Source organism: Callithrix jacchus, chromosome 16 (assembly GCF_049354715.1).
Source record: "Callithrix jacchus isolate 240 chromosome 16, calJac240_pri, whole genome shotgun sequence".
Classification (NCBI taxonomy): Eukaryota; Metazoa; Chordata; class Mammalia; order Primates; family Cebidae; genus Callithrix; species Callithrix jacchus.
In genome coordinates this window covers 73188190-73737435 of record NC_133517.1, presented here as the reverse complement: position 1 = coordinate 73737435, position 549246 = coordinate 73188190, and the positions used below count along the sequence as shown (strand labels likewise).

Here is a 549246-nt window from a genome sequence, read left to right as displayed (position 1 = left end):
TGGTTGCTGTTGGGGAAGCTGGGCTGGCCTGGCCTGTGAGACATCACAGAGCAGGGCGAAAGGAAGAGTGTCTCTCATTCACAAAAGAGTCCAGAAGGTCAAGGCCAGGGAAATGAATCCAAAACATGTTACTGGGGCCAAGGGCCTGGAGGCCAGAATTAGGAGTGGGAGGCCTAAGCCAAGGGGGTCAGAGACCCATGGAGGTGCTCGCAAGGAGCAGGTGAGAGGAGCTGTTCCTACAGATGTCCAAGTTGGTGAGCTGTGCGGGTGACATAACAAGTGAGTAGCCAAATTCCTTCCAGAGCCCAGGGATCCTCCAGTTTGAACTCTGTGCCTTTCTTTGTGCTCTTCTCCTCGCTCGCTCTATCATTTTCACTGTTCCTCTTCATCCCCGGATCTTGGTTTGTGCATCACTGCTTGGCAAGTCTTTTTACCCCCCCCCAAGACAATTAATTTCACATTCCTCTGTACTATTTCCATTCCACTATGTACCTCTAATGGTGTGCCTCAGACCTCACTCCGATTATGTTGACTTGCCTGTGTCTCTCTTATTAGAGGGGAAGTCTCTGGGCAGCAGGAATCTTGACTTCATTGTCTCTCTATTCCTAGCATCCAGCATAGGGCCTGGCATTATATACAGTTCCTGCATTGAGCTGGAACGGAATGGAGAATGGGGACAGAAAGGGAGCTTTGCTGGGTGGACCTCACACCACTGTCTGCTGTGGCGATTTGGCAGAGCTGCTGTGTAGACTACCCTGCAAATGTGCTCTGGAGCGGCCCTGGGTGTCCCTCATTTTAATCATGTGGTGAAGTGAAAATAAAACACTTGTTTTATAATGCAGAGCAAGACTTAAGTTCCGGCTGGGAACTGAACTGAGGTCCTCCCAACTCCAAAGCTAGCATTCCTATCCTTGACTTCGGAGTGAACATGAGGAACAAATAACTTCCTTCTTGCTCTGAAACGCCTGCATTATTTCTCATCCAGGCAGTGAGCAAGCCAAGGGTTTGTTCTGAGGGTAATAGGTAGGGACTCCTAGGAGTGAATTAACACAGCCCTGTTCCCTGGGAAGATTCTTGGATTTTCCTCTACATCTGCTTACTAATTAGACATTCTGGATCCAGCCCTTCGAGTGTTCAGATGGATCTCAGAGTGCAGCATCAATATCTGACCAATTTTACTAAATCTTTTGGTTTCTAATGTTTAGAAGAAATAGACCCTGTTTTGTTGGCCTGGCCTTCTAGGAGGATCCTGGTTCTATGTCAAATGTCAAATGGCATGACACAGAGACTTGGTGTTCAACACGGCAAACACACACAAAAAGCCCAAGCCCGACCCCAAAAGCATCTCTACCACCCACATGTAACCCCACCAGCCCATTCATGAATTGATTTATCTCAGAGAGGATTACACTTTTTGCCTTAACTTTCAGAAGATGTCTTAGTCTAGGGCCTGAACATATAGCCACCTAAAAGAAATGAGATCAATGAGGACATTCAGCTCATTGTCCCTCCTTTTTTTTTTCTTCTTCTGAGACAGGTCTCACTCTGTGGCCCAAACTGGAGTGCAGTGGCACGATCATGACTTACTGTAGCCTCCAACTCCGAGGCTTGAGTGATCCTCCCACCTCAGCCTCCTGAGAAGCTGGGACTACAGGCATGAGCCATCACATCTATTTATTTTTTGTATTTTTTTGTAGAGACAGGGTTTTTCTGTGTTGCCCTGGCTGGTCTCAAACTGCTGGGCTCAAAAGATTCACCCACCTTGGCCTCCCAAAGTGCCGGGATTACAGGCATGAACCACGGTCCTCCTTTTGAAGAAAGTCAGTGTCATAACAAGTCAGGCCTGAACTTTGGGGGCAGAAGGGCTGGGGATAATCTTGGCATTTCCCCTTAGTATTCATGTTGTCTTGGATAAGTTACTCATATTCTTCCAACCTTAGTTTCTCCATCTGTTAAATGGGGATAACCATCCTTGTCACAGCAAAATAATGTATGTGCAGTATGCAGTAGAGTGCCTGGCACAGTGTATATTCACAATAAAGTACGGTCAGTATTACATTATTACTCTAAAATTAATCTCATTAGATTCCAGTGGGTCTTGGTGCCTGGTTTCCCATGTCTCAGTTGGTCCCTGTGCATTCTAGCATTTTCCTTTTCCTTGAGCAATTGCTGTGATCCTCTTGATCTACTTAGCCTCCAGGAGTCCTGGGTTTCAGTCTGGGCTCTGCTATGGGCTGGCTCTGCATCTATGGATGAGTCACTTAATCTCTCTGCACTTATTTCTTCACCTGGCCCTTCCAGCTCACCTTCCTGGGGTTTGTACCCTGAGGTGTTCTCTGCAATCTGTGGTCTAGAACAGGGACTGGGAGAAGCTGAGACTGAGGGATGAGGGCTCTTCAGAGCTTCCTCCCAGCTCTGGCCTGGAGCCAGGTGCAGAGAAGAAACCCGAGTTGAGCTGCCAGCAGGTGCTCTTGATGAGTTTGCCCTTGTGTTTCAATCGGGAAAGCTTTCATTTTCCGCCTGGAGTTTTGGATTGCCACGGCAGGCACTTTGACTAAAGAGCCCTTGGTTTCTTTCCTGTCTGAGTGTATGGGGTCTGGGTCCCCAAGGAAAGGGCAGGCTGGCTCCTGTCAGCAGCAGGTTTGACAACAACAGCTGGGAAGCCACAAAGCACTCTCTGCCACACCCCTACACTCAGTCCTCTCAACCCACTGGGCCGTGCTCCCCACCTGCCCCTTCCAGGAGAAGTCCCCTCACTCTGATTAGGAACCATACATGTGGTAAGTGCCATGTTTCAAGGATGCATAAACATGCACATAAAGGCTCTCGCAGTGCTGTGGTCTCCCTGGAAGGCTGTCTCCTACCAGCATCAGAGAATCCACTTTTCCCACAGATGGAGGAGAAACATGAGGAGCTGACAGGTAAGGTTGCAGTTAACTGAATCATTAAAAACTGTAGGAAGGAGCTTGCGTCTTGACATAAGATTTTAAATGTTTTTAAATATACGTGAGAGCCTGCCTATCTGTGTCTCTATCTATCTGGCTGGGTGTGTTCTCTCAGCAGCCTGTGAGAACCTGAACAAGGACTTTGTACTCCAGGCAAAGGCTGAAAGGGGTACTGCTCCTTGAGTCCAGGGGTTGCTATGACGACCGCTCTCCAGAAGCAAAAATTTGAAGGCTACTCTGACTAGGCCAGTAGTGCAAATGACTGCATTCCCGACTCTTCCTCCACCCTGCTCCATCACCAGAAAATATCTTCATATTTTTTTTCCCTAGGGAGAATAAGGGGGGAAAAAAGGACAACAGAGATGACGTCAGGATGGCTAGCAGATTGTTGGTATAACCCGGCTGTCTGCCCCCGCCCTCTTTCTTCCTGCAAACTAAAGTCTGACCTCATCCATCATTTATGCCACAGATCAGCTTTCTGGGCTCTCAATCAAACTGGGAAGAGAGAAAGAACAGGACCAAAGAGGTTTCTTACTCTCCTGTTTTAGCACTGTGAGTCACAAAGAATAATACACTGTTGCAGCCTCTCTGCTTCCCAGGACCAGGCGTTCCCGCTTGGTGAGATAGGCATTTAGACAAAAACATCACCTCCCCTGACCACTCAGGAATGATTTGGCAATTTGCTGCCAAATTGCGGGATAGAAGGTAGGAGGCTTACAGGGAGGGGGAGGACTGACTGGGAGGGTAAACTTTACTACCTTAAAGTGGGATTAGTTAGGATCTCTATGGGAAATGACAATCTAGCAAGGGAGGGTCATTTATCCATATATCCATTCATCTGTCATCCATCCATCCTCCATCAATTCATCCTCCATTCTCCATCCATCCATCATCTATTCATCCATCCATCTATCCATCTTCTATCCATCCATCATCCATTCATCCTTAATCAATTCATCATCCATCTTCCACCAGTCCATCCATTCATCCATCCATCTATCCTCGATCATCCATCCTCCATCAATTCATCCTCTATCCACCCTCCATTCAGCCATCCATCCATCATTAATTAATTCAGCCATCCATCCTCTATTCATTCAGCCATCTATCTATCATCCATCCATTTCTCCATCCTCTATCCATCCAGTATCCATTCATCCCTCCATTCATCCATCTATCTATCCATCATCTATCCATCTACTCATCCATCTATCCATCTATCACCTATTCATCCATCTATCTATCCATCATTTATCCATTCATCTACCATCTATCCATTCATCTATCCTTTATCCATCCATCCTCTATTCATCCAGCATCTATTCATTCATCCATCCATCATTTATCCATCTGTTCATTCATCTATCCATCTGTCATCTATCCATTAATCCGTCCATCCACCCATCCATCCATTGGATGAATCATCTGTCCATTCACCCATCCATCCTCCAGCCATTCATCATCTATCCATCCATTCATCCTTCATTCATCATCATCTATTTATCCATTCATCTTCCATCCATCCATCCATTTATCCAGCCATTTATCATCATTTATCTTCTATCCATCCATCATTCATTCATTGATCATCCATCCATCTGTACATACGGACTCTAGGGAATCAGACAAGCTTTTGGTCCACATAGAACTTACACTCTTGTAGGGAAGATAGACAAATAAATAATTGAAGTGTCCAAAGTGTTCTGAAGGAGAGCCTTCCCCAGCCTCCCTCCTTGCAACTTCATCTTCCTGCTGCCATGAACTCTTGGTACCCGTAGAAAACTTTATACATATATCTTTGACCAGCTCTCACATCACCTGAATATTTGTCATGTGTTTCCATCTCTCTCTCTATTTTAGGTTTTGGCTCTTTGAGGGAAGAAATAAACTTAGCCCTCTACCCTTTATTAGTAAAGGCAGAGAAAAAATATAATAGAATTTGATGACAGGGTCTGCCCCTGGAGACTATTTGCTTATTTCTTTGTATTTTTATAAATATCTGTCTTTTAAGTTTTTCCAAAAACATTTTTAACTTATGTTTTCCTAATGATCAAAAACAAGAGTAAAGAAATATTTCTTTTACTCCTAGTTAAAAAACAAATCTAGAACATTTTTTTTCTTCCTATTTCTGGGCTTTTGTAAAAATAATCTGGGGTTTAAGGCTTGGATTACTGGCATAAAATTTTATGTAGTGTATCTTTAAAGAATGACTTTGCTATTTATTTATGACAATTATTTACACTTAGCTCTGTGTTTGGCTGATTTACACCCAAGCTGCCAGTTTTTTTATGCTACAAGTTTCTCATTCTTAAATGCTTAATTCTGATTCATCTTTGAATAGGAGTTTGTTAAATTGCAATTTTTTTTTGAGACAGTGTTTCACTCCCATCGTCCAGGCTGGACTGCAGTGGCACATTCTTGGTTCACTGCAACTCTGCCTCCCAGGTGCAAGCAATCCTGCCTCAGCCTCCTGAGTAACTGGGACTATAGGTGTCTGCCGCCATCCCTGACTAATTTTTGTATTTTTAGTAGAGATGGGGTTTCACCATGTTGCCCAGGCTGGTCTCAAACTCCTGGCCTCAAGTGATCTGCCCACCTTGGCCTAAATTGCAATTTTTTTTAAAGGAACAATATGGGAGAGGTGTATTTTCTGAATCTTCAGGAGTTTCCCTTTCCTACCACCTATGAACAATAGTTCATTGTATATTAGTTTGGGGTATAATAGTTTGGGGTCAATTTTTTTTCTTCAAATATTTCTAGAAACTACTCGTCTTATTCTGGAAAAGCTGAAGTGCTGCAGAATAGAAGTCTGTGAATTGAGTGATTTGTAGCCTTTTTTTGTTTGTTTTTATGGTGACATCACTGTCTTCCACATCTTGCCCTGTTCTGTGCTTGAGAGTTGCAGTCTCTGAAAAATATGGTAGGGGTGTGTGTGTGTGCACATGTGTGTGTACGTGTATGTATACGTATGTGTTTATGTGTGTGTATGTATGTGTGTGCATCTGTGTGTGTGTGTGTGTGTGTAACACTGTACTCTGGCTGTCTCAAAAGATGTTACCTGTGTAGTAGAGAATAGCTGGTCGGTTTTAAGATTGTTTTTAAGATTGGCCTATACTCTTGGTCTCTGAGTCAAGGAGCAGGAGTGTGGAAGAAATGGACTCTCTCATTACTGACTTTCCAAGAGTGGTGCTCCTCTCCTTCATGAGGCAACGTGTGAATAGGTCTTCCACTGTGGCTCCTGGACCAACTGCATCTCCTTTCCCATGACTCCAATGATTCCCATAAGGTTGTTTTTGTTTTGTTTTTAATCTGTCTTACTTTTCCAGAGGGTGGTGAGTGTTCATTATTTCTTGTAAACAATGTTTGGTGGCAAATACGTGCAACCAGAGAGACACCGTTTTGTATTAGAACACCCGCTTTATGCCTTGCTCTTGAGGTTAGATCCTCAGAACTTACCAGGATTCAAAAGCCCCCTGGATGTATAAAGGCTTCCCTTGTTATCTCTTCACTTTTGCTGACACCTGAATAATCAAAAGGTAGAAAAAAGAGTGGGCAAAGGTAAACATTGTTGATTTGGTAACCTCCATTCCTAGGAAAGCTTGCCAGAGTCCCTAGGGCTTTGGGTAAGGAAGTAGGGAGTATCTTCTTGTATTTTCCATTCCAATGGGCAGGCCAGTGCAGGCCATGGAGTTTCAGACATGAGCTGGAGGTTGGGGAGTCTGCTATTTAAACTTTTCATTCCACCCAGTGCTTTGCCAGTTGCCCAAAGGCATTGTGCAATATTGGTAGTAATAATAGAACCGGAATCTACCATTCCACCTGGGGACGTGCAAATTATTCCAGTTGTCATCTTCAGAATTTTCTTCAACACAAGTGCCTGAAGGGGAACTTTCTTTATTTGTGGCTCCCAAAGTAGAGCGTTATACAATGGGGTGTGGGGTAGGGGTAAGCTGATGACATGACTGAGTGTCCCAGATGTCAGTGGATGTTCCTTCAGAAATGATTGTATAAGAACACTGTCCAATCCAAGCATAGGATTACCTTGTCTGAAATTGGGAGAGCAACCAGGTCATATCAATGTGTTATTTCATTCCAACACAAAATGATTGAACACCTCCTACACACCCACCATATTCCCTGCCCACAAAGTGTCTTTGGAGAGACACACAAAGATCCCATTTTTACCATGCTATACACTAGCCCTCTCTCCTACCTGAAAATCCCCCTCTCCCAGTTAGAGCAGATAACAAGTTAGACAACAATGGGCAGGGAAGCGCAGGTTAAGGAGGGGAAAAGATGGTTCCAGGTGGTGTTATTAGAACATGAATTATCTCTAGAAAGAATGTTCTCATGCTGTGATTATCTTCTCAGGTGAGCTGGCTAGGGTCTGCTAAGGGGCATCTTGGAGAGGTAAATGGGGCAGTACCGAACCTGAGCCAGGCCTGGGAAATGAAGGCGATGTTTCTCTTAGCACAATGCTTCTGAGTACTGGGGAGGTGCTGGGCAGGGAGGGTGGTCTGACTTGGTGTTACCTCTAAATGGGAAGGAGAAAAGGGCATCAGAGACAAACTCATTTACTTCACAGCTATCCCAAGCTTGTCCAGGGACCTTTGAAAAGCACTATTCTCCTCCCAGTGCATCACATAAGGTGCCTAGCTTTTCTGATTCAGGCAGAACAGAGCTTTCCCACTTGACATTTCCCCACATTCTTCTTGTGTTCTCTTCTTAGACTCTTTTCCCTTCCTAACCTCCACCTCCCACCACCTCCCCATCTCATTTTCCCTCTTACTCAAGTTATTGTTCTTTGCAAAACCACTGTCCTGTTATCCCTTCTATCATCCTTCCTCATGAGGAATCAACTTTTCTAGACTCAATGGCCTGGCCTCCCACTTTCTGTGAGCACATCTAACTGCTTGCAGAAGGGGGTGGCTTTATGGAAAGGCCATTTCTCTACTTATGGTTCCTGCATAGAAGCTGCCTCTGGCCAAGGTAAGACATCCCACAAAAGATGGTCTATGGACAGAGCCAGTTCTCCAGGGGCAAGGCGAGAGCAGAGAGCCCAACACGCTGAGGGAGCCAGGTGTTTTTCAGGTGAATTTACTTATTAAACTCTGAATCAATATTCCACGATAGCCAATTTTTCTAGTCTGTGTGGGGGTTCAGAATTATCCATTTCCAACCATTGTATAAAGTAAGAAAAGTGATCTTTCTTTGAACAAACCTAGGTTGAAGAGTGTTGCCACTTACTCATCAGGTACCTACGAATACTTTACACTCTCTGTGTTGTTCAGTCTTAATGATTATTCTTATGGTTTTTATGAGTAACAATAATTATTATTCCTCATTATTATTATGGGGTAGGTTATGTTAAGGTAAGGTTTTTAGTATAAGTATGTCTCAAATATTGCACAGGACACTTACGTTAAAGGTGTCTCATCATCTCAAATTCAAGTTTAAGTGCATCTGTTTACAGTAGCAAAGACCTGGAACCAACCCAAATGCCCATTGATGACAGACTGGATTGGGAAATTGTGGCACATATACACCATGGAATATTATGCAGCAATCAGAAATGAAGAGTTCGTGTCGTTTGTAGGGACATGGATGAATCTGGAGAACATCATTCTCAGCAAACTGACACAAGAACAGAAAATGAAACACCGCATATTCTCACTCATAGGCGGGTGATGAAAAATGAGAACACATGGACACAGGGAGGGGAGTACTAAACACTGGGGTCTATTGGGGGGAAAAGTGGAGGGCCAGTGGGGAGCGAGGGAGCTGGGGAGGAATAGCCTGGGGAGAAATGCCAAATGTGGGTGAAGGGGTGAAAGGAAGCAAAACACACTGCCATGTGTGTACCTATGCAACTGTCTTGCATGTTCTGCACATGTACTCCAAAACCTAAAATGCAATAAAAAATTAAAAAAAAAAGTTTAAGTGCATATCCTGTGTCTTTATTTGCAAAATCTGGCAGCCTTCTATGAAGCCCACACTGCAAATGAGGTTAAGTGACTTGCTCAGGGTGCTGGATAAATGTTAGCTTCCTGCTCCTGTTCTTGCGTGTCTCCACCATCCAAATGGTCAAAAGAGAGAAAGAGGGAGAGAAAGACAACATTATTTAAAGGGATCGCACAAGTTCTGCCCTTCTGCCCATTTGCCACTTTATTAGACATTTTCGTCTATTGCCAGGAGTGCTCTGGTGACACTTGAAGTCAGTAGAGGGCACAGTGGTGATCAGATCCTTTGGTTGAATCCCGACCAGAATTCTGACCTTTATGAAAGGACATGGCAAAGTGGAGAGGCAGAGGCCTTGGATCTCACAGCCATACATGCTGGCCCTGGCTCTGGTATCAACTCGATCCATGAACCAGGTCACCTCTATTCATTCTTTTATGAGTTTTGTCTTCTTTGTTGAAAACCAAGGTTGGGAATACTGACCTCCATTCTTTGTGGGGCCATGCTATGCAGCATGGTGCAGCATCTGATACCAGACAGACCTGAGTTTCAATCCCAGCTCTATCACTTACCATCTGTGTGACCTGGGGCACGATACCTAATCTCTCTGTGCCTTGGTGTCCTCATCTATAAAATACAGAGTGCAAAATAGAATGAAGGCCGTGTGTTGTTGAGGCAAGGCTTGCTAATTAATTCTTTCACTCAAACAAGCACTTACTGAAAACCTAGTCAACCCCTCCTATAAATGTTTAGGGGCTGTGAATGAATGCCTAGCTCTGTTCTAGGAGAAACTGGTGATACCAAGGGAGCAGGAAACCTGATCTATGCCCTGAAGGACCAATGATCCCACAGGAGGAGACTAATTGTACCCAGGTGAAACAACAAGACAATAAAATCAAGAGCTCGATGATTCAGTGTAAACTCAGGCATGAGGCTAAAGAGGCAAGAATAGTGGCAATCGTGCCTCATACTTTTATATTGATTGCAGCTTACCATGGTCATGCACAGACGTTAGAGATGAAGTAAGGAGTGGTCAAAATGAGGAGGGGCTGCTCATAGGAAGCTTCTTGGAGGAGGGGTTTCTTGAAGAAATAAATTTGGGTTGGAAGGTGGCACCTCTGATGGTACAAATCCAAAGTGCCAAAGTGGAGAGCTGGTGATGCCCAGCATAGCAGTGGAGGGGCTGAAGTGGGGCTACCAGGTCACTGGTACTGAGACCTTTTTACAGGCTCTTCCCTCTGCTGGGTGCTTTTCCCTCAGGGATCCACGTGGCTGGCTCCTTAATGTTCAGGACTCAGCTCAGCTATTATTTCATCAAATAGACCTTTCCCTGAGCACGAAAGTAGCATGTTGCCTCTCTCCACCCCTGCCATTTACCTCTCTCTCTTTTGTATCACCCTGTTTTGTTTCATTGTGTTTTTCAGATTTGGAAATGATTCTATTTGTAACATTTCATTGTTTGTTCTGTCTCCCTTAATAGAATGAAAGCTCCATGAGACCAAGAGCATTGGGCTGTAGTAGGGGCTGAATTAATATTTGCTGGATGAGTATAGGAACAGGTAGATGGAGGCCTCAGAAGGCTAGTCTAAGGAGTTAAGCTTTTATAGAAAATTCTAAGGGCTCCAATAAAACCCGTATAGAAGAATACTGTATGTTTCAGAAGGACTTCCAAGGAGTTGGTGAGTGGTTCTTTTCTCTTTGTTTTAAAATGAGTCTGGAGGGTCATGAGAGTGACTAGGGGTATCCATGGATGAAGATGGATGCTGGGTTTCAGGGCCTCCCCAACCTGAGGCTGTGTTAGGGCAGTGGTCTCATTCTGTCTTCACATGAAGGTCCCTGGAGAGATTTGCAAATTCTCAATTTCCAGGCCATGCCACAATCCAAGTCCAATAAAAGGCAAGCCCCTGGGGGTGATGCCCAAACTTCAGCATTCTGTGAGCTTCCCAAGGGATTTCACTGTACAGCCAAGGGTGGGAACTGCTGTGCTAGGCACCGTGCCCATCTCCTAGCGACTGGAGGCATGATTCACCAGCCTCTCTTACTCATGTAAGAGAGAAAGTAAAATGGAGTAACTTTTCTTCTTGTCTTCTTCATAGAGACTTTGCCCAAAGTTGAAGTGTGGTCAGCTCAGTTGTTGGTGCGTTTCCGGATTTGAGAACCGGTTTGGAATCAGCCATACATTTCTGTCCACTGGGAAATGGGGTTGACCTGTCTTAGCCAGGCCTTACATGCCATCCTGATGAAACATTATTTTAGGGGCTGGCAGTCCTGAACTGGCTTCTGTTCTGCTGGCCCCATAGACTGGCTCAGTCCCAGTCTCACCTTTCGCTACCCTGTGGCTGCCACATTGCCCCGCTTTGACTTATCAGGTCTTCAGCAGGGCTATGGGCCTAGAGTGATTTAATGTTGTTGATATTATTACATGTCACACAGAAGATGCCAGCATTACCAGCAGACCTCGTTGTCTCCACTCTCCAGCTGGCCTGGTTTGAGGGCCCTAAAGAAGGCAAGTACTCTAAGGCCCCCTCTTGGAAAGCAGCTACTGAAACACCTTTACTCTTCTTAGAATTTGCATTTGAAACCTGTTTTGCTTTGTGTCATCCCCTGCAGCCAATATTGATGTTCATCTTGGGCTTCATATGCAATATGACCTCTGATGAAATTGAACATCTGGATAATTATCTGTGGACCTGTTTATAATGAAATAATTTGAACAGTATTAGTAAAACTGCAGAGAGACCTCTTGCTCCTAGCTGGACTCTTAATGCCAAACTAAAGGAGCAACCTGTCTGTAATTCAGGTGGTGGATTCCTTGGAGCCATTCAAGATGCATTTTGCTCATTCACCAAATCTCTTCCTGGCTAGCTTCTTCCTCCCCTAACATTTGTTTCAGATGTGAGTTTCATGAAGCATGGCCCTGTGTCTTGTTTGTCTTTGGCAAACATGAGTAGCTATTGTAAACATGGCATTGGATCTCTCTGCTCTTTGGGGACTCTGAGATTTATAGTGCTCGTGGTTGCTAATTAATTCATGATTCCTTCATTTAACAAACATATTGAATGAGCCGTTTGTAAACACATCTTGACTAAGTACCTGCTATGCCTCAGTCACTGTTCTAGACTCTGGGGATACAGTGGGAGAAGCAGACAACAGATAAGCAGAACAAATCAGTCAATCAATGGAGATGATGTGATTTGAGATGATGACAAGAGATGAAAAGGCAGCCTGTGATGGAGAAAGGGTGGAAGGAAATGACTAGTTTATATCTAGTGGGAAAGGAGGTCAGAGACATAGAGAATTTGTTACTAAAACACTAGAAGTGTGGTCTAAGTCCTGTTGCTTGATGCACAGAAAGCCAATCACTGAGAAGACGACTACTGCCAGGGAAAGAAGGCTTTAATCATGTGCTGCAGCAGAGGAGGTGGGAGATACAATCCCAAATCCATCTACTCAAGCAACTAAAATTAGGAGTTTTTATAGCAGGGCAGAAATGTAACTTTGTATGGGAAAACAGAAATTATGAAGGAGTAAGGAAGAGGAGTTGGTTAACAGGAAGCAGGTGGCTGGATAGGCAATCAAGATGAGTGAGGGGTCTGGTGTCTCATTGCCCAGATATGGTGATCTTGTAAGTTTCAGCTCCTTGATACTATCTTGGGAGAGGGGGTGATGGTTGGGTTCCTGAGAAAAGAACTCAGGTAAGACAACTGTAACTTTCTCAAGCTTTAAGACTTGGGCGGGGGGTTCAATTTTTATGTTTATTTAAAAGAAACCATAAACATCAGTTCTTGGGGACAGTTGGGCTGGTTTCAAATTGCTGTGCGTGTCATGGCTGGAAGGCTGCATAAGACATGGTTCTTGGGCTCATAGAGATCCTGGTCTCATTAAGGATATGGATTCAGAGAACGACAAAGAACAATTTAGTAAATGCTGTGATGGGATTTTGTAAATGGAGCACACAGAGGTGGTGACTAACTGCACAGGAGAGGCGGCAGGCAAATCTTGCCTTCTAAGAGATGGTGAGGCTTGAGCTACCTCTGAAAGGAAATGTGGAAGTCAAGGGATAAATTTCACTGGAGAAAGGGAGGAAGGGCGTTATGTTAGGTAGCCATTTTTTCAATCATCTTTTATTGAGCATCTATTTTGTGCCAGGCATTGTTCTAGGTGCTGCAGTATCAGTGGTGAACTTTCTAATGGGGCAGGGTAGACAATGAGTCAGTAAACAAATATTATTGGCTGGTGACAACTGCTGTGAAATCAATGCAGGATAATGTTGGGGAGAGTTTGGATGTGTTCTGAGGGCAGTGATGGGGATGGGACAGATGGCCAGGGTGAGCCTCTGGAGAGGTGACATGTGTGCTGATATTAGCTCATGGGGCTGTTTGGGAGAAAGGGAATTCTGGGTAAAAGGAACTACAAGCACAGATATCCCGAGGCAGGAAGAAGCATGACAAGTTTGAGGAATAATAACAGAAAAGCCCAGGGTGGCTGGTGCCTGGGGAGTGAGGAGGAGAGTGGGTGTTCCAGAAAGAGTCAGAGACAAAGCAGCTGGGGTGCTGGGAGCTCAGTGATGAAGACATTGCAAAGGTCCTGGCTAGGAAGGTCAGAGGCTTGGCGTGGGGTGATACCTTTGGAGGTGGTAAAACACAGAAACTCTAAGACATTTGGAGAAATAATAGTGATATGACTTCTGATACCTGATCCCTGAGGATTGAGGGATGGGAGGAATCCAAGATGACTCCTAAGCATTTGGCTGGAGCAGCTGGGTAGATGGAGGTGGTTACTCAGATAGGGAAGACAGGGAATGGAACTGGTTTTGTGGGGGTATTGAGATTTTTGCTTTGGATGTGTTTGGTATGAGATGCTAATTGAACATCCTGGTAGAGAGGAAGCAGCTTTCATAGAGGATTGAGATATGAGTGCCAGATTCTTCTGTGGAGGCAGTGTGCCTGAGGACAGCCCAGGAGAGAACTGCAATTAGGAAAGCCAGGGCTGGGTGTGGGGTGGGAACAGGCTGGAGGAAAGAGGTGACTAGAGGTTGGGGGACCACCCTGGTCTGCTGCATTAGCCCAGATGGGAAAGGATGACAACCTGAATCCATTTGGCATCTGTACCTCAGAGCAGCCTTCATGCTCAATAGACTGCTTCCTGATTCCATTTCAGGACTGGCCACCCAGCACAGGGCATGGAGTGACTTGCTTAGACAACAATACAGCCCACATAGAGGGAGCTCTTGGCAAGGCTCCATCCCTGTGCTAAGGGCTTCTTACCCTTTATCTCATTTCATCCACACAAAGATCCTACAAGGCAGGCACCGCTCCTCCACTTAGGCACAGATGCAATTGTTCTCACTGTTGTTTTTGGTAAGCTCAAAATGACAGTAAGTGGCCACTAAAGACATTGCTCATTAGCAGGCAGAGTTGCCCTGTTGGTCCTGAAAGTAGTTTTGTTCTTATCTCTCTATAAATACTCTTTTGTTTTTGATCCTTAAGTAGGGGAGCTTTGAAATCATTACCCCCTATTTTGCAGATGAGGAAGTTGAGTTTCAGAAGGGCAAGGTGGCTTCCCAAAGTGACAGCCTGTGAGTGGAGTCCCTGGTCTTGCTCCCTGCACGAAGGGTTAGGTGTAGGGAAACAGGGACGGCGGCAGCACCATGCAGGTCTTTGCCCAGAAGAATAGCCAGTGTCATGAATAGTAATAGACTAACATTTCAGAAGGAAGGAAAGTTGTATATACAGTAAAAACCGTCTGATCTAACACACTTGAGAGAGACAATTGACAATTTATACTTAAGCCTAAAGCTGAGAATCCTTAAAATAAAACATATATTATTTTATTTTTTGTAGGAAACATTCAATGTGCATTGGTTTACTGAGAACTTTTAAGAGTGAGTGAGTCATGGAGGGGCATTTAGGGTCATTTCTCCTCCTCCTCCTCTTATTCTTCCTTCTTCTTCCCCCCTTCCTCCTCCTCCTCCTCCTTCTTCTTTTCCTTCTCCTCCTTCCTCTTCCTCCTTTTCTTCTATTTCTTCTTCCTCTTCCTCTTCTTCTTTTTCAACACAGCTTTAGCTAGTCTTTCCAAAGCATCCAATTCAGCTTTCACAGAAACAAGAAGTCTTTCTTTGTGTACTTACAGTTGATTGGTGTATTTAATATTTAATTACATCGGGTAATTGCAATAGTAAGTACAACAGACAGAATAAGTCAAACCTACTATTGCAAAGTGTGGGATCCACCAGAAGAGAGAAGGGTCTTACCCAGTCCCCACCAGCCACCTTCAGAGCCCCAGGGTGTGCACCAATAGGCTTTCCAGAGTGAATGAAGAGTGCTGGTTAATCTGGTTTATAAGTTAAGTGAGACTTATATAAAAGAGCCCCTACTGACCAGGTGCGGTAGCTCAAACCTGTAATCCCAGCACTTGGGGAGGCCAAGGCGAGTGGCTCACCTGAGGTCGGGAGTTCAAGACCAGCCTGGCCAACATGACAAAACCCTGTCATACTAAAAACACAAAAATTAGCCAGGCATGGTGGCATGTGCCTGTAGTCCCAGCTACATGGGAGGCTGAGGCAGGAGAATCGCTTGAACCCAGGAGGTGAAGGTTGCAGTAAGCCAAGATCATGTCACTGTACTCCAGTCTGGGCAAGCAACAGAGTGAGACTCTATCTCAAAAATAAATAAATATATAGATAATAAAAAGAGCCTTTACTGATAGAAATACATATACAGTATATATTTGTATATGCCAGACTGAATGAAATACTTGTGTAGACATGATTTTACTTTTCTGGTTCTTTTTCTTCTGACTCAGTCTTTTCTAAAGACTGGTACTAATTTGAACTGGTTCAGTAGGATTTAAAAAACAGCTGATTTTGTTTTCAGTGCGGTAAAAAAAATTGGCTTGGGTTGGGTTCAGAGTTCAGACAATTAGTGCAGTCCATTTTGGTTTGTGAGTCATATTCTCCTGGTCCACATTACTCACAGCAAGGAATGATTCAAAACCAGTGCCTTTTCCTTCTGGCTCAGAGTCTAAAAATGCCTTAGGTCTCTTTTGTTCTGAGCATTCCTATTCTAAGCAGTCCTAAAATGACACTTATTGGGAACAAAAATCATGAACAGAAGGAGACTGACATAAAACCCCACTTGATTCTGATGCTGAAGATGGTCATCTCACTATGGAATAGGCAGCCCCCATGGAAACCACTAACTCCTCTCACTCAAATGCTCACTGAGCAGAATGGCCCTCCCAGCTGCCGGCCTGTTTTCCAGGAAGAGGCCCAATCCCGTCGCGAAAGCCCTGCAGACTCCCCAGGGACTGGTCAAATGCTGGCTTCCTTAGTTTCTCCATTTTGCACTCATTTCTCGGGTTTTCCTTCTTTTCCCTTCCCTTGCATGGTATTAATATTGGCTGTACATATTTTGAGCTCATTTAACATCATTTACCTTAGGAACAGAAGACATCAGTATTTCTAGTTTAGTCACAGAGAAGTCATGGGGCATTCCCTTCAGAGCCTCTGGACTATTCCTCAGGTACCAGGCAGTGCAGATCCAAGGACCACTCAGTGACAGCCGGTCTTGGGCACAAATTCTGCCATCCACAATGGAAGTACAAGCAGTGCACATGCAGGGCACTATGTGGTTTTCTTTGATTCTTCTCATGGCCTCCCCACTTCCCCACGTTTCTTAGAGACAGTCTTGCTGTGTTGCCCAGGCTGAAGGGCACTGGCATGATCATGGCTCACTGCAGCCTCGAACACCTGGGCTCAAGTGATTCTCCCACCTCAGTCTCCCAAGTAGCTGGGACTATAGAGTCATATCACCATGCCCAGTTAATTGTCTTTTTTTTTTTCTTTTTGAGACAGAGTTTCATTCTTGTTACCCAAGCTGGAGTACAATGGCACGATCTCCGCTCACCACAACCTCTGCCTTCTGGGTTCAAGCAATTCTCCTGCCTCAGCCTCCAGAGTAGCTGGGACTATAGGCACGTGCTACCATGCCCAGCTAATTTTTTGTATTTTTAGTAGAGATGGGATTTCACCATGTTGACCAGGATGGTCTCAATCTCTTGACCTTGTGATCCACCTGCCTCAGCCTCCCAAAGTGCTGGTATTATAGACGTGAGCCACTGCGCCCAGCCTTTTTTTTTTTTTTTTTTTTTTTTTTTTTTTAAGACAGTGTCTTGCTATTTGTCCAAGCTGGCCTCAAACTCCTGGACCGAAGTGATCCTCCTGCCTTGGCTTCCCAAAGTGTTTGGATTACAGGCATGAGCCCCTATGCCCGTAGCTCATGGCCCCTTTTTATAGGAGCTTCCTTCCCACTATCTTGTCTAGCTGTGCTATTTTCAAGATGTCAAAACTCCCCTTGTAGCATGAACCATATGGTATTGGATGAACGTTGAAGACATTGTATGAACTCATGTTTAGCTTAGTATAGATCCAGATGGATTCATATCTATGTCTATATCTCTATTTATATCTATGTCTATGTAATCTACCTACATAGATGTATAAATAATTATAGATAAGTTGGAGGCCATTATTCTAAGTGAAGTAGCTCAGGAATGGAAATCCAAATACCGTATGTTCTCACTTATAAGTAGGAGCTAAGCTATGGGTAGGCAAAAACATACAGGGTGATATAATGAACTTTGGAGACTAAAAATGGGGAGGGGCAGGGGGGTGAGGGACAAAAAAACCTACATATTTTATACAGTGTACACTACTCAGGTGACAGGTGCACTAAAATCTCAGACTTTACCACTATACAATTCATCCGTGTAACCAAAAAAACTACTTGTACCCCAAAAGCTATTGAAACTAAAAAAAGATACATGTGTATACATGATATATTAGTTCATTTTCACACTGTTGATAAAGACATACCCGAGACTGGGTAATTTGTACAGGAAAAAGTATTTAATGCACTTACAGTTCCACATGGCTGGGGAGGCCTCACAATTATGATTGGAAGGCAAGGAGGAGCAAGTCATGTCTTACATGGATGGCAGCAGGCAAAAAAAGAAAGCTTGTGTAGGGAAACTCCCCCTTATAAAACCGTCAGACCTTGTAAGACTTACTCACTATCTAGAGAACAGCATGGAAAAGACCTGCCCCCATGATTCAGTTACCTCCCACTGGGTCCTTCCCACAACACTTGGGAATTCAAGATGAGATTTGGGTGGGGACACAGCCAAACCATATCACATGGGTTAGCATAGATAGTTATATTTTCTACTTCTGACCACTGAGTTGGCTCAGAAGCAATGACACCCCAGTATCAAGGAGCAGAACCAGGTTCTACATCTTGGTATCCAACACCATTTTCCAATAAAAATCACCAGGGTTTCTTGAAGAAATGACTGATTCTAGGGCTGGGAAAGGGAATATGCAAGATGAGCCTGGAGCATCTTGTAGGGCTCTGTATAAAGTAACTCAGGAATGGAAAACCAAAGTGGACCACCCTGTATGCCTTTGCCTACCCATAGCTTAGCTCCAACTTATAAGTGAGAACTTATGGTATTTGGTTTTCCATTCCAGAAACTAAACAAATACTGAAAAAGCAAAATGAAAGGTACATCAAAGCCAATTGCAAGAGTTCCCAACAGACAAAGCTGGAACCATTTGAGCCACAAAATTAATAATGTACCATTGGATTATAGCCCAAAGTAAACAATAAATTATCATAAGTCTATACTGATTTAAAATAATTGGTGACTACATCAATAAATGGAGAAGAACAGACAAATCTCCTGTTTAGAAGGATATCAAATAATTAATGTAGATACTCCCCCTCAAGGAGGTGGGACCTAACCCTAGTTCCCTTGAGTATGGGCTGCATGTGGGGACTTCCTTTTAATGATTACAGTACAGAAAGGGGGAACTAGAAGGATAACTTTTTAGTGGAGAGACCTGACCAATACTATCTGAGCCAGGTGTTCAAAGTCAACCTCAACAGTGGTATGTTGTATTCATAGCATGTTAATAGCACATAGCCTTGATCGGATGTGATAAGAAAAGTACTTTACTTCTGTGATATTCCTCAAACCCATAACCCCAGTCTAACCATGAGAAAAACATCAGATAAACCCGAACTGAAGGGCATTCTACAGAATTCCCTGACTGGTACTCTTCAAAACCATCAAGGTTATGAAAAACCAGGAGTATCTAAGGAACTGTCATAGCCAGGTGGCACCGAAAGAGACACGATGAACAAATATAACGTGCTGTTTTGGGTGGAACCTGGAACAGAAAACAACATCAGGTAGAAACTAAGGAAAAGGGAAGGAAGCCTGGGCTTTACTCAGCTATAATGTATCAATCATCATTTACAAGTTATGACAAATATACAATGTCAGTGATATGGGAAATTGGCAGTGGGTATATGGGAACTCTTGCTGGTGTTGTTACAACTTCTCTGTAAATCTAAAATTTATGGAAATAAAATAAAATGAAGAGTTTATTTTGAATAATCTTCTCACACCCCTCCCTGTCCATTTCTTTTTCTCCTGATCCTACATCTCCCAACAAACTGGTCTGCACTCTATGCCCTGATCATGAGAGAAATTGCCTCAATACAGACAGGCTGACCTGACATCTCTCTGTATTAGACGTGGGGGCTTTTACTCATTGGTATGGGGAGCTGAATACCATTTTTGGTTTTCTGGCACCCTTATTTCTCAGCTTATCTAGTTTCTGGGGGCTTATCTGAGGCGACTCTAACGTGGTTTGTGATATTGTTTGTCATCTGGGGGAGTTCTGTGCATTCGTCTCTTGCTGCTGAAGGAGTTGGGGGGCGCGCCTTGGGTCAGGAACACATGGCTTGTGGTTGAGGATGGTGGGGTCTTCTGGGGGCTGTCCCGTCTGACTCTGAGTGGGCTGTCATGTCCCTCGTCACAGTCTGCTTCCTTCGTTTCTTCTCTACCTCACTCCTTTACGTGCTAACACTGTCTCATCTAGACCACTATTCTCATCTCCTTTTTCCTCTTCAACACTCTCCTAAGGAGAGATTTACGAGGATTGGTGATATGGTTATGTGGGATGCTTCGAGCATCAGAACTTAAAATTTTTAGAATAAGAAACTGGTAACAAGGTGTTTTGTCCAGGGAGGAGTCTCTCGAATGGCCCAGCCCCTCTTAGGTAAAATAGACTGCTTGCAACGCCAGAACCAGCCCAGATGGTCCCTCTGTGCACATTAGGAGAAAGCACACTCTCTAGGCAGCTGCAGACCTGCAGCAAAGTCTTGGTGTGGGGAGAGCTAGGGCTGAATTCCCTCAGCCAGGCAGCTTTGCACAGTAGACAACCTATACAACAATTCACTTGACCCTGAAATGTATGGAGGTAGCAGCCCATTTTTCCATGAAAAGAGTGTTTAGGATAATTATCTCTTCACCTGAAAAGAGGATGCAGATTGTCTTTGAAGTCCCCTGGAGACCTAGACCAAAGGGAATGCTGGCATTAGTTCCTATTAGTTCATAAGAGCCAATTGCTGGTTTTTCAGGACTTGTAGAAGCTTGTTGCTAAATATTAAAAAAAATTAAGTTATATAAACTTACAATGAAAATATACTGATAACAAATGTAATAAATACTCAAAATTCATTCCTTTCTAATTACTGAGTTCATTTTCCTATCGACTATGCTTTTCACGTTATTACATCTCTTGCATGTGTTTGGTGGGAGCACTGTATACCCATGTGCTACTGCCCTTCTTTTCTAAGCTAGTGCTCTGTGTTGTCATGGCAGTCTCTTGAAATTGGCACAGTGGGAGTATTTACACCAAGGAAATGGACAAACACTATGCATCAGTCTTTCCCAACACCCACCGCCGATTGTTAAACATCAGCCAAAACACCACAACCCTGACTGTGACCCAGTGGAACCCAGTGTTTCCAAAAACTCTCTGACACGTGGTCCTGACTGAGGTCATCTTGTGGGAAATGACATCAAAATCTTCAAAGAAGAACTCACCATGAGGAGAGGGAGGGAAGACTGGAATGGGGACCCAGGCTCGGCACAAGGTTTGGGGCTTCAGGGGAGGCTGGGCAATACCACATGGTCCTGGGGCCCAGTCACACTGGGAACCATAGGGAATGTGGAACTTGAACAAAAAAGGAGTGGAACCTTGGAGACTGAATGTGGGATCCCCCCATGGGAAGGGTGGGGTAGTACTTCTAAAGTACGTTTAGAGTAAAACCCAAACACCTTACTGTGGCCTGCGAGGTCCTGTTTCATTTGGGCCCTGAACACCCCACTGACCGCCTTGCTCTGTCCTCCCTCATGAGACAGCATCAACCACCAGCTGTCCAGGGGTCCCTCGGCCACCCCGTTCTTCCGTATGTCATCCCCACATGCTCTGTGCCCCGAACTCTTACTGCCTAATGTATGGGTGGTTCTTCCCATCCTTGTCTTTCCTGAGAGAGGCTTCCCCTGCTGCCCATGAAAAGAAATTCCCTGCTCCCTCCCTTCCAGCCCAGCCATCACCACCCACCACAGGCTCCAGTTTCTTTCATGTATGGCTTTATAATCCGTACTCATTTTCTGGTTGGGTTTGTTTACTTGACAATTATTTGTCTCCCCACAAACTAGAAGTACCGTAAGGGCAGGATGAGGCGTGAGGGGCTTGCCCGGGGACCCTGAGCACCCAGCACGTGCTTGGTCCATGGCAGACTCTCGGTCCAGGCTCATTACATGATTGGAAATAGGAACTGGCCAGTTGTCCTTTAGCCCTTTGGACTTGAGAGCCTGAGTCCTGGTGAGGGGTAGGGCTGAAAAGAAATGACAAAAGGCTGTTGCCTCCAGTCTCCATCAGGCCCCAGAAGTACAGGTTAGGGAGTGCCACCTGTGCAGCAGGAGGAAGTGGAATGTGTATGTCTTTGTGCATGTGCACATGTGCAGGAGAGCATTTTGCCTATTTGATGTGATTGAGGCCCATGTAGGGTCCCAGCAACCTGAACAGAAGAACTAGGAGAGTTAGAAGCCAGAAAAGACTAAGAACATGAGTGGCCAATGCCACTCCAAAAGGCTTATGGAAGCAGTGTCCCCCCCCCCGGCCCCTGGGGTCCTGCCCTGGCCCATTCTGGAGATTACCCCCTTGCGTTCCCTCGCTGGGCCCCTCCCCCTGGGCTGGGAAGTCCCTGGGGTCCAGGAGACGCAGCCACTTGTGTTTGGACACCCTTTTCTTGACCTAGCTCAAGGAACCTGTGACTTCAAAATGTCCTGCCCTGAGCACTGAGTTGGCTTCCAAGGTTGCTGTGGGTCTCTTCACAGGGTCCATAGCAGGTTGTGGAAAGAAGTTGGCTGAGTGGCCAAGTTGTCCTCATAGGTCCCTCCCAGTTCAGGACAGAGGCAGAAGCTGAAGAGATGCACTGAACCCACACATTTTAGGGGTGGGCCTGCATGGGGGAGCCACTTGGAAGCCTCAGGGCTACTGAGAGGAATCTGTGGAGGGCTGAAGCTCCCACAGTAAGTCATGGGACATGCTTGTCTCCTGGGGTGGGGTTGGGGGACTTTCAGCTTCTTCTATGGTTCACCCAGGCCAGCTCCCCAGAGTCTATTCACCTACAAAACCCAGGTGGCTCATTGTGAGTGAGCAATAGTGTGGAGCCCAGTCAGGGCCTGGCACAGAATTTCATGGGGAATGGCATGCCCTGACAGGATACAGTCTCCTCTGTGCAGCCCTGGAGATGCGGTTCAGAGTCCCCCCACCTATCTAAGCATCTGGGTGGCAGGAGCTGATGTTCCTCCAGTGGCCCCAGAGGAAGGGGTTAGTAAGAGGAATAGGCCTGTTTAGTGGAGAGATGGCAAGATAGTGTTGCTCTCCTCTTTCCCTTCTTTCTATTTTATCCTCCCCTTTCCCTCTCTCTACAGGCAGGTGCTTCCCTTGAGGCTGGGGGCACAGGGAGAGGTCAGAGGGACCTGGGCAGGGTAGGGTGTATGGAAGGGAAGAAAGAAGACATTTCTGAGCTTCCTCCACAGAAGAGGAAGGGCGGGGCATGTCTAGCACAGACCAGATCCCAGGCGAGTACCTAGAAACTGGCTCCAGCTTGCAAGTGGTGAGCAATATTGAGCAGCCACAGAAAGGAACCTTGATGTTTCTCTCAGCAAAATTTCAGACAAAAGCACTCATGGACCATGAGCTTGTCTGGCAAAGAGCACAGGCATTAGAGGCAGAAGGACTTGGGTTGAATTCTAGCCCTAGTACTTTCTGTGGGTGAGCTTGAGTAAATGACCTGGCCTCTCTATCTTATCAGCTGCAGTTTCTCCACCTGTGAAATACCTTCTTGCTTGTCTCTGTGTTAATTGTGGCCATCAACAACCTCAAATGATTTGTTTTTAATAGATCTCTTTTCAATCCATTGATTTGTTTTTCTGTCCTTACCATGGGTTCAGATCTCAAGAACTGGTTGTTTTGTTTCTGGTTATAAAAGCAAATAGCATCTTTGGCAACAAATAGGTAAATACAAGTATGTTTTGTTACTGAGCTTTGTTCTAGAAAATAATTTTGTATGTATTAAAGCTTATAATGATGGCAATGACTATTAAGTAGATAAACCAGGATGTTGAAGACACTGATGCTTACATAACTTAATATGTCCATCACTGTTTTGTAGCCACTAAAAAGACGATTATGACGTCTATCCTTAGACTGGGCTGTTATCTGTTATATGTTGATCACACCACCAAATGGAGTGAGTGAGATTGTGCTACTTAGTAGTGTCGGGCACAAGTAATCAGCCGATGAATGATAACTATGATTATTGGACCAAGGTGTCCAGGTTCTCTTGACAGAGCCCTCTATGTTTAGCAGCTACTAAGGTGATTTCCCAAAGCCCAAATGTGATCCTGTTTCTTGTTTAAACATCTCCAATGACTGCTGTTGCCCAAAGGACCAAACTCATGCTTGGCAGGCAGAACCATGGCTGATGTGGTTCAAACCTATTTTCAGCAGCTGCTTTGCCTGCCTGCTGGGGCCACTCCTTTCTTTCCACATATTTGTGCTCCAGGAGAATGGATTTCACCTCTTCCTGAACACATCCTGCCCACTCATGCTTCTCCAGCCTCTGCTTGTGCCCTTCTTCTTCTATTTTTCTGGAGAGCTTCTATGCATCCTTTAAAACCCGGCACAGATGCATCTCTGGGAAGCGTTCCCCAGTTTCAAATGCAGAGCTGTATGTTCTCTCTTCCTGCTTATGGGTAGAGCCCTTTACCTGTTTGATAGAGTTTAGCTCTCTCTTCCCATCCAAATCTCATCTTGAATTGTAATTCCCATGGGTTGAGGAAGGGACCTGCTGGGAGGTGATTGAATGGGGGGCGGGAGAGTTCCCCTATGCTGTTCTTGTGATAGTGAGTGAGTTCTCACAAGATCTGATGGTTTAAAAGTGTGGCACTTCTCCCCACCCCCATCTCTCCTGCCACCATGTAAGATGGGCTTTGCTTCCCCTTTGCCTTCTGCCATGATTGTAAGTTTCCTGAGACCTCCCCAGCCAGGTGGAACTGTGAGTCAATTAAACCTGTTTCCTTTACAAATTCTCCAGTCTCGGATCATTCTTCATAACAGTGTGAAATTGGACAAATACATTGCTCTTATAAATGCACTTATAGCATTTTATTGATTAAAAGAGACATTATTGACCTGGGAATGAACTGCCCCAAGGGGATTCAGTGTTCTACTTATCTTTGTATCCTCAGAGCACAGCACAGTGATTGGCAGATAGTAGAGAATTAAACAGATGAATGAATACAGACCCATTCCCATGTACTTCAAGTGATTTTTCCAAGAAAGGCAGTTAGTAGCGTGATTTCTGGTGTCAGCCAGCCCTGGATTCAAATGCTAATTGATATGGTTTGGCTCATTGTCCCCACCCAAATCTCATCATGAATTGTAATCAGCATGTGTCAATTGTAATCCCCAGGAAAGACCTGGTGAGAGGTGACTGGATCATGGGGTCAGTGTCCCCCATTCTGTTCTCATCATGGTGAGTGAGTTCTTATGAGATCTGATGGTTTTATAAGGGCATCTTCCCTGCTTTGCTTACCACTCTCTCTCTCCTGCTGCCATGTAAGACGTGCCTCTTCCCTTTCCACCATGATTGTAAGTTTCCCCAGGCCTCCCCAGCCCTGTGGAACTGTGAGTCACATAAATCTCTTTTCTTTATAACTCGGGTATGTCTTTATAGCAATGTGAAAATGGCACTTATAAATGAATTTAGATAGGTTACTTAATGTATCAGTTTCCTCAACTGATAATTGTGAGTAATATTAACCCCAGAGAGCTGTGGGGAGGATTAAGAATGAAATTGTGCTACTCAGTAGTGTCAGGCACAAATAATCAGCAAATAAATGATAGCTATGATTATTGAGCCAAGGTGTCCAGGTTCTCCGGACAGACATAGGTCTGGCAACACGTGGCTATGAGACTAAAGTCTTGGAACACAGAATCTATTGGTGTGAAGCCAATTCACTTCAGAGGTAGACCATTGTCCTTGATCCTGTTGGCGCTTTGCTCAGCCTAATTGTATTTGAAGGTCAGACAGAAGACTCAAGTGGGTCAAATGTGCAGAGAAGAAAACCCAATTAAACCAGGTAGCAGATTAGGGAATTTTACCCCTAGTTACATTTTTCAAAAGCAAGTTAATTGCTTCCTTATGACTAGCCTTGATTAGTGACCACTAACAAATGTATGTTTGAATTTCACAAGTCATATGTTTCCAAGACAAGAGCCCAAACTAATCAAGACAGTCTTTGGAAAAGCAGCTGATAGGGGCATATGCCACAACTTTAATTAACAATGAGGCCTTGAAATTGAACACAACACACAGTGGGAAAATTAATAAATTGTTTAATTTTGTCTTTCCTGTACCTCAGTCATTCAATCTTAACCCAGAGCATACACACCCTTGTGTGATGCATATTCTTCTAAATGTGCCATGACAAATGCATCACTTTTTCATTGACTTCTGATTTCATTTGTGTTTAGAAAGCATCGGTTACCATGCTAAAGGAAAGTGAAGAGGCAGCCCAGATGCTTGCTAAGCCAGCGTTCAAGGTACCCTGCCCACGCATCTTGACATTTCTGCCCTTAACTTAGACAGCTTGGCCTGGCTGCGCTCCTTAGGCTGCCAAGAAAGTAATCCAGGACTCTTGAGGGTTTTTTGTGCAGGAGTGTCATTGGTAAGTTTGATTTGGAATGTGCTCTTGACAAAGGCAGTTCCATCCTGTGTTCCTGTTACCCTGGCTTGGCTCAGTGCAAGAGCGCTACCAGCAGTTTCTGGAAGTCCCCAGAGGTGTCCGAGTGAACCATGTCAGAGAGAGACTTCTGATACTTCTCTTGGAACTTTGCTTTGATCCTCTGAAGGTCCACCTGTAGAAAAGTAACAGCAATGGGGACAAGAACATTTATGGTGTGTTCACAAACAGTGGGCATTGTTCTACACACGTTATACTCATTTGCTCACTCATGCCTTCAAACAGCCCCTTGAGATAGTGTGATAATTATTTCCATTTTGTGACCAGGGAAGGGAAGACAGAGGTCAATTTCCCAAAGGTTGCAGAGGTGTCCATGTGTGTGTGTGTTCCACTAAAACTCTTAAATTTCACACGGGTTTTATATGTTACAAAATATTATTTTTCTTTTGAGTTTCAACAGTTATTTGAAAATGAATCGCCCCAGCTAGCAAGGCTGTACACAACCTGGCAGGGGCCTGACTTGACCCCTGGAATAAAGTAACAAAATAGTCAACACAGAGATGTGAAATTAAGCAGTTAAGCGGGTTTCTCCTCATACCCTCATTGGCAAGGATATGAGTGCCAGTCGACACGATTCAAATCATATCAACTTGCAGGATTTATTTTGAATCTAGTTCATTCAAAGCTTGAAAAACTTAGGTGCTGGAAGTGATGATAGGACTTGGGAGAGAACTATATTCCAAGATTGCTCCACCAAAAGACTCTTGCAGCCTAGCAAAGGAGATGAGGCTTGTACCAGGAAAGACGCAATTCCAGGTGGAACATAATGGGACTCATAAAAGCAGCAGAGAACTCTTTTTAAACAGGAGCCTTCCTGCCTTTTCTTTTTTCTTTTTCTTTTCTGGCTTAGACCCTACCTTCTACTCCAGACCCAAAAAACGTGGCTCAAGGATCTGATTCTTCTTCTGCTTCAGTTACAGGGCTGAGCTGACAGAGTGAGAGAAATGATCAGGACAGGAGAATGTAGGGGAGTGAGGGAGGGTTTGCAGTGGATGCTGAGTGGGTGGCAGAGACTGCAGGAAGCAGGTGGTGTCTGTCTCTCCCCCAGCCCGTGTGTCCCCCTTCCCCACTGCTTGGCCCCTTGTCTCGTGCTGGGGGAGGGGCAGGAAGGTGGAGGGTGGGTGGGGATGAGGTACACCAGGTCTCTGTTCTAGTGCCATGTGGCTTTAGGAGATTAGGAAATTTGGCCAAACTACCCTATCTGGCTGGACCTGAAGCCTTCTGAGGGAACTGCTCACATGTTAAGATGGCCTAGGATGTGTGGTTAATTCTGAGCTGGGACAGAGGTTCTTGGAATAAAACACTCCGTGGTTGGAGTGATCATGGAACCCTCACAAACCCTTCGGATGGATGCAATCTCTTTGGGAGTCTTTTGGAATCCTGGGTCTTCATTGTGTTCAACCTGCCCCTTTTGAGACCTTCAAAATCTCTCATCTCTCAGTGACTTTGGCTGGAGGTTGAGTTGCTAAGAGACAGAGGGATAGACAAGGCAGAAGACCTGGAGAGAAAGGGAGGGAGAGGGGTTTGCAGCAATGGAAGAGAGAGGCAGAGGCATGGCAGGAGCAGAGCAGAGAGACCAGCAAAGGGAAAGAGGGTGGAGAGAGAGACGTGGCCTTCAATAAAAAAAGACAAGTAGTGGAGGAGGAGAAGGGAGGAAGGAGAAATTCCAGTAATAGAAGTAAAAATGCAGGAACCGTCTTGTTGCAAAGTTATATTTAAAAACAGTGTCAGATGTTAAGTATTATTTGTTAAGAAGCCATGGATGAGAATTTGCGTTGGTCTCCTTCCCCCTTCACCTCCTCCTTCATTTAACAACAATTTTTTTTGAGGGAAGATGTCTGTGGTTTTCAAGTGCTTACTTCCACTTCATTCCTTAAGGCTTCTCCTGCTGCCGATGAAATGCCGCTTCCCTCCTGCTGCCAATGAAATGCCGCTTCCCTATTTTGTACCTCCTCTGTCTGTGGTCCCGTATCCCAAAGTGACTTTTTTTGAGACCAAGTCTTGCTCTGTTACCCAGACTGGAGTGCAGTGGTGCTGTCTCAGCTCACTGCAACCTCTGCCTTCTGGGTTCAAGAAATTCTCCTGCCTCAGCCTCCTGAGTAGCTGGGGCTCTAGAAGAGTGCCATCATGCCAAGCTAATTTTTGTAATTTTAGTAGCAACAGGGTTTCACCATGTTGGCCAGGCTGGTCTTGAACTCCTGACCTCAGGTAATCCACCCACTTTGGCCTCTCAAAGCGCTGGGATTACAGGCATGAGCCACCGCACCCAGCAAGCTGTGATCCTGACGGCTGCTCCCAAGCTGCTGGCTCCTCCTCTCCTTTCTCTTTTTTATACACACACATTCTCTGAGAGCGAACACAAATTGGTTCTTAGGGGATGAAAAAAACCTTAATATTTTTATGTATAAAGCACTGATATCCACATGGTATATGAACAGATTTATAGTCTTATCTCTGGCGTTAAAATTTCGTGGGTGGAAGGGATCATAATGAGGAAACACGTGTCTAAAAAGGCTCCTGAGAGGAGCAATAGTTTTTAAAAAGAGAACCATTGCCTTATGCTAATATGTTTGCTTCTGCAGTGTGGCCGTTAAGGAAAGGCCTAGCTCAGGAACTTGAAAATCTCTCTTATTGTCCCTGCTGCTGGCTGACCACTTTCAAGTGTCTTTGTTTTGTCTTCCTTAAGATGGAGCCGTGTGTGGCTGCAGCCCCACAGAAATGCTCTACAGGGTTGCCTCTGCTTCCCTCCATGAGCTCTCTGGAGCCACAGAGGAAAAATAAGAAGCAACGATCATCACTGTAGTTTTATAAAAAGAAACAGATTGAAGTGGAGCACAACATCTTCTACAAATTCTGGGAAAGCAAGGGCTGTCTCTGTTTTACTTTTTCTGTAAATAGGTCCTTAATAGAAACTATTTGTTGATGACATCAGCAGTGGAAACAACAGAAGTTGCAGCAGTCTCTTTGGAGTGGGAGTGTCTTACCTCGGCCCTGGTGACAATTATACGAATCAATGTCTCCTCATCCGTCCCCACACCCTTCATCGACTTGTATAGACATTCAGCAAAATAGCCCTCGCAGTCCCGGGCACATCTCACTAAACAGAGTAAAGGAAAAGAAAATGTGAGGCTTTCAAGTTTTGTGGAATGACATGGGGACCCACCCTGCCGAATGTCACCTGGCTCCCCTTCAAGATGACTGAATGGTGAGGCAGATTTGAAAGGCGCTGACTTGACACTATTGTGAAATGAGATTCGGAAGATTCCCTGGTCAGAGCACCTGGAATCTTCAAGCAGAGCTCCTCCCATGTCCCCCGAAGACCCTCCAGAGGAGAGCTGCAGCATCCTTGGGCCTTCCCAGCCACATCTGTGATTTTCATTATTTCCCAGCAGAAGTAACTTTCCCTATCTAAGTGGAATCTCGGGTGCTGTTGTAGGGTTCTGAAGGGAAACAGATTGGCCAGCAACTGTCTGGAATAAAACATCATCTTGACCGTGTGTCAAGCTGGACAGCCGCCTGCTCTCCTGCTCAGCAGCCTCCCACCCTTTGTTTTTCCTCGCTGGACTTTTTTTTGTGAGTCTCATCTCTGAACCTTTTCCGGGTTCCCCATGATCTTTTGGTTTGCAGTCCGGGATGTGGACTTGATGAAATGTTTGATCCTCTTTAAAGATCACTGTCCTACGATGCTGCTATTTGCTCGTTCCTGGCCTCCCCTTGCCTTCCAGCTTTGATCTATCCACAGCTTAATGAAGCATGGTCTGTATTCATCAAGCAGGTGATCCCAGCCTCTCTTCTGGGAATAAATCATTCCTTCCCCTCCTCCCAGGCTTATATGGATCCATCTTGACTAACAGGTTAGAGAAAAAAAGATTTGTTCTTTAGGCTGTTAACATTTCTCTAGAATACTTGATGATGTTAGTGATTAACAGTAAGTGATTATTTCAGCATACATGTAGAATGTGCAACTGTCCCATAAGGGGATGCTGTCGTCTGGGGGACCACCTGTGTGATTGACGCTTATAAGCAGGGGAGAAGACAGGTGAGGGAAGCAGAGTCTAGGTTGGGGGCCAGTCTCCTGCTCCAGGCCATGTGGCAGCTGCCACAGTTACAATGGAAAAGAAAATCACACTGGAAAAGAAAAAGTGTCTGGCCTCTTTCTCCTGAGGACAACCCAAGAGCTGCTGGATTGGTGGTTCAGGGGGAACTTGTATGCTACTTGGGGAGTAGCATATTGAGACTCACTGTGGTCTGCAGACAATCTGAGCTAGTGAGCACCACAAAGTTTTCCCGAAAATCCTCTTCCATGTAGCATGACTTAATGTGGGGATCACTGTCTGCCTAAAGTCACTGTGTTCTGCTCCTGCATAGGGCTCTTCTTTAACATTTTTAAAAACTCTCAACATTTCTCCTGTCTGGAATCTATGCATGGGAACAACCTCTGTTGTTAGCAGCAGCAGGAATCCCTCAAAAGGCTGGGCAGGGATAGCCAGAGAAGATGTGGAATAAAACACCTTCTGGGCATGGTGGCTCATACCTGTAATCCCAGCACTTCAGGAGGCCAAGGCAGATGGATCACTTGAGGTCAGGAGTTCAAGACCAGCCTGGCCAACATGGTGAAACTGTGTCTCTAATAATACAAAAATTAGCCAGGTATGGTAATCCCAGCTACTCGGGAGGCTGAGGCACGAGAATCACTTGAACCCGGGAGGCAGAGGTTGCAGTGGGCCAGGTTGCACCACTGCACTCTAGCCTGGGTGACAGAGTGAAACTGTGACTTGAAAAACAGAAACAAAAGCAAAAAAAACCCTCTTCACAGTGAGCGGCAGGAAGGGCAGCCAGCCCTGTGCTCCATATCTTGCTCCCCTTTGCCTTCAGAGCAAGTTCCTGATCTTGCTGTGTGTATAACACAGTCATTTGGACAGCTTGTAGAAGTGTGGCTTTGGTTGGGCATGGTGGCTCACACCTGTAACCCCAGCACTTTGGGAGGTGGAGGTGGGTGGATCACGAGGTCGGGAGATTGGGACCATCCTGGCAAACACGGTGAAACCCCGTCTGTACTAAAAATACAAAAAATTAGCTGGGTGTGGTGGTGCATGCCTATAGTCCCAGCTACTCAGGAGGCTGAGGCAGGAGAATGGCTTGAACCTAGGAGGCAGAGGTTATGGTGAGCCGAGATGGCACCACTGCACTCCAGCCTGGTATCAGAGCGAGACTCTCTCTTAAAAAAAAAAAAAAGTGACTTCCTGGGCTCCCTTCCTGGAGGTTCTCAAAGGGAGCCTGGAGTGGGGCCCAGGAACCTGCATTGTAACAGGATTCTGAGGCAGGGTGTCCCTGGACCTCACTTTGAGAAATGCTGCTCTAGATGCTGCATGTGGTGGGAGTCATTTGGCCTCAGCCCCCTGCTCCTAGATGTTAGTCTTAAACTGGCATAGCTGTAAGTTAGCTGGGAGAGGGGTGGGAAGTGTTTAGAAAGTAGTCATAAAGCCATATTCTGTTGTGTGGCTTATTCTCAAGGTCTTTTCTAATCACTTCGGCTTTCACTAGCACTGGAGTACAGCCCACTCTGAGAGTGTCTGGTCCCCAAACCCAGGGACTTGGCTTTCCTTCATCCGTATCCACTTTGCCCTTCGTTTTTAATCTTTAACTTTAGCCTGATCTGTTGACTTTTTGTACCCACCAGATTACAATTCACCATAAGCTTTAAGCTCCTTGAAGGGCAAGAACTGGTCTTATTCACCTCTTATCCCCACACCCAGGGCAAACTCTGGACCCAGGTAGGTGTTGGGTAAATGTTAAATCATTGAGTAGTTGTAATACCATCTCCTGACTGTACTCAGGTGTTTTCCCGATTCTCTGCATTGCAAGTACAGCATAGCAAGGACGTAGAGCCTCAGAACCAGGCCATGAGTAGATCCTATTATCTACCTGAGACTCTTCTTAATTATGCCTAGTGTTTCATTCTTGGAATGATAAGCATGTCAGGGTTATTTATATCCTACTGCTCAAGGTCATAGCCAGGATCTAATTTTTCACACATCTGCGTTCAAAAAATTGGCATAAATGGGTTAAGGCCCTAAGCACAGTTACTTGAACCAGGGCTCCCATATATACCCAGCCTGGGTCATGAGCAACACCTGGGATTTTTAGGCCTCGGGATATCACAGCAGAGGTCTTGCTTATTGAATGCAAAATAAGGATGGATTAAAAAAAATCAATTGCTGACATTGTTCAAAAAAAAAAAAAGAAAAAAAACCCCAAAGAAACCAAACAAAAGAGTTTGGCAACTGGAGCACATTTTTAAACTTCCAGGGCTGCTTATTCGGTCCTTCCTCTTCTGAGGACTGTTATCTCCATTGCTTCTGCCATTTGGGACGGTGCCCTGGATTCCTCACCACAGGAGCATGGACAATGGACAATGCCTTCATTCCAGGGCCTGCAGAAAGAAAAAAAGGAGCCTGCCAGACATAGCTCCATGCCCATCTCTCTGCTATTTCCTGCCTGTGGGCAACACCTGGAGAGGAGGTCCTGGGGTTTCGTTGGCACAATCAAGATCTGATCTCCATCCCATCTCTTTCCAAACAAAATTCATTCTTTGAAAACACTGAAAGGAACCCAATGGAAAAGGAAACCTATGAGCCATCGGGGTGCCAGAAACTGGATAATGGTCCCAGGTTGTTGACAGGTGCCCTCAGGGACCCATGGTCTTAGTGGGTGATATGGTGTGGCTGCGTCCCCACCCAAATCTCATCTTAAATTGTAGCTCCCACAATTCTCACATGTTGTGGGAGGGACCCAGTGGGAGATAATTCAATCATGGGGTGGTTTCCCCTCATACTATTCTTGTGGTGGTAGTGAATAAGTCTCATGAGATCTGATTATTTTATAAGGGGTTTCCCCTTTCGCTTGGGTCTTATTCTGCTTTGTCTGCCATCATGTAAGACGTGCCTTCTGTCTTTTGCCACGATTATGAAGTCTCCCCAGTCACATGGAACTGTGAGTCCGTTAAACCTCTTTTTCTTTATAAATTACCCCGTCATGGGTATGCCTTTATCAGCAGCATGAAAAGGGACTAATACAGTGGGACTGCAATGGATGCTGTGGTGTGCCACTCAGATGCCCTATTCAGGATTGAGGCAGTCATTCACAGCTGAGTTCCTCCCCAGGAATCTCCCTTCAAGGGAGAAGCTGGCTTGCCCAAAGTGGCACATGTTCCCCTGGTACAGCCAGTGTCCTATGACTGGTTGATATGGGATGCAAAAGCCTGGGCCCCTTGCTCCACTTTGGACATCCCAGCTTCAGAGCTTCCTGTGGGACCAGCAAAGCCCCTGTTGCAACTATGTCACAGTCACTCTCCCTCTTGCTCAGTGCTGCTTAGATGTGTTGACACCCAAAAGCTATTCCCTCAAATCTTCCTACACACAAACCTCTGTCTGCATCTGGTTCCAGGCAGCCCAACCTCAGACAAAAACCCTCCTAACTTTACCAAGAGTCAAATAGGCCTTCCGCAAATCTCCTGATGTTTCTTCCTCAATGGCTTCTTCTATGTCTCTGCCAATGAGCTGCAGAGAAAACCAAAATCAGCTGTTATTCCAGGTTTGCCTTTGACCTTTGCACTCTTGGGGTTGTTCCTCTATAAAAAGCACTAAATGTTTCCAGATTTAGTCCTGTGGCTTCAGGGAACTCCTATCCTGACTCTTGCTTTGTAGGATTGGGGTGTGTGCCACCCATTCGAGAGGGGGCTCTCATTGCTGAGGAATCAATCTAGATATGATTCCTAATGGACTTGACTCTAGTCAGTGCCACTCCCTCAACCTCAGTTTCCTCATCTGTAAAATCTGAGTGGAGAAACAATTAATATACTATAATCATAGACATTTTTTACACTGATGTGTAGTTTAGTTCCAATGTCTTCTTCACCCTTTCCAGTTTCAGTTTCCCTGGAGGCTGTGGTTATGATTGTCTGACCTGCACCTCCATCCTCTCCCTCGCCTCGGAACCAGGGACTTAGTCCCAGTTTGGGTGAAATAAGTAGGGATGATGAAGTTCATGGTAAAAACTTGATCTAAAGTTCCTGATAGGGTAGGTCTGCAAGGGCTGGAAGCTGGGGGGGGTTGCTGACTGCATTAAAATGCAACTTGTCTTCACTCTGGGGTAATTCCAAATGATGCTATATTCACCACTGGCTCACATATCGTTCTACACAGCATTACACATTAGGTTTCTTTCTAAATATTTACAGAAGCTGAAGCTCAGAGTAAATTGTGACTATCCTTAATACAAATACTGCCCAGGCCAAGCTCAGGGCAGGCACATAAAGAGAAAGGAGAATGCTTTGCTGGGTTTGGGGAAATGCAATTAAGCACCAGAAATGCTGAAACTTCTTTCTTAGAAAATATCTTTTGAGCATATGACACAATTGATTCTATAAATAATTGGGGTCTTTGAGTATGCACCAGTGGAGTTTATGTGGTTTATTTTGAAAACACAGGTAAACAAAATGTTCTTTGTGATGTAAGGGCAATGCATTTGGGGGGAGGACCTGCGTCCAGATTTAACAAAGCCCTGTTGCTCGATCTCCTAGTCGTTGTTTGCATATCTGGAGGCATTGGTGTGTGGCAATAGAAACCAGATTAGAAGAGTGGGAGAACTGTCCCTTCCTTAGCTACCCCCAGTCTTTCTTGGGTTTGATATGGGAGTCATTATTTTGGAAGGGATGGGTATCCCTTTCCCAGAAACAAGGTTCTTGTTCTGTAGACTGAGATCATACTTCAAGAGAACATTTTGTTCACACAGGTCTTGTTTACTTTAAAAAATCCTCACATTAAACCATTTTCCATTTCTATTGTTAATACCAGGCTAGAACAGGGATTTTAAATTTTCTGTAGAATCTCAGCCTACAAAACAAATGAAAACAGAAAGCAGAGCTGTGGTGGCTGGTGGGAGGTAGGCTCCTTTCCCTAGCCTTTGGCATCAATACCCTCACAGGTTTTTTCCTTGCGCAACTCCAGGAGGCGCTATTCATATACTACAACAAAGAAGGTACTTGTCTGTCTGCTTCCTGCACCACCCCACTCCTGGTAGCTGCTGAGGCACCTCTGTGGGACACAATCTGACACAATGGTCTGGCCTAAGCTCTTGGGACTGTACTTTGCATACTTCTCACTTTAGTTTCTGGAACATGATTCTTAGGGGCTCTTTGTATAGGAGCAGGTTTTCTGATCTTAGTAGAAAAACACGTTATGAGGTTAGATTCCAAACAAGTCTCTAAGACTCTATTTAGATAGGTAGCAATGCCTGTCGGGAGGTTATTAGAAGAGCAGGAGAGACATTTCTTTCTCTTAAAATTGGTTGCCCCAATGGACAGCACACTGACAACAGAATTCTATGCACTCTGGCTTTGACTATAGCAGTTAGAGGCTGAAGCCTCTGGCAAGGGCTGAGGAACACATACAGGGGAGGAGCAAGTGGCGAGGCATGTGGTGGGGAGGCGGCAAAATGGGCTTTGAGTATGCGTACCAACCGTTTATACTGAGCCCGGTTCAGAGACTTGACTTTGGCTTTATAACTGTATGAGTCTTTCATATTTGGTAACACCAGGGACTGTAATAATCTTGCATGATGCAGCAGTTTGGGAAACTCCGTTGCTTGGCCTGGGATTGCTGGGAGTGTCAGAAGTTAAGTCTCAGGCTTAGAGCAAAATAAATGGCAAAACCCTGAGTTTTTGTGCCAAAAATTAAAATTCGACCCTAAGCCAGGACCACTCAGGCCACATAAGAAACTCCAGATGCTGATCTCAGACTAGCATCTCTGTGCTTTTGGTCAGAAGCCATCAGAAAACTCATAGACCAGGGTCTAAGAGCAGACTGAACTCTAAAAGCATCAGCAATAAATACCAAGATGAATGACGCTTGAGCAAAGCTTTTGAAATGGATGCATAGAGAGCATTTTAGAGCTGGTTTCATGTAATGAATCATGAAATCCACGATTACCTTATTGTGCATTAAAGCTTTCGCTCTGATTTATGGCATTGTTTGTTCACCCAGGGAGACTCCTGACAATTGCTAATGTTTATTGAATGCCTGTTGCCTGCCAGGTACTAAGTGCTTATTTCTGTTAATTCATTTAATCCTTATTAACCCTATGAAGTAGGTACTATTATCCCTATTTTACAGTTTGGGTAACTGAGGCACAGAACTCTTAATAACTTGGGTGAGAACCATACAGCTATAGCCTAAAGTGGACTTCTTAAATTGTAATATACATTAGAATCACCTGGAACACCTGCTCTAACACAGATAGGTAGTAAGACCCCAGCCCCATGGAATCTGATTCAACAGGTCTGATGAGGACTGAGAATTCTCATTTTAAACAAATTTCAAGTGATGCTGATGCTATTTCAGGATCAACTTGGATATATTAGCCTGGAGAGTGTACTTTCAGGTGGTCAGTTCATACACACACACTTGCATGTACCCAGAATCTTCATCTGTGGTCTCCGTAGTGTGGAAAGAGGATCTCAGTCATAGAGAAGTCCTCCAGCTCAGAGGCTATGCAGCTCCAGGAACAAGAGACCAGGGAGTGCAGGTCAGCTGTCTTTGATCATGACTCTGGGCACGATCTGAAAGCAGTGGGCCCTAAAGGCTTATATACAGTCATGATAAAATTTCAGAGCTTTATTGTCTTTTTATCTGCTGGCAACACGTAGGAAATGCAACTTGGCGCGAGGAGCAGCCAGCTTCAGCTGAGGTAGGAACTCAGGCCGGGGATTCTTGGAGTTCTCATCCACTCTCTGCTACCGACTTGCTGTGTGGTCCTGATAAGTTACAGATGGTTCCTCACTCAACAGACTTTCCTTGTCCAGCAGTTGTGGGTCACAATAACTGTTCAGCCTACGTTGTAGTTATGGTGTTATTGTGAAATTGAATGAGACACATGACATAGAAGTGCTTTGAATAGGTAAAAGCACTACACATATAAAATAGGATGCCAAAAAAAAAAAAAAATCTGATATTCCACTCCAGGCTTTCTGCAATTAAAGACTGCTTTTCAGGGAAGGACTTACTGCTAAGTGCCTTGAAATAACTAACTCACCTTGTGGGCTGAAATTTATCCTGAGATTAAAAAATAATTTATGTGCATCTTTTCAGGAGCCTGTCTTATCTGTCTTGACAAAGGTAGGCACCGTTAGCCAACTGTAAACTGGAGCAATAATGGCAAATATTTGTATGCTTGCCACATGCCCACTACTGTTCTGAGTCTTTTTTTTTTTTTTTTAAAGATGGAGTCTTGCTTTGTTGCCCAGGCTGGAGTGCAGTGGTGCCATCTCAGCTCACTGCAGTCTCCGCCTCCCAGCTTCAAACAATTATCTGCCTCAGCCTCCCGAGTAGCTGGGATTACAGGTGCCCACCACCACAGCTGGTTAATTTTTGTATTTTTAGTAGAAACAGTGTTTCCCCAGCTTGGCCCAGCTGGTCTTGAACTCCTAACTTCATGATCCCCCCACCCCTTGGCCTCCCAAAGTGCTGGGATTACAGGCATGAGCCACCACTCCTGGCTTGTTCTGAATCTTCATCTTATTTAACCTTAAAATCACTCTGAGGGTGTGAAATGATGTTCATGGTCCCTGTTTTACGAAAGAGGATTGAGAAATTTGGTCACTTGCCAGTGGTAGACCCAGGATTTGCACCTGGGCTCTTGGACTCTAGAGCTTTGTCCCTGGATGGGACACTTGCTTCCCTGGCCTCTGTTGTGAAGCCAGTTTCCAGCCTGCATAGTACATCTGAGTCTAGACAATTCTTTGGGGATTCTTTGTCCTGTGCACTGTAGGCTGTTCAGCAGCATCCCAGGCCTCTGTTCACTAGATGCCAGGGCCACCATCCCCAGCTGTGACAACTTCAAATCATTCTAGACATTATCAAATATTCCCGGGGTAGGAAAATCACCCCCAATTGAGATCCACTGTTATAAATGATCCCCAATTCTTTTTTTTGAGATGGAGTTTCGCTCTTGTCACCCAAGCTAGAGGGCTGGAGTGCAATGGTGCGATCTTGGCTCACTGCAACCTCCGCCTCCTGGGTTCAGGCAATTCTCCTGCCTCAGCTTCCTGAGTAGCTGGGATTATAGGCACACGCCACCATGTCCAGTTATTTTTTTTTGTATTTTTAGTAGAGACGGGGGTTCACCATGTTGACCAGGATGGTCTCGATCTCTTGACCTCGTGATCCACCCGCCTCGGCCTCCCAAAGTGCTAGGATTATAGGCATGAGCCACCGCGCCCAGCCGGATCCCCAATTCTTTGTTGCAGATCTTGGCCTCTTTGGGAAATAAGACACTTTCAGAGTGAACTCTTCTGCCCCAATACTTTATTACTTACAATCTGATAGGCTTGAAAGGTGGCTCGTAACTGCCTGTAGCTCCTCTTGGCCAGGACTTCATTGAAGGCAAGCTCATCCGTGCCCCAGCGGCCTTCCCCTGCCTCAAGGGTCAAATTACAAACATTTTGAAAATGGCTTTTGTGAAGACTGATTATACAGTGCTGTGACCAGGCCTCACTTACAGAAAATTATAAACCATGCACTAAATAGAAGTCAAATGGACTAAGCACTTTCAGCTTCTAACCCACAAATATATTTTGCGTACTTATTTTATTGTTTATACCATTCTTTGCTCCAAAACGGATCTGATGTGGTCGACCCCAGAGTATAAGAATAGGAACCATTCATTTAGATTCATGGAGACTCTATAAGTGTTCTATAAAGATCTAAGCATATTTGTTTCTTAAAGGTCATACTTATTTCCCAAGTAACTCCTCTTTGAATGAAATAAACATTTGTTGAAAATAATGCTAATAAATTTTAAAAAAGAATTTTCAGAGACTGGCATGTCTGCACACATACATCATACAGATCTTTGGCGTCCTGGCCAGCTAGATCTTTGTCCACGTCATCTCCTTCATCACGATTAGCCTAGAAAAATCGACACATTGTTATTAACTTGCATTCCTGCTTGACCACAGAAAACAGAAAGACAGTCCCGGAGAAAGAGGTGAGTTTTTTCTCAGCTCAGCTCAGCTCAGTTCAGCTTGGCAAGGAGGCAACACCTGCTCTTTGCTGCCATCTTTTGGGCTCAACGGATAAACAGAATAGCTTCTGTGGCAACACTTGGTTTTTTGCCTTTTATTTTGGAGAAACCAGTCACCCACAAACCCCAGTGACCTCTGAGCAGGCTGAGTGTGATCTCTGAGTTCCCTAGAGTGAGTCCATCAGAAAGCAAGTTGTCTTCGTTTCAAAACATCAGATTTCTCCACTCAAGGTCCCAGTGCTAAAGAACCCTGAGAGTTGGTCATGGAAGTCTAACTTGAGCCCTCTGTGGTGGGCAGAATTCTAAGATGACCCAATGGCCCACATTCTTGCATAATCCCCTTCCCTTGAGCGTGGGTGAGAGCTATGATGGTGAGGGATGTCACTGCTGTGATTGTGTTATGTTCAATGGCAATGAGGAATTTTGCAGATATAATTCAGGTCTCATATCAGTGGAGTTTATCAAAAGGGAGTTTATCCTTGGTCCGCCTGACCCAATTGAGTGAGCTCTTCTTAAAAGGTCAGAGATGGAAGAAGTCAGAAATGAGCTGCTGCTGGAGTGGAAGAAACCAAACAGCCACGTGGTGCTCTACCTTGGGGAACCATGTGGCAGGAAGCTGCCAGCGGTCTCTAGGACATGATAGTAGCTTCTGGTCAACAGCAAGAAAATGGGGACATCAGGAACACAACCGTAAGAAAATGAATTCTGCCCACGACTAATGAGCCTGGAGGAAGACTTCGAGCCTCAGATGAGACAGCAGCCCTGGCCAATGCCTTGACTTCAGCCTATTGAGAGCCTGACCAAAGGACTCAGCGAAACCAAGATATTACCCAGCTGGATCTCCAAGATATTACTTTGACTCCTGACCCATGGAAACTGTGAGATGATAGATCTATGTCGTTTTGAGGTGCTAAGTTTGTCGCAGTTGGTTATACAGCAAGAGAAAACTTAAACACCTTTCCTGCTACAGTGGAAGTCTCTGTTCTGTTCTCTGCTGTCCATCTATCCCACTAGGAGAAATAAAACAGAAAACGCACAGAGCTCATAAAGATGTGTGTGTCCATGAGAATACAGATGTGTCTGTTTGGAGGTCCTGGTGAGGGGGTGTGTGTCCCAGCAGGGCCAATTCTGAAAGCCCTGATTTCCTGCCTGAGTTTTTTGCGGTAGTTCTTACAGACCTAGGCTCCAGTGAATCCTGGGAGTAACTGCAGAGTTGTGTTGTGGGAGCGGCCCCGCTTGGGGTCCGATGGTCTGGTTCTTGCTTTGGATTGTGTCTTACTGGCTGCATGAACCAGGGCAGGTTACCCACCCTCTCATGGCCAACATTTCCTCCTAGGCAAAATGAGAAAGTGATGCTTAATGAGCTGATTTGTTTACAAAAAGGAATTGTAAACTGCAAATGATTAGGCAGATTGTTTTTATGGAAGAAATCCCAGCTGGATATAATTTCACCAGAGCTGGGCCGAGGAAGCATGGGTTGACGATCCTTAGATAACATTTTTAATAAAAGAAAGAAATGTTTATCTACGTTACCCTTTTCATCATGGTGCCACGTTGCCGAGGATTCTTTGCTAAGATGATAACATAGGTGATATCTCTTTACTCTTACCTGTAGCAGGGACACCAGGATTTTTTTTAGGTTTCCACTTGTATCACCTTTGACATCTGATTCCAGGCTCCTGTCAAATACTTTGAAGGAAGTAAAAAACGAGGGAAGAAAGCAGATGATTTAGTTTCCCAGAGGTATTTTGAAAGAAACATACTTTGTCCAAAGCCAGGATGAAAGGTCACTTACTCCTTTGGTAGGCCTCTTTTATGGCGATGATTTCCTGGGGAAGGTAATTAAAAAAAATCAGTACTCCAAGGAGGGATTAATCAACAAGAGACACCAAGGCTTACAGAGAGAAGAGGCGGGAGACTGTCTGGACATAGGGTGCCTTCATGACTTCCTCTTAGGACAATCATTTCTATGGGTCCAGGGCGCAGGCCTGGAGTGAGTCCCTGGGGATGTGAAGGCACCCCCACCCCCCGCATATAACTCAAACACACAAGTAACACATGCATACATTCTCCTTTGTTAAAAGTGAAACGTTTACAGCTAGGCTAACTAACACCTTCTTTCACCACCTCCTCGCCTGGTCTCCCTCTCTCATCCCCATCCAGGTAACCCACGTTGGAAGTTCGGAGTGTATCAGAAAGATACACAGATTTTTTTTGCATTTGTATACATATATATGTGCTATTGAAAACAGAATTGTATAGGTGTCGAGTGTTGAGCGGGTGGAATACTGTACCTATCATTCTTTGACTTATTTTGTCTCTCAATAATAACATCCTGGAGATCTAGCTGTGCTTGGACATGGATAGTCACCTAGAGTTTTTTAAAGGGACACAAAATGTTTCATACTACAATGAGCTACGGTTTGCTTAGCCAACCTTCTATGGATGGACGAACGCTTAGGTCGTTTCCAAGTTTTCTCTCCTTCAAACAAGGCTTCATTCAGTCACCAACTGGCTGTGTGCAGGAGTGCTAGTTTCTCTTGAGGGTGTGTTCTGGGAAGAAATGCTTTATATTTCAATGTATGGTGCCAAGGGGCGCACCTCAGGAGCTGCCTCAGTTTACACTTGAATCAGCAGCATGTAAGAACAGGTTTCCTGATGGAGCCTCGCTGCTGTGCTTCTGGGTGGAGGAGGGGGCAGGCCAGGTCCCCAGAGGCTATCACTTGTGCCTGTGCAGCTCCCTCCCCTTTCTCCTTCCAACCCATGACCAGGATCTGCCTGAACCTGGCACCTGCTGTCTGTGGGTTTTTCTTCTCATCCCATCAGATCTATTTGATTGAAAGAGAGGTCTCACTGATTGGCTGAAGTCAGGACCTTAAAGAACTTGGATGAGGGACAAAAAGCTATGGTCAAATAAGAAAAATATACATGGATATATTTTTTGAGATGAAGTCTCTCTCTATTGCCCAGGCTGGAGTGTAGTGGTGCGACCTTGGCTCACTGCAACCTCTGCCTCCCAGGTTCAAGTGATTCTCCTGCTTCAGCCTCCCAGGTAGCTGGGATTTCAGGTGCACGCCACTGCACCTGGCTAATTTTTGTATTTTTAGTAGAGACGAGGTTTCATCATGTTGGCCTGGCTGATCTCAAACTCTGCCTGACCTCAAGTGATCCGCCTGCCTCAGCCTCCCAAAGTGTTGAGGTTACAGGTGTGAGTCACTGCACCTGGCCTAAAAAATATTGAAATTAACCTTTATACAAAGGCAGGTGCTGACCATCCTGGCGTTGGCTGCTTCCCTGCTGGGACCTTGGTGCTTCTGGGGAGGGTGGATGCTGAGTGGGGGAAGTTGGTGCCACTTGACCTCAACTCACACCCTGGGGGGCCTGTGTTAACCCTCCTCCAAAGCACCATCCCAACCTGAGACTCTTTGAAATGGAGGACATTTTATTATCTTGTGGGGAGGAAGGAAGTCCAGGGATGCTCTGGAAAAGGTTTTCCCAGCGGCCCTTTGGGAAAAGCAGCTGAGCAGCGTGAGCAGGGCCCAGTGCCAAGGCCTTCTCCAGCCATTTTTGCATCAGGGTGCTGTTTCCATTTAGCCTTCTGTCTGCTCCAATCTCTATTTCTACTTCCTGCTGAGAGGCCTCAAGAATGTTGGGCTCTTCTGGCATTTTCCTTGCTGGGCTGCCCCATTCCGCTGTCATGTGTGGGAGCTGAAGAAGGAGGGGTCTCTCCTATGAATTATCTCATGGACCTTCTTGACTCTTGAATCCCTTGGTTCTCCTGGCTTTTGGAGCCAGAGACAAATAGACCTCCACTGGGGCCTCAACAGAAGCCCTCTTCAGCTTCTGTCGACAGAAGGACACAACCCTTCAGGGTAGTACTGGTAGCCACTGGGGTGTTCACTGGCATCCCCCAGCGCTACTCACCTCTCTTCCTCATCATAGTCTCTTTTGTACCCTACGCTAGGTGCCAGGTGATAGCCGTGGCCCAGGCAGCGACACAGACATGCTTGTGCTGCTTGTTGATTTTTCATGCTGGAAGAGCCACAAAGTCAGGCTGGGTAGGGGAAAGTAGAATTGTGCCTCCTGCATATAAAAGCATCAGTTTAGAAAAGCAGAAGCTCACTGGACACAGCTCTTCTGGAAAGATCTATTCTGTCAAGGGCAGCAACCCCAAGACTGACCTCTGGAGGACTGGAAGAGATGTCCTCCCACATGGACCAAGCACACACATTTCTGCCCAGACACCTGCTCCCTCCATGGATAGAACGCTGGGAAGTAGGGTCCCTCCTGGGGACTACATCCATCTCTACTGGGTGTGTGATGCTCCCTTGCGGGCTCAGCTGGGACTGACCTTATTAGCCCTCGTGCACAGGACCTCAATGAGCACAGACTCATCTGTGCCCAGACCTTTCATAGCCTTCTGCAGCTGCCGGGCAGCATACTCGCTGGGGCGGTCCAGAAGGGCCAAGGCTGTCTTCTTGAAGTTTCCACTCAGCTCACTCTTGAGTACCTCCTCCAGGTCCTGCAGGAAGACAGTGAGACACCTGCTGGGAATGGCCCAGGAGGAGAGGGGCAGGTGTCTGCTTGCACTATTGCAAGTGCTTATGGTTGACAAGAAAGCTGCTGTGGACATGTGGGGAGTGATCCAGCACATGCCACCTGCTCTCAGCTGCCCGCCCACCTTCCCCCTGGGCCTGGCAGAGAGGTGGAGAGGAGCTCCCGGCTCAGGAGACCTCACAGATGAATCACAATAACAACAGTATCTGTGGAACATTTGAGAGCTCAGAGAGCTTTTTCAGCCAATCCTTAAGAGGGCTGAAAAGCCCTCAAGATCTGTTGAACCTCAGAAGATAAAGAATTTTCCCCAAATATTCAGCTAGGAAGGACTGAAATACAGGGCTGTTATCTCTAGGAGGACCAGAGAATTTGTGATCCGAATTGGGAAGCTTTTTAGTGTGAAAGGGGCACTATTAGCAATTGCAGAGGACAACAGGAATAAAGAGGATTGTCGTGGAAAAACCGACAGCCTGTACCATCCCTCCAGTTATCTCGCTAAATCCTGGAAGAGACGCAGGTGAGGAAGAACGCAGGTATGTAGAAGGGGAAGTGCATGGAATTCTTACTGGCATCTGCTTATTCTTTTTTTGAGACAGGGTCTCACTGTGTCACCCAGGCTGGAGTGCATAGTGCAATCATGGCTCACTGCAGCCTCTACCTCCTGGACTCAGATAATCCTCCCATCTCAGCCTCTCAAGTAGCTGAGACTACAGGTGCACACCACCATGCTCAGCTAATTTTTAAATTTTTTGTGTGTATAGATGGGGTTTTGCCATATTGCCCAGGCTAATCTCAAACTCTTAGGCTCAAGTGATTCTCTCACCTCAGCCTCTCAAAGTGCTGGGATTATAGGCATGAGCCACCATGACCCCCAGCCTGGCATCTGTTCTGACAAGTGAGCTAACTCCCTTCCCCCTATCTCCTTCTGACAACATGATTTAACAGGGGAAATGGGCTGGGTGTGGTGGCTCATGCCTGTAATCCCAGCACTTTGAGAGGCTGAGGCGGGGGGATCATGAGGTCAAGAGATAGAGACCATCCTGGCCAATATGGTGAAACCCTGTCTCTACTAAAAATACAAAAATTAGCTGGGTGTGGTAGTGCACGCCTGTAGTCCCAGCTACTTGGGAGGCTGAGGCAGGAGAATCATTTGAACCTGGGAGGTGGAGGTTGCAGTGAGCTGAGATCACACCACTGCACTCCAGTCTGGCAACAGAGCAAGACTCCGTCTTGGAAAAAACAAAAACAAAAACAAAAACAAAATCAGGGAAAATGGTCAAGAATGGGCATCAGCCTACCTAGAGTAGTTAACGCCCCAACTATGCAAAAGCCTTCACATAGAGCAATAGCCCAGGGTGGCTCAGATTGGAGGCCCACAGACCACCTGGCATTTCAAGGACACAAGCTATAGCATAGGGTGGGCAGCTGCCAGCAGTGTGGCACGGTGGCCGAGAACACAGCCACAGTAGCTTTGTGACCTTGGAAATGTACTGAATTCCACCAACTGCCAGTTTTCAGCTCTGGAAAATGGAGACAGTACAAGACTGACCTCGCAGGGTTGTTGGGAGAAGTAAATGTGACAATCCTTGTAAATACGGAGCATAGTGCCTGACACATTCTAAATGGCCAACAAATGCTTATTATTAATCTCCCATGCTGAAAAAAAGGTTTTCTAAGAGGAGGCAAATCAACTGTTTCTCAAATGAAGCTCTGAGCTCTTGGCCTGGGAGAAAAACCTGGAATATCTTTGTCCAAAGTCCTGGGATCTGCAGTCCTAAAAGTGGGGTGTAATACGACGCCTCTGCCCCAGAGTGGCCACTCCAGCCAACATCCCAATTTGTGAAGGCAGGTCTGAGGTCAGTTCTCTATGATCTGGAGCCATCTAAAAACTGGAAATAATTTTCAAGCCAGGTGGGCATTCTATATGGCTGCAGAGAAGAGAAATCCCAGCTTCCCACTCTTACAAGCCACAGGCATAAAAACACATGCTGTGTGCTTACATTCTGTCTGGACGGAGAAGCAGGCTCAGGAGAGCTCAGCTCTCGTCCTGGTTTTCCTGCTAACTCTGTGTTACCATGGGATGGTTATTCTCTTTGGAGGTCAACTGACACGGGGTTTAGATTGGATCATACCATCTTCCAGCTTTGCAATGTTGGGATTCTAAATCATCTCTTTGGCAGTCTCAGCTCTCTGAAATGCAGCTGAGAACTAGAAAGTAAGCAAACGACTGGCAAATGAAGTATCACAAATTTTGTGCTAGAACATGCCCATTTAAATTTTATTATTTTATTTTTTTTGAGATGGGGTTTTGCTTTTGTTGCACAGGCTGGAGTGTAGTGGTATGATCTTGGTTCACCACAACCTTCACCTCCTGGGTTCAGGCAGTGCTCCTGCCTCAGCCTCCCGAGTAGCTGGGATTACAGATGCCCACCACCACGCCTGGCTAATTTTGTATTTTTAGTAGAGATGGGGTTTCTCCATGTTGGTCAGGCTGGTCTCGAACTTCTGACCTCAAGTGATCTGCACACCTTGGCCTCCCAAAGTGCTGGGATTACAGGCGTGAGCCACCAGGCCGGCCCCATTTAAATTTTAACAGGACCCCTAGGCTTTCACTTTGAACCCATTTACTCTTCTTTATACTAAAGATTGAGAAGCATTGTATCTGACTTTCTTTCTTTCTTTCTTTCTTTCTTTCTTTCTTTCTTTCTTTCTTCTTTCTTTCTCTTCTTTCCTTTCTTTCCTTCCTCCCTCCCTCTTTCTTTCTCTCTTTCTTCTTTCTTTTTTCTTCTTCCTTCCCTCCCTCCCCTCCTTCCTTCTTTCCATCTGTCTTTCTTTTATTTCCTTTCCTTCCTTCCCTTCGTTTCCTTCCTCCCCTCCTCCCGTTCTCTCTTTTTCTTTTCTTTTCTTTCTTTCATTTCCACAGGGTCTCACTCTATCACCAGACTGGGTGCAGTGGTGCCTTCACAGCTCATTGCGATCTCAACTTCTTGGGCTTAATCCTCTGGCCTCAGCCTCCTGAGTAGCAGGGACTACACACCACCACACCCAGCTAATTTTTAATTTTTGGTAGAGATGAGGGTCTCAACTGGTCTCAAATTCCCAGGCTCAAGCAATCCACCTGCCTCAGCCTCCCCAAGTGTTGGGATTACAGATGTGAGCCACCCTGCCTGGCCTGACTTTTCATATTGGTAAGGTGAATGTGTCTTGGGAGGCTACTGGAGTTACGGATGTTGACAGGGATAAAAGATCAGCTTCAGGCCAGGTGCAGTGGCTCACACCTGTAATCCCAGCACTTTGGAAGGTCAAGGTGGGCAGATCATGAGGTCAGGAGTTCAAGACCAGCCTCACGACCATGGTGAACCCCATCTCTACTAAAAATACAAAAATTAGCCAGGCATGGTGGCATGTGCCTGTAATCCCAGCTACTCAGGAGGCTGAGGCAGGAGAATCACCTGAACCCAGGAGGCAGAGGTTGCAGTGAGCCAAAATCACGCCATTGCACTCCAGCCTGGGCGAAAGAGTGAGGCTACGACTGAAAAAAAAAAAATCAGCTGCATCCATTTAAGTAAATGTAATTGAACTGAAGATGCACTTACTTTCACAAAAATTATGTTGACGAGCCTAACAGTAAGGAGAGAAGGAGAAAAAGCACAGTAGCACAGCCATTGGGACCATTTAGTGTGTGTGTAAATAGCTCTACTTATGGGTATTTGGGTCCTTCAGGAATGGATCCTGTTCTTGAAGTCAGAAGACTTGGGTGTGAGATTTGGATGTGAGCCCTGGCTCTTCTTTTTTTTTTTTTCTTTGTTAGGTGTGTGATTTTCCATAAGTCATTTATACATATACGCTTTACTTTTCCTGTGTGTAAAATGGAAACAATCATAGCTATCATCGCTTTTCAGTATTGGTACATGCTGGCATTATCTTGACTGATTCTCCCAGCAACCTGAGAAGGGAGCTAAGTTATTATCTTCATTCTATCCATGAAAAGACCAAGGCCTGAAGCACTTGTTACCTGCTCAATATCAAATAAATAGGAAAACCCATCTCCATCTTTCTAGATATCTATTTATATATATAGTGATTGAAATGGTAAAGGTTTGATAAATATAAATGAGAATACAGCATAATAATGGATATTCATTTTGCATAATAATACTAATGACACTGAGAAAAGGTTGTGTCCATTATATATTAATAAAGAAATAAGAAAGCTTAATGCATAACTGAAGACTTCTCTATATAACATTATTTTCAACAATAACAAGAATGAAAGAAAAGAGAGAAAATGTAAAGAAAAAAGGAGTTGATAGTTTAATGAAACGGAGGGTATTTTTTTTTGTTTTCTGTAACAATCACGTATGAAAAATTCCTGTATAAAGACCCACCTGCGGAAACTGATTTTCAAATTACTGATCTATCTACATATATAAAATTAGTCCAAATTAAGTAAAAAAACCACTAGGGTCTTAATAGAAAAATGAAGTCAATTTAAGAAATAATGAGTTTAAAAGGGTTGATTTTACAGACTATTAAGTTAACCGAGCAATTTCAGTTTTTCTGAATTTCATGAACGCTTTTAAGTGGTTATTTCAGTTTTCCTCCTGGGCTGACTTGATAAAGCTATAAAGATACTCTGTGTGGCTGTGGGGACGTGGGGAAGCTGAGACGGCCGAGGCCATGGCTGGGTGTGCGCTTGCTCACCACCCCTGGAATCACCTTGCCATATGTTGCCTTGTACTTTTGCTTGATTTGTTGCCTCTCCTCTGATGTCCTGCCCGATAAGATTTCAATGATAGCTGCTTCATTGGTTCCTAAAATGCAGGAGAAACAAACAAAGCCACAGTGAACAAGAAATAAGATGGAAGTTTTTTTAGTCCTGGGTGAGGAAGCCAGGACTCACAGCTTAAAGGTGGTTGGAGGCGTCTATGGAACAAAATGGACCCTCAGCTTTGATGCCTTGTGCTGCAAACTGTATTCTTTTCACTCAGACAAATAGCCATTGAGGCCTCACAGCGCATGGCACACAGTGCTAGGCGTCGCTGTGGAAAGAGAAACGAGTATGCCCGTTTCCCTAATTTTATTCCTAAGGAAATGAAAACCTATGTCCATACAACACTTGTACGTGAATGTTCATAGCAGCATTACTCATAATAGCTGCAAAGTGGAAACAACCCCAATGTTCATCACCTGAAGAATGAATAAACAAAATGTGGAGTCTCCATGCAATGGAATGTTATTTGGCCAGAAAAAGGAATGCATTACTGACAGATGTTAGAATACGCATGAACCTGGAACACATGATGCTAAGTGAAAGAAGTCAATCATCACAGATCACGTGTTATATAATTCCATTCATAGGAAAGTCCAGAATAGGAGAATATACGGAGGCTGGAAGTATACTAGTGGCTGGGGGTGGGTGGACTGCCTAGGGGGATGGTAGCTGGAGTCCAAGGCTTCTTTTTGAAGTGATGAAAATGTTCTAAAATCGACTGTGGTGGTGGTTGCATGTGTCTGTGAGTATTAAAAAACTGTTGAATTAAACACTTTAAAGGGTGAATTATATGGTGCATGAATTATAGCTCAATAAAAACATTTTTAAAAAGCAACAAGGAAAAGTATGGGCTGTTCCTCGGCCTCTGGATGCTTACAATTGCATGAACAAGACTAAGATACAGGCTCAAATTGTTACAGTATTAATCCCACCCATGTACTTGTTAATTTCAGGAGAGAAGTCCTGATTGAAACCATGAGGAAGGGTTGCCCCTTTTGACTCCTATTACCTCCGAATTATGCTATTTTTAAAAAAGATTTTTCCCTGATGCTCAAAGTAATGCAGGCTCATGGCAGCAATTTCATCAGTACTGAAAACTATAGTGAATAAGAAAGAAGGGGAGAAAATCCTTGTTTGAACCAGGAACCAGGATTGGAAAGATGACCCAGGTACTGCCAGTGTGGGAATGAGAAGGACTGTTTTAATATCAAACCCCATGTTAGATTTCTTCAGACTGGATTCAAATCATGGGTCCACCCTGTACAGACTACATGACACTGGATTTGCCTTGCCAAGTCTCAGTTTCCCACCTGTAAGATGGGGGTAATAGTATACAAGGCTATTGAGAGAATGAAATGTGAGGATCCAAGTATGGGTCCAGTCCGTGGTAGTCCTAAGAGTGCACCTGGGAAAGCCAGGACACCAGGAGATGTAAATGACCAGGTGCTTGGCACTGCCTCACATCCATGCAGGGCTTGCACAGGGACCAGCCTCCATGAATTGCTCACCCCAGTGACTAAGCTCGCTGGGATCAAGGCACAGCACTCAGCAGTCACAGGAGCTGGAGGAAGCGTCAGAGGCATTCTTGTCCAAACTCTTATTTACAGATGAGGAAGCTAAGGTACAACACAGCGCCTCTTCTCCATTCCTGCGAATACCTGACCATTCTACAGCATTTGAATTCTGCAGCAGAGAATTCTTTTTTCTGAGACAGGGTCTGGCTATGTCACCCAGGCTAGAGTGTAGTGGCATGATCACTGCAACCTCCACCTCCTGGATTCAAACAATTCTCCTGTCTCAGCCTCCCGGGTAACTGAGATTACAGGCACACACCACCATGCCCAGCTAATTTTTCTGTTTTTAGTAGAGATGGAGTTTCACCATGTTGGTCAGGCTGGTCTCAAACTCCTGGCCTCAGGTGGTCTGCCCACCTCAGCCTCCCAAAGTGCTGGGATTACCGGTGTGAACCACCACGTCCTGCCTGCAGTTGACAATTCTTTGTGTGAAACACCCTCCTAGATTGCTTTGAACAACCTTTCCTGGTTCTTCCTTTCTCCTCTCCATCACCTCCCTCTCAGCATCCTTGATTGGCCTTTCTTCTTCCACTTGCCTTTTAAACTCGGTTTTCAGTTCTCCTCTTTAGCTGGAGTCACTCCTTTCCCAGGCTACTGTCACCCTTTCACTGATGAATCCAAGATCAGTGCCTCTAGTCCTAATTTCTCCTCTGAGTTCAGGCCTTATTTTCAGTTGCCTGTAGCCAACTTCTCATGGATTTCCCAAGGCATTTCAACTTTCATCATAGCTTAAACTGAACTCATTTTGTCTATCCTTAAATCTACTCCCCACCCTGTTCCTTTGTCTCAGCACCTGGCATGACCTGTATTAGAGAAAATCCGAAGTCACCTTTGAGGGCCCACTTGTCTCTTTTACTCTCAAATACTACCAAGTCCCGTCTGTCTCACCTACGAGACACTCTTTGACCTGTTCCTCTCCTTCACTGCTACGGTCCCTGCCTAACGGGCCCTAAGTGTTTTTAGCCCCCACCCCAATATCAGGCTTTGTTCTCTGCCATCCACCTTGGGACGCTCGCATATGTTCATTTCATGCCATACTTCAAATAGTTTTAGTGATTCCTCTTGACTCGTGGAATTAAATCAGAAGCCCTTACAGTGACATTGAGGCTGCCCAAAGTTTGGTGTCATACTACTCTTCTGGCCCCATCTCTGTGCACAGCAGCCCAAGGCTTATTCATCTAATCTCGGCCATATTTAAGTTTCTGCTTCCTCTGTTCTTCCACAGCACACTATTTACACGTATATTTGTAGGATCACTGCAGTGAGTATCTAAGACTGCAGTGCGGACAGTCCGAGCCCGGCACCTGGGCGGGAGGGGCCACTGAATGGCAGATTGTCCTGTTACGGTGCCACTTACTGCTGTCTGGCTCTGGTTGGTGGATGGACCTGGATAAATGGCTGCTACCCAGCTGAGCCATCGGGATCCTGAAGAAACAAGATCGTGCTGATGAATTTTGATGAAAGGGTTGACAGCGGGAAAAGTCTAGGCCATGGGAATGGGAAATGAATGGAGGAAACCTGGCTGGAGATGGGGAAGTGAAAAAAAGGGAGCCCTGGGGAAAAAAAATGTGAGCTGTTTGCCCTCCCTCCGCTCTGGCACCAGCCCTCAAAGTCAATTTCAGAATGACAGAGACGGGACTTAGAAAGAGAGTCCTGAGCAGGAATCTGATTTGAGAACTGGGTTCCAAATCTTTGGGTCCTTGAACCGTTCACAACCTCAAGGAGTATTTTCACCTCTACAGCTCTGGGAACGTTTAGCTGTTTGGTTCCAACTGGAGAAACAGAAAATTCTAGGATGAACTCACTTGCGAAAATAACAGGAGTGAGTTGCCTGCCTGGTGCTGGCTTGGTTCCAACACCAGGATTTACCTTGTTCCCCTTCATTTCCTTCCGGAGCTTCGCCTCCATCATGGGTATCCAGTTACTCGTTCTATGACGCTATTGTGATTTTTTTTTTTTTAAAAAACTTCTGAGTGCCAGAAATCTCACTTTAAAAGGGATTTCTTTTTCTTGTAAATATGTCTTGAACCTACCCCTTTCTTTCCATTCAGGCTGCTCCTGTCCCAGATAAGAGCCTTGGCCTCTCAGTCCTGGATCCTGGCAGGTGCCAAGCTGGGAAAGAGCCTTTCTGCCCGCAGGAGGCCCATTCACTGCACTGGGCCAGCCAGGAAGCTGGGGCCCAAACCTGGCTCTCCCTTTTCCCTTGCCCCACATTCACTCAGACTAAGGCCTCTCCATTCTACCTCCTTAGTGCCTCTCAGATGCACACATTTCTCTCCATCCTCACCTCCACCCCATCACTCAGCAGAACGACAGATGCCACCCACATGCAGGTTCCTCTCTTGCTCTCACTTTTTCCAATCAGCGTTCACCACCCCCAGAACAACCATTCTGAAGTGCAGATTGGTCTGCTCACCCCTCTACTCCAAACTTTTCAGTATAGGCCCTTTCAAATGCAGAATGAGGCTTCAACTCTCCAGTGGGGCCTATGGGGTCATTTGGCCTCTCAAAATCTCATCCTTCTACCTGTTCTCTCCCAAGCTACTTTCCACCCACCTTGTAGATGATTTGCAGCTCCTAGAACAAACAACACTTTCTCTCTCACCTCTAGGCCTTTGCATGGGCTGTTACCCCCATCTGGAACATGCTGATCCTCACCTCCACTCCCACTTCTCCTTCAGGTCTCAACTCCCTGCACACTTCCGGATGGATGAGGCTTCTCTCCCTCTGTGTCCTGCATGCTGCCTGCTCTTCCTGTCTTTAACAGGACACACTCCAAGTTCCAAGGGAGCAGAGTGTTTTATTTACCACCGTATTCCAACAGAAGGCTGTCAGTATTTATCAGCTGATTTGCTGAATGAATGGATGCTTAAATGTGCATATATGAATGAATGAGGAAGTTTGCATGTCATTATGATGGAACCTTGTCTCTGTAGTGGTGTAGGCTGCATGTGATACTCAGATGGGTCTGCATAGCAAGGACCAATAGAAATCCTCCCTATTCTGGTGCCACATGTAGCCCACATCTGGATAATCAGGAAAATGAAATTAATATTAAAAATAATAGTGTTTTTTAGACGTTCTTTCTGGGAATACTTTACGAAAAGAGAGAGACCAACCCAAATGCTCTTCAATGATAGATTGGATAAAGAATATGTGGCACATATACACCATGGAATATTATGCAGCCATAAAAAAAGAATGAGTTCATGTCCTTTGCAGGGACATGGATGAAGCTGGAAACCATCATTCTCAGCAAACTGACATAGTAAAAGAAAACCAAACACTGCATATTCTCACTCATAAGTGGGAGTTGAACAATTAGAACACATGGACACAGGGAGGGGAACATCACACACCAGGCCCTGTAGAGGAGTGGGCGAATAGGAGAGGGAGAGCATTAGGAGAAGTAGCTAATGTAGATGATGGGTTGATGGGTGCAGCAAACCACCATGGCACAAGTATACTGATCTAACAAACCTGCACATTCAGCACATGCATCCCAGAACTTAAAGAAGAAGAATAATAACCTAATAAAAGTCTATGAAATTTTAAAGCTAAAAAAAAGCAAAGCAAAAAAAAAACCAGATTGCAAAACAGTCCTGAGGTGGGCCAGCAACAACCTGGAGGTGGGGGAGGCCATGAAAACGACACTGGATTTCCCCGAAGTCGTCTTTGAGTCCAGGTCTCAGGCTGTTCTGGGGATGTTTCTACCACCCGGTCACTGAACAGTGACCTAACTCTACATTTCACAATATGTGTGTCATATAAGCAGTGCTGCTGAATGATTTCCTGTAAATACTTACAATGGTTTGAGGCACAAGGGCTAGTCCCCAGTGGTTCTGGGAAAGGCCTTTTTTAAAATGAGAAAAGAAGGAGCCACACACTGGACACTGTAATTTCACAGCAGAGGTCACAGCCGGGGCGATAATCAGCCTCAGGAAGTGCCTCCTGGCCTCCTTGGTTTTGCTTTTCCCAGAAATTTTCTGGGATGACACCGAGTCACATTTCAGCAGGAATGGGGGCCACAGACAGGGTGGGAAACCCCCCAGGCCCAGGAGCCAGAGCAGTGATTGGGGCTGTGGTGGAGGCTTAGCTTTCTCTTGGGCTCCAACACCAGCCCAGTCTGCCTTGCCGAGCCCAGGAGGCTGCAGACCCCACTCTGGTGCTCAAGGGCCACTCTCTTCTGCTATCACCGCTGGGCCACGAAGTCCTTCATTTCTCCTTGGGAAGTGGGAGTGCAGGGGAGAAAGATGAAGTAAAGAATGGCACAGTCCTGCCTGCCTGAGCAGGTCACTGCTTCCCACTCATCCTCTGTCTCAGTTTCCTGAGGCTGCTGATTCAATGACCACAAATTTGGTGGCTTAAAACAACAGCAGCCTATTCCCGCACAGTTCTGGATGGTGGAAGTCTGAAATCCTGGTGTCGGCAGGCCCACAGTCCCACCAGCTGCCCAATGGCAGAGTCTGTTCCTTGCTTCTCCTGGCTTCTGCTGGGAACACTTAGCATTCTTGGGTTTGTGGCCTTATCTCTCTAATCTCTGTCTCTATCTTCTCATGGCCCTCTCTCTGTATGTCTTCTCCTCTGTCTCTTCTAAGGACACTAGTCATTAGATTTATGGTCTACCCAGGTAATTCAGGATAATCTCATCTCTGGATCCTTAACTTAATTATATCTGCAAGGACTCTTTTTCCAAATAATCATGTTCACAGGTTCTGGGGGGATATATTTTTGGGGAGCCCCCATTCAACCCAGTTTGCCCTCAGTAATGGAGAACAAGAGTGTACCTACTTGATGCTCATACTGATCTCATTGGCTTTGTGCCGATTTTGGATCCCAGCACAAAGATTTTGGATCCCAGAACAATATTGTTCCAAAGGAGGCAACCCACATATTAGGGCCACTGAAGTGCTGGGCTCCTTGTTCAACTCCCGCATATGAGTGAGAAGATGTGGTGTTTGGCTTTCTGTTCCAGCATTAGTTTGCTGAGAATGATGGTTTCCAGCTTCATCTGTGTCCCTGCAAAGGGCATAAACTCATTCTTTTTTATGGCTGTGTTGTATTCCGCGGTGTATATGTGCCACGTTTTCTTTATCCAGTCTATCAATAATGGGCATTTTGGATTGGTCTCTCTCTCTTTTTTAAAAGAATTCCCAGGAAGAAAGTCTAAAAAATACTATTATTATTATTTTGAGACAGAGTTTTGCTTTTGTTGCCTAGGCTGGAGTGCAATGGTGCAATCTCAGCTCACTGCAACCTCTGCCTCCCAGGTTCAAGCAATTCTTCTACCTCAGCTTCCCGTAGCTGGGATTACTGGCATGTGCCACTTTGCCTGGCTAATTTTGTATTTTTAGTAGAGATGAAAATATTAATTTCATTTTCCTGATTATCCAGATGAGGGCTGCATGTGGCATCAGAGGGAGGATTTCTATTGGTCCTTGCTACACAGACCCATCTGAGTATCACATGCAACCTACACCACTTCAAAGACAAGGTTCTGTCATGATGACATACAAACTTCCTGATTCATTCATTCATTCATTCTTTCATACATACACATTCTTTCATATAGGCTCTGCTGGGCTCTGTGTATATGCACAATGAGATGCTGGCCTCTGCATAGTGATTGCCTGGAGCTGAAGGGAGGGAGGGGCTGCTAATAGGTGTGGGGTTTATTTCTGGGGTGATGAAATGTTCTGGAATTAGTGGTGATGGTTTCAAAATCTTGTGAATATACTAAAACTCTGAATTGCATGCTGCAAAAGGGTGAATTTTATGGTTTGCAAATTATATCTCAATAAGCAGAAAAATTAATAAAACATTCTGTGGACTGAGATGGCTCCTACCTGTTGTTAATGATACTGAGCAATGTCTTCTTAGTCTGTCCCCCTCCCCTCCAGGACTGCAGCCATGTGGCTGAGGAGCCCTAGCTAGGATGTCTCTAAATCAGTGGCATTTGGAGTGAGTGTTGAGAGTAGGTTCACTCCCGGTGTTCCCCACTTACTGGCTTGGTGACTGACTGTCTTACTTAACATGGAAGATCCTTAGTTTCCTCAGCTGGAAAATTGATTTTTGTAAGAACTTGTTGAGATTTGTATATGGAGTGCTTAGCCCAATGCCTGAGAGCTTAACAGTTTCTCAATAATGTAAAAAAGAAAATCTGGGAAACGAATCCACTTTGCCCTTTGACCCCTCTGTCCTCTTCAGTGATTTCACTTGCTTGTTGTTCTGGAACTCCTGATCAGCAAACCCGGGTCAATCAATTTCTCATTTTACCTTCAAGGCTACAGGGGAAAATCACACAACCACATGGTCTGGAGCCATGAGAAACCATGATCTCTTTACTCAGTGTGCCCCTCAGTGTGCATCAGTTGTTTCTGCTGATTGTCTACCCCTTCTCTGCTACTCAAGGGCTATTTCAAGCCACCACACAAGCCCCATTGTCAAACCCTTCTCTTCAGCAGATAACCTCACCTCCCACTCAGTAAGCAATGTCAGGTTACCAGACATGGGTGCCTTCAGTTTCTCCGCCAACAACACCATGAAGTTATCTACTCCAGCTGTCAGTCTCAGCGCCTTCTCTCTCTGTCCTGTTCAAGGGAAATCCTTGCATCTGTGCTTTGGATCTTACCCTCTCCCAGGCTTCTGGGACTAGACCTTGTGTCATGAGCAGCTTCCTTGAATCATAGGACCTCTCTTCATGGCCCTAGACCGAGAAGCTCTCTCCCTCATCCCACCCTGGTCCCTGGTCTGCCTTAGTTTTGACTTCTTGCTGAGTTCCCCCGTCTTGGCCATGCACTGACCCTTAGGATATAAACAGCTTCTCCATTTTCAACTCTTGATTGTTGCTCTTGGCCAATTTTGCACTCATTTGATCTACTTCTACATGCTGCTTCGAGGTCCCTAATCCAGCTCTCATCAGACTCAATTTCCCCATCATCTCCCAGGGAGGGGATCAGAGAGGTTTAGATCATACCAGGTGAGATGGTTTGGCTGTGTTCTCACCCAAATCTCATCTTGAATTATAGCTCCTATAATTCCCACATGTTGTGAGAGGGACCCGGTGGGAGATAATTAAATCATGGGGCTGGTTTTCTTCCTACTGTTCTCGTGGTAGTGAATAAGTCTCACGAGATTAGGTGGTTTCATAAGGGTAAACCTCTTTCACTTGGTTCTCAATTCTCTCTTGCCTGCCGCCATGTAAGAAGTCCCTCTGCTCTTGTTTCATCTTCTGTCATGCTTGTGAGGCCTCCTCAGCCATGTGGAATTGTGAGTCCATTAAATCTCTCTCTCTCTCTTTTTTTTTTTTCTTTTTTGAGACAGTTTTGCTCTTGTTGCCCAGGCTGTAGTGCAATGGTGCTATCTTGGCTCACCACAACCTCTGCCTCCTGGATTCAAGCGATTCTCCTGCCTCAGCCTCCCAAGTAGCTGGGATTACAGGCATGCACCACTATGCCTGGCTAATTTTGTATTTTTAGTAGAGACAGGGTTTCTCCATGTTGATCAGGCTGTTCCTGAACACCTGACGTCAGGTGATCTGCCCGCCTTGGCCTCCCAAAGTGCTGGGATTACAGGTGTGAGCCACCACACCCAGCCTATAAACCTCTTTCTGTTTGTAAATTACCCTGTCTCAGATATGTCTTTATTAGCAGTGTGAGAACAGACTAATACACCAGGATTGTATGAACTGTACTTCTCATGAGGGTTCTCTCACCTCAAGGTCGAATTAAATGTCACACTATCCAACTCTTAACTCTTATATAGAATCCTGAAAAGTAACAGGATCTGACTATAATTTCAAGAACTTTAATAAAGAGGTCAATGGAAGTGATTGACTTGAGTTAGCTTGGAATACACAGATGGTGAGATGTCCCCTTCCTAACATCATGGGAAAGTTGGACAGGAGACCAAGTTTAATCAACTTCAGAAGTAAATTAGCAACAAAATGTCTCTCATACCCATTCCTTTGCAGGCTTTGTTCAGCTTTTTGGCATCTTGATCCACATCAAAACCCTGAGGACTGCTTGCTTTAGCCTGGAAAAATAATTGAAAAGGTGAGATGACAATATAGACATGGCTAAATGATCTCTGGGTAAAATCGGTAGCAAACTAGAGGACCAAGCAGTCATCCTAACCAGGGACCAATCACTCCACACACTGGCACATGTGGAAATCAGCTGGGGAGACTCTGCCCCAGAGAGGTGGCTGGTACTCCTTGGGGCCAGCTGGCTTTGGATGACCAGGAGAATGGGTCCCTCTGTTCTCAAAGACAATCATCCTGGCCAGCTCTGCAATGAGGGATTTTCATATCAACCTCACCTTTGTGTGTCTGCCTCTGATACAAAGAATAATACTGTGGGCCAGTGTCCTGGATTGATGGTTCTCCCCACTTGCCACGAGACACAGCTATGTCTAAGGAATAGGTCAGAAGCTGAGGGTTCTAGGATCTTACTACAGGTTCATTTGGTGACTTGGATCTTTGCCATCCATACAAGGAGAGACATATATTTTGGTTTGTTGGAGACACTATAGGAACCAGTAAAAGCACAGTTTTGGTTTTAGTGCTCCTTAGGAAGATAAAGTCATGTTTATATACTGTGCTGAGCTGTTTCCCATACTTCAGTCATTGGCATAATACATGCACTATTGCACCCACAGTTACCTGTGTCTCAATAATAAGCAAATTATTGTTTACTTTTTATTTTCCTTTCAATTGACATTCATTTTTACTTAAAGTTTCTTAAAAAGGAAATTTTTGGGAGCACAAAAATGGAAACCTGTGAGGTTAATTGCAGTTACGCAGCTGGTAGCTAGGAACACACCCCGAGTTTCCTGCCTTTGCCTTTTCTCACAGAGCTTCTCCTAAGTGATACGTGTCCATATATTTTCTTTTCTTTCTTACTTTTTTTTCAATTTTAGACAGAGTCTCACTCTGTCATCCAGGCTGGAGTGAAATGATGTGATCTCAGCTTGCTACAACTTCTGCCTCCTGAGTTCAAGTGATTCTCATGCCTCAGCCTCCCCAGTAGTTGGGATTGTAGGTGCATGCCACCACACCTGGCTAATTTCTTGTATTTTTAGTAGAGATGGGGTTTTGCCATGTTTCCCAGGCTGGTCTTGAACTCCTGAGCTCGGGCAATCTGCCCGCCTCAGCCTCCCAAAGTGCTGGGATTACAGGCATGAGCCACCGTGCCCAGCATGTCCATATATTTTCTATCCTTCTGTAAGGCTGGTTTAAGCGCTGCTGGCGGTACCAGTGCGGTTCAACTCTCCCCGGCCTCATTTCCTTCGGCACCTAGTGGAAGTGAACAGTAAACTGCATGCGGCTCAGTGGGGATGTTGCCTTTCTCTGCACAGTATCCTTATTTTCCTTATTTCCCCTTCCCCCATTGTATGGTCTCTTGGGGGCTGCCAGTCATGAGGCTCGAACCCCTTTGTCCTGCCCTTGGTCACCCATGTGGGCACGTGCCCTGTGACTCTGGCAGTCAGGATTGGTTCAGCTGTGTAGATGTAATCCAAGCAGAATTTGAGTCAATTAGAGTCTTTCCCTTGGCTGATATATAGATACTGAGAGAGATACATGTCTCTCTCCTACTGGGTCTGCTAGGGTGAAAGTGAGTGAGTCTAGGGCTCTTAGCGGCATTTTGTCCACTACATAAAGTGGGCGGTGGAGGGGAGAGAGAGGGGGAGAGAGAGAGAGAGCGAGGGGGGGGGAGAGAGAGAGAGAGAGAGAGAGAGAGAGAGAGAGAGAGAGACAGAGACAGAGACAGAGACAGAGACAGAGACAGAGACAGAGAGAGAATATAACACAGTGCAAATCCTCAGACACGGCAGTGTCTGTGTCCTTGGGCTTCCCAGTTTCATTAACTAGCAAACTTCCTTGGTTTAAGTTAATATGAGTTTGGTGCATCCTTGTGATTCAAAGTGTCCTAGCTAATATCTGTGGACTGAAGGTGAGCTGGCTTGAGGCTTTGGTTAATGAAGAATTATAGACTCCTAGAGCAGAAAGGATCTTCAGGGCCACCTATCACCTCCCTGACTTGTGGAATGTGAGGGCATGGCCCATCTTGAAGCATCTGTCCCTGAAACAAGCCAGGAAGGGGAATGTCATTGTTGTACACCTGCTGTATGCCAGGCAGTTTATAGATCTTTCTTCATTATGCATAGGGAAGAGTAGGTATTACTAGTCTATCTGCCAAATAAGGAAACCTGGGTTCAGGCAGGTTAGATCATTTGTTTGAGGTCTTGCAGGATGCAGGACTGCACCCAGCTCAATTTGCCTCCTAAAGCCTGTGCTCTGAGCAGTAGTCAATACTGCCTTGCATTCTATGACTGGAGCTTCCATGATCCGACAGAGGGGTCGGATGACTCTAAAGTCACAGAATGACACCTGCTGTTTTCCTTATCCAAATCTGTTGTGAGATATAAGAAAGCTATTTGGTGCTTTTGAAGTCTTGTTGATAGGACTAGCTACATCATTTGCTGGGCTTAGTACAAAATGAAAGTGCAGGGTTCCTTGCTCAAAAAGGACTAAGAATTTCAACAGGGTAATATGAGAGTATTAAACCAAGCACAGAGCCCTTCCGAGCATGGGGTCCTGTGCAGTTGCACAGGCTGCACACTTATAAAGCCCACCCTGCTTTCGATCAAATTCTGAAGGAGCTGGTCCTCTGAGTGTGGAAGTAGTAACTTCAAAATCATAACGGTGTCTTTGCTTTTCATCCAAAGTATTATGGAGTGCCCAGGAAGTGAGGGTGAATTGAACCAGGGCAACAGAAATCTCCTATCAATAGGCTACTTCAGAAGCTGTTCTCTATGTCCTGTTAGTCTCATCAGTGCAGAGAATTTGGTGGGACACATGATCTGTCCCACTTCACAACTGACATGCTGAAACAGAGAAATGGAGCTCTGCCAATGGTTGTGCGGGTTATGCCCTGGCTGAGGGTCTGGGGCAGAACTGAGCTGGGGGCACACTTTGCCACGCCTGATGCTGGCAGGACTGCTTCCCCTGGAGGGTCACCTTTTCCTCATTTGCACAAAGGAGCTGGGAGGGCTTGTGGAGGCCATGTGGAGAGTTGTCTAAGGCCACCTGGCCAGGCAGGTTGAGTGGGAGCCGGGGCTAGAACCAGAGTTTCTGATTCTGGCAGATCTAACACGACATGCCTGTCCCTCATCCCCTTCCTGTTTTAGGGAGGCTGTTCCATGATACAAATATCATAGAGTTGTAGGAGCTCAGGGGTGAGACAAAAGAATGCTCTAAACATGCCCAAGACAAAAAAACCTAGTAAATAAGTGTCATTTGATCCAAAATAACTCTGATATCTGGGAGGTGCAGCAGGAGAGTGTTGAGTCATGTGTTATGAATGGAGATAAAATTGGGACTTAATTTTTTCTTTTTTTCTTTCTTTAAAAATTTTTTTTGAGACAGGGTCTCAGTCTATCACCCAGGCTGGAGTGCAGTGGTACAATTTCAGCTCACTGCAGCCTCTGCTTCCCAGGTTCAAGCTATTCTCCTGCCTCAGCCACCCAAGTAGCTGGGATTACCAGCACATGCCACTGTGCCTGGCTAATTTTGTATTTTTAGTAGAGATGGGGTTTCACCATGTTGCTCAGGCTGGTCTCAAACTCCTGAGCTCAAGTGATCCATCCACCTTGGCCTCCCAAGTGCTGGGATTACAGGTACTAGCCACCACACCCGGCCTTCTCTTTATTTTTTTCTTTACAAATAATGTGGGTAGGACTCTGTATCAGAGGCACCACCATCAGCAGGGCAGACTGAAGTCCCAGTCCCCTGACTCCCTGCGGGAACCACTGTTAACCACGTTAGTCATCTTTCCTAATCAGCTTGAGAAGATAATTCAGGCTTGTTCCTTGTAACAGCAGGATATCTGATGTCGAAGTGAAGGAATCATGTGATGTCATTTTAAAAGAGAGAAAGAAAAAGAAAACAGTCCGTTTGGCGCTGTCCCCTCTATGTGGTGGGGCTGCCTCCACAATGGCCGCATTCAGAAGCGATGCTCAGTGCTGATGCAACTGGTGTCCAGTGGCTTGTCCCCAGGAGCTGGTACTGAACTTCTTCTCAGGGATGTACATGGAGCGGACATTCCCTGCCCATTGTTCATTGTTAATGGGATAGACAGCTGATGATGGGGCCTCAGGCCTGTTTGCTTATCAGGAGATATAGTTTTTGAAACCTGAAGCAACTGAGCAGAACTTCTGCAATCAGTGAGAATGCAAGTCAGGTATAGAATGGGCTGCAGGGGCTCCAGGATGGGCTCAGACATGCTTGTAAGGATTTAGGAGACCACACGGATGTTCCACTTGTTTTCAACTATGAGACACTGAAGAGGCAGGGCAACGTTCCTTGTTCTGTTTTCTTTCCATTTGTTTATTTTTTAACAGTACTTGAAATGACACTCGGGAGACAGATAAAAACAGCACAAGATATTAAATGTCGGTAAAAATAATTTTAGAAGTCTGGGCTTTGAGCCCACAGGAATCCTGGTTTGAATGTGGATCTGCCTCTTAGCAGCTGTGCGAACTTGGGCCATGAACCTCTAAGCCACCATTTCCTCATCTGTAAAATGGGGACTGTCTCTGCATTGCAAGTCTTGAGGCTTGCGTGAAATAACTTCAATGCCAGATACACGGGGAGCTACGTAAATGTTAGTCCTTTCCCTGCCTCTTTGCATTTCTTGGCTTTTTGCCTTGTGATATTTATAAGATTTCATAAAAGTGATACTTTTAAGATTTCATAAAGGTGATATTTATGGAGATTTCAATTCTGCATATTTAGGTTTAACAGGTTTGGAAGATATGTATACAAAGATATTTATATGCACACACGTACCATATGTAGATATATAGGTTTCTAATTCATACATTTTGATCTCAGATGGATAGATATCTCCCAAACTTGTCAAATATTTATCTTACAATGCCCCAAGCAGCATCATTATTTATAATAGGTGGCCATTGAAGATATAATAGTAAAGTTGAAGAATGTGGCTTTATTGTCAGAGTGAATTTGAGTCCCAGCATAACTGCTTATTAGCTGTGTGACTCCGGGCAAATTACAGAACCTCTCTGTGATGTGCATTCTTCATGGGCATAAGGGAGATGGCTGCACTTGAGTTGGGAGTAGGTGAGGTGGCTTTCCGACGCAGCATGTCTTAAAGGGTTTGGAGTGCAGATGCACAACTCCACGCTTTACGTAACCACGCCATGTGAGGCGCATTAAGTAACCACTCATATGCACCACTCACATGTGCTAGTGCTTGGCTGGCAGCCACTATTGTCTGTAAAAGGCATAATTACCCTGCTAACGCTGTACCTATGGCTTGGGGCTCCAGGCTTGCTAGAGCCCAGAGAGAGAAAAGCCACGATGAAATTCCCTGCGATTCCTGGAGTGTTTTTCCAGCTACCTGCCACCCCATGACATTTTTCCGGCCTTCAGTTAGAAACTAAGAGTGGTAAATGGGTATAATCATAGTGCCTACCTTGTAAGTCTCCTGGAAGAATTTAAATAAAGTTATTCATGCAAAGCATCTAAATCGAAGCCTGGCTGACAGCATGGGTTTAGTAAATGCGAACAATTGATTATTCGTTGAAGGCAAATCAGCAATAAACTTTCCAGAATATTTCAAACTCCTTTCCTGCTTGAGGAGTTTCCACCTTGTAAATGGCACTCTAAAGATCGGCTTCTCACTGGTCACCTGCAGTTTGGATCTAAAGTTCCAGACATATATGTCACATGGGGGAGTCCTGCGGTGGAGTCCAGGTGGCCTGGCATGATGTCTCAACATCACACCTTGTTAGCTGTCTCATTTGACAAGTGTGATTATTCACACCTCATGGGGTGTGAGGCTCTCCCTGGGATACCACTCTGGTGACGTGCTGGTTCCTCGGGTCTAGAATGGAAGCAAGTGCTGTCAGCTCTATGAAAGGCATTGCCTGGTACATGAATAAGGCACCCCTGGGCTAGGGGGACTTCCTACCTTGGTTTTGCTTCCTTCTAATAGATCTACATGTCCTTCTCTGTGTATCTATGTTCCTGTGTTCCCTTATCTAAAACAAGGGCGTGAATGATCTCCAGTTTTATCAAAGGAGGAAGCATAGAAAATAAACTGAGATGCTCTGATCCTAGGAAGCAGTGTCACCTTGGCAGAAAGAATGCAGAAAACACCCACGCTGAGAAATAACTCAGGGCTGTGCCTGCTGCCATGGAGCAGATTGCCCAGGAGGGAGGTCAGCTCTCTTGAATCAAGATTCTGATGCCCCCAGCAAGAAGAACCAGAATGGAAAAACAGACCCCTGATCACATGCCTTCTGTCCCTGTCCAATTCAAGGAAGTCTTAACTCTTATAATAGAAATGGAACATTCTAGGAACATCGTCCAGGTTGCAGCAAATTCTGGGGATGGAGTGTGTGAAGGAGTTTGCTGAGGGTTATGATTTGCAAATTGGTTGTTCTATGTATTATATAGTAACCAGCATCTTCCAGAACGCCGCCAAAAATACACTCATTTAATCACATTTATACTTGTCAGTCCTTGTGTCCTGATTTTCTATTTGAATAGCTTCAAGTCTGGACAATAAGAATAGACTGTCTCATGAGAGGCATGTGAATTAATTAAGAAGAAATATGTTGCAGGAAAATTAGACTCTCCTCTAAATTATTCTTCCTTCTCTTTCTCCTTTGTCTCCTCCTCTTTTTCTTCTTCCTTTCTTTCCTCCCTTATCGTCCTTCATCAAACAGGTATTGAAAATCTATTGTATGCTAAGCACTACCCAGATCCCTGTTCCCAGGGAAATAAGCATGTCAATTTACACATGACAATTGCATTATGATACAGTAAGCACTTTTGGGTGTAAATAGCTGAGAGGAGAAAGGAATTTTTATGGAGTTGACATTTGTGCTGGTTCTTGAAGGGTGGTAGGAATTAGGCAAGCAATTAAATAAAAGGGAGAGGTGGAGGTAGAAGGAAGACATGCCAGGGAGAGATGGCAGCCTGATGCTTTCAGAGTCTGTGTACGTGGGTGTTTACTATGACCTATGAATGTGTTAACATGATTGCATCTAATCATGACATAATAGTCCACATAGTGTGGACTTGGGAGTCAGACCTACCCTGTTCAATTGCTGCTTTGCCCTTTGCTGGTTGTACCACCTTGGGCAAGCTGATCCACGTCTCTGAGCCTTAGTTGTCTCATCTTTAAAGTGGAGATGCACCTGCTCTTGCGGTAGTGTGAGGTGTAGATGCATTCGTGTTTGGGATGTAGTAGCACAGTGCTGGATTACAGTAAGCACTCAGGTGGTGGCACGTAGGAGGTGGGATGCTGAGTGACATAGGATGTAAGGGTCATTTGTAAACTCTGAAAGTATTATCAAAATGCAGTGGGAGTGGCATTTGGACTGTTTAGTATTTCCAGTGCAGCTCCTCAGAAGCCTTGGCTGGCTGCACTCTGCTCAGTAAATATTTGACAGTGGTTGCTTGGTATCTGGGCTGTGAGCCAGGAGGGCCCCCGGGAAGAGCCAGGGAGCAGAGGGCAGAGGGTTTGCTGTACACTGATCTACAGAGAGGTGCTATTTGAGCTGGCATGAAATTAGATCAAAATACAAGGGCCAAGATTGGAACCAGGTGGTGGCCTGGGCTTGCTAAGCAGGAGCAAAATGGAGTCAGGGGAGGGTGTGCCGGAGAGAGCCTTGAACACACCTGACTCTCAGTTTCAGTTGTTAACATTGCTGCTGCTGGTTAACGTCACCTTGCGCCAATATTGGCCATTCTGGTTAAGCTTGCCTTGTATAGATTTTTTTTCAAAATTCCTGAAAAAAATTTTAAACATCTTTACTGAGGTATAATTTCCATATACTACGTTGTATATTTAATTATACAATTTGACGAATTTCAACATAGGCGGACACTCCTAACACCATCACCACCATGAAGGTAATAAATATTTCATCAGCTATGAAAGTTTCCGTGTGTGTGTGTGTGTGTGTGTGTGTGTGTGTTAAGAACACTTAACTTGATTAAACAATATTTTGTATTTTAAAATTTTTGTACAGAGAGGGTCTCATTATGTTGCCCAGGCTGGTCTTGAACTCCTGGCCTCAAGTAATCCTCTCGCCTCATGCGATCCTTTAGCCTTGGCCTCTCAAAGTGTTAGGATTACAGGCATGAGCTACTGCAGTTGACCTTAACAACTTTTTAAGTGCATAATAAAGTATAGGGTACAGTGTGCCTTACCCCAGATCTGTAGAACAAATTCATCTTGCATAACCAAAACTTTGTACCAGTTGAATAGTGCCTCATTTCCCCTCCCTCTGGTCCCTGGTAAGCACAGTTCTATTCTTTACTTCCGTGAGTTTGACTATTTTAGGTACCTCATGTAAGTAGACTCATGCAGTATTTATTTTTCTGGCTTATTTCACTTAGCATAATGTTCTCCCAGTTTGTTCAAGTTGTCACAAATGGCAGAATTTTCTTCTTTTTTGAGGCTGAATAATATTCCATTGTACACTTGCCTAGTATAGATTTTAAGAACACTACAGAGTTAGGGAAACTGAGTCCAGTTTGGGGAAGGGACTTCTTCGAGGTCACATAAGTTCTGCTTCCTCTCTCACAGACATCTACCTTTGAACCAGGCATGATGCTATTTTATCCTCCTCATCTTTTCCAAGACTGTTTTCCCATCTGAAAGATGGTAATAATAGTACCCACCTCGTATGGGTCATTAGAAGAATATGTATCAAGAGCGCTTGGCAGGATATTCAACACGTGGCAAGTGCTGAGTGTTATTTTTATTCCTTTCTTCCATCTTGACCTGATTCCTGTTGAGTGTTGAGTGAGTCCTTTGCATGGTGCTTTGTGTAGTGCTTTAAAATTGGAAGTTTACTATAGGAAGCTCAAAATGACTGTTTACATAGCTTGTCCTAAAGTAGAAATAGCTTTGTACTCATAGATAAGCAGTAGCGGGGGCCAAAGGTCTAAAAGAGATGTATGGGAGGAAAACTTAAAATTGAGAATGACAGGCCGGGCGTGGTGGCTCACGCCTATAATCCCAGCATTTTGGGAGGCTGAGGTGGGTGAATCATGAGGTCAAGAGATCGAGACCATCCTGGTCAACAAGGTGAAAGCCCGTCTCTACTAAAAACAAAAAATACAAAAATTAGCTGGGCATGGTGTTGTGTGCCTGTAGTCCCAGCTACTCGGGAGGCTGAGGCAGGGGAATTGCTTGAACCCAGGAGGTGGAAGTTGAGGTGAGCCGAGATCGCGCCATTGCACTCCAGCCTGGGTAACAAGAGCGAAACTCCGTCTCAAAAAAAAAAATTGAGAATGACAGCAAAATATAGAGCACTTCATATGCACCAGACATGGGTCCAGACAGTTTACAGATGACTAACTCATTTAATTCTCCCGAAAACCCTAGGAGGTAGGTATTATTACCTCCTATTTTGCCGATGAGAAAAACCAAGACACACAAGTATGATGAGATAGGGATTCAAACCCACGCAGTCTGGATTTGGAAACTCTACTGTTGACTTCTCATTAATGGATTTTTTGGGTTCTTGTCTAAATAATTATTTTTTTAGATTTAATAATGAAAAGCTGGGCCAGGTATGGTGGCTCATGCCTATAATTCCAGCACTTTGGGAGGCCACTATGTGAGGATTGCTTGAGCCCAGGAGTTCAAGATCAGCCTGGGCAACATAGTGAGACCCTGTCTCTACAAAAAATTTTTAAAAATTTATCTTGGCATGGTGGTGTGTGCCTGTAGTCCCAGCTACTTGGGAGGCTGAGGCTGAAGCAGGAGAATCATTTGAAGCCAGGAAGTTGAGGTGGTAGTCAGCTGTGGTTGTGCTACTGCACTCCAGCCTGGGCGACAGAGTGAGAGGAGGAGGAGGAGGAGGAAGAGGAGGAGGGGGAGGAGGAGGAGGAGGGGGAGGAGGAGGGGGAGGAGGAGGAGGAGGAGGAGGAGGAGGAGGAGGAGGAGGAGGAGAGCAGCTCCGTTCAACTCTTAGAATGATAATCTTTTACAGAAACACTAGTTGAGACCTGAGACTTGTCAATTACTAGGGAAGCCAAGAACCCTTTGCATAGCTGTAGGATCAATAAATGTTCTTGATGATGAGAAACTAGAAAGTAAAATGAAAAAAAAAGTCACCACTATTTGCAAGGCAAAACAGACAGCCATCTCCCGTGGAGCAAAGTGTGTATGCAGGATAGGCACTATTGTCAAATTCTGCTCACAAGATTCCTTCCAATGCTAATGGAATCATGCTTTCTGCCTCTCATTTGTAAACTGGTACTAATACCTGCCCACCCTGAAGCATCTCAGGAAGATTAAATAAGACAATGTCAGAGCGCTGGACAGGGAGGTTTCCTTATGATAAGGGCTGGCAGGGGAGAAAGCGGCCCTTCTGCCCTTCAAAGGCCTGTAGGAAGCTTCTTTCTTCTCCTCCCATCCTCATGTCACACCAAGCCTTCCAGTTCTCCCTTTCTTAAAGTGTCTTACCTTTCAGGTAGAGAAGGGATCATAGGTAAAGGATGACAGTGTGCCAGGGGACTTAATTTTAGCAGGCACATTTTGAAGCCTGAAAAGAGAAGGAGCCAGTGGGATGGCCAAGGTTTCCAATATGCTTACCTCTTTGTTTTTGTTTTTGTTTTTTTCTGAGATGGAGTGTCACTCTTTTTGCCCAGGCTGGAGTGTGATGGTGTGATCTTGGCTCACTGCAACCTCCACCTCCTGGGTTCAAGAGATTCTCCTGACTTAGCCTCACGAGTAGCTGGGATTACAGGCATGCACCATCATGCCAGGCTAATTTTTTGTATTTTTAGTAGAGATGGGGGTTCCTCTATGTTGGTCAGGCTGGTCTCGAACTCCCAACCTCAGGTGATCCACCTGCCCCGGCTTCCCAAAGTGCTGGGATTACAGGTATGAGCCACTGCGCCCGGCTTCAATATGCTTACTTCTTATGGGTGCCTGCTTTTCAGCCTGATAAATTGCCGAATATATTTGTAAGTAAAACATCACTTCTCCCTGCCTGACAGAATCTATGCAAATGGATTGCTGAGTTGTTTTATTCCCAAGGTGCCTATCAGTGTGAGACAGGGGAGGAAAAAAGGGGATGCTCCCAGTGGATTCCTCCCTGCCACTTCCTGAGTCCTCAGAGAATCAAAGAAATTTGAGATTGACAGCACAGAGCCTTGTGACCCTCCATTTTTTTTAAACATTTGGTTTCCATTGATTCCATTGGCAACTGTGGAAAATGTTTCTACTTAAGCAAATAAGCTGAAGCCTCCCCTTTCTGAAACCATTCCTATCCTCTTGGGAAGAACTGAATTCTTCCAGTGGTGTGCTGATGCTAAACTGTTTGATTTCCCAGGACAGAGGGGTTCCCTGGAATGTGTATCTTTAAGTGCTAAAACTGAGACAGTTCCAGGTAAACCAGGATGGTTGGCCCCACTAGCTGGAGCTGACTTTGCAAGCTGGCAAGAGCCGATTGTGTGATCTCTTCCCAACTCCGCTTGGGGAGGTCATGCTGATAACTTGAAATCAGCCAAGGTGAAAGTATTTACACCATGGGAATTGGCAAGTACCACAAATTAGGCTTTTGTTTTCTCCTAGAGAGCTAGTGGTGAGACATTTTCTAGCACACTACTGACTTTCTTTTTTGTGCTACACTACATTCTAGAGTGTTCTATCAGATCCTTATACAGATACATTAGCATATATTTTTACTAGTCTATTTCCTTCCCTAGACTGTAAGCTTTTTGGAGGTTAGGTATATGTCATGTTCACTCTTTTATCCCCAGCACCTAGCACAGTGCCTGACACATTGTAGATACTTGGGAAATGGGCTCTTCCCTTCCAGGGGACGAGAAATCTTCTTTCTTTGTATGTTACAGAATACACTGAATGCCTTTCCCTTTGCATCCTGGTCTTGTGCCCAGTTTGTATTAATGTCAAGGTCAGTGGCAGTGGTAGGGACAGAAGAATGGAACAGGAAACGTATTTGGCTAGAAATCTTGAGCTGAGAATAGTGTCAAGCCTTCTGGGTGATGAAGCAAAGAGAATGAAAAGAGGAACAGTAAATTTAACCAAGGTGTCTGGGAGGGCTCAATCAGACCTCAGCTGGAGAAATAACAGGAATCACAAATGAAAGTGAAGTCCAAAGACCTTCAGGTGTGAAACAGTTTGAGCTAAATATAGTTTGGGGCGCTTAGAATTTAATACCAAATGGAGGAAATGATGGACTCTGGGGAAGGCAACCTGGCCAAGATATAGGTTAGTAGCCTTTCAACCCTGGTTGCACTCAAAATTATTTGGAGTCCCAGTCTGATTCTACAAAATCAGAATCTCTGAGGTATAGGGATATATCAGGTATAAATATTTCTAAAACTCCCCAGACCATTCTAACAAACTGGCAGGGTTGGGAACCTTTAGTCTGAGAAACATTAGACACTTTCTCCATTGACATCCCAGTGGAGGAGGAAGACAACTTAAAAACGTGCTGAGGGTTTACACAAGTGAGAAATCCTTGACCTTATCCAAGATGCTAAAGATAAAGAGAAGAGGTTTAACATGAAATCTTAATGTGAAAATTCAACCCAGGTTTTTCCAAATGGGTGACATGGAACACTGAAAGCTTTAGAGCCATTGAACCTTCAACTGGGAAAGGAACTCCTTTTACAATTCTCTCTCAACTCTCAACTGATTAAGTCTTTGCTTAGTGATAGTGTGTCTTTCACACTTATGTAATCCAGGGCTTGGCAAACAACAGACTGAGGGCCACATCTGGCCCATTACTTATTTTTGTAAATAAAGTTTTATTGGAACACAGCCAACTCATTCATTTACATTTGGCCTATGGCTGCTTTTACGCTACAATGGCAGAGTTACCTACTTGCACCAGCGGCTCTGTGGCCCACAAAGCCTCATTATTTACTTTGTGGACTCTCACTGTATCCCATGTAGATGATGTAGACAGGTCCCTTTTTAGTCAGAGAATAGGACCTTAGTCTTCAACTGGCAACACCAAATTTAGTTAGAATTTAATACATTCTTTTGCTTTCATTTAGTTGTCTACATTTATGTCAACTGATATTAATTTTTCATTTATAGTACAGCATTTCCTTTTAAGATAAATTTATATTAAAAAGTGGATATTTAAAAATAATTAATAGAATAATGGGTAGAAGAGGTGGCACATATATTTGGCAACACTCATGAAGATTGTACTTAAATCTGAAGTTTGGAAGACATTGAATGTATCCAATCTCCTCATTTACAGAGAAAGAAACTGAAGCTTGGTTGTTAAGTCACCTGCCCAGGGTCACTTTATGGAAAAACCCATCTCCTGTCTCTATCAGAACAATGTTTTTACCTCTGACTGATTACTCATTTGCACTTTGAAGCCAGTTAGTATGAATGGAAATTATTGTACTTTTAACGTTCACGAATTCCGAGCCAGAAAATATCTTGGTGCCATTTCCACAGACATGGTTACTAGAGACTGATGAGCAATTTGAAACAAAATAGAGGGGCCATTCACATCTTAAATGTGAATCTTGGATGATTAGTGACATATAACAATAAATTTGATTTTTAAAAAGGCTTGCTTTTTTTTTTTTTAAATCAAAATCCACTTAAATGTTTGCCAGAGCAAAAAGCAAAACTGCTCAACAGAAAAGGACATATATTTTGCAGTATGCTCTGTTGGATGTATTTAAGCACAGTTTGAATCTTATAAGAATATTTGGTATTTCATCATGTAGTTATTGCTGTTTTCTTTAAGATTCTCCATGATCTCACACCAACTAAAAGTAAAGCTAATTCCTTCCTGCTTGGAACCTCTTCCCAGATTAGAAGTTTATTAATAAATCTGTGGGGTCAACCAGAGAGCTCCTGGGAAAGTGTGTTAGGAAACTTGAGCTCTGCCCACCTTAGTAGGGTGCTGGAATGTTACAGAGTTGTTCGTTTCTGTTAACACCACCTTTCCAAGATGCAGTTTTGCAGTGACATACATGATGATTAAGTGTTTGGCTATCACTCTAAATGGGCAGAAATATTTGTATCATTTGACAAAACTAAAGCTAGAAAAACATCCATTTGGATCACAGCTCAACATGATTTGCTTACATATGTTGACTATATGTTCTGAAAAATGAGTGTAATTCTTTAGATTAAAACATGACCTTTCACTTACATTTAGAATTGCTTCCATGTTGGCATTTTAGTGCATTTTAATAAAGATTGGTATAGTTAGGTCATTTTCCAGAAAGACAAGCTTCCTTAGGATATGCTGTCTGGGTTACACGTGTCGATGTGATATTTACCTGTCAAAAGTGACTGCAGGGCTGGGTAGGAGCTGGGAGACCTGACTTGAAGGCCCTTCAATATGTTGTGCCTTAAAGTGGTGGGCACCATTGTCCCTGAAGGTACTGATGGCATCTTCAGGAGTATAAACAATGTGGTCGTCTTGCCATGCTCTGGGCTCTGGTATAGGGAGTCCAAGTGGGGTAGCCTTTTTGGGGCTATGCCCAATCAGAGGAGAGGCAAGCCAATCAGCTCCTGATGGTTCCAGCCTGTGTCTTTCCAGGGGAGTACTGCTCATCTAGGCAGGAAATTCAGTAGCCCAGCACCCCAGCAGCCTTGTTGCTGAGGGTTTCTGCAGTGAAACCCTTATCACTCTGGTATCAGAACTACCATTTGATCCAGCAATCTCACTACTGAGTATTTACCCAGAGGAAAAGAAGTCATTGTAAGAAAAAGATACTTGCACACGCATATTTATAGCAGCACAATTCACAACTACAAAAATGTGGAACCAACCCAAATGCCCATCAATCAATGAGTGGATGAAGAAATTGTGGTATATAATATATATACAATAGAATACTACTCAGTCATAACAAGGAATGAATTAATGGTGTGTGCCACAACCTGGATGGGATCAGAGATGACTATTCTAAGTGAAGTAACTCCGGAATGGAAAACCAAACATCATATGTCTTCACTCGTAAGTGGGAGCTAAGCTATGAGGATGCAAAGGCATAAGAATGACACGATGGATTTTGGGGACTCGGGGGAAAGAGTGGGAGAGCGTGAGGGATACAAGACTACAAATAGGGTTCAGTATCTACTATTCGGGTGATGAGTGCAACAAAATCTCATAAATCACCACTGAAGAACTTACTCATGTAACCAAATACCACTGGTTCCCCAAAAACCTATGGAAATAAAAAAAATTTTTTAAAAAGAAGTTACTTGTGGGCTACCAGTTTTGAGAAAACTTCTGCCTCTTGGCTGCTGCTGTCATCAACAGGAGGACAAGGGTCAATCCTCAAGAGAAACTGACTTTCCCCTGTTCTGCCTGGGCCAGAAGGGCAGGAATGGTGATTGCTGGTGGTGATTCAGAGACATAAAGACACTGCGAGGACATCTGCCCTCCAGCCTTGTCTTCCCATTTAAGCATTGGTTCTTAATCAACCAGGAGCAATTTTTATCTCCCAGGAGACAGTTGGCAATGTCTGGAGACATTTTCAGTTGGCACAAGTAGGGAGTGTTACTGGAATATCTAGCGATGAGGCCAGGATTCTGCTAAACATCCTGCAACAATGCACAGAACAGACAGCACCCCTCCCCGCAACAACAAAGAAGTACCTGGCCCAAATGTCAGCAGTGCCAAGGACAATGTGCCAGCGGTCTACATTCCTGACTGAATGGTTGTAACAACTCTGTTGATGGGGCTCTTTAAAAACTACAGAGAAGGCAAAGCCTCTGGTGGTAAACAGCAGGTAGGTACTGACTAAAGCAAGGCCTCCAGTCACCAAGGGCAAACTGCCGTGGTGACTTAAAAGGGAGGATTTGAGTGCTGGGATAAGGTAACTAGGAGGAAGAGTGTGAGCTGAGGTCAATTCAAAGTGAGAAACCTGTTGTCACTTCCTGCTTCTTTGTCTGCATCAAGATTGTTGTGAACATCCCAGCCTACCCTGGCAGGGAGACGTGGCAAAGTGACATCTCTCTGTTGACTCATTCTTAAGGGCCCTTGAGCGCTATGTTGGGCTGGAGAACTTGGAGTTTCTAGTAGAGGCGGAATAACATTCATTATCTGGAAACAAGATTTTGTGTCCTGGGGAAAATGACTGTCTGCTTTGAGGTTGTCCACAGATTGTTTGGGGAGTTAGAGACCTCCAAAGAGTGCTGAACTTCCAGATATCCAATTACTGCTGTATTGCATCAACAAAAGAGAACTTGGAGGATAAAGTGGTTGTGGGGAGATGATGGCTATTTCTTAACCGTGAAAGGAACCATGCCTTCAGGAGTTTTGAAAAATGAAGCACATTTCTCATTAGAAAAGAATTACCCATTTTCTTCTTATATTGCCAAAGGTCGTCTTTTGCCAATTCAACGAGAGTATGAACTTGGGATTCATTACTTGCAGGAAAAAAAGTGGCAAGTGTGCTCTGGAATCCTCAAGAGTCAGTATTAGGTGGGAAGATGGCATTGAAAAGCGAAAATACTGGGGGCTGAGCGGGGCCTTCATGGCATCAAAAGTGCAATCAACAGAATGTGGACAAGTTCTGATTTGCTGAAAAGGAAACAAGGTGAAATAGCTTAATTTGCTTTGAGCAAATTTCTGTCTCAATCGGTATCAAAACAATGAACGCTATTCTTTCCCCTGGTAGAAGAGTTTAAATATGCATTGGACCCAAACCTATTAATTATTTCTTTAAAATTCTCTTTAACATTTTTATCTTCCTTTTCATTCCTACTGTAACCATCTAAGCCCCCATTATTTGGAAAGAGAATGATTTTTCTGCCTTTCTATCTGATCTTGAAGTTTGCATTCTCGATTTCAGTCCATCTAGTAGTATTAGTATTAGTAGTGGTAGTAGTAATGGCAGTAGTAACATTAGTAAATATAATAGTTGTAAGAAAGTAGTGATGATAAAGCAATATATCCCATCGCCAAGGATAGATAAGGCCAACCTTAATTACGATGATTATTCATGGGGTAGGTACATGACCCAAGCCGACCAGAATTCTTCCCTGAAATCTTATAGATACTTAGAAAAAGAAGAGATTTTCCTTGAGGCTGCTAATCTGGAGCTATGTGAGGCGATGGAGCTCTCTTGGTGTCCGAACTATCTCTGGCCATGCCTCCCTCTTACCAACCCCTTTTGCTTCTCACACCATGAAAAGAAAAAGCTTATTTTTAGTAGGAGAGAGAGGCCAATATATAGAAAGAAAGAGACAGACAGATGGATAAATAGATAGAGAACTAAGAAGATTGTTTGCTCAGCCTCAGGGATGAATTATGATTCAAGGCTCTCCTCTTTCTCTTTGCCAGTCTTAGGTTGGGCTTTTGATCAGTTCTGGTTGGTGAGATAGAAAGGGATGTCTGCTGCTTGGAGCCTTGCAGAAAGATTTTCCTCCCTTATAGGAGAGTGTTACATAAGTAAGGAGGTATTTTTCCCTCTGCCTCCTTCCTTCTTGCTTGTGACTACCTTGGGAGATCATTAACTTGAACACATGACCGTTATCTTGCACCTATGAGGGAAGACATTGCTAATACATCCAGGATAGCAGGACAGAAAGTAGACATAGCTTGGGTCCCTAATGATGTGACTGAACTGCTGACCCAACACTGGAATCGGCTCCCTTCAGAGCTCCTGTTAGAATTGACAAATGTCTTTGTTATTTAAACCAAAGTGAGTCCTGTGGCGGCTACTTGTGATCAAACACATACTAATTGTTCAACAAACAAACGAAAACAACTGTGAACTCATACTTCCCAAAGATATCTCAAACTCTATAGCTCCCCAAACCGAAGTCAACCTGTCACTGCCTTATGTCCCTGGGATGTGCCACCATCCACCTGGGCACATGAGCTAGACAAGGCACCTGGAGTCACTGTCATCTTCCTTTCCCTTACCTTGCACACCCACTTAGCAAGTTATGTTCATTTGACTCTCTTCTATCTCCTTCTCCCTAATGCCACTGTTGTTATTTCAGCTGATGAGGGCGGAGGCGGCAGACGGTCCTCATTTCTCCCCAGGGCCACTGCTTCCCAAATGCTTGATTTGCCTGTGATCATGTTTCTCTCCAAGCCCTTCTCCACCAGCTTCCAGCATGGTCTAGCTAAAAGCAGCTCTGAAGTTGCTATTCCTTTGTCTGATCCTGATTAGGGTTTTCCTATGCCTAAGTAAGCAGTTCTCAAAGTGTGCTTCCTAGCCTAGCAGTGTCAACCTCACCAGGGAACTCAGAAATGCAAATTCTCAGGCTCCACCTTAGAGTGTTTACTGAATCAACACTTCGGGGGTTGGATCCAGCTCTCTATTTAAGTAAGCCTTCCAAGGAAATCTAATGTGCTAAAGTTTAAAATCACTAATAGACTTAGGTAATAAAACCTTATTTCCTTATCGTAGTTTGAACAGTACCACCCCCACCCACTCATCCCAACTCATGTCTACTCACAGCCTCAGAAGTCACCTTATTTGGAAAGAGAGACTTAGCAGATAGTAATTAGTTAAGGATTTCAAAATGAAATCATCCTGGATTTAGAGTGTGTCCTAAATCCAATGATTGGTGTCTTTATTAGCTTGTTATGCTGCTAATAAAGACATACCCCAGACTGGGTAATTTATAAAGAAAAAGAGGTTTAATGGACTCACAGTTCCACATGTCTGAGGAGGCTTCACAATCATGGCAGAAGGTGAAGGAGGAGCAAAGGCATGTCTTACATGGCAGCAGGCAAGAGAGTATGTGCAGGGGAAATTCCCTTTATAAAACCATCAGATCTCCAGAGACATAGCCACTATGATGAGAGCAGCACAGGAAAAACTCACCCCTATTATTCAATTACCTCCCACTGAGTCCCTCCCATGACATTGGAAATTCTGAGAGCTACAATTCAAGATGAGATTTGGGTGGGGACACAGCCAAACCATATCAATATCCTTATAAGAAAAGAACCTAGAGACACACACAGGAGGAGAAGGCCATGTGAAGATGGAGGTGGAGGTTGGTTATGCTGCCACATGCCAAGAAACACCTGGAGCCACCAGAAGCTGGAAGAGGCAAGCAAGGATACTACCCGAAAACCTGCAGAGGGAGCCTGGCCCTGCCAACACCTTGGTTTGGAACTCCTACACTTCAAAACTTTGAGAATATATGTTTCTGTGGTTTAAGCTATCCAGTTTGTGGTATTTTGTATGGTAGCCCTAGGAAACTAATACACTTGGCATAGCCTACAAGGGTTTTTGGGTCTCACCCCTGTGCACCTGTCTACTAGTCTATCTCCTTGTTCATAGATCTTTCTATCAAAAATATTTATGGCATCCCTGTTATGTATCAAGTCCAAAGGATGCAGCAATGACTAAGGAACAGTGTCTGCCCTGTAGACACTTTCAGCCAAGCAGGAGAGGATAACAGCTGCATAGGCAATTTCCCTATGATGTACTAAGTGTTTAAAGCTACACATGCCAGCAGCACTTGTCTTTTGTAGCTCTATGAATGTACTTGCTTCTCTATACTTCCTTTGCAAGTGTTCCTGCTCTGCAAACAGTCCACTTTAAGAATCTGCTTCTACTCATTTCTCCTCTGTAGAATCACTCTCTCCACTGTCCTATTTCTGAACTGTGTGATGATGGCCATGTTTCTATGAGAGCATCCATTACACATCATTGTAATTATGTATGGGTCTGCATCTCTTGTAAGACTGAGATATTTTGAGAGCATGAACCATGGTCTTTTGTCTAATTCTTCTTCTTATTTGCAGATCCTCAAAGAGCATCTGGCTCGGGGCAGTTTCTTTAAAAGAATACTGAACTGAACTTCTGCAGTGGTGTTCTGAAGGACCAGCTTTCTGGGATAAAAGATTTCCCAAGCTCAGGTGCAGTGGCTCACACCCATAATCCCAGAACTTTGGGAGGCTAAGGTGGGAGGATCACTTGAGCCCAGGAATTTGAGACCAGCCTGGGCAACATAGGAAGACCTGTTGTTGCAAAAAATTAGCTGGGCATGGTGGCACATGCCTGTAGTCCCACCTCCTTGGAAGTAAGTATGAGGTGGAAGGATTACTTGAGCCAGGGAGGTTGAGGCTGCAGTGAGCCATGATTGTGCCACTGCACTCCAGCTGGGCAACAGAGAAAGACTCTGTCTCAAAAAAAAAGTAATATTTCCTGATCCTATTTATTTATTTAAGAGGAGGTATGACTGCATGATCTAGACTGCTTTTTGCTAAGGCTTGACCATGGGTCTTCTGGATTTGGGATCACAGTTTAGTGCACATCCTTGGTTAAGACCATACTTATTTTAATTTCAAATTCCCAGCCATATTTTACCTGCCTCAGAGCCTCTCTTCTTTTCTCAGGAACCCCACCTGTCATGCAGGCTGTTCTTGGTCCACCTTCATCTGAGCTCACCTGGTATTCACCTGCCACAAGTCCCAAACTATTTTCCACTGGAGATAATATATATGTTGGCTAAATATTGGCACAAGCAAGTCATAAACGTGGCATGTTCACAAACTACGGGGCAGACCGCTGAACAGATGTTCTAACATTTACAAATTGGTTTTCAGTTATGAGCATGTGCAATGACCATCTGCCTTTGTCCCAGGTGTGCCGAGCTCTTGTAATGTTAGTTGTATTCTCCACTTCAGTGTTTTTCAAACTCTGCACCACATTAAAGCCAGCTGGGAAGCATTTACAAACCCTGATGCCCAGGACAGCCACCAGACCAATTAATTCAGACTCTAGGGGTGGGACCCAGGCATTGGTGGCTTTGAGAACTCCTCAGGTGATCTCAATGCAGGCAAGTTTGAGAATGCATTCCCTAGTCCAATGCTTCTAAGATTTTAATGTGCCTGAAAATCCCTTGAAGAGTCTGTTAAAATCCAGACTATGATTCCATAGATCTGAGTGGGCTAAACATCTGCATTTCTAACAAGTGCTCAGGCAATGTGGGTCCTGCTATGAATCCAGGGACCATACTTTGAGTAGCAAGTCTGTAGTCCTTTCTAGTGCCTATTCATTAGCTTTGCAAGTAATTTCCCAGAAATCATGAGTCCATTTGAGTTTGTGATTATTTCCACATTTATCAATGGCTCCACTAGGTCTTGCTCTCTCTTCATTCTGCCCTTATCCTATAGCCACACTCCCGTGGTAAAGTAATCTTAATATTGATCTCACTTTTCTATTTTTCTCTAGATAGTGATTCTTATGAGAACAACTCAGACAGTAAAAGAGTCATCTAGCTAAACCTAAGCAGATTTTTCCACTGATCTGATCTTTCTCTCTGGGTCTACTCTATCTGCAAAGCTCATTGAACAAAAGGACATGTCCTCCAGGATAAGGAAATTCTTTGAACATTGTGTGATTTGGCGAATGATAATGACACAGTATCTTGGTTACTTCTGCTCCAAATAGGTTACTCACAAACACTATGTCTTCAGTTCAAAAAAATCATTAATAGTGACCAAAGGATAGAGGATAGCACAAAAGTAATTTTTGTTTCAGGATTGATTACGATTTTAGATGACAGTACCTTGAAAAATGCAATTTCCTGGCCAATATTCTACTGGCTCTATGATAATATTTGTCAGTTATCATAGGCCCTGGTCTGTGGACATTTTCTTGGGGAATCAAAACTTTTCTAGGAGTCTTTTGAAATAGTGTATTTCATGCTGATAACAACTTAAAATTAATATAAAGCATGCTAGATTATCAAGATGAGTAAGCCTTGGCTCATGATTTCAATGTCTGCATTTCTGTTTGTGTTTATGATTGTTTATATGCCAAATAGCCATACTTCAATTCTTGCAGGCTAATGATGAAAGAAGAGGGAACAGAGGGAGGTTTAATAGAATCATCATTGTGAGCCAAAAGAAGATCCCATGGCATTACAGGGAGCCTTACAAACAAAAGTTTCTCAGTAGGTTCAATAAGAGAAATATGATAGAAGAACTCAGAGGTCACATACCACATCATATTTTAGATTTGCTGAGACTCAGAAAACAAAACAAAACAAAAACCCAATAAAACTCCCAAAATCCCAGCATTATAGTGACTGGGACCATTTCATGTTGAGCACAGCCATTTAATCTCAACAAAATAATATTGTATATTATGCTATGTTGATAACTTACATTTAAACAGCATTGACTTGTATTTTATCATTTAATTTGTATGTTTGTTTGGGTTGTATAGTTGTTTCAAAACCACCAGCATTCTAGTTTCATGTCTGTACATATTCTTTAATAAGTTGCATTAGTAACTTCTAATGCAGATAAGGGAAGCCATTACTGGGATGATTTTTGGTTCTTTGAAAATATTTTGTATTTACTTTTTAGCATGCATTCATTCTTCGTGCACACATTAAGTTCCTTTCCTATTTTCTGAAATGTCATAGTGGTCCTGGTCTAGCCTCATGTGTTTGATTTCAAGAGGTTGTTAATGAGACACTGTTGGGAACAGAAACAAAGCCCACAGGTAAGATTTCATTTTTACATTACCTGCAAATATAGTAACAAACATTTTGCAGGAAAAAATTTCCCTGCTTGGAAGTCATGCCTGATGATGGCTGGTGGCTGGTGGAGGCTCCAACATGACAGGTCACTGGGGACTTATATTGCACCCACGAGAGAGCAGGGGTCATACCTATGATCTGGAGGGAAAATAAAGGGCTTACAGACTGCGGGGACTCTGGCTCTCCATTTCCTGTTGGGTGGCTGAGAGGCTGCACGGCTGTCGAGGGTTGGGTGTCCCCTTTGGGCAACTGCTGACTGCCTTCTGAGAGGGTATACGACTGGCTCTGAGGATTGAAAAAAAAACAAAAAACATACAAATGCTGGTCTTCTTCTCAAGGCCAGCTGCCCCCTGGGGTTGACTTCAAAAAACAAAATTGTCCTCCTAAGCTGTGAATGTAGGGGCCAATTATCCTGGGGTTTTCTGCATCTATCAGAAGTATTTGAAAAGTAGGCTTCAGTTTCTCTGAAGGATACACTGAATGGATAGTTCATAATCTCTGCTAGTATGAAAATGCTATTTGTAGATGATTTAAAAAACAATGCCTTTTCTAAGACTATATTTGTAAGTTTGTAAACATCTGTCTAGCGAAGGAAAAACCATACAGACAAAGTAACAGTTTTCAGAAAATTTTAGAGTTTTATTCTCTGCCCATAGTGTGCACAAAATGTATCATTCTTGCTGTGGGAAGTTACAGCAGGTGTGTAAAACCGTATTAAGATTTGTATTGGAATAGCTTTAGATATACTTCAATGCAAAAAAAAAAAAAAATCAGGATTCAACTCTCATCTGTCTTGTGTGTAGTTGGTTCCAAAAGGTGGTGTTTTAGTCAGTTTTTAGTCATTGACAACTTATAGACACACCATTCAGGAGCCTAAACATATTAAGTCCATTCCATGGATATTTGCAAATATCTGGAGGTTTAGAAATAATACTGAAATATTTTCACCTTTCAATCCAAGTTGTATGGATTCATAGGAGTATTTACCTTGGACTATTAATATTTGCAACATGAACCTAACTTTCCCACATAACTCTGCTTTTGCTCAGTTTATGAAGTTTTGTACAAATTTGCTATAAACTAACAGCTTTAGTTATACATTCTACAGGTATATATTAACCATTTGCTCTCTGCAAGGCTCTATTTACTGCCTTATTATATATAGTTCTTTCTCTTTAGCCCCTCTTAAGAGATTTTTGGCCGATGAGGGAAAAATATATTCCCAATGCACTTTTTTTTTTTTTTTTGGAGACAGAGTTTCACTCTTGTAGCCCACACTGAAGTGCAGTGGTGCAATCTCAGCTCATTGCAACATTTGCCTCCTAGGTTCAAATGATTCTCCTGCCTCAGCCTCCTGACTAGCTGGGACTACAGTCATGCGCCACCAAGCCTGGCTAATTTTCGTATTTTTTTTTTTTTTTTAGCCGGCCTCCCAAAGTGCTGGGATTACAGGTGTGAGCCACTGCACCTCGCCTCAATACATTTTAAAAGCATGGTATGCTGTTTCTAAAACCAATATTAAAGGGTAATCATAATGATAAAGTATACAAGTATCAGTCATGATTTTATAATTTAAATTCTTCCACAGGCTAACCAAAATTAAAACCAATTCCCAAAGGCAATGAATACTTACATGACGATTGCCCATTTTCCTTTTTCTGAGATGGTTTTTCTGTATTTTATTAAGAGATCAGTTCTCCTACAAGCAGTTTACAGTGGTTTTCCCAGGGCATATCTCTTGTGTTTAATAAGTAACTTTTAGCATTGAATTTGAATACATTGTTGGGGATGGATCGGGAGTGGCTCTGGCTACAGATGAACTTAGACTGCCCAAGTTTCCTTGGTAGCCATGTTTTTAAAATAATATACTTCTAAATAAATAAAGCTTAGGCTTTTAAAGTTGAATAGCTTCTTACCACCTAAAAGACTAAATCTGCCTCACTTCTGAATTGTTGAGAGAGTTATTCTTTCATATTTTGGGTGTTTGTTTAAAATATTATGCCTTTTAATAATGACAGCATTAACCAGATAGAAAAATCTTACTCTTTTTTTTAACTAACATTGTTATTATTATTACAGAGAATTTTTGAAGGCTACATTGCATTATGCTAGATCATTTTTAAAATTTTACTGAGTTTTTAATTTAAAAAGTAATATGTGCAGATGGTTAATTTGTTTCTAATAATATAAAAAGGTCCCATGAAAAGTCAGTCTGCAGACTCTTTATCCCTTCCTCAGATGAGTCATTTCTGTGAGTCCTTCCAGAAGTGGTCCATGCACATTCATCTATGTCTGCCTGTCTAGTTACCTATCTTTCTGTTTATCTTCATCTGACTTGTCTTTTCTCCCTCACCAAATGGATTTGTACAATGTATTATCTTCCATGCCTTTTCTTTTCTTTCCTTTTTTTCTGAGTAGGTTATCATAACATGTTCCTTTTTTTATTTGTACAAATTTATGGGGAATATAAGACATTTTGTTACATGTATATAATGAGTATTGATCAAGTCAGGGTATTGAGGAGTTCACCTGAGTACAATAGATTTCTGTTAAGTACAACCACCCTACTCTACTATCCAACATTGAATTTATTCCTTCCATCTTAGGGTGTGTTTATACCCTTTCACTCACTTGTCTTCTTCCCCCACACCCCCACAATTCACCCTGCCCAGTGTCTGTTCTCCATCTACCCAATCTCTACCTTCACGTGATCAAATTTTTTAGCTCCCACATATAAGGGAGAACATGTGATATTTGTCTTTTTGCGTGTAGCTTGTTTCACTAAATGTAGTGGTCTCATGGCTTGTACATTTCATATACTAAAGAAATATATGACATTGGCACATTTCTTTTTCAGTGGCTATGTAGTAATCTGTTACAGAGATGAACCAAAGCTTATTTCATCAATCCACCATTAAAGGTCATTTAGATTGCTTTTGGTCTTTTGCATGAATATTTCATATACATTTCACTTATGCTTTCTCATCTGTAGAGTAAAAATTTAAAATAGAGTTACTGGCTAAAGACTATGCATACTGAAAATTCCAATAGATGTTGGCAAGTTGTCCTCCACACTGACATAAAATGCTGGACCACTCTCAAAGGCCAGCTGATCCATGAGGCTGACTTTCAAAAGATGAATTTTTCACTCTCACTATATTAATATACCAGTGTACTTTTCCCCACATATTGGCTAACACTAAATATTTTCAAACTTTTTCATGTCTGCCAATTTCAAAGATAAAACTATGGTATTATTAAATTTACATTTCTTTCATTTGATATCCCTGAAATTATATATCCCATTTCTTTAAAGTCATTTGTGTGATTTTTTTTTCCTGTGGTTTGCTTGTGTCCTTTATTTTTTTTGTTGAATTATTAGTATTTTCATTATTTTTTTATAAAACACTTTATTTTTAATCAAATCTAGGCTTTTGTGAAGTGTGACAATTATTTTTCCACAGTTTGTTATCTTTCGTCTTTGTTTATGTTTTGAGGGTATATATGTGAAGAAAATGTCAGCTCTGATGTATTCAAATATATCAATCTTTTATTCTTTGACTTGCCTAGAAAAACCATGTCAGCATTAAGATGCTTAAATTTCTTATACAAGTGTTCCTTTCAGTTTTTTTAATGGCTTAATTTTTTTAAGGCTTGTATCTTTGATTCATCTGGAATTGATTTTGATATAGATTAAGGAAGGAAGGGTGTGTTAGGCTGTTCTTCTATGGCTATAAAGAAATACCTGAGGCTGGGTAGTTTATAAGGAAAAGGGGTTTTATTTTGGCATATGGTTCTGCACTATATAGGAAGTTTGGTGCCAGCGTCTCCTTCTGGAGGGTCTCAGGGAGCTTACAATCATTGCAGAAGGCAATGGAGAACCAGTGTGTCACATGGCGAGAGCAGGAGCAAGAGAGGAAGCACAGAGGTGCTGCACATTTCTCAACAACCAGAGCTTGCTCTCAGAGCAAGAGCTCTCTTGCACCAAGGGATGGCACCAAGCCATTGATGAGGGATCTGCCACGCTTCAGCACCTCCTGCCAAGCCCAACATCCAGTACTGAGAATTACCTTTCAGCAGGAGATAGGGAGGGGACACGCATCCAGACTATATCAAAAGGAGGCAGCTTAGTTTTTGTTATTTAGTGAACCCTAGATGGGTATTGGATAGTACACTTTTCCTCTATTGGTCTAAGATGCCACTTTTATTTAAAGCTAAATTCCCATATAACATAAAGCTAATTTCCTGTGTAAAATTCTATATAGGTTTGTTAAATTCTGATTTTTTATATTAATTATTTTTTTCTTTTAATTATTGAGTGTCTTGGATGTGCTAAATGCTGGAAAGATGGACAGGATGGATATGAATTTTCCTAGAACTTGCAGTCAAATTTCTATATAGGAAACAAACAAATAAGTAATTATAAATTGTCATATGGGCTATGGAGAGGATAAGCAGGACACTAGAATAAAGACTAACCCTTGTGTGTGTGTGTGTGTGTGTGTGTGTGTGTGTGTGTGTGTGTGTACTTTGCTTTAAATGGAGTTACGGCTCTTCAAGGAGCTCACATTGAAGCTGTGAATTAAAAGGTAAGGAGTTCATCATTTAAAAAGAGAAAGTGCTCCAAATCGGATGTTCTTAGCTTGTGCTAAGGCTCAAAATAGGAAAGAGCTTTGTGAACTGGAGAACATAATAGATGCCAATGAGACTGGAGACCATTGGGTGCCACACAGGGTGCCAGGTGTGGAAATACAGTGGGGAACAAGACAAACTCCTTCCTCCAGGAATTGACAGCAAAGTGGGGGGAGAAGAGAAGATGTAGGTTAATAACCACTGCTTCAAACTCTCATTATTATTTTTTCTTTAGCGTTGAGTTTTTGTTTTATTGTCCACTGTCTCCTTTTGCCAGCCCAGACTTCTCAGGGCCATGTCCTCTCTGCCACACCTCTGTGTCACTAACCACACCTGCCTGGAACCCCCTGATCAGTGACGTCTCAAAGGTCAAGAGGGGCAGGGCAATTTGATGTACAGTGCTGACTGCAGAGATAAGTGCTGTTCAAGGGTGCTGAGTTACTGAGCACAAGAAATGCCTAGTTAAAGAAGAGATACAGTTTATGGCTCCAGGGAGGTGCAAGCTAGACAGCTGAGAAGCGGAAGTGTCTTTTTACTTTTTGATATAACCACCAGCATAGACACCTCTTGATTATTTAGACTTGGCCATAGTTGGGTTTTGATTTGACAAAGATGGAGCTATCCCTAGTGCCCCTCCTTTTCTCCTTCCCCAAGAGAATGAGTACTTGGGAAAGTGGCTGGGATAATCACCATCAACAGCAGCAGTGGGGAAGGAAGGGACATTTCCATGACCTCAGGCCATTTCTGGAAGGATGTAATGCTTGGAGGCCCAGAGGGGAGAAGGAGGGAAACTATCTGGGAGGGAAGAATGAGAAGACCCAATCTGGGTGAAGAGAGGGCACAAGATGGGTCGGAGGGTTTTTTGTACTGTAAATATTTAGTGATTATAAATTATAACAGGTGCTGTGTAAGAGGTTCCTCTAGTCGACTGGGCTATGTCTACTTTTTACATCTCTTGGTTTTTGGTTCTCAAAGTCATGATGTTGCCCACTGAGAGGGCAGTTGGCAATGTGTGTGGGAGTGTCTGGGTGGCCAGAATGCGTGATTGAGTGGGGATTGGAGCCCAACCCAGGGATAATAAACATCCTGCACTGCATGGGACAGTCCCACACAACAAAGAATTGTCCAGTCCTCAAGCCAATGGTGCCCCACTCCTCTTGAAAGGTGGAAGACCTTCTGCCTTTCCCACCTTTCTTTTACGAAGGGCTCTATTGGCAGATCAGGAGTTTATGAACTTCTGCGGTTCTCCCGGGTCTTAAAAGTCTGTAAAATCTGGCTGGGCAAGGTGGATCATACCTGTAATCCCAGCCCTTTGGGAGGCTGAGGTGGGCAGATCACGAGGTCAGGAGTTCAAGACCAGCCTGGCCAATATGGTGAAACCCCATCTCTACTAAAAATATAAAAATTAGCTGGGCATGGTGGCATGCACCTGTAATCCCAGTTACTTGGGAGGCTGAGGCAGGAGAATCACTTGAACCCGGAAGGCGGAGGTTGCAGTGAGCCAAGATTGCGCCACTGCATTCCAGCCTGGGCTGCAGAGTAAGACTCTGTCTCAAAAACAAAAAAAAAGTCTGTAAACTTTGAAGTTGCAATGCTATGAGCTTAATTGTGACAACTGGAAAGGTATGAAAGATGGACAACATGTAAATGGACAAGTGGGACCAGAAGAGACAAATCACTTGGACCAACTCCTTCATTCTATAGATTAGGAAACTCTGGTCCTGGAAAGCTACCACATCTCACCCAACACCAGCCTGCTAGTTAGTAGAAAGGATGGTGGGATGAGATTATATACTACAGGATGTTCCTCAACTTACAATATGATGCAGTTACATCTGATAAACTCATCATAAATGGAAAATACCGTTAAGTTGGAAATGCACTGGACATGCCTAATTTACTGAACATCATAACCTAGCCTAGCCTACCTTAAACATGCTCAGAACACTAATATTAGTGTATAGATGGGCAAAATCATCTAACAAAGCCTATTTTATAATGAAGTGTTGAATATCTCATGTAATTTACTGAATACTGTCCTGAAAATGAAAAACAGAATGGTTGCATGGATGTCCTTAGAAGAAGGGGGAAATGCGATATGAAGACACAGGCACAGAGGGAGAAGGCCATGTGGCAATGGAGGCAGAGATGAGCATGGTGCAGCTGCAAGCCAGGGGATGCCAAGGACTGCCAGCAACCACAAGAAGCCAGGAAGAGGCGAGAAAGAATTTCCCCCTGCAGGTTTCAGAGGGAGCATGGCCCTGCCAACACCTTGATTTTGGACTTTTTTTTAAAAGACATAGTCTCAATGTCACCCAGGCTGGAGTGAAGTGGCACAATTGTAGCTCACTGCAGCCTTGAACTCCTGGGCTCAATCGATCCTCCAGCCTCAGCCCCCCCACCTCACAAGTAGCTGGGACTACAAGCAGGCATCACACCTGGCTAATTTTCCAAACAATATTTTTGCAGAGACTGAGGTCTTGACCGGGCATGGTGGCAAATGCCTATAATCCCAGCACTTTGGGAGGCCGAAGCAGCCTGGGTAAAAAGAAAAAAAGGTGCAAAAACATTTGATTAGAGTCAGAGTCGGCCTGATTGGAATGAGGGAGAGCAGATAGCTGTCACAGGGGGACCTCTAGGTCCCCCTGTCCACCTCACTACATGACTCTGCTTCTCTGTAATTAGCTGGATGATGACTCTGAGCAAGTCCCTTCCTTTTTACGGGCTTCCATTTTTATAACTCTAAAGTGGGGGAGGAGACCAAGCTGCCGGTAAATTCCCTTCCATCTTAAGGTTAATCTGATTCTATGATCCTAGCTAGACGCATTGTCCAGTCTTTTCTTATTAAAATTTACTAACATCAATTTAAAAAAACCAACAACTCGGTTTTGGTTCCAAAAATTTGCTTAAGGTTCATGTTGCCTGCCTTAATGTGAAAAAAAAAATCATTTCTGACTTTTTATGATTCCAGGCAAAGCAGTGGCAGTAGCAAGATGCAAGATCCCTATTTTAGACTGCTATTGTTTTCATGGCATCTTAAAGCCTGTTCCATGTTAGAAATTAAGTTTTACTTTATGAGGGTAATTTACGACCAAGACACCTAAGATAAGACTTCCTTGTCTTTTGAACTTCCACCTATTTTGGCTCTACGGTACTGGCCAACTTTCAGATCTGAACTTTCTATCAAGAAGTTACACTTTGAAAGTGATTTGTCACCAGGCCATGTGGGCCACACTCAGGAGTCTGACAAAACTTTGATGATCTACACATGGCAAAGGTAAAGACCAAGAAATGCAGTTCCAGAAAATCTGTTTTTCAGTTTGCTTCAGCCCTCATGAATACTTCCAAACTATCTTTAAATCGATAGTGAAAATTGTAGAAAATTGTATTAATAGCTTAAGTCATGTGTACTCACAGCAGATAAATTATTAATAGTACAGAAAGCTAATGAATAATCAGCTGACTAATACACCCTGGGGAAATGTAGCTGCTGAAGGGCGAAATGATAGAGGTCACCATCACTTTTTATTTTGAGATGGAGTCTCGCTCTGTCACCAGGCTGGAGTGTAGTGGCACCATCTTGGCTAATGGCAATCTCTGCCTCCCGGTTCAGGCAGTTCTCCTACCTCAGCCTCCTGAGTAGCTAGGATTACAGGTGCATGCCACCACACCCAGCTAAATTTTGTATTTTTAGTAGAGACGGGGTTTCACTGTGTTGGTCAGGCTGCTCTTGAACTCCTGACCTTGTGATCCGCCTGCCTCGGTCTCCCAAAGTGCTGGGATTACGGTGAGCCACTGCGCCCAGCTGCCATGACTTTTTAACAGATAACTAAGACTTCCTAAACTTTCCTGGTAGTCAAAACTACTTTTAGGAATGGAATTCTTGTGACAAATGGAATCAAGAATTACTAGAAAGTGAAATTATTAGTTTGGTGCAAAAGTAATTGTGATTTTTGCCGGTGAAAATAATGGTGAAAATTTCAATTACTTTCACACAAACCAAATGATTTAGATCCAGTGACTTATTTTATTTCCCTGAATTAATTTTTTTAAAATTCTCCTTTTTATCCCAGTCATAGGCTTGTCAGCCACCTGAGAAGAGCAAGTTAAAGATTTTCCATCTTACATTCGAGTTGTGTGTTAAGTAGTTAGAAAACATGAAGCCTCTTAAACCATCAGGGAGTGAAGATACTTAGCTGGGTGCTGTGTCCCAGTAGGTGTTGAGTAGATGGCTAAGAAAATAAACGCACACAAAAAGAGTAATCCCGTGCTCAGTGGCTGCACAAAATGAATAGGGATAAGAAATTGAAAAGGCATGGTATCAACACCTAGGTAAAAAACAAAAAATTGAAATGGTACCTTTTCCTCCTAGCAAATATAAAAATCCCCATGTAAATGAGGACTCCTTTTCTTTTTCTTTTTTGGGGGGGCCGGGGGGATGGAGTCTTACTCTGTTGCCTAGGTGGAGTACAGTGGCATGATCTTGGCCCACTGCAACCTCTGCCTCCTGGGTTCAAGCAATTCTCCTGCCTCAGCATCCTGAGTAGCTGGGATTACAAGCATGCACCCCTATACCCGGCTAATGTTTGTATTTTTGTAGAGACAGAGTTTCACCATGTTAGCCAGGCTGGTCTCGAATTCCTGATCTCAGGTGATCCACCTGCCTCTGCCTACCAAAGTGCTGGGATTACAGGCAGGAGCCACCATGCCTGGCCTCCTTTTCTTTTCTTTTTATTCTATATACATAAAGTACACAACATTATGTTTTGAATTACATACACCAGAGAAATGATTACTACAGTGAAGCAAATTAACATATGATCATCTCATCTAACAGTTACCTGTGTGTGTGTGTGTGTGTGTGTTAAAAGCACCTAAAACTACTTTCTTAGCAATTTTCCAGGATACAATATAATATTATTAATTGTGGCCCTCCTGTTGTACATTAGATGTCTAGACTTCTTCATCCTATGTAACTGCAAGTTTGTACCTATGTCTCCCCATTCCCTTCACCCCTCCACCTCTGGTAACCATGCTCTACTCTCTGTTTCTGTGTATTTGACTTTTTAAAATATTCCACACATAAGTGAGATCATGCAGTATTTTTCTCTCTCTGTCTGGCTCATTTCACTTTGTGATATCTGCATTCGCATGTTCATTGCAGCATTACTCACAAAAGCCAGGATATGGAAACAATGAAGTATCCATTGATGGATGAGTGGATAAGGAGATTGTGGCATACATGTATGTATATAAAAAATAGGGCATTAGCCTTAAAAAAGAAGGAGATCCTGCTATTTGTGACAACGTAAATAAACCTCAGGGACTCCTTTTCTGCTAAATACATTCATGATATTCATTTATTCTTGGTTCAGTGTCATTAGGAGCATTCTGGGGCTAGAAGGACCCCTACTAAGGCAAGGTTTGTTTAAAACTAATTAGTATGATAAGGACCATTGAGTTAAAATGAAATTTTTATTTGGTTGAGAAGATATGCAGAAATCTTCTTGAATAAAATTCAGCTGCATTGTGTAGACATGTGAACGTTGCTTAAAACCAAAAATATTAAAGCCTCAGTGGCCTAGTTATAGATATCATATACACTGTTGGGTATATATATATTTTTTGAGATGGAGTTTTGTTCTTGTTGGCCATGCTGGAGTGCAATGGCACGATCTTGGCTCACTGCAAACTTCACCTCCTGGGTTCAAGCAATTTTCCTGCCTCACCCTCCCGGCCAGCTGGGATGACAGGCACGCGTCACCGCACCTGGCTAATTTTGTATTTTCAGTAGAGATGCGGTTTGTCTATATTGGTCAGGCTGGTCTCGAACGCCTGACCTCAGGTGATCCACCTGTCTCAGCTTCCCAAAGTGCTGGGATTACAGGCTTGAGCCATGGCACCCAACCCACTGCTGGATTTTTCATTTGGTGAAATTGTGTCTAGGACAACCACCCAAGGTGAGGGTGTCCTGTGGTCCAGAATCAAGGTGCCTGAGGGGGTTTGGAATAGAGGTGAAGGCCAGAAGTCAGTGCATCTTGAGTTGGCAAGGTTCTCTATAGCTGTACTATTGAGTTGAAAGATGGGTTTGGTATTTCAAAGTTATTTTAAATCTCTTCTGCATTTCATTCCACTTGATAACCTCCAGGTGTCCTATAAATATCTGCTGAACTAAACCAAAATTACCTGCATACCTGTCTACTATGTTCTGGGCACTATGCAGATTCTAACAATGTAAATGATAAAGTCATTATTGGTATCACTTATTGCATCATTGGTGAAAAAGACATACAAGCATCATTTCCTACAACATGGAAGGTGCTATGGTGTAGGCAAACGTGCTGTTAGGCCTGTGTGCATCAGGGTACTTATTCCAGTATGGGGGCATTACCATACCGTAGTTCAAATTTTGGCCAATGGGAGGTTGAAAACAAAAAGGAGCCAAGAAATCAATGCCCCGCTCATCCTTCTCCCAAGTAGTTGTTTTGAGGTACAGGTATTTCATATTACCTCTTGCGATGTATCACACAGGACTGAGCAGCTGAGTTTTCTCCAGAGGCTATGACCTACTCGGTAACATAATATTTGCTTGAGCTGTATTTGCTGTTTGTCCTTTCCTGCCTCATTTTTTTTTCCTCTCAATTTTGCTGCCCTGGGATTTTACCCCTGTAAATATGTTTGCATAGACTTTATTTATCTTTTTTTTCCCTAGAGAATTGGGGCTGAGACACTGTTTTTTAAATGTTGGGAATATTATCCCTGCGTGCTATGGGGCACATAACCTAAGGTGAATGAGTTGAGGAGGACTGGGAAAGGAGATGCAATCAGGAAAGGCTTCCAGAAGGAGGTGACCCTGGAATAGGGTTTATAAGGAAGAGTAAGATACAGTCAGGCAGAGTGGAGTTGATAAGAGAAGATGAAACAACATGAGCAAAAATACAGGGACATGGAGCTATGGAAATAAGATTTTTATTTGGAAAGCTAGTAGAAGAGGTGGTGTCTTGAAGCCTTACTTACATTACTGCTGGGGCAGAGAAAAGGCTGCTTTAACCTCTCTTTTGATTAAGGCTTCCACTAAGGAGGAGATGAGAGGTGAGAAGATTCAGGAATACCCTGGAGTTTGTACCCAGGAGGACTGAGTATAGAATCTGACTCACAGGCATAAACCCCTTAATGTTGGTCCATACAATGGGAACTTTTTGTTTGCTTTATTTGATTGCCTATCACTTTTATGTAAAGATGAGAAACCTTGTTTGTTTTGAAAAATTAGACCTGGCTTTTATTTCTACACAAAAACTAATGATAGGGACTGAGCAGCAGATGCCCACTTGGATGAAGCACGAGAGTTCAGTTTCATGCAGTCCCCACCACTCCCTGATCTACATACTGTTACTCATTCACATTACCTGACCTGTCTTGCCTCTCAAGCATTGGGTTTGCAATTTTGGGAATTCACTCAATATTGGGTACTTTTGAAGAGCTATAGGAAATGTGTCTGCATATCCCAAAGATATATAATACAAAGATGAGAGTGATAGTAACCACCATATTCAGTTTACTTGGCCAATAAGACAATTTGTTCTCTACAATGAAAACTATAAAACATTGATGAAAGAAATTGAAGAGGATACTAATAAATGGAAAGATATCCTGTGTTCAGGATATCTTTTCATATGTTAAAATATTAATAGGATAATAATATTAATAGGATAACATTTTAATATGTTAAAATGTCTATACTACCCAAAGTGACCTACAGATTCAGTGCAAATCCTATCAAATTACCAAATGACATTTTTCACAGAAATAGAAAAAACAATCCTGAAATTCATATGGAACCATAAAAGATCCTGAATAGCCAAAGCAATCCTGAACAAAAAGAACCAAGTATGGGAGGCCTCATACTATCTGACTTTAAAATATACTACAAAGTAATAGTAATCAAAACAGCATGACATTGGTGTCACAGGATCTGTAGGATGTCACTTTTTCACCTGGAAACCTCTGTGGCTGATGCACCTTTGTCTGAGTTTTGCTTGGGCCTGCTGGGCTCCTTTCACTCACTCAGCCCAGCAGGCTGCACTCAGGACTGCTGCTGGCCTGGATCCCAAGCCTTTCAAGGGTGGGCCAGGTATGGAAAAGCAAGGGGTGTGTGAGTGAGTGCAGGGTCCAGCCACTGTGAGTGAGTGCAAGTGTGCTACTGCAGTGGGGCAGGAAGCTCCATGTGCTGGCACAAGCATTGGCTCTGTGCTAGGCTGAGGCTGGAGCAGGTGTACAGCAAAAGGGTTCCACTGTGGGGACCAGGAAATATGGTGGTTCCCAGAAGCTTGGAGATGCCAGAAACTGTAGAGGCCCAAAGAGGGTGTTACAACCCTGGCTTGGAAGCCCCTGGGTCTGGGCTCCCCAAAGGGTTGCAGCTCTTCTGTTCTTCTTGGTGACTGCAACGTGGCAAGCCAGGGACCTGTTTCAGCCCCGTTTGTGTTACAGCTCTTTCTAGTCCCGTAATTTGGCAGGTCCTCATTGTCCCATATCCAGGAAGAATGAGTACGCAAACAACTGGAGGGTGAGCAAAGCAGAGAAGAGCTTTGTTGAGTGACAGAACAGCTCTCAGGAGACCCAAAGTCAGTAGGTCCTTTCTGCAGGCAGGTTGTCTAATGTCTGTGAGAGTCTGACTGGGTTTGGGGTTTTTATGGGCTCAGAAGGGAGGAAGTGCATGCTTATTGATCCATGGATAGCCATGGGCAGGCCTGGAAAAGCACCATAAGTTCTCACTCCAGGCCATGGACTCCAACTGGAACTGACCCAGGCTTCAGGTGGGCCCTGGCTTGAAGGTGGAGCTTCACCAGGGACCCAACCCTTTCCACCTAGGAGCCTGTCTGCCTCCTGCTGCCATCTGCAGGTTGTCTTTGGTGCCCAGGCTGTTCATGCAGAAGGGCTCCTGTAGCCCCATGCCAATCTGCCTTCAGCCCCCCTCAGTCTCTGTCCTATGCTCATCAGTGCCCAAAGTCCAGAGGGGGCTGAGGCAGCAAGAGGTCAATGTGTTAGCACCACCCTGAGTTCATGCACACCTGGCCAGGTTATGACAGTGCTTAGGCTGGGCCATAACTTTGCTCTGAAATCAGAGTGGGTGCTGGGAGCTGGGGGAGGCCAGGGAAAGGGAACAGGCACTTCCAAGCCTGCAGGGGCATGGGGTCTTCCCAGGTCCCTGAGAATGCAGGGAGGCCCAGGTCCAAAGCTGTGGTTGGATGGCTGCAGCTGTGACCAGGAGCATGGGACTTCCATCCCATTAGCTCAGTAAGGGGTGGGGCTCCCCCCGTTCCACCCCTGCTGGCTCCACAAAGCTCTGTGCACAGCCCCTGCCATGCCACCCCTATGACAGCTGGCACCCCCTCAGCGGCTGCTACAGACAGGCCACTGCCACTGGCATAAAAACAGTCACATGGATCAATAGAACAGAATAGATAACCTAGAAGTAAATTCATGCAAGAGAGGTTGGCTAATGGGTACAAAAATACAGTTAGATAATGGGAATACATTCTAGTGTTTGATAGCATGGCAGGGTGACAGTAATTAACAATAATTCATTGTATAATACTTCAACCTAGCCAGAAGAGAAGGTGTGAAATGTTTCCAACACAAAGAAGTGATGAATGTTTGAGGCAATGGCTGTCCCTTATTACCCTGATTTAATCATGACACAATAAATGCATGTATCAAAATATCATATGTGCCTTATAAAGAGGTTCAATTGTTATCAATAAAAATTCAAAATTAAAAAAGAAATCCACATTTTTATAACCAACACACACATTACCAAGAGCACACATGGGGAAAGGACAGTCTCTTTAATAAACAGTGCCAGGAAAACTGAATAGCCATATGCAGGAGAATGAAACTAGATTGCTATCTCTCACTGCTGAAAAAATTAACTTCAAATGGGTTAAAGACCTAAATGTAAGACCAGAAACTAATAAAGTACTAGAAGAAAACATAGGGGAAATGTTTTATGACATTGGTCTGGGCAAGAATTTTTTGGATATGACCTCAAAAGCACAGGGAACAAAAGCAAAAATAGACGCATGAGATCACATCAAGCTAAGAAGCTTCACACAGCAAAGGAAATAATCAACATAGTGAAGAGGCAATCTTCAGAATGGTTAATATCTAGAATACATAACGAATTCAACTCAATAGCAAAACAAAAACAAAAGCAATCAGATTAAAAAATGGGCAAAAGATTTGAGTAGACATATCTCAAAGGAAGATATGCAAATGGCCAACAGGTATATGAAAAATTGCTTGACGTAATTCATCATCAGGGAAATGCAAGTCTAAACCACAATGAGATGTTAACCGCACCCAAGTCAGAAAAGCTATTACCAAAAAGACAAAAATTAAATGCTGGCAAGGATGTGGAGAAAGGAAAAGTCTTACATACTGTTGATGGGAATGTCAATTAGTACAGCCACTATGGAAAACAGTATGGAGGTTCATCAAAAAGTTAAAAATAAAACTACCATATAATTCAACAATCCCACTAGTGGATACATATCCAAAGGAAATGAAACCAGTATGCCAAAAAGATATCTGCACTCCCATGTTTATTACAGCACTATTCACAATAGCCAAAATATAAAATCAACCTAAGTGTCCCTCAATGGATGTATTAGTCTGTTCTCACATATACCCAGGACTGGGTAATTTATGAAGAAAAAGAGATTTAATGGACTCACAGTTCCACTTGGCTGGGGAGGCCTCACAATTGCGGCAGGTGAAAGGCACCTTGTACATGGTGGCAGGCAAGAGAGAGCTTGTTTAGGGGAACTCTCCTTATAAAACCATCTGATCTCGTGATACTTGTTCACTATCATGAGAACAGCATGGGAAAGACGACCTCATGATTCAATGGCCTCCTACCCGGTCTCTCCCATGACACGAGGGAATTATGGGAGCTACAATTAAAGATTTGGGTGGAGACACTGCCAAACCATAACAATGGATAAATACATTTAAAAAATACACACAATGGAATCCTATTCAGCCATAAAAAAGAATGAGATTCTGTCATTTTCAATATCATAACTGAACCTAGAGGACATTATGTTAAGTGAATTAAGCCATGAACAGAAGGACAAATACTGGATGACCTCAGTTACATGTGGAATCTAAAGAAGTTCATCCTGTAGAAGCAAAGAGTAGAACGGTGGTTATCTGAGGCTGGAGAAGGGAGGGGGGAGAGATTGGCTGACTGGTATGAAGTACAGCTAGATAGGAGGAATACGTTCTGGTGTTCTATTGCACAGTAGGGTGATTATAGCAAATGATGCATATTTCAAAATAGCTAGAAAAGGATTTTGAATATTTTCATCACAAAGAAATGACAAATGTTTCAGATGATGGATATTACCTAATTCGATCATTACACAATGTATACATGTATTGAAACCAATGTATACATTACACAATGTATACATGTATTGAAACCAATGTATACATTACACAATGTATACATGTACATCACATTGTACCCTAAAAGTATGTACAATTATTATGTGTTAATTGAAAGTATTTTTTCCAAGAGCCAAAATTTTTTTCAGATTCAATTTTGTCAAGGTCTGAATCAGCATAAACAAGCTAGAAATACAGTATGCTAAAGTCAAAAAGGCACTGACCTGGGTTCTAATCCTGACCTAGCCATGGCATGTTGTGCAGAACACAACTTTTGTGGATCTCGGTTTCCTCATTTATAAAGTAAGAGTGTATCTGCTGAGGTTTCATTTGCAAACTATAGGAACCGATGCTGGCTGAATTAAGGATTTTTGAAAAAGATTTATTATGCAATATAGGATTTCTCACCAAACTTTTGGAAAGGCTATAGAACCAGGCCTGAAACTTCAGAGTCGAGAACAACACCAAAAACCGTACACCAAATTGGACAAGTGAGAAAAATCACTGCCACCTCAGCTACCCAGGAATGAATGTCCCTGCAGCCCCAGGAGCTCATCTTGTTGGGACTGGGAAGACTCACACAGTTCCTGCTTCTTTTCAGCACCAGCTTTGGATTCAGGCTCAAGCAAGAGCATGTGTGACTGATGCAGCTGAGGTCACATGCTCAGATGTTAGTTGCAAAGGTAGCTGAGAGTGAGAATATTTGGCATTTATAGGGAGGTGGGCTCAGCCAAATGAATGGCAAAAATCTAATAGAAAGGGTTTGGACATCTAAGTTCCTTTCCAAATCTGAGGCTCTGCATGCCACTGATTTTTGATAATTGCTGCATGTCTGCCAATGAAGCACATGTGAGATGATTTTAGTTGCAACAAACAAAAAACTTCACTTTGATAGCACTGCATTATTTCATGTGTTTTAGGAAAATACAATTAAGATATCAAACCTGTGAATGATACAAAAGATTTATACAAAGCCTGATGATTTAAAGAAGAGTCTTAAGTAAAGGATAGTTTAGATGGTACTTAAAAATCATATTATTCTTCAAATGATTGCGGTTTTGGAAACTGGTCTAGGTAAATGCTAATCTCTAAATTCCTCTTTGTGCCAAGCAATAGTAATAATGATGATGCCAACAGTGATAACAAAAGTCTCCACTTTTTAGTGTTGTGGGCCAGACTCTCTAGCAAGCCCTTTACATGAGTTTGGTCTTTTTTCAAACAGCACATCAATCTTACGAGATAGTTACTATTATTATCCCCATTTTACAGATACGGAAGCTGAGACACAAAGCAACCAGAAATCGCTTAGAACACAGTCAAATGGGGAGGTGAATTCAGGCCACTACCTTCTACCTGACAATGACATGAGTAGATTGGACATGGATTCCTGTACAATTATTGCACCTAGTATCTTCAGCACTAGTTGGGATTAGGGGTCAGAAGCATAAGGTGAAGGTTTTTACAATACACTTTCACGACGAGTGGTTTGTCGTCTAGAGTAGGGTTCTCATCCTTAGCTCTATTGACACTTTGGGCCAATACTCTTGATTGTGGGAGACTGTCCTATGTACTGTAGCACAGCATCCCTGGCCTCTATCCACTAGATGCCAGTAGCCCCTTCTCCAGTTGTAACAACCAAAAATGTCTCTGGACATACCCAAATGTCCCCTGGGGACAAAACTGCCCCCAGTTGAGAACTACTGTTTAGGGAATTCTGAAGTGTCTTGGTGAAGAGCCCATTAACAATCACCAGCATGACACAATGGTGTGACTAAGTTGCTCTGGTATGCTTCCTTGTGTATTCTCTCACAGTTTCATATCATTAGTTGTTCATAACAGGTGTTCTTAGCTTCTCAAATCAGAAATAAACATACGGTACCAGCTTGTACCAGCTATTGGTTTTCCATGCAATGTGTGGTGAATCTTTAACTTTATGGATTACTTATAAATGGAACAATAAGCTTATTTCCCTTAAATCCAGGTGGTCAAACACAGAGCAAGAAATTCTAAATATCCTCAATATCTTTAAATATTTAAGCCAGTGCACATTTCTTTCCTTGACTTCGTGTTTGGTCATATTGGGAAGTTTTTTTTTTTTCTGGTTCTATGTAAACATAGGACAGATTATAAACTTGTTACACTCTCCATATTTAAATATGTTCATCAGGATTTTAAAGACATAAGTTCATCAGGATTTTAGAGACAAAAATGAAAACAATGATCATGATATAATAATATATCATAAACCACCGAAGAGCTACAAAGGAAAAAAAAGGACAGGTCAGGGTGCGGTGGCTCACTTTGGGAGGCCGATGCGGGCAAATCACCTGAGGCTGAGAGTTCAAGACCAGCCTGACCAACATGGAGAAACCCCATCTCTACTAAAAATACAAAATATTAGCTGGGCATGGTAGTATATGCCTGTAATCGCAGCTACTTGGGAGGCTGAGGCAGGAGAATCTCTTGAACCTGAGAGGTGGAGGTTGTGGTAAGCCGAGATCATGCCATTGCACTCCAGCCTGGGCAACAAGAGCAAAACTCCATCTCAAAAAAAGGGACAAATTATCACTTAGATGGGACTTTCTGGTCATTGATATCAGAGTCTAGCAAGAATGTCATTTTATTCTTTTTATTTAAATCTACCCTTTTCTTCCCTTGCATCTTCCATATAGTCTCTGGCAGCCAAAACACCTTTTCTAATCCCTTCAGATCTATTCCAATGTTAAAACCCAGCATAAAAGCCACCTCTTTCATGATTGCTTCCAGAATCCTTAATGAGAAGCTCCATTTCCTTCTACTAGGATCTTTTATGTGTCACTACTTTCTACTTTGTATTCTATTGGGTTATGTACCTGGATTCTCAACCCTATTCACTGTAAATTATTTAAGGGTAAAGATCATGCCTTATTCATTTCTGTGTCCCCAAATGCTTCATGTAGCTCCTGGCACATAGAAACCATTTATTTCGAAAATAAGGTATCCTTTTGTTAAATTAATCCTTCTCAGATTAATTTCAGATTTCTAGAATCAGAAATCGATATTTGGTAGCAAGGCACAATCAGTTGCAAACACTATTTGTGTTGGACTCTGAGAATCAGGGTTGTTGGGGGAGTTTGGTGTCAACCTTTCCACCTCTTTCCTTATTTATAGAGTAAGAGATTTTCCTCTGGGATTTTTCTTAAGCCCTAAATATTTAACTGCTTTCTGTCTCTTTCACACTTGAGAATTAATAGCAATCTTTGATATTCATTTCAGTGGCGGAGTCCATGAAGCAATCTTGATATCTATGCTCTTTGTAGCCTGGGTCAGCATTATCTGCCTAAAAGAATCCCACCAAAACTTTGATCCTTTAAAAGATTCACAGTTCCCATCAGAGACAGGCTCTTCAGTAAGTCATAGTTTTGGTCTTGGTTATTTCTGTTTCTGAGTGATCTGTGAAAACCTGCTTTCCTTCACCTCATGACAGGCTCTGCTGTGTGATAGCCAGGGATGCTAATGTGTGGATACTGATGCTATCTTAGCAGGCAGATAGCGAGGGATTATCACCCCAGTTCAGTCTTGCTCCTTATCTCCCACGTGCAGAAAATAGGTCTTGGTTCGGACTAAAGCTGGTAGTTGTTTTGGGTGGAAAATATTCATAAGGGACTAATCACAGACACGAAGAAAATGCAACTGGTTTCTTTCCTAAGGTAGACCTAATCATTCTTACACTCTTGCTCCACTGGCTAATGGTGGGAGTCGAGGGGAAGCTTAACCCTATCAGTTGAAAGGCTCTTATTTGGCCTCTTTCTGTTTAAATATAGTCATCTCACTGGGACTATGATTTCTACTGGGAGATGCTCTCTCTCGAAGATTTCAACTTCCTCCCCTGTTTCTCCCCAAGATATGTCAATGGGAGCTAAAAGAATTCAGAAAATCCTTTCTCAAGAAAGCCTGGCTTTTAAGACTACTACTGTCTTGCTCAGACTCCAAAATCCTAGTTTGTATTTCAAAAGCTGAACTTTGACTTTCTTTTGGCCTTTCTTTGTAATAATCCTTATTATCTCAAAAGTAAATAGGTGTATCTAGCTTCTTGATTAATCTTTTTCTGACTTTTGCTTCCCTGGGCCTACTTTTACGAGGTGCACAAATTCAGCTATCTTTCTATATACTTAAAAAGAAAAGAAAAAAAATACTATGCAATCAGGCTATATCATTTCTAAAATCCTGTGGTCATTCATAACTTTACTAAATCTAACAGAAAGAGAATTCAACATTTCTGTTCTTCAGAGAGAACAAATCCTTACATAGACCTGGCCAAAAAATAGCCAATTTATATTTTTCCAGGATCAGTTGTAGTTGTAGCCAAGAAAGTGTCCTATCTCTCACTCACATCTCATTTATAGAGGTCACAAAACAATCCCACAATACTCGAACTTAATCCCTAATCACAGTTTACACTAGCAGACAAACTTGTATTTCTTGTTAGACAGTTAAGAGATTACGTGTTGCTAAAGGTGTAAAGTTTGAATGATGTAATGGAGAAGGAAACAAAAACAATTTCACAATATACCCAAATAAGCTAAGAAGATCTAAGGTGGCCCAGTGCCATATGTGTAACACATATACAGATTTCCACATTGACCCAATAGTGTGCCATTCTTTATCTCCTGGTTTTCCTGATTGTTATCAAGGGGTGGGGAAATTATTTCCTTGGTCTACATGAATGTTGAATAGATGGCTGCTTATTTCTTACACTAAAAGCTTAGATTGGGTAATTTTTTGCACATACAAAAATTATATGCGATCATGGAATTATTGAGTTGTAGAGTTAGAATTGGACATTAGAAGTTATCCAGCAGGGTGTGGTGGCTCATGCTTGTAATCCCAGTACTTTGGGAGGTGGAGGTGGGCGGATCACTTGAGGTCAGGAGTTCGAGACCTGCCTGGCCAAGATGGTGAAACCCCGTCTCTACCAAAAGTACACAAATTACCCAGATGCAGTGGTGGGCACCTGTAATCCCAGCTACTCAGGAGGCTGAGGAAGGAGAATCATCTGAACCCAGGAAGTGGGGGTTGCTGTGAGCTGAGATCGTGCCACTGCATTCCAGCCTGGGCAACAGAGTAAGACTCCATCTCAGAAAAAAAAGAAAAAAAAGAAGTTATCCTTGTTTAGTCTCCTCATTTCAGCAAATGCTTATTGAGTACCTGAGCCCCAAAGAGGCCTGAAAAATGGTGGTCAACTTCCGTTGTACATTGGAATTACCTGGGGATTTTCTTTTTAAATGCAGCACCCAGCTTATCCCTTGGAAAGGTTTTGCTCTGTCACCCAAACTGGAGTGCAGTGGCCCTTTGAGGCTCACTACAGCCTCAAACTCCTGAGCCCAAGTGCTTGTCAGCCTCCCAGTGGTCTTTGTAGACAGCCTGAAGGAATCTCATGGCAGAGAAGATTAATTAAACAACATCTTTCAATTTTAACAAATTTCTGCAATCAAAAAAAAAAAATATGCAGCACCTAGACTCTAACCCCAGAAACTCTGACGTAGTTGATCTGGTGTGAGACCTAGATGTTGGTAGTTTCAACAACTTTTCAGGCAATTCTTATGCTCCTAGTACTACCCCCACCCTTAAAAATAACTGGCATTCAAGTTATTTATTCTGTATCTTATCCCTTTAAGATTACCAATATACTTAAATTAACTAATTTGAGAAAAAAAAAAAAAGGAAGAACTCTCCAGATGGCATTCACTTCCGCTGGCTTTCATCCTCTTATGCCTCCCGCCTCTGTTTCTTCAGCTAGTACAACGTTTTCTAAAAAATAAAATTGAGAAAATTGAGTACCGATGTGGGATACCTCCCCATTCACTCAAAATGTGATTTTACTTCTTGCCATGGATACCATGACAATATTTTCTATTAAGGATAAATCACGCTCTGTAGCTGACCAACTTAGCCTCTCTACCTCAGCTACCAAGAGGCTCAAATAGTGTCTTCGAGATTGTACAAACCTCAACTGGATCACTTCCTGGTGGGTGCGCATAAGTACAAGTGCTATTAGAAACTGCAGACAAATTAGAAAATGAATTTCACGGACCCTAGACCTGAGGAAATGGCTTGGGTTACAGTCAATAGTTAGATATGGGAAAGTGGAGAATTTGCAGGTTTTAAATATAGATTCATTGTGTGAGATCAGCCCCTGGTGGTCACCTTAACTATTACAACTGTGTGGCGTTTGTGTTGAGGGAGCTTGATGTTGGAATGTTCGTTTCCACCTCAGATCACAAATGTCCTAAACACAAACTGACTTCAAATGGCAGAAAAAATAGTTCTGTATAGTACACATGAATATGGAATGTTAATCTTTCAAAGGCTCTGTGACAAGGGATTCTCTAAAACAAGCTTGCAGTTTTTCAGTTGTTTTCCATCAATTGCAAAAGAAAGTTCCAGAAACTCTTTGAAGAAAAATATTCCTGCATTTTCTTGCCCCTTCCCACCTCTGCATCCTCACATCCTGATTCTTTGGAATTCCATTCAGTGTCCAGATGAAAAGTTTTCCAGGTAAAGAAGGAGGGATAAGCTTTCCAGAAACTGGTATTCTGTATGCAGAGATATAAAGGGATTAAACAGTAGGACATGTTTAGGGGGATTGCAGATGTCTTAGTCTTTCTGAAGTGCGTGAAGCAAGAGATGATGGACAACTGAACTTTCCAGTCTAGCTGAAAAGTTTTCTTCCCTTTCCACAGAGACAAGGCTACAGAATTATTTTTTCACTCCAAAATAAAGAAAGCATAACAGACAGCTTCCATAAAAGGGAGTCAGTAGGGGAGTAATGGGGAATACAGCCCCCGGGAAAGCTTGTGTCCTAAGTGAAGCAGCCTTTTCTCAGCTTCACTGTCTGGTATGAAGAGGGGGCAATGCTGCAGGACTTTCCAATTTTTCAGGAGAATCCCCGAATCTGGGCTTTTATGAAAATTCTGTTCCTATGCGACATTGATCATTCATTCAATATTACTGAGTGTGTGGGGATCGCTCCTGCGAAGGGCCCTTGACAGGACCCTAGCCATATTGAGCTTGAGCCCATACATGTTTCTCCTCTCCTGGAGGCTGTTGAGCTAAGGGAAAGGAGGAAGTCTGGTTGCACTGATTTTATAAACATCAATCTTTGCCTCTGACATTTGCAACAGAATGGCTGAGCTCAAGCCTTGTGGTCTAATGAGACATTGCATGGTTAGACATTGTGTGCCTCCTAGTTCCTTTTCTGCACAATAACTGTATGACTTTGTTTACCTCTGCTAACTCAATCATATTGTTTGCATATGATTCTATATGAATAGGCAAGGTTAGAATGACATTTAGAAAGGTCCAGCTATACCTTGTTAACAATCTTACTTGCTTGCTTAACTGATTTTAGAAAAATACATGTTTAGATTTATGATCCCCTTTTTATGAACTTTATTGTCCCTTTGCTGTACACCCTTTGATTAAGAGTCATAGTTTCTGTACCCCTTTTCTTGTGATTTTTTGTTCTTGATTTTATTTCAAGATACAATGGAAAGTATGTCACTCCTCAAACACTGAAAGGTATATAACCTGTAGTTTGTACAAATAAACTTGCTGTCTTGGGACTTCTTGCTCCGGCATTGCCTGGCAGTCCTCCACACCCCACTCTCTATCTTTTCTTCCGCGCACTCCCTCTTCCAGGTTAAGAACACTTGAGTGGGGCCAAGGCTCTCCACTGGTCAGAAACCCCCCCGGCAGATGTGCCAGACCCCCACATCTGGTGCCCAACGTGGGGCCCTGGACACGAGGAATCACAGTGATGCTCAAGTTATTAAGGTGAGGCTGCAGCAGTAAGTTTGGCTTTTCTCATAAGTAAGCTCTCTACTTTTGATTTTGTATAATATTAATCAAATTTTTTCTCTCTTTGTTGTACATACAAGTCAAAGTAAACAGAATTTCTCAGTTTCATCTGGAGTAAAACATGGGGTATATAGAATCTAAGGAGTGTAACTTGTTTATACAATTATTGCAAAAATTGATTAAGTCACATGGACATGATATTAAGCCAAAAACTGTGGAGGAATTTGTGCACATTATTCATGAAATTTGCCCATGGGTTCCAGAAGGAGGAATATTGGGGGAAACTGCATGGGATGAAATTGGTGAGAAAATTGAACAATATGCCTCTCATAATATAGTTTTACCTCAAACCGAGGTTTTACTTTCTGTTTGGTCTAAACTTAAAGACAGTGTCTGCTCCTCTCAAGCGGAACCTGCTCACCCTTGCTCTCACAGTGCTATTTCTTCCCCTGCTGCTGCTTTCTCCCCTCCTGCTTCTGAATCTGATCCTCTTGATCAAATAGAGCATGGTATTAACCATTCTTCTTCTAGACATTCACTCATGGATAGCTGCCAACTTGTGACAGAAGCTGTTTTAAAAGGGCCCGACAGGTATGTCTCCCCACCTAACACCCCTCGCCATGATTATAACCCAGTAACTCTTACCCTTCCCTTGGACCTCTCTGATCAAATCAGAGACTTACTTTCTCTTTGCTCTAAAGCACTCAACTTGCAACAACAACACTGCTTTCCTGTTGCTCAAGCACCGTCTTCTGTACCTTCTAATTCTTTGGTTATTAGATCCACCCCCACTGCTCCCATTTCCCCCTTAACACAAGCCATGATGTCCATGCATAAAGGTTTTGTCGACGCTGATAGCGTGTCATTATATCCTCTTATAGAAGTTACTAATAATGCAGGCAATGTTACCCGTCATTATGAAGCTGTCCCTCCTAAGTTCCTGAAAGATCTTAAGGAAGCCATCATGCATTATGGCCCAATAGCACCTTACACTTTGTCTATTTTAGAAAATTTTTCAACAGCTGCCTTGCCACAGTCTGAATGAATAAGACTAACTAGAGCTTGTCTTTCTGGTGGAGATTTTCTGTTATGGAAAGCCTATTATAATGAAGCTGCTTTCAGTCAGTCTGAGCAAATGTGCCGGCAAACGTGCCAGACCCCCACAGAGTGCCTACTATGTGCTGACCTAAGCCTGAGGACACAGCAGAGAACAAAACAGACAAAAGCCCCCATCTTTTGAAAGCTTCCTCTCTGATGGGGGAGACAACTTTAAAGATTAAGTCATTTACTGAATATATGACATAGTAAATAAATGCCATCTCCCCTTTATGGAGAAAAAATAATGCAGGGAAGGAGGATGCAGAGGGTTGGAGATGTGTTAAGCATTTGAAGACGGTGTTCAGGGAAGGCTTAACTGAGAAGTAGCACTTGAGAGCTCAGATATCACATAACCAGTTCATTCATTCAACACACTCAGTGGTATTTACTGAGCACTTATTATATATAGTACATGATTCTAGGTCCTAGAGATAAACTGATGAACAAGAAGGACAAAGTCCTTCCTTCCGTGCAGACAGACAACAAACAAGGAACCAAATAGGATAATGTTGGACAGTAATTCCTTGCAATCAAGGACATGAAAAAGGTAATGAGAGAGGTAATGAGGTTAGGGGGGTGAAGGGAGAAGTGACTAGGTTGGCCAAGGCAGCTCGAGAAGGCCACTCTAAGTGACACTGGGTGGACTGAAAGGAATCTGCTGTGCAAAGGTTTGGGGGAAAGCATTCAAGGTGGAGGGGCTTGGAAGGGCAAAAACTGGGAAGTGGGAACAAGTAGGGCTAAGGTGCCTGGCATGGGGGAGATGAACTGGTTCATGGAACAGAGCAAAGCACTTATGGTATGGAAACTCGAGGCTAAGGTCAGACTCAGAGGTAATGAGTATGGTCTGTCTGCTATGAAGGGGGGCAATGCCGCAGGACTTTACACATTTTTCAGGAGAATCCCCGAATCTGGGCTTTCATGAAAATTCTGCTCCTATATAACATTGATCGTTCATTCATTATTACTGAGTGCCTACTATGTGCTGACCTAAGCCTGAGGACACAGCAGAGAACAAAACAGACAAAAGCCCCTATCTTTTAGAAGCTTCCTCTCTGATAGGCAAAACTGTGAAACAGAAAAATGTTTACAGTGACTCCCTTTCCTCTCTTTTTTCTGGACACCATTTCCTCCCCTACAGGTGTTTCCCCAGCCTCATTTTATCCCTGAGCTCTTTCTCTTTCAAATGTGCTCTCAGAAAAGGATGTGCCAGCTCATATATACTTAAAACATAATAAGGCTTAAAAGGAATTATTCCTCCTAAGGACATTTACATTTGAATCACAGTGACTTTAACTATAAAACTTGATGCACCAGCTATTTAGGTGTTGAAATATTTTATCGTTGGGGGAGTATATTAATTTCCTGTTGCTGATGTAACAAATTGCTACAAATTTAGTGCCTTAAAATGACACACATTTATTATCTTACATTTCAGAAGATCAGAAGCTCAAAGTGGTTCAGCAAAATTCTCCTTTTGGAGAATCCATTTATTCTTCCAGTCCCTAGAAGCTGCCCACATTCCTTAGCCTGTGGCCCTGTATCACTCTGACCTCTGCTTCTGTTGTCACATCACCTTCTCTAACTCTGACCCCCCCACCTCCCTCCAAGGACCTGGTGATTACTTTGAACCCACTTGGATAATTTAGGATTAGTTCCCCATGTCACGATCCTTAACTGCATCTGCAAAGTCCCTTTTACCATATAAGGGGCAAACTCACAAGTTCTAGGAATTAGGATGTGAACATCTTCGGGGGCTATTACTACTCCGACCACAGGGTGTGACATTCTTGGGTCTTTGAGTGGGGTCCCTAGATGGCTCCCTACTTTCAGGTAGTTTCTGCTTGTTATTTCTGTTGGAATTCTGGGAATGAAATCGTTCTGTAGTCTTTATGAAGGGCAAATTGCCTAAGCCAGCTGGGCAGTTTTCCTCAATCTGATCTGGTAAAGCCAGATAAGACCGAATTTCACTGCACTTGTTTATGTTTTTGAAGACTTTTTTTTCCTTTTTTTTTTTTTTTTTTTGTTACCCACGGAGTTAATTTGAATGACAGCTTCAAGGATGGAGCTTCTAATGCTCTGCAGTTTCTGGCCTCTCTGGAATTTGAAAAGCCAAAGGTCTAGTACAGTAAAAATTAGCAGTAGCCTCAGTCAGGGACCTTAAGGAAGGACATTATTGATAAGTGAAAAGGTGAGGTACTGTAAAGAGTGCTACATGTGGTGTCCAATGAGCTGCTGTTTTTCAGCTTTCTGGAGGTTGGGGAAGAAGTCCTCTTCCTGAACTTCCCAGCAGAGGGGGTCATGGAGCCCTGTGGGTTAACTTACATCTTTAAACTGCTACCCTCTTAAAGAATGGTCACCTTTGAGGAAATGAGGCAGATCAGTACTCTAATAAGATTGTGTATCAAGCGAAACCTGGTTCCTTATTCTTTAGAGCTTGTTATTGGAATCCTTCCCATCCACATAGCTTTGACTCATTCCGATTTCCTCCTTCATGTGTCTGCTTTTGTCAGCTACTTGCTGAGTGAGACTCTAGCCATAGGGTCACATTTTCAAAGGTCTGTTTGCCTTATTGATTTAATGGGTGTAGGTTTACCTCCACTTATTCCATGTCCACTTTTATAGTTTTTGATGCATCCACTAAACTCAATATGGTTTGTTGATCAGGTAGTCACCTGCTGAACTGCTATCATTAGCTAATAATAGTTTACAGGGATTTTTGAACTAAGTTGACTTTAATTTTCATTGTTACCTATATTGCATTAGACTCAAGTTACACTTTGGAAGAATATGGGGTCTTCTACACTTAGAACTGTAAAACATTATTTTAGAGGACAACTGTGTTGTTGACTTTGAATGAACATTGTCTAAATTGGAAGAGGAGATAGAAGAGTTCAGTGACAAAGCCTGAGTTGGGGAACCAAAAGGATGGCTCTAGAGTGAGGATAGCCTGGGGCTCCAATTTGGCTCTGGCACTGCTACCCATCTGATCTTGCAAGCAAGTCATGCAGCACTGCCAAGCCTCAGTCTCCTCCTCTGTCAAACTGGGATAGTAACAGTGGTTACTGTTGTAGGAATATCAGGGTTGTGAGGAACAACAATCTATTGCAAGTCAAGGGCTTAATACATGGCGGGCAGGTAAGCAATATTTGTTGAACAAATGTCTCACGGTTAGAGTTCAGTTAACTTTAGCTATGCTGATGAGAATCTGTATACATAAGATTCAGAGCACTTAGCTTTGGGCTATTATAGTTGGATAACAGGAGGCCAAAACATCTATGAAGGGAAGTGTGTATTTGTCACCTCTGTTTCACCAGACATAATGGGGTTTCTGCTAAGCATCAGACTTGCCAGCTGTCGAGGTGTGAGCTAGGCATCTTACAAAAAGTTCTAAGTCTACATCTCCCAGTGTATAATAAAACATTTAAAACCATTGTTAAAAACTGAAAAGCAGTTGCGTAAGGTCTTTTAGGCTGACCGACAGTGCCACGGACTATGCCATGGCAACCTCTGTGAGCTGTATGGATATTCCAGATGAGTTCCTGGAAATAGAAAGTCTGAAGTAACTGGAAAGCCACAAAAGGGAAGAATGACTTGAGACATTCTTCTATTGTTCCTTATTCCCCCCTCAACTGATAAGGCAATTGGACTTTGTAACTGACCTCGGTCAACCACATGACTCCAGACCCTATGACCCCCTCCCAGCTTTCAAAAACCACCCCAAACTGTAACTTCTGTAACTTTCCACTGCCTACCCCAAACTTATAAAACCAACTTCTATCCCACTGCCCTGGGCTGGCTCTCTTTTCCAACTCAGCCCGACCTCACCAGGGTGAATAAACAGACATGTTGCTCACACAAAGCCTGTTTGGGGGGGTCACACAGTGCATGTGATTCAACAAGCCGCAAAAACACTGAAGTTGTCTCTGGTTGCTGCCAGGAATAATGGTCATGGGTTTGCTAAGGCAGTGTAAAAATTCTGGAAGAAATTATTCCCAAAGACCTTATCACTTGATCTGCAATTAAGACATGCTGGATTTTTGCTTTTAAAAAGTGACTCTGGAGGCATTTGTGTGGTGCAGAAGAAAGCAGAAATTGAGAGGCTACATGCCAAAGGTTGGCAAGGGTCTCTCTGTCTCCTAGGTGCCTGTGGGCTGCTTCGATCTGTCAGCACCACTGTTTAAAATTTCAGCTCCCCGAATCCCTTGCATTGTAAGAATTTGGATCTTCTTGGGAAGTGAAGCCCAATGGCGAGCAGCACACCTTGGATGGGAGAGGGCTTACCAGACCTCTGCTCTCCCGCTGCCCTCGCTTATCGCTCAACCCGGTGCAAGATCTGACTGAGAGCCTCTTTCTTTCCCCAGGGGCCTGGACCCGTTCCCCCGTCGCCCTGGCCCGGGTTCGGGGCTGGCCTGTGGAGAACCCTGGCGAGCGCACCGCACTCCTTGTAAAGCCAGCCACTGCCGGCCCGCTTCCCGGGTCGCTTTTCTCCGACAACCGACTCCAGTGCCTGTAACAGGGACCACCCGGCTTCACATTTTAAGGAAACTGGGTCGTCAGCAACGGCAACACAACCCCAAGTGACAATCTCTGTTCATCCAGAGACGGAAACAGTGAGACGAAGTGCGCGGGCGAGGGGCGCTCAACCCGGTACTTCAGGGCACCTCATCGTGGCCCCGCCCCGCAGCTAGTAGAGGGCGTGGCCAGAGGCCAGTCCGCGCCCCGCCCCTCCGACCGCTCGCCAGCGGGCGGAAGTGACGTAAGCAAAGAGCCATTTCCGGCGGGCCGAAACTAGGAAGAAACTTGGAGCTGTTAAGGCGACCCAGCCTCCCATCGCTGCTACCTGTGTTCGGTTGGTCCTGGCCGCGCTGAGCTGTCGGGAGCCCAGGCCATGGGGCAGCTCGGGCCTTCGGCAGTGTGAGACGCGGAGCCTCCCGCGGGGCTTCCCTGACAGGCCGCGGGCGGGCAAGCGGGAGGCGTAGTGTGGGTCGCGGTCGCGGCCCCTGCCGCCGGCCCTAGACACGGCATCATGAACATAGACGTGGAGTTCCACATCCGGCAGAACTACCCCTGGAGCAAGTTGCCGGCCAACGTGAGACAGGTATGGCCGGAACCTGGGGGCCGGAACCTATGGGACCGGGCCCCTGACGGGTTCGGCCCGCCCCGCGGTCACCTGCTTGCTTCGCCCGCGGGGCCCGAACGGGCTGCTCCCGGCTGACTCCCTTCTTTTATCCCTCCGTGGTTTTAGGGACAGACCCTCAACTCAGGGCGGGGGGGGGGACGGCAGTGGGACCACAGGGTCAGGACGGGGCCGTTGCTAAATGGCCGCGCTTTTGCCCGCAGCCTCCCTTCAGCCAGGCACCTGCGATAGAGATTTTAAGCACGGTCCTTGACCTCCAGAACCTCAGGATGGTGGGAAAGGGATGAGAAACAGACGAATACGATACAGAATGATAGCAGCTCATACACACCTCCACTGTAGTATATGCGAGCGCACAGGGATGGATGGAAGGATGTGTAGAGGAGGCACTTAAATTGGGCCTTGGAGGACGAATAAGAGTTAAGAGGGAATAAAGATCTTTCCAAGGGGAAGGAAAGTCATTTTACAAAGCTTAGATCAGTGAAAGGACGTATCTCATGAGTAGCGAGTGACTGAATATCACCAGTTTGGACTGATATGTTTGGAGTTGAAATTTTTTGAGTGTGTGGGGCTGGTAGCAGATGAGGCAGGAAAAGTGGTCAAGGCCAGATGTTGAAGGAGCTTATGTGCTTTGTTTTGTTGGACTTTATCCTCTAGAGAAGATGAGTTTATCAGATGTTTCAACAAGCGTGACATGAGGTTTTTGAAAGTTAATGCTCGATTTTTTGAGTGTGTTTTACTCAGTTGTTTAAGAGATGTTTATTGAGCACTCACTAGGTGCTGTGCGTTGTTTTAGATGCAGGTAATTTCGCAGCAGTCAGCAAGACAAAGATTGCCCCCCGCATTTTACTGAAGAAAGTTAGACAGTAAACAAATAAAGTGATAAATACATAACAGCAGATGATTTTAAGTCCTATGAAAGTAGTGATAAAGGCTACAGATAAGGCACTGCTGCTCTGGTCATAGATTGACGTTCACTTCCTCCCGTTATACGTGGTCGAGGGTGAAATTTGGTTTTCTGTTGGCACTTGGCGGTGGTCTTTTTGGGAATTTGGAATGGTGGTTTACTTTGCTCCCTTCCTCCCTTGGGGTCTTAGCGCCAGGAAGTGAATATTAAGGTTCTGGTCATGCATCATGTGGCCAAGAAAATGCTTTCACTTTAATATAGCAAACCCAAGGAAGTGAAAAGAATTTAAAGGATTTGAATTCTTGGATGTCAGTGGCTGCCCGTGTGACATTTATCTTAAACTGAGAGAACAAAGCTTTAAACCTAAGGGAATAAATTTCTTTTGTTAATCTTGAAAAAAGGCTTTGAAGGACACTTTTGTACTTTAGGATTTTGTGGCAAATCCAAAGACACAGGAAGAAACAATTCTTCTTTTCTCTGTTTCTATTTTTTCTCTACTCTATTCATCGGAATAAATGTAGCATACTGGAAGAAAGATGAGTGATGAGATTATATACAACATAAATAATTGTCTTTAATTAGTATTGGCAAAAGAGTTTCTAAAACATAGCCATGACTGTTTGAAAATCATCACAGAACAGTTAAAATTAGGTCTAAATGTGAAATTAAGTATGTTTTTGTTTTTAAGATCACTTGAAACTGGCTATTTTAGCTTAGGACAAGGTTGGCCATTTGTATATGTTGCAAAACCCATCCGTACATGTTTACTTCAGGGACCTTCTCTAGCCTAATCACTGTTTCCCTAGGCCGAGCTCCATCTGAGATTACTACCTCAGCGTTCTGTCTGGTCTCTTGCTCTCAGAATAGGACTTTCTCCTGCATTCTTCATACTACTCTAGGGGTGAGGCTTCTGAAATGCAAACCCAGCCTTATTACTGCCTGTCTCCTTTACATTGCTTGTATTTAATAGCTTCTTTTTGAATCGCACTCTGATACTCACTGCTCGTGGGAGGTTTCCCTGACCTCCTAAATCTGTGGTGGTTGCCCCTAGTCTGTCTTACCATTGCGTTGTATTCCTCGCCTGTCATAGAGCTTACCCCACTATGGTGCATTTTCTGGTTACAGTACTGGCTTTGCTTTTGTACCTTGAGTACCTCTCACATACTTAGCTTTTAGTAAATATTTATGGCTGAGCACCTAAAGCTCAGTCAGTTTAAATGTGGGGAATATTCCTTGTATGGAAATAATTTGTCTTTTGGCACTATAGATTTTTAGATACTTTGGTGTTGTTTCCAGTAAGTTACGATGGGTTTCCTCGGAAATGACTCACATTTTCCAGTTCTGAAAGCTGGGGGTAGGTGATTTAGATTTTTTTAAAATGTATTTTAAGCTAAGTCATTTTTATGTGGATAAGAGGACATTTTAAAAAATGTGATATGGGTTATGATAGACTTTTAAAAAATACATTAAAAATTGGGAATGGGGTCATTATTCAGGATTTTTCTGTAGTTTACCAATATCTTATAGTTTTTATTCAAAATAATTAATAGTCCTTTTATCTTAAGGGGCATCTTATGATGAGGTTCTGTATCATCTAAGAAGGATCAATTTTAAAATGTGTTTTTTGGCAGGGCACAGGGGTGTACTTGGGGATGTATATGCCAGGATTGGAGTCTGTAGGACCAAAAGTTTCAGAAAATCTTTGTGCTTTTAGCATAATCTGTGATGGGTGCTTTATACCTAGTGTCTTATTCTTATGTCATTGTTTCATCTGATGTAGTTCCTTTTATATTTAACCCAACTTCATTTGTCAGACCTGGTCAGTATTTCTGCAGGGCTAGAGTTGTCTCCAGATAAAATGACTTTTCTTTTTCTTCTTTTTAAAAAGTTAACCTTCTCTAGTGGCAACTGTGTTTTAAAATGTGAATGATGGGAGAAGGTGGTATAAGAGTGGGAGGGGAGCCCAAGAATCTCAGAATAAAGCAATTTATATTACATACTTGGCTAGTGAAGAGCAAAGCCAACTTTTAATGTGGGCTATAGAAGTTTGTGTGCACTCATGTGTATTGATTACTATATTCAGGACCAGTCATTACTTGATGCTTGAGCTTACAAATTTGGTAGGTGAAGAGACTTACTTTGAAACAGAAGAGCAAAACCTCAAGTTTGGAAATTGCTAAGATATTCACAGAATTGTGTCCTTATGTGAATATGGGTGTATTTGTATTTCCTGAGGAAAAGACTTTTATTTAGTAGTAAAGACAGAGAAAATCTTTAAAAGCGTGCTAGTTTGAATTCTCTAATATTGTCTCTTCAGTGCAGTGACCCTGGTGCTGATGCTACAAAGAGGATGGTAGAGTAGTTTCTTTACAATGAGGTCTACTCTTAACCCCTTGTCATGTGAATACAGATGAAAATAATATAAGCACATACATTCTGGTAGTAGCATGAGTTCTGGCTTGGCCTGTGATAAACTAAGCTAGATGCAGGAAGAAAGCTGACCCTTGAACAACATGGGGTTAGGGGTGCCTGCACCCCTGTGCAGTTGAAAATCTATGTATAACTTTTGACTTCCCCAGAACTTAACTACTTGTATAGCCTACTGTTGACTGGAAGCCTCGTCCAAAACACAGTTGATGAATGCATATTTTGTATGTCATATATATTATTAATAGATACTATATTATAATAAAATAAGCTAGAGAAAAGAAAATGCTATTTCATCATATTTTTATAGTCCTGAAGTGGAGATGGCTCATCTTAGGGGTGCTCATCCTTGTCTTCACATCAAGTAGGCTGAGGAGGGGGAAATACGGGAAGTTTTTGGTCTTGCTGTTCAGGGTGGTAGAGGAGGAAGAAAATCCCAGTGTAAGTGGACCTATGCAGTTTGAACCCATGTTGTCAAGGGCCAACCGCACATAATTGTCCAGTTAAAATGGGGCACATCATGTTCCATGTTTCTGAAAATATGGAAAAATATTTTCAGAAGGGGTCTACCAATGGGTCTAGTTATGCTTCAGTTTACGTAGATGTGAGTTTCATCTGTCTTATTGTGAAGATTGCCTTAAGTGAAAGATGTATGGACATTTCTTTAGTTTTGGCTTACATGTGAGTAAGAAATATGACAAACTAAATCATCTGATCTTTCTGTCATTACTTTCCTAAGATGTCTAATTTCACTTTATAGTGTATTGGAAACACCATCCCTAGAAATTAGAAGGGGGGGTAGCAGTCGTATATTAAATTAAGTTTATGTTCTTATAGTGAATATAATGTTAACCATAATCAGGCAAACTTGTTCTTTACTTTCATGGACACTGCAACAAAACACTAAGTGCACAACTAGAAAGATTTTAGCTTATTGAAAATAGATCAGAATTCTAAAATTGTCTAAATGCTTTCCAGTGAAGCCAGAAGGAGATTGCATTTTTAAGAAACAATCTTGTGTACATTTCCAGAAATCTTAATCTTTAATAATTATAACCTCAGCTACAAATAATTATCAAAGAGGGATGTATATGTCTTTAGTTGCCATTCTTAAATTTAAATAAATGTAGGTACAGGAAACCATCTATCCATTCACTTAAGAGTCTGGAAGGAAATCTGTATAAGCATAAGCAGAACTTAGTTCTTTGTTAACTAAAATGAAATTATACTCTTCTACTTCTCTTTTATTTGATACTAAATACTTTGGATAATTTTAGAAAACTCTTTTGGAAAGGTAGACAGAAAATACATTGTATTTTTGCTCAGAATGCTGTAGCAGGAAAGTTATTATAATAACATTTAAGAAAATATTTTTTATTTAATTCTGGAAATTAGAGATGCCAGGGTAAAATCGGGAGTTGTGGTTTTAAAATGTTTTGGGAAAAAATAGTACTATTGTTCAGTTTGGAAGTTGTTTAAATTCTATTTGAAATTTCTTCTAGAGTCTTGGAAATTCACAGAGAGAATATGAAAAGCAGGTTGTCCTGTACAGTATCCGCAATCAGTTACGATATAGAAATAACTTGGGTAAGTAGGGGCATTTTATATTGGGGTGAAACTGACCATTGCTTTATGATATTCACAAATCTGTCTTTGCAGTACATATTTCATAGTACTGATATTATTCCATGGACAGCCTTTAAGAAACTCTCCACTGATCATTTCACCTGACAGCAATTTGTATTATTAAGTAGATTTTTCATTCTAATTCTGATAAAAATTATTTTTAGAGTACTGTTTGTAGACTCATTTTACCTAAAAATAATCTTAATTCAAATGTTCTCTTTTTGCCTGAGGTTAGAAAATATGCCATAAAGGAAAAAATATATTAGTTCTTAGTAATTTGACTTTGAGTTGTCTCCATAAAATTTTCAAATAATATGAAAAACTCTTTCTATAATAATGTGACACATTTTAAACATAGATCATTCCATGAATTCTTTTTCTTCTTTCTAAAAAAAAAAATTTGCTTGTTATTAGATTAATTTGGTTAGTCTGTTCTGCTGTTGCCCTGGTGGTGTTTCCCTCCTGTTTGTTACTCTTATTTTAAGCATAATATTTCTGATAATTGTTTTTCTGTATGAACATTTTCCATGAAAGTCAGAGGGCTTTTTACATTTAAAAACTAAAAAAACAGCAAATAATTAAAAAAAAAAAAAAAGATTTGACTTCATTGAAAATTAGCATTCAGTTTGGCTCTCTTGTAAAGTAATGTAATAAGCCTCTGTTTTGTACCTGTTTTGGGGTCATGCTGGTAGTTCTGTGCTTATTTTCTCATTTGGCAGGAATTATTCTCTACTAATCTGTCCTGTTATACATTTTACTTATATACTCTGAAGTCTGTTTCATGTCATACAATTGTTTCTTTGTTCCAACTTAGAATATTTTATTTGTTCTCTTGCAACTTACATACTTTTCTTTTAAATTACTGTTGGTTTGTGAAGTATTTCTTACTGCATTTATAGTTAATATATAACTATAAGAAACCTGAAAAAAACTAGACAATTTCCCTCTTTTGTGCAGTTAAACATGTCAAGAAAGATGAACGCAAATACTATGAGGAACTGCTGAAGTACAGCCGAGATCATCTCATGCTGTACCCTTACCATTTATCGGATATTATGGTGAAGGGCTTGAGGATAACACCATTTTCATATTATACTGGGATTATGGAGGTGAGTTTACAGTGTGGGTGAGCCATTGGGACTGGGATGGGACTCCAGTCCCATCCCAAAGTGCGTGTCAGGGACACTTTGCACATGTTGACCAGCTCTTCTGCTCTCATCTATGGTGAACACTCTTCTGAACTTACAGTGTAAAAAGGACTGTTGGTGGCGAGTTAACTGTTTGAGCCACACCGTACAAGTACTTATCCTTATTGATGTTTTTACATAGGGAAGGCATCTATTTCTATTCTGGTTGTTGAAGGTGCTCTTGACCCTTTGTGCTGTTGTAGCACTGATCTGTCATTTATGTTAGCAGAGTCTGTGTAAAATTCATTGCCTTTTAAAACAGGTTGAAAATGTGGGTGACAGAATTGAACATAAGGCTCTGAGAAAATTAATGTATTTATTCACTAACTGTCTAAAGAATAAATGATGACATAGACCCAACATTATATAATACAGGTGCCAGAAAAGAGAAATGTGTTAGTAGTCTTGGCCGTTGCCGTTAGCCTTTTTCCAAAGACAGCTTTTAGGCTTGTACTGGATAACTTTAATACTAGTTATATACTATTTTCAAGTGAGCTTTATGAAAGATTGGCAGTATTTATTTAGTGTTCATTTGCTCCTTAATTGTGTTTGAGTGCTCCTGTTTGGGGCTCATTAGTCACTTGAAGAGCAGAGAGGAACCTAGAACTGAAGGAGTTGGGAACCTGTGGTAACATGAGGTTAGCCCTGTTACGACGTGTCCCTTAATGCCCACTTCCTTTGCTTATCTCCAGGAGCCCCTCCTTCATGGGCACTTCTGCAGTCCCATGCTTCCCGTGTTCCTCTTTTGGAAGAAATACTAGAAAAAAGCAAGAGGCCTGATAGCCCAGGTAGCATAATGAAGATGGCAGCTCATCAGGAAGTAGAATAGTTAGTGCTGTCTCTCTCTTTTTCTAGTGTAGTCCACAAGTTTGGGAGCTAAAATACGTGGAGTTTTTGTTTCATTTACCAGCTTTTATTTCAGTTACATCTACATAGTTGCTGTATTCTGGTTTCTGTTCTTATATCATTGGGTATAGCTCCTGGGTTGAAAACGGGCCTTATCCCCACAGCAAGCAGTGAGTTTGTTATTGGAGAAACAGCTTGGGGTAGAAAAAGCTGGATATGAAGTTTAACTCTTCTACAGGTTGGGACTTGTAGGATCCAAGACCACTAAAGTGGTTACAATGTTTATTGGTAGTGCATGTGCTTTGGATGCATGTTGATGGAGCTGTGGCAATTCTAGATAAGATACTAGAATTTGGCTTTCTCTCATGGTGGGGATCTAGGATCAGGTATGAAATGTGGAGAGGCTGGAACCCTGAGCTCTAATAGAGCCATTACTTACATTGGTTCCACGGGGCAGAGGTTACAGGGCAGCTGTCTGGGAGTTGTAGAGAGCCTTGTAAGCAACCCATACCTGAAAATCTGCCCTTTAATTACTAGGTTGGGAACACGTGGGAAGTGCCACAGGGTGGCATGCATGCTCTAGGTTGCCAAGCTATGATCCCACTGCTTCCTGTAATAATCATTGTTATTCTTATTGGCTATAGAATTCTTATATTTATGCACATTTTTATTTAAGGACATTTTAGATTTCAAATTAAAATTTTTTTTCTTTTTAAAAGGACATTATGAACAGTGAGAAAAGTTATGATTCATTGCCCAATTTTACTGCTGCTGACTGTAAGTAATTATGCTGAAGAAGGTAGTATTTAGGTTGTATCTTTGTGCATGCATCCTGTCATCTGTTATATTGTAATGGATGTTTTTAAACTGAAATATGAAAAATGACAACAGTAAGTAACATTATTAGTGGGAATTTTATCAGATGATAGAAGACACATATGTAAAATTAAATATCTAAGAGAGAAATATTTGAGAGTGGTAAAATCAAAAAAATAGGACTAATCTATATATTTCCAGGGAATGAAGTTCTTTCTGATACTTGGGGTGTGTGGGTATTAAATGTGGGAGGAAAACTGTGCACAGTATTTTTGCAGAGTGGCATAAAGTTTTTACTGACTTAATTTACTGCTGTTTTATGATGCTTATTTTGACAAAGTGTGTATTTTGAATACACTTTGAATGTGTCATAATTCTGTTGTTTAAGAAGCTTTCACTGAGAATTACATTTTGACTTCCTAAAATTGGCAGGACTTCCGCTTTTCAAAAATGTTTTTATTTGTTAGAAGTGTCAGCTTGAATTCAACTCTTCCAAAGTTTAGCTTTCTTTTATATTTTGTTAGAAGACTTCCTTTTAATTTGATATTGATATTTGATTAGTAATTGAAAGATGAACATAAGCTAGGGTTTTTCCTCAAATCACTTGTGAGCATATTGACATTTCAAGATATATTAAATGTTTTTAAAGGAAAGACTCTTTTTCAGGTCTAAGGCTTCTTGGCATAGGAAGAAACCAGTATATTGATCTCATGAATCAGTGTAGATCATCAAAAGTAAGTTAGTAATTTCCCTTTCTGTTTCATTGTTTTGGCTTCATCACACAGTTTGATTAGTATTTTCAAGCGGTAGAAATAATGAATTGTATTTCTTTGACCAAATAAAATGTATTTGAAACAGAAACAATACCAAAATAACTCCTCCGTGTTCTCTAGGTTATAGCTTAAATATTATTTGAAGTTTTTAATGCATAAAACATTCATTTTTAAAAATTATTTTTGTTCTCTTGGTCTTTTTATTTGCTCATTCTACTTGTAGAGTTAGTAGGTGAAATAAGTGTTCACATTTTTAAATGCATTTCTCACTGTTTGAGTTTCACTTGAGTTTCTGGAATTAAATCTGGATTTAACAATTAGTGTTTTGAAATAATTTATTTTGAGACAATTTATGAATGACTGTCTTAAATTCAGTATATTATCTAGAATTGTTAAGATTTTAAAACATGAAGGTTTAAGAAGATATTTATTTAGTCTGTTAGAAACTATCTTATGATTGATGAAAGAAGAAAGTGATGATTTTAGATTGCGAATTCTCAAGTGTTTGTATCATTGCAGAAATTCTTCAGAAGGAAAACAGCCCGTGATCTTCTACCAATAAAGCCAGTGGAAATTGCCATAGAGGCATGGTGGGTGGTACAGGCTGGATATATCACAGAAGATGACATCAAGGTAGAAATCTTTAAAAGTTAAACATAGAATTTTTATTTCTTAAATTTATTTTATAATTTTTAATTATAGATTATAATTTTAAAAAAGTAACATTTTGTTTTCCTGAAGAAAATTAAATTTAAAATTTTAAATGATCTTAGTAGACTAGAATATTGGTGAGTTTCTGAGATACTCTGTAGTGGTGAGGGAGACTTGACTTGGTTCAAATCCGATTATCTGGGGGTGTTAATTAGGTAGAAGCTTCATGTAAAGTAGCATATGATGCCATAGCTGTCAACAACAATAATATTGGCTAATACATTTAAACACCGTCTGTGTGCTAGGTATGCCATGCTCTTTTGCAAGTGCTTTTTACATTGTCTTACTTCTCATAACAACCCTAGAGGTATGTATTATTTGCACCCCCATTTCACAGATGAGGAAAGTTAGTACAGAACAGTTGAGTAACAGCTCAAGTCTTAGCAGTAGTAAAGGTCCAGGATTTTTTGGCAGTTTGCCATGGAACCTTGTACTCTTAATCACTGCAAAGAACTGTTGTACTGAAGTGATAGGTGCTTTTATGGGCGATAGTGTCAAGATCAAGAGAGTTAATATTCCTAGTGGTCAGACCACATCTTGGAAGGGATGTTGATTTAGAGGAAAGGAGTGGAGTAATGAAGGGACCTGGAGACCAGGTTGTATTTATGTGCAGCTGAAGCAGTGTAAGTGAGTGTGTGGCCTTCTTTTTAGTTTGTGTTTAATTTTCTCCAGAGGACATATTAAATATGATGAGTGGAAGGCTTAGAAATTTTACTTCAGTCTAAAGTACCTCCTAGTGGAGCTCTCAAACTATATTATAATAAGCTAATGAACTTTCCTGTTACTGACAATATTCACGTGGAGTTTGACTAAACTTCTGATTAGAGAGACTCTGAATTAGTAAATGGATCTAATTCCAATTCAATGATAAGCAACAAATATACTAACCAGCAAATATTGGTACTTCCAGTAAGTTTGTTCTCTATGTTCTGTTGGTATGTTGCATATTTTGGCACCTTAATTGATGGCTATGTGTATAGTGTTTTGTTTGAATTCCAGAGTGATAAATATGTAGTTCATTGAGCTAATGACATGTAATCACTGGTTTCAACATAAATAAATTTTAGGAGACTTATGAATTAGTTAATTTGGACAGAACTTAATTAAAAATATTTTGCTTTTCTTAGATATGCACTTTGCCTGAGAAATGCGCTATTGATAAGATCATCGATTCAGGCCCTCAGCTCTCTGGATCACTAGATTACAATGTAGTACATAGTAAGTGGTTAGTAGAAATGGTCTTTTGTCAACATAAAAACTTGTTTTAAACCATCAATAATTACTAGCAATTGCTACAAATAGTGCTATTTTCTAAGGCATGTTATTTTTGAAATGTGACATTAGTCTTTTGTTTTCCAGTGTGGCTATAATTAGTCACATACACTAGAAATTTATGTAACTGAATAGTAAGAAAAATTTTGTACTTCTGAGCATATGCAGGAAACTGAGATTTAAAAACTTAATTATAATTCTTTTTCTCTCTATTTTACTTTTTCCTTCGTCACATAGCATTCATTTGTAAGAATCTTTAGAGAAAGCCAGGAATCAGTTTTTTTTAAAATTACTGTTGTATAGTGTTCCATCTAAAACAATTGTACTTTCGCTTCTTTAGGTTTGTATAACAAAGGATTTATATATCTGGATGTACCAATATCTGATGACAGTTGTATAGCAGGTAAGACTGTGCTAACATTTTTCACTATTTTTTGAATGGATATCAGGTACTAAGCACTGTGTATCATCCATTCTAGGATCTTAGATGTTAGGGTATTTCAAGAAAAACATTTTTTCTTCATTACATTTTAACACAGTACAGTGGTTTTACTTAAATTCCTTATTCTCAGTTTTGTATTTGGTGTACACACTATATTAAAATGATGGAAACCCAAGGTAAAATTCTAACAATCCCAAATCAAATCAATATTTTTATAAATTTGTGTTGCCTTTTAATCCTTGTTCAATGTGTCGTATTCAGTAATACCATACAGTTGTATGTTCTCATTTTCACTTAACATACTGGTGCATTATTTTTCATGTAACTGTGGTCTTTTTGTCTATTTCTTTTTCCCTTCCTCTTTTACCCACTTCTCCGAGTAAACCAATATTGAGAGCCTTGTTTTGTGCTACACTTTATGGATGTATCAATTTATTAAACCATTTTGTATTGCTGGTTATTTAGATTGTTTCCAGTTTTTTGCCACTATGATGCTGGTATGTTCAGTATCCCTGAACACAGAGTGGTGCTTTTCTTTCAACAGGTTAGATTTCTTACGAATTTATAGAAGCACTTATTATATTCAGGTTATATGTTACAAGTATGTCTTGTGGCATATCTTTTAGCTATTGTTCTTGTGTTTTATCATACTTAGATATTTAATATTTGTGTAATCAAATACACAGTGTCAAAAAATTTCAGAGAATGACCTTAATGTTAACAAATTAGTGGTAACAGGACTTATTGCAGAAATGCTTCCTTATATCAGTGTTGAATCTTGACAAGCTGTCATGCTCTAGTGTGTCCAGACCTTTAGGTTGGCATATGTTTGTGATTCTTTAATAGCACATTTTAAACCTTGTACATAATGTTAATTCTTTTTTTTTTTTTTGAGACAGAGTCTAGCTCTGTTGCCCAGACTGGAGTGCAGTGGCATGATTTGGCTCACTGCAACCTCTGCCTCCTGGATTTAGTCGATTCTCCTGCCTCAGCCTCCCGAGTAGCTGATATTATAGCTGCCTGCCACCGCACCTAGCTAATTTATTCTACTGACGAAACCCATAGAGATGAGGTTTCACCATTTTGGCCAGACCGGTCTTGAACTCCTGACGTCAAGTGATCTGCTGCCTTGGCCTCCCAAAGTGCTGGGATTACAGGTGTGGGCCACCATGCCTGGCTGCATCCTATTTTAAGCTTGGAAAGGCACCTTAAAAAGTATAGGAAATAGTAATTTGGGTTTGTATAGTTGATGCTATAACAAATACTAGTTTTGAAATGAGAAAGATTTTGAAAAGGAAATTATTTCTGAAGACAGAGGTGGTAGTGATTTCCTGTCACAGTTGGAAAATATGAAAGCATTACTCTAGTTGCTACTCTCATCAGATAAACTGAGTTGACTCATTTGAGATCCACCTATTAATAGGAAAATTAGTTGGCCAGGTATGGTGGATCACGCCTGTAATCCCAGCACTTTGGGAGGTGGAGGTGGTCAGATCATGAGGTCAGGAGTTCGAGACCAGCCTGGCCAACATGGTAAAACCCTGTCTCTACTAAAAATACAAAAATTAGCTGGGCATGGTAGCAGGCACCTGTAATCCCAGCTACTCCTGAGTCTGAGGCAGGAGGATCAATTGAACCCCAGAGGCGGAGGTTGCAGCATGCCGTGACCACACCATTGCACCCCAGCCTGGGCGACAGATTGAAATTCCGTCTCAAAAAAAAAAAAGATTAGTCTCTGACTAGTTAATTTCAGTCTAGTTTGACTGACAGTTTGAACACTGACTCACATTAGAGTAACTTTTTAATATGGCTAAACTAAATTCATTTGAAAAATCAGACAGAGAAGGGCCAGATGGATGGCTGCTCCATTACATTGATGTGTTCTATCATACTTCACTTAGGAACTGCTGGTTTTTGGTGGTACAAACAAACAGACCCATGGAATGATAATTGCTGAACTTACCCGTGTCACCATGTTACCTCTTTGGTTTTTCCCCAAATCAGAATAAACACATAAAAACAGTTTGACAATTTGGAAGCCATCAAATTCAGTACAAATGATACCTGAAGGTGATTTCGAAAGAGGCATTTCAGATATGTTTTGACAACAAAAGAAACAAGCACTATGGTTGGTGATACAAATACAAATGGGGGATAGAAATACTTTTTAAGGGAGTAATCATGAAAGGCTCTGTTATTAAATAAAACATTTCATTATTCATCACATTTTCTAACTACTTTGTGTATGTATCTTTTATAGCTTCCTAAATTCTGTTATGCTTGAATACCTGTAGAATATAGAAGTAGTCTAAAAATTCTTGAGAACTTTTGTTATATATATTTAAATATGTAGTTTCTTAGGAACTTATTTTCATATTTGACGTGGAATAAGCGTTCAGCTTATTTTTTTTCTCTTTGAATAACCAATAGCATTTAGACAACGCTAGCACTATTTTTTCAAAAACTCATTGCTGCTGAATGGAGGCATACTTCTGTTGTACACTGAATTCTACTCTATATTGGATCTAATTTTTTAGAAAAAGGATATGCCTTTTTCTTCTGCTAATAGTGTTTTTGTGTGTGTGTGTGTGTGTGTGTGTGTGTGTGTGTGTTTGTGTTTTTAATTCCTCTGAGACGCTGTCCTGCTTTGTCTACCAAGCTGGAGTGCAGTGGTGCAATCTCGGCTCACTGCAACCTCCACCTCCCAGGTTTAAGAGATTCTCTGGTCTCAGCCTCCCATGTAGCTGGGACTGCAGGTGCATGCCACTGCGCCCAGCTAATTTTTGTGTTTTTAGTAGAGATGGTGTTTCACCATGTTGGCCAGGCTAGTTTTGAACTCTTTGACCTTAAGTGATCCACCCACCTCGGCCTCCCAAAGCGCTGGGATTACAGGCATGAGACCTTATGCCCAGTCTACAATATTGTTTTGATTATAGTAACTTAGAGAAACTTTTAATATTAGTTGTGGCTAAACTTTCTTAAGTCTTTTTTTAGTAACTTTCTTGGCTATTCCAAGACATTTATATATATGTGTATGTGTGTGTATACATACATATAACGTTACATATTATATGTAATATGTAACACATTACATTATATATGTAATATATAGCATGTTACATATTATATATTATATGTAATAGTTATGTGCATTTATGGGGTACAATGTGATGTTTTGATCTATGTATACAATGTTACATGATTAAATCAAGCTAATTGACATATTCACTACCTCACTTACCTGTCATTTTTTTTAATGGTGAGACAACTGAAGTTTACTCTCTTAGTTATTTTGAAATACTTAATACATTAATATTGACTATACTCACTGTAGTGTGCAGTATGTCTCAAAACTGATTTTGTCTGTCTGAACCTTTATATCCTTTACTTAACAGCTGCCCATTCCTCTGTCTGAAACTGTACCCTTTTATCAGCAACTCCCCATTCCCTCCTTCTCTATCCCTGCAGCCTCTGGTAGTCATCTTCCTACTCTCTGCTTCTGTGAGTTCAACTTTATTAGGTTCCACGTATAAGTGAGATCATGCAGTATTTGCCTTTCTGTGCCTGGCTTATTTCACCTAGCATAATTTCCACCAGTATTATTCATGTTGTTGCAAATGACAGGATTTCTCCATTTTTTGTGGCCGAATAGTATTCCATTGTGTATATATACCACATTTTAATCCATTCATCTGTTGATGGACACTTAGGTTGTTTCTGTGTCTTGGCTATTGTGACTTATGCTGCAGTGACCTTGGAAATGCAGATATCCCTTTGACACAGTGATTTCAGTTCCTTTGGATGTATACCCAGAAGTGGGATTACTGGGTCATACGATAGTTCTATCTTTAGTTTTTTTTTGGGAATCTTACCATTTTTCCTAATTAAAAAATTTTTAACATTTTTCAGTAGGCAATAATTATGATACAAAATTCTAAATTTGCAAAGGGGTATAAAAAACTCTGCCTTCCACTTCTGTGCCTAGCCACCCAATTTCTCTTTCAGAAGCCACAGTTAAGTTTCTTCTGTTTCTTTCTAGAAGCACCATATATGTATGTATTCTTTGTGTGTGGTTGTATTTACACAGATGGTGTGCTCTAGACTTTTAAGACAAATTTAATATGCATTAGAGACTATAATAAATTTCTTCATATAGAGTCACCTTATTCTTTTTACTTAGATATAAATTAAGGCCTAGGAGAATTTCTAATCTCATCGTTCCTTGGTTTCTTTATCTCTCAAAATAGAGGGTAACTGACCAAGCACAGTGGCTCACACCTCTAATCCCAGTACTTTGGGAAGCCAGGGCAGTAGGATTGCTTGAGTCCAGGAGTTCGAGAACAGCCTGGGCATTATAAAAGGACCCCTTCTCTACAAAAATAAAAATAAAAATAGTCATGCATGTTGGCATGTGCCTGAGGTCAAAGCTGCGGTAAGCCACAATCACCCCACTGCACTCCAGCTTGGGTGACAGGGTGAGACCCTGTCTCCTAAATAATACATAATTCAATTTAAAAACAGGGCTAATTATACTACCATATAGCTCATGGGGTTAGGAGGATTTAATGAAAACATATATATATATATATATATATATATATATATGTATATATAAAGTATTTGGTAATAGTCTAGCACTTAGTAAGCATTAAATAAATGATTGCTATTATTTACATAGTTAATAGTATAGGGAAATAATTAATGTTGTCAAAGATGGGATTTCTAAAATATTTCTTTTTTTTTTTTTTTTTTTGAGACGGAGTTTCACTCTTGTTACCCAGACTGGAGTGCAATGGCACAATCTCGGCTCACCGCAACCTCCGCCTCCTGGGTTCAGGCAATTCTTCTGCCTCAGCCCCCTGAGAAGTTGGGATTACAGGCACGTGCCACCATGCCCAGCTAATTTTTTGTATTTTTAGTAGAGACGGGGTTTCACCATGTTGACCAAGATGGTCTCGATCTCTTGACCTCATGATCCACCTGCCTTGGCCTCCCAAAGTGCTGGGATTACAGGCGTGAGCCACCGCGCCCGGCCTCTAAAATATTTCTAAAAAGAAAACATTGATCATTAAAAGTACCTAGATGACTAGATATGTAGGTAGTACTAAATTAGAAAATGACATGAGCCAGACCTATAAAGTGAATAACCTGTCTTCAAATGTATGTACATTGTAGTTTTTCAGTATCTTAATTTTGACCATTTGAATTTTGTCTTATTTTCCACTCTTAGGAATAATTTAAGTTTTTAGGTACAATTAGATGATATCAGGGCCAGGGGACATAAGGATACCCAAATGCTATATGGCCTAGGCATTACTTCTCCTCAGGATATTTTCAAGGTAAATTACGCACAGGAGTTATTGTCAAAGGAAAGCATAGAGCTTCTTTATTATTGGCAGGGCACAACACTTAAGATTAGAGCATTTGGACCAAAGAGATAGAAATGAGTATGAATGGACATTCAGGTAGAAAGAGATAGTTGGGCTGCCCTCTGTGCTAAAGAAGGTCTTGACCCTGTTGCCTCTGTGGCCCACTAGGGAGGATACCAGCATAGAAAGCCCCAAATAACAAGTTAGCCCAGTGACTCCCAGTAATTGTGGCGGTCATACAAATGAATTTCCCTTTTTAGGCTGGAGTAGGGATGATGGGGAGGTAGCCAATACTTTGCATCCACCTGGTTTTCGTATAGCATAGCAACTCTTTCTTGTGTTTTTTTGCTTTTCAGCTTTGGCCCACTCACCCCTGCTGCCTATGAGGCATCAAAAACATGCATATCAGAAACCCTTTGCAGGCTCCCCCATTCTGAAGCAGCCCCTGTTCCCTCACCCTTCTACCAAGTCCATGTCATCCAGCATTTCTGAGTTACCTGTCTCAGTAACTCTGAGAGTTCTGTGGTGAATTAAATGAACTCTTTATGGACTTTGTATCTACCTTCAGAGTCTTCTCTGTGTAGATACTGTTATATGAGGCCTTAACTTTGAGAGTTTCAGAAAACTTGCTATGGAGTGGATAAAATAAATCAAAAGCTCTATTCAGTCCATAAGTTGGAGGTTTCTTTTTTAAATTAGATATGTAAATTATACTTTCTTGTTTTATAAAATTGTATCACTGAGAAAAGTCTCTTCTGTTTTAGTTCCTCCTCTTGAAGGTTTTGTAATGAATCGAGTGCAAGGTGATTATTTTGAAACTCTGCTCTATAAGATATTTGTTTCAATAGATGAGCACACAAATGTTGCAGAGGTAAGTTTGACATCATCTCATGAAAATGTAATCTCAAGATTATAAGTTTGAGTAAAATAAGCAAAATTATTTAATGTGGTAATATGCTTTTAAAATCTTCATGTGGGGAGATCATACCATTATACTTAAATGTCACTATTCTTAAGTCAGTTTTTATAAATGTATATTAAAATTTAAGTTAATAATTTATAATTTAGTTAACTTTTTATATGACTTTTTATACTAAAGTATTGTAGACTATATCGATCTATCCAGGAATTTTAAATGAGACAAAATTAAAGAATAAGGAATCTTAAATTGTTATGGTCACTACCTGGATTTGTACTATAAGGATCTTAGAGATAGGGAAAGAAGAAAGATCTGGAATTTAAAATTTATTCAGTGTTCTAATTATTCATAATTTACAGTTTTGCTAATTATGATCACATTGGTCTATTGCAACTGTGCAATGTGCTGTTAATTCTAAGAATGTAAAAATACTTTAATTTTATCTTCTAGCTTGCAAATGTCCTCGAGATTGACTTATCCCTGGTTAAGGTATGTTATTTTTATACTATTTTACTTGTGATGTGATTACTGAATGGATTTTACTAGTAGGTTTTTATCTTGATGAACTACTGAGAAACGAAGGCATTGAGATTCTTGTTAGCTGTCTGAAGGAGCATGCACAGTAAAGGGGCACTTGCACAGCCAGGAAAGAGCAGGGTAAGGGGCCCTGAAACGGGATTCGAACGCGTGGACTGAAAAAAGAGCACTCATGCTTCTGTGTGCTGCAAGAAGCAGCCTAGACAGTTTCTTGTAGTGAGGTCCATTAAAGCAGCAACTCCTGCTTCATTGGGGGTAGATGTAGGGAGGGCAAGGCCAGAGAGTTAGAAACTTTCCCTCCTATACATTTATGAAGACCTTAAAGGAGGAGCAGGTCTGCTGAAAATAGTTTCTAGTTATGGGATGAAAATGTTTGAGAATTAATCTGTTAATCTGTTACACTGTTTTTTTCTCTACAAATATTCTGATGTCGAGTTCATTTTAAATGCTAATTCGTTTCCTGTATATTCCTTTCAGAATGCTGTTTCAATGTATTGCCGATTGGGCTTTGCCCATAAAAAGGGACAAGTAATAAATTTGGATCAACTTCATTCATCATGGAAGAATGTTCCATCTGTAAACAGATTAAAGTAACTTATTTATTCAGTATGATATATTAGAGTTAACTTTTGAAAAGACATTTAATTTTATATACAGGAATTTATTGATTGATTGAGACAAAGTCTCACTCACTTTATCACCCATGCTGGAGTGCAGCAGTCTGATCTTGGCTTATTGCAACTTCCACCTCAGTTTCAAGCGATTTTCATGCCTCAGCCTGCTGAGTAGCTGGTACTTACTATAGGAGTGTGCCAATATGCCCAGCTGATTTTTTTGCATTTCTGGCAGAGACGAGGTTTCACTATGTTGGCCAGGCTGGTCTCAAACTCCTGACCTCAACTGATCTGCCTGCCTTGGCCTCCCAGAGTGTTGGGATTACAGCTGTGAGCTGCTGCACCTGGCCCAGAAATTTTATTCATTCAACCTGTCAGTTAAGGTGAGACCTATGTATTAGTGATTTTTAATCTTGTGTGTTTTACGGATCTTTTTTGGAATCTGAAGAAAACTAAGAAGTCTTTTCCCAGAAAAAAAGCAAATAAAATATTTTACACAAAATCTTGAAGGGATCTTGAGTTTCTCAAAGCCTATCTATGGGTCTTAGTTAAGAACCCTTGTTGTATGTAGGCAGAGCATTTTGGGGCTATGTCTTTTTGGTCTTGAATATAAGACTGGATTTAGATGGATTGTTCATAATTTAAGTCTTGACTTAAGTAGATATTTTAATGTAAGGTCATTTATATGATTTTTAAAAAGCAAATGCATTCTTCATTAATAGGAGTACCTTGGATCCGCAGAAGATGCTCTTGTCATGGGATGGAGGGGAAAGTAGGAGTCCTGTACAAGAAGCTTCATCGGCAACTGACACTGATACAAATAGTCAAGAAGATCCAGGTTAGCAGTAACTCAGTTTAATGTAGAGTCTGTCAGTAGGTATGGCACATGTCCAAACATACGCTCTTACAGTTATCTTCTAGTTTTGTTTGATTTTACTTATTCAATATGCAGTCTTTGAGTGTTTCACTGTGTTTTGGGTATTGTGCTAAGTCCTAGGTGTATACAATTGATAAGATTATGGTGTCTCCCTTCTAAGAATTAAGTCTAAGGAGAGAGAAGGAAGTGTGACCAAAAAGTTTACAGCAACGTGGGTGCCAATTAAGATGCTTGTAGGGTGCCAAGAGGAAGAGACCCTTAATTGCCTAGAGAGGTTTGGGAAGCTTTCACAGAGAAGATGTTACTGAGCTACGAATGAAGAACAGCCTGCCAGCTGGTCAGGGAAGGAAAGCCATTTCAGTTCGAGAGAATAGTGAGACTAAGCCCAAAGGGAAACACAGCATAGTGGACAAAGGCCTAGGGTTTCATGCTTTTTAATATTTCTTTGTGCTTCAAAATAGGTATGGCTGGAACCTCTTCTGACTATAATGGTTCCTTTTTAAAATTATGTACTTTCTGGTTATTGAATAAAGCTGAAATGAAATACTTCCTCATTCCAAATGGTAAGCAAAGAATAATTTCCCTTTACTTGATTTTAAATTACGGTGTTTTTCAGCTGACACAGCCAGCGTGAGCAGCCTGAGTCTGTCTACAGGACACATAAAGCGCATTGCGTTCCTGTTTGACTCCACTCTTACTGCCTTCTTAATGATGGGAAATCTTTCACCAGTAAGTCCATTTCTTGTTTAAATATGAAGGCATTTAACATAAATATTAGATATAAAACGATGTTTTTATGTCTTTTTTAAAGTACTACATTTATTCCTGAAGCACACCTGACTTAGAGGAGTATAATAACTTTCAGGGAGGGTCCTTTTGTAATTGGAAGAATTAGCCCCTCACCGCCCACATCCTTAAGTTTAAATATATTTGAAAGTATAATATAAATATTAGATACTATGCTTAGCCTAAAAAGTGAGAAGTAGAACTTTAATATTTTGTTTCTTTTTTTCAGAACTTGAAAAGTCATGCAGTCACAATGTTTGAAGTAGGCAAACTCTCAGATGAGTCTCTGGACAGCTTTCTAATAGAACTAGAAAAGGTAAATCTAGATTGCATGTTGGGGGTATTAGGGCATTTGGAACCTTTTCGTGCCTGACAAAATGTCAGTTATGCAGTATTGATTTGATGGGCTTTTGGTGTATTCTTGCTCGTTCCTACCTCATTCCCCAACTTAATACTCTGACAGTTATTTAGACTTAAACATATTGAATGGGTGAATTGATTTTGTGATTTTTAAAGTGATATGTCTACCTCATCTAACTCTTAACATAATTTGATATAATGAAGAAATGGTTTATAGAAATTTTAGTCTGTAATTTTTTAAGTTGAATTTTTTCTAAAATAGCCTTTCAATTTTTTTTCTGGTATGACTCTCTAAGATCACCTCTTAAGCAGTTTGATTTGACGTTTTTGTTCCATTTACCTTGAATCTGGAACAATGTCCCTGGGTATCATATTTATGTCCGCTCTCACTATCCCTTTTAGCATCTTGAAGACTTCAGCCATATTTGCTCTTAACCACCTTTTTCCCCGTGAGTATAGCCTTAGTTTTCCTTAGCTCTAAATAAATCTGATTGCCCTTTATTGGTATTTTTCATTCTTTGGATATTTTATTCTATCCTTTTTGTATTCAAATAGTGTGTGTGCCTAATCTGTTCCTTGACTAATAATTTTGGTGCCTTTTGTGCTTTAGTGATGAACTCTGTATATTAAATGTTCTGTATAGAGAAATTGTGATGATTCTATAACTCCTTTATATCTTAAAAAAAAGACTGTAACATTTTTCACTGCTCCTCCTCTGTAGAATTTTTACTCTTAGTGCAGAAACATGTATGAGATAATCCTTTGCTATTAATTTGTCTCTTTTACCTTTATACTTCCATTTATTTCTTCATGCTTTTTTACACGTTAACCCCATTTCTTATTGTATATTGTCTTTTACTAATAAATTTTTTACTATGTTACTGCACATCTCAACTTCTGGTTTCCTGATTTTTATCTTTTTTTCACCTCAGCTAGTCTTTTTATCAAATGTAGCAAATTGCAAGATCACGTCTTCATTTTTACTCACTCATAAATCTATGTTCTTTTTCATCACAAAGTCATTCTTTGGAAAGCCTTTCAGCCTGAGGCTTAGTTTTTAAAATGAATTCTTAACTTTTTTTTCCTTTTTTTATTACACTTCACCGGCGCAAAACCTATTTTTTTAAGTAGTTTGATCTTGATTAAGATTGATTTTTTAAAAATTTATGCAAATCTAATTTAGTTATTTTCCCCTGGTGGACCTATCATTCCATTTTCTGTGTTGTTTCTGGGATATATATATCTCTACATATTAAACAGGTGACTTACTCAGAAGAGCATGCATTAAACTATAAGGCCAGTGAAGGCAGGGGTTTTGTTCATTACTCTATCCTTATCTCCTAGGGAGGTCATAATCCATAGGAGGCTCTTAGTAAGTCTTTGTTGAGTGAATTTAAGCTGTGTGTTCAGCAATGGTGAACAGCTCTGTTGAGTCACAGACTCTAGTGCCCCTTGTAACTGGTAATACAGAATTGTGAGCAAAATGATGGGAATTATAGGAAAACTGGTGACCTTGGGTTGGAGTACTTTTGTAGGTGGAGCAGAATATGGGTTTTACAGTTGTTTAAGCACTTGATTTGAATCGTGTATGGGACACGTAACATATAATGCTATACCTGAGCATTAGTCAGTTACTAAAATTGTTAGTCGTAGTTAAAGTAACTTCTGTCATCTTCATAGATGTAGTAAAATTGGGAACTCAACCAAGACTGAGGTTAATAACTTGTTTCAGTATTGCCTGGGCAAATTTTTGATTTACTACTTTGGAATAATGCCTTAATATCTCTATTATATGATTATTAGGGTGAATGGCATGAAAGTGGTATTTTTGTTGCAAAATCTATTTTCTCTTGGTTTAGGTTCAGAGCACTGGTGAAGGAGAAGCACAGAGATACTTTGATCATGCACTTACTCTGAGAAACACAATACTGTTTCTGCGTCATAACAAAGATCTAGTTGCTCAAACTGCACAGCCAGACCAACCAAATTATGGTATGATGAATATATTTAATTTTGAAGACATGATCATATGAAACTTCTTTCTAAGAAATTAAACAGATCATGCTCACTTATATAATCATCACTTATATATTTTGTATAGATAGCATATTGAATTTATAACTAGAGGCCTGTTTTGTGAGTTTCTTGCTTGTTAACTGTATGTTAACCTTATTTTACTTTTTCTCTTCTCATGTGCCATTAACATTTGTAGTATTTAAGTCTATTCACTACCTACAAAAGTATTAGAGTGTTTATTTAAGTAGCTGGATGGAATTCAGAACAGGCATCAGCTCTGAGGGGTGAACGAGGGCAAAAATTTTTGTAGGAAGTGTAAAATTTCAAGAATGAAAGGTTCCATTATAATGAAAAGAATAAAGAGGAGCCTTCTGTTCAAATGCTGCTATAATATTTACCAAAAGATTTTACTTTGAGAAAGGGAATAGATAATTCTTTTTAAAGAGTAAAAGAAATAGTGGCAATTTTAAGGTATTGGTGAACTTTGTGGAGCTGTTGCCTTGCTAAGCACCCTCAGTTTTGTGATAGTTGGTTCCCAAACTTCAGTTGAATTGATGGTGTCAGAATTTCTGCCCAGATGGGCATTTGGATTCAGTAGGTTTTAAGGTATGACATGACACCCAGGAATGTGTGTTTTTTAAAAGATTAATCCAGTGCTCAGCTAGGCTTGGGCACCACTGCACGAGCACTTGGCTCAAGTTCTTGGACATTAACAAGAACTGTGTCTTGGGAGCTTCATGGGTCCTCAATACCACTATAACATTTAATTTTGATTAGTTTCATTTACCTAAAAACCATTTATTTTTGCCAAGAACATCAGTTTCTTAATCATCTCTACTTTCATTTATTCTCTCACTGGCATCTGGCTTTCTTCAGCTCAATTTTAAAAACTGAGGGAGGAATCAGCCGTTACTTCACAAGCTGTCACATAGATGAGAACAAAGATGCTGAGTAGTTTACTTGAGGGAGGCTAGACTTGATATCAAGTGATTCACTTGTGCAGCCTTAGTATGCATTATATGCAGAATTACAAATTGTTACATTCTGGGGCTGTTTTGAGATCATTCACAAGTAGTTAAAACTGAGACTATTAGATCACCAAATGCCAAGAGTCCGAAGCAGTTATTGGTAAGCATTTGTTGATGGATAACCATTTTTGGTTAATAAATACTAAACATGTGATGAAGCAGTGCTGAGTGCACAGTCTTGAAGATGTCTTTGGATATAAAACTCCTGGAATTTTTGGGACTTCGTAGTGATTTATGGAGATTAGATGATTTGAAATATTCTGTTAAAGCTCTTGAAATACATTGTCCTTTCCTACCTATCACAGAATTTGAGAATGTTAGAGAGTACTAGTGACCAGCAAAGTGTAACTCCTCTTGTAGATAAAGAAATTGGAGTTTAAGGCCGGGCGCGGTGGCTCATGCCTGTAATCCCAGCACTTTGGGAGGCCGAGGCAGGTGGATAACGAGGTCAAGAGATCGAGACCATCCTGGTCAAAATAGTGAAACCCTCTCTCTACTAAATAGAAAAAAAAATTAGCCGGGCATGGTGGCATATGCCTGTAATCCCAGCTACTTGGGAGGATGAAACAGAAGAATTGTTTGAACCCAGGAGGCAGAGGTTGCGGTGAGCCGTGAATGCACCACTGCACTCCAGCCTGGGCAACAAGAGCAAAACTCCATCTCAAAAAAAGAAAAAGAAAAAAAGAAATTGGAGTTTATATTGAGTAAATCTTCTTCAGAGCCCATGTCATTAGTAAATGGAAGAACCAGGAATGGAAGACTTGAATCTGTGTCTGTTGAATTTTTTTCCATTACCCTGTCCCTTATATTATCTTCTTTTGACCACTAAGCTTTGTATTGATTTACTCATAAACATTTGCTGCTTAGTAGTATGGGCTAAACTAAACCTATTCTCTATGAAAATAGTTCTGTGCAGTTCTAACCTTTAAGGTGAGTTTAATGTTAGACTGTTCCTGACACCAGTTGGAGATTTAACTGCTTAGACTAATTGTGGGTCTCCAAAGTTAAATTTGATAAACTCCTCCCCTTAAGACCAAACCTGCAATTATTTATGAAATTTCATTTTTGCTACCAGCATTTCTTAGCTGAGCTCTTCATCTGAACCACAGAACATAGAAAATGATTGCCATGACTATTTTTTAGTTTTTCTAACGATGGCACATCATTAGTGCATTCTCAATGCATGAAAAAGGTCATTCATTCCATGTAGAGGATACTTTAGGGCATTAAGGCTTCATGCCTGCCTGGTTGAGAATGTTGCTTTCTGCGGGTACTGGGCTTGGTGACTGAACCTTATTCTTTTTTACAAAAGAAATTCTCTGCCGGAGGTTGTGTCTCATGCCTATAATCCCAGCATTTTGGGAGGTCGAGGCGGGCAGATCACTTGAGAACAGAAGATCGAGACCAGCCTGGCCAACATGGTTAAAACCCATCTTTACTAAAGATACAAAAATTAAGGCAGGTGTGATGGCAGGCACCTATAATCCCAGCTACTTGGGAGGCTGAGGCAGGAGAATTGCTTGAACCTGGGAGGCTGAGGTTGCAATGAGCTGAGATGGCACCACTGCACTCCAGTCTGGATGACAGAGTGAGATTCCATCTGAGAAAAAAAGAAATCCTCTAGTATTGGTGTTTTAAGCATCTTATTTGAATAAAAATAATTTTCTTTTTATGTCACTAATAATGTATACTTTCAGTATATCACGTAGTATTTATTATCTTCTGTAAAGCAAAAGTGTTGCAATGTTATACAAGCAAACTCTGTTATACATGGAACTAGTTTCTAGTCCCAAGAGTCCTTAATCCCTTGGTTTTAAATAGCACGGGGCACAGCTTATAAATAAAACATGTGTGGTCTATTTTTTTCTTGTTTTATAAACATGAGTTTTTCCTCTCAGGTATCTTTGTCTTTAAAAATACATTGTTTAACTGTGATTAGTCAGACATAAAAATCACTGTTTATAATTTGGCAGCCTACTACTGTGGAAATGTTTAGAAATTAAACCACATTTGTAGGAAAGCAGTCACAGTTGTAAAGCTATTAGAAAATGTGTTCTAACCACCATGAACTCTTTAGACTTCCTACTTTCCCTGTTTTAGTATACATTAGATATTCTCTATACTTGACATTATAATGTTGAATTTTGCCTGAAGGTTAAGACATCCCTTCACCCTTTTGTGTTTTGGGAAGGGGCTTACTGCAGGGACCCACTTTTTCCCCATATTACTTAGATAAGATTCACAGGTGAATTTCCCGCTCTTTTCTGTTTACCTATGACAAAGTCAGAAACAGATCCTCCAAATTCCCTTTCTCTGCCTCATAAGAAGTGGGCTGAACTGCCTGTTCTGAATTGTCAGTTGAACAAAATGCTTGTTAGCTAAAGCTTGTTTAAGCTTCTCTCTCCTTTTTTCAGCCACGTGAACTTTGACTCACCCTCAACTTGAGCCAGGATGTAGGCCTTCCTTTACGACCCCTCCCAGAAAATATGCAGACCTTATGGTCAAACATTCTGTGATCTGCTGTCCTGTACCCCACCCTGTCATGAGATGACACCTCACACCCCATACTTTCCATCTACCCTTCGTTAGTGATGTTAATTTTGATCACCCAGTTAATGCATTGTCTGATTTTTCCACTGTATAGTCAACTATTTTTTCCCCCTCACAACCGATAAGCGCGGTCTGTGGGGAGATACTTTGAGACCATGCAGATATCCCACTCCTCATCAGTGTTTCCTCCCAGATTTAGAATCCATTGGTAGTTCTTGCCTGACCCATTCTGTACTTTGATGGTTGGAAATTGGTAATTTTTTTCACCCACTTTAGCACTTCCACCATATTTAGCAGTTGAGACCAGGCATTTTCTCATGTTCTCTGTATGAATGTATGAATTCTTATTTTTTCAGTGGTCTGTGAGTAGTCATTATTATCTCTCTGTTATTTTTGTGCCCCGGTTGTCTCAGATTTTGCCATGGGGATTTCCTTTAAGCTTGCTCCTATCTCCTTTCTCCTTATGACATGCCTCCAGTTTTTTCCCCTAGGCAATTATTTACTTTCTGGCCAAGCAATAAGGTCTTACTGTGTATTTATTCTGCCTCAGTCCTTGAATCAGCCATTTGTTCTAGGAGCCTAGTATTTTTTTTTTCTTTTTCACAGGATTGCTATTATAGACCAAGATACTGGGGTTGTGCTTATTGCATCTAGGCATTTTCAGGAGGTCATAATATGGATATCTGTATTTTTAGATTCATTCTTGCTTGAAGGAGAGATAGCTACCCTGATCTTCTGAAGTTTCTTTTAACTTTAAATATCTCTTTTTAGAGAGCAATAGGATTTGCTGTTTTTCCAAAGGATTAAGAATAAGAGCGCTTAAAATCTGTTGTATGTTGAGTGAGTTCTTGCTTGATGGATCAGAAGGATACACATTTCCAAATGAGGAGCTCTTGCCCCATACTAAAATGAGGACTTGGCTATGATTCTCTTTGTAGAGATTGGAAACTGGAGGAGAGAAGAATATAACTTCTCCTGGCACGTAGGCTTTCGTAATACAGTTGACAAGTGAACAACATAGCTATGAATTGTGCAGGTCCACTTATGGGCTGATTTTCTTTTTGAGATGGAGTTTCCGTCGTGTTGCCCAGGCTAGAGTGTAATGGTGCAATCTCGGCTCACTGCAGTCTCCACCTCCCAGGTTCAAGCCATTCTCCTGCCTCTCTTCCCAAGTAGCTGGGATTACAGGCATGTGCCACCACACCTGGCCAATTTTGTATATTTAGTAAAGATGGGGTTTCTTTAAGTTGGTCAGGCTGGTCTCAAACTCCTGACCTCAGGTGATAACGCCCACCTTGACCTCCCAAAGTGCTAGGGTTACAGGTGTGAGCCACTGCGCCTGGCTGGGCTGATTTTTTTTGTTTGTTTTGTTTTTGAAACGGAGTCTTGCTCTGTCGCCAGGCTGGAGTGCAGTGGCACTTTCTTGGCTCACTGCAACCTCTGCCTCCCAGGTTTAAGTGATTCTCCTGCCTCACCCCTACCAATTAGCTGGGACTACAGGCATGTGGCACCATGCCCAGCTAAGTTTTGTATTTTTAGTCAAGTCAGGGTTTCACCATGTTGGCCAGGATGGTCTTGATCTCTTGACTTTGTGATCCCCCCACCTAGGCCTTCCAATGTGCTGGGATTATAGGTGTGAGCCACCATGCTTGGCTTGGGCTGATTTTTATGAGTAAAGATATTGGAACATTTTTTTGAAGATTTGCGACAATTTGAAAAAACTCTCAGACAAACCTTGTAGCCTAGAAATGTTGAAGAAGTTGAGAAAAAGTTAGATATATCATGTATGTATAAAATATATGTGAATACTAGTCTGTTTCATCATTTATTACCATAAAGTATATTCAGATCCATTATAAAACATTCAAACATATCAAAACTTAATGCACACATTTACAGATCGCACATCAACATTGCAATTGAGAGAAATGTAAATAAATGAAAAGATTTAGCATTAAGCCATACCTGTGTAAAATTATCTGTAGTATGTAGTACTACTGTCATGATTTTGTAGGTATCTCTTGTTGCTATTGTGGTGAGCTCAAGTGTTGTATCTACTTGATTATCTGCTTAAAATGCCCTGTGACACTAATCATCTCTGAGTGAGCAATGTGTCTTTATTTTAAATGGCCTATTACAGTTAAAAGTGATCTCTTGTGGTTCTTTCATATTTTTCATTGATTTAGTGCAGTCCCATAAACCTGGAATAACACTGGGGGAGCCATACAAAGAACCACTAGTGATGCTAGAAATTTTCCCAAAAAGCAGAGAAAAGTCGTAACATTACAAGGAAATGTTGAATTGCTTGGTATGTGCTGAAGATTGAGGTCTGCAGCTGTAGTTGCCCATCATTTCAAGATAAATTAATCTGGTATAAAAGACAATTATTAAATAAGGGAAGGACATTTATGAAGCTGTTTTTGCCTGTATGCCAAGAGGCATGAAAACATTGTACTTTTTGCAAAATACTTTTTTTAATCTCGTATTGAAAATGTACCTTTTATGTGGGTGCAGGATTGCTATAAGAAAGGCAGACCTATAGACTCGAATATAATTTGAGAAAAAGCAAAGTCATATGACAAAGCAAATGAAAGAGAATATTCTCCTAAGCTGGAGAATTTAATGCCAGCAAAGAATGTTTTAATAATTTTAAGAAGAGGTTTTGGCTTAAAAAATGTTAAGATAGCAGGAGAAGCAGTTTCTGTTTCTGTTTCTGACCAAGAGGCAGCTGATGAGTTCCCAGGTGCTAATATGTTTTGATTCGTGTCCCCACCCAAATCTCATGTCTAATTGTAATCCCCAGTGTTGGAGGTGGGGCCTTGTTGGATTGTGGGGGCAATTTCTCATAGTTTAACACCATCCCCCTTAGAGCTGTTGTCATGATAGTGAGTTCTCATGAGATCTGGTTGTTTAAAAGTGTGTGGCACCTTCCCCATCTCTCTGTCTTCCTCCTGCTCCAGCCATTTAAGATATGCCTGCTTCCCTTTCACCTTCTGCCATGATTGTCAGCTTCCTCAGAAGCAGAGGCCACTCTGCTTCCTGTACAGCCTGTGGAACTATGAGCCAATTAAACCTCTTTAATTCATGAATTACCTGGTCTGAGGTATTTCTTTATAGCAGTCTGAGAATGAAGTAATACAGATACGATTAAGAAAATCATTGAGGAGAAAGGATATCTGCCTGAAGAGGTCTTTAATACATGCAAAAGTGTCCTATTCTGGAAAGCAAATGCCATAAAGGACATTTATTAGTAAGGAAGAGAAGTGAGCACCAGGATTTAAGACAGGAAGGGACAGGCTCACTATTGTTTTGTGCAAATGTAGTTAGGTTTCTGGTGAGGACTGCCGTTACCTATAAAGCTGCTAACCCCTGAGCCTTGGAGGGAAAAGGTAAACACCAGCTGCCAGTCTTTTGGCTATATAGCAAAAGGGCCTGGACAACAGGAACCCTTTTTCTGGCCTGGTTCCTTTGATGTTTCATTCCTGAAGTCAGGAAGTACCTTGCCAGTAAGGGACTGCCTTTTAAAGTTCTTTTGGTACTGGAGAGTGCCCATGGTTAACCCACGCAGAACTTGCATGAGTTCAACACTGAAGGCATTGAAGTCATCTACTTGCCCCAAACACAGCGTCTCTGATTCAGCCTCTAGATAGGGGGTCATGATGACCTTTAAGGCTCTTTACATGCAGTACTCTATAGAAAGGATTGGAAGAGAATGCTATGGAAGAGAATGCTAATAGAACATCATGAAAGTCTGGAAGAATTACACCACTGAAGATGCCGTCATTGCTTTTGAAAAAGCTGTGAAAGCCATCAAGCCTAAAACAATAAATTTCTGCTGGAGAAAACTGTCTGCATGTTGTATCTGACTTCACAGGATTTACAACGGAACTAATCTAGGAAATTATGAAAGAGATTTTGGATATGGCAAAAAAAGGTGGGGAGTGAAGGGTTTTAAGATATGGGTCTTGAGGGAATTCAAGAGCTAATAGATAGACACCTTGATGGAGTGGGTGCTTCCAAATGAATGCCAGACAATGAGGAAGATATAGAAAAAGCAGTGACAGAAAACAAATTGACATTAGACTGTCTGGCAGCATTCTGATTATTCAAGACTGCTTTTGACTTCTGTGCACCCTTCTATGATACAGACACTGAAACTAAAGCAGATGGCAGAAGAAGGATTTGTACTATATAGAGAGATTTTGAGATATGTTAAGAAACGAGTAAATTAGATGGAACTTACAGTATGTTTCCCTAAAGTTAGAACGAATACGCCTGCCTCCTGCCTTGCTTTCCACCTCTTCTGCCTCTGTCACCTCTGAGACAGCAAGACCAGCACTTCCTTTTACTCCTCTCTTCAGCCTATTTAATGTGAAGATGAGGATAAAGACCTTTATGATGATCCAGTTCTACTTGATGAATAGTAATATAGTTTTTCTTTTTTCTGATTTTCTTTTTTTCTAGCTTTATTGTAAGAATATAGCATATAGTATATATAACATATAAAATATATGTTAATCAATTGTTTATCTTATTAGTAAGACTTCCAGTCACCAGTAGGCTATTAGTAGTTAAGGCATCGGGGAGTCTGAAGTTATATACAGATTTTTGACCTTGCAAGGGGTCAGCATCTGTAACTCCTGTTGTTCAGGGGTCACCTGTAAGCCACTGTTGTAGAGTGGCTCCATATGGGGAGAGGAAGGAAGGTAAAACAAGTCCATCCTGTTGCAGTAAAAATTAACCTGAAGTGGATGATATCTGCCTAGGCCAAAGAATAAAACATTTCAGCTTTACATCTTAAAAGTGTCTTGCTGGTCTCCTAGGAAATTTGGTACTTCTTAATAGAGTTATTCTACCTTAAAAAGAAAATTTAAAATCTCAAGTCAGTTATCAGCATTGCATCTTTAACATTTTTGTTTCACATTGTCAGTCTTTTATTCTCTGTATGTGCTTAATCATGACTCAGGTTTTCCTCTGGATCTCTTACGCTGTGAAAGCCTTCTTGGTTTGGACCCTGCAACTTGCAGCAGAGTTCTAAATAAAAATTACACGCTGCTTGTTTCCATGGCTCCCCTCACCAATGAAATCCGGCCCGTCAGCAGCTGCACCCCTCAGGTAGAGACCTATTTGGAAGATCCACTTGGTAGCATCATGACTCCCATCAGTTTTGTTTACTTCTCAATCTGCAGATACCAACTCTTAAAAATCACTGAGCCATAGAAAGCAGTTTTATATTTTATGCCTTTGTAAGATGATACGCTCAATTTGTGGAGGGTAATTGCTATATATATGTATCACCTAGTGACTTATGGTACATTAGATTAAAATTTATTCATGTACAGAATATTTTAAAGAGAATGTTTTAGGATGCTCCAAAAAGGAAGCTGGCATCATTTTGAAGGATAAGATAAATTTAACTAGGAAAAATTAAATGTCTTGGAAGGGGGGGCCATGATTCTGAATAAGCTGAAAAGAGAAGATGTTGCTTGAAAGCTAGAACTCTGGTTAACTGTATAATTTACAAGTGAAAATTCCTCCTGGCCTTTTACTTAAAAAAATACATACCAGTTTCATTCATTTGTATGCTTAGCAAGGAAGTTGTGGGCTGTGCCATTTTCAGAGTGGGGATTATGTTGCTGTTCTTCAGTGCTACATCCTACCTGGTTTCCTAGATAATGCAGGTTTAATGGTATAGCAGAAATGAAGGGATTCTTGTACACAGTTAATTTGTCTGTGTTCTAGCTGCCTCAGTGAGGATCCTGTCTTCACACCAATTTTGTCCTTAGTATTCAACAAGAGATTTGCATTTAACCTTTTAAAAATAATTTTTTATGCACACTCCCCGGCTTCCTCCTATACTTTAACACAACCTCCGGTCGTGGTAGGAATCCATGAACTGCCTAATGAATGGTAAAATGGATGGAAGGGTAGATAATTCCTTTTGTGAAAATTGTATGTGATTAGTGATAATAATAGCTAACACTTTAATATAGAGCTTATGTTCCAGATACTGTTTTAAGCTTTTTGAGCAACCTTACAACATCCTCTTGAGGTAGATTCTTTATTGCTGTTTTATAGGTGGAGCAAAGTAAGGCACAGAGAGCTTAAGTAACCTTAAGGTGATATGGCTGGATGGATAAAACCAAGATTCCAAATGTAATTTTTTAATTCCAGTATAAAATAGAAACTGTTTTCATGAGGATTATGCAGTTAACATTTAGCATTTAACAGTTAACACTTATGTGAAGCGATTTGCTGTTTATAAGACTATACTTGGTCACTTATATAACACTTTATTACAACTTTGTTTTAACTGTTTTATGATTGTAGCATATTGGACCAGCTATCCCAGAAGTCAGCTCTGTCTGGTTTAAACTGTACATTTATCATATCACTGGGCAAGGACCACCATCCCTTTTATTGTCCAAAGGTACAAGACTTCGAAAACTGCCAGATATATTTCAGGTATGTGCGTGAGGTTTGGATTTGTGTGTGTGTGAGCAGTATGCTAGATAACTTCTTAATATTTTCCTTATTTCTGAATGCTATTTTATCTGTTAATTTCTTTTCTATAGAATTATGATCGATTACTAATAACATCTTGGGGTCATGATCCTGGAGTAGTTCCTACATCAAATGTGCTCACGATGTTGAATGATGCTTTAACACATTCTGCAGTTTTAATTCAGGTACATTTATCTTATTTGAAAGAATCAATTTTGCCTTTTTATTATAAAGATGATAATTTTTTTAGCTTTCTATATTGAGTTGCAATAAAATGTCAGTCATTTGAAATTTATAAAGTTGAAACGTAAAAAATCAGAGATGTGGATTTTAGTGCTGGCCCTTTGGCAGTGTGGGAGTGGTAGAAGCGGTCATTGAAGTTAGAATCAGGTTTACGTTGCAGCATCACCTTCTGTTAGCTGTGTGACCATTGTTTTTTTTATTTTTTAAATAATAGCTTTACAGTGCTTTTCTCATCTGTCGGGGATAAGTTCCAAGACCACCAGGGGATGCCTGAAACCACCAATAGTACCCAACCCTATATACAGTATGTGTTTTCCTACACATACGTACCTATAATAAAGTTTCATTTATAAATTAGACACAGTAAGAGATTACCAACAATTACTAATAAGAAAATAGTATACTGTAATATAAGTAATAGGAATGTGATATACTATACTCACTTGTTTTATATACTGTACTCACCTATTTTAAGACCACAGATAATAACTAGAACCATGGAAAGTGAAATCTCATATAAAGGGGGACTACTGTATATAATCACATACTGTACAATTATGTGAGTTTATAATTCACATACTATGCAATTCATCAATTTAAATTGTACAGTTAAGTGGGTTTTAGTGTATTCACAGATATGTGCAGTCATCACCACACTCAATTTTAAAACATTTTCATTACCTTAAAAAGAAACCCTGTATCCTTTAGTGATCACTATTCTACTTTCTCCATACTACTCCCCTTCTTCCCTTTAGACTTAAGCAACACTAATCTATTTGCTGTCCCTGTAGATTTGTCTATTCTGGAAATACTATATGCATGGAATCATGTATACTATGTGGTCTTTTGTTATTGGCTTCCTTCATTTAACATAATATTTTCAAGGTTCATCATGTTGTCATATATATCAATACTTCATTCCTTTTTATGGCCAAATAATGCTCCATTGTATGGATTATGCCACATTTTGTTTATTTCTCCATCAGTTGATAGACATGTGGGTTGTTTTCACCTTTTAGCCATATGAAGAATGCTGTCATAAACATTGTATACAAGTTTTTCTGTGGTCATAAGTTTTTATTTCTCTTGGATAAATATATAGGGATGAATTACTGGGTCATATAGTAATTCTGTGTTTAAGCATTTAAGGAACTGCCAGACTGTCGTGCAAAGTGGCTGCATCAGTTTACATTTCCACGGGCACTTGGTAATATGTGGCTTTTTGATGATAACCACCCTAAGGGGTGTGGAATGGTATCTCATTATAGTTTTGATGTACATTTTCCCGATGGCTAATAATGTTGAGTTTCTTTGTGTCTGCTTATTGGGCTGTGTGACATTTTCATGATAAACCTTGTACTTTATTTCTCACCTATAACATGGAGATGGCAATATCTGTTGTATAATAACAAATACTTGTAATAGTAGCAGCTATGGCCGGGCGCGGTGGCTCACGCCTGTAATCAGAACTTCGGGAGGCCGAGGCGGGTGGATCATGAGGTCAAGAGATTGAGACCATGGTGAAACCTCATCTTTACTAAAAAAAAAAAAAAAAAAAAAAAATTAGCTGGGTGTGGTGGTGCATGCCTGTGGTCCCAGCTACTCGGGAGGCTGAGGTGGGAGAATTGCTTGAGCCCAGGAGGCGGAAGCTGCAGTGAGCCGAGATCGCGCCACTGCACTCCAGCCTGGCGCCTGGTGACAGAGCAAGACTCTGTCTCAGAAAAAAAAAAAGTAGCAGCTAATGGTAAGGTAGGCAGTTTATGCTCTTAGAATTGAGAGAATGAAATGAAAATGTACATGTGAAATGTGTAGCACACTTTCTGGTACATAATAGGTTCTCAGTAAGGTTTTCTCACTTCATCTAATAATTGAATATGCATATTTTGTGCTAATTATTATGGATATGCAAATAAGACAGGACCCTCCCATCTTCAAGGAATTTAAGGATGGTGGGAAAGTTGCTTAAGTACTCAGTTTCACTTTATTGACTTAAAAAGAAGTATCCAGTCCAGCCTTGGGGCACGGAGAAGGGCTTAGGTAGGGGAGGTTCCTTAGAGAAAGTGAGACCCAGGCTGAATACAAAAGGATGATTTAAAAGAAGCCAGGTAGTTGGGTTAGCATGATTAAATCTCTGGGTGGAGGATTTTTTTTTCTTTTTTTTTTTAATTGCTATTTTTCTAGTGCCCAGCAGTGCTCAGGTCATATAGTTGTCCAGTTAGTGTTTGTGGAATAAATAAGAATATGAAATGACATAACATTCCAGGGCCAATAAGCTGTTTGGCATTTTTTGAGGGGTGAGTTGGAGCGTGAGGGGGTCATGGTCAGAGATGAGTCTGAAGAAGTAGGCAGTGTGCCTTGAGTATCCTGCTGTGGAGCTGAGACATTGACTTGTAGATTGATGATAGCAATTACAGAGGGCTAACAGGGATTAACATGGTCAGATGTGTTTTAGGAATCAACCTGGGATGATACTGAGAATGGAAGTGGGGAGATACTGGAAGGAAAAAAGACCAGTTGGGACTGTGTGTAGTAGTTTAGGTAAGAGATAAAGATAGCCTGGATCAAGGACATGGTAATAAGAATTAAAAGGAAAAACGAATTTAAGAACTACTACAAATACACAATTAATAGAATTGATCAGATATCTGAAAAAGAGATGGGAAGAGGGCAGGAAGATTCTGATTTGGCTTATGAAGGTAGAAGGGTGGTGATAACCACTACTGTAGAGAACACAAGAGGAAGTGATGTCACAGGAGGTGGAGATACCACTACTCCAGAGAACACAGGAGGAAGAGCCCATTTAAAGGGCAGATGATGCCCTGTGTTTATATGGCGCCTGTGGTAAATGGAAATATTCTGAAATTCAAATGAGAGATTAGATGAGTGATTAAGTGTCAGCATCAGCTGGTAGATGGGAGTTGAAACCATGAGAGGATGAAATTAGCCAGGGAGAATATGTAGTATGGGAGATAGCATCATAGAATGGGCTAGATAGAGACTTAAGTCAGGCTGCCTAAGCGCAAATCTTGGTTCCACCACTTACTAGTAATTTTGGGCAAGTTGAATACCTTTTTGAACTTTAGTGTCTTTACCCATAAGCTGGAGATAATTAAAGTTCCTATCTTTTTAAGGTTGTTGAAAAGAATGACTGAGCACTCTGTTTAGCACATAGGAAGATCTCAGAAAATGTTACTGTGTTGGTAGTTGCGGTAGAAGTAGAGTGAAGGAACCAGTGGGTAATTCCGTAAGCTTCAGTTTTCCTTACCTTTAAAATGAAGGATGGCTAGATGTAGTGGCACACGCCTGTAATTCTAACACTTTAGAAGGCTGAGGTGGATTGCTTGAGCACGGAAGTTGGAGACCAACTTGGATAACATAGTGAAACCCTGTCTTAATTTAGAGTAACAAATCTTTTTTGAATAAAGTAAAATGAGAGGGGTGGTTGCCAAGGTCTTTTCTGTAGGTGGTACTCAGTAGGTCAAGCTAAGTTAGGTTTTTTCGGTGTTGGGGGGTGGGTACTGCAAAATATGGTTAGAAAAACAACCAAATCAGCAGAAAGTACCTGTTTTTAGTTTTTATTTTATTTTTTTCACACAGGGTCTCACTCTGTTACCCAAGCTGAAGTGCAGTGGCATGATCACAGCTCGCTGCAGCCTTAACTTCCCCAGGCTCAAGAGATCCTCTCACCTTAGCCTCTGGAGTAGCTCGGACTACAGCTCACACCACCATGCTTGGCAAATTTTTTGTAGAGACAGGGTTTCGTCACGTTGCCTAGGCTGGACTGGAACTCCTGGGCTTAAGTGATCCACCTGCGTTGGCCTCCAAAAGTGCTGGGATGACAGGTGTGAGCCACCACACCAGGCTAACATTACTGTTTTTAAAGTGTTATTAAAGAGTTTTGCTTTTGCAAAAGAAGAATGCCTTTTTAATTAAATTTGATGGGAAAAAATTTACCTTAGTAGAATTTTAAACATGTTACAAATGAAGATTTTGGTTAAAACCGTAATTTATTGTAGCCATCTGGTTTAGGGGGGAAAAAAAGAGAACTCTCAGAAATATATGTAAATTGTTACATGAAGCAATGAAAAGAGTATGCTTTCTCATGGATATATCAGGGTTTCTTGAATTTGAATAATGTACAGGTCTCTCTTAAAGGGAAAAACAGATCCTCAGTATTAAATTTCTATTATAACGGTTCTAAATGCATGTAGACAAAGTTAAATTCTTCATGCTTGTTATTACACAACTACAAATTCAAATCAAATTTTGCAATTAAGTATGAGCAAAACTTTAAAACAAAACTCAAATAAACAATATTAATTGAATGTGATAGATGAAACTGAATTATCTTTTATAACATGAGAGTGAGGTGGGTAGACTCAGATTTTTTAAATTTAATCTTTGAATTAATAGTACATTCACATGATTCAAAAATGAAATGTTATTAAAAGGTGGGCACGGTGGCTCATGCCTGTAGTCTCAGCACTCTGGGAGGCTGAGGCAGGTGGATCACCTGAGGTCAGGAGTTTGAGACCAGCCTGGCCAACATGGTGAAACCCTGTCTCTTCTAAAAAATACAAAAAAAAAAATTAGCCAGGTGTGGTGGCGGGTGCCTGTAATCTCAGCTACTTGGGAGGCTGAGTCAGGAGAATTGCTTGAACCCAGGAGGTGGAGGTTGCAGTGAGCCAAGATCACACCATTGTACTCCAGCCTGAGTGAGACTCTGCCTAAAAAAAAGTATATGGAGAAAAGTATCAGTCCCTTGCTAACCCTGTCTATCATGTTTCCACTCCCCATCTTTCTTCTAAATCAGATTTCATCTGTTCGTTTCTGCTGTACCCTTCCAGAGTGTCTTCATGCATATGCAAGTACTTGCACACAGATGTGCCTCCTACCTTTTCCATTTAGCAATTGGAGATCTTTCTATTGCAGGTCATAGTTTTCTTTCATTTATGCCCCTCCATTGAAGATATGTCTCCTAATTTACTTAACCAGTCACCTATTGGTGGACATTTTGGTTGTTTCCAATTATATATAATTATAATATTGTAGCAAGTAATCTTGAATATATTTCATTTCAGGGCAGGATTTTGAGTTTTGCATTCTTAGTCCATGGTGTGCTATGTGAATATGGGGATTCTTCCTCCACGGTTTCCGCTCAGAATTGTAGTTAACCTTTGTGCGAATAAACTTGGCCTCATTCTTCACTGGGCTAACACCTGCTAAATTAAATTAGCCTCTTTTTTTTTGCATTGGCCTATACATTCAATTTGAGAAACATTGCCTTATAGGTTATTATGCACATAAGATTGTCACTGCTTGCTGTAGAAAAATAGAAAATTGTTGAAAGCACTTTGATGAGTTATTAATATGGAATATACCATTATGTGACAATATCAGTGATTGGGAATAAGGTTTCTTGTATACCTTTTCACTTTTGTTTGTTTATTTTTAGGGGCATGGTCTTCATGGTGTAGGAGAAACTGTCCATGTACCATTTCCATTTGATGAAACAGAACTACAAGGAGGTACTTTTTGAATTGTTCCTATTGACTTTTTTTTTTTTAATTATTACTCATGTCAACAGTTTGGTGGAAAACATGGCAGGAAATGAATTCTTAAAATTTTTAAGTTCTAGGTTCATATTATGCTATTAAAGAGTATTGGCAAAAGGTAGTTTTTTGTCATGTGCTTTGCCATCTACAAAGATCTGATAGAATGAGACCCATTTAGGATTTTTGAAAGACTACTAGTCTGTCTTGGGAATGAAGAGAGTAAGTAGATATCTGCCTAGGTGGAAGACTTTTCTCTACTTCTCCTTTTTTATGATTCACACAACTGTCTAATACGTTATGAAGTCTAAGGAAAATAACTGTTTATCTGGAGATGCAGGTAGTGACAACAGGATCTTAAAATTTATAATATCTCAAGAACTGCTTAGTAGATTCTTTGCCTTGGGGGATTATTGTGTAAATTATAAAAGTAGATATCTTTATATTTAAATATAGAGCATTTTTCTCTTTTATGAGTTCACATATTTATGAGAACTTGAGTTAAGAAATAAATAAATTAGGCGTGATTTCAACTGCATTGTTAGCTTTAGTTTCAACATGAATAGCAACTTTACATATTTCTTTATTGGAATCAATCATGATTTATTAAAGTATAAAAGTAGTTCTAAAGTATAAAAGTTGTTAAAGTATGTTTAAGTTGTTGGTGTTGTGTTGTTTTGAAATTGTTCACTAATGTGATGTCAATTCTGTTCTTAGAGTTCACTCGTGTCAATATGGGTGTTCATAAAGCATTGCAGATTTTAAGGAACAAAGTGGACTTACAGCATTTCTGTGGATATGTCACTGTGTTGAATGCTTCCAGCCAGCTTGCGAATAGAAAACTCAGTGATGCCTCTGATGAGAGAGGTTAGCCAATAGTTGGATTCTTTGAATTAGGATAATTGGTTTTGAGTTTAACACAGTGTTAATACATGAAAAGCAGTAGACCTTTGTGGGGATGCTGAATTGTTGAATTCTCAATATTCTTTCACTGAAGCATGAGGAAATATTTTGGAACATCATTTAGACAAATATCAGTTGTTCAAATGAAGAAAATAGGATTGGGGTACAGAATGCTTTTGGTGCTTTACTATCATATCTGAGTTTATAAGGCTTTTTTTATTTAGTTAGCTTTATAGGTTAATAGTTTCAAAACTCAAGTCTCTGTACAAATGGTACCAAAATTGACTTAATAGTTTTTCCCTTTTAACTTCTTCTGTCAAAAGGCACCATCTTAATTATCTATGTCTAAAATCTTATCTTTGTCTCATTCTTTCTCTTTTCCACTATGTTCAGTTAGTTTCCAAGTTCTGTGAATTAGACTTTAGATATGTCTCTCATATCCATTTCTTTCACTTTCTCTTCATTTTAAATTCTGTGACTGCTCTTCTGGTCTAGGTCTTGATCTTTAAACCTTAAATATGTGCTGTTGCAACCATTCCCTGATGCCTTTCTGGTCTCTTCTTTCTTTCTCCAATCTGTCTTACATATTGGCAACAGCTAATTTTCTTTAGATACCACCTTTTTTTAAAATTTGAAAATTCATTTTCAAATCACCTTCTCATGCTTATTTATTATTTCTGCTCTGGCATAATATTGGCATATATGTGGTTTGGGTTACCATGGTGCAGTTCTTGTCCATTGATTCGGGAGACCTTTCATTGTCTGCCATTGAGTGACAGTATTCCATTAGCCTCTTAGTTTGAAATTCTGAGAAAATGTGATTAATTGCATCTGATCGGCTCCCGTTGAGATAGGTACTTAGTCCTATCTCATGTGTCTTTGGCCAAATAGTTGACGGCCAAATATTGCAGAGACATTTTCTGGAGAAGCGGGCTGTGACTTAGGCAGTCATTTCAAAGCATGTCTACTATAGCTGTTCTTTTTTATGTCATTCATTCCACAGACATTTATGGAATACCTACTTAAGTGCTGGAGCTATTTAAATTAATAAGACCAGGCCAAGCATGGTGGCTCATGCTTGTAATCCCAGTCCTCTGGGAGGCCAAGGCAGGAGGATTGCTTGAGGCTAGGAGACAACATAGCAAGAACCTGTCTCTACAAAAAAAAAAAAAAAAAAAAGAAATAAGAAAGACAATGATGTTCCAAGGATTAAAGCCCTAGAGAGGATACAAGTGAATCAGTATAAAGTGTGGTGTTATTGCGTATGATGGGGTCTGCATAAAGTGATAACATAGCACAGAGAAGGCCTCTTAGAGAAGATGAAGTTTGAATTTTGAAAATTGAAGAATTAGGTAGACAAAAGATAATGTGTTTTTGGAGGGTGGCAGCCTTTCAGGCAGAGGGAATTAGGAAACAGTAGCTCATTATGGCCAAAAGAAAGGATTTGTTGGACAGTAGTAGAAGATGAGAGTAGAGAAGTAGATAAGATCTGAGGGAACTTGGAAGATCTTCTGTGCTGAAAGATAATGAATCAGAAAAGAACTTTCAAGAGTAATAATATAACAAACTGTATACTTCCACAGGGGTGCAAATGGCTTCGGTAATGACCTGCGTGAAAGTCTAAACTTGTGTCCTCCTTTTTGAATTTTGGTTTCTTTAAGCTAAGGTTCCTCAACCTCAGCACTGTGCGCAGTTTAGTTGGATAATTTTTTGTGTGTGGAGGATTTCCCTGTGCATGGTTGGTCGTTTACCGTTCATAGATATGAATAGCATCTCTGTCTTCATTCATGTCTGTTGGGGATCAAAATTGCTCCTCTGTTTAGAACCACTTCTTAAGCCAAGTATTACGCATTTTCTTTCCATCGTCATTCCTATCGTCTGAAGTCCTTTCCATGTTAGGACTGATTTATTGGCAGCTTCTGCTAACTGCTAGAATCCTAATATTGTGTATGCCCTCTAATTATAAGGAGAACCTGATTTGGCTTCTGGCTCAGATGTAAATGGGAGTACAGAGTCATTTGAAATGGTCATTGAGGAAGCAACTATAGATTCAGCAACAAAGCAAACCTCTGGTATGGTGTTAAAACTTTTTGCAATTTTATTAGACTAATTTTTGAGGTTTAAGTTTTATGTTAAGTCATTTGCATGCCATTTGTCTGTTCTTATTATTTATAATAGACTTTTAAATAAGACTTTTCTAGGAAGCATTTTTACATACTTAGAATAATAATTCAAATATTACCAAAATATAACTGCAAATAACAACTTATTAATAACCTTCTTCCTGTAGTAAATGTTTTGATTCATTCTCTCATCTTACAGATGTCTTGCATTACTGTTTTTTTGGGCAGATGACTACTTTGAACGTTGGATAAAAGCTGTGTACCTTCTCAGATACATGTTTATACCCCAAAAATGTCTGTCTTGTTTAGAGCTTAACTGGCCCCTTCAATTTCTTCCTCCTCTGCCAAGCCTATTGGTGGATATCACTGGGGCAGGAAGAATTTATGAACCTCAGGTTAAGAAGCCCTTGTCAGTTATATAATATAAATAAGTAGCTATATATGATAAAAAAATAAGTTTATATATTCTTTCTTAGGTGCCACAACAGAAGCAGATTGGGTTCCTCTTGAGCTGTGCTTTGGAATTCCACTGTTCAGTTCTGAATTAAACCAGAAAGTTTGCAAGAAAATTGCTACACATGGCCTTTGCAGAAAAGAGAGGTGAGGGTTTATATTCATTGTCGTATTTTCATCTACTCGATTTTTAAGCTGCCAGTGAATAGTTACTATATCTTTCTTTTATTCCACACATGAACACAGTAATTGCTCTGTATATGTTTTTTGATTGAATAGAGATTGCTAGTTTAAGGGTTTTGCTGTATTTTTCAAAATTAAGTTTCATTAGATCAGATATTAGTCATAGGCAGACATTTTGGGCACATGTTTTCATTATATTTATTTAGTAATCTAGATGAGGTGACGGTGTGGTAAATGGGCATGCTAATATGGAATATGAACCAGTTTTTAAAAAATGTATGTCTACAGAAAATTTCTCTGCATCTATCTCACTCCTAACATACATACACACACTCATGTTACATTCTGTTAATGGTGATTGTTTTTTGTGGTGCAACTATGGTTGCTTTCCAAAATATTCTTCACTGTCTACATTTTCTAAAATGAATGTATATTTCTCCTTAGAGATGACATGTTGGTTTTGTCTTATATGCCAGCTCTGATCCATTGGGAGTAGCTGCTAAGAGGCAATGGTTGTAAAGGTCCTGAAACAAACTGGGTTATCAGGAAAGAACATAATTGAATCTAATTGTCACAATAGGTGGCTTGAAGGAGGTGAAATCCACAAGTCAAGATCTTCTTGACTTCCTTATTTCAGAAAATTAAGTTGGACAATAATTCATTTAAATGGCTTAGTATAGCTTTTATCAAGAAACAAAGATTACTTAGTTGACAATTTCTGAAAACAAAATAATATGCATGAATAAAAAATGGAAATACTATAGTAGAGCTTTAAAGATTGCCACTGTAATTTCTACTGATTTACATATTTGAAAAATACTTAGGTGGGTTGGTGTGTGTTAAATCTGTCATCAGGTTGTCTTTTGCAATTACGTTGGCTATTTGAAGGTGGTGTCATAGTTGTCATTCCTCATAGTGCCTAAATCTTCTTTGAAAAGTTTTCTTTCATTTAACATTTATGTTTGCTAATAGTTGAATCTTTTTAAAACAATAACTTTGATTTTAGTTATGCGATATATTTATTTCAAAATGGACTTTTAATGCATGACTACTCCCTGTTACTAAAACAAGCAAAAATTTCATTAGTGAAAAACATTGAAATTGTTTTTAAAATGTTTTGTGATTGACCAGGATGTATAGATGCACTTAAATTGCTAAGATTAAACTCTTATGAGTAACTCATTCTTGCCATTATGTTTGTTTTAAACTTTTTCTTGCCCTTTTCTTCCCCTTTTCTTCCAGCCTTCAAAACCTCTTACATTCCAGTAGAAAACTGTCTCTGCAAGTCCTTAACTTTGTTCACTCATTCCAGGTAACAAAAACCAAAAAGTCCAAATGGTACTTGTACAGAGCTTTAAGTATGCACAACACTTCTGTGTTTGTTTTTGAGTCATCACAGTAGCAAGATATGAAATAAGCATTAATTTCATTGTATATGTTCATTTATAAATGAAGACATTGAGATTCAAGAAGTTAATTGATTTGCACATTTCACTGGCCAGGTCTTTGGAGACCAAAGCTTGATTTCTGCTCTGTGCCAGCGCTTTATTCAACAGAAACGAGTTCAGTGTCTGTTATGGGCCATGTCCCATGCCAGGTGCCAGTTTTTGGTTATAGTGCACTTCCCAATAACTAAAGCGATTCTCCGCTGCCAGGATGGGCTGTCTGTTATGGCAGTGAAGGCCAGTACTCTGGACTTTTTGTCCCCAACTGTCCCCCATCCCCAAGGAAAGAAAGAATATTCTAGACTTGATTTATAGATAAACTTTTAGAATGGAATATTTCTGCTCAGAAAATCTAATCCAACATTATGAAATCAATATTTTGGAGTTTTACTTCATTCATTCAATTGGTAATACTTGACCCTGACCTATGCCAGAATCTTTGCTGAGTGCTGTGGAAACAGTGCTGCTTAAGACACTAATGGAACTTACAGTGTGGTGGGAGACAGTAATCAAATAAATATTAAGATACATAAGTTCTAACTGATTTTAATAAGTACTTTGAAGGAGCCAAATTATGATGAAACCCGCAGGTAGACCTAATTTCAATAGGTCCAAGATAATATATAAGCTGAAGCCAAAAAGTTGGAAAAGAATATTTCGGCAAAACTTAGGTCTGTACGTCCTGTGTCTGGGAAATGTCCAGTGAACGAAGGAACAAATGAAGGCCAGTATGACAGAAACCTGATGAAAGGGGTAGAAGCAAGAGGTGAGGTTAAAGAGGGCAGGAGCACAGTGCACAGGGCCTTCTGGTGTATGTTAAGAACTAGTATTGTGTGCTCAGTGCAAAGAGAAATGATAGAAGACTTTTAGATGGGAGATATATTATTTCTGATGGACTATTTTATAAAAATAGGCAAAAATGGAAATGTTATAAGGATGCAATAAATGGAGAAATTTCAAAATTTTGTCAGTCCTGTTGTGGCAGTGAAGGTCTTGGCCATAGTGCATTAATAAACTAATTTGGGATATATTTTGGAGATAGGTTGATAAAACTTGATGATGAATTAAAAGTGAGGAAAAGATTAGGGCTGGGAGGAGAGGGATCATGAATGATTTTTATATTTCTTGATTAGCTGGATGTGTGGAATAGAGAAGACTGGGAGGAAGACGTGAGGGAAAACTTGGGAGTTCAATGATGGGCATGCTGAGTATAGATGCATGGGGAAGCATCTGAAACGAAGTGTCAGATAGGTGGATGTTTGAGCTTGGAGTCCTGGGGAGAGGTCTATGCAGAATATATGCATCTGAGAAGCCTGGAGTAGATGGGTTATTCTGGTACTTTCTGGTGCTCAGTGTTTTATAAGGATTTTTCTTTTTTTCTGAGATGGAGTCTGGCTGTGCCACCCAGGCTGGAGTGTGTAGTGGCACGATCTTGGCTCACTGCAACTTTTACCTTCTGAGTTCAAGCCATTCCCTGCCTCATCCTCCTGAGTAACTGATATCACTGGCATGTGCCATCACGCCCAGCTAATTTTTTGTATTTTTAGTAGGAAGGGGTTTCACCATGTTGGCCAGGCTGGTCTTCAAGTGATTGAAGTCACTCCTGTCTTCAAGTGATTCACCTGCCTCAGCCTCCTAAAGTGGTTGGATTAAACAGGCTTAAGTCACTGCACCTGACCTTTGTAAGGATTTTTTTTTTTTTTTTGGATATTTTTCTCCTGTTAGGTAATACTTTGAGGTAGGTCAGGTCTTCTGAAAATGAACTTTTGCTTTTCCCACAGTCTCATAGCCTCTTATTTCTATTTATTTAAAAGGACTTGTTACCATTTGATTTTATTAGTTATTTTTAAATATATTAATACCTGTCATGATTGTTTGGCGCTCACAGTGTAGATCTTTGCATCTCCTGTAGGGCCTTGCAGTCCATAAACACTTCTCAGGTGATCAAGGTCTCTGTTTCTCATTAGTTATATTAAGTGGTTTTGGTAAAGTATCAAATATCTTTTTTCTTGTTTCTTGATCTTTTAGGAAGGTGCTTCAACATTGGATATTCACACGGAGCCCAGTTTTTCAAGTTTGCTTTCACAGTCATCATATGCTGACATGGGTGTCCCACTTCCTGCAAAAAACTTAATATTTAAAGATGGCGTCTTATCAGAATGGAGTGGACGGTCACCTTCCTCACTTCTTATTGCTAATCTCCATTTGCAATAATTTGGTTACACCATTTGTTGCTCACACGTTCTGCCTTTTTTCTTTCTTAACTTTAGCTTTATAGTGTCAGCCACTAAAAAGCATCCTGCTGCTGCAGTGCAATTCTTGCTTAACTAATATTAAAAGTTTGGGGAACATACTCATGTTTTCTGAAGTTTTGCTCATTATTGCACATCTTATTGCAACAAAGTTCTTTTTAGCAGCCAGCACTGTATTTTTTACCTTGAGACAATCTGCATTTCTTTTATAAAACTAAGTATATACTTCATAGGCTTTATGATGACTGTTATATTTATAAACAGTCACTATGAAAATTGCAATGGTAATTTTATATGTTAGTTTATCAAACATAAATCTTGTTTAATTTTATATTTTGTTACCTATACTTTGGGGGATCAAGGGAAGAGATGGAACTCTTCCTCTGAAAAGGCTTCTTGGTACTTAGAGTAGTAAAACTACAAAACAATAAACATCCAGTATTGAGAGGTGATATGATAGGGCATTATGAATTCCTATGGGTGTCTGTAAATTATGTATATCAGTTGGACATTGTAGAAGGTATGTAAATCAGCATAGTTATGTATAACTTAACCTTGATTTATAAGGTCTTAACTCAGATTATGACTATTCATTAACGTCTCATGAAAAGCTTTAGAAAACTTTCTATTTTTAAACACCATTTATATGTGGACTTCTGTTGTCACTGACTTTGGGCTTTATATTTTCATAGAGTCTTTATGGAAAAAATAGAATTTATTTTCCACTCTTGTAGCTATAGCTGCTGCACATTTTCACCATGATTATTTTTTTGTTGTTTCTTAGCTTTGATGTTTTCAAACCAAGGATTGTGATTTTAGGTTAGAATTACATTTTAGAAGCATTAAGGCTATGTCTTTGGATCAAAATCCTGTAGTGATAAACCTACTTTGAAGACATACTCTTAAGTAATCTGGATCTTAAATTTATGTGAATACTTTTTTAGAAAATGTTGAAGAAGAATTGAATTATTTCAAAGTGTTCCCTGAGTCATTGATTCTTTTAGTATCGCAAATGTTAATTAGAAAAATTGAAATCACTTTTTAGACTTTTCAAGTTACCTTCCTTGGGAAGTTTGTGCAGTGTTATAGTTTAGCTCCTCTTACAGGGTAATGATTTGCTAGTTTAAAACGGTAGCCAAACTAACTGGTCAGACAGCATATATCTAAAACACTTACGTTAGAAAGTTCGGGAATGTTATAACCTAAACCTTTTTGCTGATAACTTTTTGTTATTTATAGATATTTGTGTATTTAACATACTTCTGGAAATATATGCCTTTCCTAAAACTTAACCTTGCGTTCAATACCTTGGCCTAAATATTTTGGACCATGTTATCTGTGGCACAGTCAGTGCTGTGTTTGGGGTAAATGCAGTAATGGTTAGTTTTCTACTTTGTCTTATAGAAGGTAGAAACCATGTGTATGTTATGTTTGTCTATAAAAGAAAAAAGTACATACTAATATTAAATAATTTCTTATGACTGTGAATCACTTATTTTTCCAATAATTGATACTGTACATTCCTAGTGCTATTAGGTATGTATGTATGTAACTTTTACAGTTTTTCAGCTGAAAGTTGTAAGTTTTTTTTTTTTTTGATCAGGGCTCTTTAGTCATTTTAATTTGCTTTGTTTGAATGAACTGTAGTTATTTTATTTATTCCTGTATTAGCCATCTAAACCAACTGTAATGACGTGTACACTAATAAAGAGTTGACTGTTTGTAGTTGTTGGCAGTGAACCCAGTTGTTGGCGAATTTAAAGCTTAAAATATGGGAGTGACTTGCTGCTATCTTTCCTTTGGGAGATAAGGGAGGAAGAAACAGCCTCATAGTGATCATGAGTTTTGGGGAAAGTATTGAAGAACCATGGGGTCATTTCTGGTTTCTTGTGTTGAGTGAGGCAAGAGTAATCATCTGATTCTGAGTGAAGACCTCTCGTACTCTTAAGGAGGGAGAGTCTGTATTTCTAGAGCTTTTAGAAAAATGTGAAAAGCTGATGTTTCTGCTTTGCTTTGTAAATTTGGCTTTGTTTTATTTATACATTAACTCATATAATCTCTTAAATCTTACAATTATTGATCGATTTCAACAAAAAGGTAAATTTAAAATGCAGACTTTATTTGCCAAAGAAGATTCATGAAAAATTTATATCCAGTTATTTTGCAAATAGTTAATTTCATTGGCTTTTTGCCACATTCCTTCCTTTCTTTCCCCACTTCCTTAATGTAATTTGAACCCTGGCAAACATTCTTTAGAAACCAAGAGGAAAAAAAGAACAAATATCAAAAAAGATATAGAATTCAGTGTGGTAAAATTTCACCTCTAAAATAGGTTGGAAGACACGCAGCTTTATATCATCAAAAAATATGATCATCTGATTTTCTTTATTTCTTCTTTAAATTCTGTAATCAGATGATTTTATATATTTTTTGGGGTGGTGGAATATTGGTTTCTTTTACTTGATGTTTTCAATTCTCTCTGCCGTTCATGTTTCTTATTTGTATTCAGTGTTTCAAATACAATTTGTATTTAAGGATTTTAAAATACCAAACTGTAACTGAGTACAGTGGATCGTTTTCTGTTAGGATGTTAATATTATACAATGAAATGTATAAAGAGTTGTCAATTTGATTATTGACACATATAACATGTTTACAAATAAACTGTGGTGTTGATCGAGTTACGATGAAAATGTGTTTAATCTTCTGGAAATTCCTTTCTTAATTTTAAAAACAATCATGATTTTGGTGCTGTGGCTTTCCTGTACTTAAAAACAAAAAAACAAAAAAAACCTTGATTATTTTATAGTAATTTCAGATTTACACAAAGTGGCAAAGGTGGTCAGATGTTCTCTGTACCCTTCACTGAGCTTCCCCTAATCTTGACACCTTCTGTAAACTATGGCAGGGTCAAACCTCAGCAATTAACATTGGTACCATACTGTTTTCTAAACTGCATACTTTATTTGGCTTTTACCAGTTTTCCGACCAGTGTCTTTTTGTTGTCAAGATCCAGTCCAGGATACCATATTGCATGTATTTACTAATCAGTGCCTCATTAGTCTCTTCCAGTATGTAACAGTTTTTCGGTCTTTTGAAACCTTGACACTAAAAGAGTACCAGTCAGTTATTTTGTAAGAATTCCTTCAATGTAGGTTTGTCTGATGTTTCCTCATGATTAGATTGAGGTTGTGTTTTATCAGAAAGGGTACTACAAAGGTGATGTGACCTTCCCACCAGTACAGCATATCATAGGGTACATGATATCAGTATGTATCATTGGTGATGTTCCTTTATTGGGTAAGATGATGTTTTCTAGGTTTTTCCACTGTAAGATACTATTTCCCCCCCTTTTTATACTCGATGTTTTTCTTTTGTCAAGGAGTCACTAAGTCAAGCCCATACTTGGGAGAGAAATGTACCTCTTTTTTTTGTGAAGGAGGGAGTATCTATACATATTATTTAGAGCTCTTCTTAAAAATTTCTCATTTATTTATTTGATCATTTATTTATATGGGCTTGTGGCTATTTTGTCTTTTGGCTTAAAATCCAATCTTGTTATTTTTTTTGTTGTGCACATTATTTCAGCTTTGACCATCGGGAGCTCTTCGGGGTTGGCTTCTAAATCCTTTTGATATGTCCTGATCTTTTTTAAAAGACCATATTCTTACTTTGTGGCACTACAAGTATTGTCTGATCCCGGCTTTAGAGTCAGTCATTTCTCTAAGGAGCCTTGGTTCCTTTTATTGGACAATGGTATTTAGAAACCAAGATCTGGTTGTTGGGTGTGCTTGTGGCTATTGGAGTGTCACTGCTTCTGGGTCTTCTCAGCTGAACTAGGGAATATAAGTATATATACTAGCCAGTATATAGTTACAATCCATTTTTAGATCTATCTGTATGTATATTAAATATGAGATTATATTGACAATACAATAAATTCTGAACACTACCAATATGTTCTTGCCATTTGTGACTTCAAGTGAAATGACATATAACAAAAATCAACATTATGATGAAACAACATTGAAGGAAATGATGTTATTTGAGGACCTGATGTGCATTGTTTTGATTAAACAGTGTTACACGCTTCCAATACTGTAACCCAGCACCCAAAGATTCATTCTAGCCTTATCTCCTTGCTTACTTGAAATCCACTAGGATGTCATAAATCCCTGACAACCTCCACTTCCTGGGTTCATAAATTACTGACATTCTAGTTGATTTTATTTACTCGTACAGTAAAATTCACTCTGTGTGGGCTTTGACAAATGTGTTTACCACCCCAGTATGATACAGAACAATTTTATCATCCTAAAATTTCCTCTTTGTATTCAACCACTGATCCTCCACCCCAATCCTGGAACCACTTACCTGTTTTCCATTTCTATAATTTTTATTTTTCCAGGATGTCACATAAATGGTGAAGTATTCCATTTGTAGCCTTTGGGCTGGCCTGTCTTTCCTAGTAAAATGTATTTTAAATTCATCAATGTTATGTGAATCAATAACTTTTCCTTTTTCTTGCTGAGTACTCTATTGTATGGATATAGCAAAATGCCCTTCAACATTCATTACTGGTTTTAATATAATTTGCTTTGCTTGGTAAATACGTAGGAGTGGGATTGTTTAGTCACTTAGTAAATGTGTATTTAACTTCATGAGAAACTGCCAAGCTGTCTTTCAAAGTGACTGTCATTTTGCATTCCCACTAGCAATGAATGAGAGTTTTCTGTTGCAGTGGTGTCTCATTTTGTAGTTGAAATGTTCATTTTCATAGTGGAAAATGATGTTGAGCATCTTATTTGCCATCCATATATCTTCTTTGGTGAATTGTGTATTCATATTATTTGCTTGTATCTCAGAAATTAGGTTGGTTGTGTTGTAGTTGACATGTAAGAATTTAGTATATATTCTGAATACAGGTTATTTATTAAATACATGTTTTGCAAATATTTTCTGCCAGTCAGGCTTTTTATTCTTTTAATAGTGTTTTAAGAACAAATATTCTTAATTTTGGTAGAGTCCAGTTTTTCTTTTCTTTCTTTTTTTTTTTGTTTGAGACAGCGTCTCTCACTGTTGCTCAGGCTGGAGTGCCATGGTGCGATCTCGGCTCACTGCAACCCCTGCTTCCTGGGTTCAAGCAGTTCTCATGCCTCAGCCTCCATAGTAGGTGGGATGACTACAGCCGTGCACCACCATGCCTAGCTAATTTTTGTATTTTTAATATAGATGGGGTTTCACCATGTTGTCCAGGCTGGTCTTGAGTTCCTGGCCTCAAGTGATCTGCCCTCCTCAGCCTCCGAAAGTTCTGAGATTACAGGTCTGAGATGAGCCACTGCTCCTGGCCCAATTTCTTCTTTCTTTTTACTAAATGGATTTTTGTTGTTGTTGTTGTTGTTGATTTTTAACAGAGACTCACTCTATCACCCAGGCTGCAGTGCAGTGGCATGATCTCAGCTCATTGAAACCTCCACCTCCCAGGCTCAAGTGATCCTCCCACTTCAGCCTTTCAAGTACCTGGGACCACAGGTGCATGCTGCTATGCCTGGCTAATTTTTTTTTGTATTTTTAGTAGAGACAGGATTTCACAATGTTGCCCAGGCTGGTCTCAAACTCCTGAGCTTAAGTGATCTGCCTGGCTTGGCCTCCAAAAGTGCTGGGATTACAGGCGTGAACCAGCGCTTCCAGCCTGGGTTGTGTTTTGATGCTCTTAACCTAAAAATCATTCACCAAACCCAAGGTTATACAGCCTCGCCCCCTCCCCTCACCTCCTTTCCCCTTTTCTTTCTTTCTTTCCAGCTTTTATGTTTTACATTTAGGTCTTTAAGTTTTACATTTTGAACTAATCGTTTTATATGGTGTGAGGTATATGTGAAAACTTATTTTTCATAGGGATATCCAGTTGATAGAGCACCATTTCTTGAAAAGACTATCCTGTTTTTTTGAATTGCCTTTACATCTTTGTCAAAGATGACCTGGCATATCTATAGAAACAGTAGATTAGTGGTTGTCTAGGTGTGGAAATGAGGACTAACTGCAAATGGCATATAAAGCATCTTTTTTGGAGTGAAGGAAATGTTCTGCAGCTGGATGGTGGTGATGGTTGTACGATTCTAAATTTACAAACAGTCATTGCATAGTACACTGAAGTGAATTTTATTGTATGTAAATTATACTTAAAGCTGTTTAAAAAAAATGGACATTTTTGTATGTCTGGGCTCTCTGTTACATTAATAAATAGGTTTAGCTTTTCCTTTTTTTAAAATTTAAGTTCTGGGATTCATGTGCAGAATATGTGGTTTGTTACATAGGTATTCATGTGTCATGGCAGTTTGCTGCACCTATCAACTTGTCATCTAGGTTTTAAGGGCCCAGATGCATTAGTTATTTGTCCTAATGGTCTCCCTCCACTTGGACAGGCCCTGGTATATGATGTTCCCCTTCCTGTGTCCATGTGTTCTCATTGTTCAACTCCCACTTAAGAGTGAGAATGTGTGGTGTTTTTTTATTTTCTGTTCCTGTGTTAGTTTGCTGAGAATGATGGCTTCCAGCTTCATCCATGCCCCTGCAAAGGATATGATCTCATTCTTTTTTATGGCTGCATAGTATTCCATGGTCTATATGAGCCACATTTTCTTTATCTAGTCTATCATTGATGGACATTTGGGTTGGTTCCAAGTCTTGCTATTGTAAATTGTGCTGCGATAAGCATACATGTGCATGTGCCTTTATAGTAGAATGATTTATAATCCTTCAGTTATATACCCAGTAATGGGATTGCTGGATCAAATGATATTTCTGGATCTAGATTCTTGAGGAATCGCCACACTGTCTTCCACAATGGTTGAACTAATTTATACTGTTAACAAGCAGTGTAAAAGTGTTCCTGTTTCACCACAGCCTCACCAGCATCTGTTGTTTCCTGACTTTTTAATAATCGCTATTCTGACTGGTTTGAGATGACATCTCATTTGGTTTGATTTGCATTTCTCTAATGACTAGTGATGATAGGCTTTTTTTCATATGTTTGTTGGCTACATAAATGTCTTCTTTTGAGAAGTGTCTGCTCATATCCTTTGCCCACTTTTTGATGGGGTTGGTTTTTTTTTGTAAATTTGTTTAAATTCAAATTCCTTTTAGATTCTGGATATTAGACCTTTATCAGATGGGTAGATTGGAAACATTTTCTCCCATTCTGTAGGTTGCCTGTTCACTCTGAAGCTAGTTTCTTTTGCTGTGAAGAAACTCTTTAGTTTAATTAGATTTTATTTGTCAGTTTTAGCTTTTGTTGCAATTGCTTTTGGTCTTTTAGTCATGAAGTGTTTGCTAATGCCTATGTCCTGAATGGTATTGCATAGGTTTTCTTCTAGAGTTTTAATGGTTTTAGGTTTTACATTTTAAGGCTTTAATCTATCTTGAGTTAATTTTTGAATAAGGTTTAAGAAAGGTGGCCAGTTTCTGTTTTCTGTATTTGGCTAGCCAGTTTTTCCTTCCTTAATATGATACTGAAATTAGTAGTGTGAGTTCTTCAGCTTTTTTCTTTTTCCGAATTGATTTTTGGCTCTTTTAGTTGTTTTGCCTTTCATATAAAATTTGTCTTATTAATTTTTATTTATTTATTTATTTAATTAACTTAGACATGGGGTCCTACTATGTTGCCCAGGCTGTTATGAAGCTCTTGAACTTATCATGTTGCCCAGGCTGCTCTTGCACTCCTCAAGCAGTCCTCCTGCCTTGGCCTCCCACAGTGTTATGATTAGAGGTGTGAGCCACCATGCTTGGCTTTCTTATAAATTTAGGATCAGTTTGTCAATATCTACACAAAAGCTTGCACAGATTTTAATCAAAATTGTTTGGAATCTATAGATCAAATGGGGGATAATTGACATTTTAATAAAGATTTCCATTTATTTATAATTTTTCTGATTTCTTTTGGCCCTGTTTTGCAGGCTTTATATGAACATGTCCTCACATATTTTATTAGATTTATACTTAAGTACCTCATTTTCTTATGCTGTTGAAAATTATTTTAAAATTTCAAATTGAAATAGTTTATTGCTGGTTATATGAATATGATTAACTTTAATATATTTCAACCTCGCTAAGCCTTTTTTAAATAGATTCTTGGGGATTTTCTACATAATCATGTCATCTGTGAATAAAGATATTTTTCCTTTCTGATCTGTCTTTCTTTTTCTTTTCATATTTCACTGGCTGGGAATACCAGTGTCTTACTGAATAGGAGTTATAAGAGCAGACATCCACCATTTAGTGTGTTGTTAGCTGTAGGTATTTTAATAGACAACCTCTAGCTTAAGGAGGTCCTCTTGTTACTAGTTTGCTGAGTTTTTATCATGAATGGATGCTGGATTTTGTCAGATGCTTTCACTGTACCCAATAAAATAATCACGTTTTGTCTTATTTAAACTGTTAATGTGGTGAATTAAGCTGATTAATTTTCAGATATTGAATCATCCTTACATTCCTGGTGTGAGCCCCACTTGATCACAATCGATTCTCTTTTACATAGTAGTAGATTTGATTTATTAATATACAGGATTTTTATGTGAGTGTTTCTGAGAGATATTGGTCTGTGGTTCTCTTGTAAGGTCTTTGTCTGGTTTTGGTATTAGGGCAATTTTGGCCTAATAAAATGAGTTAGAAAGTGTTCTTCTCTCCTTTGGAAGAGATGATAAAATACAAGTATTTTTTTTTCTTAAATGTTGTTAGAATATTTAGAGAAATTAAGAAATGACTAATGAAACCATCTGCTCCCAAATTTTCCTTTGTTGGAAGGTTTTGAACTACAAATTCGGTTTCTTTAACAGATACATTCAGGTTAGCTATTTCTTGAGTATCTGTTCCCTTTTTGTTCCTCTAATCTGTGGGATCAAAATTAAAAAAAAAAGATGAAGTGAGGAAAATTTTAAAAGAAAATTTCTGAGAATTATCCAGAACAGATGAAAGACAGTACTTCAGAGAGAGAGAGAGGATCCCCAAGGCATATCATAATGGATTCGGGAAATAATTATGTTACATCATCAAAGTACTTAGAGAAAATGATGATTGGCTTAGAATTGTGAATTCAGCAAAACTGCCTTTCAGCAACAGTGGTGAAGATGGTTAGCCTTAGAAGTGGCAAGAAATAATCTGGATTATGCATAATAGTCATAAGGATATGTCTTAAAAAAAGAAGAGTTTATAATTTACAGATCGGTAGAAGGGAAAAACGGAATGGGGAAACAAGGGGTAGAGGGTGAAGGAAGGAAAAACAGAGCAAATAGTGAAAAGTGACATGGCGAAGCAATCTAAATAGATATGAAGCCATAGTATGCACAAATTGACTAAGCTTGCTAGCTAGGAAAAAACAAAGAAAAATGACTAGCTTGAATTCTACTTCCACTCCTTCACCTAAAAGTGTCAACTTGATGTTTTCAGGAGACATGCCTGAAGCCTGAAGATGCGAAAAGGTCAACGGTGAAATAATGGAAAAGATTGACGAAGGAGCTAGATACCAAAGGAAATGTTATGTTCACATAAGACAGAGTAGACCTTCAAACAAAAGAGCATTGGGGATATACAGCTTTCATCATTCAGGGTCACAAGTAGAGGGAGATGGCACATTCAAATTAGTACAATTCAAGGAAAGTTTATTTGCAAAACGATTAACTGCAGATATTAGTGAGTTAGAGAACAACGATAGAAAAGGGAAGCTTAACACCAAAAGACAGATGAGATTAATCCATAAAAGAGAAGGAACCAGGTAGCATTAGGAATTAAAAAGATATAACTATAGATTCAGAAGTTTATTAGATAAGAAAATATGCCAATAATTTTGAAAACAAAATTGGCAAACTTCTAAAAAGTATATATAACTTACTAACTTTCTGATTCAAGAAGAAACAGAAAGCCTGAATAGATCTGTAACTTAAGTTAAATAAGTAATTTAAAATTTTACAAAGAAAATACTAGGTCTAAAGAATTTCAATTTTGGCAGATTTCCTCACTGCAAGTAGGTGAAATGTTCTTGATGCTTCAATGGGTCTATTTTAATCTCAAAGAGCAAGACAGTACAAGAAAGGCCAATCACAGGCCATCTCACCCATGAATATTGTTGCAAAAGCCCTAAGCAAAATACTTGCAAACTGCACTCTGAGACATATACAGAAGATAACAAGTTGAGTTTGTCCCGGGAATGCAAGGCTAATTTAACAAAGGTATTAATGCAATTAATCTCAAACATTAAAGAGGAAAAAATAAGATCATCTCAATAGATGCAGAAAATGCATTTGATAAACTGCGATATCCAACTAAAAAAGAGCCAGAATATTTTTGGCAAAGTAGTAGAAAGGGCCTTTTTTAACCTGATAAGGTGTTATCTACCCCAAACCTACAGCAAATGTCCTTTTTAAAAATGTTTAATTTTAATTAATTTTTAGAGTTGATGTCTTGCTCTTTCGTCCAGGCTGGAGTGCAGTGGAGTGATTATAGCTTACCAGCAGCCTCAAACTTCTGGGTCAAACGATCCTCTTTCCTCAGCCTCCCAAGTAGCTGGGACTACAAGTTTGAGCCACTGCACCTGGCCCATAGAGCAAATATTCTTAATGGTGAGATGTTAAAAACATTCCCTTTAAATTCAACAAGATAACAATATTCACAATTTCAACTTTTATTAAATCTTATGTGGAAGGTTCTAGCCAGTGAAGTAAGAAGAAAAGGTTTGGAGAGAATGAAATTGTCATTATCTACACATAATATAATTTTTAATATACAAAACATGGTCTATTGATTGTTAGAAATAAAAAATGGATGTAAGTTCAGGAGATAAGAATCAGTTACATCTCTATTCACTGAGAACAAACAGAAAACATTGACTATTTTAAGAGATACCATATCGCCAAACCATAAATTTATAAGAATTTATGCAGCACTTCCATGATGTGCTTCAGTTACCTATCAGTCAGGGTCTATCTAGAACAAAAGAAGCCACAGTAGTTATTTTAACCGACATAGTTAAAGAGAGGGATTTCGTTAAATAGCTGTTGGACAGCTAAGAAAAGGAAAACAGATAATACATAGGGGATAACTTCAAAAAAACAGGAAAGGAAAAGAGATTAGGGTTATGAGAACTTGGAAGTGTAAAGAGGAGCCCTCCAGAGACAGGAAGCTGACCTCTAAGGAGATGGCACCACCCAACTGAACTCGCGAGTTCCTGGAGCTTCCCTGTGGAGTTGGCACTCAGATTCCCTGGAGAGAGCACTGCCTGGCCGAGGGATGGAAGCTGGAAACTGGGACTAACTGCTTCTCCTGGTGCAGCAGCAATCCAGTTTTCCCCAGGAAACCAGTTACTCGGCCAGGTCAGTGACCTTCTTCACTTGTTATTTCAATGAAATGAGCACAAGATGGCCTTGGTGGCAGCCTCCACTATTCAGTGGAACTATATTGTGTTCCCTGGGGGAAGCATTTCTGCTCTAAGAACCTAAAATCTCAAAATCAGAAGCAAAATGCTGCATGTAGTGTATTAGGTGTAATGGTAAAGGGAGCCACTCCCATTTCTATTGCTGGGCCTGTGTATGCCGGCTATGGAGAATAACTGGAGAGGCAGCACCATATGCTGGTCACTGATTCAGAGCATATACCATAGGATAGCTCTAAGATAGAACCCCGAATATACACATGTGTAAGACCCTCAGAGCTGAGAGAGCTATAAATTGTTACTGCCAGTGAGTTTAAAGTTGGTTCAAGCTCAACTAGAAAACAATTTGGCACAATCTTGTAAAGTTGAGCATTTGCATATCCTGAGATCCAGCAATTTTAATCCTAAGAAAGTCTTAAGAGGCAAGTAGCAGCATTGAGTGTAATTGTAGCAAAACATTGGAAACAACCCAAAAGTCAATAGAAAGGAGAATGAGACCAGGTATGGCGGCATGCACCTGTAGTCCAGTTATTCGGGAGGCTGAAGATAGAATGCCCTTGTGCCCAGGAGTTTGAGGGCAGCCTGGGCAACATAGCAAGACATCAGCTCTAAAGAATCAATTAAAAATGTAAAACATAAAATAGAAGAATGAACAAATGAATATGTTACATTTATATATAGATACTAAATATACTTCAGAAGTATATCTAAGAAGATATACTTCTTAGAAGAAAGAAAACATTTAAGCTGTAACTGTGTTCTTTTAAAATTATAACATCCACTTAATGGATGGTTGCAATATTTTCTAGTGCTTCCAACTCTTAGGTTCTGTATGTGTTCTATGGGTCCAGGCAGTGTTACATGTCAGTAATAACGGTACGGGGGGCGGGGATATTTGCGCTGTTCCTAGGTTAAGGAGGACCCCAGGGAGGGAGCCTGCAGTTTCCTTTTCCAGTCATTCTAAGTACAGCTACGAAATTCTGGGATCTTGGAAGGGAAGCGAAGTCTCTGCAGTCTATACCCAAGTCTGCACATCACTATTATCTTCCAGTCCTATGGCTCACTCCATTTCAGCCTCTCTGGTCCACTTTTCCCTTAGTATCCTAGCTGGATGGGGAAGAGGTGGGATTTAGGGGATTAAGTGCTTTTTATAATGAACTCTATTTTCTGCTAAATTCCTCTTCCTCTGCTCTGCAAAGCCATCTTCCCGTTCCAGGTATCTGCTTTCCATCTTCCTGTCCTGTGGGTTGGGTTACAGACCTCTCATAGTTTTGTCAGTGATTGTTTCTGTTTCTCATTCTCCTCAGTTGCCAAGAGAAGAACAGCAGAAAGTTCTTAAATATTTTCAAAGCAGAAATCCTCCCAGCCTCATTATGTTTTTATTCCTTTTTATTAGGGAACATATACAAAAGAAGAGAGACTGGCAGAGTGAAGCTTCATGCATCCATCATCCAGTTTCCACAATGATTTATGTTTAGCTCCTCACTTCACATATACAAAACACAAACTACTTATGTATGTATATATGTGTGTGTATAAATAGCCACACACAAAGAGACTATTTCCCCCACCACTAGATTATTTTAAGGCAAAACTTGGATACCACATAGTTTATCCTATGAGCAATTTAGAATCATTCTTAACTCTGAATTTCTGGAAGCAGTGATCTCCCAGGACATAAACAGCACAGGTATCCCCACCAAACCATTATTAGGCATGTAACATTGGGATTAGTAGCTGATAAAATTAGGCAAAAGAAATTAAAATAAGAGGTAGTCACACTTAAAAGGATGGGGAAAATTATAATGTTTCAGATAATATACTTGTATACTAGGAAAATGCAAAAGTTATCTGAAACATTGTTAGAAACAGAGATTTCAGTAAGTAGCTTTCTTACCTGTAATCAACAACCAGTTGTATTGTGGAAACAATGAAAGAAAAGAGCTACATTAATAGCAAAAATTATTGATGAAAGAAAAGATCTTTCTTATAGTAAGAACAAAAACCTCAGTAAATAAATACGTATCCATGCATAGATATAAGGTGAAATACTGGATGTCTTAATTCGCTCAGTTTAGTTCAGGTAGACAAAATACCACAGTCTAGATGGCTATAAGCAGCAAACATTTCTTTCTCACAGTTCTAGAGGCTAGGAAGTCCATGGTCAAGGCTCTGGCAGAGTCAGTGTCTGATGAGAGTTCTGTTTCCCAGTTCATAGATGGCCATCTCCTCAATGTGTCCTCACAGGTGGAAGGGTCAAATGAGCTCCCTCCAGCCTCTTTCATAAGAGCACCAATTTCACTCATTAGAGCTCTGCCCTCATGACTCAGTCACCTTCTGAAGGCCCCACCTCCTAATGCCATCAAGTCGAGGGTTACAATTTCAACATACAAATTTTGGCGGGACACATTCAGGTCACAGCACCTGACAAGAAGCTTAGTGAGAAATTTGCAAGATATCTTTGAGCACTTTCAAGCACTCCTTCTGTAGGACAGAAAAGCAAACCTGAATGGACAGAAAGTCATACCCTGTTCTTGAATAGGCAGCCTCGATATTGTCAAGTTACCAGTTCCCCCTAAATATATTATGAATTAAGTACCAGTTTCTTCAGAATACCAGTGGGTTTCTTTTTTCTCTCTCTTTAAATTTTGGAACTTGACAAAATGATTCTAAAGCTCCACCTGAAAGAAGAAAAAGTGAAGACTGAAAGATAAAAAAATTAGAAAAATCTATCCTAGCAGGTGTAGTCAAATGCATTATAAGCTTACAGTGATTAAACAGTATAGCACTAACTCAGATGCAGACAGATTATTCAGATACAGACAGGAAACTAGAAAATAGAACTAAATACACAAGAATCTGAATGTGGTATTTCAGATTAGTATTCATGAATGAATGCCCATGAATCATTCAGTAACTGATTTGGGGATAACTGGCAGATATTTGGAAAAAATATAAGGGGAATTCTGCCTCAATTCTTACACCAAAAATTTCAGATGGATCTAGGTTTAGATATTTAAAAATGTTAACATTAACGTGGGAACAGGTGATTTTTTTTTCCATATATTTGGCATAAAGATTTTTAAAGTATGACACCAATCCCAGGAGATTTAAAGAAAACTGGTAATTATTACTAAATAAAAATGAAACCTCCTGCCTGTCAGAACTCTATAAACCAAGTCAGAAGAAAATCTTTAACCTGAGATAAAGTATTTTCTAGATTTGTCAAGGACTAATTTTGTTCCTGTCAGGGTCAAATTCTCCAGGAAGCAGATGTTGAGGCAGAGTTAAGAGTGCATGAGGTTTGCCTGGGAGCAGCACCGGGGAAGGAGGAGGGAAGGAGCAGAGTCTGCAGGGAGAGCCGTGGGACCAGGGTGGACCTGCCACACCAATAGGCTTCCTACAAGGACAGCCTGTGAGGGGAGTCCTGCCCTGGGCAGAATGGCTGGGCTCTGGACACTCAGGGATCCCTAAGGAAAAGCACAGGCTCGCCATCTTCCTTCCCTCCTGTTTCCTCAGGGGGCAGCAGCTCCATTCTCAGAGGAAGCCACTGACACTAGGGTGGTGGATGAGCTGGATGGAGCATCATGCCTCAGGGTTGGCATGCCTGTGGGCTGTTTCTACCTTCCACTTGGCCATCTCTGCCTTCGACTTGGCCAGAGTGGCCATCTCATTCCTACTCTCTTTGGATCCTCTTTCCTCTGGCTCAGTCACTGGCTGGGAATGACCCTGAAAAGACTGTGTGGCCCAGGCTGGAAAGTGAGCCCAACCTGAAGGAATGAGCAGCGGGAGGTTGCCAGATAAACACCCTTGTTGCAGCTGGATGGCATGTCCGGTCTTGAATAGAGATCTGAGGAGCACATCTCTGTGCCCGCCACCCTCACTATACAAACACTGCTTGTAAGTAGAAAAGACAAACCAGACTCTAGAAAAATAGGAGAAATACATGAACAGGTAGTTCATAGAAAAGAATTAATGGCCAACATAAAATGAAACTAATTCACAATTAAAGAAATTAAAACTACTGCAAAGTAGCATTTACCACCTGACAGACTGACAAAAATGAAAAAGATTGTTAATACCTAGGGCTGGTGACAACCTAGGGAAGGGAAAGCATGGATTTCATATGCACCCTTAATTGGAGGAAAAATTATTACAGCTTTTTTTTTTTTTGGAAGGAAATTTGACAATGTCTATTAGAATTTAAAGTTTACTATATATTCTCTGATACAATGATATAACCCCTGAGAATATGACCTTTGGATGTATGTGTACATGTGTGTAGGATGATGTTCATTGCAGTTTTGTTTATAATAAAAAAAAAAAACCAAAGAAAAGAAAAAAGCCATTCCTTTTTTTTTTTTTTTGAGACAGAATCTCACTCTATTGCCCAGGCTGGAGTGCAGTGATAGGATCTCAACTCCCTGCAACCTCTGCCTCCCAGGCTGAAGTGATTTTCCTGCCTCAGCCTCCCTATTAGCTGGGATTACAGTTGTGCACCACCACACCTGGCTTATTTTTTGTATTTTTTTAGAGATGTGGTTTCACCATGTTGGCCAGGTTGGTTTTGAACCCCTGACCTCGAGTGATCCACCTGTCTTGGCCTCCCAAAGCACTGGGATTACAGGTGTGAGCCACCACACTTGGCCTCATTTTTAATTTGATGGAGTACTGGCTAAATAAAGTTATACAATATCCATTTTTAAAGAATTAAGTACTGGTGAGAAGAGATATCTACAACATATTGTCAAGAAAGAAGTTCTGAAGTTCTATATCTGAAGAAAGAAGCTGTCACTCAAAGTTATTTGAGTAAAACAAAAGGGGCCATGCACCTCTCTGGGTATAGAGTAAGTACTAAAAGATTCCATGGACACTAGCATTGTTATCTCTGGGAAGGGAGTTCAATTCAGTTGGGAGGGCAAAGGATGTGGCTTTCATTTGATCATATCTCATCTTCTGTTTGGGTACCTTTTCCAACAATTAATTGTTACACACACACACACACACACACAAACACACATTTAAAACAAAGCTGCAATGGCCATTAGGACTAGTTGACAACTATTTTCAGTTGTTTCCCTTCCTGAGCCATGGTAGGAGGTCCAGTCTTGTGTAGTCGGATGAAGCCAAGTGACTCATCTGGTCATTGGTGAGTAGAAGTAACGGCGTCAGTTCTGGACAAAAGATTTAATTGCCAACATGAGATCCTCTACAACTCGCCTTTCCCTCTAGGGAGGTGATTGGCAGCATTTAAGATGATGGGTGCTCCATCAGCCTGGGTGCCCTGTGACTGCAGTGAGTAGACTCCCCTCCACCCCACCTTTGGCCTGGGACAGACATGTATGTGTAGTGAACCTACAGTGGTGTAGGAAAAAAAGGAATATCTGGCCAGGTGTGGTGGCTCACGCCTGTAATCTCAGCACTTTGGGAGGCCGAGGAGGGTGGATCACCTGAGGTCAGGAGTTGGAGACCAGCCTGGCCAACATGGTGAAATCTTGTCTCTACTAAAAATACGAAATTGGCTGGGCATGATGGTGCATGCCTGTAATCCCAGCTACTCGGGAGGCTGAGACAGGAGAATCCCTTGAACCCAGGAGGCGGAGGTTGTAGTAAGCCAGGATTGCACCATTGCACTCCAGCCTGGGCGATAAGAGTGAAACTCTGTCTTGGGGAAAAAACAAAAAGAAAAAAAAAGAAAGTAATATCCAGAGTTATCTGAAAGGGTTACTAAATTACTCCTCCCTTTTCCAAATGCATGTTTGTTATAACATATTCTTCATATATGTTCATCAAAATTACATATCCCAACAGATGAAATGAGGCATGGATGAGAATCCAGCTGTCTTCCAGTGAACCAAACATTACCGTGATTTGCAAAGATGTAGAACAATGTTGTACTTTTGCTTTGGAAAATACGGTTATTTGTCATAAAATATGTTGTTTAGGTAACATGTTATATAATGGATTTATGTAATTTTTAACTAAATGTTTTAACTTTTTCTCAGTTTTAATTTCTAGTGCAGTAAATATCATTCTATAACCCACTCAAACAAAAGCTCTTTGGGATAGTCAATAATTCGTAAGCTGATAAAGGAATCCTGAGACCAAAATGTTTGAGAACTGCTGACCTAGACAATTCTGGCTGTCTCAGCAATTAGGAATGTACAAATATTTAAAAATTGCCATCAGCCATGGCCTATACAGTGATTTAAGGTTTTTTATTTTTTGAAAGCTTTTTAAGTTACTGAGTTTTTTTGACTATGAAATAATTCACGTTCAGTATACAAATTGGAAAATGAAAGAAAAAAAGAAAATAACCATAATTTTGCTCCTCAGAGATAAGCATTTTGGTGCATTTCTGTGCAGCACTTCACCCTACTGTTTCCCACCCACATAAAAAACAGAAACACACAGGCACAGATCAATGCCTGAAACAATTTAGAATCATACTCTATGTGAAGCTTGATCTCTGGCTTTTTCCACTTTACAGAAATAAAGTTAGAATTTAGTCAGGAAAATTAAGTTAGATTTTGCAAAACGTGTCAAATATTCTCTGAAAACGTACTTTTAATGTTGGTGAATTTTTAAAAAATATATCTTGTATTCTGTGCACAAGTAAGTAGTCTTAAAATATCTTGGAGATTAGTGGTATCCTAATCCTAACAGAATAAAAGAAAAGTTGTTTTATTTTAAAATAAAGTCCTTGGGCGTGTCATTCATTTTCTTAATCCAAAAACCTCCAGATGGAAGTATAATGAACTTCGGTCTGAATAAATCTTACAGGGCTCATTCTTAGGGCTAAATCATCAAGTGTGTGATTTCTCTTAGTGTCTGAGAAAAGGGACAGAGCTTTGTAAATTCCAAGTCTCTGTAATGTGTTTGTTTTTGTCTGTTCTGCCTAAGAGAAAAAACAATGCATAGTTTTCATTTTCCAAGCAGGCATCCACTTAATTCTAGGCAGAAGTTTGAGATAGAAATGTAACTTTACATTATTCCTGCCCTCTGTTCTTCCAGCAACACCATTGTAAATCTGAAGTACCAAGAGGGCACAATTACCCAATTAAACTTTACTTTTAATTTGCTCTCTTACTGCTAGTTTAAAAAATGTCACTGTCCAGCTCCCTGGCCTGTTGGGGTAAGGACTCTGGCAAGGCACCAGTGTTTCTGTTTGAAAGCTTGGGATCTGGGGATCATAGCAGTTTGCTTGGAAAGCCCTCATAGCCTTCCTTCTGTTTGCAGCATTTTCCTTCCGGTGGGTGGCAGTATTTCACTTTTTTTTTTTTTTTTTTGAGATGGAATCGCGCTCTGTTGCCAAGCTGGAGTGCAGTGGCACCAACTCACTGCAACTTCCACCCCCGGGGTCAAGCAATTCTCCTGCTTCAGCCTCCAGAGTAGCTGGGATTACAGGTGGGTGCCACCATGTCTGGCTAATTTTTTGTATTTGTAGTAGAGATGTTTCACCGTGTTAACCAGGATGGTCCCGATCTCCTGACCTCATGATCCACCACCTCTGTCTCCCAAAATGCTGGGATTACAGGCATGAGCCACTGTGCCGGGCCAGTATTTTACTTTTGAACCCTCAATTCTGTCAGGGACTTCTCAATTTGCATAAGGTTAGCATAGATTTTTCTTTTCAAAAGAGTAGGCAAAATTCATTTATATTCCCACTCTCTTCACGCCCTCCCTCCCCACCACTCCTTCCCCAGTCTTATTATCCTATTGGTGAGTTCACCTGGAAACTCAGAGAACACCAGGACTTAATATGACAGGTTGATGGTGAACACACTTCCAGGGGAAAGTGTCCTATCCTGGTAGTTTCTGTTGTTTAGGATACATTCTTGGAAAGTGACTTGAATGGATTTGGGTGGCATTGCCTACCCAGCATCCTCTGCCTCTTCTTTCTACCTGGGAAATTACTTCTTTCTCCTAGCCATGTGCTGCAAGAGCATCTGACCCAGCCCCAGTGTCACAAAATAAGCACAGAAGGGTGGGTTTGGGGTAGAGACAATAGCTTGATAGTAGTGTGGTGGTGGCGGAGGTATATTACTGAGCCTTGAAGGGTAACACTTATTTGACCATTCTTGTATTCACTTAATAAAAACGTTTCAGAGGTATTAGATTTCTATTGCTGTGTAATGAATTACTGCAAACTTCATGGCTTAAAACAATATTCATTTATTTATTCACAATTCTGCATCTGAACTCTGAGCATGGCATGGCTGGGTGTCTGCTCAGGGTCCCACATCAAAGTAGCATGAACCAAAAGTATCTGAGACAAATCTCAATCCATTTCAAAAGTGTATTTTGCCAAGTAATGTTGTGCCTGTGACACAGCTTCAGGAGATCCTGATAACATGTGCCCAAGGTTGTCGGGGCACAGCTTGGTTTTATACATTTCAGGGAAACATGGGACATCCATCAATATGTGTAAGATGTGTACTGGTACTGTCCCGAAAGGAGAGACAACTCGAAGTGAAGTGGCAGGGCTGGTGGGGGCTGGTCTGGTTGGGGGTTGGAGGGTGTGGGGGGTTTAGTCAGAACTTTGAGTTCTGGCTGTCCTTTGTCCCACACCTGTGAAGGCAGGTATCAATTTATGTTGCCAGGGTGAAATTCAACAGAACTGTTTTGGGGTAAAGATCTTTGAGGCCCACAAGAAATTTCCTTGTGGACAGGTTGTGAGGGAGATATGCAGCTTTAAAAAATCTTTGTAGTTATCTTATTTAGGAATAAAGTGGGATGCAGCTTTGCTCGACACAGTTCACAGCCTGACTTTTCTCTTTGTCTTAGTGATTTGGGGGTCCTGAGACTTATTTTCCTTTCACAGTGGCAAGATAGCTGCATTGTTCTCTAGAACATGGGGGCCACTTCCTAGCCCATGCTGTGTGGCAGAACTCAGTTCCTTGTGGTTGTAGGACTGAGGTCCCTGTATCCTTGTCTATCTGCCAAGGGTTGCTCTCAACTTATTAGAGGCCACCCACATTCCTTGACACAGGCACCCTCATTCTTTCCAAAGCAACGGATAATCTCCACTGCATTGACTACTATTCACACTTGGACATGACTTCTCTGTGTCCAACCTCTAGGCCCACCCATGGAATCTCCTTATCTTAAGGTCAGCTGATTTGGGACCTCATGTCCATCTCTAGAGTCCTTTCATGGCAGCACCTATGTAAGTATTTGATTGAATAACTGAGAGAATATATGTGTTCACCAGAGCTCCAGAATCTTTTGAGGGCTTCATGTGTTCCAATGTAGTGAGGTAGGGCCTTTGGGAGGTGATTTAGGTCATGAGGCTGGAGCCCCTTTGAATGAGATTAGTGCCTTCATAAAAAGGACTCCAGAGAGCTCCCTTGACTCCTTCTTCCATGTGACATTATAGTAAGCAGATGGTCGCTGTAAACTGGGATGCAGGACCCTCACCAGAGTGCTTTGATCTAGGACTTCCCAGCCTCCTGATCTGTGAGAAAGAAATCTCCGTTGTTTATAAGTCACCCAGTTGATGGCATTGTGTTATAGCAGCCCAAGTGGCCCAAGATAGAAGCTGTCTTAGAATTCTGCCACCACAAGATGGCTGAGCTCCCTGCTCTAAGGGAGTTTACATCTTCTTATATTATTGTATTACATTATCCTTGTGTTATTATTATTCCTTCTTAATGGAGGAAGTCAGGTTGGGGAACATACAATAATGCGATACAAACAACAATAATAAGAAATGAATAAATAAGACACTTCAAAGAGTGGCAAGAGCTCATGTAGAAAGTAAGCAGGGACTGTGGAGTGGCTGGTGGCAGGGCCACTTTCCGTGGGCTCTCTAGAAAAGGCCTCTCGGAGGGGACATTGAGCTGAGCACTGGAGGATGAGGCAAACCAATAGTGCAAAGAACTGGAGGAAAAGCTTTCCGGGTGGACTAGAAAGGAGCGTATCTATCACCCTTTCCCTGCAGGCAGGCAGTGCCAGCCTCCAGAGGCCAACCCAGCTGAGCCTCTCTCTTCCACCGGTTTATTAGCACCTCTTTTGAATATGCTTGAAGATGGGGTCAGTTTGGTTTCAAAGAGGAAGAAGCAGAGGGTTCCCTGAGGGCCCTCCGATGTCAATAAGATCCTCCAGCTCAACTTGACTAGGGAACCTTGTGCCCAATGAGGTGTGGGGGGCAAGGGCCATGCGAGTGTGCTTACCTAGAAACCAATAGATGGGTAAAACCTCACTTGTTTCAAAGTATCTTTTTATCCCCCTTCCCCAAGAGAACCTTAGAAGAATTGTAAAGGACTTCAGTAAGTCATAAGTAATGTATGAAAATGATAGAGAAAAGAAACCTTAACATTCATTCTTCACCAGGGCTCAGCAAGCCCACAGGCTGCCCCAGCAGCGTGCACAGTGGCCAGGGCTCAGCTGCAAGTGCTTAGAGCTCACCACTCCTATGGTTAACTGTCTGGTGCCCAGCCAGGGGGCTGAGCACACCTCCTGGGTCCGAGGAAGATGGAAGGCAGAGTCACAGGCACTAGGGGCAGGGAAGCATCAGCATGTACAGGAACTGAAGCTGCAGGGGCGTGTGTGGAGGCCAAGGGAACACGGTTGGGTCTCAGGATATGGCAAGTGTGTCGCTGGGAATCGATGTGCTGTGGTTTTCATTGGCTGGTGACCCATGTACCATGTCACCCTGGTTGGAAGCTTCATGAGGGTGGGGTAGGGGAATTATCCTGGGCTGTGGCTGCAAGTCGACTTTCTTCTTGGTCCCTAAAGAGAAGTCCCCACAGCCACACCTTAGAACCGGGGAACTGGCAACCTTCATCTGCAAGAGATGGGTACTCGGCTCCTTCTCCTTCCTTTGCTTCATTCTCTATGCTTGTGTAGGTCTTTCCTCCTAAAGGCAAAATCCATTTTTTTTTCTGTGAGCTCAAGCAGAAAAGTCACAAGGAGGAAGGTGCTTGTCTCAGTTTGGGTCACTGCACCCATCACCGTGGCTGGTGGAATGGGGCAACCTGACTGGCTATCCTGGGTCATGTGGTCCTCTAAAGGACAGCCTCACCAGGATCAATGGAATCCCTGAAGGGTGGGCAAATAAAAGAAAAAGTCCTTCTACTACCTTTCAGTTTGCATAGCTCTTTAAGGCATACAAAACACTGTTGGCTGCGGTGGCTCACACCTGTAATCCCAGCACTTTGGGAGGCCAAGGCGGGCGGATCACCTGAGTTCAGGAGTTCCAGACCATCCTGGCCAAGATGGTGAAAGCCCATCTCTACTAAAAATATAAAAAACCAACTGGGCATGGTGGCAGGCGCCTGTAATCCCAGCTGCTTGGGAGGCCAAGGCAGGAAAATTGCTTGAATCCGGGAGGTGGAGGTTGCGGTGAGCCGAGGTTGGGCCACTGCACTCCAGCCTGGGTGACAGAGTGAGACTCAGTTTCAGAAACAACAACAAAAAAGACTTGCAAAGCACCTTGACAGGGGCCCTATGAGATCATGCCATCTCTGGTGAAGAAACTGAGGCTCAGGGTGACTGGGCGGAAGCCATACAACCTTCACTGCTTGGGAAGGCTTACAAAAGTGACACCAGCCATGTCAGGAGATTTTGGGGATTTGTGGAGCAAAATGGGTGGTGCTTTTCTGCAGCCATGAGATTCTGGCTCACCCCTTTGATTATTCTGTAGAAATAGCTCCTGTGACCCAGCCAGAGATGGCAGGAGTACCCAAGCCATCCTGAATGCTTGTCAAGGCAGCGAGAAGCTGAAGAACTATTTCTCTGAAGGGCTGACTCTAGGGCCAGCTCTAAGTCTTCTTCTGCTCCAGGGAGCTGCTGACGCCCTGGTAGTAGCCAGCCATTTATGGACGTAGAGAAGGAGGTGACATCCAGACAGTGCTAAGCTGGCCCTGCACTGTGTGTCCATAGGCCTTTCTGTGGCATGGACAGAGGTGGGGCTGCCTGTTTTACCTTCCACTCCCTTCCACCATTTTGGTTTTTCCCAATTCAAGGTTGCTCTTGAGGACAGATTTAACCCAATTTCTCCTGGATAACTAGAGAGCAATAAAAGACATTTGCCACCATTCACTGAACTCTTACAACAGACCAGGCGCAGTTTTGATCACCTTACAGACCTCGCTTTATTAGTGGAGGTGGTGTGTATTTATGGGCAACGGAAGGGACCCACATTGTGGTCTATCCTTGGGAAGGGTGCTTCCGGCAGAAGTTATTCTACAAAAGGCTGGAGAAAAAGTCACTGTTAGGTTCAAAGAAAGATTCATTCTCCATCCAGACAGTTCAGTACAGTCTTCTGTGTCCCCTTAAGATCCTTTTCAAGTGATTGCTGAGGAGGTGACTGGAAAGAGATTTCACAGTACTTGTTCAGCATTAAGGAGAAGACAGAGGGCTGGCTATGCAGACAGAGTATTCTGGGTTGAGCCCATAAGTGCAGGAACCCGTGAAGACCGGGATCAACAGCTGTCCAAGTGTCACCCCTGCCGAAGGCAAGCCCTTCAGGTGGCCGGTCACTGCCAACTCTTGACTCAGTCAGGCAGATTGTCATAGGATGGGAGTTATTTATTTGTCCTTGGGCAGCTAACTCACCCGCTTTGAGCCTCAGTTTCCACATCTACAAAATGGAAAATACTACTTACATGTGGAAGTGAAAACCTGTTAAGGGTTTTTAGTAGCGTTAAAAAAAAATGAAGCCAATTCCGGGCCAGGTGCGGTGGCTCATAGCCATAGCACTTTGGGAGGCCTCCTCATAGCACTTTGGGAGGCCGAGGCAAGGTGGATCACAAGGCCAGCCATGCGAGACCAGCCTGGCCGACGTGGTGAAACCCTGTCTCTACTAAAAATACAAAAAATTAGCCAGGCGTAGTGGCGGGCACCTGTAATCCCAGCTACATGGGAGACTGAGGCAGGAGAATTGCTTGAACCTGGGAGGTGGAGGTTGCGTTGAACCAAGAGCACACCACTGCACTCCAGTCCAGGCAATAGTACAAAAAAAAAAAAAAAGAAGCCAGTTCCACACTTTCCCACCATTGAGATGCTGACCCTGAAGCATCAAGTCTTCTCAAGGGGAGACCAACACTGGCTCCAGCTCCCCTCTTTCTGGGTCACCAAAGGTGTGTTTTCTATGTCTCTATGTGATTTGGCTTTTCTCTCGATATGTTGGTGCCTCTAAATATACTGGTCTTTATGTTTTGTGGGATTTCAGAAATACAGCTTAGAGTTAGCATCGTCCCATGGGTCTCTGGGGGTGCCTGGGCTGCTTTCCTGGAAATCTGGGCTGCTGATGTGCTTTCAGGCTTGCAGGTGGTTCTTCTGTTTCTTGGACCTTCTGGCAGAGGCAAGGGTGACTTGCACATGCTTGAGATGCTGGTGGACCCTCTGGTTACATAGGAGGTCAGTTCCTGCCCTTGAGGAGCTCACTGTCTAGTGAGGAAATTCTCATTGGATGGAGATCAAAATTAATAATAATAATAATAGGTATGCTTCATCAAGCACCAGCTGTGGGCCGAGTTCTTTGCATGTGTCACCTTAGTCAAGGTGTGGGGCATGGTTCAAAATGGCATTACCTCCAGGCCTCAGGTTGCCCCAGTTCTACCTGGGCTCCATTGCCTCTCCCCTGTGGGGTTTCTGTGGTTGCTGTCTTCAATAGGAGCAATTGAAAAATGGGAAACAAGATACTATGCTATTATGGAAAACAAGGTATCATGCTCTTAAGGGCTGCAAAGGTCAGTCAGTGCCTCCCTCTCCACCCCAGTGCAGAGTCTTATGGCAGGACTGGAGGATGTGGCTTAGGTAGGAGGGAGATCTAAATGGTTTTCCTCCTCTGAACCTTTCTGTAAATCCCAAGAGGATGAGGTGAAGAGAGCGAAGAAAGAGCAATAGAGCCAGGTCAACCCTGGGTAAGCAGGTTATGACCAAATTTGCCAACCCAGAGAATGGCAGCTGGAGAGGGAGGAGCTCCAGAGAGAGAAGTGAGTGTGGGACCCTGGCACACCCACAGCCTTGACTGCCAGTAGGTGGGATGTTTCCTCATCTGGGAGCAGGAACATTAGATGTGCAAACCCTCCCTGCTGGAGGGTGGAAGATGAGATAGGTGGCAATGGTGGGAAAGGTGTAACATCTTCCTTCTCCCTTGAATCTCCACAGCTCTGTACACTGTAATCCAGAGGAGTCTCTGTTTTATTCACTTCCTTTGCAAAGGGATTGCCAGGCACCCACACACTCAGAGTCTTGGCGTTCCCTCTTTTCTCTGCCTGGAACACCCTCTCCCAGCTGATACTATGTGTGTTTCCTCACTTTGGGTCTTTCACAACAAAATGTTGCAATATTGGGGTAGAGTGGTGTAACCTTACCCCACCCCCATCCTGCCTCCACCCCCAATTCGCATCCATCTGGAATCTCAGAATGTGACTTTATCTGGAAACAGTGTTTTTGCAGATGGGATTAGTTAAGATTGGAGTAGAGTGAGCCCTAAATCCAATGACTGTGTTCTTGTAGGGAAAGGAGAGGGAAGAAGGCTGTGTACCACAGAGGCAGAGAGTGGAGTTGTGCTACCAAAAGCCGAGGAACACCAGGGATTTATGGCAACCTCGGAAGTTGAAAGAGAGGCGGGTACAGTTAGGCACTGTGTCCCCTCCCAAGTCTCATCTTGAATTATAATCCCCATAATCCCCATATGTGTCAAAGGAGAGACCAGGTGGAGGTAACTGAATCATGGGAGCAGTTTCCCCCATGCTGTTCTCGTGATAATGAGTGAGTTCTCATGAGATCCAATGGTCTCATAAGGGGCTCTCCCACCTTTGTTTGGCACTTCTCCTTCCTGTTGCCTTGTGAAGAAAGTGTCTTGCTTCCCATGCTATGACTGTAAGTTTCCTGAGGTCTCTTCAGCCTTGCTGAACTGTGAGTCAGTTAAATCCCTTTCCTTTATAAATTACCCAGTCTCGGGGAGTTCTTTTTAACAGTATGAGAATTGAAAATGGACTAACACAGAGGCATAGAGCATACCGACTCTCCCCAGAGCCTCCAGAAGGAACCTGCTGACACCTTGATTTTGGCTTTTGGCCTCCTGATCAATTTCTGTTGCTTGAGCCACTCAGTTTGTGGCTCTTTGTTCCAGTAGCCCTAGGAAACTAGATAGATACCCCTGACTGAAACCCCCGCTTGCAACTGCCCTGTCACTCCTGCTTAGCACTTGTCCCCGCCTGGTGTGGCATGTGTTTACTTGTGTGTCTTCCTGATTGTCAGCCTCCCTCCCCGGAATGTCAGCTCCACCAGGTCAAGGGTTTCTATCTCTTTTCTCTCTGCTGCATCTCTGCCATCTAGAACAGTGTGTGGAAAACAGAAGACACTCAGTAAGTATTTGTGAGTGGATGAATGAGTGACTTCAGTTGCTGATTTATTCCCTTTCCTTGAGAATACATGGAGTCCCTTTTTCTTTTTATGGGATTAGTGGAATCCAAAGAAACCATCTTAGCACTCTGTCCTCAAACAGTAGTGATTTAAACTAAGAAAGGCACTTGGTAGACCAGGGATATAATGTGTACCCTTTGAGAGATCTCCCTTTGCTTCCAGTGGCCTTGGCTGACTGCCAAGCTTTTATCCCTTCTTGCCATCACTGCACAGTGTTCGATGGTCTCAGTCTCCAAAATGCAGCCAGGAAAGAAAACTTGGAGACTGCTTCTTTGGTGGTCAGCCCATAGGTCCTGACCCCTTGGGTCCTACCAGCTTCTTTATTTAAGTTGCTCTTTCTTGTGACTTCTGTAGAACTGGATGGAGTCGCTAAAAATGACCCTTGTCACTTATTCTCTGGAGAAGCTTGAGCCACTCAGTTTGTGGCTCTTTGTTCCAGTAGCCCTAGGAAACTAGATAGATACCCCTGACTGAAACCCCCCCTTGCACCTGCCCTGTCACTCCTGCTTAGCACTTGTCCCCGCCTGGAGGAGCATACTGGAGAAGCACACAGTATGCAATTGCTTTGCCAAATGCTAACAATCGAGAAAAAGGCAGTCATTTCAGCTATTGTCTGGGCTTCAGGGAGCCATAAGGGCTCAGCATTGAAACAATAACTGGCATCTCAAACAAGCCCAGGAGGGATGGCTGGTATCAGAGGAGGGAGGTCTGTGCCAGCCACTAGTGAGAAAAGCCAGGTTGCCTCCAGCGGTAATGAGGACAGTCTCATCAACAAATGGCAGTGACCTACTCCAAAGGCCAGCTACGTCCAGTGGGGCAGCCATCAAGGCTGCGTGTGACAGGTAGAAAGGGGACTGGGAGAGAACTCAGACTGACAAGGAGGGCATATTGAGTATCCTAGAATCGCTGATTGGGGGCCATCCCTCAAAACTTACTGGTGAGGGGCTGGAGGCCCAGAGAGTGAATGTGAAGCCAGGCAGAGCAGGGACAGGAAAGGGAGAGAAGAGAGGAGAGGAGAAGGGAGAAGGAAGAGGAAGAGAGAATGCATTCTGACCATCCTGGCCATGATTTTTGTTACTGGTTTGTGTCCCTGAGGTCGCTGGACTTGCCCTCCTGGTTTCTGCAGCTCCTCTTCAATTCTCTGAGCTACTCCAGCATCCTTCTGATGAAGTCCCATTTTGACTAGAGCTTTTGAATTGGGTGGAAATCTTCTGGAACTGAGAGGGTCCTCATGAATACCCTAGCAGTGTGAAGAGAAAAGGAAAAGAGAGAATAGAGACTCTCCTAGGCCACCAGCATCCTATCCCTAGCACCACCACAGTTCAGCATACATTCCTTTGAACCCAGAGGTGTTTTGAATCCTTCTTAATACAGTGCTCCAGATGTTGGAATTGGCAATAACTGAGACACGTTTGTCATCCCCGATGTAGAGTCCAGACTTAGGTTACCAAATTTATTCCTTCAAACAATGCTATGAAGGTAATACCCTCATTCCACTAAAGAGAAAACTGTTGCCAAAGTGCGTCAGTGGCATTGCTAGTACCTGTTAAAGCTAGTCTGTGTGAATGCTAAACCCAAGCTGTTCCTACAATTCCCCATGAAATCAAGTGGAGCATCCCACTGGACCCAGGGCTTCAGTGGGACCTCAGAGCCACAACTGGAGTGGAACCCTCCTTCTGTCTCAGTGAAAGTGGTTATTCTGAAGGAAGTAGTTCTACAATCACACTGTTACCAAATCCCAGTCAGATGATGGCTGAGAAAGACAATTTGAGATTGGTCCACAAAAAGTTGGACAGGGGGTATATTTATCATAGAAACCTTGGCCGCAAGTATGATCTGTCTGTCTGCAAATATCTTTGTCTGTAGAAGAAGGTTACTAAAGAATTCCAATTCCCAAGAGGTACACGGTGAGATACCTGTGAGATGTGTATATCCCTGGTGTTATTTATCTCATACATCTTTAACTACATTAGGTTACTTTTGTTGTTAAAATTAAGTTGTTCTCTTTCATTTCCCCTTGAAACAGAACTACCCTGGAAGGATTTAAACAGAGAATTGAATTTTGCTTGGAGCATGTAATCATGCCAAATAAATGTATTCTGAGCAGCCACTATTGCTTTTAAAAATTCTAGTGAAAATTCGATCAAATGAATAGCTAAAAAGTATAAATGACCTAAAATGACTTTGTATGCTTTTGTGGACTTGTGCGGGGGTGGGGGGTGTCAATATTTATAAAGACATATGCAACATATCCCTAATGGGCTGATTTTAAATAGGATGCATTAAAATCAGAATTTGACATTTGGGGCAATATAGTAACGATTCTCACGTCAGTCTAAGAAGAAATTTGCAAGTTATTTAGTTAGGCCAATTTACATGTGGTGTGGGTTGAAGAACCTAAATAATAGAATCTTCTTTGTTTCTATTTCGTCTCCAGAGCATTAATTGACAATGAAAAGGAGAGAGTTGGGGAGAGAAAGAGAGAAAGGGAGAGTGCAGTCATGGACAGTGGAGTAAAATTGTGGCTGGGTTCAAATTGTGGCTCTTCTCGGTGGTAGTCATTAGGGCTTCCCACTAAGAGTTCTCTCCTGGCACAGAGTGGACTCTCCTTTCTACCTCCTGGCAGTTAGACTTGGCCATGTGACTTGTTCTGGCCAATAAGATGTTAGTGAAAGTGCTGATGTCATTTCCAGGCAGAAGTCTCTAAGAGCCAGTGCACAATTTGCTGATTCCCTTTTTCTTTCGCTCCCACAGATGAGGTTCCAATGGCAGATGATCTATCAGCCTGGGTCTCTGGTGAGGATGCTGTTGAGCAGGGCCACCTGACAATTTGTGATGAATGGAGGTAGCATGTGTGAGAAAACTTTGTTTTAATCACTGAGTGATGTGACTTGGCTGTATCTCTACCTAAATCTCATCTTGAATTCCCACACGTGGCAGGTAATTGAATCACAGGGCAAGTCTTTCCTTTGCTGTTCTCATGGTAGTGAATAACTCTCACAAGATCTGATGGCTTTATAAGGTGGAATTTCCCTGCCAAATTCTCTTTCTTCTTTGCCTCCCACCATCCATGTAAGTCATGACTTGCTCCTCCTTGCCTTCTGCCATGATTGTGAGGCCTCTCCAGCCATGTGGAACTGTAAGTCCATTAAACCTCTTTTTCTTCCAAGTCTTAGATATGTCTTTGTCAGCAGTGTGAAACAGACCAGTACACTGAGATTTTAGAAGTGTTTGTTACCAATGCATACTCTAGGCTACCCTGACCAATCCTCCATGTGACTTGGGCAAAGTGCTCAGTCTTTCACTTCTCAGTTTCTTCTTTTGGCAAATGGAGATCCTGACTCATCTAAATTATTTTCAAAGTTAAATGGAAAAATACATGGAAATGGTGTGCCTGGCCTACAGCAAATGCTCAATAAACATTAGCTGTTACTATTTTACATGTGGATAGGTAGAAAGAATACTGCTCTACGTATTAAAAGCCTCCTTTCATACAATTGTATAGGTGTGTGTGTTTATGCATTAATATCTGTCTTTAGCCTGAGTCACGATGGAAGCTGAAAAGGATGTTGTGGGTGGGGGAAGACCTCTTCGTCTCTCTCTTGCTTTCTTAAGGTAGCTATTTGTTGAGGGTGAATATGCCAACAGTGTGGCACAGAATAGAGGATGGCACAGTCAGTGCCCAGGTTATGAGCCCCTGGCCTCACACCACTCATGCTTTTAAGTGGCCAGATTGTTCTACCCTCACCTTCCACTTACTGGGGCTGTCTCCCTCTGTTGCCATGGAAATGTGTTGAAGTTGATGCTATATATCCATTTGGATTTGTAATCTCCAAAAAACAGAAATAAGTCTGGCTGAATTAAACAGTAAGAAGGCTTAGAGAAAACAAAAGAAAAGAAAAACCCAAACATTGCAAAACGCACTGAGATCCCAGAAAGGGCAGAGCCAGGCTTGAAGGCTACATGGTCAAGGACTTCATGCTAAATCATGTTTTAGACCTGGCCTGGGGAGCTCATCAGTTCTAGGCATGGACACTTCAGATTGCTGCTGAGAACCTCTGCCACAGTTGCTGCTAGAAATTCGTGCAGCTCCTGCCTCTGTCATTACTCTCGCCAAATGGAGTTCATGTGGTCTTTGCTTTCTGCTGTCACCAGTTTCTATAGGGGAAGGGACTCTGCCTCAGATTGTAGTGAATTACCTCCTTTCCTTTCAAACTCCTTAATCAAATGTACAAGGTCCATACCTTGCGGGGGGCCAGATCTAGCCCTTGGTATTCTACCACCTGCAAATTCCTTTAAATATGTCCTGCAGGCATTCTGAATGCACTGTGGTTTCCTGAGTGCATCGTGATCCCTTGTTTCTGTCTCTTTGCACATACCATTTGAACCCTTACCCTCCCTTTAGTTTCTGCATCTGTTGTCACACAGATACAGTGTGTTTGTCATCTGGCTTACTCCTCCAGGCAGTCCTCCAGATTGTGCAGGACCCAGACAGGAGCTCTACCTTTATACTCTCAGAATACTTATCATCCTGTAATGCATTTGCCTGTTCCCTTATCTATTCTTACCAAACCATGAGTTCCTTCAAGGCGGGCTACATGTTTTGTTCACCCTTGTGTCCAAAGTCCCATGACAGTGCCTGGTGCATGTTAAGACTCAAGAAATAGTTGAAAAATAAATGAATAATATTGAAGAAATCAAAGGAGTGCAGTCTTCCTCTTTATTTCATGCTTCTGGGAAAAGCCATCCTGCCCGCTTGACTCTGCTTCTGGCAGGAGCATAAGGGGATGGTTTGGGGAGAAAAGGCTCATTTGTCCCCCTGGTGTCCCTCTCACAGGTCTGGGCCACCTTCACACCCCAGAATTTTTCTTTCATCACTGGAGTTGGTGTGTGATGATTCCTGTCATAATCAAAAGTCTTTCTAGGAATTATTATTTTAGCTCACATTGCCTCTTGGTGTAACATGGTCTTCATATTAGTTTTGTGGGGCTCCTGTACCAAATTAGCACAAACTGGTGGCTTAAAACAACAGAAATTGATTCTCTCACAGCTCAGTGGGCTAAAAGTCCACCATCAAGGTGGTGGGAAATTCGGTCTCGGATGAGGGCTCCAAGATGGCTACCTTCTTGCTATGTCTTCACTTGACATTTCCTTCCTGCAGTGGGTTGGGGGGGTGAGGAAGATGTCTCTGGGGTCCCCTCCTTTACTTATAAGGACACCAATCCTGCCAAATTACGGCCTTACCCTTATCACATCATTTATCATTAATTACTTGTGATGGTTAATATTGAGTGTCAACTTGATTTGATTGAAAGATGCAAAGTATTGTTCTGGGTGAGTCTGTGAGGGTGTTGCCAAATGAGATTACTAATTGAGTTAGTGGACTGGGAAAGGCAAATCCACCCTCAATCTGGATGGGCACAATCTAAACAGCTGCCAGTGCCACCAGAATGAAAGCAGGCAGAAGAATGTGAAGAGACCAGACTGGCTTAGCCCTTCAGCCTACATCTTTCTCCTGTGCTGGGATATTTTCTGCTCTCAAACATCAGACTCCAAGTTCTTCAGCTTTGGGACTCAGACAGGCTTCCTTGCTCCTCGACTGACAGATGGCCTATTGTGGGACCTCATCTTTCAATCACATGAGTCAATATTCCTTAATAAACCCCCTTTATGTATATGTCTGGCCTATTAGTTCTGTCCCTCTAGAGAACCCTAATACTCTCCCTAAGAACCCTCTTTCCAAATACAGTTGCATTGGGGTTTAGGGCTTCAACATGCAAATTTCAGGGTACCCAGAATCTGTACCTTGCTTTAACAAATATTTCTGCAAAATGGGAAAAAAGCCAGATCCATTATGTGAAAGTCAACACTAAATAAAGATGTTTTCATTACTGGGTACATTTGCCATCACCCAATTTATTTTTTTCAGGAAAACGATACCCAAGCAATAATCAACACTTGGTTCATTTCTTTTTCATTCCAAGAGTTGGTGAATAGCTGTCTTTATAATTCACATTTTGTTAAATATAAGATAAAATAAACCTGGTTTTATTATTGAGGTGATAGTCACATAACATAGAACTGACCATTTTCAGTGGCATTTTGTACATTCACAATGTTGTGCACCCACCACTTTTATCTAGTTCCAAAACATTTTTATCACCTCCCTCCAAAAGACCCCATACGCATTAAGGAGTCACACCTTATTTTCCCCTCCTCTAACCTGTGGCCACCACTGCCTTCTATCTGTATGGATTTTCTGATTTTGGACATTTTGTGTAAATACAATATGTGGCATTTTGCGTCTTACTTCTTTCAGTTAATAGATTATTTTCAAGGCCTATCCATGGTGCAGCATGTTTGAATACTGCTTTTTTGGTGAAACTCTATTCTATATGTGGATATAGCACATTTTGATTATCCATTCATCTGTTGATAGACACATGGGTTGTTTCTGTCATTTGGTTATTGTAAATATTGCCCTAATTTTTTTTTTAAATTTTTTATTGGATTATAGGTTTTGGGGTACATGAGCAGAGCATGCAAGACAGTTGCATAGGTACACACATGGCAGTGTGCTTTGCTTTTCTTCTCCCCTTCGCCCACATTTGGCATTTCTCCCCAGGCTATCCCTCCCCACCTCCCCCTCCCACTGGCCCTCCCCTTTTCCCCCCAATAGACCCCAGTGTTTAGTACTCCCCTTTCTGTGTCCATGTGTTCTCATTTTTCATCACCCACCTATGAGTGAGAATATGCGGTGTTTCATTTTCTGTTCTTGTGTCAGTTTGCTGAGGATGATGTTCTCCAGATTCATCCATGTCCCTACAAACGACACGAACTCATCATTTCTGATTGCTGCATAATATTCCATGGTGTATATGTGCCACATTTTTCCAATCCAGTCTATTATCAATGGGCATTTGGGTTGATTCCAGGTCTCTTCAAGGCAAATTCCAGTTTAAACCTTACTGCCACTGTGTAGTGGACATTTTGTTTCCCACTTGAGTGAATTTACTGTAGGAGATCCTTGGGCAGCATAGTTTATTCCTGACTAAGCCTCCTCATCTTTTCCTCACCGTAGAACTGGCACCACAACTCCAGTCAGGGGCTTGTTTTGTTAGGTGAGGCCGACCCCCTTCCCTGCTCACATCCCCCAGAGAAAATCCAATTTGCTGAAAGCCAGCATTCCTTTACCATTCTGAATTGCCCAGGCTTTACCATGAAGAATATAGAAAACAGCAATAAACAATCTTGTTCTTAGTAAATGCTTGTTGTTTATTGCTTAGGGTAGAAAGCCAACAATATATTATGAGGAAAGCAGATTTATTTCTCTTTTTGGAAAGAGTTGCTCTATGTTTTCTGTTTTCAGATGCCAAGGAATATTAGCTTCTAGCTTTCATTAACTGGGTGCTTGTACCTCCATCTCTGGTAATTAGAATCCTCAGTAAAATGTACTAGTCCTGTGTTGTGTCCTAGTAAATGGAGCAAATTGAGCATAGATACAAATGTAACAAACCTAAATATCTTTTAGGATTGTGAAATAATTGCAGGTAACTTGGAATATACAAAGAAGAAAAATCACACAGAAGCCCACAACACAGGAATGGGCTGTACGTACTAACGAGGATGTGAATCTGCTGTCGGCAGCAGATCCTGGGGTGGCCTCTGAGCCCCCATCCATGCTACAGATTCCAGACATGGACAGTCTGCTGAGGCCAGCACTTACCCCTTTTGAAGAAAGCATCTCGGCTACTCTGTTAATCAGCTGGGTGTATAGAACTTTACGAGAGCGACTAACAGCAACAAGGTGGATATATGTTTTGAAGTCTAACCCAAAGGCAGTTCCTACTTTGCAGCCTTTTAAAAATGCCTTTGTCTTTACTTCTAAAACTGCTGTGAATGCCAGAGCAATGGGAAGGGGCCAGGTTCAAGCCTCACAGTGCTGGAGTGCATCAAATAACCCTGGGCAACAGTGTTCTTGCTCACTTTCTTGGGAGTTCTTATTTAAATGGTAGTTTTCCACTTGATTATATAGCATCTGTCTCCTGCTTATAGAAATAAGGGTTTAAAAAAACAAGAAAAAGGAGATTTTTGATATGCAAATTAGAATGTTCTGAAACCTGCAATTACAGCTATTCTCCAGCTTGAATTAACAACTTGAATCAATCAACCAATCATGTTGCCAATCAGTCCTTTAGGTTCTCTTGTGCAGAAGGCATGTGTGTGTGTGTGTGTGTGTGTGTGTGTGTGTGTGTGTAAAAGAAGGGTTAGTGATGATGGGTAAGGAATAATTAGGCCTCTACTTTTTGGCGGTCTCCCCCTGTTTCTTCACCTTGCTTCCAATTCCCATCATTAATCCCAGGGTCAAGATATCTGGCTGAGCTTCAAGAAGGCACATTTATCCCAGGTCCAACCAAGTAGCAGGGCTGTTTGTTTTCCATTACACATTTAGTGTGTAAATGTGTACCTGCTTGAAAAGATGTTCAACAGTTTTAGCCATCAGTAAAACACAGTTAAGTCCACGATCAGAGAGCACTCCACATCTATTAGAATGACACGAATAAAAAATAGTGACAACACCAAATGTTGCAAGGAAGTAAGAAAATAATCATGCATACATTGCTGGTGGGAATTTTTTGAGACAGAGTCTTGCTCTGTTGCCCAGGCTGCAGTGCAGTGGCATGATCTTGGCTCACAGCAACGTCCGCTTCTCAGGTTTAAGTGATTCTTTTCTCTCAGCTTCATTTACTCAGTAAAAGGTTAGGGTGTGATGAAGACTTGCACTAGAGTGGTCATGGGAACGAAGAGGAGGATGTGACTGGAGAGGAGTTGGTGGGTAAGATTGCTTGGGTGCTCAGGATGAGAGAAAGGTCCATTTGGCCACATGCCCTGACCCTAATATAGCATCTCACCCTATCACCCCTGTCCTGCCTTGCAAGGGGCCTCCTTCTCTCTCCTAGTCAACCCCATCTGTCCTTGCTGTTTTCCTTGAGTAATGAGGAGACGTCTCACCCACAAGCCTACCATTGGCTCTCCTTTCACTCACCCTGTCCTGGACTCCTCGGAGCCTCCCATCTCCTCTACTCTGCATTACTAAGGATGCTCTGCCTGTGGTCTTGGGAGGGAATGGTGACTGCGTAACTTCAGAAACCTCTAACACCTTAACTTTGAGTCTCAAAGCTAAATTAGTAATAAAAATAGTCTGTGGTAGCTGATATAGTTTGAATCTATGTCTCCACTCAAATATCACCTTTAATTGTAATCCACATAACCCCCACGTGTCAAGGGCAGGACCAGGTGGAGGCAATTGTATCATGGGGGCAGTTGCCCCACGGTGATCTCGTGATAATGAGTGAGTCTCACGAGATCTGGTGGTGGTATAAGTGTCTGGCATTTCCCCTGCTCGCACTCGCTTCATCTTGCTGCCTCATGGAGAAGGTGCTTGCTTCTTCTCTGTCTTCTGCTGTGATTGTGAGTTTCCTGATGGCTCCCCAGCAATGTGGAACTGTGAGTCAATTAAGCCTCTTTCCTTTATAAATTACCCAGTCTCAGGTGTTTCTTCATAGCAGCGTCTAGTACAAGTTGTGTGTGCTGTTTCTTCTGCTGGAATTCTCTTCCACCCTTCTCCACCTGTCCGTCTCAGTGCACAAAAATAATACACATGCTTATCACTAAAATTTCAAACAAAGCAGGAAACTATAAAGTAGGAGGTGAAAATCCCCTTAAACATCCAGACCCACTCCCCAGACTTACATTGTAAACGATATTGTGTCTCTTAAAATTTCAGTGAACACATAAAATTGCTTTTTCCTTTGTTTAATTTATAAGTACTACTATAAAGTAATACTAGTACTTAAGTACTATTATAAAGTAATAGTAGTACTTAACTCACCCTAAGTCTGAGTTAGTAGCCCTTCTCTGTAAACTCAGAGCATTCTGTATGTATACTGTGAGAGCACTTATCACAATGAATTGCAAATTCTCATTTGTTTGTTGTTCTAGCTAAACGGTAAGCTCTGTGAAGACAGGCACTGCTGTGTTTATCAATGCTTACCCAGTGCTCAGTATGTTGTAGGCACTCAATAAATGTTTTTTTTTTTGTAAATGAATGAGCCCCACTAACTGGGACTCTTCTCATTTATAGTTTTCTCTAGAGAACCTGGAGGTATTTCTACACAAAGTGCCATCACTCTTGCCCATGAGTTCACTTTTTAAGTGGTTACATAAAAAGCTCCTCAAACCCTCTTTGGTAGAAGCTTGCTAAATGCTCCCTCAAACCTACTTCTTGCCAGGAAAATCCCTAGATTTCCCAGCCCTTGTGCATCTGGATGAGGCCATGTTACCTATGAAATGTAAGCAGAAGAGATGGGTGAGCAGGACTTGCAGCCAAGGCAGTTATCAAGAAAGTCTTCTCCATGTTCTCTCTCCTTCTCCTGACCACCAGCCCGGTCCAACAAGGACTCCAAGACTCTAAGGCATAGTCGAGCGGCTAGGTGAAGGAGCCTGAAGCACCAATGACTGTATGGAGCAGAGTCTTTGATTATGTGCACTGGGCTGTGACTGTGCCACTCAGATTTTGGGACTGCTTGTCACAGCAATTACTCACCTCTAACCAAATATACCCTCCCACGTGATGGCCCTATGTCCCTCCCCAAGAATGACCTGCTTTGAGCCACTCTCACCCTTGTTTATTGATGTATTATACTGCTGGAGCAATATGCATATCTGTGTTTACTTGACTTTGGGGACACAAGAGAACTGTAGATATATTTGGACCTCTATGTTTCTTATGGTAAAATATTGGCTTTTTGCTGCTTCTATTCGGTAGAGCCATGGTTGCTTTAGGTCTAATCCTCATCCAGGTACTTATGCTGGGCTGGTTTTTAACCCAAACCGTCTGGGTTCTCAGGGCAAGGAATAGTAGTAGCTCAAAGTATTATTGCTAAAGCTGCACTGATGGACAGTGGGCCAGAGCTCAGCTCTCAAAGGTGGTCTGGGGTCCGCCAGCGCGGTGGCTCACGCATGTAATCCCAGCACTTTGGGAGGCCGAGGCATGTGGATCACGAGGTCAAGAGATCGAGACCATCCTGGTAAACATGGTGAAACCCCGTCTCTACTAAAAAGTACAAAAAATTAGCGGGGCATGGTGGGGCGTGCCTGTAATCTCAGCTACTCAGGAGGCTGAGGCAGGAGAATTGCCTGAACCCAGGAGGCGGAGGTTGCGGTGAGCCGAGATCACGCCATTGCACTCCAGCCTGGGTAACACGAGCGAAACTGTCTCAAAAAAAAAAAAAAAAAAAAAAAAAAGGTGGTCTGGGGTCAATGTGCATTTTAATTTCTTCACTCTTGAGTTTTGTGACTTTGCTCAATACCTGTGATATTTCTTGCCCTTATAGTCAAAAATCAAGTTTTCCTTTCTTCTTTTATTTCATCCTTCCCCCCTTCCTTCTCTTGTTATTTTTTTCCTTCCGCAAATAGTTCCTGCTGAACTCTAAATTCTGTAACAACACAAATCAAGGCTTTTATTCATCACTGTGTCCCATTACCCAGCTTGGTACTTAGCACATAGTAGAGGCTTCATATATGGAGGTTGAATAGTGTTGGATATGAGCCCTGAACCATAATAGATGCTGAGGAGGCACGAATGAAAAAAATACAGTTTATACCCTTATGCAACTCACAATCAAACTCAAGATTCTTCAGTAAGTAGCGATGATAATAACAACCACAGCTATTGTTTATAGGATGCTCCCCATGCACCTGGCACCGCTTTAGCCTGACTAATTTTTGAGAGCTGGGGGTGGGGGCAGAGCACCAGGGGCCTTTGTTGTAGCTGATATGGCTTCTGCAGAGGTTCCGAGACCTTATACAGCTGCTGTGACTGGCAGGCAGCTCAGGAGTGTGGGGGAAATGTTGGATTCAAAGCACTTAGGAGAATCCCAAACTACTTCATGCCCCACCAGAGCTGAAGTAAATGACATGAGTCCCAGCCCTGCCGAGCTTTTCTGGATCACATGACCAATCCCATGAAAGCCATACAGTTCCTGACTTGAGTCTGAGACTCCAGAACTATTCTGTCTGCCTCCAAGTGTTCATGGAACTCTGATGCATCAAAGGAAAGGCCTGAGAAAATATGACGTTTTAGAACTGTTTTGAGCAAGAGATATTTTGATGTGGCCTGAAGAATAAAAAAAACCTGTTTATAAAAATGACTCAGCAATACATGATGGAATCTCTCTCTATTTCTGACATAAAAAGGACAATGTGTTTGTGTTGGGACATGTTCTAAATTTCTAGAGAAAAAGTGGCGCCCTAGAGTTAGAGATGCTTTAGAGTTATGTATACTGGGACAGATGTCCTTTGAAAACCCCTCAGTTGCAGTGATCTATCCCTGAACTCGACCCCATGTCTCACCTCATGTGGCAGCGACTATTTGTCCATCAGCAGCCACTCTTCCCGGCTTCTGTATTTAGTTTTTAGCTGGGTACATGGCGTCCTAGAATAAAGACTACATTTTCTCCAGCCTCCTCTGTAGCCAGGTGTGGCTAGATGACTAAATTCTGGCCAATGGAAGCAAGCAGAATTTATGCATCTTGTGGGTTATGTCCTCAAAAGCAGGCCTATGCTACCTTCATCCCATTTCCTATCCCATTACCTGGAATGAGAATGTCAGAGTGAGCTTTCCTGGAGCATGTAGCTGGGGGGTAATGAGGCAAGAAGGGGTAGGAACCAGGGTCTTTGATATCTGCCCAGTAGTTCAGGATTCATCTCATCTGGACAGTTCTATAAATCAAAAAGAAAGGGAATGGCTTCATCTGGTTTAAGCCACTATGACTTTGGGTTTCTGTTATAACAGCTGACACCAAGTTCTAACTGATATACTTGCCCAGGCACGGTGTTTGGGAGGGAGGGGCTTGGAGATGGTATTAAAAGTAGGATGGGTAAGGTTTGAACATGCCTGTTGCAAACTTGGAGACAGACAGCTGTTTTCCCATTTTCTGTAGCAGTGTTATAGTTGTTTCTCTTTGAAACAATCAGTTCTGCTGCCGGATCTGATGGCAGCCAAGTTCATGAAGGTGACAGGAGAGAAAAGCTGTCTTACAGAAACGTTCTCCACATGAGTGATGTCAGCCTCTTGCTGGCCTCAATGGGAAATCCAAGGGATCAGGGACAGTCAAGTCAAGCACCCCTTTGACGTTCTTCTCTCTCTTTTCCGAATGAATTTTCTTTTACCGCTTGACGCAAGGAAATAATACAATAACATAAATAATATAAATATATTAAATATATACTATACCATATTGCATATTTTATATATATTATCTATGATGTTATACAAATACATTGACTGTGTAAAATAAATGTATTTATAGAACTTAAATATATTAAATAGCCTAAATATATTTAAATAAATATAAAAACGCAGAAATGTCAATAACTAGAACATTAACAACAGTAATAAAATAGCTACAATTTGTTGAGGTATATAATGTGCAAAGTTCTGTATTTCACTGAATCTTTTTAACAGTTCTTTCTCTATTGAAGAGTACATTGAGAGAGGTTAAGAGACTTGGCTAGAGTCACACCGTTACAAAGTTGGCAGAGCTGGAATTTGAACCCTGCATGAAACTTCAAAGTTTAAACTCTTTCCACAATATTATGCTGCTTTGCTGATTTTTGCATTGTTATAAATTATTAATATAAAAGTTGTTATAACGTTTAATAATTAACTGAATGTTAGAGGCAGTAGGGATCTTGGAGACCAAGTGACTCAAAGGGCTGACACCAAGGAGCAAATACAACCAAAGAAATGAGGTGCCTTGCTCAAGATCACCCAGTGGCAAAGTCAGGACTTCAACCCAGGACTCCTGGCTTTTCAGCCTGTGTTGTTTTTTCCTAAATTACCCTCAGAATAAACTGTTTGGATATAAAATAAACTTCTGCTAGTAAGGAATGCTGCCGTCTACTTAGAGGGTTTTTTTAGTAAAGGTACATTCAGTAGAACCACCTGGAATGAAATAAAAATACCTGTGCTCAGACCCCACCCCAGAAGTATTGAATTAGAAGCTCTGATTTTAAAGCCCAGGCATCTGGGCCTTGAAAAGCACCCCAGGTGATTCTAATGAGCAGCCAGGATCGAAAACAACTGAGTTAAGTTTTTGGCTAAGTCTAGTCAAATATTATTTCCTTGGGTTTCATTTGTCCAAGGCAAAGGGAAAAAGGGGAAATTCGTGTAGTGATACCTTCTAGTATTTTGTGGTACTTTCTCACCCTTTGTGGCACACAAACTGATTTCACAATTACACATATGTAAATAACTATGTTATGAATACTTAAATCATTACACTGATCTCCATGTTAGCATGGAGAATGGAGAGACCTGATTCACAATCAGTGAAAAGCCAAATTAATTGTGATGATCATTGTGTCATCCATTTTTTAAAAACATCACTTTTGAAGTCCTTGAGATGGTTTAATTTACCAAATACAAATTCTGATGAGATGATTGTGAGTTACAGCCTTTGGGCAGATCATTTTGAGGGTAATGTGCAGAATAATAATCATTTTATGCTCCTCATTAACTCCCTATATTCCAACATTTGTGTTTCTCAGTCTTCTTCTTTGTAATCACCAATCCACTGAAGCATAGATGAAGCAATGTATGACTAAGAATAAAAACAATCTAAAACTGTATTACGATCAAAGCCATATGGTAGCTAGCAGTGTTCAGTAGAATAATACATTGAGTCATGGGCACATTCAACTAATATCTGCTTACTGTGTTGCTTGCTCATTTGATTCACAAGTATTCCAATATATTCTGTATTACAGGGAAAGGTTTTTGATAATTATTGATTACAATTAGAAACAACAAACATGGTATTACCTTTAACCTCTTGGAGAAACTTTACACATTTTCGAGAATCTACAAACAGTTGGGAAACCCTGGTATAGTGGGCAGAAAAAGCTTAGACATTGGAGCCTAACAGAACTACAATCAAATTCTGGCTCTGTTATTTTCTGGATATGTGAACTAAGTTAGCTAACTTCTCCAAGCTTCAGTTTTCTCATCTCAAAAATGGTTTGACAACTGTTGTAAGGGTGAGAGTTAAGTCATTACCTTAGGGCCAGGTACTGAATTTTATGTAATACTTTGCAAGAGATAGGACCAGGGGCAGACATAAAAGTCATAAAAACGTTATAAGCTTGGTTTGACTCCTCAACAACAGGTAGAAGGATTAAGGAAAAAGATTTACTTAGGAAAAGTTTGCTTTAACGGACATAAGTGTGTTTGCTAAGTTCCATGTTAGAATGAGGCACCTAATAGTTCCACAGAAATAGAGCTCACTGGTCTGTCTTTGCTGAGACCAACCATTGCTGCATCATCTAAATTCGGTTTATTTCTGAACAGGTGGGCACCAGAATGATCTGTAAGACATTTTTCAATAACAGAATACCTTTTTTTGTATCTTAATTTCTTCCCTGGTCCACTTACGTGAGCTCAGGAGTTTAAAAAAAAATAAAAAGCTCTCTTATTTTACATTCATTTTTTTTTTTTGTAAATATATGTCACGTACCTACTCTGCTATAGAAATTGTGTCAGGTACTGGGGGATGTAGTAGTGAAAAAGGTGTGTCGCTTCCCTCAATGGTCATATAGTTTAATGGGGAAAGCATACATCATCCAGTGATTACACAAGGGTAAAATTGGAGCTATGTGAAGAGCTGTGAACAAGAGATATATTCTGTGATGTGAGCTCATGTGTGTCAACTGACCTAAAGATAGGCAATCAGGGCCCAGAAAGTATAATCTATTAGCAAAAGTCATACAGTAATTTGGTATTACTCACTCAAGTATTAACTGAATTTATATTTACTACAAGATCATCCAAACACGATAAAGCAAACAAACAAAAAATGAACTCAGACTCCGTTAGAAAAAAATAGTTTAGTTGACCTGGGAATAAATATAATAAAATACATAGTTTGAAAACTACAAAGTATTTATTATGTGATACAATTAAAGAAGACTTAATAAATGAAAAGATGAGAAGATTTAATATTGTAAGTGTTCTAAAATTGTTCTGTAGTAAAAATTCTGATCAGAGTCTCAATATCGTTTGTTTTTAGTGGGTGGTAGTGGTAACTTCCAAGTTAATTCTAAAAAATTTATATGGAAAAGTGAAGGACCATGAAAAAAAGAGGTGATCTTGCAGAAAAACAAAGTTGAAGGCCTTACCACAGAATAAGACCTGCAGAACTGAAGTTGTTATGATAGTTTGTATTGCAAGGTTAGACAAAAAATGAAACAGAATAGGAGTTCCAAAAAATAAATCCACACATACAAAGCAATATGACTTATGACAAAAATTACACTATGGTTCAATGGGAAGTATCATTTTTTTCAGTAAATGGTACTGGGTCAATTAGATATCCATGCTGAAAAAATAAATCTTGATCCCTTTCTCATGCTATACATAAAAATTAATTCCAGGTAGGTTGTAGATACAGATACGAAAGGTAAAGCAGTAAAGCTTTTAGAATAAAACAGACTTCTCATGGTCTTGAAGTAGAGAAATATTTTAAAACAGGTACAAAAACACTAAAGGGAAAATTTCATATAAATATTAGTATAATTTTCTTAAACATTTCTGCTAACAAAAAGACATCATTAAGAGTAAAAGGACAGACTACATTTTGGGAAAATATATTTGTTATATACATGTATGTATGTATCCTCATATTAATCAAGTTTGACTGTTTCTTTGAATACAATTTCTGCCTCCTTTTTTCTTCTTTTGGAACTCCCACAATACCTATATTGGTTTGCTTGATAATGTTTATAAGTCCCTTAGGCCTTCTTCACTCTTTTTTATTCTTTTTTTTCCTGCTCTCTTGACTAGATAATTTTAAATGAAATGATCTGTCTTTGTGTTTACAGATTATTTCTTCTGCTTGATAAGGTTGGCTGTTGAAGTCCTCTAGTGAATTTTTTAGTTCAGTCATTCTTCAGATCCAAAATTTCTTTTTAAAAATAGTTTCTCTTTGTTAATATTCTCATTTTTAATATATAATTTTCCTGATGTTATTTAGTTGTCTATCCATGTTTATTTATAACTCACTGAGCTTGCTTCAGACAATTATTTTGAAATCTCTGTCAGGCAATTTATGGATCTCCGTTTTTTTTAGGATTAATTACCAGCGATTTACTTTGGTCATTTGATTGTGTCATATTTCTCTGATTCTTTGTGTATCCATACATTTGAATAAATAGCCACTTCTCCCAGTCTTTTTGACTGACTTAAACAGGAAAAGACTTTTGTCAATCAGGCTGGCTGGAGTTTCTCATACCTTTTTTATGGTTGTGTGTTCTTCAGTCTGTGTGTGTAGATTCTTAATTAGAGGAACTTACTGGTTTGTTTTGTTGGCGGGGGGGTGGGGGGGGATCCCATAATCTTTTGCCCCCTCTGATATCTGATTGCTGTACTGTGGGCCAGTATATTGAAGGCATGCTCTACTACCCTTCCTGTTTCCCTGTGTAGAAGCCTTTAGTTATGTACCTTCTCGTAATCTTGCAAAACTGTGCTGGGTATAGAAAGCTTCCCTCCTCCTTTCCTTTCTTCTTAATTGCCTCCATAAAACTTCACCAGTTCTGTCAGTGCTCCAGGTGAAACAACATAGGAAACAGCTCCTCAAACTAACTGAAAGTACAGGGCATTGGATGTATGGCCTATTTTTTTACACCTAGCCCCACTGCCCCCAGCACAGGGAGAAGTTGTGGACCAGGGGAACAGCTCTTAGTGCTGAGCTGCATCTTCTTGGGGCAGGGGCTGATGTGGATAAAGTAAAATTGTTCTTATTTATTTTAATGCAGCTGTTCTTGATTTTATTCTTTCCTGGGGTGCTGCAACTTCTTCACTGGATTCTGAACTTCTCATAAAGTTATTTTGTTCTGTAGATCATTGTGAAATCAGCGTTTCTTTGGGGGAATAAGTGCTGGGACTTCTTATTCCACTATTGTGCTGATGTTCTTGCCAATCTCCTTTCTCAAAAAGGGAAAATATTAAATCAGAAATATGAATCTCTTGGGGGAAAGAATTCACCTTTAATTACAGGGAAATGAAGCAAATAACTTGGTTCTAAAAGTATTTTGTTTCCTGAGGTTCTATGTTACATATTTGTTCTCTGTCCTATTAACATAGCTGAAAGGACATACAAAGTTAAAGAATCTACTTGATAATTAATTAGATTGAAGCAAAGGTCTTGTGATTAGACTCAAGCACAGTCTGTTTTTCTTCAGTTTTTTTGTTTCCTGACACTTTATATAAAGAGATGAGAATTTTCTTGACATCAGATTATCTTCCTTCAGAGATTATCTCCTTCCCTTGAAATGTAAACTTCTATGTTTGATGGGTGTCGAGGTTTACAGAAAATGATTTGGATGTTAAATGTCATAAAACATGACTAGTATAAGAGATAATTATATCTAATACATTCTACATGATCATTTCAGTTGTATTTAAACAATAAACTGATTTTAAACTTGTTTTTCTGTTTAGAGTTAAGTCTTGTTTTCTATGCTTAATATAACTTGTGGAGATATTTAAAATTGCTGTTTCTTTAAAATTTCAGTCAGTTGAAATTATATAAAAGTGTTTCAGACAATCTGAATGTTTAAACATATTGCCAAATGTTATTTATCTATAGTACTCAAATAATTCTTGCTGGTTTTTATGGTGTAGTGTATATCACATCTGTGAGAAAGAACATAACCTGATGTTTGTAGATCAACCACAGAAGGAACTGACAAAAATGACTTAAAGAAGCCCATGAAAAGGAAAGTCAGGCATTCGGTGTTTTTCTAACAGTCAGTTTTTCTCATAGAGAAAACAAAGAAGCAATACCAGTACTGACTCTGGTTGTCATGGTGAATAATCTTGACATTTTTTTCAAATCTAAAACATACAGCGACATAAGAAATGCTTCACCAGACACATAATCCAAGCACTCCATGTTCTTTGAAGCAATAAAATTTGGTGTCAGAAAAGTCTAGTTTCTGGCCCCAGCTCCATCACTGATTGATAATGTCTGTGATGCCTTGAGTCTGTAACTTTACCTTAATGAGCCTCAGTGTGTGTGTGTGTGTGTGTGTGTGTGTGTGTGTGTGATGGAGATAACAACATGTACTTCATTTAGTTATTTCAAAGATTAAATTAGACAATATATTCTAAGTCTTTCACTTTGTACGAGGCATATAGAAAATGCTGAAAAAAATATCCAGTATTAGTATTTGGTTTTTGAACATGACATTAAACTTGGAAACAACTGAGAATACATGATCTCCACACCAGAACATTTCAGGGTAGAAGTTGTCTCTTTGAGCCTAAACTTATATTCAAACACATCAGGATATGTTTGCTGAGATGGAAAAGCAAGTATAGGTGAGTTGATGGGCATGCAGGGGGATGAGTTCTTTAGTAGAGGAGGAAGTGGGTTTTTGAGTTTTCACTGGCAGGTAGAGATGTGGAGACTATGAGCTTGGGTGCTTGGTAGAAAATGCCTATGGCTTGCATATTCTCAGGATGGGTGCAAGGGAAATGGTGATGTGAGATTCTTGGTTTGAGTTCATTGCTGAAGGGTGCTGGAGAGAAGGAGAATGTGGTGGACATTGAGAGGCGAATATAATTGATTGACTGCTTCAAGAACATATGCAAGATGCCCCTCAGACATAACTTTTATTTCAGAAAATTATTGTTCCTTTGGCTACCTTTTAAAAATTATAACACACATAATATTTTTATTTCTTCTGTCTTTAGGCTTAATCTATTCTTTTTGTGGTTTGCTAAGGTGAAAACTTGAATTATCAATTTGGATCTTTTTTCTTTTCTAAATAGCATTCAATGCTATACATTCTTATTTTTCCATAGTCAAATTTTGATAAGTTGTGTATTTATTTTAATTTAGTCCAAAAGTAGTTTGAAAAATTATCTTGAGACTTACTGTTTCACCCATGGGTTATATAGAAGTGTGTTAATTTTCAAATTTCTGAGATTTTCTAGTTATCTTTCCATCATTGATTTCTAGCTTAAGTCCATTGTGATCTGAGAACATATTTTGTATAATTTCTATTTTATTAAATTTCTTTTTGAGATGGAGTCTCACTCTGTCGTCCAGGCTGGAGTGCAGTGGCTTGATCTCTGCTTACTGCAATCTCTGCCTCCCAGGTTTAAGAGATTCTCCTGCCTCAGCTTCCTGAGTAGCTGGGATTACAGGCATCTGCCACCACATCTGGCTAACTTTTTTGTGTGTGTATTTTTAGTAGAGATGGGATTTCATCATGTTGGCCAGGCTGGTCTCAAACTCCTGATCTCAAGTGATCTGCCCGCCTTGGCCTCCCAAAGTGCTAGGATTACAGGTGTGAGCCACTGTTCCTGGCCTATTTCTTAAACGTGTAAGTGTGTTCTGTGACCCAGAATGTGGTCTATCTTAGTGAATGTTCTATGTCAACATGAGAAGAATGTGTACTTGTTGTTATTGGTGGAGGATTCTATAAATGTCAATTAGATTAAGCTGATTGATAGTGCTGTTCAGGTCATTTATCCTTACTGATTTTCTGCCTGTTTGGTCTGTCGATTATTGACAGAGGAGTATTGAAACCTCCACTACTATTATATGGTGGATTTGTAGATTTGTTTTTTTAGTTCTATCAGTTTTGATTCATGAATGTTGATTTTCTTTTTTTGTTATGTGCATACATGTTGAGGATTGTTATATCTTCTTGGAGAATTGATCTTTTTATCATTATGTAACATCAATTTTTTTCTGATAATTTTAATTATTCTGAAGTTTACTTTGAAATGAATATATTTACTCCAGCTTTTTAAAATTAGTGTTGTAATTTTCTTCATCTCTTTACTTGTAACCTATTTGAGTCTTTGCATTTAGTGAGTTGCTTGTAGACAATATACAGTTAGGTCTTGCTTTTTTTATCCATGCTGATAATCTATTTTAATTGATGTATTAAGGCCTTTCACATTTAGAGTAATTGTTATAGTTGAATTAATATCTACTTGTTTTCTGTTCATTGCATTTTTTTAGTCTTTCCCCCCATTTTATTTGGCGTTTTCTGGAGTATTTTATATAATTTTATTTATGCCTCTTCTATTAGCATATCAACTATGACGCCTTAAAAAAGTTTTTTAGCTGGGTGCAGTGGTTCATGCCTGTAATCTCAGTACTTTGGGAGACTGAGGTGGGTGGATCACTTGAGGCCGGGAGTTCGAGACCATCCTGACCATCATGGTGAAACCCGTCTTCTCTAAAAATACAGAAATTAGCTGGGTGTGATGGCAGGCACTTGTAATTCCAGTTATTCTGGAGCCTGAGGTACAAGAGTCATGTGAACCTGGGAGATGGAGGTTGCAGTGAGCCAAGATTGTGCCACTGCACTCCAGCCTGGGTGACACAGTGAGACTCTATCTCAAAAAAGTTTTTTAGTGACTGCTAGAGTTCACTGTTTACATTTTTAATTAATCTAAATGTATTTTCAAATAATCATACCATTTCAAGTATAATTCCAGTGGCTCATAATAATGTATTCCAAATTCCTCCCTCTCATTTTTATGACTTTATTGTTATTTATTTTACTTCTGTTCCCTTGTATGAAAAAAAAATTCATGAAGAAGGGTTTCAACTTTTCAGTCACACATCATTTCTAAAGACTAAGCTGTAATCAAGTTTCTAGACCTGTTGTGTCCTAAAGGGGACATGAATTGGTCACAGCTCAGTCCGACTCTCCATACTTGCTGCCACCTCTCCAGCCTCTCCGAATATGAACAAGAAGACCGGTGGGACTCTTAAGAGGCCCATGTGTGGGGTTTGAGTAACTTGAAATCTCAGCAGTTAATTACATTCCATCTGATATGACCCTCTAAATTAACTTGTGCCTATTGAGATCTCTCAATCCATTTCAAACACTAAGGAAAATGATGAAATAAAATGAAATTTATTCTGAGATAAAATGTGTTCTTAAAAAGAAGTTACAAAGAGGATAGTCTAAAAGGATCCTGGCTAGTGAGTCTATGTTTTCCCTCCCCCTAAAATCATGGCTCCAGCTGGGCCATGTTTATGAAATAGCCCCTCAACTCTTCCCTTTCTCGGATGTCTTCATGAAATTGGAAGAATCACATACAATGTGTGTGTGTCCGTGTATGCGTATGTGTGCTTACACATAGCTGAAATGCACATTTCCAGTACCCTTCCTAACTAATGTCCCTCTCCAGAGGTGACCATTATTTTGACTTTCATCACCTTACTTTCTGTGTGTCTTTGAGCTTCATATATGTGGAATGATACAGTTTGCGGCCTTGTGTCTGGCTTCCTTCCCTCATCGGTCTGTGAGACTGATTCCTGTTGATGCTCGTGGTCATAGTTTGTTTTTGTTTCTATATAATATTCCATTGTGTAAATATACTAAATTGCTATGGTTGGTGGATAGGTTGTTTTCAACTTCCATATATTATGAATATAGCTGCTATGAACATTCTTGTGTTATCAAGTGGCCCTGGAATTCATTTCTGTTTGCTAAAGTGCCCCAGGAAGTGTGTGCTAGAAGAAAAGATGTGGGGAACTTATGTTTTGACATAATGATTCTTAATAAGAAAGTATAAAAAAATGTCTGGTTATTTCTTCCAGGCAGCAGGAGGGGAGAGGGAATGGTGAGCTGCTATAGGTCTCCTGGGCAGTGGAACCTCAGCCAAATCTCCAGGGAATTTCTAGAGGCATGAAATGTTCTGTGTGAGGTGGTATGCATATATGTACACAAATATGCTCCTAACAAAATAAACTCATGACAATTAGTCCTTATTTCTGTAACTGGGCACATGGTTATACCTGAAATCTAGAGCCGCTTTCTGCTACTCATTCCGAATGACCTTTGTGCTCAGCAAGCTTGTCTGTTGGTTGAGATTCTTTACCTGGTGGGATGACCCAAACCTTCATTCCTGAAGGGTCTGGGCCATTAGTAATCCTACCTGAATTGGATTGTTTTAGTTTTCCATGAATTGTAATCACAGAGTATGGTAATATTAAGAGGTACCCTAAGGGATCTCCTGTATACCTGACACATTCTTTCTTGCCTCCACTGTGGAATAATAGTACATTTTCCCCTTGGTAGTCAGGATCAGTCACCCCAGCCAACACTGAAACTCTCTTCTTTGCCTGTCGATTCAGAGGTATGAGGAGCCCAAAGTGACTGGCAGTGGTCTTAACTTCCCGTTCAATGGAGTCACTGTTGTAGCTGCTACTGGAAGCATTCTTTTTGGAAATTAAGATCTCTAGGCTAACAGAGGATAATAAAGGAACAAGAGGCAAAAATGTTGCTAGTGAGTCATTAGGGGTAGTAGTGAGTGGTGCTATCCCATTTTCACCCCTTGATTCCTAGACCCTTGAGTCCTGGCTATGGGAGAAACAGCACCATATACTGGATGCTGATTCAAAGAATATACAGCTTTCTATAGAATCTTGTCCCACTGTGTAAAGTACTGTCACCTAGTTGGTGAGGTCACCTGTAACTGACTTCAAAAGGCTACTTCACCATTCCATCATGCCAGCTGCTTTAGAATGGTTGGGAACACAGTAGGACCAATGAATTTCATGAGCACAAACCCACTGCTGCACTTCCTTTGCTGTGAAGCGAGTCCCTTGATCAGAGCAATGCTGTGTGAGCCACCATGAAGGTGAACAGGGCATTTTGTAAGTCCACAGATAATAGGGTTTACAGAAGCATTGTGTGCAGGGAAGGCAAGCTCATATCCAGAGCAAATGTGTATTCCAGTAAGGCAAAATGCTGCCCCTTCTACAATGGAAGCTGTCCAATGTAATCAACCTGCCTCCAGGTAGCTGGCTGGTCACCCCAGGGAATGGTGCCATATACTGGGGACTCAGCATTAGTATCTGCTGCTGGCAGATTGGGCACTCAGTGGTTGCCATAGCCAGGTTGGCCTTGCTGCTTGAACTCTATATTGTGACTGTGAGTGAGAGAGAGGAGAGAGAGGAAGGGAGGGAGGGAGGGAGAAGAGGAAGAAGCTAGTAACATTTTAGGGGATTATAGGGGCAAAAGGCATGAGAAAGTTACCTCAGGAACTCACAGAAAATGTGGGGCATCTCACAAGATTGTTAGATTTTTAAAATGTAAATTTTTATTTTACAGAAAAGTTGCAAAGATAAATTGAGTTCTCTTGAATCTCTCACCCAGTTTTCCCTAATGGTAACATCTTACATTACCATGGTACATTGATCAAAATGAAGAAACTGCAAAGGGATCATTACTATTAATGAAACCCCACGCTTTATTTGGATTTCACATGTTTTTCCACTAATGTCTTTTTCAGTTCTAGGAGCCAGTCCAAAATCCCACGTTGTATTTTGCGGAGCTGGATTTTGAGGCAAATTTACTCATCCCTAAGGTTACATATCATATATATGTATTACATATAGATGTATATAATATGTCTAGTTAGCTACTGATCAGATAGATTTTATTTTTATTTTTGTAGAGATGTGGCCTCACTATGTTGCTCAGGTTGGTCTCAAACTCCTGGGCTCAAGTGATCCTCCTGCCTCAGCCTCCCAAAGTGCTGGGTTTGCATATGTGAGCCACTGTGCCCACCCTCAGATAGACTTTAAAATATAGGAAATCTGAAATCTTTTTTTTTTTTTTTGAGATAGGGTCTCACTCTATCACCCAGGCTTGAGTACAGTGGCACAATCTCACAATCTCAGCTCACTTCAACCTCTGCCTCCTGGGTTCAAGCAATTCTCCTGCCTCAGTCTTCCTAGTAGCTGGGACATGGTGAGTTCTGACTCTAACTTTACGAGTAGGTAGAGGCTGGTGCCATGGAGGGCAGGCGTTCAGCAGAGGGTTGGCTAGAGCCCACTGAGTTCTCAGCCAGGGCATTAGCATGGAATGGGAAAAAGAGAATGAGCAATACTTTGACGTGTGTGTTTATGTCCTGACTCTGCCATGGACCAAAAACATGCTCTTGGGCCAGCTATCGTCCCACAAAGCTGTAAACAGAGTGGAGCAAGAGAACAGATACGAAGGAGGCTTTTAAAGTAAAAACCTATGAGGGCTCAGGACTCATACTAACATGTAAAACAGTCTTTAAATCTGCAGAGCTTTCAGCAAGCATATCCCTCTGCCAGAGAAGGGAGAACTTGGGTCCAATTTCAGGCTCTTCCATATCTTCGTAGTCGTGCCCTTGTGTAAGTTATTTAATCACACTGAGCTTCAATTTCCTTATCTGCAAAATGAAGTTAATGACATTATTTACTTGACAGAGCTATTGTGAAGACTAAATGTATTAATAGATGTAAAATGCTTAGCGAAGTACTTTGTGTGTCATAATGTTAGCTGTTGTTTTATTGTCACTATTATGAGAATTCCTATCTAATGCTTTTGAGAAGAGATTTCAGGAACACTTTCTCATTATGTCCCTGACTGCCCAACACCTCTGTACATGAGGGCACATTGGCATCCATCTGCTTGGATGAAGAACAGCAAGTTAGCACAACACATTAACTATGTGCAGTGCAAATACATAGATTATTTTCACAGAATTTAATATCAAGTTAGACCCCATTCTTGTTGATTTGCTTTTACTGCAGGGGAGTAGAACCATTGTTAGAAACAAATGTCCCACCGTTGCAATGTGATGCTTCTCTGGGGGAGCTGGGTGGGTCAGATCAAGATGGGGCAGACCAGCCCCACTGTGCTGATGTTGGTAACTGCTCATATGAGATGTCTTGACAAGCACTGTGTTGATGAGGATACCCAGGAGATGAATGGGATCCCAGTGCCTGATTTATGGGAAGTCTGAACTCCACATAGGGTATAAGTAGAGAATGTAAAGAATTTACTCTAATAGATTTTTTTCCCCAGCTCTGTGAAAAATCAGAAAAATCCCATTGCTCTCTGTGGTTTTAGTTATATGTTTCATTTTGGTGATCGTGATTTGTATTTAATTATTCAAAACTGTAGCACCACTGCACAACAGCCTGGGCAACAGTGTGAGACGCCATCTCAAAAAAAAAAAAAAAGTGTAGTTCAGGCCTGGGCACAGAGGCTCGTGCCTGTAATCTCAACACTTTGGGATGCCAAGGCAGGAGGATCACTTGAGGTCAGGAGTTCAAGACCAGTCTGGGTGACAGAGATTCCATGTCTACAAAAAATTTTTGAAAATTTGCCAGGCATGGCGGCATGCATCTGTAGTCCCAGCTACTCAGAAGGCTAAGGTGGAAGGATCACCAGAGCCCAGGAGTTCAAGGTTACAATGAGATATGATAATGCCACGGCATTCCAGCCTAGTAACAGGGTGAGACACCATCTCAAAAAAAAGTGCAGTCCAATGTAAAGCAAAATTTTAACATCACATACAGTTAAAGCTTTTCCATTCCTTCCCAGTTCAGTACTAACCTATTAGGAATGCTCCACTCTTTCTCTCTTCCTATCACCCCTCCTGTTCCTGGTTGTTTCAGGGCGTCAGATGGATGGGCTTGTCCCTGCAGCTGGCTTCTGAAGTGGGTATCAGCAGCAGGGGCACAGTGACTGTCCTCCATGAGGCCCCTCAGCCAGTGGGTTCTTGGAGGCCACTGCTCTTCCACTGCCCTCTCTCCTCTTCCTGCGGTTCTACCCTGCTCCTATTGCCAGAATTTTCTGGACAAAAAGCAGAAACTAATTTCCATGTTTATGTCTGTTCTCAAGCTCCTGAGGACTGATAAACTCTCTGAAAGCTGACCACATTTCACTCCAGAGTGGCCCTGGGCGCTTAACATTTCACCTGTGAGGGGGTATCCGCCTCCCCTTCCTGCAAGCATACCCACATTTCTTCGAAGAGTCTTTGGAGCCCTCCTCATTTGTCCAGGGCCTGGGGGTCATCCCTTCGTCTCCTATGGGAAACAGGAGAGGAAATGCTCCCCATTCTTCTCCGGGGACTCCCTTCTCTGATGGGTTCTCCTACTTTAAAATCTTCCTTTAAATGACACTTAAAAAAATCTTTACATAGGCTGTTAAGGATGATGAGGTGAGGGTCTCAAGGCCAGTTTGGCACCAACCAGACAGTTTTGGAGGTGGCGTCTGGCAGGTTCTCGGTGCTCTTTTTATAATATGGAAGTTCATATCTATTGTCTTAAGCTTTGGGGCCTTAGCTAAAATTTTGAGACACAGCAAAAGTCAGTATGCTAAGAGGGTGTGAGTGTTTGGAGGATGTACTGGTTAGGGCGGTGCTATCTGCTGTAACAGATACATTTGAAATCTCAGTGGCTTAAAGCACCAGATGCTTATTTCTTGCTGACTGGCCGTCCAGTCACCAGTAGAGCAAGGTTGGGTCCCGGATTGATGGGGATGGTGCCATCTTCAACACCTGCTGGCAGGTGAGTAAAGAGAGATAGGAAGCCGAAGATCAGATGTGAGGGTTTAACAGTGCAGGCATGGGCGTGGCATCTGTCACTTCTCTTCATATACTTTGGCCACATCTCAGTGATACAATCACAGCTAACTGCAGGGGAGACTGATAAACATGACTCACTAGACATTCAGGAAGAAGGTAGATGGCTTGAGAAGCAGTGGATCAGCCTCTGACACCAAAGCTTTCAATGCTAAAGCTTCAGAGTTAGGATAGTGGAAAGCCAGCTCCAGAAGGGATGGTAGAGGTCATTTAACCTAGAGATTTTTCACCATGGCAGTATTGCACCTGTAGGGACCACTTGTTTAAAAGTATGTGGCACCGTTTTAAAAAATGTTTTTTAAAAATTTTAATTGACAAATAATAATTGAGCATATATGTAGGGGACAATGTGATATTATTCATTTCTTTTCTTTTTTTTTTTTTGAGATGGGGTCTTAGTCTGTTGCCCAGGCTGGAGTGCAGTGGCACATCTGGGCTCACTGCAACTTCTGCCTCCTGGGCTCAAGCAATCCTCCCACCTCAGCCTCTTGATTGGCTGGGACCACAGGTGTGCACCATCATGTCCAGCTAATTTTTGTATTTTTGGTAGAGATGGGGTTTCACCACATTGCCCAGGCTGATCTCAAACTCCTGAGTTTAAGCAATCCACCCACCTTGCCTTTCCAAAGTGCTGGGATTATAGGCGTGAATCACACCATGCCCGGCCCATTTATTTTCATTGTGATGTTTTGATCTATATATGCATTATGCATCAAGCTAATTAACATATCCACCACCTCACCAATTTATTGCTTTTTTTGTGGTGAGAATGTTAGAAATCTATTTTAGCAACTTTGAAATATATAATACATTGTTATTAACTGTGGTCACTGTGCAGCACCATAGATCACTAAAACTTATTCTTCCAGCCTAACTGAAACTTTCTACACTTTGATCCACATCTTCCCTTTCCCCATCCCTCCTCCTCCCCCAGATCCCAGCCACTGGTAACCACCTTTCTACTCTGTTTCTATGAGGTTGACTTTTTTAGATTCCACATATAGGTGAGATCATACCTAGATTTGTCTTTCTGTGCCTGGCTTATTTCACTTAGCACAATGTCCTCCCTTTCCATCCATGTTGTCACAAATGGCAGAATTCCCTTATTTTTTAAGATTGTATGGTATTCTATTATGTGAATACATAGTGCGTGTGTGTGTGTGTGTGTGTGTGTGTGTATTACATTTTCTTTATCCATTAATCCTTTGGTGGGCATTTAGGTTGCTTTCATAACTTGGCTATTGTGAATACTGATGAAATGAACATGGTAGAGCAGATATATCCTTGGCATTTAATTTCTTTGGATATATACCTAGAAATGGGATTGCTGAATCATACAGTAATTCTATTTTTAGTGCTTTGAGGAAACATCATGCTACTTTCTGAAATGTCTATGCTAATTTACATTCTCACCAACAGCACAGCAAGGTTTCCTTTTCTCCACATCCTTGCCAGCACTGGTTGTTATTAGGCTGCAGTGCAGTGGTGCCATCTAGCTCACTGTAGCCTTGAACTTTTGAGCTCAAGAAATCCTCCTGCCTCAGCCTCTCGAGTGGCTAGGCCCACAGGTGCACACCACCATAACTGGCTAATTTTTAAATTTGTGTAGATATGGGGTCTCTCTATGTTGCCCAAGCTGGTCTCCAACTCCTGGCCTCAGGCAATCCTCTTGCTTCAGTATCCAAAGTGCTGGGATTACAGGCATGAGCCACCATGCCTGACCAGATTATTTGTTTTTATGCTATTGAATTGAGTTCCTCATATGTTTTGAATATTAGCCCCTTATCAGATGTATGGTTTGCAAATGTTTTCTTCCCGTTTGTGAGTTATCTCTTTATTGTGTCTTTTGCAGTGCAGAGGCTGTTTATTTTGATACAATCCCATTTGTCTATTTTTGCTTTTGTTGCCTATGCTCTTGGGGTCTGATCTGAGAACCCATTGTCTAGACCAATGTTGTGGAGATTTTCTCCTGTGCTTTCTTACAGTAACTTTGCAGTGTCAGGTTTTACATTTAAATCTTTTATTCATTTTGAATTGATCTTTGTATACGGCCTGACATTTTTATTTAGAATAATCCCTGGGATATCACTGGCATTTCCTGGTTAGGGGCAATGCAGTCCCATGCAAAAATAACTAGTTCAACCTGTTGATTTTATAAAGATGTCAAAGACCAAGGTGAGAGAAATGCTTTTCTTTGGCCACACAGTGTAACCTGGAACAATGATTCCAGTACCTGACTCTGACTCCAGTGTACTCAGTTTTCTGATCCAAGATGTAGTGAATAAGAATGCTGGCTCTGGGTTGAAATTCTGACTGTAGTACATTCTATCTGTGTGATGCTGGGCAAACTACTTATCTAAGATTCAGTTTCTGTATTTACAAAATGAGAATAACCTCTGAGTACCTACCTCCTATGGCTGGTTTGAGAATAAAAACCAGTTGATTGACCTGAAAATGCTCAGAATAGTGGCTGGCATCTGGGGAACTCTCCTTAAATGCTGGGTGCTATTGTTGTCCTTAACATTTGCATGTAGCTGTTTTCATGAAGATGGATGGTATTTTTTCTTATTTAGGTGGTTTTATTGAGGAATAATGAACTTACAGAAAAGTTCATGTGTCATAAATGTGCAACTTAATAAATGTCCACCAGTAGCATCCACCCTCATTACCAGCTTTCAGATCAAGACACAGAACATCACCAGCACCCATGTAGCCCTGTTGTGCTCCAGTCCCTGTTTCCCTCAAAGAGTAAACCATTATTCTAAATTCCAGCAGCATAGATTCTTTTTTGCCCATTTTTATACTTTGCATCTATGAAATCATAGAACATGTACTTTTTTGTGCCTCTGGCTTCTTTCCCTTGACATTGTTATTTGTGAGATTTCTCCTTATTCCTCCCTTCCTTCCCCCCTCCCTCTCCCTTTGCTTATTGGAAGGAAGTAAAGAGCCAGTACAGAAGGAACGTATCTGGGTGGGTGACTTCATCAGAGTTTTCAAACAGGCAAATAGGATTCATGAAAAGAATTTGGTAAATTCTTTTCTTATTAAGGAATTAAATAAATCATGACACATAAGAGTACAAAGGTGGTAAGAAGTTTGGAATTAGTGATTTGGACTTTGAGGAAGGAATCAAAGAAAGAGAGTGATAAGTAAAAGCCTAAAAACATGGCATCATTTCTAAGGCAATGACTCAAAGCAGGCCTCTTGCTAGATGGAGTCAGTTAACAAAGCTTTCTCATTTCCTGCTAGCATTTTCCCTGATCATTTTATTGATGGTAACTAAGGCTCATTTCTTTATATAATGAAAATACATTCTAAAGTATGAGTCGTTTTTCATGAAAATGATTCCCAGAAAAATGATTTTCTGCTGCCTGCCTACACTTTGTAAGGAGCCCTCAAGTGACCCCACACCTTCCTTCCCCAAGCACCTCTCCCTGCAGACCTGTTGGTACGTTTGTGCAGAAAGTAAATAAAAATCTGTTGACTTGAGCTGATATTTATCTTTATTTTTATATTCCATTGGGAGCCATTGTCTGCTTAACTTCAGCACATCAAATAATTCATTATTTCTCTCACTACGGTGGCAAAACAAATTCTGACCTAATGGTTTAAGCAGGCAGGAAATCACCAAAGAGTTGCCAGACATTTTAAGAGTGGTATCACAAAGAGAAATAAAGAGCGCATCCCTGCAGAGAGATTCACAAATGATTTAATCAGTAGTTCAGACAGGTAGGGAGAGTTGTGAGCTGTCATCTATCAGGTTAGTCTGAGTTACGCATCTGGATCTAATTTGGGGCTGAATTTAGAATTGCTACTAGATGAGACTGTGTGCTTAAGGTGACTAAGATAAAAAATAGGCAGGGAGGGATATTTTTCCTAAAGACATAATGAAAGAAATTGCTGCTGGGTCAGGCCTAAAAGTAGAAAAAGCAAAGGACTAGACTAGTTTTTTTCACCTTTGCAAGAGTGAGTTTTTACTGTTGGTCTCATTGTAGAGTTAGACACTATTACTGTTCTTCTTATTTCCTCAATATGATCTTCCTTGTTTTCATGTACACATCCATGGCTTCAACCATTACCTTGTATAGGTGACTTCCAAATCTGTATCTCCAGCACTTCTCTTCCACTGTGCTCTGCATCTGAATATCCAAATGCTGGCTGGGCGTCTCCATATGGAAATCCTCCCATTGTCTCATACATAGGAAATATGTCCAAAGCTGAGCTCATAATTTCTACTTTTTTCCTATCAAATCCATTTCATCCTGTATTATCTGACTTGATAAATGGTGCTATCCACTCATAAAGCTCAAGATAAAGATATAAAATAATCTAAAATTTAACTAAAGGAAGAGATATTTTATGAACTGGACAACTCGACATTGTTAAGAGGTCAGTTTTTCCCATTGATTTGTATATTTAATACAATCTCAGTTTAAATTTAAGCTAGTTACTTTGTAGATATTGACAAATGATTCTAAAGTTTATGTAAAATGGCAAAAGAATTAGGCTAATGAAAACAATACTGAAGAGAAACAAAGTTGGAAGTCTCATGCTACCTGATTTAAAGACTTAATATAAAGCGATAGTAATGAAGATAGCGTGGTACTGGTGAAAGAACAGACGTGTAGATCCACAGAATAGCATGAAGAACCTGGAAATACACCAACACAAATATACAGAAAGAGTCCATTGCTCTTTTACAAAGGCATAAAGGCAATTGGATAAAGAATACTTTTCAACAAACAATACTGAAACTATGCTGGGCAAAACATCTACACAGACATTATACAGAAGAAAAGGATGGCAGTCAGCATATGAAAAGATGCTCAGTCATTTGTCATTAGTGAATTTCAAAGTATAACAAAAATGGGATTCTAGTACACATCTATTAGAATACTTAAATCTAAAAAAGCTAACAAAGTCAATTGCTGGTAGAGATGTAAAGCTGCAGAAACTCTCAAACGTTGCTGGTGAAAATGTAACAGGCACAGCTACTTTTGAAGATCATTTGACAATTTCTCACAAAGCTCAGTATAGTTCTAACATATATTTCTTCTAACATATATTTCAGCAATCATGCTTCTAGGTATTTTTCCACCTGATTTGAAAACTGATGTCCACAGAAAACCCAGCACGTGAATGTTTATAGCAGCTTTCCTCATTATTACCCCAAACAGTAGACAACCGATACGTCTTTCAATAGGTGAGTGGATGAACAGGCTGAAGTATCTTCATGCAATGGAATGTTATTCAGCAGTTAAAAAGAATGAGCTATTGAACTGTTAAGCTACACAAAGAAATGTATACATCTTCAGTGCATATTGCTGAGTGAAAAAGACAGACTGAAAGGACTATGTACAGTATGATTCCATTTGTGTAACATTCTGAAAAAGGCATAATTATAGAGATGATAAATAGGTCATTGTTGCCAAGGGTTTTGGAGGGCATGGTTAGTGTTTTAGGGTGGTGAAACTATTCTGTTTGGTTCTGTAATGTAAATACATGACACCAGATGTTTGTCAAAACCCACAGAACCTTACAGCAGTAAGAGTGGACCTTGATATACATAAATTTAAATAATCATGTAAGAGGTTAAAGGATCCCAAGATGGGACATAGAACATGACAAAACAATCTACCTGTACTAAAAATGTGTGAAACCATCTCACTGAAAGGGTTGGGAAGAAAATGTGTGACTAAAGGCAAAAGTACATAAACAGTATACTTCGGTTGATAAAGTTTTTTCCCACAGGGCTATGGGAAAATTAATTATAAAACCACTCTATATGTATACAGGAATTGAATACTTAAGTAAATGAATGGCAGATGATAGGGGCCGTTTTCTCACTTTGGGAATGGTTGGTTATAGACAAGCAAAAGAAGTCTATAATAATCCATTTGGTAACAGATTAGAGTTGGTGACATCAGTGTGAACTCATGCTTACTTTACCATACAGAAATATGTATGTATGTATTCATAGGTTAGTATGCATGAATGTATTTCCTGTGCTGCCAGCTGAAAGGGCCCTGAAACAATAACATCCCAGTTGTAACAAACATAGCTTCCCACTCAGATCTTGGTTTCTAACATCATTCTTCAATAAAGGAAACCAGAGCTTTCCAGGAAAAAAATGGTTGATTCTAGGACTGGTACAGAAAATATGTAAGAGCAGCCTGGAGTACTTTGTAGGGCCAAAAAGTTAGGAAATGCTGAACACCAATCCCCTGCCCACCCCCTTACCCCACACATATGTTGGAGAGTTCATAAACAGGATAAAAGAGCCAACTGAAAGAGGTTCCCATGACCAAGGTTGGAATAAAGTAGTATTTTATTATGACCCAAAGTATAAAATAAATATCCAAGAGTCCGTCATGATACCTAAACAAATAAATAGAATAGATAAATCTCCCATGCAAAAAATTCCAAATTATTTGTATAGATACCTCAAGGAGGTAAAGCATAGCTTTCTACTCCTTAAGGGTGAGGTGTGTATAGTGGCTTTCATTTAATGATTACCATATAGTAAGGGGAGCAAAAATAGTCCCTTTACAGTGGAGAATCCTTATAAATACTACGTTCAGGCAATCGCTATTAATGTCAGCAGAGATAAGTCATGTTGATAGTATATATCTTTGCTACAATGTAATCAGAATGGGACTTTACCTCTGTGATCTACCCTCTAAAACCCATACATATTAGGCTGTTCTTACATTACTATAAAGAAATACCTGAGACTGGGTAATTTATAAAGAAAAGAGGTTTAATTGGCTGTACAGGAAGCATAAAACAGGTATTTGTTTCTGGGGAGGCTTTGGGAAGCTTCCAATCATGGCAGAAGGTGAAGGGGGAGCAAGCATCTCACTTGGTGGGAGCAGGAGTGAGAAAGAGAGAGTGAGGCGTCACATACTTTTAAACAACCGTATCTGGTGAGAATTCACTCACTATCACGAGGACAGGTGCTAAATAATTCTTGAGCAATCTGCCCCATGATTCAATCACCTCCACCAGGCCCCACCTCCAAGACTGGGAATTACATTTCAACATGAGATTTGGGTGAGGACAAGTATCCAAACTATATCACTGTCATTCTAGTCTCATTGTGAGAAAAATATCAGACAAATCACAGTTGAGGGACCTCTACAGAATACCTGATCAATACTTCTTTAATGACCAAGGTCATTAAAAACAAAGTCTGAGAAACAGTTCAGAGGAGACAAAGGAGATGTGGCAGTTAAATGTAATGAGTGTCCTGGATGGGATGGTGGAACAGAAGTAATGCACTATGAAAAATGAAGACAATCTGAATACATTTTTAATACTGCAATTTTATAATACGGCACCAATATTGGTTCGTTAATGGTGAGAATTGTAACATGCTAATGTAAGATAATGAGATTCTGGGCATGGGGAATATAGAAACTAGTATCTTTGCAATTTTTTTAATAAGTTTAAGAGCATTCTAAAATAAAAAATATATATTTTAAAGTAGTGTATCTGACAGAGAATACTTATTTAGTATTGTCACTTGTTTCCCCAACTCCTCGAAATGTGTACGAGTTTCTCTGTAATCTGACCACAAAAACTTCCTAAATCTTGTCATCCAGTGCTTTTCGTATAACTCCTGTCCTCCAACTATGTCAACATACACAAGATCCACCATCAGTGTTGATCTTATTCATGCTGTTATATGTTGGGCATGATGGTCCCCTCCATGCAGAATTCATTTCCTCCATTGTCTCCCGGAAAACCACCAAGTCCTGCTAAGAGTTCTTCTTGCTTGGCTTCCAGGCTATAGTCAGACAGGACTTCAGAGCTTTGTGTGATCCTGGGAAGCCTGACGTCCATTTCTTCCCTCCCTCTAACACTGACAATCTCAGAACCATGATCCATTGGGGATTATCAAGATCCATCATGTACCTGACCCCTGTTGATGTCAGTCACCTCAGGCAAACTAGGACACCCAGATCATTCCTCTCACCTGGACTCTCATCTCCTCGTGGCTCCACACTTCCTCTAAGAATTTGACATCACATCTCACTCCTCCCCGACTCCTGAAATCCATCACCGTGCTCTTTGGAACTCATCCCAGTGCCCTGAATTTTCATCCTCTTTTCTGAATGTTGTCTTTCCTTCCTCGCTGTAATGAAAAGCTGTTTCACCATGGAGGAGCCCGTTTCTCCTGTAGCCTCAGCAGTGATAGCATTTTATTCCCCTTAACATCTCTAGTATCATTAAACTTCGAAGTGGAAAAGTTTTACTTTTACTTTTTTTCTGAGATGGAGATTTGCTCTTGTTGCCCAGGCTGGAGTGCAATGGTGCAATCTCAGCTCACTAACCTCTGCCTCCTGGGTGCAAGTGATTTTCCTGCCTCAACCTCCCGAGTAGCTGGGATTATGGGCATGTGACACCACGCCCAGCTAATTTGTGTTTTTAGTAGAGATGTGTTTTCTCCATGTTGGTGAGGCTGGTCTCGAACTCCCAATCTCAGGTGATCCACCTGCCTTGGCCTCCCAAAGTGCTGGGATTACAGGAGTGAGCCACTGTGCCTGGCCCCAATAGTCTTACTTTCTTCTCACTGATGGCTTAAAACCATTCTCTCTCTCACTGCTTCCAGCTTTGACGTGCATGTCTTCAGGTTAAAGCATCTGCTAGCCCTCTTTGTTGCAACCCTTTACAGGTGACATCCCCCAACCCCAGGACACGCTTCTTCACTCTTTGAAGATGTGGGTCCTGGGTCACCATTATTCTCTCCAGCAATGCCTAGTGGTTTCCCCAGCTACATGGATGATCATGTTATCTTCTGCTCTTCTACAGCATTCCATTCCTACGACATCCTGATCTTGTCATCATCAATAGTTGCGTCCCTTCTGTATCACATTCCTTTTGGATCAGTCTGACCTTTCTGCATCTGTCTTCTAATGCTCTGAATCCAACAATTATTGACCACACTGGAACCTATAATACCTTGGTCTGATCATCTTCTCACTACCCCTTCATGCTACTCACTTTCCTTCTTATCAGTTTAGATTCTGTAGAACATCTTATAATTGCCACCTTGCCTCTTTTGCTCTTATCTCCCTTTAGTGTATTCACCTGGCCAAATTCCAACCACAGTTAATTACAACTTTCTATCCACCCTTTGCCTATTCCCAGACAGCTAAATGAGGCTAGAGAAAAACATGCCGTCATGTTGACTGGCTTGGCTTTATTTCCATGACTACTAATCTCAAGTGAGCTCTTACTGATATATTTCCCTAATTGATTCTCTCTTCTACTTTCCCAGATGACGATTTTATACTTTCTTTTCTCAAGTCTTAGAATATAGGGTCGGACTACCTAAGGTGACATCCAGACTTTGCCACATACTCGCTGCATCACGTTACATATCCCTCAGTCTTCATGCCTCAGACTCCTCATCTGCAAAGTGGAAATAATGATAATAAAATTAATTACTTCATAAAATTATGGTTAAATGAATCATGAATGTGCACTACTAAAGATCAGTCTCTACTCGTAGTAAGTGCTAAAGAAATAGTAGCTGGCTTTCTATCATACATGGAAAATAGTAATAGTCGTAAAAGAACCTTCACATGCTTCAGCTCCACTACCAATACATCTACCAAAACAACTACCGATACAATGCATGTGTAACGTATCATACACTCTTCTTTGTATACTGTGTCTGTAAATGAATTAAATGAATGGTACATCTTGTTTTCTAAGTCAACTCCCTCCTCTGTGTTCCAGTTTTGCTCCAACTCAAGGCCATTCCTCTGGCAGGTTTATTTTCTGTCTCCTGAATCATCAAGTATTTCTTCTTCAGTGGATTGAAAATATAAACATGCCATAATATTTTCCACCTTGGAAGATGTTTTTCTTGACACTATGTGTTCCTCCAGCTACCATCCCATTTCTCTGCCTTCCCTAAAAGCAAACCTCAAATATCTTCTGTACTCACTAACATCACTTTCTATTTTCCAATTTTCTCTTGAATCAGCTCTGCTGGAAGAGGTCACCAGTGACTTCCATGCTGCTAAATCCTAACAATTCTCATTTCACTCTTCAGTTTCTGGGATGTCATGGAATCTAGTGTCCTTTTACCTCAGCACCACTTTTTCTCAGTCTCCTTTTCAACTTTAAAAAGTTGGGACATTCAGGACGTAAGCTTTGCTCCTCCTCCTCCTGTCTTCTTCTTCTAAATTAGTATTTATCCTTTAAGGGGGCTTATCTGATTTCATGATTTTAAATACCATTTCCAATTTTATATCCGCAGCCTGGGTCTCTCTCCTGAATTCCACATGTGTATATACAATTGCCCACACCAGATCTCCTCATACATCTCAAATAGGCATCTCAAACATCAAGATCTACATAGGAGGTTCTGGCTTCCCACCTGTGCCACCCACATATGCTCTTCTAAATGTCTTCCCCATATTAATAAATGACAACTCCAATTCTCAAGGTTCTCAGGCAAAAAGCTTTGGAGTCATCCTTGACTCTACTCTTTCATGAATACTATTTCCAATTTATGAGCAAATCCTGCAGGCTCTCCCTTCAGAATCTGTCCAGAAGCTAACCACGTCCCCGATCTGTCACTACCATTCTGACCCAAGCCACTGTTGGCTCTGGTCCGTTAACTCACTCCTGTTTCATACCTTCTCCTTTATAGGATTCTCCCCTCAGAATTCAGAGTGATCTTTGAAAAACTTCAGTGAAACCATGGCACTTTGCTTTTCAAAGTCCCCCAGTTGCTCCTTATTTTACTCAGAGTAAAACTCAAGGCTGGGCAGAGTAGTTCACGCCTGTAATTCTAGCACTTTGGGCCGAGATGGGCGGATCACAAGGTCAGGAGTTTGAGGTCAGTCTGGCCAATATGGTGAAATCCTGTCTCTACTAAAAATACAAAAAAAAAAAAAAAAAAAAAAAAAAAGCTGGGCATGGTGGCATGTGCCTGTAATTCCAGCTACTCAAGAGACTAAGGCAGAAGAATTGCTTGAACCCAGGGGGTGGAGGTTGCAGTGAGCCAAGATTGCACCACTGCACTCCAGCCTAGGTGAAAGAGCAAGACTCAATCTCAAAAACAAAAAATGCAAACCTCAAGATCTGTTCAACACTCTCTACAAGGCCCTCTGCAGTCTGGCCCTGGTCTGTTCTCTGATCCCACGTCATGCTACCCTTCCCCCTCTCTCTCCATCCCAGGCCCACTTCTCTGCCTGCTCTTTCTTGAACACACCCAGCAAGCTCCTTCCTCCAGGCCTTGCACTGGCTCATTCCTCTTTCCAGGATATTTTCATCCTTTCCTGGATATTCTGTGTGGCTTGTTTCTTCCCTCACTCTGATCTATTTAAGTGTCACTTTGATTTTGAGATGAGTCTTGCTCTGTGGCCCAGACTGGAATGCAGTGGCATGATCATGGCTCACTGCAGCCTTGACTGCCTGGGCTCAAGGGAGCTTCCCACCATAGCCTCCCAAGTAGCTGAGACTACAGTCATGTGCCACCACACTTGGCTACATTTTTTGTTTGTTTGTTTTTTGTTTTGTAGAGATGGAGTCTCACTACATTGTTCAGGTTGGTCTCAAATTTCTGGCTTCAAGCAATCCTCTAACTTTGGCTTCCCAAAGTGCTGGGATTATAGGCATAAGCCACTGTGCCCAGCTTACTTTTTCAAATAGTTTTTCCTTAACCATCTTATAGAAAAAAGCAGTCCCTTCTACACCTTTACCCCATTATGCTCTTTTCCATTTACTCTTTTTTGTTTCCCATAGTGCTTATGGGACTGATGTAAGTCTAGGTTTATGATTTCTCTCTCAACTAGAATATATGCTGCATGAGGGCAGGAACTTGTTCATTGATACAGCCTGAGAACTGAGAATGATCCCTGTCAACATTTGTGCAGGTGAAAGCTGTGCATATTCTTTACAACTCAGAGTACATGTTACTTCCTAAGGGAACCTTACCTAACCCCATATCCCCTAGGCCCCTAGGCTGTATTGGCCATTCCCTCTTCCCTGATCCCCACATCCTGCACTCAGAGCTTTATAACTGCCATTTACTATCCAGTTTCCTCTTCACCCACACTAGTCTGCAATTTCCCTAGGCATGGACTGGGCCTTCCTCCTCCTCCTGCTGTCTCTGGTGCCTACCACAACACCATAGGAATATTGACTCATGGGACAGAATGATGAAATTAACATGAAAGCTCTTGGTGAGCACCACTCAAGAGTCATCCTTTCTCTGTTTTTAAATAATTGCCGATTCACTGGATTTGTCTAGAACGGTGAGGCTTCTTTTTGTTCACCACCATGGTTTTATCCAACCCTCCTCTGTTAATCATATTTTTCCATGTCCTATTTCCTCTGTGCTTCCAAAATAGCAAAATAATTTTTTTTGGTTGATGCTATTTTTCTGTATAAAATGGTGAAGATCCTGGACTCTCACGTGTGGGTTCTCTGGGCCCAGGTGGGACTCAGAAAGAATTGTGGGGGCTTTGGGAACCTGCAGCTGGCAGCATTGGCATAGAATGAGATGAGGGAGGGGACACAGCCAAACACCTTCCAGCAATGGGCATGAGGAGAATGTCATCCCCTCTGCTGCTGTGAGAGGCAGTTTGGGAAATTGTTCTTTGAGAAATCTCACTGGTAGCCTCATCTTCCTTGAATCCATGTCTCTGAGGACTCGGATTACCATTTTTATAAGATTCCTCCATAACATATTGTGCAAAAAATTCACTGGAATATGCATATGAAATAAGCTTCCTTTAACTTTGGTTTCTCCACCAGTCCCTGCGCAAAAAAAAGAAGAAAAGAAATTATCTCCAGTGAGATTGATTTTTTTCTCTTTCCCTAGAAAAGCTTTTATCACTGTGAAAAAGAATCACCAGCCATAGTAGAAATTGATAAATTATTGTCGTTCTTTACTTAGGTCGATTTGTCATTCTGAAGACAATAAAGGAGGTTGGGGGGAGAGATCTAAAGAAATCTTTTTTGCATTGTGAACAATTGCATGGTCTAATTGCTTTACTGTTTCATTATTTCTGATAAAATGGAGGATCTCCTTTAAGAAGTCAGGCTTCAAATTCTTAAGTCACTGAGTGTCACTCTCCCAGAGAGAGCAAGTGTTAGAAAGAATTAAAAACAGCTGCAAGAAGGGAGGGGACAATACAGTAACATGATATGTCCCAGTTCCAAAGCCTCCCAGAATGGACACAGGCCAGAGGAGAGGCAGGAAGACAGGTGCTGTGCTGGCTGACTGCTGAGAATTAGGGCAGGGAAAATTGGGGGGACTCATTTGATTTATTTTTGCTCCCAAAACTCTTTCATGACCAAGTGTAAACTGGAGTTCACAGAGTCAAAGTCATAAGGAAAGGCTGGAGCCGTCTCTGGGTAGGAGTAAGTTAAATATTGGGCAATTGATTAAGATCCAGATTTCATCGTGGCCAAAGACTCCAACCACCACCTCTCAGGGAGTCACCACTGTCCTCCACTTCAATACTTTCTAACGTCTGTCACTTCTACTCTGAGAGGCTGGGAGTAGAAGTCATATCTCAGGAGCAGGACGATCCTTAGTGTCACCCTTAGTCCAGGCCTGGCACAGCACTAGCTGTGTGACCTTGAGTAAGTTTCCTTACCCGTGAGCCTTATCCTGCACATAAATGAGTTAACATCTGTGATGTATGTGGAACAGTGCTTGACACATAACAAGAAGTGGGTGTATGTTAATAAAATACTTTTTTTTTTTTGCCTTGTCCAAATACTATTTTTCCTACTTTGTTTTATAAACATTTACACTTAACTACATTTATTTAAAAATAACTTTATGTCACTGCTAAAAATAGAAAACCAATATTATTTGTTATAAAAGGAATGTTTTCACTAAAAGTGAAAACATTGAGAATAAAGCAATGTTAATAAATTCCAGCTATATTCTGTGGCCTGTGCTAGACTCTTAGCCTGAGGCCACTTTCTCTCTGTTAAAAAGTGAGATTAGCAAATGCTTAAGCGTTAAAGATATGGTAGCACCAAAATGCAACTTTCCCTTTGATGTAACCACAAGGATCAAGGTAGAAAGAGAGTGCATAATAATTTTCTTATAAGATTCAACAGGCCAGGTGGGGCAACATAGCAAGATCCCATCTCTACACAAATTTAAAAATAAAAAATTGGCTGGGTGTGATGGTGTGCTCCCATGGTCCTAGCTATCCAGAGGCTAAAGTGGGAAGATCAGATGAGCCCAGTGGTTTGAGGCTGCAGTGAGCTATAATTGTGTCACTGCACTCCAGCCTGGGCAACAAAGTAAGACCCTTTCTCAAAAAAAGTTCCAACATCATTTAACGTCACTTAAAGATAAACTCAGTGCCACTAATATCGTATGTGTATCTGTCCTTTACTATGGGAAATACTCACATGTGTGCACGCACACGTGCACACACACACTCACTGAAGTGTACCTTGGGAAAATGGAGGTTTAACCTCACATCTCAGGGCCATATTCTCTCTCTACACTCTCATCTCTGCCAGGAAGCATGTGTTGCTGGGTATCTCTTGGATCCTGAAAGCTGTCTTTCAATTGGATACTACCTTCTCACCATGGGTTAAGGTTTTCATGGGCAGGATGTACTTCTGCTTACGGCGCCATTCACCATGACATTGCCTCCAAGATTCAGACTGTACTGAAGGGTTGGAGGTAACTTAGAGAATTACAGCACAGCTTTAGATCATATCCCTTTAAAGCTATTTGAAAATTATGATTATCCCTAAGGTTCTGGGAGAAAGCATCCCTCAAATTAATTTTCTCTGTAGGAAATTCCTTGTGGGCATCCCCTCTTCTCCAACGAACTCCCAGTTCCCAACTTCCCTCCACTCTTCCCAGATGCTCTCCTTCATCAAACCAACCAAATGATAAAGTGATTGACCAGCTGATCAACTGACTGACAGACCAACCGAGCTTTCTTCTAACTTCCACTATATTTAACTCCCCCTCTTTTCATGACATTTAACTGGGATCCACAGGAGTTGGCTTTATCTCAGGGCCTTGTCTATGTCCTCCATCCACAGCAGCCATTTTTTCAAGTCCAGTTTATTCGGCTGAAGTTAATGTCTTGAGGGGCTTTAGCAGGACAAGCAGTGATGGAAATTGATCCTCCAGTTTTGCAAAGAAGAGAACTTACTTGCTCCAATTCCCGCTGAGTGGTCTCACCACCCAATATCCACTGAACTTTGGGCAGGAAAAGGTAAATCAGGGAAGCGGACCCAGGGTATTTAATGGCCAAACAGGCTGAAAGTGGTTTCTATCACTTCAGCCCCTGTCCCCAACTTTGCAGCACTCAGCCACAAGGGCCCATCTCAACAACAAAGGAGGCTGGAAAGCCACCTTCTTGGGTGCCCAAGGAAAGGAAATGGAATGGTGAACGCACTGCATTGTCTCTGATTCCTTGCACTGGTTTGTTTAAAAGTAAGATAATGGCTTTGCTCCCACCATTTATAGAGACCCTGGATTTCCTGCCTGACATCTGATGATCAGCTAATTATGATGCAATTCTGGGAGCTTTGCCTAACACACATAACAGGAACCAGCTGAGGGCTAGTACCTCCCCTGGCCTGTTACTTGATACTGTGCAAGCTGAGCTTCAGTGCATGTCACCTGCAGCTTAACCCCAAGCCCTCCCCCTTGGGAAAGATCTCTTAGAAGTAATCATGTCTGTTGCAATGACAAGTCATGTGCAATGTTGACTGTTCACCTCGGAAATAATCTTGAGAGTTATCTTTTGCTTATTTATTAGATAGTTTTATTAGAGCTCAGTGCTAAGAGATGTAAATAACATCTTTTTCCCTGCTTGGGGATATTAATGTTTTTTCATAAAATACATGAACATTTCAAAAAAGTGAATGAAAGAAAGAAGGAACTTAAAAAAACAATACTCACCCTCTGTAGAGAAAAGTTGCTTTTTCTCTGTGTAGTTGTCTTCCCGATGAATCTTCATGCGGGCAGGGTGGAATGGTGGGGTGCTAGGGAGTTGGGATGAAAGGCAAGAATGCAGAATGTACCCAATTCACCTATGGCAAATAATGGACACATATTCTCTTTATTTTCATGGTCTAAGTTTTGTTCTAAGTTTGACTTTCCTTTAAGACTTTTGAGTATTAATTTGAATGATATTTAGTCTGAGTGAAGAGTGAGTTTCTATTTCTAAAAGTGGAACTGAGGGAATATTCTTTTTCCTCTAAATAAGTGGGTGTTTTGTCCAGAGAATGCAGACTTTCCAGGGATGAGTTTTTAAAAAGCAAACTTCAGTGCCACCTCCCAGCCATCCTTAGACCAAAGGAAAGTGAAAGGGTACAGCTTCAACACCCCAGACCCTGTGTGGCCCATCTTAATAAGGGCTTTGACCTGGCAGCCTCAAGGTCCCTGAGGAGCTGAGTCGGCCTCATCTTATTGGGGAGAAGAGACAATTTCTTCCACGGGTCCCAACAGACTGGCAATGACTTTGATTATGGGTCCTGTTTTTACAAATTGTGTCAGAGCAAGCGGAGTCACAGGTCCCCTTCGTGGTAGAGTCAATTGAGCATATTCATGGAGTTCGTCTAAAGCTGCTAAGAATTTAGGGGCTGAGCTGCTCATAAGCCACTATTTATTTCACATCCCGTTGCTAAAAGCTAATGACTGTTTCACAATCTTTCTACCACTTTTGTATCTACATTTGAACTACCACATTATAATCAAATGGCATTATTTTTCTTTAAATTAAGGCTTACAGATTTCAACTAATTTAGGGGATTCTTTGGGGGAAACCAAAGAAAGAAAATCTGATGTGAATGTGATATTTGCCTAAGAAACATTGGAACCTTGAGGGAACCCTAAGGGATTGTCCTGGAACTCTGACCCATGAAACTGTATACTACATTTTAAAAAAATAAAGTCCCTGATGCCCAAGAATATTTTGAAATAGATTCACTGTCTAGTAGATTTGTTTATTTTAATTTAGAGCAAAGGAGTGAGCCAAAAGAGCAAACCTACATGAAGCCCCTCAGCTGCCTGGCTCCTGATGTTGATCTGCCTTAGCGGCCCCTGAATGGATGAAATCGTAGTGAATAGTGAAGAGTAGAGTTAGGGTTAGGACCAGATGGAGATGTGCTTACTTGGTTTGGTGCACAGGTTTTCATTTCTCTTTGGGAACAGGGCCCACATCTATCTGGTTTATTCATTCATTTATTCATTCGTATATGTTTACTAAGCACTGACCATATGCTAGGCATTGAGAGCACAGCTGTTGAACAAGACAGACAAGATGTCTTCACAGAGCTGATAAAGTGGGAGCATCAAATAATAAGCAAAATACAAAAATAAGAAACATTGAGATAGCGCCAAGTATTCTAAAGGAAAATAGATACAATACAAATGACAGGGAAATGAGAAGAGGGCTCTTTTAGAAAGGGTGATCAAAGGCCTTTCTAATAGAATGTTTGTGAATAGTCAGAGCACAGAGGACTTTTGGGGCAGTGAATTGACTCTGCATGATACTATTGTGGTGGACAGATGTCATTATACATCAATCCAAATTCATGGAATGTACAATACCAAGAGTGAACCGTAATAAAAACTGCGGACTCTGGGTGATAATGACATGTCGGTGTAGGTTCATTGATTGTTAACAAGTGAGCCATTCTGATGCAGGGATATTGATGACAGGGAAGGCTGTACATGTGTGGGGGTTGGGGGTATGTAGGAACTCTCTGTACCTTTTTTCAAATTTGCTGTGAACCTAAAACTGTTCTAAAAAATAAAGTCAACTAAAGAATTCACCACCACCACCACAGCAACAACAACAACAAAAAATCCTTGAAGAGCCAGAAGTAAATTTGAGCTTAGATATGAATAACGAGAAGGTGTGAGCAATGGTAAGAAGCCAGGGAAGAGCCTTCCAGTTGGAAGGATGGGCAAGTGCAGGAACACAAAGGTGGGGCTGTATTGTGATGTTTGGATTCCCTGTGTCTTGCCCAGGGCTGGTTCCAAGAGATGCTCCATGGATGTTGAAATGAATTCAGCTTTACAGCCTGCCTCAAAAGAAGGAAGTGGGGGCAAACAAGCATGGTCACGCAGGCACATCACAGCCTGGAGGAATCCAGGCATTAGTTAGTGGCTGGGAATCAGCTGAGAGCAAGTCTTGGTTTTTAAGTAGTCTCTGAAACTTGACACAAGGCCTTGTGTGCACAGTAAACACTCAGTGGGAGTGTGTTAAATAAGAGTGGTGAGACAGATAGGGACATTTGAAGACAAAATAATAGTAGATTCAGATTCAGATTGCTGTCTGTTTAGGTCCTTTTTTTGCTGTTCCTGCTTATGTAACAAAATGCTTTAGACTGGGCAATTTACAAACAATAAAAGTTTATTCCTCACAGTTCTGGGGCTGGGAAGTCCAAGAACAAGGCTCCGGCAGATTGTGTCTGGTGAGTCTCTGCTTCCAGGATGGTTTCTTCTTGCTGCGTCCTCCAGAGGGGACAAACATGGTGTCTTCCCATGGTGGAAGGGATGGAAGGATATAAAGGACAAACAGCGCTCTTGCAACTCTTTTATAAAGTCATAATCCCATTCATGAGGGCTCTGCTCTCATGATTTTATCACCTTTTAAAGACCTCATCTCTTAATACTTTTTAATGCAATCACATTGGTAATTAAGTTTCAACTTGTGAATTTTGGGGGAACACATTCAGACTATGGCATACATGAAGTGGTTTTTTCATATATTTTTAAAGTGAGCTCCTGTGACATACATACACTGAGAGCAGCACACGCCCTTTGGAGCTCTTGGACAAGGGGAAAAGGAGGGCTGTGTGTGCTACAAGTCACACCACTGTGCTTTAGTGCTGTGTTGCCACCTCTGCTGGGCACCCTGGGTGCCATTCACAAAGAATGTGTGCTGCTCCAGAGTTGAGTAATGGTGTTCTCCTGGGGTGGGGGTATGTCAGGGAAGGTGGGACATCCCTCTAAATGGTCCTCCAGTCTTAGGATGGAGTTATGATTATCCCCATTGGGCCAATTAGGAAACTGAGGCAGTAAGTGGCTTTCTCCCAACCGCAAAGCTGCTAAGGGGCAGCTATGGGATCCACACAGGTCCTCTGCCCCAAACCCATAGCCCTTCCCCAGTGCCACACAGCTTGACTGGGGAGATGACTGGGGAAGGACAGAGGGAAGAAAAAGGCAGAGGCAAAATTGTTCTCATCCACAGTGCAGGCTGTTCTGGCCTTGCAGAGGATTCCAGAATTCTTTCATGGCAGTTTGCTTCAGCTTTTCTGGGTCAGAGGATCCTAGATGCTGCTATAATAATGTGTATATTCACCAGGATTCCAGCAGGAGAAAGATGGCAGGCTCAAATGGGAAGAGAAGTTCAGAAAAGTGACTATTTACAAGGACACAAGCAGAGTGTAGGGAAGCCCCCAGGGTTGGTGCTGAGAATGGCTGACCCTGCAGCCAGGCAGCTTGGAAATCCCTGCCCTCACTGGCCTTGCCATCCCCTCCTCCATGTTTCCTCTCTGCTGCTCGGTCTGCTGCATAGGCTTTTACCTGAGCCCAGAGGTCAGGCAGTGCAATTGGTGTAATTGTGTCCATCCGGAGCCTCAGAATGGAACCCTATTTGAAAACAGACTCTTTGCAGATCAATTAGTTAAGATGACACCAGACTGGATTAAGGTTGGCCCTAAATTCAACTAAAGTGTCCTTAAAAAAAGAGAAAAGAACAAACAGATTTGGAGAGGGCCATGTGCAGATGAGGCAGAGGCTGGAGTGACGCAGCTGCAAACCAGAGGACACCAAGGACTGATGGGGCCATCAAAAGCGAGAAAGAGGGGAGGGGGGATTCCATCCCTTGAGCCTTCAGAGGGAACACAGTCCTTCTGACATCTTAGTTTGAACTTCCGGCCTCCAGAACTGTGAGGGAATCAATTTCTGTTGGTTTAGGCCAGGCAGCTTGTGATAAGTTGCTATGGCAGTGTGAGTTTTCTCCTTTTTTCCTCTTTCTATGCCAAGGGATGGTCTACCTGTCTTCTTGCCTCAGCCTCCTGGGACGTTTCTAACCACCTGCCCTTGTCAAAGCTTCCACTGCTGTCTTGTGTCTCATTCTCTCTCTGTGAACTGTTGCTTCAGAAACACATGTGACCACTGTGCCCTTATAAAGGGGTTAATGAAAGGTGATACTGCTTCTGTTTTTCCTCTACTAATACTAATAGCCAACATTTATATACGTTGCATCTAGTGACAGACACAGATATAATTATTTTGCATGTATATTAACTCATTTTATTATCATAACCTTAGAGGCACTATTATTATTTTATAATGAGGAAACTGAGGCACAAAATGGTTAAGGAACCTGGTCAAAGTCACACAATGAGTAAGAGGCAGAGGGGGCTTCGGAGCCAGACAACTGTGGATATAATCATCATGTGGCTCTGACTTTTCTGATGCACAGCCATGGAGAAAGGCTTGGCCAGGGGCAGGAGACCTGGGTTCTGGCAGTGGCCCATGTTCATTTCTGAGCCTAGGGAGCTTGGGTGAGTCATTTCCCAGGATGAAGCCTTAGTATGGCTCTATGACCACCCATCTTTTACCACCTTCCCCTCCCACTTCCATTCTGGGCCTCATACACACTTGCTCCTAAACATTGTGATGTTCTCTCACTTCCGGGACTCTGTACATTCTGTTCCTCTGCCTTGGATGCGCTTACATACTTCACATGAGTAAAATGTGTCTTCCTTATACTTCACATCTCGGCCGAAAGGTCACTTCCTCCAGGAAGCCTTCCTTTGCCATTTCTTTGAGACTGGGTTCAGAGTACTTCCTTTGTGCACCTAACACTCTGTACTTTCCTATCAGGACAATATCAGCTTAGATTATAATTGCCTGATTCCTTGTCCATCTCCTCCAGTAATCCTGAAGTCTTTAAGGCCAAGAATGATGTCTTACTCTTAGGGTGCTATGGTTTGGATATGGTTTGTCCCCACATACACTCACGTTGAAACTGGATCCCCAATGTCATGATGTTGGGAGGCATTACCCACCACCCTAGTGGAGGGTGTTTGCGTTATGAGAGTGGAACCCTGAAGAGCCTTGGGTGCCATTCTCCCCAGGGGTAAGTGAATTCTTGCTCTCATGAGACTGGCTTATTCTCTGAGAGAGTGAGTTGTTATAAAGGGGGGAAGTCCTTCATGTTAGCCCCTCACATGTTTTGGGTTCCCCTTTGACCTACTGACATGTATTGACCCAGAAGGCAAGTAGATGCCAGTGTGAGTAGATGTTCATCTTGCTGTGATTTATCTTTGGTGGAAGTAGGGGACTGAACAGAGAAATATTGCGTTTGAGAAGAAAACTGGAGTATTAGATTAACCTTTGATTCTTAGGTGGCCACGTGGTGACCCTGGGTATGATGCTGCCTGCAGCACCCCTCCTCAGCAGGAAGCAGCCAGAAAGATCATCAACCAGATTTCCAGTGATTGAGGAATTGATAGATAGAAAGGGGAACTGAAACCAACCCAATAGTTCCATAGACAGTTTTTTCTGATAAACATAGAAACTGACTCTCTGGTTTTAAAGCTTGAAACATACCAGATTCAGACAATGAGATACCAAGCCTCTCAAAAGGTATCAAAGAACTCAAACTCACCAGATCATCATATCCAGAAAATGAAAAGCCAAGCCCCTCATTCATCATGATTGCTTCCTTACCTCTCCCAAGTTCCTGTTTTTCCATACATAGTTATATTTCTTCCCTGCTATAAAACTCCTAATTTTAGTAGGTCAGGGAGATGGATTTGTGACTGATCTCCCACTTCTTGCTTGCAGCATCTGATTAAAGCCTTCTTTCCTGACAATAATTGTTGTCTCAGTGATTGGCTTTCTGTGTGGTGAGCAGCAGGACCTATGAACCCATGGTGTTTTGGTAACAATAAAAAACTATAGTGAAATAAGCCATGAGAAATTGCTTTGGAAGATGCCAGGTTCTAAACAACTGTAAAAACAATTGTAAAAATTAAAACATGGGTACATGTTCTCTAGCATTGTTCATGGAGAGGGCCTAGGAATAGTGACATTCCAATAGCCATGTGTGCACCTGACACCCAGCTCTTGGTTTCTAAATGCAAGTTTCCATTACATACAGCTAGGACTTCTTGGAGGAATGGCTAATCCTAGGGCTGTGGTGGGGAAAATACAAGATGTCCCCTAAAAGAAAGAGGTAGTCTGGAAGTGATGGAGATGTGTTGAAAGGATTCAGAAGCCAACTGGAAGAGGCTCCCAGTGACTAAGTTGGGCACAATTTGGTCATCAAATAGCCATGGTAACGATAGTAACGGAGTATAATCCACTTAATAAAATAGAAAACTTTGAGTCTATATTGATATAAACAAGTGCTAAACTGTGTATTTACACAGCCTAAAAGTAGCTGCCTGCAAAATATTGATTACAAATGAAAAAAGAATATCCTTCTACTACAGGAACCTGATGGACTCCATCTTTACCACAGTAAACATAGTAATAAGGCAAACTGAGAGTGTATGCCAACTGATAGGATGAAATGAGAAGATTGCATCATCACTTTGTGATGTTTCTGCCAAAGACGCATGACCTGCATCAAGTAATGAGGAAACACCAGACAAATAAAAATTAAGAAATGTTCTACAACACTAGTGACCTATAATCTTCAAAAAATGTATTGACAGCATGAAAATCAAGGACAGGCTGAGGAGCTGTTGCTAACTGAAGGAGACTTGAGAGACGTGACAACAAAATGCAATATGTGATTCTGGACCAGGTCCTTTGGCTGTTAAGGACATCATGGGTACAGTAGGAGGAACTTGCATGGGTTCTAAAGGATATGTCATTGTAATTCCCTTTCTATCTCCTTTCTATATGACTTACACATATTAATTCATTTAGTCTTCCCAGCAATCTGTGAGGAAGGAACTGTTGGTTTACCAATGAGAAAGCTGATACACAGAGAGATGAAGTAACTTGCCCAATGTCACACAGCTGGTAGGTAGCAGAGCTGGGTTGTCTGGGTTCTGGAGTCTGGGGGTCTGGGATCTTACCACTGGATACCACTGGAGTCTGGGATCTTACCACATACTTCCTCTCAACAAACAAACAAAGCTGAATATATTGTGAGCCAGAGAGAAACTTGTGCTAATGGAGAAAACTAAAATATGGAGTCCGGTGGGTTGGGATTGATTTAAATGAGTGCTGAAAGGGGCTGAAGACAGAACCCTGAGAAGTCATTTATCTCACCCATGAAATCAACCTTAGGAAGATCACAGGCAGCATTAGCTATGGTCTCACCCATTGTTTGGTTCAGTGTAACAAGATACGCAGAGCCAAATTTACAAAGAATGTTATTGATGTTCTTTGCTGGGAAAATAGAGATGAGAAGAGGTGGACAAATAGGAGGGACAATAAGGATGGATTCTTGGCCTTATTGGTACCAGGTTCAAAGGGAGGACAGGATGATACCACACACAACCCAGGCTGTCTGTGAGTGTGGTTCAGAGTCGGGGTCCTTGGGCTCAAATAGAGGGCTTGTTCTGGAGGCAGCAGCTATAGGAAGAGCAAGCGCTGTACTAGGAGGGAGAAAACCAGGCAGGGCATTCATTTATTTGTCACTCCCAGGAGGTGACAAATAAATGAAGACAACCAGGAATAGACAGGAGGGTGGTGAGGGCTGTGGGTTACAGAGGGAAATGAACTCAGTCCCAAAGCTTCCAGATTCCAGTTTTAACAACACCCTTGGCTTTAGTGTTATTCATTCTAAGTAGAAATTTCAGTTCCTGTTGGAGGAATACAAGTTCTCCTACTTCATCTGAGAAACATGGCTTCTTCCTTGCTTCTGCTCTGCAACACAGCAAAATCAGGCAGAACACATATGGAATTTTTTTCCTTATGGTATTTCCATGTGTAACTCATGAGAAATTTGACACTGTTCTCATAGACTCTGTTCTCATAGCAAGGAACCAGCCCTTCTGCTTTGAATCTGGAAAGATTTTTCGGAAGGATATGCCTTAGTAATGATTTGCAACTTTTCGCCTGAAAGGTCACAAGTCTCTCATTTTAAAACTTCTGTTACTTTTTTTAAATTTCCCCTTGATGTCTTTTCTACCCCATTTTGCTTTAGAGTTTTGCCCTGATTTGTTTTTCCTTCTTAAAGACACATAAACCATGTCTGTGGTTGTCACTATGTAAAATAGTATCTGTCTCTTGGTAGAAAATAATGGCTTTAAACACCATCTATATACTAACTCCCAAATTAATGTCTCTAATCTCAGCCTCTCCCTGAACTTCAGGCTCACACATCACATGGCTACCCTGCAGCTCTTCTAGGGAAGGTGACAGGCTTCTGAAACTTACCTTGCCCAAGCCCATCTTGGCTCCTCCCCAATCCAGGCCCTGACCCTGATTCTGTCAAAGTGCTCTCCATCCTGGAGGTAGGCATCTCCTTCCAGTCAATTATTCAGGCCAAAATTCTTTATTTGGTCACCTTTGATTCTTTTCTTTTTCACACATCTCACATATGAAAAGAGTGATTTCCAAAGGTTCTTCCATCATGATACATCTGCAATCTTTTCCCACCCCTCCACAGCTGCCACTCAATCCTCACCTGGAATAATGCAGTAAACTCCTACCCAGTCCCTTGATTTTGCCCTTATCCCCTCTGGATACCAATCAGAATATTCTTTGCAAAGTATGGGTCAAATTACGTCACCTCTTGTTCTAGATTTCTCCAACATCTCCTCTCTGTTCCAGACTGTTTCCCCATCTGTAAAATAGGGCCAAATTTTCTCCTCACATAGGTCTGTTTACAAAGTGAGATGAGGTAGGGAAAGTGCTAGTCCTGCTGGTAATATCCTGCAGGTTCTGGGATCTGTTTTACAAATGGGGAACCAAATCCCACATGTGTAAAGATTTAAAGTCTTAAGCCACAAAGTGTTGGGTAAAATATGTTCTATCTTTATACCTTCACACATAATTACAACATAATCAAATACAGAAATATAAGGAGTAAGGCAATTATTTTTATAGAACTGAAAGATGGCACAACTTCAAGGACAGCTAAGTATAAAGATGGTTTTGCATGTCCAGGTGTGCTGTTGACAGGTCAGCCATGTCTGAGTGAATGATCAATGTATGAATATATTATTCACTGCAGGCTATTTATTTACTCTATAATATTGTGTTTTCTTCATTTTAACACTAACTTTACTGATCTAATTAGAATTTTCATGTAATTTGTGTTCTATTGACAGTGAAGCAAGTGCGTTCCTGTAAAAGCATCAGAGAATCAATACGTTAGGCTTTATGGGACATTTGTCTCTGTCATGACTACTCAACTCAGCTGTTGAGGCACAATAGCTGCTATAGATAAAATGTAAAGGAATGGGCTGATTCTGTTTCAGTCTAACTTTAGTTACAGAAACAAGCAGCAGGCTGGATACTTATGGTAAGACATAGTTTGTCTCTCTCTGATTTAAAGGATTAAAAATATAAAATGCGATTATATTCAAAATATGCAAATCTAGACGTACTGTAGTTTAATAAAATGTAATTTAAGTGTCAAAATAAATCAGTTCTTATATATGTTTTAATAGATTTTTCTTATAAAATATTCAAAACTATTAAACTTAGAATAAGTATAATTAATGACTATCCACATTTTGAATAAAAGTTATTTAAATGAAGTTGAAATTTTTAATTTTTCTCATAAGTTATTGGGGTATAGGTGGTATTTGGTTACATGGGTAAGTTCTTTAGTGGTGATCTGTGAGATTTTGGTGCATCTATATCACCCAAGCAGTGTACACTGCACCATATTTGTAGTCTTTTATCCCTTGCCTCTCTCCCACTCTTCCAAGTCCCCAAAGTCCATTGTATCATTCTTATGCCTTTGCATCTTGATAGCTTAGCTCCCACATATCAGTGAGAACATATGATATTTGGTTTTCCATTCCTGAGTTACTTCATTTAGAATAATAGTCTCCAATCTCATCCAGGTCACTGCAAATGCTGTTAATTCATTTCTTTTTATGGTTGAGTAGTATTTCGTGTGTGTGTGTGTGTGTGTGTGAGAGAGAGAGAGAGACACACACACACACACACACACACACACACTACAGTTTATCCACTCATTAATGAGCATTTGGGTTGCTTCCATGCAGACTCTTTTTTCATTCCTTATGAATTTTGGAATTGTTTTTTCTAATTCTGTGAAGAATGATGGTGGATTGCATTGAATTTGTAGATTGCTTTTGGCAGTGTGGTCCTTTTCACAATATTGATTCCACCCATCCACGAGCATGGGATATGTTTCCATTTGTGTGGTCTCTGATTTCTTTTAGCATTGTTTTGTAGTTTACCTTGTAGAGGTCTTTTCAACTCTGTTGTTAGCTATATTGCTAAATATTTTATTTTCTTGCAGCTATTATAAAAGGGGTTGAGTTCTTGATTTGATTCTCTGCTTCGTCGCTGTTGGTGTATAGAAGAGCTACTGATTTGTGTACCTTAATCTTGTTTCTGGAAACTTTGCTGAATTCTTTTATCAGTTCTGGGAGCTTTCTGGAGGAGTCTCTAGGATTTTTAAGGTGGACAATCATATAATCAGCAAACAGTGACAGTTTGACTTTCTCTTTACTGATTTGGATGCCCTTTATTTCTTTCTCTTGTCTGATTGCTCTGGCTAGCACTTCCAGTACTATGTTGAAAAGGAGTGGTGAGAATGGGCATCCTTGTTTGTTCAGTTTTCAGAGCAGAGGCTTTCAACTTTTCTCCATTCAGTATTATGTTGGATGTGGGTTTGTCATAAATGGCTTTAATTACATTAAGGTATGTCCCTTGTATGCCAATTTTGCTGAGAGTTTTAATCATTAGTGATGCTGGATTTTGTTGAATGCTTTTTCTGGATATATTGAGATAATCACGTAATTTTTATTTTTAATTCTGTTTATGTGGTGTATCACATTTATTGACTTGTGTATGTTAAACTATTCCTGCATCCCTGTTATGAAACCCACTTGATCATGGTGGATTATCTTTTTGATATGTTGTTGGATTTGGTTAGTTAGTATTTTGTTAAGGATTTTAGCATCTATGTTCATCAAGGATATTAGTCTGCAATTTTCTCTTTTGGTTATGTCCTTCCCTGGTTTTGGTATTAGGGTAATGCTGGCTTCACAGAATGAATTAGGGAGGGTTTCTTCTTTCTCTGTCTTGTGGAATAGTGTCAAAAGAATTGTAACCAATTCTTCTTTGAATGTCTGGTAGAATTCTGCTGTGAATCCATCTGATCCTGGACTTTTTTTTTGTTGGTCATTTAAAAATTATCATTTGAATCTCACTGCTTGCTATTGGTCTGTTCAGGGTAACTAACTCTTCCTGATTTAAGCTAGGATGGTTGTATTTTTCCAGGAATTTATCCATCTCTTCTACATTTTGTAGTTTATGTGCATAAATGTGTTCACAGTAGCCTTGAATGATCTTTTGTATTTCAGTGGTGTCAGTTATAATATTTCCTGTTTCGTTTCTTAGTGAGGCTATTTGGATTTTCTTTCTTCTTTTCTTGGTTAATCTTGCTAATGGTTTTTCAATTTTATTTATCTTGTCAAAGAGCCAGTTTTTGTTTTATTTATCTTTTTGTTTGTTTCAATTTCATTTAGTTCTGCTCTGATCTTGGTTATTTCCTTTCTTCTGCTGGGTTTGGGTTTGGTTTGCTCTTGTTTCTCTAGTTCCTTGAGGTGTGACCTTAGAATGTCAGTTAGTACTCTTTCAGTCTTTCTGATACAGGCATGTTGGGCTATGAACTTTCTTCTAAGCATCACCTTTGCTGTATCCCAGAGGTTTTGGTAGGTTATGTTATTATTGTCATTCAGTTCAAAGAATTTTTTTTTTGAGATGCCAAGAAAAGTTTTTATTGCAAGCACGTGAGCAGAAAGAGATGTCTTCTCACACAGAGTGGCCACAAAGTCTGCCATTAACTAAATCTCTTTGACAAGCCTTCACTGGTTTAAAGCATATGAATTAGCTTCTTGCTATCAGGTGTACATAATTTCTGCCATGTGAGACATTTTCTTGGGAATATACCAGTGAAACTCCACGTAGCCAGATAGGTCCTCAGTGGTTACATCATCCACAAAGACTTGAGCTTGCTCAGAACAGGGTCAGGGAGAGCCAGACAGAGTTCTGGTGTGCAGCAACTGAGAGTAGTCCTCCAGTGTGGATCTTTTTAAAATTTCCATCTTGATTTAGTTTTTGACCCAGTGCTCATTCAGGAGCAGGTTATTTAATTTCCATGTATTTGCATGAATTTGAAGGATCCTTTTGGAGTTGATTTCCAGTTTTATTCCACAGTGGTCTGAGAGAGTGCTTGATATAATTTCAATTTTCTTAAATTTATTGAGGCTCATTTTACAGCCTATCATATGGTCTATCTTGGAGAAAGCTCCATGCACTGTTGAATGGAATGTATATTCTGCAGTTGTTGGATGAAATGTTCTGTATGTATCTGTTAAGTCCATTTATTCCAAGGTGTAGTTTAATCCATTGCTTCTTTGTTGACTTTTTGTCGTGATGACCTGTCTAGTGCTGTGAGTGGAGTATTAAAGTCTCCTAGTGTTATTGTATTGCTGTCTATCTCATTTCTGAGGTCTATTAGTAATTGTTTTACTGATTTGGGAGCTCCAGTGTTAGATGTGTATATATTTAGGATTGTGATGTTTTCCTGTTGCACGAGGCCTTTTACCATTATATGCTGCCCCTATTAGTCTCTTTTAACTGTTGTTGCTTTTTTTTTTTTTTTTTTTTTTTTGAGACAGAGTTTCTGTCACCAGGCGCTAGGCTGGAGTGCAGTGGCACAATCTCGGCTCACTGCAACCTCCGCCTCCCAGGTTCAAGCAATTCTCCTGCCTTAGCCTCCCAAGTAGCTGGGACTACAGGTGCATGCCACCACACCCAGCTAATTTTTGTATTTTTAGTAGAGATAGGGTTTCACCATGTCGCCCAGGATGGTCTCGATCTCTTGACCTCGTGATCTGCCTGCCTTGGCCTCCCCAAGTGCTGGGATCTGTTGTTGCTTTAAAGTTTGTTTTGTCTGATATAAGAATAGTTAACCCTGCTCACTTTTGGTGTCCATTTGCATGAAATATCTTTTTTCACCCCTTTAAGTTTGTGTGAGTCCTTATGTGTTGGGTAAGCCTCCTGAGGGCAGCAGATAGTTGGTTGGTGAGTTTTATCCATTCTGTGATTCTGTATCTTTTAAGTGGAGCATTTAGGCCATTTACATTCAATGTTAGTATTGATATATGAGGTAGTGTTGCATTCATCATGTTCTTTGTCACCGTGTACTTAGCTTTTTTATTTTTTTGAGATGGAGTTTCACTCTTGTTACCCAGGCTGGAGTGCAATGGCGTGATCTCGGCTCACTGCAACCTCCGCCTCCTGGGTTCAGGCAATTCTCCTGCCTCAGCCTCCTGAGTAGCTGGGATTACAGGCACGCGCCACCATGCCCAGCTAATTTTTAGTAGAGATGGGTTTTCACCATGTTGACCAGGATGGTCTCGATCTCTTGACCTCGTGTTCCACCCGCCTTGGCCTCCCAAAGTGCTAGGATTACAGGCATGAGCCACCGTGCCCAGCCTGTTTTTGCTTTTTAACTTGTATTTTTGTTTTATAGGTCCTGTGTGGTTTATGCTTTAAAGAAGTTGTATTTTGATGTGTTACCAGGATTTGTTTCAAGATTTAGAGCTCTTTTTAGCTGTTCTTGTAGTGGTGGTTTGGTGATAGAGAATTCTCTCAGCATTTGTTTGTCTGAAAAAGACTATCTTTCCTTCATATATGATGCTTTGTAATTTTGTTTTCTTTTTAAAGATGTAATCGTATCTTAGTAAAAAGAAAACTGTTGACAATTTTAACATTTAACCCATTTTTCGTTTGCTCCAAGAATATTTGCTGGTGGTGCTTGCGGCTGCAGCGTTTACCCTGAGATAACTTTGCCAGGAAATACCTTGCTTCTGTTACTATGTTTGCATCATTCTAGTATATCGACTTTGGACCTTATTCTGTTCACAACATTCTGTTTTTAGTAGTGGTATTTCCATTTACAAAATATAGTAATGCTCGACCACGGAAAATGTGAAATCATAGAAACCGTAGCATTTCTGCACATGATCATAAGATCATTCTCAAACAGTTACTTGATGGATCCGATTTTTCTAAAATAGTTGATTCTAATGATTCAGACAATTCTGATGTTTGTTCTGTTTAGAAATAACTCCAAGAACAGTTTTTATATTTTATTTCCACACTGAAAATCAGTCAGATTTCCTTCAGCCTCAAAAAGTGTGTTTATGTACAATTAAATAAGGGCTGGCAGAGAGCTACACCTTTTTTTTTTCCCTAAACAGGATATGATCATCTAATTGCCAGTGTAAAGAATCATCACAATGTCAGGCATATGAAGTCTGCACTTACATATGTACACATTTAAGGGCAATATGGACCATTTCATACTGCAGAATGTTCCCTAGGAGCCATGTGCCACTGCTGGGAACACTGCCCAAACCCCCAAGTACCCTGGAGAAGGCAAATTTTAGCACAAAAAGAAGCAAGACAAGAGATGCTGGGCACTGTTGAGAAATGATAGTTATGCAAGAATCTCATGTTCTCTGAGAAAAGGGATTTGACAATTTAATTAACTTATCTTTTCTCCTACCTAAGCACTTCTGCCAATCAAATCCTCCCCATACTTCAAAGCAGAGGCCTCCTCTGAAGCTGGCAGTGATAACATGGAAGACTGAGTCATAGCACATGCATGTCTTTGATTTCAAGAACCTAGGGCAGTAGATGTGTAGAATTGTTGTCCTGTGATTGGCTTAAGGGGGCATATGTAGATGTATAAGTCTTGTGACGGCAATGGGTGCTGGATCCTGAGTGACAGAAGCATTTGCGTATTTAAAAATAAACTCTCTCTCTCTCTCTCTGTCTCTGTCTCTGTCTCTCTGTGTGTGTGTGTGTGCGCGCGCACGCGTGTGTGTGATGTGTGGGGCTAAGTTTCACTCCCAGGCAGGTCCCCTCCTTGCTTGGGGTTATAGGGAAGGTTGTAAAGCACCTAGCACCAGCTCTGTATATAATAATCTCACAGCAAATAATGACACCGCACACCCTTGAGTCCCCACTCTGAAATCCTCTTTTGATGTGAAGGGGAAAAGTGGAGCCCTGGCCAAGCAACTGCTTGGGAGAGGCTTATTCAGCAGAGAGATGTGGGCAGAGAACTCTCAGGTCAGGAAGGAACTCAGAGTCTGCCTCTAAAACATAGAGTAAAAGCAACTACTTCCTAAAACTAGCTTAATTATTTGGGACAATAATGACCATTTCAGCCTACGCAAGCTGCTTAGAAGGTGGTCAGCTCCCAGCCACTGGAAGTGTTGAGCAGAGGGGTAGATGCCAAGTTAGGGTTGACCTGGAGGGAGAGTCTTCCACTCTTAGACAGTGAGTCTAAGTGGCCTCTGAGATCTCTCCCCACTCTGAGATTCCAAGAGCATAAGATAAAGTGAAGTGGCAAACAAAAACAGAGAAACGAAAAACAAACAGGGCGTAGGTACAGTGGTATGTTGGTGCCAGTTCACACTAGCTTTCAAGAGTCAGTTGTTAAACATTCAGGATATTTGTGAACAAGCGGTTAAACCTTTGGTAGTTTGAAACCAGCCATGGTGGGAATATTTTCACTATGGAAATTGACAAATACTACAACTCAGGACTTTCTTGATCTCTAGAGAACTGGTTTACCAGCACACCCCTGAAGACGTAGTTGGTCCAGCTGTTGAGTTTCATTTTAGCTAGGATCTAGAAAAGTAATCCAACCCCACTTAAAACTTTTTAGTTCCAGGAAACATGTGCAGGATGTGCAGGCTTGTTACATAGGTAAATGTGTGCCATGGTGGTTTGCTGCATCTATGTCACCTAGGTGTTAAGTGCTGTATGTGTTATCTATTTATCCTGATATTCTCTCTCCTCCCACCTCTCCCCCAGCAGGCCCAGAGTGTGTTGTTCCCCTCCCTGTGTAGATGTGTGCTCATTGTTCAGCTCCCACTTATAAGTGAGAATGTGTGGTGGCTGGTTTTCTGCTCCTGTGTTACTTTGCTAAGGATAATGCCTTCCAGCTTCATCCATGTCCCTGCAAATGACGTGATCTCATTCATTTTTAAGGCTGCATAGTATTCCGTGGTATTATACGTACATCTTCTTTATCCAGTCTATCATTTATGGGCGTTTGGGTTGATTCCATGTTTTTGCTATTGTGAATAGTCTCAGCCCCACTTTTTGTAGCAGAAGAATATAGGACCTAAAGGAATACTGCTAGTATGATTAAACTCCCTGGTTTTATGCACAGACGAACCTGCTGCTAACCAAGTGTGTAGCCTTGAACCAAGTACTTCATCTCTCTAAGCCCTGGTTTCCTTATCTATAAATATTACATGTGATAATACATATACAATGATTATTATGGCTCCTGATTATTATTATGATCTCTTAACAAACGTAGCTGTTATTCTTTCTGAGTTGTACATTGCTGTACAATTTTAAGTTATTGCTATAAAACTTAAAATTATTTTTTCTAAGTTGTACATTGGCTATCTGCTGTCAAAGCAACAGAGTCTTAGGTTTAAACAACAAAAAATATTCCTACTTACATAAAGCAATATGAGGTTTTTTTAGGGGATATTGCATTGAAGAATAGGATCAGAAATCAGAGAGGAACCAAGAGAAGCCAAGGGGCAGAATTCAGGCAGAGTCATGGAGACAGGCAGGTAAGGTTATCCATTGCTGTCATCAGTTATACATTTCCTACCCGTCCTGGGTACCTGGCCTTGCCACTAGCCCTGGGGCTCCCAATACTTGGTATTTCTGCTGTCCCTTTCCTCAACCATGGGAATGAATTCTCTGCCCATTTCTTTGCATAACAAACTTCAGATTCAAAGCCTTGGGCAGATGCCTTCAGTTGGCCAGTCACCAGTCAGATGCCAGCACCATAACCTCTAGGGGTGTGGTGTAAAAAGAAGTCTCTAGGGTTTTCAGGCTCTGTTCTAGAAGATGGGCTCTACCACCCACCAAACCCACACTGTGGATAATTTTCAAATATAGGGAAAATCTGGGTGAGTGACACATATCCAACATGGCTTCTTCCTTTAGATACCCTACATCCTATCCCATGCTTAGTGTTTGACAACAACACAGACATAAAAACATGTTCCCATTTAGTATAATAAAATGATTATGGCTGGGTGCGGTGGCTCGCACCTGTAATCCCAGCACTTTGGGAAGCTGAGGCAGGTGAATTACTTCAGATCAGGAGTTCGAAAACAGCCTGGCCAACATGGTGAAACACTGTCTCTACTAAAAATACAAAAATTAGCTGAATGTGATGGTGTGCACCTGTAGTCCCAGCTACTCAGGAGGCTGAGGCAGGAGAATTGCTTCAACCTGGGAGGTGGAGGTTGCAGTGAATGAACTGAGATCACTCCATTGCACTCCAGCCTGCTGGGTAATAGAGCAAGATTTCATCTCAAGGAAAAAGAAAAGATTGCTCACACATCTGAAGACCCTTTAACCCCCTCTTTAAAGAAAGACCAACTGAAGTGATGTTCAATTTCAAGTTTTGGATACTCGTTCTTCCCTTAGTATTTAGGGATCCCAATTGATATTCCGTAACCTGTAGACAAGGTCAGGGCCTGGCAAACTTTCCTATAAGGGACCATGTGATAAAAATTTAAAGTTTGTGGTCCACACAGTGGTTGTCTAGACTACTTATGTCTGCAATTGTTGCATGACAGCAGCCATAGACAATGTGTAAATAAATGGATGAAGCTGTGTTCCAATAAAATTTTATTTACAAAAGTCCTTAGGAGGCTGTACTAGGACTGAAGTCTATAGTTTGCCAACTTCTTGACTAGATTATACACTTTGCTACCATCAGCACACCCTATCGTAATAATCAGGCAACATAAAGAGGAAGGAAGAATGTTGTTGTGTACACATACTCACACACAAATCATCCAGAATACAGAAAGGAAGGAGGCATAGGTACAGGGAGGGGCTATGACTTCATTCCATCAACAGATCACACAGTCATAGCTCTGCTATCACCACCCTCCCTTATGGCCCATGCCATGCTTCCTTATTGACAGTAACTCACCTAGTGGTGATCCAGTATCTGATGGGGTGACCCCAACTTTCACTGTGTCTGAGCTTTTGGTAATTTTGCCTGTAGAGGGCTGAAAAGGTCCAATAACAATCTTTATTGGATAAACTTTATTTGGCATTGGTGACATATTTCTCTGCCCATTATCTAAACCTCCTTCCTATGCTCAGTATTCAGGAGAAATTGGTATTGCTACTCACCAGAATGAGAAGAATATAATTAAAACCCAGGAGACTTCCCTGGGAGCCTCTCACTGGGAATGATTGTATAGGAGGTCTTCAGGGAAGTTCCGTGGGTTTTCATCATATTCTTCTCATTCTGGGGAGCCGGAATCCCAATTTCTCCTCAATACTGAGCATAGGAAAGAGGTTAAGATAATGGTAGAGAAATAAGTCACCAATGTCTACTCCCTAAACTATATGTCAGAGGGGCAGCAAACTTACAAATATTGAACCATCACAGCACATGTGGGCCATACACAACAAATATGGTCGTGAAAATTTGCTCTGTTCATATACAGCATTTGATAAGCAGTATCTAAGTGAGGTATTTGTTTCTACCCTAGGCTGTGAACCTTCCGGAGTTGAGAACAAATGTATTTCTTTTTGCCATCCCAGAACCAAGCACCAAGCATGATAAAATGTTAGATGCTTGAAAAATGGATGTTAGGAAACATTAAAAGGTTATAAGAGAAGTCAAAATCCAAAATATGGGGAAGTAACACACAAAAAATGTAACTTGTCTGAAAGAACAATAGGTTCTCTTGGGCAAATAATGTGTGTAAGAAACACATATTATCTGAGGAAACTGAAATTCGTGGATAAATCATGAAGCGGTGATTTAATCCTCACCTAGGGGTGAAGACTGGGTATTACTCTCTCTCTTCTCTTGTGAGGTTCTTACAAGATAGTCTGCAATCGGGAGTGGTATTGCTTCAGGGTCAAAGTAAATTTATTGCTCTTGCTTCTCCTTGGAAAATAACTTATTTGCATTTTTAAGTCAATAGAGCTTTAGAAAACAGTTTGTTTCCTCAGTAGATAAGACTTTTAGTGAGAAGGAGATGCTGTCAGTACTAACAGAAGCTCAAGTCTAGATGTGAAATGGGAAAATATCACAGTGAGTTGGCTTCTATTGGAAAGTTTAACTGTTGATTGAATTAAATAGGTTTAATTCAACAGGTTTTTTTGGGATGGTTACTAAGTGTCAGGATAACCATATCTTAGGCAGTGTGGGAACACAAAGATCAATAAGATTGCTCATAATCTAGTAGAGGAGATAGACTTGTGAAGTCTTTTAGAAGATATAGGTAGAGGTACCAATGAACAAGTTAGGACAGAGTGGGGAAAAGATTAATTTCAGCTCAGGGAATCAATATAGACTTTGTGGAGGAGTGATTGTTTGAGAGGTGACTATGATTTTAATAGACGTTTATAAGGAAACATTTTGGATGGTAAGAACATAAGGAAAAGGTTGCAAATTCAAATGTCTAAGGGGTCCAGCATATCACTATTATGAGTGAATCTAGCTGAATGTAAGACAATAGGGAATAGTGGGGATTGTTGTCAACTGGAGGGGCATGGCCCATGTGAAGGGATTCACCACTCCTTAGGCTCAGTTTGATTGTTAACATGATCCACTGATTTTTCAAGAGAAGCTGGAGATTTTCATAAACATTGCCAATGGATTTGATAAAACAACCACCCTATAACAACGTGATCCAAATCCCTTACAGGCTAAACCTAGTTTGCAGACAGTGAGTTACAGAATGAAAAGGAAGAAAGGTTGAATTGATGGAGTGCATGGGGACATGAGTGGCTGCAGGGGTGGTGGGTGATAAGACAAAGAAGTGAATAGATTGAAATCTTCCAAGACACTGAATACTCCCGAGGAGCTTAAACTTTATTCTGCGAGCAGTGAGGGCCTGGGATCACGGAGATGACTTGTTGAAAACAGTTTCTAAAAGACCTCTCTGGTTGCCTATGGAGGAAGGGATAAAAAAGGTTGTCGAGTCAGGGCAGAGATGAGTTAGGAGGATGCTGCACAAGCCAGGGTGAGTACTGAGGATCTGAACCTAGACTGAAGGAGACTGGTAAGTTATATTAAGACTCAAAAAATATTCATGATTGGTTACACATATAGCTTGATGGGGAAAAAGGCTGCTTTCTCTGTCTTCAGAAATTAAGGAAACAGGTCTAAAACCCAAATGCGTCACTAACTAGTTTTGTAGGCTAGGGCCAATTATTTCTCTTAAATGTTAGCTTTTTCTTCTGCCAAATGGTGACAGGAATAACTGTCCTTGTCAACTAGAGGATGATGTAGCAATCAAACGCAACAGAGGACACGAAGGGAAAGTCATCACCATAAAGGATTGTATCTGTGGAAGTGATTTTGATTGTTTTTATAGTTAACTCTGAAATTCCACATCAGTCAGGACTTTGCAATCATATGGAGGCATAAAAATTATAATAAAATTGATACTTAAACCATTTTTAGGTTGGTATGAAATACGTGTTGGCATCTGGAGAGAAAAAACTTAGGCTGTTGTTGTTAGCAGTGATAATCAGGGCACCTGCTGTGGCTTACAGCTCTTTCTAAGTAAAGCAGGCCCACCCACTGTCCTAGCTGAGATTTCCATACTAGGCAGCCACGTTTGATGCCTCAAGCCACATCTGACCTGAAAAGCAGCAGATTCATCTGCTGATCATGACAGGACGTGCTGTCATGTTGAAAGTCTATTCAAACAATAATTATGCTAATTAGCTGAGCTGGGGATATGCTTCTGTAGAGAATTGGAATGGGGAAAGAGTAAGACATCTAGTCAATGGCATGAAGACAATGGGGTAGATGAGCAGCATGGCAGGCCACTAGAGAAGATGGCAGGTAGATGGTGAGTTGCTGAGTTGGTAGATCACTAGGGAGAGGACCTAGGACCTTCCGTGTTCAGTATTGCTGGAGTTGCTTTAGGTGGAGAACCATCTTTCAGTCCCATCCTCTATGTGGCCACATCCTATGATAACTTACATTCTTTTTGTTCAACATAATTTCATTCAGTGGAAATCCTTAAAATAATCTTCATCCCTCACTTGCATTAGCTCTTTTTTTACAAACAAAAAAGCTAACTGACACATTGCCCCTATTTACCTGAAACAAGATAAACCTTTCTGATACGTTTGAAGTGAAAAACAGAAGTCCAAAACTTGCTTAAGTATCTTCTAGTGGGGGTCAAAAGTGGTTAAGTTAGATGGCAAGCAACTGGATAGATCAAGGAGTTAAGGTTAAACTTTAAGAAATGCTGTTTTTCAAATCAAATCCTATATATATATATATGATACATATATGCACACACATATATGTATGTATATGTGTATATATATACACATATATATATGTGTGTATATATATATTTACACATATGTGTGTGTATATATATGTGTGTGTGTGTATATATATATATATATATATATATATATGCAGTTACTTTAAAAGAAGAAATATATTTTAAGACTAGTAAAGGCAGGCTGGGTGGTGGCTCACACCTGTAATCTCAGCACTTTGAGAGGCTGAGGTGAGCAGATCATGAGGTTGGGAGATCGAGACCATCCTGGTTAACATGGTGAAACCCTGTCTCTACTGAAAATACAAAAAAATTTAGCTGGGTGTGGTGGCACATGCCTGTAGTCCCATCTACTCGGGAGGTTGAAATGGGAGAATTACATGAACCTGAGAGGTGGAGGTTGCAGTGAGCCCTAGATTATGCCACTGTACTCCAGCCTGGGTGACAGAGCAAGACTCCATCTCAAAAAAAAAAAAAAGAGTAGTCAAGGCAATGACAGTAAGGAAAAATTTGAATTAATGTGTGAAACTGATGGTCAGGTGGAATAATCATGGGCTTCAGAGTCAGAAGTTTAACCTGACTTCCTGCTTGGATGGGCAGTGAGGTCTAGGGCAAGTCACTCATTCTGCTGAACCCCAGGTACTGAAAAATGGAGCTGTAAAGGTGATGGTTATGATGACAATGACAGCGATGATGATCGATGGCAGGAGTCCATGGAATTCCTCATATACTTAACTATATTGTTTGCTATTAAGGAAGTAAAGTTCTAGTGTTAGAAATGAAAAGATTCAAGACCAAAAAAAAAGAAAGAAAAGAAAATTGAAAAGCAATAGCAATTATATACAGAAGAAAGTTAAATGTCAAAACAAATTACTTGTGAATAGTTGATATTCCTATTTGATGCCACATGATAGTTATGCAATGAAATGTTCTTGGGCCTTAGCATTTTAAAAGAAAGGTAATAGTATTAATAACAATAATAGTGATGATGGTAATAATGCTAATAATAACTGCAGCTACCACTTTCTGAGCATCCACGATGGCCCAGGCAGTGTCATGCTTCACATTCACTGCCTCAAAGTCTCCAACAGTCATGTTTATTACGCGCACTTTACTCATGAGAAACCTAAGAAACCCTCTGTTAATCTTCAGAGAGATTAAGAAGCTTGATCAAAGGTAAACAGGTAGAGATTTCAACCTAGGTCTTTCTGGCTCTGCATTCTGTGTCCGTCTTCCTGTTGGCGTAGTGAGTTCATCCTAGGATGCTGAAACACAGGAGCTGCGATGATCCTTGGAGATTGCCTGATCTAGGCCCTTCTTTTTAGGGGAAAGGAAACAGAGACCCAGAGTTGTGAAATGGGTTGTCTGAGAGCATGCAGTTAGTTACTAGTGAGGTCAAGTCCTCGAACTGAAGGCCCCCCACTCAGAGTCATAACCTGTCATCTAAACTAGGCTGCATCTTTGGTTTTGAATTCCCATGCTCTTGTGCAAACAGACTGTTGGTTTTGTTCCAGAGAATTGCAGGGCAAATTTACCCTTCCTGAGAGAACAGCTGGCATGTGCAGTGTGAAGTCTGCTATCGTAGCACACCCTGGGTTTATGGTGGACTAGCCTCTGGCTTCTATTAGTGACGGAATGTTTGGCTGTGAGCAAATAAGGGAGTGCACTGAAAATCAACCCCTAGATTCTTGTTTATTAGCAACTTCCAGCATGAGCATTACATGGTACTCACCAACGTGGGAGCTGGGATAGCACATTAGTATGCTCACAGAAGCTCATCACATCCTAGGGTCCTTTAATTCTCACAATTAAATGGCAAGTTAGCTAATGTATTAGCCCATTGAAAAGATGAAGAAACTGAGACCCAGGGGCATTAAGAAACTTGTCAATATTTAAAAAAAGAAAAAGCCTACTAAGTTCTGTAGGAAGATCATAGCCTTCGTTTCTTGATATGTTTGATGATGCCAGAGCTGATATTTGTAACCACCACATACACCTGCACAGCACCTATAGAGTTTTGCACATATAGAGGGTTGGGGTGGTTAGAAAATAAAAGCAGTCTTTGCCCTCAGGAATTTTACAGCCTAACATGGGACATATACACATTCACAGGCATAATTCATTATAATACTGTCTCCAATAGATCATTGATTTTTTTTTCAGGTATCGTTCTTTGAGATTGAGAATCAGCTTTAATTTTTCAACATGGCTATGCAGTAAATTTTTATCCTCATTTTACAAATGAGAAAACTGAGACTGAGAGAGGTAAAGCAAATCACCAAACTTTCTGTAGTTAGTAGGTATTAGAGTCTTGATTCAAGCCATGGTGATTTAACTCCAGAGTCCAGGGTCATAATCACTGTGGTCAAGGATATGAACAGGTAATTTTCAAAAGAAGACATTTATGCAGCCAACAAATATATGAAAAAATGCTCATCATTACTGGTCATTAGAGAAATGCAAATAAAACCACATTGAGATACCATCTCACGCCAGTTAGAAAAATCATTTAAAAAGATCATTAAAAAAATCTGGAGACAACAGATGCTGGAGAGGATGTGGAGAAATAGGAACACTTTTATACTGTTGGTGGGAGTGCTAATTAGTGAAACCATTGTGGAAGACCATGTGGCAATTTCTTCAGAATCTAGAAATAGAAATACTATTTGACCCAGCAATCCTATTAGTGGGTAAATACACAAAGGATTATAAATTGTTCTATTATAGAGACACATGTACATGTATGTTCACTGTGGCCCTGTTTACAATAGCAAAGACTTGGAACCAACCCAACTGCCCATCAATGATAGACTGGATAAAGAAAATGTGGCACATATACACCATGGGATACTATGCAGCCATAAAAAAGGGTGAGTTCATGTCTTTTGCAGGGACATGAATGAAGCTGGAAACCATCACTCTCAGCAAACTGACAAAGAACAGAAAACCAAACACTGCATGTTCTCACTCATAAGTGGTTGTTGAACAATGAGAACACATGGACACAGGGAGGGGAACATCACACACTGGGGCCTGTTGTGGGGTGGGAGAGCTAGGGGAGGGCTAGCAGGGGTTGGGGGGTTAGGGAGGGATAACATTAGGAGAAATACCTAATGTAGATGGTGGGGGATGGATGCAGTAAATCACCATGGCACATGTATACATATGTAACAATCCCACATGATCTGCACATGTATCCCAGAACTTAAAGTATAATAAAAATAAAAATAAAATAAAGTAGGGAATCCAAAGGCAGAGACATTTAAAATGGAGAACCTGTTGCCCTAAATCCTCAACACTGATTCCAGTAAACTTTCCTGCCAAAGAAGAGCAATACAGTGTACAGTATTGGAGGCAGTGTGCTGAGCAGTCCAGGAAGGGAAGAGCAGTCAGACCACCAGGGGTTAGACCCAGCCTTCTCCATGTGAATATGGTAACTGCTGTACCTGAGGAGGACATCTTGGCTCTTTCTTCTGCGTCTTGACTACTATTACTGAAGGAGCACCTAAACCTGATTTATTTTTAAGAGAAAAGTTTTATTTTATTTGTTTCTGGGAGGATACTCACAGATGCTAACAAAACCCACAGAGACTGGGGAAGTTATAAAAGCATCAGAAAAAAAAAATCTCGTTATTACATTTTGCTTAATACCCGCTAACAAAAAAATTTGTATTAAATAAATATGGCTGGGTGCGGTGGTTCACACCGGTAATCGTAGCATTTTGGGAGGCTGAGGTGGGCCGATCACCTGAGGTTGGGAGTTTGAGACCAGCCTGACCAACATGGAGAAAAAAATAAAAGAGTTACAAAATTAGCTGGGTGTGTTGGTGGCACATGCCTGTAATCCCAGCTACTCAGGAGGCTGAGGCAGGAGAATCACTTGAATCCAGGAGGCGGAGTTGCAGTGAGCCAAGATCACGCCATTGCACTCCAGCTTGGGCAGCAAGAGTGAAACACCATCTCAAAAATAAATAAATAAATATACAAATGGGATTAGTTCCATTTTTTTCCATAGTCCCTTCATAGACAAACTTATGTAACTATTTGTTCATATATTACATTATGTATCCACACACACATATATATTTGACATTTACAAAAATCTATTCATTTTCCACAATTCCTAAGAGAAAGAAAATAGAGGCATTTTCAACGTAGCCAGCTGTCTCTCCCTTATAGGTTTCCAGCTGCGTTTCTTTTCTTTGGACTGTGGCAGAATGAAAGGAGGCTTGGTCTGGCTGTCAGGTTACTTCTACTGTTTATTAGCTGTGTGATTTGAGCAGGGGTCCTCCCTAGCTAGGCTCTAGGTTTTTGTTTTTGTTTTTTCTCTCTCTAAAAGCAGGGCTTGGATTTAGCCACTGGTTTCCATGTTGCACTATTGCACTCTGGGAATGGCGGGTAGCAGCTGTGGAGTTATTGGAGAGGATCTGGGAATCCATGTGTTGGACAAGTTGAGGGCTGAGCAAAATAATACCTCACACATGTCTGTCATATATGCGTATGAGGATTCTGTTGTGACTAGCAAAATGCAGTTAAAAGTGTTATGAAATTTTTCCTAATTATAATCTTCATAATTTTCTTAATTAAAAAATTAAAATACGACTGACTTTTTTCCTAATTTTGGTCATTATGACATTCTTAAGGAACACACACTGAACATTCTGTTAACATGAGGAAGGTATGGATACATCTTCTGTATTGGAAATAGGTCTCACAATTGCAAAGGGCTGAATGATTTATTGGGTCCTTTCCAGGGTTAACATTTTGGAATTCTAAATTGCAATGCTCCAAAATGGTAGCCACTAGCTACATGTGGCTATTAAATCTAAATTAAGTTTAAAAAATGTAATCAGTTGTACTAGCCACATTTCAAATGTTTAGTAGTTTCAGAGATTGGTGGCTACCATACTGGACAGTGCAGATACTAGAATGTTTTCATCATTGTAGAAAGTTCTTTCAGAAAGCCCTGTTCTAGGAGAACTGAATGACCTTATTAGTGTGTTTTCCTTGACATGAGATGGTCTTATGGTCTCTTCTAAGGGTATTTTTAGAAGAATATGAGTTTGAACCTGAAGGCTTTTAGCTTTTGGCTCTGTCACTGAAAGGGAAGAAGATATACATCAGTGGGTGGGGAAGACTAAGAATATTGATCCACTTTGTGGGACAGTTTGCTTTGCACTTTTGATTGCACTTAGTAACTTGATGCTTGCAAACAGCCATGTACACCAATGAATGTTGATTCAGCCACACCCCCAGACCCAGCAAATAGCCTCACCCACTCAATTACTCAGAAACTCAGAAGCCTGTGCCCAGGATCTGGATAAAGACAGATATCAGGATTTTGCTGGTTCCTAGCCCAGAGGAGCCACTAAAAAGAGGAAGAATGGAGAAGCCATCCAAAGCCAAGTAACGTATTTCCTTCTCTTAACAGGAAAGCTTATGGGTGTGGCCAGTCAAGGGACTGGGGGATAGAAACTAGGGGGTCTTCCTTCAAAAACTCCGTGGGTTACCTAAGACTTAAGGCTTAGTAGAAAAAAAATGGGTCAAGAGGGACAATTGGGCCTGATCATGCATCTAAAAAGACACGATTCCTCTTCTGATGAGTAAATAAATAATCTTCACTCTAGAACATTTGGAAGATGTAGGCACTAAGAGGATTTTGATAATCACTGGAGGTAATTATTGCTAGTGTTTTGAATGTTAAAAAAATTTATTTTCATTCCTTGAACTGAACTATAAAAAGTATGACATTGCTTTTTTTTCTTTTTTTAAATCAGGGTCTTTCCTTATTAAATTGCACTAAACTGGAAAGCCAACTCAAGCTTGTGGTTTCTTTTCTTGCACTGGTCATTTCTTTCTGCTTCAAAGTCTCTCTTCTCAGGTTGTAACTGAGAGCTGAGGTCTGGCGTTTCTGTTGCAGGGATGATGTCCATTGGCCTCACTCACAGACCCGTTTGGGGCTCTGCTGGGGCTAAAACTTTGCCTCCATGGCCATGACAGCCAGGGGGTGAGGGGCAGTTTGTCATGTGCTTCAAGGGTGGCCTTGCTTTTCATTTGGTTTGGGGAAGGATGAAAAGGATCTGGACACTTTTTTTTTTTTTTTTTTTTTTTTTTTGGGAGACGGAGTTTCGCTCTTGTTACCCAGGCTGGAGTGCAATGGTTCAATCTCGGCTCACCGCAACCTCCGCCTCCTGGGTTCAGGCAATTCTCCTGCCTCAGCCTCCTGAGTAGCTGGGATTACAGGAACGCACCACCATGCCCAGCTAATTTCTTGTATTTTTAGTAGAGACGGGGTTTCACCATGTTGACCAGGATGGTCTCGATCTCTTGACCTCGTGATCCACCCACCTCGGCCTCCCAAAGTGCTGGGATTACAGACGTGAGCCACCTTGCCCGGCCAGGGTCTGGACAGTTTTTAAAGTGAAAAGAAACTACTTGTCTCTCTTCATCTGCAAAGTGATTTGGTAGAATTACATGGGTCCATCACGAGTTCAAACAGGACACAATTGGGATTTAGATAGAATTGGGCTGCTGATTTGCTATTAAAATTCAATTAGTCATTAATTAAATTGTTATTGACCAAGTTATGAATATGGTGTTTAGTAGGCACTAGGTCCACAAAAATGGACCAGACCAGATCCCCCTCTCAGAACATTTACAGATTAGTGGTCTTGATCCATAAAGCAATGGACAGTCACAATCTGAGTATTACAACAGAGGAAAGCTCAGGATACTGTTGGAGCCTAGGCAGGGAGAGGCACTTAATTCATTTTAGAGGGATCAAGGACGTCTTCTTAGAGGATATGCATCTAAACTGAAAAGTGAAGAATGAACAAAAATAACATTTTTGAATGTGGAGGTGAGAGTGGGGGTGAGGGAGAATGTTCCAGATGGCAGGTACAGTGTGAGTAAAGACAGGCAGGTGAGAGGCAGACTCTATCTGGGAATGACAAGTCCAGTGAAGTATAACCTAGGTCCATTTTGCATATTTTGCTGGTAAATGCTTGGACAATAATGTTTGCTTGAAGGTGAGTCTGTGTTGATCTCTGAGGGTGCATTTCCTTCATCCCTAAGTGTAAACGTCACCTGTTCTGAAAGAAGACTCAGGGTCAAAGCTGCCTTCTTCAGGCAGCCCTCCTAGATTTTCCTCTGGTAGAAGTAAACTCTCCCTCTTCTGAATTCTCAGAGTGCTCCTGTCTTCTTGGAACTTTCCACTTTTATACAACAGTTGCTAACAAATATCTCTCCCTCTGCTCTCCTGGATTATAAACAAATTGAGATCAGGGACAGTCTTATGGTCTTCCAGAATCTTGCATGGTGCCTGGAACAAGGATGCCCTTCAACACAAGCATGTACTCAGGGAATGCTAGCTCATGATAAGGACTGATGGGTGCTGCTGTCTCAGGTACGTTTTGAGCTTTTATGATGTTGTCTCCTTCATTGAAGGTTATCCTTTTCTCTCCATATGTTTGCCCTGCTCTCTTGCCACAGTTAGGCCCAGGATAATTTTTAGAAGAGGATAATGGCAATTAGTTCCATTTAGTCAAGCTGGTTGAATTCATTGGAATGCAAGTTTTAAGTGGCATTATAAAATAGTTCTTGGAGTAAGGGCTCTGCTTTGGGTGAAGAGAGAACAAGATTTCTCATGTAGGTAGCAACTCTTAGTGTTGTGGAGGTTTTTAGCATTTGGATGCATCATGGTTGGATATATTAGTTGATAAAATAGTGAAATACTTCCATGCCAGTAAGTGAATAGCTCCTGCCTGGGGCCCACTGAGCGCCCTTCTGACGCCCAATACCCACTTGCATCCAGCAATTAATGTGGCAATGCCTGGTTTAGCAGGAGGTCTAGGGTCCTGCAGTAGCGCCATGGTTGAGTCACTTCGACAGGTCAATACCCATGCCACTGGCACGTTGACTACCACCTCTGCTTATCACGTATGTGTCTGTCAGTGATACTGAGGCATTCCTCCTAAAGCAAACAGGATTTGGGGGCAAACAGGATTTTGGGTAAAAGAGCTGATTAGGAGACGCACAGTAGAGCGATTCCAACCCGTTGATTTTGATCATTTACTAACTGCATCACCTTAGGTATGATGTTTCACTTCTACCTCTCGGTTTCCTTGTCTGTAAAAGAGGGATATCAATTCATTCCTTTATCCATCCATTCATTTGTCCATTTACCCACCCTCCCATTTATCCATCTGATAAAAACCTGTGCCAAACTGGAAATGTTGCCTAATGGTGACCAGACACACATTTAGGGATTCAGTTTGGGGGACTTGCCATAAATCTAGTTTTCAAGGTCAAGTGAGACATCAACAGGGAAACTCATTTGAAACTGCAAAGGACTTGACTGATGTTAAGGTGTCTGGTACATCAATAGTGTCCACTCAAAGAACAGGTTGGGGCACTGCTGTACTATAGCATTCACTAAGGCCCTTCCGCACTTGAGGTATTCATGACGTTTGTCTAGATCTCGGATAGGGCCAAAAGGACTAGGAGTCAGTCTCCATTTAACTATTTGTTGAAAGTCTCCATGTTCCAGATGTTATCTCCCTCCCACCAAAGAAAAAAGATAAACAGCTCTAAAATCTTTGCTGAATGTAAAAATAATGCACAATCCTTATATAGATGTGAAACAATTCAGGAAAAGGTGTAAAGACAAAAAGTAATATTAATCCCAAATTCTACCTCCCAGAGAGGAACATGAATTTTCGATGTAAAATTCTCTTCAGGCATCTTTCACTGCATATATACATTTTTACACACAAATTCTTTCATATTATTCATGCTGTTCTAGAAGCAACTTTTCCTCTGAACGTTATCAGCATACATGGAAAGTTTTATTACTGGGAAAATGACTGAAAAGAAATGTTTAACATTAAAATGGGTTCTATTCTTTTTGGTTTCTTTCATCGTAGCATTCTAGAATTCTGTTGAATCCTTGTCTTGCATTTTCCCCTTGAACTAGTGAAGTTCGTGCTTAGGTCCTGTACAGTGGACATCTTTTCTATTCAACAGACAGGCCGGGCCCAGTGTCTCATACCTGTAATCCCAGCACTTTGGGAGGCTGAGGCGAATAGACAGCTTGGGCCCAGGAGTTCAAGACCAGCCTGGGCAACATGGCGAGACCCAATCTCTACAAAAATACAAAAATTAGCCAGGCATAATGGTGTGCATCTACAGTCCCAGCTACTTGGGAAGCTGAGGTGGAAGAATTGCTTGAGCACGGGAGGTGTAGGTTGCAGGGAGCTGAGATCATGCTATTGCGCTCAGCCTGGGTGACAGACAACTGTCTCAAAAAAATTCAACAAATACATACTTGGACTGCATAATATTCCATTGTGTGTGCAAAATTAATTTATGTAATTAGCCCCCAGTTGATAAGTATTTGAGACATTTTCCATGTAGTAATCCTACAAGTATCATCCTCATGTATTCAGCTTTGTCTATGTGCAATTACATCCTCAGGACAAATTCCTAGGAATGAGAAGGCAGAGGTCAGAGGTGTTTAAACTTTAATTTGTATTCGTGTCTGGGGCTATTAAGGGACAAGAGAAGTGTAGGCTGTGGGAGGTTGAGGTTTAGCTGAAGTGTTGAGTCTTAAGTCTCATGGCACAATCGAAGAACAAGGTAGAAAGTGTTTAGTAGAGAGCTGATAGTGAATGCTGTTAGGTGGAGGGGTCACCAAATGTTGGAAACAGTTTCAGTAGTGAGTGAATTGACCTTGCTTTGGAGTTCTTAAGAATGGCATGGGCGCATCAGATAGGGCATTTCTGGGAGATTCCGGTGTAAAGGCGAAGACTGGGGCTGGATTCCTTTCAGTTCAACAAACATTTAGAGAGTGCCCCTCAGGTTCAGGCATGGCGTAGGGAGAGAAACACAGCAACCCCAAGGGCTCTCAGTCCAGCAGGGGACATACAGTGGTCAACAGGACCTGTACCTCAGAGTGGATGACTCCGGTGGGATCCTGTCTCAGGGAGGCAGTACAGTGACTCTAGGTGGACAGAGAGGGCAGGTAGGCAAAGAGAACACTTCACAGGAGAGCTGGGCTTGAAGGAGTGAGAACGCCTCAGGCAGGGAGGGAGGCAGAGGCCATCCTGAGTCTCAGAGGTGGAGAGGCTGGAGGCCAGGAGAGAATGGGGCACTGTGGTCCAGGCTTGCCAGAGCATAAAGCAGAGAATGGGAGGGCTTGTCCTTTGAGGCTGTTTCCCATACCTGGGGCCAGCAACCTCTTCTCATGCCTTAGGTTTTTTTATTCCGTTACTTGTCCAGGCTGGGCTTCCTGGAAGGGAGGACTGCTTTGCATTTATTCTTTATGCAAAGTAAAGCTGTCTAGGAGGCATATGATAAAGGTTAATTGTGGAGGACTCGGCTTCAACAGCAGGACCTCTACTTGCAAAGCTTCCTGCCAGTGTAGGCAATACAGCTGCCCCTCAGTGCTTGACCCTGGGGGCCTGCCAAAGTACAGCACTGCAATGGCTGGAGGAGCCACCTCTGCTGGTGGTCCAGGATCTTGGGAACAGCAAGCCCCATGTCCTTGGGCAGGGCTGGCCATGTAACTTGCATGGCTTAGTGCAAAATAAAAACATAAAACCCCTTAAGTTTAAAAGGCAGGAAAAAAGTATTTTCTATTTTCCACAGTCTTTCTCATGATCTGTCATGGTGCTTTTTATTTAGATTTATTAATAATGTCATGCTCTGTAAAGCACAGGGATGCTCGTGGGGCAAGTGCAGATCCTCATAGGCACACAGAGGTCCCCTCCACATGAATCACATAAGATCCCTGTGCATGACGTGGACTCTTCCTGCACCTGTGAAAGGCAGGAGAGATAGCTGGGCCAGGGAAGGGGAACAGGTGGCCGAGAATCTGTCCTGGAGAGGCAGGGAGGCAGTGGGAAAAGAGACACAAGAGTGAAGGCCTTAAAACCCTACATGTACATGGTCCCATATGGCACAGCAGCCATGGCTGGGAGCCAGAGCTGGGAGAGGAATGCCCATAGCCTGAGTGACCACTTAGCAGGGCTGCAGTTGTGTAGAAAACATTCCAGCTTAGTACAGGAAGATAAACTGAGTGACCTTTGGGGTCTCGCCCTACTCAGGGATTTTGTGACTTTTGTAATAAAGTTTTAGGAAAGGTTATTCACTCACGTACTCATTCAGTACACTCAAATGCCACACTCTTCCAGATGCTGGCGACAAAAGACAGAGAAGGCTGTTGTCTGCTGCTGAGGATTTTTTTAACTGTAAAAAACCATAAAATTTACCATTGTAACTATTTTAAATGTATAGTTCAGTTGTGTTAAATATATTTACACTGTTGTACAACAGATCTCTGGTACTTTTTCATCTTATAAAGCTGAAACAATACCCATTGAAAAACAATTCCCCATTTCCCTTCCTCTCAGCCCCTGGAAACCACCATTCTATTTTTTGTTTCTATGAATGGACCACTTACACTACTCATGCCTCGTACAAGTGGAATCATGCACTATTTGTCTTTTTGTGCCTAGCTTATTCACTTAACATAATGTCTTCAAGATTCATCTGCGTTGTAGCATGTGATGAGATTTCCTTCATTGTTAGGACTGAATAACAGTACATTGTATGTCTATGTCGCAGTTTTCTTTATCCTTTCATCCACTGATGGATATTGGGTTGCTTCTATCTCTTGGCTGTTATCAATAGTGCCGCTACAAATACGGATGTGTAAATATCTCTTCAAGATTCTGTTTTCTATTCCTTTGGATATATATCCAGAACTGGTATTGCTGAGTCACATGGTATTTTTAACTTTTTGAGTAACTGCCATTCTGTTTCCTACAGTATTTGACATTCCTGCCAACATTGTGCAAAGATTCCAACTTCTTCATATCTTTGTTGCCCTTGTTATTTTCTGTATTTTTAAGTTTTTAGAGGCAGGATTTTACTCTGTTGCCTAGGCTGGAGTGCGGTGGTGCCATGTTGCCTCATTGCAGCCTTGAACCTCTGGGCTCAAGTGATCTTCCTGCCTCAGTTTCCCTAGTAGCTGGGACTACAGGTGCACACCACTATGCCTGGCTAACTTATGGAAATTTTTTTTGGTAGAGACTGAGTCTTGCTGTGTTGCCCAGCCTGGTCTCAAACTCCTGGTCTCAAGTGATTATTCCACCTTACCTTTTGTGTTTTTGATAGTAGCCACCCTGATAGGTGTGAGGATTGTACTCTTATAGACGGCCAGGCATGTCAACAGATGCCAGCAGTGGGGTATCTGGAGCTGGATAAAAGTCAAGACAGGACACCCCGGGGCAGCCGTGGGGAGGCCGTATCTTACTGATGCTGAGGGCATCAGGAGATGCGTTAGTGTGGAGGCCGCCCTAGGGCTGAGAGACTTGAAAGGTGTTTTCAAGCCCCTTGTAACGTGTCATTGATCTCGTGTGAGACCCTGTGCAGGCCGATTCATCTGAACCACAGTTTCTCCATTTCTGACAAGATGGGCTGAGCTAGGCAGCAGCGTGAGGGAGGTATGGAACTGTGAAACAGTCTGGCCAGTTTGTGTACCTCTCATCACCTCAGGTACTGTGATTTCAACCTTTGCCCCAGGTTGCTTCCAATGTAAATCCTCCAGAGCTGGTGCCTGCAGGCCCCTCGCACGGAGCCTTTTTCACGGCCAACTGGAAACAAGCCAGCAGGCGCCGGTGCCCTGCTCCCAGCAGCTGCCGTCTGTGCGCATCGGCTGGTGGCTCACGTGACCTCAGCTGCAGCTGTGGCAGCTTTGGGATGCTGGCTGTCCAGGTGACTGCCTGCTGGGGGCAGGGGCATTTCTTCTGCGTAACAGAAGGTGACATCTGTGACTGGAGAGATAAGGAGAGTTTCTATCTGAGTCACTGGAGGAAACAGGAAAAAGAAAAACCTCCAACCGAGGAGAGAATCCTCAGGTTGCAGGAAGAGTAGCTGGTGTGTCATTCTTCTGGCCTATACGTGGTCAGAAGCAGGCTTAGGCGCTCTGAATATTGTCTAGGCCCGGACTTCGTGCAGAGGCCCAGCCGCCCATCATGAGGGAAAAAGATGTGTGCGCCAGGGTCCCAGAGGAGACCATTAGCGGGAGAAAGCAGCGCCCTCTGCTGGTGATAAATACAGCAGAGCCGCAGACTCCAGCGGGCACCAACTGCCCGGAAATCCTCCACCTCCCCATCCTCCCCGGCCCATTGCCAAGAGAAACCGATGTGTTTCTGGATTCTAAGGTTCACATTTTGGTCTATGGGTTGCGCTCGGTTTGTAGCTTATAATTGGCATGCATAATTAATGTGCTGTGGTTTAGAAATCGATGACACACCTTCCTCTTTTCTCTTTGCTCTCATTGACTGTGACAGCAGCCCAGTGAAATCGATTTTAAAGGAAATTGGTGAAGACTCCATAGCTAATAAGCAGTGGAGCCAAGATTTGCACTCAAAGTTTGTAATCCAAAGCCCCACTTACCTCCCTCCCACCAAATCTCATTGCCTGGCCCTGGTTTTGGAGAACTCAATAGCCGAGATCTGCGCAGCTCCCTACACCCCCCATTCTGTCTTGCCTTCTCTGCTCTCAGGCTAGCCACATCTTTCCCCGTACGATGGAGGGGATGTTGCTCACTGCATTTCTGCCGAATGAGCTGCTGTGCAGAGTGGTAATAATGACAGAGGAAAGGTTATCTGAGCCAGAGGCCCAAGCAGGTATTTTGCCCCACCCTCCTCCAAGGGCTCCAAAGGTAGAAAGAAAATGTCTGAATCAGACAGCAAGATGCTGATGGATATTCACAGCCGTGATCCTGGAGGGAAAGGAAACAAACTCAATTTTCTAGGTGATGGGACAGAGGCGCAGAGAGGTGAATGAAACAACTTTGTCAATGTCACCTATAAAATGAGATACAGTGCACAGCCATCGGCTTTAATGCCCTTGCTTTTTCCACATACTCTGTTGAACCATATGAAATTGCCACCTGAATGGGTCAAAAACAGTTGACTCTAAGCAACTTTATATACTTCAATTCAATGTCATGCTGCTTCCCCAGGACACTGCAAAATCCTGCAAGTACTCTCAAGTTCTTAGAAGAAGCACTTAATAATTATGCACAAGAGTAGCCTAGTCTATTTTAGGTTATTTTTAAAATCAGTAATTTAAGCATAGTAATGATGATGGTGATGATGATGATGATAATGTCAGTAATAGCAGCTAAGTCTTAAGGAACCTTAACACATGCCCAGCCTTGTGCTAAGCCCATGCATTATTTTGTTTAATCCTCCCAACTACTCTATAAGGTAGATTCTATTATCACCTGATTTTACAGATGAGGAAACTTAAATTTAAGAATGTGAAAATCTGGCTGGGCATGGTGGCTCACACCTGTAATCCCAGCAATTTGGGAGGCCAAGAAAGGTGGATCGCCTGAGGTCAGAAGCTCAAGACCAGCCTGGCCAACATGGTGAAACCCCGTCTCTACTAAAAATATGAAAATTAGCTAGGCATGGTGGTGGGCACCTGTAGTCCCAGTTACTCCAGAGGCAGAGGCAGGAGAATTGCTTGAATCCCGGAGGTGGATGTTGCAGTGAGCCAAGATCACACCAACGCACTCCAGCCTGGGCAACAAAGTGAGACTCCATCTCAAAAAAAGAAATTAATATGGCTGGGTGTGGTGGCTCATGCTTATAATCCCAGAACTGTGGGAGGCCAAGGCAGGTGAATCACCTGAGGTCAGGAGTTCAAGACCAGCCTGGCCGACCCGGTGAAACCCCATCTCTACTAAAAATTCAAAAAAGTAGACAGGTGTGGTGGCAAATGCCTGTAATCTCACTACTTGGGAGGCTGAGGCAGGAGAATAGCTTCAACCCAGGAGGCAGAGGCTGCAGTGAGCCGAGATCACACTCTAGCCTAGGCAACAAGAGTGAAACTTAGTCTCAAAAAAAAAAGAAGAAAAAGGAATGTGAAAATAATGAATTGGAACATTCAATTAATCAAGGCACCCTCGGTCTGTCTCAACCAGGCTTCGATGAGAGGATTAAGCCCTGGCACTCAGAGGCATCCATCGTATGTAATACATTTTCTCTGCTATGCATTTAGAACGCTATTACTTATGTACCATTCCAGGGAGAATTGAGAGCAAAAAGATCACACAAATCATTTTCTGTGGTTTTAATAAGGTGCACTGAACAAGAAAGTTGCTAGATGGTGCAAGCACCCACGCTTCCCTCTTCACTTAGTTGTGTTCTATTCACCTCCCTGTTCTCTCATGGTCACTGTCAAAACCAAATGGACGGTGTAATGTTAGTAGAACGCTTCCCAGGTGGTTCGTGTTTGCTCGCTTACCTGTTACCTCAGATAAACTTGTGACCTCGATCCAGATATATTGCAAATTCAATGGGCTATCTAAAATTCAATTCCCTAGAAGTGAAATCTCTAAATTTTTTATTGTCCATCTGATTACAATTATTTGTTCTTAACAAATTTTATTCTTATATTCAGTTACTGATAAATTAGAATGTTGGTTTTTCTATATGTAATGGACACTGAAAACAGTGGCTTTGATAGGTAGTAATGAACTCTCTCATGGAATCGTTAAGAAGCAGACAGTCCAGGGTTGAAGGGGCAGCTCTGCCCAGGAGGGAACCCAGGAACCCAGCCTCTTTCTCCTTGCAGCTCTGATATCCTGACAGTGTTTCACTCACCTGCAAAACCCAGGATGGTGTGCTGAATTATCCATATTCCAAGTAGCAGGATAGAGGAAACTCCCGGCAGGTTGCGGCGTGGCCCATGTCTTTCAGGACAGAGCTGGAGGTTACGGCATCACACCCACCAACATCCAGCTAAAAATTGTCACACGGCCACATCAGCTATAAGGCACCAGGCTGCAATAGATGCTAGGAAAGGCAGTTTTGTAATTTTGGTGGCCACGTGCCCAGCTGAAAATTGGCAGTTCTATGAAATGGCATTGCTATGACAAATTGGCATTACTATGAAGTGAAAGGAAGAAAGCATAGCAGGAGGCAACATTCGAAAATAGAGATAAACAATGAGATAAAATGTACATAAATGGAAGTTTCAGGATGTCCTTCCTGCACTGCCATGGATGGTCTTGCCCAGACCCCAGAGTGTGCCTACCCTTCCTTGGAGACCATTGCCCTGTAGGGTTGTTTGGTCTTTCCCAGACACATTTCAGTGGCCCTTCTGAAAATCACAGAATGCTTTGTTTATAAACATCAGCTCCATGTACAGCTACCTTATTTGCAGGGCCCAGTGCAAAAGCAAACATGGGACTCCTTGTTCAACAATGATTACGAATTTCAAGATGGCAGCAGCAGAGCAATAAACAAGCAAGGGGCTTGTCTATGCATGACTCAGTGCACAGGAGGCACATCTGTGAAACCAGCCCTCCTCAGTTCTTACTGGGAGATGACAGAAAAGGCATTCAAGGTCTTCCTGACTTCTTATCGTGGCTATATAAGTTATGGCAGTCAACATTTATAAAACAATCCAGTGTAAGTTAACCCTCAGAATGGGACTAGGTATCCAGGTTTGGGGAAGTGGTGGCAGCAGTCCCCTAGTGCATGCTTAGGAGTTCTTCTTAGACTTGAGATACTGGGCATACATTCCTGGACATTCAAGAGAATCTGTGTTGTGATGTCATGTTGAGTATTCTTTGCATGATCACCTCCTAAGGGTAGGTTTATATTATGTTTAATAATCCCAGTGGCTTACTTTCCTCTGGAAAAAAGACTATGTCCATGTGGCCTGGGCAAACTGCAGACTGTCTGGCTCCTGTGCACAGGGACCCAGGTGTGCACAGGGGAAAGGTTGGCCTGGGGCCAGCTCTGAGAGCTCATCACCTGGAATGCTGGAGCGGGCAGGATGTCAGTTCTGGTTCTGGTGGAGGATACAAACCTTGTCAAACATTAGGCCAAGGTTGTATACAAGCAATATGGGGATGGATCAGAAACTCAGGAGACCTGGAAGACTGCAGGAGGCAGAAGACTGCAGGCAAGGGCACGGAAGATAAACTGTGAATAGCCACAATTCAGGCCCACAGTCTCTTACTGACAATTCCAAAATCCATACAGCTCTGTAAACTGAATGTTTTCTCTCAGTGTGGCACAAACTCTTTTGTTGTACTACCTGATGTGAGGCGATTTACTGACTAGGTAATATATATTCCAAGTCATATATCTAATTGTTAGAGAAATATTCATGTATTTTATTGTGAAATACTGTCCTAGACTCTAATGGAAGATTACTTAATATTCTCTCTTCTAAAATCAGAAGGATTATAAATTTCATAACATATTGGACTCCAAAGTCCATAACATATTGGACTCTCTTACTTTGGGGTAAGAGAGGTGGGCTTGTAAAATTTGTGATTTATTGCACATTTATTGTGTGTCAGGCACTATTCTGAGCACTTTACTTATATTAATTTAGTTAATACTCATGATACTCTAAGAGATAGAGTTGGCTCAATGTTGGCCCTAGTGAGAACACTGGAGCCCAGAAAACTTGTAATTTTCCCAGGGTCATAGTCAGCAGGCAGTAGAAAAGGCAAGCATCTTGGGAGCCTACTTGTATGGCCAGGAAGTGAGTCAAATAGCTCAAAAAGAAACAATGAGCAATCTCATTTTGGGAAAAAAATTATTCAAACTCATGAGTCGGCTGAAGCGATTCAGCAAGTCAGTAAGAATAACACATGGAGTTGCTAGGTAAGGCAAGAGGCTTCATAAAAGAAATTTTCTTTCTGCTCTCCAGGTTTCTAATGAAGCTGCTCAGCAACAGTAGAATCAATGCTGACCCTTTGGGAAAACAGTGGGACATCTGAGTGGCCAAGATACATTGATAGAATTCACAGTTTTGTATTTAAATATTCAAGGAGCAGCCCGGGTTTTATTTGTTAAATTGGATTTTTGGCCTGTCAAATTTTGTAATAATTATCCTAAGTATTGAAAGACTTTACATTTTTTTAATAACAGCACCATTTGTTTTAGTAGAAATCTTTAGTGTTTTCCTTAGAAGTTGTACTTCTGGTTAATAGCTGGGTGCGCTGGCTGCTGTTATCTTACTTCATCGACGCTCGCATTATGCAAGGCAGAATGCCAAACCCTGACAAAATAAAAACAGACCACATGTATCGCTTCTTCTCCATGTTCTACACTTGTCTTGGTTAGAGAGATGAATTGTTTAGTTTGACAAGATTTGTTCTTTATGAAGCTTTACCGAATCCTTTCTTACAACTTTATGTATCACAGTGTTTATCGTCTGGGATTTCTTTTCACAGCTTTTTTTTCTTTCCAGAAGTGGACACAATGTGCATATCATGAATAATGGATGGTTTTGTTTACGTAATTGTTATAAATCATTGTGAGAGTTAGGCAGGAATGTTAATTTCTTTATCAGAGGAATATAAACAGAAGGTTTCATTGATTTGTAAATTATCTTTGAAATGGCATTTGGAAAAAAAAATCTTCTCATCATATTTTCCTTACAAAAATCTTAATAAATGCTTACCTTTGCATACAAAAGTAACAGTGAATATTCTAATATGTTCAACTTTTTTTTGGGTTAAAAATGATACTTAGATGAACTAATATCACTGTAGCCTGATGGTGAATTGTTGCAGTTGTTTATTACTGGTAGAATGGACCTTTTTCTTTTTGGCTGCTCTGCACCTTTAAATTTTCTTTCTAGTTTGTAAATTATCCCCAGGGTAAGAGCCATAAACTTGCTTTTAGCTTCCCTTGCAGCTAGAATGCAGGCATGTGACATAGGCTCCACCAACCAGATTGCTTGCATTTGAGATTTTGAATGGAAGGCTAGAGACACAGATAAACAGGTGTAGAGTAGAACCATTCTGGTGTGGGGAAGGGTACGTCAGCTTGTTTCTTAGAGAGGGGAGTAGCAGAGGTTCTGCAGCAGTTCTCAGTGGGGTACATGAGCAGTGTCTGTGTCCAGAGGTGGGTTGTCCCCAGGGCTATCTGTGGTGAGTGAGCACTTCTCCTGGTTTTATAATATTCAAGCCTGGTTCTCTGAGCCTCCTTGAAACTCTGAGAACTGTTTCATATTCTTTTTCTATGTAACCAAGCCAGAGAGGTTTTCTGTCGTTTTCAATTAAGAAATCCAGTGGCAGAAGGCAGCAAAACGCACTGCCACGTGTGTACCTATGCAACTATCTTGCACGTTCTGCACATGTACCCCAAAACCTAAAATGCAATTAAAAAAAAAAAAGAAATCCAGTGGATACAACTGGCATCTGAGTATAATGACAAGGAAATAGGATTCTCTCACACATATCTCCTTTCACTGGTGAAAGTTAGTAGAACAAGATTATTTACCAGGTCATTCTTATAGGAGTCATCATATACTTAAACTGATTCACTGTTGAGAATAGCCTTCGAGAGAAAGTGAGGCACACCAGGCAGGGTGTTTTTTAAGGGAAATGAGGGTGACTTAATTACCAGTGAAATAGTTATTATGAGCTTGGAATTCACCAATGTGAATTGGTGAGTTCGGAATTCACCAATGGCCTTAGGAATGAGGTCTCCTGAGGATTAAGAGATGAGCCATAAGGAAGTCCTGACTAGAGGTCCTCTGGAATGTTCCAGGTTCTTGGATTGAGAGGTATTAATTGGAATGATTGGAATAAGGAATACAGTCTCACTTGAGGCCGTGATGTGATTCTTTGATTCAACACACGTTTATTGAGTGGCTACTCTTCCCACCAGGGAACTGGACAGAGCTTTCGTTGGGTGCTCTGGGGTTTCAAAGTGTTTTCACATTTAGGTGGGGAAAGGAGAACAGCCTTTATAACTGTTTGTAGACATTAAAATTTGGAGAGGTAAAAAATTTATCCACAGAGACATAGACGGCAAGTAGTAGAATTGAGAATTAACTTCAGCTCTTTTGGCTCCAGAGTCCTGTATTCTTTCCAGGATACCAGTGCCTCTTAGCTGACAGAGCTCAGGCTTACTGTTTCTTCCCTTTTCTAGGAAGGAAGTCTGCATCATGGAAGAATTAACTTGGTCAATACAGAGGCAGGTCTCCTCTTTCTGAGGCTGGTTGTCTTTTGCTACCCTCCAATTCTACTACTCTAGGCTGACTCTGCCATTTGTATTTGATTGGAGATACAGTATTGAGGGTTGCCCTCAATGGGTGACATGCAAGAAGGGAAGGCATCAGGGGTACATGAAATGCCTTTGGCATGAGGGGTTGGTATCACCAAATAGAACTGGGGAGAGAGGAAGCACATGAAAGCCCAGGAAAATGTATTTCATTTTTTTCCCCTAGGGCTGTAGCATTATAAGAGGCATGTGTTCCACCCTTAGTGATACCACAATCTGGTGGGCAAGATAAGTATGTACACAACTGAGTCATTCCTATCCTCAGGGCTGTGGCTCTTGTACATTTTCTTACTAGATGGCATTAGTTTCTTTTTCTTAAGAACTGAAATTTTCATTGAGATGATTGTAAGTTACTGAGAAAGATAGGTAACATGCAGTTGTAAAAAACAATGCAGACAGGTTCCACATACACTTTAACAGGTTTTTCCCAAAGGTAACATTTTATAGGAAAATATCGCAACCAGGGTATTGACACTGATGGAATCCACTGATCTTATTCAGATTTCTCCAGTTTCACTTGTACTCATGGATGCGTGTGGATGTGAATGTGTGTATTTAGTGTATTTAATGTAATTTTATCACATTAGTTTGTAAATCCGCCAACAGTCAAGATACAGAACAGCCCATCACCACAAGGATTCTTCGTGTTGTCCTTTTCTGTGTTTTATAGCCTTGCCTTTCTCCCTCCCTGACTTTATCTTTTTTGGCTCATGTGTTCTTGGTGTCTATAAAGATACTTAATAAATTTGTGTTATATGAAGAAGTGAATTAGCAGTGCCAAAATATATACATATAAACACACACATAGTGGATTTGGAGGGCAGAGGAAGGAGCCATTCATTTGAACTGGGCCTTACAGAGAGAGGAGGAAGAGGCAGAACTTAATGATGAGCACTATGACACTCAGGACTTGGATGGGCGAGCACAGGAGAGTCCCTTTCTACCACTTTTTGTCTGAGTGGCCCCAGGCAAGTGGCTTAACTAGTTCAGTTTCCTCATCTGTAAAATGGGGATGACACTAGTACCCATTTCAGGGTTTGCTGTGGGATGAATGGGCTCGTGCATGTACAATACTGGGCAGAGTGCCTGGCATGCAGTAGAACTTAATTCAATAAGAAGATGTTGCTGTTCATGGTCTTGGTTTTTGTAGTTTGGGGAAGCCTCCCATGACTTGGGATGGAGGTCATGTCTATACCTGCCTTTGTGAGGAGGCATAGGTTTAGTGTCTTCCTGGAGACTCCCACGGCTGATTCCCATCTCCACCCCACTGGGGTTCTGCTGTTCTTGACCTGTCCTTTCCACTATGGTTTTGAATGTGATGTTTACAGGATCCATTAAGACTCTGGAAACATCCTTTGGTAATAGGCTTTAGAGCTGTCAAGAGACCCTGAAACCATCAGGGTAAGAACAGCAAACCTACACCTTTTGAGGCTCTGGAGGCCCTGCCTACATTTTTCACAGTATCTATTATTGTATCTCATGGGGAAAATGATAAGTTAATGGGAAGTTGCAAATCTGCCCATTAACTGGGGAAGGGTCTTGTGTACCAACAGATCCACCAAAACTGCAGGGTTGATGGATGAGTTTTATCCCAGCCTGAGCTCCTTCCACAGAGGCCGGTAGGAGACTACAAGAATCAGCTGTCTTTCTCTTCTGCTTCCTCTCTGTGGGATCAAGGAGGGGTGTTTACTAGGAATCTGATCTGGGATTAGTGTATCTGGACCTCTCTTGGTTCCACTGAAATTCACTTGCTATGTACACATCTGTTGTGAGAAAAAGAAATCGTTCTGGTTTACAAAGACAAAGGGCAGTCAGTAAGTAGAGCAGAATGTGGGTTAAGAAATCCTCAAAACCCTCTGCCAAGTATCCAACCCACTGCAATAGGCCAATGCAGGAAAGGCCTGTTAGCAACTGAACTGCAGAGGAAATGTTTATTTGTTTGCTTTCTCTTCTTCAAGGGTGAGATTGAACAGAGCCTGAGCAGTTTTCTTCCATCCCCAATTTCTCTACAAGTGACATCATCAACAATTCATTATGTGTTATCAAATACTGTTGTCTCTGATTCTTTTTGTTGCAAATATTAAAATCTCAACAATCCAGACACTTAACACATAAATATGGGCAGACAACTGTTTCCCAGTTACAGGACACATCCTGTTGGGGGTATAAACAATAATTTCAGGGAGTGCAGTGACATGGAACTAAATAATATTGAAGTACAAAAGAACATTATTATTTTGAAAATTATCTTTCAATTCTACTTTTACCAAAGAAATCTTATCTCTGACAGCTCTAGCTCTCTAAAAGTTGCCAATTCTTTTTCGAATAAGGAGAGAATAGGCCTTTTACTCAGAACTGTCTCAGGCAACAGCTTCCATTCAAGCTGCAGTTTATTTAACAGTGTCTTTCTTCCCCTACCATATTTATTTTATTTTATTTTTTGATATGGAGACTTGCTCTGTATCCCAGGCTGAAGTACAATGGTACGATCTTGGCTCACTACAACCTCTGCCTCCCGGGTTCAAGCAATTCTCCTCCTCAGCCTCCTGAGTAGCTGGGATTACAGGTGTGAGCCACCATGCCCGGCCCCATATTTATTCTTCAAGTTACTTTCTTAAAGACATGTGTTACTTGTTTTCTATTTAAAATAGAATATAAGTTTTAATATAAATTTGAAAAAATAAATAATGAGCTAATTTTAAAAATTAATAGCTGGGCACAGTGGCCCAAACCTGTAATCCCAGCACTTTGGAAGACCAGGCAGCAGTTGACCTGAAATTGGGAGTTTTAGACCAGCTTGACCAACACGGAGAAACCTGGTCTCTACTAAAAATCCAAAAAAAATTATCTGGGCATGTTGGCACATCCTTGTAATCCCAGCCACTGAGGAGGTGAGGCAGGAGAATCGCTTGAACCTGGGAGGCGGAGGTTGCAGTGAGTCGAGATTGCGCCATTGCACTCCAGCCTGGGCAATAAGAACAAAATTCCATCTCAAAAAAAAAAAAATTAACAACAACGAAAGACAGATTTGGATCTAGCAGTTTCCTGAAGGTGGCATTCAAATTAGCCAAAGCAGGAAAGCAGGTATATTGGGGAGAGGACTGGGCAAAAAGAGAACTGGTTTCTAGAATTAGATACTTCAGCAAGTACAGTAGGACCCTGGGCGACTTACAGCTTCTCTGGACTTCTTTTCCTTTATCTGTAATTAGGGGGTTGGAGTATTAAACACATTCACTGAATACCTGCATTTGCAAAATACTGTGCTTATGAGTATGAGGCTACTGTGATGAAACTGGTATGAATTCTACCCCTGAGAAGTTTGCAGCCAAAAACAAAATAAGGCCAACCAAGCAAGCTATTGCCGTCCTGACCCCTGAGTATCCATGGTGATGAAAGACAGAAAGCATGTGGTAATTAAAGCCACAAGTTCAACGATTTTATCCAGTCATTTTACTCTGCTTCATGAGCAATATTATGAGAGCAACAGACCAACTATAAGATGTTTGCCTCACACTACTTTTAATTTTGGGTGCCGTCGTGTCTGCAGAGATGGGAACACACAGTAAACGGGGACCAACAGAAGGAAAATAGAGTGATGAGGGAGTCTGCTCCCTACCCACTTCCCCTATATTCTGATCTATCATAGCTTATCTGTGTGTGTGTGTGTGTGTAGCCTCACACTGACCTATGAGCTGTCAGACACAGGGATCAGGTTTTCACTTTCCCTCTATGCATAGCTCAGTGCCTGGCACATAGTAAGCAGCACCCAGCTCCTATGCATATGTGTGCACAGACATCTACGGATGCACAGGTCTGAGAGTGTTGGTGATGAAATAAAATTTGGGAATAATTGAATAAGGCAAAATTAAAAAAATAAGTTTCTTATTGAGCAATATGAGGAAAAGTATATGAAGCAAAAATGAACAGCTCAATGAATGATCAAAGTGAAATCATGTAACTATCACTCAGATCTAGAACCAAAGCCCTTTGGCCATTTCCAGCCTCCCTTTCTCCCAATCCTATCCAATTTCACCACTTTCCTCACTTTGTTTTCCAGCTTTTTCTCATGAAGTTTTATTTTTAAAAACTCCAATTTATGGCCGGGCATGGTGGCTCATGCCTGTAATCCCAGCACTTTGGGAGGCTGAGGTGGGTGGATCATGAGGTCAAGAGATCGAGACCATCCTGGCCAACATAGTAAAACCCCGTCTCTACAAAAAAAAAAAAAAAAAATTAGCTGGGTGTGGTGACATGTGCCTGTAGTCCCAGCTACTCGGGAGGCTGAGGCAGAAGAATTGCTTGAACCTGGAAGGCGGAGGTTGCAGTGAGCCGAGATCATGCCACTGCACTTAGCCCGGCACCTGGCAACAGAGTGAGACTCTATCTCAAAAAAAAAAAAAATTCCAATTTATTTTGAGAATCTGCAAAAGTGTTTCAAGACAGAGTAATAAACACTTGTAGGCATTTTACCTTGATGTGGTAGTTAACATTTCACCATCTGTTTTCTGTTTTCTCTATCCATATCCTTGCTTTTTTTCTGAACCATTTAATCATAGAGGTTATAATACATAATCGCCAAATAATTCATTATGTTTCATCTCCTAAGAACAAGGGCATTCTCTTAGCCACAATACTCAGTACACTACGCTCAGGAAATTGGTATAATACTATACTATTGAGACTTCTTTTTAAAGACAAAGTCTCCCTCTGTCACCCAGGCGGGAGTGCAGTGACTCAGTCTTGGCTCACTGCAACCTCTGCCTCAGGGGTTAACTATTGATACTCTTGAGGCAGTACTATTATCTAATACGGTACATGTTCCAATTTCTCCAGCTCCAACAATGTCCTTTATACATAGGACATTTATATCTTTGGTCCAGGATCCAAACAAGGATCATGTGTTGCATTTAGTCACAAGCTTTCTAGTCTCCTTTAATACAGGGCAGTTCTCCAAGCTTTTTGTTTTAAATCGATGTTTTTAGAGTCAAGGTAAGTTTTTTTTTTTTTGCAGACTTTTCCCCTCAGTTTATACTTGCTTGATTATTTCTTTATAAGTAGATTCGGGTTGAACTTTTTTTCCTAGAGAAGCACATGGATGGTATGTTCTCAATGCTTGGGTGGAGGAGGCATGTGATATTAATTGGCTCATTATTGTTTATCGTTGTGATCATTTGATAAGTGGTACTAGCAGATTGCTCCCAGCAGCCTTTCATCCAACGGTTTTAGCCTCTGATATGGTTTGGCTCTGTATGGCAACCCAAATCTCATCTCCAATTATAATCCCCACATGTTGGGAGAGGGACCTGATGGGAGGTGATTGGATCATGGGGGTGGATCTCCCTCTTGATGTTCTCGCGATATTGAGTTCTCACGAGATCTGGTTTACAAGTGTGCGGCACTTAACCCCTTCTGCTCTCTCCTTCTCCACCATGGTAAGATGTGCTTGCTTCCTCTTCTACCACAGTTGTAAGTTTCCTGAGGGCTTCCAGTCATGCTTCCTGTTAAGCCTGCAGAACTGTGAGTCAATCAAACCTCTTTTCTTCATAAATTACATAGTCTCAGGTAGTTCTTTATAGAAAGGACTAATACAGCCTTCACTGGTGATTCTTAGCTAATTAATGATCATAATAAGGACTGTAAAATTGTGGCTTAAGTTTTTTTTTCTATTATTTCCTTTATGTAAAAAAATGTATTTCTCCTTTCCTTTTCTAATCCCTTTCCCTTTTTATTATCAGTACGGGCTTATGGATTATCTATTTACTGTGTTATAATCCACTCTTATTATTTATCTTGATACTCAAATTACCTCATATTTTGCCAGAGGGAGCTCCTTCAATTTGGCTATGTTCTTTTGACATTTTCCCATCAGTTTTTGAGCACTTCCTGAGTTTCTGGGATAATAAGATATTTCACCTTCATTTTAAGAGAGGAATTGAACTCAAGTGTCTAAACTCTAGCTGATTAAGATGTTTACAAAAATAGGAAAGTGAGAATCAAAGCCCAAGTGCAACAGTGGCAAATACCTCTCTGAACTTTGGCAAAAACAGCAGGCTCTGGACTGGCCTTATCCATCACTGAAGTGCCTAGAAATGTATTGCAGGATACTCACTGCTGTCTGTGAGAGGCTTCTGGGTGCAGACCCTGCCGGTGATCGGGAGACGTATGGGCTCAGGGAAGTGCAGGCTCCTGAACACCTGCTCCACACAGCTCTTGGCAGTATCCATAGTGATGGAAGACAGAAAGCATATGGTAATGGAAACCACAAGTTAAATGATTTTATCCAGTGATTTTTACTCTGCTTCATGAGCAATATGATGAGGGCAACAGACCAACTCTAAGAGTGTTTGCCTTGCACTAACTTTAATTTTGGGTGCCGTCATGTCTGTAGGGATGGGAATGCAACAGAAGGAAAATAGAGAAAGCGGCGAGTCTTAAATCCTGCAAACTGGGCTAATACAAAAAATCAAATCTGAAAATGTTTCTCCAAAGCAGAAATTCCTAGAGTTGGGAACTTTGAGATGGTTTGTATTTCACTTGGCAAGAGTTTCCCAAACAGCTGTGCAATGTCAGCTGAGAGTGTGGAAAAAAGTGAATAAGCCTGCATATTAGGATGGGAAGAAAAATAACCTTTCAGTCAGATGCATGTCCCTGGGATCTGATACCAATGTAGGAGGAATGCCAACAGCCTAAGTGAACGGTTCATATGCTTTAAACTGCCCTCAACCCCCAACCCATTGTTTCAAGCATAGAACCAGGAGAGAGACCACATTGCTCAGGGGACAAGTTCAACGAGAAGGCTAAATCCTGGGGATGGCATACAGAGCAGCTGATTCCTCTCTGACAGTGTGGTGCCCTACTTTTTTTGCCTGATGTTCAAAGTCCTTTATATTATCTGCTGAGTTAATTAATATGTCAGTCTCAGAGTTCAGAAAGTACATTGACATTTTTAGATAAAAGATAATTGCAGCCTGGTTTTTTGTTTTTGTTTTTGTAGTAAACAGTGCTGAATTTTCTAAGGGTACTGTAACATTTCATTTACTTGGACACAACCACCTGGCATTTTCTGGTTCTCCAGTTAAGAGAGTGACTATTAATACAACAAGCAGATCTGTACCATTCAAGCTGTCAAAAGTCACCTTCCAGGGGATATTCAGTAGTTAAGTCAGCAAATACACCAGCGTTTTTTTTTTAATCTTGCCCATAGCAGACACAAATCATCTATCCCAGCATCAAAACTTTCTGAACCAGTTTTCCAGGGAGCCACTGACAATTGATAAAAGCTTATGTTTATTAGACACCTAGGTCAGAGATCAGACCCAGTCTATTCTCTCACTTCTCCTTTTAACCTCCATTGTTGGTTAAAATGATGATCCTTATACAAGGGTCTTAACTATTAAAGAACATTTTTCTTTTTTTTCTGTTACAAAGTCTCACTTTTGTTGCAAAGGCTGGAGTTTAATGGAGAGATCTCAGCTCACTACTACCTCTGCCTCTCGGGTTCAAGTGATTCTCCTGTCTCAGCCTCCCCAGTAGCTGGGATTACAGGTGCCCACCACCATACCTGGCTAATTTTTGTATTTTTAGTAGAGAAGGGGTTTCACCATGTTGGCCAGGCTGGTCTTGAACTCCTGATGTCAGGTGATCCTCCCGCCTCACCCTCTGAAAGTGTTGGGATTATAGGCATATGAGCCACTGCACCTGACCTGTTAAAGTATGTTTAATAATGCTGACTCTTCTAATTCACCGAACAAGGGAAACAGATTAAGTCAATTAACAATTAAAAAAAAACCCTTGGCCGGGCGCGGTGGCTCAAGCCTGTAATCCCAGCACTTTGGGAGGCCGAGGCGGGTGGATCACGAGGTCAACAGATCGAGACCATCCTGGTCAACATGGTGAAACCCCCGTCTCTACTAAAAATACAAAAAATTAGCTGGGCATGGTGGCACGTGCCTGTAATCCCAGCCACTCGGGAGGCTGAGGCAGAAGAATTGCCTGAACCCAGGAGGCGGAGGTTGCGATGAGCCGAGATTGCACCATTGCACTCCAGCCTGGGTAACAAGAGCGAAACTCTGTCTCAAAAAACAGAAAAAAACCTTTCCATTCATCAAGAGAGGTCTCATACTAAATTACTTATTTTATCCACCTAGCTAGATATTATAACTTTTATAACAGGTCACCTCCTAGACTACTGGTTGGCCTGGGGACCAATGACCTGGGCCAGTGGGAGGTCACATAGTACCAGAATGGCCTGATCCCTGAGAAAAGGCCTTTGAGAGTCTAGTCCTATGGGTTTAGGGATGAGCAGAGACCACCTAATGCTCATAGAAGCCTTGATACCCAGGTTGGAAAGAAGATAGGAAGCAGTAACAGTCTGTTGGAATTAATTTTTTCGTATAAAATTGCTTTTGTTTTCTCATCTAGAATATGACCTTTAGAAAAAGAACTTCTTTCTGATTCTTTTGTGTGTACTTATGTCCTAATATAGATAATTGGTCAGTAATGCAAGACTTAGAATACGATTTTCAACAAATATTTAAATAATAAATTTGCTTCACTTTTTCTATTTTAGAAAAATTTTCTGATATCAAAGTAATAGATGGGCCTTGTTCAAATGTTGCAATATATAGAGATATATAGGAAAGAGAAAAACACAAGCGAATATATATTCTTGTGTTGCAGTGAGCCAAGAGAATATATTTGAACAAGATGGGATCTCTGATCTTGTGCCAGTAACTTTATTGCTCCAGGCTTCTGTTTCTTCAGGTAAAAAGAAATGGGGAAAATAGTTCTATTTACCTCCAAGGTTATGAAGGCTAAATGACACCTGATTCGTGAAGTGTTTGCTTACTGCATGGTAGGTAATCAACAGCAATGAGTTCCTCCATCCTATCGTACCAAGTACACCTTGTTTTCATTACTATGCTTTTCAAAGAGAGAGAAGAAGGAAAACCTGTGGAGTTCAAGAAGGTTGAATTCCCTGTAGGCTCATTTTAAGTCTCTTGACCCTAAAGTGACTCTTGTTTGCATCTCCAGAAAATTTACAGAAAAGCTACATCATGACTCACATCTCTGGATTTATTCCCTTTTCATTCAGGTGTTGACTCATGAACAGGCGTTGAGGTCCAGTCACTGACATTTGACATTTGGTGGAATCTTTTTTTTTTTTTTAGTCTGGTGAACCATTTTTAACATAACCTACTGGGTAATGTCTACAGTAATAAGTCCAGTGTTATAACTTGTAGATAACTTAGAATCTGTTGCTTGTTTTAAAGTTTATAGAGTTTACCTGACTTTTTTCTTTTTTCTTTTTTTTGGAGCCAGGTCCTCATTCTGTCACCCAGGCTGGAGTACAGTGATGTGATCTTGGCTCACTACAACCTCTGCCTCCTGGGTTCAAGCGATTCTCATGCCTCAGCCTCCTGAGTAGCTGGGACTACAGGTGCCCATCCCCACACTTGGCCTTTTTTTTTTTTTTTTTTTTTATGTAGAGATGAGGTTTTACACTGTTGCCCAGGCTGGCCTCAAACTCCTGAGCTCAAGCAATCCACCTGTCTTGACCTCCTAAAGTGCTGGGATTATAGCTGTGTGAGCCACAGCACCCAGCCTTTTCCTGACTCAAGATGATGCCTATTTCAAATACCCAAAAGCATCACCTTTTCTAAAAATAGGAACAAGCCGGGTGCGGTGGCTCAAGCCTGTAATCCCAGCACTTTGGGAGGCCGAGGCGGGTGGATCACGAGGTTGGCAGATCGAGACCATCTTGGTCAACACGGTGAAACCCCGTCTCTACTAAAAACTACAAAAAATTAGCTGGGCACAGTGGCGTGTGCCTGTAATCCCAGCTACTCAGGAGGCTGAGGCAGGAGAATTGCCTGAACCCAGGAGGCGGAGGTTGCGGTGAGCCGAGATCGCGCCATGGCACTCCAGCCTGGGTAACAAGAGCGGAACTCCGTCTCAAAAAAAAAAAAAAAAAAATAGGAACAAAGCTGTAATGTAAAGGATAATTGCTTTTCTTGCCTGGGTCACTTCTTTTCAGCAATTGTATTGCACATCCATCTGGGCATAGCAAGGGAAGAAAATATCAAACCATCCATTTTGAGGCTTTTTAGCAATGCCAGGAGAAGCATAGGTTTGTACTTGCTGGAAGGTGGGGCTTAGCAGCATGTCTCAAATTACGGTCTGTGAAAAATTAATCTTCCAGTCTCCGTTGGGGGTGAGCTAAATAAAACATCTTGTTGTCCATTCAGTTTGGGAACCATAACATTCTGTGATACTTTTGTATTTTTGATGAATTTTATTACACATTGTTGAGTCTAAGAAGTCCTAAGAAACCAGGTTTACTCCAGTGTTTTCAAAATGCAATTCAAAATGGAGCCTCTTTTTTAGTGGAAGGTCTTTCTGTGAATCCCAAGGTCTGGATTACAGTGCTGTTTGGTCCTCCATGAAGCAGGTTCCAAAATGACATTACTGGAGTGCTGGAGAGTTATTTGGGGAGCATAAAGGGGAAGGAGCAGGAGAAGCAAGAAGGACCTTCAGGCTTTGTGGGTCTGATGCCTGTGGCAGAGGAGGAGGGAAGGAGAATTGCGTAGGAAGAATCTTCTAAAAAAGTTTCCTACAGGTCAGTGGTGAGTCTTATGTCCCAAGTTACCCATTAGAGGAGTCCCACGTCTTGCAGGAAGGGGCTTGAGTTAGTTTGCTTGCTGTGCTTAGCCCATAGGATGCATGGCCTCAGTGTGATGCCTTGACAGGAAGGCTCAGCAGCTGGGGCTGTCAGTCAGTGTGCTCCCTGCAGCTGGAGATTGAGTGGCATGTTTTTGTGACCACCCCTATTTCCAGTTGTACCCCTTGTAAGATTAAGTCACTCAGGGCTTCTGGACCTAAACAGTTACTCTATCAAATGGGGGACCTGTCCTTTCTACTTGACATAGCTACAAATGAAAGCTCTTTGCAATTTAGAAAGCATTCTAGAAACACAGAGGACTATTATGAAGGGGTGGCTGGAGGCTTTTCAAGTGTATCAGCTGCTAGCCTGGCACTGCGCTCTTGACCCCAAGGCACTGGCTTATTCATCATTGCCCTGGATTTCCCACAGGCCAGCCACGGTGCTAGGCACCTAATAGGAACTCATCAAATGTTTGTTGAATTACCATAACAAGTGTTGTGAGTTCTCCAAGGAAACACTCTGTGACTAAGGCTGTACGTGGGATAACAATCGTGGACCCTGAAATGCGTTTCTTCTGACAGGAAGCAGAGCATGGGGGAGGATAGTGGGGGGTTCCTGTTGATGTAATCTGCCCATGAATCTGGGTCCTGTGTAGCCGTTCATGGTAAGAGTATTATTCCTGCAGAGGGAAGAAGGCTAGGGGAAGAGTTTCACCTTTTTTTTTTTTTTTTGGAAGGAGTCTCACTCTGTTGCCCAGGTTGGAGTGCAGTGATGTGATCTCAGCTCACTGCAACCTCTGCCTCTTGGGTTCAAGCAATTCTCCTGCCTTAGCTTTCTAAGTAGCTGGGACCACAGGCACCCGCCACCATGACTGGTTAATTTATATGTTTTTAGTAGAGACAGGGTTTCATCATGTCGGCCATGCTGGTCTTGAACTCTTGGCCTTAAGCTATTCATCCACATCATCCTCCCAAAGTGCTGGGATTATAGGCATGAGCCACTGTGCCTGGCCAGAGTTTCACATCTTTTTGCTTTGCAATATGATCTCTCTTTTGCAGACATAAAATAATTTGGATGTTAATTGAATTGTAAAGAAAATTCCCAAATGTTATTCTAGGTAATTGTAGGACCTCACCCCCTACCCCTGAAGTTTATTTTCCAGAGCTGTTTGCATTGACTGCTTGGAGTTTTACCAACTCATCCTTCCTCTGCTTTGGGAACATCCTAGTTAGGGCTAGATGTTTAAGGAACAAGCTAAGGGAAAGAGGGAAAGAAAGGAAAGGCATGGAGGAGATTTGTAATGGGGTAATTTCTCAAAGAGTTGACGGTAGCTCTTCTGTTTGGCTCTAATATCCTGATGGGTGGCGGTTTTGTCTGTTTCTTTTTGTACATTTATTTGTACCAGCTCGGTATTATTTTGTTCAATAAACATTTGTGGAATGGACCTAGGAACGAACTATGCATGTCTACTGTGCGCTGGGTGCTGAGGTGATAAGGGCAAACCAACTCATGCCCTCATGAAACTTTTTGTCTAATAATTAAAGTGAACAGTAATGGAAAACTGCATAAATAAAATTACAAATTATGATGAGTGATGAAAGGAAAAAGCTCTGGGAAACGAGGAGCTTAGATAGAGCAAGAGACGTGTATATTCTGGTGGGGAAAGTGGGAAGGCCAGGGCAGGCTTTTCTGAGAAGGTGATAAGTGGCCCATGAAAGATGGAACAGTATTAACCAGTGAAAGAGCTATATGATTTGGATTCCAGCAGAGAGGAGCAGGTGAAGAGATCTGGAGGGAGGGAGGGAGCGTGCACCAGCTGAGTCACTGGCAGAAGGTGGTGTGGCCAGCCCAGCGCAAACCACAGGGATGCAGTAGGACATGAAGCAGACAGATCAGGCTACACAGTTGTCCATTTGGTGTTTCCCTGTGCTGTGCCATCAATAATCCTTATTGGATGTTTCCTGTGTGAACAGATAGTTTCTGTTTATGTGATGTGTAAGGATATCATTCTGCAGAAAAATAAAAGGAGAAATAAATTCTGGGAAGAGGGATTTGAACTTTAGATGCAGAAAGCTTTGGACTCGTGGGGTTATTGAGCTCTGACAAGAGTTGGCATGGGATCTTTTTGTGAAGAACAGAGCAGGCGAGGGAAGGAGGCTTGGCTACCTAGAAAGGGTACTGGGTTAGCCGGGCATGGTGGCTACCTAGAAAGGGTACTGGGTTAGGGGTTCCAGCTCTTGCAGTGTCATGACCAGCTGTGCACCCTTGGACCCCCTCATCTTTTAAATAATCACTTCCCCCAGTGGTAACATGTGAGGTTGGCATTCAACGACTCTGACCATCTTTGATTCTGAGTGGAATCAAATCCATCATGATGGAAAACAGGGGGAGGGATGCACTAGGGAACCCACTCTGTGAACCCCTGAGCCCAGGCCCCTTCCTTTGTGTGTCTTTTTATAATACGTATGGAGTGGAGGATTATGGCTCAGTTGATGACGCTGCTTGGGGAGCTACTTTTTTTTTTTTTTCTTTCGAGAAGGAGTTTGCTCCAGCTTTTGTTGCCCAGGCTGGAGTGCAATGGCATGATGTCAGATCACCCCAATCTCCACCTCCCAGGTTCAAGTGATTCTCCTTCCTCAGCCTCCCAAGTACCATGTGCCACCATGCCCGGCTAATTTTGTTTTTTTTGTAGAGACAAGGTTTCTCCATGTTGATCAGGCTGGTCTTGAACTTCTGACCTCAGGTGATCTACCTGCCTGGGCTTCCCAAAATGCTGGGATTACAGGCATGAGCTACTATTTGACTGCTTAGTCTGTAGTTGCAGAAGCTTCTCCTTAACTCCTCCCCACACTGCAGGCTGCCTCCCTCCACAGTACTCTGCACCTTAAAGGCTCCTGCACCATTGCTGGCCCACAGGGGTCCTCTAGCCCTCACCGCCAGGTCTTCTTCTTGTCTTAGCACCATATCTAAAACGCAAAGGTGCTCAATGGAGAGCACCCAGCATTTCCTTTTCCATGACGCTGTAAAGAAGTGCTAGAGGAACGGACAAGGGGCAATGTATTCCTTTCCTGGGACTGCCTTGGCCATGTGCCACAAACATGGCTGCTTCAAACATCATCATCCTCTCAGAGTTCTGGAGGCCAGAAGTCTGAGGTCAAGGTGTTGGCAGGATCATGAAGATGATGGGGGAGAAGCCTTCCTTGGCTCTTCCAGCTCATGGTGGCTCCTTTGTTCCTTGTCTTGTGGCTGCCTCACTTCAGTCTCTGCCTCCATCCTCACAGGGTCTTCCACGCTGTGTGTCTTCTCCTTTTATGTCATCAGATTTAGTGGCCACTGGGTGATCTAGGATAGTCTCTTCTTGAGATATTTGATTATATCTGCAAAGATTATTTTACAAATATGGGCACACTCACAGGTTTCAATATGTGGATATATCTTTAGGGGAACCACCATTCAATTCACTACAGGTGGTGATTTCAGAAGTTATTTGACCTATCCAAAGGATTTATTTTATTCGTTTTTCTCCCTGGTAAACTTGAACTCTTTGAAATAGCCTCAGAATGCAGGTCCCAAAGATAAGCCGCAGAGTGAAGGCAGTAGGCTGAAGGGTTGGAGAGCACAGGCTACTGGGCCAGGTGGCCTCAGTTCAAATCCCAGCACTTGCCAACATCTCTGTGGCTCCGTTTTGCTATTGGTACATTGGGTACGATAACAGTACTTCCTTTGAAGGCTGTTGTGGAGCTTGTATAGGATGACACCTGTAAAGGTAGCTAGAATTTGTCAGAAGGAAAGTGCTCAGTAAATGTTAACTATGACTGTGAAGTGAACAATAAAACATGAGCAGGGGATGGTGAACACGATTAAAAATCCAAGTTTGTCTGGACGGTGGCTGGACCCAGGGCATTGACACTGTGGAACTAGGGCTCTTTTGAGTCTTGATTGACCTATAATTACCTGCCTCTGACTTGAAATAAAACATTATTGGTGGCCCCTCCTCTCAAGATCTGCTCTGAGGTTCTGTATTTGCTGATCAGAGTCAGGCTCTGGCAGCCAATCTGAACAGAGGACACTCAATTTCAAACAGAGATAGGGAGCTGCCAGGTGCACACACAGAAAGGGCATTTCCTGGGAGGTAGCCTGCTGTGCTCCCTGGGCCACTGAATTCCCAAGGGGAGCTTTCCTTCTTCCAAGACAGTGGTGGTTGCTGCCCTTCCTTGGCCAAGTCACAGGAGGACCCAACCTCCTCAGGCCCAGGAAGCTGGTGAGTGTAAGTGCTTCTGGGCCCAGTCAGGAGCCTCGCTGGTCGGGTGAGATCTGTTGCTCTGTTTCTCATTACCAAACTCTGCCCACACCCTTTGCTGCAGCCTGGGCTTCTGGAAGCCCTTGGAGATGCCATTCTTTTGCTTGGCCTTAGAAACCTGGGCTGTCACAGGTAAAGATGTAGACAGAGGGCAAAGGGGCTGGTGTCAGCCTGCTGTGTGGCTCTAGGCAGGTTCCCTAACCTCTCTGAGGTGAGGTGTACTGCATTATGTAACCAGGGATCGCATGGTACCCTACTCTTACTAGGTGCTTGAAAAATGGTGGCTATGATTGATATCTGGCAGGTAGCATAGAGAGGAGATCTGACAGGTTTGATTGAAGCCCTGAGACCTTAGGCAGGTTGTTTAACCTTTTAGACTTCACTTTCTTTATCTGAAAAAGAGATTAAACACCCCACTCAGATGGCTGACAGGAGAATTAAGCAGGGAAAAAAGGTATCTAGAGCCTTTAGCCCAATGCATGGCTCATTCTCCATGCTCAATGAATGACAGCAGTAATGACCGTCCGAGAGCAACTTGAATAATGATAAAATGAATGAATATATTTGGTAGGTATACCTAACACATATGTGCATCTTATCATGATAAATGTATTATGTATTATACATCTAATGTATATATTTAACACATGTATATTCATTTTATTATGAAATATATAATGAACAACTGTATATTGGCTCAGTACAGTGTGATGTAGAAGGAAAAGCATTTCATCAATAACAAGAAAACCCAGGTCTTCCCTCAGCTTGGCCAATTCATAGCTGGGTAACTTTGAGCAAGTTGTCTAACCTCTCAGAGCCTCCATTTTCTTGTCTTCAAATAATAATGGTAGCTATTTTCTATCATATGCCAGGAGCTAAGTGAGATATATATATATATCTCCTCTCTCTCTCTCTCTCTCTCTCTCTCTCTCTCTCTCTCTCTCTCTCTCTGAATCCTTAGCACTCTATGAAGTAGGTATTATTCAATACCCATCTTACAGATGAGGAAGTACAAGCATAGAGAAGCTGTACAGTTTGCTCTGGGTCACACAAACTGTATGAGGTAGAGGATAACCAGACCTGGGCCTGTGTCTTTCCCAGTAGGCTGTGAAAATACTGCCAGCCTCCTTTCCCTCACAGGGCTTCTGCTAGGGTTCCATATATGGCAAAGTGCTTGGAGGCGCGTAAAGCATTGTATGACTAGGACATGTAGGCACAATTTATCTACGCAGGGTCTTGGTCCATCCTTCTTGTTTTACATGTGTGACACAGGTCTCTCTGAAAGTTGAGCTTTTAAGCAGGTACAGGGGGTGTTGCATCATGTTTATGTATAAGTTCTATACATGGATTTATCCATTTCTGATTTTGCTCCCATCATAGATTGGGGATCAATGAAGCGTTCCTCATTGTGTGTGCAGTTGATGAGTTTATCCTCATCAGTAGCAAATCTTTATTGTGTTCCATGTTCAAGGCCTGAGACCAGGCATGACTTTAGACCTCTTTTCATGTTTCTGAGTTGAGACCAAGAGGATGGACTGGGAAGCCCTGTATGTTTGGGACTCAATATGTTTTGAGCCTGAGATGAGGCTGAAATTCCAAGGATAGCGACTCCTGGACAAGTTGACAGGACTGAGCTCTCCTCCTGTTCAGGAGGCTCCAACTTCAGCTTCTGCAAAAGTAATTTATAAGGAACCTGAGCAGAGCCTTGGTGCTGTGAGGGAGAGAAGGTTTGATGGGATTCTACTGTTTTGGGGGTCCTGTAAATCTCACACAACAGGCTCCTGAAGCTAAGTTGTTTTATAAAGCCTTTCCAAATCCCTTCAAAGTTATGTTTGATTGAATTGGTTGACAGATGAGCCTTCAGGTTTATTTTTTCTATGCGGGACATCAATGAAAACTGAAGCAATAAATTTCTGGTGGAGACTTTTAAGTCATGTCTGAGGTATGGATGAATGGAAGCTGTGAGCAATTGCATTAAGTTGTCTCATTATATTTCAAGTTTTAACTGATTTAAAGAGCATCATTTGACTGTGCTAATTAAAGTTTTTATTCTTGGAGCTAATCAGCTTGAGTGAATATAGTTTTTCTCCTCTTGGTTATAGAAGCTATTAAAGAACTCAAACATGCAAAGAAAGGTCCTTTGAGGGTCATGTTTGAAATAACATAGTTATTCATTTTCAACATTGAACTGCTTTTGCTTTCAACAGATATGAAATTCCTTTCATATTTCTTTTTTAAAGTATCTACAGAAAAATAATTAGACTATTACTTTTAACCCCTTGGAACATTGTATGTAATGTGTAGGAGTTCTGAAGTAAAACTCTGTTGAAGGAAAAAGTCAATTTTTGACTGAATGGGATTCAAAGTGTGTCTTTTATCAGAGGTCACCTGGCCTAGTTTAGAGAGGAAGCATTGTATGGGGGGTTCATGCTTGCTAAGTTCTTCGTATTTCTAGTGGCTCAACACAGGACAAATGAACATCCAGAAGTGCTAGCTCTTCCCATGAACAGATTTGTGATCTTGAACTGGTTCTTTCTTTTCAGGATGGTGTTTTTTTGTTTTTGTTTGTTTGTTTTTTTTTAGAGAGCCTTACCTTGTTGCCCAAGCTGGAATGCACTGGGGCAATCTTGGCTTACTGCAACTTCTGCCTCCTGGGTTCAAGTGATTCTCCTGCCTCAGCCTCCCAAGTAGCTGGGATTATAGGCATGGGTCATCACACCTGACTAATTTTTTTGTATATTTAGTAGAGATAGGGTTTTGCCATGTTGGCCAGGCTGGTCTTGAATCCCTGACCTTAAGCAATCTACCTGCTTTGGCCTCCCAAAGTGCTAGGATTACAGGTGTGAGCCACTGTGCCTGGGCTGAATAGGTTGGTTTTGATTGGTGGTTTTCAAACTTTAAAAGTTAAATTTATTCACATATTATTCAAACTCCTTAATATATAAAACATAAAAATGGATCCCCTCAGGTATGAGAGGAGGGGCGGTGTCCACATAGGGCCACCGTATTATATACTGAGACACTGAATCTTCCTCCCACATCTGAACCCTTGGTGCAGACCCCTGGGCTTGGTGATTATAATCCTTCCCAATTCAAACAACTGGATCTTTTCCAACTTCTGCCTTAGCTTAACTTGTTTTCTCTAGTCATTCTGCACAAAGACAGACATGGAAGTGACTTTAGTATTTCATCTCTTCTTGACCAAAATGGGATAGTGTCAAGAAGGGCCTTGTGCAGTGTTTGAAACACAAGGTTCTGTGCACTTTTTTTTGAATAACCATAAGGGACTGGTGGTAGAGAAATAGCCAACCAATAAAAGGTATTTAGGTATGATGAAGAGAAAGAAAAAGGAGGATGCATTAGAAGACGAAGTGATTTTAAGAAACGGAGGGAGACTGAGGCTGGGTGGCAGGCAGAGCTGCTGCTCTATTAACAGAGTACAAATTGTTTTTCAGGCCCCAGAGTGAACAATTTCCTTTTTCTCCCCAGCTCCAAGATGAGTATTAGGATTATTATCGTCTGCCTGTGTTCTCAGTCTTGGAATGGTTTTAACTCTTTTCTTATTATATGATACATTTTTAAATAGGACCAAAGCACTTCCATGAATTCTTGTGGAGCCTTCTATCCATAGACTCCATCTGTCCATCCATCTATCCATAAGCCACATTCATTGAGCCTTGCCATGTGCCAGGCATGGTTTTAGATGCTGAAGGTGCCTATGTAAACGAGGCATGATTGTTGCTTTCAAAAGCTCAGCATCTAATAAAGGAGAAGGATGTCTTTTCAAGTAACTGTAATGATCCACGTGGTGAGTATATAATAGAGATAAGAACAGAGTGCGAGTGGAGTCCAGAGGAATGAATGACTTGTGGCTCCATTGCAAAGCTGGAGAACACATCACATCAAAGGAGGCAGTTGAGATGGGCGTAGGAGAAAGATTTGGGTGTTGCTAAGTAGAGATGGGAGAAGTCCCCTTCAATGGAAGGCCTACGGTGGGCAGTGGTTCATGGACAGGAGAATGTAATGAGTTGAGGAGGAGCCGTCCTTCAGGCTGGAGTACAGGGTTTGAGGATCAATTGCTGCATTGATGAACTGAGACTATATTGTGAAGAACCCTAAGAGACATTCATAGAAGGTTGCACTGATTTTTTGATTTAATTAATGTGTGTAGAATATAACACTTCTGTGTTTACAAACAGTATGTTGGCTCTGTTATCTCATTTGATATCCATGATTGTCCTGTAAGAAAGACATAATCTATCCTCCATTTTACATATGAAGAAACTGAAGCACAGAGAGGTTAAGGATTTATTCAAGATTGCGTAATTAGCATATGGTTTAACTGATTCTCGAAGCCAGGGCTTTCAGTCTAAATATCTATGCTTTTTAAACATTAAATCTTAAAGCATTACATATAAACATAAAAAGCCACACCCACAAATCCTGTGTATGAATTGATAAATTTTACAAAGCAAATGTAGTAAATAATCTCCAAATCAAGTTAGGGAAGTTTGACTTCTTTCTAATATTGCACTTTCCAATCTTCAAGTGTGGAATATTCATCTTATTTTGTAATTTCAGGGTATAGGTCTTGTTTACATTTCTTAGACTTATTCCTCAGTTTTTGAATTTTGATGCTATTATAAAATCTTTTATTTCAAATTTTAATTTATGATTATTTGCTTTTGGTATAAAGAGGTACAACTTACTTTCATATATTGACTCTGTTTTTAGGTATCCTAATAAATTCAGTTAGTAATTCAACTAGACCGACATTATTGGATTGGCCAGGGCCTCCAGTGCTATGACGAATAGAAGGGAAATAGTGGGCATCCTGTCTCCACCCCCCCCTTTTTTTTTTAATATCAGAGGACAACTTTCATTGTGTACTGATATGATATTGGTGTGACACTGACTTAAGGACCTTTGTAAACATTGTCAGATTCAGAAAATTCTGTTCCTCTGGTTTGCAAAGATGGCTGTGGAATGGAAGTTTCAGGAGGGAGGGAACAGAAATAGAAAGTCCAGTTAATTCTGAACTAGCACCAGGAGCCATGTGGACCTAGAGGAGGGAACGCATGGGAGAGATGTCCGGGGTTCCTCTACTTCCCCAGTCATTCTTACCTGGTCATTGCTCATCTCAGGAAAGTTTCAAAAGAAAAAAGAATAGTAAAAGTTTCTGTTTTACTGAAGGATTCTGTTTCTCTGAAGTCCTAAGTAGTGTTCTTGAAGATATTAATAGAGATTTAATGATAAAGGTGTGGCGGTCAAATCCATTTGGAAAAGTCTGAATACGACAACCCCCTCTTAGAGAATCACAGTGCACAAGGCTCTGAGAACCTTGCAGCAAAGGCAGTAATTTAATTTAGCATAGCACCCATTCTCCTATCTTCAGCATCTACAGCATTAACAAAAAGGAGTTTCAGGGGAATTTCATATATCCACTCTTATGAAGTTTAGGAAGTTTAATGATTCCTATTTGTAATAAAATCTGCTGTGAGTCAGTGTATTGGTGTTCCTGAGGTTATAACCATACCCTTCTCTTTCCCCTAGACATTCAGAACCAATTGAGAAAGAAACCCAGGCATCAAATAGGGGTCAAAATATTACCTCGATTGCTGGTGAAACAACTGGAGAAAGCTGTTTGGACCGGAGTCCAGATTGGTTTTCAGATGCTTTCCTCTGAATCAGATGGACTTGTCCACTCAGCTGCAGGGAGGAGAAGCCCTGCTCAGTGGTTACTTCCACTTGCACAGCAGAGCAGAAAGTAGAATTCAAATGTTCTGTGGGCAGGTAGACCCAAAGGAAGAAAGACCACATGGGAGTAAGAGCTTTGGACCTTAGCCCTCCCCAAGTGAGGACTGTAACCCTAATGCCATACTCTCCTTCTACCAAAAGATAATTAAGCAATATATGGGAGGGAGAAGGTTTGGGGAGTGGAGAAAAAGCAGAATGCCTAACAAAGATGGGAGTTTGAAAATTCATTTATGCTGGGACAAAGGGAGAAAGAACTGCTTGTGCCAAGTGCTGAGAAGCTGCCCATAGCCTATTTTGGCTTAAAGGTTGATTCTTCATGTTTAGGAAAGTGGAGAGCAGGGCTATAATTAGCTGGGATATAAAGAAGATGAAATAGGAAAGATGAACTCTTTTCTTAGGGGCCCAGGCAAAAGGAACTTTTAGGCTGCAGTGTGGGCATCTAGCAGCCCTAACTGTACTGTATTGTTGATGTGACTTGCCAGTGTTTGTTTCTCTGTTTTTCTTGCACTGTAACCAGCTCAGTCATGTGTGATATGCTGATGCTTAGCTGGAGAGGGGGAGGAGCAGGAGAAGATGGAGGCCAGTGACCCCAGGCTGAAAAAGATCCCCCAACCCCTTGAGGATGGTTCCTATCGTGGGCACTGCTGCTGGCATGCCCCAGGGTGGGCAGGAAGCATGCAAGAAAAAGGTCTCCATTTTCCTGGGGCAGTCCTGCAGCCTTGCTCTCTTGCCATCTTGCTCTTGAACACTTAGCAAATTTCTTTGAAGGGCTATGAGAGGCTGGCTTAACAGGGATGGCCTTTACACAGTGTGGCTCTGAATTATTCCTGAGTCATTTTTGGTTCAGAGGAATTAATTAGCATTCTTGGAAGTGTATTTCCTAGGCTCAGCTGACTCTTGAAGGTGAAATATTAAGATTCTCAATCACTGTCTGTTGAATTGTGATACTTGAATCTCATTATAATGGTTGAGGGGACTGGAATGTACAAAATGAGGGCCTAACACAGAAACATCCACTTACTATCACAACAAGATAGAGGATTCTGAAACACAGTAGGCAAGAATGAACTGCTTCCCATGAGACTGAAAGCCAGGGCCCATCCATTCAGGCCATTAGCCTTGCTTGAGACATTTTTAATCCAAAAGAGGATTGTGCTTTTTCTCCTAAACCTGAGGATTCTGTTCCTCCAAGGCTGAGCTCATCCTATGCATAAGTAGAAAAGGCAACCAATTCTGTGGGCTAATTGTAGGGGTTGGGGTTGAGTGGAAGGGAAGTGGAGTTGGATTATAAAGTGCAGCCTAACCAAACGTATCTCCTAAAGGCTCTGAATTTAATAAATGTCGTTCAGTTTGGTTAAGAAATTCTTTTTTTTTTTTTTTTTTTTTTGAGACAGAGTTTCACTCTTGTTGCCAAGGCTGGAGTGCAATGGTGCAATCTTGGTTCACAGCAACATCTGCCTCCTAGGTTCAAGTGATTCTCCTGCCTCACACTCCCAAGTAGCTGAGATTACAGGCATGTGCCACCACAACCGGCTAATTTCGTATTTTTAGTAGAGACGGGGTTTCTCCATGTTGGTCAGCCTGATCTCAAACTCCTGACCTCAGGTGGTCTGCCCGCCTTGGCCTACCAAAGTGCTAGGATTATAGGCATGAGCTACCGCACCAGGCCAAGAAATTCTTTTAAATTTCCCTTCAATTTCTCTTTGAGAGGATAGCTGTTTACAATTCTCTTTGAGAGGATAGCTCATTGGTACTATTTACTTAAACACAGGGTTTGTAACCCATTGCACATTAGAGAGAATCACCAGGGAGCTTAAAAACCACCAAGCCTTGGTCCATCACTGACCAATGAAATCACACTCTCGAGGATGTTATCTGACCAAGTGTGGAGTACAGTTTTAGAAAGCTACTCCTATGTGGATTAGATGTGTAGCCAAAGTTGGGGCATCATTGCCTTGATGAAACAGAAAATTCAATAGGTAAGTTTTGATGAGAAGATCATGGGGGGAGAGAGAAGTTCCAAAAGCATGGCAAGATAGGGTATCACATGGATTTATATTTTAACAATTTCTGTTGAAATCTGCATTACAATGGTTTCTATGTGTAGTGGTTTGCATTAATGAATACATCCTAGTCTTAGAAAGTAAGATGAGTACCTAGATAGGACATCCTCAACAAGGCATTTTCCAGCAGGCTACTGGAAATTTATCTACAGCCTTTTCAGATAATCTTTGAATGATGGAAAAATGTTGTGATTTTGTTTTGTTTTAAGATAGATCTCATTATATGCAAATTCCTTTTCTGGATGAAAAGACTTCATCAAATATATAAAATTTTTTAAAGTTTATAATAATTTCACATAAATTCACAACTCTACTAAAGGTTTTTTTAAAATTTATATTTTTATCTGTACTGGGTGTTATGGCTTTGGGTTTAGAAGGTGAGGTGCACAGGTAATCTGCATCCTGAGTCCTCTTAGGTAAAGAATAGAGCAGTGTGGGCCAGTACTGGGCATGCTGTTGACACAAGTAACTTAGTGTTTGGCCATTTGGCCTGAGCTGCCTCCATTCTGCAGTGAAGGTAGAGAAGGTGATTCCAGAAGGGGAATCTGGTGACACAAGTGGGAGAACACATGGCAACTCTGGCTGTGAGCAGTTTTCTAATCCTGACTCTGCTGAGCCGTGGACATGACATTAAATTAGTTATTTGCAGAGCTTTTAATAGTTCAGCATGAGGGCTCAATAGGTCATCTGTGTAACATCCCAGTGAGAAAAAGCAGAACTAACCTTACGGGCACTTCCTGAATAAGACGAACAGAAGAGGAGCCTGGAGCTCAGAGAAGTCCCATGTCCAGCCCTAGTGACATAGTTGGAAAGTGGCATACATGAGACCCACACTCCAGCAGTCCAGCCCCTCTTTCTTGTGCCAGGCTGGCTGCCTCTCTGCAGTGTGGGCCTTGTGGTTAAACAGTGAGTAATGCCACCTGAACAGGTGTGCTGAGCAAATCTAACACGTGCCTCATTTAATGCTCTTATTGTTTGGATACAGATATCGGAGTCGCAGTAGCTTTCACCCTGAGGAGACCAGGTTGGTATGGGGGTTCCTGTATATCTCTTGACTTATCTTGGGGATGGATATTCAATAGATCCTAAGCCAGAAAGCCCCATACTTTTTGTGAAGTGGGAGGGTTCTCATACTGGAATTCTCTGCAAAGTAGAGGAGGTGGGGGACATGGTGGCAGCTGTCTTAGGGACTTACCAGGTAAGTCTTCCTGATTTGGTGATTGATTCCCATACATTATCTGGAACCCCTGGAAGCCTCTCATTTGTCAGAAAGGTTAATAATATCATCTTCCTTGTGGTATGCTCTGGGGATCCTAGGAGATAATGTGTAAAATGATGTTCCTGGCACACAGTGCTTTATACAGGTGTAAAAAATTTTAAATTCACCTTTCCTTGTTATCAATATTGTGACAATTTGTGGCATGCTTTACACTCAATAACATTGTTTCCTATTTTAATATCACCCTGTGAATTGGGTAAGAAATATCCTTGTGTCACATGGGAAGAAATACACATCTGAGTTAAGTATTCAACCCCAAATTCTAGAGCCAACAATGAATTCAGGCAGGTGCCCGAGCTGAGCCCTGTGTCTCCAGTTCATTTTCTACTGCCCGATCTGCCAGTAGCACCATTGTTCTGGGCTGGTGAGCCATGCCGCCACTTACTGCTTGATGTCACAAGGCTGTGGAGAAGAAATCAATTTTCATGAAGAAAGCTTTTCATGCTGGGAGTTATGCTGGGTGTGCCCTTGATGACTGACTCACAGTTTCAGGCAAACAACCTTGTGTGTTTGTGATACTAACATCAGCCCACCCAAGAGGGCCAAGCTGGTTGTAAATCTTTTCAGCATTCCTCAAAGTTCATTTGACTTACTCTGTAGGGGACCTGAGCTGTGCTCAGAACTCTGCTTCTCAACACTGGGTTTGCCTTAGAGTAATTAAAAATTTCCTAAAGTGGTTTGAGACATCAGTATTTTTATAAACTTTCTTGAGTGATTCCAACTGGCAGCAGGGTCCAGAACTCTTGGCTTCAGAGGGGCAGGGGTGCCTGTCTGTAAGAGATGGGGCATCTCTTCCTCTTCCCCTGCTCAAGACAGCATCTTCAGCTATGCCCCAATGCCTCAGGCACTGGCTTCACTACTGGAGAACTCAGAACACTGAGACCAGCCATGGTGAGAATGTCAGCTCCAGAACACTGAGACCAGCCATGGTGAGAATGTCAGCTCCTGAAAGGAACCTTATGTCTCCCTTGGTAGATACTGTCTTTTATTATCAGCAACTCCCTATTTCTGAATGGGAGTCACTTAGCTGCTTCAAGCAGTCTCCAGAGCCCACTGGCCAGGCTTCCAGGAACATCAGATTCTGCCTCTCTGAACTGATCCTGGCACCTGGGGACCACAATGCCGATTCGGGGTTGGGAAGGAACTAGCTTTAGGTCCCCGGCTTGGGAACTACCCTTTGAAAACAGAACAGTGAAAACTACTATTGGAAGCCCTCCTTGTGTATGTTCTCCAGAGTTTCCTGGGAGACTTAGGATGATGTTCTCATCAGAGGATGATGGCAAATCAAAGGGAGAAAATGTTACCTCCAAGAAGGGCACTTATTTAGCCTTTCTATATACACTGTCCTAGGTGCTCTGCTACATTACTTCATTTTATTCTCACAACAATCCTGTAGAATAGTTATTTCCATTATACACAGGAGGAAACTGAGGCCCAGAGAGATACTGAACTTGCCCAAGGAATTGGGGTCCTGTCCACCATCTGGGTGCTTTCAGAGGTCATTCTTTTCATCATAATATATCTCAGGGTCTCAAAGGACCCCTGAATTTCCCTTGGCAGTCCCTATTTCTGCTGCTTGTCTTCTCTACAACATCCTTTAACAGTGGTGCTCTGGCCTCTGCTTGCACACCTCCAGGAACGGGAACCTCATTTCCTCCCAGAGTAGTTCACTCCACCGTTCAGACAGCACTGATGTGGTGGCTTCTTAATTCCTTATCTGAATCGAAGCAGGGTGTACGTAGAATAAGTGAGCAAAAACTGAATAGAATAAGTGAATGAGTTGAGTGGACATCTGTCTCCTAGGGCCTTCTTCTCATTGGTCTTAATCCTACCCTAGGACAATAAGAATAATTAAAGTTTATTGAGCAACTAGTATGTTCCAGGTAGTGTGCTAAATGCTTTACATTTATTATCTAATTCACACATGAGGACCCTGAAGCTTAGAGAGACTAAGTGACCTGGTCAAGGTTGCAAAGGCAGTGCTGGGATTAGAATCCAGACAGTCCGACTGTGGAGACTGATCTTAACCACTGCATCCCACACATCCTAAGTCCTAAACATATAAGCAAAATTGGAGACTGTGATTGTTCCACTGCTTCTCACATTCCAGACCTATGGATGTTTACTGAATGGGGTTTGAGCCTTTGCTGTCATCTCCTCCCTTCACCTGCAAATGTCCACTTCCTTGTTCCTTCTCCTCCTCTCTCCAAGGCTGACCAGCCTGCCTGCACTGAGGCCAGGACTTTTCCCCAGCCTGGTTTCATCCATCTGTGCCCCAGAGCCCTGTTCTCGGCAGTCCCTCAGCTCAGAAAGGGGTTATGTAGGAGGCTGGCAGAGCCTTAGGAATGCTCTTGTCTGTCAGAGACCATAGACTGGGAGCTTCATGCGATGAGAAGGAGGCTTACAGGCATGATGTTGGGTGCCTGTAATCCCAGCTATTCAGAAGGCTGAGGCAGGAAGATAGCTTGAACCCAGGAGGTAGAGGTTGCAGTGAGCCGAGATCATGCCACTGCACTCCAACCTGGGCAACAGAGCAAGACTTCATCTAGGGGTGGGCGGGGAAGAGAAGGAGGATTAGAAATGGCTTCCTGCTCATGGCTAACAATAACAATAATAGTAGTGGACATTTTGGGCATGTGCCATGTGCCAGCTGAACTGTGTGCTTGTGGTGCGACCTCAGGAGATTCCAGGCCTTCTTGACCTTGATCTCAAGAAAGCCCAAGTCTGGTGATGGTGTTCACTCTGCTGAAGGTAACAGACAGGCTCCAGCTGCCCTGTGGTTAGACGTTGGCCCTTGAAGTCAGGCAGGGCTGGGTTCCAGTGGCAGCTCTGATGTTCAGAACTGTGTGATCTTAGAAACGTTGCCCAGCCTCTCTGGGCCTTGGCTCCTCATCTGTACGACGGGCAGGAGAGGGCTGCTGTGGTGATTAAATGACGCGGCTGCTTTTTATGCCTGTAAGAGCCTGGTGAGGCAGGAGAGACGCACTTCAGCAGTGTTACTAGCATTCAGTTTGCCTCTCCACGTGCAACTCCAGGTGGACCTCAAGATTCCAATTCAGGTGGGGTTTTTGTGTCTTCTGCAAAAGTAGAGCTCCCTGGAGAGCTTGCTGGGTGCCCTGACCCTTGTCTTTTGCCCCCATCCTGGGCGGATGAGGAGGCTGATGGGCTTCAGGAGAGCTCAGTGTATTTGTGTGTCTACCTTCTCCTAACATGTCTGAATGACTCAAAGTTTCCTATTACTGTTTTGTTGTTTGTTTGCTCTTTTCAGAAAGGGGATGTTTGGGCTGAAGCTGAAGAAGAAGAAGAATAAGGCAGAGAAGGGGTTAATCCTAGCCAACAAGGCTGCGAAAGGTGAGGCTCAGGGTGGGGTGCTGACCACTGGGGCCTGAGAGTCTGGCAGAGTGAAACCCTCCTTGGCCTGAAAATACAGTCCCTTTCCATGAGAGTGAGGGGGAGTGTGAGTGTGATGCCCTCTGACCCTTTAGGTCCTGCCAGTCACAGGTGTGGGCCCAAGACCACCCCCATGGCCCTTGGTCATCTGGGCCAGATGGATGGGTGGGCATGGATGGGGGTCCCCATGAGAAAGCAGCAGCAGAGTTCAAACTCTGTTTCTGTTCTTGTTTGTTCTGTGACCTAGGATGAGTGGCTCTGAGTCTCAGCTTCTCCTTTGTCTAATGTCATGACATGGGTTGCTGGGCTGATCTCAAATAGCTGTGGGGAGGATCAAGTGAGACTTTGAAAATAAGAGTTAGGAGCACAGCTACTGCAGGGGAGGCTTCACATACATTATCTCATTGAATCCCTCCACCATCTTCCCAGTAAATATTGTCACTCTAGTTTTGCAAAGGAGTTTTTTACAGAGGTGCAGGGAGAGTAAATAAAGTGTAGAAGACACGCTGCAGAATTTGCAAGGCCCAGTGAAAAATAAAAATGCACAGCCATCGTTAAGAAGTTATTAAGAGTTTCAAGATGGTGACCGCAGAGGGTAAAGCAAGTGCAATGAGGTTCTTTTTTTTTCTCCCCCTGTCCCCGGAAAAAAACAAACAAACAAACAAAAAAAAAAACGGAGTTGCACTCTGTCACCAGGGTGGAGTGCAATGGCACAATCTCGGCTCACTGCAACCTCTGCCTCCCAGGTTCAAGTGATTCTCCTGCCTCAGCCTCCTGAGTAGCTGGGATTACAGGCACATGCCACCACACCCAGCTAATATTTGTATTTTTTGTAGAGATGGAGTTTTGCCATGTAGGCTAGGATGTTCTTGATCTCTTGACCTCATGATCAACTTGCCTTGGCCTCCCAACGTGCTGAGATTACAAGTGTGAGCCACCGTACCCAGCCATAGTGAGGTTCTTCTGAGTTTGGGGTCCTGTATGGCTGCACAGACTGCATATCCATGAAGCCAGCCCCGAGTGTGGGAGGTACACAGTTAGGAAGCAGCAGTGTTGGGATGTAAATCCAGGCTGTCTCACCTTCTGCTCTTAGAATGGGCTACTTCCTTCTCCAGAGGGGCAGCCTTGAGTTACAGCGTGAATTGCAGCCGTAGAGGCCAGGCCCAGCACTGGGTAGATTCTCAGTATTTACTGAATCACACTGGATCAGTGGTTTTTAAGTGGGTGTATATGGGGTGGTCCTCTGGAGACTTCTCCTGCTACATAGTCTTGACTAAAAATCAGCTCAAGGCTAGTTTCGTTAATCTTCATCCCTCTTGTCTCTCGGAGGGCCTCCTTCACTGCCATCTATTGCAGATGTCCTATAGCCTTATGTTGTAACTAACTCCACTCCTTGGCCTCACGTAGAACCTGTCCTTATGGTAGAAAAATATGGAAACTCATTCATATGAAGCTATTGATAATGATTAACAGCCTTGGATGAAAAAGGAGGGGCATTGCGTTTTCAGTGGGGTCAAAGCATAAAAGTCCTTGTTGATTCAATCAAATGGTACCAGGGAGTGGGTGGAAAAGGCTTTGGGGTTATTCCTGGTGTCTTTGAAACTATAACACTGTGGGAGGCCCTGTGACACAAGGTTGAATAAGGCACAGTCCTTTCCTGCTAGGACCTTATGAAAAACAGTATTTATGACATATTTAATAAGTCTCTGCTGCTTTTCACTTAACATACATCATTCATGACTCTGAAAAGTAGTTTCTGCTGCCCCCATTTTATAACAGAGGTTCAGAGAAGGTGAGTGGTTTGCCCCAAGTCACACAGCTAGGAAGTGGAGAAGCTGGCTCCTGACCCCAGGTGAGTCATACCAGAGCCCACCCCATGAGCAATCTGCAGTTGAGAGCCCCCCTGAGAAGCTGACGGATACCTAGGGCAGTTGACCACAGGCATTTCAGAGGAGCTGGCTCCCGTGGCTCATTCTAGAGACTACATCCCACAAAGCAAACAGGGCAGAGGGGAATCAGGCACCTCCTAGAAAGTAAATAGCATCCATCCTGCTATCCAGAGGCCAGCCGTGTGGGAGACTGAAGAAACCAGGCCCATGGAACAGACTTTGGTCTCTCCTTCTTGGCCTGGCCTGGACAGTTAGGGCTCTTCTGGGTGAAATGTTTGGAAATTTCTAAGTCCCTTGCTTTTCTATCTGTGCATTTTGAGGCATCATAGTTACATCTTAAATTCTTAAAATCATCTTTACCCTAACCTAACCATTTGCCACACAACAAATAGTTGTGGGTACCTCCCACAGTCATCCAGGTGCTCATTTATTCAAAACGTATTAGTGGAATGTCTAAGTGTCAGCCCTGGGCTAGCTTCTGGGAATCTAATGGCAGAGACTGGATGGTCTCTGTTGGGGAGGACAGCCCTGTGCAGGACTCTTCTGCTTGCCCCTCTGGATCTATTCTCCATTCTTAGCCAGCTGCTCTGTGTCCTCTATAGGGGCGTGGCCCAGGTCCTTTTCCCTCTGCCTTTGGGCTGGCTCTGGCCAATGGAGTGCCCCAACAGGAGGTGTGGGAGGGAGGAGCACGGGTCAGGCTCCAGGTGACCCTGTCCCTCACCTACAGGAGGGTCGCTGCTCCACTTCCTTTCCTTTGGGGTTCCAGTAACACTGTCTCTGTTATTTTGGGGAGTGCCTATTTTGGGGAGTGCCTAAGAGAACAACTTGGCTGTTGTGAGCCCCCGATGATGGCAAGACCTTTTGTGGTCTTCCCACACAAACATCTTTGTAAAATGTCCTCAAATCATCTTACTCTGACTGTACCATCTGCTGCTTATTGGGACTCTGATTGAGGTAAGTAATGGCATTGCCAGTTCAGAAAAGCACGATTAAAAATAAAAAAACGGACAGCAGACTGAAATGGAGACTGTTGGGGAGTCTCTTAGTGCAGAGAACTCTCGCAGGAGGTAACATTTAAACTACGACTTCAAGGATAAGAGGGAGCTCACTGGGCAATGGGCAGGGAGGAGAGCAGTGCAGGTAGAGGAATGGCTGTGAAAAATTCCAAGCAGCAGAGAGCTTGTGAGGTTAGATGAGATTAAAAATGGGGCCTTGTGGAGAGAGCACATGGAGTGGGTGAGGCCAGGCGGGCAGGAATCGTGGGCAGAACCAGATGGCGCAGGTCTCTAATTGCAAGTTGTATATGGACTTCATATTTATTCTTTATTTTTTTTTTTTTTAGATGGAGTTTCGCTCTTGTTACCCAGGCTGGAGTGCAATGACGCGATCTCGGCTCACTGCAACCTCCGCCTCCTGGGTTCAAGTGATTCTCCTGACTCAGCCTCATGAATAGCTGGGATTACAGGCATGCACCACCACGCCTGGCTAATTTTTTGTGTTTTTAGTAGAGATGGGGTTTCTCCATATTGGTCAGGCTGGTCTCGAACCCTCGACCTCAGGTGATCTGCCCACCTCGGCCTCCCAAAGTGCTGGGATTACAGGCGTGAGCCATTGTACCTGGCTAGGAGAAGCTTTAGCTGCCTGCCTTTCTACCTCGAGGTCTGTCTCAGCCTCCAGAATTGTATGCCCCGAGAGGGAGGCGTGCATGATTAGTTAACTCCTGCAGCCTCAGCATTTGCCCCAACACCTTTTCTTGCATATATAAGGGGTCTTTGAATGTTCACTGGAATCTTGAAATTTGACAGTGGGGCCCCAGCCTGAAGGCCCTTGCAGTCAAGGAGGGGAGCCAGTATTTCACCTTGCTGCTTCAAGGAGCACAGCCAGGCACTGCTATTCCTTCTGGCAGCTTTGTAGTGCTGGCCTTGTCTTTATTTCCTGAGTGAAAGAGTAATAAAATCAGATTTCCATTCAAGCAGAGATCCTCTCTGCAGCTACTGAGCACCTACAAGGACAGGCCTATGTGCATGAGCTCCCTGGATTTCTCCTGAGGTGGTATTGTTGCGTGCAGTTTGCCATTTATAATCGGAGAACCAAGATGCATCAAAGCTGGAAGATACCTTAGAAAGTATTAAATTGATGAGTTTAAAAGTTGAGTCCCCTGGAGCCCTGGGATCCTGAGCCTCTGAAGATGGGACTATGAGCATCTGCAGGAGGCCCCTGTCCCCATTCCACTCCATGGAACATAAAACAATTTGATATAAACAGGCTTGTGTTATATACCAAGATTCCATATCACGTTACATTTATAAAAGGATTCTGTTGCTTTAACCAATTTTTAAAACCACTTTTCTTGCCCAATTTTTTTGTTTTATGGTCAAGAAAAAAAAAAGGCCAATAAATTCTGAGTGACTTGTTCAAGTCATCCAGCTGGCAATCCACAGGCTTGAGTGTCTACCATGGACCCTGCATAAAGCTAGGCGCTCTATATAGTTTAATTCTCCTAACAAACCTGTGGGGGTAAATGATGTTAACCTCGCCTTGTTTTACAAATGAGGAAAACGGGACTGAGAGAAGTAACTTGTCTGAATCATAGAATCATAGAACTAGAAAGTGGAAGGACTGAAATTTGAACCCAAATCTTCTGGATTCAGGTCTTTGGACTGCATCTTGCAGAGTCTTTTGGTTTATTAGAAGTGGCTCAGGCTTTGCTGTACAGTAGGACCACCTAGGGAATTTTACCAATCTCGACATCCAGCAACATTCCAGGTGAATTACGTTAGAATGTAGGGTTGAGGGGAGACAGTTCTAAGGAATATGTTTATTATCTATTCATTTAAGTTTCCTAAATGCACGTGTACTGTTTCATAGGGCTTCCTAGGAAACTGACCCTTCCTAGACTAGTTTGTCACAAACTACCACTAGCTCAGTAACTTAGAAGAAGACAGATTATTCTCTCCAAGTTATGGAGGCCAGATGCTGGAAATCAGTATCACTGGGCCAAAATCACAGGCCACACTCCTTTCAGAGAATCTGTTGGTCACCACTTCTAGCTTCTGGTTGGGACAGCATCTGTCTAATCTCTGCCTCCATGGCCTCATTGCCACCTTTTTTTTTCCTGCCTATGCAAAATCTCTCTTAAGGATACATGTGATTGCAAATAGGGTTCACCTGGATCATCTCATCTCAAAACTCTTAATGTAATCACATCTGCAAAGACCTTTTTTCCAAGGGAGTTAACATTTGTAGGCTCCAAAGATTAGGACTGGCTATCTTTTCAGAATATCACATTTTGCTACTCAAAATTGACCTGCAGACAGCAGGAATAACCTCGTCTGGCATCTAGCTGTTAGAAATGCAGAATTTGTCTGAGCATGGTGGCTCATGCCTCCAATCCCAGCACTTTGAGAGGCCAAGTTGGGAGATTTGCTTGAGTCTCACCAGCCTGGGCAACATAGTGAGACTCCCTCTTCTCCACAAAAAAGTATTAACAAGAAAAAATTAGGGTGTGGTGGCATGTGCTTGTAGTCCCAGCTACTCAGGAGGCTGAGGTGGGAGGATCCTTGAGCCTGGGAAGTCAAAGCTGCAATGAGCTGAGATCTTGCCACTGAATTCCAGCTATAGCCTGGGCAATAGAGTAAGACCCTGTCTCCAAAAAAATTAAAAAGAAATGCAGAATCTTGGGTCCCACGCAGACCTACTGAATCAGAATCTTCATTTTGACAGCTTCCTAGGTGATGCTTATGCACATCAGAGTTTGCCAATGGCTCAGAGAATGAATGATACGTCTAAAGTTCCATTGCAGCAAGGTCACGATTTGAAACATGTCTTTTGTTAACTTCGACAATGTATAAATTTAGAAAGTAGACTTGATTTTTTATAAAGGGTTACAGCCTGCCAGATGCCCATTTTGACAGTCTAGGAAGCATAGCCTTCAGCAGAGCCCAGAGACAGACACTTTGAGAAAGGGACGAGTAAGACAGGAATTCAAACTGAAAGGGTTGGTCAGGTATATGTATTTAACAGGTTACAGGAGGAGCTATGAATATTCATGAAGGTGGTCTTGATGCAGTGTTCTGAACACACGTGTATGTTATATATGACCCACATTTATCTTGGAGTGGAGACTTAACCTTTAAATCTGTTTAAATTAGGCCCTATATGTCAAATGATCTTTTTAAAAAACAAGCTCCCAAGTGTGCAGACTCCTTTAACTAGCCAGAACCAGTCTGTGGTCTCTGGGTCTATGGTATTTTTGTCAGGAGAAAGTGACTGAATTCAGTCTCCTGTCTAATTAAAGCTGTAGTTACAGCTTGTAGAACAGGGGCTGGGAGTTAGTTATTCTGTGTCTGTCAGTGGTGGCCAAGCAATAAATCATTTATTGCTTATCTTGAGGCTGGTGCTTGTGCAGCTGCTAGAGAAAAAGAAAAACCTAACAGAAATCTAATTCTTTCTTTTTCCCCTGAAATCTAAACAATTTAACTGTAAAATACTTAGGATATTTGGAAAAAATGGTTTGATTATCATTTATGTATGAATATTTAAGAAGATATATCAAAATTGATGAAATATTGTCCTTTAGCTTATGGAGGAAGCCATATATTAAATGCTCCTGAATGTTTAAATATCGAATTTTGTGAGTAGGATTTCCTTGAGGCTTTGGTCTTAGTTTTCTTCTCTACATGATGGGACTCTTAGGACCTCTGCATCTTTCTGTGTATTATACGTCAATGTATGATTTAGTAACTTAGAGATTAAGGGGAACAAGAAGATAACTAAATGATGGGAAAATGTTAAGACAGTTAAGAGAGAGAAGAACATTCTGGAAGTGACTGCATCTAGATGGGAAATCAGTCCAGTGTTCTTGAGGGAGCATTTAAGTTAAGCTTTAAAGACAGGTAATTCTTTAATAGCTTTTCTATATTTTCCTATTGTTTCCCCTAGGACTTTCTACTGTTATTCATGAAATCGAGAAAAAATGTTATTTACAGTATTGACAGCAATTCTAATAAAGTAAGAATTTATCATTTCAAAGTAACAATTCGTTTACCATATCAAAATAAACAATGTGTTTTCTAAAAAAAAAAAAAGAAAAAAGAAAAAGCTGTGGCAGTTAGAGCATAGGTTTTTTTAAGTGTAGGAGTGCATGACTGAACCCTTGCCTGCCATGGCTTTAGGTCTTGTTTGTAATTTGGAATCTTACTGCCACAAAGAGTCCATTTTGTCAGTCTTATGATCTCTATTTTAACATTAATGCTGGTCAGTTGTTGTGTCTAAACCACAGAAAAGAGGTATAATGACCTCCTGTCTCATTATTGCCAAAAACTCAGTTTTTAAGATTTTTCTGGGGTCCCCTTGGAGTGGGGGGAGGGTTGCTTAGGATTTTATTTTTAGTTTACACTTCAGATTCATAATCTAATTTTTCTTTTCACAATCCCATTCAGATAAATCTGTTCCTTTTTTTGGAAACAGAAGATGCAAAAGTTTTTTTAAAAATGAAGAATGTATCTGGCATTTCTACCAATAAGATGTTAAGTTTTATGCTGGGAGGGTCTGCCTTGTAGTCTCCTTGTACCACTTACGGTGACTGCTATGGTGCTGGCATAGGGTAGAGGCTCAATTGCCACCATGTGTCAATTTAACAGGATTTTATTCCTTTGTTTGCTTCTCCAGATAGTCAAGGTGACACTGAAGCACCACAGGAGGAGCCTTCTCACCAGGAAGGACCAGGAGATTTGGTCCATAATGATGCTGCTTCTATCTTTCCTATCCCCTCAGCTTCTCCAAAGAGAAGGTACAGTATTGATGCAGGTGGTCGACACACATTTGCTGAGCATCTCCTATGTGCCAAGCACCACTGCAGGCGCTGGGAGAAGAGGGGGAGTAAGACATAGTCACTGTCTACAGGGAGGCAAGGTCTAAGGCAGGAGGACTGTATCAGCTCAGTTTTCTCTATGGCAGTGCTGGCCTCTAGATACTGTTCAGCCTTCATCAGGCCAGGATCGTGGTTCTACAAACTTTTGGTCCTAAATCTCCTGAGTGAAGGTGCTAATGTCACTCATAGTTCAGGAATGACAGCAGGAGCTGCCTCTTACCTGCTCTTTGATTCATCAAGGTGCTCATTATCTTAGCTTCTTGTCTGTTTCAAATGAGAAGGTGGTTCTTATGCTACCCAACAGAAAGTCAAAGCAAGCTGGCCTTCTGCATGTATTTTGCTGTATCAGTTAGCAATGATGTATAACAAAGAGCCCCCAAATCTGTGGCTTAATATAATAAGCATTTATTATTGCTCATGAATTAGCTGGAGAGTTTTGCTGATCCCAGATAGTTGCAGATGTATCATTCATGTTTCTGTAGTCCTTTGGCAGCTTTGCTGACTCACTTTAGTTTAGAAGTTGGCTGGTGGTAGCCTGGCCTAGTACAGCTTTAGCTGAGACCACTGGCTCTACTCTGCATGATACCAAGTCCTCCAGCAAGCTAGTCTGAGCTTGTTCTCATGGTGGCAATGGCAGTGTTCTAAGAGAATGAAAGTACAGAAGGTCTCTTGAGGTGTAGGCTTGGAACTGGCAAAAATTACTTGTGCTGCATTCTATTGGCCAATACAAGTTACCAGGCCAGCCCACGTAGCAATAGGAAGAGACTAACAGTTACAGGGCCACAAGTTTGAATACAGAGAAGCCAATGACTGGGGCTAGCAGTGCTTTCAGTCTACCATATTTGTTTATGTCAATTTCTTACTTGTGATCATTCCTCATGCCCTTCCCTTTCTCTTCCATTCAAAGTTGTTACTATCAATAAAACAAATGAGTCCTTCCTTATGTGGCTGATCCTAGTTGTTATTTCTGGGTGTGGCAGGATCTCAGGGTGCGTATGTTTGAGGCAGAGGGCAGTGGGAATTAGGGAAGGTGATAACTCAGAAGCTGACACTCAAAAGAATGAAATGTGTACACACCTGCTCACTGCACTATCTCCTTCCTTCCATTGTTGCTCCCTGACAACCACCACCCCTCTACCCTAGCCCCTGAGCAGGGATTTCAATTATTTTTTAATACTCAAGACATTTCTTGCCATTTATTTTACCAGGGTGATAGCATTGAATGGAGGAAGGTAGGAGAAAGAGAAGTAAGGATAATAGCCTTTCTCTTTTTTCTTGGTCAGAACGTTCTCCAGCAATTGAAATTCTACCCACCCACCAATGCTCAATTCAAATCCAACCGCTGCAGGGAAATCTTTGTTGCATACCATGGTCCTCAAAAATGTTTTCTCAACATCTCTTCTTTCATATTTTCTTTTCCCTATGACACATTTTACACTTGCCTGCTAGTTCTTTTTTAATACACTTTTCTCTTCTCTCCCATCGACGGTAGATTGCTTGTAACTTCTTGAGGACCAGAAGATGAAGATGGCTTACTCATTTTTGTTTTTCCTCTGAGTCTCGCACTGGGCTTTCACATAATAAATAATCAGTACAAATGTACTACCTTGTTGATGGACCCATTAAATGATATTTACCCTTTTCTACATGCATCTTCTCTTTGAATCCTCAGAGTAACCCTATGTGGTAGGAATTCTTGTTTTTATTTCAGTTGAGGAAATTAAAACTAAAGTCTAAAATTGGGGAGAATAAATACTCTAACTCAGATCAGTCTGGCTCCAAAGCTCTGAGATTTTTACTAGCTTAATCTGTTCTCTATTAGACCAAATTATCAGCAGAAATGGGTTGAAGTCAAATGCAGCATGGTATTGTTAGTAACCAAGAGGACAAAACACATCAGGAACTCAAGCTCAGTTCATTTCCCACTGATGTCAGCTTCTTGACGACAGGGATTCTTTGTCTCTTTCTGTTGTTATCAGTCTCTAAATGCCCAGGTGTTGCCCATCTGTTTTCAATTACTTGTGACTGTCTAGATAAATGAAATCCCCTGGCATGTGAAATCTCATGAAGATGGCATTTTTAGTTATTCCTTTCAATTTTTTCCTCTACCAATTCTTTCAAAAGCAGTCATGAAACTCTGAATTGTATCTGTTAGACATGACAAAGTAGTCCTGGGTATGGAATCAGGCAGGAGGCTGGGAATTCCTTATTTAGACCCAGCTCTGCCACTGATTTGCTGAGACATCTCAGTTTCTCATTTTGTTTAAAAATACTGATAATCATATAACAAGAGCTGACATCAATTCTTGCCAGGCACTGGGTTAAACCTTTGTATATATTATATCGTTTGGTTCTAGCAATCATCTCAGAAGTGCTATTATAAACTCCATTTTTAGAATGGAAAAACTCACGGGTCAAGTCATTTGTCCACTTATCTCCGCCAGAGATGTAGAGAGAGTATGTAATAATATTAAATGAAAGGACCTAGAAATACTTGGCAGAATATTATCATGGCTTATGGATATTCTTGCTTGATGAAACAAGTATATTAAATTTTCTTTTAATAGATCAAAACTGTTGACTAAGATCCATGATGGGGAGGTCAGATCCCAAAATTATCAAGTAAGTGACTGATTCTTCCTGCCCAGCCTCGCTCAGTGTTTCCTGTGTGCATGGATGGCGATATCTGAAATGGTGTCCACACTACCTTGTGCTGTAGATTGCCATAACCATCACCGAGGCTCGCCAGCTGGTAGGTGAGAACATTGACCCAGTTGTGACCATTGAGATTGGGGATGAGAAGAAGCAAAGCACAGTGAAGGAAGGAACCAACAGCCCATTTTATAATGAAGTAAGTCATGGAGGTCACCCACGGTCTTTGCAAATAACATTCTCTTCACCACCATTCTGCAGGATTCTTCAGTCAAGTAGAAGAGCTGTGTCCCTCCTGCCTCCCTCCCAGGCCACCATTTAAGCTCATGGCAAGCTTGCTGAGTCTCTTTACAAACACACCCTCCTAAAGCTTCCCACAAAAAAAGGTGATGGAAAGGAGAGGCAAGAAATTCCTCCGAATTTTAAATTCATTGCTACGTTTTCAACACACATTTTCTTATTTCTTTTCAGCTCATTTTCATCCATTATGAGCTCTGGGTTTATAGTCAGTAAATTGATTGAATGTTGATTAGGAAGAAGATACACATTTTTTTTCCTGGCACAGACATTGGAAACTTAATTATTGTTTTTGAAATAGGCCTACTGCCTTGGAAAGTAAAAGTTACATTTTTCTAAGCTGTATAAAAATTGTAAAGGCAAATATCAGGTTTCTAAATATCATACAGGCTAAATTCTCTTTTTAAAATAAAAACATTACCTGGTTAAAAAAATATGTGGCAAAAGAGACAGAAGGTAGACCATGATATAGAGTAACGTGTTTCTCTCTGATCTTTGATTCCCAGTCCCTAGTCCTCTCCCTGGAAGCATTCATTCTCACTAGGCATTTGTGTATCTTTCCAGAGATATTCCAAGCATGTACCAGAATACAAGGAAATATTGTATCCAAATGATGCCATTCTATACATACTGTTCTGGACTCTTCACAATGTGTCTTGAAAATAAATCCCTATGGGAGGTCCAGCTCATTCTCATTTTGCTTCCTGGCTGAAAAGTTTTCCATTGCCTTGATATGCCATAATTTACTAAACCAGTCAGTCTCTCATGAATAAATATGAAATGCTTTCAACCTTTTGTTTCTACTTATAATAGTATAACTGGGTCACAAGGTATATGCATTTAAAATTTCCATGTTGCCAACTGCCTTTCAAAGAGGTAACAAGCATTTGTTTTCCTGTAAGAACTTTGACACAATGAATTATTTCAAAAAAAATGCAGTACACTCTTAATTCCTATTAACTTAATGGGAGTGGTAATTTAAAAAGAGGGCAGGGAGAGCATGGATAATGAAATCAACAGAAAATACCCAAATCCCATTGGAACTAATGACTCTTTTCCTCTTCATCATTTCTGCCTCAGAGCCTTTAACTATGAGTGAAATGTCAGTAGATTTTGCCTTCTTATTCTGTCTAATCTCAGAAGAGCTTTTGGCATAGATGTAATATGAGATAATATATGAAAATGCTTTAAAACTGCAAAGCTCCACAGATTTACTAATTACAATAATTATGCCTACAAGTCCTGGATCTAAATGACATTTAACTGGGCCCAAGTGTAATTGGTAGGAAATCAAGCAGAAACACAAAAGTTGAACTAAAACCCTTTGTTACAACCCTTGACCTAAATATTCAAGCCCAAAGTTCATCAGGTGCTGAAGGAACCCACTAGTTGGGGCAGGGGAGCATTTCCCAGCTAGAATGTGTGCTGGCCTGGAGTTGTGGGGGACTATGTGAGGCAGTGGAGTGTGAAACATATGTAACCCAGCAGAAGGTAATAAATTATGCAACTCATTTGTCCATCCAAAGGAAACCACAGCATCTGGTATATTCAGAGAATGGAGAATTTTGTGTAAGTGAATTTCCACATAAATTTTGAACACTAGAACTCTGAAAAAGTTTAAGCATATATATGAGAAATTTCTTGAACTGTTATATGTATTGTCCTGTCTTCTTAAACAGAAGACACTGACCATAATGGAATCTTTGGTTGATCTCTAAAACCCACCATTTTGAGGAGCTCTTAGAGTGTCTGATGACATCTTTCAGCTTCCACATTTTGGTTTTTCTGTTTTGCCCTTTGAAAGCAGGCCATCAGCACTTGGTCAGTTCCTCCTTTCCTACTGTGACCATGTCCATCTCTAAGGGGCCATTCCTCCAAAAAAGAAAAAAGAAAAACAATCCAAGAAACAACTTCCCAGGCCTGTCTTCCTGATCCCCTTCAATTCCCAAAATGCACAAACCAGGACAACACACAACTTCAGTTTTCTGTATCTTTTAATCATACAACCTCGAGTTTGGGAGGATCTTGACTCAAGAGTCAGATGGTGAAATATCTAGTACTTGAACCCCTTGTGTGATAATGTCAAGAGAACTAAGGTTTGGTCCCAGGCCCAGCAATAACTAGCAATAGGAACCCGGGTAGTCACTTTTAAATTCTTTAGTCTTCAGTCTTCTTATCTGTAAAACATGGGCTGGTCTAGATAATTTCTCCAACTCTAAAATTAAATCGTGTTCTTAATATTAAAAATCCCCATGTCTATAACTTTTTTTGTATTCTCTCTGTAGTAAATTCTGGTAATTTCACAGGGATGTTTGAAACTGAAAAATTCTGGGAAAAGTAGATTTTAATCAAGTCCACCCCAATTTAAAACCATACTGAAATACCATTTTCACTCATAATTATAAACAAAAAGTGAAAAGAACTAACAGTATCAAGGGTTGGTAAGATTATAGAGAGATGGCTATTTTCATATGCTACCAGTAGGAATATAAAATGCCCATTTGGGAAAAAAGTTATTCTACCTATTCAAAAGTTACATGCACTTAATCTATGACCCAACAATTTCACTTCTCATGTTCATTTTGGAGGATTACTCACATGTATCCTATGCAAGAATGTGATTGATGGCATTCTTTTCATTTGAGACCAGCCTGGGCAACACGGTGAGACCCTGTTTCTGCAAAAAAACATATATATAGCCAGGTGTGGTGATATAGGTCTGTAGTCCCAGCTACTCAGGAGGCTGAGGTAGGAGGATTACTTGAACCCTGGGAGGTTGCAGCTGCAGTGAGCCGCAATCATGCCACTGCACTCCAACCTAGCCAACAGAACAAAACCCTGTCTCAAAAAAGTGTGTATGGGGGGATTGACAATCAATTGATGATGTATATTCATGCAGCAGTTGGTTAGAATGACAAAGATCTAAACCCACTCCAAGAACGGGATTCTTGGGTGCAAGTGTGGGGTTGATGGCCAGAAGGAACTTTTTGTTTTGCAGTACTTCGTGTTCGACTTCACTGGGCCCCAAGTACATCTTTTTGACAAGATCATCAAAATCTCAGTAAGTATAGCATTGGTATTGATTGTTGCTGAGAGGTGGGAGAGATTCTAGGTGTTGGGAACTCTCTGGGACAACTCAGCATGCTTAGAGGTGGATAGATTCCAATGGCAAGTGTGAATCTGTGAGTTTGTAACCAACATGCAGAACTTGAAATCACCAGTATGGAGGAGCCTGGGAAGAAAAACCACCTCAAGAAAATCTATGCTTCTTGGAAGTGAGTGGTAAGCTACTGTAAAGCTATTATTGATTGAATCGTGGAGCTTACTAGTGTGGGAATGTGAAACATATGCTTCAAGTGACATCTTAAAGCATTGCCAGTTTTAGTTGGTTTCTTTTAATCAAGCAAATGTTCATGTTTCTCTCTTGGGCTGACATCTTCACGAATGATCATTAATTATATCCCCTTGCTCTCCTAGTTGGGTAATGAATAAAGAAATAGGAACAGGAATCAGGGGGAAAAAATCAGTGTCATCAGTGGTAATGCTGGATCAGAGGATATGGACTAAGTGGTGGCCATTGGGATTTTCTAAAGTTGCCTCTGAGTGTAGACCTCAGAAACTGCCCTTGGGGAAGTTGACTCAGCTGCACAGACCCTTCCTCAGCCCTGCCAGGGGACATGCAGAGACAACGCTTCCTGTTCTAAGGGCCCAGTCTGAGTTTGCCCACCACATGGAGGACAGGAATGGGAAGGGGAACTGCCTATGTTGAAGTCAGACTTGTCCAAATGAGAGAGAAGTCAGGCCAAATGGGATTGTTAGAAACTTCACACCATTCAGCAAAGGGACAGAGACCAGTGGATCAGACTGCATCTATCTTACCGGTCTGAGAGATCACCACGGCTGTTCCCAAGGTGGGGAAGGAGAGCTGGATAGTAAGTTTCTCTCTTCCAAACAGTTCTGAAAGGACACAGTTCCTATGCCATGAGTCAGCATAGGAAGTCTGGAGAATGAGGGAATGATTTCCTCTACAGTCATACCAACTCTAGTCAGAATTGCAAGGATGTCAAACCTTGATCTAAAGATTTCCTTCCCTGTCTTTACCACTGACTCCATATAATATCTAAACAGATATATGAAATACGTTCCCTTTAACCACAGCTGACTGTCAGCAACGTCCTGCATTATGGCCTAGGTAATAATGGAATTATGACATTACCCTTCCTGGGAGTCTTGAAGAATGTGACTCTTGAAGAATGAGAAGTCACTGAGAGCCAAACAGTCTTAAGGTTTGAATTTCAGGCATGATGACAAGTACAGGGATATTTTAGGACCTGCGACAATGCCCAGGACTTTGTTCCATCATCAGGCAGCCACCTGTTTGTGGAATCAGCTCCATAGGAGGCTTCTAAGGACTGTGTCTGATAAGAAGTTAATCACTAGATTTTCATACTATGCCATAGACTAGGGTCAGGACTGTTTGTGGGACATGTGGACTTTTAGACTAATGATCAAAGCTGCTATTGGCTATCTCTGTTTCTCTAACATGGAAGAAGAGATTTTGGTGTCTCTGAAAGACTCTTAGACAAAATATTTTAAAATAAAATCTTCCCTTGAGAGAGGAATGTTTAACCCAACTTTTCTGTTAGTCCATGAACTGAAAGTCTGTGTGCCCAGAATATATTCACCATGGGATAAGACGTGGGGGAGTGCTGTGAGCAGATGCTATAGGGACAGCCAGCCTGTAACACACGCTGGTGGTGCCAAAGACAGTCTTCTTTTCACAGTGGCCAAGGCATGCAGGGCTCTCAGTACTCGGAATGTGAGACATCCCCAGAGTCTTGGTGATTCAACGCTTGACCACACCAGGGTTACCTGGTATTCAGCCACTGGATGGATGACTTTAAGAGGCATCCTGTGTTATTTAAAGATTTGTTTGGGGCTCTTGTATTTAATCTTGCCCACAGGGACTCTCAACCTGAGAAGAGAACTTGAGACTGGCTTCTGTTCTTCCTCAGGTCTTTGGGAAGACACATGAGCAGCTGCAAGCATGGTGGATTTGGGAGCGAGCATTGAGCCGGCTTGCCTGTACTTCACCTCGGGTCTCTGACACCTGTGGAAAGTTTAGGTTAGGGAGAGAGAGAGTGGATAGAGAAATGAGGAGGGCTGTCATTTCTTCAGATCAACTAAATTTCTTTTTGCTTCAGCAAAAAGGAGCTGTTTAGAAGCTGCAAAAGCCTTCCATTCATCTGTCATTGAATTAGTCAATCATTCATTAATTCGCTGAATATTCCTTGAATATCTATTGTGAACAAGGCCATGTGATGCGTGAAAGGCAGGAAGAAACTGTCCTGAGTTAAGGAACTTACAGGATTTTATAGTTAGAAGGAAGCTCAGAGGATATCTCGTATAACTTCCAACTAGTGCAAGAATTCTTATCCACTTCCTCTACTACTTGGAGTTCTTGGGGCATAACTCGATTTTTTTCCAGTGATAGGGAGGTCATGACCTCTAGGAAAGCTCATTCCATTGCTGGGAGGTTCTGACAGTTATAGACATTGTTCTTATATTGAGTGGAAATCTCTCATCCTGTTACTTGGGAACCATAGAGGGGACCCTACTCTCTCCTGCATGGCCGCATTTACATGGTTTAAAGACGCTTCTGTTGCCATTGCCACTTTTCCACACCTGCCAATTTTCTTTTTTTTTTTTCTTTTGAGACGGAGTTTCACTCTTCTTACACAGGCTGGAGTGCAATGGTGCGATCTCGGCTCACCGCAACCTCCGCCTCCTGGGTTCAGGCAATTCTCCTGCCTCAGCCTCCCGAGTAGCTAGGATTACAGGTACGCGCCACCACACCCAGCTAATTTTTTGTATTTTTAGTAGAGACGGGGTTTCACCGTGTTGACCAGGATGTTCTCCATCTCTTGACCTCGTGATCCACCCGCCTCGGCCTCCCAAAGTGCTGGGATTACAGGCGTGTGCTACCGCACCCGGCCAGTTTTCTCTTTTATGGGTGAAAGGTTGAACTTCCTTCCTGGTTCTTCAGCAGTTTCTCATATGTTGTGGCTTTTTAACCTGGCACCAGCTCTGCATCTTCCTTTAGAACTTCCTCATCATGAGAGCATTAGCATAAAAATGGGCTGCTGTAATCAAGCCAGGTCCTCTGCTGGCCCTGATCAGACAGAATATTGAGGGTGATCACCTCCTTTGTTCTCACTGTTGTTAATGCCCATAATGACTCAAGGCAATAGGTGATGAGTTCTCTAAGAAAGTTGTTAGCAAAGTTTAGGGGAGAAAAGAAACACTTCCAGTTTGGGGGATCAGGGAGGGCTGCATGGTGGAGGTGACATATGTTCTAGGTATTGAAAGATAGGGAAAGTTTTGACAGGAAGAGATGGGTATTGAAGGGTGAGCTGTACTCAGGTTCATTTTGGTTAAAGGAATATGCAGGCACTGAGTTTTCAGGCATCCTTCTAAGGAGGAATAGCTCAAATCCTGCAAAGAGCAAGAGGTGAAGGTGAGAGGCTTCTGGAGGTCCTTTACAGCCTTGTGGTTTGATGGCCAAACTCCACTGTGCTCCAGACAGGGTCAAAGCTGGACAAGGGTCAAGGCCTCTTTTTTTTTTTTTTACATCTTCTAAGCAAAAGTTCCATTTTCAAGAAAGTATCAATACATAGTTTCTGAAGAAAATGAATTATTTTCCTTTTCTTATAATTTTCTATAGGGGATATTAAATACTACTGTGGGAACAAAAGTCCTCTTAATCCTGAAGGAAATCTGCCATACTTTCTGCTCCATCTCTCCTTAGGTCTTTCACCACAAGCTGATAGGAAGTGTACTGATTGGCTCTTTCAAAGTAGATCTGGGGACCGTATACAACCAACCTGGTAAGAAAGCATCACCTCCCCATCTCTCTCTTACCTGTCTTTGGTTTACAGCACCTGGAGGTCATCCCATTCATTCACTTACCTTTGTAACCTGGAGATCATCCCATTCATTCACTTACCTTTGTAACCTGGAGGTCATCCCATTCATTCACTTACCTTTGTAACCTGGAGGTCATCCCATTCATTCACTTACCTTTGTAACCTGGAGGTCATCCCATTCATTCACTTACCTTTGTAACCTGGAGGTCATCCCATTCATTCACTTACCTTTGTAACCTGGAGGTCATCCCATTCATTCACTTACCTTTGTAACCTGGAGGTCATCCCATTCATTCACTTACCTTTGTAACCTGGAGGTCATCCCATTCATTCACTTACCTTTGTAACCTGGAGGTCATCCCATTCATTCACTTACCTTTGTAACCTGGAGGTCATCCCATTCATTCACTTACCTTTGTAACCTGGAGGTCATCCCATTCATTCACTTACCTTTGTAACCTGGAGGTCATCCCATTCATTCACTTACCTTTGTAACCTGGAGGTCATCCCATTCATTCACTTACCTTTGTAACCTGGAGGTCATCCCATTCATTCACTTACCTTTGTAACCTGGAGGTCATCCCATTCATTCACTTACCTTTGTAACCTGGAGGTCATCCCATTCATTCACTTACCTTTGTAACCTGGAGGTCATCCCATTCATTCACTTAGCTTTGTAACCTGGAGGTCATCCCATTCATTCACTTACCTTTGTAACCTGGAGGTCATCCCATTCATTCAGTAACACTGAGCACCAGTTATACAAACTTGAATGAAACATGACTTTTGCCCTCAAATATTTTACAGTCTAATGATAAAATTATTTTACATGTCTACTTCTGGGGAGTTTCTTTTTTTTTTCTCACACAAATTCTGTCCAATTGAGATATGGACAGGAGAAGCAATAGAATATAGGAGCTAAGGATACAAACTCTGGAGTCAGATTGGCTGGGTTCAAATCCCACTCTATTTCCTCCCTGTGCAACCTTGGGTGAATGACTTAACTTCTCTGGGCCTCAGTTTCCTCATCTGTAGAAATGAGGATAACATACTACTTCCTTCATAGGTTTGTTGGGGGATTTAGTAAGTTAATGTATACAAAGTGCTTAGTAAAGAGTCTCGCGCATAATAATGACTACAGCATTTTGTATAAGGATTTGCTATAACTATTACCCCTGATTGTAGGAAAGAAAAACTCAGAGAAGCTAGGTAATTTATTCAAGGTCAAGAGCAAATAAGTAACAGAGCCAGCAGAGATCTTCTTATGAAAGGCCCCTTATCTTCAGCAGGGACCTTAACTCCCATGACTGCAGGGGCCAGACAGTGAGCATAGCTGTGTGCAGCAGCCTGGGTGGGAGGCATAAAGAATGATGGAGTCTGTGGGAAAGGAGACGAGGGCTTGTGCTCCATGTACAAGGACTGTGGATACTCAGCGCCTTCAGTGTTTTCTGTCATGTAGAAATATGAAGCCAGTGGCCAGGCACAGTGGGTTACGCCTATAATCCCAGCACTTTGGGAGGCCAAGGCGGGCAGATCACTTGAGGTCAGGAGTTCGAGACCAGCCTGACCAATATGGTGAAACCCCGTCTCTACTAAAAATACAAAACTTAGCTGGGCATAGTGGTGTATGCCTGTAGTCCCAGATACTTGGAAAGCTGAGGCAGGAGAATGGCTTGAACATGGGAGGAACAGGTTGCAGTGAACCAAGATCATGCCATTGCACTCCAGCCTGGGCATTGCAGCAAGACTCCATCTCAAAAAGAAAAGAAAAGAAATGAGAAGCCAGTATTGCCAGAACTAGCCATTTTTAAAGATAAGCTAAAAGTCTAGATTATGTAAGCCATCTTGGAAGTTTTGACTTACAGTGAGACCAAACAAAAAGACCTAGGAGCCACATTTACGTCCCATAGGTACATAATATGTATGTGACTTATACACTTCATTAATGTCCTCCTTCCCATCAAGGCTGGAACCTTGTCTCAGTGATTTCCACTAGGTCAATGGCTTCCTAAGTATCTGTCGTAAATTGGCAGAAAAGATGGAGAACTGGTGGGAAGCAAAGGGAGAGGAGGGAAAGGAAGAGGGAAGCAACATGAGGTTTGGAGATAACTGAGGTGTTTTACCACCCAGAGCAACAGAGCGGGGAGAACCTGGGAGGCCTCGGCGCATGGGAGAAAAAGGAGTGGGGCTGCTGGGCCCATTTGTGAAGGACGAAGAATGTGAGCTGTCGGGGTGCTTTCACAGGTCATCAGTTCTGCGACAAGTGGGCCCTGCTCACAGACCCTGGCGACATCAGGACGGGCACCAAGGGATACCTGAAATGTGACATCAGTGTGATGGGGAAAGGCGACGTCTTGAAGACCAACCCTAAAACTTCTGATGCTGAGGAGCAAATAGAAAAGTGAGACAAGCCCATTCAGGGCTGTGCATAGAAATGATATGTTCAATTTTAGTCTCTTTCTCTTCCCTCTCCCCTTTACTTATGGGTACATGAGGACCGTGCTTGTTCTCAGCTTGGCCACCTGGGATTCTGCTCTATCAGATGCCAAGATGTGTCTTATTAAGGTGAGACTCTCCTTCGGGAGGTCAGGTTCTAGGTCAAGAACTTCCTATAACAGTGTTATAGGAAGTTTTATATAGTTATAGGCAGACACTGTCTGTCTTCCTATAACCCATGATAGATAAGCTATTCCTAGGCTTATCTATTTTTTCTTAATGTAGTTGAATTTTCTTTGAAGGAATTATAATTTCAATCACCAGTTTGTGATGTGGGAAGACACCTCTTCTAAGGTTCAGAATGGGAGACAGTATTTATTCCATCATCCTAGGATCTGAATGAGTTTGCATACACTCTATTCATACCCTTTTCTGTCATTCACACTAGAAAGAAAACTTGTTTCAGCAATGAAGCTTACTCTTCAGATTTTTATCTTATGTCGGGATCTATCTTTCTTCCTCCAAATTTCTCTTGCCTTTTCTCTGTTTCTTCAATTGAGAGAGCATTTTCATTTGTTTTTGTCCACCCTAAGGAACCTTTTGATCCCTGAAGGGTTCCCATCAGAGAGACCCTGGGCCAGATTCTATGTGAGACTCTACAAAGCAGAAGGTTTGCCCAAAATGAACTCGAGCATCATGGCAAATGTCACCAAGGCATTTGTGGGAGACAGTAAGGACCTGGTGGACCCCTTTGTGGAGGTGTCCTTTGCTGGGCAGACGGTGAGCAATCATTGTTACCAATACTGGCAGGCCTGGGCCAGAGCCCTGCTCTCTATCCAAGATATGTTTAATCAAATCAAATCAAATAAAAATTAGGAAGAGCCTCGAAAGCAAAAGCTTGTCACAAAAAGGCAGTGGGGCCAGGCACGGTGACTCATGCCTGTAATCCCAGCACTTTGGGAGGCTGAGGTGGTTGAAGCACTTGAAGCCAAGAGCTCAAGACCAGCCTGGCCAACATGGCAAAACCCTGTCTCAACTAAAAACACAAAAAAATTAGCTGGGTGTGGTGGTATATGCCTGTAATCCTAGCTACTGCATGGCTAAGGCATAAGAATTGCTTGAACTTGAGAGGCAGAGGTCACAGCGAGGAGAGATTGTACCACTGCACTCCAGCCTGGGCAAAAGAGCAAGACTCTGTCTTAAAAAAAAAAAAAAAAGGGCAACGGGATGTGGCAGGGAAATGGCGGGGGTTACCCACTCAGTCTTGGAGAAAATGGAAAGGAGCTATGAGTGGGTTGTGGTTTAGGATCCAGGCAGACAGGCATCCTTCCTCACCCCCGGCTACTTCTCTGAGCTGTTTATTCAGTCCCCAGGTCCTGTAGAATTTCCACCCACCTCCTGACCAGTTCCACAATCTCCTCCAGGTAGTCTTTGTCCTACATAAGCCTGGGCATTGCTCTTTCTTGCTCAGGAGCCACTGGAAGTGTCAAGGCCTGGGTATGTGGTCAGAGATTAACCCCAGTTGGCTGGATTTTGAAGCTTCAACTGACACACATGTTATCTCTGCCATTAAAATACAGTCCTACCCTGATTGTCTCCCCTTGGCAGGGGTGAACGCTGAAGTGTTTTTGACTTGGGCTGAGAGATCATATAAGATATCACCTCCATTTTATGACAAGGAAACTGAGGTCCAGACTGGAAAAATGATTCACATAAGGTCATACTTCTACAAAACATGAGCCTTATGGTCTAACTACATCCATTGCATTCCTGGGGATGCACAGAACTCCTGTTTGTAATATGGGTGTTAGTTTCACCCCAACCCCAATATGCTGATTAGAACTTCCCGAGGGCAGAGCTGTGACTTGCCTTTGTCCCAGATGCCTGGCACAGTGTCCAGCACAGAGCAGGTAGGTCATCAGTCATGTTTGCTGAGTGTAACTGATTTTCATGGGTGTCAGACACAGGTTCCTTATCTTTGACAACTCGCCTTGTATTTCCAACTGACTTGAAGAGTTTTCTGTAGTCAGTCACTCCCTTCCATGACTCATGTCCTCCTGGGTGTGTTTTTAGGGGAGAACCACAGTGCAAAAGAACTGTGCTGATCCTGTGTGGCATGAACAGGTGATCTTCAAGGAAATGTTCCCTCCCTTGTGTCGGAGGGTGAAAATCCAGGTGTGGGATGAAGGCAGCATGAATGACATAGCACTGGCAACCCATTTCATTGACCTGAAGAAAATCTCCAATGAACAGGAGGGAGACAAAGGTAAAGTCCCACCCATCTGACTTGAAAGTGTCTCAAAATAATTGCTTTAGAGCCCTCATCTTTAAAAGGCATGGGCGATAGCAGTGGTCCCCAGCCTTTTTGGCACCAGGGACCAGTTTTGTGGAAGACTGTTTCTCCATGGATGGGTAGGAGGTGGTTTTGGCGTGAAACTGTTCCACTTCGGATCATCAGGCATTGGGAGCCCCCTCATAAGGAGCATGCAACCTAGGTCCCTTGTATGTGCAGTTCACAATATGGTTTGCACTCCTATGAGAATATTGGCACGGCTTATCTGACAGGTGGAACTCAGGTGGTAATGCTCACTCACCTGCTGCTCACCTCTTCCTTTGCAGCCCAATTCATAACAGGATGGGTACTGACCCGTGGCCCTGGGGGTTTAGGGGACCCTGGGTTAGAGCACCTTCCATGTGTTAGGCAATTTCCATGCTACTGTAGGGTCTGTGGTTTGACTTGGTTCAGGGCAATGGATGAAGTCAGGCTCTGGGAGGCAGGAGGTTTGTTCCTTGTCCCAGGTCTTCCACAAACACTGCTATGTATCCTTGAGGAAGTCAGTATTCCCATAATGGAAAAATGAGACGTTTAGAGTAAATCAGACATTGGTAAATTAAGATCTATGGGCCAAATATGGCCTACTACATATGTTAGTATGACCCACAAGATAAATGGTACCAACAAAAATTGTATCTTCAAACCACTGATGGGAGCATGAGAGTGAAGGAATAGCAGGGAGGTGCACTGACTGTGCATGAGCCAAGGAGAGAGCTGAGAGCCCCTGCTAATCCACCGAGCCAGCCAGACAGAGGTCGGGTAGAAGAATTTCAACTCAGTATATGGCTCTTTATTTGCAAAACCCAAATTAGTAGATGATAATTCTCTAAAAAGCCAACAAACCCTTCCTTCTTTAAATTCCCAGGCAATCTTCCTCTGTGCTACAAATTTATACAAATTGACATTTTAGCATACATACATATGTATCTACATATAATCACACATATATGTACAAGCAAATATATACATGTATAATTTATTAATATATCACATATCATCTGTATATGAAGTTAATGTAAAGATTTTAATTTTTTCCTCTATTAGACTAAAGGTGTGTCAAGAGCAGAGAATAAGATTTACACATTTTTATGTCCCTAACAGATACCAGAGAGAGAACGCCATAAATACCTTTGTCTAAATCTTGACATTATAGAAGTGTTTGCCACAAGATTGCTTTATGCAGAAAGTACACTCAGCCCCTCTACACAGTTTCTCAATTAGATGTAAACGTTTTATTTACAACCTTTCAGGAGCATCTTGATGGCATTCCAGAAGTGGTTTAAAATATCAGTGGTTTAAAATATAGACATCAGGACTATAAAATCTTTCTATCCATTTTAATACAACGTTCTTACTTCTCTAAGTCTACTCACAGGAGGGCTAGAATCCAGTCTATGGGAGTAGGGCATAGGGAATGTGCAGGCATAAAACTATTGATAACAGTAAAATATACAGAAACATCTAATTGTCAACAGTGGGGGATCATTAAGCAGATTGTGATGTATTTGCTTTTTCATAATAGCCTATATTCATAGCACTTCCTAAGGGCCTGTGTAAAGCACTCAATTGATAGTTTCTTTTAATTTGATGGATGAGACAAGTACTATTAGCATCTCCCTTTTAGAGGCGAGAAAACTGAAGCACGGGAAATTTAAAAAACTGCCCAAGGTCATATAGCTTAAACATAACAGAGCTGAGATTTGAACTCAGGCCTCAGAGCCACCAGGCTGTATTGCCTGTCATTGAGATATTGCCAAAGAGATGTTCCCATAGACACTGCATATTCTCAGTTACTATGTATTAAGAAGGGAAAATACTTGTATCAGCAGTGAGTTCAAATCCCCAGGGCTTTTCGATTCTATGTTCAGGACATATCTTGAAACATTTACTTATGTCAGTCTCCACTACCTCCACCTAGTTCAAGAGGCTGGTCTTCGGTTTTGATGACAAAGTGGTCCTTGAACCAATTACCACATACTCATTCTTCCTCGAACCAATTACCACATACTCATTCTTCTAACCCTTCATGTAACAGTCAGAGTGATCTTAAGAGATACGATTATGTCACTTCTTTGCTTAAATCCCCTTAAAACATTTCTGTAGGCTTTAGGATAAAGAGCAAAATTTTAATCAAGGCCCCAAGACCCACCTACCTCTCCAAACTCTCCCACACAGTTTGTCTGTAGCTCCAAGCTCCTTTCTAACTGGCACGTGCTGCTCCCTCTAGCCAGAACACACACGCTCTTTTCTTTGCCTGCCTAACTTCCCCCCATGCTACCTCAGCCTGTTAGTTGTTCTTGCAGCACAAAGCGTATTTCCTCCATAGTGTTTGCACTGTAAATATTTATTTGTTTAATGTTGACACCTGCTTTGTTCTCCAACAGGCTCTGTTTAGCATCTAGCATGATACCTGGCACATGTACCCTGCTAGATGCTAAACATAGAGCCTACTGGAGAACATGGAGGAATCAAACATTTGATGAATAAATGAACAGAACAGAATACAGATTGGCATTTCTGGTATTAGTACAACTGTGAACAAGTGTAAACGTGAATGCAAAAAAGACTAGAAGGAAATATAAAAAGACTAGAAGGCAAGACAGCAATCCTAATTGTCTTTCGGTGATGGGATATCCTGTAAATATTTTTTGTCTTTCTTATATATTCTGCATTTTGAAATGAATTGGTGCAACTTTTATAAGGCAAAAACGTAATAAACATAATGAGATAACTAAAACCTGGGGTCTCTCTAGGCTTTCTGCCCACCTTTGGACCTGCCTGGATTAACCTGTATGGCTCGCCCAGGAACCACAGTCTGATGGATGACTACCAGGAACTGAATGAAGGCTTTGGGGAAGGCGTGTCATTCAGGGGCAGAATCTTGGTAGAAATTGCTGTGGAAATCCTCTCAGGAGGGGCACAGGAATCTAAATTTTCCAAGGCCCTGAAGGAGTTCAAGTTGCCTTCCAAGGACAAAGATTCCAAATCTTCCAAAGGTAAAGACAAGGCTGACAAAACTGATGATGGAAAATCCCAGCAGGCTTCAAACAAAACGAACTCAACCGAGGTGGAGGTGGAACCTTTCGATGTCCCCCCAGAGGTAGGTCTGGGCACTGTTTTATGGTACTTTACCAGTGAGGTGAACCAGAGCAGTGACTGCCCCTGCCACAGGTTCCTGAAGGTGTTGCGGGCATATGTCTTATTCCCCCTGAAAAATTGGTCTTGGCCCAGCCCAGTGTTCTGAGGCTGATCCTCTGCCCCCTTTTGCACACTTCACAGACATCTGCCTGTGATACATACTTTCAAACCCCCTACTCCCCCAAATATAATTCCCATGGAAACCCCAGTGAGGAGAAATAAAAGTGCTGTGCAGGAGTTGGTGGGAGTGGGTGGTACGGGGTTGATTAAACTCTGTCTGTGGCCTCATTTTGTTTAGTTGTATTAGCTTAGAGTAAGCTCTGGACAGAAGAGAATTTTGGATGTCAAATGAAGAGGAGTAAGAGTAGGTGACAAGCTGGGGTATAAGAAATTGAGAAACCTACTCCCCTACCCCAAAGCTGTGGGGGAAATCACAACTTTAGGGAATGCTTATTACTCACCATGAAGCATCTGAGCACTTTCCCAGCCCGGTTCTGTCTTATGGGAAAGAGATCCGAGACTCTAAGAGGAATACAAATGGTGAATATTCTCTCTACTGTTTACTTTATCAATGGTAACTTGCAGTTAAGCAAATGAAAGAGCTTCACGTTTTGTCAGTAGTGGAGGTAGGTAGATTCCAGCTCCCAGCTTGGCTAATTCTGCCTCCGAAAGGGTTCTTCTCAGATCAACTAGGCAATAATTTTGGGTAGGGAAGGGAGGTGATGATCAGAATCCTAGAGCTGTACATTTCTAGGAGAGGCTGGACAGTCCAAAGAAGTATAGCAGCAGGTCACCTTAGCCTTGGAAGAGGCATTTGTTGTTGTTGCTGGGAATCTAATAAATCTTAAGAAACCACTTAGGGGAGTGGTTGGAGTTCAGGGTTGGAAATCTCGCAGTGGGACGGTGGCGGGGAGAGGGGTTGTAGTTAATGGTTTCGATACTAACACCTCTTTGTGTTTTAGTTTACCCATTAACAAAGTGAGATAGTTAATAGTTACCCTGCCATAGGCATCTTCTGGGGGTTAAATGAGGAAATGCATGTAAAATGGTTAGCAGAGTTCTTGGCACATACGTAGGAAGCAGGCAATGCATTTTTCTTGCTGTTTTCAGTGTCGCTATGGTTTTCTCCCACCACCAGGGAGCAGCTATTCAGAGCTTTCCAATCTGTTTGTGACTGGAAATTTTGTGGACCTCCCTAGTTCTCTTCTCTGAACTCATATATTATCTGAAAACGTGGGTGTCAGTTTGTTGTGGTTAGAGCTCATATTATCTATATGGGACTGTGCGTAGGGGTGTTTCTTGAGAATATGTGCCAGCTTTGCAGACTTAACTTAGAACTTCACCAGAAGTTGTGGGTGGCTTAGTAGCTACCTATGCTGGTTTCTCCATCTACCCCTGTGGTCATCTTTCCTGCCTTGGGTCGAAGCTGTCTATTCTTTTCTAAACAAGGATTGCCAAGTAGACAGAGGCTAGAAAAATATTTTCTTGCAAATAGAGACAATTTGACTTCCTCTTTTCCGGATTGAATACCCTTTATTTATTTATTTTTCTTGCCTAATTGCTCTGGCTAGAACTTCTAATACTATATTGAATAGGAGTGGTGACAGAGAGAGGGGCATCCTTGTCTAGTGCTGGATTTCAAAGGGAATGCTTCCAGTTTTTGCCCATTCAGTATGAGATTGGCTGTAGGTTTGTCATAAATAGCTTCTATTATTTTGCAATATGTTCCTTCAATACCTAGTTTATTGAAAGTTTTTAGCATAAAAGGGCTGTTGAATTTTGTCAAAGGCCTTCTCTGCAGCTAATGAGATAATCATGTGGTTTTTGTCTTTGGTTCTGTTTATGTGGTGAATTACGTTTATAGACTTGCATATGTTGAACCAGCCTTGTATCCTGGGAATGAAGTCTACTTGATTCTGATGGATAAGCTTTTTGATGTGCTGTTGCAATCAGTTTGCAGTATTGAAGATTTATTACATCTATGTTCATCATGGATATTGGCCTGAAGTTTTCTTTTCTTGTTGAGTCTCTGCCGGGTTTTGGTATCAGGATGATGTTGGTCTCATAAAATGATTTGGGAAGTATTCCCTCTTTTTGGATTGTTTGAAATAGTTTTAGAAGGAATGGTACTAGCTCCTCTTTGTATGTCTCATAGAATTCAGCTGTGAACCTGACTGGACCTGGACTTTTTTTGGTGGGTAGGCTATTAATTGCTGCCTCAACTTCAGCCCTTGTTCTTGGTCTGTTCAAGGTTTCAACTTCTTCCTGGTTTAGGCTTGGGAGGGTGCAAGTGTCCAGGAATTTATCCATTTCTTCCAGGTTTACTGGTTTATGGGCATAGAGTTGTTTGTAGTAATCTCTGATGGTAGTTTGTATTTCTGTGGAGTCAGTGGTGATACCCTCTTTATCATTTTTTATTGGATCTATTTGATTCTTCTCCCTCTTCTTTTTTATTACTCTGGCTAGTGATCTGTCTATTTTGTTTATCTTTTCAAAAAACCAGCTCCTGAATTTATTGATTTTTTTGAAGGATTTTTTTTCTGTCTCTATCTCCTCAGTTCTGCTCTGATCTTAGTTATTTTTTGTCTTCTGCTAGCTTTTGAGTTTTTTTTATCTTGCTCCTCTAGCTCTTTCAATTTTGATAATAGGCTGTCAATTTTAGATCTTTCTTCACTTCTCTGGTGGGCATTTATTGCTACAAATTTCCCTCTAGACCCTGCTTTAAATGTGTCCCAGAGATTCTGGTACATTGTGTGTTTGTTCTCATTGGTTGCAGCAAACCACACTGCCATGTGTGTACCTATGCAACAATCCTGCATGATCTGCACATGTACCCCAGAACCTAAAGTACAATAAAAAAAAGAAAAATATTTTCTTAATCCAAGTCAAAATATCTTTAAGATGTTTTGCTGAAGACACTTGAAGTAGATTCAGTCAGAAAGGAAGGGAGGTTGGGAACTTATGTGGGGTAGAAAGTACATTTGTCTACAGGCTGTGGGAGTGTATCTTGATTGTTATGCAGTAGGTAATGGGAGAGGTAAAATTCATGCGCTATATAACCCTTATTTCCCCTCCCTCCTCTCTTCATCTTGGCTTCTTATTTGTGGCCAGTATCTTGTTGGGATTGTTAGTTATCTATGGCTGCATAACAACATATCTCAAAACTTGGCAGCTTAAAACAACAAAGATTTATTTTCTCTGTAGATGAGGAATTTGGGAATAGCATAGCTCAGTGGTTCTGCCTCAGGATCTCTCATGATGTTTCCATCAAGGTGTTGGCAGGGGCCATCATCATCTGAAGGTTTGACTGTGGCTGGAGAATCCACTATGAAGATGGCTCCTTCAAATGGCAGGTGGCTGTGATTCCTTGTTGGCTTTTGACAGGAGGCCTCATCCTCATTCCGTGGATTCTCCTACTGACTGCTTGAGGATCCTGTGACATGGCAGCTGGCCTTCCCCCAGAGCAGGTGATTCAAGAGGGAGCAAGGCTGAAACTGTCTTTCGTGACCTGGCCACAGAAGTCACACAGTGACGTGTCTGCTATGTTCTTTTTGTTAGAAGTGAATCATTTGGTTCAGCCCATCCTCAGAGAGAGGAGAATTAGGCTTTACTTTTTGAGGGGAAGATTAGCAAATAATTTGTGGATATATTTTAAAGCCACCACACTGGACTTCAACCTTTCTCACACCTCAACAGCTCAGGGCTCACCCTCATCAACATGATGATGCCCTTTCTTACAGTATCCTTGTTTTCAGCTGGTCCTCAAGTTCCAGACTCCCAAGCTGCAGCCACACCTTTATTGCCCATCTGGACAGTCTCGAGAGATCCCATGATGCTGGCTTTGTCAACTTACCCTCATTACCACCCTCAAAGCTTATCTCCCCTGTGCCAAATTTTTGCAGATCATAGCCAATCTAAAAATGGGTTCATTTAAAAATTCTGTGAACACAACTGAGTAGCTTCTTATTTAAATGTCATCCTTGATATTGGTAAGAATAAAAATAGAGCCTAACTCCATGGAGTTTGTGATAGAGAAGGAGAGGTATGATATATAAATGTAACAGGAAGTAGAAAATGGCAAGTGCTTTAAGGAGGTACAGATAAAGTGCTTTTATGTCCTGGAGTGAATGAAGTATAATTATTAAAATGTCAAGCCCCTAAGTTAGATATCTGGATGTAAATTGTGGCAGTATGATGCCATGGTTACTGCCTGGCCTCTGGAGAAACATTGCCTGCATTTGAATCTAAGTAAATGACTTAAACTCCTTATGCTTATTTCTAAGAATAACCTCTTGCTTCTCAGCCTCTTATTAAGAATTTGATAAATGAATATATGCAAAAACGCTCAGAACAGAGCCTGGTACATAGTGCTTAATAAATATTAGTTATACTCAATAATTTTGGATGGAGATCTTAATGTCTCACTGGACTGCAGTGTCATCGTCTGTGAGTAAAGTAGAAATGCCTCTTTCCTGGTGTACTTGTGAGAATTACAGGAGATAATGTAAGCAAAATTCTTAATACGTCTCCGACACATAGTAAGAGGTCAGTAAACATTACCTATCATAATTTTACCAGTTTGAGGAGCCAAAATGTGCTTCCAGAATAGAAAGTATTTGAGTTAAACCTTGTAGGATGGGTGGAATTAAGACATCAGTTCTGCCCTGCTGAAAGACTTATCTTGACTGCCATTTATGGTGATGTGTGTAGGCTTTTTACTAGGTGCTTGACATGAATGATGTCATTTCTGCCCCCTCTCCTCCCTGAAAGCCCAATTATGGTGGTTATTTCACAGGTGAGGAACATCACACCCAGAGAGTAGACATGAATTGCCTAAAGTCAATCAGCCTGGGAGTGGAAGGATTGAGATTTGAAGAAGGATTTGCCTGACTTTGGATCCTGAAATTCCTCCCTGGGCTACATGGCCTGCATTCCCTCCAGGTCTCTTAGTAGTCCCTTGTTTTGCAGTTTTTGTTTTTAGCAACAGGGTCCTGCTATGTTATCCAGACTGGCCTCAAGCTCCTGGGTTCAAACTATCCTCCTGCCACAGCCTTCCGAGTAGCTAACACTACAGGCATGTGCCACCACACCTAGCTTCTCTCTGTGTTTGTTAACCTCCTTCCAGAGAGTAAACCCAGCCTCATAAAGTGAGATAGGAGGCTAGCTGATAGTTGGTGGATAGAGTGGTAGGAGGAGGGCATGCTCAGTGACTAAGATCCAGCACTGAGCCTCACCCTGTTTGACATTTTCTGGTCACTGGGAGCATTTCCTAGGAAGGCGGGCACCACAGTAGTTCCTGTATGAAAGAAGGGGATATCCTTCACCTAATATGGAAACCCTTTGGCTCTCTGAGGTACCTGTCTAGGACTCTCGACTCAATGGAGTTCTTGATCCCTGGGTCACAGTTGCTTTATTTCCTTTTATTGTCCTTATGATCGTTTCTGCAGATATCAATAAATCCAATTGCAAAACCAGGAAGCACAGAATGTATGACTCCAGTTGACTTAGCCTCTTAGCTCAGAAATATAAAGCTATGTCAGTGCATCTAGCAACATCTGCTCCCTGAAACATTAGCCTTTTCTTTGTCAATAAGAGTCATTTGCAAACAACTGTGTATTCCCTTATGATGACTCCTGTCTTAGGACTTGTTAGAGTCTAGTCTTCCAGACTGTGGGCTCCTTGAGAAAGCAGTCTTGTTGGAAACCAGGCCCTGAGTCTTGGCTGACTCTAATTTTCTGTGTGTGACCTTGGGAAGCTGCATAGTGTCACTGAGCTTCAGTTTATTCAGGTAAAAGGTAGAGGTTGGAGTAGATAAACTCTAAGGTCCTTTTTAATATGAAGGCACCTGTAATTCTAGGACCTGTGTACCCCTCACAGCAGCAACCCCAGTGCATGTACCCCACCCTGGATACACATGATTGGCCACTGGCTTGTACATGTGACTACTCTGCTGTTTCTTTTTATCCACGCTTGCTTATTTGGGGGAGTAAACTTTGATTCTGGTTAGCGTTAATGCATTGGGTGAATACATGTTTGAGTTCAAAGAGCACTGGGTCTGTAGTGAGAATACTTGGGAAAGTTACTTGACAACCTTAAGCTTTAGTTCCCTCAGTTTCTTTATCTGTTAAATGGGAATGATCCAAATTTTGACCTCTTAAGATTGCTAGGAGGAACAAATAACATGATCTGACTACCTTGTGTAAGCCAAAAAGTTATGCTCAAATCTAAGGATTTTATCCTGTAATTCTGTTTCTTGTCTTTGATTTTATGTTTTCAAAACCCCAATCTCCAGAAGGTAATTCCAACCTGTGTTTCACCAGCAGCATCTTAGAAAGATACTCACACCAAGTTTATTTGTTGAAATAAAAGGAGTTTTATTTTGAGGTAGAAGCTCAGAAGGTTGAGATTGCATCATTCTAGATGAATGACTGAATTTGAATCTGCAGCTTGCAGATCCTGGTTCATACATGTCTGATTTTGGGGGAAATGCTGTGCCATTCGAGGTTGAACCAGAGATCAAATGTTTATAAATTATGCTGGATGAGGCCAACATCACAAAATCAGCTTCCTCATGAGAAAACGAAGCCAGTTCTACCTAACAGTTTATTTTTCTTTCTGTAGATTGTACCAGAAAAATGTGAGGAATTTTTACTCTTTGGAGCATTTTTTGAAGCTACCATGATTGACCGGAAGATTGGAGATAAACCCATCAGCTTTGAAGTTTCTATTGGTAAGTACAGAGAAGCACAGTGCCAAGCACATAGCATGGACTTAGTACCTATTTCTTGAATAAATTAGTTAGTGCCTTACATGAAGATAATAGCATTCTGGTAGAGGTTTGCATCTCAGAAAGAGATGAACAATTTGAACAATTCCTTGTCTTCCCTATTGTCAATATATAAGGGAGATATTTATTTTCTTTTAAATTTAATTTTGAAGTTGTGTGGGTACATAGTAGGTGTATATATTTATGGGGTACATGAGATTTTGATGTAGGTATACAATGTGTAATAATCACACTAGGCTATATAGGGTATTACCTCAAGCATTTATCCTTTCTTTGTGTTACCAACAATCTAATTACACTCTTTTAGTTATTTTAAAATGTACAATAGTTATTGTTGATTGTACTCACTCTGTTATGCTATCAAATACTAGATCTTATTCAGTCTATCAAAGTGTATTTTTGTACCCATTAGCCATCTGCACTTCTCCCCTGCCTCCCATACCCTTCCCAGCCTCTCTGGTAACCATCATTTCATTCTCTATCTCAATAGTTTAATTATTTTAATTTTTAGCTTCTCCAAATAAGTGAGAACATGTGAAGTTTGTCTTTCTGTGCCTGGCTTGTTTCACTTAACATGATGATCTCCAGTTCCATCCATGTTGCTGCAAAAAACAGGATCTCATTGTTTTTTATGAATGAATAGTACTTCATTGCGTGTGTGTATCACATTTTCTTTATCCATTCATCTGTTGATGGACTTAGGTTGCTTCCAAATCTTAGCTATTGTAAACAGCGCTGTAACAGACAATGGAGTGCAGTATTCTCTTGGATATACTGACTTCCTTTCTTTTGGATATATACCCGACAGTAGGATTGCGGGCTCCTATGGTAACTCTATTTTTAGTTTTCTGAGGAACCTCCAAACTGTTCTCCGTGGTGGTTATGCTAATTTGCATTCCCATCAACAGTGTATGAGGGTTTGCTTTTCTCCACATCCTCACCAGCATTTGTTATTGCCTGTTATTTGGATACAAATCATTTTAACTGGTGTGAAGAGATATATCATTGAAGTTTGATTTACATTTCTCTGATGGTTAATGATGCTGAGTGCCTTTTCATGTGCTTGTTTGCCATTGGTGTGTCTTTTATTTATTTATTTATTTGAGAAATGTCTATTCAGATCTTTCACCTATTTTAAAATCAGATAATTGGATTTTTTTTTTCTATAGAGTTGTTTGAGCTCCTTATATCTTCTGGTTATTAATCCCTTGTCAGATGGATAGGCTGCAGATATTTTCTCCCATTCTGTGAGTTGTTTCCTCACTTTATGGATTGTTTCATTTGCTGTACATCAGCTTTTTAACTGGATGTGATCCCATTTGTCCATTTTTGTTTTGGTTGCCTATGCTTGTGGTGTATTACTCAAGAAATCTTTGCCCAGACCAATGCCCTGGAGAGTTTTCCCAATGTTTTCTTGTAGTAGCTTTCTAGCTTGAGGTCTTAGATTTCAGTCTTTAATCCATTTTGATTTTTTTACATATATATGGTGAGACATAGGGGTCTAGTTTCATTCTTCTTCATATGGATATCCAGTTTTCCAAGTACCATTTATTGAAGAGACTGTCCTTTTCCCAACATATGTTCTTGATATCTTTGTCAAAAATGAGTTCACTGTAGATGAATGCATTTATTTCTGGGTTGTCTATTCTGTTCCATTGATTCATGTGTCTGTTGTTATGCCAGTACCACACTGTTGTGGTTACTATAACTCTGTAGCATAATTTGAAATCAGGTAATGTGATTTATCCATTTTTTTTAACTTAGAATAGCTTTGGCTATTCTATGTCTTTTGTGGGTCCAAGTAAATTTTAGGATTTTTTTCTATTTCTATGAAGAATGTCATTGGTATTTTAATAAGAGATTGCATTGAACCTGTAGATTGCTTTTGGTAGTGTGAACATTTTAACAATACTGATTCTTCCAGTCCATGAACATGGAACATGTCTTTATTTTTTTGTGTCCTCTTCAATTTTTTTCACCAATGTTTTATAGTTTTCACTGTGGAGATCTTTTACTTCTTTGATTAAGTTTATTCTGAGGTATTTTATTCTATTTGCAACTATTGTAAATGGGGTTACTTTCTTGATTTCTTTTTCACATTGTTCACTCTTGGCATATAGAATTGCTACTGATTTTTAAATGTTGATTTTGTATCCTGTAACTTTACTGAATTTGTTTATCAGGTCTAGTAGTTTTTTGGTGAGTATTTAGGTTTTCATATCATCTGCAAAAAAGGATTATTTGAGTACTTCATTTCCTAGTTGGATGCCCTTTATATTTTCCTCTTGTCTGATTGCTCTATCTAGGACTCCTTGTACTATGCAGAGTAACAGAGATGAAAGTGAGTGTCTTTTTCTTGTTCCAGATCTTAGAGGAAAGGCTTTCAGTTTTTTTCCATTCATTGTGAAACTAGCTGTGGCTCTGTCATGTATCACTTTTATTGTATTGAGGTATGTTCCTTCTATACTCAGTGTTTTGAGAGTTTTTTAATCATGAAGGGATGTTAAATTTTATCAAATGCTTTTTCAACATAAATTGGAACATAAATGGTTTTTTGTCCATTCTGTTGATGTGATGTATTATATTGATTTGCATATATTGAACTATCCTTCCATCCTTGTGATAAATCCCATTTGGTTATGATGAATGATCTTTTTAATGTGTTGTCGAATTTGGTTTGCTAGTGTTTTGTTGAAGATTTTTGCATCAATGCTGGTCAGGGATATTGGCCTGTAATTTTCTTTTTAGATGTGTCTTTGTATGGTTTTGGTTTCAGGGTAATGATGGCCTTGTAGAATGAGTTTGGAAGGATTCTCTCCTCTTGTATTTATGTATTGGAATTATTTTAAAAATACGTTTAAATATCAGTAGCTTTTGTAAGACAAATAGTTTTTGGTAACATGAATGAATTGTATTCATCCATGGTGAAGTCTAGGATTTTACTGCACCTGTCACCCAAGTAGTATACATTGTATCCAGGGTATAGTTTTTTTATCCTTCATCTTCTCCTACCCTCTTCCTTCTGAGTCTCCAAAGTCCATTATACCACTTGGTATCACTTTTCATACCCAAACCTTAACTCCTGCTTATAACTGAGAACATAGAGAATTTGGTTTTCCATTCCTGAGTTACTTCACTTAGAATAATGGCCTCCAGCTCCATCCAAGCTGCTGCAAAAGACACTATTTTATTCTTTTTATGGCCAAGTGGTATTCCATGATGTATATATACCACATTTTCTTTATCTACTCATTAGTCAGTGGGTACTAAGGTTAGTTTCATATCTTTGCAATTGTGAATTGTGCTGAAACAAACATAAACATGCAGGTGTCTTTTTGATATAATGACTTTTTTTCTTTGGGTAGATAACCAGTAGTAGGATTGCTAGATTGAATGGTAGATCTACTTTTAGTTCTTTAAGAAATCACCATGTGGTTTTCCATAGAGATTGTACTAACTTACAGTCCCACCAGTGGTCTAAGCATTCACTTTTCACCACATTCACACCAACATCTATTGTTTTTTTTTTTTTACTTTTTAATAATGGCCATTCTGGCTGGGGTAGGTTGGTATCTCATTGTGGTTTAATTTGTATTTCCCTAATCATTAGTGATATTGAGCAATTTTTTTCACGTTTGGCCATTTGTGTATCTTCTTTTGAGAAATGTCTATTTATGTCATTTGCCCACTTTTTGATAAGATTTGTTTTCTTCTTGCTGATTTGAATTCCTGGTGTTCTGAATATTAGTCCTTTGTTGGATGCATAGTTTGCAAAGGTTTTCTCCCATTCTGTGGGTTGGCTGTTTACTCTGATTATTTCTTTTGCTCTGCAGAAGCTTTTTAGTTTAATTGGGTCCCACTTATTTATGTTCGTTTTTGTTGAATTTGCTTTTGGGGTCTTAGCAATAAATTCTTTACTTAGACTATGTCCTGAATAGTTTTTCTTAGGTTTTCTTCTAGGATTTTTATGGTTTCTGGTCTTAGATTTAGGTCTTTGATCCATCTTGAGTTGATTTTTGTACAAGATATGGATTCAGTTTTCTTCTTCTACATGTGGCTGTCCAGTTTTCCTAGCACTGTTTATTAAATAAGGTGTTCTTTCTCCAAATTATGTTTTTGTATGCTTTGTCAAAATTCAGTTGGTTGTAAGTATTGGCTTTATTTCTGGTTCTCTATTCTGTTCCATTGGTCTTTGTATCTGCTTTTATACCAGGACCACACTGTTTTCGTAATTATATCCTTGCATTATGACTTGAGGTCAGGTAATGGGATGCTTCCAGATTTGTTCTTTTTGCTTGGGATTGGTTTGACTATGTGGGCTGTTTTTTGGTTTCACATGAACTTTAGGATTGTTTTTCTGATTCTGTGAAAAGTGGTATTGGTATTTTGATAGGGAGTGAATTGAATCTGTAGCTTGCTTTGGGAAGTGTGGTCATTTTCACAATACTGATTTTTCTAATGCATAAGCATGAGATATGTTTCCATTTGTTTGTGTCATCTATGATTTCTTTCAGTAGTGTTTTGTAATTCTCCTTGCAGAGATATTTTACCTCCTTGGGTAAGTATATTCCTAGTTTTTTTTCTTTTTGCAGCTATTAAGAGGGATTGAGTTCTTTATTTGATTCTCATCTTGGAAGTTGTTGGTCTGTAGCAGTGCTACTGGTGTGTGTACACTGATTTTGTAGTCTAAGGCTTTGATGAATTTGTTTATCCAATCTAGAAGTCTTCAGGGTTTTCTTGGTATATCATCGTCTCATCAGCAAACTGCAATAGTTTGACTTCCTCTTTTCCAATTTGGATGCCCTTTATTCCTTTCTCTTACCTGATTGCGCGGGTTAGGACTTTCAGTGTTAAGTTGCATAGAAGTGTTGAAAGTGGGCATCCTTGTCTTATTCCATTTCTCAGGGGAAGCTTTCAGCTTTTCCCCATTCAGTATGATGTTGGCTGAAGGTTTCTATGTAGGGCTTTTATTATTTTAGAGGTATGTCCCTAACATGCCGACTTTGTTGAGAGTTTTTAAAACCATAAAATGATGCTGTATTTTATTAAATGCTTTTGCTGCATCTCTTGAGATGATTATATGGTTTGTAATTCTCTTTTTTTACTGCATTTTAGGTTTTGGGGTACATGTGTGGAACATGCAAGACATTTGCATAGGTACACACATGGCAGTGTGTTTTGCTTCCTTTCTCCCCTTCACCCACATTTGGCATTTCTCCCCAGGATATTCCTCCCCAGGTCCCCACCCCCCGCTGTCCCTCCCCTCTTCCCCCCAATAGACCCCAGTGTTTGGCACTCCCTTCCCTGTGTCCATGTGTTCTCATTGTTCATCACCCACCTATGAGTGAGAATATGCAGTATTTCATTTTCTGTTCTTGTGTCAGTTTGCTGAGAATGATGTTATCCAGATTCATCCATGTCCCTACAAACGACACGAACTCATCATTTTTGATTGCTGCATAATATTCCATGGTGTATATGTGCCACATTTTCCCAATCCAGTCTATCATCGATGGGCATTTGGGTTGGTTCCAGGTCTTTGCTATTGTAAACAGTGCTGCAATGAACATTCGTGTGCATGTGTCCTTATAGTAGAATGATTTATAGTCCTTTGGATATATACCCAGTAATGGGATTGCCGGGTCAAATGGAATTTCTATTTCTAAGGCCTTGAGGAATCACCACACTGTCTTCCACAATGGCTGAACTAGTTTACACTCCCACCAACAATGTAAAAGTGTTCCTATTTCTCCACATCCTCTCCAGCATCTGTTGTCTCCAGATTTTTTAATGATCGCCATTCTAACTGGTGTGAGATGGTATCTCAATGTGGTTTTGATTTGCATCTCTCTAATGACCAGTGATGATGAGCATTTTTTCATATGTTTGTTGGCCTCATGTATGTCTTCTTTTGTAAAGTGTCTGTTCATATCCTTTGCCCATTTTTGAATGGGCTTGTTTGTTTTTTTCCTGTAAATCCGTTTGAGTTCTTTGTAAATTCTGGATATCAGCCCTTTGTCAGATGGGTAGACCGCAAAGATTTTTTCCCATTCTGTTGGTTGCCGATTCACTCTAGTGACTGTTTCTTTTGCCGTGCAGAAGCTGTGGAGTTTGATTAGGTCCCATTTATCTATTTTGGCTTTTGTTGTCAATGCTTTTGGTGTTTTGGTCATGAAATCCTTGCCTACTCCTATGTCCTAAATGGTTTTGCCTAGATTTTCTTCTAGGGTTTTTATGGTGCCAGGTCTTATGTTTAAGTCTTTAATCCATCTGGAGTTAATTTTAGTGTAAGGTGTCAGGAAGGGGTCCAGTTTCTGCTTTCTGCACATGGGTAGCCAGTTTTCCCAACACCAATTATTAAACATGGAATCCTTTCCCCATTGCTTGTTTTTGTCAGGTTTATCAAAGATTGTATGGTTGTAGATATGTTGTGTTGCCTCCAATGCCTCTGTTTTGTTCCATTGGTCTATATATCTGTTTTGGTACCAGTACCATGCTGTTTTGATTACTGTAGCCTTGTAGTATAGTTTGAAGTCTGGTAGTGTGATGCCCCCCTGCTGTGTTCTTTTTGCTTAGAATTGACTTGGCTATGTGGGCTCTCTTTTGGTTCCATATGAAGTTCAAGGTGGTTTTTTCCAGTTCTGTGAAGAAAGTCAATGGTAGCTTGATGGGGATAGTGTTGATTCTGTAAATAACTTTGGGCAGTATGGCCATTTTCACGCTATTAATTCCTCCTAACCATGAACATGGAATGTTTCTCCATCTGTTTGTGTCCTCTCTTATTTCATTGAGCAGTGGTTTGTAGTTTTCCTTGAAGAGGTCCCTTGCGTTCCTTGTGAGTTGTATTCCTAGGTAAGTTGTATGCAATGTATCACTTATATTGACTTTCCTACATTAAACTGTCCCTGAATACCTAGAATGTAATCCACTTGATCACAGGGTATTTTCTTCGTGATGTGCTGTTGGATTTGGTTTGCTGGTGTTTTGTTGAAGATTTTTGCATCTATCTTTATCAGGGATATTGGTCTGTAGTTTTCTCTTTTTCCTTTCCTAGTTTAGAATCAGGGTGATACTGGCTTCATAAAATGAGTTAGAAAGAATTCCCTTTTTCTCAGTCTTTTGGAATAGTTTCAGCAGAATTGGTACCAATTCTTTTTTGAATGTCTGGTAGAATACAGCTGTGAATCCATCCGGTCCTAGAATTTTTTGTTGTTAGCAACAATTTCTTTAATGGCTGATGCAATCTCACTGCTTGTTATTGGTCTCTTCAGGATTTCTATTTCTTCCTTACTTAATCTATAAATGTTTCCAGGAATTTATCCATGTACTCTAGATTTTATAGTTTACATGCATAGAAGTGTTCACAGTAGTCTTGAATGATCTTTTGTATTTTTGTGGTGTCAGTGGTAATGTCTACATTTTCATTTCTAATTGAGATTATTTGCATCTTCCATATTCTTCTTTTCTTAGTTAATATAGATAATGGTCTCTTGATTTTGCTTATCTTTTGAAAGAACCAATTTTTTGTTTCATTGATTTTGTATTATTTGTTTCAATTTTATTTAGTTCTGTTCTGATCTTTGTTATTTCTTCTGCTCGCTCTTTGAATTTTTTTATTTTTTCTTATTTTTTTAGTGCCTTGAGATGTGAAATTAGGTTGTCAATTTGTGATCTTTCAGACTTTTCAATGTAGGCATTAAGGGCTAAAAACTTTTCTCTGAGCACTGCTTCTGTGGTATCACAACCGGGTCACTATTCACGCCTGTGATCCCAGCACTTAGGGGAGGCTGAGGCAGGTGGATCATGAGGTCAAGAGATTGAGACCATCCTGGTCAACATGGTGAAACCCTGTCTCTACTAAAAATACAAAAAATTAGCTGGGCATGGTGGCGTGTGCCTGTAATCCCAGCTACTCAGGAGGCTGAGGCAGGAGAATTGCTTGAACCCAGGAGGCGGAGGTTGCCTTGAGCCGAGATCATGCCATTGCACTCCAGCCTGGGTAACAAGAGTAAAACTCCGTCTCAAAAAAAAAAAAAAAAAAAAAACCAGAATTTTAAAATTTCCATCTTGATTTCATTGTTAAACAAAAAGTCATTCAGGAGAAGACTAATTTCCATGTATTTGTAGTTTTCAGGATTCCTTTTGGAATTTATTTCTGATTTTATTCTGCTGTGGTCTGAGAAGATACTAGATATGATTTCAATTTTTAAAAAATTTATTGAGGCTTGTTTTGTGTCCTATCATATGGTCTATCTTGGAGAATGTTCCATGTGCTGATGAAAAGAATGGATATTCTGCTTGATGATTACATCCCTTGATGATGTCCTTTTTGCAGTGAATCTCCTAGGAGTTCTTTGAGCTTCTTGTATTTGGGCATCTAAATCTCTAACAAGGCCAGTTAAGTTTTCCTCAATTATATTCTCAAATAAGTTTTTCAAACTTTCTGCTGTCTCTTCTCCCTCAGGAACACCAATTATTCTTAGGTTTGGCCATAATCCTATATTTCTTGGAGACTTTGTTCATTTTTTTCAGTTTTTTTTTGGGGGGGGTCTGGATTAATTTAAAAGCCTTGTCTCCTTGTCTTTAAGCTCTGAAATTATTCTACTTGGTCTAGTCTACTCTTGAAACTTTCCACTGTATTTTGTAATTTCCTTAATGTGTCTTTCATTTCCAGAAGTAGATTGGTTTTTCTTTACAATTATCTCCTTAGAACAATTTTCATTCATATTCCTAATTGTTTTTAAATTTTCTTTGTTGTTTTTTGCCTTTCTCTTGTATCTCCTTGAGTAGCTTGATCAATCTTTTGAATTTTTCTTTTTTTTTTTTTTTTTTTTGAGACAGAGTCTCACTATGTTGCCCAGGCTGGCATGATCTTGGCTCACTGCAACTTCTGCCTCCCAGGTTCAAGCAATTCTCCTGCCTCAGCCTCCAGAGTAGCTGGGACTACAGGTGCATGCCACCATGCCTGGCTAATTTTTATATTTTTAATGGAGATAGGGTTTCACCATATTGGCCAGCTGGTCTCAAACTCCTGACCTCGTGATCTGCCTGCCTGAATTCTTTAGTATTTCAAAGTTTCATCTTGGTTTGGATTCATTGTTGGAGAGCTAGTACAGTCTTTTGGGGGCATTATAGAACCTTGTTTTGTCATATTGCCAGAATTATTTTTCTGGTTCCTTCTCATTTGGGTAGACTATTTCCTCTAATTATTCTTAGATTTAATTTCGATTTGACTCTGTTTCTTTAAATTTCTTTTTTCTTTTTTTTGGCCGCCCTAAGATTAAGACTTTAATATTTATTGTTTCTTGTAGCCTAATTCAGCTCTGGTGGCTTTAATGGTGAAGACTCTGTATGAGTTCCTTGGTTGTAGACGGTCTTTGTATTATGGCTTTCTCAGATGCTGGTTGTAGAAGCCATGTGCTCGGTGTGTAAGCAAGTTCACTGTCTTCTATGGGGCTGAAATGGCAAAGGTCTCTTAAAGCCTATCTCATTCCCCTGTGGTGTGCATTTTTAAATTAACTTTTTCCCCAGTATTTTATTTACTGGCTTGAAGAGTTCAGGCTTAGGCCAGTAGGAGAAGTGTCCGTGAGTTTTAACTGGTTGTGGCTAAAGCAGTGGGTAAATGCAATACCCAATGGTCGGCAGAGGTCCCAACCTTGACAGAGGTGGCTAGGGGAGCTCTAGCCACCTCTGTCAAGGTGTAATGTCAGGGTAATGAACTGAAGACTTATTAGGGGGAAGGGTAGAAGCCACCTCAGCTTCTATGCCAGGCAAGCAGGAATATAATCCACCTCCCAGTCACACTCCTAAACCAGTGTTCCAGCTATTCAGATAAGATAGGCACCTTTTCTCATTTGCAGGAATGTTGATGCTCCAAGTAGTTACAGATTATGAATCTACCCCTCATGCAAGCCTGAATCTGGAGGGCAGTTCTCCTGTAAGGATGCAGACAGCCGGAACGGCTGTCAATAGGTACACCCATGCAGAGCTCCTGTGAGAGAAGCTGCAGCTGTGTCTGCAGTGGTGGGAAAGGGGGAAAAGAAATCCCCTTATCCAAGACCCTGAATGAGCACCAGGGCTGCCTGACTATTTTGGGGTAGAGTTGCAGACTTTCCCTGCTCAAGGCAGCACTGCAGCTGTGCCTCTCTCTGTTGAAAGAAACATCCCACCAGCAGAAAGTTCTGGGACTCAAGGACTGCTATGTGGATTCTTTTGTGCCACAGAGTGATCCCTTAATATGATGCTCTGTCCCTTTCCCTAGGAGTAGGACTCCCTGAGAGCCAGACTGCTGTGAATCCTGTCTCTGTGGGTCTAGCCATAGTTGTTCATAGCAGTCTCTAATGATCCTTTGAATTTCTGTGCTATGTGTTGCAATGTCTCCTTTTTCATCCCTGATCTTATTTATTTGTGTCTTCTCTTTTTTTCCTAGTTTGGCTACAGGATCGTCAATCTTGCCTATCTTTTTGAAACACCAATCTGCTCTGCTCTACATTATTTCTTTCCTTCTACTAATTCTGAGTTTGTTTGCTCTTGCTTTTCCAATTTTTAAAATTATTGTTATTTTTGAGACACAGTCTTACTCTGTCACCAGGCTGGAGTACAGTGGTGCAATCTCGGCTCACTGCAACCTCCGCCTCCTGGGTTCAAGTGATTCTCCTGTCAGCCTCCCAAGTAGCTAGGGCTACAGGTGTGCTCCACCATGCCCAGCTAATTTTTGCATTTTAGTAGAGACGTCCTTTCACTATGTTGGCCAGGATGGTCTAGATCCCTTGACCTTGTGATCCGCCTGCCTCAGCCACCCAAGGTGCTGGAATTACAGGTGTGAGCCACTGAGCCAGCCTGCTTTTCCAGTTAAGATGCATCCTTAGTTTGTTTATTTTATCTTTTTCTAGTTTTTTGATGTAGGTGCTTATTGCTGTAAACATTCCTCTTAGTACGGCTTTTGCTATATCCCATAGGTTTTGGTATGTTGTTTCCAGTATTTGTTTCAAGGAAGTTTTAAATTTTCTTCTTAAGTTCTTTATTGATCCACTGGCCATTCAGGAATAGATTGCTGATATATGTTCATATCATTTCCGAAATTTATCTTGTTATTGATTTCTAGTCTTATTCCACTGTAATCAGAGAAGATGCTTCATATAATTTTAATTGTTTTAAACTTTTAAAGACTTGATTGTGGCCTAACGTATGGTCTGTCCTTGAGAATGACCCATGTGTACTCTGCAGCCATTAGAGGAAATGTTCTGTAAATATCTATTAGGTCCATTTGTTCCATGGTGCAGATTAAGTCCAGTGTTTTTCTGTTGATTTTTTTTTTGTCTGGATGATTTTTCCAGTGCTGAAAGTAGGGTGTGAAGTCTCCAGCTATTATTGTGTTGGAGTCTATCTTTCTCTTTAGCTCTAACAATATTCCTTTATAGATCTGGGTGTTTCAGCATTGGGCATCTCTACATTTTCAATTGTTATAGCCTCCTGCTGAATTGACTCCTTTATCATTGTTTAGTGACCTTCTTTGTCTCTATTCACAGTTTTTATCTTGAAATCTATTTTGTGTGATGTAAGTGTAGCTACTCCAGTTTTTTGGTTGTTTCCATTTGCATGGAATACCCTTTTTCATTTTGTTCAGTCTCTACTTGTATTTATATGTGAAGCGTATTTCTTACAGGCAGCAGATCATTGGACCTTGTGTTTTTATTTATTTATTGTTTTTATTTATTCAGCCACTCTATATCTTTAGATTGGAGAGTTTATCCATTAACATTCAATTTTATTATTGATACATAAAGACTTCTGCTATTTTGTTATTTGTTTTCTGATTGTTTCATGTTTTATTCTTATCTTCCTTTTTTTCCTTACTGTCTTTGTTTTAGTGAAGATGATTTTCTCTGGCATGTTTTAATTTCTTGCTTTTAATATTTTGTGTATCTGTTGTACATGTTTTAATTTGAGGTTACCATGAGGCTTGAAATTGCTCTCTTATAACCCCTATTTTAAATTGATGATAACACTGTATAAAGAAGCAGAAAAGCAAAGAGAAAATGGACAAAACCTCTACACTTTAATTTCTGGTTATATCTTATACTGTTCATGTCTTAAAGCTGTTGTAGTTATTTATTTTTGATAGGTTCATCTTTTAGTTTTCTACTAAAGATACAAGTAACTTAGACACCACAATTACAGTGTTATGATATTCTATGTTTCTCTGTTTACCTTACTATTACCAGTGAGTTTTGTACCTTCAGATGTTAATTGCTCATTAACATATTTTTCTTTCAGATTAAAAAACTCCCTTTAGCATGTCTTTCAGGACAGGCCTAGTGTTGATGAAATCTCTCAGCTTTTGTTTGTCTGTGAAAGTCTTCATTTCTCCTTCATGTTTAAAAGATATTTTTGCTAAATATACTATTCTAGAATAAAAGGGTTTTTTGTTGTTATTGTTTAGCACTTTAAATATGACACATCACTCTCTCCTGACCTGTAAGGTTTCCACTGAGAAGTCTCCTGACAGACGTATTGGAGCTTCTTTTGTGATATAGCTGGCCTAGGGTTAGAACCTGTACAATGCCATTTTATAAAGAGACAAAACTGTTTCCATTCTCCTCACACTGACTGCTAACCTTGGCTTCTGTAAACTGCTAGATTATTTGCAGGATGAAAAGTGAGGTAAAGCTGCATACCTTCTCTTATCTGTAACTACAAGAATTTCTGGCCTTTGTTTACCAGAGTGAGCACCCCCAGATAATTCCATCCTGGCGCCAAGTAAATAAAAATCTATGGATCCCACCCCTACCCAGACAATGTGTAAATGAATGCTAATCTTAGCATCTGTGAACCCCTTAAATGACAATCAGAATGTCAAATAGTCCCCTGGCACTCGAAATGTCCGGAACCCCCTCACCCTCATCTCTGCCCAGAAGGTGATTTGAATCCACTGGCCCTCGGAATGTCTGAAGCCCCTCACCCCATCCTCTCCCCTCAACCTCAAGGTGATTTTACGGGTATAAAAGGTCTTGTCACCCTCTTTTATGGGGCCATGGTTTGGAGAGACGTGAGTCCTCCATGGTCACCGGCAATAAACTCTGCAATTTGGCATACTTTTGTCTTGGTGTTGACTTTCTGTGCTCAGTCCGATACAACACTTTGTTATTTGTTTCTTTTCTCTTGCTGCTTTTAGGTTCTTTACCCTTGAGCTATGGGAGATTGATTATTAAATGTCTTGGGGTAGTCTTCTTTAGATTAAATCTGCCTGGTGTTCTATAACCTTGTACTTGAATATTGAAATATTTCTATAGGTTTGGGAAGCTCTCTCCTTATTATCCTTTTGAAGAAATTTTCTGCCCTGATCTCTCTCTACCTCCTCTTTGAGGCCAAAAATTCTTAGATTTGCCCTTTAGAGGCTATTTTCTAGATCTTACAGACATGTTTTGTTCCTTTCTATTTTTTTTCTTTTGTTTCCTCTGTGTTTTCAAATAGCCTGTCTTTAAGCTCACTAATTATTTCTTCTGCTTGATTAATTCTGCTGTTAAGAGTTTCTGATATATTCTTTAGTATGCTGATTGTATTTTTTAGTTCCAGAATTTCTGCTTGATTCTTTCTAATTATTTCATGTCTTTGTTAAATTTGTCTGGTAGTATTCCGAATTGCTTTTCTGTGTTATCCTGAATGTTATCAAGTTTTCTCTATACAGCTATTTTGATTTTTCTGAAAGCTCACATATCTCCCTCTCTCTGGAATTGGTCACTAGTGCCTTATTTAGTTTGTTTGGTAAAGTCATGTAGTCCTTGATAGTCTTGAGGCTTGTGGATGTTATTTGGTGTCTGGGCATTGAAGAGTTAGGTATTCATTGTAGTCCTTGTAGTCTGGGCTTATTTTTCACCCATCTTACCTGAGAAGGCTTTCTAGGTATTTGGAGGGACTTGGGAGTTGTGATCTAATTCTTTGGTTACTGCAGTTGTATCTATATTAGAAGGAACTCTAAGTCAGTAACACTGTGGCTCTTGCAGAGTTGGAGAGGTACTGCTTTGGCGATTTTAGGTAAGATAAAAAAGGATTCTCTTGATTACTAGGCAGAGACACTTCTTCTTTTAGTTTCTCTCAAACAGAGCCCCTCTCTCTCTCTCTCTCTCTCTCTTTCTCTTTCTCTCTCCCCCCCACCCCCGTATTAAGTTGTCTGGAGGTGGGGGAGGGGTGACAGAAGCACTTCTGTTGCTACCACCACTCGGACTGAGCTGGGTCAGACCCACAGCCAGCACATCCCTGGGTCTCACCTAAGGCCCATGGTGACCACTGTCTACCTACTGCCTATGTTCACTCAAGGACCAAAGGTTGTGCATCAGCAGATGGTTAATCCAGCCAGGTGCTTGTCCTTTCCTTCAGGGCAATGAGCTCACTCTTGGACCCAGATGGGTCTGGAGATATCATCTGGGAGCCAGGACCTGGAGTCTAAAACCTTAGAAGTCTAAATGGTTTTCTATTCTACTGTAGCTGAGCTGGCACCCAAGCTGCAAGACAACATCCTTTTTACTCTTCTCTCTCCTCGAGCAGTGGAGTCTCCCCCATGATCACCTCCACCCTAGGTCCACAGCGAGTACTGCCTGGCTACTACCAATGTTCACTCAAGGCCCGAGGGCTCTTTATGATAAAAGCTTCCAGTCTTCATGACAATGGGCTTTGCTCTGGCCCAAGGCAGGTCCAGAAATGCTGTCTAGGAGAGTGAAGGCCTGAAATCGGAGACCCCAAGAGCCTACTTGGTGCTCTACCTCACTGTGGCCTAGCTGATACCTAAGCTGTGAGACAAAGTCCCCTTTATTCCTTCCTCTCGTTTTCCTCTCCCTGTAGCTAACACAGCTGGGGATATGTTGGGTCCCACCTGAAGCTAGCATGGTGCTGAGTCTCACCCAAGGACCGTGGTGGGTACTGCCTGGCTACCACTGCTGATTATTCAAGGCCCAAGAGCTCTTTAGTCAGCAGATGATTAATTCTGCTAGGATTGGGTCCTTGCTTTCAGGGTAGAGGGTTGCCTTCTGTTCCAAGGTGTGTTTAGAAATGTCATCTGGGAGCTAGGGCCTGAAATGTGGGTCTTACAACTCTGCCTGGTGCTACATTCTACTGTGACTGAGCTGGTATCCAAGTTGCAAGGCTAGGTCAGCTTTACTCTCCTCTCTCCCCTCCTCAAGCAGAGGAAAGGAGTCCCTCCCAGAGCTGCAAGCTGTGCTACTTAGTGTTGGGAGAGGAGTGAAAATTCCTTGGCTGCCCCAGCTTATGTCTCACTAGGGCATGTGCACCCCAAGTCCACTGGCTCTGAGCCTGGCATATCACCAGGACTTTTCCAGGAATTGCAGTCATTGTGGCTTAGACTGTCTTTCAAGTTTATTTAGGATCCCAGAGCACCTCAGCTTGCAGTGGCAAAGCTTGCTAGAACTTAGGATGGACGATTTGCCTCTGGCTAAGGTTGGTCTAGATGCTCCCTCCGTGGGCGATGGCTGAGTTCTGCCTGGTGTTGCTTTCCACTGTGACAAGGCAGCACTGAGTTCCAATGCAAAATTCCACAATCACTGCATTTTTTTTATCCCTAAGTGCTCAGATTTTCTCTCCACACCACTTGGCCACTGCTGCAGGATGGGAGGAGAGAATCACTTACAGGCAATTCAAGACCTTTTTCCTACCTTCTTCAGTGCTTCTTTCCTTAATATGATGTTAAAACGAGGTACTGTGATAACTTGCTTGATTTTTGGTTCTCATGAAGGTGCTTATTTTGTATGAATAATTGTTTAATTTGATCTTTCTGTGGGATATGATCACTTCAGGGTTCTATTTGGCCATCTTGCTCCACCTTCTCTCTAGATTTCTTTTTTAATTTAGATTTATTTTCATATTTCACAAAAGTGATTAAGACTATAGGTTTGGATTCAGATGGACTTGGATTCCTAATCCTGGTTCCATTACCCAGAGTTCACTTAATGTCTCTGAATCTCAGTTTCTTTATCTGTGAAATGGGAATAATAATTCCTCATACAGTTGCTACAAAAGTTTAAGGAGTTAAGGCAAACGAGTGCCATGTGTACAGCAGATGTTATTATGTAACTCCCCAAATCTTCCTGGGAAGATTTGCAACTGGAAAGCCATTCCCAGAAAGAGCATTCCATCATAGAAGGTTGTGATTTATATTCAGGAAGCTCTCTTTCAACAGTGCAGGAAAAAGTAGAGATAAAATATAGCCCCTTACATGGATGAATCTGGAGAACATCATTCTCAGCAAATTGACACAAGAACAGAAAATGAAACACCGCATATTCTCACTCATAGGCGGGTGATGAAAAATGAGAACACATGGACACAGGGAGGGGAGTACTAAACACTGGGGTCTATTGGGGGGAAAAGGGGAGGGCCAGTGGGAGGGGGAGGTGGGGAGGGATCGCCTGGGGAGAAATGCCAAATATGGGTGAAGGGGAGAAAGGAAGCAAAACACACTGCCATGTGTGTACCTACGCAACTGTCTTGCATGTTCTGCTCATGTACCCCAAAACCTAAAATGCAATAAAAAATTTAAAAATAAAATACAGCCCCTTAAGCCATACAGCTAGAAGCCTAACAAACAATCTCCTGTCTGCATGACCAGAAAGTAGAGATACATTTTGGGAACATGCATTTCTAGAGAGAGGGCAGAGGGACCCAGGAGGGTTGGCTCTGAGAAGAGAGGTTTGAGTGGGGACTGAGAAAGGCCTGGCAGCGAGCTTCAAGCGTCAGAGGACTAGAGAAGGAGGCTTATAATGTGGGACTCTAGAATGGGTCTAAGAACACATGGACATACATGAAAAATAGGATGATTTGGGGTCTATCCAAGAAAGAACTTGCTAATAGGCAGGAAAGTGACTTGGTTCACAGGGAGGTAGTGAGCTTCATAGGGGAGTGTCCCCACTTCTGACCTTCTCTCCAGTAGCCTATTCTCTGGCCCTGCCCTCCATTCTTCTCATTGTCTCTTACTGTATCTTCCCTTTGACTCATGGAGATACGCAAACCTTTCTTCTGCTTCACTTTCATCTCTGTCCATCTCAGACTGCATGGTTCATCCCTTTAGCCACAGTCTTCCCAGTTGACTCAATTATCTTCCCTGTTGTGCTATTTAAAAAACCCAGCTAATTATTCTCCTTCTCTGCCCTTGTGCTCTGCCTTTGTGATTGATTTACCACAAATTCAATGGTTTCAGCCATAATGGACATCCAGAGAGGTCAAATAACCACCCCAGTTTATATAGTCGGTGAATTTTACAAAAAGGACTCAAACAAGGCCTGCTAACTCTAAGTTTCCTCCTCTTTCTAGAATATGTTTATGCCTCTCTCAGGTATTTTAGTATTATTCCTAAGATAGGAATAATGGAGAAGGGAAGAAAAGAATGAATTAGATTGAAATGGAAGAAAGACTCTTATGAACATAGTAACACACTGAGGTCATTGATTCACTAAATATGAATCAAGACCCTCCCTGTGTTTGCTCCATGACTAGTGGAGACACAAAAATTAGCAAGATACTCTTTCCATTCTCAAGACATTTGCAGACATCTAAGTAAATTATCTGAAAACAAGATGGCAGAGGAATGATGGGAATATGATGTGACATTAGGGACCTGTTTAGGTTAGTTTCCCAGAAACAAAACTTGGGAAGATTCTTATATGTGTGAGGTTTGGGTGGCATGCTCTCAGGAGATCTTTATCAACATCTCTATAAAAAGTTTTGCGGCTGGGCACAGTGGCTCACACCTGTAATCCCAGCACTTTGGGAGGCCGAGGCGGGTGGATCACGAGGTCAAGAGATCGAGACCCCATCCTGGTCAACATGGTGAAACCCCGTCTCTACTAAAAATACAAAAATTAGCTGGGCGTGGTGGTGCGTGCATGTAATCCCAGCTACTCGGGAGGCTGAGGCAGGAGAATTGCTTGAGCCCAGGAGGCGGAGGTTGTGGTGACCTGAGATTGCGCCATTGCACTCCAGCCTGGGTAACAGCAGCGAAACTCCAAAAAAAAAAATTTTTTTTTGCAAGGTTATATGCTGTAATGTTTAAAATAGTTATAACGGTTTTATAATTTCTAGTGACTCTTTTTTTAGTTGATTGTGTTTTCTACTTTGTCATTTGTGTAGTTATTATAGAAGAGAAAATAAGATAAAATAAGTGGGTGATGTAGCATAGGGCAGGTCTCTGAGGGCGGGGAGACCAGCCACAGCCTGATTCTGTGAGAAGCTCTCAAACAAGTGACATCACAGACTTGGCCCCACTTTGAGGCAAGTGGGATGGGCTTTTACATCCCCATACCTAGCTGTGAGTGGCTTCAGGCACAAGAAGGAGGCCTTATAATCTTCTGGGGAGAGGCAGACTCCATCATTAGAGGGTAATTCTCCATGGAAGGTGGCTGTTGTAAGCTGTTAGCAGCCATCTCAGTATCTGGCATTTGGGGGCTCCTTCCTGGTAAAGAGGATCTGGGTGGGACACCACCAATGGCTACTGCAGGAAGACAGAGTAGTGACACCTGGCCATCCTGTAGAGGAGAGGCAGGGGTCAGGGAGGGAGAAGTTAGGAAGGCTTCCCAAGTTAAGGGGTCCTTGTGATTATGGGCTTTTGATCCTGAACCTTTCTTGATTTGAACAAAGTCAACCAACTCTATAATATGGCTAGCTTTGGGGCTCTTTCCAAAAGACAGGAATGTTCATCTAAATATTTTAAGCATTTGAAATCAGATTACAAAATGGAAAGATCAATGATGCCAATATGCCTGCAGGCAATGTCTATTCCTATACAAAGATGTTTGTAGCACAAAAGCTGAACTGTTGGTAGGGGAAAAAATGATGTTTTCCTTCCCTCTCTCCCTGTCCCGTTTCTCTCTCTCTCTCTCTCAAACATGATATTGTCTTTGGGGATTTAGATAAGAAAGACTTCTCTTAGAGTAGAAGCAGATTTGGAAAGATGTTCATAACAAAAAAGACAGGTTACAAAATAACATATGATTCTTTACCAACATCTCTATAAATAGTTTTGCAGGGTTATACACTAAAATGTTTAAATGGTTAGAACAGTTTTGTGATTTCTAGTGAGTCCTTTTTTTAGTTGATTGTGGTTGTGTTTTTCTTTTTTTTAAACTAGATGGAAAGTATTACAACTCCTTTATCAGGAGGAGAGGGTTGATTGTGTTTTCTACTTTGTCATTTGTGTACTTATTACAAAAGAGAAAATAAGATGGATAGAGATGACAGTTGATCATCGTCAGTCTTCTGTCTTTGGTCTGACCATGCTCTTTCCACCTTCATAATGAGAGCTTACCTTATTGCCATGGGAGAACCTGAGCTTAGATCCTTTATGCCAAGTAGACTGATTCTGGTTACTGAGACCCACCCCCTTTCTTCTTGCTACTGCCTCTGCAGGTAATTTTGGAAACCTGATTGATGGAGGGTCCCATCATGGGAGTAAGAAGTCAGCTGAATCAGCTGAAGAAGACCTCCTTCCACTGCTTCAGGAAGGACAAGGGGATGCGGCCCATGGTGCTCCCATTCCTATGGCCTCCACCACTCACCCAGAGAAGCCACTGGTGATGGAAGGGAACAGGTAGGAGACACAGCCGGGGAGAATAGCCAAGGATTTTGGTGGTGGGATTTTGTCCAATTTCTAGAACTGTCTCCTTCAGTTCTTCAGTAAAATCAGAAACATGATTTTTTAAATCTCAGCTATGGGAACAAGGTGCAAACAGGGGCAAGATGGTAAGTACCACTCAACTGAATTTACTCCAGATGACACACCGAGGTAATTCATTTAAAGGCAGAGCAATGATGATGATGATGATTATATCTGAAGCACCGTTTATTCTTTAAGTGAAGCATAATAACATAGGAAGTTCAGAATTTACAATTTAAATCCAAACCCTCTTATTATATTCATCAGAATTCTGCTGTTATATAAATTCAATGATGGGATTATTGAATACATAATTTCTTATCTTATTTTTGACAGAGTCGTTTGCAAACTGAAAGACTCAAAAAAAATTTTTTCAAGAACCAGAAAAGATCATTTCAGAAAGCAGCTGGGGGCACTTACATGTACTCTCACTGATCTCCTTTAATCCATGCAAATTTTTAACCTGCAAATAGAAGTAAAATTATAGAATTTTTAAAAAGAGAGTAGGGTCAAGTATCGATCAAATGAGAAGGGAGAGTCTTTTGTTGCCAGATCTTGAAATATCTATGATGTCATTGGATCCTCATGAAATCATGTTTCTTTCCACGTCTTACATGCGAAGGGAATGGAGGTGCCGCATGGCCCTGAGAAGGCTACATCGCTACGCTCCTCAGTCCCTCTGTTCTTTCCAATCTAGACACTTTTTGGGGACTGACCCATGACCACTCTCAGGATAACAGAGACTCCCAAATCTGTTTTCCTAGACAGTCCTCTTTCCTGAGCAGCAGATCTAAGCACTTCCACTTGGATGTCCCACAGATTACTCACCAGGCTCATTGTCTTCACCGACAACTTTTCTTCTTTCCCTATTTTTTCTGTCTCATAGACTGAGCCCACCTTTCTGAGTCCTCCATGCCACAGATAAGAAACTGTCAACTGTTCTCTTTTCCTTCCAATGTTTATCTGCTCAGTGATAGTCAGTCGATACAGTTCTTAAGTATTTCTCATATCTATTGCCATTTTAAACATTCTGGCCATTGGTATCTTCAGCCTGGATTACTAGAAAATAACAACAATAAAACCTCCTACCTGGCTTGGATCTTATTCAAGAACTTCACTAAACTACATGAACCAGTCACTCCCCTGGTTCACATCACTCATTGACTCCTTGTGGCTTTCAAGATTAATTCCAGAGGCCATAGCTTATGGATTTGATCCGTCTACTTCTCCACCTTCATCTCTGGCCACTCCACAAACTCTATCTGTCTTCTATTCCAAACTGCAGGGCCCCTGGCAGTTTCCCAATATGTCCTGCTGTGTGCTGCTTCTGGACCTTTGAACACACTCTTCCTTCTGCCTGGCAACAGATCTGCTAGGTTCAACACAAAGCCAATTCCTTTCCCTGAATCCCTAGTCTGATTTGGACTTCTATCACCTCCCTCAGCACTGATTGAAGATGTTTTTACCTGTCTCTCTCCTCTGTTAAACTGGGAGCATGTTGAGGCAAGGGACTATGCCTTATTCACACGCATATCTGATCATCTTTGTGACCAATGAATGGTAGTAGGTGCTCATGATTGTTTTTGAATAAGTTAAGGAATTACTATAACTGGAACGGGTACAGAGTACCATGGGTACAGAGTCAGGTGAGTAACTAATCCCACTGGGGAGGAGGGAAGGAGTTGGGAAAGGTCACAGAAAGGATAACATCTTAAAGAATGAGAATGTACTTAAGGGATTGAGGGAGAGCGTTTAGGACAAAGCAGAATGGTGTCAGTTGAAACAGTCTTAGCTGTTCGTCCTCTTGTTTCTGAGCATTCCCTGCGTTTTCTAAACCCTGTAGTTCCATGAATCACCTTCTTTGGGGTCTTTTTTTGGTTCCCTGAAAGCCATACTTGTTTATAGGAGATTCTGTACAACACCAGGGAGAACCTCAAATTCCTCGGTCCTTTAACTTTATTCTCAAAACTGAGGACATCAGTGAGTGAACAGCTGGATCTGGAGCTCTGGGGAACTGTTCTGAGACTACTCAGAGGTACTCTGTATCTCTGCACTGGCGCCAGTCAGTAAAGATATTGTCCACCTTGATGGACTAGCCGTTGTTGACTGTTGGTGGGGATTTCAGGGGTGGCTGGTAAGGGAAGGGTTTAGGAAGAGATGAGAGGTCTCAAACCATCCTTGGATGCACCTCATGTTAGTGCTGGCCTGCTGGCTCAAAGAGACTAAAGTAAGTCATACTGGCATTTTTTTTTGTACAGTTGGGCTTTCTATACTTTCTTCAGTCACCACATTGAGGTTATGTCTGGGTAGTCACAAGCCAGGGAGGCAGCAGCCAAGATGGAAAATGCTCTGTCTATAAAAGATCCCTATACATATGTGCACATATATGCATACACATACATGCATGTGTACATATATATGAGCACACACAACTTACTTGTTGCCCCCATTAAAATGTCACCTTGCATTTGTTCTGGGCTTTCCAGTTTTGCAAAGCACAAGCATTTACATGTAGTGTATTTACTAGGCCAGAGCTCTGGAATGAGACTGGAGAATAAGATATCCAGTGGCAGGTCATCATGTGAGGACCCAACGTCACAAGGCTGCTCCTGTGTCAGGATAGCCATTCGGTCTGGCAGTCTTCTCTTTCCACCAGCAGCACAGCACCTTCCCATCTGCTGCCCTCCAGCTGCACTGCAGTTTGCCTAGGAAGCCACAGCATCCTCGTCCATGTAGACACGCTAAGACTAGGAGGTCCCTGAGAACCAAAGGGACAAAGGCCTTGAACATCATTAGCACCAAATGACCCAAACCAAAGAAACCTTGAGACAAAGTAAAATTTTGGGTGGGAATTTATTTATCTGCAGGATTCTTAGTGCAATAATTTTTAAAGAGGTAAAATAGAGGAGTTTGGTTTCTAAACTTTGTTGGTGTTCTTCTGTTGTAATAACAACCTCATTTTCTGCCAAAAATTTATGTGGCTTCTTTTCTGAATAAATACCTGCTGGTTTATTTTCTGCAGAACAGAGTATAGGGCACCTTCACTCATTTTATTGTCTCCTTCTGAAGAAACTTGTATGGGAGAACTAAAAAGAACAACTGGATTCCAGAGGCTATACCTTATGGATTGGATCCCAGGCTACTTCTCCACCTTCATCTCTGGCCACTCTACAAACTCTGTCTTCCATTCCAAACTGCAGTGTCTACACGTGTACACACAGTTGGGCCGGTTCCACATTTTTGCATTTGTCAGCGGTGCTGCTGTAAACATGCTTGTGCATATTCTTTTTCGATAATGACTTATTTTCCTCTGGGTAGATACTCCATAGTGGAATTGCTGGATCAAATGGTAGTTCTAGTTTTAGTTCTTTAAGACCTGAAACTATAAAAATTCTACAAGATAACATCGGAAAAATCCTTCTAGACATTGGCTTAGGCAAAGATTTCATGATCAAGAACCCAAAAGCAAATGCAACAAAAACAAAGATAAGTGGGTGGGGTTTAATTAAACTAAAGAGCTCTCGCACAGTAAAAGGAACAGTCAGCAGAGTAAACAGACAACCCACAAAGTGGGAGAAAATCTTCACAATCTGTACATCTGACAAAAGACTGATAACTAAAATCTACAAGGAACTCAAATTAGCGAGAAAAAAATTTCATCAAAAAGTGGGCTAAGGACATGAATAGACGATTCTCAAAAGAAGATATACAAATGGCCAAAAGGCATATGAAAAAATGCTCAGTGTCACTAATGATCAGGAAAATGTAAATCAAAACCACATTGCAATACTACCTTACTCCCACAAGAATGGCCATTATCAAAAAATCAAAAAATAATAGATGTTGGTGTGGATGCAGTGAAAAGGGAACACTTCTACGCTGCTGTTGGGAATGTGAACTGGTCCGGCCACTATGGAATACATCTGTTATTTTGACTTTCACACATGCCTGGCACATAGAAACTAAAAACACTTCACTTTTGTCCTCTCTCATTTAAAACCACCCTCCTTCTGTATTCCAGCCTAGGTGATGGAGCAAGACCCTGCCTTTTAAAAATAAATAAATTAATTAAATAAATAAAAAGTAAACCATCCTTCTTGTAAAAGGCCTGCCTAAAAAAGAAAATCCCGCCCTCTAGTGATCATTTCTAAGCTTTGTTCCGGTTCCGATGGTAGCTGTTAATACCTCTCCACTGTAGCCATCTAACTGTTCATTGTTCATTGCTCACAGGTCCTCAGTTACAGATGAAGGATGGTGTTAAAAGGTTGATAGTTTTGTCACCATGCCTTTTCCAGTCCTGCCTACAACATACAGAACATTAACATGTGACTGGGGTTGCCTGGAAAACACTGATTACCAACTAACTTCCAGACCTAATTGTTTTCACAGGAATTACAATTATTTGCCATTTGAGGATAAGAAGCCCTGTGTCTACTTCATCAGCTCTTGGGGAGACCAGACCTTCAGGCTGCACTGGTCCAACATGCTAGAGAAAATGGCAGACTTTCTGGTAGGTGACTCTGACAGGTGATGGATTCAAGAATTGGGAAACTGTTTTGGGGGAAGGAATTTTTTAAATCCACCTAGTAGAGGGTGTTGACCTTAGTTTAAATACAAATAAATTGAGGGTGCTACATTTGGAGCATGGTGGATCCTACCATGCAAATCTAGGGGAATGAGACTACATTTTGTAAAATTCCTGGTCTTCAATCAAACTACCTGAATTCAAATCCATGCTCTGCTTCTGGCTGTTTTAGGATTTAGGTGTAGGCTGTTTTTCTAATCTCCAAAGGGCAGGAGTTGACAACTTTCCCTCAAAATATGTAGATCCTGGCTTCAACTAATAAAAAGTCCTAAGTCCCTGGCATGGCGGACAACTCCCTACAAGATCAGGCCCTGCCTACCTCTACAGCCCCATTTTTCTTATGTTCTTCCTCCCTCACTTTGTTCTAACCATGCTGGTCTCCTTTGTGTCTCTTGAGGAAACCAAGTTCCTTTAAGCCTTGCAGTCACCACAACGAGGGTTCCTCTGTTACTTTTCCTCTCTCCAGTCTTCTTGTAACCCAGCCAAATTCCAGGGCTCAGCAGCTCAGTTTCAGACTTCCTCAGGGAAGATTCTGACACTTCTAACCCCTTACCTTCTTATATAACACCCTGTTTGTTTTCTTTTTCTTTTCTTTTTTTGAGAAGGGTGGTCTTGATTTGTCACTCAGGCTGGAATGCAGTGGCACAATCACAGCTCACTGCAGCCTTGACCTTCTAGGCTCAAGTAATCCTCCTGCCTCAGCCTCCTATGTAGCTGGGGCCAGAGGCATGTACCACCAAATGTGACTAATTTTAAAATTTTTTGTAGAGATGGAGTCTCACTGTGTTGCCCAGACTGGTCTTGAACTCCCAGGCTAGGTAAAGCCTCCCACCTCAGCATATCAAATAGTTGGAACTACAGGTACACACACACCACCATGCCTGACCCTTTTTTTTTTCTTGTAGAGACAAGATCTCACTGTGTTACCCAGGCTGGTCTGGAATTCCTGGGCTTAAGCAATCTTCCTGCCTCAGCCTTCCAGATTGCTAGGCTTACAGGCATGAGCTCTTTTCTTTTCCTTTGAAGTTCTTATCATAGTTCACAATATATTTGTGTGTTTATTGTTCAATAACTACATGCCACTATTTCTATGGCATTTAGCTTAATACTTGGAACCTGATAGGGACTAAATTACTATTTGGGAAATTGAATATATGGAAGTGTTTTATACTGTAAATAGTGCCAATTAATATGCAGTCAGTGCTAGATTTTCCCACCTAAGCTGCCCCAGGAGGGAGAGAAGGCTGGGACCTCTATTTCTCTGACATCTTGCACCTCCCCTTTGCAAACCCTTCTCTCCTACTCCCATGCTCCCACTACTCCATCCCACATGCCTCACCAGACCACTCTTGTCTTGTCCCTCCTGTTCCATTAAAACTGATGCTGGCTGGGCACAGTGGCTCACGCCTGTAATCCCAGCAGTTTGGGAGGCCGAGGTGGGTAGATCACGAGGTCAAGAGATTGAGACCATCCTCGTCAACATGGCGAAACCCAGTCTCTACTAAAAATACAAAAAATTAGCTGAGCATGGTGGCGTGTCCCTGTAATCCCAGCTACTCAGGAGGCTGAGGCAGGAGAATTGCCTGAACCCAGGAGGCGGAGGTTGCGGTGAGCCAAGATCGCGCCATTGCACTCCAGCCTGGGTAACAAGAGCAAAACTCCATCTCAAAAAAAACAAAAAAAAGATGCTAAGTCAACAACAAATTTCTCTGTCCCATTTGCTTTATAATCATCGTCTCTAAGTGTGTAAAACAAAGTATTGTCTCTGACCATCGGGATTCCAGGCATCATGGAGATAAACTCTGAAAGGAGTCAGGAGGCCTAGTCTGGGGTCACAGCATTTGGAGGTCACAGACTGTCTTGGTTGGGCTGGCCTTACTTCTCCTTCAGACAGAACAGGTCTTTTATCTCACAGAGTCTTGACAAAGCAGATCAGAATTTCTCCTGGAAGCCATAGTGACATTCACTTCTAGTTCCTTCCTCGGTGTTGGCCTCCCTGCCATGCTTAGCATATCGTGGCTAACCACCGTGGGAAACATGACTGAGTGTTTACTAACTACCACATGCTGTTTGAAGATATTCACACCCCGCTATAGTGTTGTAGTTGGGTTCTGTTATTATTCCATTCTACAGATGAGGAAATTGGGCATAAATAGATTAGTTCACTTATAAGTGTTAGAGTCTGGAGTTGACCCCAGAGCCCAAATCCTTAACTATGCCACAGTGTTGCCTATTCTTATAGTGAAGGTGTAAAGAGGGGAACACATGTCCCCAGGCACCGGACTGTGGGTTATGGTAGAGAATACAGTTTTTTAAACTCTAATAGTAACACATGTATTTCCCCTGAGGTGCCATTTTCCTCCAGGCCACTAAATAGAATTCTAGAATTTAGTCCCAAAAGAAAAGTCTAATTATTAAGTATATAAGCATAGGGCCATTGTCATATACAATCTGTCTCATTACCTGACCCAAAACTCATGTAATTAGAGAACAGGGAACCCTTTAATTTCAGAGATTATTCAATATGATTATATTCCTATGTAAAACATTACTTTTGAAGTTTTGGTAATTATATCCAATTACTGTACATTGTTAGCTATTTCCCACATTATTAGGTTTCCCCAGAGGGTAGAAATCTAAATGAATGGTACCCAGTTAGGGAATGGATCTACAATAGAAAAAATGAGTTTGAACAGGACTGGACCGACTCCACTTATAAAAAGGAAGATTCGACGTTAGAATGCAGTAGCATTTCCCAACTCAAGTACAAGAAAACTAGAGAAATCTTCCTTCATTTAGCTAGCTGTTATTTCTAATACATTACAATGAGTATCTCTACAACCAATCTCACTCCCACCACCTCATGTCTCCACCCCTGTGGTTTGTTTTCAGGAAGAAAGTATAGAAGAAATGAGAGAATTGATTAAGATTTCAGAGGAGGCACCTGAAGAGAAAATGAAAACAGTGCTCAGTGACTTCATCAGTCAAAGCAGGTACTGAGAGAGACAGCCCGCGTATGCAGAGCCGAGCCGAGCTCCTGTGGACTCAGCTTTTAATGACCCTCAGAAAGTAGTCTATTTCACATGCATTCAAATGGCCATTTTATAGTGCTGTATCCATCTTAATTTTGTTCAGTAATTTAGCTGCTGCTTCTGGACTGACAACTGCTTCTTGACACTTAAACAACTGAAACATAAGTCAAAGGTGGGAAAAAGCAAAGAAAGATTTACTATAGAGACTCTATAGGAAACAAGAAAAATGCTGGTAGTGTTAGTGCACCAGCATGGTGCTGTGCATATGGTAGACACTCACCAACGATATGACACTTAGATGGTCTGAAGAATAAGCTATTAATACATAAAATACTATCGTAGGGCTGAGGGAAAACATCTCTGAAGCGTCACTGAAAATCAACTATTTGCAGTGAAATACACTATTCAGTGAGCCTGAATAGTATATTTCAATAAACTATTGTAGGGGCTGAGGGAAAACCTCCCATCCCTTCTCTGAAGGCTTACTGAAAATCAACTGACAAAAAGTAGATTAATAAGAGACAAGGCATGCAAATGTATTAACACGCACAGGCAAGGGTCACAGAGTGATTACTCAATTACCCAGTGCAATACAGAAGCTTATATACCCTTTTCCAGAGGGGACATGGGAGACGGAGAATGTACACAGTTATTTTGAGGCACAGCAAATCATTAGGAAGAATGAATAGACCAGGGCGATGGGAAGCAGACCTCAGGGGAAGGTGAGGGATGAAGCTGCACAGGAACAAAGGTTCTCTTATTTTTTTATGCAGATGAAGTCCCCCAGGTAATCTCGTGGAGCTGTCCTTCCTTAGGAGAACAGATAAAAAGTTTTTCTGGGCAGGTGATGATTCTAGTCTCTTCTCTGTTGATTTTTCCTGGTTATTTGAATCGATCTCTAGGGAGGGAGTCTTAAGACAATTACATTTAAACTTTCTTAGTCAGATAGGAAAATTTAAAGAGTCTCTCCTGATACTTCTGTAAAGTGGGTCAGAGAGACAGGGAGACGTGGAAAAGGTCAGAGAGAAACCCTGCTTCTGAGGCTTATTTCGGAGGCCTTTCAATTTTCAAAGCACTCAGCATGATGAAGCACCATATTTGGGTAATTGTTTTCTGTGTCCCAATACTATTTAATGAAATTTTTGTACAACATATTAACTACTAATTAGTAACCCTTATTCCAGATGGCAGACAATATAATAAAATATCAAAAATAGGGCGTATAGTTATCTTTTACTGAGTAACGAATTTCCCCAAACTCAGTGGCTTAACACAATAGTTATTATGTTACCATTTCTGTGGGTCAGGGGTCCAGGAATGGCTCACCTGGGTCCTCTGGGTCAGAGTCACCCCTGGGTGTAGTCATATCAAGGTTCCACTAGGATGGATTCACTTCCAAGATTACTCACGTGGTTATTTGCAGAATTCAGTTTTTCTGTAGCTGTTGTTTGGAGGCCACCCTCAATGCCTTGCCATGTGAACCTGTCTAAGCTGCCTCTCATGAGAGAGCAGCTGGCTTCATTAGAGCCAGCAAGCACAAAGAGTCAGAGAGAACATCCCAGCAAGACAGAAGTCAGAGTCTCCCATGCCTAGTCTTAGAAGTGACAGCCCATCACTCTTGACTATTCTGTTAGAAGCAAGTCACTAGGTCCAGCCTACCTTCAAAGGTAGGGGATTACACAGTGGCATGAGTTCCAGAAGGTAGGACTCACTGGAGCCATCTTAGAGGCTGCTGACCCTTTAAGGAAACAACCCTGGACTAACCCTTGAAATTAACTAGGTTAAGATTCAAGCAAATACGAGAATTTGTCATAATGGAACTAATGGAAAGGGAGTGAAGATTCATTTGATGAAAGGCAAGAAGTAGCTCAATTCTGGTGTTCAGCTTTTCAAGTTCTGCCTCCCCAATCTCTCAACTACTCAGCAGTTTTTACTTTACAAAAAAAAAGAAAAAGGAAAGCAAAGAAATAGTTTTTATTTCTTGTTTTTCATTATAAAAGCAATATATAGATTAGTACTACTCCTGCTGTGAGCTGTTTAGTGCCACCTGCAATTCCCTTTAAGCATTTTAAAAAGCTTCACAATTCATATTTTTAGAAAGTGTTTATCAGCAAATTAATAGTTTGATAACTTTTCTTTCTTTTTTTTTAATTGCATTTTAGGTTTTGGGGTACATGTGAAGAACATGCAAGATAGTTGCTTAGGTACACATGTGGCAGTGTGATTTGCTGCCTTCCTCCCCTTCACCTATATCTGGCATTTCTCCCCATGCTATCTCTCCCCAACTCCCCACCCCCTGCTGTCCCTCCCCTATTCCCCCCAACAGACCCCAGTGTGTAGTGCTCCCCTCCCTGTGTCCATGTGTTCTTACTGTTCAACACTTGCCTATGAGTGAGAACATGCGGTATTTCATTTTCTGTTCTTGTGTCAGTTTGCTGGGAATGATGTTCTCCAGGTTCTTAATGATCGCCATTCTAATTGGCATGAGATGGCATCTCAATGTAGTTTTGATTTGCATTTCTCTAATGATCAGTGATGATGAGCATTTTTTCATATGTTTGTTGGCCTCATGTGTGTCTTCTTTTGTAAAGTGTCTGTTCATATCCTTTGCCCACTTTTGAATGAGCTTGTTTGTTTTTTTCTTGTAAATCTGTTTTAGTTCCTTGTAAATTCTGGATATCAGCCCTTTGTCAGATGGGTAAACTGAAAAAATTTTTTCCCATTTTGTTGGTTGCCGATTCACTCTAATGACTGTTTCTTTTGCCATGCAGAAGCTGTGGAGTTTAATTAGGTCCCATTTGTCTATTTGGGCTTTTGTTGCCAATGCTTTTGGTGTTTTGGTCATGAAGTCCTTGCCTACTCTTATGTCCTGAATGGTTTTGCCTAGATTTTCTTCTAGGGGTTTTATGGTGTTAGGTCTTATGTTTAAGTCTTTAATCCGTCTGGAGTTAACTTTAGTGTAAGGTGTCAGGGAGGGGTCCAGTTTCTGCTTTCTGCACATGGCTAGCCAGTTTTCCCAACACCATTTATTAAACAGGGAATCCTTTCCCCATTGCTTGTTTTTGTCAGGTTTATCAAAGATTGTATGGTTGTAGATATGTTGTGTTGCCTCTGATGCCTCTGTTCTGTTCCATTGGTCTATATCTCTGTTTTGGTACCAGTACCATGCTGTTTTGATTACTGTAGCCTTGTAGTATAGTTTGAAGTCTGGTAGTGTGATGCCTCCTGCTGTGTTCTTTTTGCTTATAATTGACTTGGCTATGCAGGCTCTCTTTTGGTTCCATATGAAGTTTAAGGTAGTTTCTTCTAGTTCTGTGAAGAAGGTCATTGGTAGCTTGATGGAGATAGCGTTGAATCTGTAAATCACTTTGGGCAGTATGGCCATTTTCACGATATTAATTCTTCCTAACCATGAACATGGAATGTTTCTCCATCTGTTTGTGTCCTCTCTGATTTCGTTGAGCAGTGGTTTGTAGTTCTCCTCGAAGAGGTCCTTTACATTCCTTGTTAGTTGTATTCCTAGGTATTTTATTCTCTTTGTAGCAATTGTGAATGGCAGTTCATTCTTGATTTGGCACTCTTTAAGTTGGTGTATAGGAATGCTTTTTGCACATTGATTTTATATCCTGAGACTTTGCTGAAGTTGCTTATCAGTTTCAGGAGATTTTGGGGTGAGACAATGGGGTCTTCTAGATATACTATCATGTCATCTGCAAATAGAGACAATTTGGCTTCCTCCTTTCCTATTTGAACACGCTTTATTTCTTTTTCTTGCCTGATTGCTCTGGCTAGAAATTCCAGTACTATATTGAATAGGAGTGGTAAGAGAAGGCATCCTTGTCTAGTGCCAGATTTCAAAGGGAATGCTTCCAGTTTTTGCTCATTCAGTATGATATTGGCTGTTTGTTTGTCATAAATAGCTTTTATTATTCTGAGATACATTCCATCAATACCAAGTTTATTGAGGGTTTTTAGCATAAAGGGCTGTTGAATTTTTGTCAAAGGCCTTCTCTGAATCAATTGAGATAATCATGTGGTTTTTGTTTTTGGTTCTGTTTATGTGGTGAATTACATTTATAGACTTGCGTATGTTGAACCAGCCTTGCATCCCCGGGATGAATCCTACTTGATCCTGATGGATAAGCTTTTTGATGTGCTGTTGCAATAGGCTTGCCAGTATTTTATTGAAGATTTTTGCATCTATGTTCATCATGGATATTGGCCTGAAGTTTTCTTTTCTTGTTGAGTTTCTGCCGGGTTTTGGTATCAGGATGATGTTGATCTCATAAAATGATTTGGGAAGGATTCCCTCTTTTTGGATTATTTGGAATAGTTTCAGGAGGTATGATGACAGTTCCTCTTTTTGTGTCTGGTAGAATTCAGCTGTGAACCTATCTGGACTCGGGCTTTTTTTGTGTGTGGTAGGCTCGTAATTGCTGCCTCAACTTCAGATCTTGTTTCTGGTCTATTCATGGTTTCGACTTCTTCCTGGTTTAGGCTTGGGAGGATGCAAGTGTCCAGGAATTTATCCATTTCTTCCAGGTTTACTAGTTTATGTGCATAGTGTTGTTTGTAATATTCTCTGATGATGGTTTGAATTTCTGTGGGAACTGTGGTGATTTCCCCTTTATCGTTTATTATTGCATCTATTTGGTTATTCTCTCTCTTTTTTAAATTAATCTGGCTAGTGGTCTGTCTATTTTGTTGATCTTTTCGAAAAACTGGCTCCTGGATTTATTGATTTTTTTGAAGGGTTTTTCGTGTCTCTATCTCCTTCATTTCAGCTCTGATCTTAGTTATTTCTTGTCTTCTGCTAGGTTTTGAGTTTTTTTGATCTTGCTCCTCTAGCTCTTTCAATTTTGATGATAGGGTGTCAATTTTGGATCTCCCCACTCTTCTCATGTGGGCACTTACTGCTATATATTTTCCTCTAGAGACTGCCTTAAATGCGTCCCAGAGATTCTGCTATGTTGTGTCTTCATTCTCGTTGGTTTCGAAGAACTTCTTTATTTCTGCCTTCATTTCATTGTTTATCCAGTCAACATTCAAGAGCGAGTTGTTCAGTTTCCATGAAGCTGTGTGGTTCTGAGTTGGTTTCTGAATTCTGAGTTCTAACTTGATTGCACTGTGGTCTGAGAGATTGTTTGTTATAATTTCTGTTCTTTTACATTTGCTGAGGAGTGATTTACTTCCAATTATGTGGTCAATTTTAGAGTAGGTGTGATGTGGTGCTGAGAAGAATGTATATTCTGTGGATTTGGGGTGGAGAGTTCTGTAAATGTCTATCAGGTTTGCTTGTTTCAGGTCTGAGTTCAGGTCCTGGATATCCTTGTTAATTTTCTGTCTGGTTGCTCTGTCTAATATTGACAGTGGAGTGTTAACGTCCCCCATTATTATTGTGTGGAAGTCTAAGTCTCTTTGTAAGTCATTAAGAACTTGCCTTATGTATCTGGGTGCTCCTGTATTGGGTCTGTATATATTTAGGTTCATTAGCTCTTCTTGTTGTGTCGATCCTTTTACCATTATGTATGTCCTCCTTTGTCTCTTTTGATCTTTGTTGCTTTAAAGTCTATTTTATCAGAGACAAGTATTGTAACTCCTGCTTTTTTTTGCTCTCCATTTGCTTGGTAAATCTTCCCCATCCCTTTATTTTGAGCCTTTGTGTATTCTTGCATGTGAGATGGGTTTCCTGGATACAGCACACTGATGGGTTTTGGCTTTTTATCCAATTTGCCAGCCTGTGTCTTTTGATTGGTGCATTTAGCCCATTTACATTTAGGGTTAATATTGTTATGTGTGAATTTGATACTGCCATTTTGATGCTAGCTGGCTGTTTTGCCCATTAGTTGATGCAGATTCTTCATTTTGTTGATGCTGTTTACCATTTGCTATGTTTTTGGAGTGGCTGGCACTGGTTATTCCTTTCTATGTGTAGTGCCTCTTTCAGGAGCTCTTGTAAAGCAGGCCTGATGGTGACAAAAATCTCTGAGTACTTGCTTGTTTGCAAAGGATTTTACTTTTCCTTCACTTATGAAGCTTAGTTTGGCTGGATATGAAATTCTGGGTTGAAAGTTCTTTTCTTTAAGGATGTTGAATATTGGCCCCCACTCTCTTCTGGCTTGTAGCATTTCTGCTGAGAGATCTGCTGTGAGTCTGATGGGCTTTTCTTTGTGGGTAACCCGAACTTTCTCTCTGCCTGCCCTTAGCATTTTCTCCTTCATTTCAACCCTGATGAATCTGATAATTATGTGCCTTGGGGTTGCTCTTCTTGAGGAATATCTTTGTGGTGTTCTCTGTATTTCCTGGACTTGAATATTGGCCTGCCTTGCTAGGTTGGGAAAGTTTTCCTGGATCATATCCTGAAGAGTATTTTCCAGCTTGGATTCATTCTCTGTCACATTCAGGTACACCTATCAAATGTAGATTAGGTCTCTTCACATAGTCCCCACATTTCTTGGAGACTTTGTTCATTCCTTTTTGTACTTTTTTCTCTAATCTTGCCTTCTCATTTTATTTCATTGAGTTGATCTTCAACCTCTGATATTCTTTCTTCTGCTTGGTCAGTTCAGCTGTTGAGACTTGTGCATGCTTCGCAAAGTTCTCATGTTGTATTTTTCAGCTCCATCAATTCACTCATATTTCTCTCTGCACTGTCCATTCTTTTTATCATTTCCTCAAATCTTTTTTCAAGGTTGTTAGTTTCTTTGCATTGAGTTAGAACATGTTCTTTTAGCTCACAGAAGTTTCTTATTACCCATTTTCTGAATTCTGATTCTGTCATTTCATCACACTCATTCTCCATTCAGCTTTCTTCCCTTGCTGGTGAGGAGTTGTGATCCCTTGTAGGAGGAGAGGTGTTCTGGGTTCAGGTGTTTTCCTCCTTTTTGCGCTGGTTTCTTCCCATCTTTGTGGATTTATCCTCCTGTTGTCTGTGTAGTTGCTGATTTTCAGATTGGCCCTCTGAGTGGACGTCCAGATTGTTGATGATGAAGTTATTTCTGTTTCTTCGTTTTCCTTCTAACAGTCTGGCCTCTCTGCTGTAGGACTGCTGAGGTCCATTCCAGGCCCTGCTTGCCTGGGGATCACCTGAAGCAGCTGCAGAACAGTTTCTTCTTCTGCTATCTTTGTCCCAGAATGATGCCTGCCAAATGTCAGTCTGATCAGTCTTTGTGAGGTGACTGTTTGGATATACGGGGGTCAGGGAGCTGCTTGAGGAGACAGTCTGTTCTTTATAGGAGCTCAAGTGTTGAGCTGTGAGCTCCATTGTTCTTTTAGAGCTGCTAGGAAGGTACGTTTAAGTCTGTTGCAGCAGAACTCATAAATTGCCTTTTTTTCCCCAGGTGCTATGTCCCGGGGAGTTAGAGCTTTATTTATGACTGTCCATTGTGCTGCTGCCTTTTTTTTTTTTCAGGGCTGCCCTGCCCAGCAAGGAGGCAGCCTAGCCACTGTCTGCCTGCAGAGGCTTTGCTGAGCTCTGCCCTGCTGCCGTTGAGCTTCCCTGTAGTTCTGTTTATATGGGTGTGGTTAGAACTGTGTTGGCAATGGTGGCCCGCCTCTGTAATGGTGGACTCTCTCGGTTATGGCGGGTTGCCTCAGCAACAGCAAGCTGCCTCAGCAATGGCGGACTACCTCTGTAGGGGTGGAGTGTCTCGGTAATGGTGGATGCCCCTCTTCCACCAAGCTGCACCATCCTGGGTTTAGCTGTGTTTGCCATGAATCTCTCAACCCCGAGCATTTCCAGTTGCTGTTTTTTTGGTTTGTTTTTGTGGGTGTGGGATCCGCCAAGCCTGATCACCTGGCTCCCTGCCTCAGAGCCTTTTTTTTTTTTTTAAGTTGAATGGTTGACTCTCTCCTAGGTGTTCCAGTCGCCTGCTGAAAGGGCGCCGGGATCTGTGTGATTTCCCATGTGGCGACCCACTGCGCCGGCTGAAACAGCAGCACTGCCCAGGAATCTCCTGGCCAGCTTAAAAGGGCAACCAGACCAGTGTATTTTGTATGGAGAGCTGCTGCAGCACCGGCAAAACAGCTGCACTGACTAAAACAGCCGCGCCGGGCAAAACAGCCGTGCTGGTGACCCGTAGGGCTCCTCCACCTAGGAGTCTCCTGGTCTGTGGGTAATAAAGATCTGTCTGGAAATGCGGCGTCCGCTCACCCTCTGCACTTTCACTGGGAGCTGCAATCATGAGCTGCTCCTAAAAGGGCCATCTTGGATCTTCCAATAGTTTGATAACTTTTCTATGTTATGGGATTACTTGGGATGATAGTTAATCATCTCCTTTTTTTCTTCAAGTTTATAACCAACTGAAAAAAATATTAGAACAAGACAGAGATCAAAATGTTTGTTTTATAATTGAAAAAGTTGGGTTTGAGAAAGCGGCTTGGACCCGAGGTCAAGGCAAGCTTCCTGTTCCCTGACCTGTTCATGGCCAAGAAGCTCAACAGGGCTTCTCCACCCATCTCACCCTTGCCCCTCAGAGGGACAGGCTGCTTGCCATGTGACACGTGAAGGTAAGGGGGTGTCCACAGCCAGCAGGCAGGCTAGGTCTGAAAGATGAAAAATGAACAGAAATGTGTGCCATGGTCATTTACCCCAATTTTAATGAGGAAACAAATGATTTCTCCCTGTGGGGAAAGGAAGGGTATCAGAAGTGATTATGTTTACCTGTACTGATCCATTCTGAAGAGTGAAATGAATTCCTTCTGCCACAAGAAAAGGCAGGAATTGGGACAACAGGATTCCCTCCTCAAAATATAATCCTTTTTATTCTTTTTAAAAATTAAAGAAAATGTAGCTTTACTAGTGTGTCCAAGAAGGATTTCGGGTGAGGCTTCCAACTGCCATTGGGAAGAGGCTGGTGTGGGACCTTGCGCTGGTGGTGTAGCATCTTAGACTTCCCTTTTTGCTTCCTTCATAATTGATTTTTTTTCATCAAAAGTGCTCATCATTGAAATGATCATACTCGTCATTTTTTTTTAAAAAAAGCAGAAATATATAAAGTAGAAAAGTTCTTCTCAATTCTCTCTCCAATCCTACTCACCAGTGAGAAGAGTTTGATTTGTCCTCCTGGACTTTTTTCTGTGCATCTGCAAACATATACCCTCATATGTACACATTCATAAAATACCATATTTCTTCACAAACAATATCACACATTTTGCTCAGCAGGTTGTGTTTTCATTCAGCAAAATATCGCAGGCATCTTTCTATAGGTGCACATAATAGATATCCCGAATATTCAGTTGCATGTATGTCGCATGATATATTTAGTCCCTAATGATATTTAAGTTGTTCCCATTTATTTTGCTATAATTAATATGGTTGTGTAAACATACTCTTGTCAGATTGTTCAATTACTTTTGAAGGATAAGAATTCTAGTATAATTTAGTGTAATTTTTAATCAAGTTTAAATTTTGATAGGTGCTTTCAAATTGCCTCTAAAACACTGTAACAATTTACACCCACCTTCAACAGAGTAGAACGAGGACCATCTCCTAACATCTTCACCAACCTTGAGTATTGTTAATTTTTATAGGTAAATGGTATTGATTTTAATTTGCATTTAAATTATCACTAGTGAGGGCAATATCTTATTTCCCCACGTGTTTAGTCTATTTACATTTTTCTTCTTGAATTGCCTTCATAATCTTTACTCTTTTCCGATTGAACACATTTTTTAACTTCATCTCCAAAAAACGTTACTACTCAGTCTTTCCTATTGTTTGTAAACAGTGGGGACACATTTCAGTATTGAATCTAAAATATTTGTTTTACATACAACTTTTCAGAAAATTTTTGGTGTGTGTTAAATTTGTAAGATGAAGGAAAACAGCATTTTGTGGGGTTTGTTATGAATTTTTACAGCAATCACAATAGATTGCACTGAAAGAAAGTGGAAAAACAAATATCTCTCCCCCAAAACTAATGTTGGGTCTGGGCATCATTTCCAGTTCTCATTTTGTCTCTTGGAAAAGTTAATACATTGTTGCTTAAGCCTAAATTAAAAATATTGGTTCAATGGCTTCAAAACCTTTCTGATGTATTGCAGAAAAGATATTTGCAAACCTCTGGAATTAAATAGATGGATTTTCACTAAGTAAGTTTCAAAATGTTATTCTTTTCTTATAGTGCCTTTATCTCTGAAGCAGAAAAAAAGCCCAAGATGTTGAACCAAACCACTTTAGATAAGAAACGACTTACACTCTGCTGGCAAGAGCTGGTATGTGAAAATCTATTTATATTTTGTGGACAGAGTTAAAACATGTGCTTTAAAAATAAACCTCATGGGTGAGGCATAGGTCACAGACCAAATGAGGATAAGATTTAAAGGTCATACATTTGTAGGACGCAGAGACAAGAGTGAGAAGGGAATATTTGTTAAGTTGGAAAGAAATTAGCATTTATTGAAGGTTTGCAAGGATGAGCTAGAAGCCCACTGGTCCTACTTCCTATTCTGATGGAGCCCCCTCTTGCTCATTTTCTTGACCTTCATATTTTGTTAAAGGCATAGACTCGTTTGGCCCTCTGCCCCACAGGCTGAGAGAAAGAGAGGAAACAAAACAAAACAAAACTATGCTCCCTGACTTCAGGTCCCTCCCATTGAGAATTGTGTTAAAATTTGTAAGCCCTTCTTGAGAACAGGGCCATAGTTGATATCCCTCTCTATCCTGGGAACCTGCACGTGCTAGGTGCCTAATAGCTGCCCAGTTCTTGTTCAATGACTGATGACTGGAATTGCCAGACCCAGTCAGGCCCTGGGTTAACTCAATTGGAAATGTCAGTTCCAACAGTGGCACCAAGGGACATTTCATGTGAGGACAGGATAATTCTGCAAAGAAAAATTATTCAGCGCTTGACTTGTCAGGGATGTTTTAAAGTATGAGTGGGGCTCAGAGAGATTAAATGATTATTTCTGAAGATGATAGCTAGTTAACTGTAGTCCAAAGACTAAAACCCAGGTCTCCTAATGCCTCATTCATCCTTCTTTCCAGAATGCTGCTTTTCTGTCCTCTGGAACATTTCAGGAAGGCTAGATTCCCACCACCAAGAAGACCTTCTTCCTATGCTGGCTTTTCTCAGCACCTCTGGCTGAAGTGCTGTCTCTGCAGCTGCCCTCTACTCCACGTTTTCTGCAGAGCTCTGTCTTTGCATTGTCTGACAGTCCTTGGCCTGATGATTCCAGTATCTTTTTTTCATGGCCCAGGTCTCCCTCCTCATCTCTAGATCTGCATTTCCAGCCTCCTAATGGGGACCTCCATGCTTGTCTCACATCACCCCAAACTCTGTATATCCTACTGAACCCATCACCTTATCTAAGCTTGTTTCACATCCTGATATTGGCACCACCAGCTATACTTACTGCTCCACCCAGAAGGCTAAGCTTCAACATTGGCTCTTTATCTCTCACCTAAGTAGCCAGTTGAATACCAGGTCCTGTAGGTCCTGCCCCTTAATAACTCTGGGACAAACTCCACTTCTTCATCTTCAGAGTCACTTCCTAAGCTGAGTTTCTTAGCATCTCTGTTCTAGAGTATTGCAAAAGTCTTCCTCTAATCCATCTTCCATATTACAACAAGCATGGTCTTCCTAAAACACACATCTTATTAGATCATTATGCTTAAAAAAATCATTGGTGTCTCTTGGTCATTCATAAGATAAAGTCTAAATCCCTTTTGCATGATATATTGGGCTATTTACTGCCTAGTCCCAACCTAGCATCCCAGCTTTATCCCTCTTTGGTTCCTTCCCGTGTGTGTATGCTCTGTCAGTTTTGAATCCTTGATGATTCTGTATATTCAAATGTAATTTTTCCCTCTGTCCTCTTACTCTCTGATTAATTCTATTCACATTTTAAAATTCAGGTCAAATGCCATATTCTCCAGGTAACCAGCTTTGCCCCTGTCTAGTACCACAATGCTTCACACATTTTAATTATATGCATGTATTCTTTTCACCTTACCAAACTGTCAGTGCCTCAGGGAAAGGAAACATTATTTCTTCTCCCTGTCCCAGGCCTGGGCTCCAAGCATAGTGCCTGGTAGATAGCAGGTATGCAGTTCTTCCAGTCAACATTAGCAGAGGCTTCTTATGTGCCTCACACTCTGCTAGATGCCGGGAACAAAGCTGGAAGGACTTGGTGCTTGTACTTGAGGAATTTCTAGATCAAGTGGTTCATTCAGTCCATAAACATTTATTTAACACCTATGTGTCAGGAGCTCTGTTAGACACTGAGCCTACAATAAAGGCAAGACAGAGGAGGTCCTTGTCCTAATGAAGTTGACACACTAATGGTGAAGACAGAAGATAGACAGGTAAACAGCAAATTCATAAAAATTATTACAGATTGTGATTAAAAAGGAAACTCTTAAAAAGCCACAGTGATCAGGAAAACATGGGGGAATTTAATACATTGTTGACATTTAAGTGGAGAAGAAAGATGAGAAGAAACCAGCCATGTAGAGTCTGGGAAGAACATTTGAGCAAGAGGAATCACCAAGTATACCAGCTAATATGGTTTGGCTGTGTCCCCACCCAAATGTCATCTTGAATGCTCACATGTTGTGGGAAGGATCCACCAGGAGGTAATCAAATCCCGGGTGCAGGTCTTTCCCATGCTCTTCTTATGACAGTGAATAAGTCTCATGAGATCTGATGGCTTTATAAAGGGGAGTTGCCCTGCACAAGCTCTCTTTCTTTGCCTGCTGCCATCCATGTAACACATGACTTGCTCCTCCTTGCCTTCTACCATGATTCTGAGGCCTCCCCAGCCATGTAGAACTGTGGGTTCTCCATTAAACCTCTTTCCTTTATGAATTACCCAGTCTTGGGTATGTCTTTATTAGCAGCATGAGAACAGACTAATACACCAGTTTTAGGATAGACCAAGTTTATCATGTTCTAGAGCTTCCAAGGACCAGTGTGCCTGAGGCACAGTGAGCGAGGAAGGAATATTACAAGATGAAGCAGACAGTGGCAGGGCCAGCTCACACAGGGCCTTAGAAGTCACTGTAAAGATTTTTTTTTTCCTAAGCTTATACTGAGCTCCCTGGTGGCACTTCTCAAATGATGCCTTCTTGGTCTGAAAGCAGCCACCATACCTCTGGGAAGAAGTGGTCAGTGCAGTGGTTAAGCACATGGGCTCTGGATGCCACTGGGCGTCAGCTCTGGCTCTGCCATTCAGTAGCTGCATTACTGCTTCTTCAGCTGTAAAATGGGAATAATAGTACCTACTTCGTACAGCTGTTATGAGGAGTAACAAAGGATTAATCCAGTGGTTCAGATGTTGCCTGGCACAGAGTAACAGCTTAATACACCTTAAGCTGCAATTATCATTGTTGTTAAATATCAGAAAGCCTGTGTGTTAATCTGTTCTCACACTGCTAATAAAGACATACCCAAGACCGGGTAATTATAAATGAAAGAGGTTTAACTCACAATTCCACGTGGCTAGGGAGACCATGGTGGCCTCCAGTCATGGCAGAAGGCAAGGAGGAGCAAGTCACATCTTACAGGGTGGCAGGCAGGAGGAGTGCCAAGCAAAAGGGGCAAAAGCCTCTTATAAAACCATTAGATCCCATGAGAACTCACTATCATGAGAACAGCATGAGGGTAACAGCCCCCATGATTAAATTACCTCCCATGTGGGTCCCTCCCATGACACGTGGAGATTATGAGAATTACAAGTCTAGATGAGATTTGGGTGGAAGACAGACAAACCATATCAGCCTGGATTCAGGTGCTGGCTAATAAGCCATATGACCTTGATAAGCCTCTGCCTTTTCTGGGCCTCAGCTTCTCATCTGTCAAGCAGAGGTGAGATGATATTTACCACCTTCATAATCCTGTGAGGTTTCCGCTAAGGGGGCAGCATGCACAGTGGCAGACCCTGGAACAGCCCATGTGAGTAGCTCAGTGTGGAGTGCACCAGGACCTTCAGGTCTCTTCAGCAACAGGACAGTGCTTGTTGTCCAGATCTCTAGAAAGACTATACTGACTCTTGTCTTGTTTTAGGAGGCAATGTGCAAAGAGGCCAAGGGGATCATTCAGCAGCAGAAGAAAAAGTTATCTCTTGATGAAATGATTCACGAAGCCCAGAACTTTGTGGAAAAAATCCGCTTTCTTGTTGATGAGGTAATTTACTCTAAAGGCAAACCTCATTTGGAAAGTTAGACTGAATGTCTTCCAAGGAGTTTTGGATGGTTGGTATGGATGAAATAGGAATTAATGTTTTTCTCCCCAGCCCTAGTGAGCTGAGCAGGTACTCCTAGTTTAGAGAAGAGATTTTTAAATTAAACCAAGCAAGTACAGCTTTGTTTATTTACTTATTTTTTTTTAAACAAAGCCTGAGCATTCAGCAAAATGAAAGGAACATTCTCTAACAGGCTCAAGTGAAGTCAGCATAAGCACAGGACCTTCGGTAGGTTTTCAACTATAAGAGGATTTAAACTCATGCCCAGTAAGGGCACAGCAGCTTCTCATTTTAAAGTTAGTTGTAAACAGTGTCTTGTGACTTCTAGAATGACCTTTTTAAAAAGGGCCCTCAGATTTACAACTGTCAGATACTGACACTCCTTCTTGAAGCCTGCAAATGTGTAGAAACCTCCAAAACAGGGTTTTATGTGGGATGATTTCAGGGACAGAGATTTACTGCTTCTGTTCCTCTTGAAAGTTCTAATTCTTGTTGCAAATAATCAGTCATTCCCTTGAGGCATATTACTTGGTGAGACAGGCAGACAGTAGACATAGGAATTTTAATAAGAACTCAGAAGTGTTGAACAGGCAACAGGGCTTTCGGTTTGTGATGACCAACCCTTGGCGGGGAAAGCCTATCTCCTGGTGTCTCTGTTTCCGTATCAAGAGAGAAGGGATGCCCAGTTTGGGGATGGATTGCACCTGATCACTTGGGATAGGAAAGACAGAGCATCTGCTTTCAGTCCAGGAGTGTCAAAGCCTTGTTTATAGCAATACGCCCCTTTTGTGTTTTGAGAGGTTTGTTTGTTCAGAAATCTGCATTTCAAACAGCCACAACATAATGGGCCACTTGGCATGGAATTCTACTCTTCCTATCTTGATTAATTCAACTTTAAAGTCTGATTTCCTATGCAACTTAGCTGAGTTCCTGCTGAATAACCACTTAAAATGGAACTAAAATATTTTACAATCATATTTTAGGTACACAGTTCCTTGTAAAATTACTTTCCTAAGAGCAAGTGTAAGGAAAGTCATCCAGAGACATTCACCGATGTTTTTGTTGTTTCATTTGAGTATTCTGGAAATGTTATCTGGCTCTGAGGAGTGCTTAGAGCTAAATCATTACTAGAAAATTGGGGGAAAATCCATGGAAAGTTGTCCAAAAGCGTTTTTCCTGCAGATGGAGAAAAGTGGACTACCAAAGACACCAAATCACAGGTCCAACTTACGTGTTCTCGTAGCACAATGAACAATTTGGCACATGGGTTTGTATGCACTTTTAATTAATGACCTAAGGCGTTCTCTTCTCTAGAAAGCTGCATTTAATTTGCTTGATGGCATAGATGTTTCAGTGCCTAGATGACTTCAGTCATGGCATTTGTTTTGTCAGAGAGGGACTGTTTCAGGATACAGCTCTGCAAGTGCATTTGTTCAATACCAACCTTTCAAATCCCACTCCTATCCAATCCCAACTCCCCCTGTTCCCACAGCCCCAGCACACCATCCCTGATGTTTTCATCTGGATGCTCAGCAACAACAAGAGAGTGGCCTATGCCCGCATCGCCTCCAAAGACCTCCTCTATTCCCCTGTCACAGGGCAGATGGGCAAACACTGCGGCAAGATCAAAACTCACTTCCTCAAAGTAAGTGAGCAGTATTTTAACTAAAAGAAGAGAGATTTCTGTTTCTCTAGGAAGGTTCAGGCATCCTTTCTCCAATTTGTGTTTTTGCATGCTTTGCTAAAGATTGATGGTTATAAATATCTGACTTTATTTCTAGGTTCTCTATTCTGTTCCATTGGCCTATATATCTATTTTTGTACCAGCACCATGTTGTTTTGGTAACTATAGCCTTGTATAATTTGAAATCAGGTAATGTGATGGCTTAGGATTGCTTTGGCAATTTGGGCTTTTTTTTTTTTTTTTTAAGCTCCCTGGGAATTTGAGGGTAGTTTTTTCTAATTCTGTAAAAAATGATGTTGGTATTTCGATAGGAATGGCATTGAATCTGCTGATTACTTTGGGCAGTATGCTTATTTTCACGATATTGATTCTTCCAATCCATGAGCATGGGATATATTTGTATTTGTGTCATCTATGATTTCTCAGGATGAACATGTTTGTCTATCAGTTTTCTCACTACCTTTTCACTTGTGTAATTTGTCCATGGCATTTTCTCACATGAGTTAATCTGTATTTTAAAATAGTTTCAAAGAAAATTATAAGAAGAACGGAACTGCTAGTTCAGGATTCCTTGTGACTTTAAATCATAAAATCATAAAATTTTCAACTTGGAGGTCCTGCACCCTTCATTAAGACAGAGTCCCCAGATACCTTCTGGGTGGGCCCTTACAGACATGTATCTCTGGACAGATTCTACTGTCTCTAACTCAAGATTTGAGCTTTGCTTGGAGACATGGGTATTTCACTATCACTACAAATAAATTTTTATCCCAGCAAGTAGAAATGAATGAATAAGAGGAAAATGTGTCCAAAGCCTTTACCCCACCAGTGACTGACAACAAGAGTACAAGTTGACTGATTCACTTTTCCTAACTCATAGCTGACTGTCCTCCCAAAATCAGTTCTGGTTTCTTGCTATAAAATAATTATTTCTTTACTGACTCAGGGAGGATGAAAAGGCTCAAAACCATGCCATAGAGGAACAGGTAAAGGGATGACAATTCTTAGCTGAGGAGATCTGAGCCTGAGAGAATAGTTTCAGTGTTTGTGGGGCTAGCATGTAGATGGAGGGGAGGTATGAGGGAGAGAGGGAGGGAGAGGGGGACACAGGGAGAGATTCCGCAGATAAAATCAGGCCCTACAAAGACATTACAGGGAAATAGTTTCCTAAATGGAAGTCCATAATGCATTCCTCATCTTTAGAGGTGTTAGCGCACGCTAGGCAACTATTTGATATAAACACGGCAGCAGGCAGCTAACTACATTAAATAGCCCCTAAGTGTCATCCAACCTCAAGAGGCTACTGTAGATGTGACTGTTAAATGTTGCAGACAGAAGGTCCCTATTACTGAGAATGAGAGACAGTATGGGATAATGGTTTAAAGCATGGGCTTTGAAATAATGTGAATTGGGTTGGAACTTGTGTTAGATTACTAGGGTTACTGTAAAAAAAAAAGTAGCATGAACTGACTGGCTTAAACAACAAAAATGTATCATCTCTTGGTTCTAAAGGCTAGAAGTTCCAGGTCAAGGTGTTGGCAGGTCCATTCCCTTGAAGGTGTTAGGAAGAACATGTTCCAGGCCTCTCTTCTAGCTTCTGGTTAGTTCCCTGGCTTTTACTAGAATGGCGCCAATCTGCACATGACATTATTCCTTTGTCTGTGTGTGACCCATCATATGACATTCTTTTTATGACTCCAATCTAAAGGGTTAGGGACCTACCCTAATCCAGTACAATGTCATTTAAAAAATTGTACTTTAAGTTCTGGGGTACATGTGCAGAATGTGCAGGTTTGTTACATAGGTATACACTACACATGCCATGGTGGTTTGCTGCATCCATCACCCCGTCATCTACACTAAATATTTCACCTAATGCTATTCCTCCCCTAGCCCCCAACCCCCCACAACAGGCCCCAGTGTGTGATGTTCCCCACCCCTGTGTCCATGTGTTCTCATTGTTCAATGTAATTTTAACTTAAGTAATTATATCTGCATTGACCCTATTTCCAAATTGGGTCATATTTTGGGTGTTGAGGATTACAACTTCAATATATAAATGTTGTAGGACCACAATTCAACCCATGATAGAATTCCAGGACCAATATATACTAGTTGTATGACCTTCGGCAACTTAACATTCTTCAACTTTCAAATGAATAAAGAATGGGGTTTGTTACATAGGTATACACTACACATGCCATGATGGTTTGCTGCATCCATCACCCCGTCATCTACATTAAATATTTCATCCTATTTTTTATTCATTAAATGGAGATTTTAGCGAGGAGGAAGTGAATAAATGCAAGTAAAGAACACCTAGTTGTGCCTCACATAATAATCACTCAATAAATGCTAGCATTATAACAACTAGATATCCAAAGTCCCAGGGGACATTGCTGTAATTGTGATCCCTCATATCCAGCGAGTTGTGTGAGGCTCTCTGTGTTATTTTCTGGTCATGTATATAATATAATTTCGTTTTAGAGATGGCATATTACTCTGTTGCCAAGTCTGGAGTGCAGTGGTCAAATCACAGCTCACTGCAGCCTCGAACTCCTAGGCTCAAGCAGTCCTCCCACCTCAGCTTCCTGGATAGCCAGGTCTACAGGCATCTGCCACTGCAGTTGGCTGATTTTTCTTTCTCATAGAGATGGGATCTTGCTGTATAATCCAGGCTTGTCTTAAACTCCTGGTCTCAAGTGATTCCTCTGCCTTGTTTGGCCTCCCAAAGTACTAGGATTACAGGTGTGAGCCACTGTGCTTGACCTAAAATGGCTTTTAAACCCACTCCAGTAAAACTGTAACTGATTTTTCACCACAATTATCAAGAATTTTCTTTAACTTTCTCCATTCAAAGAATTCTAAGGAGGCAAGATATATTTGTCGTAAAAATAGCAAATCACTTCATAAGGCCCTGTGCTCAAAATACTAGAAAGGTGGTATAAAGTTACTCACTTCTAAATATTTTGATGTATCCTGGCACGATATAAAATTAGAACAAAGAACAGCTGTCAAATAAAGTCAGAGTGTAGAAGAGTTGAGAATGCAGAACTTTTGCCCTGGGGCGTTCATCTGAATATTATCTTCATCTATAAGTCTTAGCTTATTTCTTTATTTGTTTTTTCCTTTTGCCATTGGAATTGCTCTGGGTGGTAGCTTTCTAGGTCTTGTTGAATCCAGTTATATGAACTTGATAAAATATCTTGATAAGATGATTCAGCAAGACCGTTTTCATTTCTGTTTTGATTTTCACTCCTGACTTGAGCTCCTCTCTCACCCACCACCTCTCTGTATGCCCCTTTGTCCTCACTAAATGGGCAAAACCGGAAAATGCGAAGGCTGCACCAGGGACACTGAGTATTCCCTCATCTGCCACTCACTCCAATTTTTAGCTGGGAAATAGGATAGGAAGGTGGAGTCGGGGGTAGAACAGAAGGTAAATCTCTAAACTCTCTAGGCTAAAGTTTCCTCAAACTTTATTCTTTGGAGCTGCTGTTCTCTGAATGGCTCTGTAAATGTTTCATGTTCAAATACTTTTAAGAAGTAGTTGTGACCTTGGCAACTCTTGCAGTTTCAGTGCCTATCAACCAGTGGAAGGTTCCAGGAAGTCCTACAGTTGGGAAAGATCTTTAACTTTTTTTAAAATTATAACTTTAAGTTTCGGGATACATATGCACAACATGCAGGTTTGTTATATAGGTAAACGTGCCATGGTGATTTGCTGCACCTCTCAACCCATCACCTAAGTATTAAGCCCCACGTGCCTCAGCCATTCGTCCTGATGCTCTCCCTCCTCTTGCCCTCCACCCACAGGCCCTGATGTGTGTTGTTCCCCTCCCTGTGCCCATGTATTCTTATTGTTCAGCTCCCACTTATGAGTAAGAACATGTGGTGTTTTGTTTTCTGTTCCTGTGTTAGCTTGCTGAGGATGATGGCTTCCAGCTTCATCCATGTCCTTGCAAAGGACATGATCTCATTCCTTTTCATGGCTGCATACTAGTCCATAGTGTATATGTACCACATTTTTATTATCCAGTCTATCATTGATGGGCATTTGGGTTGGTTCCATGTCTTTGCTATTGTGAATAGTGCTTCAGTAAACATACATGTGTATGTATCTTTATAATAGAATGATTTATATTCCTTTGGGTATATACTCAGTAGTGGGATTGCTGGGTCAAATGGTTTCTGGTTCTAGATCATTAAGGAACTGCCACACTGTCTTCCACAATGGTTGAACTAATTTACACTTCCACCAACAGTGTTCCTATTTCTCCACAGCCTTGCCAGCATCTCATTTCTTGGCTTTTTAATAATCACCATTCTGACTGGTATGAGATGTTATCTCATCGTGGTTTTGATTTGCATTTCTCTAATGATCAGTGATATTGAGCATGTTTCCTTATTTGTTGGCTGCATAAAGGTCTTCTTTTGAGAAGTGTCTGTTCATGTCCTTTGCCTACTTTTTAATGAGTCATTTGTGGGGGGTTTTTTTTGTACATTTGTTTAAGTTCCTTATAAATTCTAGATATTAGACCTCTGTCAGATGGGTAGAATGCAAACATTTTTATCCCATTCTGGAGATTGCCTGTTCACTCAGATAATAGTTTATTTTGCTTTGAAGAAGCTCTTTAGTTCAACTAGATGTCATTTGTCAATTTTTGCTTTTGTTGAAGTTTCTTTTGGCAATTCCATCATAAAATCTTTGCTCATGTCTGTGTCCTGAATGGTATTGCCTGGGGTTTTCTTCCAGGGTTTTTATGGTATGGGGTTTTACATTTAAGTCTTTAATACATCTTGAGTTAATTTTTGTATAAGGTGTGATGAACTAACTCCTTGAGTTAGTTCTGTGCTGAGTTCACTCCTCACTCTCATCACCATCCCTATCCTACCTTCTGTGTGCAACACAGAATCCATCTCCTGTTCTCCAGGTTCCAGCTTTCCATCCAGTTTTTCCTAGGATATATCAGGAAGTTATGGCTAAAAAGCACCCCAACATGAGGAAACCCCATCTCTACTAAAAATACAAAAGTAACTGGGTATGGTGGTGCACACCTGTAATCCCAGCTACTCGGGAGGCTGAGGCAGGACATCTTGAACCCAGAAGGCAGAGGTTGCAGTGAGCCGAGATCATGCCATTGCACTCCAGCCTGGGCAAAAAGAGGGAAACTCCATCTCAAAAAAAAAAAAAGCACCCTTCTGTGTCCTGCCACAGAGTAAAACCTCTACCACATAAACAAACCTCACTTTCACTAACACTGATTGACCAACTCCAACACAGTTCATGTGAGTTACCACCTCTCTCCTTTCTCTCACTCGCCAAGACTACTTCTTCATTTTGAGCTGGCTGGGTTGCACCAGGACCCTGTGAGGCAGCAGGGAGACTGAACCTTTAGCACTCTGTCTCATGCAATATTTATACATGGATAATCACAGCTTTTTAAAATGCATTTTTGCATTCTTAACTGTTTTTCTCTGTTGCGTTTTCTTTTCTCCTACCTTTCCATGCTACTCTCAAAGGGAAATAGCTTGCTGTGGTTGGTGAGGCTTCAGGACCACAAGAGAGAGGAAGAAGAGGAAGGGGAAGCAGGTGTAGGAGGCAAGGGAGAGCTTTCCTTTGGCCCTCTGAAGCTTCACTGAAAAATCGATGCACAAAAGGTAGATTAATAGGAGAAAAGGTGTACCGATTTTTTAATGTGTATATTAGATATACACATTAACGTGGGAACCTTCAGAAGGAAGATCCCAAAATGGGGAAATTTTCCATTTTTATGCTTAGGTTCAATAAAATATGGACAGACATGTAGAAATGTGATTCAATTAAAAAGGTATGATCTAATGCTAGTGGACTGAGTGGGGAAACCCACCAAGGCCTGTCCATCTAGCTGCTTCTTGACCTCTCTGTAGCATTCTTTCCTTCTGGGTGTGGGGGAGAACCCTCTCTGGCATGGGCTACAGTCGGACAAGGTAGGTCAGATCATTTCTTTTTGGCCAATTTTTACCTAGAAGGGCAGATGGAAAGTTAGAGTTATATTTTTAGGTTTTAAGGCTGGCTTTGGGGAAATGGGGTTCTGGTTTCCATGACCTGCACGAGGGAAGAGATTCTAGTTTCTATGGCTAACCTGGGGGTGAATGGGATTGAGAGACAGGAGGGCAGGAGAAAGAGAAACACTTCTGCTTCTGAAGCTTCTTCTGAGGCTTTCATTTTGGGGTATTGTTTTCTGGGCCCCCGTAGGGGGAAGACAGGGGCAGACATGTAACCAGGCTGAAAGTACATGTGAAATTAAAAATGGGATTCTGTTTCTGAAAACACCTGGGAAGGGTCTCAATAATGTTAAGTGAATCCAACTTAGATACTTAAGTGAGACACTCCGTATCATTTGCCAGCCATTCCAATTTGTATATATTTTTAAAAATGCGCAAGCTGCTAACTCTAGGAGTACAGCAATGGTCTGTGTGGAACACATTTACAAGATTTTAGCTGAGGCTTTGATTTTTAACCGTGAGTTTATATACACACATGTTGTTTAGTAGCAGTAGAAATGAATGATGTCTTTTGTCATTGCTTTGTTTTACTTCAAGAAACACAAGGCTAACCTGGCGTGGTGGCTCATGCCTGTAATCCCAGCACTTTGGGAGGCCAAGGCAGGTGAATCACCTGAGGTTGGGAGTTCAAGATCAGCCTGGCCAACATGGTGAAACCCCATCTCTACTAAAAATACAAAAATTAGCCAGGTGTGGTGGCAGGTGCCTGTAATCCCAGGTACTGGGGAGGCTAAGGCAGGAGAATCACTTGAACCTTGAACCTGAGAGGCAGAGGCTGTAGTGAGCTGAGATTGCATCACTGCACTCCAGCCTGGGTGACAGAGCAAGACTCTGTCTCAAAAAAAAAAGGAAAAAGAAAAGAAACACAGGCCACAGGCACAGGCTCAATGGCTCATGCCTGTAATCCTAGCACTTTGGAAGGCCGAAGATGGGCAGATTGCTTTAGTCCAGGAGTTTGAAATGAGCCTGGGCAACATGGCAAAACCCCATCTCTAACCCCCCAAAAATAGATAAATACAAAAACTTGGTGTGGTGGCACCTCCTCAACTTCAAAGGTTGAGGTGGGAGGATGGTTTGAGACCAGGAAGCAGAGTTTGTAGTGAGCTAAGATTGTACCACATCACTCCAGCCTGGGTGACAGACAGAGACCTATTGGTCAGGAGGGATGGATAAAGAGAAGAGAAAAGAAAAGAAAACCCTGCAGAATCTCAGATTTGCTTTGCTCAGGGCAATGTAGCACATGAAGTTAAGAACATGCTGCTCAAATACTTAAAAGTGAGATTTGTAGACTAGCAGAATTAGCATCCATGAGAAGAAATCAGATTCTCAAACTGACCCAGAGACCAGCTGAATTCGAGTCTGCATTTTAACCAGATGCCCTGGCAATCCATGTGCTCACAGCAGTGTGTGAGGAGCATTGGCTAAGAGTCTGGGCTCTGACCCTGCCTTGCTCTGTGACCTTGGACAGTTGTCTTAACTTCTCTGAACCTCTGCTTCCTCACCTTTAAAAAACACATTGTAAAAGTAGCTACTTAATATAGTTACTGTGAAGATGAATGATAACCCGTGATTTGGTAATAGCATGCATGCAATAGAACATTCTGTGTGAAGAGACCAGGGCCTAGAACGATGTAAGTGCTCAACATGTGTTAAATATTATTGTTAGACAAGTAAATAAAGGACTCTCTCTCTCTCTCTCTCTCTCTCTCTCTCTCTCTCTCTCTCTCTCTCTCTCTCTCTCTCTCTCTCTCTCCCTCCCTCCCTCCCTCCCTCCCTCCATATAGATATAGATATATATATAGATATAGATATTTTTTTTTTCCCCCTGAGACAGAGTCTTGCTCTGTGGCCAGGCTGGAGCGCAGTGATGCAGTCTTGGCTCACTGCAACCTCTGCCTCCTGGGTTCAAGTGACCCTTCTGCCTCAGCCTGCTGAGTTGCTGGGACTACAGGCGTGTGCCACCGCGCCCGGCTAATTTTTGTATTTTTAGTAGAGACGGGGTTTCACCATGTTGGCCAGGATGGTCTCAATCTCTTGACCTTGTGATCTGCCTGCCGTGGCCTCCCAAAGTGCTGGGATTACAGGCATGAGCCACCGCGCCTGGCCCACTCAACATGTATTTACCACATGCTTCCTGGATGCCAAGAACTCTTTTAGGCACTGGGACATGGCAATGAAGCAACAGACAATATTCTTGTCTTTATGAATTGATATCTTAGTGATGCCTACAAATGGCAGAGAGACTGATTTTATTCCAGGAAAGTAATCTTAGGCTTTCAGTACATATTAATTTTATTGAACAAATGTATTCCTCCAGACATTTTGGCTATTACTATTGGAGCAGTGATGAGTTGAGGATTATCTGTCTTATTATAACTTTATAAATTACAGGTTGTAGAATGTTTGCCTTTGCCAAGAACAAAATAAACTTATTTGTCTTTTATTTTTTTTTTTTTTTTTTGAGCTCAGCAAATACTGTCCTCCTACTGCTTGGAGAATACAGTCCCAGCTCCTCCTCATACTGAGCAGGATTCTCCAGCTTCATCTGTGTCATCCTCTGTCTAGCTCTCATGCTTACTGGTTGTGACTTCTTTCCTGAAAGCTCTTAGCAGTGTTCTTGGCACGAAGTAAGCACTTGCTAAATATTAGCTCATATTACCCAAATCTTTTTTCACACACTTTCCTCTCTTTCTGGGATCCAACTCCAAAGTGCCCATTAAAGCCCAGCTAAATATTTGAATCTTTAAGGAAGGATGGAAATCGCTGCTGCTACCTCTCTGCTTTCTCAGCACTTTCTCTCTTTGCATTTGAGTGAAGGTAAGTGGCCAAGTGGAGTAGCCTCTTTGTGAGCCCTGGAGGGAGGGCCAGGACTTGGTCTTCTGGCTCCACTCCCTTAGCCAGGGCCTAGCAGCATTTGCAGTAGTTGCTAAACTGAGTTGCTGAAAATCCATTTATGGCACCTGCAGAGCACAGTAAAAAGGCAAACAGCCATGCTCAATTTCAGATTCAGAGGCTCTCCATGGGGGCCTTGGAAATTGCCAGAGCAAGTTGTGGCCTTTAATAATAGGATTTTGTGACCCTCTATGGAAAGGAAGTGATGTTTAAAAAAATATATAAAGAAAATGACTCATAGGAAACTCTAAGAAACACCAAGAAGAGGCACTTAGAAGAAGAGCTCACAGCATTTGGAGAAGTAGCAGTTAAGCACCGTAGGTTACTCTCAGAATCATGACCTCACCAGCAACAGCCAAGACTGGGGCCTGGGACTCCTTAGAGGGGTAAGGGGGCACCCTAATCCTGGTGACTGAGAAACAAAGGAGTCACGCTGCCTACATTTTGTTGTGTCCTTCAGATTCTGTATGTGTGTGTATATGCCCCCATGCAGGCATATACACACACATAACTATGTGTACACACAGGCACATGTACACACATACATGTGGACATGCACACACTCCCTGCACATACTCATACTACCCACACAAAGGCAGATAGAAACATAGAAATTAAGGCAAACATAAATGAAAATACAAATCTGAGCACATTCAAAAGAGAGAGCAGAGTGGTAAGGAAATCTGAGACCACACTGCATGAGGAAGTGATGGAGGTGTTTAGCCAGGAAGAATGTCCATGGTAGCCTGGGTACCTTCTTCTAAGCACATAGAGTCCCGACTTATCGAAGAAATACTAGGATTCTTTTAAATGAAGCAAAGAGGTAACAAGTCAAGTTGGAACTCCAGACAGTTGGAAGTTCCAGGAAGATTTCGGCTCTGCGTGATAGGCTATAGGGTGCAGAGCCAGAGTCTAAATTTGGAATCATCTCTTGTATTTTTGACTTTTGTCTCTGTCACTTAAAAACTGGCCCATCGTAGGCAACTTACTTTATCTCTCTGAGCCTGCATATTCCCATTTATCAAATGGGACCAATAAATACACCTACTTTCTATGAAGTTTAAATGACCCATGGCTTGGAAGAGCTTATCACAGTGCAAGTTTAAGCTTTAAGTCCCACTAAACCTGGATCTTCCTCTGGAGTTGTGCATCAAGGCAACTGGGGCCATCGCCTTTATTTTGATTTAAGAGGCGCTCTGGAGAGCTGCTCTCTGAACCTACGTCCAAGTGTGTCTCCAGGAAGGACAAAGGGGAGGCCTATAATTATCTCCGCCTAACAAGTCAGTCTTTTTTTGTAACCTTTCTCCAGCCTCCTGGAAAACGACCGGCTGGTTGGTCTGTGCAAGCAAAAGTCGACGTGTACCTGTGGCTGGGCTCCATCAAGCATGCCAGTGCCATTTTGGACAACTTGCCCACAGGCTATGAAGCAGAAATGTCCTCCAAAGGGGCTGGCACCAATCAACCCCCTTCCAAACTATACTACCAAGGTACGGTCGGTCCCCAGTCCTCCAAAAGGGCTGGCACCAATCACCCTCCCCATCCAACCTACATTACCAAGGTAGAGTCCCCTTGGACAAAGAGGGTCATTTGAGGTCTCAGGTGGGCTTCTGAAAAGGGAATTCGGAGGGCAGCATGCATGAGTGTTTTGCACATTATTTTAGGGTAACTTATTGGCCTTCTCCAGTACAGTTTCTAAGTGTTCTACCTTCCCGTCCAACGTCCCATCTGAAGTATCATTAAACACATCTGGAAGAAACATTTATGTTTCTCTGTGAATAAAGAGGGAGCAATTAGTAAGCAGATTATGTAGGTTGAGTTTGTGTTTTAAGCAAAAATATGAGAACGTCAATAAGTTCTTGTGCTCATGTGATCTGTGGAATTAAGGCAGATTTTACTTTTATGTGCATGGGGGTTTTGACATGTCAACAGCAGATATTCGTATTTCCTAGTAGTAACCCAGTGGTGACTGGTATCAGTAGGTTCACTCATATTTCTCCAGCTTGGTTCTTGGCTGCTCTTTTTTTTTGAGATGGAGTTTCACTCTCGTTACCCAGGCTGGAGTGCAATGGTGCGGTCTCAGCTCACTGCAACCTCCGCCTCCTGGGTTCAGGCAATTCTCCTGTCTCAGCCTCCTGAGTAGCTGGGATTACAGGCACACGCCACCATGACCAGCTAATTTTTTGTATTTTTAGTAGAGACCGGGTTTCACCATGTTGACCAGGATGGTCTCGATCTCCTGACCTCGTGATCCACCCGCCTCGGCCTCCCAAAGTGCTGGGATTACAGGCTTGAACCACCGTGCCTGGCTGGCTTGGCTACTTTTAAAATTCAGCATGCTTTATGGAATCCTTCCTTCCATGTGGTTATTTTCTGTAAGTGCCATCATGCTTATGTTTTGATGCATTTTAAATTTTATTATAAATATTCCTTACAATTTGCATTTTTCTTTCTGCTTCCAAATTACTTCCATTTATGTTATCTCTTGCTGCTGAGTTCAGGAAAAGCAGCCTGTAATTTTACCTTCATTTCTGCTGAAGTTGAGTTTTGGGTTGAGCCTGTGTTGGAAACACTGGGGAACTGTCTGCACACTCAGTTCTCCTCAGTTGCCCACGGCTCCTCTGATTGGTTGGTTGACCTAGACTGCCAGTGGAATCAAAGCTGCTCAATAGTTAGAGAAGACAAGGCTCTGGAAATACATATCCAATGGCTCAGCTCATGGTTTCTATGCCCATTATAAATGCACACCAACATTGTCTTTTTGGAAAATATATAATACCACACGCCAAGCATTGTGCCTTATACTTTATGCATAATATCTCACTGATTTCTCACATCAACCTTGGGAAGACTCTTCATCTTACAGATGAAGAAAGTTATGTATAAGAGATGCTTAGAAATTGCCCAAAATCACACGGCTCATAAATCATGGGGAAAAAATGTCTCCAAACCCTGCTTTCTTTCTAGTGTCTTCCACCATACCTTAAGAGAGTTTTCATCTTTGGGTAAAAAACATTCACATTAACTTGATAGGAAAAAACAGGAAGCTAACTTGGCTTCCTATTTTTATGGACTATCTCTAGAGACCCAGGGCCCAAGGACCTGGACTGGTTGCTGTCCCAGCTATTAACAATTCAAAAAAGAGGAGAGACTTTTCCCAGTGCTTTCTGATGCTCTGCGGTGTATTGTTTTCATAGAGTGACCTAATAAACTTTTCCTGCTGTGCACTGGCATTGATGACTTTGGCTGCCTTCCATACCTACTGGAGAATTTTGAAAATACTTGTTCAGCAAATAATTAGTTTGCACCTGTATATAGAAGACATGGTGGAAAAACTAGCGGTCAACATAGAGATGAGTGAGAGGTGATTCTGGCCCTCAAGTGGAGAGAGTCAGATACTTCTCTCATAACCACAAGTAAAAAGCAAGCTATTGGCACAAGAAGTGTACCAATAAAGTGTGCAGAGGGTAACTAGGTTAGTCCAAAGGACAGAAGTAGTAAGACTCCAGGTTTCAGAAAAGTAAAATAGGGATCCCTGGTAAATAGGGATCCCTGGAACTGTGCAGAGCACAGCTTGTGTGGCTGCCATTGGTGGGGGCACGGAGATCTGCTAAAATTACAGGGTTAGTCATTTCAGGGGCAGCTGATGAACATTTTTATGGGGTGAACCATTTCCAAGTTCACTCTCAGCTGAGAAGTTTGCTGAACTATGTAGCATGCTAAGGAACACATGGGTCATCTCTAGACACACTCCTTTCAGCAAATCCCCGTGCCATCTGCTGAACATTCCGTCATTTACTTTTGCCATTTTAAGGGCGTCCCTTGCCAGCAGGGCCCAGCCTGTCATGAGGGTTAATTGGTGTATGGGACAGAGGGAGGGGTTAGAATTGGGCCCAAAGGAATCACTTTTCTGGTTCCTCTCCCTTGACAGAGTGCGGAGAACTTTCACTACAAGTACCCAGACTTAACTGAGAAGTGTGCAGAGTTCAAGTTTCCAAATCCTTTTCAGGATGAGAGTGGGTCTGATATGGTTGCTACATTCTCAGGTTCCATATTGGTCCCCATGCAGCCAGTGGCATGGGGTGGAGGGTGGAGGGACAGCACGTGCGTGAGCCTCAACACAATTTGTCGTTGGCACCCCTTGCCTTTCCTGTCCTTCCTCACCCTGCCAGTCAGGGCTCAAGGCCTGTAGCACCCAGGGCTGCCATGTCCTTCCCATCCCCTCATTTCCATCCCTTCCTCCAGTGCATAAGCTCTGGCCCTTAAACTTCTGTCCTAGAGGGGTGGTGGTGTCTCCTTTTTGGTTCCCCTGCCTGACACCTCGTCTGTCCATGGCTAGCTCGACTCAGTTGTATCCTCCTGAAGTTTTGGTCTGCTACCATCAGCTTCTGTGCACAGACCTTCAAGAGCTACCTCTCACCTCGTTCAGGCCTCATAGGTTCTCAATGATATAACTATAGCTGTTTGTGTCCCTAGACTCTAGACAAACTGGACTACACTCTTGCCCCATGTGGCCTGGTGTTTTGACTGTCTTGACTCATCCTGCTCCAGTGTCCTGGGACCTCCATCCCTGCCTCCCAAATGTTATCATCCTTTAGGGCTCTGCTCAAAGGGCAGCACCACCTCCCCTGTGGTCTGCCCCTTTTTCTTTGAATGTGCTTTGGCTAATGTAAATGATTCCTTTGCGTGCACATATTCTTACTTTACATGGATAGTGCTGTGTCTCCTAACTCATGCTGTTTTGTTTTCTTTTGCTAAGCACTTAAATTGTTGAGATCCATCCATTTTGCCATGTGTATCTCTAATCCATTGCTCCTAGCTGCTTTCCCAAACTCCCTGACATTTTTCCTATCTACTACCCCAGTGATGGACACGCAGCTTGCTTCCAGGTGCTCACCACAGGTCACATTGCAATGAGCAGTAGTAACCACCCTCTAGCATCTTCACCCCACTTCTCGAGTTCTTCCCATGTGCCAGACACCATTCTCGGCCCTTCAGTTCCCTTCAATAACCCTATGATGAACTATTATTACCTCCATTTTACAAATAAAGAAATCAAGGCACTCTAATAAAGCATTAGTAGCCATGTAGAAGTCCCCTTACAGACCCGTGTGATATCAGTCTAGGGATGGCATTGTGGGGGGGCGGGGAGTTCACAGGGTATTTGTACCCTGAATTTAACTAAGTAGAGTGATTCAGATTAGTGCATGAGAGTTTCTGTATCCCACTCCCCAATTCAGCACAAAAACACACACTGAACACAGTAGCTTTGGGAGAGTCAGGGAAAATGGGAGTGGGTAAAGAAGTAAAAAGGGGCACGTGAATATACAAACCAAGAGGTTCCCTGCGAGAGGCCATGATCAGAAAGTGCCATGGACCAAGGACTGTGATGAACACAACTCTTACTTTCAGTTTCCCCACTGAACCCTGAGCTGCCCCAGCCTTAGGCCTTCTCTCTGCCTCCTATCCTGGCACAGTGTGCTCACTCCTGCCCTCTTCCCCCGTGTCCCTTGCCAGCATTCTCACAGGACACTTATTCCCAGCCTCCCCCTGCCACTGTGATGTGGGTCCTTGTCTTATCTTCTGCCTTCTCCCAGGAGCTCCCCAGGGGCAGGGACTATTTTAGCATGGAATCCTCAGAGATCAAGACCAAGACTCTGCACAGTAGGTACTCCAAAGGACCCCGGCTGGCTAAATGGAAAATGAGTGAATGGATGACTTGAGATATAGATTGTGTTTATTGACATGAAAACTGTGGAGCAGCCCCTTTCTCAATCTCTCTCTCTCTCACACACACACACACATGCACACGCGCGCGCGCGCACACACACACACACACACACTAATACCTGTATAAACAGGAGAATTACTAGGGAGTAAAATGTGGTATTTTAGAAAGAGAAGGGGATTTTAGAATCAGACAGAAATAAAAATCCTGACTCTGGCATGTGTTAATTGTACAAACTTTTGAAATGCTTTTAACGCTGTTGTGGGCCATTTTTCCTCATGTATAAAGTGGAGATCATGCTATTTCACACGGGTTTTGTGAAGAATAAGACACATGACATAACCTGGTAAAGGCACCAACGAAGATGCCTGGGTACACAGTCCCCCACAAATATCACCTCTTCCCTTTCTTTGGGGCTTCCATTCCAGTCTCAGAGGAGGGTGGATGTGATTGGTGGTCTCTTTGTGTGTGTCCGTGGATACACAGATGGACATCACACACAGACACATATGTGTACATGCTGTTCTTGAAAAGCCCGCTAACACCTGCCCCCTTCCATGATTTGTCCACAGACCGGCATAGTTTTCAGCTGAGAGCTCACATGTACCAAGCCCGGGGCCTCATCGCGGCTGACAGCAGTGGACTTTCAGACCCTTTTGCCAAAGTCACGTTCCTTTCTCACTGCCAGACCACAAAGGTAACCAGGGTAACCACGACAGCCTGCTTTCTTCCTGCAGCCTGCAACTGATCCCCGGAAGAGCCCAGGAAGGAAAAACATGGGGGCATGTTGCAAATAGCTGCACCTTTGGGTGTGTAGATGTTTCAGACTGAAAAGTGAATATATGCCTAGAAGGACTGACGTGCAGTAGGTCTATTGTTTCACTGTTATTCATTGTCCTAGGGCAAAGGAAGCAAGTCCCTGAGACAAAGGAAGGGTAGGAGAAAAAGAGGAGTGGGGAGGAGAAGCAGAACCTGGAACTCCCAGGGTACCTGCTGAAGTGCCAGGCACAAGGCCAAGTGCAGTGGGGAAGGAGCAAATGAGGAAACAGCAAAGACAACCTGCATGAGGTTTATGATCCAGTCATTATGAGGGGGTCTCAGAGGGGAGAAACATTTTCCAGTTTTGTGGTCATGCTCTGGAATTTGCACTCAGCCCCTGGGGAGATTCGCATGCTTTTAACGTCTCTATGCGTCAGAGTCCCCCTCCTCCGGAAAATACTACTTCCTAATGGAGGTTGTGAGTATTAAGGGAGATGGCTTGTCTTAATCTGTTTAGTGTTGCTTATAACAGAATCCCTGAAACTGAATAATTTATAAAGAAAAGGAGCTGGGCGCGGTGGCTCACGCCTGTAGTCCAAGCACTTTGGGAGGCCAAGGTGGGCAGATCGTGAGATCAAGACATCGAGACCATCATGGCCTACGTGGTGAAACTGCCTATACTAAAAATACAAAAATTAGCTGGGAGTGGTGGTGGGTGCCTATAGTCCCAGCCACTCAGGAGGCTGAGGCAGGAGAATCACTTGAACCTGGGAGGCAGAGGTTGCAGTGAGCTGAGATGGTGCCGCTGCACTCACTCCAGCCTGGTGACAGAGAGAGACTTCGTCTCAAAAAAAAAAAAAAAGGAATGTATTTTTTACACTTATGGAAGCTGGAGGTCCAAGGTTGAGGAGCCATATCTGTTGAGGGCCTTCTTGCTGGTGGGACCCTGCAGCTTCTGAGGCAGTGTGGGGCATCTCATGGCATCCCACGGTGAGGGGGCTGAGCATGCTAATATGCTCACTCAGGCCTCTCATCTGAAGCCACCAGCTCCCCTCCCATGACAACCCATTAATCCATAGATGAATCCATTTGTGAGGGCAGATTCCTCGTGACCCAAACACCTCTTAAAGGCCCCACCTCTCAATACTGTGACATTGGAAATTAAATTTCAATGTGAGTTTTAGAAAAGACAAATATGCAAATCACAGTATGGATTCTGCCTGTTTCCTTTGTCTTAGGAATGTAATAAGGATTCCCGATCAGAGAAAGTATAGTAGGATGCTTTTCTCATTAGATTATATTGTCTAAATTTACTCTGTTCTCAGATTTGCAGTTTGCAGAGAGAGAAGCTCAGTAAAGAACTGCCCATTTAGGGAGTTAGCACACTAAGTGTCCTAGGGTGACTTTCTAGCTCTTCTCCTCTCTGACTGCACATCTTTGGGCAACTAATACAACTCGCTAAACCTCAGGTTTGTCATCTTAAAATGGGACTGTCATGAAAAGGCAAATAGTTTATCAAATGATGGATAGATGCTGGCCATGACATTGGCTGATGTTGAGAGGGCTGACGATTTTCTCCAGGGCAAAGCCCATGACCTGGATGATAGATGAGACTGCATTTTGATTTATGACTCACAGACTGACAGCATGTTGTGAACCAGCCTCACGTGTGTTTAACCAGTGCCTGTCGGGTGCTGGCTTTTGCCAGGCCACATGCTGGGCTCTGGAGGATGGGAGGAACCAGACTCTGCTCCAGGGTAATATGCAGTCCAGGCATGGATACCAGCTTCATGACAGCTGAGGCACTACACTATGATAAGCCAGGGTGCAGGGCCATACAGAGTCCTACAGGAGCCAAGCAGAGAAAAGGTTAGTTCGACCAGGGAGGGAAGTCAGGGGAAACCTCAGAAGGAAGGCGACATCATCCTCATTCAGTGACTGAGCATAAAAATGTGAAGACAACAGACTACTTTCTCTTTCCTGAGTTTTGAGTCAGTATGCAGCATGGTGATGATGAGTATAGACTCTAGAGCTGCACTGCCTGGCTTGAAATCCAGGCTCTTCCATTTATCAGCTCTGTGACTTTAAACAAATATCTCTTTGTGCCTCAACTTCTTTATCTGTGAAATAGGGATGATAACCTTGTGCATTCCTTCCAGAGAATAAAATACCCAGGACAGTACCTTGCTTAAAACTAAGGCTACTGTGTGATTGCTTATTGTTATTGCCATTGAGGCTTCCTTCCAACAGCAAGGGAGTTCTCATAGGATGGACACTACAGCACCGTGGAATTCCAGGGCCCTGAGTGGAGCACAGGATTTGGATGAAATCCTTGCTCTGCGGTGTAATTATCCTTCTATTTTGCATCTCGATACAGCATCTTCATTTGACTTAAATTCGTATCTCAAAGGAACTGATGGCTTTTGTTTATCAAATTGTTTGAAAGGGAAAATAGGTTCTGTTGAGTTCTGGACTTTGTCTTCATAACTTCAAGCCAAGTACCTCATTTTTGTTAATAATAATAGCTGCTATTTACTAAAAGCTCCCACGTGCTGGGCAGAATGCTACGCATTTCATATGCATTGTTTGCTATACCTCACTGCAGCCCAAAGCTGGATGTTATTAGTGTCTTCATTCTACAGATGAGGAAGGTAAGGCTCGAAAATGATGTAGCTAGAAGACGGTGGAACCAACATGGAAACCCAGGTCCGTCCAATTCCAAAGTCACTTTGCTTCACCACTCTACTTCCATTTTAGTAAGAAAGGATGCAAATTCTCCTCTCCTGTTTCACTTCTGTGCTACCACAGAGGGACTTGTCTGCAGGTGACCTGCCCCTTTTATATATTTATCTTACTTCCTTTCTCTCTTTTTCTTTCTCTCTTTCTCTCCCTCCATCCCTCTCTCCTTCCTTCCCTCCCTCCCTTCCCCCCTCCCTTCCTTCCCTCCCTCCCTCCCTTCCCCCCTCCATTCCTTCCCTCCCTCCCTTCTCTCTCTCTCTCTTTTTCTTTTCCTCTCTTTTCTTCATTCCTTCATTCATTTTCTCTTTCCTTCTGATGGAGTCTTGCTCTGTTGCCCAGGTTGGAGTGCAGTGGCACAATCTCGGCTCATTGCAACCTCCACCTCTCAGGTTCAAGAAATTCTCCTGCCTCAGCCTCCTAAGCAGCTGAATTACAGGCACATGCCACTATGCCCGGCTAATTTTTTGTAATTTTAGCAGAGATGGGATTTCACTGTGTTAGCTAGGATGGCCTTGATCTCCTGACCTTGTGATCTGCCCACGTTGGCCTCCCAAAGTGCTAGGAGGATTACAGACGTGAGCCACTGCACCAGGCCTATGTAGTTTTCATGATGAGGAAAGCTGAGCCTGGGCTTCTGCAGTCAAAGTCAAGTGCCATTCAGCTGGTAGCACTCACCTGACCACAGGGTCCTCAGGGAGAACAAGCCTCTGAAGGCTGTTCCTGAAAACCAATGCTTTATAAAGTGACTTAATGTAATGAAATATTTCAAAGAGGGGAATCCAGTCATTCCCATCATCAGTGGGGACATAGGACACAGAAATCTTGCGACTGAAGTGCAAAGGGAAAGACAGAAAGCTCCTGCAGAGAAAGGCTTCCAGGATGGAAGAGGGAAAAGGACTGAGTGGCTAAGAGGGAGCATTAGAGGAGAAGGGGAGGAATCCTTAGAGGGTGGAGCATGGAACCTGCAATTTCCAACAACCAGAGTGGGGCTCAGTCCTGAAGACATGGATGGTCTTTTACCCCAGTGCACCAAGGCTGCCATGTGGCAAGTGTTCAGTAAATGTTTACTCATTTATAAAAGAATATGGGCTGGGATGGGTAACAAGCCATTATTGAGCACCTGATGTGTGCCAGGCACTTAATATTCTTGGATAGTGGTCATAACCCCACAAGGTAGGTGCTAACCACATTTAAGTGAGGAAAACTAAGGTTTGGAGGGTTCATCTCCAATCTGCCCAACTTGAACACTGGGTAGGTAATGAAACTAGAATTTCACTCCAGAGTCACCTGATTCTATCTCTGTCCGTGATAGCTGGCTTCCTCATCAAAGTGTGAGATAAGTGCTACCATAACTTCCAAATAATGTCATTTAACCCAGTTACAATGCATAACTCTTTAAGCCCTTAAGAAATGAGGCGAATCATAGGCACCTTGGCAGAGAAGTAGGATAATGTATTTTTGTTTGGGTGAACCTTTTAGCACCTCCTGAAGATGGTCACGCAGTCCTTTTACCCATGGGAGCAACTCCTAGGACAGGTTAATACACATTTATTCATACAAATAGCTACTGAGCATCTGCTATGCACTGAGTGCTGTGTTAGTATCTAATACTGTGCCTGGCACGTTGTAGGTCTTGAATACTATGTTTATATAATGAACAGGGGAGTGAAAAGATGCTGGCCTCTGGAATCTTATCAAGTGGTATTTACAGCCCAGTGCCAAAGAAGACATCCAAATATTTCTATAGGAAAGATGCCGTGAAGATTATAAATGGCTTTGGTATCACACCATCGAGTGCATGCTACAAGATGGATCACCTTTCTATTTCGAAAAGCAAAATAAAAACACAGGGTTCTTTGTGATGTCACTGACACAGGGCAAGGTTGTGCTGCAGCTTCTTAATTCCTGTTATTAGTTGGTTGAAGCCATTCATTTCCTGTTGGAAAAGTTAGATTTTCTCCGAAATGTTATGTTTAAAATCTTGTTGTGTCTCAGACATAAAATACTCTAAAAGTGAAAAGAAGAAAAAGAAATTGAAAATGCACAATATTTTTTTCACCCACATAAATAAGAGCAATAAAAATATTATTTCTCTAAATATTATTCTCTAAATATGACTTAGTGCTGTGACTAGAAATGACTCGATGTAAAACGCTGGGATGACAGTTTGATGTGAGTTTTGGAGTCCGGGCCAGGTCTCTCTCCCTTCCTTCCTAGATTGAACAGTGACAAAGACACAGTTCAGACACTTCCCCAGGACCCAGCAGCTGCTGTGATACATTCACCTATGAAATCACTCATCTGCCTGGAAGAGAAAGAAATGTGGTTTTGAACACTTTCCAGGACTAGTCTCCTACATTAATGGGGGGGCTTCTGCCCAGGTGCAGAGTCCACTTGTCCTGTAAACAACTCCAATTTTCAGCTGTGTGAAACTGGCAGGTTTCCAAACATCCAATTAAATAGAAAAGAAAATGCAAGACCAAATATGCCCTCCCTTCTGAGAGCACCTCTCAAATGGCCTGGGAGGGGGCTGTGAGCCACTTCTAGGTGAGATGCTCATGGTACAAGGGCAATTATGTAGATTATTGTCCTCTGTATCTTTTGACTTCTCCATCTGTATAATGAGTATAGTCTACTATCAGTGTAAGAAAGATGTCATACAAAATGGTGAGGGTGGTTTTGAAAACTTTGATCTATTTAATTCGGTCAATAACCACAAAACAGTAGAATTCCACATAAGGAATATTAGGTCAAATACCCAACTTTAGGATATTTGGTGACAACATTTTGTTTGCTCCTAAGTCATGAATCATTGAATCTCCCTAATCCTCAGTGTTCTCATTCATAAAATGGAGACAATATTAGCATGTAGAAGGTGAGAGTGGATGAGGTTAGCAGCCTGGGATTTGCTGCCAGGTGGTCCAGGTGGAATCTCAGTTCTGCCACTTACTGGCTCTGGACAAGTGAGCCTCAGTTTCCTGATCTGGAAAATGCATGTAAACAACTGAATCCACCTCCCAGAATCACAATAGTGAGGGTTTAATGAGATAGTGCATGTGAAATTCAGTGTCCAGCACACCAGAAATGCTCAAAAAAGTAGCTCGCGTTGTCATTGAAACTACTGTGAGGACTGAGTTGAAAATGTATAGGCAAAGAGGGTGTTAAACATTGCAGGGGCTCTGCTCGTGAAACTTAAGAATGTAAGCTCCTCCATGGTAGGGAGTATTGCATTCCCTAGCATTGTTTAGTACATAGTACCTGCTCAGTTTATGTAGTCACTTAAATATTGAGTGAATGAGCAATCACAATGATGATGTGTTCTTTCTCCCCTGTACAAGTATTTCATGAATGAACCTTAGAGCTCCTACAACTCAACTGAATGATCTTTTGCTTTTTTTTGTCCTTCCTTCCAGATCATCTCCCAGACCCTCTCTCCAACCTGGAACCAGATGCTGCTGTTCAATGACTTGGTGCTACATGGAGATGTGAAGGAGCTGGCAGAGTCCCCGCCCTTAGTGGTGGTGGAGCTATACGACAGTGACGCCGTGGTGAGTGTCCCCCAGCCAGCGTTGATCACACCTCATAAAAAATGCCACGTTGAACTAACTCACTTGATTTTAAAGTAAATAAAGTCTTGACACTGTGAGTGGTGAGAACACTAGATGTACTTAGAGACAAACCTGACCTCTGAAAACAGTTCATAGACCAAAAATACTGGTGATGATCATTTGCTTTACTGAAAGAGTTTTTCACTGATTTCCCTTTAAATGGCAATTAAAATTGAATCTGGTTTGCAGAACTTTGGTCTACACACTTCTTCAGGAATATGATACTTGTTTAAAGCAATCTGCAGCTAATTCCAAGTTCTGTTTAATAAAAACGTCCACGCCTTTTGGAAAGAGGAGGTTTTTACTGATCTCACCTGGCTGAAAAGAAACGATGGGTATTCTCTTAGCCTTTCTGTGTTTCTTTTTCTCTTACTTGTTGCTTCTAAGCCCCATACAACACATTAATCTCTATCCCTTTTATGATGTGAACCAAACCTTTTGTTCTCCAAAGATGTTTGTGTGCTGAAACCTTGGATAGAGTCAAAGCTTACTGGAGGATTTTTTAAACTTACACAAATATTCTTTGCTTAAATTAGGAAGTCTACAATGAAAAGCAAGGGTTTCTTTATTTAATGTCTCTACCTCCTAACGAGGTTGCAGAAGCACGAATTTATTAAGTAAAATAGTTGTTCTGGGAAGCCTTCCTAAAGCTTCCCCGCCTCCTTGCAGCACTCCTGACAGCCCCTGCCTTTGGGCCAAGGTCAGAAGGGAATCAAGATGTGAGCATCACAGAAGAGCAGAAACCTTGGACACCATGAAGTTCCCATCTTGCTTCCTAGAGGAGGAAACAGACACAGAAAGCTCAAATACCTTCTTTACAGTCACAGCTGGTTGGAGGCTGAACCAGGTTCCCTGTGCACATTTTTGCCTGTGCAGGTGGTGGAGGCTAGTGTAGCCGTCTCTCTCCTATACATGCACATTCTAGTCCTACAAGGCACTCCCTTTCTCTGGGCCCCATTCTCCTATCTATAAATTGGGGCTAGATGTGTATATTTATGGAAGAGGATTTCTACTATTTAGCATGTAGTACAGATGTTCTGTAGGGAAGACCACAAAATAACTACCTTTTCAGTTTTTTTCCTAACAACATGCTTTCAATCGTTAGTGTTTATTTTCTATGTGGAAAACAATAATGGCAGTAGAGCGTCTTTGAACATTCCTGTTACAAATTTCCCTTTGCTTCCCCACTGCTTTTTATTTCCCTTTCAGATCCCCATTCAGCAGTAGCTTTTCCTGGCCCAACCCTAAGCTGAGCCCTTTACAGAGAAATTAAGCTGTGACATTATTGACTCTAAAGGGAAAAAGAAATGTGGGAGAGAAAGGAATATGAAAATACACACTTTGCTCCCAGAGAAATACATGTAGACATGCAAAAAAATTTAGTTTATCCTTGTGCACTTCATCTAAACAGGGCCCAAAATATGGTGATGCTCAGATTAATGGAATCAGAATCTGCTGGACCCATGCTTCCAGTCTAGAACCTTACCTCATTTCCCAGTGGCTTGTGCCCTCATAAGAGTCTGCTGGTTCTGGAAGAGATGAGTTTATATTCGGAAAACTGGTTGCTTGGGCTATGTTTACTCTTTTGAATTAACCATTCCCAGCTGGGTTAATGAACAAATTGTTAGGCAGATCACTCATTTCCTATCCAGCTGCCCTAACTCCACCCATCCCCAGGACAGGTCTGTCTCTACTAGTGGACACCAGCAGGCAGCTTTGTTTTCAAGTGTGGTTGAACAAAAGCCCTGTTTCCACATCAACCAAGTTATCTTCTACAGCTGGGGATGCACATGTTGCTTCAGGAGTCCAGAGACAATGAAGTAGTGTGACTGCTAAAACCCAGCCTCAGCCAAAAAGAACATGAGCACTGGCCTTGGATGGCAGAGGTCATTTACCCAACAGCTTTCACTCAGCAAACATGCATTGAGTATCTCCCTGTGCCAGGGGACACAACAGCGAATAGTACAGGCAACTCTGCCCACAAGGAGCTTACATTCTAGCAGTTCTTGAAATAAATAGCACAGCAGGATGACTGTACCAGCTGCCCCATGATGCCTCTGAAGGAATGTGCACACAGGCTTGCAGAATGGGCAGGCAGCAGAGCCATCACATAGTTCTTCTAGACACATATTTTAATATCCTTTTTACTACCAAGAAAAACAGGGCAGGAAAACCCATCACTTAAACGTATTGATCATTTTCATCATTACTCTGTATTGTAAACGTATTGATCATCTTCATCATTACTCTGTATTGGGCACTTGTATACCAGTCACTATGCTAAGCCTATACAGCATTCCTTTAGTCCTTGTGATGCTATGGAAAGGTATTATTTTTAACTCTTTTTTAGGCATGAGGCTCTCAGAGTTTGAGCAGCTGGCCCAAGGGCACAGAGCTAGAAAGTGGCAGATGTGAGAGCTCAAACTGAAGGCTTCCTGGCTCCAGAGGTCGTGCTCCCGGCTACATTGCTGCCCTGCCCTGGAGATCCTTTGGAATGTTTATTGCCACCTGACTTTCCCTTTTCCCCTTCCAGTCTTTCCTGGATAATTATTTTAATCATTTCCTACTGAGCTCAATATATGAGAAGAGAGATAGCCCCTAAGATAGCTTTGGGCCAGAAAGACCCTAGGTTAACCTTTTTTTTTGGTATGTGTGACAGAAATCTTGCTCTGTCACCGGGCTGGAGTGCAGTGGCACCATCTCGGTTCACTGCAACCTTGTGTCCCAGATTCAGCAATTCTCCTACCTCAGCCTCCCAAGTAGCTGGGACTACAGGTGTGCATCACCATGCCCAGCTAATTTTTGTATTTTTAGTAGAGACTATGAGGTTTCGCCATGTTGGCCAGGATGGTCTCGATCTCTTGACCTTGTGATCTGCCCACCTCAGCCTCTCAACATGCTGGAATTAAAGGCGTGAGCTACCACACCCAGCCAGGATGACCCTTTTAGGAACGTGAGTGGATCCCACTGCTCCCCCAGGCTTATGAAAATGAGCAGGAGGAGCTTGGCAGGAGAAGAGAGTGAGACGCGGATGCTGATGGTTTTGTGGAGGTTATTTGTAAAATTGCATTGATGTGGATCAGAACCAGGTAATTAACAATCAGGAAATAAAAACTCATTTCTTTTCTGCTTTAGGGGAAGCCAGAATATTTGGGTGCCACAGTGGCTGCTCCAGTGGTGAAGCTAGCTGACCAGGACTATGAGCCCCCCAGGTTATGCTATCACCCCATCTTTTGTGGGAACCTCTCTGGAGGGGATCTCCTTGCTGTATTTGAATTGCTACAGGTGAGTAAACCAGATGTGGCACCAGATGTCTATCAGGACTACCTGGGCAGGGAAGTGACCTCACTACAATGAAGCTGTAACCGATCCCTCACTGCAGTCCCACATCTGAATGTGTGTCCTGGGGATCTGAGAGGGGCACTTAAGAATTCAGGTGACTTGGACTATGCCCCTATTTCCTGAGCTTATAAGTCAGAATCTCAGGATGAAAGATTCTTGTGGTTTGGCCCCATTGTTCTCCCAGACACTCCAATTTGAAAATTCAGTAAGCCTTAGTTCTTTATACCATGTCTTTATCCCTAGCCAGGCCAGCTCCGTAGATTGTTCCTGGAATGGTTCCCATCCTCTGTTCCCTTGGGTTCTTTAGTTCTCATCTGAATGTTGCATTGGCTTCCTTGCTGGGCTACTGGCCTCCTTCGCTTTTCCTGTTCACTCCACCCTCCATTTTCCTTCCAGGACACTAGTTGGTGTTACCACTCTTCTCTCCAGAAATCTTGAGTGGCTCTTACTTCTTACCCAGGAACATTTCCCAAAATCTGGGTGTTTTTGGAACATCACTCCCTCCAAATACAGTGACAAGAAAGCTTGAGAAAGGCTTTGTATTACATCCCTCCTGGGGATCTGAAATGCCAGTTACCATGGTAAAGGAGCTGAGAAGTCTCGCAACAAACAACTTTTTTTAACTTCTTTTTCAAAACTTGATATTTCCCAAATATATTTGATCACAAAACATTTTTTCCTGGTAAGTGTTAATATTCCCTGAAGACAAAATCTGGGCCTTAGGAGATTCACATTTCTGTAGCCTGGCTATTAAGCTGTCCCCAAATTTGTCCTCAGACTACTTCTGTAGCCTCGCATTTTAGCATGTTTCTCTACACACTGCTGCCTGTTTATACAAGGCTACTGTCATTTCCCTGCTCTCACAACACACATTTACTCTTCTGCTTTTCGGGGTGCTGCTAGCCCGTTCTGAAATGTCTCCTCACTCTGCTCACTCCAACCTCTACGACTGTATTTGCTGCTCTAGGAAAATGCTCATCAAAGTTCAGAGCAAGAGATGCCTTTCAGTGGAATTACCCCGCCCCACCTCAATTAAATGTCCTTTCCTCCAGCCTATACCTTTTTTCTGTTGAATTCAGGCTATGGTAAGGTCAGCTGTCTTTTCTTGTCTGTAAGTTTTTGAAAGGCACTCATTCATTCATGCACTCAAATATGTATTGAGTATCCACTATGTGGCATGTATATTCCTAAGGAATCTTCCTAAATGAACAAAACAAACAGATCTCCCAGCTCTCACAGGACTAAGTCTAGTTAGAGGGAGACAATAGACAACACTACATAAAGTATAGCAACAGTATGCAAATTACATAGTAGGCTACAGTGTGGCAGCTGGTGAGGAGAAAAGCTGGACCCCTGGTGAGATGTGAAGTGGACATGTGTATGTTGGGAGCAGGGCCAGAGTTAGCGTTTTTGGTACATGGGGCAGCCCCAGTGAGAAAGTGGTATTTAAGACAACACCTGAAGAAGGAAAGGGACTGGACCATGCAGCTAAGTGGGCAAAGAGCCTTTAGATGCAGAGGGAAAAGCAAAGACCAGAACCCGAAGCCTCCGTGTGCCTGGCATGCTCAGGGAGGCCAGTGTGGCTAGAGTGGACAAATGACAGGAAGGGGAAGGGAGATGAGGCCAATGGGAAAAGATCACATGGGGTCTGGTAAGGACTTTGGCTTTTATTCTGGGAGAGATGGGAAGCCAAGAGAGGACTCTTGGCACGATGACTTATGTTGCAACACGAAGGTGCTAGATCCAGTACATTTCGAAGGGGTAAGGAGAGAAGCAGAAAGGCCCATTGGAAGACTCTTGAATCTACTAAAGGCATCTTGAATCAATGTAGCCATGGAAAGGAAGAGACGTGGGCTCTGCATGTATTTTAAAGGTAGTCTTTTGGATCAACTGATGAGATTTGACATGTGAACTTTATCTCCACATCACACAGAAAAGCCAACAATATTTCACATATTGTAGACTCTCAGTAAAACATTTTGTGTGAGCCTGGTGGTTCAAACCTGTAGTTCCAGGACTTCAGGAGGCTGAGTTAGGAGGATCGCTTGAGCCCAGGAGTTTAAGACCAGCCTGGGCAATGTGGCAAGACCTCATCTCTACAAAAAATAAAAAATTCGCTGTGTGTGGTGGTGGAGGCTGCAGTGAGCTAAGATCATGCTACTGAACTCAAGCCTGGGTGACAGAGCAAGACCCTGTCTTGGAAAAAATAAAATGCATCTGTTTACTCTTTCAAAGAACAAACATTCACGGAATTCTGTGTGTGAGCCAGATTTCAACTGTTGGGCCATTTCCCAGGCCCTTCATAGCAATAACCCTTTCTGTGATCTCAGAATTATCTGCTGTTATTCACACTTTGGCCTTCTTTTCCATTCTCTATACTTACAACACTCGTTTCCTCTACTTTTATAATGTTTCTCTTGTTTTCAGAACTTCCTCTCTCCAATTAGAGTTTTCCTCTCTTCTGCTGCTTGAATGTCCTCCTTCTGGAAAGTTCACCTCCCTTTCTTCGAAGGTTTGCTTCCTGTGTTAGTTTACTATTGCTGTTCTAACGAATCACAGACATGGTGGCTTCAGACAACGCAGTTTACCATCTTACAGTTCTGCAGGTCAGATGTTTGAAAGGGTCCCTCATCCGGGCATGAGCAAGGCTGCATTCCTTCCAGAGGCTCTAGGGGAATCTGTTTCCCTGTCTTTTCTGGTTTCTGGGGATGGCCTGCATCCCTTGGCTGGCGGCCCTCCCTTTACCTTTAAGCCAGCCACACAGCTTCTTCAAGTCTCAGTCTCTCTCGGTTTCTTTCTCTCCTCAACCTCCTACCTACTTCCATTATCACATCTCCTCCTGCTCTGACTCTCCTGCTGCCGTCTCATGAGGACCCTCAAGATTACGTAGGGCCCACCCTGAAAACCCAGTATAAACTCCTCATCCCAAGGTCCTTAATTTAATCACACCTGCCACATCTCTTTTTGCCATGTAAGGTAACATACTTACAGGTTCTGAGGATCAGGATATGAACATCTTTGGGGAGCCATTATTTTACCCCAAACACTTCCCAATTCCTTGAAATATCTCCTTAGGCTTCCTACAGGGGTAGCGCATGACACATCCCTAGAAGGGGCCGCTGCTATTTGGTCTATGTGATGGCACCCCTTTTGATTGTTCAGTGTGCAGCCTTCATGGATTTATGTGTTAACTGCCTGCTTAGAATCCATTCTTCCCTTTCATTCAACTTTCTAGGAATCTTTCTCTTATCATCATGTGAGTGTTCTCTAATTTTTTCATTTATTTTTAATCATCTTTGTCTATATGGCATAGATTTAACCTAAGTTCTGTTGGCTTAAGAAATGAGATATTCTGTCCGGGCATGGTGGCTCACGCCTGTAATCCCAGCACTTTGGGAGGCCGAGACGGGTGGATCATGAGGTCAAGAGATCGAGACCCTCCTGGTCAACATGGTGAAACCGTCTCTACTAAAAATATAAGAAATTATCAGGGCATGGTGGTGCGTGCCTGTAATCCCAGCTACTCGGGAGGCTGAGACAGGAGAATTACCTGAACTCAGGAGGCAGAGGTTGCAGTGAGCCGAGATCGCGCCATTGCACTTCAGCCTGGGTAACAAGAGCTAAACTCCGTCTCAAAAAAAAAAAAAGAAATGAGATATTCTTCTCTGATGCTTGGCACTCATTAAGTCTTCTCATTGGAGTCTGAGTTAGATGATTTGATTAGCTTCAGACAGTATCTCTGTGTGATCTTTCTCCGTGTTTTAAAGGTAAAGTGTTATTAACAGTTTACTGACCTACTAGTGAAGACTTCGCAGAAGGCATCCACCCTAAAACAGGCGTAGTTAGGGGTCAGTGAGGGAAAGCTGGCTGATCCTTACATATGATTAAGAACTTCCAGGTTGGGCATGGTAACTCATGCCTATAATTCCAGCAGTTTGGGAGGCCAAGGCAGGTGCATTACCTGAGGTTAGGAGTTCAAGACCAGCCTGGCTAACATAGTGAAACCCTATCTTTACTAAAAATACAAAATTAACTGGGTGTGGTGGTACATGCCTGTAATCACAGCTACTAGGGAGGCTGAGGCAGGAGAATCGCTTGAACCCAGGAGGCAGAGGTTGCAGTGAGTGGGGATCATGCCACTGCACAACAGTGTGGGTGACAGAGTAAGACTCTGTCTCCAACAACAACAGCAGCAAACTTCCAGTAAAGGCCCTGCTCAAGCCCTGAAGACCATCTCCTCCAATCACCAGCTTTATCCCAGAGCTCACACTTACTCTTCTGCTGGCCAGCAAGTCAGCATATTTGGCTTCTGTCCACCTTCCTCCCTGGGTTGCACTGACTGCTGCAACTTCATCTAAGTGAAGGTATTCAGGTACGTTTCTGGCTTTGCCATAATCTCACTTTTTGATGTTGGGGCCATTAAATTTCCTCTTAGGTTTTTTTGTTTTGTTTGCCTGGGTTGGAAACAATTTTATTTCCACAAGCTGAAGGTATTATTCCATTGTTTGGGCTGTGCTTTCTTTTTTGAGAGGTTGGTTATCATTCTTATTGTTGCTCCTTAAAAAGTGCTCTTTATTTTTTCCCTTATCTGATTGATTTTAAGGTCTTTTTCTTTATTTTTGGTTTTTGGCAGTTTTACTATGTTGTAGTAAAGTGCAGTTTTCTTTGTTTTTATCTTGTTGGGTTTTATAGAACTTTTAAAAGCAGGGCTTGATGTTTTAAATTAGGTTTGGAAATTTGTCAGCCTTCATCTATTCAAAGATTGCTTCTGTTCAATCCTGTTCCTCCTCTTTTCTCTCCTCTCCTCTCTCTCCTCTCCTTGCCTCACCTCTTTTTGCCTCTCCTCTTTGCTGCTCCTCTGTGACTCCAATTAAACGTGTGTTAGATCTTTTAATTAGATATACTGTGCCTCTCATGTTCTTTTATGCATTGTCTATCATTTTGTCCCTCTGAGCTTTATTTTATCCATCATATGGCCTATCTTCCCGCTCATTTTCCCTGTCTCTTTTTAAAAACCTATTCACTAAGTTCTTCTTTCCAGTGACTATATCTTCAGTCGTAGAATTTCCATTTCTTCTTCTTTATTTTAGATTTCATTTATCTATTGGAATTTTTATCTGGTTTCCTATTTAACAGATTAAGCATTGTTACTTTGAAGCTCATATCTTATTACCACATTATCTGAATCCTTTAAGAGTCTGTTTCTTCGGTTCATATCTCTTGTTAATCACATTGTCTTATCTCTGTGCCTGCCATATTTTACTGCATGCTAGACACTTCTACATAAAAATATGTAGAAAAATTTGAGCCTAGGCTGCTATTTTCCTTCAGAGGATTTGAATTTACTTCTGAGGTAGTGTGGGACAGCTAGCACTCCCAGGTCATCTAGATCCAGTTAAGGATTAAGATGACTTGAAGCTGAGCTTTAATCTTTGCAAGGGTCTATAAATTTCCAGTTCTCTCTTATTCCTAGGGAACTCTCCATGTGCCAGAAAGTGTGTCAAGTGCTTTACAAGCTGTCTCAGCAACTCTTCACAACTTTATGAGTTAGATATTGTCTTCATTTTACAAATGACGGAATTGAGACTCTGAGATATTGAGTGTACTTTTCCAAGTTCATGCAGCTAGTAGTGGTGGAGCCCAAGTAACCACTGTACTGAAGGTGAGACACAGCAGAAGTATAAATTATGGGCTGAGGGAGAGAGAAAGGAGAAAGGCTTCTGAGCATCCGTGATTTTTCAGATGGGCAGGGCTGTGACCAGGGTCATGCAAGACCCCAAGAGTGACTGCCTCCTTAACTTTTGTACCATATGTGCCACTCTTGTTCACCCTTGTCCTGGCCCTGAAGCTGGACCTACTTTGAGGTCCTGATATTTTACTTCCAGGGGGATATTAGAGCAGTCTGGCTTTGAGACTTCTCTAATATCCCTGTGGATAACTACCCATCCTGCTCACCCCCAATTCTTACTATTTCACCCTCATAGCAATCGCTTATTTTTCCCTGGCCCTATGTGCTGAGTAACTGCATATCATATGTTTTATAGGCCAGCAACCAACACATTTCACTGGAAAAAGCTTAATCTTGGCTGGCGGAAAAGTCATTCAATTGCCACCATGTTACAGGATTCTTTCCGGGCTGTGTTGAGCTCTTCACAGCATTTTTCAGGCACTTACGGAGCAAAACTTCTTTGGCATTTCCCAGGCTGACACTTCAGCAGCCCCAGGATAAAACATATGATGCTTTTTAAAAAGCACATCCAGAGGCAGCCCCTCCTGTGCCACCATCACAGCTGTTTTGTAATTTTCCATTTGAAGCCAGAGGGGCTATTAACTTTCCCTGTGAGGTGATGCTTGCAGGCTAAATTGCTCACCTCTTCACTGCCAGGAAATAATGGGCATTGCCATCCTCATCATTTACCAGGTTCTTGATCTGGGTAGGTGCATCCTGCAGCTTCATTACCTTGAGTCTATTTTGCACTTGCAGTGCCTGTTCTCCTTTTTTTGAGCATTCTTATAATTAGCTTAACCACATCTGCTGTTGCCAACTAGAATATGTCTGTGAAAAAAGAAAATATATTTGCACTTTGCAGATTTTGATACACAATTAGGCTTTTTCTAGCATACGGAGCATGTGGCCTAATATGTCAGTCAACCAATAAACATTTATCAAGAATTCACTGCATATAGAGGGGCTTGGAGAATGAAAGGAATAAAGACTTCCTTTTGGCCCTGTAAATTGTTCAGGCAGACAAACAGCCCCAGTAAAGAGAACTACCTGCTCTAAAGCAATGTTTAATAGAACATCTGATTCCCAAGGAGCTTGATGGGTCATCTGGCTCAATATCTGAGGTTCAGAGAGGGCAAGTTACTTGTGCAGGGTCACACAGCAGAGCCTGATTTCTGGAATCAGTCCCCTAATTTCTGCACAAAATCTGTATAAGAGGACATATTGCATTCAAAAGGCATTTATGGCAGAAGCAGCTGGGATCAGGTCAGGAAAGCTTCTTTCACTTTTCTTTTTCTTTGGGGAAAGATTCTTGAAAGATGTATGTGTTGAACCAGGTTTTGAGGGCAGTGTGAGATGGCCTACACAGTGAAAAATACCCTTTTCTCAATAGCACGCTGTAAGTCCTTCGTGTGAAATTTCAGCAAAGCTGAAATTGACCTGAAGTTTCATTAACTCCAAGAGCACAAGAAGTGACATGTTTTCATCTTAGAGTTCTGCCTTCAAAACATTTTATTTTCTGCTTCACTGATTAAGATGTGGTCTCTGTTGGGTCAAACATAAATCCTTTTTATTTTTTTGTAGTAGTGGATAATGGCTTTTCTGGAGATCTTGACACATCCGAAGCGGGTGGGGATCTTTAAGACTCAAATGTTTGGAATCTGATGAAAGCTCCTTCTCCACTACCCTGCTGTGGTTCTTGTGTAGTTTTATGAAGTTGAGAAGCTCCATCGTCCATATTTGTTCTTTCCCTCTATACTGTGAGCTTACTGAAAGCTCTGTGTTATTAGCCTTGCGGCACACCTTAAGTGCTCGCTAAACGTTGGTTACCCTTGTAAATGAATGTGTTTATCAATGAACAAATGAAATGGTAAAATGCATGGCCCTTGTATTTTAAGCTGAAAACATTGCTTTTGCTAACAAAACAGTGAAGGTGTTACTGAGGAGGTGGTTGTGTGGCGCTGTTGCCTGCCTTGTGTCTCTCCGGCGTCTAACTCACCCTTGCCTTGTGTGGTAGGTCCCACCATCTGGGCTGCAGGGGCTCCCACCCATTGAGCCACCAGATATCACCCAGATCTACCCGGTTCCTGCCAACATTCGGCCAGTGCTGAGCAAATACCGAGTGGAGGTACGGGTCAGGGGAGGAGCTGAGTTGTTCTCTCAAGGGCAGGGGCCTTGCCTGAATTGCAGAAGAGGTGGAATGGAACGGGCAGGAGACCTAGAGAAAATGAATGAGCCCTCAAGGAGCTGTGCAGCTCTTTCCTGGAGGAACATAACGTGGTTCTTAGGGAACAGGTCTGACTTGTCACCCAAAGTCAGGGCAGGGGTGGGGCTCCTCTGTGGGTCTGTGGTGACAGCTCTGCTGGTCATTTCCTTAGGTTCTCTTCTGGGGAGTTCGGGAAATGAAGAAGGTGCAGCTCCTCTCGGTGGATCGGCCCCAGGTTCTCATCGAGTGTGGAGGACGAGGGGTGAAGTCCTGTGTGATCCAGAGCTACAAGAACAACCCAAACTTCAGCGTCCAGGCTGATGCTTTCGAAGTGGTGCGAGTTTCTCACTCTCCTGACCTGGCTCATTGCTTTTCTCCACAGATGAGGAGATGTTTTAGAGTTTCAGATGTCCACTGCCTGCAAGGAAGAATTAATTTAGTGTAAAGCCAGGATTTCACCATGAGCTAAAATAGACTTTTGTTGTTTTGTTTTGAAGCTTCCAGTGTCGATCATACAACAATCAAAGCAGGTTGACGAACTTTTCCCAGAGCCATGGTTCCTAAGGTGTGGTCCCCAATCTATCACCATCACCATCAGCATCACCTGAGAACTTGCTAGAAATGCTCATTCTTAGGCCCCGCTGTTCTGAATCAGAAACCCCCGCTGTTGTGGGGAGGGCCAGACATCTTTGGTTTAACAAGGTTTCCAGGTGATTCTGATATACGTTAAAATCTGAGAACCACTGGCCTACAAAATTTATTTAAATAGCTATATATATTTTTTAAAAATATTTGTACTTAGAATATCAAGAGTTTAAATGTGAATTTATGCTTCTAAAGTGATTTTTCGACATCTGTGGGGTGCTTTTATTTCAATATTTCAACATATTTTTTGTGCTTTGATTTGAAACTAATCGCAAAGAAAAAAATTGCTTTATGCAGCCCAGCCTGCTCCACTGGGCATATGTCCCCAGTTAGCAAAGCCCGCAATGGAACACTATGCATGGTGCTCGCAAACCTTTTGTATCAGGCTGCATTGAGTCTCAGGGGCCACCAGGGAAAACAAGTGGCCAGGGCACTGCCCCCTCACTCTCAGCTCTGTACCAAATGGCTTGACTTTCATCTCTTTTATATAATGGCCCTAAAGAAGCTGTCATTGGAGATGAGAGTTCTGCTGTCAGATAATGATAAAATAAGAGGTCTGAAAATTACTGTTAGAGAGAGTGCAGAAGTGAGAGATTTTTGTCATTTAAACCTGGGACAAATTGTTATTAAGGCAGACTTCCTATCTGTGTGAATTACTTCCTGGCTTGGGAAGACACTGCTCCAGGGTTTTGGCAAGCTGTAGGATTGCCAGGAGGGACAGAGTGGCAAGGTGGGGACAAGGGAGGCTGGATACCCAGCTTGCTTTGGCTCTGCCCACGGAAAGATCAACAGGGCTCAAGCAGCCAGGCCCAGTGCCCTCTTCATTCCATTCTCTCCCTGCAGGAACTGCCTGAGAATGAGCTTCTGCACCCACCACTGAGCATCTGCGTGGTAGACTGGAGAGCTTTTGGGAGGAGTACACTTGTGGGAACCTACACCATCAACTACTTGAAGCAGTTTTTATGTAAATCCAGAGAGCCCCTTGCCCTCATCTCACAGGTGGATGGAACCCAAGTTGGGGATGGTGAGAAGCTGCTCCTAGATTTTGTAGCTGTAACTATAAAATCATGGCGCCTACAGAGTGCCTGCTATGGGATTGGCTGAAATGATGACCCACAGCCAAGTGGTTGGGTGGATCTTTCTGATGAGCTTGCTTCTGCAGTAGCCTCTGCTTTTGTTGGCTGCCACGCTCTTACTTTAACTCATTTCAGGTCAATTTCTCTAAGACACCTTCCTTGGCTGTGATTTAAGCTCCTTCCTGCCTCCACTCTGACATTTCACTTGACTCTGCTTGATGCTGTTTTAGTTTGTTCCATTTGGGGTCTCAGGTGCACAGAGTTGAGTTCATTGCATGTCTCATTTCCATGCTGTACAATCATCATTGGTCTATTCAAAGATTCTTTCTTATTCTATCCACTGTCCTCCTATACCTTATTCCTATCTCTAATCCCAGTCTCCTCCCCACTGTAGGCCCTACACCACTATCCTTGTCAAATTTAAATCAATTTAATCTACCTAAATAATGATGCTATGATTCTCATTTGGTTTCCTGTTCTTTTCACTCAATTCTGGGTTATAAGATCTATCCATATTGCTGTGTATACATCAGCCTGTTACTGCTCCTCACTGCATCTACCACACTTGACTTTGCCATTCCTCTCATATTAGACCCACTGGCCGCCTCAACTCCCTCTTCCACAATCAGTGCTGCAATGAATAGCCCTGTGTGTGTTCCCTGAGGGAAGATGCTATGTGGGAATTTGTCTGAATGTACACCCAGGGGTGAGACTGCTAGGTCCCAAGAAATACGCACATATATTTTCATTAATTAGATCCAGGGGCATTCCAGAGAGCTTCACTGATCTACACCAGTCTACATCAGCCTATACTGCCATTACTGCATTTGGAACCCCATTTTTCTCCTCCTCAGCAGCACCTCCTGTTAGCCAACTTTACAGATCTTTGTTTTGCTTTGGTTTTAGTTTTTTGCTACTCTGTGGATATAAATTAGTATCTCATTTTTAATTTTAACTTGAATTTTTCTGCTTGCTACTGTTTGCGTATCCTTCATGCCTTACTGCCATATTAATCTTCCTTCTGTGATGCTGGCTCATGTCTTTTGCCTGTATTTTATGTGCTTTAATTTTCTTTTTGATTCACAGATTCTTTGTATTTTCTAGATATTAAAATCATGTAGATAGTTGATATTGTCCATATCTTTTCCTAGTATGATAACTACTAACTTTGTCTATAATTCCTATCTATGAGCAGAAATCCTTAATTGTTATATAATCGGATCACTCCACATTTTAAACTTTATAGTTTGTTTTTTATTCTTGTTTAAGGAACCTTTTCTCACCCCTTGGTCACGAAGACATTATCTTATATTTTCTTCTATTAGCTTTGTAGTTTTAGCTTTCTCATTTAGATCTTGAATCATCTGCATTTATATATGATTTTAAGTGGAGATTCAGCTGCATTTTTCTCCATATAGTGCACCATTTTCCCCCAAAGGGTCTGCTGACCTGTCATTCATTTTCCTGATGATTTGTACTGCCGTCTTTCTCATAAACCAAGTTGCCATACATTCCCTCTCTGTTTCTGAGATTTCTCGTCTGTCTCACTGGTTTCTTTGTCTCTATGCCCAGTGCAGAGTAGATACCCATAAAAGTCTGTTAGGTTAAATTTTCTGTTGAAAAGTCAGCAAATGGGGAGAGAGAAACTCTGGAGGCTCTAGCAGCCATGGGGGTACCCAATTGAGAAATGTTCCTAAGTACTGACTCCTACAGCATAAAACGGTGAGATGAGGACCTTTGGCAATGAAGGCCAGTGTCACAACCTTTCTATGGCATCAACAGCCCAGTTAAGAATCTCATGAAGCCCTGGACATACCCCTGCTCCCTGTCAAGAACATGTACTTATGTGCCTGGAGTTCTGCCTACAGTTGGGAGGTTCCTGGCCCTCTGGAGTTCTAAAGGCTCCCCAGATTGACACACAGCAGGAGGCAATCTCCCCAGACACAGAATCTGTACCCTAAACCTTGATTTTCATGATCCCAATTACCATGACTGATTAAAATTACTTCTAGGGATCAGTAACAAATACAACCATTTATTGATGATCTATGTGTCAGATGCCTTACGTCGTGGTCTCATTTCATCTTCCCAATGAGATGGGTATTTTTACTGTCATTTTATAAATAAGGAAATGAGGTTCCAAAATATCAGGAACCTGGCATATTTGAATCCAGGTCTGTCTAATTCCTAGTACTAAATCCCTGAAATGACCACCCTGTGATGCAGCCTAGTTCCCTGACCTGATGTGCTTTCATTATAGAGATTTCAGATTCGCTAACAGCCACTGAGTCCACTGGAGCCCCCAGCGCCTCCCAGGATCTCCCAACAGATCACATTTATGTGAATGTTGAGCCACCTCCCACAGTGATGCCCGACTCTGCCCAGGTTCAGCCAGCCATCGTGGTTGACATCCCTGACTCATCCCCGATGCTGGAGCCTGATCACAAACCTGTAGCTGAGGCACCACCAAAAGATGGAAAACCTAAGGTCAGACTAAAATCCCTCTCCATATTTACAAGGCTCATTGGAGTTTTCATTGGAGGCTTCAGACAATGTGAAGTTGCTTGTGGTGTGATGATGGGCAAGCAGCTTCACATTTCTGAGTATCAGTTCATCCTTTGTAAAATGGGGATATTGATACCCACTTCACAGCATTGTTGGTCTAAGTATTATGCCTCCCTGATTCCCTGTTGTAGAATCAGAAAGTTAATGTGCATGAAATCAAAGTGCTAGTCAAATATGACAGTAATAGTTAATTGAACAGAAACTCTTCTTAATTCATTAGCTTGGAAAGACCATGGGTTTCTTCATGCAAGTGTGTTCCACAAATATTTAGAGCATACTTTGTACAGGATCACGTAGGATTGACAAATACACAACCACAAAACAAGTTAATCTTTCTAAATTATACATTTGAGTGAAGAGTCTTTCTAAATTATATATTTGAGTGAAAAATCTTGGTATATCAATTGAATTAAAAGAGAAGGCCATTTTAAGAAGGTCTTAAGGGGCCAGGTGTGCTGACTCACTAAAAAAAAAAAAAAAAAAAAAATACAAAAAATTAGCCAGGTGTGGTGGCACTCAGTTCCAGAGGCTGAGGCAGGAGAATCACTTGAACCTGGGAGGTGAAGGCTGCAGTGAGCCAAGATCGTGCCACTGCACTCCAGCCTGGGCAACAGAGCGAGGCTCTGTCTGTCCTCCAAAAAAAATGTCTTAAGGAACAGTCTGCCCAGCAGATGGCAAAGGCTGAAATAAAAAGAACAATGGAAAAGTGAGATAGATGCATGTCAGTTCGCACAGGTTGTTCTCATCTCATCCATGGTCAGTGACCTCTCTGATGCCTTACCAGGTCTGCTGCATTCTCCTAGCATTGCACCTGTGACTTTCTGTTGAATTCTCAGATTCAGTGTTCATCTCAGAGCCATAAAACTGTGAGCCTCCGCAGGGAAGAGATAATTTTTCACCATCTCTGTATCCCCTGCACTTGATAGAGTGCCTGGGTCACAGTATGAACTCAAGATGACTTGGTGAGTGAATAGAAGATGAATGCATAATGAGCCCTGCACCCATAGCTCCAGCAGGACTCCTGTCCTCTCCCACAAATGCCTCCTTTCTGCCACATCTGTCACTCCCTCTCCTGCCACCCTATCACTCATGTGATAGATGTCATTTACTTGTACCCATTCAAATAAGAAATGACACCAAAGAATTGCCTAAATTATGTCACTTAATCCTCACGACAGTGGTGGGCATTATTGTCCCTAGTTGAGGAAACTGAGAATTATAACATTTATATTAATTGCTTACTGATTTATAACCCAGGTCTGTCTGAAGCTAATGCCCTTTCTGCTATGCCACATTGCATCATATAGTCTAGTTCTTATTTGTTGCATGCTCAGCTCCTGTACTCTAAGCTACCCAATGTGGGATTGTGTCTAATTATCTACACATCCTCAGTGTCAAAAACAGTATCTCACACATGCTTAATAAATGCTAAGTAAATGAAGGAATGGATGAATAGATTCTTGAGCTTTCCTTTGTGGAAGTGATACAGAGAGCTACTACCACAAAACCAGTGGATACCTCTGTGTGTTTTCCAGTGGACACCTATATGTTTTCTTCCTCACAAGCCAGTTGACCAGGATGTAGCCAAATGGGGCTGAACTAATAATCCATCCCTCATCCCTTGCCAGGATCCCAGGATATCTTCCCGGAGGTCCACAAAGAGGAAAAAGAGGACCATAGCAGATGAATCTGCTGAAAACGTGATTGACTGGTGGTCTAAGTATTATGCCTCCCTGAAGAAAGCACAGAAGGTAGAGTCTCCCCTACCTGTGGTAGTCAAGAGACTCAATAAGAAAACACAGTACCTTCTCTGATCCTGAGTCCTTCATAACCTACTTTTAAATGCCACTATACATAGGCCCTACTCAGGTGTGGTTTGGTTTACTGAAGAAGGGTAAAAAGCCTGGAAGAACCAGAAATCCTGAATTACAAAATTCCCCCTTTTCAGCTGGAGCTGGCCCAAGGACACAAGCTCTGCTGTAAATACTGGAAGAATGTTGACTCCAGCATGGCATCTGGAGGATCTGCCTCCAGACTCGGGGGGGTCCAGCAGGGAGAAATGGGGTCTCTGGACAGGTAGCCATCAACGATTAGGGCCTTAGGAGATACCCCGGTCTAAGGGCCCCAAGTCTCTGGCAGGATTATGAGTTCACATGGGAAATTATCAAAGGCAGAGGCCTTGGCCTTAGCAAATGTTATTATAAGTATGTTTGTGTAGCAAGAGCATGGCCTCATGTCCATGGAACGAGACAAATCTAGTTATAAAGCTGGAGAGCCAGTGGGGAATATGCCTGGAGAGTGAGGCAAAAGCTCAGCAACTGGATGCAATAAGATTTCTCATCCTTAAGTACAAAAGGGAAGAAAAATTAGTCCGATGTTATCATATTTAATTGAATACTCTTCTAATTCTGTCATTTGGAAAGGCTATGGTTGCATCTAGGACTATTTCTCAAATATTGATATATACTAAAAGAGCACATGTTAGCCCCTGCCTCCAACCTCCCTCCTTTTGCTGCGATGGACACTATCATTTCCTGTGAGAACTTGGCCCCTTTTCCTTTATCTGCTAACCTACCCAATCTGTGATACCATTCCAAGGACCAGACATGCCAACAGACACAGCTCATAGTGCAAACCAGGGCAATGCTCCAGGGAGGTGGAAAAATACTAGGGAGAGAGTTTGCTTGCCTTGTGGCTGAGAGGGTACTGCATACAGGAGATAAAGATGTCTACATCTCGATCACGCTTTTCTTAGATGTGTGGATACCTCTTTTCTAGGACAGGCATTAGCCCCCAGATCTTTACAGTGAGACTTCATTTTTGGGGACTGCTTAGAGACTAAATACTTTTAAAATGGTGTCTCTGGAAATGCAGAGGGCTGAGATCATTAGAATTGTTAGTCAGAATTAATAGATTGAGTATCGCAGGATCAATAATCGTGTCTCTTCCTTTTTCAAAGGCAAAGGACAGCAATCCCAAGAAGAAAAAAGGCAATATGGGTAAGCAGCTTTTCTGGGGACATTTGTCCATATAATAGGGCCATTGTTAGGAGAAAATTACAAAATGGAAACCATGGGAGGTGTATTAGAGCTCAACTCCCTCCTTTCCCAAGTTTAGAAACAATCTCAGGAAGAGGACAGCACTTTAAAATGTGGTCATGTAGCTCTTGGTGCTGGGCTGGAACCAGATCTCAGTTCTTCTGAATCAAGTTCAGGGCTGGAATGGACCCTTTGGCTCAAGTCCCTATGTTGACAGTCTTAATGTAAAAACCTTAGAATAAAAATTGCAGTAATCTGGGATGGACGGCCAAAATCAACATGGTAAACTTGATTAGAGGTGAGTGTGAAGACCTGGATTTAGGTTCCAAAACTCAGTTTACAGGATTGATAGATCTTGTTTGGCAGAAGCTCAAAAGAGAGGCCTCAGGTTTCAAATTACCACAAACTCAGTTTAAGCCAACAGAAGTTATCAGCCTAAATATAAGCAGCCAGTGTTGTTTCATTTGACGTTGATAGAAGTGGAAAACCAGAGCCAGGCTCAGTTCCTCAGACCACTTCTAATTAGCGCATGTAATTCTAAGACCAACCCCACATCACAGGAAATAGTATCTTCATCTTACAAATAATGAAACAGAGGTACAAAGAGGTCAAGTAATTCGTCCAACATTACACAGCTAGAAAATAACAGAACTAGAGTCCATATCCAATGGGTTCTCCCCTGAAAAGCCTGCTGCTAAAAAATTGCTGAGTACTCCCACTAACAACTTTGCACAAGACCCTTAAGATATTTGAGCCTCATGTTGAACTAGATGAATCTCAAGTCCCTTAACAGATCTGAGATGGAATCCAAAAAGCTTTGGAATCAGTCCAAGTCCCAAGTCTGTTCTTTGCTAGTTGGGTGAATGGGCAAATTACCTATTCTCTCTGTGCCTAGTTTAATGAGTTCTTACATGTGCTGTAACAGGCCAGCATGTTGCCCAGCCCTAGGGGATCCACTGACATTGCACTTATATGTGCATGTGATACGCTGCAGTCATACACTGTACAGACTGTATGTAACAATCCTACAGCAAAAGTTACTATTTCTTTTTAAAAAGAAGGGTCACATGTTACTAATTCTTTTTAAAAAGAGGGGTCACAGCATAGGACATGCCAGAGCAAAAGGAAAGGAGAAGCTGGGCTTTGTTCCTTCTCATCTCAATTACCAGGAGAAATCTAATTTCTGCTGAATATCCACAGAAGCAAAGCCAGATGAGGTAGTGGTAGATATAGAAGATGGCCCAAAGAAGAAGAAAGACAAAATGCTCAAGACGAAACTCAAAGATGATGGAATCCCCAATCTGGCCACCTTGCAGGTGTGTGGGGACACAGGCATCTCTGCCATGGGTGGGAAGGGATGCTCAGCAATGAGGTTCTGTTAGTGCTTTAGTGAACCCTAGTCATGCCTTTGTCTGACTGACTGACTTTGTCTTTATTATTGCTGATGTAGAGAAGTAAACTTTGATGTGCATTTAAACGAAGACGAGAGCTTATTCATTTTCCATTTTCTATACCGTCATATTGAGAAGGGGCACAACTTAAATTGTTTATTGTGGACCTGACAAAGTAATCTACAGCATTTGAGTCCCCTTCACTCACCTCTAGGTGCTTGACATCATCATGCAGATGTGTACACACTCAAGGGAGCAGGAGATTTAACTCCAACTAAAGTCAGTTCCATCAGGCCAATCTTAACATTAGTCACAAGGGATTAGCTAGAGGTATACTAATGGCTATGAAAATTTGAAGTGTGAAAATTACATATCTAGGTCACCAATTTGGGTAAGCAATTTATACAGGAAAGTTGAACAAGTAATTTATTCTACTACCAAACCTAAAACTCAACTCAATTTTGCATTTCCAAAGCGTGTGTGTGTGTGTGTGTGTGTGTGTGTGTGTGTGTATATATATATATATATATATATATATATACACACACATTATTTTCCACCTGGAAAATTCATGTGTATATGCATTACAATAAAAACAAATATTCCATTACTTTATATGTGCTAAGAATTGGATATTTAATGAACATTATTGATTTGAATCTCCTCCAAGTATTATAGTCTACATCTAACAACCAATAGCATCAATTAGCTCTAAAAGTTTTGTTGTATTTGTACTTGCATGTTACAACTGTTATTATTTACCTATACTTTTTGGAATTTAAAAGTCATCAAAAAATTTTATAAAATTCAGAGTAGTAGTTTCAGGAGTGCTGAGCTGATCCCTGTTTCTTATCTTGCTGAAGATAAATTACCAACAGCCTCAGATTTTTCCAAAGGGCATATATCAAGGCTGGTTTTAGAGAATCTTGGCATTTCTCATTAAATCAATCCTGGGCCTTCCTTCCTCTTAGAACAATCTTCTCCCTTTTCCCTAAAGATATATGATGGTGATCTTGAGAGTGAATTCAACAATTTTGAAGACTGGGTGAAAACCTTTGAACTCTTCAGAGGCAAGTCTACAGAAGATGACCACGGTCTTGATGGAGACAGAGTCATAGGAAAATTTAAGGCAGGTTCCATTGTTCATCCTTTTATGTGGCTCTCCCTGTCCATAAATGTCAGGTAGGACTCAATTCAGTTAATGGAATTGTGCAGTGTGGGATGTGTGTAGGGAAAATCCTTAACTTTTACTCAAGTCCCTCTCTAGAACTCCACAAAACCCAGTCCCAAGCCTTTAAGGTATTTTTGGCTTGTGAATAGTGGATTGGAGCTCAGCCTGGTGAAGAATAAGGGGACAGAATCATTACCTAAAGGGAACGTTGAACTTTACTTTGTTCTCTCCACCCCTGGCATACCAAATGTGTGATTTAGGCAAACCTACCAGTTGGACAATTAAACTAATCAAACAACACAAGCCCTTCATTTGGCAGACTTACAGTGTGAACATCACAAAGTAGTAGCCACTATTCACCATAAACCTACTACAAGCTGGGCCTTTCTATGCAGCATGCTATGTTGGAAATAGCACAGACATTGCAGTTTGCCCATCTGGATTCAAATCCTAGTTATAGTACTAACCAGCTGCATGATCTGGAACAAAGTGCTTCACTTCCCTAAGCCTCAGTTGCTGGGTCTGGAAATAGGAATACTGTAGTCAGAATTGAATGAGATAATGGGGGATGCACTAGCACAGCACCCCACATGTAAAATGCACTTGGTGTCCCATCTGTTCTGTTCCTCATATAACATTCCTGTGAGGAGGGTGTTAATGTGCAATATCAATTCACTGGTGTATCATGAAGAAGCTCAGATGCCAGCAGGCTACATAAATTGTCCAAGGATATCTAACAGGCAAGTTTAGCTCCAACCCAGGTCCTGTGGATTCCCAGGCTGTGCTCTCTGTGGGTTTTGGTGGGACATATGACCATCTCATTTCAATGGGTTGCATTTTGTGGTTCCAGGGCTCCTTCTGCATCTACAAAAGCCCTGAGGATTCTAGCTGTGAGGACAGTGGGCAGCTGAGAATCCAGCAAGGAATTCCACTTAATCACCCAGTCACAGTGCTGATCAGAGTGTACATTGTTGCGGTGAGCCATCCTTGTTTGCTCTGAGAGGGTGTATTGATCTGCTTAGGCTGCCATTACAAAATATGGCAGACTGGGAGGCTTAAACAACAGAAATTTACTTTCCCACATTTCTGAATGCTGTAAGTCTGTAATCAAGTTGCTACCAGGGTTGGTGTCTTGTGAGGCCTCTCATGCTGGCTTGCAGATGGCTGCCTTCTTGCTGTGTCCTCACATGGCCTTTCCTCTGTGCACATTTATATAGGGAGAGGTTGAGCTCTGATGTCTCATCCTCTTCAAATAAAGACACTAGCCCTGTCTTATTAGAGCAGCACCACTACGACCTCATTTAACCTCAATTACCTCCCTAAAGCCATGTCTCCAACTACAGTAACCTTAGGAATTAGGAGTTAAACATATGGGGTATGAAGTTAGGCTGGCAACACAGACATTTTATGGCTTTTCTGAGCATAGTAGTATCTGTTCCCTGTGGTTGCCTATGGCAGGAGAGGGAACCAAATAGGAGGGAAGCAGGAAACTACGGGAAAGAGTTAGCAGGAAGGACCAAGGCAGAACAGGGCAGCTGTTATGTGAAATTCTCCCACAGCCATGCCTCTGCACTATTGCAGTAGGAAACTTCACTTTGAATGCATTTCTAAGAAAGATGTTAATTCCTCTTAGCTTCCCTCTTTCTGATAATGAGAGCATAAAACTTTGATTATGAAACTTTTTGGCCTCATTAGCAGGAAGCTCAGGGCCAAATCTAATCTCAATCAAAGCAACTACATGAACCCCACTGGCTCATGGATTTGTTTTAGTCTCCTGACGTTGGATGCAATTTTTGTAATTGTATTTTATTATAATGCTCTTATTTTATTTCAACCCTTTGCTTCCATTGCCTATGTTCTTTCAAAGAAACATAAATGTAACATAAAATAAAAATGAATTATCCTTTAGTGCTAAGGGAGAAATAAGTGTTCTTCCATCATGAAGTTCTCAGGTTTCCTTCATCATCCTCTGTATCATCACCACAACCACCATGTGCCAGGGATGTTGTGATGAAAAGAACATAGTCTCTGTATTCAAGGAAGTCACAGTGTAGTTGGAAAGATGAGAACTTGTAGGGTCACTGACAATGTTGGGTAGTCAATATCAAACACCACCCTCAGGATGCTTTAGACAAACTCTTTCAACATTTTGCTCAGGAGGTCACTGGTGTTTTGGGAGAAAAATGCATTCCTTAAGAAACAGAACATACATTCAAATAAATTTGAATAGTACATATTTCCTTCTCCAACCTTTGAGATTCACAAAACTCATTAGCACATTCAAGTCTCTGAGAATTTCAGAAGTAAACAACAACAACAAAACAACCAACAAACCCTATTTAGTGATCTTGAACAGCATTTTCTAAACTTTTGCCTCATACCTTTCCCCTTCCTACAGGAAATCTTGCAGAACTAAAGTTCTTTAAGATACAGTTTGGACAATGTGGAAATAGTATCAACAGTAGGAAGGAGAGGGAAGAATTTCTGTGAACTGTGAACTACAGAGGTTGGAGAAAGATGCCTCCTTATTCATGTATTCATTCAGAAAGTATCTACTGCACACCTTTTATGTGTTCAGTGCCCTCTAGACAAATACCAGAGAAAGAGATCAGGTTTCTGTCCTGTAAGTAGCATGGGGGAGGGAGGCCTTGGGCTGGAACTTGAGACCAGGAGGGACTTGAATAAACAGGGAGTCAGAAGGTAGCAGTCCTAGATGAATTCACTACAGTTATGGACAGTCAATATATTTCTAGTAGTTTGATTATGTGTGGTTTGCTCTCATAGTCATGTTTAATTAATTAACTAAATAAAGTCTCAAGTCTTTTAATTAAAAGAACACTAACAAGTAAAAAAAAAAACTTCTTAAAACTTGCATAAGGAAAGGAATCAAATTTCCTCACCTCTTTTTTTTTTTCCTTAACAAGATAGATCGCACCTTTTTTTTATTTTTAAGATTAATATGTACAGGTCTTCATTCATTTTAGTAGCTGTATAGCATTTTCTTGAATAAATATAGTATTCATTCATTCATTCAACAAGTGTTAAGAAGACCCTGTCCTATGTCCTAGATATAAAGTAATGAACAAGATAAACAGTGCCCTTGCTCTCATGGAGATTACGTACTAGTTGGGAGTGATGTGGGGATTATGCAGATATAAAAATAAACAAAGGAGCACATAAATTAACAGGATTTATGTCAGAGATAACAGTTGTGTAAAGAATTAAAATTGGTTGATGTGACAAGGAGAAATGTGAAGGACTGCTCTGGATTGTGTTTCTTCCCAAGTAATTAACAAATAGGTTGCTTACAATTGTTGGCTCTTAAACAGTGTTCTAGTAAACATCCTTGAATATACAGCTTTATAGGCTCACACTATTCTATCTACAGGATGGAATTCTAAATATGGAATTGTTTCTCAGCTTTCATTGCTGCAGAGTTTCTCCATCTTTTTTATACCATTTTTTTTCAATTTATTTAAGTTCTGGGGGTACCTGTGTAGAATGTACAGGTTTGTTACATAGGTATACATGTACCATGGTGGTTTGCTGCATCCATCACCATGTCATCTACATCAGGTATTTCTTCTAATGCTAACCCTCCCCAATCCCCCCACACCCTGCTAGCGCTCCCCTACCCCCCACCCCAGACTGGCCCCAGTGTGTGATGTTCCCCTCCCTGTGTTCATGGGTTCTCATTGTTAAACTCCCACTTATGAATGAGAACATGCCATATTTGGTTTTCTGTTCTTGTATCAGTTTGCTGAAAATGATGGTTTCCATATTCATCCATATCCCTGCAAAGGACATGAACTCATCCTTTTTAATGGCCTCATAGTATTCCATGGTGTATGTGTGCCACATTTTCTTTATCCAGTCTATCATTGATGGGCACTTGGGTTGGTCCCAAGTCTTTGCTATTGTGAACAGTGCCTCAGTAAACATACATGTGCATGTGTCTTTATAATAGAATGATCCTTTGGATATATACTTAGTAATGGGATTGCTGGTTCAAATGGTATGTCTAGTTTTAGATCATTGAGGAATCTCCACACTGTCTTCCACAATGGTTGAACTAATTTACACTCCCACCAACAGTGTAAAAGCATTTCTGTTCCTTCACATCCTCTCCAGCATGTTGTCTCCTGATTTTTTAAGGATTGCCATTCTAACTGACATAAGGTGGTACCTCAATGTGGTTTTGATTTGCATTTCTCTAATGACCACTGATGATGAGCTTTTTTTCATGTTTGTTGGCTGCATAAATGTCTTCTTTTGAAAAGTGTCTGTTCATATCCTTCACCCACTTTTTGATCGGATTTTTTTTCTTGTAAATTTGTTTGTTCTTTGTAGATTCTGGATATTAGCCCTTTGTCAGATGGGCAGGTTGTAATTTTTTTTCCCATTCTGTTGGTTGCCAGTTCACTCTAATGATAGCTTCTTTTGCTGTGTAGACATTCTTAAGTTTAATTAGGTCCCATTTGTCTATTTTGGCTTTTGTTATCATTGCTTTTGGTGTTTTAGTCATGAAATCCTTGCCCATGCCTATGTCCTGAATGGTATTGCCTAGGTTTTCTTCTAGGGTTTTTATGGTGTTAGGTCTTATGTTTAAATCTTTAATCTATCTGGAGTTAATTTTTGTGTAAGGTGTAAGGAAGGAGTCCAGTTTTAGCTTTCTGCACATGGCTAGCCAGTTTCCCAACACCATTTATTAAATAGGGAATCCTTTCCCCATTGCTTGTTTTTGTCAGGTTTGTCAAAGATTGGATGGTTGTAGATCTGTTAAGTTCTGAGGCCTCTATTCTGTTCCATTGGTCTATATCTCTGTTTTGGTACCAGTACCATGCTGTTTTGATTACTGTAGCCTTGTAGTATAGTTTGAAGCCAGATAGTAATGCCTCCAGCATTTTTTTTTTTTGCTAGGATTGTCTTGGCTATGTGGGTTCTTTTTTGGTTCCATATGAAGTTTAATGTGTTTTTTTTTCCAATTCTGTGAAGAAAGTCAGTGGTAGCTTGATGGGGATAGCATTGAATCTATAAATTACTTTGGCAGTATGGCCTTTTTCACAATATTGATTCTTCCTAACCATGAGCATGGAATGTTTTTCCATCTGTTTGTGTCTTCTCTTATTTCCTGGAGCAGGGGTTTGTAGTTCTCCTTGAAGAAGTCCTTCACATCCCTAGTTAGTTGTATTCCTAGGTATTTTGTTCTCTTTGTAGCAATTGTGAATGGGAGTTTACTCATGATTTGGCTTTCTGTTTGTCTATTATTGGTATATAGGAATGCTTGTGATTTTTGCACATTGATTTTGTATCCTGAGAATTTGCTGAAGTTGCTTATCAGCTTAAGGAGATTTTGGGCTGAGACGATGGGGTCTTTTAAATATACAATCATGTTGTCAGCAAACCAAGACAATTTGACTTCCTCTTTTCCTAATTGAATATCCTTTGTTTCTTTTTCTTGCCTAATTGCCATAGCCAGAACTTCCAATACCATGTTGTATAGGAGTGGTGAGAGAGGACATCCTTGTCTTGTGCCAGATTACAAAGAGCATGCTTCCAGTTTTTGCCCATTCAGTATGATATTGGCTGTAGGTCTGTCATAAATAGCTCTAATTATTTTGAGCTATGTTTCATTGATACCTAGTCTATTGAGAGTTTTTAGCATAAAGGGCTGTTGAATTTTGTTGAAGGCCTTCTCTGCATCTATTGAGATAATCATGTGGTTTTTTGTCTTTGGTTCTGTTTATGTGATGGATTACGTTTATAGATTTTTTTAATACCATTTCTTCCATCTTCCTACTCTGGCATTTCCTTAGAAAGTGTTTGCTTTTGATAGTTTAAGTCCTAGCTTGTCTGGAATCAGACTTTACTCTCAGAAACAGATCATCATTCAACTGGTCAGTGCCAAATGCAAGACTCATAGGGTCATGGATTCAGAAACCATTAGTTCTGGGAAGGGCCTTCAGGTCCACCCCATGATTTTATAGATAGATCTCAGAGAGCTATGACTTGCCCAATGTCACACACTACTTAGAAATGCAGTCAGGCCCAATGCGGTGGCTCATTCCTGTAATCCCAGCACTTAAGGAGGCCAAGGTGGGCAGAATGCTTGAGCTCAGGAGTTCGAGACCAACCTGGTCAATATAATGAAACCCCATCTCTGATACAAAATTAGTGGGGTGTGGTGGCTCATGCCTGTAGTCCCAGCTACTTGGGAGGTTGAGGTGGGAGGATGATTTGAGCCTGGGAGGCATAAGTTGCAGTGAGCCAAGACTGTGCCACTGAACTCCAGCTTGGGCAACAGAGCAAGATACTGTGAAAAGAAAAGAGAAATAGAAATAGAAATATAGTAATGTGTCTCTTACCGACGGGAATACATTCTGAGAAATGTGCTGTTAGGCTGTTTCAGTGTTAGACTATATTTACACAAGTGTCAGACTATATTTGCACAAACCTAGATGGTTTGGCCTCCAACATGATAGAATAGCCTATTGCACACCTAGGCTATAAACCTGTATAGCACATTGCTGTAGAAACTACTATAGGCAATTGTAACACAATGGTATTTATGTATGTAAACATAGAAAGGTACAGTAAAAACACAGTATAAAAAATTTGAAACAGTGCTGCAATGAACATTCGTGTGCATGTGTCCTTATAGTAGAACGATTTATAATCCTTTGCATATATGCCCAGTAATGGGATTGCTGGGTCAAATGGAATTTCTATTTCTAGGTCCTTGAGGAATCGCCACACTGTCTTCCACAATGGCTGAACTAATTTGCACTCCCACCAACAGTGTAAAAGTGTTCCTATTTCTTCACATCCTCTCCAGCATCTGTTGTCTCCAGATTTTTTTAATGATCTTTTTAAATGATTTTTCTAACTGGCATGAGATGGTATCTCAATGTAGTTTTGATTTGCATTTCTCTAATGACCAGTGATGATGAGCATTTTTTCATATGTTTGTTGGCCTCATGTATGTCTTCTTTTATAAAGTGTCTGTTCATATCCTTCACCCACTTTTGAATGGGCTTGTTTTATTTTTCTTGTAAATCTGTTTTAGTTCTTTGTAAATTCTGGATATCAGCCCTTTGTCAGATGGGTAAACTGGAAAAGTTTTTTCCCATTCTGTTGGTTGCTGATTCACTCTAACAACTGTTTCTTTTGCCATGCAGAAGCTGCGGAGTTTGATTAGGTCCCATTTGTCTATTTTGACTTTTGTTACCAATGCTTTTGGTGTTTTGGTCATGAAGTGCCCATCGATGATAGACTGGACAGGGAAAATGCGAACATACACGCCATGGAATATTATGCAGCCATCAAAAACAATGAGTTCATGTCCCTTGTAGGGACATGGATGAACCTGGAAACCATCATTCTCAGCAAACTGACACAAGAATAGAAAATCAAACACCACATGTTCTCACTCATAGGCAGGTGTTGGACAATGAGAACACATGGACACAGGGAGGGGAGCATCACACACTGGGGTCTGTTGGGGGGAAATAGGGGAGGGACAGCAGGGGGTGGGGAGTTGGGGAGAGAACATGGGGAGAAATGCCAGATATAGGTGAAGGGGAGGAAGGCAGCAAATCATGCTGCCATGTGTGTACGTTGCAGCAATCTTGCATGTTCTTCACATGTACCCCAAAGCCTAAAATGCAATTAAAATAAAAAAAGATTTGAAAAAATGGTACACTTGTCTAGGGCACTTACTATGAATGGAGCTTGCAGGACTGGAAGTTGCCCTGGGTGAGTCACTGAGTGGTGAGTGAATGTGAAGGCTAGGATGTTACTGTCCATGACTGTAGAGTTTAGAAACACTGTATACTTAGGCTACACTAAATTTATAAAATTTATTTTTCCTTATTCAATAATAAGTTAACTTTAGCTTGCTATAACTTTATGAACTTATGTTTTTCTAACTTTCAAGTCTGGTCAAAACAACGTTTAGCTTAAAGCAAACATATTGTTCAGCTATACAAAAATATGTTCTTTATATCCTTAGTAAGGTTTTTTATATTTTTTAATTGTTTTATTTTTTAAACTTTGTTGTTAAAAACTAAGATGCACACACACACACAAACACACACACACACACACACACACACACACACATTTTAGCCTAGGGCGAAACAGGGTCAGGATCATCAGTATCACTGTCTTCTACCTCCACATCTTGTCCCACTGGAAGGGCTTCAAAGGCAATAACATGCATGGAGCTGTCATCACCTATAGTAACACCTTTTGTTGGATATCTTCTGAAGGACCTGCCTGTGGATATTTTACAGTTAACTTTTTTTAATGAAGAGAAAAAGTATACTCTAAAATAATGATTAAAAAGTATAGCATAGTAAATACATACACCAGTAACATCGTTATTTATTATGTCAAGTGTCGTTTACTGCACATGATTGTATACTTTTACATGACTGTTAGCACAGTCGGTTTGTTTATAGCAGCATCACCACAGACATGTGAGTAATGTGTTGTATTACAACACTGCAACAGATATGATGTCACTGGATCATAGGAATTTTTCAGCTCCTTTATAATTTTATAGGACTGCCATCGTACATGTGGCCAGTCCTTGACCAAGACATCATTAAGAGGTGCATGACTGTAGAACTAGAACTCAAACTCATGGCTTCTGCCTCCTGGTCCAGCGTTTTTCTCATTTTTCTGTGCCAAGAGCTTCTTTTCACTGAGGGGATGACTCCAGAGAAAGTTGAACTTGGGCAGAGCCAATGATTTTTCTTTTAACAGCAAAATGTAGATGCTAAAGCAGTGTTCTTAACCTTGGCTGCACACTAGAATTATCTAGGGAGTTTTTCAAAAGCCCAAAGCCCTGGCCCATTAAATCAGACTATCTAGAGACAGAAATCAGGTATTAGCATTTTTGAAAGCACCCAGGTAATCCCAGTATACAACCAATATTGAGAGCCACTGAACCAAAGATGTTTTCTTTTTCTTTCCAGGCATTTAATCTTAGCCCAGCTGATCCAGATGGCAAATCAGATCCCTACATTGTGATCAAGCTTGGCAAAACAGAAATCAAAGACCGGGATAAATACATCCCCAAACAACTGAACCCAGTATTTGGAAGGTCAGTGGCCATCTGGGCTGTGTTTTATTACCCTTTCTGCATTTGTTCCTGCTGTGTTTCTGTGGGGATGGGGTATGTATGTGTGTGTTCCTGGGTGAAATGGTGGCAGGAAGTTAAACACTGGCTTTGCTCTTGATAGTAACCAACCAAACCTATGTTCATGGAGCAGGTTAAATTCTCTCATGGTTCCCTGAGGAATTAGGTGGTACTTGATCATTATACCCATAGCTTTCTTTACTATAATTTTTTTCTTTTTCTTTTGCGGTGTGTGTTTGTGTGTGTGAACTTAAGTAGAGAAATACATACCCACAGCTCTCTAATGATCATTTTCTAGATTTTAGATTTAATAGACATCTTGCAGGGTCCTTGGATTCAGCCTTGTGCTTTTGAACAGAGCAGAGATTTCCCTTTTATAAACAAGGCAGCAAAGGGCTAGAGAGATTAAGAAACATATTCAAGTTCAGATGACTCACAATTGGAGAATAACAGGACAGAAGTTTGGTCTTTTGTCTCCTACTAAAGGGATTTTTCCATCATATCATTTTTTGCTTCATTTGAGGTGACCCCGAAGGTCAAAAAGTTGAAGTTGTCCTCAAGTTGTGCTTTGTTTTCCTGTAAAGTGCTAAAAGCTATTGCATTTGTGTAAGTGGACTAGGCGTTCACCAGCTCACAGCAACACTGCAATGCTATTGATCCTATAATAGGGTATGCTACACATTGGTGTTCCCTGTTCAAGTTTGTGCACCTGTCTGTCATTGTCTCTGGAACCAAGGTGACCTGGGTATCACTCTGCCACATACAAGCTCTACAACCTTATGCAGATGGCTTAACCTATCTGTTCCTAGTTTTCCTGACTATAAAGCAGCAACAGTGACATCCGACTCTCAGATTCCTTTAGAAGATTAAATGTGTAAAGCACCTACATTTCACATTGCCTATGCCAGCACACAGTTGACATACAAAACACATCAGCTCCCTTCCTCTCCACCTTGGTAATTGCAGCAATGGATACATCTTCAGTGTGTTTAATTCCTTTCTCTTGAGTAAGCAGGAGCGGGGAATACAATCTCCATTGGCCCCATTTAAATTCATTTTGATCACATCCTTGATCACTTTGGAGCCTCTGACATTTGAACAGCGCTAGCCTCTTACATTTTATTGCTCCTGAGAAAACGAGGGCTATAAATGATCTTGCCTGTCCAGATTAATGAGAACGACAGTGCTGGGGAAACTTACCCTTGCCTCCCTCATCCAGAGACAACCTTTATTGTCATCTGCCATTTATGTAACTAGGGCTTCAGTATGACAAGCACTTGGCAGGCACTTTTTATTAGCTACTCTCACCACAGTGCCATGAACTAGGCTGGTTTTACTACCCATGCTATATGGCCATGGCAAACAAGAGAAGAGGATGATGAAAAAAATGTTCTCTCCTGCCTCTGGCATTGCAGCACCTCATCCAAAAGCTCTCCAGATGTGGATGTTTTGCTGGAGATGTATTTAATTTTTACTCAGGAACAAAAGTTGCCAGCACAATCCCACAGTGTTCCAGCAGGAAAAGCAGAGGATTCTTGTGCCTGACCTGGGGTCTGGGGAATCCCTCATGACTTCAGTGCCCCAGTATCCCTGTGAGGGTGTCACAGCCTCCAACTGCTGGCGCCCTGGTATCTTGCATTGCTTTACTTTTCTTCATAGCCTCTGACACGGATTAGATGTTTATGGATTTATTGGCCACCTCCCATCTCCCCACTAGAATGTAAGAAGTATTTGAGCAGGGACTTAGTCTAGTCTGGTTAATGCCACATCTCCAGCACCTAGAACAAGGCCTGGCACACAGCAGGTGCTCAGTATGTATCTGTGGAATGAACAGATGGATGGATGGGTGGGTGAGTAGATGGGTAGATGGACAAAATGCCAGTCAGTTGTCCATGGGATTTAATGGGGCCCTATCTCCACATCAACTTGTGGTGCATGTCTGTAGGCTTTGACAGTTTCTTCCTTATGGCTCTTATGGTTTCCCAGAATGCTTTCCATTGTCTACACTACCTTAATAATTAACCATAAAGCAAAATGATTAGATCATAAGGAACTGAGCAATGGGTTAATAAAACAGCTCTCTATCTCTTCTTCCTCATTCACATCTACAGGCGGTTGTCCTTGCTGTGCCCTCACCATGACATACCTTTCCTTGTCTTGTCCACCTGCAGAACTTCCTTCATTCCTCACAATTACTGGGAACTCACCGTGTGTCAGGCACTCTGCTAAGTGCTGGGACACAATGGGGACCAAGCCACAGTCTATACCTTCAAGGTGTCCATGAATATTGAGAGAACATAAAATAAATGCATGATTACAATAGGCTGCTGCAAGTCCTGTGAAGACACAGGACTTTATTGGGAAGGCATCAGACCATCTTGGGAGTGTTGAGAGGGTGGGAAGGGATGGGTGTTCTTTGCCATGCAAAGTATGGAGTATAGGGAGAACGTGATGTGGCAGGAACTGTTACCAGTCAGGGTTCTACCATGGGAAGGGACCTAGCAGAGGAAAGAGAGAGAATTTCCCAGGGCTTCTTTAACAAAGTATCATAAACTGGATGATTGTAACAACAGAAAGGCATTCTCTCACAGTTCTGGATACTGAAAGTGTGGTGGTGTCTGTGGACTGTAAAGGAGCCTCTGTTCCCAGCCTCCCTCTCAAGTGCTGGTGATCTGCTGGCAATCTCTGGTGCTCCCTGGCTGGTAGAGGCATTGCTCCAGTATCAGCCTTCATCTCCACATGGCCTGCTCCCTGCATCCCTCCACATTATCTTCCCCCTGTGCATATCTGCGTCTGTGTCAAGTTTTCCTCTTTACAAGGACACCAGTCATATTGCATTAGGGCCCATCCCAATGACCTCATTTTAGTCTGAATACCTCTATTAAGCCTCCACTTCCAAATAAGGTCAGATTCTGAGGCGCTGGGGCTGGAGCTTCAACTTATCTTTTGATAGAGACACAATTTGACCCATAGTAATATATACTGCTTTTGCTCTTTATTATGAGATTATTGTTTTTGCTCTTAAGAGTTTTCAACTGGTTAGATGAGGCCTACTTAGATTATCAAGAAGAACCTTCTTCAACTAAAGTCAACTAATTGTGGATGTTAATTACATCTTTAATTACATCTACAAAATGCCACCATAGCAACATCTGGATTAGTGTTTGATCAAATAACTGGAGACTATAGTCAAGTAGACACATGACACTGACCATCACTCTGTGAGTAGATTGCAAGTATTTGTTTCTTTCCAATCAGGTGGTCAGTTTGGTGATAGACTATGTGCCAGCTACTAGAGAGGTATAAAGGGTACATGACCCTGTTTCCACGGAACCTATGCCCTTATGGAGGAACCAGGCATTACAAAAAAAGTCAGGCAGATATAAAATTGCCTGTCTGATGAATGCTATAAGGGAAAGGTGCAGGGGCCTTTGAGTCTGTATAATCAGGGAGCTTTACCTGGTTGGGAAAATGGCTAAGATGAGAAGTTCTGAAGATCTGGAGCAGGGAGAACTCCCATCTGCACTCAAGGCTCAGCTGAAGAGTCATCTCTATGAAACCTTCCATAGTTGCCCCTCCCCAGGCAGGTGTACTAGTAACACCCTGCCCATAACTCTGTTGGAGATCCTGCCACCTTATTTAGCCATATTCTTATCTGCCTTTTCCACTGGAAAGAAATTGTTGTACTTATCTTGTAAAAACCACAGTGCCTGGCACGTGGTAGATACACAATAAATGCCAAGTGAATGAATGAATGAATGAATGACCAAATGAGTAATGGAACATCTTTGCTCTGAAGCTCAGAGGCTCTTCACGCTTTCACCAAGTCTCAGTTTTTGCCCATTTCATGATGCATTCCATTTTCCCAAACTGCCTAATTGACACACAAGTTGGTATAAGGCTAATTTTTCCCTGGGTGACTGGAAATTCAACCATAGTGGGCTGCTTTGGTGACTTTTACTAACAGCTCCAGTTAAAATTCAGGTAAGATTAATCTGTGGGCCCACAGCTTGGGGAGATGGACCAGGGCGATTAAGTCTTCTGTCATGGTTGCCAGCAGCAGTTAAGCCCTTAATAAGTCCTTCCAGTGACAGTAATGGTGATGGCTCAGGGGCAGATGGCTGGGGGCTTCCTTGTGATGCACCTCCAGAATATCACAGTTTAAAATGTAAGTCTTGGAGCTCAGGCAGGCAATGCTATGCCTTCAGAGAGAAGACATATGGATTTCTTTTCCACACCATATCCCTGGCCTGCTAGAGCCCCTTCTGTCAGTTACAATTGCTGGAGCTGTCCAGCGTGTCTGCTTTTTTCTCTTTGAGGAGGGTTAATTGGCTTGGGCTTGCTGCAATTGCTGTGCCTGCTTCACTGGAGAACGAGTGCCAGGGCTAAGTGAATCCGACCATGAGGGCAGCAGCCCAGACAGCCCCGTGGACATGCAGGGAAATAATGAGCTCGCATTCTCCGTCCTCCCCTCCTCTTTGTCCATCACTCCCAGACCAGCCCATCCTGTACCAGAGCAGACAGTCTAGACAGCTGGAGAACATTGTCCTTGATTTTGTTTTCAGGAAGGCATTTCCCTATAATGCAGAATTTTACTTCACATTTAATTTTCAAGTACCCATCCCAATGTAGGAAATCAGTAGCATGGATAATTAATCATCACCGGAAATCCGACAACATTAATGCTCCTCGAGACACCTGGTGTTGGTGTGGTTTCGTGGAAGGAGCACCTAGCTAGGAGTTAGCAACCTGGCACATATCTCAGATTGGCCTGATTGATGATCCTGGGAAAGTTGCTTGTGTTCTCTAGATTTCAATTTTCTTATCTGTAAAATGAAGGGATTGGATATGGTGATTTCTGAGATCTCTTATAGTTCACAGGAAAGATTTATTTTGTGTATACTTTCTGCAGGCCAAGTGCAGGCTCCAGCAATGCAGAGACCAAAAAAACAAAAATAGGTCCCTGTTCTCAAGGGGCTCATAGTCTTGTAGAGACAGCACTTCGGTCCTCCAATTCTATATCTTTATAATTTTTCATCCTTGATGAGGTTTTCATTTAAAATAAATGTAGCTAGTATTTATTGATAAGGCAACAATGGAGGGGAAGGGGAATGGCAATGGATTGGGCACCAGTTGAATGTGTAAAAGTAAAACGTGTTTTATAGAAACAATATTGCATGTAAACCCCATGCTCAATTATAGAGAAGACATATATACTCATTTACAATAGGGAGGCTAAAAGGTATTAAATAACTTTCTTAAAGATTTACAATCAGGAAGTTGCAGATTCAAAACCAAAGTTAAAAATCAGTCCTGTTTGAAACCAAAATCCAAAGTTTCCCTCTCCATCATGCTGTCACCCTAGTTGAAGACTGCAAGATGTGGCCCATGAAAGGGGAGATTATTGGCTATTTGAAACTGATAGCAGCATTGAAAATTGATTGTACTGCAATGAGAAATTAGACCAAACAAATATCTGCTAAGTATTAACTGAGTCGCTGAGTGTTTGGTGGGTTTACCTGAACAGTGGGCTAGCTTAAAGTGAAGCTGGGAACAGTTCCAAATGTCACCAAATGTTACTGACTCTTGAAGTCTCTGCTTGGACCACAGGTCATTTGAAATCCAAGCCACATTCCCGAAAGAGTCCCTGCTCTCCATCCTGATCTACGATCACGACATGATTGGGACAGATGACCTCATTGGTGAGACCAAGATAGATCTGGAAAACCGCTTCTACAGCAAACACCGAGCCATCTGTGGCTTGCAGAGCCAGTATGAGATGTAAGTTCTTTCTCTCTGGGAGATACTTGGTATTCTGAGGCTGTTGTAGCCTTCAGAGCTCTGGACTCTGCATCTCATGTCCATCTCTAGGAAGGCCAGACCCGGCTCAGCTTTAATGTCTCAAATGGGCTTCACATCAGCATAGCTGGCTTGGGAGACTCTGTTCAGTGCACTTAGAAATTGTTGTGACTGGGGAGGCAGCTCTGATTTAGAAACAAGGGCAGGTTCTTCGAGAGACAAGATCTAAATGTATATGTTCACTCAGATGTATCTTGAAATAGGGTTCCCTGGTGGAGGATAATGCTAGAAGAAGAAGAATTAGTATAATATAAATGCCAGTATCTGAGCTAATTATAACTAACAGTCATGTGCTTTTGATAACAGAGCACTTTACATGGAGTATCTCATTCAGTTTTCTGAACCACTCTTTGAGGTGTTATCCACATTTTACAAAGGAAGAATCAACCCAACTTTTACTCTTTTTTCATATGTATTTTTAATTTTTGTGGGTACATAGTAGATGTATTCATATAGATGGAGTATGTGACATTTCGATACAGGCATACAATGCATAATAATCACATCAGGGTAAATGGGATATCCACCACTTCAAATACTTATCCTTTCTTCATATTACAAACAATCCAGTTATACTCTTTGAGTTATTTTAAAATAGACAATAAATGATTGACCACAGTCACCCTGTTATGCTATCAGATACTGTATCTTATTCTCTCTAACTATATTTTTTACTCATTAACCATCATCCACTCTCTAGCTCCATGAGTTCAAGTGTTTAAGTGAGAACATGCAAAGTTTGTCTTTCCGTGCCTGGTTTATTTTACTTGACCTAATGTCTTTAATTCATTTTGATTTTATTTTTGTATATGGCAAGATATAGGGGTCTACTTTCATTCTTCCACATCTGGGTATCCAGTTTTTCCAGCACCATTTATTGAAGAGACTGTCCTTTCTCCGATATATCCTTTTGGCAGCTTTATTGAAAATAAGTTCACTGTAGATGAAGAGATTTATTTCTGGGTTCTCAGTTCTGTTCCATTGATTCATGTGTCTGTTGTTATGCCGGCACCAAGCTGTTGTGGTTACGATAGCTCTGTAGCATAATTTGAAGCCAGGTAATGTGATTCTTCCAGTTTTGTACTTTTTGCCTAGAATAGCTTTGGCTATTTTCTGTCTTTTGTGGTCGCATGTAAATTTTAGGATTGTTTTTTTCTATTTCTATGAAGAATGTCATTGGTACTTTGATAGAGATTTCATTGAATCTGCAGATTGCTTTGGGTAGTATGGACATTTTAACAATACTGATTCTTCTAATCCATGAACATGGAATATATCTCTGGTTTTCTGTGTCCTCTTCAATTTCTTGTACCAATGTTTTATAGTTTTCATTGTAGAGATATTTTATCTCTTGAAGTTTATTCCTAGGTATTTCGTTTGTAGCTATTGTAAGTGGGATTACTTTCTTGATTTTTATTTCACGCTGTTCACTGTTGGCATATAGAAATGCTACTGATTTTTGTACCTTGATTTGGTATCCTGCACCTTTATTACATTTGTTTATCAGTTCTAATAATTTTCTTGTGGAATCTTTAGGTTTCCTTCAAATATAAAATCATATTATCTACATACAAGGATAGCTTCTTCCTTTCAAATTTGGATGCCTTTATTCCTTTTTCTAATCTGATTGCTCTAGCTAGGACTTCCAGTTCTATGCTGAGTAACAGTGTTGAAAGTGGGCATCCTTGTTTTGTTTCAGATCTTAGAGGAAAGGCTTTCCGTTTTCCCCATTCAGTATGATCCTAGCTGTGGGTCTGTTGTGTATGATTTTTATTGTGTTGAGGTATGTTCTTTCTATACTCAGTTTTTTGAGGGTTTCTTACATTAGGAAGGGATGTTGAATTTCATCAAATGCTTTTTAAAATGATCATATGGCTTGTATCCTTCATTCTGTTAATATGATGTATCACACTGATTGATTGTGCAGATTGAATGATCATTGCATCCCTGGGATAAATTCCACTTGACCATGATGAATGATCATTTTAACATGTTGTTGAATTTGGTTTGCTAGTGTTTTGTTGAAAATTTTTCTTGAACATTTTTGCATCAGTGTTCGTCAGGGATATTTGCCTATAGTTTTCATTTTATGATGTGTCTTTGACTGGTTTTGGTTTCAGGGTAATACTGGCCTTGTAAAATGACTTCGGAAGCATTTTCTTTTTCTGTTTTTCAGATTGGTATTTGTTAGTCTTTAAATATTTGTTAAAATTCAGCAGTGAATCATCAGATCCTGGGCTTTTCTTTGCTAGGAGACTTTTTATTATAGCTTCTATTTCATTACTTGGTTATTGGTCTATTCAGGTTTTAAATTTTTTCATGGTTCAATCTTGGTAGGTTGTATGCTTCTAGGAATTCATTCATTTCTTCTAGGTTTTTCAATTTATTTGCTAATAAATTTCCAAATGTTTCAATTTATTCCTAACTTCATTAGCAACTTCTAATGGTCATTTAAATTTCTGCAGTATTAAATTTCTGCAGTAATGTCTCCTTTTTCATCTGTAATTTTGTTTATTTAGGAGTTCTCCTATTTTTCTCAGCCTGGCTAATGAGTTGTCACTTTTCAGAAAACCAGCTTTTCATTGTGTTAATCTTTTTGTTTTTTCATTTCGATTTCATTTATTTCTGCATTGATCTTTATTATCTCTTTTTTTCTCCTAATTTTGGATTTGATTTGTTCTTGATTTTCTAATTCATTAAGATGTATTGTTAATTTGAAGTTTTTCTACCTTTTTGATGTGGGTGCTTGTTGCTATAATCTTTCTTCTTAGTACTGCTTTCATTGTGTCCCATAGGTGTTGGCATGTTATGTTTCCATTTTCATTTGTTTCAAGAAATTTTTAATTTTTATCTTAATTTCTTCATTGTCCCACTGGACTTTCAGGAGCATATTGTTTAATTTCCATATGCTTGTATAGTTTCCAGATTCTCTTGTTATTGATTTTGAGTTTTATTCCATTGTGGTCAGAGAATATACTTGATATCATTTCAATGAAAAAAATTTTTAAAGACTTGGCCTAACATATGGTCTCTCCTCGAGAATGTCCCATGTGCTACTGAGAAGAATATATATTCTGCACTTGTTGGTTGAAATGTTCTATAAACATCTATTAGGTCCATTTGATCTAAAGGGCCAATTAGTTCCAATATTTCTTGGTTGGTGTCCTGTCTGTTGACCTGTCCAATGCTGAAAGTTGGGTGTTGAAATCTCCAGCTATTATTGTATTGGGGTCTATCTCTCTCTTTAGCTCTAACAATATTTACTTTATATATCTGGGTGTATCATGGTTGTGTGTGTGTGTGTGTGTGTGTGTGTATGCGCAACTATTATATCCTGTTGCTGAACTGACCCCTTTATCATTATATAATGACCTTCTTTTTCTCTTTTATAGTTCTTGTCCTGAAATCTGTTATCTTATAATAAGTATACCTACTTCTGTTTTTTTATTCCATTTGCATGTTACGGTTTTTTCTAATTCTTTATTTTTAGTCTCTGTGTATCTTTATAGGTAAAGTATTTTCTTGTAGGCAACAGTTATTGGGTCTTGTGTTTTTATCCATTCAGTCACTTTGTGTCTTTTGATTGGAGAGGTTAGCCCATTTATATTCAACATTATTACTGATAAGTAAGGACTTACTGCTTCCATTTTAAAATTTGTTTTTTGATTGTTTTGCTGTCTACTCTTCCTTTTAGTGAAGGTGATTTTCTCTGGTGGTGTGTTTTAATGTCTTGCGTATCTGTTGTATGTGTTTTATTTGATGTTACCATGAGGCTTGAAAATAATATAACCCATTATTTTAAGCTGATAATGGCACTAACTGCATAAACAAACAAAATAACAAGCAAAAATAGAACTGATGAAAACTCTATATTTTAACTTCATCTCCCTGCTTTTTAACTTTTTGTTGTTTCTACTTATACCTTATTTTACTGTCTATGTCTTGAAAAGTTGTAGTTATTATTTTTGGTTGGTTCATATATTCATCTTTTCACTTAAGATATGAATAACGAATATACCCCAATTACAGTGTTATAACATTCTGTGTTTTTCTGTGGACTTACTATTACCAGTGAGGTTCCCACCTACATATAATTTCTTATTTTCATTAACATTCTTTTCTTTCAGATCAAAAAACTCCTTTTAGCATTTCTTATAGGACAGGTCTGGTGTCGATGAAACCCCTCAGTTTGTTTGTCTGGGAAAGTCCTTATTCTCATTCATATTTAAAGAATATTTCCCCTTATACTGTTCTAGGATAAAAGGCTTTTTCCTTCAGTACTTTAAATGTCATGCTACTCTCTCCTGGCATTTCCACTGGCAGCAGATTTCTCCTGGTTTCCGCTGAGACATACTGGAACTCCTTTTTATGTTATTTATTTTCTCTTGCTGCTTTTGGGATCCTTAGTTTCTCCTTGACCTTTGGGAATCTGATTATTAAATGTTCTATAGTCTTCTTTGGATTAAATCTGCTTGGTGTTCTATAACCTTCTTGTGCTTGAATATTGATATCTTTCTCTTGGTTTGAGAAGTCCTCTGTTGTTATCCCTTTGAATAAAGTTTCTACTCTGATGTCTCTCTCTGCGTCCTCTTTAAGGCCAGTAACTCTTAGACGTGCCCCCTTTGAGTCTATTTTCTAGATATTGTAGGCATGCTTCATTCTTTTCTATTCTTTTTTCTTTTGTTTCCTGACTACTTTCGAATAGCCTGTCTTGAAGCTCACTAATTTGATTAATTCTGCTGTTAAGAGACTGTGATGTATTCTTCAGATATATCCATTGCATTTTTCAGCTCTAGAATTTGTTTTCTTTTAATCACTTCAATCTCTTTGTTAAATTTATCCCAGAGGATTCTGAATTCCTTCTTTGTGTTATCTTGAGTTTGTTGAGCTTCCTTAATGCAACTATTTTGAATTCTCTGTCTGAAAAGAAACAAATCCCTATGTCTCCAGGATTGGTCACTGATACCTTAGTTAGTTCCTTTGGTGAGATCATGTTATCCTGGATGGCCCTGATGCTCGTGGATGTTTGTAAGTCTGGGCATTGAAGAGTTAGGTATTTATTGTAGTCTTCAGTCTGGTCTTGTTTGTACCCATCCTTTTTGGAAAGGCTTCCAAATATTGAAGGGACTTGGGTATTACAATCTAAATATTTGGTCACTGCAGCCATATCTGCATTAGGGAACACTCTAAGCACAGTAACACTGTGGCTCCTGCAGACTTATGGAGATACTGCCTGGGTAGTCTTAGGTAGGATCCAGGAGAATTCCCTGGATTACCAGGTGGAGACTCTTGTTCTCCTCTCTTTTCCCCAAACAAATGGGGTTTATCTTTCTGTGCTTAGCTGCCTGGAGCTGGGGGAGGGGTGACACACACACCCATGTGGCTAATAAAGCACTGGGTCTTGCCAAGGCCTGGAGTGACCCCTGTCTGGCTATCACCTATGTTCACTCAATGCCCATGGGCTCTTCAGTCAATGGGTAGCAAATCCAGCCAAGCTTCTGTTCTTCCCCTGAGGCCCCAAGCCCCAGATGAGTCTGGAGTTGCCCTCTGGGAGCCACGTGCTGGAGTTAGGAACCTTAGGAGACTACCTGCTGCTCTATTCTACTGTGGCTGAACTGGCACCCAAACCACAGGATAAAGTCCTTCTCATTATTGCTTCCCCTTTCCTCAAGGAGAGGGGTCCCTCCCCATGGCCACCATGGCCCCAGGCCCATGGGACAACTGCCTGGCTAACTTCCCCTATTCACTTGTGGTGAATGTTGCCTGGCCTGCGTCTCTTTCTTCAAGGCAGTGGGCTGCCCTCTGGCTTAGTTTAGGTCCAAAATTGCCATCTGGAGCCAAGGCCTAGAATCAGGGTCTCCAGAAGCCCATTTGGTTCTCGACCCCACTGTGGCTGGGCTGGTGTCCAAGCTGCAAGACAAAGTCCCCTTTTCTCTTCCCTGTCCTTCCCTCAAGCAGAAGGAATCTCTCTCCATAGCTACCGCAGCTGAAAATGTGCTGGGTCACACCTGAAGCCAGCACTGTTCTGAGTTTTACCCAAGGCAAGTTCTGCCTGGCTATCACTGCTGATGCCCTTTAGTCAGCAAGAAATAAATCCTGCTTGGACTAGGTTCTTCCCCCTCAAGGAAGCAGGTTCCCTTCTGGCCAGAGGTATGTCTGGGAACTGGGGCTTAGAATGGAGGCCCCAAAACTCTGCCTTGTGCTGTATTTTACTGTACCTGAGCTGGTATTCAAGGTGCAAGACAAAGTCTTCCTTACTCTTGCCCTCCTCAAGCAGAAGGAAGGAGTATCTCCTGGGCCTGTGAGCTGTGCTTCCTGGGATTAGGGGAGAGGTGGTGTGAGCACTCCCTTGGCCTCCCCAGCTGGTATCTCACTAGGTCATGTATACCCCAGTTCTACTGGCTCTGAGCTCAGCATAGCAGTGGGACTTGCACAGGAATTTCAGTCCCAGTGACCAGGACTGTCTTTCATGTTTATTTAGGCCCCCAGAGTGCTTTAGCTCACAGTGGCAGAGCTTGCTGGAACTCAACTTAGGTTCCAACAGCTGGGATGGACACTTTGCCTATAGCTAGGGCTGGTCCAAATGCTCCTTTCACGGGCACCAGCTGAGTTCTGTCTGGTGTGTGTTTCTGCTGTGACACTGTAGCACTGAGTTCCAATCTGCCAAAGTCCTACAATTATTGTGTTCTTCCTTCCCTAAGTGCACAGATCCTCGCTCCAAGCACTGCCACAGAATGGGGGAAGACTGGTATAGGCAATTCAAGACTGTCTTTCTTACCTTCTTTAGTGCCTCTTTCCTTAATATCATGTTAAAACCAGGTACTGTGATTGCTCCCCTGATCTTGTGTGTATAGCTGTTCAATTTAGTGTTCCTCTGTCTCCCTCCCCAACTCTTTTTACAAATATTTTGAATGCTGTTTAATTTTAAAATATAGACTACCTACCAGCTTTATTTTTTTAAAAGCATGTTGTATCTTATAGCTTATGGAAAAAAATTAGAGTATGGCGTAATGTAGAAATTGGAAAATACAGAAAGTACAAAATGATTCTCAAATTATTTTAGTCATGTGAAAATTCTTGCATAATGTTTCATTTTCAGTCTGTTCCATGCTGTTTCCCCTAACTGGACTCTTATTATCCATGCGGTTTTGTAACCTGCTTGTTGTACTTAGCTTATTATCATCCCAAGCATATATGTCATTAGACATTCTTTATAATCATTATTTCAATATATCTGTAGTATTCAATCATGGTAAAACCAATTTGCCTTCCTGTATTTTTCTTCTTTATTCTGTTACAAATATCGTTGCTATGAATATTCTCATACAAAAGCCACTGCACACCTCTCTGATAATTCACTTAATACTTATGCACCAAGGTGGACTACTCCATTAACAGAAATGCACATTTTGGGACTTTTAATGCATATGCCCCAGTGGCCCTCCAGAGGGTTGTGCCAATTTACACTCTAAGCACCTATCTCCTTCATGACATGATTTCATACAGTCTCTTTTTCTGGCCTGTTCTTCCTTGAGCCTAGAGAGCCAGTTCGGTTATCAGTCCCTAGTGGAGCCACATGCCTCTTAGAGTTATTTTCATAGCTTTCTGTGTGCCTGGGAGAATTCCATTCAGACAGTGATTAGCTGTTCTCACTCTGAAACTGGGGAAGGAAACCACAGGCTAATGTGGTGCTTATTTTGTTCAGAAGAATTTCCTGGCTGACCTACTAGGGAGTAGTATAGTTGTCTGGGGACTTGCAACCTTTTATTCAGTGAATAAAAAATATTCGCTGAAAACTTTTGAAAACAAGACAAGCACGCCTATTTCTGGGAAGGCCTGTGTGTGGCTCTGGGACTGGCTTGGATGATCTTTTCAGAATTCTCAGGTTCCTGGCATAATGTGGAAAAACTACTTGATAGCTCCATTTCATAAGTCATGTTGATTTGTTTAAATGCTTAAACAAGTTAAATTCTGATGAACCCAGTGTCCCAATGAGCAGAGACATCAAATTATCTTGGTCCTGGCTCTGAGGGAGTGCTGCATTACAAGTTAATAATTTTAACAAAACAGCTAGTTTTTTTTTTTTTTAATTTTTATTGGATTTTAGGTTTTGGGGTACATGAGCAGAGCATGCAAGACAGTTGCGTAGGTACACACATGGCAGTGTGTTTTGTTTGCTTTCTCCCCTTCACCCACATTTGGCATTTCTCCCCAGGCTATCCTTCCCCACCTCCCCCTCCCACTGGCCCTCCCCTTTTCCTCCCAATAGACCCCAGTGTTTAGTACTCCCCTTTCTGTGTCCATGTGTTCTCATTTTTCATCACCCGCCTATAAGTGAGAATATGCAGTGTTTCATTTTCTGTTCTTGTGTCAGTTTGCTGAGGATGACGTTCTCCAGATTCATCCATGTCCCTACAAATGACACAAACTCATCATTTCTGATTGCTGCATAATATTCCGTGGTGTATATGTGCCACATTTTTCCAATCCAGTCTATCATCAATGGGCATTTGGGTTGATTCCAGGTCTTTGCTATTGTAAACAGTGCTGCAATGAACATTCGTGTACATGTGTCCTTATAGTAGAACGATTTATAGTCTTTTGGATATATACCCAGTAATGGGATTGCTGGGTCAAATGGAATTTCTATTTCTAAGGCCTTGAGGAATCGCCACACTGTCTTCCACAATGGTTGAACTAATTTACACTCCCACCAACAGTGTAAAAGTGTTCCTTTTTCTCCACATCCTCTCCAGCATCTGTTGTCTCCAGATTTTTTAATGATCGCCATTCTAACTGGTGTGAGATGGTATCGCAATGTGGTTTTGATTTGCATCTCTCTGATGACCAGTGACGATGAGCATTTTTTCATATGATTGTTGGCCTCATATATGTCTTCTTTCGTAAAGTGTCTGTTCATATCCTTTGCCCACTTTTGAATGGGCTTGTTTGTTTTTTTCCTGTAAATCCATTTGAGTTCTTTGTAAATTCTGGATATCAGCCCTTTGTGAGATGGGTAAACTGCAAAAATTTTTTCCCATTCTGTTGGTTGCCGATCCACTCTAGTGACTGTTTCTTTTGCCATGCAGAAGCTGTGGAGTTTCATTAGGTCCTGTTTGTCTATTTTGGCTTTTGTTGCCAATGCTTTTGGTGTTTTGTTCATGAAGTCCTTGCCCACTCCTATGTCCTGCATAGTTTTGCCTAGATTTCCCTCTAGGGTTTTTATGGTGCCAGGTCTTATGTTTAAGTCTTTAATCCATCTGGAGTTAATTTTAGTGTAAGGTGTCAGGAAGGGGTCCAGTTTCTGCTTTTTGCACATGGCTCGCCAGTTTTCCCAACACCATTTGTTAAACAGGGAATCCTTTCCCCCTTGCTTGTTTTTGTCAGGTTTATCAAAGATTGTATAGTTGTAGATATGTTGTGTTGCCTCCGGTGCCTCTGTTTTGTTCCATTGGTCTATATCTCTGTTTTGGTACCAGTACCATGCTGTTTTGATTACTGTAGCCTTGTAGTATAGTTTGAAATCCGGTAGTGTGATGCCCCCCGCTGTGTTCTTTTTGCTTAGCATTGACTTGGCTATGCGGGCTCTCTTTTGGTTCCATATGAAGTTCATGGTGGTTTTTTCCAGTTCTGTGAAGAAAGTCAATGGTAGCTTGATGGGGATAGCGTTGATTCTGTAAATTACTTTGGGCAGTATAACCATTTTCATGATATTAATTCTTCCTAATCATGAACATGGAATGTTTCTCCATCTGTTTGTGTCCTCTCTGATTTCGTTGAGCAGTGGTTTGTAGTTCTCCTTGAAGAGGTCTCTTACGTTCCTTGTGAGTTGTATTCCAAGGTATTTTATTCTTTTTGTAGCAATTGTGAATGGCAGTTCGTTCTTGATTTGGCTTTCTTTAAGTCTGTTATTGGTGTGGACGAATGCCTGTGATTTTTGCACATTGATTTTATATCCTGAGACTTTGCTGAAGTTGCTTATCAGTTTCAGGAGTTTTTGGGCTGAGGTGATGGGGTCTTCTAGGTATACTATTATGTCGTCTGCAAATAGAGACAATTTGGCTTCCTCCTTTCCTATTTGAATACCCTTTATTTCTTTTTCTTGCCTGATTGCTCTGGCTAGAACTTCCAGAACTATATTGAATAGGAGTGGTGAAAGAGGGCATCCTTGTCTAGTGCCAGATTTCAAAGGGAATGCTTCCAGTTTTTGCCCATTCAGTATGATATTGGCTGTTGGTTTGTCATAAGTAGCTTTTATTACTTTGAGATACGTTCCATGGATACCGAGTTTATTGAGGGTTTGTAGCATAAAGGGCTGTTGAATTTTGTCAAATGCCTTCTCTGCATCAATTGAGATAATCATGTGGTTTTTGTTTTTGGTTCCGTTTATGTGGTGAATTACGTTGATAGACTTGCGTATGTTGAACCAGCCTTGCATCCCCGGGATGAATCCTACTTGATCATGGTGAATACGTTTTTTGATTTGCTGTTGCATTTGGCTTGCCAATATTTTATTGAAGATTTTTGCATCTATGTTCATCATGGATATTGGCCTGAAGTTTTCTTTTCTTGTTGGGTCTCTTCCGGGTTTTGGTATCAGAATGATGTTGGTCTGTAAAAAGATGTGGGAAGTATTCCCTCTTTTTGGATTATTTGGAATAGTTTCAGAAGAAATGGTACCAGCTCCTCTTTGTGTGTCTCGTAGAATTCGGCTGTGAACCCGTCTGGACCTGGGCTTTTTTTGTGTGGTAGGCTCTTAATTGCTGCCTCGACTTCTGACCTTGTTATTGGTCTATTCATAGTTTCAGCTTCCTCCTGGTTTAGGCTTGGGAGGATGCAGGAGTCCAGGAATTTATCCATTTCTTCCAGGTTTACTAGTTTATGTGCATAGAGTTGTTTGTAATATTCTCTGATGATGGTTTGAATTTCTGTGGAATCTGTGGTGATTTCCCCTTTATCATTTTTTATTGCATCTATTTGGTTGTTCTCTCTTTTATTTTTAATCAATCTGGCTAGTTTTTAAGGAAAGAATGGGTTGGTAAAATTTAAAAACTTGTCACCAGGAAAATCACCAGTTAGAGAAATAACACATCAAGACTATCGGTGACATGAATATATACTATGATTTTGGCAGGCTGTGGGCTAGGGAGCAGGGAGGAAAGAAGCAGAGACATTGAAAGGATGAGCTAGGCATTCCTCTTGGAATACGAGCAGCCAAGTGGCTGTTCTGTGAGGGACTTAATAAAACTAAACAAATATAACCTGCAAAGAAATGCATAGAGACAGAATGCAGATTGGTGATTGCCAAAGCCTCTGGGGAGTGGGAAAGAGGAGTAACTGCTTTTTGGGTACAGGGCTTTGTTGTGGGATGAGGAAACTTTTTGGAATTAGATAGAGGTGATGGTTACACCTTATTGTGAATATCCTAAGTGCTACTTACTATATTGATCAACTTTTAAATGGTTAATTTTGTTATGTGACTTTCACTTCAATTTTTTAAAAATGAAAAGTACATTACTAAAACAAAGCAAAACAAACAAAAAAAAAACTACCTTCAAAGGATTTTTCTGTCAAGCTACTCAGAAGTCTCACCTTTCAGGCAAGCTGTGTTTGGCCAGAAAAGAGAGAAAACAAAACCCCTAGCCCAGGTATATAGAATAGCGGGTTAAATCTGAAGGAAACTGCACAGATCATATTGGGTGGTTCTTTTAGTGGGGACTTCAAAGTGTGTCCTCCCTCCACTTTTTAGAGAAGGATACAATGCCTGGAGAGACACATCCAAACCCACTGAGATCCTCACCAAGCTCTGCAAAGACAACAAGCTGGATGGACCCTACTTTCGCCCTGGGAAAATACAGATAGGAAAACAAGTCTTTTCGGGAAAAACTGTCTTCACTGAAGAGGACACTGGTAACTCCCTGCAAAATATCCTGCTGGTGTTCCTCCTCTTTTGAAAATCCTGATTCTAGTGATATTTTTGGGTATGGGACTGTGGGATATCTAATTATAAAATCAATGTGGCTGGACACGATGCCTCACATGTGTAATCCCAGCACTTTGGGAGGCCGAGACAGGTGGATCACTTTAGGTCAGGAGTTCGAGAACAGCCTGTCCAACATGGTGAAACACTCTCTGTACTAAAAATACAAACCTCAGCTATGTGTGGTAGTGGGTGCCTGTAATCCCAGCTACTCAGGAGGCTGAGCCACAAGAATCACTTGAACCCAGGAGGTAGAGGTTGCAGTGAGCAGAGATTGTACCACTTCACTCCAGCCTGGACAACAGAGTGAGATTCAGTATCAAGAAAAAGAGTAATGCATGCTCACGGTGGAAAACGTGGAAAAGTAAAGAAAATAATGAACATCACTCTTAATCCCCAAGTTCAGATGCTTGCTGGCATATTTTCTTGCACTTGTTTGTGTGTGAGTGAGAATATATCAAATTTTTACAGAATTATGCATATGGTGTTGTGCCCAGCTTTTAAAATTTTTCCATAGATTATAATGATTCTCCTTTGTTTTTTGAAATGATCAGTGATGATATTCCTTTTTATGGCTATGCCATTTATTTACATTGGTTTTTTTTTGTAGTGACAATGAGATAATGAACTTCCTTATACAAATTTTTGTGTGTTTCCGATATTTCTATAGTATAGGTCGCAGAAGTAGAATTGTTGTCAGAAGGTGGACAATAGCCTTGAAGTGAATATTATATAGCATAAATAATTGAACACAACCCAAATTACCCCCATAAATGTTATACCAATAACTATCCTATTTTAAAACCAAGTAGTAGATTTTCCACATGAGCATCATGGGACATAACACAAAGATCCCAGAGAGGCTTCCATAAATTTAGAGTGGGGAAAAAAATCACATTTACTTTAGTGATATGGCACAGTTCTCATACTGTCACACTATATTAGTTTGTTCTTGCATTGCTATGAAGAAACACCTGAGACTGTGTAATTTCTAAAGAAAAGAGTTTTAATTGGCTCACGGTTCTGCAGGCTCTATTGGAAGCATGGCCGCATCTCCCTCGCTTCTGCAGAGGCCTCAGGAAACCTGCAATCATGGCGGAAGGCAAACACAGAGCCAGCACAGCACTCACATGGCCAGAGCAGGAAGAAGAGGGAAAGTGGGGAAGTGCTACACATTTTTAAACAATTAGATCTTGTGGGAAGTCTATTATGAGAACAGCACTAGGGGGGATTGTGCTAAACCATTCATGAGAAACTGCCCCCATGATCCAGTCACCATCCCACCAGCCCCTACCTCCAACACTGAGGATTACAGTTCAACATTAGATTCGGGCAGAGAACAGACCCAAACCACATCACTCGCACATGCATTTGATGCTTTAAAGTGTCCTACATAGGGTTCAGTACTTTTGATGCAATTAGCCCAATAAAGGGCATAGGTCATTTCATCAAAAGTACTGATCAGACATAGGATGGTTTGATACTATGTTGACCCTACCACTTTGATACCAATTCCTCTTACCTTGTTATTTCAAGCCCAGAAACCCATTGAAGGTTCTTACATGCAGATTATGGATATTTAGGTAAGATATTAATGATATATTGAGAAAAATATTGATTCGCAATATCCTCTATTAAGCCATTTTAGTTCTTTGGTCAGTATTCTATGTGATTAAACAATTACCACTTTTTTACCCACTGAAAGTCTGAAATTAAGTTCATAAGATTAGTCCCTGGCTGCTTAAACTTTGACAAAGATTTACTCATTGATTTCTTGTTTGTCTTTATCAACTTTTACTGATTGTAATTATTGCTATTGGGAGATTTCTTTTGTGACCCCTTTTTTAATTTTCATGGGTATGTAATAGGTATTTATGGGGTAAATAAAACATTTTTATATAGGCATGCAAGGTATAATCATCACAATCACATCATGTAAAATGGGGCATTGTGGCCCCTTTTTCTAAAGACAAGTTTGATTTTCCTATATCAAATTAGGCCGCTCTAAGCTTTGTCAAGATTTTATTCTTTCAACAATTTTTGTCTTCTTTTGTGAGTATCATTTCCACCTGTAGCTTTTATCATGAATAACCACCTTTGGTAGAATGGCAGGTGAGAGGACATTTCCTGTGGATGGGTGTTGGTAAGAGAGAAATCTCAAGACACCTTGAGAAGACAAAAGATGTCCCTCTGGATGGACATTGGGTCCATTTCACCACCTCGCTTAGGGCCACCATGATTCTCCAGGTTGTTTCACAGTATGTTAGCAAACAGATTTATACCTCCAAAAATGTACCCTCTCCAGTACTTTGAAGCCATGCTTATAATCTGTAGATCTTAGGGGGTGGTTGGAGCCACTGCTCCAGGACCAAGACCCGCTTTCTGGGTCCTCTTATGAACCAGTCTCTATTCCCTCTCTCTAAACTTTCCCTTTCCCTTCTCTCTATCTCCACCTCTTTCCAACCTTACTTTTTTTTTTTTTCTGGTTTTTTGTTTTGTTTTGTTTTATCTTTCCCTGTTTCTTGGTACATTTATTTATTTATTTTGAGAGAGTCCCTGCTCTGTTGCCCAGGCTGGAGTGCAGTGGCACGATCTCAGCTTACTGCAACCTCTGCCTCCTGGGTTCAAGCGATTCTCCTGCCTCAGCCTACTGAGTAGCTGGAATTACAGGCGCATGCCACCATGCCTGGCTAATTTTTTGTATTGTTAGTAGAGACAAGGTTTTGCCATATTGGCCAGGCTGATCTTGAACTCCTGATCTGAAGTGATCTGTCCATCTTGGCCTCCCAAAGCGCTGGGATTACAGGTGTGAACCATTGCACCCAGACCCTTGGTATATTTAAATAAGCCTGTAAGAGAAGTGTTTAAAAATGCATCTGGCCGCTCATCACAACATCTGACAAGTTTCTTTCTTTGTCTTTCTTTCCTGCAGATGAGACAGTGGAGTCTTATGAACACCTGGCCCTCAAGGTTTTACACTCTTGGGAGGATATCCCGGAAGTCGGGTGCAGGCTGGTTCCCGAGCACATAGAAACTCGGCCGCTGTACCACAAAGATAAGCCAGGAATGGAGCAGGTAGTGGGCAAGACGTTTCTGGCCTTTAAAGTTAATCTTGTGTACCCTAGAGTAATAGTTTTCACCCAGGAACAATTTTGACCTTCTTCCCTCAGGAACATTTAGCAATGTCTGGAATCATTTTGGGTTGTCACAAGTTGGTGGGGTTGCTACTGGCATATAGTGGATAGAGGCCAAGGATGGTGCGAAATTAAGCATCCTAGAAAATACAAGGTAGGTTCTCTCCAAGGAATTATCCAGCCTAAAATATCCAGTCAATAATGCTGAGTTTGAGAAGCCCTGCCCTGGAGTCAGTGTTCAGCTTAGTACTGCTTTTTATGATTTGAGTTACCAAACTCTTTTGGAAGAATACTAGACATTTGAGTTACCAAACTCTTCTGGAAGAATACTAGACATCTGAGTTACCAAACTCTTCTGGAAGAATACTAGACATTTGAGTAACTTAAAAACCCATTGGGTATGCCCAGGACTTTGTCCAAAATCTATCTGTAACCACACAGCCTAGTAATACACACACACACACACACACACAGTTTTTCCAGAGAAGCAATAGGTGGTAGCTTACCTTAAAGAACTAGCAAGAAGAAGCTGTGTGAAAAAAATACCCAGAGAGCTGGGCTGGAATCAGAAGGGAGAGAAGATAACCTTTGTTAAGAGCCTTCGGTTACTAGGACCTTTACATACATTTTCTAAGCTATTTAGGATGACCATAGAATTGTTGATCCAAACTGGGGCCATTTGGGAGTGAGTGAGGGCACTGTTAATAATCAAGCTGGATTTTTCTAGACAAACGGGGGTGTGTGGGTCACCTTCCTCTTATTCCTTAATGCAGCCCCACGATGGGCCTATGAGGAAATTGAGGTTCAGAGGGCTCAGTTAATTTGCTCCGAATTACTCAGTTGTGAGTAGTAAAGATGGGATTTAGCCCAGGCAATCTGCATTCCTGGCCCACGCTATGTCCACACCACAAGCCAGCTTCTGTCCCAGCTCTGGGCTCACTTACTATGTGACAGGCAACTCATGAGTTTGATTATAATGGGTCAGGAACACTCACCCTGCTATCCCAGAGGTATTGGGATATAGACCTAGCGATTGCATGTCTGGAGGAGCATGATGAGAGGGTAAACCATTACCACAATCATAATCACACAGCTTATGATTGTTACCTGAAATTCACTGCCTGGTGTTTGAAATCTTTTGATTACTAGGATCCTTCATTTTGCTGGTCAGATGTGGCTCTTTTATTAAGGGTGAATACTAATGTGCTTTAGAAAATAAATCATCCCGCTTTCCTCTATTGAATTGGTTTTCTTCCCAAGTGCTAAATCTTTGCTTACATTTTCTCTTCCTCTGAAGAGTCATTCTTTTCTAGCTAAAACCCCTTCCTCATCCAAATCCTGCATATTCTTCATGCTCTGGTGGAGCCCCACCTTATCTTTATAAAATCCACCCCATTCTTAGAATGTATACAACAGAGCTGAGCATGGAATCCAAAGGATTTCTCACATGGACCCTTAAATCTCTTGTACCAGAGTAAAATCTGATGTATGGAGTTCAAGGCAATGGATGGGAGGCTCTCTTCAGCACTAACTAGCCACAGAACTTCAGATAAATTTTGCTGACTTCTCTGAGCCTTAGTTTATGTATAGAACTGAATCCTGGCTGGGGTGAACATTAACAGAGATAATAGATATAAAGGTACATTGAAGCATATTTGTGACAGATGGGATTATCATCTGTTTAATCCTTAGGGGTTTGCAGAAAGGGCAAGGTCTCTGGGGTCAACACACAGGGGTTGAATCTAAACTCTGCTACATACTATTAAACATGGGCAAAATGTTTATTCCTCTGCCAGACAGGAATAATAACATCTACCCAGTGGGGATATTGCAAGAGTTTATAAGATAATGTGTGTCAAATATATGGATAACACTATGTCTACCACCTAGTTGATGCTCACCCTTCACCTACTTTTTTATTTTTTACCTACTCTTAATTTATGCTCTAATTCCTTAAAAAAAAAAGTCAACAGATATGCTAAATAGACATCTATAAAACTACCAGGCTATACTTAATACCCATTTCAACTAAAGGGATCTTATAAAACCATGAATTATCCATTACCCATGTCCCCCAAAGCTAAAGAAGACATTTTTTCCTTAACAAGGGCCGCCTGCAGATGTGGGTAGACATGTTTCCCAAGGATATGCCTCAACCTGGACCTCCTGTTGACATCTCTCCAAGGCAACCCAAAGGGTATGTCAGCTGCAGCCCCAGCTTTAGGGGAAGAGACCAGGGTAGCAAAAGAAAGAATCGTGACATTTTATCTGGTGTCTGACAGCTTACCTGATACCTCACTATCTACCTCGTCAGTTTTCCAGGGTCTGGTGGTAGCCCCTGTCTTAAGGGAGGGGCTTCTGAGTTTCCAGTTCCTCATCTGAAAAATGCTGGTTAATAAAAGGAAGATCTGCTCAGAGTAATTTGTGTCCTTGATGGTTCTATGGTCTCCAGCTGGGATACTTGGTTCTGACGGAACCAAGCCCCTGAATGTTGATATTTCTGAACCTGGCAAACTTAAGGAAACTTACAGACCAAAGGCAATACTAGAACCACACAGACACCAATTGACTCAGCTTTCAAAGTCATAAACCTAATGTTTCCTTCTCTCACCCCAGATATGAATTGAGAGTGACCATCTGGAACACTGAAGATGTCATTTTAGAGGATGAGAATATCTTCACAGGCCAAAAATCAAGTGATATTTATGTGAAAGGGTAAGGTTATCAGCAAACTCCAACCTCCCTTTTCCTCCCGTCCTCACCTTTTTAAACCCTAACCAAATCTATGCCTCATGGAGGATACTAACCCCACAGCCCACAAAAGGAGCCATCTTACTTTGTTAGATAAGGCCACTTTTTGTCTAATATTTGTCTGATTTGGTCATTTTGATAGAAATTATTAGCTTATGAAAGTATTTTTATGAGGAACTTCTACATATACATCTTTCAGTTAAACACTGGATACCTAAACTTATTGAGTGACATTTGTCATACAACTACCTTTAAACAGAAAGAAGCAGAGTGATGTGGTGTCGTGATGAAAGATTAATACGTTGCACAGATTGTAAAGCTAATGCAAAAGCTCAAATTTAGAACTTCTTGTTTGCTAGAGGTATTGATTTTAAAAAAAAAAAAAGATATAACCTAAGACCCAGGGAAGCATTTTATAATCTCTTACATCTGGGCTCTGCTTCCTTTGGGCCACTAGTCAGGGAACGGGAAGAGGTGGTACAGCATCAAATGAAAGGTGATTTTAATCTGTACCTTAACTAAAACCCATCTCAGCATTATGCTATATCTCTTTGCCTTCCACAAGCAGGAAGTATTCTGTCTCCAGGACACATATTATCAGTGATTTGCAGTCATACCACATCCAGTGGTTCGAAATTCCCATCTTTTTCATAATAAAAATAAAAAAGTGAGTTAAATTTTTACAAAGCAGGAGTAATAGAAGGAGCATGACCCGAAATGAATGAGATTTTAACAAGTGTACTTAAGATTCTCTGAAATTGCTGTCTCATCACCAGTTTAGGAAAGATTAATGTGTCCTGTAAATAAGTATTTCACTATGGCCTGAAATAGGAAAGATTCTGAGAGAGTCCAGACTGACTTTCAGAAGCTGGCCTTCTGGAAAATGTGATGATGGAGATGTTTGTTCACTCTCTCTCGGTCTCCTTCCCTCCCACTTCAATCTGGCTTTCTCCCTAACATTCCACCACAGCAGGTCTTGCTAAAGTGACGGTGGTCTCCATTTTGCTAAATCTAATAGTCTTGTTGTGTTTTTAAAATTAGTTCTTATCTTATTTCCCTGTAAGGAGCATTTGTCACACCTAAGCACTTCTTCTTTTTGAAACACTTTCTTGCCTTAACATCTGTAGCATCACATGCATCTGTTTTTTCTCTTGTCCCCTTGGTCACTTCTTGTTTGTATCCTTTGAAAGCTCATTTTCTGCCATCTAGCAGTTAAATAGCTCATAGCATTGTCTTGGGCCAACTTCTCATCGCCCACTATTTTGTCTCTGCCATTTTCAACTAACACTTCACTTGAATCAAGTGGTTCAAATAATGAATGGCTTCAGTTGTCACCTTTTAATTTCCATTTTTGACAACTTCTGTTCCCACTGTGTCTACCTACTTCGATTCTGCAAAAGCAGCATCTCAAACTGAACAAGTTTTAAAACAAGACGTCCTTACAATGCTGTTTCTTCTCTAGGGTTTCTTATCTCAGTGACTGGCACCATCATCCATTGGATTGAGAACCCCAAATCTATAGACTCTTTCCTCACTGACTTCCTCATTTCCAATGTGCTATCAGAGCTTGTCCATTTCACCTCCCAAGTGACCGTCAGAACCTGTTCATCCTCTCCATCTTTGCCACACCATTGTCCTTTTCTCTATCATCTCTTTCTGGGTGGGATCACAGCAATACCAATGCCATCCAAATTTGCCTCTCCATATTCATTCTAGCCCTCCAATAATTTGTTCTCTGTGTTTAAACATGAACTATCTTTTCAAAACACAATCTGATCATGTCAGTCCTGTACTTAAAACCCTTGATATCCCATTGTCTCTGAATAGAGATTCAAATCATTAATACATTCTAAAGTATCCCCTATAACTAGCCCTTGTCTCTCTCTCTCTCCAGCCTCATTTCACAGCACACTCCCCCTTGCTCTCTGCAAGAAGAACTAAGAAGAAAGAACTTCTAAGGCTGAATCCTTACTTCTTCTTCCATGGGCCTTTGCACATCTCTCTCTGGTGACTTCTGCCACTTACATCCCTCTCTCCCCTTTCCCCTGTGACTATAGTTACATGAAGCAAGGATCATCTCTGTTTCTCCCTAACACTCTCCTGGCATCAAGCTCTCTTATTGCCTCTGAACAGACACTACAAATGTATTGGCTGAGTGAACACCATCTTTAACTAAATAATTGGATCCATATCCTGAGTGGTGCTACTTCTCTGTGAAGAGAAATGCCTTCACTCTTCTCTTCCCTGCCCTGGGAAGGAGGGAGTCTGCTTTCAGAAACCACATGGTTTGAAATTATCAACTAATTTTCTCAATTCACAGACAAAGTAGTAGGGATAAATGTACTAATTGTAACTTACATTATGCCGGGGATGGAGGCGGAAAACAGATAATACTAAGAAGAAAGAACACGGTAGATAATTTGGAGTGTCCAAGGTACTTTTAGGCATCATCTCATGTAAATTTTCAGAACAATCCTATAAACTAAGTGCTATAATTGCTTCCAGTGTACAGATGAATCAGGCACAGGGAGGCTAGATAACTTATCTACAGCTGCACTGTAAGTGCTGCAGTCAGAGTTGGAATCCAGATGGGTGCAGGTAGCCCTCTCACCCTCCATGCCACACAAATCCAGGCCTGCTGGGTGTTCTAGGCCTAGAACCAGGGAGGAGGGGACCAATTATATCTGATGGCACAGGTCTGACAACACAAGTCTGGTAGAGACTCTATACCAGCCCAGTGCAGGCCTGAGAGCACAGGACTACAGCAGCCCAATGTCAGAGTCCTCAGTGTAGTGGGTAATCTTGTTCTAAGACTCAAGTATAGAGGGCTCCCAGGGTGACAGAGATTCAGATTACACTTTCACTGCCTATTTCCTGAATTTTCCATCTTGATTGCATGGAGTTTCAGATCTACACAAGCAATTGAAGACCCTTCCCCACCCTGCCTTGAAATCAGTCCTTTTTCTGTTACAGCAGATCCTCTGACCCCTATTTCACTCTTTCACTCTTTCAAGTTAAAAATAGAAACTTCCAACTGAATCCAATTATAATGATTTTAAAACTATGATCTGTGACCACACTGAAATGAGCTAAATCACTTATGATTATACTGATGCCTGGAGAATGTACTCTGAGGGTTTAAATTCTTATGAATCTTTTTTCAGATGGTTAAAGGGTTTAGAGGATGACAAGCAGGAGACAGACGTGCATTACAACTCCCTGACTGGAGAGGGTAACTTCAACTGGCGCTTCCTGTTTCCGTTCCAGTATCTCCCAGCTGAGAAGCAAATGGTCATTACCAAGAGGGAGAACATCTTCTCTTTAGAGAAGATGGAGTGTAAGACTCCTGCTGTGTTGGTGCTGCAGGTTTGGGATTTTGAAAGGCTGTCCTCAGATGACTTCTTGGGTAAGCCAGTGGCTTTATCAAGCACATATTAATGTTAAGGTTTTGTCTCAGCTTTTGAAGAGCTTGGTCTGATTTAGTTACAAGACTAATAATTTAGCACTGTCTGATAGCAAAAACTTGGAAACATCCCAAAGAGCCATTAATAGGGATTGGCTAAATGAGTGATGGTGCATCCATATGATGGACCCCTACATATGCCAAAAGACCGAAGTTGATCTTTGCTCTATCACTAAAAGGTCATTAAACTTTGAGCTAATTACTGGTCTGCTCTGTGCCTCAGTTGTAAAATGAGGGTAGTAATATTACATACTACAGAGGGGTGCGGAGCTGTAAATGTGATAACACAATTAAAGAGTACTCCATAGTGCCTCACACAGAGTAATCACTTGTAAACCAAAAAGTATCTTAGGCAAGTCTCAATCAATTTAGAAGTTTATTTTGCCAAAAATAAGGACATGCCTGTGACATAGCCTCAGGAGGTCTTGATGACATGTGCCAAAAGTAGTCAGCCCTCAACTTAGTTTCATACCTTTTAGGGAGATGTGAGACATCAATCAATACACGTAAGATGCACATTGGTTTGGTCTGGAAAGGCAGAGGAACTGGAAGTGGGGGCTTCCAGGTCATAGACAAATTCAAAGGTTTTCCAATTGGAAATTGGTTGAGTTATTATTAAAGACCTGGAATCAATAGAAAGGAATGTCTGCATTATGATGAGAGGCTGTGAAGACCAAGGCTTTTTCATGCATATGAAGCCTCATGGTAGCAGGCTTCAGAGAGGATAGATGATCAGACTTGAGAGTCTGTTCCCAGTCTTAAGGTCTTTGTTGATGTTAATAGTAATGAGGCATGTCTGACTCCCCTTTCCTATCAATGTCCTGCACTAGTTTTTCAGGTTAATTTTAGAGTGCCCTTGGCAGACAGGAGTCGTCCATTCAGATCGTTGGAGGGCTTAAAGTTTTAGTTTTGGTTTACACACTCAACAGGCAATAAACCTGCAAACGTTAAAAATATGGGAATATCTAATGAATTGGAAAGTTCTGTACATCCTTAATGTACAGGATGCATTAAGTAAAAAGAGAAAAATCTCATTTTCTCTATATGCATAGAGACAGGGACAGTCATAGGCAGAAAGAAAGGGCTAAGCCTCATTACACAGAGCAGTGGTCAACATTTTAGGAATGAAATTATAAAAAATTTTTCCATGTTCCTATTTTTGCCCATGAGTATGCTCTGAATTTTTCATGTTTAACAATTATTAATTTATAATAGGAAAAAAATGGTTAAAGAGATACAGGACTCAGGGCAATATCTTACTCTGCCTCATGCTCATTCATTGGAAAAACAGTGTTGGGAACCCACTGAGGTTCACTTCCTGTCCTGAAGAATAGATACAAGGACAAGAAGACTAGTCTCTGACCTGGAGGGGTTTACTGGACATCAAGAGGGAGGTGAAGTAGGGTGAGGAGGCTCTCATGGGCTTGTCAGTGCTAAAGTAGGGGAGGGCTACAGCCAATGATCCAGGCTCAGGAAGCAGAGGAGGTGCCCAGCAGTGATGTTACCTGCAACTGAGGCTTGCAAGTTAAGTTTTTCCCTTCTACCTGCTACCATGTGATTATTCTTTTGATGGCACCAAATGTTTCTCAGTCCTGTTTGTACTCCCAATACCTAGCACATAGTTGTGATCCAATATGGTACTGACTGAATGACTAGGAAGTGAAGGGTAAATGAATGAGGATGATGAATGGAAAGCTCTTATGTAACCTTCAGAAAATGCTTCCCTAACTTTTACAGTCATCTCTCCACAGGCACCTTGGAAATGAACCTCAACAGTTTCCCTCGAGCAGCTAAGTCTGCCAAAGCCTGTGATCTCACCAAGTTTGAAAATGCAAGTGAGGAGACCAAGATCTCTATATTCCAGCAAAAACGTGTGCGTGGCTGGTGGCCTTTTTCTAAAAGCAAAGAACTCACAGTAAGTGATAGCTATAGGAGGTGGAGGGGATGCGGGCATCGTGCTCTTCCAATGAGTCATTTTGTGAACTTCAAGTAAAATGCCTTGAAATGACATGAACCCTTTATGCAGAGATTCTGCTGAGAAGCAAGCATTTTTAAAGTTTTATAAATGCAGGAAGACTTCGCTATCTATGTTGAGGTGATTTTCTGTCCTAGTTTTATAAATGCAGGAAGACTTCGCTATCTATGCTGAGGTGATTTTCTGTCCTAGTTTTATAAATGCAGGAAGACTTCGCTATCTATGCTGAGGTGATTTTCTGTCCTTTTGGCCTGAACTTATATGCCCGTGGCATTAATTTTTTTTCAACATTTCTTAAGATTATGCATAAAGTCCTGAGTAATGTAAAATTTCAATGCAATTACCTTATGCCTTCATCCTCAAATATAAGACATGATATAAAAAGTGATCCATCCTTTCAAAAGAAGGCAACAGCAGGAGGAGCCATTTATCCCTTTCCATGAATTGCCCACTTCTTGCAAATGCATGTCAGACTGTGTGGCATACATTTTCAGGAATCTTTGACCTTTCACAAATATTGGGAAGACAGTTTCTTTTCCTGTTTTTTCAGCTCCCTCACTGATCCTCTGTAAGGCAGCAGGAATGAAATAGCGAGGCTGGAAAAAGGCACTAATGGCAGGGTCTAATGGCAGGGTCTTTTTACTGCTGCTAACCTCCCCTTGGGATGAGTGCATTCTGCTCTCTGCTTCTAGTGCCTTGTGGCAAAAGCACACCTAGGGCAGGATTTTTCTGGTAGCAGCTCTGGATAGAGACCAATTTCTCTGTTTCTGCTCCGGGGATCCAGTGAGTGTGAAGCAGGGATTCCCTTTGTACGTCGTTGGGGAAATGGCAGCTGCTGGTCTGACCTCATGGTGTCTAGTTTTATTATGTTTTCTGAGAGTTTGTCTCTTCCCTCCATTCTTAATTGGATCCCCTCAGTTGGTGAGCTTGCTGGGGAGGCTCCAGCCAGTTTCAGTTCCCCTTAAGTACTTAGTGAGGGTTACCTCGTGCCAGCCTCTGGGCTTGGTTCTGGGCAACCAATATTTGTTGGATGCATGAATAAAACCACAAATGAATGAGTCATGGCCTCTGCTCTAAGTCACGGCCTCTGTTCTCAGAGTGAGAGGGACAAATGGGTCAACATCCAATCATGCGTGGAATAACCAAGGTGTGAAAGGCAGGGAAGGAACAGAGAGGTGCGAGGGATGCAGTTGTCTTGAAGGAGTTGAGGGTTGGACAAAGGACAATGGAAAGGCATTTTCTGGATGAAAAAGAGCAGATGTCTACTCCAAGTGAAAGAACCGTGATGAGTTCGGTATGGAGGCGTGAAGTGGCTCCCAGTGGAAGGCTCACCACCTTCTGATAGAAGTTCCTGAACACAGTACAAGGTTGGGAAATGGGAATTGCCAGGCCCAGGTGTCCAAACTCTTATCTTTTGACATTATTCTGATTTCTGTACATGAATAAGCAGTAAATTTAGATGCGTGATCATATAATGGCAGTCATGTATATTTTATATCCCTTTAGATTTTGAGAAATATATACAGACTCCTTTTCTTTCACTTAATCCTAATTACTCCTCATTTTCCATGTCATTTACTTATTTCTTCACTTCATCTAACAGATATTTACTGAGTTTCTATTAAACGATAGGTCCTGAGAATAAGACATGAGTAATATGGACAAGGTCTCTGTCATTATAGAGCTTACAGTCTAAAGTCAAATTCAGACACACAGACATATACATGCAAAGCCACAGATAGCTACTCATACATACTCCAAGAAAGTAATGACTTAGAACAAGGGCTGGGCAGGAGACAAAGCGCTGAATCAAAGCTTATCCAATGCAGAGATTTTCATTCACTATGGTGGCAGGGGAAGGCCTTTGTGTGCCTGTGAAATTAAGCTGAAACTTGATGAATCAAATGTAGTGAGCCATCAGAGGAAAGAGAGAAAGAGCATTTTCCACAGGCAAATGCCTTGAGGTGGAAATGAGTTCAGTGCTTTGGACAAACTAAAATCCAAACGAACAAAAGCCTCCCATAACCAGCATGTGATGCATGAGAGCAGTGCTGGTGTAGTGGAGAAGCCACTAGAGCCTGATCACAGAGGCCTCAAGGGAAAGCCACTGCATGGTTTCCAGCCGGGAGGGGATCTGCCTCACCTAGGAAACACATCCCCTGAATGCTATGTGAACAATGGTCAGAGAGGGTCACAATTGGAGAGACAGGACTAGGCCAAGATGTAGGAAAAAGAATAAAAATGTGCAGAAAGAGAAGTCAGAGAGGAGGCTCTTTGGAGAAGGGCACTTTGTTACCATGTCAAATGCTGTTGAGAGTTTAAGAAGCCACAAAGATGTGCCCATTGGACTTAAGAGCATGGAGGTTCCTGGTGACCTTTAAGAAAGCATCACTGTGAGTGTCCATAGCAGCATTATACATAATAGACCCAAAGAGGAAACACTCAAATGTCCATCAGCTGATTAGTGAATTTTAAAAATGTATATCCATACAATGGAATATTATTCAACCATGAAAAGGAATGAAATACTGATGTATGTACCAACATGGATGAACCTTGCAAATGTGATGCTAAGTGAATGAAAGAAGCTTGCCTTGAAAGACCACATACTGCTCTGATTTCATTTATGTAAAATGCTCAGAATAGGCAAATTCATAGAAAATAGATGAGTAGTTGCCAGGAAGGAGAATGGGGAGCAACTGGTATGGAGTTTCTTTTTGGGGTGATTTTAAAAAGTTTCGAAATCAAATAGTGGTGATGGCAGTACAATGTTGTGAACATATTAAAATCCATCTAATTGTTGTATAATGTAAAAGGGTAAACATTCTGGTATGTGAATTATGTCTCAAATTTTAAAAAGCAATGGTAGTGGAATGGCAAAGACAGAAAGGGATGAACGTGGATTGCCCAGTGAATGAGAAGCAGGTTAGTGTAGACTCTCTAGAAACCTCCACAGTATCATTTCTCGCTGTTCTCCTCTCAACCAGCATGACCCCCTTCCTGGGCACCTGCTTATCTGGTCTGTGGACTGGTCCTTCTGCCTGGAATGCCTTAGCCCTTTTCTCTGAGAGAACTCCTAGTCCTTAAATACCTGGAGATTGTTTTTAGCAGTGTCCCTATGAGAAGCCTTCCTGGGTGTCCTCCGCCTGGGTGGGCTTGCCTTCTAGTTCCCTACCTGCAGCTCTTGCCACACTGATTTGAACCTGTCTATGGACTTCATGGTTCTTTTACTGTGAGCAATTTGAATCCAAAATGTATGTTTTTTTCTTTCTGTACCTTTTCCAAATTTTCAGTGCCTAAGACATAATACTCATATTTATGGAATGAATCAATTAATTCAAGAATAATTAAGAAATTGACTCTACTATAAGAGATTATCAGGTTTTTCTTCTGTTGATTTTTTTTTTTTTTTTTTTTGAGACGGAGTTTCACTCTTATTACCCAGGCTGGAGTGCAATGCTGTGATCTCAGCTCACCGCAACCTCCGCCTCCTGGGTTCAAGCAATTCTCCTACCTCAGCCTCCTGAGTAGCTGGGACTACAGGCTGTGCCACCATGCCCAGCTAATTTTTGTATTTTTAGTAGAGACGAGGTTTTACCATGTTGACCAGGATGGTCTCTATCTCTTGACCTCGTGATCCACCCACCTTGGCCTCCCAAAGTGCTGGGATTATAGGCATGAGCCACTGCGCCTGGCCCAGGTTTTTCTTCTGTTTACTCAGTGTACTGAGCACACAAGAAGTGCTCAGTAAATGTTCTTTGAAAATGAACACATTAGCACACATTGATTTATATGATTATCTCAGTTTTAGCTTAGACACTAGAGAGGAATAAAGAAATGACAGACGACAGGTAGATTTTAAAGGCAGGGGGATCAAAAGATTTAGATAGATGACACAGTGGTGAATGGATGAACATTTGGGCGGTGGCAGTCTGTTTTTCTAGACTGTATTAAGATCTGTCAAGCATTTGAGCTTCTGATCTGAGCCCCACCTGCTAGGTACCAGAGTTGTGGCAATTTCCATGATGTTTCACATTCTCTCCATGCTGTCCTTGCCTTGCCAGAGCCTGGGTATGTCAGATTATAGTGATTTAAATTCACTTATCTAATAGTTTTGTAATGGCTGGGCCGTAAGTGAGACATTTATGTGGCAAATTTACTGTCTGGTTTGATTGACCCAATGCAGAATTTTTCTGCTTTTGTGCTTTGGAGAGTCCATTTGAAGATCCCTCTTTGTCTTTGAGCTCATGAGGTAAAACCTAACAGAGCCACTAAAGTCACATCACCTCTTATAGTCCTATCATAAAAGAGAAGCCTCTTTTATGAGGACATGCACATATTATAATTTAAGATCCCACAGAGGACTTCTGTACATCAAAAAATGCATGTCTGTGTTAAAAGTTTCAAAAGCTTTCTAGATTACCCTAGGGATTGTGATCAGTAATAATGAGAGGGGTAGATTCCAGCCTAGAACAGCCTCAGGACAGCAGATAAGCAGTGTACTCAAGGCTAACTGGGGCCAAGCACAGTGGCACAAATCTGTAGTCTCAGCTACTTAGGATGCTAAGGCAGGAGGATCCCTGGGGCCCAAGCCTACCCTGAGCAACATAGTGCAACCTCGTCTCTAACAACAACAACATGACTCCTGAATTCTGTCCTTTAAGAAATAAGAAAAACCAACTTGGGTTCAAAGCCTGCCTCCATTATTTCCCAGCTGTCTGAACTTTACCATGAGCCTCAGCTTTTTTAGCTGCAAAGATTAAGAAAATGAAAGTAATGAAAGTATATACTTCATGAGCTGTTACAACACTGAAATGAGATTGTTCCAGGCACACAGATTCTAAGTGTTCAATAAATGTCAGATTTTTGCTTGAGCCCTTGCTCAGTAATAAACTGTTTTGACCATTCCCTTTTCCCACCTCCTTCTGGACCCCAAGATGAGGTAAATGTCCCAAACTCAAAATGCCTAAATATCTTAGTCAATAATAACATCCAATCCTTAGGGGTTACACTTTTGGTAAATATAAGAAAAGAGAAAGGGGTGGGTGTGGTGGCTCACACCTGTAATCGCAGCACTTTGGAGTAGGAGGACGTCTTGAGCCCAAGAGTTTGAGACCAGCCTGGGCAATACATTGAGACTCTGTCTTTACAAAACATATATATAAAAATTTGCCAGGCATGGTGGTATCTACCTGTAGTCCCAGCTACTTAGGAAGCTGGGGAAGTAGGATCCCTTGAGCCCAGGAGTGCAAGGGTACAGTGAGCTATGATCACACCTTTGCACTCCAGGTTGGGCAACATAGGGAGACCCTGTCTTTATTAAAAAAAAAAAAAAAGAAGGGAAGGGAGAAGAATAGAACCTCTAGCAACATGCTCTCAACTACTTTATAAATGATTCTCCTGATGAATCAGCCATGATGAATTTTCACAGGAGATTGTTTTAAAGATTTGAAATGGCTGCATTATCTGGGGTATATATCCTGGGGTTTATTGGCTCACACTGAGAAAGAATTCAGGATACAGACATGTGTGGATGGGTTAAGGAGTGGAAATTTTAATAGAAGAAAGGAGAACAACAGCTCCTCGAAAGAGAAACATCCAAAAAAAAAAAAAAAAGCAGGGAGGTGGCAGGCTGCCACAGATTTTATAGGCAGGCAGGCTGGAGAAGGTGGTGTCTGATTTACATAGGGCTCACAGATTGGTTCAATCAGGTATGGGGGAAGGCTGGTTAACCCACCCTAATCTTATTATGCAAATAGGCTTCTTGAACGTGTCTAGTCCCTAGTTCCTGCCAGCATTCACCTGTGCAAGCTCCCAGCTTGCTTGTCTATGACTGCAGTTCAACTTTACAAGCTGTTCTTTGTTAGAAAATGATTTAGGGCTGCTTTTCCTTACAGAGAAAGGCCCTACTTAGGACACCCATACCCTTATATCTGCCTAAGTGATTTCTTAATTCCTGTATCATTTTCTGTAGTAAGGATAGGAGCTTGTAATTAAATGCTCTTCATTTCTGTCAAAGTAGTTTTCTCCTGCATCTAGATGATCATGTTGCTCCTTCAACTATTCATTTTTCAGCAGTTACAGAGAGCCTGCTCTGGGCAGGTCTTTGGTAGGTTACCCTGAATACAAAGATAAATAGGAATCAGCCCTTGCATCCAAGTAGCTGCTGTCTTGAGGGGAAGACAGACAAGAGAAGCAACTGGCAACCACAAGTTTGCAGAGTGAAGAGTGCTCTGACTGTGGTAATAACAAGCATTGCTAATGTGAACCGACGACCAGAACCACTTCTGAAAGACCAAACATACAAACCGGCAATGGTCAGACCACACATGACAATAGAGCTACAACCTCTGTAACAAACAGCCCCAAACCGTCAGAGCTTGGGCAATGACTGCAAGCTTCCCTAACTGGTGCCCCCGCTTCCAAATATGTTCCCCAAACTAATCACATAGAGTGTCCCCCTACTTAGCCTGCTTTCACTTTCCCCACACCAGCACCTTTCAGTCAGAACACATCCGATGACTTCTCTTTTCTTGTGATAAAGTTTCTCCTCTCTCCCTATTTTTGAGTCTCTGCCAAACCTAAGTGATGGTAGCTCTAGATAAATAGCCTCTGTTTGTTCTTATCTTGGTGATCTTTGTGGATTTCCACAGCACCAAACACTGAATGTATATTAATTCATTTATCTGCTAAAACCTCCTGCAAAATATACATATATAATCAATTCCAATTGTATAGATAAGGAAGCTGAGGCACAGAGAGCTTAAGTAACTTGGCTCATGTCACACAGCTAGTGAGAGAGGATGAGATTCAAACACAAGCAGTCCACCTCTACCCTCTTGAGTACTAACCACTGTGCCATACTTCTGGCAGAGGGCCTTAGAAACAAAAGGGACATCCAACCTGTCCCGGGGTCAGCAATCTTAACCATAGAGCTGAAGTCTGAGGTGATACTTTTTGGGGAAATACAATTTAAAGTCTCCCAACTCAAAAGCTGGTAAAGTTTTATCATTGAGTAGTCATTAGTCTTAACAACCTGCTAAGAGATTGCAAAGACAGAAATTTCACCCTTTTATATAGCCAAGCAGCCAATAACCCATTACATACATATTTTCAGGAGAAACAACGACTAGTCCTCAAATAAGAGGACTTCACAGCACCATTTGTCACACATTGTTCTAGGCACATATGGTCATTGAGGTTACCTGACTAGTTTTACCTGAAGGAAAAACAAACTTCTCAACTCTTTATGCCACCTGCCAGATTTTAAAAAAATATTTATTTTATATTTAAATATTTATTTTTAAAGCTGCTTATCAGTGACCCCCCCCCCCCCCCGCAGCAGTGTCATTTAATCAATCTTCTCAAATCTTCATGACAGGAGGTAGTTTTGCAACTTGGAGCAAGGTGCTCACCAAAGTTAGCCTCCTACCCTTCCACAGAAACTGGGATGTAGGATGCTATTCTCTTAGTGTTTACATTTCAAGGAGGTGGTTCTCAAATCCTTGAAAAAGACATTCCTGGGTGTTAAAGACAAAAGGCCTGTCAGCTTTCAAAACAATTTATGTACATTTCAAAGAGAAGAGAAAGTACTTATAACTTTTCTAAAGTAAATGCTGTAAGAGAAAAGAAGAGGAGGAAGGAAATCTCTTCTGGTTTTCAACAGGGAGAACCAAGCCTCTTATTTTTAATTTCTATTTGCCCTTACACCTCCTGAAGGCAAAATAAGAACTGACTTCATTTTTGTGCACACAGTGGCCCATGGGTGGAGCCTTGGCTACGCAGCATGGAACCTGGTCCTGAAAGCCCTGCTTTGGCCTTCAGAAGGGATGTATTCCAGCTGCCTCTGTCCTCTTGTTATAGGAAAGGGGGTCCCAATCCAGACCCCAAGAGAGGATTCTTGGATCTTGGGCAAGAAGGAATTCAGGGTGAGTCTGTAAAGTGAAAGCGAGTTTATTAAGAAAGTAAAGGAATAAAAGAAAGGCCACTCCATAGACAGAGCAGCCCCAAGGGCTGCTAGTTGCTCATTTTTATGATTATTTCTTGATGATATGCTAAACAAGGGGTGGATTTTTCATGCCTTCCCTTTTTAGACCATATAGGATACCTTCTTGATGTCACCATGGCATTTGCAAACTGTCATGGGGCTGGTGGGAGTGTAGCAGTGAGGACAACCAGAGGTCACTCTCATCCTCTGATCATTGATTTTGATGGGTTTTAGCTGGCTTCTTTACTGCAACCTGTTTTATCAGCAAGGTCTTTGTGACCTCTGTTGGAAATGGGTTTATGACGTGGGGAACAATCCACACCGAGACAATGGATCACTCAGCAAGGCTAGTCTATTTGCTGCAGGAAGGCTGCAACCCACCGCAGTCTTGCCATAAGAGCACACCTGAACAAAAAAGACAGGGACATTTATAACTTCATAATCTGACGCCATCACCCTACTGCTGGGTCCAGTTTCTGTTCGCCAGAATGGGACCTCACATTCTATGCTTGACCCAACTGTCTGAAAACTTGGAAATTCCTTGAATAGATAATGAGAAAGAAGACAAGGAAGAAGAGGAAGCTAGTCAGGAGAAGGCTGGGGTGGTTGGGGGGTGGGGGGGGCAGTTCCAAATAAGGAATGCCATGCACTAGAGTTTGGAGCTTGCCCAATTCTGTTCAGATGTGCCAGAGCAAGTCAAGGTAGCTGATTTAAGACATAGCTGATTTAGAGAATATATATACATGGGTATATGTTTATGGTAATAGCGGATAATGGCCATAGAGCAAGAGATTGTAACTCCTTATAATGTAGTCTAAGATACAAACTTTGAAAAAGAACTTTCCCATTTCTCACAACCTGCATCTTGTGCCAACCTTCTATCTCATCCTGTGACTTAGAATACCTTGACCATCTGGGAATGTAGCCCAGTAGGTCCCAGCTTGATTTTACCCAGCTCCTATTCAAGATGGAGTTGCTCTGGTTCAAATGCCTCTGACACTCTTTCCCCCTTATGTAAACAGTAACCCTATTAAGAAAATAACTTTCTCCTAATGGAATAGCAAGTTAGGTGGTCCAGAGTAAATGGTGTAGTGGAAAACTGCCATTCCATTTCTGTTTCCATGTCTGTAAAATCACTGGGTTACACTGGGTGCCTCCAACATTCATGTCTAGCCTAGACATTCTCTAATTCCAACTCCATGCGCACTCTCCTCCCATTCTTTGAAGCCAGTCTTTGGACATTGCTGTCTGGTTTTAGTTGCTGGCAGGTGAGAGAGGGTTTGTTTATGGCCACTGCCACCTACCAGATTTATTTTTAAAGCTGCTTATTGGTACCCCCAGCAGTATCATTTAGATATTTAGATCACACAGCTCCTAGTGTGGAATGTGGAATGTGGCTGTCCTCATAGTAAATGAAAATCAGTTCCATGGGATTGCTGAGGGATGGGGACCCTTAGGAGAAAGAAAGGGAATATCTTATCTGCGACCATGTTCTTAGTGAAGCACATTGCACTATGCATTTTATATGCCTTATCCCAAGTAATCCTACTCAAAGCAACCTTTAAAGAAATCACTCTTAAGAGATAGAGATCAAAAATTTTCTTTTAAAAGTTAATCCCACAAATTGACAGGCAGCCAAGGTCAATTCCATCCCCCATGCATCAACAACTAAAACTCAAAGGGAGGTTTCTGTGCTTCCAATTTGGTGTGAAAAACAGCTGTGAGCATCTACTATGGCTACATAATCATACGTTAGGTTCTAAAGATTCAACAGTGAATAAGATAAATTCCTACCATCCTGAAGTTCACAACTTAGCTAGGGAGGGTGGTAGATTGAGCATTTAAATAATATTTAGCAAGATCAGATAGGAGCAGAGGAGAGAGAGATTTTTACATAAAGATTATTTTTAAGATAGAGTGTATAATGCACATGTATAGGAAATGTGAAAAGCGCAAAAAGGTAAATAGCACACATAAGCATACCATCTAAAGAAAACTCTTGCTAATGGTTGGTTACTTCTAATATTGTCTCTATGCATAAATTTTAGTTACCTTTACATAGTAAATGTGGTGGGTAACATGGCGCTGTGGCGAATTCCTGTTGTGCTGCCACCTCCACCCAAAGGCTTTAATAACCACTGATGATCTTATTTCATTGGTTTTATAAAATAATTTTTCTAACCCTTTCTTTCATCTGTCTGTCTAGCTATCTATCAATCTATCTAAATCCCGTGTCTGTCGGGGGGAAATAGGGGAGGGACAGCAGGGCATGGGGAGTTGGGGAGAGATAGCATGGGGAGAAATGCCAGATATAGGTGATGGGGAGGAAGGCAGCAAATTACACTGCCATGTGTGTACCTATGCAACAATCTTGCATGTTCTTCACATGTACCCCAAAACCTAAAATGCAATAAAAAAATTAAAAATCTATCATTTTTTCTCCATTTATTGGTTGGCATTTATCTGTTAAAAAGAGCTTTCCCTCATCAACTGGAAATAAATTAGTCATATATACATGTATACAACTACATATGTGTGTATTATCTTGTGTGGTCATATATGATCTTGTATGTGTATATACATGTGTGTATGTGGATATAACTACATATACACATAAATACATGTATACATATATAATGTGTATATACAATGTGTATATATATATATTCCTTTTCCTAAAATATTTTGTCAGAATACTTCATTAATATATGAGAATGCCTCATATAATTCCAGTCAAGGGTGTGTTTTAATAAGCAATAATTACTGCTGAAGAAGGCATGTCCATTCCGAATGCAGTCACTTCTCGGCCTCGGAAGTCATCCCTTCTCTAGGCACAATGAAGTTTGGCACGTCAATTATATATGTGGTATGACAAATCCATAGTCCTCTAAAGGATCTTTTCTTATCATTTTCTCCCATCCACAGGTATCATTAGGCTCATAGAGCGTCTCTCAAACTGTCCATTTTTACTAGCTGATTTTAAATTACATTTAGAGGATATTCGCTTATGACCTCTGCTTGGTGCTGAGCTGAATACTGATGGTTGAAATAGGACGGGAAACCTCTGTGTGGAGCGATACGCAGAGCAACAGCATTTATCAAAGCTGTCAGTGTAACACCTTCCCCCTGCAGCCTTCCCAATGCCCGATAGATACACTGCGATCATCCTAGCAGGGTGGTGGAGCTGGTGCAAGGCTCTTCATGATGATAACAAATGACTCCTATCTCTAGGGCAGAAGTAGTTTAATAGCATCTGACTCACTTTTCTTTGCATTTCTTTTCCTACAGGAATCTGGGCCTGTGGGACTTCTCTGGTATTTTGTCTATTGGCAGAAGATGTTTTCTGTGAAACTACATGTTACTGTGGATGAAACTGTGTTTAAGTTAACAACTGCCATAGTTAAAGGCTTTCTACTTAACAGACCCTAGGCTAAGCACTGCATATGTTTATTTCATTTATTTTTCAAAGCAACCTTATAGAGTTATATGCTGTTAACAGCCTCAGTAAAGTGAGAATTAAAGAGGGCAGGTGACTGACCCAAGATCACACAGCTAGTAAATTGTAGAGCCTTGTTTCAAATGCAGATCTGTCTATTCACTGGACTATTCACAGAATAGTCCTTTTCACTGGACTATTTGCTATGCTGTGCTGGGCTGGGCTGGGCTGGGCTGGGCTGGGCTGGGCTGGGCTGGGCTGGGCTGGGCTGGGCTATGCTATGCCATACCATGTTATGTTATGCTGTAATATTACTTAAGCTATCCTAAGCCAGCCCATAGAGATCAAAAGCATATACTAATGCCAGAGCAATGGCAGCAATTATGGGCTTCCTCTTGAATATTTCAGGAAAGGCACATTTATTCTCTATTAAATAAATAGCCTACTTTTTTTCTTCCACAACAAGGTGCCACTTAGACATGTAAAGTAGCAGAGGAATGGGGCTTGGCATCAAAGGACCTTGGTGGAAATCCTGGTTTTGTAACATCAGTAGGCACACATCACCAAGCCTTGGTTTCCTCAGCTGTAAAATGGTAATAAAAATGTCATCTACTCTGTCAGATTGCCAGAAAGGTTAAATGAGTTATAATGAGCCAGTGCTGAGTTTATTGTTAAGAGTAGAGAACAGGCCGAGCACAGTGGCTGACACCTGTGATCCCAGCACTTTGGGAGGCCGAGGCAGGTGGATCATGAGGTCAGGTGTTTAAGGCCAGCCTGGCCAAGATGGTGAAACCCTGTCTCTACTGAAAATACAAAAATTATCTGGGTGTGGTGGCAGGCACCTGTAATCCCAGCTATTTGGGAGGCTGAAGCAGAGAATTGCTTGAAGCAGGAGGCAGAGGTTGCAGTGAGCCAAGATGGTGCCACTGCAGTCCACCCTGGTGACAGAGCAAGACTCTGTCTCAGAAAAAAAAAAAAAAGTAGAGAACAAAGGGGCAGGTGCAATCCTTTTATTGTGGCCCTAACTTATTCTCCATTGATTTCTGTGCTCTCTTCCAAGCATTCTGGAGAGTAGCAATTGGTTAGCTCCTCTTAAGCTGACTCTATTTCAAATTAGAGGAATTGGATGAAGTTCCTAGTGTATAACACACTGCTCAGTGGAGCTTAAGTTACCTGTGAAAGATCTCTGGAAATAAGTCTGTTTTGTTTTGTACGTTGGAGACCAATTCGCCATGAGTTTTGGATTTATTTCTTGAGTCTCTTTCAGCCATCAAGTCTTTCAAGGGCCCCTTAAACTTGACCTCTGCCTTTCATCAACCCTAGAAGTTAGGGCCAGATAGCCTTAGAAAGCATCTGACTGTCTGACAAAGGAGAAAACTGAGACTCAAGAAGAAAAGTGCCACTGGATGGTGATTATGAGGACAATTATGGAATAGAGCTAGGCAGACTCTTATAAACCTTCTAGTCTAATTTTCTGGCAATTAAATGAATAAGTTGGGAGGCAGCCTGCTATGATGGAAAGAGTATGAGCTTTGGAATCATATAGACCTGGGTTGAAATTCCAGTTGGTTGGCTTGTTGCCTGTGTGACCTTGGAAAACTTATTTGATCTCTGTAGTTTCATCTCTTCATCTACATCAGGGAGACCTACCTTGCTTATTCCTATGGTAGACAGACAGATGACAGAATGAACAAACCTGGGACAAAGTGAGCGATCAGTAAAGCATTGCAATTGCAGTTAGATATTATTACCCCACTATTGATGCATGAATAAAGGAGGAGTTAAAATCAATAGAAGCTTTATATTCTTTTTTCCTATGGTTTTCAAATATTTTCTGAAAGCCTATATGCACAAGTCATTGCCTTTCAGGCTAAGGTTTCTCAACAGGAATGAGAGACTACGTATATACAGATACTCATGAAACATTTCTGGATCATAGGACACTTAATGCTACTCTGAGTTGGGCCAGGGTTTCAGTTCAAAGGATGAATGAGACCATCTAGATTTTAACTCATAATTTGACTGTAATAAAAGTCCACTGCATGTCTTTACTAACTCAGGAAGCCATGCCACTCCCTCTCTCCTCTTTCCCCTCAACCTTATCCCATGTATTCTATATCTTTCTTATATCTCCCACAATTACATTATAATTATTATAATGGCTGCCAGCAACCAAACCTACTTGTGAAAAAGTCTTGACCTTTTTAGGGTGAATGGGTAAGTTAACACAAGACCATTAGCTCAGCAGAATCTTAGACTTTTATACTGGGGTAAGAAATCAGTCATGCCTCCCTCCTATTATCACCTTGAATTTCAATGCACAAAACCATAAGAGTCAGGAAAAATGAGGGTCTCTGTCACCAAGAATAGGAGCTTCAGGAGATCAGAAATTGTTTTTCTTAATCATTGTTAAATATCTAGTGCCTAGAACAGTACATGGCATAACAAGGCTCCCCAAAAGTGCTAAATGAATGACTGAACAAGAGAGGATGGCTCTTAATTTTTTGGGGGGGTCCTGTCTCATCCTTTGATAAATCAAGACACATCCCTGCCAAGAACTGTGGCATAGTGCTCTAAAGAAACACATTACTCACGATTTTCAAATAAAATAGGCCATTTCTTATTGAGGCAAGAGGGAGGGGTGCTATAATAAAAGAATAACCCTAAAATCACTAGTGGGGACCACAAAAAAAGTGAAGAATAACAGAAAAGAAAAGCCATTCAGCAAATATGGGGCCACTCTCACCAATTTCCTAAGAATTGACAGAGAAGAAAGACTGTAACAGATTCAAAAGGGTCTGCCACTCAAGGAATTAATCCCCTTTCTAATTACTGTATTATTTCTTCAGACATCAGGTGTTTACAAGAAGAGTAGTACATGTGACTCAGCTTGTGTGTCTGTGTGGAGACATAAGACCCTTTCCTTCCACAGATCTTGAAATAACATCATTCCTAGGCTTTTACTGTTCCCAATAAAAATGGTTTCTCCCAGGACCAAAAAAGCAACATTATTTATCAAAATAAAGTAGCAGAAGAATCAAAATACTTTCTGGAATTCTCCAACCTGATAACACTTCTAGAAGGTTGTCATTGGCCCAGTGGGTCTTTGTGACTAGAAACAAAAGCTTTTGCATCTTTTTACAGGGCAAGGTCGAAGCTGAGTTCCACCTAGTCACAGCAGAAGAAGCTGAGAAGAATCCTGTTGGAAAAGCTCGAAAGGAGCCAGAGCCCCTGGCCAAGCCCAAGTGAGTGGAGTTGTGAGTGGGGACAGAAATGGGAAGGGGCCTTTACAGTCCTTGTTGGTGTCTGATATGGGCATTTCTTAAGAGCAGCCCTGTAGAACTGGGAAGCCAGGTGGCAGTCAATGGGTGCCTTCCAACCTGTGTGGCTTTTTGAATAAAAAGCTAAATATAAGAAGAAATACAAGACATCAACCATGCCTTCCAGGAGCTTTCAATCTATTTGGGGAACATAAAACAGACACTCATAAAATAGTTGTCAGGGTGTAGAAGACGCTGTAGTCTCAAAAGAGGATGAGTCAAACGATGAATGAGTTAGGAACTTGAAGTGAAGGGAATCATCGGGGCCTGAGGCTGTCAGGAAAGACTTCATAGAAAAGGTGGGATCTGAGCTGGCAGGTTGGACAGATGGAGGGTGGTGGAGCCTTGGGCTGGGTTCTAACTGGCCTCTTGCCCTCTGCTCCACACCAACCGCGTCTTTACTGTGATACAGGAATCCTCATCATACAAGTGTTAGGCTGCTCCTGCTTCAGGCAACATGCTCTTCTCCCATTTTCAGGCCTCTCCCTATGTGCCTCTCAGAAACTGGGAGTCAGAAACACTTCCTGGGGTCTTAAGCATTCTGTGTTGACAGCATGACCCCCTTTTTGATTTTCTCTTCTTTCCCCCTCAGCCGCCCAGACACCTCCTTTTCCTGGTTCATGAGCCCCTTTAAGTGCCTGTACCACCTCATCTGGAAGAATTACAAGAAGTACATCATCATTGGTTTCATTCTGATCATCCTCATCATCTTCCTGGTCCTTTTCATCTACACCTTGCCAGGAGCCATCAGCCGAAGGATCGTTGTGGGCTCATAGAAGGTCACGGAAGACCCAGACCCTCCCCCTTATACTAATCCTCTCTGCCTCATCCGGGAGCATCTAAGAACATGTCCCATGCATGGCACCATGCTGAGTGCTAAGAGGGCAGACAGATCAATGCTTCTTAGAAGAGATGGAAAGGAAATTCCATTCCCTCTCTGCTGTAACCCCTGCCACCAAGTTTCAAACTTGTAAGATGTAAGGCATGCTGCATGAAACAAGGCACTTTCACCTCATGGTAATCAACAGTGACCTCAAATTGACTTAGATGAATGTTTTCTTTATGTAATTGGTTATATTCTGAGAAGCTGAGTTCTGGGTCTGAGATTTTATTAGAAGTACTTTATTTTAAATAAAATTTTAGGCTGGGTGTGGTGGTTCACGCCTGTAATCTGAGGGGAGGCTGAGGCATGTAGATCACTTGAGGCCAGGAGTTCAAGACCAGCCTGGCCAACATGGTGAAAACCCATCTGTACTAAAAATACAAAAGTTAGCTGGGTGTGGTAGCACACACCTGTAATCCCAGCCACTTGGGAGGCTGAGACAGGAAAATCGCTTGAACCATGAGGCAGAGGTTGCAGTGAGCCAAGATGGCACCACTGCACTCCAGCCTTGCAGAGCAAGACTCCATCTCGGAAAAAAATAAAGTTTTAAAGCAAACCAACTGAAAATATTATAGCAAATTATTAGATATTGAACCTGTCCCATATATCTTAATCTTGTAAACTATATCCTTATACTTTACAAAACACATTCACTTAGGCTATGAAACTGGCTTGCAAACAATGTCACATAAATCATCTAAAATACATTTTGTTGAAATTTTCATCTAGAGATGGGATGTTGTGGATTTTCTATTAAAGTCAACACTTGTGGGACATGTTCGATAGTAGTAGTTGATTCTGGAGAAACATATTTTGATTTATGCTCTGTGGCAATTTCCAGGTAGGAACTTTATAATATGTTGTAAGACATATGAAATATAATAATTGTGTAGATGGGTTAGGGGCAGCTCCATGCCATCAGAAGGAATTCTCTATTGCCAGATATACAAGCCCCACCACGTATGATGTTCCCATAGATCATGATACAAATGGCCATCCCCAGCCCTATTCAGCACTTAGCCTGACCACTATATGTGGCAGATTTCATCATGAATCTGAAGCACAAATTTTATTTTATTTGAGAAAGAGTCTTACTCTGTTGCCCAGGCTACAGTACAGTGGCGCAATCTCTGCTTACTGCAAACTGCCTCCTCGGTTTAGGCAATTCTCATGCCCCAGCCTCCTGAGTAACTGGGATTACAGGCACTTGCGACCACACCCAGCTAATTTTCTTTTTTTTTTTTTTTTTAATTTTTAGTAGAGATGGGTTTCACCAGGTTGGCTAGGCTAGTCTAGAACTCCTGGCCTCAAGTGACTGCCCACCTCAGCCTCCTAAAGTGCTAGGATTAGAGGCACAAGCCACCACACCCAGCCACTTAAGCACAAATTAATTTCAAAACCAGTCTTAGAATTGATATCCTATGCATTTGTCAAATGGGGTCAGTTTTTCTTGAATGTAAACCTCTGATCTTCATAACACAATCTAGATCTGCCACCCTACCTAAGGCAGGGACTTGAAATGAGTGGCAGGTTTTCTCAGATATAATAAGGAAACAGAAGAATTGGAATATTTGGTCTCAATTCCCATGCACAATTTTTGGCCTCATACGCAAATCAATATGACAACCATTTGTTCTTTCTAGCAGCAAGAGCCATTTGGTATTGGGAGGCTCGATGGGAGCTCCCTTGTTGACACCAGAAACACCAGGGCTGCTCTTTTGTTTGACAGCCTAGCACAGATGTAACTCTTCTGAAGGGTAAGATTTACTTCTACAGAGAAAGTCATTTTTAGAATGTTCCTGGTCCATCAAAGAAAGACTGAAAGAATGTTGTGTGTGATTTTAGACTCAGGCGTTTTTCACTGAATCCTGGCCCTGGATGCTCACCCAACTAGTAGCCATAATCCCCTGTTTTCCTCAAATGCTGAAATGGTGCATTTACTGCATTGGCAATGTTTTCCAGTGGGATTGGTTACACAAACTCATTCATTCTTACTGTGCCATATTGCACAGCCATAATTAATGATGTAGTTAAAAAGACTTGATGGCATGGAATATATACATTGAATACATACATTGTAAGTAAGAAAATATACAAGTTAGAAAACTGTATAGCATGTTGTAAAAAGAAAATATATATACAGGCATAGCAAAAAATGTCAGGAAGAATATGCCAAGATGTTAATGATGATCTTTCAGTAGCATCATTTTTTTATTTCTTGTCTATTTCTCCCAAAACCTCATAAATAAGGTATTATTTTTCATGTAAAAAGTTTAATAAACTTATGTGTCCATTTAAAAATACTCATTGAGTGTCTCCTATGTGCTAGGCAGTGAGGATACGGCAAAGACAAACATGTCACCCTACCACCATGGATTTTTCACTCCAACAGCTGCCCAATATGTGATTTTATCTTCAAATTATGAGTCACCCAAGAAAGGCACCAGATAAGGCATGTATTTCACAGATGAGGTTTAGGGAAAAGTATGACTATACCTCTGGTGATGTTGACAAGCAGAACAGCATTATTTTAGGATTAATTTGAAAGTAAGGTATTATTATACTTTCTGCTGGATTGTGGACAGGACGATGACAGGTAAACTCTTGACAAAAGGTACATTTTTCAAATTCATAATAAAAGCAAGCTAAAAGTTGAAAATCCTTCTAAGTTAAACAGAGATGATTAACTCTCCTCTGATGTCAAAAGCCATCCAAATGCTAAAAGCCTGGAGCAGTACTTGAAACACTTTTGGATCAGATGGTATCTTAAGAAATGTGTGAGAAGAAGTGGAAAGCAATGATAATTTTGGAATCAGCTCTGTCTGGTGTTCTATACATAGTAGATTGCATATGCCTGTCCTGCATGTACAAATTAAATAATGTTCTATGCCTAATTGTGCAGCCCTGGTGCTAAAGATACTATAGTTTTTTTTTTAAAGCCCATTTCCCAAGAAGTTGTCATGAGTTCCTACTTGTGTTCTTAAATAAGATTCATTTAAATTTATTCATTTGACGGCTTAGAGTTTTCTTACAGCTTAAATCTGTTTCAGAAAGATTGTGTTTATGTATTTTACAACATTTCAATCTTTTCCCCCAAACAAAGCAAAACAAAATTAATACCAGCAATAAAAACAACAAAAACAACAAACAACCCGCCAGATGGAATATCCAGTTCTGTGTCACCAGTGGTTGAAACATTGGTACCTCCCTTGCTCTTTTCTTTATAAGACACATAACATGGAAATTACAAGATCTCCTTCGCAACTGAGGCCATTTGGTGCTTATTCATTTAACAGATATTTACCGAGTTCCATCCTCATTCCAGGTGCTGTGGTCAGCACTGGGGATACAAAAGTGAACAAATAAAGACCTTGCTCAAACACAGAACTTGACAGAGAGAAGACATAAACAATCACACACGTAGATCATTACAGACTTATAGACTAAATAGAAACAAAATCCTGGGAGCAGAGAAAGAACGCCTTACAGAAGGCCTGCACCCAGTCTGGCATCAGAGAGGCATTTGGGGAAGGTGGCTGTTGGGAAATGACAGAAGAAGAAGAGAAGAAAGAGCTCCCAGACAGAAGATGGCATGTGCAAAGGCCCCATGGTGGGAAGATGCAAGGCACAGAGAGGAGTCTAAAAGACAGCAGCATAGTGAGAGGCAGAGGGTCCTAAGATGGAGCTGGAAAGTCACACAGGGGCCATATCCTTAAGAGTTTGGGTCTTTATTTTAAGGGCAATGGATAGCTATTGAAGAATTTTAAGCAGTGGAGAGGAAAAGTTAGATTTCCATTCCATATGGAGAATGGATTAGAAGTACTGTAGCCCTCTCCACAAGAGAGGGTCACTGTGCTCACTCAGTAATGGCAGTAGAGAAGGGAGGTGGAGGGATCAGAGATGATATCTTTCAGGCTCCAGAGTGGTCTAACGTGGAACTTGGATCTAGTGTTGACTCTGTTTCATTCAAACTATGTGACCTAGGGTGGCTACGTTCACATCTATAATCCACGGTTTCCTACTCTGTCACACAAGGAGGTTCATATATATGGTGAGGGAAAGCCCATGGCATATTCTGGTGCAAGGCTAACATGCTGATGAGTCTGTAGCATGAAGAGTTAGAAGGAGAGGATTGAACTCAGAGCTGGATTGTGAAGGGCTTTGAATGCTATGCTAAGAAGGTTGGATTTATGGAACATTAAGTGGGGAGCCCTGGGAGGGTTTAGGCAGAGAAGTGACAAGAACAGTACTGTGAATTCGACAAGTTGTTCGGCCTTCTGTGCATAACAAATTGTCAGGGACAGCTGAGGTGGGAGACATCTTGGGAATCATGAGACATAACCCTGGCAGTGATACAGGAGCTAAGAAGAAATTATTTAGGCAGTTAGTGAGGGTAAGAGAGTTCTCAGTGGAATTTGCTTTTAATAAAAAGCAGCCCCCAAATAATTTTCTTTACTAACAGAAAGCAGCCTGAAAAATCAAGCAGCAAACATAGATAAGCAACCTGGAAGCTCGCATAGGTAAATGCCGGCAGCAGTGCCAACAGAAAAGGACCACCTGGAAGCCAGGTATGTTTGGCATGGAGGCTCCCTCTTCCCTTTTCTTTGTCACCATGTGTGCAGTAAAGAAGCAGGCAACTGTGCAGGCCAGGTAGAGAGCTCATTTGCATATTAAAAGGTTAGGGTGGAGCAGCTAGCTTCTCATGCACTATGCAAATGAAACACCTGGTCCAACCAATCCTCTGTGCCCTATGTAAATCAGACACTGCCTCCTCAAGCTCACTGGGAACCAGGAGATCCATTCTGAACCTCTTTCCTCTGCACAAGGGAGCTTTTTCTCTTTTGCCTATTACATTTCGGCTCTTAAACTCCTCTCTTGCTGTGTGTCTGCATTCTTAATTTCCTTGATATGAAGCAACAAACCTCAGGTATTACCGCACACAAACGATGTTGATATCAATTCAGCAGGATATAAGAATCTACGCCAGGACCATGTGTGAGGAGAGAGAGGGAGAGCTGGCTTCCAGAATGCTAATGAAGTTCCTCCCAGAGCTGCCTGCCAGAGAGGACAAGGGAGTTTGGATGCTGGTTCCCCTGTTTCTGCCTAGGCAGGTCACTTAGCCTCCCAGAGTCTCAATTCCTCATCTGATAAAAAAGGAGGTATACTGCTTGGCAAACGTTGGTGTAAAGATTGAAGAAAATGTATGGAAATGTACAGCAAGAGCCTGGCACAAAGCCAGTCTTCAAAGGTAATAGCTTATGTCACAGGTGTCATTTCTACAAGCAGAATCAAGATGTGGGGCCTAACTGGAAATGGAGAGTGACGAAAGAGGATCAGACCTTTCAGAAATGTTCTGCCACACAGACTAAGAAACTTTTCAACCAGTAATTATCCTGAATGTATTAGTTTTCTATTGCTTTGTTTAACTGATTACAACAAACTTAGTAGACTAAAGTAATACAGATTTATTATCTTGCAGTTCTGTGGGTCCACCATGGGTCTCACTGAGCAACACTCAAGATGCCGGCAGGGCTGCCTGTCCTCTGAAGGCTCTAGGAGAGAGGCTGCTTCCTGGCCCTTTTCAGCTTCTAGCGAAAGCCTGCGTTCCTGGGCTCCAGGCCCCCCTTCTGCCTTTTCAAAGCCAGCAATAGTCCAGCATCACTCTGTGCATTTCTTCTGTAGTCATGTCTCACTCTTACTATACCAGAAAAAGTTCTTGCTTTTTTTAACTTCTAATATTTTAAGTTATTTTTTTTATTTTTATTTTTTTTTGGTGACAGAGTCTTGCTCTGTCACCCAGGCTGAAGTGCAATGACATGATCTCAGCTCACTGAAACCTCCACATCCTGGGCTCAAGCAATTCTCCTGTCTCAGCCTCCCAGGTTGCTGGAATTAGAAGCACCTGCCACCATGCCTGCATAATTTTTGTATTTTTAGTAGAGACCATATTGGCCAGGCTAGTCTCAAACTGCTGACCTCAAGTGATCTGCCTGCCTCAGTCTCCCAAAGTGCTGGGATTACAGGCATGAACCACTGTGCCCAGCTTAGGTTGTTATTTCTTTTAAGGCCCATGTTATAATATTGGACCCCCTAGATAATCCAGAATAATCTCCCCCTCTCAAGGTCCTTAATCACATTTGCAAAGGAGACCCTTTGTCATGTAAAGGAACATATTCACAAGTTTTAGGATGAGGATGTGAGCTTTTTGGGGGGGGGAGGGGCAAAGGAAGATATTATTTGTCTACCACATTAAATATCTCCCAGACATGGTAATTCAGCTCAATTTGGAATTCATTTCAGTGGGATGATTATGGTGTCTGAAAGGGAAGTCTCCACAGACACTTTTCTCTCAAAACAAGATGTTTTCATTTGCTGTTCAGCCTCTCAAGTGAGATCATCTCAGAAAAAAAGGGAAGGATCCCCTTCTGTCCTTCCCTGATTAAGTCCTGAGCACAGTGGAGGAAGTGCTTTCTGAGCAGACGTGGCAGGACCCTGCCACTTCTTCCCACATCACAGCCTCAGGAGAGCCATGTAAGCCTCTGCAGTTCAGCTTTCCTTTAATGCAGCAGTAGCTTCTTTACATTCTTTTCTCTCTCTAGTTTATAAGAGGCGATTTGAGAAAAGTACATTTTTCTGAAGCGTTGTGTGGTTTCTGCATCATTGTACTAGCACAAAGAAAATGGGCTTTGAAAACAGAGAGAATGCCATTGAAACTTAGGCGTGGCCACTTACTAGCTGTGTGACCTTGAGCAAGTTATTCAATGATTCTGAATCTCATTTTCCTGATGCATAGAATGAAAATAACACCCCTCTTACAGGATTGTGTGGGTTGGGGTATGTGCAGTGGTGGTCATGACGGGACAGAAGTAGGGGAACGCTAAGCATCGAATGTATTGTTTTCTATATCATAGGATTTGAATTAATGATCGCTTACTATCTAAGCAACAAATAACTCATATTCCTTCAATGCTCTTATAGATTACAAAGCAGTACATACATTTTCTCATGAATTCTCCCAACCACCCCATTTTGTAGAGAAGGAAACAGCTACAGGAACCTCCAGATGACCCAGTTCATTTGGAACAGATCTAAGACCCAAGCCCAGGCCCCCTTTGCACTCCTTTGCTCTTTTCTTCATAAGAGGCTGCCTGATGATTGATTTAAGGTGGGCAGGATTGCCTTCAGGCATAAAATTTCTCAGTGGTTTTCTGAGGTTCATTTGTGAGTTAGGGGTTCATCTAGCACCCCGGAACATCTCAAATGTGTTTCACACAACACTCTCTTTTACCTGAACCGCATCATTTGATGGTTACAGAATGTAAGGGGCACCTCTCATTCACGCTATCCTAGATCTTTAAATATTTAATTTCTTTTTAACATTTGACACATCTTCTAGTGAGAATCTCCCCAGTCCCAGTGCAGAAAACAAGCTCTAAACTGCAGACATTTAACTGAGCTCCCCACAGCCAAGTATAGAACTTAGAAATTAGTTGTGTGAAGAAACAGAGAAAGAAGGAGGTACCGATCACCCCAGACACTGGTAGCTGCATAATAAACATCATTTCTCCCTCCTCCTTGGTCATAGAATCCCAGCTGTAGTTGGGATAAGACTGTGCTGAACTAAAAGCACACATTTCCAATCTCTTGCTATTAGGGGTAGCCAAGGCTATGTAAGCAGAGATCATTGGGGAGGGCTTTTAGGAAATCTCATTAAAGGGAGTTCACACAGTGGCAGGCTCTCCATGCACTTTTTCCTCCTCCTTCATCCCATCTGAATTGTGGTGAGATAGCTGGGGTCACATAGATTGTGCAGTCACCAAGCCATTTCTAGTTGGTCTGTCTCTGGATTTTTCTATACGAAAGCAGAAGAAACCTCTATCTTTATAAAGCCAAAGTTATTTGGGGCTGTTGGTGTTATACACAGCTGAATCAAATCCCAACTGACACAAAGCAGCTTTCCTTGACCTTACAGAAATGGAGCCACTTTCTTTCAGTACCTTCTCTGAGTTGCTTCACCTCAGATCCATAAAGCACTAGGTAACACTAGGCCCCTTTGTGACAGCATCTTCTTTTCCTTCAAGTTAGAGCCCATGGAGAATTTCATGTCATGAAACACTTCTGCATTGGTGGACCAAGCCAAGCAGTTAGAATCTTCAAGTAAAAGTTCTCTATTTCCTAAGCTTCTCTTAAACTTCACCTTTAACTCTTTAAAATTTACTTTTAATTTTGGTATAATATATATAACACAAAATTTACCAATTTAACTATTTTTACAAGTACAGGATTTTTTCCCCCCATGGAGAATGGTGTTTTTGCTATATTGCCTGGCCAAGTCTGGAACTCCTGGGCTCAAGCTATCCTGCCTCTGCCTCCCGAAGAGCTGGGATTACAGGTGTGAACCACTGCACATGCCTTGTACAGGTCTGTGACGTTAAGTATATTCACATTGTCATGCAACCATCATTGCCATCTATCTCTAGAACTTTCTCATATTGTAAGACTGAAACTTTGTACCCATAACTCCCCATTTCTCCCTCCCCTCAGCCCCTGGAAATTACCATTCTCCTTTCTGTCTCTATGAATTCGACTATCTAAGTGCCTCATATTAGTGGAGTCATACAGCATTACATTCTTTCGTGACTGGCATATTTCACTTAGCATAGTATCTTCAAGGTTCATCTATGTTGTAACATGTGTCAGAATTTCTCTCCTTTTAAAGACTGAATAAGATTCCTCTGTGTGTGTGTGTGTGTGTGTGTGTGTATCTGTGTGTGTGTGTATCTGTGTGTGTGTGTGTGTGTGCATCACATTTTGTTTATCCATTCATGGGCACTTGAATTGCTTTCACCTTTTTTGCTATTGTGAATAATGTGGCTATAAACATGGGTAGACAAATATCTACTCCAGTGTGTGATAGTCTGTTCTTGCATTACTATAAAGAAATTCCTGAGACTGGGTGATTCATAAAGAAAAGAGTCTTAGGGGAGTTGGGTCAAGATGGCGGACTTGAAGCAACTCATGTGTGCTGCTGTCATGGAGCAGAAATGAAGGGGCTAGTGAACACTGACTCTGCAGGCTGATAATATGAGAAACACATCAGAATCCATCAAAGCAGCAGGGGGACACAGAGAGCAGAAAGGAGGGAAGCTGGGCACCAGCCTGTCTGGGCTCAGTGCAGAGCTAGAAGAACCTCTCCATCATGGGAAAGGGTGAGTGAATGAGAGCCTCCTGGGGCATTCTCACTCTTCACAGGGGTCTATACAAAACTGGGAATAGGAGAATCCCCTGACACCCCAGCACACCCCCTCCAACCACGCTTCTAAACTGAGACAGAGAGGCACCTGGATGATTTGCAGGAGAAACTCTCAAGTCCAAGAGGACTTCTACAAGTCTTGAGCTCTGCAGCAGACCAGCCCTGGTGCCATAGCCCCAATAGAGACTGCAGTCACAGTGCCTGGAAGCAGTAGTATTGCTGTGCTCACTCTCACCAGACAAGGCTCAGCACCAGCTTCTAGCCCAGCAGCCTATGTAAACTCAGCCAGTGAACTTGGTGAACTCAGCCAGTGGGAAACCCTATCCACCCCTGCCACTGGTAGCCAGGAGGGCAATGCCTGCTAGAGATTCCAGCCCAGTGGTCCCACTTCCACTTGAATTCAGTTACAGGCACAGCCTCCTGTCATTCCAGGAAGCACCCAGATGGCATAGTGGGTGGCCTCACCTACCCTTGGTAGCCAGGCAGGTAATGGCTGTTAGGACTTCCAGTCCAGTGGTCCCACTTCTTTGTGAACTCAGCTGGCAGGTGCAGCCTCCTGTTGTCCTGGGAAGCCACTGGCATTGGCAGCCTGGTGGGCAAGGCCTGCTAGAGCTTCCGACTCAGTGGTCTTGCTTCCATCTGAATGTAGCCAGCAACTACAGCTTCCTGTCGTTCTGGGAGGCAGCCTAACAGTGGGTTGAGTGACTCCACCTACCTCTACCTTTCATAGCTAGGTGAGCCACACCTGCTAACACTCCCAGCCCAGAGGCCCTACTTCTGCCTGAATTTGCTGAGGGAAACAGCCTCCTGTCATCTCAGAAATATCTGGATGGCAGGGCAGGCAACTCCACCTACCCCCACCAATCATAGCCAGACAGGCAACACCCACTAGAACTTCTGTCCCACTTCTGTTAGAACTCTGCAGGTGGGCGCAACACTGTATTTCCCTGGGAAGCATTCAGACAGACGATTAAGGCTGACCCAGCAGGCATACAGCTTCTCTGCCAACTGCAGCCTCTACTTGAGGGAACCCCATGGACCAGAACCCCCAACAAAAGAAATGTGGCACATATTAGAGGAGGCTCCAAGACTCAGCAGTGGACTAGAATCAAAGCCAGTTGACTGAACCCACCTTATACCACAGTCAAATTCCCAAAGGCATCAAAGAAGATTTTTTTAAAACCCTATCCAAAGGACAGCAAGTTCAAAGCTAGAAGAAACATCAGCCCATGCGGGTGATAAAGAACCAGTGCAAGAACTCTGGCGACTCAAAAAGCCGTAGTGTCTTCTTGACTCCAAACAACAGCACTGGTTGCCCAGCTATGGTTCTTAACCAGGTTGAAATGGCTGAAATGTCAGAAATTGAATTCAGGAGATGGTTAGGAAGGAAGATTATTGACATTCAGGAGAAAGTCAGAAACCAGTCCAAGGAATCTAAGGAATACAATAAAACAAACAGGAGATAAAAGACAAAATGGCCACTTTAAGAAAGAACAGTTTGAATTAACAGAGCTGAAAAACTCAGTTCAAGAACTTCATCATACAGTTGCAAGTATTGACAGCAGACTTGAGCAAGCTGAAGAAAGTATCTCAGAGCTCAAAGATCAGTTCTTCAAAATAACTCAGTCAGACAAAAGTAACGGAAAACTACTAAAGAAGAATAAACGAATCCTCCTAGATAATGTATGGGATTACATAAAGAAACCAAATCTATGACTCATTGTTATCCCTGAAAAAGAGGGTGAGAAAGCAAGCAACTTGGAAAACATATTTGAGGACAGCATCCCTGAAAATGTCCCCAACCTTGCTAGAGAGGCCAACATTCAGGAAATGCAGAGAACCCCTACGAGATAATATATACAAGATGACCATTAGATTAGTCAAGGTTAAAATGAAAGAAAAAAATATTTTAAAAAGCTAGAGAGAAGGGACAACTCACCTGCAAAGGAAATCCCACCAAGCTAACGGCAGACCTTTCAGTAGAAACCCTACAAGCCACATGAGATTAGGGGCTATATTCAGCTTTGTTAAAGGAAAGAAATTCCAACCAAAAATTTCATTTCTGACCAAACTAAGCTTCATAAGAAAAAGAGAAATAACATCCTTCTCAGACAAGCAAATACTAAGAGAATTTGTTACCACCAAATTTGTCTTACAAGAGGTCCTTAAGGGAGTTCTAAATATGGAAATGAAAGATTGTTACTGACTACCACAAAAACACACTGAAATACATATACCATTGACACCATAAAGCAACCACACAGCAAGTTGGTATAATAACTAGTTAACAACATGACAGGGGTAAAACCTGTACATATTGATATTAACCGTGACTGTAAACAAGCAAGTTGGATAAAGAAACAAGAGCCAACTGTATGCTATATACAAGAGACCCATCTCACATAATGCAACCCATAGGCTCAAGGTAGAGGGATGGAGAAAAATGTACCAAGCAAACAGAAAACAGGAAAAAAAAAACAGGAGTTTCTATTCTAATTTCAGACAAAACAGACTTTTAAACCAACAATAATCAAAAAAAGACAAAGAAGGGCATTACATAGTGGAAAAGGGTTCAGTTCAACAAGACCACCTAACTATGCTAAGTATATATGCACCCAACACAGGAGCCCCTATATTCATAAAGCAAATTCTTAGAGACGTATGAAGAAACCTAAAGAACCATACAATAATAGTGATAGACTTCAACCCTACACTGAGAGTATCTGACAGATCATCAAGGCATCAAAGATATTCAGGACCTGAACTCAACATTTGACCAAATGGGCCAAATAGACATCTACAGAACTCTCCACCCAAAACCAACAGAACATACATTCTTTTCACCTGCATATGAATCATACCAACCACACGTCAGCCATAAAACAATCTCAGAAAATTCAGAAAACCCAAAATCAGACAGTGCATACTCTCAGACCAAAGCACAATAAAAATAGAAATCAATACCAATAAAATCACACCGAACCATGTAATCTCATGGAAAGTAAATAACCGGCTCCCAAATGACTTTTGGGTAAACAATGAAATTATGGTGGAAATCAAGAAATTCTTTAAAATTAGTGAGAACAAAGATAGAACACGCCAGAATCTCTAGGACATAGCTAAGGCAATGTTAAGAGGGATGTTTATAACATCAAATGTCCACATCAAAGAGCTAGAAAGATCTCAAATTAACAATGTAACACTTCACTTAGAGGAACTAGGAAAACAAGAGCAAAACGACCCTGAAACTGTGAGAAGACAAGAAGTAACCAAAATCAGAGCTGAACTATAGAAAATTGAGACATGAAAAGTCATACAAAAGATCAACAAATCAAGGAGTTTGTTTTCTGAAAGAATAAGGTTTATAGACCTCTAGATATACTATCTAATAAAGAAAGTAAAGATCTAAAAAAACATAATCAGAAATGACAAAGGGGACATTGTCACCAACCCCACAAAAATCCAAAAAAACAGACAAACAACAACAGCAGCACTCTCAGAGACTCCTACAAACACCTCTATGTATACAAACGAAAAAACCTAGAAAAAAAAATGAATTCCAAGAAACAATCTCCCAAGATTGAAGCAGGAAGACAGTGAATTCCTGTACAGACCAACAACGAGTTCCAAAATTTAATTAGTAATAAAAAGTCTACCACCCAGATAGAGCCCAGGACCAGATGGATTCACAAATTTTACCAGAGGTGTAAAGAAGACCTGGTACCATTTCTACCAAAACTATTCCAAAAAATTGAGGAGAAGGGATTCTGTCCTAACACATTTCACGAGGTCAGCATCATCTTGATACCCAAACCTGGCAGAAACACAAGAAAAAAAAGAAAACTTCAGGCCCATATTCCTAATGAACATAGATGCAAAAATCCTCAGCAAAATACTAGCTAACTGAATCCAGCAGCTCATCAAAAAGCTAATCCACCACAATCGAATAAGCCTTATCCCTGGAATGTAAGGTTGGTCCAATACATGCAAATCAATAAATGCAATTCATCACATAAACACATTTAAAAACAAAAACCACATGATCATATTAATAGATGCAGGAAAAGCTTAAATACAATTCAACATCCTTTTATCCCAAAAACCCTCAACAAACTAGGCACTGAAGGAACATATCTCAAAATAGTAAGAGCCATTTATGAAAAATTCACAGCCAAAATTATACCCTTTGAAAAAGTTGGAAGCACTCCCCTTGTGAACTAGAACAAAACAAGAGATTTCCACTCTCACCACACCTATTCAACATAGTACTGGAAGTCCTATCCAGAGCAATCAGGAAAGAGGAAGAAACAAAAGTCATCCAAATAGGAAGAGAGGAAGTCAAACTATCTCTGTTTGCAGAGGTAGTTTCTATGCTTGAAATACCCCATAATCTCTGCCCAAAAGCTCCTAGATTTAACAAGCAAGTTCAGCAAAGTTTTAGGATACAAAGTCAACATACAAAAATCAGTAACATATCTATACACCAACAGCATTCAAGCTGATAGCCAAATCAAGAATGCAATCTCATTCACAATAGCCACAAAAAGAACAAAATACCTTGGAATACAGCTAATCAGAGAAGGTGAAAGATATCTGCAATGAGAATTATAAAACACTGTTCCGAGAAATCAGATATGACACAAAGAAATGAAAAATATTTCATGCCCATGGACAGGAAGAAGCAATATTGTGAAAATGGCCATATGGCCCACAGCAATATACAGATTCAATGATATTCCTATCAAATCACCAGTGACATTCTTTACAGAGTTAGAAAATAATCTTAAAATTCACATGGAACCAAAAAAGAGCTTATATTCAGGGGAATCCTAAGCAAAAAGAACATAGCTAGAGGCATCACATTACCTGACTTCAAACTATACTACAAGCCTACAGTAACCATACAGCATGGCATAGGTACAAAAAACAGAAACATAGACCAATGGAGCAGAATAAAGAGTCCAGAAATAAGGCCACACACCTACAACCATCTGATATTCAACAAAGTTGACAATAATATGTAACAGGGAAAAGATTCTCCATGCAGTAACTGGTGCTCGGATAACTGGCTAGACATATGCAGCAGACTGAAGTTGGACTCCTTCCTTACAACATATACAAAAATCAACTCAAGATGAATTAAAGACTTAAATGTAAAACCTACAACTATAAAAACTCTGCAAGATAACCTAGGAAATACCATCCTGGACATAAGCCTTGGCAAAGATTTTATGACAAAGACGCCAAAGCAATTGCAACAAAAACAAAAATTGACAAATGGGACCTAATCAAACAAAGGAGCTTCTATACCTTAATATCCTTTTACTCTGTTGATAGGAAACTATCAACAGAGTAAATGGACAACCTAAAGAATGAAAGAAAATATTTGCAAACTATGTATATGACAAAGGGCTAATATCCAGAATCTACTAGGAACTTAAATTTGCAAGAGAAAAACAACCCCATGAAAAAGTGGACAAAGGACATGAACAGAAACTTTTCAAAAGAAGACATATGCAAGGTCAACAAGCATATGAAAAAAAGATCAACATCGTTAACCATTGCAGAAATGCAAATCAAAGCCACAGTGAGATACTATCTCACACCAGTCAGACTGGCAATTATGAAAAAGACAAAAAACAACAGACGTTGGCATGGTTGTAAAGAAAAGTGATACTTATACACTGCTGGTGAAAACGTAAATTAGTTCAGTCGTTGTGGAAAGCAGTGTGACAATTTCTCAAAGAACTTAAAGCAGAAGTATCATTTGACCCAGCAATGCCATAATTGGGTATATACTCAAAGGAATATAAATAAGCCTATCATAAAGACACATGTATGTTTATGTTCATTGCAGCGCTATTCACAATAGCAAAAACATAGAATCAACCTTAATGCATATCAGTTGTAGACTGGATAAAGAAAATGTGGTACATATATACCAAGAACTATTATGCAGCCATAAAAAATGTGATCATGTCATTTGCAGCAACATGGATGGAGCTGGAATCCATTATCGTAAGTGAACTAGCACAGGAATAGAAAGCCAAATACCATATGTTCTCACTTATAAGTGGGAGCTAAACATTGAATATACATGGACACTAAGAAGGGAATAGCAGACACTGAGGCCTACTTGAGGGTGAAATGTGGGAGGAAGGAGAGAATTTAAAAAACTACCTATTGGGTATTATGCTTATTGGGTGATGAAATAATGTGTACACCAAACCCTTGTGACACACAATTTACCTGTATAACAAATCTGTACATGCACCCCTGAACCTGAAAAATATTTTAAAAATCCAACCCCACTGGAAACAAGAAAAAACAAATACTTAAAAAAATAAATAAAAATAAAGAAGTTTAATTAGCTCATGATTCTGCAGGCTATCCTGAAGTATGGCGCTAGCATGTGCTTAGCTTCTGTGAGGTCTTGAGCTGCTTACAATCATGGAAGAAGGAGAAGCAGGAGCAGGCATCTCACATGTAAGAACAGGAGCAAGACAGAATGATAGGGAAGATGTCACACACTTTCAACCAACCAGATCTCAGGAGAACTCACTATCTTGAGGAGAGCACTAAGCCATGAGAGTTCCACCCCCATGACCTAAATTCCTCCCACCAGACTCCACTTCTAATATTGGGGATTATATTTCAACATGAGATTTAGAGGGGAAAACATCCAATCTATGATCACCTTGCTGTCAATTCTTTTGGGTATGTTTCCAGAAGCGAATTTGCTGAACCATACGGTAATTCAATTTTTAACTTTTTGAGAAACTATCATACTGTTTTCCATAGTGGCTATACTGCTGTATAGTCCAACCAGCAGTGCACAGGTGTTCCAATTTCTCCAGTCCTCACCAATATTTGTTATTTTCTGAGTTTCTTTTTTGATACAGCTTTTTCAGTGGGTGGTGGATGTGAAGTGCTATCTTGTGGTTTTGAATTTGCTTTCCCTAATGGTTAATGATGTTGAGTGTCTTTTCATGTGCTTGCTGGCCATTTGTACATCTTCTCTGGATAAATGTCTGTCTTTTGTCTGTTTTTTAATCATATTTTTGTTGTTGCTGCTGTTGAGTGTAGGAGTTTTATGTATATTCTAGATACTAATCCCGCATAAGACATGTATGTGATTTGCAAATATTTTCTCTCATTCCTGTTTACTCTGTTGATAGTTCTTTGATATACCAATTTAAAACTTTCATGAAGTCTAATTTGTCTATTTCTTCTTTTGTTGCCTGGATCCTTGGTGTCATATCTAAAAATCTTTACCAAATCGAATGTCATGAAGCTTTTCTCCTAAGTTTCCTTCTAAGAGTTTTATCCTTTTAGCTCTTGTGTTTAGGTCTTTGATTTTGAGTTAATTTTTATATATAGTGTTTGATAAGAGCCCAACTTCATTCTTTTGCTTTTGACTATCCATTTTTTTCCCAGCACCATTCGTTAATACCCTAAAGTGTTTTTCTGTATGTCATTAACATAATACTAATATTGTCAGATCTTTATTGCAGTAGGCATGCTATTTTTCTAGATAATTTCCTACGGAAGATCTTCTACAATTTTAATCTCTGTAATGTCTATAGTCATAGTAGGTCAGTATATACTGTAGTAGCAAACATCCCCATGAAATCTTAGAGGTTTATCCTTATCTCAGCAGTTTATTTCCTACTCAGAGCTTTGGCTCTGAGTCTGAGCAACATTCCACAAGTTGGCCAGGATTCTAGGCTGTTTTGATCTTAGGGACGCTCCCCATCAACACTAATTCCACAATTGCTGAGTCAGGGAAAATCGAGTGATAAGACTACAACACTATTAAATCCTTCCACTTGGAAGACTTGGCACTTCTATTTACATTTCATTGGCCAGAACGAGTTAGATGGGCATGCCCAACTTCAAGTGAGCAGGGAACTACAGTGACGCCTGTGCTCAGAGTAGAGGAGAATCAGCTGCTGGTGAATGATAGTAATGTTTTCTACATGTGGATATGATTATTCCCAATTTACAGGTCAAGAAATTCGGGCTTCACAGCTAATTACAAGAAAGTTCTATTTGGTTTTAAAACCATCTTCTCTCTGTTCCCAACATAGTAACTACTGCATTATGTCCGGAAACAGACTATTTTCTCCCTAAAGAACTATCTGATTTTCTGCCTGTGCTGGTCTTTGTAATGACGATTTAACAATACTACTTGCTAACTGTAAGCCAACTGATTTTCAGTAAAAGAACAAAAGTCAGATTGTGGTGAATCTTTCTTACGGTTTTTCTGAGTCACTTACTCCTAAATGCCTGTCTGGGGCTGTCAAGAAATGCTTAAGGGGCTTTTTTCTTCCTTTGGCATTCAGGAAGCTCAGCTAGAGGCTGAGGAATTAGAATCCAGGCATGTAGAGACAGCAAAGGTGACCATTAAGAAGAAATACGTTTGCAGTGATGTAAATTTTTCAAGTAAGCATTAGAGGTACATGACACTCTGCTCATGATAATCCTCCCCACCAGGAGAGGCTTCCTTTCTTTCTTCCAAATGCCAGTACACCTTGTTTGACCTCTCCTACAATCCAGAACACATTTTATCTGGCTCTAGAATTCATGCTTGTCATGTCTTATTCACCTCTGCATACTGAGTTTCCTCAGACCTCATCAACTGATTGGCAGAAATGAGATTACAGTGACAGTAAAACCCCATTTCATAGACTCTTATGACCCAAGGTGATCTATAGATCTCAGCTGCTTAAAAAGTCCTATTTCCTCACTCAGGGAATAAAATGTTACTTTTAAATAAAACCTTAAACCAGGCCTAGGAGAGTTCACCCAACATCATTTCACCTCCAGATACAGCAGTGGAAATAGGTATATGGGTGGAGGCACAGACTGGGATGACAAGTGTTGGCCAATGGCAGACAGTAAGCAGTATGCTGGCTGGGACTTTGGAAAGTTCTGGTTTCTCTGAGATGAGGACTAACACAGTTTTTGCTTGCCCTTTGGCCCATCCCTTGATTCCTGCCCAGAATACAGATGTGATATGGGGAGGTGCAGCAGCCGTCTTTCCACATGAGGACTAAAGCCAAGACCAATGAGAGCACACCAAGAAATACGAGAAAGCTTTAGCTCTGCACTGCTTTACTCAGACTTCTAATTACATGGAAAGAAAACACTTCTAACTTGTTAGTCAGGTTTTCTGTGGCTTGCAGCCATCAGCAATCCTAACTTTACAGAATGCCAACCTACAAAAATACAGAAGAGATTAAACGGCTTTTAAAGGAAAATATCCTCATTTGAGTCAAAATAGTAGATAAGAGGTAGAGACTGGCCAGATTCAGGAGCTGAGGCAGGACAGACGTCTACAAAAATATAGACCACAGTAGCCTACGTTTAAAAACGTTTCCCTCTCCCCCAACACAGCAGCACCACTCACATATAATCTGATTTATGCAGAGTCAGGGCAGAGGCAGGCACAAGAATGACACAAAAGCCTCATAAAAACTCCTAAATAATTCAGCAACTAGGTCATTTGGTAAATGGCCTTTTAGTAAATTAGCTTTCAGCAAATTGATTTTCAGCAACATGACTTAAAGCCTGTGTTTTCAGCTGGAACCACTGCCATTTCCCAAGGCTGCCACACTTTCTACAATAGCTGAGCACTCCTCTGTGCCAGAGCCAGGCTGGGGCCCAGCTAGGGTGACAGTGCCTCTCTCCCCACTCATTGTGTGCTCCAGGAGGGCCCTGGGACAGGGCTGCTTCATCCCCTGGTGCTGAAGGGATTTCAGCCGAACAGCTCTTTGACATTCCCATGCTCCCTGCAGGATTCAGGCACAATCCATCACTGGGGTTGGGCACAGAGACAAACCCATGGGGATGCCTGGGCTTGACTCACACCCAGCCTTCCCTGCTGGGGACTGATGCCTTGTGTATTAGTTCAGTAGGGCTGCCACAGCAAGATACCACAGACTCAAGGGCTTAAACAACAGAGATGTATTTCCTCACATCTCTGGAGGCTGAAGTCCAATATCAAGGTATTGTCCGGAGTGGTTTCTCCTGAGGCCTCTCTTCTTAGCTGGGAGATGGCCCTCTTCTCTGTGTCTTTACACCATCTTCCCTCTGTGTGTCTCTGTGGTCAAATCTCTTTTTATAAGGACAGCAGTCGGACTGAACAGGGCCCACCCTACCAACCCCACTTTAACTTAGCTTCCTCTTTAAAAGTCCCATCTTCAAATACAGTCACATCCTCAGGTACAGGGGGTTACGGCTTCAAAGCATGAACTTTTGGGGGGGTACAAGCCCATAGCAGGCATAGAGTAGGCTCTCAAAGCAAATTTTAAATGACTGCAGTGATCTTATCCCAAAATTATCCAAAGTTTGACTTCTCTGCTTTATATGTATCAAAGCAACTGTCTACTGAAGGTCTGACCTCCCAGGTGACTTGCTGACAGGAGCGAGTAGACTAGTCATGCTAATGCAAGCATTCTGCTCCAGGTGTCAGACCTATTTCTCACTGTAAAGTAACTCAATTGGGGTTCTGGTGCTTGCCTTACTCAGGTGCGCACTTTACTCAGCTTGAGACGGTCTGGAGGGTCTCATCACCTGAGCACTGACAATTGTGCATCTCCAGGCTTTCTGAGGTAAGAATCAGGTCCTAGGATGTGGTGGACGATGGTGGTCACTGGTGCAGTCTTCCCTGGCACAGGCCCCTCTTCCCTAATTATTCCTATTTACAGATGGCCAGAGAGGTTGGGTAAATTTTACAAAATCACACATACAATAAGTGGTGGCAGAGCCAGAATCCACCCCTGGTTCTCTCTGATGACAAAGCCCAAGATTTGTCACTATCCTGTCATTGTTCTTCTATTAATAGATATGCAAAAACAAGTGGCAACTGGTGTTGTCTATGTCATTCCTTATGGGGAAATGCTGCTTTAGAAAAAATGAAGGAGAGAGGCAAGAGTGAAATCTAAGCTGCCTGACTGACCAGGAACAGACAGTGTTGTGGAACTGTCTGGTCAAACTTCAAATCAAATCACTCTCATCAGATTGGGGTTCTGGGTCAGAGTCATATTTTGGCACCTGTTTCAGACCTGAATCTTGTAAACCAGGGACTGCAGAAAAAAATGTATCAGGAACAAGCACACAGGAAGGAGGGATGGCCAGGCCTGGTGACTCACACCTGTAATCCCAGAGCTTTGGGAGGCTGAGGAAGGAGGATTGTTTGAGGCCAAGAGTTTGAGAGTAGTCTGGGCAGCACTGTAAGACTCCATCTCTACAGAAAGAAAAAAATAGCCAGAGGTGGTAGTGTGAGCGCCTGCAGTCCCAGCTACTCAGGAAGCTGAGGCAGGAGAATTGCTTGAGCCTGTGAGTTTGAGACTGCAGTGAGCTATGATTGCACCATGCACTGTGGCCTGGGCAACAGAGTGAGATCCTGTCTTTATTATTTTTTTTTTTTTTAAAAAAGGAGGAAGGTCAGGAGTGTGTCCTCCTCAGGGTCAAGTCCTACCAAAGCTGCTTTTTCCACTTCCCCTAGGCCTCCTGTCTCCACCTGTAAGACCAGGTTTTCGCCTCCTTCCAAGTTTAGTATTATTTTCCTGGTTTGTATCATAACTCCTACAAGGACAAGAACTTGTGAGCCCATAAGGAGAAGCCATACACAGTGATTAAGAACAAGCCATTGACATCGCAGAACTGGATTTAAATCCAGGTTCAAGCACTTCTGAGATAACCTTCCTTCTGAGATAGAAAGATGGGGGAAACAGTCCCAAAGCTGTAGTGAACCATGAAGAATAAATGTGATAATAAAGGTAAACTCGTGGCACACAGTGAGTACTCAACAAAGGATATTAAAACCTAGACCCATGGCATGGGGCTTGCATGATAATCTTTTGGATATCAACAGCTATTTTCAGGAGCTTTCCTGAAAACAGGTTTCCTCTCTCACTTTCTCCCTGCCTTTTTTAAGGCTGTAAGACATCAGTAGGCAGGGGTTGAGTTCCAGCTTAGCTACGAATTGGCCATGTAATTTTGTACAAATGAGTCACCTGTCAAGGATTCAGTTTCTTTATCTGAAATATAGTAGTAACCCTTCAGTGGATCCTGTGCAGTTGATGGGACAGAGCACAGCAGAGCAGGAGGTGGCACCCACTGAGGGGGCTCTGGCATGGTGGGCCATAGGACCTGAGCCCTGTCCCGTGGGAGACAGCTGCTGGCCAGCAATGGGGACAGAGTGGGACTGCCACAGCCTCAGCCTCAGCCCCTTTCAAAGCTCCTGGCAGCTTGGGAACATGCCCCTGGAGGGGCTCTGCTCTGTCCTCAAAGATGGACAAAATATGGGAATCAAGAACATTCCTGCCATCCAATGTGACCTTTGGGTTCAAACCAGCAATGGAGATCATTTTGCATCACCAAATTATCCTGTCTCACATCCACCAAACAAGGAGTGTATCTACATTTCGAAGCTGCTCCACATCAAAGAATCGAGTTGACCTTTGCTGAACATTATTATTTAGAGCCATCATTTGAGTGTCGGTTTGATCACCTGGAAGTTCGAGATGGGCCATTTGGTTTCTCTCCCCTTATGGATCATTACTGTGTCATGAAAAGCCTTCCATTTATTAGATCAACAGGGAGATTCATGTGGCTTAAGTGTAGTGCTGCTGAAGAGAACTAGTATTCACTTATTCCAGATGCAGACTTTACTTACCTAGAAGACTGGCAGTTCCAGCTCTTGAGAGCTGAGGGAATAGTGCGCTCTCGTTAGGTAGAACAAGAGAAAACGAAATCTGGCCAAGCCATTGATTGCATCTGGACCACTAAAGCCACTCCAAAAGCTAAGATTTATTTGAGGGTCCTAGATTATCAAATGGAGCACTCAAAGTAATGTAAGAGAGACTCCGTTGCAGTATATGATAGAAGCAGTTCTATTGCAAACCTGAAGGCCAAGTCTTGCAGCACTGTGGCCAGTGATGCAATGCTTGAAACAGGAATTGGAGTGATTCAAATGTGAACAGAGGGAGGTAGTCAGCTTAGCCGGTTTTGAATGCTCTTTACTTCCTTTGTGGAGCATACCACATAGTGTTTATCCATCCACCCACCCACCAGTGGGCATTTTGTTTGTTCCCACCTTCTGGCTACCGTACATAATGCTGCTGTGAATACTGGTGTGCAAGTAATGGAGTCCTGCTTTCCGTTCTTTGGAGTATCTAGCTAAAAGTAAAATTGCTGGATCATAAGCTCCCTGCATAGGCAGCACTGCCTTTTGCCATAGCAACACGTGCATCAATAATTCTTCCATCTGTAATGGTGCCCATGATTGTGTATACCTTAGGGATGAAAATCATCACAAAGAAAAGAGAAAAAGCAGAACTATTTGAACAAGTCACTACAGCTCATGGGACAATTATTGGCATTACTCAGGGATTGTCTTGGTCCTTCTCATTTTTTTCTGTTTTAGTACAAGTGAAACCTCCTCAAAGAAGGTCACGGCTTGCAAAAGTGCATTTAATAAAACTGTGTTGCAAAGTGTTTGATCCTCTTCACTATGAACTGTTTTTGCTAAGGGACAAAGATTTCTGAAGACCTGGCAGATTTGACAGAAGAACTGAACAACTACTAGAAGCTGCAGTGCTCTTCCGCCTCCCAGTGCATCCACGACCACCACTGTGGGTCGCAGGCCTCCGGTGTCAAACAAAGCAGGACCAACCTCAGTTCCATGCAACTTCCTTTCTGAAATGACTTTACACAACCACAGCCAATGAAAACATTTAATGGCACCTTCGAGAGTAGTAGTTACACTTTCAAACAGGGACACGAGTTCCCTGAGCAGGCCCTAGAGGACCAAGCAATGTAGTAGATTCTCTGTGAAATTTATGTCAGTAGGCGAAAAGATTCTGCACAAGCATCCATATCCACTGAATTCTAACCTTCTGCTAAAGGTGGCATGAATTCTTAAGTGTGTACATGCGCACCGTCCAGGGCACCATACTATTTCCATCAGCCAACTCTTTTCTCCCGCCATCATTGCGAAGACCTTGATTTACCACTAACCTACTGTATGGTGATGTTTTTACTCTCTCAGGCAGTCTATAAATGTTAAACCAATCAAGGAACTTACTCTATTCAGTGGAAACAGTAATCAACATCTATTGCTTGGTGTCATACATAGAAAGCACCACCAGTTAAAGAGCATTGGAAGAGGTGGTTGGATGGAGCCAGGCTTGGGCTGCCTATGAGTTTTAGCAACAGGAATGCTGCTCTTGACTTATATAGCTCTGTCAGTATTTTGATCCCACAATAAACTTTAAAATGAGAAAAAAAAGACATATAGTAGTAACAGCTATTATTCAATAGGTCTCCCTGATGAGTATATTAATATATTCTATAATTTAATCTTCCTAACCCTGTGAGGAAGGCATTTTCCCCAATTTAGATATGAGAGGTTTAGTATCTGGCCAAGGTTACTCCGCTAGTGACTCACTAAGTCAGAATTTGAGTCCTGAAGAGCTGGGCTTCACAGCGAATGCTCTCTTGCCTGCATCAGCCTCCTGCCTGTGGCTGTCCCTCCCATAGGCCTTTGGTGTGAGCACAGAGATTGTGACTGTGAAACTGCTTTTTGTGTTGTAGAGAGAATAAATTCTAGCCATTATGTGATCTAATATATTGGCTCCATATCTACCCTCCCTTTTGCCCCCATCTCTCAACCCACAAGAACCCAGTGAAAGCAATCAGTTGAGAAACCTATTGCTCTGCTCCTGAACAGCTTCCCCATCTAAATCTGAGATGGTTGTCTTGGGAACCAAGCAAATTCCTTGCTTTCCACTCTGAGTATGGGCCGGCTGGTAGGGTTGCCAGAGATGGGCTTCTGCTGGTTTCTCAGGTGCTGTTGGCCTTGATGGTTTAGAACATTTGTAGACTGGGCAGGAATCAAGAGATGTGCGGTAGTTTAAAAAAAAAAACTCATAGAAATTTGGGTGGAGAACAAAATTGATGTCAGGAAGACCATCCAACTCAACCTTGACTCTGAAGTTCCCAGGCAGAGAAGGAGACAGGATATAACATGGGAAGATCAGAAAGAGGAAGAAGAGAGAAAGTGAAGGTGGGAGTGAGAACCCAGCAAAACTCCTACTCAGAGATCAACAGTGCCAGGCTTTTAGAGGAGGGTGGGGACCTTGGGCACAGGCAGAGGAGCTGCCAAGACACTAAATTCACCCAGATGGGCAGGTTCAATTCGTCATTGCTGTTTGTACCACCCCTTGACAGAAAGGACCTGAGGACAGTTTTGATGGGAATAACTGTTAGAGCTTGAAGAGTCCTGGAGAGCTGGTACCGGTGTCTAGATAAAGAGTGGGGCAAAGGGAGGATGGTGGAGCTACAGAGGCAAAAGCTAGGAGAGGAAAGATAGAACACTAGCATACCTGCTCTGCAACTGCCAGAGCTGGTTCCCGTGAGAGGTCTCATCTTTGTTCGACCTTGATTCACCTTCACTGAGCCAGAGTCACCAACTCAAGTCACACCCTGACCTTAGGAAATCCACCAATTTTTGTTGCAAGAATTACAAGCCATTACTACCAAAATTCACTAATTTTCTAATAAGTCTCCCCAGCAAAGAAAAATTTCTCTCATATGTTTCAATTCACAGTGTGCAAAGTACTCAGCTCATGTCTGGTAATACTACAAAGAGCTATATTACACTAGAACCCAACCTAGCATCCACATCAAAAACCACTGGTTTTCTCACTGCTTTAAAGGAATCAGCACATCAAGGCACTTGTGTGTTGGAGATGGGACTACCAATACTCATTCCCCTTGCCTTCAGGTTGTAACCAGTGGGCAATGGGCACGAGGAGCGAAATGGAGACCAGAGAATTTATTTTTTCAATATCAGCAAGGACCTTATCAATCTCAAGGTCATGGTTTTCTATTAACTGTCTCCCTCCCCAACCCTGAATGGAAGGTAGACAGACCAGCATAGCAGTAGTAACTTATTAACCAACCCACTGCTTTACCTTTTTGCTTTAGGTGCTGCTAAGGAAGGCAGAGAATGGTGTGCTCATGAGGCTCACTGTGCCTGAGCATAGACCCAACAAGAAGCAAGAGCCCTGAGGTGAATGAACAGTGACCTTAGCACATTAACCTTGCTCAACAGAGCAACATGGCTGCCAAGGGCCAGCCTCCCACCAGCACTCCCGGACCAAATCAGTCTTGCTTTCTGCTGATGGGGTGGGAGGAGGAGACAGAGGTAAACCTGCCATCCCAGTTCACCTGAAGCTAAGGTGTTCCCAAGATGTAGGGCTTTTCATGCTAAAACCAGAAAGTTCCTAGCAAATCAGGATTCACTGGTCAGCACCTTCCTTAAGCCTTGGCTATGTGTCCCTCAGAAGAGAGGACAGGATATGGAGAGAGGAAGGGAAGGGCCTCTCCCTAAAGTGGCTTTAGTAGCCACCCCAGGCTGATGAGAACTGGGGTAATTAGTGCATTGTGTGTGGTTCTGGGGATGAAATTTTAGATGTCAATCCAATACCACCTTCATAGTATTGCTGTCTGTGTGGTGGAACTACAGGTGATTTTTACATTCTTTATACTTTTCTTTTTTTTCCCAAAATTTCTACAATAAACATCTGTAGTATGGTAATCAGAAAAAAGAACTCAACTATTTTCAAATAGGAATAAAAAGAGAAGACCAGTCATTTTAATAATAAAACATATTTTTAAACGGTGATCCTTTGATCACTTTCTCCTGTACCCCAGATGGGGGTGAAAGGCAAAGTTACATTTGTTAACCAGTGCAGAACAACAAGTAAGGAAATGAAAAATGCATTCCAAATTTGCCCCGTGTAGCCTTTGGATTACTCAGTGGTAGCATCGTGATTTTTCAGAAGTATCTATTTCATTACTCTCTCCTCCTTTATCATAATCAACAGTGACTATTTAATTTGGATTCTCCCCAAACCCACACTACATTATCCTATTCCTCTCCAGGTACTTTCATCAAACTGTAATTGTGATTTGATATTATGCCCTTGATTTAAATAGCATTACTTACTCTGAGCAAGCATGGTTGAAAATATAATTTTCTCTATTATATTCAGACCCCTTTCAAAGAATCAGTGTTGGAGACTGAGATGACAAACTCTTCATTCCCCTTGCCTCCAGGTTGTTACCAGTTGGTAATGACACAAGGGGCCAAGCAGGGACCAGATAATTCATTTTTTCTTCATAGCAGCAAAGACCCTATCACTCTCATGGCTATGGTTTTCTAGTAAATTGTCTCCTTCCCCTGCCCTGAATGGAAAGTATATGAACTTGCTCCATTATCTGCCTAACCGAGGAGAAAATCTAAAGAGATAGGCTCTTGGTCCCGATTCAGCACCTTCCTGAATGTATAGTTTTAAATGTGCCCAAGACTCAGCTTCTTTGTCCCAAAGGTGGAACTCAGTGGCACTTTTTCTGCAAGTTTCAGAGTGCCCCAGGGGGTTCAGTCAAAAACCGTGAGTGTGGACGCATTCTGTATACTATAGGATGTTATACAAAGACTTTAAAGTATTTGTCAAGGGATTGATCATTTTGCCTTAGGTGCCAGGAAACACAGAAACCAAGTCAACCAGAAAATAAAAACACTTACTCATTCATCCCTCCATCCAAAATGCATTTCCTTCTCACCCCATCACCTCTGTGTTTACAGCTGGAGACTAAAAGATGAATGAGATATTCTAACCTAGGATGCAGTCCAAGGCAGTACACGGTGATGCTGCAGGCTCCTAGACCACCTTCCACCGACTCCTCTTAGTTCCGAGCTCTGGGTCCCTATGAGACAAGTCTGATCACTACTAAGTTTGAAAAGCAAAGCTTTAAACCACTTCTCTGCTGCTAACTGATAGAAGGTCAATTTTTTTCCTCCCTTTTACCCAAAGAGAAAGATAAACACTTTAAAAATGACAAAAGTCCTTTAGGCAGAAAACTGGACTCAGAGCTAGAAAAGCCAGACAGTAAACACCCAAACTAGCTGGAAGGAAATATCCCTAAAGTTTCTTCAGGGCATCTACCAGAGAGACTGAAAATAAACCTTTTGAAAATCAAGCATGTCATTCATACACATATATTGCAAACTTTCAAGCTCTGTCTTGGTGCAAAGAAATCATTAAACACATAGACACACACTCGGCCAGAGGAGCCTCCACTCCTGGAGGACTGAGGCTAAGGGAAGACAAGAATGACTCATGTCCCCATGAATCAACTCTGTTTCCCAAGTAAGTAACATCCCTTGTAATGTGGGTGGCTGCTGGGAAGCCATCTGAAACCCCCAATAACACGTCTTATCTCAGCCCCTCCCTGTCCCACTCCAGCCTACCTACGAATGTCTGAAACTCAATCTGCTTGTGATTTCATTTGTTTAGGTTAAGATAAATTGCTGTTATACAACCCACTCCAGGTGTTGGCAAAAGTGGGCAAAACTTCGCAAGCCAAGTTCCAGGCATTTGCAGGAGCAAAGGAGTTAGTAGTGAGGCACTGAGAATGGAAAAGTCCTCTCGTAGCTGTCTATGGAGAGCATGCAGCAGCCTAGTGGTTCTCAAACTTCAGCATGCCTCAGGATCACCTAGAAGGCTTGTTAAGACACAGACTTGGCTAGATATGGAATTTCAGTCTCAAAAATAGATATCCTCAGCACTTTGAGGCTAGTTCTTCATTGTTTCCTGGCATCTGGTGTGGCTCCTGAGAAGTTGATGGCACTGATTCTATCTCTTTGGAGGCAATCTGCTTTTCCTCTGTGGTAGCTGTTAGGTGTCCCTTTACGGGCTTATTCTGAAGCAGCACTACATTGTGCCCAGGCTCATTGTGTTTTGTTTGTTTTTCATTCCATTTAGTAGATTTTTTTTTTTTTTTTGTCCTGAGGGCTCAAGTCTTTCTTCAGTTCTGGGAATTTCTCAGGCAGTAAATTTTCCAATGTCATCTTTCTAGCACCTTATTTTATCCTTTTTAACCCCTATTGGAGGTATGTTGTATCTTCTTGCTTTGTCCCATCTACTTTTCTTTACTTTCATCTTTTCTACCTCTTTATCTTTTTATAATTAGAGTTTACAGATTTACTCTTCTGCAATCTTCAGAATGCTGTACTTGTTAAAATAACAAATTAACTGCTTGTTCTTGCTTCCTAATCACTGTCCCTGTTCAATAATCAATGAATTCTATTCATTCTTTTATCTCATATAGACTATTAAAGATACTCATTTAAGTGTCTCTCCCTAATATACACACGGCTGATGGTTTACTGTTCTTTTCTTTCTCTGTTTCTAGCCTATAGAGATGCTCCTATATTATTTTAGAAGACTGTATTTTAGTAATATAGTTATTATTTCTATGTGCTTTTGAAATAATAGCATTTATCCCATGCTCAACCCATCATCTTGGGAGCATCGTTATATACTCTCAATCCTCTTCAGTTCCCAGCAGCTGCCTCCAGCATCCTCCAGCCAAAGTATCTCCAAAAGCCCAGAGATCACTTTGCAAAATACTCATGGCTGCCCCTTAGAGAAACCTCACAGTTCCCATCTGTTATCTCTCTGTATTCAGGAAGCATAGTGGGCTCATGGGTTGTCTAGATGCATTTTTAATCTCTGAGTTCAATTTAATATAAAAGGAACAAGAGGAGATAAAGCCATTTATTCAGGCTCCTGTCTGAGGTGAATAACAGTATTATTTCTCACTTCTCACCCACGTTGTAACATATGTATCCCAGGAAAAATAAATTCACAACTTACCAACTGATCTATATTCCATGGGGCAGGCTCAGTTTCATTCATGGCTGTGTCCCTTGCACCTAACATGGCTCTAACCTATAGATCAAATGAACCACCTTACAAAGGGAGTGAGATATGTTTTATTAAACCTATTTCTTGGTTGAGCAAACTCTGGGTCAGAGTCACAGCCAAATATTGCCAGAACTAGGACTAGGATCCAGAATTTCTGACCCTTGACCCAATTCAACACATCCCGGGAGAAGCAATGCAACTTCTGTTGATGATTTGTTGACTAATCTATTCCTCAAAGGCAGGAACTGCATCTTATTCATCTATGTGCCCATATGAAGGTACTAAATAAGGTGCTTGTTAGATTATTGTAATTATATAAACTACTAAAATTAATTTTCCATGTTTCTTGATATTTTTGCATTCATGGAACATCCTGGAACCTAATGACATTAAGAACCCTCTCCCCAGAAAAATGCACATCTGTACATACACATGACACAAAAAATTTTGTATCAATTTTGAAGGTTCTCCAAACTTCTAAAGCGGGTTAATATCTTAAAAATCTCCTTTCAAAGTCTTAAAATTTTAGAGCTTATAAGAGGCCTTAAATATTACTGATTTCAATTTCCTTATTTTACACATGTGAGAACTGAGGGCTAGAGATAGGAAGTTACTGGTGGATTGATCCTAGAGTACATGCACTGAAGGCCTGGGATATCTACTGTTTGGAAGCCATCAGAGTTAACTGGGGAAAGAAACCCTCCACCTCCCTTGGACATGGACTTTGTACAGAACTGCTCTCCCTACTCTCACCTTCCTGAGCTTCCCACTGGCAGAAGTGACCTATCCAAAGTCTGACAGCCAGAAGCCTTGAGATTAGGACCCAGGTCTTCTAGCTCCCAGCCACTGCCCCTTCCATGAGAAACTTGATTTCCCAAAGTCTCTCAACATCTTCTCCCTCTCCGCCAGCTTCTCCCATCCCAGCCTTCCTTCTGGGTTCTGCTTTCATTGGCTGCTTTCTTACATGATATTCCCCCCCTTTTTATTAAAAAGGAATCAAAATCTCAGTTCATAAAGTGAAAAACAGATCAGGATGCTTGAAACCAAATTTGCTTGTGTATTTCCAATGCAATGCTCCCTAAACCAAACTCTTTACAAATAAATAAATAAGTAAATCGTGACATATCACTTTTTCCAGTCCTGAGAAAACAACAACATAAATAAGATGATGGGACTGGATGACAGGGTGTCATTTAAAATCATGTCCTGAAAATGGGTAAATCTCTGTTAAGCTAAAATAAATTAAATGCAAATAAATGATATTTATGGAGAAATACAGGCACAAAGCAAAATTAAGTTTTGCTATTGATAACACACTGTGATTACTTCAAATGAACTGACCCTTCCCGATAATAAAAATCATTAACTGCCTCAGAAATTTAATTACAGAATCACTAATAAATCAGGTTAATTCCATAGAATTAAAAAAAATCAAACAACTACCAAAACAAAATTCTTTTTAGAGTTAACCCTGCAAGGTTCCATAAAACATATAAAGGATTAAATATTTCTGAGTTTTTGGCAGTGTTGGAACTCAGGTCTCGGGGTCGGGCAATGACTTATACCAAGTTAATATAGCAGTAAGTTATACAGGCTAGATTACCAGATGAGGCCATGATATCTGAGAAGTGTTTTTTCTGTAAATAATAACATATGATAATGATGAGCTTTGCTTCTAGCAATACTGACTAGGTTGTTTTGGACCAATCATCCTGCTGAAGGTGAAGGCCATTAAAAAAAAAACTAAACAAAATTTAAAGAATGCCCATGAAAGCATCAGAAAGTTACCGAGGCAAAGAGAGCTTACAGGACAAGATCCAGCAGAACCAGAAGTCAAGTCAGGAAGTGGAGCTCCTTTACTGCTGAGTTTGACTGCTGATTACAAAAGCAAAAGCTGAGCTTCCAGGAAGCTTAGTAGAGTTTGGGGGATTCTCACAGAACTAGAGAGAAACAAATAAGGCTCACAGCTCTCCAGAAAGGAGCAGCTTCAGAAAATATTCAAGACTGTTAGCTGGAAAATATGAAGGACTGATACTTAGGTGTAACAGCAAATAGGAACTAGAACATCCCTCCCAAAGACTGAGGCTTCTAATAATTTAATCCCCGATTTGATTAAGGTGATCCACTCTTTGCTTAGTTTTGGAAAGGTTCAACATTGAAACAAAAAACAAATGTGACGAGTAGAAAACAAACTGCAAAACATTAAACTTAAACTTGGCCATGTGAATAATTATATAAAATAAAAAATGGACCAAACAACACTGTAATTAAAAGGTAGATATTGTCAAACTAGATTTAAAAAGGCAAGATCTAATTATATGCTGTCTATAAGAGATAACACGAGGTCACAGATAAGTTGAAAGCAAAGGGATAGAAAATATTTTATGAAAAAATAGGCATAGGAGAACCGTTCTGTTTCTATTAAGATCAAAGTAGGGAGCGGAACCAATCTCTGGCTGGGGAAGCACCACTAAGGTGTTCCCGGCCAACGTCCTTCTGCCCACTCGCAAGCTCGGGGAACATCCTCACCAACTTCTTAAAGAGCTTTTCCGGCACAAAAGAAGTGCCCATCCTCATGGTGGGCCTGGATGCTACGAGGAAGGTGCCAATCCTGTATAAGCTGATTATGACCACCATCCCCACCTTAGACATCAATGTGGAGACCACGGAGCACAAGAACATCAGCTTCATCCTGTGGGGCGCGGGTGGCTAGGACAAACCCACCACCACTACTTCCGTCACACAGAAGGCCTGATCCTCGTGGTGGACAGCAATGACAGAGAGCTCATGGACGGGGCCCAGGAGGGGCTCATGAGGATACTAGCTGGGGTCAAGCTCGGGATGCGCTCCTGTTGGTGTTTACCAACAAGCGGGGCCTCCCCAACACCAAAAACACAGCCGAGATCACAAACACATTGGGGCTCACTCCCTACACCACAGGAACTGATGCGTTCAGGCCACCCACACCATCAGCAGCAACAGGCTCTGTGAAGAGCTGGACTGGCTGTCCCAGCAGCTCCCAAACCAGAAGTGAACATGAAGCCCGTTCCTCTCACTCCTTCTCTCGCCTTCCACTTTACTCTCATGTAGCAAATGTGCAGCTCATGGTATGAGTGCCAGAAGCTGCCTCCGTGGTTGGATCACCATGTGTCTCTCACCATGCTATAAATATGGCAGACACAGCCTTCAACTAGTATTTTTATTTAATGTAAATAGTTTTTATTTCCAGTAAGACAGTTTCTGGTACTCCTATGCAATACTACTTAGCTTTTTTTTTAATTGTAAAAAGTAAAATCAACTCACTGTTCAGGGCCGGGGCAGGACATAGGCCCGTGGGCATCTGGCCTCCAGGAGTCACCGTGTGGGGAGAGCTGGGTGCACCTGTGGTTTTAAAGATGTGTTGAGATCCATTTTGGTGGTTGGTTTTTAACCAGAACTTGGTGCATTTTAAAAAATGATTAAAAATCCAAGCCAGGAACACTTGACCACATGGAAAGGAGAGAGACCTGCCTAGCCTAGGTTTGCAGTTATCGCCTGGATGTGGGTTGCCGGCTTGGCCATTCCCCTCAAGAATGTGAGTCAGTGGAGTGGCAGTCCACAGTCAGTTCTGCATGGTCACAATAGAGACCCCCAGAACTCAGTTGCCCATGGGTTACCCTGTGTTCTACAACCTTACTTGTCCCTATGCTCCCAAGGTTCCTAGGGGCCAGGCTTGGAGCCCATGGCCAGCTCACTCTCCCCCAGGCCTACCCCCAACCTTCCCACCTGCCGCGGCCAGCTCAGGGGATTCAGGACCCCGCTACCCCTTAGCATGATGCCAAAATTGGCCCTTTGTCCCCAACATTCACGCTTGCTCAAACACACAGGCGAGATGTCTGGGGCCTCACCAGCAGTAGCATGTGTGAGCTGGGCAGCCTGCCCATCTAGACCCACAGCCCATCAGGAGCATTCCATCTCCATGTGTGATGTAGCTTGCTCTCTCTCAGCCTGCAGGGGTCAGATCTGCCATCAATAAAGACGTCCTCTACTTTGTTCTTTTGTATTTTGATAAACACTGAAGAAGCTGGAGCTGCTAAATTTACCTTAGGGAAAACATTAGAACTGGTCTATTTGGTGTCATGGAACCTCTTACTGCTTTTGATACATGATTGGTAATCAATGGTTTGTATATTTGTTATCTGTTTTCATTTTGACAAACAAGCACTGTAATTATAGCCACAGAAAACAATTGCCTGTGCATGGTGGCTCACTCCTGTAATCCCAGCACTTTGGGAGGCAGAGGCAGGTGGATTACTTAAGCCTAGGAGTTCAATGCCAGCTTGCAAAACATAGGGAGATCTTGACTCTACAAAAAAATTTAAAAATTAGCTGATGTAGTGGCATATGCCTGTAGTCCCAGCTCCTTAGAAGGCCAAGATGGGAGGTTTGCTTGAAGCCAAGAGGTCAAGGCTTCAGTGAGCTATGAGTGCACCCCTGCACGCCAGCCTGGGTGACAGAGTGAAACCTTGTCTCAAAGAAAAAAAGAGAGAGAGAAAAGAATAAAATCTCATAATTACGGATAAAAAATGATCAAAGTAGGTATCAAAATAAAGAGTATTACTAGAGATCAAGGGGGACTTTATTTTCTAACTTTTAAAAAACTAATTTATTATTATTATTTTTTTTTTTTGAGACAGAATCTTGCTCTTTTGCCCAGGTTGGAGTGCAGTGGTGCAATCTCAGCTCATCGCAACCTCCACCTCCTGGGTTCAAGCGATTCTCCTGCCTTAGCCTCCCAAGTAGCTGGGATTACAGGCATGCACCACCACACCCAGCTAATTTTTTGTGTTTTTAGTAGAGACAGGGTTTCACCATATTGGCTAGGCTGGTTTTGAATTCCTGACCTCAGGTGATCCACCTACCTCAGTCTCCCAAAGTGCTGGGATTACAGGCATGAGCCACCATGCTGGGCCTATAAACTAATTTCCTGGTTCCTAAATACTGAAAGTGTCAATTCATTAAAAAAAAATCAAAATAAATATGCACAAAAATCACGAAGTTTCATTAAGCAAAAACTGACCACAACTAAAAGAAAAAATAGAGAAATGACAACACAGTTGACGACTGTAACCTCCCCTTTTGGTAGTTAATGGAAGAATGATCAACTACTGTCAATACTATCAACTAATTTGAATTAATTCACATTTACATAATTTATACCCAACTGACAACAGCAGAATGCAGATTTTCCAAAGGTATGAGGAATAGTCACCGAGATACACCAAATGCTTTTCCGTAAAATAAGTCTCAGTACATATTAAAATATTTAAATGTTACAGGCTATGCTCTTGGCCAAATTGAAATTGAAATTAATAACAATCAGTCTTCTAGCAAATCCTCCAAGTACTTGGCAATAGGAAACATATTTCCAAATAAACCACGTGTTAGTAGTAAAATTATAAGATGTTTTTGACTGAATGATTTTAAAAACAGGTCAAAACATGTGGGATACAGCTGAAAAGTTTCCTGAAGGAAATTTACAGCTTTAAATACTGATAAGAGAAAAAAGGAAAACTTTTAAAATCAATGATCTAAATTTCTACCTTAAAAAATTAGGAAAAGAAAAGCAAGTGAACTCAATCTCTAAGAAAGGAAATAAAGAGATAATCAGAGATCACTGAAATAGAAAGCCACAGAAAAGTGAACAAGGCCAAAAGTCATAAAGAAAATACAGAGAAAACAAAATTGTTAATGTTAGAAACAAAAGAGGGCATATAAGTACCCATTCTACAAACAATAAAAAAAATAAGGCAATATAATAAACTACTTTATACCAATAACTTCAGCAGCTGGACAAATTCTTTGGAAAACACAACTGACTGAAAGTAACAAGAAAAGAAATGGATGACTCATATACTGCTATTAGTTATTTAAGAAATTGAATCTATAATGAAAAATGTTCCCATAAAGAACAGATGATTTCACTGGTAAATTCCACCAAACATTTAAGAAAGGGAAAACAGCAATCTTCCACAGGCTCTTCATTTTATGGGCCTAGTCTTTGTCCTGAGAAAGGACTGATGCTGCCTGGAAGAGTGGCCTATTGCCTGGATAAATGAATCTAGGGGAAGTACCTGAAACAAACAATAAAATTACCTATAACTTTGTTTTCCTGAGCAAAAATTTTTATGAAATGATAAAATCACGTTAATGCAGACAGTGCACTGTGATTGCAGGAGGTTTCAGTTCTCAATATAATGTTCTAGTAGATTAAACTAATCTCAGATATGGTTGCTTGGGAAAAAGTAGAGGGTAGCGTTTGGGAAGGGGTACAAGGAGGGCTTCTGGGGTGCTAGAAATATTCCCTTTCTTGGCCAGGCAGGGTGGCTCAGACCTGTAATCCCAGTACTTTGGGAGGCTGAGATGAGTGGATCACGAGGTCAGGAGTTCAAGACCAGCCTGGCCAAGATGGTGAAACCTGTCTTTACTAAAAACACAAAAAATTAGTTGGGCGTAGTGGCACATGCCTGTAATCCCTGCTACTCAGGAGGCTGAGGCAGAGAATTGCTTAAACCCAGGAGGCAGAGGTTGTAGTGAGCCAAGATTGCGCCACTGCACCCCAGCCTGGGCGACAGAGAGAGAGTGTCTCAAAAAAAAGAAAGAAAGAAAGAAATATTCCCATTCTTGAGCTCAATAGTGGTTACACAAGTGTGCTCACTTTGGTATAATTTTTTTTCCAACTGTTTAGGTTCATGGGGTACATGTGTAAGTTTGTTACATGGATAAGTAAATTGCATGTCACTGAGGTTTAGTGGTCAAATGATCCTGTCACCCAGATAGTGAGCATATACCTGGTAGGTAGTTTTCTAACCCTCACTCCCATGCTACCCTCCTCCCTCTCATAGTCCCCAGTGTCTATTGCTCCCATCTTTATGTCCATGAGCATACAATGTGCAGCTCCCACTTATAAGTGAGAAAATGAGGTATTTAGTTTTCTCTTTCTGCATTAATTTGTTTAGGATAACAGCCTCTAGCTGCATCCACGTTGCTGCAAGAGACATGATTTCATTCTTTTTTGTAGCTGCATAGTATTCCTTGGTATATATATACCGCATTTTCTTTATCCAGTCCACTGTTGCTGAGCTTTTAGATTAATTCCATGTCTTTCCTATTGTGAATAGTGCTGTAATGAACAGACGAGTACATGTGTCTTTTTGGTAGAATGATTTATTTTCCTTCGGGTTTATACGCAGCAATAGGATTGCTGGATTGAGTGGTTCTTCTGCTTTAAGTTCTTTGAAATCTCCAAACTGCTTTCTACATTAGCTGAACTAATTTACATTCCCACCAATAGTTTCTAAGTGCTACCTTTTCTCCGCAATCTTGGCAACATCTAGTTTTTTAAAAAGTAACAGCCATCCTGACTGGTGTGAGACAGTAGCTCACTGTGGTTTTCATTTGCATTTCTATCATGATTAATGATGTAGAGCATTTTTTCATATATTTGTTGGCCAAATATATGGCTTCTTTTGAGAAGTATCTGTTCATGTCATTTGGTCTTTTGCCCACTTTTTAAAGAAATTGTTTCTTGCTCGTTGAATTGTTTAAGTTCCTTACAGATTCCGGATAGACCTTTGTCAGATGCAGTTTGTGAATATTTTCTCCTATTCTATAGGTTGTCTGTTTACTCTGTTGATAGTTTCTTTTGCTGTGCAGAAGCTGTGAAGTTCAATTAGGTCCCATTTGTGAATTTTTGATTTTGTTCCTATTGCTTTTGGCATCTTCATTATAAAATATTTGCAGGGGCTTATGTCCAGAATGTTATTTCTTAGGTTATCTTGCAGGGTTTTTATAGATGTAGGCCTTACATTTAAGTCTTAATTCATATTAAGTAAATGTTTATATACAGTGAAAGGTAGTGGTTCAGTTTTATTCTTCTGCATATGGCTAGCCAGCTATCTCAGACCATTTACAGAATAGGAAGTAGTCCTTTCCTTATTGCTTGGTATTGTCAACTTTGTTGAATATCAGATGGCTTTAGATGTGCGGCTTTATGGGGGTTCTCTATTACGTTGCATTAGTCTATGTGTCTACTTTTGTACCAGTACCATGCTGTTTCAGTTTTTGTAGTCTTGTAGTACAGTTTGAGGTCAGGTAGTGTGAAGCCTTCGGCACTGTTCTTTCTGTTTAAAAATGCTTGGGCTAGTCAGGCTCTTTTTTGGTCCCAAATGAATTTTAGAATAGTTTTTTCTAATTCTGTGAAAAATGATGTTGGTAGTCATTTTTCTGATAGAAATAGCTGATAGGAATAGCATTAAATGTATAAATTGCTTTGGGTGGTATGGCCATTTTAATGATATTGATTCTTCTAATCGATGATTGTAGGATGTTTTTCCACTTGTTTGTGTCACCTGTAATTTCTTTCAGCAGTGTTTTGTAGTTCTCCTTGTAGAGATCTTTCACCTTCTTGGTTAGCTGTATTCCAAGATATTTTATGTGTGTGTGGCTATTGTAAATTGGGTTACACTCCTGATTTGGCTCTCAACTTGAATATTATTGGTATATAAAAATGTTACTGGAGGCCGGGCACGGTGGCTCAAGCCTGTAATCCCAGCACTTTGGGAGACTGAGGCGGGTGGATCACGAGATCAAGATATCAAGACCATCCTGGTCAACATAGTGAAACCCCACCTCTACTAAAGATACAAAAAATTAGCTGGGCGTGGTGGTGCGTGCCTGTAATCCCAGCTACTCAGGAGGCTGAGGCAGGAGAATTGCCTGAACCCAGGAGGCGGAGGTTGTGGTGAGCCGACATTGCGCCATTGCACTCCAGCCTGGGTAACAAGAGCGAAACTCCGTCTAAAAAAAAAAAAAATTACTGGATACACCAATAATACACTCAGTAAAGTTTAAGGATACATTATTGTTTACAGGTCACAACAATGTATCCTGAAACTTTACTGAGGTCATTTATCACCTATAAGAGCCTTTTTGTGGAGTTGTTAGGGTTTTCCAGGTAGCGAATTAGATCATCATTGAAAAGAGATCATTTGACTTCTTCTTTTCCTATTTGGATGCCTTTTCTTTCTTTCTCTTTCCTGACTGCTCTGGTTAGGACTGCCCACTTTGGGATAATTCAAGTTCTCACTTAGGATTTGTGTGGCTTTTTAAACATGTATTATACTTCAATAAAAATTTCATTAAATATATTAAACATAATACATAAGTGGGCTAAAATAATAATAATGGTTGTTAATTTCCAGAGTATTAACAGTCAATACAGGTTTCTGGCCTGACTCATGAGTTAAGAAAACAAATTGGAGCATTGAAAATATGAAGACAGGATATCAAAAGTCATTTAGTTGATAATTATGCTGTTAAAAACTTAAGATTAATACAAAAGAAAGAAATATAAAAATTGGCATCTAGCATTCCCTTTGAAATCTGGCATTAGACAAGGATGCCCTCTCTCACCACTCCTATTCAATATAGTACTGGAAGTTCTAGCCAGAGCAATCAGGCAAGAAAAAGAAATAAAGGATATTCAAATAGGAAAGGAGGAAACCAAATTGTCTCTATTTGCAGACGACATGATAGTATATCTAGAAGACCCCATCGTCTCAGCCCAAAAACTCCTGAAACTGATAAGCAACTTCAGCAAAGTCTCAGGATATAAAATCAATGTGCAAAAATCACAAGCATTCCTATACACCAATAACAGACTTAAAGAGAGCCAAATCAAGAATGAACTGCCACTCACAATTGCTACAAAGAGAATAAAATACCTAGGAATACAACTTACAAGGAACATAAGGGACCTCTGCAAGGAAAACTACAAACCACTGCTCAACGAAATCAGAGAGGACACAAACAGATGGAGAAACATTCCATGTTCATGGTTAGGAAGAATCAATATCGTGAAAATGGCCATAGTGCCCAAAGTAAGTTACAGACTCAACGCTATCCCCATCAAGCTACCATTGACTTTCTTCACAGAACTGGAAAAAAACACCTTGAACTTCATATGGAACCAAAAGAGAGCCCGCATAGCCAAGTCAGTTCTAAGCAAAAAGAACACAGCAGGAGGCATCACACTACCGAACTTCAAACTATACTATAAGGCTACAGTAATCAAAACAGCATGGTACTGGTACCAAAACAGAGATATAGACTAATGGAACAGAACAGAAGCATTGGAGGCAACACAACATATCTACAACCATACAATCTTTGATAAACCTGACAAAAACAAGCAATGGGGAAAGGACTCCCTATTTAATAAATGGCGTTGAGAAAACTGGCTAGCCATGTGCAAAAAGCAGAAACTGGACCCCTTCCTGACACCTTACACTAAAATTAACTCCAGATGGATTAAAGACTTAAACATAAGACCCGGCACCATAAAAACCCTAGAAGAAAATCTAGGCAAAACCATTCAGGACATAGGAATAGGCAAGGACTTCATGACCAAAACATCAAAAGCATTGGCAACAAAAGCCAAAATAGACAAATGGGACCTAATCAAACTCCACAGCTTCTGCATGGCAAAAACAGTCACTAGAGTGAATCGGCAACCAACAGAATGGGAAAAAAATCTTTGCAGTTTACCCATCTGACAAAGGGATGATATCCAGAATTTACAAAGAACTCAAACAGATTTATAAGAAAAAACAAACAAGCCCATTCAAAAATGGGCAAAGGATATGAACAGACACTTTACAAAAGAAGACATACATGAAGCCAACAAACATATAAAAAAATGTTCATCATCACTGGTCATTAGAGAGATGCAAATCAAAACCACATTGAGATACCACCTCATGCCAGTTAGAATGGCGATCATTAAAAAATCTGGAGACAACAGATGCTGGAGAGGATGTGGAGAAATAGGAACACTTCTACACTGCTGGTGGGAGTGTAAATTAGTCCAACCATTGTGGAAGACAATGTGGTGATTCCTCAAGGACCTAGAAATAGAGATTCCATTTGACCCAGCAATCCCATTACTGGGTATATATCCAAAGGACTATAAATCGTTCTACTATAAGGACACATGTACACGAATGTTCATTGCAGCACTGTTTACAATAGCAAAGACCTGGAACCAACCCAAATGCCCATTGATGATAGACTGGACTGGGAAAATGTGGCACATATACACCATGGAATATTATGCAGCAATCAAAAAAGATGAGTTCGTGTCTTTTGTAGGGACATGGATGAATCTGGAGAACATCATTCTCAGCAAACTGACACAAGAACAGAAAATGAAATACCGCATATTCTCACTCATAAGTGGGTGATGAACAATGAGAACACATGGACACAGGGAAGGGAGTACTACACACTGGGATCTATTGGGGGAAATAGGGGAGGGACAGTGGGGGGGAGAGCTGGGGAGGGATAGCATGGGGAGAAATGCCAAATGTGGGTGAAGGGGAGGAAGGCAGCAAAACACACTGCCCCGTGTGTACCTATGCAACTATCTTGCATGTTCTGCACATATACCCCAAAACCTAAAATGCAATAAAAAAAAATTGGCATCTAGCTGATAACTGAAATTACACTATATATAGATAATTATTATATATATATGGAGATTTTAAGAATTAAGTCTGAAGAAGATACAGAAAAATGAATAAAGCTATCATGTTTTCTATCAAATTTAGTAAAAGTAGTATTCATGAGTAAAAACAGTTTGCTTAATATGAAGAATGGGAGAAAGGGGGCAGTTTTTCTCCCTAAATTCAGTTTATCTCTCATTTCTTTCTCTCTTATTTTATTGATACATAACAAATGTAAGAGCAATAACATGCATAAATCTCAAGTATACAGCTCAAAATATTCTTACAAAGTAAATATTCCTGTGTAACCAGCATTCAAATCAAGGTACAGAATATCACCAGCATGTCAGAAACTTCCCTTTGTGCCTTGTCCTACTCCCCTCCCCCTCCCGAAGGACAGTTGGACTTCTATTACCATAGTAAAGTTTGGCTGGCTTTTGAACTTCAAAACATAGAGTATGTGCTGTTTTGTGCCCGGATCCTATCACCCAAAGCTATATCTGTGAGCATACTTCTCATTTTTAGTTGCACTATAAAGGTGGATCATGATGCTACCAGCGAACAAGGCTCAAGGTGCAATGGAAAGAGCGAGGACTTTGCAAGCAGACTGGGCAGGATTTGGGTTCTAGCTCTACTACTCCGCCTTGGGATGAATTTTGAATCTCTGAGCTCATCACCTCATCCTTAGAATGAGAAAATAATAGTTACATGGTAGGATTGTAGGGAGGATTATAAAGAATAATATCAATAATAATAAAGCAATTTCTTTTGAGATGAAGTCACACTCTGTTGCCCAAGCTGGAGTGCAGTGGTTGCAGCTCACTGCAACCTCCACCTCCCAGGTTCAAGCAACTCTCCTGCCTTAGCCTCCCAAGTAGCTGGGATCACAGGGACATGCCACCATACCCAGCTAATTTTTCTATTTTTGTATTTTTAGTAGAGATGGGGTTTTGAAATGTTGGCCAGGCTGGTCTCGAACTCCTGACCTCATGATCTGCCTGCCTTGGCCTCCCAAAGTGCTGGGATTACAGGCATGAGCCACCGTGCTCAACCAATGAAGCAAACCTTTATTTAATATTTTGCATGTGTCGAGTGGTTGCATAAACTCAACAATGTTTGGCTGGCCTTGGTTGTCAGCACAGCTATGTGTATGAATCCCAGTCTCTCCTCTCTTCCAAAGTCCAGATTCCAGAAAAGAAATTCAATTGTCTCAGCATGGCTCAGGTAGACACCTTTGGAAAAATGATACTATCTAATAGGAAAAGGGAGCATTGGCATTTATGTAGTGCTGATCAGGACACAGGGACCCATGCATAAGGACTGAGCATGCTCCTGGAGAAGAGGGATTACCCCCAGACAATTACCCAGAGAGCACACGTGGCACTCTCAGGAGCCTGGCCAGAGAAACACGCAACTCCTGCAACTGGATGGGCATAGTCTAGCAAAGAAAAACTAGAGTCCAAAGTCCCTGCATATGTGGAGTATTTGGTCTATACAGAGAACCAGCCCCTGGCACAATGAGGTTTAAGATACAACAAAAGAAACAACACTTTGACCTAGTAACACACTGAGAAGGTCAACCAGCCTCCAAGCCCAGGGAGTACAACCCAAGATAAGAGAGCCTGTTCATGGTCAATTGGGAACACTCATCTTGTTGTCTTAACCATGTCCCCAACCTCATGGGATCCTAAAACAGCCACCCCTCTTACCAAAAGTCAGACAAATCAAACAATAGCACGTTGCGGTCACTTGAGCAGGTTATTATTATCCCCACTTTTTAGATGGAAAAGTTCAGTTAGGAATCAGCAAATGGACCTGCCCCATCTGTGTATAGACCCAGGGTGTCTTACACTGTATCAGTCCTGCCTACATAGTTTTGTTACTTTAAAAGATTGTTTTGAACCAGCTTTGATGTCAGCTGGTCTAACTTTGGTGTCAGTTGGATTAGGAAAGGAGGCGTGAGGCCAAAAACAAAGGCGCTCCTGCTTTTCTTCTGCTCTTACAGCCCAGCTCCCCTGACCTTTCCAGCACTGCCTTACCCGCCTCCCCATATTGTTGAGATGTGTTATGTCTACCAGTGCTGAAAAGAGAACGCAGATCATGGAGCAGAACTGCTATTCAGCTTGCAAAAGATGGGAGAAGAGGGCAAAAAGACATACTTAAAGAGGCTCCTTTTTGAAAAAGCTGATTATTTCCTCTCAGAACAAGATTACATAAATGCATTCACTGCAGGCAGGGGAAAGATGGCCTTTGGAGAATGAAGCTAAGCTGATTTAAACTTGATTTGCATTTCTAGTATATCAACAACTTCCATCTGGAGTGGGGAGGAAGGGAGAAGCTGACCCGCTTACACATCTTAAAGGGGCCAAGACAGAGCTATGCTTGCGAATGATGATGTGGGGCTGATGGGGTATGCTTCAGGTCACACGGGAGTCAGGCAGATGATATCCCTCCCATCCCCATCCCATCTTGCCATTCTCCTCCCCAGCACCTCTCCATAGGCAGCCAAGCTTTTTTGGCTCCCATGAAGAGTCACAAGAGGTAGCCTAATCCAGTGGACAGGGTGAGGAGATAGCCTCCGGAGACTCCTGTTCTTTGAAATAGGAACTATCTATGGTTCCTGTAAGAATTCCAGGTAGTTGTGTACATAAAGCACCTGGCACAGGTAGACTCTCGAGAAGCGTGGTTACTATTTTAGTGTGCCTCGGCCTTACTCCCCATCTTTATTATTCATCCACCCATCCACCCATTTATTAACTCATTCAACAGACTTTCATTCATACCACATGCTGGCACAGTAGAGGAGATAGAAGCTCAAAGACAAATAGAATAGGGCACAGCCTCTTCCTGCAAGGGGCGCACTCTCAGTAGGGAAGGCTGAAAGCAGACAGTGAACTCCAGGACAAGCAGTGGGTGGGAAGATGCTGAGTGGCTGTGCACAGGGAACTCTGTAGAAGATGCCATTTGTTTTTATGGGGGGCAGGTAAAAGCTTCATGAAGAAGGGGATGTTCATGCCTGGAAGAGCAGGATTTCATCAGGCAAAGCTGGGATTGGGAAAAAATTTGAGGGCAGGGTGGCATGGCAGTGGGTAGGCAAGAGCGGGGTTGAACGAGAAGTTGGGCTAGCTCCAGAGCCCCCACTGAAGACAGCACAGAAGCAAACCAAGGCTTGTTTTTTTAAGATACTGGGGCAAGTGTCGACTGGTAGTTCTCACCAGGCAATAGAAGATAGAAAAGCAAAATCATGGTTAAGTAGCAAAGGGTGGAACACTTAGTATAGCTCCCTCGAATTAACCTAGAGGTAGAAGACTCTGGGCATGCTTTTGGTCAGGAGACTATCATCCATGCAAAGTTGAGTGAAATGGATTACTCGTAAATCCTGAGGTTCTGGAAGTTGATGGATTCCTGAAAAATCCTACCTTCCAAGTTTATAAATTAAATGAAATGCAAAATTCACTTGGTACTCTTGTTATTTATAAATAGATAAAGCCTGCAGTGAATTATTTTCTAAAGCAGACTCAGCCCTTTATTTCTCTGACTTATAAGTTTAGATTTTCATGTAGAATGACAGATCCTTGGGATGTAAAGGGACCCAATGCTCTATGCTGTCTTGGGGTCTGCAGGTATGGAGGGATCTTGTGTAGTTTCACACAGATTTAAATGAAACAAATAAAATACTCCTGGCTTTTTGGGAAAAATGTTACTTCTACATTTTAAATAGTAAACTCTCAAAGTGGTCTAAAAGTATAGGCAATATCCAAAATAAATTATTAGGGAAAACTTATTTTTCCTTCTTAAAAAATCTGTTTCTTTTTCATTTCTAATCTTTAGCATAACCTTTACTGTTTTTGGTGCAATAACCAAAAGTAGGGTGGCATACGGCAGACTTAAAAGACAAGGAAAAGTAATTAGTAAAAAAGTAGCTGAGTGTGGTGGTACGCACCTGTCGTCCCAGCTACTTAGGAGGCTAAGGCAGGAGAACTAGTTTGAGCCTAGGAGGTCAAGGCTGCAGTGAACCATGATTGTGCCACTGTACTCCAGCGTGGCTGACAGGGCGAAGCCTGGTCCTCAAATATATAAAAGTAAATAAATAAAAGTCCAGTTCCTTTTAAGGACCCAAACTCTGAACTTGACTTAGCTTTAAACCTTCACACCTCCAAGCTCAGCCCTGCTTCAGGGAAGGAGCAGTGGAGAAGAGGAGGTCAGTCTTTCTGCTCTGTAGTCTCTTACTGCTAATTGTCTCTTGACTGAGGCTGATATTTAGGATCTGCCTGGCTAGAAGGAGAGCAGGGGAGGAGAGGTGGAAGTATGGAGATAGGACAGTTCTTGCTTAGTCTGACTGAACTCTCTGGCCCTGGCTGATGGAAAGGCTGCAGGGAAGACATTTCGAGGTGTAGGTGAGTCTCCCAAAGCACTCCTCACTAGGCTTGAGGCAGGAAGGTAGCACCCCCACTCTCTCCACCAATCTCTCCACCTACCATCATGTTAAATTAGTTAAAGGAGACAACAGACAAAACAGATTCTTCTTCGTTGTCATTGTAAATCCTGCAAGGGGGAGCTCTTGCTCACATTCACCACCCTCAAAAACAGCATACTGGGCTTAATACCTAGATAACGGGTTGAGAGTTGCAGTAAACCACTATGGCACACGTTTACCTATGTAGCAAACCTGCACATCCTGCACATGTACCCCAGAACTAAAAATAATAAAGAAAAGAATCACTCAAAACAAAACAAAAAACTGTAATACTGATGCTTTAGTAGAAACTACAGGCAGTGGCTCAGGCCTGTAATCCCAGCACTGTGGGAGGCAGAGGCAGGCAGATCACCTGAGGTCAGGAGTTTGAGACCAGCCTGGACAACATGGTGAGACCCATCCCCTACTAAAAATACAAAAATTAGCGGGGCATGGTGGCGCGTGCCTGTAATCCCAGCTACTCAGGATGCTGAGGCGGGAGAATTGCTTGAACCCGGGAGGTGGAGGTTGCAGTGAGCTGAGATCATGCCACTGTGCTCCAGGCTGGGCAACAAAGACTCCATCTCAAAAAAAAAAAAAAGAAAAAGAAAAAAGAAATTCGGTGAAAACGTCTCCTTTTAACATTCCATCACATAAAGATTAGAAATAATAATCTGGTTGGGTGCGGTGGCTCATGCCTATAATCCCAGCACTTTGGAAGGCCAAGGTGGGCGGATCACAAGGTCAGGAGATCGAGACCAACCTGGCCAACATGGTGAAACCCTGTCTCTACTAAAAATACAAAAAAAATAGCTGGGCGTGGTGGTGTACACCTGTAGTCCTAGCTACTCGGGAGGCTGAGGTAGGAGAATTGCTTGAACCAAGAAGGCAGAGATTATAGTAAGCCAAGATGGCACCACTGTACTACAGCCTCGGAGACAGTGTGAGACTCCATCTAAAAAAAAAAAAAAAGAAAGAAATAATAATCCTCAAGTGGTTGGCTTATAGTAGGTGCTCTATAAATTACTGATCTGGTATTGTCCTTGTTAATTTTTTTCTTCCACCTGGCAGGGGAGAGGGGATTTTCCCAATCCCAGCAGATGCCTGTTTAAATGCATCAGGATTCTTCTCTAAAAATGTTCTGCAGTCAACACATTTAGATTTCCTAAAACCCAATTCTTGTTCATTATTCAACATTTTTAGATCTGCCACAAGTAAAACCACATGCTTTAGAACTAAAAACTCCTTTTTTAAAAAAAAAAATCCTCTGGTTGGCCCATCCAGTGGTTGTTGGTGATGTGCCAGAATTAGAATTTAAACAAGAGATTCCACTTTGAGTTTGAGGTTTCTTTAAAAAACAATGTCACTCTCTCAAGAGTGAATGTAGTTCTTCTACAGGTCCACGTGAAAGTCTAAAATACAAATTTAAAAACTGGTTCAGAAATCTTACTGAGAATCCATTTCCATCAGTTCTTTAAAAAATACGGATAGCATACTAATTCTGTTTCTACCACCCCTGAGCTTGGCAAAGAAAGATTTGGACTATTTCCCAGACAACCAACTGAATCAAAAAGCATGATCCTTCCAGGAAATCTAAGACTACTAATTGCCAGGACTCTGTGTTTACCTATGAACTACGTACATGTGGTATATTTGCATCTTGCCCCCCTATGACTTTGTGGGTGTTGAGGTCCCCCTGCTGAGAGAGCTGAATGTTTTGTTTTTCTCCTGGCCATGTCATAAAATCGCAGCTGTTCCCAACCCACTGTGATTTTGCCCACTCCCACGGAAAGCAACACCTTTTCCAAAGCTGGAGGTAGCTTTGGTGCTTCAGAGGAAACTGAGGAGCAAACACTTTCTTCTCATCTGAGCATGACCCTTTTGTATACCCACTGAGGGCTTGAATAACTATTTTAAGTTATTTGGCTCCAAAACCCTCCTTCCTTTGTTAATTCAGCTTCAGTTTCCCATCCCCTTGCCGCACTCCGAATCCCCAGTGGTACTCACTGCTCCTTGTCATGACAGCCTTCAGCCTTCTTGGCCTCTGTTGTTTTCACTGCTCTGTTCAACACGTACTGCACCACTAATAGCAGAGACAGCTTATTGAACTCCTACAGAGGCCTCCCCTTCCCCACACTGCCTATCACTGCAGGCATCAGGCAGAGACTGGGTGCCCCCCTTAAGAAGAATGTTACATATACATGATGTTACTAATGCAGCATGAGAGTTTGTGCATTGAGAAATGAAAACCCGCTCACTGAGCCTCAGAGGGGTGAATTAAATTACCCTAAGGCACCATGTCCAAAGCCTTCAGACTCAGCCTTCCTGCCTTTATCACAGTTCTATTCATCCTCTGCCTTGCCCTGAACTACTCCTGAACCTCTGAAGAATGGAGGGCACCCCCCACCGCTGGAAGTTTGTGTTTCCCTCGAGTTGTTTTTCTCTGGCTATGTGTATCCGTCACTACTGTTCCCAGGGCAACCTCTAGCTGGACGAGGTGTCCCCAGATCCTTCTATCAGCAACCACTCAGAAATTGACCAGCATGGAAGAATGTCCCTAATAATCATGAGTGAAGAAAAATAAGGCAGGCACAAAAAATTATGTGTGGAGTAGTTCCATCCTATAATACTATTAAATCTTGGTGTTTGGTAGGCCTGTGCCCCTGGGCTGTGACCTTCACAAGTATCTTAGCTCCCCCTCCTCCTGCTACCCTGGGTAAAAACAGGAAGACTAAAGGGGTCTGGAGTTTGGCAAATGCCCTTCCTTCAGTGGAATAGGGGTCTGGTGAAGTCTTTTCTTTTGCTGGCTAGGTCTTTGTTGTAGAGGATAATCCGTGAACTTTTCAACATGGTTATTTTCCCTTAGCCCCAACGAAGCCACAGGGGATAATTCCAGTCTTCATCATGAGACACTGGTAAGGTTCCTGGAAGTAAAACTTATGAAAACATATCCCCCCTCCAAGACCATGGCCCCCAGGAATTTATGATTCTTAAGCTAGTCTACACTCAGCCTCCAGAAATTAGTCCGTGTTACCATTTAAGTATTCCTTTCAGCTTATCATTTCAGAGGCTTCTGTTCCAGGTAAGCAAATTTTTGCTGTGACTCTCTGGATTTACCTATCGCTCCAGATTTCAGAGTGGCTATTTGCTTTGTGACCTCAATTTCCTGGCGAGTCTGATAAAAGGTATCAATTTTCAGTTTGTTTAGCTTTTTTCATGTAAGAACTAGTGTGATGACTTCCAAGCTCTTCCAAACTCTCACATGTTGGAGCTAAGACTGGAAATATATTGTTTATTTTACAAAGAGTTTTATTATTTTAATTAAAAGAAAATGGTTTTTTAAAAAAATCCCTCATAAGAATCTATCTTTGGTCTTTAAGTGGATGGCTAATATAGTCTTACTTCAGCAAGGAATTACACCTATAAACCTAATAGGAATTACCAACAGAATTGATCTCTCCCATAATGAGGCATCATTGCTAAGCCCTGGAGCTGTCCTCTTTCTGCCTTAAATAACAGCCTTCTGCATTCACTTGGCAGCTAGTTCCCTTGACTCAGAACAACCTAGGAGCAAGTGATTCTAGCAATTCAAGAAGTACCACCCCAATCTGCACCCCCTCTTTCTGCACATCCCAGCACCTATAATGAAAGGCACAGTCCTTCCTAATACAAGCATAATCATGAGTTCATTTCCAGAGACCCATGGATGAGAAAACTTAGAGACAAATACACACTGAGGTGTATTTGATAGTGGGTATCTTCCTGAAAGCACTCTCTTTTATTTGAGAAGAGCTAGGTGGGCACAGAGGACCATAAAGAAGGAATGATTCATCATGCTAAGAGAGAAAACTGTGGAAATGTGCAAAGCCTTTCTCCAGCCCCACCCTGCTGCTACCTCTGAAGACTTCAATCCTCTCTCTCTCTCTGAGATAAACTCAGCCAAGGCCAGCAAAATAGTACAGGCTTCACCACAGTGCACAGAGAAAGATAGTTTAGCAGCACAGAAATTGTACCTGCTGTGAGACTTGGTAGTTGCTGTGAAGAATCAAACTTATTCATGCTTTTTAGTTTTGCTACCCTTAACTACAAAATGGAAACAAAACCTCCTACTTGGCCTTTTCTGACACCATCCTGGTGGGGCTGTTGGGGCACCTGTATAGAACTTGGTTAGTGTGGAACTCAAGGATCCCCACCTGGACTTTGCTGATGAGGTTGGATTTGCAGTTTAGTTTGTGTTGTTCAACTGAAGGAGAAGAGTGTTTTCTAAGTTTTCTGTCTTGCTAGGCTGCCCCTGTGCAGGTAAAGCAGGTTTCTCTTGGGGCTTTTAATGTCTCTGCCCATGATATTTCCAAATTGCTGTCTTTATCAGTTCAACTCTGAGATAAAACAAAGGCAAAACAAAGAAAGCCAAACAAAACAGTAACAAAAAGAGGGACTCATCATGGTGTTATTGAGTCCTGAGTCCCTCTCCAGCCTGCCATCTTCTCTCCACCTTCCAGGGTCTTCTATTTGTTTTATATATTATGTCCAGGGTATTTGTTTATACTCAATGGAAAAAAATAGAGAGAAGCACATCTACTCCATTTTCCTGGAAGGAAAACTCCGCCATCTTGTTTTACAACCTGCTTTCAGTGGAATGCCTTTTCATGCAAATTAATATAGCTCATATCATCATTCCAATCATTGTACATTATTCCATTACACTGATATACATCGCTTTGACTAAATCAATTATCTGATTAGACATAAAAAGTTCTCCCTCCCCCCAACAGATTTCTTCTACTATGAATAACACTGAAGTGAATAGCCTAGTATCTAAATATTTGTCATATTCTTATTTATTTCCTTAGGCTAAGTTTCTGGATACAACACTTGTGGATATGTACATTTTAAAGCTTCTAGAAAATGCAACCAATTGCTTTTTAGAGATCCAGAAAAATTAGAGCAAATTATACTATACCAGCAACCCTCTGTGCCTTCAATATTATTATTAAAAACCCAGTGAGGTAACAGTGGCATATCACTTTTCAAAAATTACCATTATTTTGTTACTTGTGAGACTCATTTTGAGGGCAATTAATTATATTAGTATTAAATTCCTAAGCAGCAAGAGAAGTGGCGGGAAAAGCCAAAAATGAAGACTTGAAGGAGTCCCCCAGGTAGACTAGAGACATGGAAGGTGTGATACACCATTGTAATGTGGCAGACAGTGGCCAGGACCTGGGTACCAGGTGAAATCACAAGCATAGAATGGGGGAGTTGGAGAGCAGCTCTCATAACACCAGGTTTCTTCTGTCATTCAAAAGCTCATTTAATTTTTCTGGAATTCCTGGGCTTGTTTCCTAAAGAAGCATCTGTCACCCATCAGAAATGGATAGTCGTTATCAAATGAATAGATTGAAAGCATTATTTGTTGTTTCATTAACTATTGGTCTTATGTAGATACAGGAATACAAGCACAAGCATTCATGCACACACAGGTGCACACACACACATGCACTTAGCCCTGGGCTGATTTATTCCTGGTCTTCTGTTCCATGTCACAATTAGTACCAAACTATAATGAGCTCATGTCACAGTCGGACTGCAATGCCAGTCACACAGAGTGAGTGCAAGATAAGAGGGGTTGAGCCTGTTTAGGAAAGAGAGGGATTTCTTCACAGCACTTCTCAGCACCCTCTTAGATTCCACCACTGATTATCTTGCTGTACAACAAGGTAACAGAAACAGCAGTGACTTGCATTTGTTCCCAAAGGATTTCAGTCCAGGTCCCTGAAGTCAGAAACTCTCCAGGTGCCCTACTTTCTAAATCTGAACTAGTGACCATCCTGTATTATTGCTCTATTTCACGTTGGCTGAATTGAAATACATTTAATTCTGTTTCATCATGTTGAGTTGTCTAAACTCTGAAACAGAGAATCTTTACTAGCAATGGTGGGCATCTCAGGACAACTGGTACCCAATCCTTAAACATGCACTTGTTGCTTGAGGATATTTCATCTGGAATTACTGGACTTCCTCAGAACATGTTGTGTCAGATACACTAAAGGCTAATCTGATACTCTGGAGTACATAAAACATGAAACTTTGCACAAACATGAACTAATTCCTTGAAGTACTGTTGCAGATTTGGGTCCTACAAACAGAATTTTTCATGAGTTTTTGTCCAATTCTCAACAGTAAAAGAAAAAAGGTGCAATTAAAATTGTATACATTGGGTTATATAATTTATTCCTAAAGGAGAATACTTCCATTTTGACTAGATATTAATGAAAATCAAATTACCACTTATAATTTTATACATTTAAGGGCTAGAATAATTTTACCCAGAGTAACTTCTGGTTGCCCCGACCTTGTTTCAAACTGTTTCTCCTTCACCGCTCACACACCTCCAGTGCCAAGCACAGAAAGATGTGTGCATACAGTAATGTAACCTCCAGCTCTGCCTGTGTTGCTGCACCTGAGCTACCACAGTGGACACTTGGAGGGGTTTCTGGAAATCAGCATGACCTCCTGGTCACATGGGGTACCCAGGTGCAATGGGAGCTCACATTTCCCAATTCCTGCATCCACAAGGCCAGCCACTCTCTAGCTCTTCCACCTGTGACTGGTGCAACCTGAAGTTGCCCAGCCCTGGAACTAGGTGTGTTCATTTCTGGAAGAGAGGCATGCAGCCCTACCACACTCTCCAACCTAGAAGTTTCCATGAAGAGCTCTGCACTTAGGGTTCTTGATCACTTTTCAGCTGGCACTTTCAAAATTGGCACTGAATCCCATCTGGTTTCTTGGACTGTAGTTTAATGGTTAGAATCCAGAGGCAAAGGAAATGGATTCTTCATCCTATGACCACTTCCCCCACCAAGTTTAGATCATTTTACAGATGAAAACACTACTACAGTTCAGAGGAATCTCACATTGGCACAACCAGCAAATGCCAACAGAGACAGAGACTGGGCATACTCATTTGCCATCATGGCTCCAAAACCTCCCAACCCCTTATCTACCCTTTGGTAATGTTTCACATTATGAGCCCTGCCATTCCCCAAACTCACAATCCTAGATTGCTTTGCAGCTTGTTACACACATGTGACTTAGTTCACACCAATTTGGTTCACACAAGATCTTATGAGAAATGAATTATCTAAGGAGGTGCCCTCATGCTGGGAAAGCAAGTGTACTAGCAGAGGTATCCACTGTTGTGGGCACTGCAATAGTGGATGCTCTGGTCTGGTCCCAGTGAAGCTTGTCCCAGGGATAGTGATCATGGTGATGGTGGTGGTGGTAGTGCCACAGCAGCTCCCATGGCATCGATCCTGACTATATCACTTCAGAGCTCTCAGCCTCCTCAGATCGGGACCTACTGAATAGCTTTACATAAATCCCTTTATTGCTTGGAATAGCAAGAGTTTATTTTGTTGTTTGCAACAGAAAGCCTGCCCAATGCTAACTGGAGCTCAGAATTTCAGATTCCCAAACTCAGAGCTCTTTTTCCCCTGCCACACTCAGGGATTAGCTTTAAACCCACAGCTTATGAACTCTCTTCCTTTCCTGCAGACAAGTAACTGAAGATAAAAAACTGAGGACACCTGGAAAGAGAAAGTGGGACTCTGAGACTCAGTCCAAATGGTCAGCCTGAGATAGGGTGACACAGAGGAAAACTGAGGTCACTGCACCCCACTAGGGGAAGCAGAGGGAGAGGCAGGAAGCAAAAGAGAATTAGAAAGGAAAAAAGAACTTAGATTTACTGAGTAATGGCTTTGTGTCAGACACAGTACTAGCACTTTATAAACAACAGCAAGTAGAAAGTAAAATGGTATATAAAATAGGAATTCCCAGCCTTTCACATGGTCCCACTTTGTAAGGAAGATTTTATGTTTGAGCTCCTGTGCTCCTGAGCTCTTTTTGTGAGGACAGGGTTAACAAATAAGCAGAAGAGATGTCTCAGAGTTACAGCAGGAAGAAAGGGGGGATCACAGAGAGGCCCTATGAGAAAGGGCAGCAGAAATGAGAAACTGCAGGGAGAGATACCAGGATGCATGGGAATTTGGGAAGGTGATATTTTAAGAGGGCTTAAGAAGATTTGCTTATACCACTTGCTGTAATACCACTACCACCCTTGCCTCCTCTTCAAGAAGCTTCAAAAAGTCCAACATTCCAGCCGGAGCAATAACCAAGACCCCCATCTCTACAAAAAATACAATAATTAGCTGGATGTGGCAGCATGATCTGTAGTCCCAGCTGTTCTAGAAGCTGAGGAGGGAGACTCTCTTGAGCCCAGGAGTTGAAGGCTGCAGTGAGCTAGTATCACACCTGTGTGACAGAGCAAGACTCTACCTAAAAAAAACAAACAAACAAAAAAGAAAGTCTAACATTATTCTTTGAGTTTTGGTATGGATTTGTTTGCTTTTTATTGTACTTTAGGTTCTGGGGTACATGTGCAGGTCATGCAGGATTGTTGCATATGTACACACATGGCAATGTGGCTTACTGCCCCCATCCCCCCGTCACCCACATCAGGCATTTCTCCCCAAGTTATCCCTCCCCAACCTCCCCTGTCTGCTGTCCCTCCCTTGCCCCCCACAACAGACTCCAGTGTGTGATGCTCCCCTCCCTGTGTCCATGTTCTCATTGTTCAACACCCACCTATGAGTGAGAACATGCAGTGTTTGATTTTCTGTTCTTGTGTCAGTTTGCTGAGGATAATGGTTTCCAGATTCATCCATGTCCCTATGAAGGAAACGAACCCACCATTTCTTAAGGCTGCATAGTATTCCATGGTGCATATGTGCCACATTTTCCTTGTCCAGTCTATCATTGATGGGCATCTGGGTTGGTTCCAGGTCTTTGCTATTGTAAACAGTGCTGCTATGAACATATTTGTGCATGTGTCCTTATAATAAAATGATTTATAATCCTTTGGGTATATACTCAGTAATGGGATTGCTGGGTCAAATGGAATTTCTGTTTCTAGGTCCTTGAGGAATCGCCACACTGTCTTCCACAATGGTTGAACTAGTTTACACTCCCACCAATGGTGTAAAAGTGTTCCTATTTCTCCACATCCTCTCCAGCATCTGTTGTCTTCAGATTTTTTAATGATTGCCATTCTAACTGGCATAAGGTGGTATCTCAATGTGGTTTTAATTTCCATTTCTCTAATAATCAGTGATGATAAGCATTTTTTCATGTTTGTTGGCCCCATATATGTCTTCTTTTGAAAAGTGTCTATTCATATCCTTCTCTCTCTTTTAGATAGGTTTATTTTATTCTTATAAATCTGTTTTAGTTCTTTGTAGATTCTGGATACTAGCCCTTTGTCAGATGGATAGATTGCAAAAATTTTTTCCCATTCTGTTGGTTGCCAGTTCACTCTACTCATTGTTCCTTTTGCTGTACAGAAGCTCTGGAGTTTAATTAGGTCCCATTTGTCTATTTTGGCTTTTGTTGCTAGTGCTTTTGGTGTTTTAGTCATGAAGTCCTTGCCTATGCCTATGTCCTGAATGGTTTTGCCTAGGTTTTCTTCAGGTTTTCATGGTGTTAGGTCTTATGTTTAAATTTTTAATCCATCTGGAGTTAATTTTAGTGTAAGGTGTCAGGAAGGGGTTCAGTTTCTGCTTTCTTCACATGGCTAGCCAGTTTTCCCAACGCCATTTGTTAAACAGGGAATCCTTTCCCCCTTGCTTGTTTTTGTCAGGTTTGTCAAAGATCAGATGGTTGTAGACATGTGGCTTTTCTTCCAAGGCCTCTGTTCTGTTCCATTGGTCTATATCTCTGTTTTGATTACTGTAGCTTTGTAGCATAGTTTGAAATCAGGTAGCATGATGCCTCCAGGTTTGTTCTTTTTGCTTAGAATTGTCTTGGCTATGCAGGCTCTCTTTTGGTTCCATATGAAGTTTAAGGTGTTTTTTTCCAGTTCTGTGAAGACAGTCATTGGTAGCTTGATGGGAATCGTGCTGAATCTATAAATTACTTTGGGCAGTATAGCCATTTTCACGATATTGATTCTTCCTAACCATGAGCATGGACTGTTTCTCCATTTGTTTGTGTCCTCTCTTATTTCCTTGATCATGGTTTGTAGTTCTCCCTGAAGAGGTCCTTTACGTCCTTTGTTAGTTGTATTCCCAGGTATTTTATTCTCTTTGTAGCAACTGTGAATGAGAGTGTTTGTTTGTTTATTTGGAAGCATCACCCTGCTGGGGCCAGCCTTAAGGAAAGCACAAATGCATTCTCAAATTTGACCCCCTTTACCTCCCTGTGAGATGCACACTACTATAATAGCCATCTCTCAGCTCAAGAATTTTAAGCTTTGAGACATTTTCATGATGTACCCAAGGTCACACAGCTCTCTACATGTTAAAACCAGTATTTGAAGGCACAGGTGCTGTAAGTTGACCTACTTCACAATCTGCCTATTCACTCACCCTGGGTGAGCACACATGGATTTGGGAATTCCTGAGCTGATAGAGAGTTCTGCCAATCAGTTAGATTTTTTTTAATAGACTTTTAAAAACCCATAAAGGCCAGGTGCAGTGGCTCATCCCTGTAATCCCAGCACTTTGGGAGGTCAAAGTGGGCAGGTCACCTGAGGTCAGGAGTTCAAGGCCAGCCTGACCAACATGGAGAAACCCCATCTCTACAAAGTATACAAAAAATTAGCTGGGTTGGTGGCACACACCTGTAATTCCAGTTACTCAGGAGACTGAGGTAGGAGAATTACTTGAACCCAGGAGGTAGAGGTTGTGGTGAGCAGAGATTATGCCATTGCACTCCAGCCTGGGTAACAAGAATGAAATTCCATTTCAAACAAAAAAAAAGCTATAAAGTCCCATACAATAATTATTCCAAAGATGTAAGAATAGAACTTCCAAAACTATAATCATCAGCTAAGCTGGATAAGTCATTCAGAAAACACAAATTAATTCAACTGAAAGTCTAAGACAGCTATATAATACTCTGTTGGTCTTCCTATAATGTATCTCATTTCTGAAGGAAATTAAGTTAATATGCACTTTTTAAAAGTTTAAATGCAATTATCAAATGGTTGTTTATATCCATACAGGCCAGAAAATGATGACATGGGAGGAAATTTTCCATTGTGTAATAATTTCAGCCTAATGTGCTAGTACGGAGGCCTGGGAGGAATTGCTCTGTAGCATGTAAGAGCTTTACAGATGTTATTTCTTGTCCCCTCACCAGATCCCTGAAGGATTGATGCTATTAGTCACATCTTACAGATGATTCGATGGAGCTTGGAAATGTTAAGTGATTTGTTCAGTCATGCAGCTTCTGGTTTTAATCAGACCACAGGTCCTTGTGTGTCAGGGACAGTCCCAGTTAATACTGTTACCTCATAATCATTATTAAGAGCACCCCTTTTCATCTTGTAAATGGTTGCCTTGTAGGTGACAAATTGTAAGGTCACCCTAGTTGTCAGGGACATCTCCGGTGTGAACACAGCCTGCACCAACTCTACAGCCCATGCTTATGATCTCTGTGCTCCACAGCCCTGCAGAGGAATTTCCATCCAACAGGGCCTGACCATGGGGACCCTTACTCAGTAGCTCTAGGAATCACTGTAACAAACACCTGCCATGTGCTCCTGCTGCTGCTGACTGGAGGACTGTGTTTGGAGACACTCCCCTACACGGTGTTATCTTGACTATTAGTTCACTGGGGCTGCCGTAACAATGCACCACAGACTGTGGGACTTAAACACCAGAGATTTATCTTCTCAAAGCTCTGGAGATGGGAAGGTCCAGATCAAGGTGTTGTCAGGGCTAGCTACTTCTGAGGCCTCTGACCTTGGCTTTTAGATGGCCATCTTCCTCCTGTGTCCTCATGGGGTCTCTTCACTCTGTTATGTCTGTGCCCACATTTCCTTTTCTTATAAGGACACCAGTCAAATTGGATTAGGGCTTCATTTTAACTTAGTTACCCACGTTAAGGCCTATCTCCAAATATAATCACATTCTGAGGTACCAGGAATTAGGGCTTCAACATACAAATTTGGGGAAGACAGTTTTTATCCTATAACATTTAAATAGGTGGAGGAAGTAGTAATGGAGAGAAATTGTAAAATCCTCTTTTCTGAGGATCTTTAAAAGTAAGCAAAGTCTCATCTGTGAGGAATGATGTAGGTGTGAACTAGGAAATGAAACCTAATAAATTCCATCAGTGATGCTCATTTAGAAGTGACCAAAGAAAATGAAAGAACAGAACTAATGACAAAAAAACACTTGATTATCTCAATCTATGCAGAAAAGGCTTTCAATAAAATTCAGTACCCCTTCATGTTAAATACTCTCAAACCAGGTATTGAAGGAGCATACTTCAAAATAATAAGAGCCATCTGTGACAAACCCACAGCCAACATCACAGCAAATGGGCAAAAGCTGGAAGCATTCCCCTTGAAAACTGGCACAAGACAAAGATGCCCTCTGTTACCATTTCTATTAAACACAGTATTGGAAGTCCTGGCTAGAGCAATAAGGAAAGAGAAATAAAGGGCATTTCAATAGGAAGAGAGGAAGTCAAACTTTCCCTGTTTACCGGCAACATGATTCTATATCCAGAAAACCCTATATTCTCAGCCCAAAATCTCATTTAGCTGATAACTTCAGAAAATCTCAGGATACAAAATCAATACACAAAAATCATTGGCATTACTGTACACCACCAACAGTTAAGCCAAGAGCCAAATCAGAAATGCAATCCCATTCACGATTGCCACAAAAATGATAAAATACCTAGGAATACAGCTAACAAGGGACGTGAAGGATCTCAACAAGGAGAACGACAAAACACTGCTGAAAGAAATCAGAGATGACACAAACAAATGGAAAACATTCCATGCTCATGGATAGAAACAATCAGTATCATGAAAATGGTCATACTGCCCAAAGCAATTTATCAATTCTATGCTATTCCTATCAAACTACCAGTGACATTTTTCACAGAACTAGAAAAAACTATTGTAAAATTCATATGGAACCAAAAAAGGGCCTGAATAGCCAAGGCAACCTTAAGCAAAAAGAACAAAGCTGGAGGTACCATGCTATCTAACTTTAAACTACTACAGGACTACAGTAACCAAAATGGGATGGTAATGGTACAAAAACAGACACATAGACCAATGGAACAGAATAGCCCAGAAATAAGGCTGTGCATCTACAGTATCTGTTCTTTGACAAAGTTTTAAAGTTTTAATGGCTATTTGAAAATTAGCAAGGAATGCATGTTCATTATAAAAACATAAGCAAAAATAAAAATGTATATACTGTAAAAATCAATCTTTTTTCTTTTGAAAAAGTGTCTTGCTCTGTCATCCAGGATGGAGTCCTGTGCTGTGATCATGGCTCACTGTAGCCCCCACCTCCTGGGCTCAAGCGATTCTCCTATTTTAGCCCCCTGAGTAGCTACAGCTACAGGCATGAATTACCACATCTGGCTAATTTATTTTTATTTTTATTCTTGTAGAGACAGGGGTCTCACTATATTGCCCCTTATTTCAAACCTCTGGGTTTGAGCAACTCCAGTTTTGGCCTCCAAAAGTGCTGGGATTATAGGGGTGAGACATCATACCCAGCCACAAGTCAATCTTAAAAGATTATACTCCATGTAATTATTTTTAGTATTCTATTAAATTTAATATTTTATTTAAAATTCTATTTAAAATTAAATTTTCTCCATGTGTGGTTATACTTAATACTCCATATCAACTTCCATAGAATAACCAGTTTATGTTTTTAACCAGGTGTATATACAACATACTTTGCTTCAAGTTTTGTGTCTTTGAGTGTGCCTGTCATGTCTAAGGTTATGTCAGGTTGTTTTCACATTTCTGCTGGTGTCAAGGCATTCTATTTGTGTGGATATACAACAGCCCCACAACCCATATCTGAGGATTCTGAGTCTAAAGAAGCAACATTGGAAAATATTTGGAAAAACACAAAAACAAAAAATAACGATGCAACAATAAAAATAATACAAATTTTAAAATACAGTGTAACAACTATTTACATAGCATTTACATTGAATTATGTATTATGAGTAATCTAGAGATGATTTAAAGTATGGAACACTGTGTAGTAGGTTATATGAAAATACTGTACCATTTTATATAAAGGACCTGTACATACTCAGATTTTGGTTTCTGTTGTGGGGGTCCTGAAACCAATTCCCTCCATGGATAACAAGGGACAGATGACTACCATAATTTAAATGATCCTATATTGGTTGGCTTTAATATGGTTTATAGTTTCTAACCAATATAATCACTATTATAAATACTATGATATAAAACACTTACATTATAAATTTGCTCATTTGGCTGAATACTTCTGTATTGGTTCATTTTTACACTGCTATAAAGATTACCACCTAACACTAGGAAGAGGTGTAATTGACTCACGGTTCCACAGATTTAACAGGAAGCATGGGCAGGAGGCCTCAGGAAACTTAAAATCACAGCGGAAAGCGAGGAAGAAGCGAACTCCTCTTACGCAGCAGCAGGCAAGAGAGAGCCGAGGAAACTGCCATTTATAAAACCATCAGATCTCGCGAGAATTCGCTCACTATCACGAGAACGGCATGCGGGAAACCGCTTCTGTGATTCAACCACTTTCCAACACCTGGGGATTATCTTTGGGATTACAATTCAAGAGGAGATTTGGGTGGAGACACAGAGCCAAACCATATAAACTTCCATAGGATAAACTCCCAATTACTAAATCCAAGAATTACCACGCCATTACTAAGGTGCAGGGTAAATGCCCCTGATCTAAGCATACAATTAGAATAAACCTGTGTGGCAGATGCACCTGAATGTGTGTTTCAAGCTAGGGAATCCAGGAGTGGCCAATACAAAGATTCATTTCTTGTTTATGAGAAACACCTGAACCTCAGCCCATCCCATGGAACATGGGCCATAAGGATTGAAGCCCTGAGTTTTGGGTTACCTGAAAGTTGTCAGGTGGATTTCATTACGGGGAAGATGTTACGTGAAAATGCTAAAACTACACACAGTTTGCAGGTGGTTGTGTTTTTCCTGCCCAGCCTGCCACAACTGGACTGGATATAAGGTGGATATCTTGTCCAACCCACTGCCACTTGACTCTCTCCCCTGTATGTAAGCCGCTAATTAAACCCTATGTCTTATTTGCTGGGTTTCTGGCCTCTTGAAGCTGGTGCCTTCCCTATTGAGGTTAACAAAGGTCAATTTTGGTCTGAATTCCAAAATTGCTCTCCCAAAAGGCTGTAGCTCTCTTCTCCTACAAGTAGTATATAAGACTCTTTATCCAAACCTTCCCCAAGGTTAGATGTTATTCTTGTAATCTTTCCAATCTGATTAAAAAAAATTTGGTTTTTTCATAAGCCTTTGATTACTAATTAAGGATGGACATGTTGGCTTCTTTTTGAGCACTTGGCTATCTCAGTGCACAGAAAACTTCTTTTCTTTGTTACTCAAACACAGGATTTGAAGTCCCTGAGCACCTGGTATAACAGAAAACAGGTTGGGCACCGTGGGTCTTGCCTGTAATCTCAGCACTTTGGGAGGCTGAGGCAGGAGGATCACCTGAGATCAGGAGTTTGAGATAAGCCTGGCCAACATGGCAAAACCCTATCTCTACTAAAAATACAAAAATTAGCCTGGCGTGGTGGCACATGCCTGTAATTTCAGCTACTCGGGAGGCTGAGGCATGAGAATCGCTTGAACTCTTGGAGGCAGAGGGTGCAGTGAGCCAAGATAACATCCCTACACTCCAGCCTGGGCGACAAAGCGAGGCTCCATCTAAAAATAAATTAATAAGTAACAGACAATGACTCCCTCCCATTCTCCCCAGCTGATTGCAGGACCCAGCAATGTCTGGTAGAGTAAATTCTCCTCCCAGCCTGCCTAAGTGACAGCCTGTTTGTTACTCAAGCTGAGCAGGCAGCACACCTCTCAACAGTGCTGCCCAATCCCAGCTGCTCTTTGAACTAGCAACTTGTCTGTAATGGGTGATTTTCAACCTTGGCTGCATATCAGAATCACCTGGACTAAATATTTTTATTCTTTAAATTTTTAACAGTATGTAATATACTACTCACATGTTTTCAAAACACAGAGGGAGATTCAGTTAAAAGTCTCCCTATTATCTGTGGTCCCCACCTGCTCCATTCCACCCCCTATAAGCACCTGATGTTACTAATTTCTCATGGATCCTTCCAAAAATATAAACAGATATTTTCAAAATGCTCTTTTTGGGGACCCACGCCAGAATTTCTGAATCAGAATTTCTGGGATGAAGAATCTGGAAACCGGAATTTTTTTTGAAAAGCCCACAGCGTGGCTGAATTATAGTCAGGGTTTAGAGCAACTTCTTGAGTATTCATTTATGCATTCAACCCGCATTTATTGAGCATGTGCTTTTATGTGCCAGACACTGTCCTGGATGCCAGGATGAACCAAACAATGTTGCTAGTCTTATGCAGCTTTGATTACAGCATGGGGAGAAAGCAGTAAACAAACTGTGATTGTTGGAAATTGAGAAGTTCTATGATGAAAACTAAAGCAGGATAATGGAAAGTCTTTCAATTGCTTTGATCACAACTTGAGTCTCCTTCCTTCCCCTTTAACCTTTCTTAGTCTCTCCACTGGAGAGCAGGTGAGAGATAGAAAGCAAAAAGGCAATATTTTCAGGAAATGGGATTATTCCCAGAGCCCAAATCCGGGACGGGTTTGAAGCTGGTGCCCAAAGTTCTTCCTATGTGCTGTTTATTTCTCTTTATTAGTGCTGATTGTTGAATTCTTCATAATAGCTTAGAAATAACATTAAGAAATGGCAATTTGCTCATTACTCAGAAATAGAATGTCGAATTTCTTCTGTCTCTTCCACAATTCAGTAAAGCCTATGCTAAAGCATTGCAGGGGCTCCTGGAAGCCCACCTAGCATCTGAGAACTTGCAGGGAGCAGAGGGTATCTCTTTAAGAATCAGGGTAACACCTAGTGTCTCCCAGAGGGAAAGGCAACTGGAGGTCCACTTGCCACTTGAAAGATTCAATTTTACAAAATACTAATGTTTCAACATGTGCCAGGCACTGTGTAGAAGGTACCATTAACAACCCATTTAAAAATGAGGAGGAGGCCGGGTGCGACAGCTCTTACAAAATCCCAACATTTTGGGAGGCCGAGGTGGATGGATCACTTGAGGTCAGCAGTTGAGACCAGCCTGGGCAACATGGTGAAAGCCCCATCTCTACTAAAAATACAAAACTTAGCTGGGAGTGGTGGCAGGTACCTGTAATCCCACCTACTTGGGAGGCTGAGGCAGGAGAATCACTTGAACCTGGGAGGCAGAGGTTGCAGTGAGCCAAGATTGCACCACTGCACTCCAGCCTGGGCAACAGAGCTAGACTCTGTTTCAAAAAAGAAAAAAAAAAAAATAAGAGGAAACTCAGGCTGTGAGAGGTTAAGTAGCTTAGCCAAGTCATCCTGCATTCAGACCTAGGTTTGCTGACATCAGTTTGGTATGCCCCTCCTACCCCTCAAAGTTTTGCCTGGAAACTTAAACAATCTATCCATTATGTTCTCCAGAATGGAAGCTGCTTTGTTGTTTTTAAATGGCTAGACTCAGCTAAATCTGACAGCTACAGACTCACATCCAACACTTTTTTTTTTGGAACCCAACTGATGAGAAGAAAGGAAGTTGAGGAGCATAAAAGCATGTGACGAAGCCTGGAATTAGCCTGTCTGTTGCAAGCTGGGTCCAGAGTGCCCCATCTGGTACTCGTGGGCCACACTGTGAGAAGTTCCTGAATCAGCCTCCATTGTTAACGCTTGAAAACACACTTATTTTCTCCTCCATTTGACCATGAGTCACTGGAGGACTTACTCCTGTTACTATAGCATCAGGCACACTGGAGGTGCTGAATGTGGAATGAGTGAGGACATGAGCTGCCTCCCCTACCCAGCTTCCTTTTTGAGGCTGGACCCAATCCGTGTGTCTTCAGCCACTATTCATCTTGCGCTTATCCTTGCCAGATGCTGTCCTGGACACTTTGGGTATATTTTCACACTTAATTCTCACACCAGTCACTGGGATAGGAGGTATTAGCCCACTTTACAGACAAGGAAAGTGAGGCCCACAGTGCTTATGTAACATCTGCACTGTTTGGAAGAAGCTGGGTTAGCTCCAGCAGCTCCAGTTCCGCTCCCTCCTCTTCCTTCCCCATCCACCCTCTCTAAGACCTCCGCAGACCTACAGCCCAAATCCAACCCCTCCTCTTTGGCTCTGTCCCACTGTTCCAGTTGCTGGTTTCTTCAAATGGTTGTTTTTGTTTTGGTTTGTTTTAGAGACACAATCTTGCTATATGGCTCAGGCTGAACTCAAGCTCAAGCCAATTCTCCCACCTCGTCCTCCCAAGTAGCTGGAACTACAGGCATGAGCCACATATCCGGCTGGGGCAGTTTCTCTCAGGATCTTAATTCCTAATAACCAATAGATTAAAAACTGGCAGTGTCCCCAGGGCTGCTACTGGGCAATAAGCTTGTGCACTAACTCCATTTTGCATACTTTAATGTGCAGACAAATCACATGGGGATAATGTTGATTCAGGTTCTGATGCGGTGGCCTGGGGCAGGATCCCAGAGTCTGCATTTCCAGTACACTCCCAGGTGAGGAGAAGCTGCTTGACTGTGGACCATACTTGAGTAGTGACAAGGCACTAATTCTCATTAGGCCCTGGCTCAGAAACGAATTTGTTCTGTTCCTCATTGTTATAAATTAAATCGTGTCCCTCCAAAAAGGTTATGTCAAAGTCCTAACCTCCAGGACTCAGAATGTGACCTTATTTGGAAATAAAGTATTTGCAATGTAATTGGCTAAATGGAAATGAGGTCATCCTGGAGTAGCATGGGCCCCTAATTAATTAATAAGACTGGTGTCCTTGAAAGAAGACCTCCAGTATTTTATTGAAGATTTTTGCTTCTATGTTCATCATGGATATTGGCCTGAAGTTTTCTTTTTTTGTTGAGTCTCTGCCGGGTTTTGGTATCAGGATGATGTTGGTCTCATAAGATGATTTGGGAAGGATTTCCTCTTTTTGTATTGTTTGGAATCGTTTCAGAAGGAGTGGTACCAGCTCCTCTTGGTACGTCTGGTAGAATTTGGCTGTGAACCCATCTGGACCTGGACTTTTTTTGATTGGTAGGCTATTCACCTCCATGTGAAGACAGACATTGGGAGAACACCATGCAAAGAGGGGCAGAAATTGGAGTGAAGCATCTACAAGGAAAGGAACATCAAGGTAGCTGCCACCAGAAACTGGTAGAAAGGGATAGAAGACTCTCCCACAGGGAACCAACCCTACCAACACCTTGATGTTGGTCTTCCGCCCTCCAGAACCATGAGACACTGCCTTTCTACTGTATCAAGTCATGCAGTTGGTAGTACTTTGTTACAACAGCCGCAGGAAACCAATATACATGTGAGAAATAAATAATACACATGTAAGAAAACAAAAATTACCCAATAATGGGTAAGTAAAAATCTACCTAAGGGATTACAGAGATTTGGTCAAAGAATACAAAAGTTTCAGTTACACAGGGGGAATAAGTTCAAGAGCTCTATTGTAGGCCGGGCGCGATGGCTCAAGCCTGTAATCCCAGCACTTTGGGAGGCCGAGGTGGGTGGATCACGAGGTCAAGAGATCGAGACCATCCTGGTCAACACGGTGAAACCCTGTCTCTACTAAAAATATTTTTTAAAAATTAGCTGGGCATGGTGGCACATGCCTGTAATCCCAGCTACTCAGGAGGCTGAGGCAGGAGAATTGCCTGAACCCAGGAGGTGGAGGTTGCGGTGAGCCGAGATCATGCCATTGCACTCCAGCCTGGGTAACAAGAGCGAAACTCTGTCTCAAAAAAAAGCTCTATTGACTATATGGTGATTATAATTAAGAACAATGTTTTTCACACTTGAAAATTGCAAAGAGAGTAGATTTTAAGTGTCCTTGTCACAAGTAAATGGTATGGAGGTGATGCCTGTGCCAATTAGTTCAAGTTAGCCATTCCACAATGTGTATATATTTTGAAACATGTTGTACACCATAAATATGTATAATTTTTATTTGTCAATTTTAAAACGAGATTTTTTAGAATAAAAATGTATATGTTAAAAATTAAATATAAATTTAAAAATTCTGCCTAGGCATTCATCAGACTAAACACGGATTAGGCAGAATGAGGCAGTTAAGACAATAGGAAAAGATAAGATGGAGAAGAATACAGGCACGGATACAGTCAACAGCTGTGTGGATAGGAGACCGTATTTCTGTTCAGGATCCACAACTTGTCATAGCAAACCTTTCTCTGTGACTGCTACTTTCTTACTGACTGAGAGACTTTGTGTTCTAAAATCATAGACTATTAGAAACATTACCATCTGAAATCATTTCAGTAAGAATGAGATAATCCTCTCTGGCCTGAAGGGTCCAAGTCACTTTGATGCAAAAAAGCAGCATTGATTTCCAGCCCCATTACAGAGTTTCAGATAAGGGTTTTCTAGACACAGCATTCCACGTCTGCCCTCACTTTGTGGTTTCCAAGGAAACAGCAGTCTGCCTCCACTTTCCTGTTCAGAACCAGTGGTTCCTTTATACACAACCTTGATTTGTTTTGTGCTTGTAAAAGCTCTGCTTGGTTTCAGCTGTCCCTGAACTCCACACTTTTCCCCAGTCCTATGATAACTCGGTCTTCCTTTGTTTGGTGAGACGCTCCACGATTCCACGGTGTGTGATCTTCCTCATTACAATGTGTCAATAAACCTGATTCTGTCGGACTACGTGGTTGTCGCTGCTGGTCTTAGGCTGATGGGCCTGGGATACGCTAATTTTATTTCCAAGGGTGACTATGTAGTAATGGCATCTTACTGTTGGGGACATAAGAAGGACCAGCTGTTAATGTGCCTGCAATTCTACCTCTTAGTTCCTTTCTTCTGACCCCCACCCCCTTTTTCTCCTTTTCACTTCCATCTGGATCTTTATTTTCCTTAGATTTGTTTCTCTTCCAAAATCACTGCACCTCCCATCCCTCCAATCTGGGAAAAGCCATGGGATGACCGGAATTTAAGATCTTCCAGTCACTGGCAGCTTACTGAAAACTTCTTATCTTCCATTTCAATGTGTGTAGAATGGGAATAATAGCATCCAACTCAGCAGGTGGTTGGAAAGATTAAATGAGATAACCCACAAAGAGCACTTACCATGAGGCCTACTGCATGCATGCATCCCATAATATTAGCTGTCATTATGTTATTATATGTTATACATATAATATATATATTATAATATACACATATGTTATTATATATGTCATTATATATGTTGTTAACATATGACAGGCCCATAGGAACTGGCTCTGCCCTCTTTTATGCTCTCTTCTTCTACCCACTTCTGGCCCCATGGTAAGACATTTGACCCCTTCCAGAAAGAAGACAAGCCCCACCCCTCAGAGAGTCCCCACACCCCTCAGCCCTGCCTGAAAATGATGCAGCAGAATTTTTCCAAGTAATATTTGGGGGACGGGGGCAGTAGCTCATGCCTGTAATTCCAGCTCTTTGGGAGGCCAAGGCAGGATAGATCACCTGAGGTCAGGAGTTTGAGACCGGCCAGGCCAATATGGTGAAACCCCATCACTACCAAAAATACAAAAATTAGCCAGGCATAGTGGCACACACCTGTAGTCTCAGCTACTCGGGAGGCTGAGCCAGGAGAATCGCCTGAACCCAGGAGGCAGAGGTTGCAGTGAGCTGAGATTGCACCACTGCACTCCAGTCTGGGAAACAAAGTGACTTGCCATCTCAAAAAAAAAAAAAGATTCAGGAATCACCTACATTAGCATCAAATGACAGAACTTGTCAAAAATGCAAATTTCTGGACCATGGAATCAAGTCCTCTAAGTCCAAAATGAAAGTAAATAGTAAGGGGCCCTTGGGCACAAGGCTGGAAGGGCCTTTGAGACCAAATCACCAAGACAGAGGACACTCATTGCCCACCATTGTCCATTCCTTCACTCAAACAATATGGAACAAGCCCATCCAGAGCACAGCAATGTACATGACTCAGACACACAAGGAGGTCAAGATAGGTGTGCCCTTATTATCATGGGGTTTACAGTCCCGTGGAGAAGAGAGAGCAATAAGCAGTCAAAATACAGGGTGCTGGGTGCAGAGTAAGAAGAAATGAGCAGGACTGTGAGAGATAGATGAGGGCACTCAATTCACGTGATATGAGGGGTCACAAGGCTTTCCGGAGTAAGGAGCTTCTGAGCAGAGCCCTGCACTCTGAGAGTTACCCAGACAGAGGTGGGGAGGCATTCCAGGCAAAGGGAGCAGTCTATGAGAAAGCTAGGGAGAAAGAACAGGTTTGAGGAATTGCACGTGGCTTTGCATGAGGACCATGGAGTGCTAGGGATAAGGGAGGTGAGCCAAACAGCTGCCCAGCAAGCAGCATCAGATGGGGAAAGGCTTGCAGACCAAGACACATAAAGATCTTGGCTTTAGTCTATAGAGAAGCTTAAAATGGGGGTGGGGTAATGTGTAAATCTGATTTATATTTTCAAAAGATCACCCTGGATATTGTAGAAAATGAATTAGAGAGGAGTAAAGACGGGTGCTCTTAGAAGGCTATTGCATGGTAGAGGAGAGAGATAGTGGATTGCACTACAGTAATAGCAGTGAGGATGGAGAAGAATGCATGGATTTCAGAGCATGTGAAAGCTCTAGCCAACAGGAATTGATTATTAATGAAAGATTCAGAGAGAGAGAGAGAGAGAGAGAGAGAGAGAGAGAGGGTGTTCGTGTGTGTGTGTGTTCTGTTTGGGTGGGATGGTGCTAGCTCCAAGGGCATAAAGCCTGAGTTCATAAAAAGAGTGTGCTGTCACAGGGCTTCTAGGGAAAGGGCTGTAGCTCTGCTCGCCTTCGTGCCATGCCTTGTACCCAACAACTGCTGTTTCTTTCTACCTGGACAACAGGTGCCTGAATGTCCTAGGACCTACCATTTTTTTTAGAGATTACAAGGCCATGTAGCAATAATCCATTGCGTGTCTGCCTCCTCTGATTGAGCTGTGAATTTCTTAAGGCAGGGACTGGGGCTGGGAGAAGTACTGATATAGCACTCACTAAGTTTGGTCTTGAGACCACTGAAACTATAGTCACTTGGGGGTTAGGATTGAACATACAAAATTCTGGGGCCCCAATTCCAGACTTCTAGAATCAGATTCACTTGAAGTAGGGCCCAGGAATCTCTGCCTGTTACTAATATCCAGGTGCATCTGAAGCTTAAGAAGTTTAAGACTATGCTTGCTACATGCCAAGAGACATTCCTTTTGGACTACAAAGGAAGATCCCTTGGACTATAAAGTCAAGAGGATATAGAGTAAAGAGGACAAGCTCTGGAGTCAGTCTGAGACGTAATTCAGAGTTCATTGAACCATTCAGAGTGCTCCCATCTCTAGACTGTGTTGCTATGCCCACTCCTCAAGGACAAGTGGACTACTGTAACACACGAAGCATGGGATGTGGCACCAGGCACCCACTCAGTCAGCACTGGTTGAATAAGCCTGCAAAAGACGGTGACTGCAGCATGCAAGCAGATTTGTTTGCATTTTCATCTCAGATTCCTTTTGCTACTTCAGAGTCACTGAATACCAGTTTGATTTGAACAGCAGTTACATGCTAATGACAAAAAGCAGTTTAGTGCTTGTTCTCAGAAACCTGAGAATCTACTGGCTCTGTTAAAATGAAAGTCTACGGAGTTGACCACAAGGACATTTCCTTGTCCCCAGAAAAAGACTCACCTGAATTAAGTTGCAGTGTAACCTCTTCCAAATGCTGCCCAGACTGAAGAGTGCTTTCATATTATTCCCTTATCCAACTCTTTCCATTTGGCCTTTTTGTGAAATTATTCCTCCATTGTTTCACAATTCAAATTCCACCTTCTTAGAATTCCTGCCCATGCTACTTCTCAGTAGAAAGTGTGGTATAGCTGAGGCAGTGGGGTGAGGAGTCCGTTGGGAGGCCTGGATTGGAAAGCCAGCTCCAGCAGTTACTAGCTGAGCAACGCTGAGCAAGTCACTTAACTTTTCTAAGCCTTGATGATAATCTCTATAAAGTGGGTATGACAATGGTACCCACATGGTAGAGCTATTATAAAGATTAAGTTATCCTTGCATAGCTCTTAGAATGAAGGTTGGCACTGAGTAAGCATGTAGGTTGGCTGTTTTCAGACGTATTCAGTGGCAAATATGTGGCTGGTCCCTGAATCTCTCGGCTTTGTAGTCTTATCTGCTCTTTAACTCCCCTCAGTGAGGTCTCTCTCTCTCTCCTAGGTCCAGTGTCTCCTTGTTCAATTCATAATCAAACCTACCTCAAAAAAAAGAAGAGAAAAAATGTTTCCCCACTAGAGTGTTATTAAAGTGTCAACCTCAAATGAGATTCAGAAAATATGATGAAGTATTGAGTTTATTTCAGCACAAAGCTTGAGGATAGCCACTCGGGAAACATAGACTCCAAAGGCATGACGTCATTGCTCCAAGTGGAGAAATTTAGGTTCCACGTACAAGGCAGAGACAGAGAAACTTAGCAGGGTTACAACATTTTCCATGCAAAGTCAGTACATATGACAGTGATTTGATTGGTTACAGCTTGTTACATGCCAAGGAGTTTCCTTTAACATTCCATAAGCAGGGGTAATGGTCTTGAAAGGTCTTCACTCTGGCACCATTCCATCCTTCCTAATCAGTTACAGGAAAGAGCGGAAGTCACCGCTGCATGCTATATGACTCAGGTCACGTGGCCACATTCCTCTCCAGGCTCAACATAATTTAAAGTTCCACCAAAAAAAAAAAAAAAAAGTTCCACCAGCTTTAAGTTTGAATTATTTAATTTCATAATAGAAAGTAGCTTTTCCTCTGACCTTTCCTGGAAGGATTTGTGATTTCCTAAATTCCAGCCCCAATCTTATCTAAATCCTGGCAAATATACCTCCGTAAATCAGCCAAATTCCTCAATAGGAAGGAAGTTTTAAAAATAAAAATAAAAAAATAGACCCATCAACTGGGCATGATGAACAACAGAAGTAGTAGAAGGAAGTTATGATACTTTGTGGCTCCTGCTGGACTAGGGCTAGGCTGTCCTGAGCATCTCCAATTAAAATCAGAGCACTTGGGTAAAGTCTGAGGTCTGTCTCAACAGGATGACAGTATGCCAGCTGTAGCTGCTCCCTTCTCTGGGGCTCATCTCCTTAGAGCAGTGGTTCTCAGACTTTGCTGCATGTTGGAATCCCCATGTTGGAATCCCCATGTTGGAAGCTGGGGAGTTTTGAAAAATCTTAATGCCTGCCCAGGCCACACTTCAGGCCAAATACTTAAGGATTTCTCACTAGAGGGGAGGGGGTGGGTCAGGGATATGTAGGACTCAAGCATCAGTAATAGTGTTTCAAACTTGAACATGCATATTAATCACTTTGTTAAAACTTGTTTTAATGTTTGATACAGATTTGGATTCAATAGGTTTGATTCGCATTTCCAACAAGCTCCCAGGGGATGTCTCACTGCTAGTGAAAGGAGCAGAATTTGGGTATCAAAGTCTTAGACAGTTCCTCCTTTCCTGCCTCCTGTACATCAAAATTAGTGCCTGACCTCACTGGTCCATTTCCTAAGGTTGTAACATCAGAGATGAAGGCCTTCTCATGAGTTTATTTCCAGGACCCAGTCTGAGGAAAGTGAGCTAATTATTATTGATTTATCTGCTTTATCTTGTTTAAAGAGAAGATATTTAGAAAAATGAGAACTGAAATTTGTTCTTGCAGTCAGATCTTGCTGAGCAATCAAACACCATTATCCTTATACTTATTATTATAGAACTTTCCATTTTGAGCTTCTCCTTTCCTCCAGCTCCCATAATAATATTCTTTGAGGACTTGTCCACATGAACCAAAGCCAAATGGTGCAATGGTTCAGGGCAGGTCACTTAGAGCCAAATGGTATGTGCTTAAATCCTGGCCCTACCACTTAGTGGCTGTGTGAATATGGAAAATTTATTTAACCTCTCTGTGCCTCGGTTTTCCCATGTATAAATTGGAAGTTATAGTAAGTAAATGAACATATCTATAAATAAAGGCTAAATGCTGTCACTAGAACCTTATGTGGATTAACTCTCTTAGTCTTATAATAATTTTATCAGATTAACTTATCATCCCCATTTTATAGATGGGTTGAGTACTTTGCCTGAGGTCACACAGCCAGCATTTGAGACCAGGTAACCTGGCTCCAATAGTCATGCCCCTAACTACCACGATGGACTATCTCTCACTATCTCTCACACGTAGCAACTAGAACTCTGATGGTGGTCTGCTAACACCCAGCATGGGGCTCCAGAACTGGGTAATTCTTCCATTGTCTGCCATAGTCAGCCACAGTCTCTCAATCCCACAGTCCCCCTACAGTCTCACATAAGGCCCTAACACCTACACAGCCAGTGTGCAAAGAACATGCTTCACACCCACCTACCAAGGGCTGACAACTGGACCATCTCAGGCAAGGTCTTTAGCATCAGTTCAATTCAATGAATCATCCACATGGTTGTTCACTTTCAGAGCACATTGTAAACACTGCTCTGAGTCAGCCTCCTGTGCTCAGCTTCGGAGGTGCTCAGATGAATACAAACCAGCCCCTGCTCTAGGGAGCTCAGATGGGTCTCTTGGAGGAGACAGATGTGTGAGAATGTTTATGGTAACTCTCAGAAAGTGTTTAAAGGGGAGAATGAGGCTGGGTGTGGTGGCTCATGCCTGTAATCCCAGCACTTTGGGAGGCCAAGGTGGGAGGATCCCGGGAGGTCAGGTGTTCGAGACGAACCTGACCAACATGGAGAAACCCCGTCTCTACCAAAAAAAAGTAGAGCTGGGCGTGGTGGTGCATATCTGTAGTCCCAGCTACTTGGGAGGCTGAGGCAGGAGAATCGCTTGAACCCTGGAGGCAGAGGTTGCTGTGAGCCAAGATGGCACCACTGCACTCCAGCTGGGGTGACAGAGTAAGGCTCCACCTCAAAAAAAAAGAAAAATAAATAAAAAGCGGGAATGAGCAAAGAGAGAAAATCTCTGGCTGGAGACATCAGGGAATGCTTCTAAGAGGTGACACATAAGCTCAAGAATTATTAGGCAAGTTAATAAATGATCAGTTCACCAGTAACACTGTGCTTGGTGCTAAAGATACAAGGATATACTCGATCATTTCTGTGTCCTCCTCTAGATCCACCGGCTACTTCTCCCACCTGTTCTGTGTCCCCAGTAAGCTGACCCGGATGGACCACATTAGCAGGCTGCTTTGCCCTCTGGCTTCAGGTTGTGTATGGCCAGGGAGAGGCACCAAGAGGAGATTAGCAGTAGAGGAAGAATGAGGTTGGGTGTTTATTCTCTAGAGCATGGCCCTACAGGGTTACCTAGAGTTGACTGCATTTCTGCACCCAAGGCCTTGGCTCCTGTTGGGTGGCCCTCTCTACAGCTCTTCCTTTGAATTCTAGATTCCCTCACGTGTTCTTTCAGATCTATAGGGAGGCTTCCTACAGGGATTAAAAATTCCCCAGATAGAGTAAGAAAAAAAAAGCTATTACTTATTTATTCAATCAATGCATATTTATTGAACATTCAGATATCAGACCCATTTAAATGAACTTGGAAGTTGTAATAATGCTGGGAAAGGGGGAAGGAATAAATCAGAAACAAAGGGGCCATCAAGAAGGACAGGTGAGGGTTAAGAGCTGCAGGGACATCTGTTTGTTCACCTTTCACCTCTCACCTCTCCTCCTTTCCTGTTTGAGTACCTTCCATGTGGATCAGGTGGAACCAAGCACCCTTCACCCTCTTCCCACCCTATCCCTAAAGAAGTAGAAAAATGACCCAGCCTCACCTAATCAGAATACAGCATTCTCCAGGCTACAGAGATGAGTTTACAGAGGACTGTGACCTATGCAAGGCCAATCAGAATCCATCAACAAGATCTGATAAAGGGATACAGGGAGAGGGGAAGCCAGTATTCAATAACACTAGGTACGAGGTACTATTTTCAAAAGCGTTATTGGATATTTCTTCACAATTTCTTTTCAAAATGGATGTTTACTCATTTACAAATGAGAAGACCAAGACTCAGAGAAGTTAATCATCTTGCCCAAAAACACAGAGCTAGAAAATGTCAGAGCCAGGATTCCACAGTTCAAACATTGCCTTTACTCTGTTGTTTGGTATATAATCATTGCCACAAAAGATACACTATTCAGTAATTTGGCAATTACTTTCCTTAAATTCAAATCAAACCAATTCCCAGCCCAAGTCTTGGAACTGAGAAAGCTCACAGAGAAGAGAGGTCTGAAGTGGAGGCAATTCAAGGACTTTAAAATCCAGGTCTCGAAAGGAGGAAAAGTAGGGCAGCAACATGTCCCTGGATCTAGGGACTGTTGGATGACACAGAGAGATGGCTGGTAGATCCCTAGCCAAAGAGTCAGGAGCCTTAAGCCCCATTTTGTGCACTCTGTTCAAGAGACCTAGGACATCCTTCTCAGAGCAGGAATGGAGGAAACAGGGGAGAGAACAAAAGACCATGAAGAATTTCAAGAAAGCCTGTCCTGATGCTTCCATCATGCCACTGATCTCAGCCTAAAACATCTTGGTGTGCCAGGAAGTAAGGAAGTCTTTGAAGAATGATGGAAATCTCTCAAAAGAACAGCTTGAAGGGGCCGCCACAGGCCAGATCTGGAACAATTTTAGAATCACAATAAATAGCAATAGTAGTGAATTATTAAACCATACGTAAAGTAAGAACCCATGAGTCCATACTGATGCATGGATAATATGGGAGAAGGAAACTCTCTTTCTTAAATTAGAACACCAACTAATAAATGTAGACTGAATGATGGACATAGAAAACCATCACTTGGCAACTATCATAATAATAATTGATTCAAGCATTCATTGATATGGCTGTTAAAATTAGTGGGTGAAAAATTTAATGATTAAGAAGGTATTATATAGCCTCAAAGGCCCTCTGTCAAAAGATAATAATTAATTATAAGGGGGAAAATAGGAACTTTATAAAGGAGAAAATAACATCACCTTAACCAAAGTTAACACCATCAGTAATGGGAGAAAGGGACCTTGTGAGCCTCCTGAAATCATTCACTAAAACGAATACAATGTACTTCCATGATGTTCCTGCCAAAAATTCATAACCTGAATCTAATTATCTGAGAAACCCACGTCACACTGAGGGGCATTATGCTAAATGACTCATACTCTTCAAAAATGTCAATGTCATGAATGACAAAGAAAGAACTAGAACTATTCAAGATAAAAGGAGGTCAAAGAGACAAGAAACTGAATACAACACATCATCCAGGACTTACTCTTTCTATAAAAGGAAGTATTGGGACAACCGGTGAGAAGATAGAGAGGTATTAGATAGGAATACGAATAAGACCTATGCATTAGATAATAGTGTTCTGTCCATTTTAATTGTCATAAATTGATAATTTTACTGTGATTCTGTAAGAGAATAAGCCTTGTTTTTAGAAAATGCATACTAAAACATTAGAGGTAAAAGGATGCCATATTTGCAACTTTCCAACATTTTAGAAATAAAATAATGTTGTGTGTTTGTGTTTGTGTGCATGTTTAGTGAAAGAGAAATTACATGAAGAAAAATGCTAATACCTGGGGAATTTGGATAAAGAATATATAAGAATTATTTGTATTACTCTTGCAACTTTGCTACAAGTTTTAGATTAGGTCAAAATTAAAAGATTTCTTAAAATAGAAAGTAAGCATTCAGTAGGGGGATCTGATCTAGAATATGCCATCTGGAACAGCTTCTCAGGGAAAGTGACTTTGAAGCTAATATCCACTGTCACTGTCTTGGGATCGTCCAGTTATCTCCTACTTTAAAGGCAGGAACTTTGTGGAATCTACTCATGCTGTGTTTTCAGTTCCCAGTACTGTGCCTGAATAAAGATTGATTGATTGGTGGGATGGATAGATAAGACATAATCTGAACCTTCAAAAAATTTATAGAATTCCCTAAAAGGCACAAAAAGATGACAAATGTCATACATCTTAGGAAAAGAATTATAGTCTCTGACCCAGCATTTCTATTTTTAAAAAATAATTCCAATTTTTTACAAAAATTAGCTGGGCATGGTGATGGGCACCTGTAATCCCAGCTACTCTGAAAGCTAATGCAGGAGAATCACTTGAACCAAGTGGGCGGAGGTTGTAGTGAGATGAGATCGCACCATTGCACTCCATCCTGGGGAACAAGAGCAAAACTCTGTTTCAAAAAAATAATAATTCTTCCCATTTTTATTTGAGATTCAGTGGGTATTTGTACAGGTTTGTTACATAGGTATATCATGTGATGCTGAGGCTTGGGATACAACTGACCTTATCACCTAGTGAGCATAGTACCCAACAGTTTTTTAACCCTTTCCTCTCCTTCCAACCCCTCTCTACTAATCCCCAGTGTCTATTGTGGCCATCTATTGTGGCCATCTATTGTGTCCCTGAGTGCCTAATGTTTAGCTACCACTTATAAGTAAGAACAAGTAGTATTTGGTTTTTGGTTCCTGCATTAATTTGCTTAGAAATTAGTTGCATCCATGTTGCTGCAAAGGGCATGACTTCATTCTTTATATGGCTGCATAGTATTCCATGGTGTATATGTACCACATTTTCTTTATTCAATCCACCACTGATGGGAACTTAAGTTGATTCCATGTCTTCACTGTTGTGAATAGTGCTGTGGTGAACCTACAAGTGCATGTATCTTTTGGGTAGAACGAATTATCTTCTTTTGGATATATAACCAGCAATGTGATTGCTGGGTCGAATGGTATTACGAGTTCTGGTATAAGTTCTTTGAGAAATATATTAACCAGTTTCCACAGTGACTGAAATAATTTACATTTCTTCCTTACCAGTATCTGTTGCTGTTGTTGCTGTTTGACTTTTTAACAATGGCCATTATTTGCCAGGCACAGTGGCTCATGCCTGTAATTCCAGAACTTTGGGAGGCCAAGGCAGGTGGATCACCTAAAGTTGGGAGTTCAAAGCCAGCCTAACCAACATGGAGAAACCCCATCTCTACTAAAAATACAAAATTAGCTGAATGTGGTGGCACATGCCTGTAATCCCAGTTATTCAGGAGGCTGAGGCAAGAGAATTACTTGAACCCAGGAGGTGGAGGTTGCAGTGAGCCAATATAGTGCCATTGCACTCCAGCCTGGGCAATAAGAGCAAAAAAAACTCCATCTCAGAAAAAAAAATAGCCATTCTGATTGGTATGAGACAGTATCTCATTGTGGTTTTGATTTGCACTTGTCTGATGATTAACGATGTTGAGCATTTCTTCATATGTTTGTTGGCTGCTTGAATGTCTTCCTTTAAAAAGTGTCTGTTCGACACTTTACAAAAGAAGACCTATATGAGGCCAACAATCATATGAAAAAATGCTCATCATCACTGGTCATCAGAGAGATGCAAATCAAAACCACATTGAGATACTATCTCACGCCAGTTAGAATGGCAATCATTAAAAAATCTGGAGACAACAGATGCTGGAGAGGATGTGGAGAAAAAGGAACACTTTTACACTGCTGGTGGGAGTGTAAATTAGTTCAACCATTGTGGAAGACAGTGTGACGATTCCTCAAGGCCTTAGAAATAGAAATTCCATTTGACCCAGCAATCCCATTACTGGGTGTATATCCAAAGGACTATAAATCATTCTACTATAAGGACACATGCACACGAATGTTCATTGCAGCACTGTTTACAATAGCAAAGACCTGGAACCAACCCAAATGCCCATTGATGATAGACTGGATTGGGAAAATGTGGCACATATACACCATAAAATATTACGCAGCAATCAGAAATGATGAGTTCGTGTGATTTGTAGGGACATGGATGAATCTGGAGAACGTCATCCTCAGCAAACTGACACAAGAACAGAAAATGAAACACCGCATATTCTCACTCATAGGCGGGTGATGAAAAATGAGAACACATGGACACAGGGAGGGGAGTACTAAACACTGGGGTCTATTGGGGGGAAAAGGGGAGGGCCAGCGGGGTGGGGGGGAGCTGGGGAAGGATAGCCTGGGGAGAAATGCCAAATGTGGATGAAGGGGAGAGAGGAAGCAAAACACACTGCCATGTGTGTACCTATACAACTGTCTTGCATGTTCTGCACATGTACCCCAAAACCTAAAATGCAATAAAAAATTTTTTTAAAAAAGTGTCTGTTCATGTCTTTTGCCCACTTTTTTAATGGTGGTGTTTTTTGCTTGTTGAATTGTTTAGGTTCCTTACAGGTTTTGGATATTAGACCTTTATAGATGCATAGTTTGCAAATATTTTCTCCCATTCTGCAGGTTGTCTTTTACTCTGTTGATAGTTTCTTTTGCTGTGCAAAAGCTCTTTAGTTTAATTAAGTCCCACATGTCAATTTTTGGTTTTGTTGCAATTGCTTTTGAGGACTTAGCAATAAATTATTTCCCAATGCCAATGTCCAGAATGGTGTTTTCTACGTTTTCTTTTAGAATTCTTATAGTTTGAGGTCTTACATTTAAACTATTTAATCTGGTCAGGCACAGTGGCTCATGTCTGTAATCCCAGCATTTTGGGAGGCCAAGGAGGGTGGATCACCTGAGGTCAGGAGTTTGAGGCCAGCCTGGCCAACATGGTGAAAAACTGTCTCTACTAAAAATACAAAAATTAGCCAGACATGCTGGCAGGCACCTGTAATCTCAGCTACTCAGGAAGCTGAGGCAGGAGAACTGCTTGAACCCAGGAGGCAGAGGTTGCAGTGAGCCAAGATCACACCACTGCACTCTAGTCTGGGTGACAGGGTAAGACTCTGTCTCAAAAATAAAAATAAAAAATAAAAATAAATAAAATCTTTAATCCATCTTAATTTTTGTACATGGTGAAAGTTAGGGATCTACTTTTTATTCTTCTGCATATGGCTACCCAGCCATCCCAGCACCATTTATGAAATAGAGAGTCCTTTCCCCATTGCTTGTTATTTTTTACTTTGTTGAAGATCAGATGGTTGAAGATAGATGGCTTCATCTCTGCCTTCTCTATTCTGTTTAATTAGTCTATATGTCTATTTTTGTACCAGTACCATGTTGTTTTGGTTACTGTAGTTTAATTTTGGGTAATTTGATGCCTCAGGCTTTATTCTTTTTGCTTAGGATTGCCTTGACTATTCGGTTTTTTTCTTGGTTCCATATGAATTTTAAAACAGTTTATTCTAAGTCTGTGAAAAATGACATCAGTGGTTTGATAGGAATAGTGTTGAATCTGTAAATTGTTTTGGGCAATATGGCAATTTTAATGATATCAATTCTTTCAAGCTATGAGTATGGAATATTTTCCATTTGTTTGTATCATCTCTGATTTCTTTCAGCAGTGTTCTGTAGTTCTCTTGCCTTGATGCTCTCGCTAGGACTTCTAATTCTATTTTTTAGAGTCTATTCTAATAATATTTCAGAATATTTGGCTAAAGGAATGTTTATTACAACACTTTTTAAAAGAGCACATATTTTAAGTCAATATGATTTCTAATAGAACCGATTGACTAACGTTTGGTCCATTCATGATGAAATGGTACACAGTCATCAAAATTGCCCCCCAGGCAGATGGAACAACATGTGGAAAGGCCTAGAGAAGTATCCTCCAGATTATGAAGGATTTTTATTTATTTTATTGATTATTTTTGAGATGGAGTCTGGCTCTGTGGCTTAGGCTTGAGTTTGGTGTTGTGATCCTGGCTCACTGCAACTTCCACCTCCTGGGTTCAAGTGATTCTTCTGCTTCAGGCTCCTGAGTAGCTGGCACTACAGGTGTGCACCAACACACCTGTCTAATTTTTGTATTTTTAGTGAAGACAGGGGTTCACCATGTTGGCCAGGCTGTCTTGAACTCCTGACTTCAGGTGATCCACCTGCCTCAGCCTCCCAAAGTGCTGGGATTACAGACATGAGCCACCGCACCCAGCCTGAGATTCCAAAGGATTTTAAAAGACACAACTGTAACTTTAAACTCACTTCTGAGAGCAACCAGAAGCTATTGAGGATTTTAAGTAAAGGAGTAACATTGGCTACAAAACATAGGTGAGATAGGCCAGAAAGAGGACTGAGCCAGAGAGACTACTTACAAGCTGTTGCCATTGTCCGTGTGAGAAGCACTGAGCCAAAGGATTGCAATGGAGTAGAGAGAAGTAGATAAATCCCAGAAGTGTTAATATTTAGAACTGCTGAAATTGGCTTACCAATTACGTGTGGATGCTGAGGATGCATTAGGAACATTGTCTTTGCTCTGTGTCCCCCAAATACTTTATAATTTCTCCATTAACACACTGATAGTTTCCATCAGTGTTACCCTTACCTTCCCAGAGTAGAAAGAAAACCTACATTTCCCAGCCTCCCTCACAGCTTGGGGACAGAAATCTGCCTGATTCAGCTAGCCAGATGCACCACAATGAGAATTCCATCCAGAAGTAACCTATGCAGGAACGCAGGCTAGACAAGGGGCATCCATTTTGCTGGTACAGGGTACAGTGAAAGCTGTGTGGTTTCTCATCTCAGGGACAACTGCATGGTTGTAAATAGGACAAATCTGCCTGTGGACCTGGGAGTGGATCTGGGAGCAGTCCTGGGAGCTTAGCCAACAGCTCAGATGTCTACCCTTCAAATAATTCTGTGAGTGAGAGAAAAAGAGAGAGAGAAGAAAAAAGAAGGAAAAAACTTTCTTTTGGAAGCGGGAATGGACTCTGTTGTCTGCAACTAACAAACTTTGACCAACAAAGAAATAGAGGGAAGAAACAAAGATGTGTGGCTTGGGCTCCAAAGGAAAGGTGGGGCCACTAGACATACAGTCAATACATACCGTGATTGTGACAGGCACTGCTGGGAGGAAATGTGGTCTGAAGAAGCAGCTATTACATGTTCACTTACACTGTAGTGATTACAGAAACGAGACACAGATGCATGAAAGCTTATGTGTGATCACAGTAGCATTTAAATCCAGGTGAAGACAGAAATATTGGGTAGGGCTTGAACCAAATACAGATGACGCTAGAGTGAGGTTAGGGCTAGTGAGGGAAGGCGTCTGCAGAAGAGTTTCTTGTTTTTCTGTGTGTGATTATTGTATTTGGGAGGGCATTGCTTGGCTCCTGTTACCTGCAACTGTCTAAAGTAATGGTCATGCTGAGAACAACATCTACTGTCCCGATTTCAGTGGTGGCAGGAACTAGGAAACCCGAAGCTTTAGTAAATCACATTTGTTCTCTGAGCTAGTTTTCTCATCGGAAAAATGACCATGTTGGGATGATAATCACTGCCATTGCACGCCAAGCACTAGACTCATATTAAAATATCTTCCCCAATCCTCATCCACAGCTCTGGATGTCAGCACTACTGTTACTCCAGTGAAAACTGCGGGGCCCAGAGAGGTTAAAAAACCAGCTCCAGGTCACAGGGCTGGTAAGTGATAGAACCAACACACATCCATGTCTGGTTCTTGCTGAAAAGCCTAGCTCATGAGCACTGTCCCCAGTGCCTACCTGTCTGAGAGGCTTGTTAGGTAACAAATAAAGCCACATGTGAAGCAGGTGTTCCATCATTTGTTAAAGCTAAGATGTACAGCCTAAAAACCTGGCTTCAAGTTCTGGCTCTGATGTTTGTTTACTATATGAATTTAATTAAGTTACTTAATCCCTCTGCACCCCCCCCCTTTTTTTTAAGACAGAGTCTCACTCTGTCGCCAGGCTGGAGTGCAGTGGTACAACCTAGGCTCACTGCAACCTCCGCC

General features: G+C 41.6%; 3 protein-coding genes, 1 long non-coding RNA gene and 2 pseudogenes across 9 annotated transcripts; 3 read left to right on the top strand and 3 right to left on the bottom strand.

The window, feature by feature from the left end:
• Positions 1-25714: 25714 nt before the first annotated feature.
• On the bottom strand, positions 25715-82369 carry ANXA13 (annexin A13). 4 transcript variants are annotated; one of them, XM_035276834.3, is made up of 12 exons: positions 82296-82369; positions 80825-80947; positions 58082-58157; positions 48495-48589; positions 43570-43740; positions 41014-41047; positions 40828-40907; positions 39035-39103; positions 38512-38613; positions 33622-33697; positions 29123-29235; positions 25715-26253 (listed from the first exon to the last, which is right to left on the bottom strand). In XM_035276834.3, the coding sequence occupies exons 1-12, from the start codon at positions 82308-82310 to the stop codon at positions 26134-26136; spliced, it is 1074 nt and encodes a 357-aa protein (XP_035132725.1). In that variant the 5' UTR covers positions 82311-82369; the 3' UTR covers positions 25715-26133. The 4 variants fall into 4 exon arrangements, 2 of the variants coding, with proteins under 2 accessions (XP_035132725.1, XP_035132726.1); XR_008477248.2 differs by having other exon boundaries at positions 26220-26253; positions 29123-32571; XR_008477249.2 differs by lacking the exon at positions 25715-26253 and adding an exon at positions 29418-32571 and having other exon boundaries at positions 29121-29235.
• A 28094-nt stretch (positions 82370-110463) lies between these two features.
• On the top strand, positions 110464-159230 carry FAM91A1 (family with sequence similarity 91 member A1). 2 transcript variants are annotated; one of them, XM_054246766.2, is made up of 24 exons: positions 110464-110777; positions 115653-115737; positions 116734-116885; positions 118529-118586; positions 119292-119359; positions 119918-120031; positions 121237-121327; positions 121722-121784; positions 127957-128063; positions 128562-128600; positions 129126-129238; positions 129985-130100; positions 130756-130868; positions 131155-131241; positions 133145-133277; positions 141846-141994; positions 143210-143344; positions 143455-143568; positions 149082-149154; positions 149896-150045; positions 152049-152153; positions 152681-152804; positions 154083-154152; positions 156314-159230. In XM_054246766.2, the coding sequence occupies exons 1-24, from the start codon at positions 110706-110708 to the stop codon at positions 156497-156499; spliced, it is 2517 nt and encodes an 838-aa protein (XP_054102741.1). In that variant the 5' UTR covers positions 110464-110705; the 3' UTR covers positions 156500-159230. The 2 variants fall into 2 exon arrangements, with proteins under 2 accessions (XP_054102741.1, XP_078209356.1); XM_078353230.1 differs by lacking the exon at positions 149896-150045.
• Positions 159231-253685: 94455 nt separating this feature from the next.
• On the top strand, positions 253686-470606 carry FER1L6 (fer-1 like family member 6). Of its 2 annotated transcripts, XM_054246765.2 has the most exons (42): positions 253686-253802; positions 292282-292320; positions 295844-295926; positions 303525-303645; positions 306294-306348; positions 306446-306577; positions 309674-309736; positions 313484-313562; positions 315846-316002; positions 316631-316817; positions 318111-318303; positions 321126-321472; positions 328132-328240; positions 347708-347888; positions 352344-352464; positions 355432-355532; positions 365699-365789; positions 369581-369700; positions 371251-371403; positions 381692-381869; positions 386680-386804; positions 393019-393153; positions 396349-396498; positions 404298-404408; positions 404659-404820; positions 405975-406155; positions 408468-408694; positions 410401-410523; positions 411732-411771; positions 413011-413126; positions 414199-414330; positions 415223-415348; positions 423354-423481; positions 429128-429298; positions 441126-441286; positions 444289-444431; positions 446599-446687; positions 447107-447205; positions 450406-450647; positions 452456-452619; positions 467247-467347; positions 468015-470606. In XM_054246765.2, exons 1-42 carry the CDS (start codon positions 253780-253782, stop codon positions 468196-468198), a joined length of 5643 nt encoding a protein of 1880 aa, XP_054102740.2. In that variant the 5' UTR covers positions 253686-253779; the 3' UTR covers positions 468199-470606. The 2 variants fall into 2 exon arrangements, with proteins under 2 accessions (XP_054102740.2, XP_035132398.3); XM_035276507.3 differs by lacking the exon at positions 292282-292320.
• On the bottom strand, positions 355149-364456 carry LOC144579819 (putative uncharacterized protein FER1L6-AS1; annotated as a pseudogene).
• On the bottom strand, positions 401162-527895 carry LOC118148317 (uncharacterized). The gene is made up of 2 exons (XR_004735084.3): positions 527755-527895; positions 401162-404904 (listed from the first exon to the last, which is right to left on the bottom strand). It is a non-coding gene; the product is annotated as an uncharacterized LOC118148317 (long non-coding RNA).
• On the top strand, positions 487911-491886 carry LOC100385894 (neuropilin and tolloid-like protein 2; annotated as a pseudogene).
• Positions 527896-549246: the final 21351 nt, after the last annotated feature.

Coding starts and splice junctions, on each gene's coding strand:
- FAM91A1 (XM_054246766.2), top strand. CDS start 110,706: ATGAACATAGACGTGGAGTTCCACATCCGGCAGAACTACCCCTGGAGC. Junction 121,328..121,721: donor AGATTACAATGTAGTACATA/GTAAGTGGTTAG, acceptor TCGCTTCTTTAG/GTTTGTATAACAAAGGATTT. Junction 133,278..141,845: donor GCCAGACCAACCAAATTATG/GTATGATGAATA, acceptor ATCATGACTCAG/GTTTTCCTCTGGATCTCTTA.
- ANXA13 (XM_035276834.3), bottom strand. Junction 41,048..43,569: donor TGTGCACGAGGGCTAATAAG/GTCAGTCCCAGC, acceptor TACCTTCCCCAG/GAAATCATCGCCATAAAAGA. Junction 38,614..39,034: donor ACGCCAAAGATCTGTATGAT/GTATGTGTGCAG, acceptor TTGACCCTTGAG/GCAGGGGAAGGCCGCTGGGG.
- FER1L6 (XM_054246765.2), top strand. CDS start 253,780: ATGGAGAAGCCATCCAAAGCCAA. Junction 253,803..292,281: donor GAGAAGCCATCCAAAGCCAA/GTAACGTATTTC, acceptor GTTTGGATACAG/ATATCGGAGTCGCAGTAGCT. Junction 414,331..415,222: donor GAGTCATAGGAAAATTTAAG/GCAGGTTCCATT, acceptor TTGTGGTTCCAG/GGCTCCTTCTGCATCTACAA.